Raw genomic sequence first — 576,716 nt, forward strand, 5'->3', positions numbered from 1 at the left:
CTGGATACTATCCCTGAAAAATTTATGTATTGAATCCCAAACCACTAATACTCAGAATGTGCTTTTGTTTGTTTTTGTGTTTATTTGAGATAGGGCCTGTAAAGTGGTGATTAAGTTAAGACGGGATCATTAGGGTAGGCCTTAACTCAATCTGCCTGCTGTCCTCATAAGATGAGGGATTTTTGACATGGCAAAGAGGCTGGGGACATACGCACATGGAGATAAATACTATACAAGCCAAGGAGAGGTCTCAGAAAGAAGCAAACGCCTTGATCTTGGACTTCCAACCTCTAGACTGTGAGAAAATAAATTTCTGTTGTTTAAGCCACTCGGTGAATGCCATTTTGTTATGATAAATCTAGAAAATTAATACAACTGTTGATAAGGACGTGGTCCTCTATGAGCACAAAGTAGATACCTGATCTAGTCGGGTTTGGAGATAGGATTTCAAGATAGACAGGAGAAGGGAATAGCTAAATGTCCAGGGCTGTTATCCTAAGCAGCATGTGCACTTTATATAAAGGGATTTCCTATCAGGCTTGCAGCACAGCAGAGCACACTCACATATAATGTGAATTCAACGGCATGTGCACTTCCAGCATTTGCAAGGGTCTTTGCAGTTAACATGCAAAAGCAGAAATATATGGAACAATAGTTTCCAATCTTTTAAACGGAGTGTCCAATTTTGTTTTTAACTGACATTATACACAGAGCTTCAGTATTTAAAACAGATTTTTACAAACTCCCATTGAAGTGGATATTGAGGCCAACCGGTCGTGCTTTGCCTCTTAAAATAGTTGATGAGACACCTATGGATACACCAACATTTAAAGGAAAGGTATTTAGACAGCACAGGGCAGAAAACTCTCCATGACAAGAATAGAACTCGGCTTAATTGTAGACAGATATTGAACCTTCTTTCCAAAGAACAGACTAGCTTTCATATCAGAAGTGGATTTTTCTTAGATGTCTGATACACATAGGACAGGAGGGGTCCACCTAGCCTGGGCTGTAGAGAGGACTTGGAATAAAGGGAAAAAAAAAACAGGACCAGAACCATGGACTGCCCACTCTGTCACTGCCTGATTTTGCACTAGAATGTTCTTAGAAGGGTGAGTTTTGAGTAAAGCGTGAATGGAGGAAGAACTTCCATTTGCACAAGGAAGTGGAGTGGCCATTCTAGTGGAGCAAAATGGGTAAGATGATCAAGAGTGGTTGAAGTATGTGCAGAAACCATGGATTGGTATATAAATTGGCCTAGAGGTCATATGTATGTAGATTTTTGAGAGGAGACTTTGAACTATTGAGTAAGTAAATAATTAGTAGAGGCCCTCAAAACATACTGAGGATTTTTCATGTCCTAGGAATTATCTATTTCCCCGTATTTGGGGTCTTGGACATTTTCTTAACCTATGGAAGGTAGTTTTTTACCATCTTCTGAATTTTTGGTTTTGTCCTGGCCTTTACCTTTTGTGTGCCCTAATTCCAGATGGTCTATTCATTCTGGTACTAAGTCTCCATAAATGTTTTGGTAATGTGTTCAGGTGCAGTTCTAATTTGATTACCAATTAGTTGCCTTGGTCAACAGGTTTTCTGGACATCCTGTTTCCTTTTCCACTTGACTCTCTCATATTGGTTGATTTCTTAGGATGCTCACTTTTTCTCATCTCTGATTCATCCTTGAGGATTTGGGAATAGGGATTGCTGATATTGATGGTCAAGAGCAAGGATGTTCATGGGTCTTGGTACTAGGCAGTAGAAATTTAATGGGATGCACAGAAGAGTTAAAACTCTGTGCTTCTATCTGGTGTGGTCCTTTCTTCCTTTGAGCTTTCTCACTTAACATTCACAATGTCTTGTAAATTTGGTAGTCCATCTTCCGTGTACCCATGAGAGGCATACCTCTCTGGAAAGGTCTAGGAAAAGAAGCCAAAACTAGGCTGGGAATATAGCTCAGAGGCAGAGGACTTGCCTAGCATGTGTAAAATCCCTGGGTTTGATTCCCCAGAAATGACCCTCCCCCCAAAAAAACACCCCAAATATTCCTTTGTCTGATTTTGACGAGGACCTGGGTCTTCACTCAGCCTAAGAAGAAAATATGCCAGTTCAAGATGAACCTATGTTACCGATTGGGTCAAAACAACATCTATCAATAAAAAAACATGCATTTATTTTAACGTTGTGTATTTCTCCCCATAAACTGGTTGTGATTAGGTGGTAAACTGTTGATTGAGGTTCTTGGTTTCTGGCTTAATATCCTATCTACATTGCTAGCAAATTTTGCTACAGGCTCCAAGGAAGATAGAGGAATGAGATGGGTGTGTTATTGCGTGCAGGTTGACGTGAAAATGGGAAGAACCAACAAAGATGGAAGCCAGCTAATGCAGCTAAGATGGTGAAGGCCAACAGGAGGGCTGAGGTGGTAGGAATGGAGAGGGAGGACGAGCTCATCCAGAAACTACTGTGAAGGCCTTCCAAATTCCCAGGCAGATCCTCTGAGAATAGAAAATTTGAAGCAGAGTCTTGGCAGAGCTTGGTGATTGGGAAACCACATACATGTTCTCCTGCTCCAGCTTGGCAGTTGGCTTTCTGACTCAGTGGAGAGGTGATTACACACGGAAAACTTGGCTTCAGCTTGTCCCCTCCACAGACCCTTGGAACACTGCATTTAATCAGCAGGCTGGCCATCAGGGGTCACTTGACATTTTGAAAATGTGTTTTAGATACCTGGGCAAGTCTGTTGATGCATTCTTTCAGTTTCCCTACAGAGTTGTTCCAGCTCATGGCCAGTGGGCCACACCAGGCACTGCCTCCACACATGGAATCACTTTGTTCAGGAGCCTGGGCCAGAGTGTGATGAGCTTGTCTCCATCCTGCTGTCTGACTCAGAGGTGTAGGAAACTGGAAACATTGGGACACTGTGGACTGTAAGCCCCCAAATCAGATACACTGGGAGCTACAAATCAGAGGGACAGGAACAAAGGGATTCAGTGTACAAGGGCAGCCGCTAGCACCAGAAAAACCATACAGAAGCTCAAGACTTTCTGTTTTTCCCATTGTTCCCTGCAGAATGTCTGTAAAGAAGAAAAGCAGTTATTCCACTGGGTCAAAGTACATTGCTCTCATGAGGATCATGCTTGGAATGGCTAGGACACAGGGCTTCTCTTTAGGGTCTGAGTCAAATAACACCCCCTTCCTGTATTCATCTATGGGGACATCATTACTCTGTGAAATAAATTAAAAATGAACATAAATTTTTTAGAGAAATAAGCCTCAAAAATAGAGGGAGATAAGGAGATTAGGCCACCTTCTTTTTTTTTTTTTTTTTTCCCCCACAAAGAGCATATTGGTTGAATGAATATAAAGCCATGAGTGTGTTTTCTTTCTTTTTAAACATTTATTTTTTAGTTGTAGTTGGACACATACCTTTATTTTGTTTGTTTTATGTGGTGCTGAAGATCGAACCCAGGGCCTTGCACATGCTAGGCAAGTGCTCTCCTGCTGAGCCACAATCCCAGCCCCCTGTTCTTCTTTTGAAGACATCTGGTAGAGTCAGTCCTCCTTCCCTCCCACATCTTGCCAATGGTATCCTCTTCCTTCTCCTCCTTCATCTATTTCGTTATCTCCTATTCACTGGGAATAAAAAAAACTCAAGACCCAGGGTGATCACACTCTTCCTCAGAGTGGAAGACTCTTCAACTTGCAGCTCTGTGTTTGTTTGTTTGTTTTTTTTTGGGGTGGGGGTTACCAGGGATTTAACTCAGGGTCACTGAAATACTGAGTCACATCCCTAGCCCTATTTTTTTTTTTTTTTTTTGTATTTTATTTAGAGACAGGGTCTTACTGAGTTGCTTAGTGCCTCGCTTTTTGCTGAGGCTGGCTCTGAACTCGCAATCCTCCTCCTGTCTCAGCTTCCCTAGCTGCTGGGATTACAAACGTGTGCCACCATGCTGTCTAACTTGCAACTCTCTCTCTAGTGCCTACATCATTTGTGGCATAGAAGAATGAAAAATGGTAGTCTGTTGTATGATAATAATAGCTAACAAAAAGTACTGGGGCTGAGTTGGAGATATGTCTTTTGATTCTGAAGTACAAAGCAGTATTATAAATATTTCCATTTTAAAGATGAGAAGACGGGTTTAGTGCGATTTAGAGCTGCTTAAGAAATGGAGGTCATTGTGAATTCAGATTATCTGACTCCAGATAATCTACAAATTGAACATAATCTCTGTTAAAATCCCACAGCCTTTTCTGAAGAAATACAGGCTGATCCCTAAATGTATGTGGAAATTTAAAGGAATAAGTATAGTCAATAATATTGAAAACAAAAAATGGTAGAGGGAACTTTCTTATTATATAATATACTATAAAGCTACAGCAATAAATCTATAGTTAATTCATTTTGACAAAGGTCATTAACAAATCTGTTTCATTTGTGTCACTTATGCCATTGGGTACTGACGGCATACTAGGAGGAGTCACACAAATGAATGAATTGGAGCCAGAAATATGTATGATTTTTCAATGACATCTATCACTATTAAGTAATTCTTTAATTGCCTCTAATTTGTTCCATCTCCAATTTTCCACAGGAACTATAAAAAATTGATCCCCATCCTTACCTCTGAAAGCCTTAGCGTACGCTCTATTTTTTTCCAGTCCTTGGAGACCTACTGATCCATCACGCATCCTTACATTCTTGCTGCCCTTTGCTCCTGTTATTTTCTTTTTTAGTCGGGGTTTTCACTGCTGTGACCAAAAGGACCTGACCAGAAAAATTGTAGAGGAGGAAACATTTATTTGGTGGCTTATGGTTTCAGTGGTCTTAGTCCATAGAGGGTCGGCTCCATTCCTCAGGGCTGGAGGTGAGGCAGAACAAGATGGCGGAACAATGTGGCAGAGGGAAGCATCTCACATGATAATCAGAGAGCAGAGAGAGAAACTCCACTCTCCAGATACACAATATATAACCCATAGCCACGTTCCCAATGAACCACTTCCTGCAGTCATATCTGACTTGCCTCCAGTTCCCATCCAGTTAATCCCATCAGGGATCAATTATCTGATTAGGTTAAGGATACAGCCCAATCATTTCTCTTCCAAACCCTCTTGCATGTCTCACATGTGAACTTTTGGGGGACACCGCATCTAAACCATAATGTGGACTGAATTATGTTCCCTCAAATTCACATGTTGAATCTCTACTCCCAATATGATAGTACCTGAAAATAGGATTTTAAAGGAGAAAATCAGATTAAGAGTTTCTAAGGGTGGGGCCCTAATCCAGTGACTGGAGTTCTTACAGAAGAGGAAGAGACACCAAGAATGTGGGCACATAGATGAAAGGCCAAGAGAAGACACAGTGAGAATGTGGGCATCTACAAGCCAATGAGGGAGGACTCGGGAGAAACTAGATCTGCCAACACCTTGATCTTGAACTTCCAGCCTCCAGAACTATGAGAAACAAATTTCTGTCACTTAAGCCACCCAGGCTATGCAATTTTGTTATGGCATCCCCAGAAGACTAAGATGATACTTCTTATTCATTCATGATAGCCTCCCCTCTGTTTTAGATTAAACTCTTCCCATATTCTCCAGAACCTTGCTCTATCAATTTTTTCCCTCTTTCTTTATCTTTAATCATCCAATAGATTTTGGTTCTTTTCTCATATTAAATATGAAATCAATAGACTCATAGTTGTTTTTTTTTTGTTTTTAAATCATCAGATATGCTCTCTTTATTTCACAGCTTTTGGAGGAAGGAATCCTTCTCACTCTGTATTCTTACTGCAAATTCCTGGCATCTTGTGGCAGAGATTCATAGTAGCATTCTTTTTCATAATTATAGCATGGAGTTCAACTAAGAAGTTATTTTTCTTTGTATTCCCTTGTAGGTATTAAGTTATGACCTGTGAGGTATAAGTGAAAGTGTTATATGGGAACTTCTGAGAAATTCCCTTAAAGGGAAGCATGTGTCCTTCTCCTCTTTCTCCTTCCTGTCTGAAATGTGGGCTCTAACTTGCTTTGAGGACTGTTTTTTCCACTGTACCTTGTACGAACTTTTATTATAATTATCATAATGAATTATAATCATTTATTTTCACATGTGAATTATCATGGGCTATAAGTCTTTTCAGTTTTGTATTCATCGTGTTTATCAGTGAGTCTAGCACAAAGTAAGAATGTGATAAATACTTTTCAATTGAATAAATATGTGGATAATTGAATGACTTCTATGGCTAGCTTTGATCATCATAGATCTTGGTCCCTTTATCCAAATTCAGTCCTTCAGTTAGTCAGCTATCCCTGTACTGGTGTGTGGGCATGTATTAGTTACGTTCTGTGCTAAGGTCAGTCGAGGATAAGAGATGACCCCAGTCTACTACTACACTCTCTAGTAGAGAAGAAGCTGTATGTGCCAAACAACCATAATATAAAGTAGAAAGTGAGAAGTGTTATAGGAGAGGTACAGAGAAAGACCATGTGAGTTCAGAGAAGGAAGAGATGTCTTTTGCTTATGAAATCGTGGATGACTATGGAGGGTTGGGCATTAAACAAGGCTTGAAGGTGGCTAAGAATTCTGTATGTCAAGGTGGAAAGGAGAATATTACATAGGTAGAAATAGGGGGAAGTTGGATAATGGTAGTGCTATTGAATGGAAAACTAGGAACATATATGGGAAGTGTTGGAAAATAAGCATTGCAAAAGTAAACTGGGACTCAGTATAGGGAAATATTGGCTCACCTCTCGTAATGAGAGGGGCCACTGCAGTTGGCCTTTTGGGAAAGCTAGGATGTCTCAGGTTTTGAGATCCTTCTGATACATAACCAGTTTTCAGCCTCTTTGATTTAAGTTTTAAAACCTTAGCCTGTAGCATAGGAGAGATGGAGTGCTAGATTTTTTTTTTTAGTGACATTAAATCTCTTTCAGACTCTTCAGAGGAGGTTAATCCATGTTTAGAAAACAATAGATCAGACCCCCAGATTACTCATAGCTGAATTCCAATAGATGATTTTTCAAGGCTGAATGATACTGGCAACTACACTAATCTCCATTTGAGGTCCCACTTCAGTGGGAGACTTGAAGGTATTTTGTAAAAGTGCCAATCCAAGAAGCTATGGTTCACATCCACACTGTAATTAGAATGCTTGGATGTAAGCAGATGTTTCTGAAGAGGTTGCAAAGGAATTTCCTTACTCAGAAAGTTGTACAATGTTATGGTTTTGCAGTCAGATGGACCAGAATCCAAATCTTAGCTCTGTTATCTCCGCTATGGATGCTCTGCATCTCCCCAGTGCAGACACATATGTGGTCCAGGGGTTGTAGAAGACGAAGGAGGACTCAGTGGGAGGCAGAACAGCTGTGGGTCCCCCATTGCTCCATACCAAGAGGACACAAAGGAGAGTGAAAAGATTCACCACTTTTCAGAGCAATGTGCCTCTAAAGCAAGATCAATCTCTTTGAGCTTTTAACTTCCTTCTCTGTGAAATGATAGCTTATAATTTGTAGTTCATGGTGTACAGTGCAGTGTTTATCAAAGTATCTGTGGTAAAATTTTTTAAAATATCCAATTTGTTGAAGACAGACACTTCAACAAATTGAAATAAATTACTAAATGAAAAAGGCAGGTACAATACAAGCTTCATTTAAATTTTGTTGTTATTGCCTTTCACCAACATGGTTTTAGGTCCAGAGGAAAGGAGGAGTGATGGGGATAGGTTCTGGGGACAACGTCAGCCTCTGACAAGAGACTTCAGAGAAGGCCACTGCAGGTTATTTAGGCAAGGAAGAACAACTTCCTCACACAGAGAAGAATGGGTGTTTCTGGATGCTTCTGTTGTCAAGAATTGATTTTTGAGCTTTCCAACTTCATCAACATCTGCACCCATGTCTCCGTCCAAAATTTTAGGACCATACTTCTTTCTCAATCAGTGCCATAGCTTAGACATCAAAGTCCCCATGAGTTTGTGAATTTAATTTGTATTACAATTCAGCCACTCTTAGGTTTAAAACTTGATTGAACTTTAGAAACCCTGGCTCTGCCATTGTAAGAGTAAAGAATTTCTTTTGGGTAATCACTCAATGCACATCCCTTTTGCAAATCTTTAACTGGAAATAAAGCCCTGAGCTTTTTGTTTTCCGTCTCCAAGTTCTCCAGTACACTTAGAAGCAAGGAGCAATACAAGCAACCTTTTCATGCTCTCCATTTTCAATAAACTGATCTGGAGGAGTAAACCTAAACCCATGAATATGAGCTACATCCCATGCATTGTTGTCTGTTAACCAACTTAGGCTGCCATAACAAAATATGACTTAAATAACAGAAATTTCTTTTCTGAAAGGGGTGAAGCCTAGCAAGTCTGGTGGAGCTTGGTTTCTGGTGAGGGCACTCTTTCTGGTTTAGAGAGGGCTGCCTTCCTTACTCTGCTTTCATATGGTAGTTGTGGTGGAATGGAGATATAAACAGATGTCTCTTCTCGTGAGGATGCTGATCCTATCATAGTAAGGTCACTCTCTTGTGACCTCATTTAACCTGATTTACCTTATCTTCCTATGTGGTCACATTTGGGGTTAGGGTAACAGATGAATTTTGGGAGTCTCAATTCTGTCCAGAGCAGTCTCTCACCATCTTTAACCCTCCAACTTCAACAATGGGGGTCTCATGCAAGAAAAGCTGGGGCTCTTTGCCACAGAAGTGAACATGTATCTGGCACCGGAGTTGTAGAACATGAAGGATTCAGTGGGGGGTAGGACAGTTGGGGGCTCTCCAGTGTTCCACATCAACATGACGAGCTAATAGTGAAAAGAGATGTGACTTGAAATAGTACCTACCACTCCTGCAGTGACCTTCTCAGTGTAAAAGTGACATGGCCACAGCTTCATTTCTACTTTCCAGATCTCATGCAAAATGTCTCATGTGACCCACAATTTGAATGGTGCAGAGAAACAAAATGTAGTTCTAGCTTATCTAAACTGACACAGCAGAGAGAACACTTCTAGACTAGAAATGAAAAGTTTTTAATGGAGTGCCATGATCTCTTAGATGTTTTTAACCATTAGTCCTATACAAAGTGGAGTGTATCACAGAGCAGGAGTGAGAAAGGAACTAGCTAGGAGTGGGCTGTATGTGACAATGGTGGCCTTGCCTAGAATGGTAGTGGGGATGATAGAGTCCTACTTTGATGGACTTACTATGCGGAGTTTGGAAAGTGACAAATTATCACTCCCAGGGTTTCAGTGTGAGTAACTGGATGAATGGTAGTTCAATTAATATAGCTGGAAAAAACCAGGGGAGAGGGGCTGGAGTTATGGCTCAGTGGTCGAGCGTTTGCCTCACACATTTGAGACACTGGATTCGATCCTCAGCGCCACATAAAATAAATAAATAAAATGAAGGTATTGTGTCCATCTACAACTAAAAAATATTAAAAAAAAAAAACAGGGGAGGAAAGGGGTTTCTGTAGGCATGCATGTATTTAGAGGGCAATAGATACTTATTTAAGTCAATTGTTTATTGAATTAATAGTTTATTAGTCTCAAACAACTAGAAGTCCTGGGGTAACCATCTCAGGGCTTATAAAACGGTTCAACAGGGGCTGGGGCTGTGGCTCAATGGTAGAGTGCTCGCCTAGCACATGTGAGGTCTTGTGTTTGATCCTTAGCACATAAAAATAAATAATTAAATAAGGTATTATGTCCAACTATAACTAAAAAATATTTTAAAAAATAAATAAAATGGTTCAACATTATCATAGAAGGTTCCAGGCTCTTCCTCCCAACTTCCTACCTTCCTTCCTTCCCTATCATTATGTAGGCTTTTGTCCTCAGAGTTGTTGCTACACTATTACAAGATGGTTGTCGTATCCCTATGTATATTCTACTCATGGAATGATGGGTTTGGGCAAAGGACAAAACAGGCATGCCATCAATACTTATTTATTTTTGGTACCAGGGATTGAACCCAGGGACACTCAACCACTGAGCAACATCCCCAGCCCCTTTTTATATCTTAGAGACAGGGCTTCACTAAGTTGCTGAGGTTGGCTTTGGACTTGTGATCCTCTTGCCTAAGTAAGCCTCCTGAGCCACTGGGGTTAAAGGCATGTGCCAATGTGCCTAGCCATTTAAAAGTCCTAAGTCTGAGGAGTAAAGCGGGTATACTGATTCAAGTACAGTGCATTTCCCCAAGTTCTAAGTGAGATATCACTATATATTGGGGGGGGAAGGTTTATGATTAAATACCTTGGAAAAAGTTGGCCTGAACAACTTAAACTTGTTACTGAACTTTTAAGATCCTTTAAATGTGCAGTGTTCATAGTAAATCTTTTATAGGAGGACATATTATGCAGTGCTTCTTGAACTTGTTTGACTCTGAAATGCCTTTGACTCAAAGTACCTTTTGTTGGACTAGCGTTCTATACACTGTTCTCTGGTAAACTTAGAGCCTCACCTGCCTGACTACATACGGATGAGACACATTTTTCAGGGTTCTTTGAATAATGTGATCCTAAGTAAAAATCCTTCAATCCTAGGCCATGATTTGGCCTTCACTAGTTTAATATCTATCACAGGTGAGAGGTAGATTCACTAGAGATAAGGTCACTGTTTAGATGGCTGAGGAAACTTGTACTGAAGACATCATTTGATTTGAAGTCTGAGGAGATAGTGGCAGAAATGCCCTCCTTTCTCTCACAAGCTGTGATGTCTAAAGAAAGGTGCTTAAGTTATTGGTGTCCAAGGGCTCTATAAAGTATGAATAATAATACCACCTATTTCAAGGGCTGTTGTGATGTATACATATTTATATATGACCATAAATCTGTTATAGCTATAAGGAAACACATTTCAGGTTCGGAAAAAAGTTGTAAAAAAATTTTTTTAGAGTGACTTTATTGTGACATTGTTTTTTATAAAATAATTTTATAAAAGAGCCCATCAAGATATTATATAGAAAATACATACTAAGGTAATATATATATACACTTCATAAAAATAGAATACATCTTGGCAATTGCTTACAGAGTCTGGTACCACCATGTACAGTGTATTGACGTTTAATGTGTTAATTTGAACATACAAGATTAAAAAAAAAAACCTGTCTTATTGGCATTTTTAAAAATTGTTTTCCTTAACAGAAAAATAAAAAAGACCCACAAAATTGTAAAAGTTATGGTAGCTAACTGAAAGATTGTCAATGGCATGGATCTTTGTCCCCAGCGGATTGGATCAAAATGTTAGAGCAAAGTAAATTTTTCTATTACCATAAGTTGTTCAGATGATTTCACAAATCAATAAAAATGATATCCTTATTTTGTATGTTCTGTCAAGGTAAGCACCATTTGGAGTTAAACTCTCTGGTAGTGGTACTATATTTGCAAAATGTGGTATTCCCCTCTCCTGCCTTAAATGAAAATAGTTGTCCTATTATAAAGTATCAGTACTTGAAAAAATTTTTTTTCATTTCATAAGCTTTTATCAAAACAGAGCAACTAGTTTATTCTGAAAATAGTCACATGCTCAATCGACTTAACTTTGAATTTAGTTGTTTTTGTTTCATAAACATCACTGCTATGTCCTGTTAGATATTCAGAATCATCTTTGGAAAGTAACTGCTCCAGTGTAATAAATAAAGAAAATAATAAGGGACTCCTCTAGACCTTACTAAAATATATGACCATGGTGGGAGCATAAAAATACTTCAGCAGTATCAAGGAAGGCACACGAAACAGGAGAGCACCATTTTCAAGTTGCCAAGTTTGCAACTGTTGGAGAGGAAGTTGACTGTAATGATTAAAATGTGGTTTAACTGTGTGAAGAGGTTCTGCAGAGCTTCTTAGTATGGATAGGCAGAGACAGCTATATAAACGATGAATGTGGTCTGATATTCAATGGTCCCATTGGCACTGTAGGATAAAGCTCGAACCCTCATGCGGTAGGTCTCTGGCTCTCGAAGTGGCCGGGTGGTATACACCACCCCCTTCAGGTTTTCATCCCTTAAGGCAAAGGGAACTGTCTGTTCCTCATCCACCATGAGGAAAGTTGTCCTGGGATGCATCACTCCATCCTGCGTGTATGCAACCAGCCGGATTAAATCTTGATTGGCAGCTATTCCAAATGGGAGGGAGACAAGTTTATACTCCAAGGCATATGGGCTCAAGGCACATTCCAAATCATTGGGTGGACAGTTCTTGAGGCAGAACCTAAGGACAACAAACGTGGAATACACAAAGTTATCTGGTTTGGAGGCAGGAGAGAGCATGATCCAGGCGACTATGACAACATTTAGGCATTAAATGCAGAAGCCAGTAAGACTGCAACAGCAGTAAGTAACAGAGAGCATGGGGTGAGCCTAAGTCATGCCAGATGGCTAAGAGATTATGGTCTAGAGTCAAGTACCCATCTCTCTGCTCCATTAAAAGCAAGAAACGTTGGAGCTCTTGAAGTAAGCACAAATACCGTGAGTTGCATAGGGCCACTGCAATCTATGCCATCACTTTTGGCTGCCAAGGTTTCCCAGAGCACTGTCCCCAGCATAAAAACACCATGTAACCAACGTCTAGAACTCTACCTCTGCAGAGAGCATCTGGTGGGGCTCGTTGGCGATTGAACCAGAGCCTCATGGATGCTCTACTGCTGAGATCCCCAGTTCCAAGTGTACTTTTCTTTGAAATGAAAAGTCAGTTTTGAAAACAAAAGCATCTGTACATATTGGAAACAAATACTTCTTAAAAGGAGGAATATAAGCTATTTTTAAAATTATAACATCTATCCTAACACTGTTTGAAAGCTGAAATAGGATACACTGATATTTGGCTTATTTTTCTAAAAATCCTGGCCCCGGGGGAGAACTTCCTTTGTAATTATCTTTCATATTATTTTAGATTAAAAACCATATATTCTTTTTCCAGAGCCCACAATGACTGCTTTTTAAGTCATGATGACTTTCAAATTGTTGCCAGAAATCGAGAGGGGGAGGGGAAAAAAAAGCAGAGGACCATTGAAGAAGATATGGATTCTTTAGTCATAGTATTCATAGTATTTCTAGACATTTCAAAAGTCCATAATTCTAATTTTCTCCTTTCCTTTCCTATTCCCATGAGACCAATTACAAATTTTTTTTTTTTTTTTTTTTGGTGGATTCTGAGCAAACCATACTTAACCACGGTCCAGTAACTTGGTAGGCATGACCAAGAGTCAAACCGAGTGTGAGCCCCAATGAGTATTTGGCTTTAAGAACCTCTTCATAGTAGGCACGATCCAGAATGAACATTATCACTGTCTTCAAGCATCCTGTTACCTTGGTACCTAGTCTGGGCATAACATTTAGAACCCAGCAAAGACTGAGACAGCAGGACGTGTCAGCAAGACAACAAGCATGGGCAGACTACTGACTCATCCTCGCTCATCTCCATCTCCCATTGCCCCGCGAGTCATCCTAACCACAGACAAGGTACTGCTTGGAGTGCTCTATACGCTGAGAGCACTTAAGAGTCCTGAGGCTTCACAAATGGAAACTGGGACATTTCCAAGAAAGGCAGGCTCTATCACCCCTAAGATGCTCTCTGCAGAGGTAGAGTTCTAGATGTTGGGTACACAGTGTTTTTGTGCTGGGGACAGTGCTCTGGGAAACCTTGGCAGCCAGAAGTGATGGCATAGGTTGCAGTGACCACTGAGCTCATTTCTTGCCCATTCACTGAAGAAGGAACACAGTGTCACCCCACAACCCCCTTGAGTTTGTGGAAAGTCTATGAGTTAACATGGGCACAGACAGGGTGCAGACTGGAGAGAGATGACGGATTTTTCAGAAGCTTGTTTGGGATGAGAGGGCAAGACATACCCTGAAATAGGATGCCGCTGGTAGTTAGGTGGGCAGGGAGTGTCGATGCACTGGTAGCTTCCTCTCATGTTGAAGCACATGCGATTGGGCCCACACTGCACATTCTGTTCCAGACACTCATCCACATCTGGGCAGAGCAAAGGAAAACGGCATCAGCAACGGGGCGGGGGGGAAGAGGTGGCCCAATGAGCTGCCATTGTGGATATCTGCAATATGGTGGCCTAAGTTTCAACCATGAAATGGTAATCATGTTCCCTGGTGTAGATTTCTGAAAAACACTTAAAAAAAATAATAGCCCCCTTCTCCAGCTCTTAAGAGCTCTCTGGTGTCTTTTATATTTGAAAAACAGAGTACACTTGAGTTTTGTAAAGCAAATATTTTAAATGCTCTACAAACAAGCTAAAAAATCTAAAGCACACTTGTGGATGCTTTTGCAAAGTAAAGAACCTCTTTAAAATGTGAGGGAACTTTCTCATCTGTTTTGTAAGCTCAAATTGTTAAGTGGGAAGTAGGATAGTAGAAATAAAAGTAGTAGTAAATTCTGGGGAGACTGTACAGATCTTGAGGAAAGAGACACAATAAAGAATAAAAGGTCCAGGATGAAATGAATGACCCCCAAGCTATTCAAATTTGACTAAAAGGAGCACAGTTCACCCGAGTCTGTGCAGTCTATCCTCACCTGGTGGCAGAGGAGGCTCATCCTACTGTAACAGTAACATGGGGGAAATATGCAAACAAAATGATCTTTATTTTGTTTTCGTTTTTTCTGCACAGAGATGTTAAGGAGAAACAATTAAAACACTAGAATTAAGGACAATTAAAACAGAACTTAGAGAAACAGGTACCCATTGGCCAACACCTATTTCATGATAGAAGTGTAGTCAGGATGCACCTCTTGGGAGAACTGATTTGGGTTTATTTCATTGTACTTTTTCCCTCCTGCACTCAGGATCTAGGTTTATTCAATCACTTAAGGAGGTGCAATGCTCCTTACAAGTGCCTATATACAGCCATCTGACTTTGGACTTAGCCAGGCATGCTGGTACACACCTGTAATCTCAGCAGCCTGGGGAAGCTGGAGGATCGCAGGTTCAATGCCAGCCTCAGCTGGCTCAACTTAGTGAGACCCTGTCTCCAAATACAAAATGAAAAAGGCTGAGGATGTGGCTCAGTAGTAAAGCGCCCCGGGTTCAATCCCCAGTACAAAAAAAAAACAAAAAAACTTCCCCTCAGTTTTTCTAATTAGCCTCATTTAGCCCCCAATCACGCTCCTCACTGTTCTTAAAAACAAACAAACAAAAAACACAAGAAAGGAGGGAGGTACTGTATGACTATGTAATAATGACTCCTGTTATTATATAATTATAATGCACCAATAAAACAAAAACAGAAGAAAGTTAAACAAATCATACTTTTAACAGTGTAGTGATGTTTAGTTTTTAATTTCTATACTATTCTTTAAATATTTAATAAACTATGGGCTTATAATTATTATGGCTATCAGAAACAAATCCCAAAATGGGCTGAAAAATTTCACACTGATAGATTTGGAAGATATGAATGCATTTAACCAAGTGTTTCTGGATACTTTCAAAAAATAATTTCAGATGAAAATACTTAAAATGTCAGAACAGTACGAAGTAATTCACATTTTTGGTAAATATTATGGATTAGTTTTTATAAAACAAGGACAGATGAGAACTTGCTTCAAATGCAAGGCCAATAATGTTTCTAAATTTTTAGAATTAGATTAGTGGTGCATAAAATTAGCATAAGTATCTTTTAGTTTCTCTTCACCACTTCTTAGGCAAATCTTAATTGGTTAAGCTTTGTGTATTTTGCTTTCATTTTACAGTATGGTGATTTCCACTTTTGACAAGAATTAATTTCCCTTTTCTTATTGACAGTTCTATCACTAGTATAAAAAGCTTTTAAAAAATCCTGTCTGAATTAAAAGCTGTCTTTTGTTCTTCATAAATGCTTCATTTTCTAACTACCCCCTCCCATGTAATTCTTTAAAGGCTTCTTCAAAAGGTATCATTGTTTTCTCTCATATTTTTTAATTCCACAAAAATATGTAACCCATTTAAATTGCAAACATTTCAACTGACACCTGTTTCTGATTTGTTCACAGTATTTTTCACTCCATAGCGTAAACAAAAACTGAAAAACTCTTAAGTCAATGAGTGACAAGGGCAACTTAAAAAAAAAAAAAAAGGCCAAATTTAGAAAAGAGGAAAACTCTTTTGAATGTGTTATGATCGAACTCTTCTAATCTGGCTAAGAAGATTTGCAGTTGGTTTGGTTGTTTCAAATATCCAACAGTATTTGCCCCATTTCTCTCCCAGGTGTCTGGTGCACATATAGGAAGTTTAGTGAATTTGTTTTAGGATCCTGAGGATCACATAATCACTCTGAGAATTAATACTATTTATCTGTACAATGAGTACAAATGATTGCCTTGATGTATCTATACTATTGACTCAAATGAAGTAACAGTTGCTCTGGACAAACACCACCCTATAATATAAATATGTTATTCTAGTACTTTATATCTCAGTAAAATATTCTGTATGAGGTCGACTCTTAGTAATACTTAGTGACTGAGTGGGAGCAAAGGTTATCATTGAATTCGGGTTCCCTGTCAATCCCACAATCTTAACTGGGGACTGTCAGAGTGTAAGAGGGTAGGCTGGGATGGGAGCTGCTCATGGTAACTAAGTGAAGCCATTTCTCACCCTGGTCATAGTTCCAGGACCATGAGTTCCATGAGCATTTCTAGAAACTTTTTTTTGTTAATACCAAATAGTCCCAATTTGCTTGCTACTGCTAAAGTACTCTTCTGAAGATTTCACCTGTTATTCTTCACAAAGGAATAGTTTGTACATGACAGAAATAAAATTCATATTAAGACCTACATAATATTCACTTTTGTTCACAAAATCGAGGAAGTTTCTTAGAGATTAAATCATTTAAGATCTGAAGCAAGATAACTCCTTTTTAATCAAATATCTGTTGTAATATAATATACACCATAGTACAGTTCTTGAACATTTTTGTGTAAAAAGGGAATTGCAGAGATTGGTAATAGAAAAAAAAAATCACTTTACTTTGTTCCCAATTCTGTTATAGAACCTGTAAGCTAGTACTTTGATTACTGTCTTAAATTACACTGTTAAGATCTTCAAGATCTATTCACTTAAATTTAAACCTTTTGCATTTGCAGTACCAGCACATAACTGTCCCACATCATTTGTACCCATCATTAAATGGGTTATTTAATCCATTGCTCACTGATTGCTCTAAAAATAAGTATTTTTTTTTCGCTTATTAAAGTCATGCCCTACACCTCAGTAAATATATGAGGTACTCATCTCATTTTCCCCTTCCATTGTAGCTAACTATGGAAAAAGGTTTTAAAAATATAAAATGTGAACTGGCTTCAGCATTCTTGCTCCTTCAAGTAAAACCATACCAAAAATAATTCACAACTATTTCCCTTAACTGCTTCTCCCACTTGCAGAAGCAGTGTTGAAACATAAGTCTGACGCACGGGCATGGGGAAGGAGAATTGAGTAGGAGAATTATTCACAATACTTCTCGCATCCTGCTATGCTGGTTTTATGTGAAGTTGCAGCAGTGAGCACCCCAGCATTTCCTTACCTTGGCATGTCTTTCCATTGAGCATGAGCTGGTAACCAGGTGGGCAGATACACTGATAGCTTCCAATGGTATTTTTACACACATGCTGGCAGGTGTCTCTGTTCTGACATTCATCAATATCTGTTCAGAAAGAAAGCAGAGTGCATAACAGGTCAAACGGAAGCACAAGCTGTGACAGCCCTTGATAAATAAGTTGGTGGCATACGAGAGAAAAATTTCTTGATTTTATACTTCTGTGTTTAAAAATGCTCAGAGCTGTTTTACATCAATATGCGTTTTATAAAAACATGCCATACAGTATACACTGTATTTTAAAATATGAAAATCTCTATATTTTGTTTACAAGCATATATAAGCTGAAGCCCCAAACTGGTCAGTTTTTTATTGGTTAAATAAGTTAGACTGAAATGAGAGAGGTGACAGATTTATATATGCTCCTAAACCACTAAAGAACTAAACTCTTCACAGCATGGTAGAATTTACCTAAAAGATAATTTGTCTTGAGATTAAATGGAAAATGGAGTTTACTAGGTTTTATTTTAATTTGTAGCTGTCTCTTTCTCTCTGTATGACCTCCAACTAACACCAATGCATAGTTTTCCCATGTACAGATATAATCAAATGGGAATGTTTTTACTTTTGTGAACTATTCATCAAACTTTTTATAAAATTGTCAAGCACAGGTGGCAACTAGGCATGTGTAGTCACTCTACTTTCAGGAGGCCATTTAACATCTCAAGATCTCAGCTGGATCCTTTGCCAAGACCACCTACCCTACCTCCTAATTTGCTAGATGGTTCGTATGAAGAAAAGCAATTCATAAGCACAATAGAAAGGAGAGTGAGAATAGATGATAATGCAAAAGTAATTGAGATTTGCTTTCAGTATAAGGGATGTCCAAGATTTCTTGTCCTGACTATATTTTGCTTTGACTATTATTTCAATTTTCTCATAGTCCTTGAATATGCACTAACCAGCAGAGGGCTGAGAAAACATGTCATGAAATGGTAACAGGTGTGCTGTAGGGTAGAACTAAAGTCAAAGTGAAGAGTGGGAGATGATTCATAGAAAAAGGATCTGTTCACCTTGCGTATTTTACACATGCTGAAAACACAACCACAATTATTTAAATTCTGTTAATGATAAATATTCATCAAACATTTGTCAATGTTTTCACACCATTTTAGTTATCAAAGCATTCATTTCATAACTTGTGTGAGCTTTTATTACTTTTTCCCTTTAAAATTTGCTTTAACCTAAAATTGCAAGAAAAATTTAAAATATGTTGAACTCCAAGTGGTTAATATAAAAACTCTCAACACAGGAAGGGTTCCCAAGCATGATATCTGCACTTAAAAGGAAGAATAAACATTAGATTGCTTCTAAGCTTGAAATCGATTCCTTCCAAAGCTAAATTTCAGCCTAACTCTAACAAGATTCCATAGTGTTAATGTGAATCTTTGGTAACTTGTCTATCCCAGATAGTTAATTAAAGGCATTTGGTGTTTATTGTAAGTGGCTCTTGTTACACAATTACAGAGCTGTCTGAAAATTTCTTTATTAGTCCCAATGATATAAAATACCATATTTTAAGAAATTTCCAAACTTGGTCATTGCCCCCAAATAAATTTAAATATCCAGCAATTTGACTAGTTGTGAAAGCTTACTAGATGCTTTTTTTTTGTACTGGGGATCAAACCCAGGGGCACTTACCATTGAGACACATCTCTAGCCCTTTTTAATATTTTATTTAGAAACAGTCCAAGTTGCTTAGGACCTTGCTAATTGCTGAGGCTGGCTTTGAACTTGTGATCCTCTTACTTCAGCCTCCTGAGCCACTGGATTATAGGCATGCACCACCATACCCAGCTTTTAGATTCTTAAAGACTGATCCTCACTCTGAAACAGTAGCTGCCTTGAACAGTGGAGGGCTGCCTAAGGGAGATAATTCTGATATGCCATCATGTGGTGGAAAACATAAGACTCAACAATGATGAAATTGCAGTTAGTTATGAAAGAAAGAACTCGGAGAAACTTTAATGACGTGCACCTTCAGATATATTAGAAGAAATCAGCTAGATGGTGTAGGATGTGTGTGGTTTAGTTAATCTATCTTAGCATAAACAAAGACTCTTAGGAGAGTGAGGGTAGAACAGAAAACAAGAGTCTGTCTGAAGCTAAGGCTGAGATGGTAATATGCTATGAAAACCCTTCAGCGAGAATGACTACTAGTGTGAGTGTGGGGGCGGTACTGGGGATGAACTCAAGGACACTTGACCACTGAGCTATGTCCCCAGCCCTACTTTTTGTATTTTATTTAGAGACAGGGTCTGAGATGCTTTGTCTTTGATGAGGCTGGCTTTGAACTCAAGATCCTCCTGCCTCAGCCTCCCAAGCTGCTAGGATTACAGGCATGGGCCACCACACCAAGCCAGAACACAAAATGCCAGATGTTAATTCTGTCAGTGAAAGAATAGTGAAGAAATTTAACTTATGAACAGTTGGGTTAAGACTGTAGTAAGAAAAATGGCCAATAACCAGAATGGTTTGGAGTCCACATACTTAGCAATTTTGTATTATTATTTGGCCAAGTTGGACAAAATGCAGAGTATTATTAATAAATACATTAGTGTTTGAAGCATAAATGGTGCTGCCCTCAGCTCTGGGAACTTAATCACAAGTTAGAATTCCATTAGAATAAGTCTTAGAAACATCATGATATCTAGACAGAAAAGCTCTGGAAAAATGTGAACCTAAAGAACAAAAGCTAAAGTTTGAGTATTCAGAGGGATGGAGGGTCCAACTGAGTAGAGGTTTTATGAGAAGCAGGGTCCACCTAAGGTTGACCAGGGAAGCATGTCTGAAGAGATAATGATGCAAGAACAGGGATTAGAGAAGGGGAGAGAAAATAAGTGGAAAACAAACAAAAACCACCTAAATTTGAAATTAGGAGGAAGAGAAATCCTTAAATATTTAACAGAATATTAGTAAACATTTATTTTAGAGAATAAGAAAAGTGTAGAACACCTAAAAACTGTACGAAAATGAGACTGGCATAATGAGTTTTGGATTTCAACAGAATTTCTTTCTTTCCTCCTTGCTTTCTTTTCCTATTTAACAAATATTGGGGTTGATTTCTCTTTGCTAATTTCCCTTTGGTGCTTATCCACATGTAAACTGTGGATACTCAAAGAAAATTAAGTTAAGTTGGAAACATTACCATCTGTCATTCGTTTAACTGAAAGCAAAGCCTCAGTTCTTAAGTTGGAAATTAATCTTCATTTGTTTGCAAAAATGAAGTGTTTAGACTTGTGAGTTTAAATAAAGCTATCGAATGCACATATTTTACAGCACTGGGAACAACTTAATTTTGTCCTGGTTTACATTATTTTGTATGTTTGTATGTCACTGAAAAGATAATCTAGGGGGTCATGTGACCAACAGTCAATGGGATATTGGTTGCCATACAGAACAATTGACTGAGTAGCTAAAACTGTCACTTTTAACCCACTGCTTCTACATCAATTAAATGCAGCCACACTACATACATATACCTTATTTTTAAAAAATCACATTCTGAATACACTGACATTTATTTCCATATAGCATTAAATTTAGTAACACTTTCAGGGGTGATCAAAGAGAAACTACCACAATAAACTATTAGAAGTACACATGAAAATACATCATTTATTTGATGAAAGTTTTAATAGTTTTAGGTTTCAGAGTAAATGTCTCCAAAATCTGAGTCATCCCAGAGTTGAGATTAGATGTAGTTCAACACCCCCAACTAGTGACAGGTGCTGTACACATTCTTAGACGTTGGTCAGGAAGTGAGCCCACCAAAAGGAAATGCAATATGGCTGACATTTACCTACACATGTGTCATGGCTTGCCTCAGAGCCTTCAGGGCAAGGTTTCCTAATAGTCCTTCTAGTCCTGGAGAGAGATGTCCTGCTGTTTCTATACTCTGAGTAGGAGCTGTAGAGATGGGAGTACTGTCTGTAATGCTGTTGAGGTTGATAGTTGTTTCTCACAGGGGAGAACCGTGCGAGGCTAGAGCTACTGTACTGACTGCCATAGTGTGGCAGCCTCTCCAATCCAGCGCAAGATTTCCCGTCCCCTAATAAATGTTGTCCTGGGGGACAGGAACACTTGAAGCTGCCGGGGGTGTTGGAGCACTGATGTGCACAAGGTTTAGGCACTTGCTCACATTCATTAATGTCTGCTCATGTGCATGATACATAGAAAAGAGAAAAAAAATTACACAAGACACAGGAATAAAGAATCAGTCTGTGAAACAAACTGAAGACATTGTTACCCTCCAAAGCCAGGAATGCTGGCACATCTCAACGACTGTGGGCTTTTGAGAAGGCTGTAATCACTTCTTATGAATGTAGAGAAAGACTGTCTCTGAGCATTGCTTTAGTTGTACAAGTTTTACGTAAACACTCGTGTTGGAGCAGGTGGCTCAGAAAACCTGATGCTAGTTCTGTGAATCCATCCTCTTTCTACTTCCAGACCTATGGACTATTTTCAGCCTTGTGTCCTAGACTGAAAAGAACAACTCTGATGTGGCATCAGTTTGGGCCAATATGGTATACACATTTACATGCAATGGCAAGAATCACGTTGTCACTTTGAGTCTTAGAAACACTAGACTCAGCTTTCTGAGTTCAATGAGGTAGGCTCATGCTACGTTGTTGAAAATTTGTATAGCTTCCTCTGGGAACAAAGATGCAAAAGGGTGTGGAATCCCCACATAATACAGTTTTCATGAAATAAAAGATTTGCTACTGAGTCCTTTTAGTAACTGTTCATTAAAACCTTTGCTCTCCACAGAGCAGACAGGCGATCTTTTCCAAATATAAATTGCATCATGTTACTCGCCTGCTCAAGACTCTGTTTTCCCATTGTATATTTGGAAGAAATTTAAGCTCTGGATTGGGGCCTTTATACCCTCTGCCTAACTAGTTCCAACAGCATCTGAGGGACATTGCCCTGCTGACCCCTCTGTCTAGAATAAGCATGCTCAGATAGACCTCTACCTGCCGCCTGCCCCTTCATTGCATTTGGTCTCTCACACAGGCTGCTAGGATCCTGTTCACAACCTAACCCAAGTCACTCTTTCCCCTTGCCCTGTTTTATTTATCCTTGGGGTGCTTATCACAACCTGAAGTTGCATTACATATTTACTTTGTGATTCTTCTTTCTCCCCATGGAAGGTAAACCTGGTTTACCCTGCTTAATGTTATCTCACAACCTAGAACGTCACCCAGCACGAATGAGGTGCTCAATAATGATTTGTTGAAATAACCAAGGAATGAGCTTGACACAATGTGTCAAATCAAAGCCACAAACAGTAGAAACAAAAAGTATCATATACGAAAATGTGGTCTTGAATGCAGAGAAATCTGAGTTTAAATGCTAATATAGATCTTGATTCTTTTGGTGAAGGGAAGAATGAAATCACATCCCCAGTTTACAGTCATGATATTGATCACTAGTACCCCCAATTTTCCATATAATTACAAGTTTCAGATGCAGGAATATTAGCACAACTATAGACATTTACACTTCCTATAATTTTTGAAATAATATTTTTAAAGTAATAATCAAGCCAAGCACATTTTATCCAAAAGATGAAAAGGAAGGAAATGAAGACAGAATTACTTCTTACTAAGACATAAACTGATCAAGTCCATAACTTTTTTTTTGGTACTAGGGATTGAACCCAGGGGCACTTAACCATTGAGCCACATCCCCAGCCCTTTTCAATTTGAAACAGGACCTCACTAAGTTGCTGAGGTTGGCCTTGAACTTGTGATTCTCCTTCCTCTGACACCCAAGTATCTGAAATTACAGGAGTGTGACACCATACCTGGCACAGCAACTAAATAGTACAAATCTGGAAGCTAGTGTTTAAAAGCCTACAAATGTTTTTTATTGCACTTACATATTTTATGGAATAATACAATTTGGTAGATCAATTTCTTGATTACAAACATATCAATCTTTTAGCGTAGTGTATAGTTACCGTCTTAGAGATACTTTCTATTATCTCCTTACTTTATATTTGAGTTGGGAAAATTGAATAAGATATTTTTAGCACAAGGAAGGGCACCTAGTAAATACTACATGTTTGGTAATTATTATTTTATCTACCAACTTAAATTGTGCATTAAATTTAAAATTTTCCTTCATACCTAAACTTTCATACTGCATGATGCTCAAAATGCATCCATTTATGTAATGTATATAGAGAAATAATGAAATACTCCTGATAATTAGATTGTCTTAAGCAATTATATCAGAACCTCACTTTGACATGCGTGGTGTTAATATATTCACCCTAAGTGAATTATAATCACTGAAATGTCAACATAAATTGAACTCACTACGAAGTCTCTGAAGAAGTGTCCAAATTATTTCATGAACTACTTACACCTAGATGGTATATAAGTTGGTCTAACAAGAGAGCATGTGAGGACAGAGTGATCCTAAGCAGTTGGGAAGGCTAGGTCACTGTATCAGTAGCTTTATTAATCAATAAGAGTTTCCATTAACTTACCCATACAAGGTCTTCCAACTCCTTGCAATCGATAACCTCTTGGGCACACACATCGGTAGCTGCCCCTCGTATTCTCACATATTTGGTTATATCTGCATTGATGGGTCCCATCTTTACATTCATCAATGTCTACAAACATGGAGGCAATAAAAAGTAATAACATTTCCTCTCTCAAAATCCAGCTTCATTATATTTAAAGTTAACATTTTGTAGAATTGCTCAAAGTTGTATCTTACCACGAGGTTAAGACCATATCAACATATGACTCTGGGTTTAAGTCCTGGCTCTGCCTGTTATTACCTGGCCCTGATCTCTGGTAGGGAAGGAGTTTTATTCTCACCTTTGTTTTTTCTTTTGCTCCTTTTCTATACTTGCTCCTCCTCTGACCATTTTATTTATACTAGTGATAAGCATTTGTGCAGATTTCTGGCAACAGTACTACATCACTTCCATGTTACCACATCTCCAGATGCTAGCTGGACATCTTCATTTCTATGTCTTATCAGTATATACAGCATGCCCCCTGGGTCTTAACCTTACTTCCTTATTTATGATAGCAACACTCCTGTTTTCCTAGTCATCAGGGCTCTAGTATCAGACTCATTTTTAATTATTCTTTCATTGCCAAGGTGGGGTAATTCCATTTCCTTCCATCAAAACCATAAATATCCAGACTTCCATTCTCACTGAGCTAGATTTTTGCTATAGCTTCTTAAATAGATTTCTGACTTTTCAGCTCATCTGATTCCTAATTATCTTGGACACACTTAAAGGGTCATTATTTCTAAAATTAAGTACAGCAGCATGTAACTATACATGATACTGAGTTCTCTGCTACTATCATTGTTCTGAACCAAAACTAAGACATATTTTAACTTTAAGAATCCATTCTGAAATATTCATTAATATTGTAAAAATAGTAGTTTTTCTAAGAAACTTGAAATTTCTCTGATTGTAAGACTTGTGCAAGGACAGATAGCTGTCTTGAACATTTTAACATGTCTAGCACTTTAATGGTCTATCCTTATGTCCAGATAGTTCCCCTTGTACAGGTTTTCTTGCTTTTCCCTGCCAACTCTATCAGTTATTATGTCATTGAAGTCTATATTTAAATGAATCACTTCCATGACACCTTTGATGGTTATTCCTATTAGAGACTGTCACTCTTTTTGGGCATTTGTATGCCCTTTATTTTTATCTTTTATGTTGTCTTAAATTGTGTATTTTTCCCCCTTTTTGGTGGAGGGAGTAGGTCAATTTAACCCCATAGACAGTTTATTTTTATAAATCCTGTAGTTTCTACCTCTACTAACTTGGGTAGGCTGGTATAGAAGAGGAATACAAAGAGCAAACTTAGGGAAAATATAATTTATTTTCTTGTCATTGATTTGACATCTGCTAACTCAGTAGTCCAATACTGATTAGACACACAGAATAAACTTCAGGCAAAATATAATTATTTTACAACTAAATATTCTTAAATGTCAAATCAATGACCAAACAATAAATTATATTTTGAAGTTTTAATAAATCTCTATAAATGTAATTTTTTCTTAACCCTACTATGAAGTTCTAAATATGTATGCTAAATTTCATATTAGAAATGAGAGATAAACTCAATAACACAATTAATAACCTAGACTTAATTGACATATATAGAATATACCACCCAACATCAACCAGTTACACTTTTTTCTCAGCAGCACATGGATCCTTCTCAAAAATAGATCATATATTATGTCACAGGGAAACTCTTAGACAATATAAAGGAGTGAAGATAATACCATGCATCCTATCTGATCATAATGGAATGGAACTGAAAATCAACGATAAAAGAAAGAAGGGAAAAGAATACATCACTTGGAGAATGAACAATAGGTTACTGAATGATCAATGGGTTATAGAAGACATCAAGGAGGAAATTAAAAAATTCTTAGAGATTAATGAAAACACAGACACAACATATCGGAATCTATGGGACACAGTGAAAGCAGTTCTAAGAGGAAAATTCATTGCTTGGAGTTCATTCCTTAAAAAAAGAAAAAACCAACAAATAAATTATCTCATACTTCATCTCAAAATCCTAGAAAAAGAAGAGCAAAACAACAGCAAAAGAAGTAGAAGGCAAGAAATAATTAAAATCAGAGCTGAAATTAATGAAATCGAAACAAAAGAAACAATTGACAAAACTAAAAGTTGGTTCTTTGAAAAAATAAACAAAATTGACAGACCCTTAGCCATGCTAGCGAAGAGAAGAAGAGAGAGAACTCAAATTACTAGCATACGGGATGAAAGAGGCAATATCACAACAGACACTTCAGAAATACAGAAGATAATCAAAAATTATTTTGAATCCTTATACTCCAATAAATTAGAAGATAGTGAAGGCATCGATAAATTTCTTAAGTCATATGATCTGCCCAGATTGAGTCAGGAGGATATAGACAACCTAAACAGACCAATATCAATTGAGGAAATAGAAGAAACCATCAAAAGACTACCAACTAAGAAAAGCCCAGGACCGGATGGGTATACAGCAGAGTTTTACAAAACCTTTAAAGAGGAACTAATACCAATACTTTTCAAGCTACTTCAGGAAATAGAAAAAGAGGGAGAACTTCCAAATTCATTCTACGAGGCCAACATCACCCTGATACCTAAACCAGACAAAGACACTTCAAAGAAAGAAAACTACAGACCAATATCTCTAATGAACCTCGATGCAAAAATCCTCAATAAAATTCTGGCCACTCGGATACAAAAACTTATCAAAAAAATTGTGCACCATGATCAAGTAGGATTCATCCCTGGGATGCAAGGCTGGTTCAATATACGGAAATCAATAAATGTTATTCACCACATCAATAGACTTAAAAATAAGAACCACATGATCATCTCGATAGATGCGGAAAAAGCATTTGACAAAGTACAGCATCCCTTTATGTTCAAAACTCTAGAAAAACTAGGGATAACAGGAACATACCTCAATATTGTAAAAGCAATCTATGCTAAGCCTCAGGCTAGCATCATTCTGAATGGAGAAAAATTGAAGGCATTCCCTCTAAAATCTGGAACAAGACAGGGATGCCCTCTCTCACCACTTCTGTTCAACATAGTTCTCGAAACACTGGCCAGAGCAATTAGACAGACGAAAGAAATTAAAGGCATCAAAATAGGAAAAGAAGAACTTAAATTATCACTATTTGCAGATGACATGATTCTATACCTAGCAGACCCAAAAGGGTCTACAAAGAAACTATTAGAGCTAATAAATGAATTCAGCAAAGTGGCAGGATATAAAATCAACACGCATAAATCAAAGGCATTCCTGTATATCAGCGACAAATCCTCTGAAATGGAAATGAGGACAACCACTCCATTCACAATATCCTCAAAAAAAATAAAATACTTGGGAATCAACCTAACAAAAGAGGTGAAAGACTTATACAATGAAAACTACAGAACCCTAAAGAGAGAAATAGAAGAAGATCTTAGAAGATGGAAAAATATACCTTGTTCATGGATAGGCAGAACTAACATCATCAAAATGGCGATATTACCAAAAGTTCTCTACAGGTTTAATGCAATGCCAATCAAAATCCCAACGGCATTTCTTGTAGAAATAGAGAGAGCAATCATGAAATTCATATGGAAAAACAAAAGACCCAGAATAGCAAAAACAATGCTAAGCAGGAAGTGTGAATCAGGCGGTATAGCGATACCAGACTTCAAACTATACTACAGAGCAATAGTAACAAAAACAGCATGGTACTGGTACCAAAACAGGCGGGTGGACCAATGGTACAGAATAGAGGACACAGAAACCAATCCACAAAACTACAACTACCTTATATTTGATAAAGGGGCTAAAAGCATGCAATGGAGGAAGGATAGCATCTTCAACAAATGGTGCTGGGAAAACTGGAAATCCATATGCAACAAAATGAAACTGAATCCCTTTCTCTCGCCATGCACAAAAGTTAATTCAAAATGGATCAAGGAGCTTGATATCAAATCAGAGACACGCCGTCTGATAGAAGAAAAAGTTGGCTACGATCTACATTCAGTGGGGTCGGGCTCCAAATTCCTCAATAGGACACCCATAGCACAAAAGTTAATAACTAGAATCAACAAATGGGACTTACTCAAACTAAAAAGTTTTTTCTCAGCAAAAGATACAATAAGAGAGGTAAATAGGGAGCCTACATCCTGGGAACAAATCTTTACTCCTCACACTTCAGATAGAGCCCTAATATCCAGAGTATACAAAGAACTCAAAAAATGAGACAATAAGAGAACAAACAACCCAATCAACAAATGGGCCAAGGCCCTGAACAGACACTTCTCAGGAGGACATACAGTCAATCAACAAGTACATGAAAAAATGCTCACCATCTCTAGCTGTCAGAGAAATGCAAATCAAAACCACCCTAAGATACCATCTCACTCCAGTAAGATTGGCAGCCATTATGAAGTCAAACAACAACAAGTGCTGGCGAGGATGTGGGGAAAAGGGTACACTTGTACATTGCTGGTGGGACTGCACATTGGTGCAGCCAATTTGGAAAGCAGTATGGAGATTTCTTGGAAAGCTGGGAATGGAGCCACCATTTGACCCAGCTATTCCCCTTCTCGGTCTATTCCCTAAAGACCTAAAAAGAGCATGCTACAGGGACACTGCTACATCGATGTTCATAGCAGCACAATTCACAATAGCAAGACTGTGGAACCAACCTAGATGCCCTTCAATAGATGAATGGATAAAAAAAATGTGGCATTTATACACAATGGAGTATTACTCTGCATTAAAAAATGACAAAATCATAGAATTTACAGGGAAATGGATGGCCTTAGAGCAGATTATGCTAAGTGAAGCTAGCCAATCCCTAAAAAACAAATGCCAAATGTCTTCTTTGATATAAGGAGAGTAGCTAAGAACAGAGTAGGGACGAAGAGCAGGAGAAGAAGATTAACATTAAACAGGGATGAGAGGTGGGAGGGAAAGGGAGAGAGAAGGGAAATTTCATGGAAATGGAAGGAGACCCTCAGGGTTATACAAAAGTACATACAAGAGGAAGTGAGGGGAAAGGGAAAAATAATACAAGGGGGAGAAATGAATGACAGTAGAGGGGGTAGAGAGAGAAGAGGGGAGGGGAGGGGAGGGGGGATAGTAGAGGATAGGAAAGGCAGCAGAACACAACAGACACTAGTATGGCAATATGTAAATCAATGGATGTGTAACTGATGTGATTCTGCAATCTGTATATGGGGTAAAAATGGGAGCTCATAACCCACTTGAATCAAATTGTGAAATATGATATATCAAGAACTATGTAATGTTTTGAACAGCCAACAATAAAAAATTTAAAAAAAAAGAAATGAGAGATAATATAAATTCATGGAGACATTAAACTGTATTAACCAAATGTATAATTGAAAGGAGTGCAAAATGGTCATTAGTCTGCATTTCCTGGCGTAGCCATGACATCGGGACCTCAGAGCTCAATCAATCTAGAAGTGAGAAGTTACTGAAAAAAGACTTTATTAGCTTGAATTGACTTTCCTCAGTAGTTTTTAAAATGGATCTCTTATTTGAATTACTGTTCTTACGGATTTTGGTCACCAAAATATCCAGATACTCACCAATGCAGGTTCCATTTTCCGCCTTGGTCATTCCATTTGGACAAAGGTCAATGCATTTGTAGCTACCTCGAGTGTTCTTACAATGCTGATCTGGTCTGCATATATTCTGTCTGCACTCGTTCACATCTTGATGCAAGAACAAAGGCAACACAGATTGAGAAAATTATTTCTGCCTTGTTTCCAGAGAAACCATTTCTTTGGGTTCTAAAGATATTATGAACACACACAATTGTCCTTTGCATAGTCATTGTGTAAGCTTAAAGTGCTTAAATCCAACAAAGTATGTAACACATTGTCTTTATTATTGTCATTCTGTTTTACAAAGTATTGCTTCACAGAGCTGGTAGCCATACCAACTACTTTCTCTACCTGGAAAAATAAACATATGTAAATGAATATTATATATATAAATTTTATGTACATGTTATACTTTTACAAAAAAAACAGTAGGGGAAATGTTAAAAAATGGTTACATAATTAGGAAATTATACATGTAAAAGGGCATTTGACTTCACTTTTTTTTTTTGCATGGATTGCATGCTTGGTATCTTACTTGTGAATCAGTGCCTAGATATAACATAAGCATTCAGATCAGAATTAAGACTTTACAGAGCTGTCATTGCTTTGAATTCAAAGCCCTTTTCTTACCCAAGCATTTTCTGCCTTTGAGCTGATACCCAGAGTCACATCCACAGTGGAAACTTCCTATGACATTGTAACAGCGCTGGTGACAGGGACTGGATTCTTGACATTCATTAATATCTGTTAAACAAAACAAAATATTCATGCTGTTAGGAAACCTGAGTTAATTATCCCAAATGTTTAACATTTTAAAGTCTTCTCTAAAATGAATCTAATACATATGCTGTGGAATGCTCTGCTAAATAACTGATACAATCAACTGCTGGAGAGGGGATCTCTCGTTGACACTCCTTAAAGGTGGATATTTACTAGCGATACAGATCAATGTTAATGAAACAATTCTCCACCTTATGTATTTTACCATATGGCTTCCATTCCTTGGAAGCTTTAGCCTGCAATGCTGCTGACAGACTGGTGAGAAGCCAGGGAAAACAAGCAATGAGGTCTCTTGCAGTTGACTTTGTTCCCCATTCTTGATGCTTTTAGTCTAACACAGATCTTTATCACCTGTGTTGGACTGATCACAGCAACATCCTTCCTTCTCTGCCGTCATTGCGAAATTCTTCCCGAAACCACCTGGCTCTTAGTGAAACATGGAGTGCAGGTGTGAAATCTCCAAACTCTTGAGCACTTGCCTGTGCTTTGTACGGTCTCTCCTCCCCTCCCCTCAAGTCCCAAAGGAAGAGAGACTATGCCCATTCAAGAAGTGTTCCTGCAGATGGACCATCAATCATTCCTTCCTTTTCATCTTTCACACAAACCCATAGACACAATCAAATCTCTTCCATCTCTGGGATCATGTGATCTCAAACACCTGTACCTTCTCTATTGTTTGATTTGAAACCTTTCCGAAGAATAATTAGGCTCTTCCTGTCTACTTTTCACATTCCAAAACTTGAGATTACTGTCTCTTACTTTGTATGTTTGCTAATTGGGACCTTTTAATTTAACCTCTTAAAAGGCAGAGTTAACTTAAGTGTGTCAACATGATCAGACACTTTTAAAACATTTCTCAGTGTAGTTTTTTCCTTTTTTTCCCCTCTTGCTTGGCCTCCTTGCCTGCCAAAGGCAAGCAACATTAACAATCTGTTATGAATAACACCTCTCTTCCACGAGCATATATCTCTACCTAAATATAGAAACCCATTTCCCTTTTCTTCAGTTGCTTGTTTCCAGTTACATGATCTTTTCTAAAAAAGTTATACCCTCTTTTCTACACCTGGGGTTTCTCATGCCTATACAATGATTCATGGTGTAGATGGATCATACTTTATTCTTTCTACTATTGATAAGACTTTCAGTTTGGGATTATTATTATTATTTTTTTTTTGCCTCTGAAAAATCCTGGTAACAGCTTTATTCATAAAGTGCCCCAAACTATGACGAAATCAAGATGTCCTTCAGGAGGTGAATGCATAAATAAACCATGGTCCATTCATAAAATGGTACATTAATCAGTGCTGAAAGAAATGTGCTTTCAAGCCAAGAAAAGATGTTACTTAGTGACAGAAGCCTTTGTGAAAAGGCTACATTCTGTATACATTTGTGTAACATTCTGGAGAAAGTAAAACTATGGGGAGGATAAAAATATCAGTAATTGGCAGGGGTTGGAGGGAGGCTGGGAATGGATTTTTAGGGCAGTGAAACTACTCTGTATGACACTATAATGGTAGATATTGGGTTTGCACAAATTTGTAATGACATGAGTGTACGACACCAGGTGTGAACTCTAAAGTAAACTGCAGGCTCTGGATGATATGTTCGTGTATGTTCAATTACAAGAAACGTACCACTGTCGGTGGGATGCTTATAGTGGGAGAGAGGCTAGCGGGCATATACAAACCCTGTACTTTCTGCTTAAATTTGCTTTGAAATTAAAACTTCTATGAAAAAAATAAAGTCTATATAAAACTATACTTCCATAAATATTCTGTTCTGCATTTAGTCTTACACACTGGAGTTTTGCAAACCAAGATTCTATTAGATTGTGTTGTACATGGTAACAAGCAGATGTTATTTCAAAACCACTGAGCTACAAACATGTAAAATAGCTGTGGAACACTGCATCTAAATAAGAGCTTATCAAGAAGCTCAACTTACAAAACATGTACAATGTGGTGCTGGTTTAAGTTCTCCAGAGGGACCAGAGACTCCCCTGCTTGATGAGTCTTCATCATCTTCCCTGGAGTTTCCTAACAGAGTTTGAAGGATGCAAACAGGGGTCTAATTCTTACTAGCATGAACATAAAGAAAAAGCAGCCATTTTTATACCTTGACAACTCAGCCCATCAGTGGTTCTTCGAAAGCCAGTTCCACAGTGTACCACACAGCGATAGGATCCAATGGTGTTGTCGCAGTCCTGACCAGCTTGGCAGGTGTGTCCACCCAGAGCACACTCATCGATATCTACAATGGAGGGATTCATTCAATGGAGGTGAGTTAAAGAAAACTTGACCCAAGAACCGGCTGAGAAATGGGGATCAAGAAAGCAATGAATGCAAATAGCACTTGAGAAACAGAAAAGGGTAAGAAGGGCGACATCTTTTGGCTGAGTCATTTCAGGAGGGTAAATAGCTGTCAAGCCCACAGCACCCTGGTGTGAAATCTAATTGATCCAACTTATCAATAAGGTCACTTATAAATCAGGTGGCTTTAAAAATATTCCTTTGCCTTTCTGAGGTCCTGAGTGAGTCACTTGGGCACCCCTGCTTTAGCGTGCCTTCAGGAAGGTAGTGCCTCAGCAGAAACCCTCTTTCTCAACCCAATGAAGACCTTTCTGTTTATCGCCAAGCTATAGGCAGAGGTAGTAGGAGACGAGAGGACTGGTCCACCATGCTCTTCCTATGGCAAAGATTCCTTGCCCGTGACTTCAGTGTGTCTCTGTGAATACCTTGACAAGTTCTTCCATCCGCCGCGATGGTGAGGCCTTTGGGGCAAGAGCAGTAGTAGGTTCCCATGGCATTGTGGCAGGTATGGGAGCAGGGATTCCCCGCTGTACACTCATCTTCGTCTGAAAGAAGAAGAAATACAACCCAATCAGCATGCAGACCTCTAATTTCTAGGAGCGACAGCAGTCAGTGAAAACAGTTGCTTGTAGAAGTCAATGCACTGAACCGAATTTCATAAGAGAATGCTTGGAGTGCCACAAAATGGAATTATAGTATAAAAATGAATTTGAGGTCCCCAAATTATCTCCAATAGTGAGTATTTTACTTTCAAACAACAGGGATGTTACCTAAAACGTATTTACCATTTACTATGATCTAATTTTTATTTATTTATTTATTTTACCAGTTTTCACTTATTCTTCAGAGCATTTCTAGGAGAACACTATTCTCATTTTGCATGACAAAACTGAAGGACAAACAGGTTATAGTGTTATATTGTGGAACTGGAATGTCCCCCAAAGGCTCATGTGTTAAAAGGCTTTGTCCTCAATGCAGCAATGTTCACAGGTGGGGTTTGGGGAAGTGATTGGATCATGAGAACTCTACCCTCATCAGTGTATTAATCCATTGATGGGGGATTCACAATTTGGTGGCATTATTGGAAGATGGTGGAAACGTTAGGAAGCGGGTGGGGGCTAACTTGTCCTTGAAGGGAATATCCTGTTCCTGGTTCATCTGTCTCTTCCCCTCCCTTCTTCTCTCTGTGCTTCCCAGTCACCATGAGGTAAAGAACTGCTATGCTCCTCCATGCCCTCCCAGCCATGATATTTTGCCCAGAAACAATAGCTGGGAACTTTTGAAATTTTGAAGAAAAATAAATCAATACTCATTTAAATTGATTTTCTTAGGCAACTTTTCATTGCTGTGAGAAAATACCTAACACATTAGGTAAATTGCCCAAGGTCACAGAGGTCATTAGTGGCAAAGCTGAAATTTGGGCAATCTGAAGACCACCCTTACATCATTAGATTGGATTACATTGCCCTTAAGTTATTTACATAGCTATTCACTTTCCTGAGATTCTCTTGTACTGGACTTGGTAGGATGAAGTCAGTGGTTATTCAAAGGTCCACAATCCTGTGTAGTACCACCTAGCAGTTCTAGGGTTTGGTGATGTTATGTTGGATCATTCCATCGTGCACCCATGGCAACCAAGTCGCTAAGTTCAGTGCTCTCTCTGTACTTGGTCACTCACTAACCCTGACACAGTTGATTGTCGTCAAACTGACAAAGCATGGGATTTATAAAAAAAAAAAAAAAATTTAAATTCAGATCTAGTCTGCCACCTGATGCTAAGTGATTCTAATTCTCTACATCTCAACTTCTTCATCTGTCAAATGGGACATTTATAGAACTGTTGTGATGATTAAAAACCTAGAAAAATGGTAGATGATGTCCACTAATTAATGATACCTATTAGTGACAATTTTATAAAATTAAAAATGCTTTATTTATTCCTACACTTACCAGCACAAAAAGGTCCAACTGAGTCTAAGGCGAATCCAGAAGGGCACTGGTTACTGCGATCTCCTATGAAAGAGGAGAGCAAAGTTAACCAGGTTATTAGAATAGTAGCACCCATTTCCTTTCCAGTACAGTCTCCCCTGGGAAATATGGCAACACTCGAACACACGACACAAATGCAATAGGTGGAAACAAGCAAGAATGGAAAACTCGCCTTGTTTCCCAACCAAGAACTAAATGAATCACTGTGCAGAGACTGGTGGCAAGCGGCTGCTGAAAACAGATTTTCTGTGTAGGTTGTTCATGTCAGTCAAAATAATTTCATTTCATTTTCTTTTATCTCAAATTCTTTTTATTTATCATAACTGTGTACGCTATGCACAGCCCAGGCAAAGTGCCGTCTTCTAGTCATCACTACTCTGCTGTGTTTAGGAAGGAGGAAAGCTTGCTGTTTTCAAGCAACTTAAAGTAATCTGCACCAAGCCGGGCGTGGTGGCACACACCTGTAATCGCAGAGGCAGAAGGATTGCAAGTTCAAAGCCAGCCTCAGCAATTTAGGGAGGCTCTAAGCAACTCAGTGAGACCCTGTCTCTAATAAAATACAAAAATAGGGCTAGAGATGTGGCTCAGTGGTCGAGAGTCAAGTGCCCTTAAGTTCAATCCCTGGTAATCCCCGCCCAAAGAAAAATCTGTGCCAGTGGAAAGAAGAACCTCATGAAGGAGCCCTCTCCTTTTGTGGATCTTTCGGGTGAAAACACTCAGTATGTGATGTTGTCCTTTCCTGTGGAGTTGAAGCAAGGGGAAATGAGAATACTGTTATAGAACAGATTTAAATTAGATATCAAGAGGAACAAGTAATAATCTCTTTCCTAAGAGGATGCAACTCCTCTTGAGTGTTCCCAGGGAGTGGGAATAGGATGGATGGAAAAGAAATGTCTAGAGCATGTGCTAAGTGACCATTGCGTGATTCACTGCTTTCTTTTAAACCTCACAATTCCCCTAGGGTCACGGTGCCCAATTTTCAGATGAAGAATTTGAGACTGAAGTCATATAAATTGCCTAAGATGAAAGAGCTAATAATGTACTGGAGCTAGACTTAGATGAATGTTCGACTTTACACCACTGAATCAGGTGGTGATTATAATTTATGTTCCACTCATTTGTGTATTCACACATTCTTTAATCCAACTAGTATGCTGTGTTGGGGATATAATTACAGAAAATAACATATCGTATAAACCTAGTAAGTTATTACCAGATAGTAACTTTAGATTTTTGGTCTCAATTGGGACAGACCATCTTTCATGTGGTGGCATTTGGGAAGTTTTCTTTTATGAGATACTTCGGTTGTCATGACAATAAAAGGATATTAAAATTCTGACTAGGAAGACCCTCAGCTGATTTTACAATACTGAAATGTGTGGGATAGTATGGCAAGATTGTTAGGAAAATGAGAAGGCTGTAATTGTCTAAGCTTTGAACATGTGTACCATATACTAAACATTTTTTCATGTGATTTAAATATTTAACGTATTTTCCAGGAACGCAATTGTCACAGAAATTGATGTCTGATTATACTTTGTTTCATTAAAAATGTTACTGAGTTGCTTAAGGCCATCTCTATAATCCCCTGAAAAAACTCTCAATCACAGTAGGATTGTACATATATAGGTTCAGGCATATGACTACTACTTTGTCCAAAGATTCATATTAAAATATATACTAACTATGGATTATTTTCCTCTTGTTTCTTTTTATATTATTGTTAAATATGTTGTCTTGAATTACATTAGTTTATATTATAAAAATGTATAATAGTAAAAACTTCAAAAGGTATAGAATAAAATTCTCTATAATCTGGTCACTTTGAAACAAACCACAGAATGCCTACAAATGTAGTTTTTCTTTTCAGTCATTTTAATAAATACATATTTAAATTACATTAGGAGCTTGGAGTGTGCCTTAGTAGCAAATCTCTTGCATGGGTCCCATCCCCAATACAACAAAATATTTAAAAAAATAAAAATTAGAGAGATTTATAATTGCTTAGCTTTACTAATAAAAAATAGTTCCCTTAGTTCCACTCCTTATAAAAATTGGTAAGAAAGAGATATGATAATCTGTTTTCAGCCAGTATGAAGGTTTTCTTATAATCGCTCACCTGTAGGCAGTCTAGGTCTGGATCATACCGTTCCCTGCTTTTCAATTATTAAGTCACAAATTTACTCCATGTTGCCCTCAACAAAAAGTTGCTAAACAAATGATTTAAATGTTTCTTAAAAATTATTTCAAATGATTATTAAGGAAGTTATCCTACATCTGTGCCATAACTTGCATATTTATAGTCTACTTCCAGAATGTTTATTGATTATTTTTCTATTACAAATAATAACAGATGGAACTTCCTAAGCATTCACCTTTGACAATTTTTGTAATTTTTTCTTAGCACAGAATCCTAGAATGAGTTTTCTGATTAACTCACCAAGAATGCAAGCTCGCCCCCTGGTGGTCACTCAAAAACAAATTGCAGGTGCACAATTCTTGAAATTCAAAGGAACATTGTCAGCAAGGAATGGCTTACATTTGGGGGTAATTCAGAGACTCATATTATCCAAGCGGCCTTAAAATGCCCAGACCACCCAATGAGACCCTTAAAGATACACAAAGGCCTCCATTCAGTCCCAGCTGGCATAAATTCTTTTATAACCAACATCTTTGCCAAGTTACATTTTTGTATTTATATGGTATACTGAAAATAGTAGAAAAGCAGTTAGATTAGAAACTCTGGCATAACTGAAAAAATATAACCCTCCATTTCAGTGGCTCTTCTCTTGTCCAAATGGCCTATACCCAAGAGTAAAATGAGGTATCAGTGCTGCTGTGGGTTGTGGGGCCATAGGTGTTAGTGGCCACGCTACTCACAAATCTGATTATCTGAAAAAATGTGAACTCATATTTTCCAATGATTATGATCTCAAAACTTAACGAAGCAGTTCTGATAGATGAAGAAGAAAATGGTCATGGGGACAACTGCTAAAAGCAAGAGTAACTTGTAAAGATGAATCTTGCTTTTTCTGTTATTTAGGTTTTTTTTTCCTTGCACTGTTATTTAAAATCTACTTGGCTGTGTTTTAGGAAAGCCAGCCCAAAGCAAAGCACACACAAGGTCAATATGAATGCTTTTAAGTGTATTCACGAAGCCTTGGTGCAAAGCTAAAGTTACGCAAACATTTCATGTCTATAACTTAACTGCACACAAACATCTCCTGGCCTCAAGACATCGATGTTATTAGGACTAGGTGACATGGAGATATGGACTTTCTTTTAATCAAATTACCTTTGGAAATTGAAGCCTGAATCTTGAAACCCAATGTCTCTTCTAAATGGTTATAGTCAGATTCCACAGAGGATGCATGAAGCGTTTCTACCAAGAAAGGCATTCTTCCCTGTGCTTGATCGTAGAAAACGGTGTGGTTCCACATATAGGGGACACTGATGCCATCGAGGGTGAAGAGCCGTGTTGAGTAGGCATAGAGCTGCCCAGGGCCTGTCTGAATGTAATCCTCTGTGTAATCCTAAGGAGAATGATTTGAATTTGAAGATCAATATGGCTCACAATATATTTTTTTCTTTAATGGATGCTGCACACAAATTTTTATGCAACAATTAACTATTATCTTTGCCTGAAGAAAATTAAACAAATGGCTTAAACCAACATCGCAGGCATCTTGATAAGCAGGGTAATAAAAACTGAATTTCTAAGGCTTGCCCATGATTTTAAACAATCATTTATAACCTCAGTGGTTTACACATTTACTCTCCAAAGTGAGTAAGGGAAGGACACAAGTTCTCTGCTCTTTCTATAGATATCAACCAAGACTCTAACAAACAGTGGAGAAAATTTATCGTTTACCTTCACGCTGACTTCTGCAGGTGACTGAAGTTGCAGGACATAGCCACTCACCACGATGTCCAGAAGCAAAGCACCATCAGAATCCAAGCCCCGGGCAATATGAGTCATCCGCAAGATTTCTCCTGGGAATTACAATGCATCCATTCTTACAGCAGAACACATATAGCTTGTGTAAGCACAGAGCAGATTTACCTAGCAGAACAGTTCAGCTATGTTGCTGGGGTTCAAACTTGAATCAACAAAGAGAACTTGGCATTCAGCTTCCCAATTAAAAAGTCAGATTTCCTGAATGGAGTTTCTCCTAAAAATTTCTATGTGGCAAAAATATGCTTCCCATAATCATTATGCTATAATTCTCCACTTAAAGCTCATGGGCAATAGCAAAGCACTTGTGTGAGATGGGCTGGCAGCTTCACCAGGCTGAAAGGGAAAGACAAGTCTGGTGTAGGGCTTCTTTCCAGTGCTTCAGAGTAGCAAGATGGTATCTTAATAAGCAGATGGCCACGGAAAGACCCACTTGTCTTTTGGGATGATTAAATGCTGATTAAAGAGAGACCATCCTCCACCCTTCCCTCTTAAAGGTCATTGTTACTGAGGCTGACCAACCTTGGAGAAGCTGTATAAAAATTACAATACTGTTTGAGAACCCCTCACCTCTTTTAGATCTCATGCTAATATTTATTCACACAAAAATACAAAATTGCATTTATATTATTTATGATGAGATTGCATCAAAAACTTCTTAACGACTCTGTGGAAACATGCGTTTTTCTAAACCACCAATCTTTATGGCCATCATTTTTTATAGTAATGGATTATTGAGTTCAGTTGACACTAACCAGTTGCAAATTCCACTTGGGTTTCTCTTTTGAAGACTGCGTTGGTGAGGGTAAAGCCATTGACTGCTTCTCCAATTTCCTTTGCTGTTGTCCAATAAATGGGATTTAGAATAGAAACTATCTTTCTCATTGCTGGACCTAAAGAAAAAAGATAAAGCAAAATATTTACTGTTAATTATTATTTTCATAGTAGGTTATTCACAAGGATGAATACTAAACAAGGCTGAGTAACAAAAAACATGTCCAGTACCTCACCATTGGAATAGGGTTTTAAGAGCCCTCTATTATGCTACTGATTTAGTGGTAGCAAAATCTAGAAATTATATAAATATCTTAGTTTTAATTTCATTTCTCTGATTGCTAGAGATGATGAGCATTTTTTTGTATATTTGTTGGTTGATTGTATATCCTCTTCTGAGAAGTATCTGTTCAGATCCTTGGCCCATTTATTGATTGGATTATCATTATTTTTTTTTTTGGTGCTTGTTGAGCTCTTTGTATACCCTAGAGATTAGCGCTCTATCTGATGTGTGAGGGGTAAAAATTTGTTCCCAGGATGTAGGCTCCCTATTCACCTCACAGATTCTTTTGCCGAGAAAAAACATTTTAGTTTGAATCCATCCCATTTGTTGATTCCTGGTTTTAATTCTTGTGCTATAGGTGTCTGATTATACCATGTCACTCCAGTAATAATGGCAGCCATTATGAAGACAAACAACAAGTACTGGCGAGGATTCGGGGAAAAAGGTACACTTATACACTGCTGGTGGGACTGCAAATTGGTGCAGCCAATTTGGAAAGCTGTATGGAGGAGATTCCTTGGAAAGCTAGGAATGGAATCACCATTTGACCCAGCTATTCCTCTTCTCAGTCTATATCCAAAGGACCTAAAAACAGCATACTTCAGGGTCACAGCCACATCAATGTTTAGCTATTGTGAATTCTGCTACTATATACTGTGGAGCCAACTTAGAAGTCCTTCAGTGGATGAATGGATAAAAAAATGTGGCATTTATACACAATGGAATATGACTCAGCACTAAAAAATAATAAGATCATGGCATTTGCAGGGAAATGGATGGCATTTATGCTAAGTGAAGTTAGCCAATCCCCCCAAAAAAACCAAATGTCCTCTCTGATATAAGGGGGGTGACTCAAAATGGGGTGGGAAGATTACCTCTAGATAGGGAAGAGGGGTGGGTGGGAGGGAGAAGGGGAATAGCAAGGATGGTGGAAGGAGATCCTCATTGTCGTACAAAATACATGTATGAAGATGTGAATTTGGTGTCAACATATCTTGTATAGAGAGATAATGATAAATTGTGGTATAAAAGTGTATTAGGAATTGTAATGCAAAAAATAATGAGAGCTCATGTAAAAATAAAAAAAATTTACAAAACCAGTTAAGAGAAAAAATGTGGATAAAGCAATGGCAAATAAAAAAAAAACTATAAATAAACTGATAAAGAAGTATATGAAAGACTTACCAAGACTACGGGGCACATTGGTAATTTTGGCTTGTATTATTCTAGTATTAGATTTGGGGCTGTCAGTTATTGTGGCATTAAGGAAAGCAATTCCAAATTCAACATCATTAATAGTTCCAATAACACTTCCTCTGGCTCGCTGGGGCCCACCTAATGGGGGAATTAAAAACATTCCTGGATTAAAGAAGCAATTTCACAAACATGACATGGGAGGAAAGAAAGCCAATGCTCAGAGATGCTACAAATTTTCTCTCAAACATCAAAGAGGTCATATGATATCTGAACTCAAAAGTGGAATGAATAAGCTTTAAAACATTCTACTTGGGCTGGGATTGTGGCTCAGTGGCAGAGTGCTTGCCTCACATGTGTGAGGCCCTGAGTTCAATCCTCAACACAAAAATGCATAAAGTATATTAAAAAATTCCTTTTTTCATGTAACACCCATTGTCCCCCATTAATCTAGGGCCTTTTCAATCTATGTACATCACAGTATTATTTCCGAAGCCAAAGAAAATCAACACCCAGTCCAACAAGCAAAATAAAGTGTGTTTGCTAATGATGACAATCAGAGTTTACTAAGCAGGTCATGCACAAAAATAACATAATACACGTTAACTCTTTTCATCCTTTCTACATCCTCTAAGGTAGGTTTAAATAGCTACAGTTTGCAGATTCTGGAAAAAAAATGTTCAGAGACATGGAGTAACTTTCCCATTATTACAAAGCTGTAAAACAAGGATTCAAAGACATGATCTACCTGGCCTTAAAACCTGTTGTTGTTTTTCATGTCTTCTTTCTGTTGTTCAATAAAATTATTGATCACTAGAACAAAATAGATGATTAATGGCTACTTTTTAGGTGAATCCTATGCTTTGACAAGACAGGAAACATTGGAGAAAAACTGGTAGTGAAGTTCATAAATACTCATTATATGATGTCTATTACCTGAATACATTTTAAAGCCACCACTAGGTATTTTAGATACTGTTATCTCAGTAAAATGCTGTTCAACTCCACTTTCAGAAAAACAATCAAATTAGGCATTTGATTCTTAGTGACAGAAAACATTTCTTTTTGTTGATTCAGTCTTCACATTCAGAAATTCATCAGTTTGTTCAACAAGTATTGAAGGCAAAAATGTAGTAAAGAAAGAAAAAAGGGTGCTTGCTTCCATAGAGCTTATGTATGAAAAGGGGAGATGGATGTACATTGGAATTCCATAAGTAAATGTGAAGTGGAAATGTACTGTGTTCATGGTATCTACGACTCTGGGAGGTCTGAGAAGGAAGAAAAATTCTTCCTTAGTGGAGATCTAAAGAAAATGTAGATCTTAACCAGGACAGGAGAAGGACATGTGTGACCCTTTGAGAGGGTGGGGTGGGGACTGCTATATCTGAGAAACCAAAAGAGGCAAAGGGGTCCATGCTTCAGGCTAATGCAAGAGGGTAAGGAGAGGGGCCAGTTAGAACCTGGTAGGCCAACTTGGATCTTATCCGCAGTCCTATCCAACAGGAAGGACAGGGAAGTAGGTGGCACATGTGCCTAGTTCTCTAGTCCCACCGAGAAATTTGAGTCCCTACACTCAACAGTTGTCTTCTAGTTCTTACCCCCTAGATGGGTCCATAGAACTTCTGCTGGACTCTGTAGCCCCGACTGTGCACCAGTCCAGATTTCCCTGTTGCCTGAGCCATAAAATACTTCACCCAAAACCAGACTGTTGTCATGTCTCAGGAGCCTCCAAATCCATCTGATATGCAGAGCAGCTGACTGGTGGACACTCGTTCTCTTAGCTTGCCCAGGTCCTACCAATCTTTTCACGAGAACCACGCTCACTCTGCCTATAAATCACTCTGCCAACTGGGCTTTCTTGATTTTTCAGGGACCTTTTATTTCTAAAGCAAACTTAAGAGAACTTTCTTTACTCTCCTTCACCATTGACTTGTCAAGCTCAGGACTGTCATTTGGCCTGTGCAAACTGTAGCCTTTTATAACGAAGCCTGGAAGGCAGCAGTCAGAAGCTAAAACCCAACCACAAGCACTTCTAGGGGGAAGCACACTGTTTTTCTACTTATTCATTTCAGGATTGGCTCTGTTTTGTAAACTGGGGGGCTCAGAGTGGCACCTGTTTCTGATTTTCACAAAATGTGCTGCCAGTGGCCCCACCCAAATCCAACCTAGTTACTTACCTGGACATGCTTGTGTATTGCATCTGGACACCTGAGTAGCATCTCCTGGACAGGAACGGCCACCTTTAGATGGCAGTGGACTGTCACACAGCCGGTTCCGAGTCTTTTTACCTCCTCCACAAGAGGCAGAACAGTGGCTCCAGCTCTGCCAGTTTCCCCAATTTCCATCCACTGGGAGCAAGAACAGAATGGTTAACGGTAACAAATGGGCTTTAAAATCTACACGTGAGGTTTCTCCCCATTCAACATTTACTTTAATGATGGGGCTGCAACAATGAGCACTAAACAAAATGCTTCCCTCCTTCCACTGTCAGGAGTGGAGAAGCTCACCAGGACACATGTCCGTGCTGCATCTCTGGATCTGTGTGTCTGGCCCCATACACGCTCTTCCTCCGTTGGAGGGACGCGGGTTATCGCAGGTGCGGAACCGCCTCGTCTGCCCTCCATTACACGTCCGGCTGCACGTTCCCCAGCCACTCCAAGGACTCCAGTTACCATGGGCTACAACATGGAATAATGTGACATAAAAACAGAGCTCTAAAAATGAGAAGTGTTAAACAATGACATTCATCCACAACATGTGAAAAAATCTCTAAGAAACACAAACGCATAAATCTATGAATAGGCAACTTCCAAAGGCAGACGGTGTGGCTGTTGCTTTGACTAGAAATGGGGTATATCCTCCAGTGATTTTGCAATTCCATTTAATATCTATTTACTGTATGTTGTACTTAAAATATCCCAGGAACTAGAAAGGCAGAAATGAGACAGGGTCTTGCTCTTGTTGTGCTCAGGCTGTAATATTCAGGGAACTGTAACCACACAACATCCTGACATCCTAAACCAATGGCAGAAGGACCAAGTGACACGTATTATAATTCAAAGGGATTCAGGTCATCATGAAGCTTTAAGAAAGTATAATGTTGACTCACTGTTTCCAACACTCACTTGGACAAGGGTCACTATTGCAAAAATCACTCTGGATATCACTCCCTTCACATTTGCTTCCTCCGTACTGGGGGACAGGGTCAGAGCAGTCCCTTGTTCTCTGTCTGGCACCTCCTCCACAGGACACGGTACAGGCACTCCAGCTGGACCAACTTGTCCACTTGCCATCGACTGCATCGAGAGAAAAACACAAGAGTTTGGTTCCCACCAAAACAGGATAGGGCTAAAAAGGAGATGAGGTTAAACCCTGGGCATGTGAGGTTGAGGGATGCCCTTGTGGGCACAGTCTAAAGGGAATAGATTATCACTGGCACATGACCTAGAGAAGATGATGTTAGTTAACTGAAGGTATGAACAGTGTATTTCTCTTACTTGGACAGTGTCTTTCATTGCAAACTTGCATCTGGGTTTCTGCTCCATTGCAGTAGGATCCACCAAACGATGGTGGTGGGTCATTACAAAGCCTCATTCTTGTCTGGGTACCTTTTCCACAGCTTTCGCTGCATGCACTCCACGGCTGCCAAGCACTCCATACTCCATGAACTACAAAAACCCCAAGAGACAGAGTTTCAAGTTGTGGAACCATGTTTGTTAACAACAACAAAACAAAAACACAAACAGGCGCTGGGGTTGTGGCTCAGCGTAGAGTGCTCGCCTAACACATGTGAGGCACTGGGTTTGAACCTCAGCACCACATAAAAATAAAATAAAGGTACTGTGTCCACCTACAACTAAAAAAATATTTTAAAAATTTAGAGAAACCCAAGAAAACTATACAAATAAGTAGATTCAGGAATGAACTGATTAGCTCATAATCTAAAATAATGGAAACTGAACCAAAGGAAACATTACAGATGATATTATTTTCTCCTTCTGCTTAGATTTTCAGAGGAATTTGTATCTAAAGAAATTCAGAAGGCCTACCTGATGCCAAAATAAATGCTTAAAATTATCCAAATGGGGATATTTTATTAAATTTAATCACACTACCATATATAACACAACCCGAGTGTTTAAACTCTAGCTAAGTATTTGTCTACTCTTGGTGCTCTAGGGAAAAATAGAATGAGGTAGAAATTTAGAAACAATGTGTGTAACAGATCTAGATGTGGTTCTAGATACTATGAGTATTTCAGCAGTGATAATCTGGACCTCCAGACTGTGACACCACATCTTTAAGCCCGATACAGCTCCATACCTACACATGTACTGGGAGCATTCACTGTGTAGTGTGAACTGTTGGAACTCTTTGAAAATTTTTCTCCATTACATAATGTTCATGAATTAAAAGTTATGAATAACACACTCACCTGCTTCCTAACAACAGAAACAAAATCTGACCAGTAGTTTCCAAGAAGTAATATTAAGGCTTTCCTTTTGGTAACTAACATATTACAGCATCTGACCACAAGGACGGGAGCAACTGTGTTTCCTACCAGGCGCACAGGCTGAGAATCAGCACTATGGCTTCTTGTAGGGAGAAGTCAGCATCAGGTCATGTTTTTGATTAAGAAACTTTCTAGATATGGGGGTGTTTTCTTTGGTCATTCATTTAACCAAGATGTGAACCAGAACAGGGTCATTAGGTCTGCATCTAAATAACCTCTGAACACAACCTATGAGACAACAAAATAATAAAGTGAAAATGAAGTAATGAGATCATTATTTATCTGCTTTGTTTTAGAAAAAATTTTAAAATGTATCTTTTATAACTGATTTTTTTTAAAAAAAACTACTTTTTTGTCTTATTTATTTTTATGTGGTGCTGAGGATCGAACCCAGTGTCTCACATGTGTTCGGCAAGCACTCTGCCATTGAGCCACAACCCCAGCCCTAATTAACTGATTTTTTGATTAGTTGACTATTTATGCTTTGTAGACCCATGCAAACATAGTCACAGAATTCTATTTTAGTCAAGATTTTGCACTAAGAAAGTACTGACAGAATATAAAAGGAAAGAAGGAAAGTCTTTAAATAGGTGCAGATGTTATTTGAAATTATTTCTGTATTAAGTCAGATTGTAGATGCTCATAACAGTTACATGTCCACTATAATTTAAAAAATTCTACAGTTCTAATTATTGTACCATATTCTATTTTCAAAGCTGTTGGTTAATCAAAGCTCAAACCTCTGACAATATAAAACCATAGATGGACTTCTTTATTGGATTATAGATGAATGACATTTATCACTTAGTATCTGTTGGGTTATAACTAGATGTTTTCACATGAGGACCTTCATGTCCTTTATTTTTTATTTTTATAAAGCACAGGAAGCCCTAACCAGAACTGACCTTCATGACACAAAATGTGGTAGGGTTGAAATGTTTCTTTTATAGGAATGGAATGATTAAAAAAAAAAAACCATCAAAGGCATGAAAGATCATGATATCTGGATGATATTGAAAAAAGAAAAACAATGAACCAATAAGATACAACTACAGAGGAAGTACTATATGAGAAAAATGCAAAATATAATAACTGAACTTGTTGCTCCATTTGGTTGTAATTCTGATTATGGAAGATCAGTTGAGCCCAGAGCTGGGAACAAGGACTGTGGGGGAGACATCCAGGGTCTGAGGATCTGCTCTGCTCTTTCTGGCTGTACAACTGCACACAAGTGACTTGGCCTCAGTGTGCCTAGTTCCATCATCTGCAATATGTGGACTATAAAAGAGCTTACCTTATTAGGGGCGGGGTGAGAAATGATGAGTTTATAGAGGAAAAGTGATTGGAAAGTATAGGACATACAGTAAGAATTGTGTGAGTTATAAGCTATTTTGATTGTCGCTCGAAGCTCTTCATACTTTTCATGAAGACACTTGAAAAATGCTCATTCTTTAATAAATCTGTAACTATATGCATATATATCTCATCACTATATATATATATATATATATATATATATATATTTATATATAAAATGCAATCATTTGCAAATGGTGAAGTCTGCCCACTTCAAATGATATCAATTTTTTTCTTGGAGAGAGGAATGCCAACTTAAAAATATTGTACTCTTAACTGGGAGAAAAACATACAAGTCTGAAATATCTACTTGCACCAGAAAGAAAGAAAGTACTCCAAGAATCATGGGGACATCTCAAAAGAACACTCAACCTAGTCTGAAGAGGTTTGCCTCCACTAAAAGAACCCAGGATATTTTGAGCCACCACGATAAACAATGGTAATAATGATGATAAACCATTAAATGATAACCTGAGTATCACTACTGAATTATACAAGTCCCTACTGATATAATCAAGAAATAAAGAGATAACAAGGACAAAGTTATTTACAATGCAGAATCAATAACAGATGCAGAAGACATGATGGAGTTAGAAAATTGCTATTTGAAGAGATCATAGAAATGATGATTCAAATAAGAATCATAAATGAATGCTAAAACTGGTGGTGAAATCATGTATATATGATCTCAAAGTTCCCTAAAGTGTACTTTTTAGTTATAAAGGTAAAAGTAGTGACTATATAGCAGCAGGCACCACCTTGAACAAGGAGCAAAGCCAGTCAGGGTGAAATGACATCATATGCTTTCTGAAAGGAGGACACAAAACCACTTCTATGGTGTCCTTACCAAAATGTAGTCATGAGGAATTATCAGACAAATCCAAGTTACAACTGTTCTATAAAATGATGAGCCTAACCCCTGGTATGGTGGTGCATACCTGCAATCCCAGCTACTCAGGAGGCTGAAGTAGGAGGATGGTAGATCCGACATCACTCTGAGCAACTTGGGCAATTTAAAATTTTATTTCAAAAAGGGCTAGGTATATAGCTCAGTGATAGAGCCATTGCCTAGCACGCATGAGGTCCTGGGTTCAATCCCTAGTACTGCATCATCGTCCTCCTCATCATCGTCATGATTGGCTTGTACACTTCAAAATTATCAAGGTCATGAAACACAATGAGAGATAGGAATTGTTCCAGTTAAAAAAGACTAAAGAGACAAGACAAATATGTAAGTGTGATCCTGGATTGGATCTTAGAGTAGAAACAAGAAGAAAAGAGTGATGAGGAATTTGCTGAAACAACTGGCAATATTAGAATGTGTACTATGGCTTGGATAATGGGAAGAGATAATGATATTAAATAATATTCTTGCATCTGTGTTACATTTACCAATTTTGATAACTTCACTAAGCCTACGAAAGAGAACAGGGTTATTTTAGGAAAACACATAATCGGTGAATCTGGGTAAGAGTAACATAGTAGTTCTTTATGCTATTGTTTCAGCTCCTTTACAGTTTGACATTGTTGAAAATAAATTCACACTAAAAGCAAACCTCTTATGCTCTTAAGATTTTTACACGCCCCCCCCCAAAAAAAATGAGAAGACAGTCTTAGGCTATCTGTGCATTGGTGAGAAGGGGAAGCTATTCAATCCCAAGAGAAAAAGCTGACCTGTATTTTAGCATATTTACAAATATAATTTAGTTTTTCATTATATAGTTATGGCCGAAAAACAGTACAAAAATTTCTCTAATCAGGTATTTCTGGCCCTTTTTACTTTATAACATAATGGTATATTTCGTGTTTTTTGCAACCTTAACAAATTACTTAACGTTACTTTTTGAATCTTTCCTTATTGTCAAAAAAAAAAAAAAAAATAGAATGCAGTACCCAACATGCTGGATACCTGTCTCCTTTGGATTAGTCCATATCCCTTTTGACCATCCCAGCTACGGAGTATTTCTCCACTGTGATCCCTCACTTCAACTCCTTGAGTTTGTTCATGATACTTTCAATATTTGAATGATACTGTCTGTCTATAGTTCTAATTCTAGCAATTAGAACAGTACCTGAACACAGAGCAGGTGCTCAGTAAATACATATTGACTAGATGAATGAAAGAATGAACAGCCTCCCCTGTATTCCATGTGATTTCTCTCTGGCAGCCAGACAAGGTGGAGGATGCTAGGTGGAGGGCCACGTCACCAAGCTGCTTATCAGAATATCCTTCTGAACTCAGTTGAGTTCATACATGAGCATGTGACGAAACCAGTCACAAACAGGTTTCTTCCTCTGAGGCTGATATGAATTCTGAGAGACTGAGGAACTCTTTCTCTGAGACTTTAGATCCAACTCTATGAGCCAATAGCTGCCAACAGTTTTTTTTTTTTTCCCACCCATGGAAAGAGTATTTTGAAGAATAAAGCCAAAGAGAGGAAAGCAGAGAGGAGAGATGGAAAACACACTAATAAAACCATTAGCTAACTCCTTGCATTCAATCATCCCTGAAAGAAGAGTTTTCTCCTGAAGTTAGTTTGATTTCTGTCACTTCAATCAGAAAGAGCCCTGAAATACCAAGTCAATAACAACCTGCACAGAAAGTACCTAGCATGGGCCTATCATGTTCCGGGTATTAGTGAATGGGGGTTACTAGAATTTCATCCCTCACCAATGGTGTGTTTCTAAGGAAGGCTTTGGCCTCTCTAGGCTCACTATTCTCACCTCAAATGGATGCTTGGAATAGATGCTACCCAAAGTCCTCATCGGCTCTAAAGTTTTATGACTTTGTAAATATTTAAGTTTTCTCTACATGATTAAAAAGTACACCACAGTGAAGAGCCTTTTTCACATTCCATTAAATCAGATATTTTACTTAACATTGATTAATGTCCTTCACAAGTTTATCCATGAACCAGAACCAAGAACAGAGAGCATAAAATTTGTTCTCAAAGGCGAAGGTCATAATATCTTTGCACAAAAAGGAGACTGTAATGCTTTTCTAGAAATTCAAATGTAAGAGTTTGGGTTATCCTAATATTACTGATGGATTATTACCTGGGCAAGGCTTAATGTTGCACATAATTATTTCCATAGCATTCCCCTCACATGGACGCCCACCGTGCTGAGCTGATGGGTTATTGCAAGTCCTGGTCCTCGTTCGGTTGCCACGTCCACAGTTCTTTGTGCATTCTTCCCAGAGACTCCATTCTGACCAGTGACCATCCACTGCACAAAGGTGAACCATTATGCCATGAGTTACATTTCAATTAAAATGCTTATTATACTGAGGTAGTCTACAGGCAGAGAATGGAAGTCGTATCTATTAAGCACATGCCTATCAACTGAAGGCAGAACTGTACCTGGACATGGCCTATTTTGACAATTTCGCATTTCTGAATCTGATCCTTGGCACGACTTCCCACCATTGGCTGGAAGGGGGTTGTTGCAGAGTCGACTCCTCTTCTGAATGCCTTTTCCACAGGTGACGCTGCAGAATCTCCAGGCAGACCATGGGGAAAATCCACCATGAACTGTAAGCAAAACATTGAACTTTGTCTCAGCGTTTTTACATCCAGAATTGTAAATCAGACTTCAATTAAGTTGTATACTGGGTGCTGATCTGAATCTATGATTGTTGAAGAATGGCTTATGGAAGCTTTCCTTTAAGGTAAAGCTAATATCTAGAAGTGAGAGAAGAACTTCAGTTCATTAGCATTCTCTCTCAGGTCTGAGCTGCTGGAAGTTAGAGACCATGATGTTTATATACTGTTTACTTTTTACACAAAAGGTAATGTATCATTCTAAAATATACAATCAATATTGACTTCTGAGAATCTATTTGACTAAGTTTTGAATAAAAAATTTAGTTTGGGATTTTTTTGAATCGTTCACTTGGCATTTTGAAATAATATGTATAGTTTTATTCTCTTCAGTCTTAAACTGTAATGTGATTTTTGTTCTATGCCCATCTAGAAATGTCTTACCATTAAAGAGATTCAGATTAAGATGCATGATAATTTTTATGATTTGAGTTGCTGCAGGTACTGTTTAAAATGAATATCCCTCTGGTCATACTCACCCTGGACTATGATAGGCACTCTGACAAGCACAGAACCCATTAAGTTACGAGCAACACATTCATATTCAGAAGTATCTTCTTTCTGAGCGGCTGCAATATGTAATGAGTTGTTGGGTAACACACTAATTCGATCATCCCAGGGGATGGTGTGCCCTTGTCTGGACCATGTAACAGTTGGATGAGGTTCTCCAGTTGCCTGACAATCCAATGTGACTTTGCCACCAGCATTAATAATTGTTTCCACTGGTTCAAGAGTAATAACAGGAGGACCTGTGTAAAGTACATACTGTTAACATTTCATCATAGACAACATGGTAACATTATTATGAAAAAAATTAGGTTGATTCATTGATAAAACACTGTTGCTTCCCAAGCCTAAGGTTGCAGGTTTAACTGACCAAAAAAAAAATAGGAGTTTGAGAATTTTTGATTAAGTGTCAAGAATTTAAAATCCTCAAGTGGGTTAGCCTAGAGCATGGACTCTTCAGTGATGCTTTCTAATTCAACTTTTGCTGTGATCCCTCACTACTCTGTGAGTCTCTGTCCTTAAAATTTGTGCCTACTTTAGAAGATTGCTGTTAGAGTCAATTAAGATGACTAAGCATAAATTTTAAACAGAGTAAGCACACAATAATCATAGTTACTATTGCTGTTGTTGTCTATGCCTTACATGAATATTCATGTCTTTCCTTCAGTTGTTTTTCAGGTAGAGTACTTATTAACTCAATCTTCATCACTGGTCATTGTTCATTTGTTCAATAAATGTGTGTGAATGGAGAGCTTACTATTTTCTAGGCATTGTGCTAGGTGCTGAGAATACAGAGTTAATTATTATTTCTAGCTCAAGGAGCTAATATCCCACTAATAAGACAGATAAGTAATTAATTATTTACCAGTGTTATAGTATACTATAGAATATATGCTAATATTGGAGCATAAACCACAGTAACAATATGTCAAACCAAAGCTTTCCACTGGACATGGAAAGGAAAAGGAAGAAATGTTGAAAATTCAGAATTGATGACTCTCGGGTATTGATTTGGACAACAGGGTGTCTGTTTAGACAATTCATAGAATACAGAAATGTGTTGGGGGCAGTTAGGGGTAAATGATGACTAGATCCATCCAGGACTGTTGAGGTCGAGATGTCTGTGAGACATTCATCTAGAGATGCCAGGTGGATATTCACATCTAAACCTCAGAATAGAGATGTGGGAAAGGATTATAGATTTGTGAGTCTCTCATGAGTAGTTTCAGAAGAGTGTCTAGCATGATTAAAAAGAGGGCCAAACAAAGAAACCATTGCAACTCAGCGAGACCCTGTCTCTAAATAAAATACAAAATAGGGCTGGGGATGTGACTCAGTGGTTAGTGCCCCTGAGTTCAATCCCTGGTGTGGGGGGAAGCCCAATTATGTGGGAGAGGAAGACACAACATGAAGATAGATTTAGACAATCAGGAGACTAGAAAGGATGATCCACCTGGAGAATAGTAGCATACAAGGTTTCAGACCGTGGTTAAGACCAAAGTCATCTTTTAGGTTGAGAAGTGTTAACTGTAATGAACAGAACATAATAACAAAACAGAAGTACAATGTATTTTGATATGATATTAATATGCTGAAAAGGGATAACTAACATGTGTTTTATAAAAATAATTCCCTCACATGAAGTTGGACTCTCAGTCATGTGTCCTATAGTGCATTATATGTACACATGCCCCACATCATTCCAGTCATGTGCCCTTAACGGATGATTACGTTAACCTCACTCTACAAACTTTCAGGACCAATAATTTTATTTCCCTTCTAGTATTGAGATTATATTATGACTTTGAGCCACTGCTATTGAATAATGTAAATACCTCAAATTTGTCACTCAACACTAAGTGACTACAAAATGACTAAATAAGTTCATCTGTTCATATTATTATAGCTAAAGAAAGTACCAAACAAAACTCAGCATCCTCATTTAGATACCATATTTGAACATTTCTGATTGCTCCATAAAGCAATCAATTGACATAGAAATAAAATTCAACATGTACATCTTTCAAGGTTACAATAATTCCATCATTCACATAATTATCAATCATATACGAGCATTTTATCCAAATGAACACATTGCTTCTGGTGGTTCAATCTTAATTTGAGCTGAATTGTATTTGTGGCTTTGTGATATGCTCCACTTGTTTCCAGTCAGTACAGAGATGAGCTGATCTAACTCAGCCTTACTGGGTCAGTAGAGCACCCACCTAGCGGGGACTAATGGTGTCGTACCCTATTTATATTCACCCCACAAAGAGCAAAGAGCCAAGGGAAGCCAGGGGAATGACATTTATATGGAAAATGTGGCCTATTATATTCTTGTCTTGGTGACTCCTAATTTACATCAGCATATTAACATTGCTGGAAAGATGTACAGAAAAGAAACCTGGTATGCCTAAGCAAGGCAGGGCACACAGTAGTGTTCTTTATGTATTTAATAAATAAATAGACTCTTAAAAAGCCATTTTTCCCCCTCAGGCTAATTTGACCATGGAATGCTATCCAATAACACACCATGAGATTATCATTTGACATATATGTCCTTTAGTTAAACATTGCCTTCGATATCTGTTAAATACCTATGATGGATTTAAGTCTTACAGAACTAGTTTGGCCAATAGCTGTTACGAAATACTAGTCTAGAGAATCTCTCACAAGTGAATGAAGACAATATAAATTCAATCTGTTAAATACTGAGTCTATCTACAAAATAAGTTGGTTTGCTTAAATTCCCAGTCCAATGATTTTGTCTTCAGGTCTGCTCTCGGTATGGTTCTGTAGACTGTGCAGTGGGCCCCTGGAAACTTTCATGGTTTTCTAATGAAATCTCCATTTTTTGATTGCTTTCACTACAGGGCTCCATGAAGAGCACGGGGATTCCACCCAGAGCACAGTTATTTCATGGAAGATGATGGCAACCCAGCTGGAGCACTTCTGAGCTCATTTACGTTGGTCTCTAGTTTTAAGAAATATTTTTAAAAGTGCTATCTTTGTAAGCATGCCGTAAGAACTGTGGTGAACCACAGGAAGGGTACTCCACTGAATCTGTTGTAAAAAAGGCTGTGCCACCAGTCAGTGCATTTTATACTGTGTATGTTAGGTAAAATAAGAACAGCATCTGGGCAAAAGTAGATCAGTTTATGTTCAATGACAATAGCAGGATCGTCAGGAGAAATCTAAGGTAGGCACACTGAGCTAGACCAAATGGACTTGCTGTAAAATTAAAGAAAAGGAACACTCTTCATTAGGCAACCTTTCTTTGAGTATGAATTAGGGTTTAATTAAGCAGCTTACTTTGCAGAGTCAGACTCATGCTGCGCTCTACCACCCCAGCTTCATTGGTAGCTACACATGTATAGTCACCAGCATCTTCATTCTATGGAAATAAGCAGTATTTTCATAAAAAATGTGAGCCTACAGAAAAGCGCAAGTCACTCTTTTCACCACAATGCTAGTTTATTTGAAATTTCATTTTTGATAAAACATTTGAATGGAAATAGAAACATCTACATATTTTTAAACTCACAAATAGGCCTAAACAGAGAGGGAAAAAAGGGAAATGGGTGGAGGTAGAAAAAGATATTTAAAGTCTAAATAAACTTTTTCAAAATAGCCTAACAGCGTGTTGTCAATCTCCAAGAATAATGACTGATAGGAAATCAAAGCAAAAGTAACATTATTTTATAACCACTATTTAAAATTGTCTTACTAAATCAAAGTGTCAATTTTATTCTTACGAATACCTTAAAAAGCATTAAAGTAATTAGTGCATAGCAACAAATAAAGAGTACTTTATATTGTTAGCAACCTCCATTATATTAAGTCAGGTCTCCATCTAGGGAGTTTGAAATTTAGAAGACAAAGCAAAGCAAAACAAACAAACAAAACTAATCTACTTAAAGAAATAAATTATAGCATGGAAGCCACAAGTTACACATATGTGGTATAGAAAATAAGTAAAATTCATATAGTATTTATTTTCTATACCACATATGTTTTTAATTAGAGGTTTCAATGTACTTTCCAAATAGAAGTTTCTAGTAGGTAGCTGGAAACAGAACATGGAAGAGTTTCAGGATGGAAGATACACATTTAAGAATCTGAGGTTGGGGTTGTGGCTCAGTGGTAGAGCGCTTGCCTTGCATGTGTGAGGGTTCGAACCTCAGCATCACAAAAAAACATAAAAATGAATAAAATAGTTATATAAAAAAGTTACCTCTCTTTAAGAAAAAGATCTGAAGTTGTATGTTAATCAAATTAGTATTCATATTAACATTGGCATTAGAAGAAATATACAGAATTCAGAAAGTAATATTTGGATCAAGGAAAAGGGGAGAAAATACAAATGAAAAAGACTGAGATTTCTTAGTGTGACATCAACTCAAACTACAAATAATCTCTCATGGTGAAGTAAAAGCAAGCAAAATAAAGTCTGAGGATGGGCCACTGGAACAGGTGATTAGTTAACGTATTTTAATTATTATTTCAATCAGTTAAACAAGTGAAGCATCTAAGTGGGTTCATAAAACATGAGTTAACAAATTAACCATATGTATTCTAGTTAAGGAATTTTTCAAGGAAATACTTCACTTTAGGGTCTCTTGGCCCCCAAATTAGAACAATAACCGCAAGTACACTCATTTCCCTAATTGCTGAAGTTTTGGGAAAGCCTGATATAGTTGTCAGTGTATTATCAACATCTACCCTATAATGTACTTGTAACTATCTGTTTCCTTGTTCTGAAACAGATGTGCATGTACTTACTTGAAAGGACTGAAAAATATCCATCACAAATATTGTCTCAGTTTTTTAAAAAGAACCCAGCTGATGAATGGATAAAGTGAATGTGAGCACACAGACAATGGAATGCTATTCAGACATAAAAAAAAGGATGTCATCTTGTTATCTGTGGCCACGTGGAGGGAACTACAGATGTTATTTTAAGCCAGACACAGAAACAAGTGCTGGTTGATCGGACTCATATGTGGAATATAAAAAGTTGATCTCATAGAAGTTGAGAATAGATTGGTGCTGAGCAGAGGATGGGGAGATTAGGGCAGACAGAGGGCTGCAGAAAGGTTCATCACTGGGTACTAAGATAGTTAGATGGGAGCAAGGACTTCCACTGTGCTAGTGCACAGCAGTGTTTCCATATATAACGTAGTGTGTGTTTCCAAAAGCTAGAAAAAAATGATTTTGAATGTTTTAACCATAAGAAATGTGAAGTGTTTGGAGAGATCAAAATGTTTAATCTGATTTAAACATTATATAATGTATATGTATATCAAAATATCTTATGGTGTCCCACTATATGTACATTATTGTTTTTATGTACCAAAGATCAATTTCAAAAAATGAAAGGTAAAAATGCAAAAGAGAACTCAGTGGTTCAGATTTTATGAGTTAAATAGGAATGAAAAAAACACTTCTCATCTGTGTTACTTACACAGGAGAACTGGCTGTAGAACTTTAAGCGTGCAACAAATTCGATGTAACTTACCACAGTGCCGTAGATGGCCAGGGAGCCGTTGCCTAGCTGTTGGATTCGGTGGCTACCTGCAATATCCACACCCTTTCTGCTCCACTGGATGGTTGGGGCAGGGTCTCCCTTCACCTCACAATTCAGGATTGCATTCCCACCAAGAGGTTCAATCCAGTTAGAAGGGTAATCACCTTTGAAGACTGGAGGTTCTGGAAAACATCATCGAACAGGCTCAGACTCAAAGTAGGTGCTAATACTTTCTTTGTGATTATTGACCCATTTAGGAAGATAATTTGGTAAACTGGGGGCAAAGTCACTTAAAAAAAAAACTTCATGGGTTTTCCATGCTCAACACCATATAATTTTGTCAATTCTAATATTCTCAGGGGGTGATTCCATGGTGCGGAATGATCTCTTTCTTTACTTCTTTCCCAAGTGATGTATGCATATTTTTCTCATGAATTTGCACATCTGAGAAACTGAACTGAATGGGTTAATAAACTAAAGCTATATTGTATTACTACATAAGAGGGAATCAAAACAGAAACCATTCATTACAGATCAAGTGTAAATAAAAAATGGAGTGCTTTTCCCTACCTTTCACATAAACAAATCCGATCGCCTTCACAAAACCCACGCTGTTCTCTGCAGTGCACACGTAAGTGCCCGAATCCTCTTTTGACACCTTTTCAATAACAAGTTCACTGTGTCCATCGCCACTGTCAGTGTGGGCTGAGGGGAACAAGTCAGGAAACAACACAAATGTTTCTCAGAAACCTCGGAAAAGGTTCACAACCGCTCAGTATTTTGCAGGTTAGATTTATGAGTCGGTCAGCAGCGAACCAGAGAGACCTCATCATGGCACTGGGCAAGAGAGGCCTTACCACAGATTTCTCCCTCTGGGCTATTTACTGTGTCTATAGACACTCATTTGAAAAACAGCCAGAGGAACAGGAAAAGTGAATGAAAACAAACTTTTTTTAAAAAAAATTATTTTAGATTCAAGTGAACCTTTCATCTCGGTGTGTTGCTTAAAACTGGCTCAACATCTCTCTGGGTTTCAAAACATCTTTCATTCAGAAATATGGCATTTTCCATCTCATTCCACTAACACTTTTCCTCCCAAACAATTTCATCAGAACATGAAAAACCTTTTCAATTACAATTCAACTGACTTGGCAAGTCAGAGGGGAAATCATGAAAATATACGCTAGTTAGGTAATAACCACAACATGAACCGATTTGTAATAAATTTAAATGTTATGTTATTAAGTCATAAATGGTGATGACATAAATATTTACAAAGGCGGTTATAATATTTGGAAGAGAATGTAAGTTAAACATGCTAATCTTTTCTTTTTTTTTTTTTTTTCCTCAGAAGCAAATGTTATTCTTTAATAACGAAAATCAACCGTGGAGAAGCACTCTCTCACATCAGCAAATACAAAGAAGAGTAACTAAAAAAGACATTTTACTTCAAACCAGGTACCTATAACCAGGTACCTATGTCAGAATTACCTCTGAAGGTTACAAAAAACATTTAGGTCCAGGCCTCACTTTTGGAGAAGATTGCAGTGGAAAAGCGGGGGCGGAGGTCAGGACCCAAGTATTTTCTTTTTATTTATTTATTTTTTGTGGTGCTGGGGATAGAACCAGGCCTTGTGCATGTGGATCAAGCCGTCCATCACTGAGATACACACTCAGCCCTGGACCTGTGTATTTGTACAAAACTCTTCAGGGAGGTACTGGGGAACAAAATTGACCAAATTATGCTACGTGAACATGAGAATATGTCACAATGTATTCTACTTCTATGTATACTTATAATGTACCAATTAAAAATAATTTTAAAAATGCATTTATTTGAAGAAAAAGGCTCTTCAAGTGACTCTGCTGCTTCCTTCTGGTTGAGTTACTGCATTTAGCTTAACTGGGCCTCTTGGGGTTTTTTTGACCATTGCTTAGGGGTGGTGGGTGCCTGTCTTGCAGATCTTGCAGATTATCCAGAAACAGTAAAGAGCTTGGCTTCTGACTTTTTTGGAGTCTTTCTCAGGTCTTTTTTTTTTTTTTTCCCCTCATGAAGTTACTTTCTCCTTTTTTCATTTTTGGCTTCTTTCCCAAGAAAGACCCCTTGGGTCTCAGGCTCTGTAACTTCTGGGGTATCTGCAGCTGGCAAGATCTTTCTTTTTTTGCCATAAGGTGTGTCTGGGACCAGGACTCTTTTCAGAGTAGAGATTTTCGGTGGCATGTTTTTGCATCTTGACATTTTCTTATCTGGTATTTCCTCACTGGTACCAGTTATGAATTTCATCTTCAGATTTACCTGGCATTTGGAATTGGGTTTTACTGCACCAGTGTTTCTCTCGGGTCCTTCGCTGGAGAACCATCCATTTCACACACTATGTTAGGACTGCTGAAGGCTTCTTCCTCTGTTGCATAGACTTTGGTTTTTCTTCTTCCACTTTGGCTTTTCATGATTCTTCTCCTGTTTCTTTTTTCTTCACCTCCTTTCCTTGAGACTACAGAAGGGAAAGCGACTTCTTGGCTCTCACACATAGGAATTTTAAGCTTTCTCACTTCTCTGCCATGTTTCGTGACATTAATGATATTTTTTCAACAATGTGCTGAATCTGCATTCTGGTGTGCCCCATGGGTACAGTACCACAAGAACCACTTTCAAAGACGTTTAAGACAATTCCACCTATGGTGCCGTTGATCACTTTTGGTAAAATCTTGGCTGGAATGTTTATAGGTACTGGAACGTTCTTCCTCTGATAGAAATATTTCCCTTTGTATGAAGATAAAAGCCACCTAATTCTTTCATCAGTGAGGAAGACAAGGAGGAAGTCAAAACTGCCCTCCAGGCAGAGCTTGGCTTTCGAGCCCATTTTTAACGTTCACGAAGGAATAATCCAAGAGATGGTTTTAATTTCATGCTTGTTCAAAAGCTTTCTATAGAAACATTCTGTCTGTTGAGTAGATATGAGTTCATCCTTGTAAGTAAGTAAACAGATTTCTGAAAATCTGAACAATACTTTCTTAGTTCTTCTGGAATTTCCCATGATTCCTTTTAAAAGCAATCTTTTTTTTTTTTTTTGGACTTGGACTTGCAATGTGCCAAGGGAGCTCACATGGCCTTTCTAACCTGAACTTTGTTTAGTGTCTTCTTTGGGTCTGGGTCTGCTGGAGTGGAAGTGGAGGTTGCAGGGGTGGCTGAGGCCTCCATTTGGCTCTCACCCTCCTGCAGATGCATGCATGGAACCTACTTGCTGGTTCCTCCAGCGCACACGTGCATAAACATGTTAATTTTAAAACAACAGGTACTAAATCAGATTCTAATTTATGTTGAGTATGTTTACTTTGCATGCTTTCCCCCATTTATTTTTTAAAATTTCACGATGTTGAATATTAAGTGGAAAATAAACTTTAAAACTCCACGTAGCTAATTAGTAGTATGCCTTCAGAAAACAGTACTGATTAGATTATTTAGACATGGTTTTTCTTTAGCAAGAAATGCTATTGCTGTTAATTAAGATAATATAGTTGATGAATTCCAGTCATTAAAGGAAATCTTAACAGCAGAGAAAACCCTCAAGCTTCTTATTATTTTTCTAGCAAGACACTTAGCCAATGCTAACAGTGGGCTAGGACAACTCATCATTACTGATGATCTCTTAACATTGATGACAAAGCCCCATGAGTACACATCTGTCTTCCCAGGAAGGAGTGCTGCTGAGTCCCATGCATTAGGTGAATGTGTAGTGAAAATAAACAGTGTCTAAGAATTTTCTACACAACCATCTACACTATAATGGAGATTGGTTCATATAAAGAGAAGCAGAGTTTTCTGTGAGATGAGGTGAATCTTCAGGACTCCAACAGTAACCACCTTAATCCATTTATCAATGAGAGAGGTTCAGCAGCTGCCTTTACATAAAATATTGTCTTCTCATGGGGATGGAGGTTCTTTCTGAGGTTAAAAAATATACTCAGAACATACAATATATAGTCCTGTGATCAACTGATCCTTTTGTAAGAATAAAAGTGCATACATACTGAGTTGAGGGTAAAATCCAAACAGAGGCACACATGTTACAGCATTTAAAGCAATCAGCCTTTCCTTTGTAACTTTCAGGCAATTCCCAGAACTAAAGGAAACAGAGACTGGTCTGAACTTCTCTACAGGTACATTTATTCACTTCTGAAAAATCAAATCACCAACCTGGAATAATATTGGTATTGAAGGTCCATGTCAGTTTGGGTAATGGAACACCAGTTGCTTTACAGCTCAGTTGGAGCCGTTCCCCTTTATTTAATGACACATCTCCGGGAAGTTCCGTAAAAGTGGGAAGAACGTGTACGGTCAGGCTGACAGTGTGCATATCTTCACCGGCAGCATTGTTAGCAACACAGGTATAGATGCCAGAATCTTCCGGCTAAAATTAAAAAAAATTCACAGTGCTTAAGATTTCATAATCTTACATCATCTTACATAAAATCTATAAAATTGCAGCGCTTGTTCCTCCAGAGAGCACTCTTACATAAAGGCAATTTAAATTTCCACCTTTTAGTCTTAACCATCCCGTTAGTTTTCCCATAGCACAATTTAAACTGTATAAGGAGTTTAAACATAATCTCAACCTTTACAGAACTATAACAATCTTTTTATAGCAATAAGATTTAAGAAGACTTTACTAAACATCAAGTATAGAAAACATCAAGTTTATTACTCACCAAGAGTATTGCTGTTCTGTCAAGTACAAATAAAGAACAGGTAATCTCAATGGTATCAACAAGATACCAAAGACTTTCCAAATTATCATAATTAAAAATGGTAAGAATGAGGGCATTATTACCTACAGTTCTGAAGCTTCCCTTGCTAAGTGGAAGGGCCAGCTCTCTTCGCTCATGACACTGGACGGATTGGCAGCATCCCATAAAACTCTGACTCCCTTGCTTGAAACCACCTCTTTACCTGGTTTCTAGGGCACCACTCTCCCCAGGTTCCCAGCCACCTCTCTGGCTACCTCTCCTTCTCCATGTACTTTTGCTGTCTTCCCCTCGATATCAATCTCTTAATGTTGGCATGTGAGGAGGCTCAGTCTTTGGTCCTCTTTTCTTGTCTAACTGCTCAAGTCCTTGGTGATTTCATCCAGTGTCATGGCTTTAAATACCACCCATATGCAGATGACTGCCAGCAACTCCAGCTCAGATCTTATCTCCAAACTCTAGTTACAATGACCTCATTCCAACTCTCTGAATGTCTAGTTGATACTTGATGGCTACAGGTGACACCGGAAGGGAAGAGGGGAAATGGGGAGCTTAGTTTTGGATATAGATTCCCAAGTCCCCTTGCCTGTTCCCATGGTACCTGTAGCTGTCATCTTCTCAACTGATGGCTATTTCTTCCTCCAGTTGCTGCTGCCTCTCAGATATTTGAGCTATTCTCTAGTTTTTCTTTCCAGTCTCTATATGTAACCCATTAGGAGATGCTAGCTTCACAGCGAATGCAGCATCGTATCACTTCTTATTGCTTCTCTGCTGTCACTCTGCTCTGAGTCCTGTCATTTCTCATCTGCCTCCAGACTGGTTTCTTAACAGTTCTTCCTGCTTCTATCCTGTCCTCTCCACTGTCCACTGTCATCACAACAGCCAGTGCAGTCTCTGGAAACACCAGTCAAGTACTATTGGACCCCTGCTCAAAACCTGCAAAGGAGTCTGACTTTTACTAAGTAAAAGGCAAAATCGACCCACTGACCTACAAGACTCTACATGATCCGGCCTCCATTTTCCTCCGACTTCTCTTTTTCACTCTTTGTGTTCACTGATCTCTTCTCTCTCAAATTGACTTGTTGTGTTCCCACTTAAGTTCTTTATCCTAACTATTTTCCCTGTGTAGTGTGCTCCTTCTGTGGATATTTACTTGGCTAAGTCACTTCCTTCAGGTTTTGCTCAAATGTCACCTTCTCAAGGGACTTATCCTGACCGTCCTACTTAAGACTGTATTTTTTTCAGGCATTGTACACATTATTTATTATTTTCATTATAGTTTTTATCATCTATTTTCTCCTTCTGGAAATAAGCTCCACGAGGACAAGCTGCTTCAATTCTTTTGTTCCCTGATGTATCCCAGTGTCTGGATCAGTGCTGGTTGCAGAGATGGGGCTGAGTATTTTTAATGGTTGATCTAATGATTCAATGCATCTGGATGCATTGAAATACTTATGACAGATGTTTCCCCCCCTTTTTTAAAATCCAAGAATAAAATTTTGTTTGGAACCAAAGCACCAGAGAATTTGAAATGTAAAGTTTATAATTATTCATTTATAAATGCAAACCCAATTTGATTTTTCCTTTAAGACAAACAAGAAAAAATCATATTCCCTGTAAGTCCCTCCCCACCACTCCACACACAGTCTTAAGCTCTCAGGTTGTGACAGCTCAAGTTTAAAAATCAAGATTTTTATGGAAATGAAGTATTTAGAAATCTGGATCATACATATATTATTTTATATTATTATAGACTTTTACATATTATTTATGTCTCTCACTTGGTATTTATAAGGTACCCTATTGTTGGTACTCTTTAAATGTGCATGAGTCATTGCTATATTAAACTCTAATTACTTTAGCTGTTTCATTAAATAATTACAAATTATTTAATCATTTAATTCTTTAAGGTCTAGAAGAGTGATAGAGGGGCCTCATTCATGGGCATGGGGGTAATGCCCACCAGAGAGATTTAGCCATTTAAATAAATAAGCAAAAAAGATTTATGTCTATTTTATCAATTCTAAAATTTACATTTTTATCTTTGAAATCTCTGAAATTGGGATGCAATGTAAACATCAATGGTCTGCTGTGGTTTACTTATCACTGCATTATTTCTTTCTTAGTGGTGCATAAAATATTGGTGCATCTCACAGTTGGTGGAAACAGATTTTAATAAACACAATGTCTGCTGGCAGAGCTGATGGGAGTCGTGCCTGATGACCCAGCCGTGCCCTGGCACTAGGTGTGGTCACCCACGGTATGGATAATTGGTTGAGATTATACTCTAAAATGAATAGTATCAATTTTATCATTGTAATCTGTTCAAATTTAACTCTATCCAAACTTTGTAATGAAATTTAGACATTTTTAAGGTTCAGGAGAAAAACAAGATGTGTACAAAGGCTCAGAAATTGACTTACAGTTTAAACATGTCCAGTATTTGGTGTCAAGTCTTGATTCTCTCAAACCATGTGAGATAATTTTTTAAGCAGTCATGTATGTGTACCTACATATAGATTTCTCTTCAAGTGGGCTACCACTATAAAACTGAAATGTTCCAAATACTGACTATTTACAGATCTGGAGAAGTACCACCTGAGGATATTTAAAAACCTCACTGTGCATAGGTCCTTAAAATTTTAGTTATTAAAAAGGGTTATATAAAAACCTAAAATGAAAAAGCAAAACACTACTTTCCATATTTGCTTTACAGTATCTCAGATACTCTTGTATCTTCTTTCTTCTTATCATTCCCAGACATGGTTACAAATACAGGCTATAGCACAGAATTTTTTCTGATAAACACAGATTTCAATAAAATAATTTTAGAAGGAGAGCACTATGAGTTCTGATTGTCTATTATATCCCATTACAGGGATATAAAATAAAATATGTATATGATAAATCTTACAACCTGAATTTATGAATATTTTCTTTCATTATTAAAGAATACACTTCCAAACTAAATAACCAAAGGAAGGTGCATTTACCATGTGACATAATGTATCTACTTACGTGTTTTAAACTTACCACAGCATTTTCCAAAATGAGTTCTCCATATGGTTCAGCAGTGTATTTTCCTAACAAGTTACCTAAAAGAACATTGTCTTTTTTCCAGTTAATTGCTGGTGTGGGGATTCCATCAGCCACACATGGAAGAATGGCTTGTGAATTCTCATTGACTGTGTAGTGCACTTCTGTACTTCGGATCCTGGGTGGTACTGTGAAGAGTCATCCAGGAAGTTGAGTTCAATGTCTTTATTCACATTGAAAATGAACACACAAAAGACTGGTTTGAAGATAATTTTGCTAGATATATTAATATTTTCACAGGATTTAAATGGATTATTAAGATCTTCATTTACTTGCTATAAAATCAATGAATATTTTTGATGCAAGCAAGAATTCTATTGTATTTGAGTTTATTGAACATATTTACATTTCAATTTCTGAGCAAATGTGTTGGAAATCTTTATCTTTTATGCGCCATTTTGAATCTTCCATATTTGGTTTCTTCTGCTTTTTGGATTAAAGTAAATCAAACAGAAAGACTTCTATGGCTGTATAATTGCTGGCTTTGCTCTCAGGTATGGAGAGAATGAATCAATAATAGTCACTACAAAATACTATAATGCACTCAATGTTGAATATCACAAAATGCTGTGGAAAATATTTTTTTGCAGTACTTCACATATTTTACAACAAATTCAAGTAAAATCTGATCAGGAAATTTAATCCACTTTTTACACTGCCACAGAGGAAACTTTTATATTGATTTCATAACTCCATACATTGTAATGCCAAATACTTTCTATGATCAAATGCAAACCATCTGAAATTTAGGCAATATAAAGATGAATTGATTATTTTAGTGACAAAGAAATATGAAATACCTTAGTAGATTCAGACCTAAGATATTTACTGCTAAAAGAAAGACCTAAAAAATGAAAAGTCAAAATATAATTTCTTTTCAGATAATTAATTTTGGAATTATTCAAACATATTTGTGAGAAATGGACCATGTTAATGGATTTTTTAAAAAGTGAGAGACAACAGTTGGAAACTGCTGTATAAACTTTAATATTTCATCCTTTATTTTTCTATGATTTTCATATGAGTAAATATATATATACATTATGGGAATGATTATGCCTAAACATTAAGATAATTTGGAAAACAAAAATCTGTTTACTGAATGGTGCATCATATTCAACTCATTTTTTATTAATTTATCTTGGTTTTCTTGGAGTTGCTATTTATTTTTCTTTTGCAGGGGATTATACAGATACAGTATTAGCACACATTTCAGTTCTTTATTTTTCAAAATAAAAAATTAAGGCTATGAATTCATAGCTGATTTTTAGATTCGGCTACAAACTGTACCTTTTTTTTAAAATATTTTTTTAGTTGTAGATGGACACAACATCTTCGTTTATTTTTATGTGGTGCTGAGGATTGAACCCAGGGCCTCATGCATACGGTGCAAGTGTTCCACCATTGAGATACAATCCCAGCCCAAACTACACATCTTAATATGCAGCATTCTTATTTTTATTATTTTATAAGTAATCTGAAAAAAAAACATGCCTTTAAAGTACTTTCTAGCTGGGGTTGGAGCTTTGACATTAAAAGTTCATTAAAAATTTCTAGCTTTACTGCATTGTGGGTAGAAATTGTGGTCTAATATTTTCAAAACTTAATAACAATTTCTTTGTTGTTTAGTATATGAGCTATTTTGGTGCCTTTTCTATAAATAGTTGAAAACAGAGTATTACTTATTTAAAGGTAAAGAAATAATGTATTGATATACTTCAGTTATGTTGACTAAAATCAAGGATGTTATTTGAAAAACTCATAAATGATGATGTTAATGCTGGCTGAATTATCTACTCAACTAAAAAGAAATCCACTCAAAACTATAACTATGAATTTGTAGTAAATTCAAATATACATAAAAATAAGTTTTACATATTTTTGGAAAAAATTAAAAACCAGAAGCTACTCATTAAAATAAGTTACCTCTGAAAAATAGTAGTTGAAAACAGTTTAATTTGCTATTGTTTCCTACTACTCTCACAATAAGGATTCTATCTTTAGTCTTAAATATACTATAGAAACTAAAATATTTCAATGCTGACTTTTAGATTTTAGTTAGCTATACAAAAGGGAAAAAAGGATAGTTTTTCTATCCTTTATTTATCCAAAATAGACAAAATATTTTGCTATTTAAAAATAATGAATCCAGTACATTTCCAGTTCCCATTGGGTTCAAACTATTTACAATGTAGGTCATATGGTGATTAGTTTTTAGCCAACATGACTGGAACCTTCAAGAAGTGAAGCAGAAGATTCATAAGAACACAAATGGCCCTCTTACAAGCCAATGACATATCCCAATCATCACAATGTGAAGGGATTATCGGCAGCACATTATTTTTTCCAAACAATATTAGTAATAATCTCTTTCACACGTGTATGTTCACACAAAGGTAAATATAACCACAGAAAAAACATTTTCAGGGCAAGTGCACCTTCCCACCTCATGCATATACTTTGGACTTCTGATTTTACATGGGTTTGATTTCCATATTTGCCCTTGGTGGTCTTTTCTCTTGCCATGATAATGAAGCAGACTGAAATAACCCATGTTAAACTACCTACCATGGACAGTGAGCTTGGTGCTCATGCTGCTGGATCCTGCCACATTCGCTGCCATGCACATATATTGACCAGTGTCACCGGGCTGAGCAAATGCTATTTGCAGAGCTCCAAAGCTGAGCATGCGCTGGCGGATGGATTCCACAATTGCGTGCCCATCTTTATGCCACGTGATGTCGGGTGGTGGGAAGCCGTCAGCCTCACACGGCAGTGTGACGGGCTTGTCCACAGCAATGACATGTTCCTTTGGCTGAGTGTTAATGACTGGAGGAACTAGAAGACAAAAAGATTCAAACTTTGTCTTAAAAGCCTGAGTGTTCAAATTACATACTACAGTACTGATCTAGCCCAGTCAAGTAACACTGATGAATAACAAAATTCTAAGTTCACCACATCCACAAAGAAAGGAGCACTACAGTTTGTTTTGTTTGGAACTTTAAATTCCCCAAGTGTATTTCAGAAAATTAGTCTGTATGAACTTTACAAAGAAAGGTAAGCAACAGCTGATTTTGGAAGAGGAGATAAACATGTATTCATGAAGGTTTGCATGTCTAGAAAATTTAGACTGTGTCAACAAAAGTATTTAACATATAAATTATGTGATTCACTTTAGGTATTAAAACTTTCAAAATAGAACTCTTTGAGTTTTGGGAAATATTGTACTACTCGAAGATCCTTTTAGTTATGCAATTTCTACTGAGCTTGGCAGGATGTCTTAAACATCATGGCAATATTTAATAAAGTGTTATTTGAATGAATGAAAAATGAGTAAGTAATGGAAAATAATTATATAAGTAAAATTATTCCCATTAGAAACAAATGAAAAGGCTTATTTAAGGATTCCCCCCTCTAAGTGTTTACAAGAGGCTGACCACTACTTGGGTATGGGCCTCTATGTTGTAACAAGCATTAAAGCATCCACCAAAAAAAGACATCTGAAATAATTATGAATATCCACATTAAGTTATTCATAGCAAACAAAATGTGTAGTTAAATTTGTGCTTACCATTATATACTGTACCTGCAAGAAGAGATTGAGTCTATTCAGTATTTTTTCAGGCCTCTAGAGCACATGATAATCTCCGGTTGCTTTTGGAATGCTTAGATACTTTTCATTACTTAATGTGTTTTCTCTCAATTACTCTTATATCAATAATTTTAATCATTTACTGAAGAAAAAACTCAAATCTGAAACCATTCTTTTGTATGATCTCTTCGCTGATGAAATAAATGAATGCTTTTGGGTCATCATCCTACTTGAATTCAATTGCATTCAATAAACTGTCTGCTCTCTTCTTGAAATACTGTCATCTCTCAACCTTTGTCTAATTCTCCTCTGACATCTCTGTCCTCTCCTTTTTGTGTGTGTTTACTGGGTATTTTTATATTTTATTTTAAGATGGGCTCTCTACATTGTGTAGTCTGGCCATCAACTTGAAACCCTCCTGTCTCAATCTCCTTAGTAGCTGGGATTAAGGTGTGTGTGTGTGTGTGTGTGTGTGCCCCCGCACGCCTGCGCCACTGCACCTGGCCCTCCTTTGTATTCTGTTCTCCTTTATCAGAATTCTATACAGTGCACTATTCCCTGACTTTGTCTTTAGCAGTCTTTTTCTATCCACATTTTCTTTTCCTAGGTGATCGCAACCAGTTTCCTGGGTTTAACACGAATTCCAAATACTTACTTTACACCATACATCTCTCATGAGCCCCAATATATATATACATGTTCAACTGTCTATCTGACATCTCCACTAGGATTTTTAATAGTTTCCTACATTTACATGATTAGACAGAAACCACCATTTCCTTCTCCCCAAACCAGTTCTTCCCTTTGCATTCTCTTGTGGCACTATCATCTACTCATTAGCTCAAACCTGAAGCCCAAGAAACATCATTAATTTTTCTCTTTTGCTAACCTCCAATTCATCAGCAATCCTCACTATTACACCTCCAACAAGAGCTTAAATCCGTCACCATAATACCTCATCTAGACAAATCTATCCATTCTTCTATCTCTAGTCTTGTCCCTTGTCTAAACTCTCATCTACGTAGCAATAGAAGGTCTTTCTAAAACCAAGTCACAATCTTGGCTGTGGCCCTATAAGACTCCCAGTGTACAGACTGAAATCTCACTCCCCTTGGGACCATCGCACCCTCCATGCCCTGGCCCTGCCTGTTTGGTTGATCTCCTCCATCTTTTGCCTGCCTTCCCATTGTGTCCCCTGTCTGGCCACACTGGCGTGTTTTCTTCTCTCTCTCTGCCCTGCTTTGGGCTCATTGCATGGACACTCTGTCAACCTGCCCAGGCTCATCCTAGCTCACTGCTCAGGTGTCAAATGTTTCCCATGCTACACCCCAAAGAAGCCCTGTAAACACTAATCGAAAAACATCATCAGGTAGCTCCAATATCATCATCTCTACATAGTATATATCAGAGTTTATCATTATTTCATTTTAGGAATATATTAGTTTTCTTCTCCATTAAAATATAAACACCATAAGAGAAAGAACATGCCTGTAATGCTTAATGTGCTTCCACATATTGAGACCGAATAAACATTAATACAAAGAAACTGAATTTGCAATCTGCTGGAAAGTGGGCTTGACTATATTCATTAGTTACCATAAGAAAGTTGCGCTGCAAGAAAATTCAGACTCTACTAATTCAAATTCAGTACCTTGAAAGCTCTTTCCAAATCACTTCATATTCACAAAAGGAGTACATGCAAGATAAATAAATTATATCAAGAAAATATCAGTTAAATGTGAAAACATAAAAGCCCTGCTTTTTTTTTTGAATAATTTTTCCATCAAGTTAGTTTAATGGCAATTTTTAAAAAATATATTTTACAATTCAGTGTTTCAAAGTATAACCAAATGTGTAGGGTGAAAAAAATAGTTTTAAAACCACAGCACATGGGCTGGGGATGTGGCTCAAGTGGTAGCGCGCTTGCCTGGCATGCGTGCGGCCCAGGTTCGATCCTCAGCACCACATACAAACAAAGATGTTGTGTCCGCCGAAAACTAAAAAATAAATATTAAAATTCTCTCTCTCTCTCTTAAAAAAAATAAAACCACAACACATAATCTACCATGAGACACAGTACAGCTGTCCCCTCAACTCCCAACCTGCAAGAGATACCTGAAAATCAAGAGTGGTACTGAATTCTGCTCATTCTGTTTTCCCCATACACGCATCCCTGTGAAAAGTTTAATTCCTAAATTAGGAATTCATAATAAAATGGGACAGTTAAAACAACATACTGTAATAAAAGTTATATAAATGTGGTTTCTCTCAAAATAGCTTACTGCTCTTTACCTTTTCACTTAATGGCTTCTCTTTGGCATATCTGAATAGCCAATATCATTAATGTTGTGCTTTGGGACTATTATTAAGAACAATAAAGGTTACTTGAATGTAAGCACTGTGATATTGTGACAGATGGCTGGTAACTGAGATGGTTACCATGTGACTACTACCTGGGTAGTGTACATGGCATGGGTATGCTGGACAAAGGAATGATTCAAGTCCTAGGTGAGATTTTTATCATACTATTCATAAGAAAGTGCAATAAAACTTACGGATTATTCACTTTCAGAAGTTTTCACTTAATATTGTCAGACCATGGTTGACTGTGGGTAAAACTAAAATCATGGAAAGCAAAATCACAGTTCATGAAGTGACTACTGTACCCAGTGAAGTCTGATAGAAGTTAAAATTATGATGGACACTTTCATGTTCTTACATAAACAATGTGAAAAGAAATGCAAAACTTCAAACTTTCTTCTTCATAAAAGTAATAGGAAATCCAACAGGAAAATGCAAACCAAGAATGTTGAGAACCATGGGTGAAAGGCACTGTTATTAGAGATAATGACATTTGGCATATGTTGCTACAAACATCTTTGAAGACAGAGATGAACTAGTCAGGTACCTTGGACATTTAACTTGATTTTCCCCAAGGCTGTGCCAGCTGGGTTCTGGGCCACACACATGTAAGTGCCAGCATCCTCACGAACAGCTCTGGAGATCTGCAAGCTGCCACTAGGAAGAACTGCATGGCTTTTGCCTGTATCATAGTTAACAAAAGAAAAGTGACATGAATTTTCATTTTGAAAAAACATACTACCAAAGGCCAAATGTTCTCTCTGATAAGTGGAGAGATCAAAAATGGGGAGGGGGGAAGCATGGGAAAATGGAGGAACTTTGATTGGGCAAAGGGGAGGGAGGATGGAGAGAGTGCAGGGGGGAGGTAGGTACGTGGAAGACTGCACATAAGGTGTGACACTACATCGCCAGAGAAATGAAAAGTTGTGCTGCATTGTGTACAATGAATCAAAATGCATTTTGTTGTCATATATATCTACTTAAAATAGATTTTAAAAAGTTGGGCTGGGGATGTGGCTCAGTGGTTGAGTGCCCCTGAGTTCAATCCCCAGTATCCAAAAAAAAAAAAGAAAGAAAGAAACAACAAACTATAAAGCCCATATTCTACATGAAGCATTAAACCTGGAGTTGGTAGGACTGTAGGACAAATAAATACTATGGACCCTGTATTCATGTGTTTTTAAATTAAAATGAGCATAAACACAAATATATGTAAGTAAAAATGGGAAATACAAATACAAGTAAAGAAACATCAACTTACTGACTTCTGAATTATAGACACTGGATGTGTCCTGATTTTCTTGATAGAAACAGTGGTAGTACCTGCTGTGATCACATTGATGCCTTCCTTCTGCCAAGTAACGAAAGGAGTAGGTGTCCCTGTTGCTTCACATGGTAGCAAAATGGGGTTGTTTAGAATGACATCTAGTTCACTTGGCTGGGGCTGAATGATTGGAGGCTCTAAAAAACCAATCAGCAAAATGAACAGCACTAGTCAGTGGCAGAAATGTCACCATGGTGATGAGCTGAAGTATGCCCAAATCTATCATTCCTAAGTACTGATTTCATTGAGTAATAGAAAAGTAAAGATCGGCTACATTTTGGGGGCTAGCTATGATACAGTTTGCATTAGAAGAACTCCATTGGAAGACTAGAAGCTGAAACAAATTATAAATGTCCAGTAAGAAAATAATTTGGGGTTGTTCTGTGTCATTTGTTATCTGTATGTCTTTTTAAATCTATTGAAAAACATCTTCCAGGCTTTTGCATACTAAGATATTGCTGTGGTTTATAGTTCTACATAGTACCATATTCCAAGAATAAACAAATTAAAAATTGCAAAGCAAACAAATAGACAAATAGACCCTCAAATCCAGCAAGCATTTTTCTTTTTGGTGCCGAGATCAGATCTAGGGCTTTGTACATGCTATCAAGAGCTCCACCACTGAGATACACCCCAGCCCACCCAGCATCTCTTAGTGAGTAAATAACCTTCCATACCTTGGACACGAAGGGTCACATGTCGGTGTGCAGAACCAGCTGCATTCCTAGCAACACAAGTATATCTTCCCGAATGATTTAATTGGGTGGAAAATATTTCAATTGCTCCTAAGTAGAAAAAAGTTTTAACGTATAGTGTATCTTTTTTCCTCTAGTTCAACAAATTGTCTTCCCCCCTCCACACCTAGCATAGTGGTCTGGGCTTATATTCATACCTATCCCCTGAAGTGTCTAGTTCTTTTTTTATTATTATTAACAACTTTATTGAAGCATACTTTACATCAGAGCCACCCATTTAAATGCACAATTTTATGATTTTTATTATAGTTACAGAATTTTGTAACTATCAATATCACTTTAGAACATTTCCATCCCCCCAAAATGAATCCTGATATTTGTTTATAGTCACTCCCTGCTCCAGCCACAACCCTAGACCACTAAGAATCCATTTTCTGCTTTTACAGATTGTCTTTTCTTAACACTTTATGTAAGTGGAATTCTATACCAGGTGATCTTTTATGTTTGCCTGTTTTCACTGTGAACATGAAGTTTTTGAGGTTCATAAGTTGTAGCATGTAGCGATATTTTGTTAAGTTTCATTGCTTGATATGGGCATATCACATTTTGTTTATCCATCCACTAGTTAATGAACATTGTAATTGTTTTTTAAAATTTTTTTAAACTGTCAATGGACCTTTATTTTACTTATTTATATGCAGTGCTGAGAATTGAACCCAGTGCCTCACACTGTTAGGCAAGCATTCTACCATTGAGCTACAACCCCAGCCCTTGTAATTGTTTTTTGACTACTGTGCATGAAGCTGTATGAAGATCTGTATACATGTCTTTGTGTAGACAAATGGTTTCATATCTCTTGGGTAGACATCTAGGAATGGGGTTTCTGGGTTTATGGTAACTATGTTTCACATTAAGAAAGTGAAACTGTTCTCTTAGCATAGTACTTGGTGATTATGCTGGAGGGTAACGAGGTTCTATTTTATGATTTGAATTGCTACCCATGTATGTAGGTTTCTGAGACAGCTAAAAAATATTTTGCCATAAAAGTAAAGTTGCAGCCTGAGATGTGACAGCTACCAGCACTATCAAAAATAGTAAATTACAGGACTTAGCATCCAACCTTTCCTGTCCTGAATTCTAAAAACCTTGAAAGCTAGAACCCTAATTTTTAGTCTCTGAAACTTATTAAAGTACATAGCCTGTGTTAGGGACTCAATGTTTGAACAAAAAATTTTAAAAAAATTTGTAGTTGTAGATGTACTCAATACCTTTATTTTGTTTATTTAGTTTTTTATGTGGTGATGGGGATCAAACCCAGTGCCTCATGCATGCAAGGCAAGTGCTCTATCACTGAGCCACAACCCCACTCCTAAACAAACATCTTTATTTACTTCACAAGTAAGGAGAAGATTGGCTAAACACTGGGTTAAGCATACATGCACATATATACCAGTGAGCAGGCTTATTATATTCAGATTAACTGAAGTATTAATTTTTCCCTGGATCTCTTTTTCCTCCTCTTTTCCCTAGCTCCGCTTCCTACTTGAACTGTATTTTTCCAGAAGCATCAGTTTAGCAATGTAGGCAGATTTAATATTTTATTCTGTGGCAACAAAAGTCCAGGGAAGCCCACCCAGAAATAATTAATCCAATTGATAGATGTGAAATCACTGAGCTTGGTCCTACCTGAGGACAGAATTCGATAGCCATCTCCCCTGGGAAGCAGTCTAATACCATTTTTGGTCCAGTGAATTGAGGGAAGTGGAACTCCCGAAGCTGTGCAGGTTATTACTGCTGGGGCCTGTCTGGTCACCAGGAATTCTGTAGGCTCATCAGCTATGGAAGGTGGAACTAGAACAATAACAACAGAAAGAAAGAAAACCACACAGTTCCAACCCTCACACATTTCTAAAACCTGTTATCTCCACCCTGGTCCTTCTGCTCTGAAAGTGAATTTAGGTAAGTAGAGAAGGAAGCCCTTTCGTGAAGAAGTAGAACGATGATGTGAAACCATCCTAATAACTTCCTATCCCTTTGCTAGGCTCATCCTACCTTGGACAGTGAGGTCTACGGTCCTCTGATCTGCCCCGGCATCGTTTGTCACCGTACACTCGTAGGTTGCAGTGTCATCCACAGAAGGGGAAATAATTACTAGTGAACCCGAAGAAAGCAGCCTAGAAGAGAGATTTTAAGGCATGAGATCCTGTAAATCAATTTCTATATAGTTTTCCAATTGGTTCCCCAGGGTACTGTGTTGGTAGTGGAAGGAAACACAACTCCTCCTTCATATTAAAATGAGCATCATTTATTTGATGCATGCTTTGTGTATTTAAGTTTAATAATATATGGCAAGGAGTCTCAAACATGATATTGATGGGAAGCAGTTGGCTGGAAGGATTGCCTGAAGAGGGAAGCTTGGATTTTCTGAATTCATATATCATGATTGACCTTGTTCTCCAAGGAGAAATACAATATAAGGAGCACATTGATTTATTTACTATTTATTGAGCATTGACTATATTCTTGGACCAATCTGAAATGCACTACATAATTATTTCTAAATTTCACAATAACTTTGCAGATTGGCATTATATTATTTCTACTGACAAATGTGTAACTACAGGTCTGTCTCATTCTTTTCTGTACTTCACATGTCTCTTTACATGTGATGGCTATCTTGGACATGAATAATACATACAAAGTGTGTATGTGTTCATGCAAACACAAACCTCCCATACAGTGTGTATGTACACACACACAATACAGTATGCATATACATGTATGGTGCCTGTATATATATATATGCATTGTGATACATACACACACATATAACATACATAGCATGTATGTCTATATATCTCAGTAGTCTTTTTCTTAACCTCAAATCAAAACTAAAACAATACAGATCACTTCAAAAGTTTTAGAGGTTTAGTAAATACACATACATGTTTTAAGTCTAATTGGCTATTTTTATGTCTTTTTCTTTTTCTTTTTTTTTGTACTAGGGATTGAACCCAGGGGCATTTAACCACTGAGCCAGCCTTTTTAGTTTTTATTTTGAGATAGAATCTTGCTAAGCTGTGTAGGGCCTTGCTAAGTTGCTGAAGATGGCCTTGAACTAGTGATCCTCCTGATGGTTTTGATGGTTTTGGTATTCCGGTCGCCACAGCCTCCCAAGTCACTGGGACTAAAGGCGAGTGCCACCATTTTCGTATTTCAAACTGTCCACTGATAGAATATAAGTTATGTGGTTTAATGGAAACATATTTGATGTACTTAATCCATTTTCCATGAGATGGACACTTAAAGTCACTAAATTCACCTGCCCAAATAGAGACAAATAGAGATGACAGAATTTCAGTAAATCAGAAATGACTTCTGTAAAAGTAGAACTACAAGAGCGTTTGTTTTTGGCACTATAGTGAACCCTTTGACAGGATAACTGCCTTATTAGCTCAAGTGAGATAAAAGAAATGATGCTTACCTAACCAGAAAATCCCAGTGATTTAAAATTTAGCCTTTAAAAAACACATTGCCATATTACAAGTTATGTCAGTAAAGCTGGAAAAATGCAAAAAAATTGGAGAAAATTCTGTTTTTTTTTTTCTCCCCATTCAAGCTGCCAAATATCTAAATTGTATTTTAAGGTATAAAATTTGATTTTTATTCTAGAGCTTGTATTTACTTTTACAGAGTATTTTTCTTTTATATTAAATGGTGCTTGTATCCTTTGTCTTTATAAAATTTCAAAAGGTGCTAAATAAGTAAAGTGGGATTAAAAATCTAATCCTATAGACCTTGCTGACAGTCATCCACAGGGTTTGTGTACAGAAAAGTTGCATCTTTAATTCAGAAAAAGATTTTCAGTTGTGAAATTAGTTCCACATTAAGGTAAAATATTTTCTACATATCAGCTTTCTTCAAACTTTATGTGTTTATTATGCCCCCATTTAAAGAGTTAAAATGTTAGTTCTTTTAAAAAATTATGTTTCTAACTGGTAGGTATAGAAGGTGGAACTAGAACAATAAAAGTAGAAAGAAAGAAAACGACACAGTCCCAACCCTCACACATTTCTAAAACCTATTTATCTCCACCCTGGTCCTTCTGCTCTGAAAGTGAATGTTAGGTAAGTAGAGAAGGAAGACCTTTTGTGAAGGAATAGAACGATTATTTTACCACATTTGTTAAGTGAAATAAGTCAGGCACAGGAAGAAAATCCTGCATGTTCTCCCTTACATGTGGAAGATAAAAAAGTCGATCACTTAGAAGTAGAAAATAAAATAATGGTTACCAGAGCCTGGGGAGGAGTCGGGGAGGCAGGTGCAGAGAAGATGTTTAATGGATACAGAAGTGTAGATTGAAAGGAGGAATATGGCTGACAACAATTATTGAATATTTCAAAAAGCTAGAAGAGAAGATTTTGAATGTCCTCAATACAAAGAAATTACATATGTCTGAAGTGATAGATAGGCCAGTTACCCTGATCTGATCATTATCCATTGTATATATGGATTGAAATGTCACATTGTACATTATAAATACGTACAATTACTATATGTCAATTAAATATAAATCATATTGAAATAAGTTATCCTTACCTGTATGAATTCTGATTTTGATCCACATTAAGAAGATGTCCATTTTTCCTCCAACTGATTGATGGTTTTGGTATTCCGGTCGCCTCACAAGCCAGAGTAACTTGGACATTTACTGTTACAGTTATGTTGGTAGGGCCCGGAGCAATGGACGGAGGAACTAAAACAACATCACCAAATAAAAAGAAAACACTTTCAACAAGTAGTAACCATTCAGTTCTACTGAACTGAAATTAGTCATTAGTAACTTGTCTCACAGTTACAAACAAGGCTCTGTTAATTTAAATAGTGTTGTGCTGACATTAGCCACAGTGAGAATATGCACCTTGACTATTCATAATACAATGTGACATGCATAAATAGTTTTTGATGGCAAGGTCTTCATGAGCTCAATAGAACAGGTTAGTAAAAAAGCATTTGACCCAAAGTCTGGATGTTGTATATCAACCCATATTTACCATGGACCTGTAAATCTATGCGCCTACGGTCTGTTCCAGCAGCATTGGTAGCCATACACAAATATCGCCCAGTGTCGGTGACATGTGCTGATTGAATGTGAAGGAATCCATTTTCCAATATGGAGTATCTATAAGAAAGATCACAAGCGAGGTCTTCCAAGTCAGCCTTTTTTGATTATTTACATTTTGACAGAGGACAGTTTTAACAATGGTGATGTCCATTTTGTCTTTGTTTTCTGTTTCTGATGACATATATTTATAATAACCTTGGTGGAAGAAAAGAATACCATGCAAAGACACACAGCAGATGGGTTTGGGTTTGTGAATGGACTGTAGTCATTAGGCCAACATGAGTTAGGAATTTGAAAATACTAAATTTTGATTCTTATATTAGGATAAAAAGACTAATTCTGAATATAGTAAGACCAAAATATGCATTAGAAGAAGATTTAAAGATGTATATCTCAGTTATTACAGAACTCTTCCTTTCCAGAGCTGTTACCTTGCATGATTCCCAGCTAGAACAGCTCCATCCTTTCTCCATGTTATCCTCGGGGTTGGCACACCTTCAGCAGAGCATTCCAGAACAGTTGACTTATTTAAGAGAATGACAAGACTCTGGGAGCCACCCTTGATGTTTGGAGGGACTGAACAAGAGAGACACATGAGAAGATTCAGTTGAACTGAAGACTATACTAAGAGTCTGAGATGGAATATGAGCCTTGTGTCAATGCTAATCTGGGTTAGTATAGGTAGAACCGAGGTTAAATTCCTCAAGTCTTACTCTAGATACTGTGTTTTAAAATAAAGAATAGATGGGGAGGAGGATTTTAAAATCCCTGATATGGAGTATAAAACCTGGCTTTCTGGGAGAGAGAACTGAACAAAAATCAGCGCTAGTTTGGTGCAAATTAAAGATGATATTTCTTATTTCTCTTTGGCCAAATAATGGTCCGAGAATGTTAACACTGGAACAACTTCATTTTAAATGAAGAACAGAAAGTGGGCCGTTTTAATGAAAAGCACATCTGTTGTTAATCTTGCAAGTCTCAGAACATGTATTTTATTAATCATTGAGTTCATGTGGGAATAGAAATCCTGAATTTTAATTTTAGCATTAGAGATATTACTTGTGTGGGTCACCAGATATGCTGTAAAGTCTGTATATTAAAAGTCCAATGGGACTGTTTTGGGGAAAAGCCTAAATTATCTGCCCGAATTTTGGCAAGTTTTGCTATTTAAATATCACATTGAAGAAAATTACAGTACTATGGCAGTATTTAAGAAAATTATAGTCCTTGTACATATATAGTATACTCTCAAGCCACCATCAATAACAGTGAACAAAATGATGAGCCATTTGTCATCCAGAGATTCAGTGTACGGACACCCTCAATGACTCTGACCTGAATGATGCGAAACATCTGGATCTGCTAATAACAACTGGATATATACACATTATCTTCTAAGATGGAGTAATGTATCTCTAATTATGTTTTTCTGAAACTAAGTTAATTTGCAATATACCCCTAATACAAGTACTACATGTTGTCTTTTTCAAAATAAATAACATAACCACAAGGATTCAGTTTGTATGCTCATGAAAAAAAAAAAACCAAACCATCATCTCTTTGAAAGGCCTGAGGTTAAATTTTTAAATTGTAAAAAAGTGAATAATGTTTCACTTACCATTCACAGTGAGAATAAATTCTCTTGTGGTCTTTCCTGCAATGTTGCTGGCAACACAAGTATAATTGGCAGTGTCACCTAGGTCTGCATTGTTAATTTGCAAGTATCTTCCTCCAGATAGGATTCGCACTCGAGGTGTTGCCTGGATTCAGCAAGAAAAATTTATCATTAAAATGTCAGGAAAAGAGACAGTTTAGTTGAGCCTCTCAGAGCCCTCAAGCTTGTGCCTTTTTTTTTTAAACTGGAATCACTAGTTGTGAGGATGACTTAAACCTAGTGACAGTTTTACCATGTGGGGACATTCTGCCCCGAATCTAAGATAAAGCACAGTTGAGATTCAGAGAATGGACACACATGCTTTGATATGTACTTAAAGACTTCTATGAAGCTCTCTTTCTCCTGTATCTTCAATCTCTCTCTTTCAGCAAATAAATATGTACAAATCTCTATTTAAAGAAGAGTCCAGGGTTGGGGTTGTAGCTCAGTGATAGAGCACTTGCCTAGCATGTGTTAGGCACTGGGTTAAAGTCTTGGAACCACATTAAAGTAATAATAATAATAAATTATTGTACCCATCTGCAACTAAAACTATTTAAAAAATATTCTACACTCCCTTCTACTTCCTTTCCCTCCTCTGACTCCTCAAACAATGGTAACTTGCTTCCTACTCCAATCCCTCTGTTGCAGAACCACTGTCCATATCTTGAGTCACCTCTGTGTTGCCAAAGCCAATGGACACAATGTTATTTAGATATCATGTGCCTTTTCTTAACTGCTTCCTCTTTGGTTGGCTTTCGTGACACGAGTGTCTCCTGCTTTTGATCCCAGGCTCACTGAGTCCCCCCCTCAGTCCCCTTCATTTCTCTTCTTTCTTTGCTCACCTTGTAATTGTCAGTACTGTTGAAGGCTTTGTTCTCATTTCACAGTCCAACTGCATATAAACAGAACTTCCCCAACAGCTTGTACCAAGAGGACCACCACATCAAAGATGTTTTATTTTAAGGAAATATGGAATATTACATCACATTTTTTTTGTTGAAATATGAACTCATATTTTCAATGATTTTTGAAATTTCCTTAGATTGTAGATAAATAAAACTCAAAATGACTAAACCTGAACTCATCATTTTTTTCTCACTAATGGGCTTACCCTTTCCCAGTACTGACATCACTTGGTTCTATCTGGAATCCGTGTGGACTTCTCCATCATCAATACTCATCAAGTCCTGCACTTAACTTCCAATGGTCTGGGGGGAAATGCACACATGGGAGATGGGACTGTGGGGGCTAAGTCAGACCACGAAGGACCTCGTGAGTTAAGCTTAACTAGAATCCTGAAAACCATAGGGAACCATCAGATTTTAATAAAGGTTTATTTCAGCTGTACCAACTAGCCTGCAGGCCCTGGAACAGAAGCATTCATTCCTTTTGTTGTTAGGACTTTGGACGCACCATTGCCTGTGATTGGAACCTCTTCTTTCTACCCCAGTACATATCTGTTCTTTGAAAGTGAATTGCCCATTTCTAAGAGGCTGCCCTGTGCTCTTCCTTACCCTTCGGCCTGGGTTGTGTGTTTCTCCTCTCTTGCTTCTAGTCCTCCAACATATAATTCATCAGTAGTATCCACTCTATAATCTTTGATTTACCTCTTTGTCTTTTCAGACAGTCTGTGATCTCCTTGAAGGTCAACACTACTGTCAGTGTCAATCTTAGTGCCTAGCATTAGAGTAGGCACACAATAAATAGAAACAGCTGTGTTCAGTGACATGCAGCATGTCTCAGTATATAAATGACTCTCAGAACTAAAGCTCTACATATGGTTTGGTAGTGGCGAAAGTCATTATGCATTAGATTTGGGAGGACATAAAATCTTTTTATAATTAACTGCTGGCAACACAGTGTAAAACAATAGGTTATGCTAACAGGATGGGTAAGAACAATGAAAAGGAAGAAAAAAATGATAAGTAACTACTGGGATGCAGATAATCAGAGGGTTCAGAGTCAAAGGTTTTAGCCAGTTCTAGAAGATACTGAGGATCCTGGGCTGTAATGCTCTTGAGAGCAGACAAACATCACCTAGGTGGGAAACTTTAGAGAACGTATAACTATGTTGTTCAAGGATTCTAGTGCAAGTCATCTGGTATCTAGGGGTGTAGATCTTTGGGATCCAGGTTGAGATCAGGAAAATTCAGTAACTGTTTCACCCTAGACACTTGGCAAGATAGATTATTTCTTTTGAGACTGATGGTTTCTTCCTTCTCAGGTAAACAAATAGCAGAGTTTTTCAAATGGGCTCCAGGAGATATATGCACAGGTTAGCTTCCAGAGTGCCCTGAATCTATCTTTCTTTCTTTTGATCCATAATCAACTATTAAGCAAAGACTAAGAAGGCATCTGTGCTGGCCTTAGCAATGTTGAGTACTTGGTAGTGATATTATTTGGTTTTGACTATCTAGTAAAGACTCCACAGCTTTTGAATGAATCTGTAGAGTTTAGCGAAAGATTTACCTGTAACTTCTCTCTGTTTTTGAGCCACATAATCACAGGTGGGGGTACTGCGTCTGATTTGCATTCCAGTGTCACTTGTCTGTTCCGTAACACGGTGAAATCCTGGGGCTCATCAGTTCCAGCAATATTAGGGGGTACTGGAAATAGGAACAACGCATCAAAGGCTTTCAATAAACAAGATGTAAAATGATCTAACCTATCAGTAGCCAATAAATGTTAGTTTTGCTATATGAAATAAGAGGCATAAATTTAAAACATTATTCTTTGAATTTACAGTGCAGATAATTAACAATGGAATTGTTTTTAATCTTAGGTAAAACTTTTGCTTAGATTGAGCAATGAATCCTTAAAACAATTACATAAATGATAGAATAAGTAATATAATCATATTATTGTTACCATGTGACAGACAAAGACACTGAAGCACAAAGGGATCCCTTTGCCAGGTTCTAGATTTTCTTTGAACATTAGATCTAAAATTATCAAATCAGGAACTGCCAATCATAATAAACAAAAATCTATATGCTTTCCTTGATATACAGAAATATATGTTTATGAGACTCTTATGGACAGAATTTACATGCCAATTAATGGCAGGTCTCATTTGTGTGTGGGGATGGGAGGAGAAAATTAAATTCCAGAGAATGTGCACTATCATTTAGGCTATGAAATGAAACAAAGGCCTTCTGTTTAGTTTCAAACAATCTGCCTCGAGGAAAGTAAATTCAATTTTGATACAATAGTAGTTTTGGAGAGAGGCTCATTGACACAAATATTCCAGAAAGTAATTAGGTAAATAAGTTTCAAAATCCTTAAAAGCATGTATGTTTGTGTGTGTGTAAACAGATCCATGCATGTGTGTGTGTGTGTGTGTGTGTGTGTGTAACCAAGCAAGTGTATTTACAGAAATTTCTCAAAATAAAAGAAATGGGCTAAATTGTTGTCACTGTTGATGAAAATAAACTGTCTAAATATTTAAAAATAGAATATAAAATAGGACACTATGCAATCACCGAAAATGATGCCATAATATATTTATTAACACAGGTGCATGTCAATCATATCATTAGTTGACATAAAAAGCAACTCAAATACTGTATTCTGAATCATCACATTTGTCTTTAAAGAGACTGGGCCTTGGTACATTGCTTAGGCTGACCTGCAGTGCCTGGCCATCCTCCTGTCCCATCCTCCAAGGAATTGTAACAGGTACAAACCTGGTTCAGATTATATTTTGTAACAAAACATTTACCAGCAAAAACATTGCATCTTTGCATGGTGAGATGATGAATAATTATTTTTCATTATTATAATTTATATTCTATTACTTTAAATCAATGATATGAATTATTTGTGCAGGAACAAGACAAATAAGTCAAAAGCCCCATTGAACTACCCCAAAAGAGCACTTAGTCATTCAAATAAAAAAAATCAGATTTGCAAAATATGTATTCCTTCATTTATAAACATATTTTGGTATGTGCTATAGAGTTGACCCACATTGTATAGGTCTGGCTTCTAATTAGGTGTGTATATAAAACATGGACTTTTCTTTGCCAAATTTACCATGAACTCTCACTAAATATTCTTTATCATCATCTCCTGCAGGACTTGATGCTAAACACGTGTATCTTCCAGTATCTTCCACCTACAAAACCCAAATAAGCAAATTACAAAATGTTCACATGTGGCTTTGGTGATGAGAAAAATGTAAACTAGAATGAATGTAACAATCACCATACAAAGCAAAACACAATTAAGAAAGCACAAGAATTAAAATAAACTATCTAATACAATTAGTGTTCTGAAACCGAGCACTGGTTGGTATCTCCATTATATGTAAGCCTGTGTTTTAATGGGTTTCATTATTTGATCCAAAAATATTTAGGAAAGAAAGGCATATATAAGACCTAGCACCATATAGTTGTTGAAGAAATAAATATTCACTGGCTTGAACTGCAGACTGAAAAGTTCAATTTCAGTGTTACTGAAGAAAATTAAATGTTTATTAAGTCATCAGATCAATAAGATATGAGGTTATTAAAATCAAACACATTAATGTCACATCTTAACTCTACCTTTGCTATATAATGATGAAATAAAATGGTGATATTAAATTATTTGGTTGTATTTGGGGTCAGACTGACAGCAAAATCTATTCTTTTAAAAAAAAACTTTTTTAGGGCTGGGGATGTGGCTCAAGCGGTAGCTCGCTCGCCTGGCATGTGTGCGGCCCGGGTTCGATCCTCAGCACCACATATAAACAAAGATGTTGTGTCCGCCGAAAACTAAAAAATAAATATTAAAATTCTCTCTCTCTCTCTTAAAAAAAAATAGAATTGTTAAAAAAAATTTTTTTAGTTGTTGATGAACCTTGATTTTATTCATTTATTAACATGCAGTGCTGAGAACTGAATTGAACCCAGTGCCTCACACATGTGAGGCAAGCGCTCTACCACTGAGCCACAACCCCAGCCCCACAATCTATTCTTATCTGACTAAAACCACAATCATTTCTTTAAAAATCTCCATGCATGGTCTCCACTACAAGTTAGTCTTGACTCATATACTTGATAACATATGTGAAGAATATGTTAGAAAACAGATGTGCTACTACTGTAAAGAATGTATTTTGTAAAATTAGGAAAGTGCTGGAATCAATTATTTTACTGCTTGAATATTCCCTAGGACACTAGGATTTTAAAAGTTCTTGTATTCAAAATGGATACCATGGGTCACAGAAAACTTTCTGGTAGGCTGCAAAAACTCCTTAGAAAACATTTAAGACTGGGATGTTTGGAAAAAATACTTAAAGACATTTTAGAAGAACAATTATCACACACACTTTTGATTAAGAATTAAAAACTAATGTTCTATATCCCGGAGAAGAATTTTGGAATCTCTCATCACATTTTTAAAAGTAATTCTTCCCTACTAACCATTCACCCCATTGATGTTGTCCCCATCATTGTCTTGACTTGGCCAATCCCGAGTCATCATTAGTGGCTACTCTTCAATTTGCCTCCTCCAGAAAATATTTCCTGACAAATTTTTCCTTTGTGGATACCCACAGTCATTATTTATAATGACAGTTCCTAAGGTGTGTTCTGCTAACAGGGAGTTTGAAAAAGGCAGATGTCTTTAGAATAACATTTTGCAGAGTTGTTAACATGCACTACACTTCACAAAGGAGGGAGAAAACAGTATACAATTCTCTAAACCAACTGGGTCATAGATTGGGTCCTCCTCCCCTTGGAATAATACACCACAGACCTGCTTTTCACAGACAATATTTTAGGAAACTCTTGTCTCACACAATTTGGAATTTGCAAAGCATCCATTATGTACTAGGCATAACTATGTTGCAAAGAAATACACCAAAAGACAAAGGTCAGCTAAATAAGACACCCACTGCTGTAACAGAGGTATGTACAAAATGCCATGAAAACACAGAGGAGCAAAGGCATCAAGATCAGTCTTGGGACTTGATCATCTTTAACTTTCCCCTTCAACGCCATCTTGAATGGTTCTCTTATTGTTTCATATCTAATTCTACTGTATGCAATTTTACTTTCATTAGAGGGAGAACTTTTAAAGGTTTTGATTCAGTAAGTGATTTGAAAGTTTAACCTGATTTTTTTTTCCTCTTTCTGAGTTACTGCAACATGTGAATGGAGAGAAGAGAATGGAATGGAAGGCATGTGCACCACGATGCTAGGAATGCACTGTGCTGAGGTCCCCTGATTTGGCTTTTGAATTCTACCCAGGACTGAGACCCAGCTCCGTCACTGAGAAACAGTGAGTACTTGGGAGAGAAGTACTTAACCTCTCTGTGCCCTATTCTGGATTCATAGAATGGTGTTGAAGACACTGCCCCACAGAGTTGTCAGGAGTATGAGGGCTACGATACAGAGTCCCTGGATGAATATAGTATATCTCTTTAATATATTCACATTTCAGATAAATTTCCTTAAATGCAAACTAAAAGAACCAGGCAATTTGTTTGAAGCCTCACATGAACGCATGTTGGACTGCTTTCTGCTGGTTAGGTAAAGAGTGATATGGCAAATGTTAAGGGCTTTAGGAAACATATGAACGGAACTATGAAAACAAGAAAAGCTAACAAGAAGGTATGTTGTTTTCATTAGAGTTTAATTTTAGATACCTCTTGTCTTCCTTCAAGTCATGTCTACCCAATCATGTCTATCATAGAAGCAATCCACCTTTGGTAAAATTGCAGTGTGATGTATGCAGATGTAAAGATGTAATTTATCAACAATTCTCGTATATCATCAAGTGAGAAGTTTAACCTGGGATAAACACAACTGTATGAACTCTGATGCTTACCTGAGCACTAGAGATCTGAAGAACTGTTCCGCCTCCAAGAGTTTGCACCTGGTCTGTCTGTAGAAGGGGCCGGCCATCTTTCATCCAGGTAATTTTAGGGGCAGGAATTCCAGAAGCATTGCAGGCAAGTTCAAGTGGATTATTAACAATTATTGATATCTCCTCCGGTTTTCCAGATCCATTAATGTGAGGTGGCTCTATTTAAAAAGAATAAAAAATAATAACAAACTCCCCCTGCTATTTGATAAACTACTGCTGATTAGAAAAACTTGGAAATCTGACTTAAATTTATGCTTATATAATATGAATTGATTAGGACACATAAATTGAAGTGATCATTCCTAGATGTCAGTAACCTTTCTCACTGACACTATTTCAAAAGGAATGGATCATACTCATGAGACGTCATGAAGGAAACAGTAGCTCATTACAAGGTAGTTATATAGAACTCAGTTAATTAGGTCAGTCTGACCTCATTGTAAAGATTTGAAAGCAATAAAAACTAAACCATTTTTTAAAAACCATTTAAAAATAGCAAAAAGATCAGTAGAATAGAAGGTAAGGTAGGAGGGAAGGAAAAGGGGGAAATACTGGGATTGAATTAGAGCAAATTATATCCCATGATTTTATAATTAATTTCAAAATGAATACTAATGTTATGCATAACTAAAAAGAATAAAAAACCAAAAATGATAAAAATTAAACCCATTTTGTATCTCTTTTCTGGAGAAGTATTTAAACCTATTAAAGTGTTTTTGCACCTTTTAAACACTGATTGATTCTGCAAAAGCAAAAGGTGAATGTTATGCAATTTTGCTATTGTGTTTCCGATGTAGAATTTTGAGAGGAAATAATGACTTAAAGGTTGAAAAAATAGCTACATTTGGAGAAGATGATTTCTGCACAAAACACATTTGTTGAGTCTGGACAGGAGTAATACTCTCTTTTGTTACTTCTACAATTACCTTCTTCAAGAGAAGGTTAATGAATCCAAACATTGGGGGAACACATTAAGGTTCCTTAGGCCAATTACTCCTAAGTTTAGTCCCTTTAAAACAGGCTCCTCTATAGGAGAGACAGTAGAACAAATTGGGCATTTTTCCCTATATTCACATGTGAATACACAACCCATGTAATTCCACATCATGTACAACTCAAAGGATGGGAAGTTGTACTCCATATATGTATAACATGTCAAAATGTATAGCTAATAAGAACAACAACACAAAAACAGGCTCCCCTCACAATGATCATTCGAGTGTTCAATGAAACTTGCACATTTCAAGGTTTTAGCTTACTATTTCACAGAGCAGCCCAAGTAGCTGTTGGACAGCTCTAAAAGTTAGCTGGGGCTTTTGTTTGTTATAAATCCGGCACATAGTTTAGACGAGTGAGTCACAGCACAGGATCGGAAGTCAGAGTGAGTTTGAATTCCAGCATCCACAGCAAGTGTCCAAAAGGGGGATAGCAACTTATTTACCTAACAGGACAGTTAGGATTCAGTGAGATAAACGATACATTTCTTTTGTGCTTCTGTATGCATTTTATTCTGCAACTTAAAAGGCCTTTTTTTAATATATATATCATTACTACAATCTCCAGTAAAGTTTGTTGGCATTGCCCTTAAAATGTGCTTCCTTAACATTTGTTAGTCTTCATTTTCTTTTCTGGAAAAAGATAATGCATTGAATCTGTTCTTTTTCATATAGTAATTAAGAAGTCAGCTTTCTTTAATCACTGTCCTACATGACCTCTTCTATGCATGTTATCTACTGCTGTCAGAATATATTTTCTTAAATTCAGCTTATGATTGATCTAAGATCTTCTGATTTCAAGATTTTAATTGCTCCATGTTGCTCATGGAATCAAATAAAACACCTCATCATGGCTTCTCAAGTTTCTACCACAACCTGGTTGTAATGTATTTTTATAACATTATCTACTTTTAATATACTTATCTGTGACCTAGACTTCAAGTTAGGGCACTTCTCTCCTTCAACAAGCCCAGACTTTCCTTTCTCCTCATAGTCCCACCTAACTTAGCATGTGGATATACCAACAAAGTCATATGAATGTCATAAAATTCATTTGCAGAAACCACAAGTTCTTTCTTGGTTCTCTCTACTAAATGTAAATCCCTAGCATGTTGTTTATACCACTCAAAGGCCCTCATCTGATTCTCCATTTTACAATGGCCAATTTTTTGTTCTTTTTTACTTATTGATTATTGACTGCATATCAGGCACTGTGGACACAAAGATTAATTAGGCATGGCCTTCTCCTCAAAAGTTTCTAATTTAAAACAGCAGCAACAGTAACAGCAACATGGTCCCAACTGGTTCAAACCAGTCTGCAGGTTTTTTATGTGTCAAGTGATTGTGACTATTTTAGTTTATGTTTGGACTATATGTCTTGTACTTGGGGCAGAGTAGAAGTTGTCTGTTGTTGTTTGCATATGAGGTGTCCCCCAAGGATCCTGTGTCAATGCAGGAAAATTCAAAGTTGAAATGATTAGATTATGACAGCTATAACCTAATCAGCATGTTCTAGTTTGAATGGACTAAGTGGGTGGTAACTGTAGGCAGGTGGACAGTGGCTGGAGAAGGTGGGTCACTGGATGTGTGACATGGAATGGTTCATTTAACCCATGGTTTCTTCTCTGCTCCCTCTCTCAGCTGCAGGGAGTGGAGCAGTGCTTCTCCACCATGCCCTTACTGTGGTGTTCTGCTTCACCGTGGGCCCAGAGCAATGGATGATGAGTCCAGCTGTGGACTGAACCTCTGAAACTGAGAGCCAAAATAAACTTTTCCTCCTCTAAGCTGTTCTTATCAAATATTTGGGTCATAGGGATGGCAACCTGACTAATATATTGTCCACTTGTGAAAGACTCCAGAATTTCCAGCTTAGAGCTCTAATTTGAGATCCAGATTCATAAATGAAATAATCAGATAAACATCTTCATTTAAATATTTAAATAGCACTTCAAAATTGACATGTATTCAGGTTGATGCTGTGGTCTTACTCCTCAAAACATTGTTTCCCAGCATTCCCTGCATCTCTGTGATGCATCTACCAATCATTTAGTCACATAATCCAGAAGAGTCACCCTTGACACCTTCTTCCGCATCTCTCCCCATGCCCAAATCCATAACTAAGTCCTGATACTTCTATCTGCAATTATCTCCAGAACATGTCTTTTTCTTACATTTTCCTCACTTCAATCTGAGCTATGATACCGTCTACTTGAACTGATGTCTCTTTCTTCCTGTTTGTAGGTGCCTGAACAATATCATTTACCTTTTTCTTTCTTATTAACAGACCTCAAATTTGTTGGGGCTGGCAATGTACTAAAAAATCACATGCCCTAGCCTCTTTAACCAATAGAAGGTGGAATGGTATATAAAGATTCTGACTAATGAGATGTAAGTCAGTGTTTCTGTGGGTCTTCTAAGACAGGAAAGGGGCAACTCTTTAGAGATAGGTCCTTCCTATTTTTCCTGCTGCTATTGTTGCATCTAGAGTGCTACTGAGTTATGTGAGGGTTGAGCAGGCATTGCATGCTTGTTGACTGATCATGATGCGAAGGCCAAGAGAACTGCAAATATTTCCATTGCTGCATCAATACAACGGCCTACTTCCGATATCTCACTCATTGAGAAAAACAAAAGTCCTTTGTTCAAGTGTTGGGAAGGCCCAACACTTGTGCCTATAGTTAGGCTTCCTCACTGGGACTTCTGGCCAGTGATGTTTTTAGTATTTAGTCAAGGTCATAAACGTCCTGATTCGGCATATGTACTCAAGGCCATAAAAATCTGCTTGTGAACATCAGCTTACTTAAATAACCTGTTGGCACTGTACCTTTTTTGTTTGGCCTGCATATAAAAAAGGTTTATGGAAAGACTGCCATCTCCAGATAAAACACGTCTATTCTCTCAACTGTGACTGCATCTTCTTTCACTTGCCAGGATCTTGAATCTGTGTGCTAGGATCTTGAATCTGTGAGCCAGGGTCTGAACCCCTGCAGGACATCAAGCTACTATATTTAGACTCTCTCAGCCAAACACAATTCCTAATAATACACTGGTCTCTCAGAATCCATTCTTGCTGTGCTCCAAAGAGATTTCTACTTTGCAGACAGAGTGCTCTTTTCAAGCTATAGACCTACTCATGTTTTCCATTTGGTAGAATTTCAATGATTCTCCTTGCTATAGGATAAAGACCAAACTTCTTAATGTGTTGGTCTAGACCCTGTCACACCTCCCTGGCTTGGTTTTGTATAGTGCCCCCTATTGTCTTCAGTGTTCTAACCACATTTCAGAACTGTTAATATACCATGACAACTCCCACCACGTGCACAGAATTAAGTTGAGAACAAGTAAGAACATTTGTACTTTGAGCAAGAGCACTGCTTCACGTGAACAGCATTTTGGGGTTGAACGGAATTCATTTTCAATAGATGCTGGAAATGATGAAACTTCTCATATTTCTGCTGAGCCAATTTTCAAATCTGTTTTAAGAAAGTATTATCCTTATAAACTCTTCAACTGGAAGGCTGTTTGTTGTTTGCTACTCCAACAATATCATGGTCATTTTTCTTCTCATTTGCTTCATCCAGAGACTAGCTAATCTCTGATTCTGCTTATGGATTCCTGAACTCCTAGAGGAAAACTCTGTTTCTTCACAGTCCAGGCCTGGCATTTATAGCCCTGGATGAAGACAACAGTTTCTTCAATTTGTTGTTCATTGTCACCAGAGGGAGCTTTTGGAAATGAAATCTGGCTGGAACCTATCTCTGCTTAAGATTCTTCTTGCTTTTTAATGAGGTCTGAACTCCATAAAATGTTCTCAAGGCCCTTCAGAGTTTGGCCTCTGCTAATATTTATTTCCAGAATTGTCTCTTTCTTTCATGTTCAATTTACATGAGCCCAGACTGACAACTCCCATCTGTCATCTCTAGGTGAGAAATGTAGGCAATGATCTCTAACTCTCCACTCACCTCTAAAATCCCACCTTTCAGGGCTCAGATTCACCCTTGAGATCTAGTCTGGAACTCACCATCCTGCAGAATGTTATTTTAACTATATGATCCTCATCACACTCAAAAGTAACTCCTTGCTCAAGGTCTGTGTTCCTCCCAGGTACAGCAATTTGAGGGCTGAGATCTCACATTTCTTAATCTATAATGCATTCAAATACCTGCCACACAGTATGTCACATAGTAGGGATTCAAAATTATTTGTTCAACAATGACAAGAAACATGCCTGGCACATAATGTGTATCCAATAATTCATACTTAATATGTGAGGAATGAAGTACAAGATCATGTATGTCATCTACTATAACTCATTCTGTGAACTGATGTACAGTACAGGGAGTTATTACTCACCCTTACCCCCCACCTCCCAGACGTACATTTTCTTCTATCTTTTGTTGCTAAATATTCTGGAGAACTTCCTCCACTAAGACCCTTCATTCTCTGAAAGTCCTAGCTATAACCAGTTTCTCTCACTTTGTTTATTCAGATATTGTTCTTTCTTCCTCTATAGCTAAAACTCCCATTAATTCAACTCAAAAGTATCTAGTTTAGTTCAATTCAATCCAACAAATATGTATGAGGAGCCTCTGATGTGTCAGAATGTCATGCAAAGCACTGGGGACACAGTAGTAAGATGGACGGTGCTTCATACAGCTTAACTAGGGATAAAGCACACTTTAAAGTCACATAAATCACTCAATTTTAATAGGTGCTCTGAGAAAGACTACAGAGCACACTGAAAACATAGGCTAGCCCCTCCTAACCCAGACTTTTACCAAAATTCATTTTGCTGGTCTCTATTGGGAAAATTTTTGTGCTACGAAAGGAGCCTGGCATTTCCCCTACGTCATAGTGAAAAAACAAAACACCAAAAGTCCTGATTATTGAAATAACTCATTTTCATTTATCTTTCTTTCTCTTCTAAGGTCCAATCTTACTTAAAGGAAAAGTCGTGGCTTTTCCTGCTGTTTGTTTTCATGTGAAATGTTGGAATACATACTCTAAATGTTTACCTTAAATGCACATAAGAGCATATTTGAAATGATTGTTCCATCAATAATCTACATATTGGATCATTTAAGACTGTTTGAATAACATGTAATGATATAAATAGTATCCTTTCTCATCAAAATTGTATTATTAAATATGCTTTTAGTTCTTGGAAAAAGTTAAAAAGTTATCTCTTTTAACTGGCTATAAGATTATTATTTTTTTCATTCACTAAACTTTTATGAGTAGGAGTTTTCATCTTTTCATACAGATGACAAATAGATACAACAACTGAAATTTAACATGCTTTAGATGAGAGTAACTCTAGGTAAATTACAAAGTAGAAATAAACATAGAATAAAATTTTTACAAATTTTGTCCCAGAACAAATGATTCTAAGATTCTACCTCCTGAGACTAAATGGCCACTGACCTTATAACCATCCTATATTTATCAGAATGTTTGCATACCTAGGACCTTCAGGTTGAAGTGCTTTCTGACTTCTCCAGCATCATTGGAGGCAATGCAGGTGTAGGTTCCTGAATCTCCAGTGTCTGCCTTGATAAGCTGGAGGACCATTCCTTGAGTGCTGATGCTTAGATGGGCATCAAGCCCCAGAGGCCGGCCATCTTTAAGCCAGGACACACTGGGGCTTGGGGTCCCGTCTGTAAAGCATGTCATAGAGGTAGAACTGCCTTTGACAACGGTGATTTCCTCTGTCCCCATGGCGTTGTCCATATTTGGTGGTACTATATGAAAATAAAATAGGTGAAATTTATGTATTTATTATAATTTGAGATAAACTAAAATAAGAACACAAACTATTCTATACTGTATCTGTGGTCCATAAAAATAAATACTTTAAAATAGCATATAATAGGTTTGACATTGCTACGAAAACATCCATTAGGTAAGCTAATTATTAATGTTCCAAATATTAGCAGTGAAACCTCAAAATTGATTTCTTATAGAATACACAGTGTTTTTTTTTTTTTTTGGTGCTGGGGATTGAACCTATGGCCTTGTACATGTGAGGCAAGCACTCTACCAACTGAGCTATATCCCCAGTCCATACAATCAGGGTGTTTTAAGTTTTGGTGATTTCATAACTTTTCGCTTGATTTCTTTTTTTTTTTTTTTCCTTTGATAGTGGGCACTGAACCTAGGGGTGCTTAACCACTGCGCCACATATCCAGCTTTTTTTTTTTTTTTTTTTGAAACAGGGTCTCACTATGTAGCTTAGGGCCTTGCTAAGTTGCTAAGGCTGGCTTTGAACTTGTGATCCTCCTGTTTCAGCCTCCTGAGGTTTCATTTCTTTAATTTGTTATAATGTTTGAAATACTTCCAATAGTACATTTCTACTCTTTATGCAAAACAATGACATCAAATTCAGATTAAGTTTTATATAAAACAACATAAGCTATAGTAATTAGTTGCTTAACTGTTCCGAGATGTTCCTGGGAATTAAAAATATTTAGACCAGCAGTGTTTCAGAAATGGAAGGTTTTGAGCTCCTTATGGATGCAAATAGAGATACTACATGCACATGAATCTATTCATTTTAAACAATCTAAACTGCTAATATTATTAGAAAGTAGATTTGACTTTGTATGAAAGACAGGTTTTGTGTCTGGATTGAAATGCTATTTTTAAAATTTTAGATTCTGTTTAATGCCAAATGCCAGGACAGAAGAGTACTTTAACCGTCAGTATGAATACAGAGCCCTTGAGAGAAAATGATCTTCCCTAGTCAGCAGTGTGCTTTTCCACCAATTATTTAATTTAATTTTTAGTTGTGGATGGACTCATACATTTATTTTTTAATTTATTTTTATGTGGTGCCAAGGATCAAACCCAGTGCCTCACGCATGCAAGGCAAGCGCTCTACCACTGAGTCGCAACCCCAGCCCTCACCACTTTTTTTTCTTTTTTTGTCCTGGGGATTGAACTCAAGGGTACTCAACCACCGAACCACATCCCCAGCCCTATTTTGTATTTTATTTAGAGACAGGGTCTCACTGAGTTGCTTTGTGCCTTGCCATTGCTGAGGCTGGCTTTGAACTCGTGATCCTCCTGCCTCAGCCTTTGGAGCCGCTGGAATTATAGGCGTCTGCCACTGCAACCGGCTTCACCAATTATTTTTGATAGAGGAAACCCAGATCTCTAAATCTGGCAAGAGTCAATTTTTAAAGATAGCTTGTTGATGAAAACTGGACATGGAGTAAAGCAGTAGAGTCATTTCTGTGACACACCGAACACTTGGAGGCTGTAGTGCTTATTGTCCACCCCAGCTCTGTTGGAGGCCACACAAGTGTACATGGCGACGTCAGACACCTGAGCTCTCACAATCCTGAAAAACAATTCAACCCAACATTTCATAATGTGATCTCATTGGACACCTATCAGTAAAATAAGTATGACTTACAAATAAATTTCAGAAGGAGATTTATGTTGAGAAATGTTACTTATGAAGCCTATATCCCATCCATCGCAAAATACAGATCTCTCAAATACAACTGACTCTACACAGGTAATATGCAGTAACAATAAGTCACTGAAAATAGAACACATTTTGAGGAGAGAATATTTTTCAAGCACACATTAACAGGGAATGACACTTACATGAAAATCATATGATTAGAGTAGGCATCTTCCTAACTCTGGCCACATATCATTTTAGTTAAAGCAGTAGTTTTGCCAATGTGTATATGATAATAAGTCATCTATGAAAGACTCATTTTATCCAAGCCATATCAATAGTATATTTTGTGTCTCTCCCCTACTAAAAATAGACTGGAAGGGGAAAAAATAAGCAACACTAAAAGCTTAGGAAAAAGTGTTTCTTAAACACTGTTTAGAGGAGGAAACAATCACAGTCATTTCATATGCTTAGGCAGTCTCAGGCAATAAACAGGTTTACCTGATAACGTGCCCTGCGGACAACAACCGAATATGGGAGGAGAGAGGCAGAGGAAGTCCATTCTTCAGCCAGTTTATTTGAGGCGGGGGTGTCCCTGTGGCTCTGCATTCAATATTTATTGAAGTATCCACCAAAGCCATCAGTTTCTCTGCTTCTTCTTTATTACCTCTAATTTTAGGTGGAACTATGTGATGCAGAAAGTAATTAAGAAGAGGGAGCAGCATTAGTTCAAATCGCTTCAACTACAGTTGCCCACAGTTTTGCTTTGTATCCCAAAAGGAAATAGCAGTGTCATTAGAATTAAAATTAAATGCTCCAGACACCTGTGGCCTACTAATAGTCTATTAAGGTAGCATAATCAAGAAGGGGTGATAGTTCACATTTACCATAGACATTCAAGTGAAATATTCGGTCTTCTTCTCCAGCAGCATTAGTAGCCACACAAGTGTATTTCCCCATGTCGGATGTGAGAGCTCCGTAAATGTTTAATGTGCTACCATTTGCAGTCACCCTATAGAAAAGGTCAAATAGAGGCACTGAGATAATTAATCTGGGTTTATGATCTGGAGCAATCTTTCCAGATTACAGGTTCTTTAAAAAAATCATAAAATATCTTCATTTTGGATATAATAGTTCAAATTAATTTCACTAAGTACATGGAAGCTTATTAAAGTCAAAGCTAGAGAAACTAATGGAGATTCAGGCCACCAACGAAAATCATACAGTAATAGGTCTCATATTCACCAATCTCCTTATGAGGGAAAAAAAAAGGAACAAAATTGGGCTATGAACTTCTATATCCAAATTACAGGCAGAGACATCTTCTTCTGAGTTAGAAAATTATATATTTAGTTATCAGTGTAAAGTTTGAATGAAATGAAAATCACAAAAAAATTCTGGTGTGAAAATTGAAGACAGTAGATGAGAAACTGAAGAAACCACACATCAAAAAATCTAACTACAAAAAACTTAAGACCTTAATGAGGGTGAGGAGACTAGGATAATTTATTTAAAGTAGGGCAACTCAAGATTATGTCTGAATATATTTAGCAAAAACTTTTCTACATGTTATTAAAATTTTTCTTTTGAAGTACATCATAGTAAGTAATAGATAATCAAAGATATCTAAATTAACATTATTGCATTATTGATTCTCTCTATACATCATTAATTATAAAAACAAAGCTTCTTTTGTCTTCAGAAGAGGTTAAATTGTTATCTACAGTTATTTCAACAATAGTAATTTCATTAGAATCTCCTAGTGTTGAAAGGAAATAATCCATTTTATTATGTTATTAAATGTCATATTTTGATATTAATATTGAGAATTATAATGTCATTATCTGGACATAGTTTTATTTTCTTTTGTTAAAATGAGAATGTTAAAATCCCATGAGTTTAGGCATATTAGTAAACAGAAAGAGCAAGCTTCCATTATCAAAACAAAGAATTAAGTTGACTTTGAGAAAATTACTTTGTCAAATTCTTCCACTTAAAAAGTTCATACATATTGTGGGTTAGTGAACAAATTGTCAACAAAATAGATGTAAATGTAAGTAAACTTAGGATGTTAATATAAGAGATAGACCCTAAATTCCTAGGTATGATATTATATAAGATCTTTAGGTCCCACCAAGAATCTAGTAGTTGGCCTAGAATGTAGCCAAAAACTTATCAATTATTTAGAAATGTTCACATAAGAGCAATAAAATATAAAATATTTCTCTAAAATTTAATTATTTAGCAATTTCTCCAAATGTAAAAGGGACAAGTATCTAAATTTTGACATCAAATGAATACAAAGGAAATCACTCTTATCTGCCATTAAATTAAATATACTTAATTCATTGACTAGAAAATATACTCCAAATCTTTAAATTTAAAATATTGGCTCAAAACAATAAGTTTTATAATCCATTTAATTAATGCCTACTCAGGCATATAATTATTCGGTATGTGTGTGTAATAGGACTTTGTGATTAAGTCATCTTGCAGTGTGTGAAATTCTGCATTATTCTTTTGAAGGAACTAGCTATTGAAAGTAGCAGGACGCCCTTACCACACTATCATTCCATCTCTTTGTGGCAAGAAAACTGACAACTGTCAACCAAAAAATAAGATTTGATAAACCACTGTAAGGAATGAACTGGATTATGATGTTGTTATATCTTTTCTTAAAATGAACCAAGCAATGGTATGTATGAAGTTTGATGGTTGAGGACCCCAAATATGTACGATTATTGAAGAATCTTTTATGAAACAAAATAGGCATTATCTTAGAATGTGGACCTTGGTATGGGCATTCTGAGATTAGAGAAATAAAGTCAAGAATAGTACAATAGTTAACTAACATTTTGAGGAATGAGTACCTGAGGAGATTTTATAACACAGTCAATGGATAATGGCCTGCCTCCCTCTCTCTCTCCCTCCCTCTCTCTCTCTCTCTCTCTCTCACACACACACACACACACACACATTTTTGAGTGTTCTCCAAAGAGAATTTGTGTTCAATACTCCAAATATTTATCTTTTCTTTTTATACATATCGTAATAGCCAGTTTTCAATGAGTGGAATTTGGTATTATTATAAGAAATTTGAAGCATTAGGCATTGTAGAAGACCTTATGATTTATAATGCAGAGATTCATCTTAAACATACCGGGTTCTTTCTGTTTCACTGTTAATTATGGTCTTTCCATCTCTAAGCCACTGGATAAGTGGGGTGGGAACACCATTTGCATTGCAGACCAGCTCGACATTTTCCCCAAGAAGGACACTGACTTCACTTGGAATTTCAGCACCAGCAATACTTGGAGGAACTGAGAAATATTTAGGATTTTTGTTAATAAGACACAAGAATACAAATTCTAATGAAGGTGGCAGAATCATAGAACATACCATTTTTAAAATATTTTAGTTTTCAGTTGTCAATGGACCTTTACTTTATGCAGTGCTGAGAATTGAACACAGTGTCTCCCACATGCTAGGCATGCGCTCAATCACTGAGCAATTACTCCAGCTCTGAATATGCCAGTTTTAATTCATGTATTCTTCCTAGATTAAGATCAACTATTGTTATCTTCATTAATTACTTTTAAATGAGAAAGATAAAGGAATCAAAACACTTCAATATTCCTGGTGTATCTGTAAATCAATACAATTATTTAATTATGGAGGCTGGTAACAGATCTGTCTCATGGTGCCCTTCTAGGTAAACATAATCATTCATAGATTAAATCCTCAATGGATAGTTTCTCAAATAATAGAATTAATATAACTCAGGAGAATCTGTTTTATCAAACATTGGTACAAAGGTCTGTGGGAAGTATATAACTTAGTTATTTCTTTCTCCATTATCTAGTCTAAATAATATTTATCTAGCAATGGATAGACTTATTATAGTTTTCAGAATCCAATAGCTTCTGTTCTATCCAATCATGTTTGCACTTTAATAATTTGGTCAAGATAATGTGAAATAAAGAGAAAGTAACATCCCTATCCTATACAATTATAGTTAAAAGGATGTGTGGGCAGCAGCTCACAGGCACTCCCAGGTGCCAATTTTTCACATCCTCTCTAATCTGCATTCAGTGATGTTATGTGGGAAGCTGGAAGAGGGCTTGGTGGGCGTATGTCCTCCAAGAAACTGGCAAATAAATAATTATATACAAACCAGGATCTTTATGCTTGGAGCACCAATTGTTAAACATTTACTAGTCTATCAATTCATAGTCTTTCTAAATAATATCCTAGTCATGCAGAAGATGATAAAAACTATGTCAAGTCTACATATCTAAACCCAGAATATTAAAGAAGTCATGTCAATAAGAATGTTAATAAGAGACTTTCTATTAATTAGTGTGTAATATATGCCAAGCACTAGACCTAGGCCCTATATACAAACATTATCTCTAGTCTTAAGACATTCTAAATTATAGAAAAAATTCTGGTAAAATGTTTAGTCATATCACATAATTTATGATTGGTATCTATATATTGTTAATGCATAAACTAAAATTGTTATGTTTATGAACTGTATCTTATTTACACAAGAACAGTTTACAGACTTGGCATCCAAATAAGTTATGCCAGTTTTAAATAAGTAAGTACAATTCAACATAATATATATATAATAGGAAGGTAATAATTTTATTAAAAATGGAAAAAATAAATTTCCTAAGTTCTACTGTTCTGTTTTCTATCATTTATTTCTATTTTCATGAAAAGAGAATTTACTGATAAATGTGGAACTGACAATTGACAGTATTTTTGGTGATTTAAAGACACTTTGAGTCAATTGCTAATAATCCTTTAAGTGCAGATTATTTTGTTGTATAAATGGGATATGACAAATAAACTGAACATAAATCAGGTGTATATGACATACCTTGAATCAAAAGAATATAATTCTTCTGTGCCTTCCCCTCCACATTGGAGGCAATGCACGTGTAGTTTCCACTGTCTGAACGCTGAGATCGAGCAATTTGGAGTTTGCTACCTCCAGACAAAATGTGAACTTCCAGGGAGTCAGAATTTTCTACAGGGAGAAACCAAGAAAAACAAAAATAAAGAAACTTCTTTATTTGACATCTCTACAATTCACCACCAAATACCTTGATTTATGTACTAAACGTATTTCTTAAAATTTTGTTTTGCTTTTGTACTTTTATTTTAAATGTGATTTTTTTAAAAAAGGAAAAGAAAGAAAAAAATCTCTTTACAGGATGAATGATCATTTTACAATGAGTCTGTTTTATAAATTTATATGTCAATACATTAGACTTATATGATGCACAGTTCTGGCATAATGTTGAAAGTGTGCTAGCCTTTTAATCTAGCAATTAAAGTCAAAAGAAAACAACCACAAAAATGCACAAAGGTGTTACCTATGGGCTTGTGGTTCTTTAACCATACTATGGTGGGAGGTGGAATCCCAGTGGCATCACATGTCAAGGTCACCGGATTGCTGATTGTCTCCATGATCACTTCTTTTTCAGGCCCTTCTATACTGGGTGGAACTATAAAAAGACAGAAGAAAATCATGTGTCCTCATTAAGCTAATTTAGGACATTTTCTTTCATTTGCATATCTGGGGGGAAAAAGAGTTGTATTAGAGGCAAATGCTCACCATATACATTGAGGTGGAAATTTTTATCATCCCGTCCTGCTACATTTATAGCTCTACATACATACTGGCCTGTGTCAGATACCTAAAAGAAAAAGATACTATTGTATGTGCTCCATTAAGTTATAGATGACCAATCACACTGTTTGAGTGTAGATTAAATCATCAGTCATCTTTATGCTCAAATGCCCCACTTCTAATCAGCCTCTGCAATCCTGATACTTTTTTAAAAAATGAAAATAGTGTCAATGACATTGACTATGTATTTTTTAATAAATACTTTTTTTGGCTATAGTAAAGGGAACATGTGACTTCCAATGATCTCTTCTGCAACCCCACCAGGGAGTCTTAACCCTTAATCAAGAATAAAAGATGCACCTCAGCCTTCTTGATGTGCAGCATTTGTCCATCAGTTAAAATTTGGATGTGAGTGGACTCTGTTATCATCCGCCCGCTCTTATACCAGGTGATGACTGGAGGTGGGACAGCATTTGATTCGCACTCCAAGGACACTGAAGTTCCTTCTCTTACATTAATTATGGAGACAGACTCACTGCCGTGATCCTTAATGCTTGGGGGAACTGAGGGAAGTAAATAAGAGCAGAAGAATTATTTTTTTCATCAAATTGCTCAGATAGAAGTAGTGAATAATAGTTTTTAAATGAAATAATATTAGGAGAGTGAAAACAAACCATAAACAGTCAAGGAAACCTTTTTCTTGCTTTCACCAGCTTGATTGATAGCTATACAAGTGTATTCTCCACCATCAGATACCTTGGCCCGAATAATCTGTAGAGTTCGACCCCCTGTGGGCAGATACAACGTAAATTGAAGAACAGAGGTTGTTCTAATAACTATCAATAAGATAAATGGTAAAATACATCATTTTCCTTAATAAAAATTGTTTTGAATCATTTCATTTATTAAAATGAAATAATTGAATCAGTTTTCCTCAATCCTTTCTTTTTTTATCAATTTTAGTTTCTTATAAAGAGACTCAAAATTTTTCTCTTTAGTAAACAGACGTGGAAAGGAAAACTATTTGATAGGTTCTAGTGAGAAAATACTAATTGTACTATAGCTAAAATACTTAAAATGGTTGAGGATTTAAATTGTCCACAGTGCAGAAATAACTGCAGTCAATAGATTATCTGTATGTCCATCTATCTTTCTGTTTCTTTCTCTCTAATCTGACTGTATTATTTTCTATTATCTATCTATCTATCTATCTACCTACCTACCTACCTATCTATTCGTCCTCAAGAAGTGTTGAGATTGATTAAAAACAACCAGTGGTTAATAAAATGAAAGTGCTATTTACCATCTATACTCATAATTACTAAGCTATTTTGTTCTTAAATTCCATAATTTGTTAGAGGAGACCTTGTTTTTCTACATTTTCACTGAGTTCATGAAACTCTTTATAATCTTACCTAATGGTCTTGAATGGGTAAGAGAGGCATTTTCTGTGATCAAATAAATGGAGCAAGACAAAAGTTTAGAAAGAGACCAAGTCAAAATGCCATTTGTATTAAAATAGAGGAAAATGAGAAAGTTTTGCCCACCTTAAAAAGAATAAAAAATTCCTTACCAGGTACAATGAGAGCATTTGTGTTTGGCTTGATGGGCTGTTCATTTTTGAGCCAACTGAGATCAGGAGGTGGAAATCCAGAGACCTCACAGGTCAGAGCAATGAAATTGTTCACCACCACAGTGAGATTTTCAGGGTTGGGGCCAATGACACTAGGAGGAACTGTAAAAGCATATATATTAAAATGAAACCTGATGTCAGAAATGCATATTCTAATTTATTCCATATTAGCTCAACCACTGTGCTCTGTGAAGGCACTGAGTTAATGCTTCTGTAGGTTATCCAGCTGTCTTTACTAGAATTTCTCAGTGCCTTCATAAAGCTTAGGTCTATTGGGTTCATTTTTCCCAACTGAAAGAACGAACGAGAATTTTCTAATTAAGAATATTCTATATTTATTTGTAAAACATAGATGGCAATTCCTAAGATGGTTTTTGTCAATGTACAAGTAAAGACCTTATGGTATTTTTTTTTAAAGTTCATTTGAGTAATCTTTTTAAAAATACTATAGCCTACTTAATGCTTTTCTCTTCTTGTGATAGCAACAATAGAGTATAAATTTAATTTTAGGGTATCTGTTTATTAATAAATCACATAATATTTTTATAGTGAAAATCAATGTAACTTTTAAGATAAGCAAAAATTTTTAAAATGAATAATAATGTTTATTGTTCAAACCCCAAAATTTAAAAAAAGCAGTTCAGATAAAAGGTGGAATAAAACAGAATAATATGTACATATGGAATAATTGATGCTTTATAAGAATAACAGATGGAAAACACAGAATCATACATTTGAATGGTTTCCTGTGAAGAGGAGCAAGAAGGGGGTGTAAAAATTAATGAATGGATAGGTTAGCAAATAAAAATAAAAATGGATCTTAGATCAATGAAACATGAGACATGAATTAAAGTATGAAACTAATAAAACATTTGATTACATGCACAGTTATATTAAGACTGAGGTCTTTAAATAACATCAAAAACATCAAAGAGAAGAATCACTTCTTAAAATGTTATGCAAGTTTTTATTTTTTACCCAGTATTTAATCATGATTTTAATTCATTAATGTATCAAACATTTATTGAATGTTTGCTGTATTCACGCTTAGTGCTAGACAGTACAATGTGGAACAGGTAGTAATTTGGTGATAATGGAGTTAATAATTTGACGGTAATGACAGACACTAAACTAAAAGTAACATAACATTTTTTGAGTAGCTGTGTTGTGCTGAACACTGTTTTAAACACTTAAACCCATTGAATCCTCACACACCTTGTATGTTAGATATAGTTCTTATCCTCATATTATGAATGAAAAAGTTGAGTCAGAGGTTGGCATCTTGTTAAGGATTCACAGCTAGTTACTGGAAGAGACAGGTTTGGAAGGTAAGCAGTCTGGCTCTACAGCTCTCATTCTGAGCCACTGTTTTATGCTGCCTGGTAATCGTAAGTATGATGAGTGTCAATCAGAAGATCAGGGCAATAACAGGGAAGTAACCTCGTTTGGCAATCAGCAGGATAAAGTGACATTTATGAAGATACTTAAAGTATGATCAGGAATACATGAAAGAAAATGAGCATGTTTTCCAGAATGAAGGCAGAGTACATACAATGATCCAAATGGGGGGAAGACCAAGACACCCAGAAGTCAAGTAAGAACAGAGTTTGAAGAGCAAGGAAAGGTTGGAATGCACAGCATTAAAGGCCTAAGCAAAGATCAGATCCTCTAGGGTTTTCTGCACATCATCAAGAATGCTGAAACATAGCCTAAGGAATGAGAAGCAGAAAAATGGTGTAGACAAAAAAATAATAATTTAAAGTTATCAATCTCAAAATGAACCCAGCTATTATGTATAACCATAATACAATAAAAAATAATAAAATATAATTTTATTTTTTAATGCTTTTATTATATTTTTATATCTTCCTTAAGGAGGTCTTTAAATAACATCAAAAACACTTTATCCTCCTGATTGCCAAACTAGGTTACTTCCCTGTTAATGCCCTGATCTTCTGATTGACACTCATCATACTTAGAGTTACCAGGCAGCATAAAACAGTGGCTAAGAATGAGAGCTGTAGAGCCAGACTGCTTACCTTCCAAACCTGTCTCTTCCAGTAACTAGCTGTGAATCCTGAAGGAAGATATAAAAGTGCAATGATCGGGTAGATGGGGAGGAACTGGCCAAGGCCACTGAGAATAAGAGATTGGAAAGGAAGATATAATAATATAATAAAAGCATTGAAAAATAAAAACATAAAAAAACCCCTACCACATCAATCTTGCGACAGTTGAGATAACTGATTAGAAGGCTGCAGGTACCCAGAAAGGCCAGTTAGGATACTACCATCATAACATCTACAAAACATTATGTCAGTGAGTTGAGGATGGTGTTAGAAATAATTATGAAAGTGAGCGCACCCCAGAACACTTTGCAGTAGATCATCAGAACTCATTGTGGCAAGGCTTAAAAGGAGTGAAAGTTGGCAGGAATGACATCATTATTCTGGTTTCAACTAGGGACAGATGTGGTACTCTTTCCTGAGACACAGCTCTCCGGAAGAGGAACACATATCTGAGGAAAGATTATGAGTTTCATTTCAGGGTCACTTTTAGTCATTTATGTCAATAAAAAGTAGATATTTGAACAAAGGGCTCTAGAATTCTTGAGAGGGCTCTGGCTAAAGATAAAATCTGAAAACTATTTTTCACATAGAAACTGAAGTCTGGGAGGGCTCAAGACCTCCTAGAAAAAGAGCAGGCACAGAACACTGCTCAGGAGTTGGAGAACTAAAGTGCAATGATCCGGTAGAGGGGGAGGAACTGGCCAGGCCACCGGGAACAAGAGGTTGGAAAGGAAGATATAAACAAGAGTGTGGATGTCTCAGAAGCCCAAGGAGGAGAATTTATGAGAAAGACAGTGGCCAAAAATGTCAGAAGGTCAGAAGGGAGAAAGATGCAGCCAGGAGAGGGACTGCTGGACTTCTTAATACAAAGCCAGTGATCAGGTTCAGTGGAGTCCTGAAGGTGAAACATGGAAGGCCGGGTGGGAGGAGGAAGCCGGGTGAGGAAATGGAGCCATTCCATATACACAGCCACTAAGGAAGCTTGAAATAGGGGAGAAAGTGAGGGATGCAGCTGGAGAGAAATACTAGGTCTAAGAGAGTCATTTCGTTCTTAAGATAAAAGAGACAATTAAATTTATGTATTCTTTGAAAGGAGCTGGTCAAGAGTGAGAATTTCACTATTTAAGAGAAAGAGAAGAGACGGTGATGTTTTAGAATGCAATGGGCAGCATCTAGAGTCAGATTAATCTTTGGCACTTGGAAGGTGAGCACACAAAAGAAGCCAGCATAGGCATAGAGGGAGATGTGGTATCGTATTTTAAGGGAAAATAATTTAAATCATTTTCCCCCAATAAATTTTCCAATATTTAAGTTGTGGGTTCCTGACTTCAGTCAGGAATTCAAGATGTCATTAACAGTGAAAGAATAAACACTTCTGACTCCAAACATGCTAAGTAAAGGATTCGACTTCCACTTAAATCTTGCCCTCCCTTTAGGTGTTTCATCTGCATATTAACAAGAGGCCGAGAATGTGAAGGGAAGAGAATAAATGAGAAGCATTTGACTACAGACACCATACCAGGTTTAGGAAATCCAAGGTGAGTAGGACATGGCCATTTGTCTAGAGTATGTAGAAGATTTGGGGATAGCAGTAAAGATACAGATACAGAAGTATAACACAGGGCAACCTATGCAGCTGCTATCTTTGGGGTATTTACAAGAAGCTTTTGATCACACAGGAAGAGAAATACAGCCTGGAAGAACTGGAAATATAATCAACATTTTTATTTTTCAATATTTATTCTACTGCACTTTACAGATTAGAAAGTATACTTTTATAGAAATTATATTTGCTTAATTAATTCACTTGGAATTAGTAACACATGTGCTTCTGTTTTGGTCAGATTTACTCATTGAAAAAAAACTATGTGATTCTGCAATCTGTATACAGGGTAAAAATGGGAGTTCATTACCCACTTGAATCAAATGTATGAAATATGATATGTCAAGAACTATGTAATGTTTTGAACAACCAATAATAAAAATTAAAAAAAACCCTCAAAGATATTTATTAAGCACCTACCCTGTGCTAAGCACTGGAAATAAAAGACAAGTGTTTCACAGACAGCAAACTTTGGTTGGTATTAATACTCCTTATATATCACAGTAAATTATTAAGTACCTATAATGTGTATTCCCTGTGCTAAACACTGGAAATACAAAGACAAATGTTTCACAAACAGCAAACTTTGGTAGGTATTAGTACTCACTATATATCACAGTTAAAAAAAAAATCCATAATGCTAAAGAAAAGTGTTTTGAAGAGAATTTTTTCATGAAAATGTCAGGTATTTACAAATGAGCTAAAATTATAAATATAGCATATACTTATATATGTCATTATATAATATATACATAATTATATATACTGCTCATATCATAACATATTCATAAAATATAACTCATGCAAAGGGAATCTTTTATAGTAATTTTATCATTTCTAATTTAATGAAAGCAGCTGCATCTCATGAACATAAAATTATTCTTTTTTGGTAGATAAACAATGCCTTTTTTAGAAAAAATATATAATTTTTATATATGTATTCTTATGGATTTCATATATATGTGTGTGTATATATATTTATTTATATATATGGAGTTTTTAGCATATATGAGAATTTAAGTCTCACAAATGAATTAGGTGTGGTGGTGATTTTTAAGGAATTAATTTAACTCCAAAAAGTGATTTTTCTTCTCTCCAGGAAGGATGTTAGGTATAACAATATAAATTCAATATAAATTCTGCAGTTGATGACCAAAACTGGTTCCAATCAGGCCTAGTAGATACATTTTTATGACAGAAAATCTGTATTTGTTTCTACCTGCACTAAAGTTGCAGTATTTCAGATTTCAAATTTTTATTTTACTTTCACCTATGAAGGAGTAATTGCTTTCTCTTGAGGGACTGAAAAATATAAAAACGGCCTTCCTAGAAGTTTTGTACTTTATAAATCCTGCTAGCTACAGTAGGAAGAAGAAAGGAGATTGAATGAATGCCGGCTCCACATATTGATCAAGTTAACTACAGGAAATAAGTTATATAATGCAGAACGTGGCTTCCCTGCCTTTTCAAGCATCCCTAACAGATGGTTTTAGAACTGAGCTCTTACCATGAACATTGAGGTTAAAATATTTTTTGGCACTTCCAGCGGTGTTCCCAGCCACACACACATATCTGCCGATGTTTGTTATTTGAGTATTTAGAATCTAAGGAGAAAAAATAAGAAGTCACTACTAGAATTTAAATGAAGCAACTTGTAACATTTGTCATTTAAAAGAACATACAATATATATTCTATCGAGTTAATATCAGATGAACATAAGAAAATGAATTTTTTGTGTATACTGATGCTGATGATGGCTTTTTGGTCATTCTTTAGAGTTGTCCCACCACTGTATGATGGAGCCATGACTGGCTTGCTGGACGCTGTGATCAAGGGTAGCAGAATCAGCCCAGTTACTGCATTTGAGACTCTGAATATGTGTAAGAGCTCAGACAAGATGATCAGAGTCATGGCGTCAATCCACAACTCTGTGCTGATACTTGAGTAAGCCCAGATGACACCAGAAACATCATATAGGCAATGAGCAGACCATGGGCTAAATAAATGCTTATTTCAAATCATTAAGTTTTGGAGTGATTTGTTTTATACAGCAATAGTTAGCTAATATAGCAGTATATTTTCTTTACTGTAGTATGCAGAAATTTCTATGAATCCATCTATGTATCTTTTGGCTTTAGACACAAAAACATTTAAACATTTTGGCAGAGGATGTGTAATAATCAAGTAGAAATATTCATGATACTTAGATAATAATTTGAGAATGGCAGGTAGTAAGCCTTTTTGCATGAAGAACTCTATTACATCTGACTACTGTGTTGGATATGCTGATAGTTATGCTTAGATTCTTGGGGGTCAATACATTGTTGTTTATTATGCTCAAACTATAACCTAAAGAATATTTTTACAAAATAATTGTTATTTCTACACATGCTTAACTTTCTTTAAGGACACTTGAGTAGAAAAACATAGAAACACCCATTAATAAACAACAATCCAGTATATTCATGTGGTTTCCATTATTATTTGTTAATAAGGACACATTTTAATATATAGTGAATGTTACACCACATAGAATTTTATCACCAGGAAATATGTAACAGAAAGGATGGCAGTAATGAGGTTTTTTTATATTGTGGCTTTTAACACAAAGACTATATTGTGTACACGTAGAAACAGTTTCTAGAAAAATTCTTATCAAACTGTTAACAGTGGTGATTTCTGACAGTGGGAATAAAATGGGAAAGAAGAATTTTAGTTGGATATTCTTGAAGTTCTTTACACATACAACACTTATAAACTAATAAAATTATTTTTAAAAATCCGAGGCAATTATTACAATGTACAAAATCAAAAGAGTGTTTTGAAATGAGATTTTTACTTTTACCTGTAAAATTCTGCCATTAGATAGAAATTTATGATGATCATCTTCTAGCAAGGGCTGTCCATCTTTTTGCCAAGAATTCCTGGGTGCTGGGCTGCCGCTGGATGAACACTCCAACAGGGCACTCTTGTTCACCAGCACAGTGACCTCTTCAGGGAGATCACGATTTGCTCCCTTGATAACTGGTGGCACTAACAAATGATTGCAACGAAGATATTGACAGGCAACAAGGGCTTTTCTAAATTATTCGAGTTCTCTAACAGCTTTAAACAATAATTGCTGCTGAGGATGGGTCAAAAGGAACACTTAAGCCTTGCTGGTGGGACTTCAAATTAGCATAACCTTTTGGAAGCAGTATAAATATTCCTCAAAAGACCAGGAATGGAACCACCATATGACTCAGCCCTCTCACTCCTTGGTATTTATCCAAAAGAACTAAAATCAACATACTACAATGATGCATGCATACCAATGCTTATTGCAGCACAATTCACAATATCCAAGTTATGGAACCAATCTACACACCCATCAATAGAGGAATGGATAAAGAAAATGTAGTATATATACACAATGGAGTTCTACTTAGCCACAAGGAAGATAAAATTATGTCATTTGAGGGTAAATGGATGGAATGGGAGAATAGCATGCTAAGTGAAAAAAACCAGACTCTGAAGATGAAGGGCAGAATGTTTTCTCTTATATGTGGAAGCGAGAGAGGAAAAAGGAATAAAAAAAAGGGGAGTGGGGATCTTGTGAAAATAGAACGGAGATCAGCAGAGTACAAGTGGAGGAGGAGAGAGAAAGGGGAAGAACTAGAGAATGAAATTGACCGAATTACGCTAGAAGCATGTATGAATATATCACAGTGCATTCCAATTTTACATATAACTATAATGCATCAATTAAGAAATAGGTAAATAGGGAGGGGAAGAAGATGGCGGCGAGGGGAGTGCATTGCCCCTGTGTGCCGCGTCACTGTGTGGGAGTATGACGAGTCAGGACTGCTAAAGGCTATCTTGTTAGGAATTTCCAGCAATAGTGGGGTGCTCCGGAACCTGGAGGAAGGATTTCCATCGCACGAGGATTGGCTACGGGCACTCAAACGCGAGAGATTTGTCGCATGGAGGGTAACACTGCTTATTCAGCAAATCACCCCGCGGCTAGAGTCTGCAGCATGTGCTGGGAAACAAGGAGACAGCAGTGCAGGGATACAGCGCTGCAGTTGCTGCCAGCCATGCAAGCACCGTACTCAGGGCTGAATTCTGGGTTCGAGACGGGGGAAGGAAGCTGTCCATCTCGGTTCTCCACACCGGTCAGACCACAGAGGAAGCCAGAGGCCACCATATTGGAGAGCTGACATCACCATCCCTGTTTTCGACTGACCGTAGCTCATTCAGCCATAGAACAGGTAATTTCAGGCTGCCATTCGCCTGCGGCTTGCAGACAGATTACTCAGGCTCAGTGCCTGAGTGCTTCTTGGAGCCTGCTCTTATCAGAGCATACACCGAGCACGGAGCAGCCGAGTTCCGGCTCCCGGAGCTGCCCTGGCCCAGGGCTAAGGAGCCCGCGGAAACTGCTTCTTGGTCCGGGTCCTGCTGAGGACCGGTCAGGACTCACCCGCTGCTTTGGTTACCCGGCAAAGGGAACGAAATGCTGCCATTCGCATAGGATACCAACATGGCAGAGATCTGATGTCATCAGAAAGCGGCGGAGGAGAGAACTTCATCAATACCAGCGGCGACAGAAACAGTTGGTCTCCTGGTAGGGAGGGTGAGGCACAGACACCCGAGTCTCTCTCGATTTATCGTCGAGCCAGAGGGGAGGAGCCGGGCCGCCGCCCGCGCCCGGAGCAGGCCCAGCGGCTCGCCGGCGTGGTGGTTGCGGGACCCCAATTGGAGAGGGGGCGGAGCGGAGCCGCCACCCGCGCCCGCAAGGTGGGCAGACCCGAGACCCAGTGGTACACGGGAGTGGTAGGAGGGGCAGGGCAGAGCCGCCGCCCGTGCCTGCAAGGTAAGCAGACCTGCGACAGACTGGCGGGTCAGGCCCAGCGGCCTGCCAGCGTGGTACACACGTCACCCCAACTGGAGTAGGGGCAGAGCAGAGCCTTCACCCGTGCCCGGATCAGGCCCCGCCGGTGTGGTGGTCACGTGACCCCAATTGGAGTGGGGGCGGAGCGGAACCGCCACCCGTGCCCGCAGGGTGAGCAGACCTGCGACCAACCTGAAGATCAGGCCCAGCGGTCCGCAGGCGTGGTAGGAGGGGCAGGGCAGAGCCGCCGCCCGCGCCTGCAAGGTAGGCAGACCTGCGACAGACCGGCGGATCAGACCCAGGAGCCTGCCGGCGTGGTACACATGTCACCCCAATTGGAGTAGGGGCAGAGCAGAGTCGCCGCCCGTGCCAGGAACAGGCCCAGCGACCTGCCGGTGTGGTAGTCACGACACCCCAATTGGAGTAGGGGCAGAGCAGAGCCGCCACCCGTGCCCGAAAGGTGGGCAGACCTGCGAATGACCAGCGGGACAGGCCCAGTGGCCTGCCGGTGCGACAGACACGTCACCCCATTTGGAGTAGGGGCAGAGCAGAGCCGCCGCCCGTGCCCGCAAGGTAGGCAGACCTGCGACCGACCGGTGGAACAGACCCAGCGGCCGGCAGGGGTGGTAGGCACGTCACCCCAATTGGAGTAGGAACAGAACAGAGCCTTCGCCCACGCCCGGAACAGGCTCAGTGGTCCGCGGGTGTGGTGGACAAGTCACACCAATTGGAGGGGGGGCAGAGCAGAGCCGCCGTCCGCGCCTGCAGGGTAGGCAGACCTGCAACTGACCGGTGGATCAGGCCCGGTGGCCTGCCAGCGTGGTACACTCGTCACCCCAATTGGAGTAGGGGCAGAACAGAGCCGCCGCCCACGCCCGGAACAGGCCCAGTGACCTGCTGGCGTGGTAGTCATGACACTCCAATTGGAGTAAGGAGAGAGCAGAGCCGCCGCCCGCGCATGCAAGGTAGGCAGACCGCCGCCCGACCCTGCAAGGGAGACTTTTCAACTATACAAGAGCAATATAAATATATAGGGGAAAAAACATTTCAAAAACACAACAGTTTCACCAAGCAGAAAGAAACGCAAGCAGTATGAAAAGACAAGGAAAGAAAGGACCACAAGCAATGCAGGTCAACGCAACTTTAGAAGAGGTAACAGCTGCAGCAGATGGAATGTCAGATAAAGAATTCAGGATATACATGCTTCAGATGATCTGGAGTATCAAGGAAGACATTAGACAGCAAAATCAGACAATGAAAGATCACTTCGACAATGAATTACACAAACAAATCCAGGAAGCAAAGGATCAACTATACAGGGAGATAGAGGTTATAAAAAACAAACAAACAGAAATCCTAGAAATGCAGGAAGCAATAAACCAACTTAAAAACTCAATGGAGAATACTACCAGCAGAGTAGAACACTTAGAAGATAGAACATCAGACAATGAAGACAAAGTATTTCAACTGGAAAAGAACATAGACAGCTCAGCAAGACTGTTAAGAAACCATGAGCAGAACATCCAAGAAATATGGGATAACATTAAGAGACCAAATTTAAGAGTCATTGGGATACAGGAAGGTACAGAACTCCAAACCAAAGGAATGAACAATCTATTCAATGAAATAATACGAGAAAACTTCCCAGACTTGAAGAATGAGACAGAATCCCAAATCCTAGAAGCCTACAGGACGCCAAATGTGCAAAATCATAAGAGATCCACACCTAGACACATTATAATGAAGATGCCCAACATACAGAATAAGGAGAGAATTTTAAAAGCTACAAGAGAAAGGAAGCAGATCACATTTAGGGGTAAGCCAATCAGGATAACAGCTGATCTTTCAACACAGACTCTGAAAGCTAGAAGATCCTGGAATAACATATTTCAAACACTGAAAGAAAATGGGTTCCAACCAAGAATTGTGTATCCGGCGAAATTAAGCTTCAGGATGGAAGACGAAATTAAAACCTTCCACGATAAACAAAAGTTAAAAGAATTTGCAGCTAGAAAACCATCTCTTCAAAACATCCTCAGCAAAACATTACAGGAAGAGGAAATGGAAAATAAGAATGAAAACCAACAGTGGGCGGTAGGACAGTAAAGGGGGCGAAAATAATCAAAGAGGAAAACAAACCATGTTTAGTAACAGAAATAAACAAATATGGCTGGAAGAACAACCCGTATCTCAATAATAACCCTAAATGTTAATGGCTTAAACTCACCAATTAAGAGACACAGGCTAGTAGAATGGATCACAAAACAAGACCCAACAATATGCTGCCTACAGGAGACGCATTTGATAGGAAAAGACATACATAGGCTGAAGGTGAAAGGTTGGGAAAAATCATATCACTCATATGGACTTCGGAAACAAGCAGGAGTGTCCATACTCATATCAAATAAAATAGATTTCAAGCCAAAGTTAATCAAAAGGGATGAAGAGGGACACTACATACTGCTTAAGGGAACCATACACCAACAAGACATAACAATCATAAATATATATGCCCGAAACAATGGTGCAGCTATGTTCATCAAACAAACTCTTCTCAAGTTCAAGAGTCTAATAGACCACCATACAATAATCATGGGAGACTTCAACACACCTCTCTCGCCACTGGACAGATCTTCCAAACAAAAGTTGAATAAGGAAACTATAGAACTCAATAACACAATTAATAACCTAGACTTAATTGACATATATAGAATATACCACCCAACATCAAGCAGTTACAATTTTTTTCTCAGCAGCACATGGATCCTTCTCAAAAATAGATCATATATTATGTCACAGGGCAACTCTTAGACAATATAAAGGAGTAGAGATAATACCATGCATCTTATCTGATCATAATGGAATGAAACTGAAAATCAACGATAAAAGAAGGAAGGAAAAAGCATACATCACTTGGAGAATGAACAATAGGTTACTGAATGATCAATGGGTTATAGAAGACATCAAGGAGGAAATTAAAAAATTCTTAGAGATAAATGAAAACACAGACACAACATATCGGAATCTATGGGACACACTGAAAGCAGTTCTAAGAGGAAAATTCATTGCTTGGAGTTCATTCCTTAAAAAAAGAAAAAACCAACAAATAAATGATCTCATACTTCATCTCAAAATCCTAGAAAAAGAAGAGCAAAACAATAGCAAAAGAAGTAGAAGGCAAGAAATAATTAAAATCAGAGCTGAAATTAATGAAATCGAAACAAAAGAAACAATTGAAAAAATTGACAAAACTAAAAGTTGGTTCTTTGAAAAAATAAACAAAATCGACAGACCCTTAGCCATGCTAGCGAAGAGAAGAAGAGAGAGAACTCAAATTACTAGCATACGGGATGAAAGAGGCAATATCACAACAGACACTTCAGAAATACAGAAGATAATCAAAAATTATTTTGAATCCTTATACTCCAATAAATTAGAAGATAGTGAAGGCATCGATAAATTTCTTAAGTCATATGATCTGCCCAGATTGAGTCAGGAGGATATAGACAACCTAAACAGACCAATATCAATTGAGGAAATAGAAGAAACCATCAAAAGACTACCAACTAAGAAAAGCCCAGGACCGGATGGGTATACAGCAGAGTTTTACAAAACCTTTAAAGAGGAACTAATACCAATACTTTTCAAGCTACTTCAGGAAATAGAAAAAGAGGGAGAACTTCCAAATTCATTCTACGAGGCCAACATCACCCTGATACCTAAACCAGACAAAGACACTTCAAAGAAAGAAAACTTCAGACCAATATCTCTAATGAACCTAGATGCAAAAATCCTCAATAAAATTCTGGCCACTCGGATACAAAAACATATCAAAAAAATTGTGCACCATGATCAAGTAGGATTCATCCCTGGGATGCAAGGCTGGTTCAATATACGGAAATCAATAAATGTTATTCACCACATCAGTCGACTTAAAAATAAGAATCATATGATCATCTCGATAGATGCGGAAAAAGCATTCGACAAAGTACAGCATCCCTTTATGTTCAAAACTCTAGAAAAACTAGGGATAACAGGAACATATCTCAATATTGTAAAAGCAATCTATGCTAAGCCTCATTCTGAATGGAGAAAAATTGAAGGCATTCCCTTTAAAATCTAGAACAAGACAGGGATGCCCTCTCTCTCCACTTCTGTTCAACATAGTTCTCAAAACACTGGCCAGAGCAATTAGACAGACGAAAGAAATTAAAGGCATAAAAATAGGAAAAGAAGAACTTAAATTATCACAATTTGCAGGTGACATGATTCTGTACCTAGCAGACCCAAAAGGGTCTACAAAGAAACTATTAGAGCTGATAAATGAATTCAGCAAAGTGGCAGGATATAAAATCAACACGCATAAATCAAAGGCATTCCTGTATATCAGCGACAAATCCTCTGAAATGGAAATGAGGACAACCACTCCATTCACAATATCTTCAAAAAAAATAAAATACTTGGGAATCAACCTAACAAAAGAGGTGAAAGACTTATACAATGAAAACTACAGAACCCTAAAGAGAGAAATAGAAGAAGATCTTAGAAGATGGAAAAATATACCCTGTTCATGGATAGGCAGAACTAACATCATCAAAATGGCGATATTACCAAAAGTTCTCTATAGGTTTAATGCAATGCCAATCAAAATCCCAACAGCATTTCTTGTAGAAATAGAGAAAGCAATCATGAAATTCATATGGAAAAATAAAAGACCCAGAATAGCAAAAACAATGCTAAGCAGGAAGTGTGAATCAGGCGGTATAGCGATACCAGACTTCAAACTGTACTACAGAGCAATAGTAACAAAAACAGCATGGTACTGGTACCAAAACAGGCTGGTGGACCAATGGTACAGAATAGAGGACACAGAAACCAATCCACAAAACTACAACTACCTTATATTTGATAAAGGGGCTAAAAGCATGCAATGGAGGAAGGATAGCATCTTCAACAAATGGTGCTGGGAAAACTGGAAATCCATATGCAACAAAATGAAACTGAATCCCTTTCTCTCGCCATGCACAAAAGTTAATTCAAAATGGATCAAGGAGCTTGATATCAAATCAGAGACATGCCGTCTGATAGAAGAAAAGTTGGCTACGATCTACATTCAGTGTGGTCGGGCTCCAAATTCCTCAATAGGACACCCATAGCACAAAAGTTAATAACTAGAATCAACAAATGGGACTTACTCAAACTAAAAAGTTTTTTTCTCAGCAAAAGAAACAATAAGAGAGGTAAATAGGGAGCCTACATCCTGGGAACAAATCTTTACTCCTCACACTTCAGATAGAGCCCTAATATCCAGAGTATACAAAGAACTCAAAAAATGAGACAATAAGATAACAAACAACCCAATCAACAAATGGGCCAAGGACCTGAACAGACACTTCTCAGGAGGACATACAGTCAATCAACAAGTACATGAAAAAATGCTCACCATCTCTAGCTGTCAGAGAAATGCAAATCAAAACCACCCTAAGATACCATCTCACTCCAGTAAGATTGGCAGCCATTATGAAGTCAAACAACAACAAGTGCTGGCGAGGATGTGGGGAAAAGGGTACACTTGTACATTGCTGGTGGGACTGCACATTGGTGCAGCCAATTTGGAAAGCAGTATGGAGATTTCTTGGAAAGCTGGGAATGGAGCCGCCATTTGACCCAGCTATTCCCCTTCTCGGTCTATTCCCTAAAGACCTAAAAAGAGCATGCTACAGGGACACTGCTACATCGATGTTCATAGCAGCACAATTCACAATAGCAAGACTGTGGAACCAACCTAGATGCCCCTCAATAGACGAATGGATAAAAAAAATGTGGCATTTATACACAATGGAGTATTACTCTGCATTAAAAAATGACAAAATCATAGAATTTGCAGGGAAATGGATGGCATTAGAGCAGATTATGCTAAGTGAAGCTAGCCAATCCCTAAAAAACAAATGCCAAATGTCTTCTTTGATATAAGGAGAGTAACTAAGAACAGAGTAGGGACAAAGAGCAGGAGAAGAAGATTAACATTAAACAGGGATGAGAGGTGGGAGGGAAAGGGAGAGAGAAGGGAAATTTCATGGAAATGGAAGGAGACCCTCAGGGTTATACAAAAGTACATACAAGAGGAAGTGAGGGGAAAGGGAAAAATAATACAAGGGGGAGAAATGAATGACAGTAGAGGGGGTAGAGAGAGAAGAGGGGAGGGGAGGGGAGGAGGGATAGTAGAGGATAGGAAAGGCAGCAGAACACAACAGACACTAGTATGGCAATATGTAAATCAATGGATGTGTAACTGATGTGATTCTGCAATCTGTATATGGGGTAAAAATGGGAGTTCATAACCCACTTGAATCAAAGTGTGAAATATGATATATCAAGAAATTTGTAATGTTTTGAACAACCAACAATAAAAAATTAAAAAAAAAAAGAAATAGGTAAATAGGAGGAAGATTAATAGATTAGAGGAAGGGGATCAGGTGAGTGAGGTGGCAAAGGAGGTGGATAGTACTGGTGATTGAAGTGAGAAAACTATGTTATATGCACTTATGAAAACATCAAAATGAGCTGCAGTATAATTGTAACTACAATGCACTAAAAACAAAGCTTGATATATCAGAGAAGCAAATCTTGAAGGAGAAACCACAATCCTCAAGGAATGTGGATGGTGCCAGTAGTATTTGGGTTTGGGTTACTCTCATTCCTGTCTTAGCTATGCTGGGCTAAATCCTTTAACAGTATCATTCCCACTTAGCTCAGTTCGAGATCTTTCCCAAAACATCTTGTCTTGCTTTTCTCTTCGCTTCTCCCACTATGCCTTCTGGGATTTCAAGTATACATATAAGAAGCATCTGTACAAATCAATATTTAAGATTAATTATAGCTTTTAAAGTATATTTGAAATGTTCATATTTGGTCTTACTTATAAGGGATACATCTGGACCGTTCAAAGTCTATTTTTCAGCTTCAACAAGAGTTGGATCAGCATTAGCATCACCAGCAGCTTAGTTAGAAATACAAATTCTTGGGCCCCAACCAGACCTCCTCAATAGGCATCTCTAAGAATTCATTTTTAGTAAGCTCTCCAAGGTGATCCTTAAGCACTCTAGAGTTGAGAAGTTTTGTTCTAGATTTCCGAGCATATTCATTCTCATTTAAAAAAGAATACCATAGAATTACATGCCAGTATGAAAAATCATATTACTCAGAGAATTTTCAAAAATTGAAATGTGAATTGAACTAGGAATATATGTGTCAGCTGCTTTTATAAACATAAATATTTATTTTCAAAGCGAATAATCATTCTTTTGTTTTAAAAGTTTAGTCCTTTTTTTGTTTCACTCTCTTAAAGTATACTATCTTGGTTAGCCATCAGTGAAGATGGCCATGTTTAATGTACATGCAGCCTTGTGGTATTTGGGTCTCCAACAATTAAACTGAAATTCTGTAAATAAAGTAATCAGTGCCACAAAGCACATAACAGAATCTTAACATTATGTTGCATGAATACGTCCACACTGATGGTTATTATTTTTACTGATGCTGGCTCTACTGTTTCCTCAGTGCCTAGCACAGTGCCTGCCACATGGAGACCAGCAGGCATTTCATGTCAAATCAATTTTGAATTTTAGTGGTTTCTCTCTTCTATCCTTTTCAGGCTTTCTTTATAAACTGCTCTTTGCACTGAAAACAAAGTCAAAAAAAAAAAAAAAGAAGAAGAAAAGAAAGGTCAAATCTTGTTGATCTTTTTAAAACCACAGAAGCCAGACATGACAGCTCTGCTCTGAGATTCATGAGTGAATAATTTCTCTCTCTCTCTCCCTTTCTCTTTGTTTAAGCCATTTTGTTATTTGATATCCCAGGAGGACTGACTAATGTACTCTCAATTTGTATAGAAGACAATTCATTCCTTGGACGAGCTCTCAGTTTCTGATTATCTTATAGTCTCCAGAGTGCTTAGGGTAACATCTTGCAAACATTAGTTCCTGAAAAACTGTTTTGAGTGAAAGAATTCATAAGAAACAAAAGAAAACAAACTCACAGAGTACACGGACGTCATACTGCAGGGAATCTTCTCCAGCTTCATTCATAGCCACGCATGTGTATCTCCCAGCATCTTCGACTTTAGCCCGGGGAATCTGCAACACTCGCCCTCCTAAAAACACCATAGTATGTTCTACTGTTCTAAATCTCGGGGTGAACACAGCTCAGAGATAGGATTAATTTTTCACACCTAATGACTTCCTTGCATTTTCTTTTAATGTTCCTACTTCAACTAATCATCCACTTTTAATTTCAGATACCAACCATCTTCTTAACAAATACTATATTATCAAAAGTGATACAATATTGAAATATGAATCAGATCTCCTGACAAATAAACAGCAACCTTGTATTTTTATAAAATATGAATATTTTAAATTTTGCTTATGGCTTCCTACAAGTATTCATTTGAGAAAGTAATATTTGGGGATGTGAAAGTATAAAGTGAACTATTATTACATATGATTATGTGCAATATTATGAATACAATATTGAAAGAATAGCTAGCTGTGTGTGTATTTAGACTTATCATGTTGAGAATTTACACCAGGATAAAAGTTGCAATAATTATATAAAAACTTTCACCTATGCACACTAGTTATTTATACTCTGCTTTATTTTTTGTTGTATACATTTTATCTTTTTCTAAACCATTTGAGAGTAAGCTGGAGGCATCATAATCTGTATCTCACAATAAGGGTAGTTCCTTACATAACACTAGCACAATAATCAAAAGTAGTAAGATTAAAATGAATACAAAACTACTCTCGAATTCATATTCTATATTCAAATTTCATTAGTATTGAAATATTTGCAATAAATTTACAGCCATTTTTTTTCCCGCAGACCCACTTGCAACTTAGGATCCCATGTTACGTATAGTTGTCATACCTATTTAGTCTACTTTCATTTTTAAAAAATTTTCAAGATATTCTTTTACTTAACTGAGGTCAAATTCACATATATTTATTTAGTGCACTGATCTTAAGTGTATGATGTGATGAGTTCTGACATGTCCTGATATTTTGAAAAGCCTTCAAAATATTATTCCACAACACTCTTAACATCTTTTCCATCAACAAACCATGTAATGACTAAAATATTTGAAATTATCTTAACCATTTATTTATGATAAATGCATTTAATAAATTGAATAGTAACTATTTGCAAATATGCACTAGATTTAGATTAGTAATATACAGAAACCAAACATTATCTCAATGTACTAATAGAGAAAAGGAGGCATGAAGAAGCTGAAGGACTTTTGTAAGTTGGTAGAATGATCCTGTAGTAGATTGAAAAATTTACAAAAGTGTTCTATGCTATTGTCAAATTCTCAGGCTAGACTGTCCTAGATTGAAGTATATGCATACCAGTGGCACTCAAGGGACTGTCAGTTAAATTATATGAACAGAGAGTCTAATTCATTTATTTAGTAAAAGAGAAGAGACATATTTGGCATGGAATTATACCTTTACTTTGTTCATAGAAATCTTTACCTACCTGGTAAAATCAATACTCTATCACCTGAGGTCAGAGGACGGCCGTCTTTGTACCAGGTCAGTGTAGGAGGAGGAGCAGCATTTGTCTCACAGTAGAGGGAAATGGGATTATTGATGATCACATCTTTGGCTTCACCATTCCTGCCGGTATCTAGCATGTTTCCAATTTCCCAGAGTTTCTGAAAACTTGGAGGAACTATGGAGGGAATGAATTAAGTTTTGGTTATGTGTGAACTGTCACTTGTCAATTCATTAAGCAAAGATTTCGACCGTATTTTGACGAGAGTGATTTGTAAATGTCATAAGTTAGGCAACATAAAAATATTTTCAAGTACTTGGGCACCTACCAATGCACTTAGCCACACAAAGAAGTGGAGAAATTCAGAGTTGGTTCACATATAAAAGAGCAAGAAATATGAGGCTCAGAAGGCTACTCTAGTGCTCTGCTCTCCCTATAAAGAGCTCTGGCACTTGTACAACAAAGGGACCCATACTTAGGAGTAGAAGGGCTAAGGAATACGATCATAGCAGGATGTTTTCATGCTTTTCTGGAAATAAGTTTGAACTTTCTTGAAGGCAATTTGCCTGTACATAAAAAGCATTAAAAAAGTATATAACATCTAATCTAAAATTTCCACTTTTAGAAGCTTATGAAAAATCAAAAATGTGCAAAAGTTGTATGGATACTGATATTCAATGTAGTGTTATTTGTGATTACTGAAAACATGGAAATAACCCAGATGTTCAACAATGGGAATCTGGTTAAATAAATATTTGGATGATAAACTGATGAAAACGGGCAGAGTTCTTCAAAATCATGTTCCAGGCTAGAGTGTAGCTCGGTAGTAGAGGGCTTGTTTAGCATGCATAAGTTCCTAAGTTCCATTCCCAGCACAGAAAACAAAACAAACCCATATAGAGTAGTAATTTCCAGAATGTCAATATCAACCACAATCAGAGCAGGCATCATTTCTCAATCATTTTAATGACAGCTTACAAATGAGTGAATACTCATTTGGTATTCACTGCAATTCTACAAGGCATACATTTTAGAAGTGAGAAATGGGGGCCTAAAATATTTAGGTAACTTGTCCACTTAGCTGTAATTACCATCTAATTCAAAGTCTAACTAGTGTGAATTTTGCTCTTTATTGCTTTTCTATCTTTCATGTAAATGCCATTTTAAAAATGTCATGATAAAATGTTAGAGAAATGTTAATGTAATAGAGAGGTCTGTATTATGTGATCCAAATCTGTAAATGAAGTATACATTTAAACAAATAGCAGAAGAAAGACATAAAAATAACAGAAGTCATTCTGAAAGATGACATTATGTCCTTCTCCCTTAACTTCAAAATTTCAATAATGATTTTATGTTACTATCAACAGAAATAAAACTATTTAAAATAAACCAAGCCAAATCTCTATTGCATTGTTTTGACAGATAATGTAAGTTAAGCTTTATACAATAAACATATTAGTGTTACCTTGAATATTCACATCAAAATCCAACTCGTCTTCACCTGCTAGGTTAGATGCTACGCAAGTGTATCTTCCAGTGTCTGATATTTGAGCTTCCTTTATTTGAAGCGTGTGTCCATTTGTAGCAATATTAATATGATCATCTGATTTCAGCGGCTGTGATCCAATTATAATAATGTTAACATTAGGTACTCTCATAAATCCTCTAAGACACCATGCAGTTCATCACTTAATAATCTCAGTTTCAAGTTCTTACTCTTTGACTACCACCACCTAACTTTAACTCACTTCTGGAAGTATCTCAGCTCCAATAATTTTTGACCCCCTAGGAGAACCTTGCAATCTTTCACTGCTGCTCATCCTAAATCTGCACTCTCCTCTTAGCCAGAAAAAGTCTACCACGATAATCACTCTTTGTATAACCCTTCAACTCTCTTGTCCCTTCTCCCTTTATTTCGATCTACTGGAAAAACTGACTCTGATGAAGACTAGTCTCTGTCCATTCTGGGACTCCCCTGGTCTCCTCAAAGGACATTCCTCCACTGTCTGTGTCCTCTCTCACTTGCATCATCATCGATTTATTCATTCCTCTGAAGAGTTTCAATATTGAAAAAAATTCTCTTTCGCTGCAACCTACTCCTACATTTTCAATGGCCCCTTATAGTCAACTAATTTTAAAATGTTTTCCTCACTTGCTGGCTCCAGTTTCTTTCCTTTCACCTTTTCTTGAATCTGATCCAATCAAATTTCTGTCATCTCTACTTGACCAAAAAGACTTGCCAAGGTCACCTATGACGTCCACATTGTTAGATTTATTGGCCAATTCAAAGTCTTTATTTAACCTGCTCAACAGTATTTGACATAGCTTAACCCATCTTCATTTTGAAATACTTTCTCCCTCTCATCTTTTGAGACGCAACACTTCCTACTCCTCAGCCTCCAAACATCCGAGTAGTCCAGAGCTAAATCTTTGCATTTCTTCTCCTTCTCTCCATTCTCACCCTCCTAATGATGTCATTTAAAATCCTGGACTCATCTCTTTCCTTCACACTCCACATCCTGCTACCTCTGTGGCCCAAGCACCACCTATCTTCTGGACCACTGTAATACCTTCAGAGCTGGACTCTCTATCCTGCAACTATAGATACCAATGCAACCTTTTTGAAACCTTAAGTCTGCCATGGCATGTCTCATCATATCAGTCATTCTGTGTTCACTCTTTCCCCTTAGGCATTCTCACAGGACATGGGCACACTGGCACAGGAGGCAGGAGACCTGGCACCTCGCTGTTCTTTGGATCACATCTTCTGTGTTTGGTTACTGCACTGCAGTCCAAATGTCTCAGGGCCTTTGTTCTGGCTACACACTCTACTTTGGAATATTTCTTCTCTGAAATCTTATGTCTGCTCCCTTCATTGTCTTTGGGTATTTGCTTAAAGGCCACCTTATCACAGAGGCCTTTTCTATTTAAATAAAGGATCACACTTTCCACACTTGGTATCTTCTCCTTGACTGAGTGTTCTCCATGACACCTACCCTAGCTGACATAATCTGTGTTTTACTGGTTTGTTTCATATATATAGAGATTATTTATTTATTTATTTATTTTAAAGCAGTATCCCCTGCACCTAAAACCATGTCTGAAAAAAAAACATACCTGCTTAATAAACAATTTGGGATGCAATGAATCATTATTAACCTTATAACACATAAAAAGCATAGTTTAAATTTTCTATGTTAAAATAAAAACTTCAGAGCCTGCATAAATAAAAGTCAAAGATTCTTTCAGAATTTATTGTGGTTACTACTGCAAATGCAAATATTTCTCATTTTTTTTTCCTTTCAAAAACAATGCTTCAGCTGGGCACAGTGGTGCACACCTCCAATCCTAGTGGCTTGGGAGGCTGAGGCAGGAGGATCTCAAGTTCAAAGCCAGACTCAGCAAAAATCAACGTACAAAGCAACTCAGTGAGACCTTGTCTCTAAATAAAATACAAAATAGGGCTGGGGATGTGGCTCAGTGGTCAAGTGCCCCTGAATTTAATCCCTGGTACCCCAAAACAAACCAACAACAACAACAAAAACAATGCTTCACAAGCAGCATTGCTTGTCTGAAGAAAGAAATAACAAAATAAAGTATATAGAAAATAAAGTAGAAACAGTACTTCTTATTCATATTGTAGGGAACAAATCCCAAGTCATGAAAACTTTAGCAGTTTAAAGCATCATAATTTGATCAATTCCAGAGTCAAAATTTGAAATTGTAATTTAACTATTTATAATGAAGTTAAAAAAAACTTTATTTCTACTATAATTCTAGTCTTTATCCCATTTTTCTGTGTGTATATGTGTTTGTGTATGAGCGTACAGGTGTGGGAACTAAAAGGGATGAGAAAGCTTAATAAATAATTTAAAAATACTAACACCACTTTGAAGGAGAGAGGAATTGTTTCCAAGTAAACTTATATAGAATTGGTATTATACCATGGAGTATGTTTGTAGTCAGAAAAGAAACTATAAACAGAACATGGTGGGAGTTCTATAGTTTTCCTTTTGCAATGGCTTCCAGATGAAACTTGCTTATATGAGATGATTTTTCCCCCCTGGCTGCCAGTAAAATTCATCTGGGATCTGAGAAAATAAAGCTTAATCTTTCCTGCATCTTAAATCATGACTATGACCTGAAGTACAAGTGGAATTTAACTGATCATTTGGTTAATTATGTGTAAAACAGAATAAACAGCAGGTTAGCTATTTCACATCTGTATTAAGAATTGTTAACAGCAGCTAAACATCTATTTTGGCCCAAGAACGCCAGCACATGTTTTTATAACATGCATGGATGAATGTAAATAGGGTGTGTGGCCTGAGAGTGAGAGCACAGAACTGAATGATCTGCTTTTTATTTAATCTTTCTCATTGCCCTCAGGTAACTGTATTGGGTCCGTCCTCAGTTCTTTTAGCCTACTTTTTCTTTATGTTGGAATATTAAAAATGTCACCTTTCATAAGAGAGCTAAAGATGTTTAGAGAAAGTTCTGAATACATTTTGTATTCCTGTTACACCCATTATTCCAACCTTAATTAGCACCACATATGCATTTTTTCCCTAGAAAGTTTACTTTGTGAAGCCACAGAACAGAGACACTTTCCTGAACTTCTCCTGTGTAGGGATGGGGGACAAGTTTTCAGTCAACTGAAATGTACACAAAACAATCCTGCAAGCTTTCCAGTGAGGGTATAATACCAACACTGTTGAGCATGGTTCAGGGAATTTTGTTCATTTTTTTTTTTTTTTTTTTTAGTTTTTGGCAGTTTTAGATTTTGGGAGAATGGGGTTTTCTAGTTTTAAGGTCACAATGATTCTTTGAGTTGCTTACTCCACCCCCTTTTAAATTGACTTATTTACTCTTTAAGAAATCATCAGCAAATAAAAATAGTTGTGACTGGCCTGTCCGTCCTTGTACCAGCTGAGGGAGGCGGAGGGGATGGCATATGCTTCGCATTCCAAGGTCAGGGTGTTGTTTACTTTGATCTTTACTTCCTTAGGGGAAAGACCTGGTCCCAAAAGGTCCCCTTTATTGATTATGGGAGGAACTGCATGAAATGAATATGAAAGAATTAAACGTTGGTACTTTTATAAATACACGGAATACCAAGAAATCAGGATGAGGCTCACTACCAAGAAACCAAGAGAATGACAAAGGCATTTCCTATGCTGCCCTCTCACTCAGGACCTGTATTATCATCCTACCAAACGGTAGTAGCTTTCAGATACCAAATGCCAAGGAAAGTATCCTTCTCCCTTTGTTATAAAACTGCCAAGGAGGCTAATGTCCTTTACAGAACAGTTAGTTTCATTGGATCCAGGTCCATACACTCTGTCCAAGCACGCCCCATAAAATGCATTTTATTGTTCATTTAGGGTACCGAGTCAAAGAACAAATGACCATCAGAAAAATACTTTCTTTGTAAAAACAGGAAGAAAATCCTGAAATGTGGATCCTATTAATGGCAGTATTAGCTTTCCCTTGTATTTATAGGTCAATGCACATTGCAATAGGCCCAAATCACTGATGATATCATCTTGGGCTATGAATTAAGTCATGTGTGCTTAAATAAAAGCTTTGCACATGGAATTACTATAACTCAGCCCAGAGAGTAGGTCAGAAGGAAAAACAGAGAAATTTAAGGAAGTGTTACAGACAAGGTATTCAACAAGAAGGTAGTGAGCTAATTGAGGGGGCTCTTCACATCTTTAAGCAATTGAGGTCATGGGCACAATGCTTAGTTCAACTTCCATCCTTAATGAAGCAAGCTGGATAAACAAGAGTCATTAGTGATCAGTATAAATAATTATGAACCCATAATGAAAAACAGAATTGAGAAAGTTAGAAAAGTTAGAAAGATATCAATCTGTTCTTTTGGAACTTACTGTAGACCTTCACTTCATAGTGCTTTATCATTTCCCCGGCCTCATTAGTGGCCACGCAAGAGTATCTTCCAGCATTTTCCTCTTGTGCATTGAGGATCTGCAGAGTTCTACCTCCTAAAAAAAAAACCATGAAATGTTAAAGAATTCCTGACATCACAGTGGCAAAGTATGCAGGATTTTAGTTCTTATTGTTAACACATTTCTTCCTAAACAAGCCAGTTGTCTGGTGGACATTTAAGAACAAACTGCAATGCAGATGGGCACTGAATGGTGGGTAAGGACAGTCACCAAGTTCCCTAGTGGTCCTCTGTAGTGGTGACTCTCATGCCCCTTCTGACACTCCCATTCCTCTGGACATCACTCAAGCTAAATCCTTATTTCACTCTCCTCAAAAAATAGGTTTCTGCCTTGATCTTCTTTCTCTCATTTACCTGGCCTCTTCTTAGAGACAAATGATGCTAAAGTACAATTTTTATTATGGCCCCTTCCTCCCTAAAAATCTTCAATGGTTTTCAACTATGTAAAGGATCAAGTCAAACTTTCGATTCCAGGCATTCAGAACATGGCTCCCACCTTCCTCCCTGACCTTACTGCTGCCCTTCTCTCCCAGCACAAGTACATGCAATGTCTCCCTTCAAGTAAAGGGTGAGAAGGCTGCTTACTGCTTGCAAATGGCCAAACTGGTCTTGTTTTCCACCTTTCTCACACTAGTCATCCAGATGGATCTGAAACTCCCAACTCCCTGCCAATTAAGTAAATTCTAGAACTTTCTCTGAAGTTGGGTTCATGTTCTGACTAAGCAATAAATTTTTTTTATAACCACTTCGGCCCACGGTAACCATTTCTTCTTTTGAATTCTTACAAAACTTCACTATCCCATTTTTCATACCCCTTACTATTCATAGCCCATGATTAATAGATTCATATCATTTGTTAGTTTTTCACACTTATTATTTCTTTTCTACATAAAACTGTAAATTTCTTAAAGCCAGTGCTTCTACTTTTATTTCTTTTAAAAAAATTTAAAATTTGTTTTAATTATTATATATGATGATAGAATGCATTTATGCACTTTGATATACATAGATGGAATATAATTTCTCATTTTTCTGAGTGTACAGGTTGCAGAATCCTATTGGTCATGTAGTCACATACATACATACAATAATAATGTCTGTTTCATTCTACTATCTTTCTTATCCCTGCATCCCCTCCCTTCCTCTCCCATCACTTCCCTCTACCTAATCTAAGGTAACACTATTCTTCCCTAGTGCCCCCCCGCAATCTTATTGTGAATTAGCATCCACATATTAGAGAAAACATTTGGCCTTTAGTTTTATGGGATTGGCTTATTTCACTTAGCATGATATTCTCCAACTTCAACCATTTACTGGCAAATGCCATAATGTTAGTCTACTTTAAAGCTTAGTACTATTCCATTGAATATATATATCACATTTTCTTTATTCATTCATCTATTGAGGGACCCCTAGGTTGGTTCCATAGTCTAGCTATTGTGAATTGATCTTCTATAAACATTGATGTGGCTGTGTCAATATAGTATGCTGATTTTAAGTCCTTAAGTTCTTGTTAATTACTTCTATTTTTTTTTTGTGTGTGTTGTACATATTTTCAGGAATTAAACATGAATAATTAAACTCTTGCAATCTAAATATAAACTCTGCTTGAGGATTCAATTCAATAAAGAAATGAAATGAATTTCTACCCTTTCTGGCATCCCATATTACAATACAGCTTAGCAACTAATTATGTTATGTCATTTATCTTTTTTTGGTAGTTTTCTGATATTTCAGACAGTAATTTTCAGTACTTTAGATTATAAAATACATTATAATCTAAGAAAAAATTAGAAATTAAAATATCAATACAACATAGCACAACCAACAACACAGGCACTTTAATAAAAATTAATTGACAATTCTCCTTTTCTACAGTAGATGACACAAATGCACCTTGAGCATCTGAGGTTAATTAATTACCTGGAAGAATACGAATATTTCGGCTGGATTCTAAAGGAGCTCTGTCCTTGAACCAGGTGATGGTAGCTGGAGGATATGAATATGCTTCACAGACCAGGGACGTGGGGCTGTTGAGGATGACAATGACGTCTTCAGGGCTGCCATTGCTATCTACTCCAGCAATTGTAGGAGACACTGAAAAAGATTAAAAATTTGATTAAAGAAAGGTATTTGGAAACTTCTCTATTTTGTATTTCTAATTTGCCATTGCACTTATTTATGGAATACTGTTTTGCAACAGTTAGAAATATAATTATTGTTCTTGTTTGATGCAAAAAGCAGCAAGATGCCACAAAAAGCTCACAGGGTAAAGGAGGAGATGACACAAAGAAAAAGACCACATAACATAAAGCCCTCAGGATGATGAGGGGAATGTTGGTGCCAGGCAAGTGGGGGTCCAAGCTGAGGGGCGTGGTGTGCAGTCTGATCAGAGGAGGCCTCCTGGAGGAGGAGTTTTAAAGTGAGTCTTAAAGAGTAGTGGTAGTGGGCTGGGGTTGTGGCTCAGCGGTAGAGTGTTCACCTCACCCGTGCGGGACCCTGGGTTCGATCTTCAGCACCACATAAAAATAAATAAGTGAGATAAAGGTATTGTGTCCAACTACAACTAAAAAATAAATATGAAGAGAAAAAAAGAGTAGTGGTAATTAGCTGGTGACAGAAGGGACACAAGTAAAAAGAAGGAGCATACTGGGGCAGAGTAGCAGTAAACAAGCAGGGGAGCGTATGGAAGGCAGGATAACAGAGACAGATGCCTTTGCTTCATCAGATGAAGAGAGGTGAGAGGGTGACTTAGAGCTCTGAAAGAGGGTGTAAAGAGTTGGGACTGACTAGAGCAAGAGCAGGACATTAACTGGCAGGACTTGATGATAGAATCTGGAGACTCATAAAAATTGAAGCCAAGGACAACTTTCAATTTCTTGCTTGGGAAGCTAGTTGAAATGCAGCAAAAGAACTTAAGAAAAACACTGAACAATTTGCTCCCATAAGAGGGCAAGATGATTTTTTTTTTCTGATTCGGAATACCTTGAATTTTAAGTGCCTATATTCCAGGTAGAAATTCCAATAAACAATTCTATACCAGAGTCTGAAACTTGTGAGAAAGATCTAGGTTGTAGATATGGAATTTAAAAAGTGACCAGTCTACAGGAGATAACAATTAAATATTAGGGAATTAATTTAATTACTTGAAGAGACTATGTAGATTAAAAACAGTTATGAAACAAGGACAGATTTCTAGGGGTCCCAATGTTGAAGCGACAGATCAAGGGAGAGGGAGGCTGGGAGAGAACACTGCTATGGAAAAAGGGATCAATCGTGAACAAACGTCAAGTTCAAGACTGAGAAGTATTTCTTGGACCCAGTAATGGGGTATATCTTGCTGGAGCAGTGCCAGAAGTGGAGTAGTCAGAAGCCTATTTTTAGTGGGACAGACAGCACACACGAGTGGTTAAAATAGGAAATGGAAGAAAGAGTAGAAGGTAGAGCTGCACATTCAGACAGAAAGTGGGAATGAGCGACTTACCAAAGAAGGTGGAAAAACAAAGGATCGATAGCTAAGTGCACACAGTAAATGTGAACAAGAAGGATAACTCCTCTTTTGGAAAAAGAAAGACCAAAGGCACTGGGTTTATCGCTCTGTGGGTTGCAACCATACACACTCAAGTAGTCATACTCACTAAGTGGATGGAAGAAGACTGATTCCCATAATTCAGGCTTCACTGAATGAGGGAGAAGGAGCAGGAAATGAGTTAGAAATCAGAGAAGAGTTGGGTTTGTGGAAAGGTGGTGTAAGGAGATGGCAAGACTTTGGATACCTAGAATAAGAATTCTTCACGGAGATGGGCTCAAATGAGCTCATGTCTCTGGGAAGAATCAAATTTCAACTTTAGTCAGCAGCTGGAAAGAGTTTTAAATCAGGTGCTTAGGGAGGACAGTGGACAAGATTTGGAGATGGGTCATGACTGGGATGTGAATCCACAGAGGGATGAATAAGGCACAGAACTTAAAAATTCTAAGAAAGATGATGAGCTATAGGAGAGGAGGCAATACAAGGCTGGGCATTTGCCTTTTATGTACTGACTGGATACGCAGAAAATGCAGGTCTATTAGGAGATAACTTGCTTAGAAATTTTGATTGATATTTATCTTTGTATTTTGGTATATGATATTATAGAAGGTTGTATTCTATATGAAAGGTTCTTATGTATGGAGTGTATATATACTTCCAAAATAGTGTAGATATTAACTACAAAAACAAATAACTACAAAAATTTGTATATTCATATATTAGTAGAAAGTTTTTGATGATAGTAGTCAAATATAATACATTTAGGTGGTGCATTTTAGATTTCAAAAAAATGAGCAGAAAATAAGAATCTACTTATATGTCTTTCCCGAGACATAAGCAAAATATCGATGCTTCAGGAACCAAAATGTACCAATATACAGTTATTTCATCCCATATAGGCCACAAAGACCATCATGTGGAGAATTTCCAACAATGGCAGAATCCCAACAAAGAAAAGACAGAGTTTTGGAGGTTGAGACAGGTTCATTGCTTAGCTGCTTTTGTTTGACAAGCATAACTTTATTCTTTACTACTATCTATCTTGTTCATAATTACCCCTTGCACACAGTAGGCATACTGTTCAGATGAAAGAATTTATGAATTAAGGAAAAACAGTAGATGTGCATGATCATTGGTGCTCTTTACACAATGGAATTCTATAATGGAAATGGTAAGTAAGCAGTGGGAGAAGAGATTTCAGCCCTTAGTTACTTCTGATTCTTCAAGATCGGAGGCAAAGATTATACTTACCGAACACATTAAGACTGAAAGTTTTGCTCTTGTCACCAGCTGTATTGGAAGCCAAACATGTGTATCTTCCAGTGTGTGATACCTGGGCATTAGTAATTTGCAGAAAACGGCCACCAGACATAATGTGATGGGCCTCATCCTCTTGGAGAAGCTGTCCGTCTTTGTGCCATGTGACCTCTGGCACTGGATTTCCTGAAAGAAAGAGCCAGTTCTGAGAGTTGTCTAATCACATACCTACAAATGATGACAGGTCTTTCCATTCATTGGCTTTCTTATATATTCCACTTCTAAAACAATGCAGGAACCATTCATTCTAAAGTAAATTTGCAAACCAACCTTTTTGACTTTTTTTTTGTGATGCTGGGGATCAAATTCAGGGCCTTGTGCCTGGGATGCAAGCACTATACATCCTGAGCTATATCCCCAGCCCTGCAAACCAACCTTTTAAATGATATGATTAAATAAAATAAGTAATAAAATATTATATAATTAATTAAAAATGATGATGCTCTGACTACAATTATACATAGATTTGAAATCATTTTCATATGTAGGTTAGTTTTCATCTATAAGTGAAATGATTCTGAATTGATATTTGTATTTAAACTAATATGCTTTAGTTCTTATAATTATTTTCACAGAAGATATACTTTAGAAAGAATGAATCATGCATTTTTATTAAAATATTACTCATGAATACTTTATATAAATTAAAAATATTTCATATTTTGAGCAAAAGCTGTGGAAAAATAAAATCATATGTATTTCAACTTGTTTTAAGTTATATGAGGATTCTTAGAGATACATATTAATTCTTCCTTTAATGTTTACAGAGCATAAAGGAAATAAAAAAATATTTTATTACATCAGCTCCTTGAGCCCATCTCCATGAAGAAATATTGAGTTTAAAATTGTTCATTTTTTGTTTTGAAAATTTAAAACCATAAAAGTTAATTATGTACGAAAGACGATGAGAAAGATATATTGAAGCTGGAAACCTTGAGCAGAGAATGCTGTAAAATGTGGGCAACTGTTCTCTATGCAACGGTTGTTAATTAACACAATGTTTCTAGGAAAAAATAACAGGTTGGGTAATAACAGTGTATGTCACATTCTTTATATCTGCCTTTCTTAAAATAGATAAATTTCTTTGCTTACTTGAATTTATTACTCATACCAACCATATAAACAAAGAGATGAGAAACTCATTAACACTTCCTCAAAACATTGCCTTTCCATAAAATGTTATGGGCTATTCTCATTATTCCCTTAAAACTGCAAGGCTATCTACAATAAAAAAGATGGGCTTAAAAAAGTCCTCTTAGAGATTGTTTTTTGTTTTGTTTTTTATTATATGCAACAAGTCAACTGGATGGTAAAGATAGTCCAGTTGGTTTTCTAATTATTTTATTTTATTTTTCTAGTCTCTATTCTCCTGGTAATATGTGAACATGTTAACAAAATGTGACAGCTTTGTTCTTGGTTAATCCCCACCTTCAAATAAAGCAATCCTTCCACCAAAATCCACGCCCATTTCTTTGAAATGGAATTTAGAAAACAGGAAAAATAAAGGAAGGCAAAAATGTAGGGAAATAAATAAAATCAGAGAAGGTAGGTAGAAAACACCTACATATAAGTAGAAATAGAATGATGTTAATAATAAAGAATAATTTATTGAATGAAAAGACAAGGGCCCACCTTCCCTCCTTCTTTTCTTCTTTTTTTCTTTCAAGAATTTCTACCCAATTTGAGAGGTTTCCAGTTTCCTCCTTCATTTCTACTTGTTATCTTAAACTAGAATTCAATTTCAAACATCTATTACAGTAGCTAGTTTTTTTCTCTGCTAATTCAGGTTAAGTGGTGAGGCAGTGAGGATTGGCCAATTGGGAGAATGCTTAAGTCCGACAGCTGAACCCCTTACCTGTCACTTCACAAGTCAGTGTGACACTCTGCTTCTCTTTGACTTTCACATCTTCCAATGTATTTTCACCTACAATATGAGGTGGTTCTAAAAAATTGACAGAGAAAGAAATAGGTTACAACTCTTACAGGAGATCTGTTCTTTTATAGATATTTGTGTTTACTAAGCTGTAAACTCCAAAACTAATCTTCAATTTCTCATCCAATATTTCATTACAATTTCAAAATACTGTTTTGATCAATTTTAGTTTCAATATGTATCATTAAGTTTATGTCATGAAAGCAATTATACTGAATTTTACTGCAATGTAAATAATAAAATTTGGATAAAAAATTGTCAACGCATAAAGACATAGATTTTTCCTGCTATAATTCTAATAATCACTCACATTAAACAAGCCACTCTATGTCTCAGAATGTGGTGGAACTATTGTTAATGGACAAGACATGGACATTTAGCCATTTTCGTCAGACTCATGGTCTCCAAACAATCCTAACATTGGATTCTTGCCAAAAACCATAGTCCAGGGGTCAAGGGACACATCGGTTTGAGAACAAGCTGTAAATAAATTTTAACTCTGCTTCTAAAATGTAATTAAGTCAATTAGTTTTTTTTTTCTAGATACTGAAAATTTCACAAGTACCTAATATTTGAAGTACAAAGATTTTTCTTTCTTCACCAGCTGCATTCCTTACAACACAAGTATACTGGCCAGCATCTTCTAGTCTGGTCTGCATCAACCGTAGCATCCTGCCTCCTGGAGGAACAAACCACCAGATGACATAGCTGCAAATATAATGCCAGGTGACTACAAGCCAGAAAGGGCATTTAACAGAGAAAGTGATGTTTGAATATATTCTTAAAAGGAAAAGTGATTTTAACAGGTGACTTGAGAGATGCCTTTGTAAGTGGAGCGTGAGTGAGGATGTAAAGGAGGTGATACTGGTACTGGAAGCAGAACAGGTGGAGAAAATGGTAACATGAGGATTAGATAGAATTTGGCCAGATTCTGTAGGCCCTTGAATGCTATGCTAAGGAATTTAGACTTTGTTGTGCTCAGTAAAGGGTATGGAAGTACATACTGCAAAACAAGGTCGTGATTTGATTTGTGCTTTCAAAAAAACAGCCAGGACAGAATATTTAGGAAGAGTCTCAGTTTGCTGTAGAACACATAAAATGGGAATTTCAGAAAGAGGTCTAGTTCAGCTACCCAGATTTGGGTGACAACAATATATAGCACGTGTGAGGCACTGGGTTCGATCCTCAGCACCACATTAAAAAAAAAATAAAGGTATTGCATCCAGCTACAACTTAAAACATTAAAAAACAATATACGAGGGACAGGTAAAACCATGAAGATAGACTATCAGCTTTCAATTGAGTTTCATGGAAATCTAGAATTATTTATTTCCAAGTGTCACCTCACACACTGCTACAATGCTGCTTCAGTTTTTATACTGTGAACTTCTATGTAGCATTTTGTTCACAGAAATATTCTTCATCCAAGAAATGCATGAAGACTGAGAGTAAGAGTCTCATATGCTGAAGGGTGTAGTCTGGCTGGAAATCCCACTTAAGGACAAAGGTGGAGGAGCCAATGAAGGAGATGAAACACATTGAGAGTAGAGTCCTGCAAAGCATGGGAAGAAAGTCCAAGAGAAAACAGTAAGCTGTTTCTTAGATCTTGTAATAATTTCCTAGCTAGCATATTACTTTCTGCTTAGTTCCCTGAATTGGGATGAAAAAATTATAATGGTTAAATAAAAAATGTTCATGTAAATATTCACCTGGCTCTGGTTCAGCAGTTTGCATCTGCTTTCAGTTTATAGAAACACAACTCGCTGATGTTGAGCTTTTCCAATGAGCCATTTTCCCACCCTCAACCCTAAGTAGGGTAGTAGTATTCTGTTTATAGAAAGCCGATTATCTGAATTCAGTCTTGAATTTCTTTTTCTTTCTTTCTTCTTCTTCTCTCTCTCTTTTGTTGTGGTACTAGAGATTGAACCCAGGAGGGCTTAACCACTGAGTCACATCCACAGTGCTTTTCATATTTATTCTGAGACAGGGTCTCCCTAAAGTTGCTTAGGGCCTCACTAAGTTGTCTTTGAACTTGTGATCCTCCTGCCTCAGCCTCCTGAGTTGCTGGGATTACAGGTGAGTGCCACTGCACCTGGCCTAAATTTCTCATAGAAATCATGTAAACATGTTTTTTTTTTTTTAAATAAAAACATATCAATGAAGAAAGGATTCACATCCTCACTGTTACTTTAGATTAGTGAGGCCATATCTTGGCTCCAGTTAAGAGATATTGAAGCAATACAATTTTTATGAGTCATTGCTGACTCTATAAACCTCAACTTCACAAGTCTTATGACCTTTCTTTTTTCTTTGTTTTGTGGACCTCTCACTTAATCCAGTGAAAAACAAAAATAAGCCTGACAGTAAGTTGTAATTATATGAAGATGTTTCTTGCACCTATTAAATTTTTATAGAAGCTATCTGCAGATAACTTGATAACAATGATAGGGCCTTCCCCAAGGACTGCTTTTAGAAAAGCTGGACTTAGAGATTTAGGACTGATTTTAATGAAATAAAAGTGTACAGCAGACTGGGACCAAGCAAGTCACATGTCACTCATCTGATTCTCATTCATCAATTGCACAAGACGCACATTCAGATTGTAAAACTGAATGACTCTTTTGGCAGCATCACAAGGTGAAATACTTTTATGTGTTTGCTCAGGGCTCTCCAGCTGCTAGTCAAGCAAAACAAAACAAAATACAGCCCAAACACCACTCCTGTTAATTTATAATGAGTCAGAGGACATAACTTTATGTTGCCATTTTTATTTGGAGGAGCTCTGATGCAGTTATCCTATTTAATATGTTTCTACTTTCTCAGCAATTAAAACATTTTTTAAAAAAAAATATGAGGATGATTTTAAGATACAGAGACAACATGTTCCGAATTTTGGTAACCCAATTTTAGTAAAATCTTTGCCATTGCTATGTGCTTCCCAAGGTCAGCAGAGACTGGGAGTCCTATGAAATGGAAGCATCATAGTAAGATTACAGGAAGTTTCTCAGGACAGGGAGACTACAGACCTTTTACCAGGCTGTCCTTGGCAATAACAGTCAAAAGGCACTGGACTCAAACCACAGAAACAAGCACTGTGTTAGCTGCTTTATATACACCAACTCACTTCATCTTTATAAAAAAAAAAAAAACCTAAGATATAAGTACTATTAATATTTACACTTTACAAGTGATGAAACTAAAGTTAACAAAGTTAAGTAAGTTGCCAGAGATCATAAACAGAGTAAGTATTACGGGCAAAAAAAAATGTGGTTAACAACAATGAACATTCATCACCAAGTTCCTATCATTTACAGACAGATGAGGAAGAAAGAGAGGGGCCTTACGCTATCCAGACCTAATTCTAACACTAGGAACAACGTCTTCTATCGTGAAAATTTGAACTTCATTTGAATAGTTAGGGCAGGGAGCTTACTACCACTGGGGATAGCTCATCTTGACTTTAAACCAGCTAAATATTATTTTTTAGATTGTTTATAGTCAGACTTAAATCTGTTTCTAGGATCTTCCAGACCTTGACATTACTTTTAACCTCTGGAACTAGACAGACCCACATACTCCCCTTTACATCTTGGCTTTTCAAATATTTAAGTTGGATTTTTCACTGGGGTATCAAATACACCAGATGGTTTATTTTTCTAGGATTGATAAAATGAGACATAGTAATCATTTTGTAATCAATTACCATCATGGTTACCCTTCTAAAATATTGTCAGTAGATCCTTCTCCTGGTCTTTTTGATAAGCTCTGCTCAGTCTACAGAAAAATTATTCTTACATTGCTTATTAAGGAAAAAAAAAAACAATATATTAAAGTGGCAAAATTTGCACTTATTTTCTTGGTAACCATATTACACTGTTAATTCATACTGAATAACTAAGACAATTTGAATATCTTTTACTCTTAAGGATTCTAAAGCTAACTATGCACTAACAAAAAATAATTCTAAAGCTGTATCTCACCATAATTTTTACAACTGTTTTTGAATGTCAGGGCAGGAGTTTATTTAACCTTCATCTTGTTGGGTTTAAATAAAATGTTCCAGCATGAGGTGTGTCTGAATTTGGATGCCTCCATTCAACATATTAGGAATTTTTCTACATATCTAAGCTTTTTATGAAACACAAACTTGGAAGAATTATCTTCTTTGTCTGCATCCAAGCCATTATAAAAAAGGTCAATTGTAGATTCTGTGGCTTGCCTCAAGAAACCTTGCTCCAAGCTTAGATTGATCCATAGAGGATAAGCCTTGCAGGCTTTCCTGAATAATTATATGCAGAATAAGTCAAAATAATAATAAAGTCTTAGCTCACAGAAAACTCTCCCATCCTAGAAATACAAACATCATTCAGATAGCCACACAGAAGTTGCAACTTGGTTCCAGGGATATATTATATAACATGAGTCACCGGAGTCACTGAATTTGACTTTGCCACTTTCTATATTTGCTGGTAATCATTCATTACAGCATGGATGCTTTGATATCCCTGTGGTTTGAGTACTAAGAAAAATTTTAAATGGCTCTGATACAGCCTCCTATGTCCTTTTAACTCTTCTTCTTAATATGATTAGGAGATATTGTAAGAAGCAGCTAGATTAAAAAGAAAAATAATGTAAAAAGAAAAAAGAAAATAACAGAAACACTGAAAAGGAAACCTAGGGAGAAACTGCAGCCAGATGAAGCTAAACAGATGATCAGGCCACTGGAATTTCTACTACCTGAGAGAATCCTCACGGAACTGCCGAGGCTGACGGGCCACCCGTCTTTAAGCCAAGTTATTGAAGGCAGCGGAATTCCTGAAGCCTCACATGTCAGGGACACGGAGTTCTTTTCTACCACACTGATATTTTCAGGTGTCCCATGGTTTCCTATGATGCTTGGAGGAACTGAAAGGCAAAGAAAAAAAAATTAATTTAACAAAAAAGATTTATTTAAGATTAACTCATTTCTCTTTTACATTCTGATTCCTTTGGCTGCAAAGTACAAGATATTAATACTGAGCCTTGAGCATGTCTCAAGTTATAAGACTTGTGTCTATGAAATTTACCACTATTTCTATAGATTTTAAAAAAAATAAGCTTCAAATTATACGTATCCAAATGGTTGTCACTGAGCTTGTACATGTTTGGTCTATTCCTACTGAAACTAAAGGCTCATTAATTAGTATCTTAAAATTGACATCCACACCACTCATGCCCAATTGGTTATGAATCAGTATGCTCCAAGGAACCTGTGTTTATATGCCTCATTGAGACAGCCCATGTGGAAAGCACAATTAAGGGATCTTACTTGGGATGGCACTGAACCAAAAGCACTTGTAGAAGATAATTTTCCACTTTACGATGTGCTTTCCTAAAAGAATTACCCAATATGTAGTTATTTCAGCAGAGTAAGTAACACGAGATCAGGCATAGAACACATGGTAAGACTGATCTCAGGAAGTGGGATGAATGTAGAAAAGGAGAGACTGTAAGACTTTCAACATACAAGCCCTGGTCTCCCACCCAGGAGGCTGGATCACACCAGCCAGGGAATAGACCTGTTGAACCACTTTCTACTTACCATGAACACTTAAGTCATATTTTCTGTCAGTCATTCCTGCTATATTCACACCAACACATACGTAACGGCCCGTGTCAGATACATGAGCATTCTTCAGCTGAAGGATGCGACCTCCTTGCAATATTTCTACTCCCCTTCCCTTGGCCAAGGGGCGGCCATCCTTCATCCAGGCCACAGTTGGCTGAGGAACACCCTGCACTTCACACTCTAAGGAAACACTCTTCTCTCGAGTCACAATCACTTCGGTAGGGTGGCTACCACTGTCAGTTATGGTTGGTCGAACTGGAGGAAAAAGAGACAAAACAAGATAGGAAATGTTTGGCTCAGGTCTTATATAGGGAATTTTCATCAACCAAAGTTAATATCTTGATGTAAAAAGTGTATTTAACAATCAAAAAAAAAAAAAGGCTCAGGATTAACAGACATGGCACTATTATATTGAGAGGCAGAATTCTGTAATGTTCACAAGGTATCTAAAGTAAGAAAAGAGTGCTGTTTGGTAACTTCCTGTCATTAAGGAAATTCTACAAATATTTGAATTTATTACTGGAGCTCTACTGTGGTCTTCCTGGTACTAATTTTTAAGTTGATATGGCAGTCTAGGATTCGACCCAATGTCTGTTACCAACTCCTTTCTTCCATTCGAAAAGCTGAGACTGTCACTCTTCCAAAACTGATGTGGCTACATGAGTTAATTCAGGTCTATAATATCCAGATGGAGGTCTGCTAGGGGCCTGGGGGAGTCTTTGCTACCCTGATCTAAGAAAGATACCACTCCTTTTCCTTTTGCCTTCAGTGTGGGCTTGATACTACAGCCACAGAAACCATCGTAAAACCACAAAGGAAGGACCAGGAGGATCCTGCTGACTACCTTCAGTGACTAACGGCCAACCTTAGACTTCTCACTATGTGAGAAAGTAAACCTCCACTTGTCCGAACCACTGATAGCCAGTTATTCCGTTGCTTTACATCTAAATTACCCCAACTGATACTGATTCTAAGAACAAAAATTAGACCAACTCTCATACATAAGTACACGGAAAGAAAAGTGGGCCAGTGTCTGTAATCCTATGTTCTGGTGACAGTTGTTCGACACGTAACCCATGTGACCTTGGTCAGTCTCAGGAGTCTCTGGGTTTAAATCTCCACATACACAAAATGAAGGCAAGAGTTATGTCTTGTATCACAGCTCAGGTAGAGATTAAATGAGATGATGTAAATATTTTAAAGAATTCCAAAATCACATCTCATTCTTTAAAATACAATACTTGCATGTACTGTAAATATACCCAAGAGCATAATTCCCACTCTTGCCCCTTAATTGCCCACTTATTCCATCTCCATCCAGGAAATAGTCTTTCACTGGTTGGTGAGCAGAGGCAGAGGAGACAGCTATATTTAAATTCGTGGGTCACAAGACATACATAACCATACCACTTTGAATGAATGTTAAATATATGAAGAAGTCAATGGAAAGAAAGAATGGAAAGCTTTAAAAGAAGATTGTTCCCAAAGCTTGGCTAATCAACAACTTACTGTAAACTTGCAGACTGTATTCTTTCTTTGTGGTTCCAGCAACATTGGAAGCCACACACGTATAAAGACCTGCATCAGACTTTTCAGCAATTGAGATCTGTAACTGTCTGCCTCCAGATAAGATTCTAACTCGCCCCACAGAGTCAGCCAGCACTGGAGAGCCTGCCAAGAAAAGCAAATGACAGATCTGAGGAAAAAAATAAAGGTTTTTGTGTACATAGTCTGATAAGTGTATATAGTTATTTATTTACTTCCTAATGCAAGTACCTAAAAGGCAGATAACCGAGTGGAAAAAAAAACCCTGCCCTGGTGTGCACAATGAAGGAGGAACATAAATGAACTAAAAATTGGAGGTTGGGGAAATAGCTCAGTTGGTAGAGTGCTTGCCTCACATGTACAAAGCCCTGGGTTCGATCCCCAGCACCACCAAAAACCAAAAACCACTAAATGAACTAAAATCTTAGATGATCTGATACATACTGGGCACAAATAAGAATTTGTTGATGACTCAGTTGAAAATCTGCTGAACTGCAGAATTCAATCTTAATACACATTGCAAAACTGTTGTAAATGCAATAGAAATGTGTGGCTTAGAAAATAATTTTAAAAATCTATTTTCAAGAAGAAAATATAGTTCTTTGAAAAACAAATTCTGGATAATTATAGATGCCCATAATACATTTTATTAAAAAGCAGTCAGTTAATGCATAAAATTGATTTTTCCCCCTCTAGGGAGCAGTTAGTCTTAAAAAATGAAGATTTTTCAGGAAGTATGGAAATATCAAAACTTAATATAAATCAATGTTGCTATCTAATAGTATACCAATGCTAGAAAAGTTTGTTTACAAATTGACATGTTTGTTAAACAAGATATTCATTTTTTATTTATATTTAATTTTAGAAATTTCCAGGAGGAAAACCGACCTTTCTTCTTCCAAACGAGATTTGGGGGTGGAATTCCACTTGATTCACACAACAGACTAATGAGATTCCCTTCAATGACTGTAAGTTGGGAAAGTTCATCAGAACCATAGATATTTGGTGGTACTGAAAGAAAGAAAAATACTGTTTGTATACTTTTCATTTCATATAGTATTTCACTAACACTTTACATGCAACAAAAAAATTTCCATCTACATGACATAAGGAAATAATCAGCACATGAGGTTGACATAGCAAACCATATTAAAAGCCACCTGTATGGGCTGGGGATGTGGCTCAAGCGGTAGCACGCTCGCCTGGCATGCGTGCGACCCGGGTTCGATCCTCAGCACCACATACAAAGATGTTGTGTCTGCCGAAAAACTAAAAATAAATATTAAAATTCTCTCTCTCTCTCTCTCTCTCTCTCTCTCTCCCTCCCTCTCTTAAAAAAAATTCTCTCTTTAAAAAAAAAAGCCACCTGTAAGATGTAGAATAAATATATAACAGCAGACTTTCCTATTTTTACAGATAAAATTTAATTATCAAAATATTCAGAATGGCATAAAAAGAAGCAAATCTATTTTAAATATTTAGATACCTTGCATCAAAAAGCTAAGGCATGGATCAAGTTTAAAATTTAACCCGGTCATTGGTGCACAGCCAACTTTGATATCTCAGGTGCTGAACAAAATCAGAAAACATTTGGCATATAACACATAGCAAAGAACAGAGGCGAGGGGCTTCATTCAAGTAGTGGACATGTTACCTATTCTAGACTGCCTGGCCTGCCTCACTTACTCATCTCTGGCATCTTCTGGAACCTTCAAAGAGAATCCTGACTGCTCAGGCTTCTCTCAGAAGCTACAGTCTGCAGCTGCTGATGAGCTTTCCCTAGGACACTTCTTTGGCTGTGGAATGATCAGGAGGTTGATGCTGGTTCTTCCCAGCTCCAGGGAGGTGAGGAGTGGGAGAACGCTCCTCAACCCACAGCATAGAGTCCAGTTATTATTCAACTACCCACCCCATGTAAGAGCCTCTATTCCTTTAAGGCTCATGCCACCAATTCATTTCTCTTTATCTCACCTCTGTGAACCCATCAATCTTCTATCCAACAATTTGGTACTGTATTCATTTTTTACTTTGTCTTCATACCAAGTCCTGCCATCAGTCTATGGACTGAACCTCAAGATAAATTCTAGCTCATGACTTCACCAATTTAAAAGTTAAAAAAAAAAACAGTCAAAATCCAGAGGGTTTAATAGATCATAAATGAAGTTAAAGCAGTATTTAAAATAAAGGTGATGATGCTGGAAATGGGAGCAGTAATGAACAATTAGCAGACAGCCACAACCAAGGCAAAAGTCATGATTATTCATAAGAACTTCCTTAATTAGTAAAACATAGTAAAATTTGAAGTGAAGACAGCCTTTCTTTTCTTTTTTTTTTGATACCAGGGATTGAACTCAGGGGCACTCAACCACTGAGTCACATCTCCAGCCCTATTTTTTTGTATTTTATTTAGAGACAGGGTCTCCCTGAGATGATTAGCACCTTGCTTTTTGTTGAGGCTGGCTTTGAATTTATAATCCTCCTGTCTCAGCCGCCTCCTGAGTCGATGGGATTACAGGTGTGCACCACCACGTCTTGGCGTCTGGTGAGAACAGCTTTTCTTAACTAACACAGTAGCCCTATCTTCAACCACACGAGCATACGTGTTGTCTCCCCTCTCACATGTATAGTTCCCATGCACCATTTGGCCTTTTGATTTATCTTCACTTGGACAACCCACCACCAGTGCCTGGAGGAGGCCCACACATCACAAGGCTCTGGTTGTGGAAGATAAAGGACACACTGGGCAGGAGAGAAGAGCCTTGTTACAGCAAAGTCACGACTGATACCATGAGGCCCTGGGCATCCATCTACTGTGGCTCCCAAATTAGTTCTTTAAGCTGATACTCAAGACTGCTCAGTGTCTCTAAGAGCCCTGGTGATTACCCATCTTTGTATTATAATTGAGTTTAGTTACATGGATGAAATGTGTCATTTTAAAAACTGACACAGTGAATAAAAACATTAAAATTTCCAAGCGTGTCATCCGCTTCACAGGGGCTGACTGTACTTACCCCAAATATTGACATTATAGTTTTTCTCCATTTTTCCAGCGACATTTGTTGCTTCGCAAGTGTAACGACCCGTGTCTTGAACCTGAGCATCTTCAATCTAAAAACAAAACCACTCTCTGAAATCATAAGTGCTGTTTCACAGTGGGGGGATTCCTATTACTGGCTCTTTGTGGTCTCTTATTTTTAATTTTTATTCTGAAGATGTTCAAGCAATAAAAAGGTGAGAGAAACATAAAACGAACAACTAAACTCCCCTCCCCCAGATTTAACAGCTTTTATTAAGTTATTGAATCCTAAAATTCTGACTTGGTTTATGTTGATTTATGTTGAAAGTCTAGAAAGGCTTGTTAAATACAATTTAGATAAAAACACCAAAATTTTAAAAAATCACCATTTCTGATAAACTCAGGGTTTTAAAATACACAATCCTTATCTATTCAGGACAATGTTTGGTAAGTTAATACTCTTATTATTGCCTTATTATATATGTCTTTTCCCCATTGAGTTTGGGGGTAGAATATGAGTTGAATAGAGAAGAGGGGTTAAGCATTTTTGAGCACCTAGTGTATACCATACTAAATAAATGGTCGGATTCTACCACCATACCTGGGTCAAGGTGTGCAAGAGTAGTACTGGGTTGTGCACAGGTAAGATGGTCTCTGCTGACCCACTATGCTTGGCTTCTGTCCAAGTTTTCATTCTAGGCTCCTCCCTATGCCCTCTCAATGGAACCTGCACACCCTAGGTGTCTGGCCCAGCTCCGTGGTGGTGGAGATCAATAGAACTTCTCTATTCACTCAGATTGGCATTCCGACAGTTGTCTCCCTGTCATTCAGCCAGAGCTAGGGTTTGAGAATTTTACTACCTGCTGTCTAGGATGCTGGGCTCTGCCTCCAGGCAGGAGTAGCGCTTTTTCTTCTTCTTTCCTTGCTGCCCTGTAGCCCATTGGCTTATCCCTCTTTCATTCATCAGTGATTCTGGTCTGGGCTTTCTCACCTACTCCATTATTATAGGATCCTAATTCCCAAGGTCTCCTTCCTTTCCCTCTAGCCTTCACCTTTGTGCTCCTGCCCTCTTACCCATGCAGTGTCCTCCAGGGTAAGCTGCTCTCTTACCGCCCTTCCCACACGCTGATTTTTCCAGACTGTTTACCAGTAATGATTGAGCTCCCTCCACCAAGAGGCTGTGTGTAGTTTGTAGCTGTACTCCCTGTGTTCAAATCAAAGTTCTGCCTCTTGGTAAGGACCAGATTACTTAGTTATCCTTTTAATTCTTGGCTGGGTCATTGGAAGTATCATATAAGCATTCAGTGGGGTTACGAATATTTAGACTTTTTGGCCCCTTAAATTCTAATGTGTCAGGCTAGCTTTCAGTGGAAGCTCTTATTTCACTCAAATGAACCTTTTCAACATTATTTCCATATATTCACTTGGTAAAATTCTTAGTATCATTCAATTAATGTGCTCGCTTTCCTTAATTAAGAGTCTTGTTCTATTTATCCTTAAAAAATTTGGCAGTCTTTGAAGACTCTTCTGGGCAACCAGAGTATCATCTTTTGCTATCCCTCCCCAAATATTCTAACTGTATCATCCATTTGGTAATCGACTGAGACTTATTGTAGTTATTGCATTTTTGAACTGAACTTTTAGTTAACTTTTCATAGATTTATGTGAAATTATTAAGATACTGAGGATATTAAATTGAGTTCTGTTGTTTGCATCCATATCCAGAGGACCCAGAATGGGTATTGGCTGATTGGTTGAATGACTGAACATGGGACAGTCCTTACAATATTCCCATATGTTTTCCTAGAAGCATGTTTTGAGATGGCTTCTGTCTACAAGTATGAAAAGATAATTAAGTATTTAAATCTCATTAAGCATAAAATTTGAAAATATTACCAACCTCACTGAGAAGCATTTCTAGAATTTTATAAGATTAAATCAGAACACATGTCAAAGATAGGCAAGCTTAACAGGGGTAACACCAGCACCATGAGCTGAGGAGTAATATATGATGGAAGGAATTTACAGCCTTACCTTTAACACACTTCCATTTTCAGAGATACCGAGGCCTGGTTTCTTCAGCAAAGGGCGGCCATCTTTTAACCATGTCAGAGTCGGTGGGGGGACAGCATCACTTTGACAAAACAACTCTAAGGCTTGGCTAATGAGGACCGAGACATTCTGTTCTTCTCCCATAATATTTGGTGGAACTAAGTGAAAGATGAGATTTCCCTCAGCATAACACAGGCCAGCCAACTGTTTATTAATCATCAAGACATACACTGAATAACTTTCCTGGTTCTTTTAAGATGGAGGATCACAGCTATTCTAAAATCGCCTCTTTGCATCATTTGGTTCAGAATCAAGTGTTAATAAGTCACTGATTAATATACTCCTGTCGAACAGAAATAATGCTGACCATCTTTTCACTTGAAAATTTTTTTAAAACTCAAAGTTCTCAACAAGGGCACATTTAAGAAACTTCTAGAACTAGATGTTACTGCTTAAGGTTTTCAAAGTGATAACTCATGAAATATTTTGGAAATAACAAATTAAAGCGAATATACTTTCAGTATGTAGTCACATATTTTTGCAAAAGAAATGAATTTCATAATCACAGAAGCAAAAATTTAAAAAATTGGAAGAGAACAGAGATTACCTAGTCTCACCCCACAGCATACAAAACATTAAAGGGGTGACAGATAATAGCTTAGGCAAAATAAAATGACTAATTGATGGCAAAGAATCTTCTGACATGAAGTTCAGTGTTCTTTTTTTGTTTTCCATGATGCCTTGCCATCTTTCTATGGAACAAAGACCATGGGGGATAAGTGACACAATAAAGAACCAACTAAATCAGTGAAAGCTGTAAAATGTACAGTTACATAAAAGGAGAAGATGAGTTAAAATTTTAATGAGATTAAAATTAGAATTCTCTGGCTATATGGCTTGTCAGAAGCTAAAATATATTCTTGGAGAAATTTAAAGACTCTCCTTCAGTTGAGTATACTAAAAAGTAAACAATCATTTGTCTCAGATGGTGTATTTTTTCTTTATTTTTTGGTACTGGGGATTGAACCCAGGAGTGTTTAAACACTGAGCCACATCCCCAGCTCATTCTTGTATTTTATTTTATTTTATATTAGAAACAGGGTCTCACTGAGTTGCTTAGAGCCTCACTAAGTTGTTGAGGCTGGCTTTGAACTTGCAATCCTCCTGCCCCAGCCTTCTAAATTGCTGGGATTACAGGAGTGTGCCACCGTGCCCAGCCTCAGATGGTTTTGTATAGCTCTGTCAAGAAAGGGAAAGCGGGCTCCATAATCTATAAAGGACTCTCAAACCTGTATATGAAATCAATTGGAAAAGAGAAATTAATAATGAAATCAGAACTGTCATAAAGGGACACACCCCAAAAATCACAGAGGGGAATTTCCTTGACCATTTCTCATTACATCCCATAACTACTCAGGGTTGTAGAAAACTTATTATGTTTGTAGTAGTTGTTGAATTTGTTTTGGTTTTGCTTTTTTGTTTTCATAAGAAAAGCTAAGTTGCATTCAAATGAATACTGAGGGTCTTTCCAAATGTTTTGGTAGAAATGAGATTTTTGTGGTGAGGAACATTATTATAGTTCATTAGCCACAGTTCCATGCTCAATACTCCACCATGTGGCCAGATGACAAGGAATCCAATTAATTGTGACTAGCAGCATTTGCGTATCCACAACCACAAGGCTTCTCTGCTACCCTGTCTGCTTCAGTGGGAAAGGTCTGTGAAAGAAAGGGTGCGTTTGTGTCCAGTTTCTGGGCGCATACTTGTGCTAAACCCAAAGCAATGGACATTAAAGGAAGAAACGCCCTGCACGGTGGCTGAAACAGGCCACAGAGCGTTTGTGTGATGCTCCTACTGCTAAATTTCACAGTGCACAACAGAGGTCCAGCTCTCAAAGTTATCCACGGGACAACAGTGGGATTGTTTTTGATATATGACACACTAGTTAGAAGGTATGTGACTAGTCTGTTCAAGATTCAGACCCCTGCCTGGCACAGTGGCACATGCCTGTGATCTCAGTGGCTCAGGAGGCTGAGGCAGGAGGATTGCGAGTTCAAAGCCAGGCTTAGCAATTTAGCGAGGGCTTAAGAAGCTTAGAGTGAGACCCTGCCTCCAAAAAAAAAAAAAGGGTTGGGGATGTGGCTCAGTGGTTTTGTGCCCCTGAGTTCAATTCCCGATAGTCCTCACCCCCACCCCAAAGATTAAGACTGTTATTAAAATTGTATGATAAGTATAATTAATGTGACTTTCAAAGACATCATGAAAATGGATACATTCACCAGCTTCAGCACAGGAAAGCCTGAGTAGAACAGCCTAGAAATAATTTTGGGTCATGTTTGGTCTTATTGGATAAAAAAAAAAGTATCATTAGCTATATATAATAGTTTATCTTTTATTATTTGTAGAATTTACAAAAGAGCATGATTTCCTTATGACCACAGAAGTGAAACTCAAACAATTCAAGTCTACAAAATGCTGATTTATTTCTAAATATTGTTCCTTCAATTACTCTTCTTTACAGTTAAATGAGTTGATTCAAATATAAAAGGAACCAGATTTTTAAAACTGCAAAAATAATGGAGCATTCGTTTAAGAAACTTAAAGCAAATCTAATTACAGTTGAGCGCATATATATTACTAAAACACACATATTTTTTTCTGTCCTGGTTTTCATTTCCAACTTTCTATTTAGTCTGAGATGAAAACAAGTCTTCCGCTTCCTTAGCTGTTTTCTTTATTTTGTGCTGGGGTTATGCTGCTTAGGAAAGAGCATGCTCTGAACTTGTTACTCTTTCTACACATTATACCTACTGATATAACTACCAAAGTCAGAATTGCCATCAGGCTATACTTCCTGAGATGCTGAACACTGTGAGCACTGTAAGAAGGTTTTCTGAGCTTAGGTTTAAAGAAGAGGTGCCTCAAGAATACAAATCTTAAAAAAAACATCAATTCTTATTTCAGTGTCTTACAATTTATAGCCAGGAAGAAATTCTTTAAATAATTATTCTTGTATTTATAGGGAAACTATTTTATACACTGTGTATTCCTCCTACCATGCCCACTACAACATAAATCTAAGAGTAATGGATCCAAGTAGACACAAGATTGCTGAGAATGCTAACATAAGAATAAAATGTGTAGAAAGAAGGCTAATGGAACATAGGTTGGAAACTATCAAAATCTATCTAATTTTATAGTTATTTTAGTCATTTTATTTTTATACCAGAGAAAAGATCCTTGTTTTTAGTCCAAGGAGATGGGATACAAGTACCTTAGAAAAGGATAAAGAATAGTGACGAATGTTTCTATTAACTCTTGGAAAATAACAGTTCTTCATCATCTCCCAGGCCTACTCTTGACATTAGCCACTACAGAAATGGAAGGAGTTGAACCTAGATTTTCACTGTTGACTAAGACCCAATGTGAAGCCACCTAACGACTGAAGGAGCTGTTATGTCACATACTTAGCCTGATGATTTTTCTCATCAAGATATTTTAGAAAGGCAGTCTTCTAGTTTTTAGAAAGCATAACAGTAATCCTATTCAGTGAATGAATTAGAATCCCTGGGATTGGACATTATAAACCTGTTACCTAAAATACACCAGCAAATCCAGGGGCTGGAGGCAGACTCATGTCAACTATAGTAGCAATAGGAAAAAAGACAATGGAGAGTCCTTTAGTAGTATACCAATGCCTCCTAGGATTTTTTATATTAAACAATATATGGTATCAATGTTGGAAGAATAGTTTTTTTTACCAAAAATATATGTGATTAATATACAAGTTATTTGTGATACATTTGTTTTTGTCAAATTTACAAACAAAACTCAGTATGATCCTCATGATCTGGATATATATGTATTCTGTATGTGTGTGTGTGTGTGTTTCCAATAAAAATGAGTTATTTGGAAGGAAGCAGGACTTTAGACCTGTATCAAGCAGATACTCCACAATGGGCCATGGAAGAAACAATTTCATTATTCCATGAACCAAGGAATACAATGCATATAAGACACTGAATGAAGTCTGCAACAGATGTGGAAAGACAGGCATCATCAATGAATGGAGGTCCTTCTGGGGGACTTCTGTTGTGACGAAACCAGGTATTACCTTCTCTACCACATGACAACATTGTGGGTAGGAAAATCACTTGAATTTTGTCTACATGTAAATCTCGTTTAACTTTGGCTTCCCAAATAGCTTTGAATTCATAGACATAGTATTGGTCACAAAATACAGTGACTGCAAATATAATTTAAAATAATAAAATAATGACTGTGTAGAATAGATGATGAGAGCTACTGGAGCAGGTATTTGCTTTAGTGAGAAGATTATGTCTTCCCAATTGCAGAACTGATATCCACAGTCCTGTTCCTCAAAGCACTCTATAAAACCACACCCTCCAGGATGAATGTGCACATTGCAATATCCCAGAACTTTAAAAAGGATAAATAAAAGTGTAAAGCAGAAAGAAAATTTAATTTGAGTCCATCAGGTAATATAGTTCCTCTGTTCATCGTTCTTTATATTTATATTTAACTTCCCTTAATTTCCTTAACGAACTCAAGACCCAAACACATCTACACAGAGCAGAAATAATTAGTAGCAGGTCTCACCATGTACTCTGAGGTCAATGTCTCTTTGCTTCTCCCCAGCAGCATTCACTGCCACACAGGTGTATCTCCCTGTATCACTTATTTGTGCGCTGGTCAGTGCCAAGATGCGACCCCCAGAGAGAACCTGCCAATTAAAAGAAAGCTAAATCATCAACATGCCCCATGAGAATGGTAGGTGAACTTTCCCTCTTGTTTTCTAAGGCTGATCAATGGGCATTTGCCACTAGGAGAATTTTCACTTGGACATTTTAAAGTGGGCAATAGAATCCCCTACTCATCTTCTCAGTGGAAGACAGAGACGAGAACCAAACTGGGTAATAATCATTGAAAGCAGGTCAATGTACAGCATAAAGAACAAGTCAAAGTCCATCCATAATTGAGAGAGAGAGACACACACACACACACACACACACACACACACACACAGGGAACAAAGAGAAGTGGAAATAAAAGGAGCTAAGTCTCCTTATTTTTCTTTTAGAAATAAGTAAAAAGTTATGATCAAGAACAAAGTCATAGCCCAAACAAATTATCTCTCTTCTTTGTCCTTTTATCCCATGGATCAATGGTTCCCTTAAACAGTGACATTAACTCATGATCTTCTAATGATTCCAAATTCTAAAAGGTTAGATATTTTTAAATATCAGAAGAAATGAGGGTTAGGAGAACTAAGTTCTCTGCTAGGCAAAATAAAATTAGACTTTAAATTAGACACAGGCATACCTCAGAGATGTTTTGGGTTTGGTTCTACTGCAATAAAGCAAATATTGTAATAAAGCAAGTCATACAAATATTTTGGTTCCCCCGTGTATATAAAAGTTATGTTCACACTGTCCTGTGGTCTATTATGTGAAATAGCAGTGAGTCCAAAACACAATATGTGTGTGTGTGTGTGTGTGTATCTTACTTAAAAATACTTCATTGGTTAAGAAAAAATGCAATGATCATCTGCACTGTTGGAAGAAATGGTGCTAATTGGCTCAATGCATGGTTGACAAAAAAATCTTAATCTGTACAAATTGCAATATCTGTAAAGGAAAACAAAGTGAAGCACAAATGAAGGAATGCTTGTGTATATTTCTGCGTTGTTAACATTGAGTTACTAAAATAATGCACTTAATTTTTTTTTCTGAGACTCAAAGTGTTTCTCATGTTTCCATTCTAATTTTTCTACTTCTATTCTTTGATGTTTTTATACAAGTATACATATTCTATTTGATTCTCAGATTCATTATTATTTCTAGATATTTAAATACAAACTCTACTAGAAAATTCCTGTTTTTATTGTTGATGAACAATCACTGTGGTAGGAGTAAGAATTGGGGACAGATAGAAAAGAATAGGTATATAAAAAATGGGTAAAATATAATACTTATATGTGAGGCGGGGGAACTCTTGGAAATACTAAGCTTTCAACAGATTGCTTAGATATCCCAATTGTGTGTCCATGGCATTTATGGGTGCTTATGTGTAATTTCTTAAAATAACATTTGTTAATTCTTTTTCCCTAAATCTCTTCAACAGCTTCACATGTTTGTATTTCCTGTATTGAATACATGGGTGGTAGATTTATCTAAGTAAATGAAAAAGGCTACCTGGATTCCATCAGCGAAACTGGAGACAGGGCTCCCATCTTTCAACCAGGTCAGACTTGGGGCAGGTATCCCTCTGGATTCACATTCCAGTCTCGCCAGATTGTTAACCACCACTGCCACCATATTATTACTGCCAGAAATTGATGGGGGAACTGAAAAAATAAAAGTCAAGTATGTTAACAAACCCAGGGTATGTCACGAGAAAATAATGAAAACCATACACAATACCCATACTAATGTCTTCTTACGGTTTGATTTTTTTTTTTAATTTTGCTTTGTTTGAATGTTTGTTTTTGGTAAGTTCTTCCACATCTGTTATTTGAAATAGAATCATAGTCATCCTGTGAGATAAATAGGGCAAGTATCAATAACTCTATTTTACAGATGAAGAAAAGGAAGTTTCATTAGTTTGTTTGGCAACTCAGTTTTCAATGATAGAGTGGCTTTCTATTTCTATCTCCAGATGTGTGTGTGTGTGTGTGTGTGTGTGTGCATGCGCGCATCCAGTATACTGTGTTAACTGCCAACTCCTCTTGAAAAGCCTTATTAGAGACGATAACTTGGAAACATTTAATACTAACGATTCTGTTAGAACATCAGTGACTATTTCAATAACTCATTTAAAACAAGTTGAGCAGCATGTGAAAATTGAGCATTTTAATAGGCACCAGGAGTAAGAATGTTTATTGGTTTTAAAACACTGGGTCCTTAAATAGAAAAGAAAATAACACACTTCATGAAATATTTGCTCTAGAATTTTACAGAATGCTTCCTTAGCCCTGGATGAATCCAGGAGAGGCAGTACTTACCATGAACTTGTAGACTGTAAAATAATTCTGTAGCTCCAGCAGAGTTGATGGCCACACATTTATATATGCCAGCATCTGAGATCTGGGCACTTTCAATATTGATGATTTGCCCCCTATTCAAGAAAGTGATGCTGGGAGAGCCTGAGAGTAGGTGGTTATCTTTGTACCAGGTAATAACTGAAAGGGGAAGGGCAGAAAAGGTCAATTAAAAAAAATTCAATATACTAAGTTGGAACTTAATTGAAGTAGCTACACTTGCTTGACTTTAATCTTATTGCTTGAGCTTCATCTATTTAAGTAAACATCTTTTTTAGGGTTGATTTTTAAGAGAATGTTAGGAAAAACATTAAATTTCAAGATGAGTTCTGAAATGTTAACAAGAAGATATTCTTTATATTGTCTCTAATATATCATTATTGTTTCATAGTAAAGTTTAAACCTGTTGTATTTCTTTTTATTGTGTATTTCCTATAAAGTTTTGTCTAAAGATCTAATCAAAATCACAAGTTGTACACACTATTGGCTTCAAAATTTTATAGTATTGTTGATCCAAATGAAGAACCCACCTGTGATTGGGAATGTACAAAACAAAAGCAGAGTCTCATGAGAATGACTGTGATTAAGAATCAATTTGGTCAAGCTTTGTTAATATAGTATTAAAAATTAAAAATATACTTTTCAACGTGAATGTGCATAAAACTCAAATGTGGCCACAATATGGACAAGACAATTTACAAATTTCTACATTAAGTGGATTATTTGATGCAACTAAAAGCAATGAAATTCAAAAATATCATTCATATGACATTCTTACTAGTGTTTTACTCTTGAAACATATTCTATAGCCTTTTTATTAGTAATTATAAATTAGTCCACTACATTCATAAACAATTTCAGCCAATCCCAGAAATCTTAAAATGTTAATAAATTACAGTTTTCAAAAGTCAACCTACCAGGCGAGGGATTCCCAGAAGCCTCACACTCCAGCTGTATGGGGTTGTCCACTACCACCGTCTCGTTGAGCATCTTCCCTGCGTCTTCCAGACTGGGTGGTTCTACAAGAAGTCCAATCGGGAAATTAATATCAGTGGGCTATTTACACTGAGTTGCTTACTCTGCAAATTATAATTTTATTTCTTCCTTTCTTTCTCTCATATATACACTGATATATTTGAAATAAAATAAAATATACTCTTAAGTAGAATTGAAGAACAGGATAGAAAAAAATCTTAATAGATTTTCTGGATCATTATTTTCCAATAAGAAAATCCTTAGGAGTGTAGTAAAAGAACATTAAATGAATACTTTCAAAATTCTGATTAATCTGTCTGGTCCGATGATGAATTATCTTTAGCTATACGCAATCTACTTCATTTGAACTCTTCCAATAGAGAAGAAATAAATAGGTCTCAAAATATCTGACTTTATCTTGGTTAATACTATCTTAGATCATTTCAGAAAAAAATGTTGGAATGATATTTTGGGTTTATTTTTTAGCAGGCTTTTCTCTGAAAAAATTAAAACAGGAAAAAAAATGCTTTCAATTTTAAATAATTGCTAATAATGGTGCTCTGTTATTTAGTGTAGTTGGAAAACAGGAATGTGGAAAGTCTATCAGGCAAAGATACAAGGAGTAACAACCTGGACCATCAATGGGGGGTATTTTCAACAGTGTCTCAAGGAGTATGGGAAGGATACCAGAATGAAAAACTTACAAGAGTCTAAAGGTTTTGTCTCCTTGGAAATGATCTCATAGATAAAAATTAGCATTTGAAGTTTGCAGAAAAAATACATTTTAAAGATTTGCTAAATTTAAGTCATTTGATGCACTAGAAATTACCCATCCATATATAATCTATCAATTAATCCATTAATCTACAAAAAATAAAGAAAAGAGAAAGGAAACAAACACATCAGAAAATGATTAGAATTAAATAAGGTGTTAGGAAAAAAATGAAGTATAGTATAGAGGTGAATGAATTCATCTCCTTATTTAATATACCTTTGAAAATCTTTTTAAAATTAAGATTTTTAAAACTCTGATGAGTTAACAATTTTTTAATTAAAAAATCCAAGTGGGTAAAAAGCACAAAAAGAATTTTAATGAAAAGCCGAACAAAGATACATCCAGACGACAATTTGACATCAATTTCTGACAAATTGGTAGACAAAACAAAAATTTTAAAAATGATAAAGCAATATGCTTTACATTGGTTCAAATGTTGCAATTCATGAGTAATCCTTTTTAATGGCAATGTTTTATGCTTTGAGTAACAAAGTAAAGATTGTTAAAAAGCAAGGAAAATTAGTTCAATATGCCTGTCTCAGAAATTGAATAATGAAACAACTAAAGTCACAAAGGATTTGAAAAACAAAATTTACCATTCAGATTGTGTATGCATGTTTGTGTGTATCTGTTGTTACCAAAGAGATTATATATTCTTTTCAAATGCCAATGGAATATTCAAAATAGACTATTATACCACAAAAAATCAGTATTTTACAATCACATAAAGATATAATAATAAAGGAATAGAAATCAATAACAAAAGTATAAAGTTATATACATAGGATACATCCTCACTAAAGATAAAATAAAAATAAAAATAAAAATGAAAGTACAAGTTTAAAAAAACATAAACTTGAGTGAAATTGATTAATATTATAGGATTTCACCAAAGCAGTACAGTATGTACAGAAAATCCTAAACCCTAATTAACATATTTTAAAAATGACTAAATTTTTAAAATACGTGTTTAAGTATTCAACCCAGAATCTAGAAAAAGACTAATAAACCAAAAGAGGCTATAAATAAAGAAATAATAAAAATATAAGCAAAACACAAGACCAAAGAAAACAAACAAAAGCACAATAAGATTCAAAGTTGTTTTTTGACAAGATTAAAATGAAGTCTGTCCTCAGAGGTAGATATTTGTGCAGGTCAGATCTCTTATCTGACAGTTGTTCCTGAAGACTCAGCCTACAAATCCACCCTCCTTCACGCCTGCAATTCCTCTTGTATACATTTAATTCCATATATTAACCCTTCCTGTTTAAGTGCCTAAAATGTTTCTGTTTTATACACTGAATTTGGATCACCAAACCAGTATCTAAGGACAAATAAATCTTTCAATATGGCTGGCTGGGCTGGGGATGTGGCTCAAGCGGTAGCGCGCTCGCCTGTCATGCGTGCTGCCTGGGTTCGATCCTCAGCACCACATACAAACAAAGATGTGTCCGCCAAGAACTAAAAAATAAATATTAAAAAAAAATTCTCTCTTACTCTCTCTCTTTAAAAAAAAAATCTAAATAAATAAATAAATATGGCTGGCTGACTTTTCCATCTGCAAAGGGAGAAATAACCAGCCTGTGGCACATTCTTTCAAAACAGTTATTTAAAAAAAAATCACTTGAAGCCTCTGGGGTGAAGTGCTCGTTGGCGGCTTTCACAGACACAGCTGTGAAATGAGACATTATGGTGGGAAAAAGAAATACAAGATCTACAGAAGGGGTTCGCTATTTCTCACGTGAGGTCTTAAAGAATAAAAGACAATTTCAGAAATAATTGACAGAGTAAGGTCTTGAAACATCCACTCTTCTATTAAGGAAGAAAGATCACTGAAAAAATTGTTAAGATTATCTTTTTCACCAATCCAAGAAGTTGCTTATTCAAGGAAAAAGAAAACAGCTAAACCTCACTAAGAATAGTATGCCTCTGTATAGTTTAACTCACCCCATGCCCATCCAAAGTTGCCCTAGCCCAGCCAAAGTTGAAAACAAATGGTTTCATAATCACAGTTTGTGTGTGTGTGTGTGTGTGTGTGTGTGTGTGTGTAAGCAGTCTATCTGATAGTGGATAGAACAGAATAGGATTGGGGCTACTTAAAAGCACCATTCTAAGTGAACTGTTATAATTTGAGCTATTTGGTTCCCTCTTTAAAAATCCTCATTTGCAGGATTTGCCTTTATTTAATCAGACTCAAGAGTTCTCTCAGCACAAACAACCTCTTATTGGAGGGTATTTTAAAGTCCATAAAAACGAACTTTATGGAATTTTTGGGAAGCCACGAAAAATTAGTTTCTATTGCTGCTATTATAAATTATCCCAAACTTGGTAGCTTAAACAATAAAACTTAAAAGTTTTGTAGGTCCAAAGTCCAATAAAACTTCATTGGGTTAAAAATCAAGGTGTCAGCTGAGTTGAGTTACTTTTTGGAGTTTCTAGAAGAGAACCAGTTTCCTAGCCTTTTCCAACTTCCACAGGCCATTTGCATTCCTTGACTTGTGGTCACTTTCTTCATCTTCAAATCTAGTCTGTGCTGGGGAGTCTTAAGGGACATATTTCTCTGATATTCTGCCTCCCTCTTCCACATTAAAGGATGCTTATGATTATTACATTGGGTTCATCAAGATATTTAGGGGTAATCTCTCTACTTTAAGGCCAGCTGACAACAATCTTAATTTCACTGGCTACCTTAAATTCTTTAAAGATGCAGCCTAACATATATTATCAGGTTCCAGGATTAGGATGCTTATATTCTCCCCAATCACTAAATAGACAAGAAGCAACAACAAAGACCAGCAGCAACAATAACAGTAAAAAGCATGGCAAAACGGGAAGTTATGAGTGGGAATTAACACCTTATGTATGTTACTTACAATTTCTGCTTTTCAATAAAAACAAAAATAAAACACATAAAGGAAGAAGTGAACATGACATACACAGAAAAAGAAGAATAGAAACTGTCCATCAGGAAGCTTAGATATTGGACTTATTAGACTAAGACTTTAAATCAGCTATTTTAAATATGTTTCAACAATTACATAAACCATGACTAAAGAACTCAGTGGAAGTATGAGAATAATGTCTCACTAGAGTACAAATCAAAAGATGGAATTACTAAAAAATAATTTTTAAAAAAAGAGCCAAATAGAAATCTTGGACTCAATGCCATATCTGATCAGGAAGAAAGCAGAATCAATGACTTTATTTTATTTATTTATTTTCTTGTTACTGGAGATTTAACCCAGGGGCACTTTACCACCATGCCATATCCTCAGCCCTTTTTCTCTTTTTTATTTTAAGACAGTGTCTTCCTAAGTTGCTTAGTGCTTCCTAAGTTACTGAGGCTGGTCTTGAACTTGTGATCCTTCTGTTTCAGCCTTCTGAGTTGCTGGGATTATAGTCATGCCCTACCATGTTCAGCAGAATCAGTGAATTTAAAGATAGGTCAGTTGAGAATACACAATTTCAGAAGCATCCAGGAAAAAGAATCAAGAAAAGTGACAGTTTCTTTGAGACTTGGGACACCATCAAGTATAATGGGGTTTCTGAAGAAGAGAAGACACAGAAAGGTGCAGAAACAAAAGATAAATAATAGTTGAAATTTTCCTAAATTTGAAAAAAGATTAACCCACATATTTAAGAAGTTAAACTCCCAGTTGTAAAAACTTTAAAAAAAATAAAATCCACACTAAGATATTAGAATCAAACTGTTCAAAACCAAAGATGAAGAAAATCTTAAAAGTAGCAAGAGAGAAGTGACTTATAATGTACAAGGACACTCAATAAGGACCTCACCAAAAAAACATAAAAGAAAATGACCATCAAATAAGAATTCTATGCCCAGCAAATCTGACCTTTAAAAATAAATAAAGAATAAATCAACACTTTCCTAGAAAAACAAAATGTTGAAAGTATTCATTGGTAGCTCATGTCCTATAAGAAATACCAAAGGGTGTTTGTCAGGCTGAATGAAGCAATAAGTAACATATGAAGAGATAAGGAACACTGACAGGTGTAACTACACCAACAAGTATAAAAGGCAGTAAAAATTTTTTGCTTTTTTCTCTTATTGATTTAAATGACAATGTCATAAATCAATAATTATAAATTTACTTTTTTCTCTTATTGATTTAAATGACAATGTCATAAATCAATAATTATAAATTTGTGGTGATGAACAGATGATGAAGAAAAGAATTTGCATAACAATAAGAGGACAAAAGGAGGAAAAGGAGCCAAATTTTTATATATTATTAAAACTTTATATTAATTGAAACCTACATTATTATTTACAAAGATGTTAATTCTGTTCCTTAGAATAACCACTAAAAATATATTAAAAAATAGTAAAGAAACAAGGCAAATTAAATGGTACACACCAATATGCCTATTTACCATAAAAAGGTAGCAATGATGGAACAGAAAAACAAATAAATGGCATAAGACATAAAAATACCCAACAAATTACAGACCCAATCCTAACATATCAACAACTATACTGAGTACAAATGGATTAAATACTCCAATCAAAGGGCAGAAACTGGAATAATGGATTAAAAAAAAAACATGATCCAATTTTATGTTGTGTACAAGAGAAACATTTCAGATTCAGACACAAATGCTTGAAAGCAAAAAGAAGGAAAAGATACATAATATAAATAGTAACCAAAAAGGAAATAAAGAGACTATACTATACAAAAATATGCTTCAAGAGAAGTAGGACGTTTTTTAATGTCACAAAGGGTCGATTCATCAAGGAGGCATACCAATTATAAACGTATCTGTATGTAATAACAGAGTCCCAGCATAAATGGAATGAAAAATAACAGACTCAAAGAGAAAAACAGACAAGTTGACAATAAAAGTTGGAGACTTCAATATTCAACTTTCAGTAAAAACTTGTCTATGGCATGAGAAATTATCAACAGAATGAAGAGATGGCCTACAGGAAAAGTACTTAGGAACAATTCATCCAATATGGCATTGATTTCCAAAATATATAAAGAACTCAAACCACTCAACAGCAAAAAGTAAATAAATAAAAACAATCCGATTTTAATAATAGGCAAAAAAAAAAAAACAAAAACAAAAACAAATGGCCCAATCAATAAATGGGCTAAGGAACTAAACAGACACTTCACTGAAAAAGAAATAGTTGATCAACAAACACATTAAAAAATGTTCATCATCTCTAGCAATTAGAGAAATGCAAATTAAAACTACCAAGATTTCATCTCACTCTATTTAGAATGGCAATTGTTAAAAATATAAGCAAAAGTGTGGGTGATGATGTGGGGGAAAAGGTGAACTCATATATTGCTGGTGGGACTGAAAATTGGTACAACCATTATGGAAAGCAGAATGGAGATTCATCAGAAAACTTGGAATGGAACAACCATTTGAGGCACTTATCCCACTCCTTGGTTCATACCCAAAGGACTTAAAATCAGCACACTACAGTAATGCAGCCACATCAATGTTTATAGCAACTCAATTCACAATAGCAAAACTATGGAACCAATGTAGATGCCCTTCAACAGGTGAATGGATAAAGAAAATTTGGTACCTATATCCAATGGAATATTACTCAGCCTTAAAGAACAATGAAATTATGGCTTTTGCAGGTAAATGGATGGAATTAGAGAATATCATGCTAAGTAAAATAAGCCAATCCCAATAAACCAAAGCCAGAATGTTTTCTCTGATAAGCAGATGCTAATCCTTACTGGGGCAAGGGATAAGGAAGAATGAAGGAACTTTGGATTACGTAGAGGGGAGTGAAGGAAGGGGTGAGGCTGTGGGGATGGGAAGGGTGGTAGAATGAGACAGACATTACTGCCCTATATACATGTATGGTTACAGTACTGGTGTGACTCTGCACCATGTACAGCCAGAGGAATGAGAAGTTGTGCTCCATTTGTGTACAATGTTTCAAAATGCATTCCACTGTCATGTATAACTAATTAGAACAAATTTTAACAAAGCAAAAAAATAGGCAAATGATCTGAATATACATTGCTCAAAAGAGGTTATAAAAATGGTCAACAATTATATGAAAAATGCCTAACATCAGAAAAATGCAAATCAAAATGACAATAAAATATAATTTTACTCCAGTTAGAATGGCTATTATCAGGAAAAAAATGCTGGAGAGCATGTAGAGAAAGCAGAACTCTCAAACCTTGTTGGTGGAAATGTAAATTCATACAGACATTATGGTTAAAGTATGGAGGTTTCTCAAAAACTAGAACTAGAGCTACAGTATGATACAGCAAACCCACTACTTGGTATGTATCCAAAGGAAATGAATCACCTGCACTTGCATGTTTATTGTAGTAGCTCACAATAAGAATGATAACGCATCAGTGTCGGTTTCCATTGATGGATTAATGGATAAGGAAAAGGTGGTATATATACACAATAAAATATTATTCAACATTAAGTAGAATGAAATTCTGTCATTTGCAGCAACACAGCCTGAACTGGGAGACATTATGTTAAGTAAAACAAGAAGTCAGGCACAGAAAGACAAATCCTGCGTGTCCTACGTTGCTAGTGGGACTACAAATTGGTACAACCACTCTGGAAAGCAGTAAGGAGATTCCCTAGAAAACTTGGAGTGGAACTGCCATTTGACCCAGTTATCCCACTCCTCAGTATATACCCAAAGGACTTAAAATCATCATAGTATAGTAACACAGTCACATCAATGTTTATAGTAGCTCAATTCACAATAGCAAAATTATGGAACCAACGTAGATGTCCTTCAATAGATGAATGGATAAAGAAAATGCCGTACATATACACAATGGAATATTACTCAGCATTAAAAATGACTTTATGATTTTGCTGGTAAATGGATGGATCTGGAGACTCTCATGCTAACTGAAATAAGCCAGTCCCAAAAAATTAAAGGTCGAATGTTCTCTCTGATATGTGGATGCTAAAACACAATAAGGAGGGTAGGGAGGGAAGAATCGAATTTGATTGGATTAGACAAAGGGAAATGAAGGGAAGGGAGTGGGGATAGGAAAAAGATAGTAGAGTGAATCAGACACAACTTTCCTATGTTCATATATGAATACACCACCGTGAAACTCCACATTATATACAACCCCAAGAATGGGATCCTAATTAGAATAAGTTGTACTCCATGTATGTATAATGTCAAGATACACTCTACTGTCATGTATATCTAAAAAGAATAAAATATAAATTAAAAAAATTTTTTAAATACTACATGTCCTCACTTACATATGGAAGCTAAAAAGTGGATCTCAAAGAAGCAGGGAACAGATGAGTGGATATCAGAGCCTGAGAATGAAAGGAGGGATGGATGGAGAGAGAATGGGCAGTGGGTACAGAGTTGCAGCTGGATAGAAAGAGAAACTTCTCATGGTCTATGGCACAGCAGGATAACCGTGGTTGGCAACAATTAAATATTTCAAAATAGTTAATAGGGAGGATTTCAAATGCTCCCAACTCAACGAAATAATATGCATGAAGTGAAAGACACACCAGTTGCCTTGATTTGATCACAACATATTGTATACATGTATTGAAATGTCACACGGTACTCCATGAATGTTAAATTGCTATGTGTCAATTAAAAATTAATTTAAAAACTCAAAATTTCTGCTTCAAAAATAAAAAAATGTGGCATCTATACACAATGGAATATTACTCAGCACTAAAAAATAATAAGATCATGGCATTTGCAGGGAAATGGATGGCATCAGAGCAGACTATGCTAAGTGAAGTTAGCCAATCCCCCCAAAATAAATGTTGAATGTCTTCTCTGATATAAGGGGGGTGACTCAAAATGGGGAAGAGAGGAAGAGCATGGGAAGAAAATTACCTCTACATAGGGAAGAGGGATGGGAGGGAAAGGGAGGGAGAAAGGGAATTGCATGGATGGTGGAAGGAGACGTCTCCCTCATTGTTATACAAAATACATGTATGAAGATGTGAGGAAAAAAAAAGAATAGTGTTACAAAAGCCTGTGATGTTTCATTGCTTCAAGTGCTAGCCAGAGAATTTCAGTGCAAATTCATACACTAAATACAAGAAAAACCTGATTTTCAGTTAAGAAGTAAGTACCATATAAATTCCATCATTCCCTTCTAGCATTTAAAGTGGACAGTCTTGAATATGGAAGAAATTAGAAATGATTCTAGACAAATCATTAGTTAGGTAACAACATCTCATATTAACAATAAGATGTCTGTGTTCCCTAGGCATGAGGGCACATTCCATTCAATTTACTGTTTTGGTTTGGTTTCTTCCTTCTTCTAAAACCTGCATGAGCATATCATGCCAAAGCCACAATACCTTTTTCTTGGTGCAGTATGTGCTAGATTCTGCCTATTCCTTTAATCAGTCAGAACTGACTTTCAAATTGAATGGAATTAATATACAATTGACCTGAGTGGTTTTAGTTGAGTTAATCCTCCCTATTCACTAAAACTATGAAACAGTGAGGAATAAATTCATCCATAGCAATATATGTAATAGTATAATACAGTAGAGTCCTGAACTGAACTTATTCATTGAAAAATAAAAACAAAGTTCCCCAAGTCTCCTTTAGGCCACAAGTGAGCTATTAAACAAAACAGAAATGACAGAGAAACGTTTTTTGAGTGGGTGTTAGCAGATGTTAGCCAAGCAAATACTTTTAAAAAACTAAAATAAAAATAAGGGGTGCTTTATTAACGTTTTTACCAGACAACTAATACAGACCCATGAGGGTTCTTGGCCAACAGTAAAGGCAGCAACGCTTTAGATATATTTGTTAAAATTGTGCAGTGAGAAGGGCTAGGAGCCAACCATATGTTTTGCCAAAATAGTCTTTATGCTACCATTTACAGATGTTGACTGGGGGCCAGGCACCAGGCTAAGATTTTCAGGCATAGTCTTCCATTTGATCTTCAAACAACCCCCATGACTATGAGGTATTATCATTATCCTTCCCAACATACAGATCTGAGGACTCCAAGTTTTTAGAAAGCTAATATCTGCACTTAACAGCTTGCAGGCATTAATCGACAATGTAGGAATCAAACTTGAAGTGCCTCTTCTTAACAACATTCTACTTCTGGATATTTCACCTTGGTTGATTTTTTTTCCCTAGGAAATAATTATGTGCAGATGAAATGAATGCTTGAGTTATTAGACCCCAAATAACCATTTGTTTGTGGAAACATCTGTTTCATTTGGCAAATATTTGAGGTTTAGATATAATTTCATAGTTTGGTTTAGAGAATAAAAACTTCCAGAATTATGAAACTTTGATGATCAAAAAAAGACCACCTACTGAGGGCTCCTGCCTTTTATAATAACCAGAAGTCCTCCTTGGAAATTCCATGAGAATGTTCCTCTCCTCATGATCGGAACTTGGTCTTCTAGTCCTGGAGACTATAAGTCCTCTTACTTTGGCTGTTGGAAACATTTTTTTGCTATGATTGAGAAGAATGGCAGCATCTAAGATCTTTTTAGAAGAAAGGAAAATATTAAAGAATTGGAATGCTGAGTATTTTAGGATTGAAAAATTTTGGAAGACAACTGTAATAAATGGCTACTTGCTGAATGTGTTACTCACTAATAAAGACTGAGATTAAAACAAACCCTAACTTCAAAAGTAACTATAGGGGTGGTTAAATAAGCCAATAACTGAAGTACATTAAGTGATGATTGCTTCCCAAGAGATTTGCCAATGCCTTTTTAAATATATATAGTACCAGAACTGTATATAATACTTCTGAAGTGTTCAGAGATAAAGAGTATTACAGGGCTAGTTTCTCTCCTATTCCTCATATTGTATTTTTTATTACTGACTTCTATGATCGATTAGCCCTTTTAGGACACTGAATTATCATATCTACAGTAATTGCCAAAATCCAAATAATGCTCAAGTATTTCCATGTATGCTGTCTTTAAATCAAGCTTTCACAGCTTTGTTTTGTGTATTATATTAACATGCCCTTTAAGTCTCCAAAGTCTTTTCAAAGTCTTTCATTAACCACTTTCTTTTAACATCTCCAATTATCACTGAAGTTATTAATATAAGTATTGAAGAGGATAGAGTCAGGTTTGGAGCTGCATACATCCAATATGACAAGGCTGTCATTAATGCCACAAGAGATTCGAGCTCTTGGTGCCAATTCCAGCCACATGCAGAGTCAGCTGCTTCCTCCAGGTCCATTATGATTAATAGTAGAAGCTCACTTTATCACCTATTCTCCTTAAGGGAGGTAAACTGTTATCCAGATGGATTAAGATCATATTGGATGAAATGCTTTAAACTACTACTCTAATTTACCTCTATTCTGTGATTGACAGGTATCAAAAGTTGTTCTGTATCTGCCATCCAATTTGGCAAATTTTAACAAACCTTTTTAATGACTAACCTTCTGTTTCTCTTTCTTTTCACATTAATCCAGATGTTTTCCAGTCTTCTCCCCATCTCTTTGATGATTTTCCATGTAGACATGAACCCTAAGTACAACTCCTGCCAACTGACATTTTGTTAGGTTTACAAACTTGTGTTTCTTAGGTTATCAATCCTGCTTTTTCTTTTCTGTTGTTGCCCTTTATTTGATTTCTTTCATGGAACTCTGGTTTTCAGTCATCCTTAACTACACCAGCAAACCTCTAGACCAGTCTTTAGTGTCTGACCCAAAAGCTCTTCAAATATTAGTGTGGAGACCATCTGCATCAGAGATGTTCAGGAGATCTGGGCTTGGCCTCCAGAGACTTTTTTTTTTTTTAAATTTGTTTGTAGTTGTAGATGGACAGAATGCCTTTATTTTATTTAATTCTTTTTATGTGGTGCTAGGATCGAACCCAGTTCCTCACACATGCCAGGCAAACACTCTGCCACTGAGCTACAGCCTCAGCCCCAAGAAACTCTGTTTTGAATATGCAAAGAGGACAGAAGGAGCCTTGGTGTACAGAACTGGGAGACAGAACAGAAAGCCCACCTCTCAGCACAGTCTTAGACAGAAGAGGTAGTCTGAGTAGATGGTGGAGAGAGCTGTCAAAGAGCATTAGGAAGACAGAGGTGACTTTATGAGAAACAAAGTCAATTCAAGGAAACAAGAGACAGCAGCATCAGCCTGTCCTCAACCCCCAAGCATGGTGAGCCAGTTCCAAAATGATTACATTCAGATATTATCCTTCAAATTAATAACTCGTGAAATAATAAAGGTCCTCTCAAGGAACATGCTTTATGCCTGTGCTAGCCAGCTTTTCCTCACTGTGACCAAAATAACTGACAAACAAGTTAGAGGAGGAAAGATTTATGCTGATTGATGGTTTCAGAGGTCTCATTTTGTGGTCCTCCAACTTGAAGAAAGATCCCAGTTGACAAGCATGGTGGAGGAAAGCTGCTTAGCCCATGGCAGTCGGGAAGCAGAGTGACAGGAACCAGGGAACAGAGAGAAGCCCTTCCAGGGCACACCCCAGTGACCTGCTTCCTCCAATTAGATCTCAACTCCCAGAAGTCCATTCAGTTATCAGTGGATTAATCCATCAATGGATTAATTCCCTGATTAGCTCAAAGCCCTCATCATCCAATTCTTGCCTAAAAGCTCTACCTCTCTACCTTTCTGCATGGGGGACATGCCTATGAAACATAAGCCTTTGGGGGAACATTCCAGATTCAAACCAAAACAGTTCATAAATATTCTTAAACTAGGTGTTGATATTTAGGAACATGGGGAAAGAATAAATTGATATACTGGAAACATTTACAGAACTGATGTTTTGAATCTTTTAACTGGCTGATTAAAAAAAAAGAAAATATGTAAAGAAGCAAATTATTCAATATCTAAATTTTTTCATTCACTTACTATTCTTCATTCAAATGTACTCTTTCATTTGGTACTTTTTTTTTTTAAACCAACTACATGTACCTGGAATTTAGTTAGGCACTGGAACACTATACTAGGTTAAACTCCTCAGTAAATGTGGAATGAATGTATGAATGAGTGGATGAATGACCAAAGGAATAGATAGAATGTAGAATATGCCATCACATGACTGAGGGAAAACTAATGCTACGTACATGGAGATCTTGAATAGGTTTCTACAACCTGGTTAAGTCCAAGCCTTCAATTCTCGACCTTCTCTGATGAACCTCTAGAGAAATAAGTCTCATATTCAAGGTCATGTAGCCTTTCAAGTTTGCTATGAAGCTGTAATATTAATGTGTGTTCCATGGCCACCCAGACTTCTTATTAAAGCACACAGGAGAATCTGAGCCAAGGACAGCTTTCCTTTACAAAATACCTCTTTTAAACAGGCAAGAAAATTACAGAGAAGACTGAATGTACAACCTAGCAACTTTTTGTCTTTTGCAACAAAAAAATTTTCTGAAAAAAAAAAAAAAAACTTATCAGCTAAAGGAATACAGGATTTGTATTTATTTGTGTGCTCCTGTGCATCCTATTTGATGACCTGAAAACTGAAGATTTTAATATGAGCAATTATAATTACAATAAACTATCTAGCTTTATTCATGCAGGCTAAAATAAACACTTGTTTCTTTTATATTGTAATTCAATAAAAATGAGCCCACCATGTTTCAAAAAGCCATAAAAAGATTCTTTTGTTAAGACGTGGAAATTACATTACCATGCACATGCAATTGAGTGTGCTGTTGTGTTTCTCCAGCTGCATTGGTAGCCACACATGTGTATCTGCCAGCATCTTCCAACAGGGCTTTGGCAATCTGCAGAACTCGGCCAGAAGACTGTATCTAATTGGAAGCAAAAAGCATGGCAGCATTTTATACTTTGTGCTTAGACTGGAGAACATTTACCAAGATAGAAAAATTCATTAAAGTTATAATATCTAATTATATTTTCATGCCAATATCCTAATTATTTCTTGAGATATTAGAAGTAGATCACTTCATTATGCATAAGAAAATAGGGTGATTTGATTGAAAGCTTGTTGTTATTCATTGGAAATCACAAAACAGAATAACCTAAGGCTAGCTTGCTGGTATAGTCATAAAACTCCACTGAATAAAGGCCTTTCTCACTGAATTATGATAAAAATTTAAGCCATTTAAAATACATGGCATCATCCATATAACACTTCATAAATATTTTTAAAACAACAAACTTTTTTGATTAAATTGTCATGGGGGGGGCCAAGAGAAACAATAAAAATCATAAAATACGAATAACAGAAATGCAGATAAATTCTTTGAATTTTCTTCTTTCCTTCTTAGACCCATTGAAACTGGCCTCCGCCATTTTGAAACTGGTGATTCAGAGGTTATTCCACGGAACTGATTATGCTGAGGCAATCAGTAATTTCCAATCACATTATCCATTATTCTATGTCCTAGGTGTGTACTTTCCCACGATCAGCCTACTCCTTGAAACTCTATACTCTAGGTTTTAAAGATATAGTATTCCCTGTTCTTATTCTCTGACTTTTTAGGAGATTACTTTACAGAATAGACTTCCTCTTGATGTCTCGTTAGCAAGACACTTTAGTTGTCTGGTAGTTTTCACCCAATCCCATGGCATCAGTGAAAACCCCATGTGGACTCCCTAAATTTATAGCTTTAGCTTCAACTTCTCTCTTGAGCTCCAATTGGTTTTAGTTATCTACTGAACAGGTTAATATCAAATTAAACTTATCTAGAATTAAAGTCATAAGCCCTTTCCTTTTATTTCTAAAATCTCCTTCTCATTGCATTTTCCCCATCTTGCTTAGTGGCACCCACTATTTTTCTAGTCATCTGTTTTTTTTGGAGCTCACTTTAACTCCCAATTATACCACTGCATGTTTTTCAGATCCTGTTTTCCATTTCCACAGCCACTGTGGGATTATAATGGCTTCCTAACTGATGTTGCAGTGTCTCCAGCCTCCCCAATTTTTAATCTATCCTGCACACTTGCCAGAATAATTTGTTTAAGATGGAAATTTGATCCTTTTACCAGTCTCCCTTCAAACCTCATTCATGGCTCCCCACCTTGCCCAGAATGAAATCTGAACTCATCATAAGCCCTCCAGGCTCACCACATTCTGATCCCAAATGATCTCTCCAAACTGCCATATAAACTCCCACTTAACCTGTTTTCCAGCCATACTGTACTAAACTTGTTAAGCAACATTTGTAAATTTATATTCTGGAATATTGCACATGGACTTTACATGCAATAAGTTTTTAAGACTGTGAATTAAGTTGATTCTCTCTCCCTATGCTTCTTACTTTTATTCTTTCCTTGAATTAACTCATCTGTCTCATAGTTCAAATATCATCAATGTACCAATATTCCAATCAGAGGCCTCTGTTGAGCTTCAATATCATATATTAAATGATCCACTAACATTTCCACTAGTTTATCTCAAAGTCACTACCCCCAAAATTCTAAAACTCAAATTAGTTTTTTCCTCTTTAACTTATCCTTCTCCAGAGTATCTAATCTCATTAGTTGGCAACATTATCCTTGCAATTAAGTAGGTCAGATTCTGAGGACACTTCCTTGACACATACTCCTTCACCTTTCAAAAACAACCCCCAATGATTAAGCCTATAAATAAGTCTCAGATCTATCCAAGTATCTTCATCTCCATGGCTGGCATATCAGCTCAAATTTCTGCAATTGGTTATACATATGTACTCTTGGCTCTTCTAATTTATTCTTTGGCAGGAATCCAGATGACTATAGTCATGCTCTGCAAAACAATGTGTTGGTGAGTAACTGACCACAGACATGATGGTAGACACCATCTAGCCTAGTTGTGTATTATGCTGTTACATCTAATGTTTGTGTAAGGACAGACTATGTTTGTGCAATGATGAAATTACCTATGGATGTATTTCTCAGAATGTATCCCTGTTTTTAAGCCACATTTAACTCTATTTAAAATGTGTACCTGATCACGTCCCTTCTCTCTTAAAACTCTTTGAAGGCCCTCCACTGCCTTAAGGTAAAAATAAAATCTTTACCCTATATATATGCTCTCTGCCAGCTGTCAGTCCCCTGCAATAACACTCTCCCTTGTCTCTCTTCAGCCAACTGGCTTACTTTCCAGCCCTCAAGAGGTGTCACATACTCCTTTATTTGTGCATATTTTCTCTTTAATAAACAGTTCTTTCTCATTAATTTATCCATTTAGCTCCAAAATATTCTTCAGAGTTCTGTTTAGTTTCCTTGTTATATGTTCTTACACCTCTCTATACTGTCTTCAAATAGCTCATCATGATAGCTGATTCACTTTTGCATATGATTACATGATAAATGTCCATCTCCAGATAAACAGTTACTTACTTACACTATGTTCTAAAACTACATGCTAGCACAAAGGTGTGAGATTAGTTCCATTGGATTTTGAATAGAAATAATAACTGAACATGTACCTATTACTTCTACAAGGAAAAGAAACTCAAGATATCTCATATTGAAAACTTACAAGTAAATCTCAAACCCCACAATTAACACGATCCTAATAGCAAAGTCTGTTAATTCTGATTTTTAAATGCATCATTTAGATTATTCATATTTGAAATCCATCATCATTTTTTTAATTACCTACTAATTCAATGTACTGAGACACAGTTATATGTCAGACTATAATCAATATCAAGGACACAAAAATAAATTTATATATCATAAAGACTAATGGAGTCTCTGCCCTCTTGTTAGCTCATAAGCTATTTTTTAAAAGATTTTTTCCCATTATTTTGTTTATTTTTATGTGATGCTGAGGATCGAACCCAGTGCATCACACCTGCTAAGCAAGTGCTCTACCACTGAGCTGTACAGCCCCAGCCCACATAAACTAGTTTTTAAAAATGTTTTTTAAGACATCTGTTTCTTACGGTTATATACATATGACTTTACCTTAACCTTAGTCTATGGTGAACATATTGGAGTATATGGGCTTATTATTAATGAACGTTATTTATCCAGGAGATGCCATATTTTGTTTTTATTTATTATTATTATTATTATTATTATTTTGGTATTGGGGATTGAGCCTGGTGACACTTAACCACTGAGCCACATTCCCAGCCCTTTTTTAAATTTTTTATTTTGAGACAGGGTCTCACTAATTGCTTAGGGCCTCACCAATTTGCTAAAGCTAGCTTTGAACTCTCAATCCTCCTGCCTCAGCCTCCTGAGCTGCTGAGAGTATAGGCATGCACCACTACACCAGGCAAGATATCCGTTTTTTACAGCTAACTCAGGCACAAATCAAATTAAAAAAAAAAAAAAAAAAAAAAAAAAAAAAAAACAACCCAATCTGTGTTAAAATCTGTATCATCATTATTTGTTATCAAGGTTATTAAATCCTTTATTTAATTCCATTCAAAAAATTATAAGGAAGGGCTGGGGTTGTAGGTCAGTGGTAGAGTCCTTGCGTAGCTTGTATGAGGCACTAGGTTCAATCCTCAACACCACAAATAAAGAAATAAAAATATTTTTAAAAAATTATAAGGAAAATATATAGTTTTACTATATTGTCTGCAAAGTCCATAAAATCTACAATTAATAAAGAATACTGTGATTGGTCTGAGAAGATCGATACAGCTTTCTCAATTTGGGTCCTGTAACATTTATACTTACTTTGAGATTTCCTTGGGCAGTGTTCACAGGCTGGTCATCTTTTAACCAAGTAATGGATGGATGTGGGATGCCATTGGCTATGCACTGCAAGGTGACAGGTTTGCTTTTCACCACGGCTCTCTCAGGAGGGCCTGAGGACTTGATTGTTGGAGGAACTAGATGGAAGAAAGGAAGGGCAGAAAGAATGAAAAAATCACCACCAGGAGATGGTCAAACACTTAAGATGAACAAACCTGAAACTTTAACACTTAGAAGAGAAAAAAAATTCCAATTTCAACAAACAATGAAGGAATTTCATGATGCATTTTATTGATAATTTTTGCAATATTAGATATTACTTTTTCCTAACTATGGATTTCAGATTTTTCAAAGAATAAATGAAACATATGTGTTACTGCAGTAATGTACATTTGGCTTACACGTTTTGGTGTCTTTTCCCAATCAATAATGACCTTCCTTTTCTCTAGAACTGTCTTACTAAATCAAAGTGGGATCTGAGCACTATTTACACATGACTCTGCCCAGGTAAGACTGATTGAACCTGCGTTGGTAACTTGCTCTAAGCTGGATCTGCCACATTTTCTCTCAAAAAATTGGAAGTGAGACTGAGAAACAAGATTATCTACACTTCAGCGTGGGACATGGGGCTAAAACGTGAAACAAACAAGAAGTGTGCAGAGAGAGGGAAGGATGAAGTTGACATTCCAAGACACTTCTTCCTGTGGCTTCCAAATGGCTCTGCAGTTTCTGGTTCCAGATCCTTCTTCTCAAGTTCTTCTGTGGCAGAGAGTTGTTTCTATCATTAAATTAATGGTTATAATATCAACATGACAGTTCTGTGAATGCATTTCTGTGCTCTAGATCCTGCAGTTAATCCCTTAGCCTCCACTCCAGAGAGTCTTCCCAATCACTCCTGTTTAGGCTAAACCCTTAAATGACACAACACCTTTAGTTGAAAGTTGCTGCCTGCCTCTTGTAACTTCTTCAGTTTCACTTCTGGGACCCTGATGAGCTCTGTAGAGTATACCTCCTAATATTTAAATTCTGCTGAAACTTGTTCACATGATACCTCTTTTGTCAGTAAACTGATTTAAAATCTGCCATGAATTCAAATTCACATCTTTCATCATACTTCTGTTACGGTTTAGATGTGAAATGTCCTACAAAAGCTCACATGTGAAACAATGCAAGAAGGTTTGATTAACCTAATCAGCAGATTAACTCCTGACTGGGATTAACTGAGTGGTAACTGAAGTGGTAGGGCGTGCCTTTGGTGTGCATATTTGTATCTGGAAAGTGAGCTCTCTTCTCTGCTTCCTGATCACCATGTGAGCTGCTTCCCTCTACCACACTCTTCTGCCACGATGTCCTGTCTCACCTTGATCCTGGAGGAATGGAGTCAGCTTATTATGTACTGAGACCTCTGAAACTAGAAGCCCTCAAATAAGCTTTTCTTCCCTAAAATTGTTCTGGTCAGATCCTTTTAGTCACAGAAGCGACAAAGCTGATTTAAACAACTTTCCACAACTCAGGATTTAATCCAGATTTCCGAGCCACAATCTGAATTAGGTAATGACATAATGCTGGTTAGTTCAAAATGGAATGCTTCTGTCCCTTCTTCAACATACCATGAACAGTGACTTCAAATTCCTTCCTGTGGTCTCCAGCAGTGTTTGTGGCCACACACTGATAGAGGCCGGTGTCTGACACTTGAGCCTGAGCAATGATCAGTTTGCGTCCATTTAGTAAAATCTTGAATCCATCCCTTTCATCAATTAGCTGACCATCCTTCAGCCACCTAGAAAAAATAGCAAAAAGAAGTCTGAATTTATTATAGTTTCCAGAAAGTGTGTGTGTGTGCATGCGCGTGCACGTGTGTGTGCTTAGTATTTTGTTTATTCTCTATCATGAATTTGCCTAATTTCCTAATCACTCACTCTTTTTTTAAAAAAATATTTTTTTAGTAGTAGATGGACACAATATATATTTTTTACTTATTTTTATGTGGTGCTGAGGATTGAACCCAGTGCCTCACACATGCAAGGCAAGTACTCTACCCTTCAGCTACAACCCCAGCCCCTAATCATGCACTCTTAAAAATAAAAAGTGCACGTAGAAGAGTAGAATAAAAGAAACCTGGTTTAAATAAAGTTGAAGTTTATAGGAACCCAGTAAATATGTGTTGAGTTCTTTGTTTTTCTCCTAATTTTAAGTTACAGAAAGATGAAATGTCCCTAAATAATACTCACTTTAATACTTAAATAACACTAACCAGAAATATTTAAACTATCTTAAAACATCTGTAGATAAAAAGATATATGATTTCAGTGTTTTATTTTACATTTTTTATGAGTCCTAACTTTCCATTTCGTTTTGTAATCATGTGTGAACCATCTCATTCCCTTAGTTGAGTAACTGCTTCTTTGCATGTCCTATCACACTTTGGAAACAAAAGTTAGGTGCTTAGTAGATGCTTTGTGAATGAAGAAATGAGAAAAAAAAAGATAAATATATGCCTGTTAACATCCTCTATTTCTTTAATGTTTCTGGTATTCTTTTTATTTATCAAACATTTCAGTGTCTTAGGGAGGTCAGACATTAATACTACTTAATAGTTGTCTCTCTCCACTGAAACTATAATTTATAAGATCCTATAAAGGAATTTCCCCAGGTTGAAGTGCCCTTTGAATATCAAGTAAAAGTTACCTTTTATATGGAGTACATCTTAAGAGGGATATAAAGAATGTAATTTTATACTTCCTCTTTTTAATGACACAGTCTAAACACATCAAAAAGTGGGAGGTATTTAGAAGACATACCAAACCCCTTACATGATAGTTGGTGGGGGAGAGCCTATCACTTGACAATCCAGTTCCAACAAGTTATTAACCATCACAATGAAGTAAGATGTTTCATCTCCACCTTCTACAGCTGGTGGCACTAGAAAACAACAGAGACAAGCAAGGATGTAACGTGAAGAAATACACACAAGAAAAAAACCACCGTCACATCCACAACACTATGTAGTAGTTTAGAAGGTTGATAACTATCATAGCAATTTGATACATGAGGGGGGTTTGAAATGTACTGTAAGTACATTTTATACCAAACACTTGCCAAGGTCACTGAATGTACTTACAACGCAATATGGATTTTTCTCTAACTGGTATCTTGGTGCTACTGATGCCATGTGAATATAAAGTCAATTCTTATTTTAAACTGCTTATTTTCATAAGAACAAGAGAAGGGAATTTCCTCTTATTGGGCCAACTATTAAAAAAACAAAACAATAACAACAAAAAAACTTCAATCTACAACTAAAGACTGAGACTTTAGGTTGCAAGATGACTTCCCAAGGTCCAGAGAATTTTTCCTGTCGTCTAACACAGTGCTCATGAGAAAACAGTGTCTGTGGCTCACCATGATCAGATATTGTCATAGTTGTAAGAATGAAAAGTATACCAAAGTTAGTGGAAGATTTATGCGAGTTTCTTGATCACGGGACTCTGATGACAGATCTACCTCTGGGTAATGTGCAGCTTAGCTTTGAACAAACAGCTAGACTTTATCTTAGACTGTTTTACTACTGCACAAAAAGGTCTTTAATAACCTAATCAGGTTTTGCTGTGAACCTAAGGATCCAGGCAGAGGCATCCTTATTTACCTAAGACGTCAACTTCGTATTTGATTTCCTTTTCTCCTGCCACACTGGTAGCCACACATACATACTGTCCCCGATCAACTTCTAGGGCACTTGTGATTTCAAGTTTCTTCCCACCAGCTTCTATGCGGATGTTGTCGCTGGCTTTCACAGGTACACCATCTTTTAACCAAGTCAGAACTGGAGCAGGGTTGCCGGCAGCTTTACACTCCAATGTCAATGAATGAGCAATAACAACTTGCTTAGTCAATGGTGTGGCTGAGTCGCCTTCAATCACTGGAGGAACTAGGTAGAAAAATAGAAATCCTTCAGGTAAGTCTTTGTGCAATCATAAAATACATTCTAATGAAATAAAGGGGAGATTTTTTTTCTCACATAGTGGGTTCACAGTAACTACCTACATGTTCATCTCCCTCTAAGCTGTTGAAGAACTTCTTGGCTCAGCTCATCTGCAACTACTTTAATTCTTCTGGAATACTCTGTACAGTCGGGTTTATAAAGGACAAATAGTGAAGAATGATCTTAGTCCTAACTATTCCATAAGAACAAATGGTCTAGATGCTCCAAGTCCCATGGACCTAGGTTGTTTGAATGAATGTACCACTTCTTGCTCATCTTAGCACTGATAAATATTTTTTCAAAATCACAACACATTCTTCCAAAGTCTATCCATGCACATTGAAAAAAAAAAAACAAACCCACCAAGATTTTATTAGTGTCCAAATTTGATGTCAGCATATTAAAAGCATAGGTAGAAAGGTACCAAATTAAAGGATGTATTTTTCCTTACCATAGACATCTACATGGAATGATTTCTCAGCAGTTCCAGCAACATTGGTTGCACGGCATGTATATATTGATGAATCAGAGACTTGCGCTCGAGGAATATGAAGAAATTGTCCTTTGTCGATATAAAGTACTTGGGAGCTGGACATGACGAGCTGGCCATCCTTGTACCAAGTAACAGTGGGCAGTGGAAGTCCCCTGGGTTCACACTCCAGTTTAATTATGCTGTTGACCAATGCTGATACTTCTGTGGTAACATTCCCTCCTTTGATAGTAGGTGGAACTACAAAAGATTTTAGGATAAAAACAAATCTTCTAAGATCAGCATCTGCAATGAAATCCTAAATGCTAACTATGCTCAAATAACCAGTTTCAAGTAAATACAAATTTAAGACAGGAAGTGTGAATTATTTACTGGAAACCAGTTGACAGTCTTGTCACAACAGTCTCTATTACTCCCATTTTGGGTGTTAGATTTCAGTAAAACAGTAAGTCACAGATTCAATTTCAGGAGCTTATTTAAGTCCAATAGATCATATTAGAGTAACTAAGCAAGCTATATTTAACAAACAGCAAAACAAAATAAAATTTCACCTAATGTAGATACAGTATGAAATTGATCATGGGAGCAAATAATCTCAGATGTGGCACAACTGCATGACCTTTCCCATGACATAAGGTCTAAGTGGTTTGTTTTGAGCTACAATCCATTCATTCAACTGCACTCATCCAGTTAGCTTCACGTGTGTTTCCCATAACCCAGCAACCTCATTCCTAGCCTCTGTCACCAAATGAAGACTGCTTTTAGAACAATACCTCAAGTTGCTTTTAGAACAATACCTCAAGTTGCTTTATCTTTGCTACATGTTCTTAACATGGTAGTTCCGGGATCGTGCTATAATTGCAACAATTTTAAAGTAATCAAATGGCATGTGCCTAACTATGAGTATCTTGGCATAATTTTAATAAAGTTTTAAATATTAGGATAGTTTTCTTATGGTGAGACTAGGGTTGTGGGCATTGAGAGACCACAGAGGAACAGCTCCATGCTCATGCCACATCAACAGCACAGCTATCAACATGACTTATCACTGATGATGTTAACCTTGGTATCCTGGTGAAGGTAGTGGTGGTCAGATTTACCCATCATAAACTTAATCCTTTTCCCCATTGTTCTGAAGGGGGTCAATATTTCCAGCCCACACAAACCAGGTGGAGACTGCAGTTCTAATGTCTTGTTAAGGGAATATCTATAGAAATTATTTGGAATTCTGTATAGGAGAATGAATTGTTTATTTATATCAATATGAACTCAAAGAAGCTTATTCTCTACTATGGGATATAATCTAATACTACATTTATTTATCCAGCTTTGGCTATTAAAAGCTTGTTTAGTTGGTTGCTATGCCCCATTGACATACACATATCATTGTTTTTAGCATTTTTTAAACTTGATGATCCTACACTACATGCTTCAGGCTCATTGTGTATATTTCCTTCCCCAGCCCTAGAATCAACCATTTCTCCTTCAGTGGAGAAGGATGTTAGAAAATAAGATCTGAATGCTGATTGGTATACCTTAATATTTTCTGGCAATCAGCAAACTAACACACATTTTTTTCCTCACATAATTTAAGTCATGATATATTACACTTTGACAATGAGATCATTTTCTTTTTTTATTTTTATTTTTGCAGTTGTAGATGGACAGCATGCCTTTATTTTGTTTGTTTATTCTTATGTGGTGCTGAGGATGGAACCCAGTGTCTCACACGTGCAAGGCAAGCGCTCTGCCACTGAGCTACAGCCCTAGCCTGTGAGATTATTTTCTATAACGTGGTTTACTAAAGTTCATGGGCCGGTCAACTATGACCCCTGTAGGTAAGGAGATGCCTAGTTAAGAATAATTTTTACATTTTTAATGATTTGGGGGAAAAAATCAAAAGACTAACAATACCTTTGACAGGTAAAACTAATAAGAAATTCAAATTTCAATGTCCAAAAATAAAGTGTTATTGGAACACAGTCACACTCATACTCTCCATGGCTACTTTTGCTCAACAATGGCAACAAAAACCCATGTGGTGTTCTCATTGCTTTTGCTGCTACTCAGCTTATGAAAAATTTCAGTGACACAGTTATAACTTTACAGCATTCCAAGTGCAATGCATATCACTATGCTGTGCTATTTTATTACCAATGCATATCCTCATGTCAAAATAAGAATGGAATAGAAGAATGGGCTTCAACTATTGCACTGAGGCACACCACACAGTGTGGACTATTTTGTTATCAACTTAAATGGCACAGCATTGTATTTATTTTGTAATAGCATTATGGCTGTTCTAAAAGAATAAATATGAGTAGACTAAGCAGTCAGAGTATTCACAATTCAAAGGAAAGCAACAGCTTATCAGAAAATGCAAAATGGAATGTCTCATCATAGCAGAAGTTCTTCACAAAAATGAAGTCAAATATAACATTATAGCCAGAGTAAGTTTCTAAGTGGCTTATCTATTAGCCAAGCAGAGAAAGCTGTCTACCAATGCCAACTTAACTAAATCAAATATGACTGTGGCAGTTAAAGAAACATATCGAGAGAAAAATGAATTTATTAAAGATTATCAGCCTTTCAGTGAGAAGAACTGAAGAGCTGAGGATGCTGGGAACAATAATAATAGTCTCTTTTTTTTTCTGAAGAGAATTCTCAAGTTTTGATGAGCAAACAGATATTACTGATAGTACTATGTTGTTCCTGTTTGAGAGGTCAATGCCAAGTTACAAAAAGTGAAAAATGAGCCTTTAAGAATGGTCTGTGTGGAAAAACTATTGACAAAAATATTTTTAGAGAAGTTGGGGAAATTTTAATTCATTACACAATCTGGAGTGGACTCTGCTAAAGTTTTTCACAACTAATGGTGGTAAAAATTTGAGTGTATGAAAAATAGCTTCAGGAAATCTAAGAAGCCTATTAAAATGCAGGGTGTCAAAAGTCTGTTTATTCATTGTGTCATTTATCAGAAAGTACTTCGTGCAAATAACAATGTGTTCATTAACCAGTAGTGTTGATGGTGTAGTTTAATTGCTCTCATCAAGTACAACATCACGAGTTCCCTGGCCTTCATCGGAAGGAAAACTGAATGTCCCAGCTTACCTGACCATCACACCGCTACGCTTTGGTAGTAGTAATATTTTATTATGATTTTGAGCTCAGGGCTAAGGCTGCATTATTTCTAAATAAGAAGAATTCTTAAACATTATTATTGAACACCAAATTGTTTTAGAAATTGGTTTTTCTGTAAACTTTATATTTCTAAATGAATTCAACCTAAAATCACATAGTACTTAATGTACTACGACAGCAGTCATAAAGTTGTTTTAATCACAAGTCATATCCAACAAAGAATGACATCTTGATGTTCCTACAGATTTACAGTCATTGTATTTTCTGAGCTCAAACCACTATTTTTGCAAGGTTTGATGCAAATGCAAAAAAAAAAAGTTTCCATGTTCAAAATTCATCAATTTTTGAATCCAATCTTCAAATGGAATGGGCAAACTGGTTGTATAATGACACACGGAAAGTCAAACATCGAGAGATGAATATAATAGAATTCTGTAATGTCTTCCAAGCAATGAATATGCTCAATTAAAATCATATGCTTGTGAATTGATATCAGTATTAGGCAGTACCTATCTGTGTGAAAAGACATTTTCAAAGATGAAATAGATAAAATTTCATTACAGATTCCATTAAAAGATGAATTCCACTTAAGTGAAATGTTAACCCCTCACACACAAAAATAATTCCATTCCTCCCTTGGGTAGAGCTGTATTAAAAAGCATAATTTTAAAAAATATCAATAAGACGGAATTTTTTCAATAAATAATTTTGTAGAAATTTGTTTGTCTTATTATACAAGTTATTTATAGATTATCCTTGATTTTGTCTCATGGTCTGTTGAACTTAAATATTTACTACCTTGCTCTTTTAAAAAAGATTTGCCAAATTCTGCTACAAAAAAATTAATAACATTTGGAAATGCTAAGAAAGTGCATTTTATTCAGGCTTTAAACTGTTTGATTTGAGACTCTTTATGTCCTATGCTAATCTATAAATCCATGTTAAATTTTTGGTGGAAATTGTCTAAAGCAGCTGCATAGCCTAATTAGTTGGATGATACAGTAAGGAAATCAACATAGGTTTAGCCAGGTGCAACAGTGCATGCCTGTAATACCAGAGTCTCTCAGGGACTGAAGTAGGAGGATCCTAAGTTCAAGGTCAGCCTCAGCACCTTAGTGAGACTCTCAGCAACTTTTTAAAACGCTGTCACAAAACAAAGAACTGGGGATGTATCTCAGTCACAAAGTACCCCTGGATTCAATTCGCAGAACCCAAACAAGAAGGAACAAAACACAGATTCAGACAAATCCCTATATTTCCTGAATGTTTTTAAAATGAAATTCATTTATACCGAATAGCATCTATTTTAATGGTTTATGTTTATGAAATTGACAAAAATTACTCAGAGAACCTTTGCAATGAATACTAGAACAACATACCACCCACTGCTTAAATTGCCAAATAAATATTTCACTTCCTGTTTCATTATAACTCATATTTGCCAGAGAACTGTACTTTTGTTTGAGGGAGTATGGTACAGATAAAGGTTATGAATACACTGCATAATAAAATGGGCCCATGTATACACTCAAAGCCTTTTATATAATTTAGGGAAGCTCTCAAATCTCTGAAACCCATTCATGGGCCTCAGGTTAAGAAGTCTTGCCTTGAACTACAAGTTGTTAATTTGCACAGTCTCCTCATTAGCTATTAAAAGCTTTTTAAGTTCTTTTTCTACAACTTTATCCCCCTTTTTCTTTTTTCTCCTCCATCTCTTATTTTTCCTCTTATTTTCTTTCCTTCTTCAAACATAATGTTTATTTCTACCTGGAAGGTGCACTATCTGCTTATCTTCATACCAGAGCATAAATAAGGAAAATAAGTGAATAATTTTAGTGTGAGGCATACACACAATCTGAAATCTACATACATATTCCTCAGTTAGCCAAAATACGACCTCTGTTTCATTTTTCCCCCTCATTTCTAGAATAAAGGTATTTACACAAATGAAATGAACTTAAGGTTACCCACTTGGAGGTGCAAGAGAGCTTGCTAGAAAGGAAATGGCATTATTTCCTGAAATTAAAACTCCAAACTTCACAAGATAACAATGCCTTTCATCTCAGACAATCCAAGAAGCCCTCTCTTCTGGGCGCCTGAGGGCATCACACAGACTGAACAAGAGCATCTGAAATAAAGGACCCAAGCTCCATAGAAACAGGAGTCTTACTGAATCACCAGAGTGCATTCAGCACAGACGTTGGGGACATCACAACAGTGTAGAGAAGACTACTCAATGGCTCGGGGAAAAGACTGGACCTGTTCTTTAGACATCTGGGTCTTCCGCAGCAATAACTTGGAGGTTTGTAGAGCTAAGCTTTCATATGACCCTTTTTTTTTTTTTTTTTTAAGAGACATAGATGTCTTTTCATGACTGATTTCTTTCATAAGTTTCTATTTATTGACATAAATGACTTAAAAACCTAAACTTAAAATAGTTTATTTCAAGAGAGCTATTCAAACTTTACATAAAGACACTAACATTTAAAAAGGGAGATTTGGAATGCAGTTAAAATATAGAAATCAAGCTAGACAATATATGTTTTAAGACAATGCAATCACTAAATTAATAATTGAATAATATATATTGAGCTCTTACTATGAGCCCAGTAATCCATGTATAAGGTAACTAGTATTTTATCCTCACAATAACATTACTATGTATGCACTATTATTATCCCCATTATATGGCCAAGGAAACTGAAGGGCTGAGGAAATTTATCTCAAGCACAAAACTAGTAAATGGCAGACACTGGATCTAACCACAAGCCTGTCTGTCTTAGAGGCCCAAGTCCTTATTAACTATTCAGCAAGTGCAATCCAACAGAAATACAATGCACACCAAATGTATGATTTCAAGTTTTCTAGTAGCCACATTAAAAGTAGAAAAGGAAACTAAGGAAATTAATTTAAATAATTTTAACTTTAATAAAATATTTTACTTTGTCCAATGTATTTGAAATATGATTTCAGTACATAATCAATGCAGAATGATTAAGGAGATATCTTTTTTTTCATATGAGTTCTCTGACATCTGGCGTGAATCGTATACTTACAGCACATTTCAATTTGGACTAGTCACTGAACAGCCACCTATGGCTAGCGACTACCACATTGGACACTGGGCTACTAGACCATTCATGCATTTAGCCAATATTGCTTGAGATAATTTGTATACTAGAAATGAAAATAGGGAGCATGCAAAACAAAGGCATGTTTTGATAACATTTGGCTTCCTTGGAGCTAATAAGTAAACAAATTCATTATTAAACAACTTCCCAACAGTAAGTGCAATAAAGAGAATGAAGGACTACAATGTAATAGAGAGCCATTAGGTGACTGCTCTGGATTGGGAAGATCCCGTGAGGAGGTGACATCCTGAAAAAAATCTAAACCATGCCTGCGTGTCATACACTATGGAAAGGGAGAAGACAGACAGTGAGGTGAGCTCCGAAAAGCACTATTGGTCTTCATAAGAACCGAAATGACTTTGACAGTCACCTTTCTCAAAAGATGTTGAAAATTTTAGTGAAAATGAGAGCTATTTCTGGTGGAGACACGGCTGGGAGAAAACAGTAGCACAAACATATGGCTTTTAAAATATTACCAGGTGGTCAGGATGAAGGCCAAATAAAACTGAAAATAAAACAAGTTAATCATTTGCATACTGCCAGCTTCACTGCATTTCATATAGCCCTACAACTTTTGAAGTTTTTCTACCCCTTCAAGGAAACAGGCCTCTGATCTATGTATCTCCCAGCCAGAGAGGAAATTCTCAACCTCATGAGTGAGGGCACATTAAAAAAAAATCACTGAACCACTTGAATAAACCCACACTTAATGATAAAATGCATTAAAAATGGATGTGACATTCCAGCTGAGATACATGAAGACAGGCTCTTTCTTCTCTAAAAGGAGGGAGCATTCCCAAGTATCCCATATGGGAAAGAGGAACAGTGAACGGTAGCGTAAACCTGTTTACCAGTTTACAATGAGGGTTGATAACCACAAAATCATGAGAAAAGCCACACTTACTATAGATATTCAGCTTTACATCCTTGGCTTGTTTGCCAGCTGCATTAGACACAACACACTGGTAGCGTCCCTTGTCACTTCTTCGTGCATTCTTCACCCGTAAAATTTGTCCTCTGTCTAAAAATTCAACATTGGGATCTCCCAAAAACAATGGCCTGGAAAAAAATATAACTTTATTCTATAGGTATATTTTATTTCCCCAGACTTCCTCCCTTATTAATGACACTGAAAATCATTAAATAGTAAAAGGTTAAAAATGTAAATCAAAGTTGACTGTAAAAATACAATAATGTAATGTAATAATGTAGTATACCTACACAGAAGAATAAAATGATTAAACCACTTTACTAAAGGAAGTTAGATAATTATCACTTTGAGATAAAAAGCTTTCCCATTTCAAATTTATATTTTTTGGATAATATTAATAGAATTCAAATAGAGTATTTATTTCATTCATTCGTCCATTCTTATTTGTTCTTTATTATGTTTATTATTTTTTAGTTTGCCTTGCCAATAGTTCTACCATCATCTTGATAGTATATTACTTAAATTTATGACAGTTTTATTGCTAATTATATAGTATAAAATTTAAACAAAATAATATAAGCATCATATGAGAAAAATTCTTTTTTGAACTATCACCCCAATGTGAGTCTTCTTTCTAATGTCTTACCACTTATTTTTCTTCCACATGTTTTTTGAAACACTTTCATACCTAAATATATTTCCAAAGAAATCTGAAGTTTAAATGCATACACGGTATTATGCTTTTGTTCTTTTTCACTCTATCACATTCGTTATGGAGATACTTTTGTTATGCAAAGTCCAGTGTTTTATAATATTGACTCTGCCATGAGTTATCAACCTGTTCCCCTAATGCTGGGCTTTACTCAGTTTTCACTTTCTGCCATCACAGTGATGAATGAATATTATTCAAAGAGCCTTCCTGTGGACATGCATGACTGTTTTCCTCTCCTGGGTACTGAAGGTATAATTACTCCCTCACAGCACATTACCATTGCAATTTTAATAGCTATCAACAAACTACCTTTCAAGGTACTAATCAACGTTCTGTCATCAGAATACTTTATGCTAATTGCCCTCTCTAGCCAATGCTAGATTCTTCAAGCCTTTTTTGTGTCAATAATGACTTGTGGAAAACAAAATTATATTTCATTTATATTCATCAGATTATTGAGGGTGAGAATCTTTCAACAGGATTATTGCCTAACTACATATTTAATTGCCTATTCATACCCCCATATGTTTCTCTATGTTGCTGTTTGTCTTTCTTGCTGATTTATAGAAAATATGAATACAATCCTTTATTTCAGGTACTGTAAATCTTAACTTTTTGAACTGAGCTTTAGTACAATAATGCTCTCAGTGTAATAATCCATAAACTACAACCACATTGTACGAAATAACCTTCCAGACCAACATGGATCATTTCAGTCCAGGCAAAGCCCTGGAGACTTGCAGTCTGGGAAATGTGATTGGTTTTCTCTGGTTCCTTTTGACTCAGATATAGAACAAGCTTAGGTATCAGTCTTTCTGTCGTAAGAACTTTTTCCCATTTAATAACTCAATCCCATGCAAAGGAAAAAAACTATCTCTGCATTTGAATCTTGCATTTTTCACTGTTAGTCTTCAGACAGAGGATGTTTAGTGTACAATAAATTTAAGTTCCTCTATGTTTCTAAAAGAAAGTCCCAACATTTATAAAGAGCTTTATAAGAATAAAAGATATTACAAGACTTTAAGACTGTTTTTTTGAGCAACACTGGTTTTTCTTCATACTCATTTAATAATATTCCATATGAGAAAGTAATTCAGAGGGGAAAAAATCCACACACATTTACACGTGTTTTCTATCCATTGGACCCTTGCAACAAAACCCTTGCAACAAATAGAGAAAAGATACTCACTTGCCATCTTTGAACCAGTGGATAACGGGAAAGGGAGTGCCTTTGACCTGGCATTCAATGGTGGTGTTGTGGTTGAGGACAACTGAGACTTCATTTGGGGAACTGGCACCTATTATGGTGGGTGGAACTTGAACAAAGACATTTTATCATGAAAATCTATGATTTAGCACAAAGAACTGGGGAAAAGAAGCAGATAATCAATGATTTCTATAGTATTTCAACAAGATCTCAATCCCTTTTCTCATTACACCTGAGTACCCAACTGTTAAATTTAAATATAGGAGTATATTCATGAAATATCTGCTAAAGGACAATTATAAGAATCATAATGGTATAGGGTTTATTTAAGGGAATATTAAATTTATGTGAAGGAGGAGCTCAGAATGTGAACCATGACACTCATATAATATAATATGCTATTGCTAAGTATTTTAGATAATGAATGGCATAATCAATAGCCATCTAATTTTTAAATTCTACATGTCATATGGTCATGTCTACCTTTGTCTCTTTTAAAGGACTCTAGGTATGAGATATAGCATGAAAAAAATGCTAGTTTTTATTCTTGGAATGATGAAGCCTATTAAAGAGCTCCTGTACATTTCTCTCACTACCCAATCCTCCCCTGTGCACTATGCTAAGGTGGTGTTCATATACAGAAAGTGACCAGCCACTAAAAGGGTTTCAGTAGGGAAAGAGTGGGGTGTGATCAGACGTGTGTTTTAAAACCACACTGGCTGCTGAATGAAGAATGGATTAGGGTGGTAAAGAGTGGATGCAGGGATGCAGTTAGGGGGCTATTTATTACATTAATTCACCTTATAAATGAATTATGTTGTCACAGTGGAATGGTAAGCCAGCAGATAACATAGAATTAGGAAGCAGACATGACAGGACATAGGAAGATTTCAAGAGTTGCGGAGAGGATAGTATGAAGGATGAGTCCAAGGTTCTGGAAGAGGCAAGTAGATGGATGGACGTGCAGGTCACCATGAGGGGACCCCGAAGACAACCAGAATAGAGGTTCACCGGGAACTTTCTGTTTGATAAACCACCAAGGCATTCAATGATATATAACTAAGAAGTTCAGGTCAAAATACCATGGAGAAGCCTGGGCATTTATCCTTAAATGGAGAGAAATCTGAGCTGAAATAAAAGTTTGGGAGTCAGCACCCAGATGGAATTCAAAGTCAAAGGAGGAAATGAACACCGAGAGAAATAATGCCAGTGACAACAGTGATAAGAGTTACTTAATCTGTTTATATAGCCTATCCTTAAATATAAAGATGGTAACTTGGAGGGAAAATGCAATGTGCTTCAGGCTTTGAAGCAACTAAGGAGAGGAATCATTTTCATATTGCAGCAGTTTATGAATACTAACGTTTTATGAGTGCTTTTAAAGCAGTATCATTTCTAGATCTCACTTCTACTAGAGACTCAGAAATTCTAGGTCCATTTTGATGAGCAAAATATGGGAAAAGGAGAAAATAATTTTACTACCAAATGAATTTTAAATATGAAATATAATTTTAGGAACTATAATTATAAAATTTATGATTGCCATTAAAATATTTTATATCCTAATTTATAACAGTGGACACCCACTCTCAAAATTCTTTTTCCAATCTCAGCATTCTTTCCCTGCTCTCAGATTTCTCTTTCCTGAATTACAGTCAGGAATGATTGAGTTGTAAGAACTAATTAGAATGCAGAGAAATGGATTTGCCACCTTCTTCAGTTCAAGGGCCGCCTAGCAGCTTCTACAGACATTCGCAGAATGAGAACATATGTTACACTCTGTGTCATATAGCTACTTACACAAATCACTACTTCTCTATAACTATTTCCCAGGCAAGTATTTCCTGCTCATCTATCTCCAGGTAGATTATTACTTTTACCAGTATTTCCTGCTCATCTTATAGATTTTAGACAAGCTAGTACCCTTTGGGGGTATGTGATACTTTGGGGTATATGACTCAAAGGTATCTCTGTATTCTAAGTAATATAACTTTCTATATCATATAGTACCAGTTAAAATTAAAGACAAAAATAATGATAAAGTGAAACAAATGGGATTTCTTCTATCAACTCATTTTTTTTTCTCTCTTTACTTTGTCATATAGTCAGCTCCGCACAATGTCAAAAGTGCATCTGAATCATAATATTTCAAAAAATGTTTTCCTTACCTAGTACATCAATATTGAAGTACTTCTGAGAAGTGCCTGCAATATTAATCGCTTTGCAGGAATATCGTCCTGCATCTTCTGCAGTGGCTTTGAAGAGCTTTAGCATCTTCCCATTGTTCACGATCTGAACAGCGCTGCTTTCTGTCACCTTTAAGGGTCAAAATGGTCAGTGCTATTTCCAATTCTAATAGAAATGCATAATTAGCAACTGAAGTAAAGTGTTAATATTACTATTAGTAAATCCAAATCGGAATCATTTTTTTGCAGGCAGAGAGACAAGAAATTACACACATTTGGATGCCTCTATTTACCTGGACATCATCTTTATACCACGTAATGATGGGTGATGGAGTACCTTCCACTTCACAAAGGAGACTGGTCAGCTGGTTTACCAACACTGACACGTTTATTAAGTGTTCTCTGTCTTTAATTAATGGAGGAACTGCAATAAGAGAGGAGTCATAGCAGATATTTTTATAATAAATGTCATTTTATTGTATCATACCTATATTATAAAGTCCTTCAGAAGGCAAATTTTGAGATGGTTGATGGCTAGAAAAGCTAGTCAGAATTAAACATTTGTTTCTTATAAAATGAAAGTTTTGGTTAATATATTTATAAATGTTAACTCTAATTGAAAAATTTGATTTATTATTTCAGGTTTTTGAATTCAGGATAAATTTAAGGAAGAACCTATATATTTCAAATAACACTGAAAATGCAAGGGTTTTAACTTAGGTTACATGAACCTTACTACTCATGGAAGTGAATATTGCCCAGTATCTATGAAAGCCAATATTCATCAAATTTGAAAATATACAAACCTTTTTACTCATGCCATATGGCATCTGTATAAAATTTTTACTGGAAGGGTTACTACTAAGAGGAAACAACTGGTGACAACTTCAATACTCATCTTTACAGAGAAAGGTTAAACAAATCATTGTATATCCACACTGTGGGGTGCTATACATAAGAGGTGTAAATATTTCATAATTGCAAAGATAGACTGTTTAGATACACTAGGTACAGAATAATGGGTATAATGTTGTACTATGTGTGTACTTTTTAAAATTATTATTGTTTTAGTTGTAGTTGGACACAACACCTTTATTTCATTTGTATTTTTTTTTTAATGTGGTGCTGAGGATCGAACCCAGGGTCTCGCACGTGCGAGGCAAGCGCTCTACCACTGAGCCACAACCCCAGCCCCTGTGTGTACTTTTTATAAGTAAAAAGAGGATAAAATATTATATATTCATTTTTCCTTATGTATGATTAAAATGTCTCCAAGAAGTCAAACACACACAAGAAACTGGTAACTTTTCTTTACCTCTGGAGAGGCTAAGTGGATGGCTCAGCTCAGGGCCCAAAGGATTTTACTATGTGTCTTTTTCTTCCATTTGAATTTCAAATGATGAAAAGTCACAATAAAGAATTATGTGAAATTTTAAATCAAAGATTACAATCAGATCACCAGTTTTTTGTTTGACGACACATCTGTTCACATCAATGCTAAATAATACTACATTGAAGAAATAATTCAAACATACAACAAATGAAAATGGCCACATACTTATTTATATGATCTTAAATTAATATTGTTATTCATATTTACCATGAACTTTGAGGGTGTATTTTCTTTCTGTGGTTCCGGCTTCATTGACTGCCACACAGATGTATTCTCCATTGTCATATGGTGTAACCGAAGCGATAACCAACAATGTGCCATCCTCCAAGATGGAAACACCAGGCTCTTTGCCAGTCAGCTCTCTACCATTACGTAACCATTTGATGGTTGGTTTAGGAGTCCCTTCAAAAGAATTTTTTTTTTTTTTACAAAAATTAGAAATAATTATTAAATATATCAAGAATGAATACATCTTTTGTTATGACTATAATTTGTGCCATTAGGTCCTATGTTACTTTCAAGGTATTTCTCCTGGCATGGATACTCGAAGAGATTATGGTGGTTCATGTAGCTGATCAGCCTTGAGATCTGTGGTTTCTAGTGTAAAATTTTATGAAAGCTATTTTTATCAAAACACTCAGATGATAGTAAGCAAAGCATTTTCTTGGTGAGTTCACAGTGACCAGTGATGGGGGTACTGTAGTGATCATATTGACTAGATATGAGAAGAATTTCAGAGTGAAATGAGACACAGCAAAAATATGTGACATGAAGACTGCCAAAGCAAACAGACAGCCTAAAGGATACGCAGAAATGGTGTTTCATAATTCACTTTAGGCCTAATATTGTAGGTGGGAGGAAGTTCTACTATCCATATGAATCTTCTGGAGATATCATCTGTTAAACAAAGAGAGTAGCTCAATTCTTAAAAAGAAGGCTGAGAAATCGGTGAGCAAAACTGCTTTTCCTAGACTTATTTATGACCAACAGAGTGAATGGAAGTGATGTGCTTGTGGGTAAAAATGACAAAACTATATTAGAATGTGTAATAGAGCAAAAAGGAATATTGGAAACCAATGCGATTCTGTATTAAGAATGCATTTATTTAACAAGGTGCAGGCACTCTTCTGAACCCTTCAAAATTTATTTAATTCTCATAAAATTAAAAGAAAACACATCCAATAAAATCAATATGATTCAATATAATATTGTTAATAATCTTATATTAACGGTAATAAACCCTTAAAAGATGAACTTAATCCTGTATAAATGCACACCAAAAAATGGGAGAAATACACAGAAAGTGTCACTGAGGCTAGACTCAAATTGAGTTAAAGTCTTATAAAAGTGACTATGAAAGTTGCATTTATGAAAAAAATAAAGCAAAAGATTGACCTCTTTAATTGTGCTTATCATAAAATGTTGGCTGATGAGAAAGATAAAACAGATGGACTCCAGGCATTTGTCCTGGTTTTTGAGGAAAAAAGGATGTATGATCATTTCCTTTCATCCCACTCATTCATTTATGGACCTCAATCAGACTTCTTAAGTAATATTTGTTGAATTAATAAACAAACAAGAAGGTAGAAGCATTATCAAGATGAAATGTACACTATATCTCTGAGTATTACATACCTTTTGCAGGACATGGGAATGCAATGCGTTGATTGGCCAGTCTCTCTTGGAATGGAATGTTAAAGGGAGGCTCTAGATCTTCCATTGTAGGTGGTTCTGGTAGAAAAAGGAATGGGTTACCACAGGCTTTCCTTGGGCAATTTCAAACTCTCAAGGCATCATCGACCACCTGTATTGATGGCTGCTTTCTTTCTCGATTCTTCTTTTAAATACGATTCATATTTCCAGCCGACAGGTCTTTCTATCTAGATGTGATCCAGGGATCTAAAACTTCGAGTTTCCCAAAGAAAATGCACTATTTCATGCTTCTCATGATCCTGGGCTGATTATCTTATTCCCTCAGTTAAGGCATCACAGTCATTTTTCTATCTTCTTTACTCCTCACCTCCACAACTGTTCAATCACAGGGTACCACATATATTCACATATCTGTATATTGTTCTCTATGTTTGAGATCCTGCTTACTTTAAGCCCTTCAAACCTGAGTCCATACATTATGTATAGACTCAGAATTCTACATGTCCTCCAGAATACTCTCCTAAAAACACAAATTTCATTTTGTGTTCTTAATAATGATAATCATTACTAGTACTCATTTTGTCTGTAGGATATTTCAGACCTGCTCTTTCTCCAATGTGCCAACCAGTACATCCTCTCCTCTCTTTCTAAACAGTGATTTCATGAAGAAATTCTGCAGTTATTCTTGAGACACCCATCTTTTTCACTCCCCACAGCCCACGTCTCGTTGTGTCCTGAGGACTTCCTTTCCTCTTTAATTTTGTAGACCACTACCTTTTTTACCCCAGTCCAAATACCACCATCTTTTGCCTGAACTACTGCAAGAGTCTGTTATAGCCATTTTCCCTTACATTTACTATCCAAACTGTTTTCCTACAAAATAATGATCTTTTAAAATTCCAAGTCAGGTATGCAACTTTCCCAGATACAACCCCTCAAAGTCTTTTCTCAGCATCTAGAATTAAGCTTACGCTCACCCATCTGGGTTCCTAGGTAAAAGATGATCTGACACATGACTTTGCCCCCAGCTTCCTCTCAAGCTACTTAGTACTCAGCCTGGAATGCAGCCTTCTGGCCTTGATGGAGACTTGATCCCAGTGTCTCTAAAAATTTCACATGTCCTCCTCCTTACATCTATGTCCACATAGAAGGTTCTTTTTACCTTCTTCCAGAAGGCTGGCTCCTCATTTCTACCCACTCCCCAGGGAAGCCTTCTCTGATTTGTCTTTCCATTAAAAGCCCATAGAGCTTCTTCTAGCATTTCATGATGGCACTGGCCAGTCTGCAATTAAATACTTAGGAGATATGTGAAAATATTGTATAAACATCTACCCTTTTACATTAGACTATAAGCATTAGCATTCAATACCATTTGTTGAATGAATGAATGAATGAATGAATGAATTGGACATGTTCTCCATTAGTTGTCCTAGCCACCCATTCAAAAATAATTTCAGTGTGCCACGTACTAAGTATTATGTAACTGTGCTAAGTACTATACCGGCTTATCTTTTCCTTTTGTCTTTACATTGGAATACAATGTGATAGGAATGCTCTTTCCCTAATTCCCACATGGCTGGTTCCATCTAGTTAATAAAATCTCACTGTAAATATCACTTGGTAAGAGAAGCACCACCTGACAATTCACAATACCATCCTATTCTGCGTGCTGCATTTTTCTTGATTTGTAGTTCTTGTTTCTTCATTTGCTTGCTTGCTGTCTGTTCACACTAGAATGGCTCATAAAAGCAAGGATTTTGCCTTTATCTCTACCATTTCACCACTGCCTAGAACATGACAAACTCCTGGCAGAAGTTCAATAAATGTTTATTGCTTGAAAGAATAAATTTGAATATTTAAAACTTCAAAATAAGACCAACGTTAATAGGAAAGCAGTAGATGTCAATTTTCTGGGTACTGGTTTAGAGTTCATCCTGACAAGGGGAGGTGAAATCCTATTTTAACTCTGCCCACAATTTCTTCCAAACTAAGGAGTAACTAGATAATAACAGGACATTATCTAGAAATATTTTCATTACATATGTCATCTACAGCAACTTCATTTTCAACAGTAACATTTGATGCAGGTTTAGTAAGTATGTTACATTTCCTTCTAGAAAGGTTCTCCTTTCAGAGTCACCAAAGTTATATGCAAATCATCCTAAAGTGATCACAGACTATTCAAGAATATACATTCTGTACAGACTCAGAATTTTCCTTTATTCCCCAACCCCACCACACATATATTGTCCTGTGCCCCCAAATTACCTTGGACATGTAGGATTATCTCTGCTTCATCACTGCCTGCAATGTTGGTAGCAACACATGTATATGTGCCGGCGTCTGAGGGTACAGCTTGGTTGATGCTTAACATTCCATCGGGATTGTTAATGTGCGGCACACCATCAACCAGCATGGTACTACCACCTTTAAACCAGGTGATCACAGGAAGAGGTGACCCTTGAGCATTACATGGAATATCCACCCTTTGACCAACTTGGACCTTCATGTGTTTAGGGCCATTCTGTATCTTTGGAGAAACTGGAAACAATAATTGAGAGTTAATAATCCAACTCTTTAAAAATCCTTTCCTTTTCTAACCCTAAATGAGAGCCTCTTAGCAAGATGTAGTGTGAAAAAGAGGAGTCATCTCAAGATTTGGATGACTTACTATGTGTGTGATCTAGGGTAAGTCAACAAACTTCCTGAGGCCTGTTTTTTTGTTTTGGTTTGTTTTTTAATAATCCAGGCAAAATAACAGTACATTACAAGAATTGTAGGAAATAATAGACACAAAATTCTTAATGCCAGACTTGAGGAATGGTAAGCATTTCAAAGTGTTAAGTTTCCTTTAATGTATAAATAATTTGAGGTTTTAAACCCTCCATGGCAAAGTAGATAATTTCTATAACATAAGAAAGTAAAACAGAAAGCATTTCTGTCCATGTGCTCAGTTTTTGTTCTCTTTGTTGAAGAACAGAAAGAAAGACTCCCAAATAGCACTTTCTTAATTTTGAAGAAGAAAAATCACACAGAACTTTACCATTTCCCTTTATCCACCTACCTTTAGAAATTTAAATGGGGTAGTCTATCAAAACACTGGGGAAAAAAATTCTTGGTTCCCACATACATGCATTATGTGGAATCAGCTGAGTCTCAATGATCTAATTACAATTTATGTACCATTCATCCCTAGAAAGTCCTATTCATCTGTCCTTTTAAATATTTAACGAACACTTTCTAAAATTGTCACTCAAAACAACCTTTTAAGTTTGATAGCATTACTATCATCATTTTATGAGAGAAGAACTAAAGAGAGGAGCAGTTAGGTAATAATGCCTCATGCCCTACAGCTAGTAAAAGACAACTTGTCATCTGATGTTAAATGCCAAGGTCAACAGGGCACTACTATAGCACACTGATCTGAGAGCAAAATCAAGTTACTGCTGCCTGAGACAATTTCTTCTGACATCTGAACACCTGGAATCTATACTGTGCCTGGCATAGTACGTGCACGCAGTGTGCTGAATCATCAAATGACTGGACTGTGATACTGTGGAGAAACACAGCACACCAAAGAGAGTTGGGAAGTAGACAGAGTCACAGGAAGCAGAACATTTTCAGTTGCAGGGCTCTTTAAATATTGAAATGACCACTTAAAAACTATTAAATTCTTCCTTGAGAATCCAGCTAGCTTCTCCCAGTTTAAACACATTTTCTGCTTTATATCAACAAAGTCTTAAGTGACCATGGACATCTAGAAAAATGGAGAACCAAATATTTAATGCAGTTCATTTGCAAAAAGGAAAAAGAGGGAGGTCATTTATGGATAGTAGATAAACTTTCTGGAGTAAATGAAAGAAAATGATGAGTCTCGTATTTTAGAAAATATTTCTTAATCACTCTCCATACAACCTGCAGGTTAATGATCAAACGAACTGGGATATGGGTTTTCCTGTGTCCCATCCACAGGTTATCTTAGGACTTTAAGACTCACCATGGACACTTAGTTTAACAGCCTGCGTCACATTTCCAGCAATATTTGTTGCAACACAAAGATACATGCCACTATCAGAAATGCGTGTCTCAGTGATCTTCATAGAACCGGAAGGGAGGAACGTGTGTCTGAAAGGATAAACCACACGTGAGACGCTGGCACATGTGAATTCCAATAACCCCAGGCAACCACACTTCACTGTGGAATACTCTGCAAGCAATTCCATTCTTCCAAGCACTATAGAATGCTATCTAGACGCTACAAAAGATGAAAATTCTCATAATTACCTTGTGTGATGTTTTTGCAAACCAAAACCATTTCTGTTTTCTTGTATCTAACCTAATTGTCTAAAGTTATCAAATAATTGTACATCTTTCTGCTTTCGTAAATTGCAGCTAAACAAAATGATTTTTGTATATTTTCATAGATTTTGAATTTATCTTGAACATTTTATTATTTTTTACGATACTTCACAAAATAGTGTGTTAAAATAAAAGTTTAAAAAGTACAGATATTTTCATATGTACTTTGAATAGATTCTTCCTATCAAATAATGACATAGTGGCTAAATAAGGTCTACATCTAAAAATATTATGATAACATTAATGTAATGTTAAAGTAATTGCACATAATTATATATACATTGTACATACATGAAAACACTTTGGGGAGAGTGAAGAGATTAGATAGACCTAGGTATTATCAAAATTCCTTATAAAGCTCAAATGCAGCATGCTACTGATCCAGAAATGCACAATTGGATAAATAGTTAAGGACAGAGACCTCTAAACAGACTCAGGCATCATGAGGACAGAGGACTTAATATACAGTGTCAGAGGTAATATTTTAAAAGGTAAAGAAAAGACTGATTATTCAAAATGTCATGGGGCAATTGCCTTTCTACATGGAAAAAACAAATAAAATACTACCTAATACCAAAACCAAAAAATTCATATAAAGTCCAAAATGTGAAAACTGAAATAAAAAAATGGGAATAAAGCATAAGAGATTGTGATTACAATCTTTCTTAAGACACAAAAAGTACAAATTAAATAAAAAAATACATTAATACATTGTTTCTTAAACATTTAAAACTTCTGTATAATTAAAGACACCATACCTAAATAAACATAAAACCTTTGTAATAAACTGAGAGAAGATATTTGCAACTCATAACAACACACAAAAGATTATTACCAAGAATACCAAATTTCTACATTCAATAAGAAAAAGACAAGTCATAAGAAAACTGTGCAGCCAATTTAAAGAAGGAATTCACAGATAACACAAACGGCCAACAAGCAGGTACTAGTGTTCATAGCTCACTTGAAGCCATCTCATGAAAATTAAAACAACTGTAAGATGCATTTCAAACCCATCTGCTCGCAAAAATGTTGAAGTCAGTCAATGCCATGGGTTCATTAGAAAGTGGAAACGGACCTCTCTGTTCTGCTCACGGAAAGGAAAATCAAGACTGCCCCTTTGGAGAGCAATTTAGCAGAGTCTGCAAAGCTGGAAATAGGGATGGTTTTGACCAAAAATGTAGTTCTAAGTATAGGTCCTAAAAAACTCATGCATGTGTATACAAAGAGACAGATAAAAAAGTATGTTTGTAAAAAGAAAAAAAGAATAAACAATCCATAACCTCTAAATGGGGGAATGGATAAATAAAATGTAGAATATGCATATACAGTTAAAACCAATAAACCAGGTCTATATGAATAATAGTGGATAAATGTCGACATAACCGAGCAAGTCATAAAATAATAATATATTCTATGCAACAGTGGTAAATTGAAAACAGTCACACACAAAAAAATTAAAAACACAGAAACAGTTTTCTGTACTGCTTAAGGATATGAGGTATGTCTGCCCCAGGTAGGGAGAAAAGAAATTCTTATTGGGGAACAGAACAGAACTTCAACTTTAGTATTGCATTTTTTTAATTAAAAATATTCACTAAAGATTATTTTTCAGAGCAGAAAGTGTAGCTCAATGATAGAATGCTTGCATGTACAAGGCCTGTGTGCAATCCTCAGCATCACAAAAGTTTATCGTTTTCAAAGAAATAGTAAAATTATAAAGTATTCATTTTTTTTTCTCACCAGTGGTCTACATCCAAAAATGTTATATGATAAAGTGGTAAAGGAAACTAACATGAATTCATACCTTGATAATTCTATGTCGTGAGTCTGACAAATGATAGAGACTAATTCTTATTCCACCAGTGACTTACGTCATGATATTGAATTTAAATCGAAATTGAGACCCAGAGACAGAGGATGTGAAATGTACATGATCTTACATAATCCCCTCAATCTCCATTGTGTAGACAGGATATAAGAGGCTCAGAAAGACCCCTTAAAAAATTGCCAAAAATTTCGAGCAAGCTTTAAGTGGTAGAGGTAAGTTTAAAGTCACTCCTGAATGGCAACGAAGGTGCTATTCTTAAAGCTCTGACATGCTTTCTGTCATGTCACTTTAGCCTATCAAATAAGGGTTTAGTCAAGAAGATTTACAAAACTATCTAATCAAAGTCAAATCGTACAGTCATGGTGCCTGATACTTTCTCACTCCTGTGGAATTGGCAAAATTCTGTGCTCTACACACTTTGGGCTGACAGGGATCTACAACAAACCTTAATAACTACCTTGTAAAATGTAACAGCAGGAAATTATGGCAAAGCTGAGTCTTAGCATCTTCTTCCTTTAAAGAGCAATTTAGAGGGCTGACACAAGTGTATATCTTAAGTTACATTAAAAAAAAAAGCTATTATTTTTTCCTTTTAAATGTCCATACAGGACTGTGCTCAGGATATATCCTTTTGCCAGGTGTTTAAGACCAAGTTGGTCAAAACTGACCTGGTTCCTGTCTGCTCTTAAGAGTCAGCTGAGATCCCTTAGAGATCACTCTTGGGGACTTGGGTGAAGCTTCTTGGCTCCTTTAGCTTTCCTCTACACGGTTGCTATCTACAAGGTTGGGTCAGGGTCCTGCTGGCCATAGGTGGCTTCTCTTGGAAGCATCAGGGACATTTCCCTCTCCAATGACCCTCCTCTTTGCTGAATGTGTGCTGGTTGTCTTCCTGTTCTCTAGGGTTGTGGCTGAAAGCTTGGTCCTTGTCCCTGATGCTAATTCAATACTGAGGACCCAGTTTTGAGAAAAAGGAAAAGTAAGTTTATTGCTTTGCTAGCAAAGGAGAAACACAGAGGACTCCTTTCCCAGAGGCTGTGATTCTGTCAATCAGCAGGAACAGGTACCTATATTTTCTGTAGTCCCAGATGTAGATGTGAATTAAATGTAAAAAACTTTTTTTTTTTTTTTTAGACATTTGAAAACTTCAAGAGGCACAGCTATCTTCCCAAAACATTTGTTTCTATGTGTTGTGATTTCCCACATCTCTTACCTTGGGGAGAATGGTGAGATGAGCTGGGCCTCCTTGGCCCAGGTAATTGTGGGTGGGGGCAAACTCTTCACCTCGCATGGAAGAGTTACCTCCTCCCCTGCGAGGACTGAGATCTCAACAGGTTTATCCTGGGACAGTCCTCGTTGGTCTCCAAACACTCTGGGCCTTACTAAAATAAACGCACGTTAGGGACGGGACACCTTACATTGCAAAGAAAGAATATTTTAATTGACATTAAAACATGAACTACTAATGTTCTTAAGTAATTTATTTTTTAAAAAAATGTCATTTATTCCCAAGTTTCAGGGCATATCTAAAACTTTCCATTAATACTTCCATGGTGAGAGCTGAGAGGAAAATGAGGAGCAAGCCAAAATGTCCGTTTAGAGGCTTCCCTCTGTAAAAGGGACCTGTCCTGGCAGAGCACCACCCAAGACAGAGCTGGGCTTTGCCAGAGGTTTTAACTAAGTGCTGTTACTGAAGAGGGTTGCGTGTAATACGCGTGCTTCTTGGGAGAACACCATGACATTTCCCCGCAAGGACTATATAATTACATTCCTTAAAATCAGAACCTAAGTAGAGGTGATTCTGGTTGGCAGTAGCAATGCTTTTGTTGTAAAATAATAATAATAATAAAAGAACTCGGCGGAGCGGTTTGCTCTGGGGTATGGCCGCCTGGTACTGGTGCTCAGGAAAGAACCCAGAGGGTTGGCCCAGGTGGAGTGTCAAGGGACGGCTGCTCCAGACCTCTCACCATAGACAGTCAGCTGCACCTTCCTCTTGGCATAACCAGCTGTATTGGTGGCCGTGCAGATATACTCTCCGCTCTCCTCGCCACTTGGTGACACCACATACAGACTTCCATCAGCCCCTGCGGAAAACTTAGCGCTGCCGGCTGAAATCAGCTCTCCTTTCTATAAACACAACAAAGAGCCAGAGTTTTAAAAAGATACTGAAGGAGTGACTTCATGTCTGGAAGACAAAGAGAGAAAGAAAAACATCTCCAAGGGGTGGGGGGAAAACTAGAAATGAAAAATGCTAACTAAAAGAGAGTTATTTTTATGAAAAAGAAGACCAAAGAACTAAAGTGGTATTTCTCCATACCAAACCATGGCCCTTTTATTCCAGAGCTACTTAAAAAGGGACAGAATAACAGTAGTCAGAAGAGATCATAGCAGAGCTCTGCCAGGCTCCGTTCTGAATACTTATATAATTTAACTATTCCAAAACTCACAACAATCTTACCAGAAGGAACTAGCTCAACCCCCATATTACAGTTCAACATAATAAAGCCCAAGGAGAGGGGAGTGGAAAAAACTGCCCAAGATCACAAATCAAGTCAGTGGTAGAGCTGGGATTGGAATCCCAGAAGCCAGTCTTTGGAGCCCAAATTCTTAACATTGGTGTTTGGCCCCAGCACAAAGGCCATCTGGGAAGATTTCATTTTTGCATTTTCCTTAAAATGCGTCAAATTTCTACTTGGTGCCAGACACTGTGCCAGTTGGGGATCAGCGTTGCCACTGTATATTTGTGTACAGGATATGAAAATGTTAACCTTCTAGTTTATGTATAAATGTTAACAAAAACTTCTCCATATTTTGGATTTCTACGTGGATACAACTGGATGGTAGGCAAAGCACCTGGGTTGTCGTTCTAACTGTGCAAATGCCACATTTCATTATGATATCATTATTTGATGCCTCTTTATATCTGCCAGATTCAAATTAATTTACAGAAAATATGCCACTGCTGTGGCCAAACATGGAAAGGACTTCCTCAGGAAATGGGTCTCTTCCTTGCTGCATTAATATTACTGAAATCTGAACCGTTACATGACAAGGGACAGGGGAATAAAGGAGTTTGCATGTGTGTCTTGCCATTTTTAGTCATACACAGAATATTTGATGGTACTCTAGAATCTTATGAAAGGAAAATCCATGCAGTAAGGTCACTTGGAGGGCACCTGAGAAGGTCTTTAGTGCAATCACTTACTCGAGGCTTAGAACACATTAGCAACACAACAATGAACACTTCCGTGGGGCATCCTGTGGGTCAGGAACCATTCTAAACACTTTGTAGGTTATAGAAGATCCTTTTAACCCCTTGCTACATCCCCTCATTCCTCTTTTTTTATAATTTTCTTAGTTATCAATGGACCTTTATTTTATTTATATGTGGTGCTGAGGATCAAACCCAGTGCCTCACACATACTAGGCAAGCGCTCTACCACTGAGCTACAACCCCAAGCCTCCCTCACCCTCTCTTGATATAAGTACAGATCTAGGGGACAGCTCTATGCAGCATGTCAGGATCACTCCTATTTCTTACACAAAAGGCTCTGCTTTGTGGCTTCAGGGGCTTATCCAGAGCTCCACAGCTGGTGTACAGGTACAGGAAATGCAAGGACGTAAGCTCCTCTGGGGGTCACATGTCCTGTGACCTCTGAGAAACCCCATGTCCATCAGAGAGATCCTTCTGAGATAAATCTACACTGTTACATGGAGGGTCCTTAGCACATTGAAACATATCAGCCCAGCCATGAAGAAAACCAGCTTAGCGAAGCCCTGTATCAGCTTCTTTCCTGAGCCTCATTCCCTCACTCTCCTCCAAGGATCAGTTTCCAACAGAACTTCACATTCTGCTCTTCAGGAAATACCAACAGATGTACCGTTTACCTTGGACCAGATGATAGTGGGTTTGGGAATTCCACTTGCTTTGCATGGTAAGGTTACAGGAATGCCTTCGATTGTACTGAGGATCTGCTGCCCATGCTGAATGGTTGGCAGAACTGAAAAGGAAAGTGAGACTCGGAATCTGAGCACCTGTTCTTCCTTTTGGTGTCACATCTTTAAAACTGAACATTATCATTTTATGTTTAACATTTAGAAACTGAGCAATGATTTAACATTTCCTGATAGACATGTAGGGTAAGGAGAGTGCTCGACAAAGAAAATTCAAGAATTATGATCTCAACAAGTTTAATACAAACTTAAAATCAAGTATTAAGTGATGTCTAATACTCTGACCTTCCTAACAAAAATAAAAGAGAACCGGAGAAAGATCATTTTTTCTTGGAAGCCCAAGATAGAATTACACCCAAAGAGTTATACATTCAACAAATATCTTTGATCATTGCCCATTACCCATTAAGCTGAAGTGAGCTGATAAGCCCATCTCCAGAGAAATGGGCTGTTTCTCTACCATATGAATTATCTGTTTATCCACAAGAGTCACCTAGTGGGTTACTAAATTTAACCTCGGTGGAAAAGAATTCATTTTCTTAAAAGGTTCAACAGGAAAACTTGAGAGACCTTAGAAGTTTACATTTAAAACTCTAAAATACAGGATGATAACGTCAGTATTTTTCAGTAAAAAGAACAGCATACCTTTGTCTTTAGAAAGCAACTGAAGAATTAGCATTTACGTGAGTAGAAGGAAAAGGAAAAGGAAGAATGTTAATCACTCCCTCCTGGGTGAATAAACAATTCATCAGAACCAACTCATTCATACAGAAGTGACCCATACCCAGTGTTCTGAAAACAATGATTTTTCTTAAAGAAGCTTCTATGCTTGCTATATTCCAGATACTTCCTTTGCATCTTCTGGGAAGATGTGAGTGGCACTGCTCCCTGGAGCTCAGTCACTCATAGTGTCTTTTGCTTCAAATCAAAATTTTCCAGATCTGTCATGCTACCCTAGAATAGAGCTTTGCTAGAACAGGAGGTACCAGAGACTTCAGTGTAAAAATTCCTTGGAAGGATTAAGTTAGCTATACTATTATTCATATTTTCCTATGGCTGGGATTATTCTTTAGATAATTTCTTCTTAAAGAACTGGCAGTAAAACTTCAGCCCTGAAAAAGAATGCCAGGCTACTCACTAAAGCAAGAAATTTAATTTCCAGAATCATGATGGAATATTCAACTTTCAAACATACTGTCAATTTGGGGGCAATGTGGAGTAAGCCGTTATTTTAACTCCGTATTAAATTTGACAATAAAAATGAAAAGTAGCAAATTTAGGCCAGTCTTGAAATCTGATGACATATGGGTATGGAAGAAGCTTCTTTCCAGATTGTCAATCTACATAAATCAATATGACAATTAAGCTGTTTTGTCATTTTACTTTGCATTTATGTTTGCATCCACCCATTCATTCTTTTAAGAATTAGTCGAGAACCATGAACATTCTTCAGAGTGGAGAGGTGGAATGATGGAAGAATGCCCTGCTAATGAACATAAAGGTGGTATGAAGAAGCTGCTGCGGTGTATCACATCCATTGGTTAAATGATTGCAAGGTTTAGTGGAGGCCAAGGAGATGGGTTGATTTTTCAACCTTGTGGACTAAATTAGTAGCCCATTTTGGACCGCAATAGATGAACAACTGCTATGAAATGAATTCTAAACTTTAAATTATTAAAATTTTTTGCATCATTATAAACCACATCGTTGATCTATACATCTTCTCACCTTTCTGATCTAGCAGAACTTACACTATCACTCTTTCACTCAAGTGACATTTGGCTTCTGAATCCTTCTCAACACAATATTCTTGGCAATCACTAAGAAGCTAAAGGGAGATGATATGAGGGCATTCTTACACTAAATTCTTACACTAACCCATAAGCACCCTCAAGGAAATCTATGGTCTGTTCTTTAAAAATGGTTACAAAACATCCCATCTGCCATTATACATTTACTCTTTTAAGTCACTTTAATATTTCTTCAAATAATATTTCTTTAAGAACATCTCAGGTGAGGTTAGTGGATAGTTGTATAAAACTGAGAGAGAAGGAGAGAAACAGTCATAAAAAAGAAGATGTTCTGCATGCACTGAAAATTTCAGACCAAGCAAAACTTGGAAACTACTGGATTCCAGAATTTGTTTTAAATAAAGACTGAGTCAACTACTGAAATTAAGTATCTGTGCAACTTTCTTCCCCATGATATTCAGCCTTGTTTACAAATCTATTTTAATACTACCTTTTTTATTTTTTTCAAGAAAAGCACTGTGGTAAAGTTTTTAAAGAAAATATGCAAAAAAAGTCATGGTAATTTCTTACACGATTAAGTAGTTCCTTATTTACTGGGATTTAAAACAACTGGCAACTGCTAGTCATGGATGGGAAAAGGCTGCCTCTGGATTTTCTTATTTGTGACCTTTGTTCTTTAACATGCAAGAAGATTGTTTGGTGTATATGAGGTGACCTTTAGAAAAGCTTAGGTCATCTCTAGCTCAAACACAAAGGGGTCATTAGGAAGGACATGCTTGTTGCACAACTGCCCCCACCCCAAATAGGCAATCTGGATGTAAAACACATTCAGTTTGCCTGAAATTAAGATGCATTTTTAAGCATAATTCTCTAAAAGCGCAGCTCACTTTTATCAATTAAGCAAACCACTTACAAAAGCCCTTGGCCAGAGTCAGCTGATGACTCCCAAGAATGTCATTTTGTGTACACAAGAGAGGGAAATCTGGAAATAGTATTAACAATGTAGATATTGTTTAAGAAATATAAAATAACAACTAAGAGATATCTACTTCTTGTAATTAGAGGCACAGAATTATTTGATTAAAACATATGAGCCCAGCTTTGCACAAAGTTTGAAAATGATTACATGGGGTCTGTCTTACCATGCACAACCACAGAGGTAGTCTTATTATTGGCTCCAGCAACGTTACTGGCCACACAAGTATATTCGCCCCCATCTTGAAGTCGGACTCTTTCAATATGGAGGCTCCCATCGCTGCGCACACTGATGTAAGGATTTTGGACCAGCTTACAGGAATACAAAAAGTCATGTTTAATTTACAAAGGAAGGATTTGTCTGAGCCCAAACCATATCTGCTCTTTTTTTCCAACTGGGTTATTAAATATTTTATAAAACAACACAATATTTCAGTACCATTAATTTAAAAATAAGGAACATAAAAATGTTACTGAGAGTGTATCAGTTGCATTTAATCTTCATTTGCCTTCAAAACCTTGTCAGCTGAGGGATGAAAATATTATTGGAGAGTGGGTAACATAGGAATATTATTGGAGAATGGATAACATAGTAATTATGCCAGAGAAGGCCATGTTTTCAGTTAAGAATTATCACCTCTGTATCTGTACCATTTATGCAAATTGTACACTGGATATGTTAATACTCAACTAGAATTATCCTATGAGGGCATTTATGTGTAAGTGAGGTATATTAATTTTCTCAAGTTTTCAAGCAAATATGAACAGTTTTACAACTTCCATGAAATGAATTCTTTTCTAAAAAGTACTAGAAGGAGAAAGTGAGTCTCAATACTCTAGAAATGGGAGGGAAAATGCACTGAACTTGATTAACATGTATTGCCAAAGTTAGCATGTTCACAGAAAAAAAATTGTGGAATTGTATGAAATTTCTACATCCTATCAGAATCAAAAGTTATACACAAAAAATGATACACTGCAGGTCTACATTCTTAACTAGTTCATGATAATGTTTGAAGTTAATCATAAGAAAGATTACTATGTAAAATGAAAGAATTTTATGGGAATTTTACATTTTATAACATATTCCAAAGAAGGGTGTAAAATATTTAAATGCTATGAAAATTATATGAACTTCCATTTTTACATATTCTAAAAGGAATTTATCAGTGACACTGAACTTAATGTAAAATTATAAAATCACACCATTGATTATTTCTTCAGTTTCTTAATCCCCAAATAATGAATGATAGAAACATGTTAACTATAAAGAAATGTTTTGGTACACTTATAAATAATTTTTGCAGATTTAGTCAATTGATATTTCAGTAGTTGGAATACATTACTCCTTATTTAAGAAAATTACAACTATAATTGCACACATTTAAAATGCTCTTACCATGGCTGAATTCTTAATCCACCGACGCTCTGGAATGGGATTTCCAGCCAGCAGAGTACAAGGCAAAGTAAGCTGCTGTCCTTCAATAACATTGGCCACAGAGGGGCTGATTCCGATAAGAGGAGCAACTATGTCAGAGACAGTACAGGCGTTTTCAACTCCATGGCACTCAAAGAAGGGCAAACTACTTTATTGGCCCAAATGACCTCTAGTTAATCTATAAAAATTTGAGCTTTCAGGAACAACATTCTTAAATGAAAATAAGCATTGATTCAATAAGAAAATTGAAATCAATTCCTTCTAAGCAGAGGGAATGGCAAATGGATAGGTAATTTTACAGAAGTAAAGAAAATCAATGTGAATGTTTACTGCCAGAAATGTCATGGCAAGAGACCTGCAGTGTGTCTAGCAGACAGATGGAGAGTGACAAAAGCAGTTGTGAAGGGAAAAGTGGAATCATCAGAATGATTTTTGATAAATATTTATCCCAAAATTGAGACTAGACTTGAAGGAGGGGGAACAATCAGGAGGCTGTTATAATCGTTCGAGTACATAGAACAGTGGACTCTCTGAGATGGAACAGAAAAGAGGCCCTGGAAATGTCTCCTTTCTTAGAAACCAATGAATAAGTTTAATGTAAACCAAAACAAAATCCTTAAGTGATTTTAATTGGAAAATTTAGGTATATGCAGACAAATGAAGAAAGACACATGAAGAAAAATTTAAGGCAGCAGAATACAACAGACACTAGTATGGCAATATGTAAATCAATGGATGTGTAACTGATGTGATTCTGCAATCTGTATATGGGGTAAAAATGGGAGCTCATAACCCACTTGAATCAAATTGTGAAATATGATATATCAAGAACTATGTAATGTTTTGAACAGCCAACAATAAAAAAATTAAAAAAAAAAAAAGGTAAAGAGATACAGTGGAAAAAAAAAAAGAACTATGTAATGTTTTGAACAGCCAACAATAAAAAATTAAAAAAAAAAAAGTTTATTAATGAGGGCTGGGGTCCTAGTGCAGTGGTAGAGTGTTTGCCTGGCATGTGTGAGGCACTGGGTTCAATTCTCAGCACTGCATATAGATAAATAAAATAAAGGTCCATTGACAACTAAAAAGAAATATTTTTAAAAAGGTTATTAATGAGAAAATGCATTGACATTTAAAAATCATATTGAAAGCTACTAAACAATGTAGTATTGAGGTACAAAATAATTATACAGATAAAGGAATACAAACTCAGTGTATAATCAAATAGGTATGTATTTTAATCAATAAATGATATTGAGTCAAATGTCTGACCACTGGAAATAAACTACATTCTATTTTTACTTCACATCATACACACATATAATTCTTCATGGACTAGAATGATAAAACAGATAACCAGAAAAGGGGTGTGTGTGTGTGTGTGTATGTGTGTGTGCTTTCTCACAATTAGCCTTAAACCAATTTATTTAAATTGACCTTCATTTTTTGAAATGGAAAATGAGGAGTTTGGAACAATAAGGTTACTTGCCAGTCTCACATTCTATGAAATGGAGTAGAGGATCAAATTCTAGTCTAGTAATCAGGTCTTTCTCTAGTTCAAAAATAAATAAATAAATAAAAGTGGCATAGGCGAAAGATGATGCAGTGAAGGAAGTCAATTAATTGATCTTACCAAGTCCTGTCACTGTTATCGTTGCCTGCGACTGGATCTTTCCAAACTGGTTTTCAGCCTCACAAATATAGGTTCCTTTATCACTTGCCCATAAGTCTGAAAAGAAGAACTCATTTATTCATCCAATACCATCTCAGAAGCCTTAACTGTGTGACAGGCACAGTGCTGAGACCTATGGCTGAGAAGTATGCTACTGTAATCCATAGTTCCCATTGTGAAGGAGGATAGAGAGAGGAATAAGCAATCATCCCGCAGCGTGAAAATGCTTAAAGAGGTTCAAACAATGAGCCATGGAAACACAGAGACAGGAGTGACTGCATGTGGGAGACATAGAGAAAGATTCACATCAACGGTCATACCTGAGCTACACCTCAAAGAGTGGATGGATGAGAGAAAGGACAGTCCAAACCACATGCAAAAGCATGGTTTGAAAAATCAAGCTCTGCTCAAAGAATGGAAAGCTGCATCACCAAATGGACCCTACAGCAACACCAACTGGGGGGCAATTGGAAAGGTTGCAGAAGGGATTGTTTTAGTGGGACCAGTTATTAGCAGAGTCTACTTGCATTTGATAGAGTCAAACTAGAGAGGCAAAACATGGGGCATTTTCACTAAAAGAACAATTACCCCAATCCCACAGGAATTTTAAAGGTCCAACCAGAAATTCATGGATTTCATCTTATAATGACATGAACCTGACTCTGTTTAAGCAGAAGAAAAAAACTTCAGTGAAAATTGTTCACCATTGAAGAAATTCACTTTGCCAGCTTGAAGTTTGGGAGTCACTCATCCCCTGTAAGGGTCTGCATTTGGGCTGTTGAATTTGTGATGATGGTATGTAAGCATGTACATCATGCGGACATTGTCAGGGCATTTGTATACTGACATACATATTACTTTAATATGGGTTACTTTTCCTTACTTTTCTTTTGTACTACATGTTGAATATTAAAATAATTTTCATTATGTAGGTAGAACAAATACATGGTTTTTTTCAAGATAATAAAATTTGTTACAAAACACTTGGAATTAATGACAATATTGGGGACAATCAGGGTGGGGACTACTTAGCTTCAGGTTGTTGGGTGGTTCGGAGGCTGAAGCCGAAACCTTATAGAGTATGGTTTTTATTTTGTGAGCAATAGGGAAGACTTTAAATATGGCCATGATTATAATCTTGTAAATATTCTAACCAAAACAAGTAGAGCTTAATTGATCGATGAGATAGAAACATACTTATTTGTAGAAAATATATTTCCTTTAACCTACTTAAGATAAAGAGAGCTCCTGTTCTTAGTTGGCTGATGGAGCTAACTGAAAAAGGTCTTGAAAAAATTGGCATGTTGTCCAGTCTTTGCCATTTGATCCTTGGTTCGGGATAACCCTGAACATAACAGGGTAATGTCACATTTGAGCCAATTTCCATAGACACATCGGCAGGTTCTTGTATGAAAACTGGAGGTGCTGGAAGTTATTAAAAACAAACAAAAAGTCATTATTACAGTATGTAAGAACATTAAATAGAAACTTTATTAAGTTGTCAACACACTGAATTTCAATCAAATCATTATTTATAAAATATTGTAAATTTACCCTTTAATCAATCCTTTCTGATATAAAAATAGCCTTGATATTTGATATAAAAATTTGCTTTATAACTGAATGGAGATAACCAGAAGTTCAACGATTTCCTTAAAGCAATTGATGATGTAGAGATTTGAAACCCAGATCACCTTAAATAAAGAGAATCTTTCATTTTAGAACTTTGTTTTTCAATTTTATGTTATGTTGCCTAAACTTGAAAACTTTCTTGTAAATAAATGGGCCATGTAATGTAATATTTTTGATACTTTACAAAATTTACTCCTTCTTACTGAATTTTAAATGAACTTGATTTATACCAGAGGTTTTCTTTATTAATCACTATCTGACAAGCTAATGGTATTTACTCCTAAGTTACATTCTTATCCCATATCATATTCTTGTTCCTCATATCTCATATGCTCGAGTTAGAGAAATCTGAGAACCAGTAATACAAATCAAGGTCACAGAACAGAGCATTTGATAAAGGCAGAATAGAGAATGCTTAACAATTCAGAAATTATAAAATTATTGATAAAAGGCTGCAGATATCTGCTTAATCCAGATAACTGCAGAAGCTGAGAGGAAGAGACAGAAATACATCGGAGGCACACCTTGTAAAACACAGAATGCAAAACACATCCCACCACTGGCAAGAACAAAGAGATGAGGCTTTCAATGTGGCCCAGAAACTTGTGAATAATGTCTAGAGGCATCAGGCAAAGAGAAATACAAGGAGCCCAACTGCAAGCAATGGAAGAAACCTGTTCAGGAAGATTCTAAGAAGTCCTCTAGGGATGGCTCCTGAAAAAGTCAAGGTGAAATCCTAGATAGAAATTATGGTAACTATCACTTTCAGAGCCAAGAGTTTTGTTAAGTGATTGAATGAATTATTCCATTCAATCTTCAAGATCTCTCTATTGGGTTTTCCTATTACTAATAGTAAAAGGTTTCACACTAATTTTAGAGATGAAGGAACTGAACCGAGTTAATTGACCAAGTGTCACATGGAGTTGAATGACGGAATAGGATTAAAAACCAATTCCAACTTCTGAACCACAATCCTTTGTCATTTTATCAGCCTCCCCTCCACTAGGAGTTCTAGTAATTGCTCAGAGTCATTCTGTTTCATGAAAATGACTGTAGTGATCCCTCCTTTCCTTCTTATGGGACTTCTGGGTCATGGATGTACATCTGTCTCCCAAGCAACACTAGTGCTTTTTTAGCCTGGGTGAAAGGACCTCCTCTAACTCCACAACCAAATCCTACCTCTGGGGCAATCAGCACTTCTTATTCTTCTCCAAACAGACTGACCTTTCTGGTACTGGTACCTATTTAATTATCACCTCCCCGCCCCCAAATGTAATGTCTGCTGTTGATCTCCAACTAGCTCAGAAGGGCTCTCCTCTGTGATGCCATCTCTTACCATGGACATGATTTCTTCCTCAAGTTTCAGACAACTTGCTCTCTACTCTTCTCATAGCATTTGCCATATTTAGCCTATTAGACTGTATGTTTGTCTTTTCCCTAGAAAGTTGATATTTGCCACCATATTCTATCTTTAACAACAACTAGCATAGTACTGTGGACATTATACCTGGCCACTAGATATTTGTGAATGAATTACTGAATCAATATGAAAAAAACTTAATAATCCAGTCTGTGTGTGTATGTGTGTATGCGTGCGAGCATGTATACCTATCTATCTATATGATGAAAACCTTGACCCACTACATTTGAACTTTCATTTTTTGAAGGAAACACGACAATTTCAGAAGGCTTCTTGTTTGTTTATCTATTGAATCTAAACAAATTTCAACTAAATACCACAACTGAATAAGATATTTTTATAAAAAGAAGTGGCATATCTGATTTTAGATTTTTCTTAATCTATGTATTTAGGAGTTTGACTTATATAAGTAATAGGCAAAATTCAAACATGGTTTATGAAGTAGCTCATTGCTTGCTCATCCTAAGTTTCTAATACTTAGTTCATTTATTATAGATCAGGGACTTTTCTCTAAAATATGAAGGCTAAAGTCTAAAGGTCTCAAGATATGTTAGGGTTGGAGATCAAGCAGGTAAATACAGTGAGGGGCAGAAAATAAGTTCCAAAATAGCAAAAAAAAAAAAAAAAATACGCAGAAGCCTGGGATCAACCATGTATTTGGGGGAAAGCCCAGTTTACTGACACATTAGAACATTGGCATTGGTGAAAAGGGAGTTAAGCTAGAATGTTCCAAAATAAGGGGAAAAAAACTGGAGTAAAAAAGGATCTGCAAGGATCAAGTTATGTCACAAAACTCAGTCAAGATAGAGAAATCTTCCATTTTGAAGCAGCTTTGGGAACAGCATCAGGTACAAGATAAGCCCAAGCACGAGGTGAGGGAATTCGGGCACTGGTGTCAGAAAACAAGTCAAAGGAGAAGACCGGGCACTGGGTAAGCCCCAGAGATAGCATCAATGATGAGTAAGCCTCAAAAATGAAGCAACCCCTGACTCAGCCAAGAAGCCTCTTCATTACTTCCTACTCCTGAGGGTGGCCAACATAGCCCCCAGTGAGTTATGTTGGAGGAATGGCAGACAGATTAATGAACAGCAGGAAGAGCAGAACTGAGAGCCCTATAGTAGGTGGGGATTATCCAGAGGAGGCCGTGTTGCTCATGGGGTTCAGAACCCACTCAGGGGTTTCCAATGCCAGTTCCACTATTGCTCAGTCTGTCAGCTTAGAAAAATCATTTTACCTTCTCCAATTTAAGTTTCCCCAAAAGGGGGAATAATAACATTTCCTATCTCAAGTTGTTAAGGAGAGAATCTTTATTAACCATTTAGCACATAATAATCATCCAAGTATAAACTATCTAGTCTGCTAGGATAATGTGGTAATAATCCTCTGTGGTCCCCAAAATATGTATATGCCTGCTCCTTTAGATCTGCACGGTGGTAATGCCACAGTAGAGCTCATGGTCACTCACAGATACAGCTGTGTTCACACAGTATATTGAAAATATAAAAATCCAAAATGGATGGGTCATCTTGCTCTAAAAGTTATTCCTTAAAATGATTCTAGTTCCCTTAGAGACAATTAAATAGATATTCCCTCTACAGCAACTCTGGAATTATGTCAGTCTGAGATTTTCTTTCCCAAAATGACTAGAGACATTGTTTTGCTTCTACCAAACCACAAAACACGAAACCACAGTCTAAGACTAAAACCCTGTGTGGTGTGGAATGCTAGAAATCAAGCCGCTGCCAGGCCAACTTCTCATCTGATGTAGTCAATCCTCCATCCTTCCAAATGACTTCACAAGGCACAGCCCCATCTTACAAAGGCCAAAAAGCAGTGCTAACCTTCCCTGTTGACCTGCTGTGTCCATAACTTAAAGCCATGATACTAAGAAGAAAGGGTTGACTTCTCATAAGAAGCTAGAACTTATGAATAATATTAAACAGTTTTTATTATTTTTTTTATCTAGTATTGTTGATGTGAGGTAACAGGCCTACAAAAACAATCCAAAAGCCCAAATAGCTACATGATATGGATAAAAACATGTTTTTCTTCTTAAGTCACACACTACTTAAATTTACGCCCAACAGTTTTGGAATTCTAATGAATAATTTTATGCACTACTAAGCTTCACACTAGCTTTCCTTCAGCCCTTTCTAAAAAGAAGTCAAGTTGAAACAGTGACTTTCATATTAAAAGTCCAATGCTTAATCTGAATTACTATGCCACTATCACTTAGGCATTTCTGTACTATGACTCAGAGAATCCAAATGACCACTTCTTTACTGATGAAGTTAATATTCATGCATATATGCTACCCAGGCAGTTTTAGCAGCAATGACTGCAATGAGAGACAACATGGGTGAAGATACTTCATCTCATCTTTCTAATTCACCTATGAGGTAGGTACTATTTATCTCCTTATTTTATACATAAGGAAAGACAAGCAGATGACCCATTCTCTTTTTTTTTTTAAATAATAGGGATTGAACCCCAGGATTAACCACTGACCAACATTCCTGGCCCCTTCAGTCTTTTGTTGTTGTTTCTTTCTTTTGAGACAGGGTCATTCTAAATTCTAGGGGCTCACTAAGTTGCTGAGGCTGGCTTTGAACTTGCATTCTCCTGCCTCAGCCTTCTGAGTAGCTGGAATTAAAAGCATGCTCCATTCTCTTAACCACTATATGAACTGTGAGAGAAGTTTTGTAGGTAGTGTGTTTGCCTTTTGAAACTACAGTGGTTGCTACTGCTAGAGTTTGTGTGGTTCTTGGCAAGTATATCCTCAATTTCCTGAATATGTAACAATGCCCCTTAGGAGCAGACAAGGTCTAATCAACCTCTATAAGCTATAATAGGACTTAATGGTGAGTAAGAAAAAAGTTAAGGCAAAAAGAGAAACATAAATGTTTCTCTTTAGTACTAAGTTATTGGGCAATTGCTAGCAACGGTCAAGGTTACAGTAAGCAAATAACTAAGTTTATGCTAGTTGTTCTATCAGGGTAATTACTGGGATAAAATTTGAGAAGTCTATTGTTTTAGAAAGGATCAAGGACACTGAGGATCTTGTATATGAATAAAGATAAAACAGTTCAGTTCAGTTTACAGAATGAAGCATAAATATGAAATATCAGTTGGGACATTTCCTAACTCAACACAAGCTGCCCAGCACAGGCAGCCCCATCCCTGACATGGTGGATCACTACACAACGGAGAGAACTTGGAAGTCTAGAAGGTGAAAAATGACCAAGAAGGCAGTAAGTAAGAAGCAAGTGTAAGATTCTCAGACCTTCTATAAACTTTGAAGAGAATAAGGATGTCATCATCTATTCATTGGGAATAATAACTGAGGCTGTCCATTCTTCTAGAAAACTATAAAAATGTTTGGTATATATGAAATATTTGCACAAGAAGGAGGGAGAAGTGGAACTAGAAAATGTTCCACCTGAAATGCTGTAATCAGTGTATTTCTTGGAATTGCAATCTTGTTTCTAAGGTATTTCTCTTATAAATCTCAGAGGTTAGTCATATTAAAACATATGTTGCAGTGCCCTGGACAGATCCTATGGTGGCCTTTGTGGTCATTTCCAACTTTGTCGATTCTTCCCCAAGAGCATAATCACCAAGAATGAAGAGTGTTCATTCACCAGACAGCCCAGGGGTCAGGGGATCATAAAAATTCCCAGGAGGACAAACTTTAGTTTGCATGAAGTAAAATATCAAGCATCCAGGGCCTTAATTTTCATTTAAAAACTTAGAACTAAATGTTTTTTTTAATGCACTTTCTTAACTTATGTTTAAAAAAAAGTTTCGGCATGAAAATCATTATATATTGAATAATTGAACATATAAAATATGACATTTCTTAAAATTATAAGTTTTAAGAGATACAAATGCTTAATTATCTGTGAAAATTAAGCTGCCAGGTTCTTTTCTATGTAAAACGAGTTCTGTTTTATTTCAAATTTTACCATACTGTGTAGAATTTTTTTTTGAAAATGTGTAACAGACAAAGGAGGAGGAAGAAACAAACTTCTTGAGTAACTCAAAGATTGTTGTCATGCACCACATTATAATGAGTGACAATTATTTGTAGTCAGTACTTTTTTTAATACACTGGGGGCTAATTGCCAGTGAATTAAAAAATAATAATAAGGTAAAGGACCATCTGCTACCTTTCTGTCATCAACATTTCCAAATTATGGTCCAGGGACAAAGCCTAATTTCTGGCCTCCAGATGTTAATACTTAGGAATCTGATGGCAGAATGGATGACTTCTGATAGGAAAATGATATACTAGAATCTGGAATCTCTGAAGTCAGGTAACTTGAGTTCAAATATCCTGGCTCAGCTTCTCCCTAGCTCTGTCAGCCTGATCAAGATGCTTACTCTCCCAAGTTTCAGTGTCCTTAATCTATATAATAGACAAAGACATAATTATGGCATCTTCTTTTTAGGGTTTTTGTGAGAGTTTAATAGAATAAAGCATGAAATGTTCTCACTACAATGAATAGAACATAGAAAGCACCAAGTGAATGCCAACTACCATTGCTCCATCAATAATCTGAAATGCTTGCTCCGATTTAGCCATTCTGACAAATGTTTCTACCAAATTATTTAAAACTTATTGAATATAACTTCAAAACAAATTTGTCTATCAGATCCAGATGCTTACAGCCAACATCCAGGGTTATTTTGCCAGTTGCTCTTCCAGCATCATTGATGGCTACACATGTATAATCACCAGCATCCAGATCTTGTGTTTCTTGAATCTTCAAAAGTCCCAAGAGAGGGTCAATCGTGAGGAATGTTGAGGGCCTCAACTCAAGATCTCCTAAGTCAAAACAAAGTGGAGAACATTAAACACTGGAGTACTTACCTAGTTTACTCAGCTATTGGTTTGACTTCAAAACTTCTGAATAAACTTGATTGCAGAATTTCTAAAAGCAAAATGCAAGTTGGTTTGCACAACATAGACACTTCCTAGAGTCTAAAATCAGGCCCTGAAATGAACGGTGTACAATTTTTTTTTACTACTTATATCTGTATATGTACCTAAATAAGAATGAACTGTTGGACATGCTGGGGAACTGCCAAGTGCTGGCACCTGTGATAGTAAGAAGGGAACAAGACGATGAAGGTTGAAAGAGGTTTCCGCCATCTTTGTGGCAGGATGCAATTCAGCTACCCAGGAAACACCTGAGAGACTACAGGTATCTTAGTTCAGCTAAGGCACAGGTTTTTGTTTTGCTGAGTGCTATCAGTTAGATTTTGTCTTTGAGAAGCATGAGCTGCTGAGAAAATTCTAAGGATGGCTGAGGAGGAAGGAACCACAGCTGGCTGGAGAGGTTAGGGGAAAGCTTCTGGGAGAAAAGAAATCTGTAGTATTCATTAAAAATCTTGATGTGGGAGATATAGGGGTTGGGGAGTAAAGGCAGGGATCTAATGTGTGGGAGACAGAACTACATATTGAGTTAGAGCTCAGGATCAAAACAAGATGGACCAAGAAACCAGTTATTTCTGGGTTATGCCATGCGCCATATGCCATTTGCCCCTGTAGTCCCTCAAAATCCCCAGAACCTCTCCTCTTTGAAGTCAAACAATGATTCAACTAAATTTTAATTTAGGCTAAACTTCTTATGCTTCCCTTCTTCCAGGAGGTCTCCTCTCCAAAGAATGAAATTAATCAGAACAACTAGCATCATAAAAGAGTACATGGTACTAGATATTTATTGCCAGCCCAATGTCTACATCTTCTTTGTTTTGTAAAGAATGACATAAAACATGTGAGGACCCTGAAAACATCCAGAAGGTTTGAGAGCCCTTGCTCTTAGGGTTTCATGGCATTCCCAGATGTCATGTCTGAAAGGGTACCTTTCAAAATGTCACAAACCAGCCATGGGCCCTGGGTTCAAAAACCATAGAAATAACTCTTCTGTGCAAAAAAGAACAAAGAAGTTCATAGGAATAACTGTTTGCAAAGAGCGCCCAGGAGCTAGTAATTCTCTAGCACACTGCAAAACAGCACCAATCAACAGACTCAGGACAAGAAACAGCCAATTCTCTCCTTGTTTATAAAATTGTCGGAGGAGGGGAGGTCAAAGGAGCTCTAAATTAAAAAAAAAAATGCATTAGCAACCAACCGTCAGTGCCAAAAATGAAGTATTTTCCAGCATTCCAGTATTTAAAACCCCCAATCATCCTTTTAAGCTTGCTACTATATACCACTAAAGAATGATAGAAGAAACTAAAGCTGTGTCTGTGTGCCTCTGGGAAATTTTCATAAATAAAAGCAGATGATGTTGACATAAACTTTCCTCCCACCAAAGAAGGATGCAACGTGACCCTGCTATTCATTAAGTATTAAAATGTTTGGACTAAACACATTTAGGCTTTTGGAATTTACTTTTCCCCTATTTTTCTGAGGACATAACTTTCATTAGGGGATGAAAATAAAGACCTATTGTTAGTGGCCCTTTTTCAAAATAAAAATGTTTAAAGAATAGTAGTCATGAATCATGCTAAGTGAAATAAGTCAATCCCCAAAAACCAAAGGCCAAATATTCTGATATGTGGATGCAATGCTGACCCACAATTGGTGGGGGGTAGGGGCAGGTTCACCAGATGGACAGGGTGGAATGGAGGGGGGATGGGAATGGGAAAGACAGTAGAATTAATCAGACATAACTTTCATACATGTTCATACATGAATACATGACCAGTGTAGCTCCACATTATGTACAACCACAAGAATGGGAAGTTATACTCCATGTATGTATGATATGTCAAAATACACTCTACTGTTATGTATAACTAAAAAGAATAAACTTTTTTAAGTAAATAAAATTTAAAAACACTAGTCATGAAACAAAAAATATAAATTGGAAAACACTAATTTAATCAAATTTGAACTTGATACTCTCCTTTCTTGATCTCCATTGAAAAAATAGTTACTGAAAAAATAATTATAGAATTATTAAGATGCCATAAATATAGAACCTTTCAAATGGAAATTAAATAGGAATTATTAAGTTTAAATATTAAATAAGACTGAAGAATGTTAGGTACATCAAAAATTACATAAATGTTCCTGATAATTTGTTGTAAAATTTAACAGTCCTTACTACTGAGAAAGGTTCTCTTTCAGCTAGATTTAAATTCAGCCCTGGCCTCGGTGGGTATAATGACTAACGGAGAGGTCATTATCCTCAGCACAAGAGCCATTCAAATAGTAGATGATTAAGTAGTTACCAAATATGTGTATCTCAAGACCCCTAAGTCACTCTTAAAAATTATTGGGAATGCCAATCAACTGTTGCTAATATGGATTATACTTATTTGCATTTTAATTTTTAGAAATTGAACTGAGACATTTAAAAACATATGTATTAATTTATTTTATAATGAATCCATATTTTAATATTGCAAATGTATTTATGAAAAAATAATATTTTCCAAAACAAGAGAAAATTAGTAAGCACAATGGCACTGTTTCACTTTTTTGCAAGTTTCCATAAAGTCTAATGTAGAGTGTAATAGAAGACAGCTGAGTGCTCATATTTGCTTCTGCATTCCCTTCATTGGATATCACACCACGCAGCCTCCAGAACCTTCACCATGCACTCTAAAGACAATGAGTTAAAAAAGACAAATAACATCCTAACATTATCATAAAAATAGTTTTGATCTTGAGGATCCCTTGCAAACATTGTGAGGAACCCCTACAGATTTCAAACTACATTTTAAGGACTACCAATTTGGATAAATAAATCTAATTTTAAAGATATTTTACCACACATGTCGTTTTATTTGATTTTAATTGTATCCCTGATTCTCATTTGTGCAGTGAATTGCCTGCCTGTGTCAGAGGATACACTGGCTTGATCCCAAAGCTCAGGGAAGCTCTGTTGATGGTTAATAAGCATTGGGAACTTGTCTTCCAATACGATCTATCAGTATCTAATACCCATATGCTAACTCTGTTGGCTCATAACTTGGGCAGGGAAATGGAATGTTATTTACTGGACCTACTGGACTAATATATCTAAGGCTGAGAGGAAAAAAAACTAATCGGTGAATTCCAGAACCTTCCATGTGGTGGCTGCCTGGCTCCCTACCTCCTCCTTTAGTTTCCAAGCTATTTGTGGGAACATAACAGACATGAAAACAAGTTTTTCAGGACAGTAGCCTTATTTGGGGAGAATAAAAGACTTTCTTTGTGATTCTACTATATACAGGCAGAGAAATCGGCACATCCTAATACTGTGTCGCATTCTTATTTTCCTCATAAAACTACTGAATCACATTTAAAATTCTGTCTCCCTAACAAATTTTCTAGTTCTATTTAATTATAACGGGAACTTAAAATTGATATTTATTTCACTTGATAATTCAAAGATTTAAGTATTTTAAATAAATAAAATTAGTTTATGTTAATTTAAATAAGCCTGATTAAGGAGCCTCAATTCAGAAATGTCTTCTTATCAGGAACAACATAAAGACTACTAATCTTTTAACATAGAAAGTAATGAAAATGGCATTATTTCCTGATTTCCCTACTCACTTTGTTTTATATTATTTTAAAAATATTTGTTTTCCACATAAAGCCTTTCTTTTTCACCTCATGTTCCCCAAGAGTTTGAACCCGAGTTGAATTCATAATTTTGTGATTATGACATCAACCTGTTGCTATGGGAATGTCTATGATTTAACAAACAGAATCACAACAATAGTGCTTTGTACTATTTAGCATTTTTCATTTGAAGATTAAAAAATATTTTGCAAACAGCATCTCAATAATCCTAGCAACCTTCCTGTTAGGGTGTTTGCAGGATTTTTTTTTCTTCCTTTTCTCATGAATTGGAGAACTGAGACAGAAGCAGAAGCAAGGGTTTTTACACAGTTATCTACTGTCAGCATCTGAACCTGGACCAGGATCCAAGTGTCTTCTCACTAAGGCCAAGCGTCACATTATTGCTCTGTCATTCTACAACCACAGAGGTATAAGCTTTGAGTTAAAAATGCAAATAGATAGTTTCTGTACTTGATATAAGCATCTATGATGCACAATGATGCTGAACGATGCATTCTTTTGTCTTTGAATTCTCTATAAATCTCAACGTGTGTCTAGGTGAGCACTTTATACAAACCATCCTTGATAATCCAGAAAACTCGTTAGTAGTAGGAGCTAGCATACCTAAGAAAAGTGAACTAAAATCAGTGAAGCTATTTTAAATGTTAACTGAATATTCTTGGACGATTTTCTACAGGAAACAATCCTAAACTAACAAAGAGAATGTTCAGCTGGATTAGCAAAGGCAGACTTTTCCTGCTTTGATTTTCACAGTCCTGTAATCCATACCAGATGTCAAATCCTGAAATTCAGAGTTCAAAATTGTGAACTATTGTCTCTAGTGAGATCATAAACACATTTTATGGGGCTGCTATGTCACACACCAAAACAAAATTTTAACAAATCATTTTTTTAAAAAAAGAAAACAAAACTAAGTGAACCAGACATGAACATGCTTAAGAAATGTACCTTTGAACCACTTAACTTGAGGTGGAGGCACACCGGAGGTTTTGCATTCCATAACTGTTGTGTCCCCAAGGGCAACCAAGAGCTCACTCTGAACTACAATCAACTTTGGGGCTTCTGGAAAAAAGAAAAGAAAAAACAAGCATTCAAATAGTTAACATTTAGCCCAATACCACATGGACCTTGCTTATGTTTGCTACGTGAAATTAATTAATAAATGAACAGTATTTAAGTGCATGTGGTAATTTCAATGTTAACAAGCAGAAAGAAATTCTTCTAATGCATGAATATACAGATGTGCATTTTGAAAAGATCATTTATTAAGGTAAAAAAGGATATTAGATAAAATAATACTTAAAACATAAAATAATTATTATAAAATTCAGTCCAAAAATTCAGGAAATTATTTGAAAGGTCTTTATGAAAAAAAAGGATGTAAAAAAATAAAAGGTTTGGAAAGCCAAATACATCTTACAGCAATAATACTAAAGGGACAGAGGAATAACTGCAATAAAAATAAGGTCAAAAGAGGAACAATGATAAGACTGACGTGGCTCAAGTAAGACCTGAAGATAATACAGTTGCAGATGAATTTATTAATAACTTTTTCTATGCAATTGTAAGGATAGTTATGTCTAATTACAGAGATAGGACTTGCATCCAAGACTAAAGTTTGCATCTGTAAATACAGTCTCTCAGTTTAGACTCTACTTTTTCCTGTCATGCTTATATATAGATGTTGTGTAATATACTTTACATTTCTTTCCTTGGCTTTCCAATACACTTCTGTCCTTAGGTTTGTTTGTTTCACTGTTGACAAAAGTGCTAGATCACGCACACATTTCCGCTTAATCAGACAGGTTAGGATTTCCAAACTTCAACTGACAGTTTTAAATACAAGTAAGAATTCACTACTCAAAGAACATGTCACTCCTCTGCTAGAAAACTTTCAGCTATTCCCACTGCCTCCATAATTCGGCTTTCAAAAATCATACACTGGTGCTCAGTTTTCATTGTAACCTTAGCATCGTCACCCTTCCTCACAGATCTACACTGGCAACCCAAACAGAACCTACTATCCATCTTCCTGCCTTTGCTGTTTTCTCTTTCTGAAATGCCCTTTGCCACAGTTCTTCAAATCCCACTGATTCTTCCAGACTGGGCTTAAATCCTGTCTCCTTTGAGAAATCTTTGCAAATTCCCCAGTCGGAATTACTCTCCCCCATGCCAACCTCACACAGCGACACTTGTCTAATTTGTTATATTTCTGTCTGTATCCACTCCTATCATGCAAGTTCTTGAAAGGCAAGGTACTGTGGCATTCCTTTATTTTACACTCCAGGCACCAGCACAGCATTTTTGCATACTCTAGATGCTTAATCTGTTAAAAACAAAATGTGTTGAATATTTTGATTTCTAGGCGAATGAATTAAAATCTGTTTCTGCAATATAGAATTTCATGTCAGTCACTTATTCTACATTCCTATGTGTTTATTCCTTTTCCACCCAGATGTTTTGTGACCATTTCTAAACCTGAGCCCACCGTCCTTTACAAATTTAACATGTACCTTCCTCATTTCTATATATAAATGAGATCACCTCTTTCCAGGCCCTCAGGTTCAAGACTTAGGACACTTTTTTTTTTTTTTTTTTTTTAAAGAGAGAGAGAGAGAGAATTTTTTAAATATTTTTAGTTTTCGGTGGACACAACATTTTTTTATTATTATTATTTTTATGTGGTGCTGAGGATTGAACCCGGGTCCCGCCCGAACTAGGCGAGCACTCCACCGCTGAGCCACAATCCCAGCAAGACTTAGGACACTTTTGACACTTAAAACATCCCTTTGCTCTGCCAGTTTTACTATCTTACTATGAATGAAGTGGAGGGAGAGAGGGAACTGGTGGATATGTGGTCGTTCATTATTCAAGTTTATAGCCTGACACTGAGCATATGATGCTTATCTCTTTTATTTAATTATAATGACCTAATAGAAATATTCTAACAAATAATTGTCACAAGTATACCTTTAATAAATGTGTCAGTTTGGAGGGAATAAATTATAGAATAAAAGTGAAAATAATATGATACACTTTATTTGGGGGGGGGTACGCCAGGGATTGAACCCAGGGGTGCTTAACCACTGAGCCACATCCCCAAAACTTTTTATTTTTTTATTTTTGAGACAGGGTCTAAGTTGCTTAGTGACTCACTAAATTGCTGAGGCTGGCTTTGAACTTATGATTCTCCTGCCTCAGCCTTCCAAAACGTTGAGATTACAAGCGTGCACCACCACACCCTGGCTCACAGTTTTGAATATAAGTAGAATATTAAAAAATGGAAGTTGAGATAAGCTAGAAAGGATATGGAATTTATTATTTGAAAGTGACATAATGCCAAGAATAAGTGAATCCTGGAAGAATAGAATTCTGTAGACAATCTGGAACTCTCAAAAATCTGGAAGCTCCTTTAATTTCTGTTGATTAATAAAGTTATTTGACTCTTGAACTTTTAACCTGAACTAATTATCATATGTTCTTTAATCAGTATGTGATATGAATAATAAATTATAATGCTAGGTATAATTTATTCCTAATATTAATTTTCAGGAATGTACTTTTACATTGTTTGAAAAGATATTCATCTTACTTTAATTGCCTTTTAAACTGATTATACTTGCCAATGTATCTGAGAGTGGAAGTTTGTTTATCTGTTCCCGCTGAATTACTTGCCAGGCAACCATAGATCCCTGCATCTTTAGGAACTGCATTTTTAATAAATAAGGTACCTTCTGAGGTCATCCTATATCTGTGAATAAAAAGCAAAGAGAAATTGAAAATACCATAATAATAGAATCAAAATACTACAGCACCTCCCTATCAAATATTTTAAAATATTTTAGAGTTATATTTTGGTGCTATTTACAAAAACGATTAACATCATCATTTCACATGCAGAGATATAGTGCTATCACTACTACTAATACTACTACTACTAATAATAATAATAAATATTTTAGAGTTATGTTTTGGTGCTATTTGTAGAAATGATTAACATTGTCATTTCACAAGCAGAGATGTTGTACTACTACTATTACTACTACTACTACTATTACTACTAATAGCACATAACATACTGGCCGTGTGCCAAGGATTGCTCCAGGAGCTTTACAATTATTAACATCATTTTCAATTATTTTCACAATCCAGTGGGTTAGGCAATTTTAGTGTCTCCATTTTACAAATGAGCAAAGAGGTTACATAACTTGGCCAAAGTCAAGATGTGTCATTCAACAAAGGTACTGGAATTTGTACCCAGGCAATTTTGCTTGTTGTGATGAATTACCATGCTCAATGGTTCCTGAAAAGGAAAACCTGAGAGATGCAATACATCCTGTCACTCAGGCAGTGTGCATGATGAGTCTAGGAATAGAATCCGGCTCAGCTTGATGGATCATACCTACTCCACCTCATGCCAAACCCAGATTAATGAAAGCCCACAGCTGGAAACTGTTGCTTATGTTCCACACACTTATTACCTTATGAGCATGAAAGGATCCAATGTCTTTAAGAAGTGCCTAGGAGAATAAAATAGCTCTCAATGCAGTATGGCAAAAGTGGCAGTAGTTACCAAGAAAGCCTGCACACACTGTAATAGAGCTTCTTTTGTGTTCTGTGCACCACTCCCCACTAAAACCCAGAATAACTCCTTAAATAGATCTGTTAAAACTATATGATACATTCCCCCACAGAAATTTTATTATCCCCTTTCAATGGCTGGTGTTAAACCAAGTGCTGTGTGTACAATTTAAAGTATTGGAAAGCACTTGTTCTAGCTATTGAATTAAAGGCTTAATAATCTCAAACTCTATAAAGTTATTGTTTGTATTATATTTTGACATTTCCAAATCTGTTCAGAAAATGTAAAAGCTGTGGATTTTCATTAAACCTCCTTTAATATTAGGGATTTGGTTAGATTCTCTCAGTTCAGAAATTTCATCAACTTTTCTCATTCAATAAAAACAAGGAACATGATACAAACCCAGTACCTGTGTGAACCCACAATAAACATATCGTTAACGGTCCAGGCAATCTTTGGTTTTGGATAACCTGTTGCAGAACACATGATGGAGACCTCAGACCCTCCTGTGAAAGACTGGTTCTTGGGCATCACAGTAACTCTGGGAGGCTCTGCAAGTAAAAAGAAACTTATGTAGTGAAATGCCCATCTATCTTGATGTTAGGAGCTTCCACCTTCATCAGATTCTGAAGGCTTCTCAACCACCTGTCTACTCCATTACCGGTTTTATATTTACATGGCTTGGCTGTAAGAACTAATCTTCAAAGAAAGTACTACTAAACTCTCTGAATGTGCATACTTTTCACTTGATAAAATAAATGACAATAAACTCATTCGACAATAAACAGATTCCATGGGTATTAACATACATAATGAATTTATTCAATACTATCTGGTTTTCCTGCACAATTATTATGCACCACACATGGATACACTGATGAATCAGAGAGACATACTGGGTGCTTTCTACTGAATTGGACTGTTAACTATAAATGAAATTGAGAAATTCAGTTAGCTGCTTAGATCTGGATATATTTATGATACCTCTTTAGTAGAAGTCAGTCTGCAAATTGTGGCTCACTTTCACTAAGAACCCTCAGTCTAAGGACTCCCTATACATTTGAAAGAGATGGAAGTGGCATTCCTATGGTGCAGCAGCTACTCAACTCAAGAACCTAATTAGTGCCTAATTGCTAGCAGCTCACAATCACCCCTTCTCTTTTTTCCCTGTTTACATAGCATTTTTCAAATTATGATCTAGTCTTTGAAGTGAATGTTTGACGGATTTTTTCCGGCCTGTGGATTTGGTTGATAGCCTCATTATTCTACAGATTCTTCTGGGTGAACATGGGGCTAGAAAAATGCATGAGGTCAAGGGCAGACTGGCTATGGCCAGCAAGTTCACATTGTGATTCCATCTGGAGTCCATCAGTTCTGAGATGTTCAAGGACTCACTGCATGCAGTAGGGGTGGTACAGACGGTCTGCATGGGATAAGAGAAAATTGACAATTCTTTTATCTTTCAAATTTACTGAATACCCACATTTTGAATAAGTCCCACCTTCCTAAAATAAAATGCTTCTCATGTCGAGTTCATGTTGACATGAGATTACTGCAGAGATTCAGGCAGCTTTCAGGATTTTTTTTTTTTTTTTTTTTTTTTAAATCTCAACTTGGTGCCTTCCAATGGAGTCTGCCAGAAGTGGCCTGGCATCTCTCCCAGCAAGAATCCCACTGGTAGGCTCTGTAGTTCAGATATCAAAGTGAAAATAAATGTCAGTTACCCAAACCAGGATGCAGAGAGCTAAGAGGTTATTGAAGAAATAAAGCCTGGATATAGGGCGCTGCTGAGGGTCATGAAATAAATCTGTGAGCAACACACAGATGGGATGACTTCATCCTACAGAAGGTGAGATCTTTACCCTTGCCCTAGAAGGACTTCCTGCTGATGATAAGAAAACCAGAAAGGACAAGAACAAACACAGAAAAGCAAAACCGGATTCCCACCAAATAAGAGTTGAATAAAGATGGTCAAAATGAATCATCCTTTGCTTAATAATGTTCATACAGAAGTAATAGATCTTACTATTTTAACTGTTAACTTTTTAATCCATAGGGAAAAAATTAATTTCTCATTTAAATAAAGTCAACTTAATTGGGCAAGAACGTGCAACTGAGGAATCATAGTTTACTTTCATCAACGAAGTGACATCATTTGCCCTCAAACAAACCAAATCACATTTTCTGATTGTTAAATGATAAACTTTTTTTTTTAATGGGGAAAAAGTATTAAAACCATAGCTAGAAGTCCAAAGTCCAAGTTGAAGCTTTGGGAAAAATAATCAAAATTTTTACTTGAGGTTTTCTATCTCATTTCACAACCACCACCATCATCACCATTATCATCACCACCACCACTGTCCACCATTGACACCGTGATCCTCACAACAGCTGGCTTCTTATGAGCAAGCTGGAACATAGGAACATGGCTTTCTGGGGTAAGGAGGCATTTTTTAAGTTTTATTTTTAAATTCTAACAAAAACAAAATGCATAAGTTTTTATGACTCCTCACTAAAGTCTTAAAATAGTTATACATAAATATGTAAGACATTAACAATAAAAAGAAACACTTTTAAGACTTGTTTTCCTGTACTACTAGTGGTAGGGTTGACAAAATAAATTATAACTGGTCATGAAAACAGGCATCTCTCTGCCTACCAAGATCAGGGAAGGAGAAAAACCTCATCTCTCTTGGAAACTGCTAACATGATCTTCCCACTTGCAGACACATCTCCTGTCAGCCCAGAGTGACCTGCTGCTTTTAAGCTTCTGGTAGGAAATTCTTCAAGAAGAGACCTAATGACTTTCTCTTTAAGGTGATTTAACTGTTGCTGACAGATTCACCAGATAATGCTCATACTTTTAACCTAAGCCAGTAACTTACAATATTTTTCATCACTGAAGTATTTAGAGTACCTAGGCAAATTTTTGTATTTTCATTTTTCCACTCAACGAATATTTATGAAGTTCCTACTATTTGCAGTCCTCAGAGATTTCACAGGATACTAAGTCAAAAGGTACATTGTATAAAATTAAGGACTGGATCTCTTTCTCATAGTTATAACTTACTTAAAGAAGGGGGACTCAATTTCTTAAGTGCCTATCATGTGCCAGGGAGCTAACCCGAGAACCATCATTTATTTTCCACAATAATCCTATGAAGTAAAGTGTTGTTACCATTTTACAGATTAAAAAAAAAAAAAAACTAAGAATGGAAAAAAGATTTTCCAATGTCATGTAAAAGTAGAGCTATGAGTCAAACTCAGGCCTTGCTGGCTCGCTTATGTCTGTCAATAATCATCATCATCATCATCATCCTGTTCACAATGGGTTAGCTACATTAATATACATAAAACACCTAGAATGATTCCTGACATTTATTATTTATTTATTATCAATATTACATTATTTGGTAAAGAATGACAAATAAACAATACAGTATTCCAAATCCATCTATGCCTATATATATGACCTCAACATTTACAAAGGAAAATTGATCACCACTATCCTTATATTTGCATATTATATTTAGATTACACACTTATTTATAAATAATACTTATTATATCTTACTTAATTCTCCAGAAATTTTAGGTATTTCCAGATACTCAGGATTTATTAGAAAATTCAATAAAATAGATAAAAATAGTCTTTTCATGTTTTACTGACAGGGAAAAAATATGCTGATGCCTCTATCATTTGGCACATGTTTTAAAAAGTTATAATGATATAAAGAGCATGTGGTTGTGATAATACAAATTTCATACTTAGTGAAGTAATTCTGGTCATTAGAGACTTATTTCATCAATCATCTTGAGAAATATTTCCTTTTTTTACTGCAGTATTCTCTCTGGTGACAGACTAATTAATCACAGACATCCACCCTTTCCTGATACCATAGAAAACAAATTAATAATCTAATGTTCATACAGAAATAACATTCAGGAGAAAAGAAGGCTCTGTCTAGTCTGGCCCTTTAATTTCCATGTGGCAGCATGTGATTAGGAAGGGGACATCAGCTGTGTGCTGAACATGTTCAGACTGAACCAGGACTCCTGCGTAAAACAGGACCTTCCTTCTGTACAGCCTTCAGAGGCTGCACCTCACAAGAGAACTGCTTTCCATTGTCACAAAGGGGAAAGAGTCTGTTTTAAACAAAAATTGAAACTCATACCACACGATGGGGTTGGGGTTGGGGCTCAATGGTAGAGCGCTTGCCTAGTATGTGAGAGGCCCTGGGTTCGATCCTCAGTAACCCCCATAAAAATAAATAAATAAAGGTATTGTGTCCAACTACAACTAAAAAATATTAAAAAAAAATTTCATACCACACACATATATATCCCCCACCACTTATTCTAAATTGTACTTGAAAACCTGACCAGTACAAGAATTCAAAAAGTTAGCCACCATTGTCACCTTAAAAGTGACCAACTGCCTTAGTCTATTTTGTAAAATATTGCCACACTCACATGATATAATTTCTAAATTGGGGTGAGCTGATTTAAGCAATACTTTCACATAATAACTCTACAAATGTTTCTTGAGATTCACCAGACTCTGTCATATAAAGAATGGTTTGAAATGTAAGCAGTAATATGATGGCATGTGTTACAACAAAAAAATGAAAGGATTTACATGATGAAATCTAAAACTGCTGTTGTGACTCCAGTAACCCACTGAAGTTAGCATGGAAACATGAAAGATAAGGTCAGTGACCCACGGGACCATCGTTAAAGCCTACGTTCAACCAAACCTCCAATTTATTCCTATTTCTGAAAACATGATTGATTTGTGATGTTCCCCAGTAGATTTTTCTTTGTGGGCAACACATGCCCTGAAAACGCTAAATGATCTAACATCAAGCAATGCTATCGGAGAAAATGGAAGATATCTAGAATATAATTACTGAAACCAATTTCTATTAAATTGCAGTCAGTAAAATGTGTTTTATAGAATTTCTGACCTTTCTTCTAAATAGTTTTATTTTCCTTCAAAAGGTTACATAATGACTATTGTTGAGCTTGCCGAGAATCATAATTAGTAGCTACATCCCATTCTAATTAGATGTTTAGCCACTGATTCAGGTCAATTTGTTTATTTAACACACACTGGCACTTTTTTTCCCAATGCATTACTTCCATTTCTGATTGAGGAGGTGACTCTCCCTAGTTCTGATGCCGACTTTCACACAGGAAGCCTGCCCGATGAAAATGACAAAAATCTCCAAGAACAATTTACAGTGCACAGATGTGCTTGTTCACTTAACTTTGCCTTAATTTTTAGTGAAAATAAATGGTAATGGGATATATTTTAACATTTTAAGTTTTCCTCTACTAGACAGTAGGTCAGGGGTTTCTTCCCAAGAGCAAAGAATGGAACTAAAAACAATCAACCAAACACATCAAACAAAAACAGAAATCAGTTGCCTGAGGAAGGAGATATGGAACCAAATGCAGTATTCCCAAATGATATCCCATCAATGGAAATATGAAGACCTGGTTACAACCTCTCCAAAACGGTAGTGGCTCCTGAATGACAACAATCCAAATGAATTAATCAGTGTGACAGATGCAGTGCGTTTCACAAAACGTCTCTTACTATTCTACCTTCACTATTTTTACCTTTCTTCTTTCCCCATAAAGACTGGAATTGTACTGTGCAATACAGCAGCCACAAATATAGTCACATAAGTCTATTTAAATTCAAATTATCTAAAACTAGATCATATGTCAAAGTGAAATCCTTAGGTCACTAGTCAGATTTTAAGTGCTCAATTGCCATGTGTAGCTAGTGGCTACCCTTGAGCACAGTGCAGACAGAGAATATTTCCATCATTGTAGAAAGTCCAATTGGACAGCCCTGGGCTAGAGAGACAAGTAGCAATTCTGAGGGAAAATTGCTAATTCCTTAACTTACCAGTAGGTGGTGCATTGACAACAAAACACACAGGAAAAGAGCTAGACCAAAAAAAAACCATCTGGACAGTTATAAGCTCAATTTGCTGCAAAATTCCATATCCAATGTGGTTATGAAACTCAGCTGGTGAAAGAAGGGCAATACTTTGAGAGATATACAGTGATAAATTACATATTCCATTTTAATCTTAGAATCTTGATGATACAGATTTTTTTTTTTTTCAAAATCAATGATTTATAATTTCCAATTAAGTTGTGAAGATGTTGATGCAGGAGATGCTTGCTACCTTGTGTATAATTTAAGTAATTCTTAGTGATTATTTATAGGTTAACATTTATTCCACTTAATGCTATTATTTTTTTATTTCTTAACAAAAAATAATTCAGGAATTTTTTAATTTGTCAAAAATAGGTTAAGACAAAAAAAGATGGATAAGGAGGACAAAATTTAAGAAGTTTTACTCTCTCTCACTTAGAAAATCTTCAACTAAATGATAACTAGCATTGATTATCACAAAGCCTTTTCTTTAACTCGCTCCGCTTTATAGCAATTTCCTAAAATTCATAGCACTTCCAAATAGGAGAGAAAGGTCAAAGCTTAGATTAATTCCCATTTGGCTGAAAGAGTTGTGAATCATAATTAACTTTATCACTTCATAGCCTATTAGAAGACTAGTGACGTTTAACATATGTATATCTCCTGACCCAGACTCAATGTGGCAACATCTTTTGACTGAGGCTATTTGACCCCCTGGCATTGCAAAAACAAAAAAACAAAAAATTGCTTACAGTATTTTAAAAGGGGGAAATTGTGCACAATATGCAAGAATTACAGAACCAAAAATTTATGATAGTAGGGCTATATAGAACTTCTTGAAGGAAATTTTTAAAAATCTGAGAGTTAATTGATGTTGCTGGACAAATTCATTTGCTACCTTAGGTTCTGGTCAGTGAAGCAAGCACAGGGTAGCTGGAGAACACCAATCTTGGGAGTCCAGTCTGAGATTCACAACTGCCATCCTAACCCTTCTCTCCCTTCTTTGTCCAGGCTCAAGCCCACAGAACACTGCTGCATTATTTTGTCATTTTGCTGAATCAATCCTGCAAAATCCCACAAACTTAAATATTTTCCTCCAATTATAATGAAAAGGCTACCAGAGAGAGCAAGGAACAGAAAATCCAACAGCATGGAGATGGGTCTCCCTACTCCGCTGGGTCCTCCACGCTCAGCAAGCCCACACCTCATTCCTCCCTGGCTTTGCACATGTGGTTTTCTCCACCGGGAAAAACATTCCTCACCTCAGCCTGGCACAGGATGAGTCACCTTCAGTCACCCTCTCCTCCATGAAGTCCCTTTCAATCTCAACTCATCACTTTGAGACAGAATTATAGGCTCTGGAACACAGTGATATAGTTCTCACCACACTGTGCTGCAAAAATTTGCTTTATCTCAGTATTTCTTTTAAGTTATGGGCTTTTTGAAGAGAGTGATATTATTCCCTTCTCATTTGCCTCAGTAAGGACCACAATGCCTGAGAATTAATTTTTGGATAAATTAATGAATGAGGAATAACTGTATAAACAAATAAGACATCCACTCTAACCCTTTCTGGCAAGGATTTTTAAACAAGGCACTTTAGCTGTTATAGATTTGTTTCATTATTATGAAAAAAAAGTGTACCTTCTAAACAGAATGATGGAGGTAGTGCCTTGGAGCACGGCATAAAGGGAGAACCTGTCATCATGATCACTAGCTACCAGATTCACATGTTCATGAACCACATGTTCCTAACATCATATCTTTCTTCAGATGCAAATAAATATTCCTGCTTTGTATCATTTAACTGAGTTTTTATTTATAACTAATATTGCACCCCTTCCTCATGTATAAAATTGCAAGTTATCTATTATTTCCTGTAATATGTATATAATCTTTAGAAAGAAAATTTATTTTTTAGTTGGAAAATTAATGTATAAATAATTAAAAAATATTTGGAGGAAATAGTACACAACATAAATATATATTTAATACATGACAAATCTTGTTCATAGTTGCAAAACTTCTATGTCCACACACCGTGCTTCTCACTAATTTTCCCACAGACACAGGTTGTGCACAGGCACTAAAGACAAAACAGAACAAAATTTGAGGCCCTGTCTTGATAGAGCTCACAGGCCAGCAATCATTTTTTCTGTGTGCTTGTTCCAGTAGCATGTTTACAGCTCTCTCCCGCCTCTGCAGCTCTCCTTAATAGCGACTCTACCATAACTTAAGTCAAAGGATTCACCAAACTGTCAAAACACACCTGGTTCATTCTGAGGCATCAAAGGAGTAAGAGGGACAGAATTATAACCTGGCAGTCTTTCCTCCAAGCAGTCATTACACACAATGCTGCAATTTCAGAGTTTTTAAAAAGATCTCCATGAGACAGGAGATAGATGTGCCTTTTCTGTTTTATTTATTTATTTATTTATTTATTTTGTGCTCTCATCCTTCCATCCATACTTGTGAACACTTTGTTTTTCTCCACCCCCTTCCCCACACTTCTTCACTTTCCTCTGACTGCCTGTGCTTTATACCTACCTATGAATAGCATATATAGGCGTTTCTGAATAGAATGCAGAAAAATGAAGCCACATCCCATGGTGGAGACCTTAGATAGGATGTGGGTTTGGCCACTTGCTGGTTTTGTAACCTGGGGCAAGTCACTAACCCCTAACTAACCATTAACCACTAACTCTACTTCCTTAGGAAAAAATACAGATGCCAATATGTAATCTTGTGATATAATGAAAACATATTGGATCTTTGTCCTAGTTCCTGGCAGAGTTCCTAAAATTCCTGGAACCTCCCAAGTGATAAGTGCCATTTTCATACGCTACAGAATGACTTGGAGCTGGGGACTCCTAGAGAGCCACAGGATGTGGGCTGGTTACAAGAAAGACCTTGGCATGATGACAGGAGTGGAACTTTCAGCACCAACCCCTGACCCCCAGGGTGGAGAGGAGAGCTAGAAATAGGTAGTGGTTAATGATTTAATCAATCATGCCTACATTATGGAACCTCTATAAAAACCTATCCTGTCAGGGTTCAGACAGCTTCTCGGTTTACGAACCCAAGGAGGTGCTGGGAAAGCAGAATACCTGGAGAGGCACAGAAGCTCCAGTTTGGCCCACCTCCTCTACGCTTAGCCTAGCATCTCTTCCTCTTGCCCATTTCTGAGTTGTACTTATAAGAGGAACAAAGCACTCTGTCTCCCCCTCCACTCACATACCACTCAGCACCACTCAACAGGGGTGTATTTCCACACACATGGGGCAATTCTCCTGTGGACATTAGCTGGGTGTCCTTTCATTCAGTTCAACTGCCACACTATAAAGGCTCAGTCCCCCAAGACTGACCCCCACTTCAGATGCCAGCTGGTTGTCAATCATACTTCAGACTGACCAGCTATAGATGGAGGGTTAACACGACCCCTCCTCCTGTCAGATGAATCCACCAGTGCAGCTCAGAGAACTCAGGGAAGCACTTGACCTACAGCTGGCACCCCGGCGTCCACAGGGACAGGAGCTTGTGCTGTGCACCTCTTCATCTGGTTGTTTCAGGACCCTTCAATAATAAAATGGTTAATGCAAAGTGCTTTTTTTTATCCTTTATAATAAACTAGTAATTGTAAGTAAAGTACATTCTTCAGTTCTGTGAGCCATTCTAGGGAATTATTAAACCCTGAAGAGGTAGTCCTGGGATCCTCTAATTTTATATATTCTCTGGTTGGTCAGAAGTACAGCAGGGCCGGAACTTGTGATTGGCATCTGAAGTGAGCCCTTGACCTGTGGGATCTAATGTTAACTTGAGGTGGTGTCAGAACTGAGTTGATACACACCTTACTGGTGTTCAGAGAGTAGGAAATTTCATTGTGTGGGGGGAAAACTCTACACATTTGGCATCAGAAGTGCCGTGAGTGGAAACAGATTTTAACAGAGAATAACATAATTTGTGAGGTTTAGATGACATAATATATGCCATGGACACCCATTTTTCAAATGTCAGTAGCTTTCTCTGAAAAACTTAGTGATTGAAATGTTTGCTGACTCACCTCATCTGCTCTCTCCCCCCCTGTGGACACTGCCTTGTGAAAGGACATATCTATGCCCCAGCTACTACATTCCAGCATCAAACCTCCCCAACATCTGGATGTCCTTCCTGTTATCTCTCTTAAAATCATCAGGTTTGGCTAACACACATTTTCACATGGTCCATTTTTTTTTGATGAAAATTAAAATGTTCATGGTTTATAGCTTCTTTATAATGATTTTCTTATATGCTTGAAATGTTAAGTCATCCACATCCCTTTCTTTTTATAATCTAAATAAGTCTAATTTAACTTCTCCTTGTAAGTTCTATTTTAAGACATTTTAATGTCTTCTAAGTTTTAGGAAGATATAATTCCTTCCATCTATAATTAAAGTGTTTTAACATCTTTATAGAACATGAATGCTTTGGATGAAAGGCAAAAGAAAATGAAACAGATGATAGTCATTTGTACATTTTACTGCACAGAATTGGAATGTGTTATAACAGAAACTTGCCCTTAACCATGGAGACTGCATGTGGTGGATAAATTGAGTGAAGGCTAAACTCTTCTTACAAGAAAACCTAATTTATTTATCAATTGAAATTGTGCAAATGTACAATTCCTTTTGTTAGACTTCACTTTTGGTTCAGAAAAAATTTAAAGAAGCATACTCTGTAATTCAGTGCTACAATATTTCAGATGCTTAAGCTTTCAATTAGGAATTTTTGTACTAACTTGATACTTTACATCATAACACATTTTAGTTTACAAACAACTCTCAATGGTATTAAGTACCAAAGAGATTTTTTTAAATACATAAAATAACTTCTGACATTTTACAGATATGAGATGAACTTCTCAAATAAGTTGTCCAGTTACAAGTAATCTTATCTGAAAACCAAATGAAGTCATCGTCTCAACTGTAAGCGATGTCAGGTAAATTCCATAAATCCCATACTCTTAAAAAAAAAAAAAAAGTGTTCAGAGAAGACAAATACATGGGCTTGCAAAACACGTTTCTAGAAGACTAGTCATTTGAGGATAATAAAATTAATATTAGCCAAGATTCTCAAAAGTGAAGCTTTATTACAGTAAGTTCTTCCCACATCATGAGTGGTCCACAAGTGTGATACAATATTCTTTGGGGGAAGGGGCTGTGTTTAAACAAACATGAAAGAAAAAGGTCAACGAGTAAGAATGTGTGTGTGTGTGTTTGTTTTTTTTCCCGCATATAAGAACAGCAATGCAGAGGGCTCATAAGCACTCAGAAATAAAAGTGACAACCTGTACAAATAAGTTAAACGAGGTCTATCTCCCAAAGTGAATCAGAAGAAGAAACTCAGCCAAGGGAGTGTTTCTTTTCTTTTTCTTTAAAGAGTGAACTGCATCATAAAAAAAATTAAAATCAAGGTATCAAAAGCTAGCATACAATATGAAATTGCCAGCATACTGGTACACCTACGAGAACGACTGTGCCTACAAATAAATCTTAGAATTACCTTTTCTAAGATCATTTTTTTTAGAACTAAACATTTCTATATTTAAGGAATAGCATAGTAGATCCTTATTTTGTATTCTTTATTTCCATACAACAGATAAGAGATATTTCTTCTGATAGATTGATATTGACCTAACACAAGTTTTTAAATCTTATTGCTTTTCTTTTTTGAGAGGCATTATTATATTCTTAGTTATTTCTTTATTTTAAATTATCTTTTATCTTAATTATTTTAAATAAAAAAGGGATAAAACATCCCAATATAGATAGAAAACACATAAAGCCATTCAAAATTCAATTTCCCAATAAAATTAATATGAACATTAAAAAAATTTATTTATGCCAAGTTTTAAAATAATCCGTTCCTATGAAATAATTTCTTTCAAGTATAGGAAAGCATGAATAAAAATGTCACTTAACATTTCACAACCCCCAAAGAATGATATTCACATTTTACAGACATGGATCTTTTTTTCCCCCCTAAGCACAGCAGTGGTCAGCTGGCTTCTATTTGGTTGTTTGTATAGCTGAACTTCTGAGTTAGTGATAAATCCTGCTTGAGGGAAATCCCTTTCCTGAGGAATTTCCTTTATCTAATTATATTATTATCTTCATAGTGAGGAATTCGCATACTGAAATGAACATGTCACTCATTCACATTCTCTTATTATCATATTCATTTATTTCTAGAAATTTTCTTATTTGCCTTTTAATTTTTTCAATTACCCATTGATCACAGGAGAATGTTATTCAATTTCCAGGTATTTGTGTACTTTCCATTCTTCTTCTTAATTTATAGCTTTATTCATTTTTGTTTTAAATTTGAGATTTGTGACTTAACATATGATCTAACCTGGAGAATATCCATGTGCTGATGAGAAGAATGTACTCCACCGACATTGGGTGAAAAGTTCTATAACCTATTAGGTCCCTTTGCTTTAGAGTATGATTCAACTCAGATGTTCCTTTGTTGAGTTTCTGTCTGGATGATTGGCTGATTGGGGAAAGTAGGAATTTAAGTCTTCAACTATTATTATATTAGAGTTTTCCTTTACATACAATGTTTGTTTTAAATATTTGGATGGTCCCATGTTGGATGCATATATATTTACAATTCAAAAGATCCATCCTCAAGTTTCCTACTGCTTGGTGTTGTCTATTGGAGCAGCTTTTTATCGTATTTTCTATTTCCTTGATCAAAGTTTTTTTTTTAACTCCAAGATATCTAATTGTTTTTTGTGTTTTTTTGTTTTTTGTTTTTTGTTTTTTTTTTTTCGGGGGAGGGTACTGGGGATTGACTCAGTGGCACTGAGTCACATCCCCAGCCCTATTTTATTTTTTGTTTAGAGACAGTGTCTCACTGAGTTGCTTAGTGCCTCGCTTTTGCTGAGGCTGGCTTTGAACTCACAATCCTCCTTCCTCAGCTTCCCAAGCCTCTGGGACTACAGGCATTCGTCACTGCGCCTGGCATCTAATTGGTTGTCTTTTTATGATTTCTAACTCTTTGGTAAATTTCTAATTCATACCCTGAATTGTTTTTCTCATTCTTTTTTTGTAGTTTATATTCTCTTTCATCTCATTGAGTTTTCTTAGGTTTGATATTTAAATTCTTTTGTAGGTATTTCATAATTGTTTTTTTAAATTTTTTTAATTTGTAGATGGACACAATATGTTTATTTATTTATTTTTACGTGGTGCTGAGGAGCTAACCCAGTGCTTCACACATACGAGGCAAGTGTTCTACCACTGAGCTACAACCTCAGCCCATTTTTAAATTACAGTCTATTTATGAGAATTATTGTTTTTCTTTGGGGCTGTTATATTTCTGTTTATGTTTCTTGTGTCCTTATGGTGATGTCTGCACATCTGGTGTAACATTTCCTTCTTATTATTTTATAAAGTGCTTTCACAAGAAAATATATTTTCCTTGTTTAGATAAGAGATAGTATGTTAATTTGGAAGGTTCTTTGGGTTTTGTTACAGGGGATTCAAAAGCAGACCCATGTGACTTGTTTATCTTTGACTGGTGTCAGCAGTGCCTGCGAGTCCCCCAACAGGCTAAACTACAACAGTTCATGAAGTCACTTCTATGACTTTGCAGTAGATGCAAGCTTCCAAAAGCCTTCCTCAGGCTCTTGGTTTGTGGTGGCAGGTGCCACATCTCAGTCATGTGGGATGAGGAGAGAACTGTTGTCAGGTACCTCAGAGCAAGTATAGGTGACATCAAGGATTGGGGCACCAGGAGTCATGAGCCTCAAGCCACAGGATTAAAGGAAACTTTCCCCAGGACTCTCAGGATAAATATGGGAGATACCTAGACCTGTGGCAAAAGCAGCCACACTTTTGTTAGGGACCTTTCCCAGGTGCTGCAGGGTAAGCACAAGTGACATGAGGATCTGTGGCACTGGTAATGTGGAACACAAACAGGACTTTTCTTAAGTCCCATGGGTGGCTGCAATTGGTGTTTGCAGCACTGTTAGCTCCCTTTGTGAAGCTGTCAAACCAAGCTGATGATTTCTCCAGGTCACAAGGGACAAGCACAAATGCCATCAGGGCTTTGGGCACTAGAAACTGTGGTCCAAAATCTATAGGATGTGGAGGAGAACATTTCTAAACCTTCCAGGGCCTGTGCAGGTAATATCTGGGCTTGTGGTGATGGCATCCAAGCTCCTGGATGTGTGTGATATAGGATACCTTTCCTAAGTTCCATGATTTGAACTTGGGTAGTGCTGGGACTTGTAGCTTGCTATCTGCAGTCCAAAAGCTGCAGGAAGTAGATGAGAATGTTTGGATCACACTAGGCAGGCTCTGGTGGACACAGGGCCTCTAGCTTTGGTCATAAGTCTTGAAGCTTCAGGACCCAGATGAAAACTTTCCTTGGTCCTTATGGATAAGCTTGGGTTATGTTGAGATTTTTTGCATGAGAAGTTGCAAAATAACATTTTCTTTTTAAAGCAAACTATGAAACAGGGACCAAGCAACTTCCTCCGAACTTTCATGTGGACAGGAAAAAAAAATGGACTAATGTTGATTTTCATCCTACTGATCTTAAAATATAATACTACGTATACATACTTATATATTCATATGTACATAAATTTAAAAATATAGTGTATATAAAATTCCTCCTAGAATTTTTGCTGCTTTTAATTTCCTCTTGTTTTTAGTATTCTTTAATTTTGTATTTTGGAATTTTTATAGATGTTTTACTATTAGGTGAGGAGAGGATTTAATGCTAAACAAATGTTATTTTAAACCAGAAAATTCTTGCTTATTATATTTTGTGAAACTAGTATAAAATTTGTAAAAGTCTGAATTTTTTTTTAACCCTTCAAGTATTCCCAACAGAAATAATTCTCAAAGGGGAACCCAAATGGAGCTATGAACTATGTTTTCCTAATTTGTGTGCAAGTAAGGAAACTATTCCTAAAGTGATACTCCATTTATGTAATATTTGTATCTTTTGAGTTTTCTAGAACTTTTTTATTTCTGCTTTTAAAACATTCAACTCTCTAAGATTAAAATAATTTGTAATTAAGACCATATGTCAACAGATTTAAATCATCTCAACTTACCATAAATTATACCTCTAGCTATAGTTTAACTCATCAAATATTCATAACTTTGCACCAGCACATTCATTGGGTTTCCAAAAGTGCATAAAATAATGTGTTCAGATAGTTATAATTTGTTACAGACTTTTATTTCTTCTAATTATTGTGATCAGTTCAAGAGTATTTTTTGTTAGATTCTTAAACCATCTTTTTCACTAAATTTCTCAATCTCAAAGCCAATTGGGCAAACCATGATAGAATGCCTATAAACCACTGGTTCGTATAGACTAGCGGTCATGTAAACTCGCATTTTATATTTATATCTTGGGTATTACACAACATTACTGAATCTTAAATATGATTTGTTCATTCTAAAACTCACGTTGAAATTCAATTCACTGTATTCATGTGGGGAAATGGGGCCTTTAAGAGGTGATTTGGTCATTAAGATATATGAATGGCTTTCTCATGGGAGTGAGTTATTGCTTTCAGCTACTGATTTTCACTGCTAAAGTGGTTTGCTATAAACAGAGGCTATGCCACTCACCATCTGGTGCTCTCTCTTCTGCACATACTCACTTCCCCTTTTTACTGTGCTAGGCATAATACAAGGCCCTCACTAGAAGTCAAGCAGATGCCAGCATCATGCTCTCAGACTTCCCAGCTTCCAGAACCAAGACTCAAAATAAGTCTCTTTTCTTTATAAATTAACCATTCTTAGGTATTCTGTTACAGTGACAAAAAAATGAACTAAGACAAACATCTTATCTGAGCACTTATTTAAAGCATTGAACAACAATGACTTTTAGCAGAAAGAAAAGTCAAAGGTTTCCCCTCAAGATACAATTTCTAGATCACAGAGTGCATTCTAGGGAATAGATGCTATGTAGTTTTCAGAATATGTTCACAGTACCACCTGAGAAGTCTGTTAAAAATGCCCAGGCTGCACAATAGATCTATGGAAACAGAATCTCTGGATGTGCAGTTAGCAATCTATTTTCTTTTCTTAGAAACAAATTCCTTGCATCATTTTTTACCCATGAAAGTTTGCTCTAATGCTCTAAATAGAGTGCTCTAAAATAATATCTTGGGAAAACAATGAAGTCTAGTTTTGTGTTTATAATTCCATTCTCAGGGACATCAAGTGAAGAACCAATATCAAATTGCAAGTCCATTAGCATATATTTCATGTGAAGCAATCCGTTTGGTAAAATGGTTCCAGAGTTCTAGTAAGCCACGTTGCTGCTTGCATTGATACACATGATCTAAGCATTTACTATGTAGAAATGTAGTGAACTATTTACAAAGGCAACGTTTTCCTAGAAGTTTCACCAGATCAATTAACAAAAGACACATTCAAATTGCAGAATGTCTCAACTACCAAGGAGAACACTATAATCAGATGTCAACCATTGTGCTAATTCTCAAAGTAGTTTCATTTTTCTGTCACTAATAACATTCTAAGAGGTAGCCTTGAAACCCAATGGTCAGCCTCTTAGATAAACTTACTTATGAACTACCTAAGAGTATTACTTCAAGGATGTTATAACATTGTTCTGTGTGAAAACCAAATAGGCCCAATTCTGAAACAATCAGCTCCCACATCAAGGATCAGAAATTACATATTCAGCTGAGGCAGTAACCAAATCTTTTAGCTTAACAGTGAAAAACTGCTGGCTGTAATTTATTCATTACATTAAGACTTTCAGAAACCAAATGACACTACTGAAAGGAAACTTTGGAGCATTTCCTGATCTTCCTTTGATGGAATAATGTATATCTATATTTAGTAGCCATTAATTCACATTGCTAACATACTTTGTTTGCAGCTATATGGAGATCTGATCCATGGAAACATAATTCAAGATTGACTCAATATTAGTTTACTTTCAATAAACGTGTGTGCGCGCACATCTGCACACAAATGAAGTCAAAAAGAAAAACTCTGGTTAACTTTTGATAAAATGAGAAACATCTGAAACTTTGAATTAAAACATTAGTAAAATTATCAAATATGATTTAAAAATAGAAAGTAAATTAATTATATATGCAATCAGACAATATTTAAATTGGGGAAGAATTTTTGAACCGATCATTGAAACAATAAGAATTATTATAATTGAGAGAATTTAAAACTATGAAATCATCCAGAGACAGTTTTTATATTCTCTTCAAATAGACATCTTCAACTGGTGGGATTAGTCAAGATGGTGGCCAAGTTACCCATTTGTTAGTGATGTTTTAGTTTCTAGCTTAATCACCTTAAAACAATGGAGGATCCCTAAGCATTCTTTCATTCAAAACTAATAGCTTGGGTAGGTGTCCTCCCTCTGACATAGCCAGTGTGGGAGGGCAGAGATTGAAAGAGCAAGACACAAGGACACCAAGATTCAGAAGTTACCATCAACACAGTACCTTGCACTCTCAGGAATACGGAGGCTGCTGCCGCTCCACCTTCATTGGACACCACACAGTGGTACTCTCCTGCATCGCTGACTTTCACACTCCTTATCTCCAGTGAGAGGTTGACCAAGGTCCTCATTCTTGTGGGCTCTGCCAGTCTGACATCTCTGTCGTTTCTCTGCCAGGTTAGATTGTAATCCACCGCACTGACGACAAGGCAGGTCAAAATTGCTCTCTCTCCAGGAGTGACTGTAACATTGTTAGGCACTTGGATGACTGGAGGGGGCTCTGTGTGAAATCAAAAGTTTCCAATCAGGTCATTTTGCTCACTTTAGCTGTGGCTTAAAAATGGGATGTATATGTATTGCATTTCTAGTAGGGAAGATCCAGCATATCAGAATTTATTGGTTAATACGTATGCCAGTGAACTCTCACTCCCCGCCCCAAATTACCATCTAGTTAAAAGACACTTAAAAAAGGAGTCTACATTTACATATCAAAAATATGCTCAAGTTCAAACATACAAATTATAAACATGAAAGTCAAAGAGGCATGGCAAAAGGTTAGGACTGGACAGAATGAGGAAGGCAGAACGAGGCAAAATTTTTATTTTAGTTTTGATGAAAATAGCATTTCTGATTTTTTAAATTTAAAATATATATTTAATGTTTTAAAGAAAACAGCAAAGGATGGTAAACGTGGCAAGATATGACAGTTTCAGCTGTAAGAGGGGATACAATATGACAGTAGAATAAAACAAATGTCCTCTTCTTAGGAATGGAGAATGAGTTGATCTAAGAAGATCCAAAGAGTAATGATACACTTAATAAAATTATGTACATAGAATCATGAACATAAAAAGGCTTTGAGTAGCACATGCATATGTCAGATTGTTAAAAATCTAATTGCTAATTAAGTATATAACCAATATTATTAAAGAGTCACGTATTGCTCTAGTTTTGAGGCTGAATCTAAATTCCCCCTCTACAGCTCACTCGGCCAAATGCTTTCAAATGATCTCCTGTGGCAATCCATTATAAATTATATAGCAATAAAAACGGAGGTGATCATTGCTAGTTGTAAATCCATGTGTCTCAGTTAATATATGAAAATAAGTCAGATACTCAAGAAACTTCTCCTCGTGCTATTTAAAACTCGACAAAAATGCAGATAATATCTCCGGCCTTGGAACGGACCCTAGAAGCAGATATGCCAAAACCACAGTGATTATCGCCAAGTGACAGAAATCTGTGCATATTTTCTATAGTCCCTTATGCTCATTCTTGATTTCCAAACATTTTCTAAAAGATATGTAATATTTTACATTATTTTTTAAAAACATGAATAAATTGTATCATTCTATGTTTTTAAAATCTTTTACGAAAAGAGCTGGTGAAACCAATGGAAAGAGAAAATGATAAAGGTAGAAATTTTAACTGGAGTCTGATGAGGGCAGATAGAGAAAATACAGGGCACTTAAGTTTGAATTTCAGGTAAACATTAAATAATATTTTAGTATAAGTATACATTAGGATACTTATATGAAGCTCAGATTTAAATGGGCCTCCTGTGTTTGTTGAATGTTACAATCAGAGGCTACCTACTGCTACACCTATCTGTGTGACTTCAGATAAGTCAACTTACTGATGGTCTTGTTCCCCTGTCTAAATAATAAAATGATTAAATTAGGTGATTTTAAAGACCCTTTCTAGCTCTAAAGTCCCATGAAGCCAGTATGTTGGCATTAGTCTTCCTTTTCAGTGCCACCACATCCAATGGCCACATGTGATGGAACAGAGGCCAGATCTCCTGCCTCAATTCAGGGCTGTCCCTATCCCTGTAGGGTGCAATGAGGACCCTGTTACAACTGCATCACAGTCATGTCCGTCCTCTTCCCTCACTCCCTTACAGGTACTTTTCCCTACAGAATTCCTCAATAACATTCTTACATGCAAACTGAGCTTCCAAGTCTATTTCCTGTTCAAATATAAGTTGAAATAAACAAAACAACCACTTTATAATAATACACTGAAACTATAAGATTTGAAAATGACATACAATTTGACTATTGCATGAATACCCGGAGAGCGTCTAGAGCATGCACACAAACACATTCACACATGTTATGAATGAATCTGCTAGGGGTAGGGGAAAGATGAGGGAGAGTTAGAGCGGTTTGTGAAGGATGCTCAGATTAGAGATTACCAGGAATAACCCGAGAGTACAAGAAAACAGATTCCTAAGTGAAAGCATGACAGGTTAGGACATGGGGACCAGAGGAGAGCTGAGTACTAGGGCAGGAAGCTGGTAAGGACCACTGGACTGATCTGATCATAAGTGGGTTACTTTGCTCCCTCTGGACTTCTGCTTCTTTAGCTATAAAATTACCAAGTGTTACAAGATTCTCTCCAGGTCTTATCCTGTTCTAAAACAATATTCTGCAATTACAATTAAAGATCTCTTGTCCCTAGTATGCCTTTAATAAGTTTCCTCTATTCAGAATTTTGCTTAAGCCCAGAATGCTAGTACTCCTGTGTGTGTGTGTGTGGGGGGGGTGTTATTGTGTTAATTTAAAAAAATCAGTACAGAAAACTAATATGTTTGTAATAGTATTAAACTGAACTAACAATATCATTTGAAAAGAGTAACTGTATGCTTGTACCAATTTATTCATTGGTTCCTATGTATTTGTATTCAGTGAAAGAGAAATATAGTGCTTTCTACACCATTTTGCATGTAAAACAATCAGTAACCAACATTTCAAATGAATCACATGCCCTGAAACATGTTGACTACAGCAGAATGCTAAAAATAATAATAATAATAAAGTAACATATCAGCAGAATTTTAGCTTTTCTTTAAATGGTTCTTGGACTCTATTTGACTTTGTACATTATAAATGTCCACAGTGACACCAGATTATCACTATCCCATGATGCCTTCTTTCCTAACACCCTTTATGAAATCTGAGAGCTGATTGTCCTGTGAGTCAGTTCCTGATTCCAATATGCTGATAAGTGACTTTAGCAAAGCAGCAGAGCTAGAGCCTCCTCTGAGGCTCAGGGGGATTCAGAAGCAGATTGGTGTAGTAGGCACCAGCCAGCCCTGAAAGAAATGTCCCCTCTTCCAACTCCAAAGGGGCCCTTGTTTCTTACTTCTGTGCTGAGAGTCACTGCCATTACCATCAATGCTTCCCCCCCACCCCACCCCGTGCTTTAAAACAACTGAGTGGGAAACAATTCCTGAAAATCAGCTTGGACACAGTACAATTTCCTAGTTATGCCATTGCATAGCTGGCACAGGTTAATACACACACAGAAGTCACTAGTGCCACAGAGCCAAATTCCTAACAGTTCACCAGTGCTTGCTGGTACTTCCCGGTTATTTATGCAAGATGTCTAAGTCAACTCGAACTCTTTCCTTGTTGTCCTTCTCTTAATTAATATCGCTGGGAAAAATACTCAAGTGTTTGAGTATGTGCTTTCCCAGAAGCTGAGGAATGTTGACACAATTCCAATGATTTTCATAATTTCTGGAGATGAAAAAATGAATAGCTTGTGATGTATGTCAACTTGCTAACTCGTTTCAGAAGACAAATCTTTATTTTTCTAAGAAAAAGAGAATATAAACAACTTTACTGCGAAAAGAACTGCTTGCCTAACTTACATGCCTATGTTTCCAAAAGTTCAGCTTCAACTTACTAATAACAAGCACCATAAATCCCAGGTCCCCAATGGTCCCTCCTATCAGTGAAAAGCTTTCTTTGTCCTACATTGTCTCAAGAAAATGCACACCAGCACTAAAAGCAAATATAGACTTTGCTACAAATTCAACAGCAGCAATACTTCAGTTATGACTAAACATACAGCAATACTAGTCCATAAGGCAGGTAAAAGATAATTCCATCAAAACAAAGTTTCCTATAAATTGTAAATACATGCTATGTTAGAGCTTAATCTTGTTTATTGATTATATAGGGTAGTCTTTTTTATTTCCTAAGAATCCTGGAGATTAGAAGACAAAATATGTTTTATTTAAAATATATTTCCTTATAATATGAAGCTTTTCTAGCATCTATTCATATGAAATATGCTCTCTGAATATAAAATATTAGCATTATTTCTGCCCTTCTTAATGACAATAATGTACCAACTGAGACCCCGTGTTGCTAGAATGAGATCATATTCATTGTTTTTGATTCAGAGATCAAAATCCATTCATAAAAGCACTCTGCTCATTATGAAAAAGGGGGCAGGGGCAGTTTACCCTTGTAACTAGAATAGATCCTTTACTTCAACTTTATTTTCTCAAGGGAAACTCCATAGGGTTATTGTGAAAGATATTTATTAAACTCCCACAATAATAATGGTGATAACCACAATAACAATACCGATAGTAACAATAACTTTCTACTAGGTGTCAGACTGTTATCTGAGTGCTTTACATATACTGAATACAGCACTCAGTCCTCACAGTTTTTCCATAGGATAGAAATGCATATTGTTATTATCCTCATTTATGGTTAGGGAAAACAGGCCTTGAGTCCTCAATAATGAAACAAAGAAAGTCACACAACTGGTACGTGGTGTAGCCAAGATTTGAGTTCACAACCGGTGAACAGATAGATGATTATTAAATCATAAAGGCAACTGTATACATGCAAAGTGGGTATCGACATCCCATTTCCATAGGTGCACTAATTAATATGCAGGTGATCACAAAAAACTTAGTGACAACTACCTGATACATCAAAATATGTTTGTGCCCGTCCCGTCCCTGCACTGCTGACAGCAATGCACTCATAGGAGCCTTCATCAGACAGAGTGACCTTTTCAATATCCCAGTTGACATTGGCAGATTCTCTGGGGGTAAGAAAATGGAAAAAAAAAAAAAACACAAAACATTAGTTTCTATAGAACACAAGACCAAGTTGAAAACAATGATCTGACTATTTCTTTTCAAAGCGTTCAATCGAAAGAACAATGCAAAGAAAGTTAATTGATAAACCAGGGAGTCATTTTTTAACTTATAATTACATACCTTTTTATAGTTCAACTAGAAAGTTAAGCTTTTCTACAGTGAACACAAAGACACAGCAAAGTCAGTAATCTATGAAGACTGCAAATTTCTTTAGGGGAACATTTTCTAACTATGTCAAAATATAAGAGAATAATGCTACCAAACACTTGCTAAATCTCTTTTCTTCCCCATGTCTTTCCCAGTTTTTGCTCAGGGATCTTAGAGAAAGCACTTGAATCAGGTTAATTTATAAGCATGAAGGCAGGAATCAACTTTTTGATTCCAAGAAAATAAATTAACTTTCTTATGTATAAACTCCACATGGGGCTATGTACCAAATCTGGTTCAATCTACATGTACAAAGAAAGGAGGGAAAAAATTATCAGTTTTATAGTCAAACTATCATTTAGGTTTTAGAAAATCTCTATTTTGTATATTCATTCATTTCATAACTATGCATTCTTTGTCCTTTGACACTGTTTAAATGAGTTGGGGGAAATGTCTTAGTAATAGATATTTAATTCTTGTTTTAAAAAAGTCCAATAATCTACATAAATAAGCATTATCCTATGTTAAAAAATACAGTTGAAATATAATAAATAGTTTCATAATTCTTCTCCTTTATCATCTGTGGTTATTCATAGCCTTTCTAGAAATTCAAGGAAAACCTAAGGAAAAAAGTCCATCTTGGAGCCTGATACCTTCCACTAAGTCTGAAAGTGTCGTAAGAAATCATACCTCAGAAAGGTATCTCCAAATCGCTCCCTGCCCAAACCCACCATGCTCATCATCAAACCACCACCAAGAACTGTCAGCACAGACCTAGAGCTTGTAAGAGAAAGTTAAGGAATAGATTCCTATTAACAGGAAAGCAAAAAGCCAAGCGTGGTCATTATTTCATACATTATAGTAGCTGAGAATATCCATTTCCGCTAATGCTTCCTTTCAAAGCTCTATGCACTGTGTGCCAGGGGGCCTTATTATTACATTGAGAAGAAAATGGAATAGTACTTAACTCCATACTGCACTGATAACTTAAGCTGTAACTGGAATGCTTGGCATCAGTATGCTAGGCACAAGTTTGTAAATGTCATTATCTAGGAAGTACTGTAAGTTCCAGAAAGGTAGAAATTTGGAATTCATATGCCTTTGGTGTTCTCTACAGTGCCTGCTTTAGAGCTGAGCATATGCTAGAATTCATCCAAAACTCAGACTCATGGAAATACTGGAAACAGAAAGTGACAATTTTTCTAGCACCAAATCCCTCGTTTTAAAAATAGAAAATTTGAATGACAAATCATTTGTTCAAAGTCTCATAACCTAGTTGGCTATTTGCTTGAAGACAGTTACAGCTGCACTTGGCATGGTCCCCCTTCTTGTTTATGAAATAGTACATGAAAATAACTGTTTTTTTAATGTAGCTTTCTCAGCTGACATAATAAATATATTACCATATTTTTTTACAAGGGTTTGAAGGGATGAACTTTGGAATAGGGAAAATAACTTGCCCAATAGAAATATATCCTGCTACTAATGCAAACTGATTCTCTCTTAAGTCCCCTGAAGACCAAAGTGACTGACATAAACAAAGATTAAGTTGCATATTTCATACAATTAGGAAATCTGGGGCAGAGGCATGTGAGGGAATCAGGATTAGAGTATCATTCTATCATCACTTATGCCTAATTTTGTCTTTGGCCCTCACTTCCAAAGAGCTTAATACATGTCAGCAAGGCTTGTCATATTTCTGGGCCATGGAGCTGGAAAAATGAGAAAAAGAATTCTTGTGGCTTACCTCCCAAGAATTGTGTGGAATTAATGAATTAATGTTTATAAAGAATCTCAAGTGTCTTTGAAAAATGTTGCTATTTAAACAGGAAGAAGAATTATTTTATTTCATCGCCCAGATATGTAGCTTCACCATTTGATACCCTGGTCAGTTATGTTGCTGTTTATAAAATATTCAGCTAAGTAAACCATCAAGATATACTATGTACAGAGCAGGAGATCAATCTTCAATGAATGGAAAACTTTCTAGTTACAATGAACATTCCTGCTGTACATTTTTGCTTAAAAATGAATCCCAATAAAGAGACTGCAGAAGCTAAGACTATCAAATATGTAACCGCGTATAGAAGTTGCTAATATTGAATTTACATTGTAAAAGGTTGGTAAAAAGAATTCCTAGAGTTTTCCCCCAAAATGTAGTTTATTTCATGGTTGAGTTAAAAGGCAAAGCTTTCCAGAAATCATTTCCCTCCACTTTTCAAGGTCTATTTATCATTAGAGTACTTCTATTTGTTTTAAAAAGTCACTCAGTTTCACAAGGAAAAGTTGGTGTCTTCGGAAGCCACTCCTGTTGATTGTTCTATGCAGCAGTCACACGTGCTTCTGGTCCACCATGTCATCCCACCTCCATCACACATCAAACCTCCCTGACATTATCTTCTCCCCTTCTCCTGGCCCACAGGGCTCTAGCCACACTGGGCTCATTTCTTTCTTTCCCACAGGTTTCGTCCACTTGGCCTTTATATGTATGTACCTGCTCTTCCTGGGGTGTGCCCTCTCTTCGGTGGTTAATGAATGAGCATCTCGCTCACATCTTCAGGTCTTTGCTCAAATGCCCCTTACCCTCAGTCTTAACATTTCAACCTGGCCCAAACCACATGGCTCCCAGCCTCCTGCATATGACCCTTCCTAATTACCCCATTCTACTTTCTTGCCATAACACCCATCAGATCCCCTTATCATGACACTTCAAATCAGAATCAGAGACATTTTTACCCCAAAGCCAATAAAGCGAAAGCTTCAGGGCCTCTCCTTAATAAGGTCCCCTTCCAAGGTCTGATAAGTGCCATTGTGTTCATCATTCTCTGTTCTTTGTCTTAACATGGAACTTAAATTACATAAAATTCAAATTCTACAAAACCTGAATAAACCCTTGGATGTGCTCTAGCATTGACTGTGTTCTCATATTACATTTATCATCTGCTTACTGTCTCCCTCCATTACCATAAGCTTCACCAAGGCACACCCAAGTCTGTTTTTTCCCACTGTGATATTCCAACACCATGAAGCAAGTAAGTGAAAATTGCTAGGGAAAGAGTACCTTAATATGAGAATCTATTTGCATTTACATGTTTAACGCTAATATTGATTAGTGATAGAAACATTACACACTTTAAATACTGGTCTACTCCGAGTGTAATTCCATTTCTGACAAAGCTCAAGGTAAAGGGCAGAAAACTTTCGACAGAGCAGGGAATTTGGCCCGGCTGCAGGTAGTATCCTGGGGTTTTTTTGGGCATCGTAACTTTAGGAGCACCTAGAAAAAAAAAAAAAAAGAAAAAGAAAATCACAACAATACTAAGTACTTCCTGTGAAACTATTCACAAACTTCATAAATCATTCCAGTAAATCATCTGCATTCCAATTAATCCAAATCACTCAAAATAACTTTTATTATGTTTATTTGTTCAAAGTTGATTTGTTTATAGATATTGCCATGGCCGCCTTACTAATGGTATCCATGGAATCATGTTACCTGCTGCTTCCACATAATCCCAAATCTGTGATCTCATCTCCTCTTAATAGAAAGATATAATTAACTAGTAATTAACTAACCATTCAAGTAAAGGCAGAATGGTCACCAGTTGTTCACAGTGCATTTTTGTTCACAAAGCAAAATGTTTCTGATAATTGAATATAAACATTCAGCCACTGTAGAAACTTTTATCAAGCTTTTTTAGAGAGTACTAGAATTTCCCATTTCAAGCTCTTAAATTGATTAATCAAATTTTCAGTTCTGCATTCAGTGAGACTTAACATGAAACACTGAAAGTGTTACTTAGCGGTTAAGAAAAACCAAGTTATTTAAGTATAAATGCCCACCAGTTTAATGCCATCATAGTAATATGAGATATTCTTTTTTATTTTCTAATCCATTCTTTACCACATCACCCCCTTCAGCTGTCTATATCCCAAGGTTGGACTCACCTGGGACAATACTAGAAAAGGAAACACTTGACACTCTCTGGAAGAGATAATCGTCCTTATCATAGCCCGTTACTTTGAGAAAGAAAGCTTCATTTGGTGGTATGAAGTCAGAAATATTCCATATGCCATAAGGTTTTCGATCTGGGTAATATTTCACAGGAATAACCTTCAGGGAACCTCCTGAGATACTCAGAAGTTCCAGATGATCTACTCTAGCTGGACTTGAAATGCCTGAGGTATTCAGCAGCACATAGGTAGGAATCCCTAGAAAAGGAAGACTCTGTCAGAATCTACAAGTTGCACACAACTTAGGCTATATAGTAAATAAATATTTGCATTAAAATAACTTGTAAGTACCATAAGGAGGAGTATACAGTTTTCCCTACAAAGTGCAGAGCACCATAGAACCTTTTCTACATAGAAGTTAACCACAGAAACTTAGAAAATACAATGTGGTCATCTTTATAGTAGTTTAACCATAGACAGCAAAAAAATGAATATTTTGTTACATGATGTTTGATTATATAAATATTTTTAAAGATTTATGATTTTATATCCTTATGGAAACTGCAGCAATAAAAATATGTGAACAGTGATGGAAAAAATACTGTAAGAATTATGGTATGTTGGAGCTACATAATTATAAATCTTACTGTATGAATTAAAATAAGAGCAAAAATAAACTTTGGTAATCAGCGATGCTTTCATCTTGGAACACACATTGGGACATGGTGTCTTTTTTTTCAGCTATATTCAGGCATTTCATCTTGACAATGAGATCATTTGTAGATTTTTAGTAAAAAAAAAAAGTTTCAAGGTCAAGATCAGTAGTTCTCTAAACTTAATAAGCAATTGCTCACTAAAATGCAGACTCCTAAGCTCTGCCTTCTGTGGCTCTAACTCAGGAGACTGGAGTATGGCCCAGAAATCTTCATGTTTAACAAGCTCTCAGGTGATTCTTATATCACTAATCTTGAGACTTGAGAAACAAACTAAACCAAAAGAGCAATTGTGTTTTAAGATGCTATGCCTCTTAATTTTGTTAAATACTAAAAAAAAAATTATAAACACACAGACGATTGAGAGATATTTTCACTTATACCAGTTTAAGTAGTATGCACATACAAACCTTGCACAGGTCTGCTGACTGTTTTCTTGAAGTCCAGGGTGGGCTTTCGAGAAAAGCCAGCTCGGAAATCAATAGTACTGAGCCCAGTGATTCGAACAGAGTGTCTTCCACTGCTAGAAGTCTGAAAATGTTTAATGACAAATCTAGTAAGCAGTTGATCCAGAATGCTGATCACAATAAGTACTAACCCATATGACAAATTGTAGTGTTTAACACTCATGTTCAATAAGTGAGTCTCTGACTTGAGTACTCTTGCACTTAGCTGTGAGTCTACTTTGAAATGCAAGTTTCCCAGCACACTCTCTAAGAGATCTGCTGTAAAATACAATTCAGTCATACATTGCATGTCTAAGGGTAGAAGATATAAGATTTCAGTCACTAATAAATTTGAAGTAGATCTGTAAAAGCTCCATTAAGGGATGGACCTTCATTTTTGTTCTCTGTTCTTCATATGGTAGATGCTCAGCAAATATTGACAGGAAAAAAAATGAGTCAATTCCCTCTTACAAATACCATCCAGATTCAATTCTGGAAAATAGCTCCTTTTTCTTTGTCCATGGAACATTAGCGTCAGGACAAGAACAGGAGCTGAGCGTTTTCCAGATTTCATGCAATGGCATCCTCAGCATAGCAGCATTCTAGCAAAGATACTTGGGGTTTGAAATGAAAATGTGAGTTAAATACAGTCCTCACCCCACAGAGCTTGTGACTCCTGAGGGAAACGGCTGGAGAAGTCGGAATGCGATAATACAGCAAATTCAGTGATGAACATATACAGAAGAAATATAGACTAGCCTGTTACGCTAAACTGTCATAAAGGGGATAACAGCTGTACTAAATATGGAATCATAACTATGCACTCAAGTGGCTCCTATATACATAAATAATAAACAATTATGGAATAAGTGCAAAGGATAAAATGATACCAGTGTTTACTAGGCACTTCTGCAATGCCTTGGCTCTTAAATACATTGGCTTATTTAATGCTCATTACAACTTCATAAAGAAGACATCATCAGTTTCCTCAGTGTTCAGATAAGAAAATCGAGATGCTACATTGTTAAAACAGTTTCTTCAAGTTTGCAGGTTTGGAAATGGCAGAGAGGAGGTTTTAATCCAAAGGTCAGGTTCCAAACTCTTCACCACATTGTCTACTGTAATAAATCAGCATTAGCTGCTATTTCAGTTTCTCTCAAAGAAGGATCTAAGGATCTCCTGCAGCTATACCTACACCAAATCACTTGGGTTGTTTGTTAAAAAAATGCGGACTTCTGTGCTCCAGCCTAGATTTACTAAATCAGAATCGCTGTTCAGTGGAGTCTAAGAATCTGTATTTCAAAAACCACCTCTAACTTAGCAATGGACGTTTGCCGTTATTTTATTACATTCACTGCCAATGTTTTGTCTCACAATGGAATGACTGCATGATACCAGCATTTAAGTAGAGGTGAACATGGGAGAATGGGATACACAAGATAACACCAGGGCTCCAAATGAGGATCCCAATCTCAACTCTGAGAAGACACATAGTCAGATATCCAGCAATAAGAGAATGCAATAGAAACAGCCAGAAGAAACCACATCAGCATTAAAGAGGACCGCTGCCGAGGCGGTGAACAGTACCCCCTAAATCACTGTGGCTCCTTTTACTTAATAATGAGGAGAAGAAAGATGAGGGATATCTGTCCCTGTTGCTACCATATTTCTTTCTTATTGAGCACAATCTACAAAAACTCAAAGGTAAAGAAAATAAAAATAGGGCTGGGGATGTGGCTCAAGTGGTAGCACGCTCGTCTGGCATGCGTGCGGCCTGGGTTCAATCCTCAGCACCACATACCAACAAAGATGTTGTGTCTGCCAATAACTAAAAAAATAAATAAATAAATATGTTTAAAAAAAAGGAAAATAAAAATAACACAACATTATGAAAACATTGTTCAATATTCTTAGCATAAGTGTTGCTATATTTTTAGTACAAATAATGCTGCTAGATACTATGATTCATTTTCATAAAGATTACAAAAGATCGCATGTGTCAATATAGGGGTCTCCATCTCACCACTTATTTCATTATTTCTAAAGGAAAATGTGCTATGAATTTCACATAATAAATGAAAAAGGAAGTTATAGACCATGACCAAATTTGAAATCAGGGACTGTGAATACAGTTGTATAAAACCTTGCAAAGTCAAATTTCACTTCTTCAAATAAAACAGTTTTACTAAAGACACTACATGTACTGATTTCCTGTAAGTCATTCAAAATGCTCACTATTATAGTAAACTGATGGAGATTGATTCACCGACATCATAGATCACTGTCAATTGCCCTGCTGCTCAGAAAGCCCCTTATGATAAAACAGCTATTGAGATTACCAAGGAGGAATATGACACACTATTAGCCAAATGACTGCCACCAAGTACTAATCATCTGCCAAGTGCTCTGTGCATAAATCAACTGACAAAGGCTGCTTTAAACAGTAGTGCTCGATACCCAAGTGAGAAAATAACATATTTTCAAACACTTGCATAATCTGTAATCTTTTGTTGCTAAATCTGACATTAAGATAAAGCAGATTTGATGAATAGGGAGGCCCTTAGAATTACCCAAAATTATCATAAATTAAAATAACTTGGATCCCTAAAATACTACACTAATTAATGAAGTATGTAGAAATGAGAAGGTAAGTTTATTATTCTATGAGCAGTGTTAAAATATAAAAATTAATAAATTAACAAAACATCTTACTTTCATGTTTCTTTATTATACTGTAAAGATACTGCCTGTATAGAATTTAAAATGGCTTGTGAGTAAAGAAACCTCCAAGTTAGTCCACTTTTATACACAATTATAGGCAACTCAAGACTAACCAGGATAATGGGAATAAAAAAAATATTGTTTAAAAATAAAATAGAAAAAATTTAGAACAATTTAGATAAAAATGGCTCTAATATAAACTATGAATTTGTCATTCTTTAAACAATTCTCTTAAAAGAATTAAAATAATATGCAGACAATATTTTAGGAATATTAAACATCACATTAAATTTCTTTGTGAGAAAGTACCAAAAGTTTGCTGCTAAAGCTTTTATTTTAAGAGTATTTCTTATCTGAGCTACCTTTTAAATATATTAGTGAAATGGGACAATAAATCTTAATGTAAAATGATGGCAAAATGATAGGTGAAGGAGAAAGAAATATTAACATTGATAAAATGTACTTGGAGACTAAGCCTCTTACATAAACTACCACTCTTGTTTCTCATAAAAGCTCCTCTGAGAGAGTACCATTATTATTCTCATTTCACAAATCAAAGAGGTTAAATAATTTGATCAAAATAGCAGTGGAGCAGGTACTAAATGATATGGAGGTATTCGGGGGCAAAGAAAATGCAACTAGTTCTGTAACTGAGTTAAGCAGAGGCAACCAAGCGGTATTTCTTCTCCTTCCCTTATCTTCCAAATTATTTGAGCCTTCCTAATATTATTTTTTTCCATATATGTAATAAAATTAGAAAGCCAAAATTACTTTTAATATTTTCTACCTGATACTTTTATATCAGGTAGCATCAATCTATTACATTAAAATTAGAGTATTATTCCAGAAAGCTGGTCAACAGAGTATCTTTGAGCACCACTCTTGTGTTGGAGCCACCCTAACCTCGTTTCTCCATAGCTCACAAGGAAATTTAGGAGCAGCATGCTGGCTCAGAGTGTAAGAGAAAATTTTCTACACACCAGACCCTAGACAGTGTTTCCATGGGCTAGAAATTCCTAGAGGTGTTTTAAATAGTCAACTTAATCATACAACTTAAAGATGTTTACAGTGGGGTACGTTCCTGCCCTGAGTGAGGAGTCTCATGTTCATGAAGCTGTGGAAGGATCTGAGTCAGGAATTCACAGGCTGCTGTAGCATAAACCAGAGGTGAAGCAAAGGTAGATTTGACAGAGGTGCGTTGATGCTAGACGCCACTGGCATCTTGAAATCATAAATAGGTCATCTTGACCTATACAATAGTCAAAGAAGGAACAGAACGGGCCAAAGTCTAGTTTTCTGATTGGAGCGAGATGACCAGGAATGAAGACTCAGGACAGGCTGAAGCACCATGGAGCAAGCACCATGGAGAGCTCCAAGAGAATCCGGTGGCTCCTCTGAGGTCTCGGCTCAGGTCTCCTGGCCAGCTCCACTGCAGATCGAGGGCTTATCAATTATCTGCCTATATTCAAAGCCCCTTCAGGGCAGTAACAATGTCCTTCATCACCTAGAGAATATGATTCAACAGGCACATAATAATTGAGGGTTTAATAAATGATGATAACAGCCTGGTGTTAATGCTCTTCCTTGGATTCCCCTGAAACTAGCTAATGTCAGAGTCACCAAGAACTCACTGAATTATTCTAGATGCATTCTGCTAAGCATGTTCACATCTTATGTAACCTTGCTAACTCTGACATCCAGAGATGATTTTATATATAGCACCATAAAAAAAAAACAGTCTCAAAGTAATTGTAATTATACTTGCCTTAGTTTAGACAGCAAGTTAGATGGCAATTATTCCAAGTTCAATGTTCTTTCTATAGTCCCTAAGTCTATGCAGAGTGTTTTAGGATAACATAATCTCATGGCAGACTTGAAATCCTAGGCATGGAAGACAATAAAAAATACTCTGCAACTATGTGACTATTATTCTATATTCTTCTTTTCAGTACTGGGAATTGAGCCCAGGGTCTCATGCACACTAGGCACACACACTATCACTGAGATACATTCTCTTTAAAGTTTTATATTGAGACAGGTTATCACTAAGTTGCTCAGGCTGGACTTGAATTTGTGATCCTGTGTTCCTCAGTCTTTCTAGTAGCTGGCGTCATAGATATTTGCCACTGACCCTGGCTGCTATTCTGCATTTCAGTTAGGAAAGTTCAGTCAGTGGGTTATTGGTAAACTCCTCTCTAAAAATTAGTAAACCTCAATTTTTTTAAACGTTCTAATTTGTATGGAGTAAATACTTCCATCATGGCTGATTCTTAGCTCCCAATATGATGCCACTGGATGCAGATGGGAAGAAAAGGGCATTCCAACTCACCACGAGCTTCTGTGAGACAGCCCTAGCATGCCAGGCTGCAATGAGAGTTCTGTTCCATTGGTGATGCAGGGGGCAAAGTGTGTCACTTCTGGGATGAGCTAGAAGTGACCGAAATCTCTTCTAATTTATTCAGTGTATGCTCTTGTCCTTTTCCCTTTTAAAGGAACTGAAGAAGCTGCGTGCTTTGAATTATAATGGAGCCTCCCCATCAATTTGAGTTCCTGAGTGACTGTGTGAAGCAGAACATCCTGTCAACCTTCCATAACATGGAACAATAATGAGGTCTGAACCTTCCTGTGCTAATCCAGTGAGAATTCCTCCCTTCACTAAATAGGAAATCTGCCCTGTTGTAAACTGAATTAAAAATTGGTTGATAGTTTTTATTTCTCTTCCCTAAAGTGTTGTAATGTTTTCTAAAACAGCAAATGTTCCTGAAGGTAAAAATAAAACAGGCCCCCTCCATTTCATGTATATCTACATTACAATAAAAATTCAATGTATAATTTACATATATTTGAGAGAATAACTGATTTTACTATTTAACCTATCTATGTGTTAGAAACCGTTACAACACTTTTAGCCAGTATCTCATGGAGGTTGACAACATGAAGTAGCTATGATTTTCCTCAGACTTAGGGTGGTCAAGTAATATTTCTAGGCCAAAAAGATATTAAGTAATGGATCTTGAACATCAAATAGACATCCAGCCACATTAGAAGCATTTGCTCTCAAATGATACTATCATTATTTTATAATTAAAAAACTTGATGGTTTCAATCAATTATTTAAAAACCTACTGTGAGTCAGGCACTGTGCCAGTCACAAAGATAGAATAATGCTAGCTAGATTTATATATCATCATTTTACTGGATGTAGAAGGAAAATATGATTAGGAAATAAATGTACCCAAAGTGCAGGATAATTTCTATTAAGTATATGTATATGCACATTCATATATACACACCCATATGTTCATATATACTCAAGGGTATCTATCCCTAAGTATGCAAATATATTTTAAAATGGAAGACATATTTAGTTAACAGTCTGATATTGTCAGGTCAAAATAACTGGGACATTTTCTTGGGAAAATCCACTATACAGTATACCACTGACCTAAAATATACCTAACCATTTAAATAGCACATCTGATATAGTCTACAGTGAGAATAACTGGAGAACAGTGTTAGAACCTTTCTGTGTGGTCCTTTGTAAACTGGAGGTTGATTTAATAATGATTCCTAGACAAGCTCTGCCAATTGAGTCTGATTTCTAAAATATTCTCACACTGCCAAAAATTCATTAGTATGCTCTGACAACCAACACAAACATCTAAACCAAAATATTTCTACTAGTCTCAGAATCTCAATATAATCACAAGGTTTGGTACACTCCTTTTATATCTGGGAGATTATCTAAGCATAATTTGTCCAAATTTACTTAATGGAAACATACCCCAGAGGATGTGTTAAACTACATGATCACACTGATAATCCCTGATGAATAGAAACATTTCGTATTAACTAAACCCATTATTTAATATCTTTGCAGGGAGTTTCCCTTAAGGAGCAGAGGACAAAATTTGGCTCAAGGGTTTCTGTGGCTATATTTGAACACTCTATATATAGATAGAGCTGCCTGAATGGAAAATTCATATTGCTTCTCAGAAATAAGATCCAGGACTTGCAGCTTCTCTACAAATGGAAACCTAGTGGCATAAACAACTTCTCTTCTGTTTTTAATAATACTTTATAGTCTGTTCAGTTACTATTTTGCAGCATGCTTTACCTACATCAAAGGTAAGTGAGAACATTTGAGTTACTTATATGATTATAGAAATGAATGGACTCATCATGTCTGTTTAGTAAAAGTGCCCTCATGTGTCAAGGACTTGCTAGGGAAGCCACGAATGAAAAGCAATGGCCATTTGTAGCATCTTAAATCACAGACCACATCCAGGCACTCTATGCTAGTACCTAATCTGTGGGCTAATGAGGCCATTCTCCTGCCTGCTTCCCTAGACATCCTCAGAACCCACGGGCTGATGTTTTATTCACAATGTTTTTCTCAGACACTGGAATTTACTAGTGGCAGAAACTACTCTATTGTCAACGATGGAGAGAAAATCTGTACAGAAATAAAAATAAAACATGGGAGCAATTAATTCAAAAGGGACATACCAGAAAAGTTGCACTGAATGCTACAGGGGAAAAGAGTATTTTAGAGGGAAAAAAAATCTGACGAGACTCAGTAAAAGTGTTGCCATCTGATCTGAACCTTGGGAGACAGTTACAAGTCAGACTGAAAGGAAGGGCATTCTAGGGAGAAGGAATAGATTGGGGGGGGGGGCAGGGAACATGGGGAAGAAAGAGTACAGGATGGGGGCCAGGACATAACTGTATTTGGCTGGTGTATAAAGTCAAGTGATGGAAGACGACCAGAAAGACTGGCTGAGGCTCAGCGGAGTGGCATTTCAGTATCCCGCACACATTAAATAATATATAGACTGCTCTCTGTACTTGGGATAAAAACTGTTATTTGAAACATTCAAAAAGTCATTAATAATTCTTCTGACAGAGCAGACATTTTCCAGATAGCAGGGTGCACGGGAGATAGCTCCAAGGATACATTATCTAATCTCACACATTTCTCTTCTCGAGAAAGAGCAAAGGTAAAACATTTATCATTCATTAGTCATCCCAAAGGGAGGTCCCATGTCAGCAGCAATATTTATGTCAGTACATTCAGCTCACTTTTCTTTGCATCATCCTGATACATTCTTCGGGTCTTTCACATGACAGCAATGTAAGTTTATTTTTAAGTTGCAACATATCCTTTGGTTGGTTGTTGGCAACTATATGCACTAGAAACAGTGAAAACAAGAAGTGGAGGTTCTTTTGTGGGGACTATATATAAATGTAAGATGAGATGATAATAGATATTGTGTCTTTTTATTATTCTTTTAATTATTGGAGACTGAGCTTAGAAACTTGTTTGAACAGTTTTCATCACTTCACCATCTTATCATCCCTCTCCTCACTCACAGGCTAATCCCAGTACCTCTACACTCTAATTATCAATTAAATGTGCTTACTGCCCATTAAGTCAGTCACATGGAACACAGCCAAAGGCAGACACTCAGGAAGTGTTGATTAAATAGATGGCAGAATGAATGGGCGTTTTAGGCACAAGGTTAGAGCCATACAACATCCCTGTTCCAGGCACGGATTTTACTAGAGGAAACACTGCTGGTAGCAATCCACATCACCAGAATACAGGTTCAAATATCTCACAACAAATTACCAGTAACATGGAAGAATGGCATCACTTGCATGTATTTCACAGTCAGTAATGGATAACTTCATGTTGCTATTCAGAGAGCAAGAACAGACTAACTCAGTGAACTGCTAGCTCAGGACAGGACTGGCTTAAGTCATGCTGAAAGAATTTGGGGGATAAAGAGACTCAACACTTATATTCCTTCCTATTGTGGTCACAGAAAATCAGACTCAACACTAGTCATATTTCAGGCAATTAGATCCAAATAATTGCAACATCAAATTTAGCCATATTTATTTAAAATATTATAGCAACATAACTCTTCACCATTGCCAATCACATACCTCCAATAAATACTGGGACACCTACTATGCAAGGAACTGGGTGATTCAAACAGGCATATAGAACCTTTTCTGGTCCATTCGTTAAGAAATTTCAAGATTTGCTTTCATATTGACTTTTATATATCTTCTTCTTCTATATTATCCACCTCCAATAACCCATACTCCATTTTCCCTACAGGGCTTGATTTCTGTCAGTAAGTAAATGTCCTCCTAGGCCTTGAATGGTGTTTCTATGTAAACGGTCCTTCTTTAAACTGGGAAAATCAATGTAGATATTCTTTTTAAAGACCAAAAACTGACTGGCATGCAAAATCGGCTCCCTGAATTTCTAAGACTTATCACAGTCACACACTTTTGCAGCAGTTCTATCATCTGAATCACAGTCCCAGAGATCCCGTTTCTTGTGTAGGAAAGCTGAGCCAATGAAGGAGGAAATCATGCTCAGGCATCTTCCTTCAGGTTCTCCCAGAAGGATTCTAGAGCAAGTTGTTGACTTGGGACATGCAAAGCCTGCTGATAGGAAGAGGGGAAACAGAAGAGGCCAGTCAAGGGTGTGCTTTTATGGCTGCTCCCAGGGTGAACACCTGGACCTCATTCCTTCTGGGGCTGAAGGCTGCTCCTGAGAAGTGTTAATTCCTCAGCCGAACAGCCTTCTCCTGTTCTGGGGAGGAAGGAAAAAAAAAAAAAGCCTCCCAGATACAGAAATGAAAATGCTGGAGTTGGAAGGAGGCCAGGGCACATTAGGCAGTCTGAAAAATACAGCAAGTCCCTCAGCATCGACCACTGTGGGTCACCCAGGAACCTGCAGCCAATTCCAAGTGCATGTTCTTTCCATCTTTCCTCTATGTGCCAAAATTGGGTGCTTTACTAAAGTGGTGATAAGACCCTTAAGATAAAATTCCAGTTTTCAATTATCATTGCTGTGTTAAAGAAAACAATGCATATAGATCCAACCAAACAACAAGGGTTCTTTGAGAGCTTGCACTATAACAGAAGCTACATGGAGTATTTCACTGTCTCATCTTACCTTAATTTTCAGACCAAATTTAAGAAGCAAGGACTGCCATCCTTAAAGACCAAGGAGGAAAGCAAGGCACAGAGTTCTGTTCTTGAACAGTACAGTTATTAAGATTGAGATTCACACCCAGGTACCTCCATACCAAAGCCAATGACCTGAACCATCATTCTCTATTGGCTCCATGTCTGATGATTTTGGAGCAAGGGATGACAATAAAATCAACCCACAGGTTTGACAATAGGAAAACTATTCCAAAATTTTAAGCATTATCCTGAGGCATCAATGATGTTCACGGTCATCAACAAGTAACATTACCAAATTCATGATCAAGACACTCTGAGGCATGCACTAGGTGGACTGGTTTTTATTAGCAGCACTCTCCATGATGGCAAGAGTAGATATAAGTAAACTGTTGTACATACTTTCTACAACAGGCCAACATAAAGTAAAATAATAAACAGCCTTTGTGAAGTAACAGTACCTTCACTGTCCACATCCCAGCCTCTGGCTCCTTCACATTCACCACTTTGGCAGAGTTATGGATATTTAATAGCTCATTCAGGCCAAATCCCTTTTTGATCAGCTTCCCTGAAAAACAAACAGAAAGGTAACGAGCATAATCTTTCTCCCAGTTAAGAATATTAGCTAATTTAACATTACATAAAGCTAAGAGTATGATCCGATTTCAAATAACAGAGACAGTTTTTTACTAATGTGTTGCAAACTAACCCAAAGGGCTCTTCTTTTCTATGTTGTGGCAGGTATTCGTGCCCACAGCTTAAAATATTATTTTTGTCTAAAATGTACTTGGATACTGGGACTGAAGTAATAGATTCCCATCTGTAATGTTAATTTGATGGCAAAGTAAGAATAACAACTGACAAAAGTAATCACTTCCAAAGCCAGCCTAGATAAACAACAATTAGAACAAGTTATGTGCAGTCACTGGAGACATAGAGATTAAGTACATGGCAAACTCAGCGAACCAGAATAAATGTCTTTTCAGAGATCAATCAAGGTATTGTCTTTTCAAGATCAAGAAAGCTCTGGGCATATCTCTGCACTATGTTCAAAACTTCAACTAGTTTTCCATGAAGCACAGGAGAAGGCTTTATGTGTCATATAAATAATTAAAAGAAGCCGTATCATAAAGTGGAATGAGACCATCCTGCCAACCTGAGATTTAGCTGAAAGTATCTAATAGTTGGAAACTAAGGAAGAAAAAAAGCAAATATGGAAGCAAGCCATAGTTTAGCTTTTCCCTCCCAGCCTTCCTACCAACTACTTTTACAGTTACATAAACAAATAGGTTGCAAGCACCCTATGTTTGAATTGAAAGTTTTGCAATCATTGTATGCCTAATGACTTTTAAAAATAGTAGAAACAAAATGCAATGGTTTCAGGTACTTTTAAGTATCCATGTCATGAAAAACACATGTCTTTCCTGGGCAGTATGGTTACCATTACAGTGGAATGTGACCCCAAGAGACAAACCCACTAATAAGGCCAAACCTATAGAAGTTTTGAAAAAGAGGTTTTACTTGTTTTATAAATTTAAGTGCTTGCTGATGTGGATGTGGCCTCTAAGGACAATTTCATATGTTGTTTTCTTTTAGGAATTATTTTCTTCTCAGATTCAAAGAAAGCTAGTTAACTCTTTTCCTTTCAGTTAATATTCATAAAGAGAAAAAATATGCAACATATGACAAGGGCACTGTGTAAATACTACTATTCTGCAGATATCAATAAGTAACAAAAATATTTCTAAATGCAAATGTTAAAAATTTAGGGTTTTTTATTATTATATTATTTTTCAACTTAAGAAATGATTTATCCACTAGCAAAGGATTCAGGAAAATCATGTAATTTTAAAATATAATTGAGGAAGCAGTACATTATAACATTCCTCACTGAGAACATAATTTTGATATTAACAACTATCTTCTATAAAATCAAATGTCACCATAAAAATGATAGTGAAAAATCAGACAATTGTTTTAGAAATTTTTTAGTGCGATTCATTTTAAAATTACAAAAAATGTTCAATTTTACAGAATAAGTTTCTGTGAAACATGTTATGTATAGACTAAAAAATATAATATCAGGTTCAATTTAAATGTTTCTTTTTAATAATTTAACTACGATCAATTTACTGAACTTGATCTGTTTAAACATGGGAAGTTTTAGTTCTTTGAATCTCATGTTAATTTTGGTTTTTAAAAGCATTTTCTATAGTCACTTCTGAATTTATTGAATGTATTCCTGAAGCTGGCTTTAGCATGACATGAATAACTGTGCAAAAGTATTTTACCCCTAGCCCCATGAGTTTTGTACTTTATTACATTGTGTTGGATTTATCTTACCTAAAGGATTGCGAATCTCAATCATGGGAGAAGGACCACTCAGAGACACAGTGACCTCTTTGAGGCTGGGATCAAAAGGAATTTTCCAGGTATTTACAGCCTGTTCCAAATGATCTGTGGATAAGAGGTGCACTTTGGAGGCCTGCACTGCTTCTTCTACCCACTTTAACACCTATAAGGGAAAAAAGCATGAGTGATTTCAGAAAGCATTTATAGCCCAGACCACCATACTGTAATGACTTACAGTGTTTTAAAATATTGTAGTACCTATTGAAAAATAATTGTAATATCGAGAAAATAATCATTTCTCTGATAAAATAAATAAGTAACAAGAATAACAGGGCAAGTAACTACTCTATTTAAATAAAATAGAAAAATATTTTAGATTACAACCAATTTAGGTAGTGCATTATTGAAAAGTAGTCTTTAATACTAAGAAATTGAGCTTAAAATAGCTGTGGACAAGGAAAACTCATTTCTCAGAAGTGTTTTGCAAATTCAAAAAAAAAAAATTCCATTAGTTAATTGGTGCATGCTGGATAAGTACTGATATACCGATCTTACAACAATTCACTATAAATCATAGTAATCTTTAGTCTAACTCATCCATATGTCCTTCAAGATTTTATGTAATTATAAATAACTTGTAGTTAGACATAAGACTAAATAAGCTAAATATTAAGCTACAGTCAAGCTCTTAAAAATAAATAAAAATGCTAACTTCAGCAGGAGTAGTTACAAATTAAGTATCAAATACTGTGACATGTATTTATTTTCTATAAAAAGATCTTTTTCCTATTTTTTCCTCCTACCTCAAGGGCAAGGGCAAGCAGCTAAGACATATTGTCATATAATAACAATATGAGGCTATTATGTCCATCATGAAACAAATGTTTACTGTGTGAAGTACTCTTCCAGGTACTAAATATTATTGAGTATATTTTAGCTGCTCTTCTTCTCTGTACTAGTATTTACTAAATGTTTTTACTGTTATTATATATTATTTATTTTCATACATGTTCCCCCTGCCTTTATCAAGCATCAAAAATCACTTTATTTCTTCAGGTATCTGAAACTACTAGTGTCAGTGAAGTTGGACATGATGATAATAATGTTCTTCCTAAATAAGAGAATGCAATATGAATCCTTAAGTCAAAGAATGCATGTTCAAATAATCTAGGGAAAATGGCATCACAGTACTCCCACACAGTGGATATTGAACTACTAGTTGTGTCTCTCCCCAAATAAATTCCTTTCTCTCCTCTAGTGATGTGTACCAGCAATGGCTTCATAGGCCAAAAAAAAAAAAAAAAAAATCTAGCAGTGAATGATAGAAAACATTTCTGCAAATGATTAAAAAAGCAATTTCACACTAGGTAGCAGAGAGAATCCAAGTAAGCACACAGAGACAGAAGGACTACAAATAGGCTGTAAATATGGTGACTCCATCTGGCTGCAGTAACATGCTCAGGTAAAAGTAAAAAGTAAGATGAGGCTGGGCAATTTGGAAGGCACCAGACTATGGATGGCCTCAACATCAGGGTATCACATTATAGTTTTTCATAAAGATACCAAGGAAAATTACTGAAGAGTTTTGGGCAGAGGAGTGAGACAGTGATGTATCACAAAGAAAAACCTGCAGTATTACCATAAATGGGTTGAACAGAAAACCAGTATCAACTACAGCTAATGACCCTATAAGTCAAATGATATATTTCCTCAACATTTCTCCTTATAAAGCACCTGGATTTTACGTATGAAATAAAGCATGTATCACTCCAGTTGTCTAAAGCAGCAGATGCCATAATTTGAAAATGAGTTTTTAGTGAGGTCTGATGCTTGAATAAGAGGGTATGGATCATTCCACTCATTCAATCTGTTCATATGGTAACAGAAACAGGATTGGCCATAACCAGTATTTGGCCACATATAGAACACATACCTTATTAATCAGAGTATTGATATTTTTATGTCAACATAGAACGTGGCTGAAAGGGTCTACCAACTCAAGAAAATTCAAAGGACTGACTCAGGGTCTAGGAAAGCAACTGACAAATTTAACTGATTAAAAAAATAGCTGATTCATAGACTAAAAGGAGTAAATGACAGATACTGGACAAATGGACAGAACATTTATCTTAAGGGCAAGACATATAACATGGTCGTAAATGATTCTCAATTGAAGAAGTGGAAAATGAATTATATAACAAGTCACACTAAGAACTACATGGCATCTCAAGTTTAATAATGAAATGCAATATCTTCAAGTAGAAATGGAAGCGAGGTCAGTTTTTATATACATACTCTTGTAAATTGACAACATATCTATGAGTGGTTCCTCAAATATATATAATGTAGAGAAGTTTCGGTTACTGGGAGTCCATCTGCTGTCTGTTAGCCACACATGAAAACATCCAAGCCTGCAGCACCGTTAGAAAAATGGAAGCCTTCCTAATTTAGTTGCGTTTTCATAAGGCAAGTGTGTTCAAATGCTACAGAACATAAAGCAAGCATTTGTTAACTTTTAATACTGCTTCCAATTCATCACCATTTATGAGGCCTTCACAAAGAGATTATCATGTATCATAATATTACTTGTTGAGAAAGACATAATGCAGACTTCTGTCAGGAGTCTCAAATCACTTTTTTATCTACTCAGAAGAAAAATCAAATCAAAAACAGATGCAACTCATTTATTAGAAAATACAGATTCTACTAACAAATGGGTAAAAGAAGAGGCTATTCTGCAAGCTATAGAATACATCATAAGGGAGGGTTCAGGTTCTCTGATCAAGGAAAAATCTCTAATTCTCTAACTCTGGGAAACGGTCTCATGAGATTGCAAATGGATCTTCTCTTATAAAAAGACAAAAGGAATAAAACCAGACTAATTTGAAGTCTTTGGATTGTGCATTTTTATCAACACAAAAAGTTTTTCAGTCCATTAGGGAACTACTTATAGTACACTGAAAGTTTTTATGTAGAAATGTCTCAAGTGATTTGTAGCAGTTTATGTGTACAAAGAGCCTTTGAGACCATCTAATCCAGCTCCTTAATTTGATAGATGATGAAACTGATATCTGAAGTAGGTTCCTGTATTTTTGTTGTTGTTGTTGTTGTTGAAATGGGTCAGATTTATTTAGGTCACTAGTTAAGTACTAGGTCATTTGGGAATTGGAAAAACCAGTATCAAAAGGTTGTGTAACCAAAGGACTTTACATATTTAGTGAACACATTCTATATACAAAGCACCTTGCTCTGCTCTATAAGCATGTGAAAGTAGGTAACACAGTGAGCAACAAGGTTTTACAGTCTTATCTGGGAAAGAAAATGCATGCACATAAAGGACTCAAAATAAACAAACAATATAACACAATATATACCAATGTAAAGTGAATGGCACAGGTTATAAATCACATAACACATTAAGGAAGGAGGATCAGCATTTCTGGTTAGACCAATCAGGGAATACTTCTCCGGAAAAAAAAAAGAAAGTGAAGCTAAGCTTAGACAAGGACAGGGCTTAGAGCCCTGTGCCACACACTCTTTTTTCCAAGGGCAGGGAACCATGTATCATTACCAGAGTAGCATTGGATAAAAGGCTCATTCTATGGTAGAAAACTCAGCAGATTTTGTTGACTGATACCCCTAACATTGAACAGACCAAATTGAATGCTTGACTCTTATTTAACAGTCAGTCAACTAATTCCTGTGGGCATATCTACATCCAAACCCATGCAAAGAGCAGAGCTGTACATTTTTTGTGTTATGTGTGTTTGTATGTGTACACATTTTCACAAGTACTCTTTAAAAAACTTAACATTCAATGAGCAATTAATATTTGCCAAGTACTATTCTAAATACCTGCATTTGTACATTTAATCTTTACAGTAATCCTCTGAGGTAGGTTTTATTATCTTCAATTTACAGAAAAGTAGTCTAAGGAATGTAAATGATTTCTCCAAGGGTGGCCATAAATAAAGTACTCTACTCATGAGTCTGCCTTAGGCAGTGTTAGCACCAATTTCTCCTTGGTCCACCTGACCAAGTCATCCCCTTTGTGAGGTATAAGCAGGATACTCCATGTGTCCCTGTCAAGGTCATCAGGAGCCAACCTAGCCCATGCAGTTCCTCGACATTTTCTAAGATGGTACAGAGTAGTTTGGGGCCGCAGAAGAGTGAGCACAATTTCTTCACGGGGTCCCAAAATAATTCTGTAGTTTCTTGTACCATCCATGGGCCTTTCTTGGTTTAATGATGAGTATGGTGGGGTTCCTGTATTTTTTAAAAGCCTGACCAGACTTGTTCTGGCTCAATAGTTACATTACTTATATAGGCCCCTTGTGTTACTATAGATGATCTTACAGTTTAATGATTTTTAAACCTATGTAATAATCAATACTTAAAAATAAGTTCATAAATCTAATCAACTCTGTAATGAGATGCAACTAGGTTTGAAAGCACAAAACTGGAATACATTATTCTGCAAGAGGAGACAGAGTGGTGTTACATAGGAAGGAAGTGAAGTGAATTTTTGTATACATCTTCAAGAATAGAACCAGAAAAACAGTTTTTGCTTGAAGGGTCTTAATGTAATGAGTTATATCCACATGAATTTCCCCATGACATTTTTTTTTTTTTTGGTAACAAAGGGTAAGGTGGGTGATATAATTTGCAATTATGTGTTTATTTGTGTTGTTGTTATTGTTCTTGTTTATTATCTTCCTTACTGAACTGTGGATTCTATGAAGGTGGAGACCCTGGCTGATTTATTCACAATGTATGGGACATGGCAGATGCCTAATTACAGCTCTGTGTTTGTGACAAAGTCCTTGCTCAGCAGTGAATTTTCAGCATTGAAATGGAACAGGATCTAAACTCACAGGTGTGCTCTTAAATATGAGCACCAGGCTGAATTTAATTTTCATTTCTTTATTTGGTTGGTTAGCCTGGGATTTAAAAATGCCGAGGTGAAATCTCTGGAATTAAGCCAGTTTTATTTTAATGCAAAATTTACATGCTTCTCATGTAATTCTTACAGAATTTTTTCCAGCACAGTGATGGTGGAACATTGGTTAGGTATAAATGGTCCCATCTAAATAGAGGATACTACCCTAGGAAAACGTGGTGTAATAGCCCTAATACCAGTAGGAGCTTTACAGTGCTTACATGTGAGTTAAAGAGAAATAGCTAATCTAATCATGATGTTTTGCATGTCATATGTTTTTATCACTATTTTGGCAATAAATTCAAGAATTGAACAATGTAAAAACATTAAAGCCTTTAAATCTACATTGTTTTTGATGTGAAAAAGACCTGCTATGTTTTCCAGATGATCCTTTTGTGGTAAAGCCTATATGATAGATAGCACTGGCAGGCTTTCCTCACTTCTGACCTGGCTGAGATACACCTTTGGATACTCAGGACAGACTGAGTTCAAGTTCATTCCTACCCCTCAGTATAGCCCAGATCCCATAATACAGGACTGGCTTAGAAGTCACTAAGCATCAATTGATGGTCCAAGTAGAAGCATGAAGGAGGCACTCAGATACATGGATATGGAGTTCAGGTGAGAGGATGAAGTCAGATACAATGGAATTTATGGAATTTAGGGGAAATGGGGAGGGGGGGTCATCCTGTGCAAATAAACTTAGGTATTAATACATAATGGCTCAGAATAGAGCCTTGGAGCAAGTCTCCCCTTGTTCTGACTCCAGGGAGCTGTCAGATGATGACCTTCAGGCCCTTTACATAAGCATGCAGACAGCCAACACACTATTTGTGTCAACACAGGTGTTCTAGACTTGTGGCAGGTAGGTTTCTCACTATAGATGAATGAGTTGGTGTTCTGATTTTACACAACACTGCTGTGTTTTGTTAATTTCGGTATATTCCTAAAAACAGATCGATTTACTATGCTGACAAATCCAATGTTATCATTTGCAGATCTTAGCAAATTCATTAAAGAAATGTTACCAATGGAGGTCTCTTGAGAGGATCTTCTCCAAATGACATCCATTTGTATTACTCTTTGAATACTGGAGGGGTTTTGTTTTTGTTTTTTTGGAAAATTCTACAGTGAGCCTTGCCAACAGCAGCAAGTGCTCATGAACTAAACAAGTGTGGTTAGTCATTCATTCTACAGCTCATAAAGGTTCATGGTGAAGCCATGCAAAAGCAAAATAAGAAATAAATTATGGGTCCTAAGTACTTCTGGATAATAAGGCTTTTCTGTTAGAACTAAAATTTTACCTAGTTCATATACAGAATATGGGTTGAAGGGACTTGGGAAACAAGAAGGCATTAAAAAAATTGTGATGGTTATAAACTCTGATCATACTAAGAACTGGAGGGCATACTTTAAAGGGGTGAATTTTATGACACATGAATTATACCTTAATAAAGATTTTGTAAAAAAAAAAAAAAAGAAAATTGAGGCTCACTGGAGACTCTAAACATGACTGATGAAAGGAGTGATCCTCGACTTCAACTCAGCGAGCACCTAAAACATGTACAAAACTACCACACCTTCTACATGATGAAAGTTTCTGATGCACAACAGCTGAAAAAATAAAATCAGACTTGAGACATTTTTTAAAGGGTGAAATCATTCCTATTAGCTATTTTAAAGTGTCAAAGTATATTTCATTAATTTATCTTCAGCAAATTCTTGTGTGTCACAACTTCAGTGTGTTACAAAGAGGAAATTTAGCTTGCCAGAAAATATGCCTTATTTAAAATAATGAAGGTACAAAAGATGGAGTATTTTTTATCATTCAATCATTCATGTCTCACACTAAATTCTGTTTCATTTGCTTGACTTTGTTTCAAAGTTGTTTTATTCTTTCTTTTTCTTCTTTTTCTAACAAATATCTACCTGTGTTAGCGTAGACAGATTTCAGGGATTTCCATTGTCCCATTCAATTCTTCCTAGATTAAAAGGAATTTGTAAAAATACATAACATTCTCACACACACACACACACACACAGTCAGGCATGTGTTACATACATATAGATTTGTTAGCTTTCTGTACTGTGACCAAAATGCCTGACAAACAACTTGGAGGAAGAAACTTTTATTTCAACCCACAGTTTCAGAGGTTTCAGTCAATGGTTGGCCGATCCCATTGCTTTGGGCCTCAGTTGAGGCAGAAGATGTGGTCGAAGGCTGTGAGGGAGGAAAGCTGCTCTGCTCTTGACAGCCAGGAACCAGAAAGAGATGGAGAGAGGAAGGGGCCAGGACAAGCTAAAGTCCAGTCCCCCAAAGCAACCTTCTTCCTCCAACTGTACCCCACCTGTCTACACTTCTCGAATTCTCCCAGTAGCCCATTCAAACTATTAATCCATCAAATGGATTAATCCACCGATGAGGTTAGAGACCTCATGATTTAAACACTTTCCAAAAGCCCCACTCTGGACACCACTGCACTGGAGACCAAGTCTTCAACATGTGCTTTGGGTGGGGGGGACATTCCAGATTTAAGCCATGACAATACATATGTATCTACATGTATAAGCCAGTTAGGATCTCACTCCTGGCTACCCTAAAAGCAGAAATATGTCCAAACTATACTCTGGCTCTATATCAGTAACAAAATCAAGTCCTAGTTAGGGAGGTACCCGAGTATTACTGAAGTTACTAGGTCCTTACCCTGGCTCTCTCTCTACTCATACCTTTTTTTACCTGTCTTTCCATACCCATATGGACACATTTAATATGGCATGTAGGTACAGGAACTACCATATAATTGAAATCACTAGTCTGGTAACTGGGGCTCCTCACTCGTAGGATGACCACTCTTAGGGCACTTCAAACACTTCCCTTGATGACTTCACTGTGCCCATGCCTCCCTGTTGATCTACCTTCACTCTGGTTGACATATTCAGTCAAGTTACAGGCAACTCTCACTGAACCCGGGGCCCTTCAGTGACTAACAGGAGGCTTTTGTATCTCTCTGCTCTGATTATCTGTGGACTTTGAAGTTTCTAAGAATCTCATCATAATCTCCAGATATCCAAATTGAGATGCTGCCTAAAAACTAATAACATCTTCAAAACCAAGAGATTTTCTGTGTTCAGATGGCACACAGAACTTCAAGAAAATTTGCTTTGTAAAGGACTTAGAGGATTTTAAATGTCCAGTCATTTCAGTAGTTCCATGAGGAACCAGTGACAATAACAATGTGTGCTTCAGGGAGTGAAGAAGAGGAGCCATCAAAGTGGACTAAAATTAGTGGCAAATACTTTATAGAGGTGGTAAAAATGCAATGGTATACAACTTTTAAACTCTGGCACTGTACAGACACATACACACACTAAAAAAAACTCACTAAGTCTTTCCAGATCTAAAATTAAAAAGACCCTTCAATTTATATAACAACTTGGATTTTTCTGGTAAAAATAGCAATAATATAGGTGAATATTCAGCAGTTGCCAAACATACTTAATAAATTACAGCAAAACTTTATTAGCTCCCACAAAAAATAATCATTTCAGAGAGAGCCACTGGAAATGAACCTCAGTAACCTTCATGGGAAAAGGGAAAAGTAAAAACAAGAATCCAAATTGGGATGTAAATGAAAGCAATGGATTAAATCAGAGAAAAACTCAGATTCATCAGCATCCCAAAAGGTAAACCAGTCATTAAAAAAAAAAGGGGGGGATTGAAAAGTAAAGGTAAAACAAGCAGGAGGATATTTTCAAAAGGCTGAGAAGATGAAGAAGAAACAAAGAAATGGAAACATCTAACCCATAGCTTATGAGGGTCTATGGAAAAAACATTGCTTCTATGTATTTTAAACAATAGTATGTTAGCAATTAAAGACAGAATAAGACTGATTTATAACCTAAGGAGAAATTTTACATTAAGCCGGTGAACAAATATTTAGGTGGAGTTGTTTTACCAAGTACTGCCAGATACCCAAAGGTGACAAAAATACATTCCCTGTGTATCCCAGTTGACAAAGCTACAGTTAAACAATTACAGCACATACCCATTGAGCATTTGCTACCAGGAACTAGGATTCTCTCCTGCTCACACCTAGAAAATGGTACTTATGAGCAGTGGGGAAGTTTTGGATTTCTAACTGCAAAGCCATGAAAAGAGACCTCAGCAAAAGAACAGAACCTCAATGATTCACCCAATACCTCCTATTCAGAGGCAGACCTGGATCGTGTAGGCCTAAAGCTTACCCAATTGAGGGTAAGAATAGAAAAATAGAAAATTCAGTATAAAAATAACTACCTTGAATGAGAAAACATTTCACATATAGTTCAAATTTCAAAAGGTGAAACATATTTAAAATTTCAAAAATCTAGAAATTAACAGTTTTGTTAATATCTGACAAGATTCTCAGATAGTTATTTTTCCTGCACTTTTTTTGGGGGGTTACTTACTTTTTGAATATCTATTCCCATGGGGGAAATAAAATATTTTCTAGAGAAAAAAATAGAATTAAAATTATTTATCAAAATGTTTTTAAGTCTTTACTGGGATGTACTGAGACTTTCAACTTTCAAACACAGCTATGTTTGGTATTTGTTACATCATTAGAAGTTGGGATCCAAAAAATTAACCAAGGTTCCTACAATGTCACTGGGCTTAAGGGAACCTGTGTCAGAAGGGAAGTCAGAGTTGAAAGACAGTGGTCTTAATCAGACTCTAAATACTTAACTTTTGCAATATTGCTCAATCTTTGTGAACACATTTTAAGTAACCATCTCTGAGTTCTAGAAAGAGTCCAAGCAAAAGATGGATCATGGGGCTTAAGATCCCTTACCTTCAGAGTAAACTGGTTACCATTCCCCTTTCTTTGGATGACAATTACAACTTCCTCACCCACTTAAAATACCAATAAAATGGCAGCCATCACTGTCAGATTGTATGAGCTCCTCAAAGGCCGGTTAATAGTACCTATGTCTGGATAGGATGGAATTGGTTAAATGGGAATGGGTTATACACAAGAATGAGACTTCATCTCTTAAAAGCCAAACAGTATTTAGGAGAAAGACTCCATGTTACAGAACACTGCCAGAGGGCAGGGGTACATATTCTATTTTAGGGGTTTATTGTCTAGTGAGAAAGAAGAAAAGAAAGAATAACAAGATTCTAATAGATGCCACAACAAACATACATATCCATTGGTTATACTACCACAGAAGATAGTTAACTCTGGATAGCTTATCTGGAAAGATAACCATGCATGATAGAAACTGAGGATGAAGGATGAGCAGGAGTTAAATAGATAAGTAGAAGAAGAGCCTTTGGGACAGAAGGAGTTAACAAGTTCAAAGGCATGGGAGATACAATATGGCACATCCGAGAGACATTCGTGTGTGTCACAGTTGGCAAGCTTGTGAAGTGGAAGAGGATGAGGGTGGGAAGAAGTTGGAGGGCCACAGCAGTTCTGGCATGCCATGCCAGCAGAAGACCTTCCTCTGAAGATCTGAAGAAGTCGCTAAAGGAACCTGGAAACAGGAGTTGCCACCAAGTTTCTGTTTTAAAGTATCCTACTAACAGAATATGGAGGATGGATTTTTGGAGGGTCAGGATAAGATTAGAAGCAGAGGGATTAACAATGTGGTATTGAACACAGCCTAGGCAAAAAATAATGAAATAATGAAGAACCAAAGATGTCAGAAGTAAAGAAGAGGAAACAGGATCCAAAGATACCTTGTATATAAGTTGCCTAGGTAGCCATTTGAGATATGAAAAAGTCTAGAATGACTCAGGTTTCTAGCTTGAGAAATCAAATCAATTGTGATGCCATTTAATTATGACTAGAAATGCCAGAGGTAAGTCAGTTCAGGAGGTGTCATCTTGAAAGATGAATACTTCAGCAGTTAAAAGGGAAAGGGGAAATTAAAAGGACATGAATGCATATTCGAAATGTATTACAATGACAAAATATTATACTGATCATAAGTGACAGTACCTGTTAAAAATAATGAGGAAAAACTAAGTTACAGCCACAAATTCAAATTGTACAGAAGCTCAATAGTTTTGGATTCTTCTACAGCAGAGGTTTGCAGAACTCTTCTGTTTGTCACGGTATATTGGAACCATTAAGAGAATCCCAGTTTCGGGCTGGGGATGTGGCTCAAGCGGTAGCGCGCTCGCCTGGCATGCGTGCGGCCCAGGTTTGATCCTCAGCACCACATACAAAGATGTTGTGTCCGCTGAAAACTAAAAAATATTAAAAAAAAATTCTCTTTCTCTCTTAAAAAAAAAAAAGAGAAAGAGAATCCCAGTTTCTCTGTCAATTAAGATTCATTTTGGCAAAATTTTGAGGGATAAATTTCCAGGATCTGTTTCTGTACCTCATGAAAATTAAATGTTATTTTATATTAAATATTTTATTTAAAAATTTTGTATTTAAATGTATCAGGACAGTAAAGTATGTTATATAAAAAAATTGGAAAACAGAATCATAAGAAAATAAATCACACCCACTACTGTATATATACTATAGGTGTTCCATAAATTAGTTTGGTTTTCCTGTGTGTGTTTTTGGGTACATGTATTGTTTATGGGTGTGCTTATACACAGACTTATATGACACATAGTTACATACCTTTCTTATTTCAACACATATTAGTACTATGTACTCACCCATCTCAGAGACTTTAGGCTTACAAAAGGGATTAGAGTTCATGTCCTGAAGCATATTAAATGAGTTTATAACAATGTGCTTAAGGTTGTAGTTAGAGAGCAAACTAAAGGCAGTAATTTATATGTTATTAACTAATCAGAGTGTACCCTACCAAGGAAAAAGTCAAATCCTAATGCCAGATGATATTATTTAGCCAATGACAATGTAAGAAAGATCTTTCAGGTGCTCATTCTGTACGAGACTCTTAACATGCAATTCATCATTGACTGGCTAAGCTCAGCATTTTAAGTTTCCAGACCACAAAGAAATAGAGCATTCCAAGAGACCTATTGCACTGATCTCTTGGTGTCTAAAGGCATTGTTCTGTAAATGGATCGCTGTGATAGAAGGGAGTAAACCTTTCTTATTTCTCAGTCATAATTAATTTTTATTACAATTAACCACATAGCCAGTACAATCCTCTGAAATTAAATTCCCTGAAGTCAGTATCTTTGCTTTTAGAGCAATTAAAAAATATAGCTTCAGGATTCAATAAGAAACCAAATGTCTTGGCTTAAACATGGGTATGAAAGAGTATTGGCAGGAGGAAAAAAAAAATGACCACAATATTTCCCTCAGCAATCATAGGATAGAGAAATGAAATTATAGACTTATTATCTAATACTTCAAACACACAAAATATCTTAGAACTTGTGAAAAATCAAAAAGAACTGTTCATTCATGAGAGATTTAATACACAGATTTCAAGCCAAGGCTTGGACGTGCAACACGTATTCACCGTAGATAGTGGTAGCATAAGTGGGACTCAAATGTTTGATTTCTAACTTAGTAAGTGTGCTGGTATTAATTTTAAAATGTAAAAATAATACATGATTTTAAATCCAAAGCAGTTATCAACAAAATGTTCATTAAGTTATCCCAACCCCAGGAATCAGCATACCCAATGCTCTGACTCAAAGGTTAGCAGAGCCAAATAGGTAACTGAAGATTGAAGGAAATGGTCAGGAGAGTGCCACAAAACTAAAGTGATTACAATGAACATCAACAGAAGATATCACCAGAAACAGCCCAAACCACAATATCAGGAAAACACTCCAAATGAGTAATGGTAATGCTTTAGTCACTATCTTCATGTAAATCCTATAGCTCAATCTAAAGTGCTTATCTTCCATACCTGTCACCACATTTCCAAAATTGTTGCTGTGTTTTTATGGACACAGAAATAAATTCAGTTAATGAGGATGTGGGAGGAAAGGTTCGCTCAGATATTTCTGGTGAGACTGCAAGTTGGTGCAACCACTCTAGAAAGCAGCATGGAGATTTCTCAGAAGACTTGGAATGGAACCACCATTTGACCCAAGTATTCCTCTCCTTTTTATAACCCCCAAAACTTAATAACTCCAGTACTACAGTACCACAGTCACATCCATGTTTATATCAGCTCAATTCACAATAGTTAAGCTGGAGAAGCAACCTATGTTCAACAGATGAATGCATAAAGAAAATGTGGTATATTACACAAGGAAATATTACTCTGTCTTAAAGAAGAATGAAATTATGGCACTTGCAGGTAAATGGATAAAACTGGAGACTATCATGCTAAGTGAAACAAACCAATCCCCAAAAACCAAAGGCTAATGTTCTGATATGTGAATACTAACACACAATAAAGAGGATCGAGGGAAGAATAGAAGTTAATTGGATTAGACAAAGATGAAGAGAAGGAAGGGGGATGGGAATAGAAAAGAAAGTAGAATGAATCAGACACAACTTTCCAATGTTCATATATGAATATACAACCAGTGTAACTCCACATCATGCACAAACACAAGAATGGTATCCTAATTAGAATGTTACACTCCATGTATGTTTAATATGTCAAAATATACTCTATCATATATACCTAAAAAGAACAGATAAAAATAAATAAAAAGCTATGAAATTTAACTCTAATATAAATGTTACCAAAGTGTTATTAAAGACATTTTTATTTAGAGGTATGTGTAGGCATTCACCTCATTTTATGAGTCCTGCATTAGTTCAGTGACTTGTTTTTTAATGAAAATTTATGCAATATAAAATGTATAGGATACTAAATTTTAAAAAAATCAATTAAGTAATTTTTTTAAAAAACTCATTAAGTTAAATTAGAAATAATAATGCACCAGGACAATTTAAATGAAACAGACAGAAAACACCAAATGTTGGCATAAATGTGATATACCAGCATTTTTTAATTTTTTTAGTTATAAATGGACACTATACCTTTATTTTATTTATTTATATTTATATGATGCTGAGCATCAAACCCAGTGCCTCACATGTGCTAGGCAAGCGCTCTACCACTGAGCTACAACCCCAATCCCTAGCCAGCATACTTATAACTGTTGGTGGGAGCACAAATTGAAATAGCTTTGGAAAACAGGTGGCATCAGGTAGAGTGAACAAATTACACCTCATTTTCCAGCATTCCCACTCCTATGTACATAACGAAGAGAAACCGGTACATATCCACAAAAATGTTCAGAGCAGCAATATTTGCATCAGATCAAAATTTGAAATCACCCAAATATACATCAAGAGTGGAATGGAGAAATGTTCACAAAATAAATACTACACACCAACAAGAACCAGCAATCTACAAGTACATGCAATGATGTGGGTGAAACTCACAAACAATATTGAACAAAAGAAACTAGACACTCAAGTGTTTGGGCTGCATGATTTCATTTACACAAAAGACAAAAAATCCTCATCATCAGAAGGTAGCCTGAAGATTTCTGAGGTCTTGATGCATGTTTCTCAGTCTGAATGCTGGTGACCCAGGGTGAGTTAGGTTTGTAAGTGTTCTAAGCTGCATGCATATGTGTACTTTGCTATATGTATATAATACTTCAAGGAAATTTTTGAAATAAAAAACATAATTCATAAAAGTACTTACCTAAGCAATCACAGTCAGTCTCTTTCTTAAATTTAATCCAACTATAAATATATTCAAGAAGTTCAGAGAGATGTTTAGTATAGGGTATTCAAAAAGAGATGAAAAAATTTTTCCGTGGTAGTAAAATCCACAACACTGGGCCAGCACACCAGACACGCAGGAAGTCATTAGAAATAATAAATTTTATATATATGATTTTGACATATATCATTATTTTATGTGTCAATTAGAAAGGAAACACTTCAAATTGATCTACGATGTGCTAATGATTGTAAAATAAATATCACTTAATAGATATTAATTTTGTTTAACAAAAAGCATTACTTGGAATGGATGAGAAAATGTTCCATAATATATATCAAGTACTGCAGATGCACTAGGATGGGCTCTACATGGGGGTCTTGGAAGGATTTATATATTAGGTGGTAGGAAGGATGGTCCATGAAGGCTGGAAGGAAGAAGTTAAAAGCTGAAAGATGAGTTCATCCACAGTTGAGGATGTTTTAGAAGCAGAAGTGCAGAGGCAGCAATGTACCCAACACTGTGGAGGCTGATAGTAGATAGCCCAATTAGTGGGGAACCCAGTATTAGGAAATACTTGGAGGTATATTTGGATGGCAAGGGAAGGCCAGATTTTGGAAGGGCTGGAATTCCAACAAATGCAATTTGGACTGCATTCAATTGGCAGTACAGGTCCGTTTTTAGCACAGAGGCACAGCATGATGAAAGTGATATTTGAGGAAGTTTATCTTGCTGGATGGGAAAGTAGTAGAGAAAGAATTATTGCAGAAATACAGGTGTGATGTGATGAAGACCTGGTCTAGAGGGCTGACATCCAAAGGGTACATTACATATATTTTCCACAATAGTTCTTCATGATGTATTCCATATACAGAATTAAGTTTGATGTAATCAGCTCAATTTCCTAAAAAGAAACTACAGTTTTTTACTTAAGATTGGAAATTGAATAAATATATTTTGTGCAAGCAAGAGATGAATAAATATATCCAACCTTATCAAAGGAAATTCACTCTAGCTTTATCTTCAAGTTTCTTAAGATATAAAGTTTACACATATCTAACTAAAAAGCTTCTCTAGAGTATTTATTTATTGAAGTATGCATATTGAATGTGACCTTTACTTAGATCCTGCATGAGTCATTGAGCATGCACATAATTGGATTTGTTTCTCTCTTGCATGTTCTCTCTCTTGCTTTCTCTCCCTTCTCAGAGTTTTAAACACTTAATCTTTATACAAATATTAAGGATTTAAATGTTTGGTAAAATGCATTGCCCAATGAAGTGGAGCAAAATCTGTGTTGTCTTAGTCCTTGAATTATGAAAAAGATGATTATCTAGCTTTAGGCAAAATCTCAGGGACACAATAAGCATTTAGGCATTACTTAAATTTCAAAAGATAAATTTCCAATTGGTGAATCCTTATAGAATGACTAGGAAGCTCTTAAAAGACTGTATTAATAAGTTTGGTATCACATGCACAGCATGAAATCATTTCTCTGAGCATAATATCATGAAAAGATGTGCTACTGGCACAAGAAAAGACAACTGCAACCTATACTTCTTTGGAAATTTTATAGATTGTAGGGTAGGAGACTGGCTATTGTCTCTAGTCAGAGTAGACAAAATTAAAGGGGATAATGCATCTGGCATTGAGAAATAGAATTAACTACACATTCGAAATCTTCTAATCCGTGTAGTTACAGACATACACTTGTGTTTATAAGTCTTAGTAACAGAGCAATCAGCACTAAGCCTATGCCTTAAGAGGTGTAATTTAGAAGACTGAATATAGGAACATGGTCCTTTACTATAGTGACATGTAGTGCAATCATGTTAGTGGTTTAGGGATAAGTAAAGAAAGATACTTTGGGAAACTCATCACAACTTAAAAGTAGTAAGGTAATTTTAACATAGCTAACAATAAAATACCTATTACATACATATGATAATTTCAGAGAAATGGGATCATATTATACAGTTCTTTGCTTTAATTATGTTTGTAATACTCAACAGACACAATAGTAAATGTTCTTAGTAATTTTCCAAAACTATAATCATGCTTTTTATGTCTGTTGGTTTTATAAGAGCAAACTGTTTATTCTTATTCTTTCTTGTAAGCTTTTGGAGATACTTATTATCATTTCAAATATTATCTGCATATATATGAGGTAACAAATACATGTGCATTTTTGATAAACACTTTTCTAATATAATTCTTAGTTACTTTAATAACTTTCTTCTTTCAAATTTCTCAAATTTTCCCCCAATTCTTGTGAGAAACAAGAACATTTACCAGACAAAACACAATAGAGAGGCTTATCCAGAATTGCCATTTTTCTATTGATTATTGCAGACCATTTCTAAGGAAATATTAGGATGACATTATTACTTCTTAATCATTAATGTTCAACCTTATAACATTTTAAGATTATCTGTTATTTTTAACTAGCCTGTTTTACCACTTTAAACATAATAATTTGTATTTGCCTTGAAAGTCATTAAAATTCAATACTTTAAAATAACCAATGTTGGGGCTGGGGTTGTGGCTCAGTGGTAGAGTGCTTGCCTCTCACATGAGAGACCCTGGGCTTGATCCTCAATATCACATAAAAATAAACAAAATAAAGATATTGTGGCCATGTATAACTAAAAAACTTATTTTAAAAAAATAATAAAATAACCAATGTCATTCTCAAAGACATTTTTTGCTGAATGACCAATTCATGCTCTTGCCTCTACGTGTCCCCCCTGGGTTCTCTACAGCATATTCTCTGCAAAATGCTGTTTTCCAAGATACATAACAGTGCTTGATTTGTTGACTTAGTAAATCAATTTTGTTTCATGAGGATACACTAAGTAAGGAATTATCCCCTTAAAAATAATTCCAACCACTAAACAAATGATAGAAACAACTATTTTTAGACATAATTCAATAGGCCACATGGATAGGTTATCCTTGAGAGATGACAAACAAATGAGACAGACCCCAAATTTCAAGCTGGAGGCAATTTCCACTGGAGAAATCTTACTGAGCTGATGAGACAGATCCGAGTTGGAAAAGACTGAAGAAGCTAGAATTTTAAGGACAAAATTACAGAGAGGATGGAGCTTTGAAGACAAAAGTATCTAGATATCTGTATGGGCAGCCTCTTGAGTTATTGTCTGAAGAACAATTTGTACATGTAAAAGGTAAACCTCATGCAGTCAAGAGAGGAATATTCTTCATAAAGGAAAAGTTTCCAGGGATAACTCAATGTTCCTAGAAATCATACAGAAATAACACAGTAAGTACATGACTTCTTTTCACTCACAATAGACAGGTCTTTTCAAATTCTTGGCAAAATTAGTAGAGAGAATAGAAGGGCCACATCTTATATGTAGGACTAAATTAATCCTAGGAGAAAGTCATTTTTAACCACTCCACAAGAGCTTAAAAACAAACCTCAACCAGAGGAGGATCAACAAAATTCATGAGTAATTCAATATAAAGTCTAATAATCTTTAGATGAATACAACAAAATCCAATATTAAACAGTAAGTATAACATTAACAATGTCTACCCCCAATCACTAGACATACAAATAAGCAGGAAAACATGACTTATAACTAATCAATTGAAATAAGCCACCAAATGATTAAAATGACAGACAGCAATTAATATCAATGTTCAATATTAGGAAAATGTAAATTAAAAACACAGGAGGATAAAAATAAAACTATTAGAATTTGCTGGACACTGTGATGCATGCCTGTAATCCCAGCAGCTCAGGAGGCTGAGGCAGGAGGGTAACAAGTTCAAAGCCAGCCTCATCAAAAGTGAGGCACTAAGCAACTCAGTGAGACCCTGTCTCTAAATAAAATACAAAATAGGGCTGAGGATGTGGCTCAGTGGTCAAGTGCTCCTGAGTCTGTGGTAACCTCCAAAAATTTTTTAAAAATTAAAAAGTGGCTAAAATTTAAATGGTTGACAATCCTCACTGTTAGCAAGAATCGACTGGAACTCAAAAACATGTCAAATGGCAAAATCACTTTGAAAAATAACTTGGTACTTTCTTATAAAATTAAACATACTTTCACATGACCCCTAATTTTTACTCTTAACCACACACTCAATAAAAATTAAAATATGTGTCTGCACAAAGAACCACACAGCAATGTTCACAGTAGCTTTATACAAGGTAAACAAATACTAGAAACAACCCAAATGTCCTAAAATAAGGAAATGGGTAAACAGACTTTGGTATAGCCATAAAACCAAATGTACTAAATAAAAAGAACAGAACTATTGTACACATGACAATATGGATGATCTCAGAAACAATAAACTCAGTGAAAAATGCTAGACCCAAAAGTTTCCATTTATATGAAACTTTAGAAATGACTAAACCAATCAAAAATGATGTAAAGAAAATCAGGGGTTGACAGACTGAAGGGTAGGGGGCAGAACTGACTGGGATGGGACATAAAGGAAATTTTAAAGGTAATGGAAATGTTCTATATCACGACTGTGGTGGACTTTACACAGGTGAATAAATTTGTAAAATTTCATTGAGATGTATGTACATTTGGTATAGAGATATTTTAGTTCATACAAACTCCACCTCAATAATACTGATCTAAAATATTTCCTGAGCATATAGCATGTTTAAAAATACAATCAGTACCAACAACACAAAGATAAATGCTTTCTTTCTATTAATAATCGATAAAGTGAAAGAATTACTCACACACACCCCTACATACACCCCCACACACACATAATAGTTCCTCACTTATTCTTTTATTGTTCAAAAAGCATAGTAATCTAACATTACAGTAGGATACAGGGCTGAATGTGTTTAAGACAAATCCCCTGAATTCTGGCCCTTAGGAAGCTCACAATCTGGCACTATAGCAGAGACCAGAGAAATAGAAGCAGATGAAAAATGGTAAATATTAAATCTACAGGAAACAGGGATTCCAGAGGTAGCTATGCAGGACCACCTTTTCTCATATTTGTAAATGGTTTCCCTTACCAACCATAAATAAGATACATATTTTAGCCCTTAATTCTGCCAAATATAAGCAAAGTATTATTATCATCTTTGAAGTATTGAACACATTATAAAATATCACCTCTTATGACTGAAGATCCAAGCCAATGCTAGTATTTGCATCAAAAAAAAGAACATTCACAATATATTGCAGTTGATATTTCATTCCCAAAAACTAAATGTTATTTTTATCATTCTTTATATTCTAATCTTTGAAGTGGGTAAATGTGATTGACAACTTATGATTTTATATAAATTAACTCCAAACAATTTTATTTTTCAGTGGCAATTAACCTGTATCAATTATTTTCAAGTTTCTTTAAAAAAAAATAGGACATTTTGGGCTGGGGTTGTGGCTCAGCGGTACAGCATGCTAACACATGCAAGACCCTGGGTTCGATCCTCAGTACCACATAAAAATAAATAAATAAAACAAAGGAACTGTGTCCAACTACAACTAAAAAATAAAAATATTTAAAAAACAGGACATTTTAATCTGATCATTTTAATCAGTTGACTATAGTAGACTTGCACATAAACACAGAAAACGGGTAAAAGCAGAACTGATTCAATAGAAATAGGAGAAAAGCCTACCTTCAGTGACCCAAGACCCACCCCAAAGAAGCCCCAGGAGCACAGGTTAAACCACTTAGCTGCATAATGAAAGAAGAATAGTATAAGTTTAAAAGGAGCTGGTTCATTTCCTTGATAATGGCACAAGGACAATACATTCATTTCCTAATTATTCTATCAGGTAGGGAATCATAAACTGTGAATGTTTCTTTATAGTGTCATTAGCATCACTCAGTCCACAGATGAAGAAATCAATGAATACCTGGAAAGTCTATTATGGTCAATTCAGCCAGCCAAATAAGTTTCTGTACCCTTTAAAATAACACTTAAATACCAATCTTCTAAAACAAAATAAACGTCAACTTCAAGAAAAGTTAGTAAGTCTGGAAAACCTTCAAATAGGAAAGGAATGGTTTTCCATTGGGATGCTAGGTTTTTGTACATCTGTTCAGGCTAGAAATTTCCAAAAGAGTAAGTTCTCTTATGGAATTCTGAACTTCAACTTCCAGACCCCATCTAAAACAAGAGGTACAAAACCTGAGTGAACTAAGAAAATAGTAGAGTTTTCTAAATATTTTTGAAGCTGCAATAATATTCAAAGTTTTGGTGAGTAAAAATTGGTTATTTTATAAAAACTAGGCATTTCTATATAGTGGACTTTGGAAATATCATCTGAAAATGAACCACTTGTTTTAATTTTGCAGACTGAATTTGTAAATGATATTTGTCTACATTCATGTATTTGGTACTATGTCTCACTCAACATTTCTGGTAAAAATGGGGAAAACTTTAAAAACAAAACAAAATTCTAAGAAGCCAGGATCAGAATATTCTTGTGACATTCCTCCTACTATAAAATATTTTAAATTCAAGACAGGTTATCTATTTCTTACAGAAAGATTTAAAAAGCAAATTAAACTTATTAGCAAAACAAATTGATTCTTTGGCCTGATCTTTCCCTCTTCATAATTTTCTCATAACCATACTCAGCAAGATAGTATTATTTCATGTAAAAAAGAATAAAGTATTAGACATTGTTAGTTGATCCACTTTCTCCACTACGACAGATAGTTAATAAGCCTATAACTGCCAAAAAAAAATAAATCCTTTTTTGTCATATATCCATTGCCTCACATACAGTAAATCTGTGTAGCTGTGTAGCTAACATCTAATAGCTTTGTGATATCTGTACCTAATTACCTTTTTTTCATTCCTAGCCCTATTTATTTTTTTAAATATTTTTTTAGCTTTAGGTGGACAGAATATCTTTATTTTTATGTGGTTCTGAGGATCAAACCCAGTGCCTCATACATGCTATGTGAGCACTCTACCACTGAGCCGCAACGCCAGCCCCCTAGCCCTATTTATTATTTATTTTTATTTTGTGACAAGATCTCGCTAAGTTGCTCAGGTCCTTGCTAAATTTCCAAGGCTGGTCTCTAAGTTATGATCCTCCTGTTTCAGTCTCTGAGTCCCTGGGATTATAGGCAGGAGCCACCACACCAGGGTATGTGGCTAATTACATTCCTAAACTACAGTCTCTAGTGTTGTTTATCATGTTAGAAAAATAAAGAATCCCTGAGCAGAGAAAAAAACTAACCTCAAATGCACAGTCTTAACAACTAAATGTGTGTCCAAAGAAAACAATGTCATCTTATGGACAGGCAGATTCAAATAAAGAAAGGGTCCAGAAAGGCCTCCATGATTCCATCAAAGAAAGTTCCAGATCACTGGCAGAAATGAATCATGGAGAACTTTGGACCTGAATTCTCAGTCATCTGTGGCCTAGACTCATCATCCCAGCTTACACTGGATAAACTATTCTTGGGTACAGACCTTCCTGCGCACAATAAGCTATGAGCAAGACAATTCTTTCTTCCTCCGTTTGTCATAAAAACTAATACATAAATTTTATTCCAGATTCTGCTGATCCAAATCTCAACTTCATTGTTATATTTCTTCAATCATCATTCAACAAATATTATCTATAAATTTACTATATGCCTGGCACTCTGATACTCAGTAGAAATATATCAAATTAAAGAGTTTTTTTTTTAGCTATTGTAGAGTTTATAGAAATAGTACAGAAACAATTATACTATAATATCAAGAGAAAGTATTTATAAGAGGCTAGCCAAGGCTGGGAAATATGCATTTAGGAAAAGCAGCAAAGGAGGAGAACATCATCTAATGGATGCTCAGGGCAAGAGGGTTTCAAGAAAACAAAAAGGGTCCAGGATGTCACACTTTGCAGAGGAAAATAAAGGCTGAGGCAACGATCATGGGAATACATGATAATATAGTTCTACTGCTGACAAGTTTTACTTCTGAGACAACAATTTCACTTCTGAGACAGTCAAAGATCACAGAATACATAAACATGGCAGGACAAAGGAAGAAATCACTACTCAAGTCTGGTGAGGCAGAGAAGGCCTATGCCCAAGGACGAGGCAAAACAGACAGTGGAGTTTGGTTCATGGTTTTGCTCTTGGACAGGGGAGACTTGATCTCCTCCTCGTATATTCCAAAACCCAGGTCCTGAGACACCATATCAATGTCTGGGTCACAGTGCAGAGCCTGTCCGTGACCCTCTTCCATTAGCCTATGGGGTGCTGTACAGTCTCATTTTTAGTGGAAATGCTTTCAGTATTTTTTTTTCAGCTTAACCATAATATATATTCGTTATTCTAAATATTATAAAAACCAAAATCATGGAATTTGCAGGGAAATGGATGGCACTAGAGCAGATTATGCTTAGTGAAGCTAGCCAATCCCTAAAAAACAAATACCAAATGTCTTCTTTGATATAATGAGAGCAACTAAGAACAGAGCAGGGAGGAAGAGCAGGAAGAAAAGATTAACATTAAACAGATACATGAGGTGGGAGGGAAAGGGAGAGAAAAGGGAAATTGCATGGAAATGGAGGGAGACCCTCATTGTTATACAAAATTACATATAAGAGGTTGTGAGGGGAATGGGAAAATAAAGAAGGAGAGAAATGAATTACAGTGGATGGGGTAGAGAGAGAAGATGGGAGGGGAGGGGAGGGGGGATAGTAGAGGATAGGAAAGGTAGCAGAATACAACAGTTACTAATATGGCATTATGTAAAAATGTGGGTGTGTAATCGATGTGATTCTGCAATCTGTATTTGGGGTAAAAATGGGAGCTCATAACCCACTTGAATCGAATGTATGAAATATGATATGTCAAGAGCTTTATAATGTTTTGAACAACCAATAAAAAAAATAAATTAAAAAAATAAATATTATAAAAACTACAAGTAGTATTAAAATTATCTATAATCACACTACTGTCATTGTCAACATATTTGGGTATAATCTATCCATTTCTTCCCATGAAATATGCATATATAAGGGGGCAGGGATGTAGCTCCATGATATAGCACTTGCTTAGAATGCATGAAGTCCTCTTTTGTTCCCTAGCATCATGGGGGGGGGGGGGAAAGGAAAAAAAAACATGCATACAAACATGTAAATACCTATATTTTTAAAACTGCAATATTACCAAACAATTTTAATAAACATTACTTGAATTAAATAGAAATTTAATTACTTATTTACATTATTAATTATTTATTAATCATTAAATGTTTTAGTCATTATCATGTTATTGAGTTAATTTAACACATTAAAATTATTTAAATGAATGTGGTCAAATTATCACAAATGTATTCACTAGGATTCCTAAAGACTTTCTTTCTCACAGAAGATACTGATATATGAACTGTAACAGTTTCACCATCCCATATTTCTGAGTTCGTTAAAAAAAAAAAAACAAAAGGTTGATTAAATAACCCAACAATATTTTAAGGCAAATCAAATATTCATGTCTATTTAAAATCACAACTGAGAATTACTGAAAGACTTTTTTTTTCCTTCCTCATTCAGTCACTCACACCAAAGCTATTTAAATTATATGGTATATCACTTTAAAGTGCATTTTTCTTCAGGGGCCTTTCATAAGGAAGAGAAAAAAGTTGTAAATTTTGTCAGGAAGCCAAATCATATCCAAAATGTTACAAGAGAGCTCTGAAAACTAGCTCACACCCTCTCTCAAGAGATTTTGCATTTATAACACTATTGCAGTCAGTTCATGTTAGGAATGCATAAGGAACCTGGAAGGTATATGAAGCAGGACTTGTTTTCCTGTATTTACCCTGGTTCATAAAAAATTTCTCAAAAAAATTCCCTTACTTTGACTCCGTAACCCTTTCTTCTGCTCTTTGTTATTGAAAAATGAGAAGGAAAAATCGGATTTTCCCAGATTAATATTTTTATTTACATTTAACCAAATGCAAACAATGCTAAATCATGCCATATGCTGGGTAATTACTTGGCATTTGCAATTTAATATCTTCATGGAATTACTTAACTTCATTACTTAAGCCTACTGTTTTGAGTGGTCTGTTCTTTGTATCATACTGAAAAATAAGATCCTGAGTTTTCATCATTCTTTGTATATAAAATTCTTTATCTCTTTCTTAACAATATGCATGTTTTTCCCAAGGCTTTAAGCTATGTTTAATTGATAGAATTATTTCCATCAAAGATACTAACCAAGAATTTTCCTTCTACCTCATAATATTTATCTACTGTGTTCAGTAAAAAAGCTATCACTTTTTTTTTTTTTAGATAAGTATAACTATGTAATGGGGTTCCTGGAAAAGTAGTTAAGAAAATTTTAAAATTATATAAGATCTACATGGAGAAATTAATAAGAGAAATTAATAAGAGCCAAGTTATCTAATTATCATCATGAAACAAAAAACTACTAACATATTCCGCCCTCAGTTACATAAATATAAAAGCATCAGGCACTTCTCATTCTGGAGAATTTTTTCTCTTCTGTGACAGACAAAACTGTCCTTTAACATCCAAGGTATTCAAATCTCTTGTTGAGATGGCCCTGTTGGTCGAGATTTTCAGAGCCTTTTGGTAAACAAGAGACTGAGACTCTAAAATTCTTCCAAAATTTCAAATCTATGTTTTTCAAAATATTTTGGACATGATCTCACTTATTTTTCATACACAATAAATCTTGCTGTGTCTTTGTAACTCCTACTTTAGAGGATTGAAATATAATTGTTTTTTCCCCATCAAGACAATGTCTTTATTCCCCCATAATATCACATCAAAATGACCATCACTTATACTGCTTAGCATTTAAAAAAAATTACAGAATATTTTTAGTATTAACAAGCACAAAGTTCTACTAGATTGCAATTTCAGTATGCTTAATGCTAGCTAAACTAGTAGTTTACCAGGACACTTGAAAATGGTGTAAGCCTTTCCTATATATCACAGATATTCAGCATCTCTGACTCCTTTGAGAGTGGTACTTTCCCCTTAAAAACCACTTATAAATAAATAGATAGTAAAAGAGGGATTATATGAACCTCTTGTCAATAAACAGAAATCAAGAACCAAAAAAAAACCATTACACTGGAGGTTGAAGGTATGTCAGCTCTACCAAAGAAAGATTCTTCATCCCTTAATTTGCATTTTTTAAAATTATATTTCACATCCTTCTCTTTGTGAACCCACCTAGCTCAGACCTTTCCTGCCACCCCATCAAGGTTCTTGTACTCACTGAGGACTCTAGAAAGTTAGTGGACTCCTTGGGTTATAGCTCAAATGGACAGGCCTCTCACACAAAGCAGGGGCTTGGCCCGTCAGTTCTGGGAGACAGCTTTTTGCAGCCAGGGTCATTCTCCATATGCCCCTCCTTGTCTCTGCCAGTTATCTTTGCAGCTCCAGCCCAGATCCCTCCATTTTTAGGAATATCTGGCCTAGACCTAAAAAGTTCCCTCTTAACACTCTTTTTTTATTAGTGCATTATGTACATATAAGTTATGTAATATATAATATATAAAATATAATATATAATTGCTTTCTTATTTGAAATCCTCATTAAATACAATGTTTTTTTTAAACATCCAATATGTAATCTCTTAAATGTGATAGTTTTTCAATTTTTTTTAATCAATTCCTAAAAAATCATTGGTACTCTGATGTAAAAATATAGATACTGTGGGGGGCACTTATTCTATCATAGACATGTGCTTTCTCAAAACAAAAGTTTGAAAAGAAATGTTTTAAAATTCAATGTACAAAACATGCAAGGAACTATCCAAACTGTTAAAGGCTGTGTAAAATTGGTTCCTTGGAATTTTATTCGTCTCAGCATGGCTGATTTTCTTCATGTTTCCTTGTTTTCCTTTGCAACTTTTTAAGAGATGATGGCCAGTGATTTCAGTGGCTAGCTAGTTGTTTTGGTTTTAAATAGCAAGCATTTGGGACATTGTTCTGTCAATTCGAATATTTAGTTTCCTCCACATTCTACACCGGTAGAATGGCAAATTTCTTTCAAACCAGTGTGGATTTTGAATGAGGTTGACACAGTAACTTTTTGGTCATTTAGGACTCTTGCAAACTGAGAATTAGCTATGCCTGCAATTGATTCAGTTAGCTTGACATCTCATAGTAAACTGATATTTTATCTCCTAATCAAAACAGTCAGCTAAATAAGCAGATTTATCTTTTTTCCTGGTTTTTGTTTTTTTTTTTTTTTTTTTTTTTTTGGTCGTGTTGAAAACATGCAACTTATTGAACAGTGTCTACCCTTAAATAACATTTCTTTTCTGTCTATGAAATATTCCTTCAGGCATTTCTATAAATTTCTCTCCCCTTAGTGACAACTCTTATATCTGATTTTTTTATTGTACTTTACAAAGAAGCTTTAATGAGGGGTATTCATTGTATTTTCTTTTGATGTTAGGGTTCAAATATCCTGACTATCTTATGAAGGATCATCAGGATAACACCTCAATATTGAAATTTACATTTCGTAGGCCATGAGTTCCACTGTGTAGCAGCGATGACCCCACTACACATTATAGAATGTTTTGCTGCAGCTTATAGCTAGAGCTTCAACAGCCTCCAAAGTCAATACACACAACCATGAAACAGAAGATACACACTTATTTTGCAAGATTTACCCCTTTAAATCGTATTCCCCATCTCCCATCCCCTTTGGTCCCACTGCTGCTGTTGTACACTGACAGAGCTCTGCTTGAATTCGGGTATATTTTGCCTAAATGGGGTCCTGTTGAGAACGGTCATCATCTTCCACCCCACCCTACCCCCACATTTGTGAGGAACATTTTGTACTACATACCCTTTAAATATCATGAAAAAAAAATTGTTCATATGCTCAGAAGTCTATGGCCAACAGATAATATTTTAAACAATAATGACTTTTTTTTTTAACCTGAACAAAGGGAAACAGAAAGTACACATGGCTTCATTTAACTGTGAGTGACCAATAAAGCACTCCCAGGTGCCTGGGAGTGAAAGGGTAATTATGTGACTGGAACATTAGCATTCCTAGCCACACACTTGGAGGATAACATGCCCATCTTAGCCCAACAATAGAGAAAGAAAAGCATTCCACTATAACTAAGGTGCATATATTTTTTTTTATATACATTTGGGGATGTCTGAGCTCTGAGCTTATTGTAATGTATGAGCTCTGAGCTTTCCACTTCATTTTCAACAGGCAAATTCAAAGAAGGGATACGTGGAAATATTTACACACTGTTTCCCATACATTTCCTGTGGCTTTCTAGAATATTAGAGTTGTCTCCGATACATTTTCAAGTTTCAGAGGAAACACCCGTTTCTACTTATGTTCAAGGTCAGCAGCAAGGTTATGTTTTTGAAATCATGTCTGCAGTGAAACTTGGAATGGGGGAAAGCAGCAGATACCTCATTTCACATCACTAATTGTTCAAAACCCTGAATGATTCTCATCATTAAGCCCATATGCAGGGAGCTCTTGGTCTGAATTCTAGTCAAACATGGCTGTTGGCCAAAGTATTTGCAGGAAGGGGCTGTGCCAAATTCATACTCCAACAAAGTTTATAGTTTTTCTAATATCAGTACTTAACTCAGGAAAAATGAGTGCAAAACTAGCAAGAGAAATAAGTCCAGTCATCTCTAATCTGTGAGGCTTCCTGTTGCCAGGTCACTGAATTTTTCACAGATTGTCACTTTGTCTTCCTGGTTCTTTGTTACTTCCTCCAATAGCAGTTAGTATTTACTGATACGTCTTCAAACCAACAACCCTACCACTCTCCTATTCTAGAAATAAAGAAACAGAGTCACAGGAAATTATGTAACTTGTCTAAGGTCATACAACTAGGATATGAGCCATGGTCCCAGAGCCTGAAGTCAACTCCTACACAGTACTGTTTATACTGGTTTGTTGTTTTTTGTTGTTGTTTTTCCCCATAGATTTGTTGTCTACCCTTTTCCATCTGGCTTTGGGCCTTGGGATGCTAACTTCTGTGGACTGCCTCTATAGGGCCCCAGACTTCTGGCTTCTAGTTAGATTTGGGGAAATGGAAGGTACCAGAAAAATGGTACCTGTTGGGTGTGCATACCCTTGAATCCATCCTGACAAGGCTTCAGTTTGCCTACAAGGCCACAGTTCTTAGTGAGCCCTCAGCCTGGGTCTCACTGAGTGCCCTAGGAGCCGTCTCCTCCTCCCCTCCAGACTTAGGGGACATATGGGTGGATCTATTGTTGCTGGATTTGGAGCTTCCTCAGTTCTGCCTAGATGGTGGCATGTTATCATTTATTAAATGTTCTTTTGTCCCTTTGAGTGAGCCATTTGTTTTCGGTGGGGCAATTCCTGGGACCCTGAGTCTGTAATGGACACATCTACTGGGATGTTAACATTTAACAGAACGGAACAGCTCCACCAGGCTGGGATGTCAAGGAAGACCTTTCCTGGGGTCTGAAGGGACTGTTGGAGGACATGAGTTCTGGAGGTGGGGTGAGAGGATGAGGAAACTCAGGACAAATTAACAATGGATCTTTCATGTTAGCTTCTTTGACACAAAGATAGAGGATCTCTAACTTTTGGGATTTCAAATTTGGACTTTTTCTTATAATAAAAGAAGAATTAATTGGATCAACTAATAATTACTCCGTTTTCAAACAAAGAGGAAAGTAGTACTGTCATGATTTAGTTCTAGTTCTGTCTTCAAAGGTGAAGTAAGTTACCTCCTTGGGATGAGTTTCTACTTGTGTTTCCAAAATGTAATATCATACAGTGATTTATAGACCACTGATGCTGAGCCAAGTAATTTCTTCACTTTGATTTTCCTTTTATGTTAAATGAAGATGAAAGATACCTAGGATCTTCTACTTAATCATGGTTTAGAGAACAATAACTTCAAGTTAGCTCAAGAGAGAGCTGATACAAAATATACCCAACTAGGTGAGGAAATTGATGAACTAGATTAAGAGGGTAAATCATAGCACTCCATAGTTTCCTTTTTAGAAAGAGCACATAAAAAATTTCTCTCAAGTCAAATGTAGGGACTCGGCGCATGTGTGGCGTCGTCGCAGTTCTTGGAGCTATTAAATGTAGATATCCTTACAGCATTTATTTTCCTTAGAATTTGTAATGTTTACATAATAAAAGAATCCAGAACATTGAGAAAAAAGAAATGACTAACATGCCAAATTCTCCCTCTTAACAAAATCTTGCACACTGGTGGCTTTCTTTGAAGAACATTTCTTCTCCACAGTTCCAATAAGCCTTCATAATACCTTTTCTCATCAACAGGAAAAGAGAAAATTGCCCAGCTCTTTCTGGATTATCCCACTCAGATGTATTTCCCAGCTACCACTGGACTTCTGTTTTCTAACAAACATGTAACATTTTACAGATTATTCACATGTTTGTAAAATGGTAAAACATTGTAACACTCTAACAAAATTTCCCCCACTTTAAAAGCAAACTTGCAATACCCCCAGGATTATAAAGCAACTTAACATTTATTGGGTACTTAACCCTGTATCAGATCTCCTATGGAACATTTTACATGCATTATCTCATTTAATGTTATCATTTCTAAAATGGAAATTCTACCATCTCCATTTCACAAGCAAGAAAACTGGGGCTCACAGAGCAGATGTCACACAAAAATGCAGAGATTTATCATTTAGGATTCGTTTACCTTTAGGTAACTGAATACTCAATTCTAATTGGCCTGTGCAATACTATTCCCTTAACTAGAGGCTTACCATTAGGAGTGAGTGATGACTTAATCCAGAGACTGGATTTTTCTTAACTCCTCACTCTTCCTTGTATTTGTTCTATTCTCAAAATTATCTCAAGTTGCTTGCATCAGATTGGGGATTCACACCCATGGGGGACAACATCTAAAAAAAGAGAATTTCTCCAGGACACCCTAGCTAAATTCCCATTGAGTCTCATCAGCCCAAAGTAAATGAGACATCCTTTCTTACATCATTTAGCAAGCGCTTGGAATTGATATGGTTGGCAAATAAATCAAGACCCATCCGCACTGGTATTAAACTCTGTTTTATAAAAATAGACTATTTTAGCAATGATCTTCTCTAACCCTATTTTTCCAAAATTAAATTGACAGATCAGAACATCATTTGATGATGCACGAGAGAAACACTTACCAGTGGGTTAACTACACCTATAAAATTTTCTGTACCAAAACTTTATAAATTATTATTCTTGTAAGTTATATGGCAATTGTCAGAATTGTGAACATCTACTAGATCTATAAAATTATTCATGAGACCATTTATCTAATAAATAAAGTGTGTGCCTCTATAAAGCTTAGCATTTTCCCAGTTGAAGACAATATTTTTAATTTTTAGTGACACAATTTTTCCTGGGTGTGTATAAATAAGTGGAATCACAGTTACAGGACACATGTTTTTTTTTCCCTTTTCTTTGGGACCCATCTACTAATAAAGTCCTATAGTTCTCCTCACAGTTTCACCTAACTTCTTCCAATCTCAATGTTGTGTCTGACCTCTCATCAACTGGTCCAAGCAACTGTTCTTTCAAAAGCCCTAGGTGTTGGCCATGAGTCTTTTTACCTCTTCTCCAATACTGTCTGCTAAAAACCATCGTGTCCACTGGACATGATATCTGCTGGTTCCAACACCCCATCTGTCTCCAGTGAACATTATTGTCACTTTCAATCCAGAACCTCACCAAACCCTAAGGGTTGTAACTCAAAATTTCTTATGTCCCACTTCCTGCTGGTGATCCTGACTATACCCCAGGGTCTTACAGAATTTAAAGCTTAAAAACTCTGACCAGCAACCTTTCCTTCATTTGTTTAAGCAAGATATAGGTGACGACACATAAAACCCAATCCCTGAGAGTCCTGAACTCTTTTCTGATATCTTCTCAGGTTTCCAAATCCTCATTCAAAAATGTATGCATACTAACTGCTAAAGGGACCCCTTGTAGTCATTAGACCTGCCCAGGCATTTCTGAGTCACTAAAGGGGACATAACATGGACTCAAACCATAAATCTCTCAAAAGCTGTTTCTTCCAAGAAAACTCTTTTTAGATTAAAGTAACTCTCTAGGCTTATATACTTCAATATTTGGGGGAAAAATGTTTTTGTTAAACTGTTGGCTCTAGTAATTTGTAAGTCCTTAACATTGGAAAGACATTATAGGTTTTATTGCAAGGACACTATAAATTTTATTATCAAACACTTAGATTCTATTAGTTCCACTATGATGTAATAAGAACTCTTCAACTATAAGAGAACTCCATTTCATTCAAGACACAAGGGAATCTGTCATGAAATTAATAGACCTTGTAAAGATAGAGTCACTGCATCAATTAAATGTGAATTGTGTCCATTTAAAACTTTATCTTTGTACTGGTATGTTCCTGGAAACTTTAATGGGAGCCAAATAAATAAATTAACAGGCAAATAAAATATTATTATCATGAGCGAGGCCAAGGCAACATAAAGAAGGAAATCTTGACAATTAGACCTACCTCAAAGACGTTTAAGAAAATATTAGGGTTTTCTTAATATGAGTTACAAATTTTATTACCATTTTGTTGTTGTTACACAATATCTTTATTTATTTATTGTTATGTGGTGCTAAGGATCAAACCCAGTTCCTCACACGTGCAAGGCAGGCACTCTACAGCTGAGCTATAGCCCCAGCCCACCAAACATTTTTGATAACTATTTACTCAGTTATAGTTCTGACTTTTAATGTTAGATGCCAAACCTCATTAGAATTTTGTTCAATAATTAACTTTTTCACATCCTACTTCAATAACTAGTCAAGCCTCACTTTACCGGTTATCCAAAGTTCATTCATTAGAAACACAAATTGACCTTATTAAGCAATAAAAACTACAAACATCTCTGATTAAAACTAAATTAATATTAAATACATGTATGCTTAAATCTAAAAATGTGTTGCTATAGCATAATGCAATCTAGAAATTAATATTAGATAAATCTGTTCCTCCACATTAGTTCAAGGATATTATTGACTGGTGTATGGTTTAGGAGTAAATCCTATTAGTTAAAACAGGTTTTGGAATCAATGAGGCCAAACTAACCGAGTTGGGTAAAGTAGCTGGCAATAAGTAGACCTACTTTATTGAACTGACCTCATTAACTTGTTTTTTGTCCAGATGGAACACTTGACCAGAACTTGTAGAGGCGATTTCTTCATACACTTTATATCCAATATGACTCCTGTCATCACAATCTCCAGTGAGCACAAATACCACCTGTGGTTTTAAAAAAAAAAAAAAAAGTTTAATGGGCTTTATACTTATTGAGCACTTATTATGTGTTAATATATTGCTAGGCAAGTGGGATTCTTAATCACTCTGTTTAACAGTGAACCTATACGGGAGCAGAATTATTTACATTTCAGAAATACAGGCTAAAAGCAATGGAAATGAATGTGAGACCATGACTGTGCAAGATTGCATAACAGCCTCAGTTCCTCACCCCTCCCTGTACCCATTCACCCTGCCAAAGGATTCTGAAGTCCCTTTCACTAAAGAGGTAGAGTTTATTTTGTCATCTCTGGGTCTAAGCTTAGTCACTTGTCTTGCTTTGTCCAAAAGCAAGAAACAAAAGGGATATTCTGCAGGTTCTGAACTTCAACTCAAAACGCCTTATGCATTTCCACTTGATCTCTAGTGTTTCTGCCATGGCTATGAGAAGGGCATGACTAAACTAACCTACTGTCCTCAGAAAGAGGCTAAGAAACCTGTGAGGCAAAGCCAATTCACCCCCAAGTCCCACTTAGACAGGCCAAACCCGAACACGTCCAGACTCACAGTGGGCGAGTCTAGCCTAGATGAAGAGAGCTCTGCTAACATCTGAGAAATAAATGCGTATTGTTTTAAACCACAAGTATTAAAACGGTTCGTTATTATGGCAAGAACTGATACAATGAATAACTAACATGGGCCAGATTCCACATAGGAGGTGACATTAAAAATCCAGGCCTTTTTTATGTCAAGGCTGCATTTTTGTCAGTTTTAAGATAACAATCACCTTCCTTCCTTACTCCCCAATCCCTTCTTCTCTGTATTCAAATACAAGACATTCAAATGCTCTCTATACATCTCACATTCCCATTAAGGTTTAAATTAAATGACACATTCAAAGAGTTCATTTATGGGGAGAGATTGTTGTAATTATTGCTATTTGGCACACAGGGGAGAACAGGGAGGATACATGCCCCTTCTGTGGTGTGTTCAGAAGGGTCTGGAGTGGATCCCTACTCACCTGGGACTGCTTCTGTTGGATAAGCTGTAGCACCTCATGGGTGAGCCGGTAATCTTTGGACCGTGCATCAGTGAAAACATAGATGAAGGAGCCAGGAAGAGAAATTTCCAAGGCAATTTTTATGGCTCCAATACTCATTTCTGGACAATCACCACCACCCTGTTGAGCAGAAAGAAAAGCCTAATTAGTTCATCGGCTGAGGAAAAAAAAAAGACAGGTGTTTTAGTGTTTAATTTTTATTACTCTTTGATTCTTTACATACATCCATGAGATAAGTATCGTTTTTAGCACAGTTCACTAACAGAACACTAAATCACAGAAGTTCTTCCCAAGGTCCCAAAATGAGTAAATGAAGGAGCAGAGATGGAATTCAACTCTGCCTGACCCGATGGTTCACACTCCAGTAATCCCCAGCATCAACTTCTATTCCACAAGCAAGTGGCTTAAGACACTCTAAAATTCCCATTCTTCTGGACACCCACAGAATACTATTCCTCCCTGTACTGCAGCATTTGATGAACTGTGCTATCATTCATGCTTTCTCCCACTGGACTCCTGTTCCTTAAAGAACTTAATAGGTGTTCCAATGTTGTTAATGAATGAACAGATACATAAAGGAACAGGGAGTAAATGGTGAATGTCACTGTGCAAAGTAATCTTGGCACAATCTAGGCACACCTACTGTATTGAGCCTCACTGTTATTCATGCCCAGCCCCTCCCATTTCAAGCCACACCATCTCCTAAAGCCATAAAAATATGTACATGCACACAAACGTAGGGTATGGTGAAGACAAACTGCATAATGTACAGAATTAGACAGTTTCCTAAGTGTATTAGGAAAGGTCTGACTTGATGAACCTTGTGTTTATCTTTGAACCCTGAAATACAACTAATCAATATCAGTAGGCACATTCTTGGCCAGTCTTCTGATATGCATTTTATCTTTATAATTCTTCTGAGAGCTACAATGTGCTAGGTTGCCAAAGCTACTTCAGATATAAAGGGGAAAAAAAAAGTACTGGAAAACTAAACAAACCAAATCAGAAGTTTGTGAACTTTTATAGTAAATGTTGCTCCTGGAATTTGGGGGGGAAAAAAGTAATCTCAGAGTTACACTTATAATTGTAGTCAAAAAATGAATTCCTGGAAAGCAAGATTAAATAAATAAAAATGAGTAGAAATCCTATCGATCGAAGGAGTAATAAAACAGATTACCATGCTTCGTTTTAAAATGTAAGACAGGGTAGGAGAGGAACTGCAATAAATTGAACCTTTAAGCTCTGAGACGTTAAGAGAAAAACAAAGTCCCTGTTCAAACCTTAAGTGAAGATGATCATCAAATGAAGGATCTGGGAACCAGGAATGCCCTTCACAAGGGGCTGCTGTCCCGTGCCTCTTCTAATCTGCCCACTGCAATTCTATGCTCATCTTAACTTTCATAGAACTGTTTTTTTTTTAAATGCATATATATATATATATATTTTCAGTTGTAGATTGACACAATACCTTTATTTTATTTATTAATTTGGAACTGTTTTTTATTCCATTTGTTTTCCAGATAAACCTAACACTATGAAATCAAAATATGAAACTTCTTTGGTGGGCTCACGTCCAACTGCAGAACTTTCATTGGCATTCCAACATTCTTATTCTAACGTAAGCGACTCCTACTGAATTTTGAACCTAGTTTCTAAGTTAGATTACAATTATTTCATGTGGAATACCCATGCTGGAATGTCTTATTTGTGTCATCTGTCTTGTTACCTATAAAACTGAGGTGTGAAACTCAGTTGCAGGCTGAACAAACTTTTACAACCCTGGGTTCTCTTTCTTAAAATACAGTTGGCAACTCTATGATCAAGAAAACACAATATACATGTGGAAACCATTAAGTTACATTGAATCTGATTTAAAGTTGTGTCCAAAGCAAGTATGAAATAAATCAGAACAATTGTAGCTCGTCAGCGACATGTGCTGGCCTTCATCACTTGTAGAAAATATGGTAGGGGTGTCCTGAGAGACAATGAGAATTCCACAGAGCTCAGGCTTCAAGTCCCTCCCAGGCAACATACCATGCTCCCCTTTGCTACACAGTGATCACCAAATAAGCTTGAAGAAGGTGGACTCAAAATTCAAGCCTCAAACTGCTGACCTCGATTTCAGTTGCATTATAGGTAACAATCAAAACAATTTCCAAGTTTTCCAGTTATCATTTGCCAGTGAGAAGAGTTTAACTCTTCAGCAACTGATCTTTCAACTCCCTGGAATTTCTCTGGTAGAACTTTGCTGGGTCCACATAAGAAATTCAGTTTACTTCAATTTGAATATCCACAAAGAATATCTTATGTATGAGGCACTCAATATCTGCAGTAGATCAGAAAATGATGTGCCTTAATACTTTAAAAATTTCAAAAGCTTCGTGGTTCACATGAATTATAACGACATTAATAGTCCTAAACAAAAATTGATGAAATAAAATCTAGATCATCCAGAAAAAGGAGACTATTTATACAACAGATTAATGAAGATTATTAAAAATCAACATGTATGTAGAAAGAGACTTGGTTTAAAAGGATATATGTGGAAGCTGGGCACAGTGGCACACGCCTGTAATCCCAGCACCTGGGGGGCTGATGCAGGAGGATCACAAGTTCAAAGCCAGCCTCAGCAAAAGCAAGGTGCTAAGCAACTCAGTGAGACCCTGTCTCTAAATAAAATACAAAATAGGGCTGGGGGTATGACTTAGTGGCCAACTGCCCCAAAGTTCAATCCCTGGTACCCCCCCAAAATAAAAGTTTATATGAGGGAAGCTGGGGGACTTAGCGGACAATTAGACCACTATTCAGTACTGTGATCTGCCTGCCAAAGAAAGATGTAAGAGCCTCCAATATCCCCCAAGGACCCCCCACATTGCTCCAGGGGAAACCTCAGGTATCTTCTGGTGACAGGCCAGAATTCAGATCTCTAGCTAGTGTTATTTAGGTCTAGGGTATTGACAGCTCTCTGGAAGGGATTCAGACATCTGACAGGGTAATCAGATGAATGATATTCAAAGTCAATTCTAATACTAAAATCTCCACAATGATTCTTGAAATTATTTTCAAGACACAAGAATAAAAAAGATAACTTATAGCAGAATGGCCATTTTAACGAACAACCGGGGACTGAAACATAGCACATTATATTCCATGCATGTCTGATTATGTAAAAATGAATCCCAGTATTATATGTAACAATAATGCACTAATAAAAACATTAAAAATAAAATAGAAAAAAAATTTTGGAGAACTGGGCTGGGGATGTGGTGCAGTGGTAAAGTGCTTGCCTAGCATGTATCAGGCCCTGAGTTCCATCCCTTACACTGACAAAAAAAGAAAATTTTGGAGAACTGCTTCTGACAATTTGGACTTTAAAGAAACTCTTTAATTTTCCTTCGTATCTATTTTGTTGAAAACAACATTTATAGTTTTCTCCAGGATTTAGATCTTGAAATAGTATCCCAAGGAAACACTTTGAACTCCTCCCACATCATCACCTAAAATCAGACAGATCAGATACAGTATTGTGGGGAACACAGCACTCCTGTGGTTGGGTAAGTAGGATGGGTGGAGTGAATTCAGGCTTCATAAGCCTGTGGATGTTATTTTGTCACAGGAACCTGCAATATTTACTCTTCAGTGAGTCATGTATTTACCCTTAAGGAAATTCTCTTGTTTATAGGCACACTTTGAAAAGAAAATCCCGGATTTTCCCATTATAGTCCACACCCACCTCATTCTACACACCTGTGCATTTTGCTTTGAAAAAGCAATGTAACAGAATACCCTTTTAAACTTTTTATCCTTTTGAGATTCACACAAAAGATGCTTAAGAAATCAGGGAATGATTTGCTTCTGGGTAGGACACCAGGATGGCTAGGTGGAAAGAGTCAAACTTTCCCACTTCTGTCCTTCACTCCTGTAACTCAGGCTCCTTTGAGGACAAAGGGTTATTTGTCCTTCAGGAAACTCAGTCTAGCAAAAGCTCTGACAGAAAATTTCAGCAACAAACCAGTTACAATAGGTCCAAAGAAGTTGCCATTATATAATAAAAATAATAAAGACACTACCTACCAATTCACCTACAGTATGCACACCGTCTTCAGTCTCTTAAAATGCATCTTGTTCTTGTATCTCCCAAAAGTGGATGTGAGATCACTCTTTCAATAAGTTCACCATACTAGTTAGTAAGAACATGTGCTAAGCAAAGGGAGTGACTTTCTATTAGCAATTACTTTTGTCATTTGCTGCTCAATTGCAGGTACACCAATTACTCAAAGTGATTGGGAGATGGAAGTAAAAATAGTTAACTGATTAAGATAAATTTGCCAGGCACGGTGGCACATGCCTATAATCCCAGCAGCTTAGGTGGCTGAGGCAGGAGGATTGTTGAGTTCAAATCCAGACTCAACAAAAGTGAGGCTCCTAAGCAACTCATTGGGACTCTGACTCTAAATAAAATACAAAATAGGGCTGGTGATGTGGCTCAGGAGTGAGTGTCCCTCAGTTCAATCCCCAGTAGCATCCCCCCCCCAAAAAAAGAAACAAATTCATTGTATTGAGGATAAATCCAGCCCTAGAACCACATCTGTCTTTAATTATTTACTTTTCTGCTTTGAAGTAAAATACAAAGAGAAATCATAAAAATAAATAATCTTAATTTGATTAGATTAATAAGGTTACATAAAATAATATTTAGAAGGAATGTAGAAGAGCAATAAAGACAGTGGCTTTGGCAGTAAATGCCCCAAGGTGGTTTTGTGTGTGTGTGTGTGTGTGTGTGTGTGTGTGTGTGTGAGAGAGAGAGAGAGAGAGAGACAGAGACAGAGAGAGAGACAGAGAGAGAGACAGAGAGACAGAGACAGAGAGAGAGAGAGAGAGAGAGAGATCTGCTTTGCCATTTGACAATTTTATGACCCAAGTAAGATATGTTATCTAACACCTTAGCACTTGAGTTTCCTCATTTGTAGAAAGGAAGAGTCCTGCGTGTGTGTGAACTGAAAGAAATACTTTCAAACATTTGCAAAACCTTTCACAAAGCACTTGCCTATAACTATTGCTCATTTATGGCATAAATACTTGGAGATTACTTCTCTTGAAATATCTTTATAATACTAGAGTTAGTAGTAGTAGTAGTAGTAATAAAGTGCATTTATGAAGCCCACACTTAGGACCAGACACCCTTCTATTATTCTTAAAGTTCTTACATGTATTATTAGTAAGACTCCTTATCATACTTCCTGCCCTAAATTAAATAAATACAGACCACTTCTCTTTACAGTATAAACATGCTCAGATATAAAATATGTATGTTTATAGACATATAACATTTATATGTACTTCAAAATATAAATTTATGTCAAATGCACATTCTAAAAACTTAAATGTAACAAAAACTGCTTTTTTTTAAAGTTGAATCATGTTCACCACCAAACAGCACAAACAGCTATACTGTATATTTACATCTATGCTGACATAGATGCCTACTTTTTTTTATTCTTTTTTTCTTCTTTTCTTTCTTTATTTGGTAACTTTTTTCCAATGATTAAAAAAAAAGCATACTTTTACATAGAAGCATAATTTAGAATACTAGAGGGCTGGGGATGCAGCTTAGAGGTAGACCACATGCCTAGCATGCATGAGGCCCTGGGGTCAAGCCTTAGAACAGTAAAGAAAAAAAAATCAGGGGCTTGGACTGCAGCTAAGTGATAGGGTGCTTGCCTGGCACTCACGAGGCACTGGGTTCGATCCTCAGCACCACATGGAAAGAAATCAAATAAAGGTATTGTGTTCATCTACAACTAAAAAAACAAAAATAATTTTTTTTAAAAAAATCAGTCTTAGCATACTAGAAATTACGTAAAGTGTATCCAAATTGGCATAGTAAATTATTCTTCTAAAATCAGTATTATCTTGTTCTCATCTTGCTAACCGTCTTCACCTATCCAGCCATCATATTTATTTATTTATTAATTCATTCATTCTAATCAGTTATATGTGACGGCAGAATGCTCTTCAATTCTTGGTATACAAACGGAACACAATTTTCTACTTCTTGGTTGTACACAAAGTAGAGTCACACCATTCATGCAATCATACATGTACCTAGGGTAATGATGTCTCACGATTTCCATCATTTTTCCTATCCCCATACACTCCATGGTCTGTACCCAAAGAACTTAAAAACAGCATACCACAGGGACACTGCCACATCAACATTTATAGCAGCACAATTCACAACAGCCAAACTATGGAACCAACCTAGATGCCCTTCAATAGATGGATTTAAAAAATGGTATATACACAGCCATCACATTTCATATTCTCCTTGCACGGTGAATTCTAGTATAAGCTGCTCTCCCACAGAGAAACCCACCTCCCCAACCTAAGTTGGCTGCCCATAAGCCTGTTTATTATTTTCTGTTAAGCAACAACTGGACCCCATCCTTACCTTCTTGACTCTTCTTGTTATATAGCTGTTCCACATACATTTAGTCTTATTCCTGGTCTTTTTTTTTTTTTTAAGTCTATTTCATTAAAATCTTTTTACGAAAGAATTAAATTGTGTGTAAATGTTTTCAGTTTGGGGGATCAACCATCTGTATAAAAGTTATCACCGTAATCACATTATTGTAGAAAAATCCTGGGTTTTATTATTGATTTGCTTATTTATTTACTCATTTTCCCTTTTCAAGTGTTTGACTAATGTGCTTTTTTGTTCTTTAGAACATCTGGATAAAATGCTTGAAGGCTTATCAGTGCCAATACCATTTTCTGAAAATCAACAAGCATTATAGTTTCTTGTAAAGAATGTGACCAAGGCGAGACTTCACACTACATGTTTATGAGCATACTAATTCCCAAAGCTCTGTGTGATTTGAACACCATTTGTTGTCATTTGTCTTTCATTCTTGTCCCCAGAGAGAAAGTTCATTTGCTTTTCAAGTTACTTCTCTGTATTCCAGATGAAAGCCGATGAAGGAAAATGAAGTCAATGTAATACAATTAATGATTTAAGTATAGTGGTTTTTGCTAAATTTTTTTTGAAAGTTTTTAATTATGTTTTTTTCAATTCCTTATCTCTGTAAGCAAAAAATAGCTGAGCCCCTTGTAATGTTAATAGTCAAGTGTTTCATTTATATCAAGCCAAGTTCACTTTTTTTCAAAGCTAGTGTAAGTGAGTGTTTTAAAATGTTTTTTAAATCAAATTCATTTCAATGGCATAACAACCCTTGCTGCTCTTAATATCAGCGACTTTGAGAGTGTTACTAAAAATGGTGGAAGGGAAACTGAGGAAGGGTCAGAAATTACACACACAACATTAAAATTTTATGAAATGTGTAAAGTTTAGTTTTTGATATTGATTTATAAAACTTAATTGCTTTTCAAGTTACTTCTCTGTATTCTCTAATAAAATATTATCTCAAAAGCAAGCAATGAAAAAATCAGTACACTAGGTTATTGTAGCTTACAGGTTTTTTATAGCTGACTCTTTAAATTTTTATTTGTTCTTTTTAGTTATACATGACAGTAGAATGTATTTTGACATATACATACATGGAGCATAACTTTCCATTCTTGTGGTTGTACACGGTGTGGAATTACACTGATCATGTATTCATATATGAACATGGGAAAGTTATGCCTGATTCATCCTACTGTCTTTCCCTTTCCCATCCCCTCTTCCTTTCCCCTATTTCCCCCGTCCAATCCAGTGAACCTCCACTCCCCACCATCACCAACCATTGTGAGCCAGCATCCACATATCAGAGAAGTCTTTTTTTTTATTAGCTTATTTCACTTAGCATGATAATCTCCAGTTCTATCCATTCACTGCTAAATCCCATAATTTCTTCTCTAAGGCTAAGTAATATTCCATCGAGTATATGTACCACATTTTCTTTACCCATTCATCTGTCGAAGGGCACTTAGGTTGGTTCCAAAGCTTAGCTATTGTGAATTGAACTGCTATAAACACTGATGTGTCCATGTCACTATAGTATTCTGATTTGAAGTCCTTTGGGTATAAGTCAAGGAGTGAGATAACTGGATCAAATATGGTGGTTCCATTCCAAGTTTTCTAAGGAATCTCCATACTGCTTTTCAGAATAGTTGCACCAATTTGCAGTCCCCCCAGCAATGTATGAGTGTACCTTTTCCCCCACTTCTTCGCCATCATTTATTGTTACATGTATTATCCGATTCTTTCTTAATGAATTTTTGTCACTGATTTTTAAAAAGAATAACTTACTAGAAATTTTGAAAGTAAAAACACGTCTATGGTAGCCCCAAATGCCAATAATAGGGCCCAATATTGAATGAAGAGGAAAAGCAAATATGTGATTTATTGTCCATATTGTTGTTCTAATTAAGCTTCCTCTTCAATCTCATGAAGAGGAGGAGGAGGAGAAGGAGGGGGAAGAAGGGAAAAGAAGGGGAGGGAGGAGGAATAAGGGGAAAGAGGAGGAGAAAAAAGAAGAGGAAGAGGATGGAGAAGGAGAAAGCAAAGGAAACCAAACTCATTAGGCCCAGCTAATACAGAGGAAACTGGGAGATATGGGCACAAGCTTTCATCCCAGGGGAGAAGAAAGAAAAATTATGGTTTTGAACAGAGATGAAATTGCACAGCCCTCTAGACTGGCTGTATCAGATTCAATCCCAGAGGTGTTGGGAGAGCTCCGAGAAGGGAGTCCATGGTGAGTCAGGAATCGGGGTCCTTCTCCCTGGGACAAACAGAGCACTGCAAATCCTGCAGCAGAAGACAGGAAATCAGGGAGTGCCAGTGCCGGGTCTCACTGGGAATGCAGGTATTTTCATTCTGGCCAGATTTTCAGGAATAGTCTCATAGAGGAGAAAAAAATGAATGAATACAGTAAATCCCTCCCTGAGATTCTACCGACTAGAAATCTCCACTACTTGGCTCTTCTCAATCTCTATAAGGCAATGAAAACATTAGGTTTTTAAAGTAGAATTGAACCACCAAGTCAAGTCTCAATTATATTTGACATAGCTTTGATGTTAAAGGGTACTTTTCAAAGAAGCGCCCTCAAATGGCATTTCTTTATTCAACAGTGGTTTAAAGTATACCAATTCATTCCCAGGTGGAGCAGAGACAAATGAGAGCTACAGAGCTCTTGCCACCGGGAACTCACAGCAGAATACAGGAACATAAACAGACACCTCGGAAAATGCAGTTTTGATTTCCATGATCCATGTACAAGATAAAAAAAAAATTAAAAAAAACCATAGAAATTTCTATTTTTTAAGAATCTGGATATGCAAAGTGGCAAGGAATTTGCTTTATGGAGGAAGAAAAAAGTGAATAACAAATAAGTGGCAAGATATTGACTTACAAGAGAATGACATGGCAGAAGAGAAAGGAAATGGAGCATTGATGGAGGAAACATTTTCTGAAGAAATTCAGGAAAAGAAAAAAGTCAAGGGTCATTGCATAAATCAACATACAGATTTATTAACTGCAATTCAGTTCACGATATGATTTATAAATAGACACATGCACAAAACAGAGTCACCACTGAATACATACTGGGAATACCAAATTTTGGGTTTCACACTTCATTCCCCAACTAAGTTCCTACTGTGCACAGTTCCTCATCAAGTCATCCACCTCACAGTGAAACCAATCAAAGTTTTATACCTCCAACTCTGATATGAACTCTTAAATTATTGAGTGAATATACCAGAATGTACAAACTACCACAAAGTGAGTCCATTCTACTCATCAGGCATTTTATTTCAGGATTTAATGATGAGCTGGGTCAGACACAATCTTTCAATGTGAAACCCCAACTGCTCTTTGATAGAGGTAGTGAGATACAGCCAAGCCTGAAGGGTAAGGCAGCGTTCTCTGAGGAATGATATTCAAGACGAGATTATCAGTGTAAGATATTAAACTCAGTTAAGGGATCAAGGACAGGAACTTCCTATGTTAGTAGACAGCATGAGCCAAACTCTCAGGAAAAGACGGGTGGGGATGTAGACATAGGGAGATTCTATGCAAGTCCCTGGAGGAGGATTGCAGAGCCCAGTGGACAGAGTGGCGCGAGATGGGCTGAGAGGGAGGCATATCTCAGGTCACTCAGAAACACGGGAAGAATTTGATGAGGTACAGGAAAGGGGACAAGTGGATGACAGTAGTAGACGAAATGATCAGAGATGCATATTGAGATCCTTTAGTTTACAGATTAGAGAAAGTTCTGGAAAACAAAAACAAGAGGAAATGCAAGAACATCACTTAGATGCTTTTCTCTGTTAGTTTAGACTAATGACATAGTTACTGGATTAGGATGGTGTCAACAGAAATGAAGAGAAGTCAATAGACTTAAGAAATTCGGAAAGGTAAAAAAAAAAAGACAATGATGATTTGGAGGGGAGAGGTAAGTGAGGGATATCTATATTCTGTTTTTAGAATAGTATTGGAACAAATGTTATTCTTATTCTCTAACAACCAAATTATATTCACAGCCAAAAATCTCAATGGTCAACTAACAGCATAGAATATCAAAATTTCCTTAGTTAAGCCATTCATATTTTGGGGGGCAGGATTATTAACTGTTCCTTATCTCATCTAGAGCAGAGGTCAACTAATATCTTCTATAAGGGGGCCAAACAGCTACTCAACTCTGTCTTAGATAATACATAAGTGACACCATTCTCTTTATTCCAAAATCTTATTGTTCAATTCATTCTGGACACTGGCAGAAAAATGAAGTGGTATTTCATCCCTTAAAAACCAACAATTTACTTCTTTCAGATTTAAAAAATATGGAAAGTCAGCCAAACATGCATGGTTTTCCATTCCCCCAAGAAGAAATTGAAGGCAAGCACTCACCTGAACATAGAGTTCTCTGAGCTCATATTGAAATTTCTTGGGATCTGTGGTAATTGTCACTGGGCCAATTTCTGTAAAAATAAAATGAAAGATCAATAAATATTAATTGACAGCATTAATTAAGACTTTACTGTGTTTGCCAATATCTTTTCACTGTGTACTACATATTACTGATTAACGGCACATAATTAGCAAAATATCAAAGACTCTTTCTCAATTTATACCTACCAAAGAATAACTTATCATTCACCCTGTGGTATGCATACCTAAAAGAGTGGACTTTTTAACCTGTGGAGTCAAAAATGTCACAGGGCAAAGAACCACAGGCTCCCAGTGGGGGTTCCTCCTTACTCTCCCCAGTCAATCATTATTTACTGAGCACATACTTTGTCATTAGAATCTAAATGAAACACTTATTCACCCTCTAATTTAGTTTTCCCAACTATAAATTGTAGGTTTGTCTGCAGTTTTTTGTAAGTCTAAATTAGTTCATAAAAAACATTTTAATGCTACCCAAAGGAAAAAAGTGAACACTCATTGCCTATCCCATAGTGTTCTTAAGAATTTGAAGAGACATTAAATGTATGAGGACATTAAAAGTACAAGAGATAGTCCTATAACTCCTTTTCCAAATGCCAAGATGGCTGGGTGTCACTATCACCATTCTACACTGGTTTAGATAATGATTGCCTTTAAGGCTGGGCCACTTTCATGACCGTCCTGATATACTATATACACCACTGCTTCAGAGAACAGATCAGGCTTCAGCCTTCCTTGGAGAGTCAGGACTTAAATCATTAGTCAGTTCCAGAGAAAGAACTCAGATTCCATTTGGGTTAAGATAGAGATATAGATAAATATACATATATTGATATACACATATATTATTCATATTATTTGGGGACTGAATACAGCATATCTGGAGTAAAGATTTTAATCCCCCAAACTTATTTTTTTATAAAAAAAAAAACTTTTAAAAACAGATAATCTGGAAGTGGCCTTTTATGAGTATCAATTACTTTCCCCAGAAAGCATCCATATACTGAAGTGACGGTATTAAAATTCATCTGGGTATCATGTGTACCGACATGTTTAAATTCCCAGGGTAGATGAGAAGTTTTCTATTTTATGTCAGAGATAGAGCTGGCATCCAAAATTATAATGTGCAACTAAAACACCAACATACAAAAGATACTTCACATTTAATTTTTACAAACTCTTTCTAGCTTCAAAGACATACTGCTAGAAAAGGATTTTCTAACTTCAAAGAACAATAATTAATTAGCCAGGCTTTCTATAACATGCTACATATGGTACAAAAACAGACTGTAGGATTTTAAAAATAAATGAGGTAAACTGGAAAGAAGGCACAATTTGTCTGCCATTACTCATGTGATTTTTCTTAGAAATTACATGATAAAAATGCCTCAGTCCTTCACCAGAGATTAGACACCTTGCAGTTTGCAAAAAGAATGGAGAGGTGATTGGATAAACCATGTGCAAATGCAAACATCTGCATTCCATACCAAGCAGAACCGTCATTAGCCATGGCCTGAGTGTATGGAAAATGAGAGAAGCCTACTCCCTCAAGACTAAACAAAGGCATACTTTGCAAAGGAATGCGAAACAGTGATGAACACGCCAGACAGTTACACCCTGACATATAAGTTGTCAGCAGCACTGTCAAGCCAATCTTCTATGTTCCTCCATGGCTTAATACTGAAATAATCCTAGAATTTAAAACTCAAGAAGTAGGAAGGAATACAAAGAATGCCAGGAAACAAAAAACAATTGTATAAGAATAGAGTTTAGACATGCAACAATAATCCCTGTAATGATAAACAAAAGGGCTCTGGATACATACTTTTTCTTCAAGAGTGGGATCAAAGGATGCTAATAAGAGGACTGATTAGTCTTCATTTTACTCAACCAGAGACTCTCAACTAGACACTTCTTTTCAGCACAGATAGGAAATCTCTCTTAAAGCTCATTAACAAACTTTTTTTTTTGCAAACCACATGGAACAGCTGAGATACATCTTTTATCAGTTAAGAGAAATACTCAGGTGAGGTAACAGCTTGCCAAAGCTGCTAACACTCCAGTTGTAAGCATTCTTTCCACCTTTAAAAAAAAAATGAATGATAGGACTATGGGGCAAAAATCAGTCACCCTCCTTATCAGGTCTTGCCTCCATTCCAGTCTTTCTCTTCATTCAACGAGCCCTGTGCCAGTTATGTCATTAGCAATTTCCTCTTCCCTTCCTTTCTGCTCACGCTAGTTTCATCCATTGCCAAGCTTTTGATGACATTCAGCAGGTAAAACTTTGTCCTCACTTCTTGCCTGAACACAGGCCTCTACTGCTTGTAAAATTAAAAGAGAACTCTCAAAGGCAATCCAAAGTCTCTCTTCTCTTTATCCAAACTCCAAAATTGGTTAATACCCCTTACTATGAAGCTACTGCACCCCCTCACCATACCCATTGCTATCTCTATTGTATTTCATCTTCTCATGCACCGCTCAGTCTAAAAGAGGTAGGATTTAAATCGGGCTTTTCAGTGTCTTGTCTCTACCTCATTTTAATGTAAAATTGATAACAGTGCCCATAATAAAAGCATGGGAAGAATAAACATGCATGATAATAATGCTCTCTGCATTCATTATTCAGCATATTTTATACAGTGGTTTACTAAGAAAATCCACCCAACCAAAAATAAACAAAACAACCATCAATCTCCAAATAGAATCATAGAGCTAGAAGGGGCATTAAAAATCATTTGGTTTAATCCCCATATTCTACAGACAAGAACATCTGAGGTCCAGAGAAAATGAAATTGAAAAACTTTGGTGGTGAAGAAAGAGGTAAAGATAACTAACATTTTCTACACTGTGAAACCTAGGCATCTTACAAATATTCCCACTTTTCCAAGATCTCCATTCTATGAATGAATATATCACTAACTTTCACCTCCTTTCCTTTGGACCATATGTACGTTGGGCCATATGCAGAGTTCCCAATTTAAGGCAAACAATACTCATAGGTCACTATTATTGTAAACCTGGATATTTTCTTTAATAGACTAAAGAAAATTATCCCTCTTGCCTAGTGCTTACTATAATTAAACATGCAATGAAAACTTTTGGAAAATTCCTTCTCACATGTATTCAGTCAACATACATGGAACACCTATTAGATGTGGTTGCCACCAGTACCTTAAAGATAACACAGACCCTGCCCTCGAAGTCTCCACAGTCTGAAGGAGAAAATAAAAATGCAGATATGTAATGACACTACCACGTAATGAGGGCAGAAACAGCATGGAAAAGGTTGTATGGGACCACTAATGAATACTTTTCTTCTCCAGAAATAAAGGGATATTTCAAAAAAGAAGTGAAGTTCAGGGTTTCAAATTAGAGAACCAAATTCTTTATTCTGGCTACTTTCTTTAAAAAAACACTATACTTCAACTAAGTTCTGTAACAAGTTACAACCTGTAGCTATCTATGTATACAGGTATTTTATTTATTTTTGATCAGTGCTTTATAGATATTAAGGTAGAATTTCTGTGGTATATTTATACATGCACACAATGTGATTTTGTCAAATTCATTTCACATTTCTTCCCCTTTATCATTCTACACTTTCCCCCCAAACTCTTTCTTCCACTTCATTGATTTTTTTCCTCTATTCTTATGATCATGACCACCCCCGCCCTTTTCCCTTACTTTGCTCTAGCTTCTGCATATCAGAGAAAACATTCAACCCCTTCCAAGTCTGGCTTATTTCATTTAGCATAATCTCCAGTTTCACTCATTTACCAGCAAATGCAAAAAGTTCATTCTTCTTTGTGCCCGAGTGAAACTCCATTGTGTGTGTGTGTGTGTGTGTGTGTGTGTGTGTGTGTATATGTATACATCATAATGTGGGGTATATGTGTGTCTAATTTATATATATATATATTATAAAATCACATTTTCTCAATCTGTTCATCTATTGACAGGCACCTGGGCTGGTTCCACAACTGGACTATTGTGAGTTGTGCTGCTATAAACATTGATGTAGCTGTACTCTGAAAAGCAATATAAAGATTCCTCAAAAATTAGGAATAAAACCACCACAGGACCCAGCTATCCCACACCTTGATATGTAGTTTTAAAAGTCACAAGTGTACTCTGTAACATACAATGGATCCCTTGAGTCTTACAACAGCCTCACAAAGTAGACGGATAGCAGCAGCTTAGGTGATGGCAGCTGTCCCGTCTAAGGGCTACACACCATGTGCCTGCAACAGGACACAGCATCCACCACATGATTCATACGATCACCCCACTGCACTGATATCCACTGTCACTGCTTTCAGGGGATGAACTCGGTGTACATCTAGTTGGCCCAAGAAGAGGAGGAAGGGGGAGAGGGAAAAGAGTAAAGGTTATACTCAGGCCTTCATATCCTCAATTTCTTACACTGTCACCACATCGTGGAACCTCCAGGATAGACCTGAAGGCCATGCTACCAGATCAGGGAGGATACCAATCAATCCAATAAGAATTTCTTAGTTTTCTAAGTGACCAGAGTATCTTCTTTTCTACTTTAAGGTAGAAAAGTTATTGGTTTAGTAGTAAGTTATTGGTTTAGTAGTAAGTTATTGATATAGGTCATTAATATTTCAACTTTCCACATAGATTTTTAAAAACAAAAAAAAATGCCAAGGTAACATACATTATTAAAAACATAAGAAATATGTCACACTTCAGATGATGACTTTTGGTTTTTAAAAAAATAACCGTCTGAAACTGAAAAGGTCTTTCCCCTTTTCAATAACTTTGTTATTCTGTTTCCTAGGGATTTATCAGATGGGTTGGATTTATTTCCAGCACCTCAGCCATTGTTCTCTTAATCTGAGTTGCTGGATTGTACTTGAGAAAATAATGGAAAGAAATTCACAATGTAATATTTCCTTTCACTGCTTCATTTGGCAAGATCAATATCCAACTCCTTACTTCCTTTTCCTTTCCACGAACAGATTTCTGCTCCTTATAGTTTTTCCATTTTACTAAAAGTGATTTCTTGATAATAAAGAATTTTGTTCCACTATTCAAAGAGATTACCATTCAAACAACTATTCACTGCTTTTTTCTGGGGCTCTGCATGGTTTGATAACAGCTTTCACAATTTTTGTTCTTTCTTTAAAAACACTGTTCTTGTCTTCATGTTGATAGATACACATAAGTATGTGAAACTAATGACTATTTGCAAGGCATTATAAGAGAATCCAAAATACATATATCAGAAGGCCTGTTATAATAGAAGTTGAAGAGTAGTTGGAAACTTAAAACAAGTTAAATGAATCTTGACCTTCTATCTGCAACAGATCAAGTGATACACATACAGAAGGAGGACGAATTTTATAGAAGACGGCCTCTGAGTTGTAGGGAATATACAAGGAAGCTAACCAGGAAAGATCCAGGTATGAACCAGGCAGAGAACACCAGATGAATAGAAGCTAACAAAAAAGCAAAGAAATTCCAGGCATTGAAACATGATCTTCTCAAAATCCCTTTCATGAGCTGAAACTCAGCATGTTCCACTTACTAAAAATTCTACTCTTGACCAATTTAATACAAATCAACTCTAACCTCTTTGTGTACAAAGATGTTAGTGTAAGTATACAACTATATTCAAAGCATTAAAGCTGTTTTCTATATGAAAAAATAAGTTATGTTTCCTGCTTTGGGATGCTACAGAAAATCAGATTAATAATTTATATTTATGTGTACTATTTTCAATTTAAACTACGATATGCTCCTTCTGGATTTCTCCCTTCTTTTTCATTTACAGTGTTGCTGTCCAGCACCATTTTCAAATGATCTGCATCCAGTGGACAAAAGCACAACTGATTCACGATGCTGAGCTAACACCAAGAATATTTCAGGAATCATTTAATTGAGTACATTCCTCTCCACATTAGAACAGGTAATTTTAAGTACCACTGAAAGGCCCTTAATGATTGTTTTGGCAATAAAGTTATACATTTGATGCATTTTATATAATCAGACTGAAGGATAAATTCATGCACAGCAGCTTATCAAACATTGATTAAACAGAATTTTGTTCTACTTATTCAAAGAGATTACCATTTAAACAATGAGCTGTATGTTAACCTTAAACATATAAATTCAATAAAACTGCAGATAGTATAGGTATAATGTAAAGACTATTTACTTCATGGACTGCTGAATGGTACATAAAAAGTTGTTAACATGAATCAAGCAATGTTACACAGCTCTTTAGAACAGGAAGCAAGGAAGTGGGCCTTAATGATAGACACAGGGCTATGAGGTATACAGAGTAGGATGTTATTGCTTAGACTGGACCTTAGCCAGGAAACAGCAAGCACTTTTGCAAAAACAGCCATGGGATTTCTACTGGATAACAAAATTCAGATTCTCAGTTTTGCATGTAATCCTAAACATGAAATGGCATTTTTTAGCTTCCATATATATCCATGCATTGATACGGTATAGTTAAGAAGACAGAACACATAATATTTTGTTATTCTATTTAATAAGATTCAATTAACAAGCTTCCTAATGTGATCAAGATATTCTAAAAGCAAACAAAAAGAAAATACCATGTTCAAGAACATTTAAAAATTTTTAAATATAATTAAACATTTTTAATTAGAGAGAAATGTATTTTAAATTTAAGATTAAAATTTTGAAATTTCTTTCAAAGTTTGCTCTTAGTCAATTCTTTCATTTTTTTTTAAATTGAAGACTGCTTTCTTAGTGGCAATTAGTACAAGTCAATAAATATTGATCCCCAAAGAGGAGCCCAGCTATTTATCTGGATACTGGTTCACAGAGAGCTGAAAGAAACTGAACCAGATGATTGCTGAGAGGTCTCTGGTCAATCCTGCCATTTGGGAGATGAAGCCACAGCCAACTCCTATATGGCACATGCTGTTCCACCAACTGTAAGAATCATGGTGTCACTATACAGAAGGGCATCAGCCGCTCAGCTCTTTAGATGCACTGGAATTCCATTATCCTCCTGAAACTGCTTTTGTTTCTCTGGAACTTTATTTTCAAAATGCCTATTGAATCAGTGCTGATGGTTCTTTGGGCAGATTCTGTAGCATCTTGGCTCAGTTACTTCCCACCAACCATGACAATTGAACACCAGGCAACAATTCGTAGTCATTAATATTTTTTCTAAATAAACCTCATCATCAGTTAGGGATAAAGTGAAAGAAGTAAAATTGATAAAGAAGAAAAATATCCATTTGCAGGTTCTTATAAAAGAATCTTTAATACTGTTGAAATTTCTCCATGTTGGGCAAACAGGCTTAACCTCAGGCCTAATAGTTTCCACAACAACCAAACAAATGTATGTAGTCTTTTGATCGTGTCTTCAAGGAAAACAGAGTAAGTGATCCAAAGCCATATTTATGAAGTAAACATTTTATTTGCAAAAATATGGCAGAGACATGCTAAAAATATAATGGACATATGCATATAATATGTATGTTTTTCTTTGAACACTTGCTTTAATTCATTCAAAAACAGGTTCTACATCCTTAAGGTTGGTTCAGATTGTTAGCAGAAAGCACAAAGACTTTTGAGAGAAGTCTTGATTATAAGAGTCAGAAATATCTGGGTGTGTCTGGGCAGACCACATGGATTTATGACCAGCGCAGCTGTACAAGGCCCTGCTCTCAAAAGAGCCCCGCCTTGGAGTTTAATACTTTCCAGTCATAATATTGAAATATTTTTTCCTTTGTATTTGTGTTTTGTAGGAGAGGTTCAATGGGACAATGGATGGAAGCCTTCCCACCACCTTCAAGGACGGGTCCTCCGACACCTGTTCTCCCACTTCCAGATGCCCCAGGTCCAACCCAATAGCTCCATTCCTACTCCTGTCATCTGTCACCTTCAGAAACAACAGGAACCTAGATGTGGGTTGGGAAAGGCTGGGATCAGGGCACACAAGCACTCAGCACCATCTTCAAACAGGGCATGGAGATAGCACACCCTGCTCCTGGCTAACAATACTTTCACCCTGGCTGAGCCCAGAGGCCAGGCATCAGGGGAAGGCAAGCCCACGTTCCCAATCCAAGCATGCCTCAACACCAAGGTTGAAATATCCCTGGGGGTACCCTGTCCATCAAGGATTAGGATGGCTGGTCTATAGGAAGAGGAGACAGCTGGCTTAACTTTACTGGTCCCCATTCCTAGATGAGAGCACAGTGCTTGGATCCTAGGGCTTGTACCAGGGAGAACCTCTCAAGGCAATATTGTCAAAGGCAGAGGCAGCCTAACCACAAAGAACTTTCTGGTGCTTGCATGGACCTGACTTTGCTGCAGAAGTATACTGGTGCCTGGGACCTCTCTTACACTGTAAGAACCTCTGTGGCTCAAGGTTCATTCCCTTCTATTGCTTCCAATCCCCTGCCATCTGGTGTAAATTATTAGCATGAATTTTACCATCCATCTTTATTTGGTGCAATGCCCATTTTAAATGCAAATAATACAGCATTTAACTGGTATGTAGATTCACCCAAATTACCCAATTCATATTTTTGGCTGATCCCAGAGGTTGTCTACAGCTGTCCAGAAGAGACAAACATAAGCCAGATTAAGGAATGTTGAAGAATCCTAGCAACCATCTGAGCAGCACAAGCAGTCCAGGTTTATCATGACACTGGGTTAAGCACTACTCCTTATTTCAAAACAAATACTTTTTAATTTTTAAGTTCACATAAAAGAAAGCTAAAAATCAAGTTTGTGTATTCTCCTGGCAAGTTATATCACTGGCTTAATATATTTAGAAAAAAATCCTATGAGATTTTGATTTATGTGTATTTTGGAACATTTGCCTTATACTTCAATTTATTTGGGAAAGCCTAAGGTCATTTATATCAATAAAAACTGACAAAGAAGACAATAAAGGACATTACAAGCATCATTAATTGAGAGGAGAAGAGTGCTGGTATATAATAGATACGAAATAACCGGAAAAGATGAAATTATCCATATAAACAGGTATCTCAGGACAGGATGCACAGGATTATTTTTGGTACTGGTAATTTAATATATGGGTGCTTAACCACTGAGTCACATCCCCAGCCCTTTTTCATATATTATTTAGAGGCAGGTTCTTGCTAAGGTCCTTAGGACCTCACTAAATTGCTGAGACTGACTTTGAACTTGTGATCCTCCTGCCTCAGCCTCCCAAGTCGATGGGATTACAGGTATTCTCCACTGCACCTGATTTTTATATAAATTTGATTCATAATTCATAGTATATATTAAAATAAACTCCAAATGGATAAAATTGGTAAATGTAACCATTTTAATTATTTTTAACTAAATCTAAATTACAATATATAATTAGAATCCATATCTACATCCTGTAGATATATATTCCAAATAAGACTACTATTCTCTCACAATGTATTAGAAATCACAAGGAAAAATACTGACATATTAATAAACAAATTCAATTAAAATCTAAAACATAATATAAAATAAAAATTAGAAATATTTTCCCTGTAATAGATCCTTCAAATTTATAAGAAAAAAATAAAGAACCAATCACCATGCAAAAGAAAAATTCATGAAAAAACAAAAACAGGAACAAAACTTTTAACTTAGTTATATTAAAAAAGATGTAAGCTACAGCACCACTGAAATACACCTTGTAAGAAAGAAAACTTTTTTCCAAGATTATTACTCAAACCAGTGTCATAATGAATCTGTAATAGTCAAACTATTGGTAAGATTATATACAGTCATCACTTTTGTAAAATTTATTAGCATTGTGGGTATGATAGGTATTGTAAGTCTCAAAAGTAACTTGTGATAAAGCCCTTTCCCTCTGTTATAATTCACTGGAAATAAAAAACACATTGACATTATTTTAAGGTATGAATAAACGATGTCAAAATAGAAAAATGATTGAAAATGTATGGTCCCCTAAAAAATATTAGGCAGCAATGAAACTATTGTTCCATGTGGACAAGCAAATCAATATTTATCATCTAATATTAAATTAAAATACAAAATATAACATTGTACTCATTGATGGCAATTATCTCCAAAGGCCCAGATATACAAATTCTGAAAGGCAATGTGGAAGTCAAACCTGATGTTTAGAATAGATGAAATTATGAGTACTTTTAATTTAATTTTGTGTTCAATTTTATATTGTTTTCTAATTTAGAAAGAAAAGAACAAATTTCACTTGATCATATACAAGCTTTAAATTTTGGCTCTTATTAATTTGCTTACAATGGCCACTGAAAAAAGAAAAGCACAAAAATATCTGCATTAGGCAAGATAACAAGCAAGTTGCTGATTTGAGGCATTATCTGTTAGAGTTGTAAGGTGAAATATTTAAAGTATTTTGTGTCTAACCAGAACCATCATTGTCTGGATATAATGTTCTCTTTCAAACTTCTCCGCTTGAAGCTTTTATCTCTTTTAAGTGCATAACTCCTTGGAATGTCATCTTCCTCCTGTCAGTCCTTACTGACTATACAAATAATTCCTTTTGATTGAATGAAATGAGACACTGTCCAGACTTTTAACCCTGAAATCTAACGACAGCCCAATTCTGGCTCTTTTCCTACCTACTATTGATTTTTGTTTTCTCCACACTCTCTGGCAATACATGTCTACTCAGACACACATTTGTATATGTCTTGCTTTTTTCCTCTTATACCTTGTAAGAACAAGGTATAAGGTAAACACAAGGGTGTCCTCCTCTTCTCTAAGTTCTATATTTCAGAGAGTATTTTAACTATCTAGGATAAATGTAAACACTGAACATGAAACTGAATCATCAATGGGACCATCCATTTCAAATTTCAATATTTCTCCTACTACGACGAAGTTCAGAGTGTTTACCGTAGTTGGTAACTTAAAGCTTCCCAGATTCCAAAATTGCCCTCATTTCTTTAAGGTCAGTGAAGTTAATTACTTTGTTCTGGTTTGAATCCTCTCCAAAGGCATTTCAACTTACTGTACCTGCTAATATTTGATCATGGGAAAGCATCCTCCCCAGAGGATAAAATATATATTCCCACTCCCTCTGTTGACAAATCACTAACACAGCACTTCTATTGCAAAGAGACCCCTGTGAGTCCCTACAAATACCAGTGTGGCTACAGCGGATAGCCAGGCCTTTCCTACTATTGTAGAGGAGAAACCAGAGACTTCTGTGGCACTCTCCATCACAGTGATCAGGCTGCTTACCAGCTGATAAACGCAAGGGTGTCCTCTTCTGCTCTAAGTTCTATGGTTCTCGGAAGAATACCCCTGCTAACTGATTCTATCAAGCTGTCTTTTTAAAACCTTACCTCTAAAAGGCAGAGTTTTTTTTTTCTTCTTTATTATACATTCTATGCTCAAACCAAAGTGCAGTGATTAGCATGAGATTTTTACAGGCATCTAGTAATAACAATTAGAGAGTTCGAAAGGGAGATTTGGTCAAGTAAAGTTCCCAACCAAACTGAATGATACTGCTTAAGATTGCTGCTGATCCAAATCCCATTAGAAATGGACAGAACCCAGAGGAAAAGTGGCATATGATTTGGGATTATGCACTCACGTGGCTCACATTTACTATATGTTTGATCTAAGAGGCCATCTGTTCTTTTCATTAAGAGCTCAGGCACTGGAGTTGAAACCTCTTGGGTTGGAAACAAGGCTCTGTCACATTATAGTTTGGTTTATTGTAAATTTTTTTCAAGTTCCTTAATTTCTATGATTTTCACTTTCTACATCTATCAAATGGGGATTATAGTCATAGCTACACCACAAAAGTGTCATGAGAATTTAACGAGGATAATGCACACAGTGCAGAGCTCAGGACAGATTAAGTACGCAGTAAATGCTAACTGTGCTGTTGCTACTGCCTGAAGTTTTCATAAGACATGATTCTAGGAATTATGATTGATTAAATAACTACTATAATATGTGGAAAAACCTTAACTGAAAGTTCACATTAGAAGCCTAACACTACTTAAGATAACTTAATGAATTTGAATTTTCATCCAAGAAAGTAGGCAAATTATATTCTTATAAAGATACATCTTTTTTTTTAAAAAGTCTACATTTTTACCAATAAGATGAAAATACATCAAACTTGCATCATTTTTATGTGTGTTTGTAGATATCTTCAAAGGCAAGAAAGTAGACTTTTAGTTAATAAAACGTCATTTTAACATGCCATTGAATCAGATTTGCAAATTTGAAGTTAGATGATTAAGCACAGTTCAGAAATACTTAATCTTTCATTTCAACTTTTATGATACATATTAATACTTTAAAAAGGCTAAGGAAAAACATTTGCCAAAAATAAGTTTCTGGTTTCAAATTACTCATTAATATTTTACATTAAAATGCTACTGCCAAGTTATATTATCTGTCACCGTCTTCAAAGTAATCTGGAAAAATGCCCACCTCCTCTTTTGTTTATATTTTTTTTCTATATAAGGCTGCTTTCCCCATTTACTTGTCAAACCTGTCCTCAAGACTCACTCAGGTCCTAAGTTTCTGACAAGGCTCTGAAATATCTCACTCCTCTGAATTATGACTCAGCTATTTGCTGGGTACTTTGCATATGTGGCAGGCATACTCTAAAATAGCTTCCAACAGTCTCTACCACCTAGAATCCAGACCCTCATGTAATCCCCTGCCCTTGAGTATACACTAGACCTAATGTCTCGCTTCTAATGAAAGACTAGGACAAAATGACAGGGCATCACTACTAACACGAGGTTACTAAGCAACAGTGGCTTCTGCTAGTGTGTTCTCTCTCACCTTATGATGGAAACCAGGCATGTGCAACAGGCATGTGAGTGGCCTTCTCACCCCAGTGACTGGCAAGGATTGAAGGGCAGCATCTAGCCAAAAACAGCAAGTACCTGAGGCCCAAGTCCAACAGCTCAGGAAGAACTCAATCTTGATGACCACATGTGAGTAACTTGGAAGTGGACTTTTCTTCAGCCAAGTTTTGTGATGACCACACATCAAATCAATGCCCTTCTAACGGACTTGTGAGAGACCCTGTCAGGACCCAGTGGTCTTGCTGAGGTTCCTGACTCAAACTACTTGTGCTTAACAACACAAAGTTTGGAAATAACTTTACAAAATTTAAATTAATAAAATGTATAATGAGATGCTGCAACAGTGGATAGCGACAGTCATCTAACTGCACGTTCAGTTTCCCAAACTCGATTATTACTGCTTTGGTGACAGCAACTGTAACATTTTCAATCTTCAGCTCCCAGACAGGGACCCTCACTGTCTCATGTTGTTGAAGTTATAGAAATTGTCAGATAGTGATTTGTATACATTGTTCAAAATTGTTATTTTTTAACAGTCACCACACAAATCTGTATATGAATCTGTAATTTAACTTGCAAAAGAGAAAATATATGTACCTATCTTATATGTGTGTATGTAATGAGTAAATGCCTACACTAAAAATACACAGAAAAATAACTTTAGAAGAGGTGAACATTTAGGTATTAAGGAAATGATAGCTAGAGAAAATGGAAAACATTAATATGGCTGTCTGAAAAATAGTGAAGAAAAAGAATATATTGAATTTTACAGGATATGTTAAAATACAATTATTTATTTAATCCTTAAAATATTAGAGAGAGAGCAAATATTAATGGAACTTTTGAAGTCATTTGGATCATCTCTAATGAAGCCTATGAATTTCATCATGGTAATTTAAAAAGTCAAAGAGGCAGATGAAAGAAATGAAGAAAATTCAAAGCAATTGAAATTGAGTTCAAAACTCTAAGTTATTAATGAAGCAGTGTACTCTGCCAAAGAATGAACTTTAAAAAAAAACTGAGCTCTCTTCTGACAAATATTCTTCTTCTTATACAAATGATTTATTGAATTAAAAAGTAAGTTCCTATTAGGTAATCATGCCCTGTGCCTAAAGCTATTAAAAGTCTAATGAGACAGTTCACATTGTATGTTGCCCAGTTTCTTGGCAAATTTATGTGATTTTTTTTAATCACAATCCATCTATTGTTTAGTTTTTTAAAAAATGAAAATAGTATATATTTGACACAGGAGATCAGAAAAGCTATTTAAAAGGTACTTTTCTTTGATGAAGGAAAATAACAGATTGGAAGAGAATAGGATATCACTATATGCCTCATGATTGACAGCACTGTGCTTGTTGGAAGGGAAGGAACTGTGCAGAAGATCAAATCTCTTTCTCCATGAAATTCACAGTCTTAGAAATGAACAGAGGCTAGTACGGAAGAAAAAAAAAGTTGTAATAAATGCTATAAATAAAGCAAACTATTGAGGAGAATAGTCTGCTTAATATGACAATATACTTAATATGCTTAATATGACAGTAACAAAAGAAGATATGTTTTATTTCCTTTGTATAAAAGGAATGTCCATAGTCTATCCATTTTTATATGGGGTTCTTGGTTTTTTTGTTTAAATTCTTTTTTAAAATTTTTTAGTTGTAGATGGACACCATGTTTTATTTGCTTATTTATTTTTATTTATTTATTTATTTATTTTTACGTGGAGCTAGGGATCGAACCCAGTGCCTCAGGCATGCTAGGCAAGCGTTCTACCACTGAGCCGCAACCCCAGCCCCAGGGGTTCTTGGTTTAGTCGAGTCAATTTGTAGAAGTTTTTTATATATTGACTAAATTAATTTTGGTCTGTGTTGTAAAAATTTCCTCTGGTTTGATGTTCCTTTCAGCAATTCTGGCTATGCAGAGATAGTTTTCTTTTATGTAGTAAGTACAATTTATTAATCTTTTGCTAATGATCCCTGGTTTTTAATCATTGTTAGGAAAACCTTCCTTATGATAACATTACAAAGAATTCTCCATGATGTCTTCTAGGATTTTTATAATTCATACTTAACACTTACATTCATGATCCATTTGGGAATTAGAGTAGTGTAAGGATCATTTTTTTCCAGACAGCTAACCAGTTGGCACATCATTGTTTACTGAAAAAATTTTATTTCTCATTCATATTATAAACTATGATTGACATGTCAACTGCGACCAAATTAGTCAATATGATCAAATATGATCAAATTGTCTAAATAACTAAGGCTTAATACTATGTTTTAATATCTGGGGAGGCTAGTCCCACATCTTTACTCTCCTTTTGGTGAATTTTCTAGCTATTCATGTTTGTATATTTTTTCACACTAATTATAAATTATAATCATACCTAAATCCAAAATTATTTTGAAGGTATTTTTGTGAACACCACATTAATTTATGAAATGAATTTTTAAAAAACTGACAAGATGCTGAAATTTTCTATGGTGTATTATTCCAGTGATTCCAGTTTTAGAGGTCTTTTCAAAGTTTTATTTTTTTACCATCTAGAAATTTTATTACCTTTATTTTCTACATTTTAAAACTTAGGTTGGATTTCCTCTTTCACATGAGAGTTTAAGAAAGATCTTTTAATTTGATGACTTTATATTTTATTCTTTTGTTATTAATTTCTAGTTTTATTTCATCACAATTTTCCTTGGTACTGAAGATGATTGATGTATTAACATTCCATACCCAGTTTAAAAGAAGGTCTACGCTTCATTTTTCAGAACACATTTTATGTCTCATTTAGATCCACATTCATTATGTAAAAGGCCTTCTATCGAGACACATATTTTTGTCCTCTTGCTTTGTTATGAACTATGAAAGAAAATTAAAGTTTCTACTCTAATGTGTTTTTACTTTGGTTGTCATTGTTTTGTTCTATGAATAATGATGTTATCTTATTGGTGCACAGATATATTTCATTTTTATTTTCACTGTAGATGACTCAATCCTTTATAAATTTTCTGTTGAAGTTCATTAATCTATTTGTTTCTTAGGAATCTCTAATTACCACTATGTCTCAAAGGAACAATATTTCCAATCATCCATTACGGCCTTCATACTTGACAACTGTTACTGGTTGTAAAGTTCTTGAGTCACATTTTCTCTGAAGATTTTATAGGTGTTGTCCAGCATTCCATGGGTTACGGAGTAGTTTCAGGTCACATTAATCTTTTTCACTACCTCTGAATTTAACTTGGATACTTTCTTAAACTGAGAGCTCTAGGACAATTTCCATCAGACTTTGTCTGCCTTTTCAACATGCAAATTCTCAAGTTTAATTTGTGGAAGTTCTCTTCATGTGTATCTTCAAATATTTATTTTGTCACATAACTTCCAATTTCTTTACTAGCAACTCCAATAATGCATGTGTTTGATTTCTTCTGTCTGTCCTCCATAGCTACCTACCATTTTCTCTCTAAATCTTTTAAACTTGTTCCGTATGCTCATTTTTCTCACATTCATCCTCCGTCTCCATCTTTGCTATGTTTTTTCAGCAGGGTTTATTTTCTCTTGCTCTCCTGATAACTTTATCTTGATTTCTGTGTTTTCAATTGTCTCTTCTGTTTCTTGAATCTCTCCACTACTCACTCACTATTTCTTTTCTGAGTTCTTGTATTTTTAATTTGCACTAATTCTTCAGGGGCACACTTATTTCTTTAAGGTGTTATTGTGCTCTACTTGTAAATTTATGGCATAATATTCAGTAACAATTTTTGTCTTTTGTGTGATCATGTTTTATTTTTATCATGAACTTTTAGGTTTTCTCATTTCATAACTTTTTTTCACTCATGATATTTTAAAAATATTTTGGGCTGGTCCCTTGTTGTATCATACAGTATTGAAAGTAGTGAGTTTTTTGCTGTACCAGCTGTTTACTGAGGATTCATATAAGGAAGCGTCCAGAAACATGTTCCAGAATAATAACAATTTTTCTCAAGATGTAGGGCTTTGTTTGTATTTTCATTTGCATGTTACATTTCCTCAAACAGTGGACACAGCAGATGTGTTGGTTTTCTTAATGCAAACATTCTTCTCCACTGCAGCTGAGACTGGCTGTCTTCTGAAATCATGGCCTGTATTTTCATGATTATCCCATCTCCATCACTGCTGAGACCCAAAGTGGGTCTGAGAAAGCTCCTCCCTGGGTCACCCCCCTTTGTCCTGTTACAATGAAGGAGTTCAGACATGGCCTCTTGTTCAAAAATGACTCTCGTAGCCATACAGCTCTGCCTTCAGTCTCCACACTTGTCCATCTCCACATCTCATGTCTGCTTTGGGCACACATCCTTCCTTCTGGGCCAGCTGGTATTTAGTAGTCTTCCTCATCTCGCTAAACAGAGGTTCACATCTTTATTTTTCATTCACCTTGGCGATATGGATGATTTCTTGATGGAGGAGGGTATAAGGTGACTTCAATCTCCCACATTAATGACTTACTCATATTTGACGATAGGTATTGAGTTAGAAGTACTAGAAGGTGAGGGGAGCCATCCCATCTGGGTCTGGCACTACATATATATATGCAAATATTCAATCTGTCTACCTCAAAACAGCCCAGCACACTGGGTATTAGTGCCTTCATCTCCCAGATGAACAGCACAACCCACATTTCAATCTGGATCTGACTCTGAAGCTTATGATCTTTACTCTGAACCACACTCAAATAAATTCCTATTCTCCAAAGATGATTTTTAAATGTTTAGTTGTTGTGGAAACAAAATAATTCCTGATTGATTAGACAGTGGCATTATTTCTTTGTTTTGGAATTTAAATGTCGTTAGTCTCCTCCAAATATTTTTTTCAACCACTGGTGGTTACATATAGGAGGAAAACTTTTTAGAACAGAAATGGTTGCATGTTATTAAACAAGGACTGGACTTCCTAAACTGTAAAACCACAAAGCCCAACATAACACAACCAATATGCTGTTTGGTTTTGTCCCCTAAGCAACTGACCAAACAGTACTATAAATCTGTCTGCCAATGGATTTGACAAAGATTAAGAATGTTGATAGATCCCCTACCTAAAAAATAAACTTCGAATCAACATAACATAAATAACAAACACGTGAATTCAAGGGACAATTTGAGAGTACAATTACAGATGATTTGGGGCAGAATTAATTATAATTATGTCATGTATGGTTTGAGCTTGCTACATGTAAGAAAGCTCCAGACACATTGATTTCTAACAGTTACAGATTGAAAAGCCAAGAAAAGCATGGTAGCAATGGCTTATTTCTAACAAAGAAAACACTGCACAGTTTTTTTTTTCCAAAATGAAATTTTATTAAAAGTCTTAGCAAATATACTCTAAAGATAGCACTAAAACAAGACAATAGAAAGAGCATTGTATTTCAAGTCAATAACTGTTTTTCTGCCAGATCTACATTACTGGTGTGAATTTGGACAAGTTACTTAACTCTCTATACTTCAGTGCATACCCTGGGTATAAAAAATAGCACAGTTCCTATCACTTAGTAGATGCTAAGTAAGTATTGAATCTAAATAATGTGATGAACAGTCTTCTTTCCTTGTTTCTGCTGCATTGAGATCTAACATAACGATAATAATAAAACTAAGTTTCTCTCAAGGGTGCACTGGCAACTGTAGTTAGCCTTAGACAACAGTGCTCACTTATTTCTTTATCTCTGGTCACAAGAGTTAACTTTAGGGCTGTTAAAACACTAAAATAGAATAGAAAACATTCTAACAAAATAGTTAAAATGGAATAAAAAAGCTTAAAAGAAAGCCGTAGTTGATTAAATAAAACATCCATCAACACCGATTCTGGCTTTGCTGTTTACTAGCTATAGCAGGTTGTTTAGTATCTCTGAGCCTCAGTGTCCTTCCTTGTGAGAATCGGACGGATCTGGACAGCACACGTAAAACAATGTATGTAGCAGGCCTTCGAGAAAAGGGGGGACCCTTCCTCCAAAAAATTTCATCAGACTTTGCAGGACCACGTGTGCTTACAATGTATGTGACCAGTGTGTGTGTGTCCTCTCACCCCCGGGGTCTTGCCAGATAATAGCCAACGATTGGCTTTTTTTTTTTTTAAATGTTTAGTATTGATTTTTTAGTTTTAGGTGGACACAATATCTTTATTTATTTGTATGTGGTGCTGAGGATTGAACCTAGTGCCTCATGCATGCTAGGCAAGCACTGTACCACTGAGACACAACCCCAACCCAACAATTGGCTTTAATACACAAGTAGTTATCCGTTTCCTATTAGAAAACACTGCACAGCTCCCAGTAGTAGCCTGGTGTTTTGTTGGATTGCACAATCTGAAAATTCTCAGTTTTTACCACCTCTGATACCCCCAAAACCTACAATTTAGTTAAAAGTTAAACATGAATCATGTAAGTACACATAAGACTGTGTGTGATCAGTACTGTGCAAGAAAGCCACGGGATTTGGAGAAAAGATGTGTTAGTGCAAGATGCTAAAGCCCAAGAGTGGTCCCACACATGACATTTGAAGAAGAAAGATGGGGCGTCGATCCTGCTCAGCTACCTACTAGCCACACAGACCACTGGGCAACGCACTTAAACACTATATACTGTGATATTTGATATTTTCATGAGCTTCAGATTTCTCATCTTTAGAACAGATCTTCCCAGGATTGTGGAGAAGATAAAGCAAGCCGAGTATAAAGCCAGCTCCCAGAACATGGGCATTGATGATGGCATCATGAGTCACCCTCTAAGTCTCACAGAGAACACAGAACATACTTAGATGGACTCTCGTTTATATGAGAGAAATGCTGTTTCAGTTTCCCATGGAAAGTTGATAAAAATAATAAACAGCAAAACTCCACTTGCTATCAGTTCCAAGCTTCTCAGATGTGCTTGGAAGGAAGAAGTAGTAGACTTAGTAGCACAGTAAACCAATAAAGACGTCACAACACACTCGACTGCACTATGAACCTAGGTAATTTCATTACTTGTTTCTAGAAGTCTGGATTGTTTCAGTTTTGAATTCAAACTGCCGCCTCTTGTTTAAATTTCAGCTCCTAAATTAGAAATCAGAAGAAATCAGGAACGACGTACAAGTCCTTTGGGTGGTTTGTTTTTCCAGAGCAGGATATTTGATTTCACTCTATCGTCTGGTATTCGGTCATGTGAACAGCTCAATGGAGCGGACTTGACTCTCACTAAAACCACAAAGCCAAGAAACGGCCCCCTGGGAGGCTCATGACCAACTGGTCATAAAAATAAGCACCGTTGCCAGAAATCTGTAGGCAACATCAAATCTGAGGCAACAAATTCTGAGGCAATATCAAAATTGTAGTCAGTTGAGACAACCAAAACCAAAACAGCAAAAATACCTATTCGCATTTATTGCTCTGAAGTTAACGTTGAACGCTCTGCCTCCAGTTTCTGAGGACAATTATTTCATAGGTTGCCCACATTTTTACACGTTTTTTCCATGTTGGCTTTGGATACAACAGGAAGCTCATGAAAATATCAGTGCACACAGGTTTTAAATTTTGCTGATGATTGTGGGGGGAAAAAAACCATCTTTTTCCATAAAATAATCTCTCAAGAATTCATTGTTCCAAAGAAATTATCATATGGAAATGAAGGTTTTCTACTTCAGGGTAAAAAAATCTTTTAATGTTTAGCAGAAGATAATAAAGTAAATAATGGGGCCCATGTATCATTTTCAATAATGTTGCATAATGACATTAATTTCTTAACTAAATATTTATGATATAATGTGTGAAAAGTGAGGCACACTATCCCATATATGCTTCATTTGAATCAAAGAAAAGTGAAATCAATAAAAGGAGGGGAAAGAGAAAGGAGACAAATATATTAAATATTAACAGTGATGCTGTTAGAATTTTGCCAATTTTATTTTGCTCTTTAGAAATGCTTTCATAAATACGAACAAAAAAGCCCAAATCTGAAGTATTCTCTGTCAAATAAAATAATTGCTGACTATTATATTTTTTTTAAAACCATCCATGTAACAATTTTCAAAATACAATCTCATAAATGAGAAGTCCTATATTTTTAGCAAGAATCTTATTTACTATGGATGCATTAACTCTTGCCAGCATGATTCAGTGTATCACTGAATTTCATAAAACTGACATTGAACAACAGATTAAATATGATGGCTTTTTTTAATTTTAAATTTAAAAATCTTTTTTGACCTTTTAGTTCAAAATACTTATTGGCAATAAGAATTCACTCTTAGGTAATGGATTCAATCAAGTACATTAATGTGGCCTGTGTGAAGAGAGGTTTGATTTAATTTACATCGAATATTATGGAATCCTTCAAGTTAGTAGGAATATTGGCCAGGCAGGCAGGAACTAGAACACCCATGTTAGAGTTGGATCTGGCACATCCCCCAGGTTCAGTGTCTTCACTGCTTGGTCCCTAGTGAGCTACTATTGGAAGGGGGTGGAAGCTTTAGGAGGAACAGCCTAGTGGAAGGTCTTTAGGTCATTGGGTATGTGCCCTTAAAGGGGACAGTGGGACCCCAGTTCCCTCCTCTGTCTCTCTTTCACTTACTGGTCACAAGGTGGGAAGTTCTGCTCTTTAACAAAGTTCTACTATGACATGCTGCCTCACCACAGGCTCAAAGCAACAAAGCCAACTCATGAGGTTTCAGCCTCATATACTGAAATTCTAAAACTGAGCCAAAACAAACCTCCTCTCTTCGTAAGTTGATTATCTCAGGTATTTGTTATAGTCATGGAAGGCTGACTAACAAGCCAGTTTTGTTTGGGCTTCCTAGTTTCCTGGTCAGATGAAAAACATTAACACTTATTTTTCAAAACTACTCTTTTGAGCAGTTTTAGGATCGAAGCAAAATTGAGAGGAAGGCACTTGGATTTTCCACATATGCACCCCACACCTGCACAGCCTCCCCCAATATCAACATCCCCACCAAAGTGGGACATTTATCACAAATAATGAACTCATAATTACACAAAGTCATTTTTTCTTGGTAATGAGTTTGGATGATGTAAATTGACAGGCTCTCTTGATACTATAATGGTAGACACCTGAGACCTCCCCGAGATGACCTAGCACAAGGTGACCATAGGCAGGCCTTGCTGCTAAAGCATTTTCCGCAACTTAAAAAATAAGATACAGGGGGAAGGGTTATGGCTTGACTGTAGAACGCTTGCCTAGCACTGGGGAGGCACTGGGTTTGATCCTCAGCACCACAGGGAAAAAAAAAAAAAAAACAGCAACAATTAAAGTAAAGGTTAAATTCTTTAAAAAAAATAAAAAGTAAGATACAACAAGATTGGTCCAATAGCTCTCAGCAAGCCAGGAAATGCTGAGCTGGACCAGGGTTGAAACAGTACACACACAACTAGCACCAGGCTTTCATGCATTTTATAAAGAAATTGCTTTTTGGAAAGTTGATTTGGTTGCAAGAGTTATATGTATTGATTCTAGGAGAAAAAATCATCCACTGCTGTTGGAAACTCAGGAGGGATTACAGTATCCTACCGCTAAGCTTAATTATTTTTACTAATATATGACAGAATGTTTCTTAAACTTTAACTGATAAAATTTCATTTTCCTGAGATCAAACATATGTCAAACACCTAATGACATACAGTTACTATAAATTTAAATGAGAGAAAACAAAACTTGGAGCTAACTTCTTTGGAATTCCCTTCAATGTATGTATATTAATTAAGTTATGCCAAAAATTGCAATCCTTTATATCCAAGGTCTCTCCAGTGAAATGCACATAACCCAAAAGGGTACACAAGAACATTTGCTTAAGGAAACTTCTCCTGTTGATTTATTTTCAACTACTTATAACATTTTTAAAACTGACATAATTTATTAGAACATTAGCATACATTTGGTTTATAAGTATGCATTACAGATACTAAATATTTTTATCATTAGTGTTTAATTTAAAAAATTTGAAATTAGGTGATAAGTGAAAGAAATTTTCTGTATAAAAAGTTTATATGCCAAAATAAGTGTGCTATTCTTTACCTGAGTGAATATATTTATTCAGCTGAAGGCAGTAACTGGTCCATTTCACTTGTACTTTATGGAAAGCACTTTGCAGTCAGAAAATATTGCTATACAGCATTACTATATCATGTATTCCATTGACATTGCTTCCCACAAAATATTCTCTAATGAGTCCAATGCTTTTGGCTAATGGCCTGAAGCTTGATTTTAATTGTACCCAACCCATAAATCCCAAACTGCAAAGAATAACGTGCATAACTGTAAAATTTACTAAAATAAACTATTTAACCATTTTAAATTTTACTATTTGTACCCTTATATGACTCAAAGAAAATAGCTTTAATTGCAGAGAGAGATTACTCTGAAACTGAAATCACTGTGGACCGAGTCTTTTACTTCTAAGGAGTTTGATCTAGACTGGTTGATAAACTGTTCTACCAAGACGGATCAATTGCTTGGGGCTGCCTCTGCTTCATACCTGTAAATCCCAGTATAAAAAACATGAAGGAGGAATGTCCCAGGTAACAAAATAGGTAAATAGAATCCAGTTCTAAATACTAGATGGCCCCCCTGTATAATAAAAATGGATTTAGTGTCCTTCAGAGAGGTTTCCCAGGTAAAATTAAAAAGCAGGCTAATCGAATTTGGGATCCAGGTCACCAAACCTATTCTGTTTCTAAGAGAATAAGAACAAAGCAACCTGGGAGATCACATCCACACTTGGCCTTGCTGACAGTTTCCAATCAAAAGCAAACAGCACACACATGCATCAGGAATGTTGGTAGCGATTCCTGAAAACCTTCACCTCTTATCACACTTCACTGAGCTTTTTCCTTCCCACTGACGCCTTTTTCTACTTCCTGCCCCCCCTTTTTTTTTCCTTCTTCTATGCCTTGCTGCACTTTAAGAGGTCATTAAGATGCTATATGACATGGCATATATATATATATATATATATATATATATATATATATTGTTAGTATAAAAGGAACATAAAGCTACATTCCAGAACGTTGGTTGGTGCTCATCATACCAAGCTTTCCTATCGACTTTGTCACTGTAGAAAGACCCCAGGGGTTCAAACAAATGCCCTCATTTGTTTTGGATGTATTGTTTTTAAATATCTGGGGTGATTCCTTATAGGATTGCTACTTTCTGATTCTTTCCAAACAATAAAAATATGATTATTTTTAGAAGTAAAACATTGAAGATTGTCAGGAGTTATGAGAAAATCATTGTAACCAGCGAAGGAGGTATATAATCATTGAAAAGCCGGTGGAGATTACAGTATGAAACCTGCCCAGCGGAAGAAGACATCATTCTCCAATGTCGGACTTAACTGTGTTTTAGTTTCTGAATAAACATAGAAAAGGTAGTTTTTTGTAATATCAGAGAACTTATAGGAAGTGACAAATATAATAGAAAATGGTAACAAGAAAAAAAAATTGTGATTTATTTTCCAAAAAGGGAAGGGAAGATTAGCTAATTCTGGAAAGCGTATGTGAATAGACAAATTTAATTTTAATTTTAATAAAATGTCTGAAAAGTTGAATATATAGAAAAGATATAGTTGTGTATATATATATATGAGCAGCTTCTTTATCAAACCTGGCTTCCATAGAGATAAAGGACCATGTAATGTAGCTCACATTAAATTAAAAAAAAAAAAAAAAAAAAAAAAAAGGTGGAGTAGCTAAAATTATTCATGCTCAATGAGATGGAAATTTGAACCCAATGAAAGGTTTTTAAAAATGAAATTTAGGATAAATTTTCCATTTTCCATTTAAGTTTTCAAAAGTACAGAATAGATGAGTAATGAATGATACCAGCCTAACTAATTACTGGGCACATTTTAACTCCAGGAAGAATACATTCAGACTTTAGCCAGTTGCAAGCTTTCTGTCAGTTAACAATGTGAGACCACTAAAAAAAATGGGTTAAACTTCTGAGAGCTAATAAAAATAAATATTATATCAAGGAGAATAAGAACTCGTGCTATTCCAATCTATTCAATTCACATCTGGAAAATTTTATACAAATTGCACATTTCGAGGGAGACAGAGTTCAATTAGAGTGTGTATATAAAAGGCCTATCAGGGTTTCGATGTTTTAATTCAGACACCAACATTCATATGAATAGTGACAACAAGATAATCATGGCCAAACACAGCCATGTCATCCAGGAGGAAAAGAACTCCAGCCAAGGTGCAAAAGAAACGAGCAGATTTCAATTCAACATAATGAAGAATTTTCTAATAATCAAAATCCCAATAGGAGGAGCCCATACTCTGTCACTTCAGGTACTTAAAGGCAACTTAGGAAACCAACTTCAAGGATGCTATAGTGGGACATGGAATGACTGAATGGTTGATTAATTCATTCTTGAAATCAAAAATAATCACTGTGCCGGGAAAGAGGTATGAAAGTGCAGGTGCAGACAGAGGTTCACCTGCTGCAAAGACATGGGAAGCTGAGGAAAGGTTTCTGGAGAAGTCTTGAGGAAATAATAAATGATCTGAGTTTTGAAGGAAGCATTGGGCTTAGCCACATGCAGGAGATGGATAGTTGATGGAGGGAGGAGAGAAGAATGATGGGTAAAAGCAACTATCTGTCTGAGAGGGATTATAAGTATTTCCTCTGCTTACTGCTTTGCAGCCATGCCCTAAAGTTTCCACACATTGTTGCTCCACCTGTCCTGTTGGCCAAGATGCACCCCTTCCATGGCTTTCTATAGCTACCCACACCTCTTTAAGGGCCAAGCTGAATGTCCCTTCAATCCCTGGGGACATTCTACTTTGTGTACACACACAACATGTCTTCCTCCTGGATTCTGTCAGATAAGGAAGAAAAAGTTTCTCATTCATCTTTGTTTCTCCATGACATTTACTAAAACATCTTGCACAGAACAGTCTTTCAGCAAACCGATTTGACTTCTTCACAAATATGTCTGAGTTTCTACTATGTACCAAGCACTGTTCTAGACACTGAAGATGCAGTGATGGCGGGGGAAACTGCCACAGGAGTCCTGCCCTCATGAAGCTCCCACTGAGGGTGCAGAAAAGCCTAAGCAATAGACCAGAAGGATCCAGAAGCTTCAAGAATGCCCTGCAGTCAGAAAACGGAGCCCACAATCTGGAAGGAAATAAGTCAGCCCCAGAGAGGAAAGTACCATATGTTTTCTCTCATGTGTGGAAGTTAGAGGAAAAAAAACAAACAACAACATGAAATAAGAAGAGAGACCAGTGGGGAAGAGGAAAGAGTTGGGGGAGGGAGGGAGAAGGGGGAAATACTAGGGAGTGAAATTGATTAAATTATGCTTTTATTATATGTACAAATATACTACCATAAAACCTACCATTCTGTAGGTTTATCATTTATTAATAATTATTAAGTAATCAATAATTGCCAATTAAAAATGTAAATTGAAATTGAAAAATAAGTAAATAAAATGGCAATGAAATTTGCTTAAAATGCACTGCTGTCAACCATCACGCTTCCAGGTGCTCACCCTAATGGAGTTTCCAAATGCATAAAATCCTAAGACAACATGTACTTAAACGACTCATCCCCCGAGATGGGGCATTTGTACTGAGTCACTCTTTCTGCTAGGATGTTACCCAATACTGACCACTGGTTTTTCCATGTTATGCTCCAGGCTGCCTTTACTGCTAATCAGATACAGCTGATGTTAGCATATGAACGTCAACCTCATTATCAAAAACTTGTCCTGTGATGGGCAGAACAGAGATAAAGAAGTTGTTTTCATCTCTTTCCCTCTATATAATAGACTGACATATATTGGGAAGTCTCAATGGGAAGAGATCTCTACAAAGAGACTTGAAAAGCTATAATCCAACTGTGGTTATATGGAATTCTGACTTCTACCCTTTCAAATTAAAATATTACAGACATCCCTAAAAGTACCAAAAGTAGTCACCTGAGTACTTCGAGACATAATGACTCCTTTTCAAACATAAAAGTGGCAGAAGGAGATAACTCTATAAAGTCAGCTTAGCACATGGATTGTGAACTACCTGTAATTTGCTCTTCTTTTGAGTCTCTCAACCTTCCATTCTGACCACACATCCTCTGATGATACTAACATGCCTGTTCTTAGAAAAAATGAAAAATTCATTTTTTTCCCACTTAAGGTAAAAGAATTTTTCACTTTACTGGTTCCAATTTTTGCTTATGTCAAACTTAGGCTATGAATTCTTGCCTGGATCCTGGCCCTGGGACCATTCATTACATAGTCTCATGGATACAATGTCACAAAAAAAAAAAAAAAAAAAGGCTTTTTTTTTTTAAATGCTACTGTATACTCCACAAGCTGTGGAGTATACAGTAGCATTTTAAATCATAGTAACAAACAAAATCAAACTAATGTTCAGCAATATAAAATAGTAAATATTTTAACAAGGAATTCTAGCCATTTTCAAGTCTTTAGGTGGTCAAGTTGGGAGCAGAGACAATGTGTGAAATAGCAATAACTTAAAAAAAACTAAAAGGCTATTATCATGGATAAACAGGTTGGTAAAACCTAATGGTACTGTCCTCAGTTATATTTACTGTGTGAGTCAGTTTTGCAACACTGTAACAAATAACTGATATAATCAACTTATAAAGAGAAAAGGTTTATTTGGCTCAGTTTTGGAGGTTCCAGTCCATGATTCATGGGCCTGTGGCTAGGCACCTCATCATGGTGGGCAGGAATGCATGATAGAGTAAAAACTGCTCATGTTGTGGCCAGGAAGCCAAAAGGAGGAAGAGGAAGGGACTGAGGTCCAACTGTCTGCTTCAAGGGCGTGTTCTCCTTTCTAGTAAGCCCATCTTTCTTCTTAAAGATTCCACCACCTCCCAATAGTGCCAACCTGGGGATCAAGCCTTTAATACATAAAACTTAAGGGAACACTTACAATCCAAACTGTAACATTTATGTTCATGAATTAGTATCCATATATTTTCAAAAAGAGAACTTAAATATTTCATTATAACAGCTAATTTTCGTTGCTGAACACACTAAAACAGGTCATTTTTTTCTCTAGGTAGCAGAGCCAACCCAATAGTGCTGACATTGATATTAAAACCTAGATCTTTTGGTTTCATGTTTTTAACACTAAACAACAAAATTACCTCTGTAGCAAATATTACACATAACAGAAGAAGAGATTTTGAAATTTCTATTCAATGTAAATACATTCTTTCATTCAACAAATTTTCTTGCAGTACATTTCTAGGCAGTATGAATGATAAAATCTGGTGTGTACTTATAAGAATCCTACATGAGGGCTGGAGATGTGGCTCAAGTAGTAACGCGCTTGCCTGGCATGCACGGAGCACTGGGTTCCATCCTCAGCACCACATAAAATAAAATAAAGATGTTGTATCCACCGAAAACTGAAAAATAAATATTAAAAAATATTCTCTCTCCCCCCTCCCCTCTTTAAAAAAAAAAAAAAAAAGAATCCTACATGACTGAGAGTCTTACAATCCTACTAAAATAAACAAAGAATGAAACTAACTTGTACAATTTTTAAGTAGTTGACACACCAATTTTTACATTAAAAAAATTAAATTTTAGGACTTGAAAAATCTCTCCTAACAGTTATGTCCAAACTCAAAAGTGATCTATGTCCTCTCATCTCATGAATATGTCAGGTGATGACTTAAAGATTAATTAGATCATTCTTATACTAACTACAAAAGTTTGAAGATCTGTGGTCTATCGATTTAATGATCATTATTTACATACATTCATACATATATAAAGTTTAGTTACCATCGGCATCAAGCATACTTTTCTTGTTTGACCAATAAGATTATTACTTGCTTTAAAAAAAGTGAATATTGACTTAGCATAATTTCAGGGTTGTGGGGGTAAAACTATCTGTACAATGATAGTCAATGAGCATTAAGTGCAACAATATAACTAAAAGATAACCTCCTGAGAAATAACAGGGCAGAAAAAACAAAATAGATGGCTTTATTGCCAAGTGGCTCCTCAATGGATAACTCACCAAACATCACCAAATGCCAAGCTTCTCTTCTACTGACTAGGCTAAGTTATTGTTTAAGAAAAGCTTGAAAGCAGATATTCTATCTTAGATTATATGCAAATAGGTCAGGGAGTAATTCTTCAGAAGAGTTCACTTTTGTCTACTATTAAATGTTTATGATTATGAAAATCAGCATACTCTGAGAGGTATTTCCCCGCCCCTGTCCCTAGCACTAATTTTCAGTTTAATGATACACTAATGTTCCAGAAAAATAATCTATTTAAAAGGCAAGGGAGCAGGGCTGAAGGTGCATGTCTATAATCCCAGCAGCTTGGGAGGCTGAGGCAGGAGGATCTCGAGTTCAAAGCCAGCCTCAGGAACAACAAGGTGCTAAGCAACTCAGTGAGACCCTGTCTCTCAATGAAATATAAAAAAGAAATAGGGATGTGGCTCAGTGGTTAAGCCCCTCCGGGTTCAAAAAGAATAAAAACGGCATTAAATTTGAGATGGTGACTATGGTCATCACATGGTTATCAGCAACTGTTTCAAGAGTAGCTCATGCAAGTACCATTTTAGTGCAAGAAGATGACTCAGATTTAAAGGTCTCTCCCATTTTCATGTTCTGTCTTTCCCTTTGGATTAGAGAATAAACTTGACTACTCATCACTAAAACTTATTTTTTTACCTTTTAGAATTCCTTTTTATCACTCAGAAAAAAATAATACTATGCTTTTAGAAGTAAATAACATGCCACAAAATAGAAGTAAATCAAACATGCTTACGTGAACAAACACCATAAAAAAATCCCACTCAAGTTTTCCTGATGCCCTTGAGTGAACTCCACATCCTATACGTTCACCATTTCTTCAATCTTTCTCCAAGATGAGTCTAAACTTAGTTTTACAGTGACTTTTATTTCAGCTCCTGTTGCATTTTGTTAATATACATTCAAGGAAAATCAAATGTAACCTAGTACAATTATAACTGCATGACAGGGCTCAACTCCAAAAATAAATGCAAAAGAGTAAAAAAGGAAAATCCATTAAACTCCAAATGATGGCTCTGTTACATACAAAATTTCATATATATGCTTCATACCATGACAAAAAATTCTTCACAAAATCATTGACAGGATTATGATTCTACCACCTTGAGTCACCCCTCTGGAAGACTCCATTTGTTATTCAGCATTGGAACACAGTGCCACCTGCTGGTACTTCTAGATCATCCAACGCCTTTTGTAGGCTATTACCAAGTTTGCTCTTATTCAAAACTGACCTAAAGGCTCTTGTGGAAGTATTTAAAAAAAAAAAAAAAAAAAAAAAAAAAAAAAAAAAAAGGGGGTAATTAGAATTTGATTTTTTAAAAAATTTGTTCTTGGGTAAAATTAAACGGAAATTCCTCTGCTGTTATACCAAGTTTCTCTTCAAGAAAATACAATTCACTACTATCTTATTTTGTCTTTGATGACTAGAAAAATTCAAGGAGTGGCAGTATAACTGGCCTATATTTTTACATTTTTAACTAGGTCAGCAAGTAAAATGTCAGTAATTTACCCTGTTCCCATGAACCCATTTTATTTTAATAAATGAAACAAAGTTATGTAATTAACTATTTACCCACCTATTCATTCATTCATTCATTCATTCATTCACAAAGATCAATTGAGAACCTATTTTGGGTCAAGTCCCATGTGAGCCTATGAAAGTGAACCTGAGCAAAGCAGACGTGGAGTTTATGGTGTAGTGATGGAAAAAAACATTGTACAAGTTGTCAGGTTGTCATTATCGCTTCAATCAGATTCACTGAGGAAAATATCAGGAAATGCTCTCATGAGGAAAGCATTTGAATACTGTACTCATCACACTAGTGGAGAAAACTTGTAATAGTTAGCTCTGTGAAATCACAAATATTATAAACTGGGAAATTTCATACTATATATTTTCTCGCATTAAAAGGGAATTAGGTCTTATTTCTACCTTATTGATTATGATGCACACTAATGAAGAATACGGGAGGATTGTGTATATATGTATGCATATTCCAAGAAAATGTCAATAGTGGGATAATTAAGAACAAAGAAGCAATTTAGTGGATGACTAAGTTGCCAAAAATCACATTCAATAATTCAGTAAATTGTTCAATTATTCTTACTTTATGTAAAATATAGCAACTGATATAAAAACTAATATCTGTGCTAAATATTTACCTTGCAAAGCTTACAAAGTCAGCCTGATAAATGTGAAGCAGATCACATACACATTTTTTACTTCTCAGATATCAAGTTTTGTGTGTTATATAACCAAAGGAAAACCAGAGAACTTGACAAGCTAAAAGGCATGTCAAATAAGAAATCATTTCAATTCTTCTTGGCAACTCACTTTTTTTTGTTAAAGAAACTGTTCCAGTAAGCCAAAATGTATTCATTTCTCCAAGTCTACTCGTTTTCAGGAGACTTTGTGTTCTCCATTGATTTAAGTGTGTGTGCGCGCGCGTGCGTGCGCACTCCCGCTTCTGTTAACTTTTTCAAAACACGTAAATAAAACACTAAAATTAATGTTTCAGTAAAAAAAAAAAATCAGTGAGGGGAAATCAGTCAAATAATCTAGACAGAGCACAGCAGCAATCTGTTTCCTTTTTATCATCACAATCTTGCCCTAATTTTTTTTTTTTTTTTAACTATTAAGCAGAGGTAAATTTTTTAAATCGACCTCCTTCAATAACTATGTGCTACCTCAAGATGCACCAACTTTTTTACTAAAAGCCGAGTTATTCTGGGGCTCTACTTCACAAGGTCTGCCTTAAACTGAAAAGGGATAACCTCTGTAAACATCACCAACATCTGTCTCCAGTTTTCTATAACTGCACCATTCTTAAGGAAATGCCCTAGAAAGCAGTTTGTCTCATTAACTGAGGCAATCTCAAACTAGCTCATCAGCATTACAAAGAAAAACATGCAAAGGTCATATCAAGAGGGAGGGTGCCAAATCAGGTAAGCTCAGTATGTTAAACATTTTCTTTCCATTTTTTTCTTAAAATTATCCACTGAAGGCACATGCATATGTGTCTGTGCATTATTTATTTTAGAGCAGGCAAGAGAGAGAACATTGTTTTTTTCTAGTCTGTCCCCTCACTGTAAAACCAGATCAATGAGAAAAACAGGTAGTTACACAAGCACACCCTCACACACTATCAAAAGCAATGTTTCTCCACTTGAGTCTGCCTGAGGCATGCAGAGTAACATGTATCATCCCCTAAATAAATGTATTAAGTGCAGATGTTGGAGCACCCTCAGGAAGGCTGGGCACATGTACTTCCTCATGTAGGCTGTATTAGAGAATTCATCCTGTTCCTCTAATAATTGCCTTTCAGATTAAAATTTAAAATGACTTTTTCTTTAAGTGGTTTTTTTTTCCCCAAAAAATTCTTGAAGAATGCTCCCACCTGAAGTCCTAAATGTAAGGACATGTGGAAATGAAATGAATAGTCTAAAAGCTCACAGATACACAAAAATGTGGGATTGAATTTCACGACAATTGAAAAACATTCCGTGACATACTTGTTTGAGAGATTGGGGGTGTGGGGTGGGTTTGTTTTTTAATAAGCAAATGCAGATGTTGAGAGAAAAACGTTTAGATTTTTGACACTGTTCTTTGCTAACAGAATTGCCAAATGTTTTCCATAAGCAAACAATGTTGAAATGTCTGAATGTTTGTTTCATAAAACCACCACCCAGATGAACTTTGAAAAATGGAATTCACCAACTTACTGTTAATGAACTTACATATTTGATTTTTCTGATCAACATTTCTTTGTGCAACTTTTAATTTCTCTTCCATACACTCTGAATTTTAGTAATTATGGGAAGAATTCATGGTGTTCCTTGTGTACATGTAGATATAATTGGATAAATACCAACTGTGTGTATATCACTCTTTAGGAGCACATTTAAAGTTTTGGATAACTAATTATGGGATGAAAGAGTCTATGTTACTATGTATGGCAGTTTGGATCCATCTTATGGAATGGGAAAAACTACCTGTATTTAAGTACTCACTGTCAAATCAGAAAAAAAGCATTCAACAAATAAAACACTGAAGCAGGTCTTCTCATCTTTGAGTTCCACTTTAAGGCATTACTGGTGGTTGTGGATTGCTCTCCCTAGTGAAATTTTTTCTTTTTAAAATTAAAATATTTATTATATTACTGTTTCATTTCCCACACTGTCTATAAAAAATACAAAATTGTCCCAATCATTGAGGAAAACTCTAAATTTACTTATAAAACAATCACCCCATTTAAATACTAAGATGCTATTGATTATCAGTGGAAAGATTGACAGATGTAAAGGGATCAGGTTTAAGACTTTAATCACAGAATGTCTCTCCCCCTTATTCTATTTAATAGTGTGAAGAAGGCTCACATAAGTTAGAGCCTTCCTCCTTTTCTAGTGTTGTATCCAAGGTGTCAAAGAGATCCCTTGTAACTGGCAATGATACCTGGAAGGAGTGTCTCATTGAATTTCTATTTCCTCACCTTTCATCTTCTCACTAAAGAAGACCAACAACAAGTAGAGCCAAAGGAATCACAGAATATAAAATAAATATGCATACCAAGAAGGCAAAATTGCTATAAAGATGACCTAAACTCTATAACAGTTAAGTTTCTGGTGGGTAATGGAGTTCGAATTAATTCACAAAGCATCTTAAGCCTTTCCGAGTGGTAAGTACTGACAAAGTAACTCACTAAATCAAGTAAGTGTAGAGAGGATCTAAATACTTTTGTAGTACCTCACCCCTGGCAGATCCTAACAACCATATATCAAAAAGTATCTTATGATCCTACTCACTATGATTTCCAGAAATGTCAACTAAAGAAGGCAAGTATCACCTTTTAATCAATATTATCTTCCTATCTTGTCACCCAACTGAATACACGATACATAATAAAAATTTCAGATATATATGTATATATATATATGTGTGTATATATATAATGTGTATATATATCACCAGAAATTCCTAGGCATAATATGTTATATCATATATAATCATGGGTATGTGTATGTATACATTCATTTCTAATGAAATAGAGAAGACAGCATATTTTATTAATCACAAGTATCTCAAAGATTCTTATTTAAAGCATATTAAAAGAGTATTTCAAAATTAAAATTATTATGGGAAAATGCCACAATCTGATTTCCAGAGAATAGCCTTAGTCGCCAGCCCCGTCTGTAAAATGGGGTTTTTACTATGGTGAAGGAAAATATTTGGCTTCTAGCTCACTTATAGACATATGTTAAGAATGAAAGAGAGGTTAATAAAGTGCTTATAATATGTCCTCTGGGAGAAAATGCTATACTGAGCACTATCATAAGGTAAGTCCAAACTTAATTTGACCAAAGGTAATTACCCATTTGAGTCCTCTGGCCCTGGATCACAGCGGAGGGTGGGTAAAGTAACCTTGAACAAGTGGTCTGGTATAAATTAATAGCTCTCCATTCCAAAGGGCTGATCCATTACATACTGCCTATTGCTATTTCCCTTCAATACTTGTGACTCTGAGAGTTGCCCAGAGATCCATGCTGGATGCCATCACATCATTAACAGTCAAAGGAAGAAATATTGATCTGCCAAGAAAATGGAACAGTGACTTCTCATATCATTCAGATGGCTGAGGAGCAGAGAAAATAAGATACAGTATGAAAGACTCCCTTATTTCACAGTTTATCAGGTTGCAAAGATCAAAATATAACATGAAACACAGATGTAGATTTATTCCCACAGGAAAAAAAAAATCTAAAGCACCACAACCACTCTGAAATTTAATCAATAGTCTACACACAGGGCAATGATGAAGAAAAATCAGAGATGATATCTTGCGTTTTAAGTGATTTTTCAATTAATTATTTTTATAATTATTGGGAAATTTCAGAACAAAGCAGAACTCTCTGCATCCAAAAATTTTATCAGAAAGTTCCAAGCCTTGAATGTTCTTAAAGAATCTTTCTGTCCCCTGTTTGTCTAAACATAATGTTTCCAAAATATTTACTCTTTGAGGAAATTAGCAAGTCTATACCACTCACTTGGTTATCTCTAATCTACCAGACTGCAAGAAAAACAAAATAATAATTCTCATCCATAGAAGAACTTCTGCAGAAAGGATCCAATGTAAAGATATAGATTCAAAAACAAAGTGATACCAAAAACAGAATACAAGGCTCCTCTTTGTAAATTATAAATAATGCTGAAAGGCTTATTTAAAGGAGTATAATGTCAAAACAAAATCACTGAAGTCTCTTGGCCAGAACTTGTCTGCCTTTCAACGTATGTAGATGTGAACACATAAGCACACGTGTGTATTATGTAGTAATGTGCAGACACGTGTATTTGCAAGTGTGTATATGTGCAGTTAAGCACACCTGCACACATGTGAATGTGTTTGTGAATTTGTAAGTACATGAGTAGATGTGCTAGTTCTCCCTTAATCAAATCTATCCTTCATGTTCTGAGAAACTATTTATCTATGAAGAATGTATAACAGCTAAGTACAGCCAAAATATTACATCCAGTTATTGGGAACAGGAGTGACAGCATAGAAAAACTCAGAATATTGACACTTTAAACCCAAAATGTAACTCTTTACTTTGCAAGGATTAGGTAATCTTCATATCATTCAGGGTTTTTGAATGTTCTTAGTTGGAATAAGGGCTTTTTTGTGTAAACAGAAAACCGGTTTTATTTATTTCACCATCTTCAACATTCAAAAAACACAAACCTTAAACATTTTCCCTTTTACTAATTACTATTGTAATCATAAATTCTCAAATTCTTTCAAAGTCAGTCAGCATTTTAAATGTTTTCAATCACTGAGGAAAACCTCCAACTGGTTCACTGATGAAACGCTAAGAAAAAATTTCTGTAGGAAAGGAAATGAGAAGATGCTCCTCATAACAAGATTAGTTCAACTTCCTCAACCTATGGCCTGAATGTAGTCACATTAAATAGATTAATCATCATCAAAACACAGCAGGCACTTTCCATTTGCCTTCATAATCAATGTCAATCTTTGTAGTGGTTTACATTTATTTTTCAAACTCAAAATTAAAAGGCTTTTCCTGAGGAGTAAACCAATTTGTAAAGATGAAGGGTGCTGGATGCCACTTTCCCTGTAGACCTCATCAACACTTAATATTGTGCACTTAAATTAGTTAATAAATAAAAGCACACAGAACTGTGATAATTGGTAGGTGAAAAAAAATCTCTAAACAAAATTTCCTTATTATTATTATTATCACTGTGCCAAGTTTGTATGTGCTTGGGTTCACTCCGCAGTCAGTTCTTAATTTCTTCAGCTAGAATGACTTCTACAATGGGAAATATATTTGCCCCCAGAAATAAGGATTGGATCTTCTTCTGTTATCCCACTTCTTTTTTAATGGAAGATGAGCCATGCTACAACTATGAATGTAGCCCCCAATGGTAATGATGAAAGTGCACATTCTGCCTGCACCAGGATCAACTCAAGCATTATCTCCACAATATAGGAGCACTTCCAGAAGAACACAGGGTCGGCATGGTGCGCTGCCCATACCACCTCCAAGAAGTAGCTTTTGTGCTGAAGGATCAGGATTAGACATGTGGTAGAGACAGCAACGGTGACAGGAAGAGAGAAAAGGGGCACCCACACTACATCCAAATTTTGCTCTCCCAAATATGTAACAATGAATCCCACCATTATGCATGATTATAATGTACCCACACAAAAATAACAGATAATAGTCTTTCTTTTTCAGAATAAATTTACAAAAAGATAATCTGGTTAAAATATTTGTTTCACAAAACTAAGTTTGCTTAAAGACTATCTCAGGAAAGACAGAATAATACACACGTCCTCTTTGTCCTTTATTAATAATGAAGTATGACAAAAACAATAATTCCTGTAAGACTCAGAAGTAATCAAATTTCACTTGACAATTATTTTCATTTCATTACACACAAAAAAATATTGTCACTTCTACATAAATGTTATCACGTAACAATAATTTTTTTGCTATTTCCAAAGGAAAAATATTTAAATGTTTTAGCCTCCCTATTTGATAATTAAGGGGTCAGGGAAGGAAACTCTTGCTTCTCCACTTCCAAATAAGCATATTTGGGAGCTGGACTGCCAATAAGAAGGAATTGTATTAATTTAATACAAAATGTTAAAACTTTTACTGTAAATGTGAAAAGTATTTTAATTTTTTAGAAAAAAAAAATGCAATTATATTTCACATGCTTTTCTCCCAGTCTAAAGTTAGGTATATGAACCTACAATAAAAGACTACCATGAATTTAAGGGAAATCTACCATGAAAATTATTTTCCCCCAATGAAAAACTAACAGGAATGCTTCAAGATACATTTTCCATTAGAATCTGTCAGAATCTGTCAGATGGGTATTCTCTTCCAAATGTTAATCTCATCCTTTTTCTAACCAATCACAAGTCAATAAGGAAACAGCAGAGTTTTGTTTTGTTTTTCAACAATGCTAAGCCAACAGACATTGCTCCAGCACAGGGCACATTACTCTTCAGCAGCAGGAATCTGTAGTATCGCCATAACAAAGCCCCTTCTGAAGTTTAAAGGGCAAGGTCTTAGGAAGACCATCAAAGAGGAAAGTAGTCAGAGCAGGAAGCAATTAAGACACAAATAAGCATTTCCACAGAATAGGGGCAAAGAAAGGACTTCTTTGAGAATGTCCTAAAGGTGAGGAAAACAGACATATCATAAAGTAGTAACAGGTAGGAGTAAGGGTAGGGGGTCTATTTGGTGCTAAATGAACCCCTCTTAGAACCTCATAAAAGCTTTGAGTTAAAAGTCCTAAAACTGTTTTAAAAAATCCACAGGAGTCACAAAATGTCACAGAGCCTTTGAGTCACTGGATTCAATGGTCAGTCACTCCTAAGATCTTGCAGGAGGTCTACTTGTACTATGTCTCTGGAGTAAATCAGGCTCTCTTTTCCTCAATTAGTCAATGAAGCATTCTCAAGAGAGAGGAGATAAACATCTAGATAACCTAGTTTAGGTAACAAGTGTTCCAGAAGACAGTGAAACACCCTACACCTCAGCCATCCCCAGAATCATGATGACTACAGCTCAAATTGTGCAAGGTAGTCAGGAAGCAGGCATCCCAACTATAAGGGGTTTTTAGCACTACTTTTGTGATACTCCTTGGTTCATGATTAGTGTTACTGACACTGGGAGGACTGCATTCATATATTGATTTCTAAAAACTTAAAAGTACAGCATATATGGAAAGCACTCTTGAGCCATTTCATTAATTTTCACTTAAACAAATACACTCTCATGCAAACTCTGGAAGACACAGGGAGATGAATCAAAATTTTCTTTTATGTACCAGCTCACACATCTGGGGCTCTGGGGATGGGGGCAGGGGGATGTTTCAGAAATAACAATTTATTTTTGTTGACAGATAACCAAAGACTCCAAGAAGACTCATTCTGAAGACAACAACTGAGTGACCGCCTACAAGAAATGAGGAAAGTCTGCTGAATCCTGGACTCTCGAATCAAGAAGGAAACCTAGATGTGCTCTTTTCCAATCCCTTTGTTTTATAAATGACAAAACTGAAGGGCTGACTTACATAAACTGTCTGTTAGGAGAAGATAAAAAGGTTTTAATAGAAATCAAAAAGAAAAATTTAGCATTAAAAAGCAGTATCTGGGTTGGGGTTGGGGCTCAGTGGAAGAGTGCTTGCCTAGCATGTGGGAGGCATTAGGTTCAATTCTTAGTACCGCAAATAAGTAAATAAAATAAAGATCCATTGACAATTAAAAAAAAATTTTTTTTAAAAAAAGCAGCATCTGAAGGCAAGGGATTCTGCAGAATTTCACTTTCCTTCTCTTAAACAGGCACCAAGTATTCAAAAGTGCCTTTTCTGCCCCATCCTTTTTCTGTCCCATGTTTTAAATTTGGAAGAATATTGTTCGCTAGAGATTTACTTTTCAATTCCTTTTCTTTTCCTCACTACAAATCCTTTTGGAAGCTGAATCTGACTCGGGTGGAAAAATTGCTATTGAAGATCAAATAATGAATCTTTCAGCTTCAGTGACCAGATTTGCCTGAATCTCACAGATAAATATTTATCATTGCTGCTGCAGACTTAAATCACTACGGTGAGTGTTTGTAATGAAACAAAGTTAGAAAAATGTCAAAATATCTACATTTAGGGTGTTTATGAAGGCTGAAGTTACAGCAGTTTTTTTTTTTTTTTAATTTCCCTATATTTCACCCCCCAAAGTCATTTTCTCCTTATATTCTTGATTCTGCTATAATTTGGAAGACAGGATACTGGGGACTGAATTCGGGGACACTCTAACAGTGAGCTACACCTCCCAAACCTTTTATCTGTTAATTTGAGACAGGGTCTCACGCAGTTACTGAGGCTGCCCTGGAACTTTGAACCTTCCTGCCTCAGCCTTCCTAAATTCTCCTCTTTCCTGTTAAAACCTTTCAAGTTTCTTCAACTGAAAAAACAATGAGAACAAAAACACCTCCCAGTTCCCCTTATTCTCCCCTACTTTCTCCCCACTCTTTGTAAACACACTTATCCAAATACTTGCCCACGATCACTTCTTCATCCCCATAGAAGCCTCGGCTTTAGTCAAATCTGGTTCCTGACCCTGACACTTCATCAAAATAGCTCCAAGTCAAGTCACCAGTGACCTTCGTGACATGAAATCAAATAAACACTTAGGGAGCTTCATCTCACATGGTCTGTCCACACCAGTTGGCCTTACTCTCCATTCTCAAAATACTCTCTTCACTTGGTGACCTTGATACAACATCATCCTAGGTTTCTCCCTCCTCTGCTACCATGGAGTCTAGGTCTCTCAGTTGCATGCCCTTTCTTCCTTACTGGGTCAATAAGGATTTTGTAGTTCCCAAAGGATCTTTCCCCAGGCCAACTTACCTGCACTTGCCCTAGGTGTTTTCATCCATGCCAAGAGCCTCAGTTAAAACCTAGCAACTGGGGCACAATGGCACATCTCTAGTTTAAGGCAGTTTCTCCGCGATCTCCTATATGGAGGTGTCTAGTCATTTTTACTGACATTCCCTAAATTATCTCTAGCTCAACCTTTCAAAAGAAAAATTTCTGATTTTACCTCTACCCTCTAACCTGGTTCTCCTCCACTGCCTCCTGTCTTTTATCAAAAGTACCTAGGTTCCTTCAATTAGCACAATCCAAAAACTTAGGCTGAGGGTAGGATGAGTCATGGTAATACCTAATTCCTCCTGTACTAACCCATCACCAAACCCTATCCATCTTACCTACTAAATAGTTCTTGGATGTTTCCACTTTCTCCTCAACTACAACCATGTCCTGGCTCATCAAGAGGACCTCGGCTACAGAGAGGGCCCCTGACGGTCCTTGCATCATTCATTCCTCTCAATTCATTTTCCACAGGGAACCAAAGTGTTTTTCTCTGGACATCAACACATTAGATCACCAACCCATTAACCCCTCCAAGACTTTCTGCAGCTCTTAGGTGCAGCTGAAATTCCCAAACATGGACCACAGAGTTCCGCACGCTCTGGTTTCTACCTTCAGAAACCCCAGACTCCCTCCGTGCCTGCCTTGCACACTCTCACTCCACATTTCCTTGTGGCCTTTTCTAGAGGACTGTGCCTTCTTTCCTCTAACTCCCCTTTCTCCCTGGAATTTCGCTCAGCTTCCCTCCCTTTGGGGAAAGGCTTGCCTGTATCCCTCAACTAATTCTTACTCTTCAAGTTGCATTTCACATTTTCAACTGTTTAATTCGACTATTTAATCAATTTCTGTCTCTCCTCAAGACTGTTAGCCAGATGGGGAGGGGACCACATCTGTTTTTGGTTTTCAGCGATCCCAGTGCCAAGTGACAGTGAGCACCTAGCACATTGCAGAAGCTCAGTAATTTCTGAATAAAGGAGCAAGGGAACAAACTCGAAACTCAGAACGTGAGCCACTAGAACAACGTGCAGTTGTGGGAGATCTCAAGAAAGAAATAGAAGAAGAATGTATCCAGTCCTTTGCCCTGTTATTTTTCTAGAACATTTATTTTTCTAAGCATGCAAGTGATATTATCTTAGAAGAAAAAAAGTCAGTTGGCTGTTTTAGCACTCATCACTCCATGAAGCATGGTGAATTACTGACCAAACCCTAACTATGCAGACCTCTCCTGGTAGTAGGATATGATTTCCTTTAAGGAAAAGATTTTGTTTCTATACTCAATTTAAACTAGGAAAAAAAAAAAAAAAGGAAGATGCATCTCCTACATATCAGGCACTACAACAGGCGTTGTATCATTGTGTTTATTTGTTTTGATATTATGGTTTTATTTTATTTTTGAATATACACAAAGCAGTTCAACTTTTGTTTGTGCAATTTTTGAAAAGCTACAAAGATCAGAGTAGTAACTCAATAAAAATAGAAACACTTTTCTTGACAAAATTATTAGAAACAATGGTTTATTTTCTTAGCTGCCACAAAAAAAAAATACATATTTTTAAAAGGCTCTACTTTCTACTAAAACAAAGCTGAAAAGATGCCGATAGCCCCGTTTCATAAAACCCAAGATATTTTCTATAGCAGGCATTTATTTTTCTTTAACATAAAAATCTGTACACAGTAAAATAATTTATAAATTTAGTATGGTTGATTCAAATACTTGAAACACATGGGAATTTTTACTAAAAAAAACCTACTTCATTTGCAAGACAATTTAAACATGAAATTTAAATTAACTGTTCCATTTTAAATTATTTATAATACTTCCTACCATTTAATAAGTATCTCCCATGGGCCAGATGTTTACCACTAATCTTCAAAACAACCCTATAAAATGCAATGATAATATAACTTATAATTAATCATATTTACAGAGTTGGAAATTGAAGCTTGGAAATGTGAAATACTAAACCAGATGATTGGATGGTTTCCAACATGTAGTTTAAATAAGATTTGAGAAGTCTTCTGTGATGATCTCTTTTAGTAAGCCACACATCTACAACCAATTGACTTTCAACAAAGGAGCTGAGAACACACATTAGAGGAAAGAATCTTTTCAATAAATAATGCTGGGGAAATTGGATAGCCACATGCACAAGAATGAACGTAGACCCTTAACCTCTCACTAGTTATGAAACTCAACTGAAGATGGAGTAAAGATTTAAATGGAAGATCTGAGACTAAGAAAACATAGGAGAAATGCTTTAGAACATTGAGATGGACAAGGAATTTTTGGATAAGATCCCAAAACGCAGGAAACAAAAGCAAATGTCATGATGACATCAAACTAAAAAGCTTCTTCTCGGCAAAGGAAACCATCGAATAAGTGAAGAAACAATCCACAGAATGGGAGAAACTCTTTTCAAATTAAACTTCAGACAAATGATTCATGTCTAGAATATTTAAGAACTTCAGTAGCAAAAAGCAAATAGCCCAATTGCAAGTGGGCAAATAGACCTAGGCAGACATTTCTCGAAAAAAATACACCTGAGAGACCAAGATTATGAAAAAAATGCTCCACCTTGGTAATCGCCAGGGAAATGCAAATCAAAACCACAATGAGATATCACTTCAGTCCAGCAAGAATGGCAAGCCTCAAAAACACAGAAGATAAGCGCTGGCAAGGATGTGGAGAAAAGGGAATACTTTCACTCTGTTGATAGGAATGTAAATTAGTAAACTCATTATAGAAATCAGTATGGAGTTTCCTCAATAAATTAAAAGTAGAGCTACCACATGACCTGGTAATCCCACTTTTGGATAGATATCTGTTTGGATATGTGGTATATATCTGTTTGGATGTGTGTGTTCCCCAAAAGCTCATGTGTGAGACAGTGCAAGAACATTCAGAGGTGAAATGACTGGTTTATGAGAACTGCAACCTAACCATGGATTAATCCACTGAAATGGATTAACTGTAGGCATGAAGAGTGTGGCTGAGATAGATAGATCATGGGCAGCATGCCTTTGGCATATGTATTTTGTCCCTGGTGAGTACAGCTCTCTCTTTCCTGGCTATCATGTCCTGTGTTGCTTTCTTCTGCCACACTTTTCTGCCATGATGTTCTGCCTCCCCTTGGCCCAGAGATATGGAGCCAGCTGACCATGGATTGAACCTCCTATACTAAGCCAGAATAAACGTTTCCTCCTCTACATTGTTTTTGTCAGGTCTTTTGGTCACTCTGACAAAAAAAAAAAAAAAAGACCAAAAAAAAAACTAACTAAAAGAATACACAAAGAAAACTAGATTAGTTTGTCCAAGAACTTTTGCACTTTTGTGATCATTGCAGCACTATTCCTAATAGTCTAGAAGTGGAAACAACCTAAGTGCTCATGAACAGATGAGCAGAATAAGAAAATGTGCACATATACACCATGGAATACTGTTCAGTCATAAAGAATGAAATCCTGTTATTCATAACATCACGGATTTAACTGGAGATCATTACCTTAAGTGAAATAAGTCAGGAACAGAAATACAAGTACTACATGATCTCACTCATATGTGGGATATAAAATAGTTGATCTCACAGAAGTTAAACACAGAATGGTGGTTATTAGAGACTGGCGAGAGTGGGAGAGAGGAAGGGACGGGAGAGATTTATTAATAGTTACTAAGTTAGAGTTAAGAGTAAGAAGTTCTGTGGGCTATTAAAAAAGTAAAATGACTATGTACTGCATATTTTGAAAAGCTAGAGGAAGGAGTTTGCTTTCCCCATAAAAAAATGATAAATAAGAAGGTGGGTATGTTTAATCTGACTTAAATGTTAACAAAATGTGTCCATGTATCAAAATATCACAAGATAGCCCATAAAATGTGTATGATTTTTATGGTTTTTTGCATCTGTTAAAATAAATTTAAATTATAAAAGTTTAAAAGGTGACATAGCTATGCCAGGACCACTAACATTATTCATTTAGTCAGTCAACAAATATTTAATGAGCCCCTTCCTTATGCTATACCTTTTGATGCAACAGTGAACAAGCTTGACACCGTCCTTGACCTTCACTGAAGTTACTGAGCACATCTTTTAAACCCATAAAATGAAGAAATCAGTATTGTAATTTAAAATGGAAATCCTTGGTTTTTCAAGCATCTGTGTTCTAGGATTAAAGAGGTGATCAAATTTGTATTTTTCCTATGCTGGACATGGTCCTCTTCATGACCTATCAATGTAAACAGAGATCACGTCTTTTTCTGAGAACTCTAAGCTGTCAAGAGAGGTCCTCACACTCAGGACATTCCTCTGAGGAGTTGTAAAGTAGAATTTGGCACCAAAATGCTCATCATGATTTCTTGAGTTGCGTCCTTGGCATGAGGGGCACCAAATTCAGTGTGTTACAACAAGGTCATTTCAACAGTCAAAAATTGGTGATTTGTAGTTCAACCAACTCAACATACAACTCCTTGGGAAAAAGGGCTTCTCTTGGGAAGAAATTTTGAAATGACTATTTTTTTAGGATTCAGTGATTACATGAAATAACAATATAAAAATGTACATTTCTTGGACAGCTAAGAAACTTAAATATTTGGGTTGGCAACTGAAAGTTTTAAGTAAATCAAAGGCATTATAACTTCCGTCAACTAATGGCCAATTACGATGGGAAAGAAATCTCACAAACTCATCTATGACTACTCTACCTTCAAAACGCTTCCATCTGACAGCACCTTTTTGTGAGGTCCAGGTATAAGGCACTCATTAAAATACTCTTCCTTCCTCCTGCTCCAACATTCACAAGACTTCCTTCAGTGCAAAACCAAGACTTCTCACTGTTCCCAGAAATAGGCAGTGGGTCTTAATGGGGAATGGAAGCCACTCAGACCCGATATAAATATTCCAAAAGTTAAGGCTCTAATCTTAAGAATGTCTACTCTAAATTTAACGGCACTACTTTCATTTCCTTACGAAAGTTATATTTTGGCAACATGTTCATGACACTTTAAAAATTCATATCTTGCATACATTCTATAAATGTTAGCTAAATCTACCATTAAGGCCTGAGAATATGTCTGCATTTAGATTTGTTAGAATGCCTCTGCTCATTTCAACAAGATCATTAAAAAGTTTTTCCCTTTTAGAGGAGGAAAAAAATGTGGCAAGAGAACCTATCAAATAAAGATTAAAAACCCTGGATAATTAAAGCAAGTCTGTCTACTTATTAAGAAGTTTTACAGAAATCAAGTACCAGCACTAGCAGTACCAAGTTAAAGTCAAAATTTATACCATTTGAACGTATGGGCTTACGTTATCTTCATATACTTAATGGCTAAATCTTCCGACAGCTCTGAGCAAAAATGTAACTGGTGCAAATCATTTCAGATTTTCATTTACATCATCTGCCCAAGACTTTAGCCATCGCCCTCATCACATGTAGTAATGCAGGATTCCCAGCCAAGGAGAAGAGGAGAGTGCCATCTTTATCTCCCCAAAAAAGTATATCAGAATCTTTTGAGAGGCACCTGTTATTCCAAGAATTGCCCCTCCAAGTCCTGAAAGAGTCTTAAAACACTCGATCTCTTTTGACATTAATCAGCAGTTAAAATGCAAATGACAATAACTCGGTGGTGCAGAGACTTTAATATATTAAAGTATCTGTGAGATACAGAATAATACACCTCCTGCAAAGAAGTGCACATCCTAATCCCAGAACCTGGGATTATGTGAGCCTGTGGCAAAAGGGCCCTCCCAGAGGTGATTAAATGGGTTTTGAAATGGGGACATTGTCCCAGATTAGTCACGTGGTAGATTAATCATGAGAGATCCTACAAAAGCAAGGCCAGAAAAAATTAGAGAAGATGGGACATGGAAGCAGAAATTGGAATGAAGCAAAGAAGGACCATGACCCGAGGCACTCAAGTGGCCTCTGAAAGCTAGAAAAGGCAAGGGAATGGATCTCCCTGGGGCCTCCAGAAGGAATGCAGCACTGCTATCTTGATGTTTGGACTTCAGGCCTTTAGAACCATTAGACTGCATTGTTCTAATCCATCATATTTGTGCTGATCTGTTAAAGCAATCGTGAGAAACTAATACAGAACCACTATGCCAAGAACTGTAAAACCTACTGGAGCCCTGCTAGAACTGACAAAAATTATGATACCCGAGCTGCACATGATGATGGGATTGTTGTTACATAGTCATACACATAACATAATAATGGAATTTGGCCAATCTCTCTCCCAGTACTTCCCTCCTCCCACGCTTCGGTCCCTTTCCTCTATGGATCTCCCTTTGATTTCCACAAGATCTGCCCCCCAACTTTCTTTCCCTTTTTCCTTTCTGGCTTCTAAATGTGACAGAAAATATATTTCCCTTGACCTTCTGACTTATTTCACTTAACATAATGATCTCCAGTTCCATCCATTTTCCTGAAAGTGACATAATTTCACTTTTTAAGGATGAATAAAACTATCCATTCCTCCATTAATGGACACACACTCTGGTTCCATAGTTTGGCTATTGTAAATCACACTGCTATAAACATGGGGATGCAAGTATCACTGCGGTATGACGACTTCATTTCCTTAGGATGAATACTCAGGAGTGGTATACCTGGGTCATATGATGGTTCCACGCCGAGTCTTTTGATAAGCCTCCATACTGCTTTCCATGGTAGTTGTACTAATTTACAGTCTCACCAACAGTGTAAAAGTGTTCCTTTTTCTCCACATCCAGCATTTATTATTATTTGTATTCATGATGACTAACATTCTGACTGGTATGAAATAAAATCTGTGTAGTTCTGATTTGCATTTCCCTAATTGCTAATGATGTTGAACATTTTTTTTCATATATTTGTTTCATATATTTGCTGGTCATTTGTATTTCTTCTTTTGAGAAGTGTCTGTTTAATTCATTTTCCCATTTATTAATTGGGTTATTTGACTTTTCTTATAGAAAATTTTGAGTCCTTTATATACAGATATAATCCTGTCAGAAGAGTAGCTAGTAGAGATTTTCTCCCATTTTACAGGTTCTCTTGACATTCCTAATTGTTTTCTTTGTTGGGTAGAAGCTTTTTAATTTGATGCCATCCCATTAACAACTCTTGGCATCATTTCCTGAGAAAGGGCCCTTGTTTAAATATTAAGATGTAGCTCATTGTACTGTGAAGGAGTGATCATGAACAGATTAGTGATTTGCAACGGATAGCACAGTAGCCCTGACCATGGATAAATATCACAAGTATGTGATATAGTCACAAGGAGGGTCACAAAGTGATGGTTAACAACCAGAAAACTCCCAGTGCCAACAGTTCTGTCATTTCTGTATCTTAGCAGGTAAATAAATAAATAAGCACCTTTAGAGATTCAGCCATGAAAATAATATCATAAATTTTATTTCTAACAAAAAGAAAATGTACAGAATATTCTGGGGCTGCAAGGATCAAGGGTTTTTTTTTGTGTTTTGTTTATTTAACACTGTCTCCTTTGAAGCTAAGACATTTAATCAAACACATTACTTCAAAATTAATTCATTAGCTCTTGTCCTAGACATTCTGAGAAAACCATGTTCTTCTCAAAAACCATAAACCACAAACAATAATTCATAGGATGCTTTGAACAATTTCCCTTACAGTTCTGAAGGATCTATCCCAGTCTTAGAATTTCACTTTTATATCTGACCTACCGAGAGGCTGTGGCTGGGAGCACCACTTGTAACTATGGAACAACAGAGCTATGTGGTCAGTGCAAGTACAGATAATTTCCCTATTAGCATGGTGATGGCTCCTTATAAAGTGAGCCAACCAATCTCATCATCATAGCACCTGCAGGGTTGTCCTTCTAAAAGGACCCCAGCATTCTTTGATGTATATATTCCCTTGACCTTCTGACTATTTGTTCATATGTCCATTTCTTCCTACAGATGGCAAGTTCCTTGAGGGCCAGAAATACTGTCCCAGTCATTCTATACCCTCACTGCTTAGAAGGTAGCAGGAATAGACAAATGACAATCCAACTAGTCCCTCCACCTGCCAGTCCCCTTCCAGCTCATCTTGGCCTGCCCCTGGGAGAGGCATATCAAGACATCAAGTCACCTCTTACAAACTCAGAATTTACATGCGCTGGCCTACTGTTGGGGAATGACCTGCATATTTATGTTGTGTTAAAAATTACATCCCTCGATTTGAATTCATGAGTCAATTGTGGCTAACTTAATCCTCTAAGTATACCAGGATTCTTGTTTTGTTTTTGTCTTTGTGATTTTAGTATACCAAAGCCAGAAAAAGATCTTAGGCAGCTAATGGTTCAAGTATTACTGAATAAAATCAACACATAAAGCATTAAGGAAAAAAAATGAAGTCTTCCAGTTTTAAGTATCAACTAAATTTTTATTCTCAAACAAGAGACTATATTAGCTGTAATGCCCCAAAGCAAAGATCTCTTTTCGAGCTTTCTTGACTACAGAATAAGGAAACTACAAGAGACCTTTGGGCAATGATAGGCTTTATTAGCTATGGAACAATGTTGTTATTGACAAAATTAGAACACTTCTAGAAAAGCAAATAAATCAGTATCCTATCTATTCAACCACATAAAATCTCCAATAGTGAAGAGGCAAGGTCAGAAAAATTTCTGCAAATGTGCTTATACTCACTGAACAGCACCAAATATTTGCCTATGGACTATAGAGGGGAAAGTGTTCTGCATATACAGGCTGTTCCAACTATTAATAACTAGAATAAAGTAAACAGATCAAGCATTGGAGACATGTTCATCAGCATAAGAGAGACCATGTAGAGAATTCAATCAGGAAGGTAGGAAAAGTTAAGTTTTAAACTAAGGGTTTATTTTACAAATATCTTCAGTGACAAGACTAAATGAAACTCAAAATCCACTGAAATCTCTGTAGTAAGGAGATACAGCTTATTGCTTACTTGTTTTAAACTTGCTTTTTTAGGACCCCCAACTCCTCTTCCTTTAGCTACTCTGATCTTCTGAAGTCTTTCAGAATAATCATAATTTCTCATGTTTCTGATTTCAATTTTGTATTTTTTTTTTCAGTCTTGCTTTGGGGTTTTTGATGAAAATTTCTTGTGTAAAAAGTTACATTTACTATGAAAATATTCCTTGTGACCTCAGATGGGACCTTGTGCCATATCGTAGTTCACTTCCTCTGCTGACTCAATCCATCAGGTTAAGAGCTCAGTGACATTCTCCTCATGCTTCAAGATGGTTAATGTCACCCACAGCACTGCAATGTTTGTGACCAGTTAACGTAAGCTGCTTCTACTTCCTCTCTACCTAAACATGTTCCTGAATCGAATCATACCCATCTTCATTTTATTTACATAACAGCAACATCAAATCTTTATTGAAGGCCTACTATCTGCCAAACACTATAATGTGCACAATCAAAATCATTTCTGCTCTTGAGCATAGGGAGAGAGACCTGAAAATGGGCTGTGCTTTTCAAAGGTATAAATGCTGTGCAGGTGGTAAGGGAGCTCAGAGGAGGTGGCCTATACCTAGGGGTCAGGGAGTGTAGGTCTAAGCTGAACCCAAAGTCTGACTAGGTGCTTCTTAGGTCCTACAGTTCCACATCAATAAAGACGGAGCATTGGAGCATGCTATAGTAACGCAGCCGTGTCAATGTTCATAGCAGATCAGTTCACAATAGCTAAAATGTGGAAGCAACCTAGATGCCCTTCAGTAGATGAATGGATAAAGAAACTATGGTATATACACACAATGGACTATTATGCAGCATCAAAAGAATAAAATTATGGCATTTGCAGGTGAAAGGATGGAGTTGGAGAATATCATGCTAAGTGAAGTAAGCCAATACCCAAAAAAATCAAAGGCTAAATGTTCTGATAAGCGGAGGCCAAACCGTAATGAGGAGTGGGGAGGCATGGGAAAAATGGAGGAACTTTGATTGGGCAAAGGGAGGGAGGTGAGGGAGGAAAGATGGTGGGGGCAGGGAAGATGGTGGAATGGGATGGACATTGCGATGCTACATCGTGTACAACCATAGAAATGTAAAGTTGTGCTGCAATTGTGTACAATGAATCAAAATACATTCTGCTGTCATATATACTTAACTAAAATAAATAAAATTTTTTAAATGTGGAGTATTGGAAGTGAAGGGAAGAAAACTATGGGATGATATGAGAGATGCACATTTGTGACGAGGCAACAGAAATAAATTATGTTGGACCTGATATACCACACTAGTCTTCCAAATAAGTAAATGAATAAGTAAGTTTAGAAAAGCAAATAAATAAGGAAAGGCGTACATGTCATAATAAGGACTCTCAGGAAAATGAGTGAACCATAATTTTCAATAACCTCTAAACCCAGGGCAGCTCCACCCCTGCAGAGAACATTTGGGAACACGTAAGCCATTTTTTGGTTGACACAATGGGAGATGCAACCAGCAATGGATGCCCAGAGGCCAGGGATGCCAAACATCCTGCAATGCTGGGAAGAAGTGTCCCACCCAAGATGCCAACAAGGCCCCTTTGAAAAGCACGGCTCCAGGCCATGCGACAACAAACCAGCCTTCCTGTCCATTTGTCTTTCAGTGCCTCATGAGCTGGAGGCCTGGTGCTTAAACAAGATGCCCACTTGCAGACAGTAATGGTCACAACTGAGACTCAAAACAGGTCTGACTATAAAGACCTGCTTCTTCCACTGTTCAGGGTAAGGCAGTCATAGGAAAACCAAGCATAAAAGACTGTATTCTATAAAAGTCTAAGCACTCAGTAACACCATAGACTACAGAACAGAAAAGGAGACTGGCCAAATCAGTATTTGCTTTGACAACAAGCATGGCATTGCTGTCTGTTGGAGAAGAGTAGCTTTGTTAGAAGGAATACAGGGAGCGAAAATTTCAAATATATTTAATGTGTACTTTCAGTAAATTTGACAATGAAGGAATTGGTTTCAATGGGGTGATTAGGTTGTAGCAGCAAGATTTTATTCTATTTTGGTCAGGACATAACAAAATTTGGGGTATGTGGATTGTGTGTGTGTGTGTGTGTGTGTGTGTGTGTGTTTGCAAGTGCTAACCAAGACTGATCAAGAAAAATGTCTCAGAGAAATGGAACCAAAGCCAATAAATACCTAGGAAGAAAGGATCTGACAAATACTCAAGCAGTGTAGGACTTTCAAAGACTCAGGCAGCTTCTCCAGTTCTCAGCAGCATGAGCTCAGAGATGAAAAAATAAGATATAACATCTGAACCAATGAGAGGTAAACTTAGGAATTATCTTTGACCCTGGCACAAAGGTTCTTCACCTGATCCCACAAGAGCTAAGAAGGAACAAATAAAATTGACAACAGCCAGGCAAGAGGCAATAGAATCACTGAAATATCATCACGTGGTACGTTTAGTGCCAGCACGTGAATCACAATCACAGAAATAGAATCCACCCAGAAAGTTGGTAGATAAAATAGCCACCTCCTGTATCTTCTTCAGATTGCTACGAGAATCTGAAGGCATAATTCAGATAAAATTGACAACAGTGTTTATGCTGTACAAAAATCACAAGTGACCCATGTACATGCCATGCTTCCTTATTAACAAAATCCAGCATTCTTGTATTGTATGTCTGACATTCATAGTGATAATATGGTAATTTTGAAACATAACCTGAATTGTACTGAGGTGTGACTACCTAAACCCTCTCTGGAGCTAGTCATCATGGTCTTGGTGATTTCTAGTGAGATGTCCACAAACCATTTCACAAATGTCAGCCGAACTGTGTTCTCATAACCCTTCCCTTCCTCTCTTGATCCTTTTCTTAGCAGAAGATCCATTCACCCAAATGCGAAGACAGAAACATAAAACAAATGCCTGTCAATCACACCTACATTCATGAAGCATATTGTTTATGACTGCTTTATAGATTATCAGTGGTAGAAAAAACTTTGTCAAATACGATATGTGAATTCTAATTTTATAAAAATAACATACATGTCTTTGGAAATTTTAATACAAAAAAATGTAGTGAAAGTATTTTTAATTCGCTATCTCAAAGGCTCAGGACACTATGTCATGTTTCTCAGAAAACCTTTAGTAAATTTTTTTTGCTTTATTACATAGATATTAAAAGGCAAACAAAATAATCAAATCCCCATGATTCTTCAAACTAAACATGGAACACTTGAATAAATTATTTGAGCTATTTTTTTCTGAATATATTTTTGGAAAAAAAAATCTGTCATTAAAAAGAAAAATTTCATTTGGGGACAACATCGTGTCCTCACAAAATGAAACAAAAGTTCTGTTCTTCTAAGAGCAGACTTGGACATACCAATGTACAGCTCACTCGAGCTGAGGAAATATTTTAGTGATATTGCATTGTCTCCCGAGACACTTCAGCTCATGAAAATGTCAGTGTCTAAGGGATGAAAATTACAGTGGTCTCCTGTAAAAGCCCCTTCTAGGCTCGGGCTAATTTAAACAATATCGCAGAACTCCAACCAAACTTCACGCATAGGTTAAGATGTCTATTATCTAAAAGCTGATCTATGCATGTATCAGTTAACAGTATATCTTTCCTATTTCAGGTTCCACATGTTTTACATGTTCCACAAAAATAAGAAGAAACTACAATGCGTCTTACTGTAATATTAATTTTTACCATCTTTCAGTTGTTTGTCTTGTTTTGTGACAGAAGAGGAAGGCTGGGCACAGCACCTTGCATGCATGTATATAGACAGACATGTTGACCTGGATATTGAATATTGCCACTTAAATGCACTGATGAAGCTATGCCTTTTTTTGTCTGTTGTGTTAATATTAGAGAAATGCCAAAACTTTCCTATCCCTAAAGTTTTTCAAAACAAAAATCAAAATAGAAGACAGTATCTTATGTTTCAAACTCAAACTGTTAGTCTAAAATTAATTTAATTTACTGGGTTATGGAGTGTAGAAGAAAGCACTGTAAACAGATTGTTAGTTTAGACAGACTTGCTACTTTGGGTATCAGTCTTTGGGATGAGTGGGTGGGATAGAAAGTTTTAATGTATATTAATTCAAGCATACGTGCTAAATTCAAACACTTGGACCATTTATCTGTATTGTGGCCTTCAATTACTAATTATTAAATTATTATCTACAATATGGTAAAAAACTATGTATATATACATATATATCACATATATAATATGGTCAAAGTAAACAATTAAAACTACCTCTTAGGTCTAAAAGAAAATGCATGTAAAGTCCAATGGATATTAGTTTCCTCCCTTCTCTCTTCTCTAGCAATTGCTCCTTCTACCCTAGTAAAATGTATTCCTGCAGGTTTTTAATTGAGGACTTCAGTGAGAGAGAGTGAAGACTTGCCAAGGAAAGATAGAAAATGACAATGGAAGTATTTAGGATTTTTATGGGTGTTTGTCTTCGTTGTTGCCGTACCCAAGACTCCTTCCCAACACACTTTCCTATGAACTCTTGGATGAGACAGCAATGGATTTCTGCAATGTTTGCATGCCTCGTGCTGCAGACAACTGGCATCTTGGGCACTGAGCATGTTGCTGCCAATCTCCCCAGACTCTAACTCAGTGTGGCGTGAGCCTGCCGATTCTCATTCTCCAGCCCACACTAGAAGACCAAGCCAAGGTGGAGTTCAAAGAAGCTTACTAAAGCTCTGCCACCACCTTAGCCTAAGTCCCCTTCCTTCCTGATAGAAAATATATACCTGTTGGGGTACCTACTCTATTCGTTTTTCAGGCCAATTTTTCACCAAGAAAACTCAAATATAACAAAGTGCTTCCCACCCTTTTCTGTCACCCATTCTGCCATACAAACATGCACACACACAAACATGCACACACACAAACACATTCAATTCACAGCTTCAAATTTAAAGGAACATAACTTATTAAATTACCTAAAATAGAAGATAAAGAGAAATTATTGAAAAGCAAAGTTATCTGATGTGACCAAAGGTGACTCAAAACAGCATGTCGCTCTACTGCACATTTGGTTTTAAACAATCCTGAAGGGTAGAGAGCCTTCCTACGCACTGTTGGCAAATGCAGCATTGGGGTGACACATAGTACAGGAAACAATGACACTAACCACAAATGGGAACTTACGCCATTAGCATGGTCCAAACCTAGAAAACGGGGAAAACTCGATAAATCAAATATGGCACAACCAAATTAGAACTATGTAAAAGCTTCATGTTGGCTTTGCATCTGGAAATGTGTCCTCCTTCAAATAGTTTTCACATTAATAATTTGCAGATTGAAATCTGCGGTTAAGTAAATTTTTAAGAGGGTATTTGCAGCTAGCAAAGGTTTGCACGATGATACATTGCAACTGCTGGAACCAGACTGAGCCATAGAACAGATTTCCAAGGAAGTCAAAGAAAGCCAAGAGGCAAGAGAACCCCAGATTAGGCAAAGAGAGCCAAGACGCCATTTTTAATACAAAGCCCAGCCTCCCTTTTCCTATATGCATTTCCATCCTAAAGCAAAATTAGAATGTTTCTTATTGGCCAAATAGGAAGTCCCCTATGAAGAAATAAAAGACAGAAGAAAAGGATAATCAACATTAGTTGGAGAAAAACAAAGTAATGGGCACACAGAGAGAACATGGAAGAACACACATTGCGTAAATGTAAGTTCCAAATACTGTTTTCTGCATTTCCGTGGAAAACCTCATGTTAGGGAAAATTATTTCTGGGCCTTCAATTTGGAAACTAAAAGAGGCCTCCTTGGAGCCTGATAAATAACAACATCATCGTCATGTTATAAAATCACACCGCAAAGTATCTCAAAATGTCTTACAGACATCTTTTTTGCTAATCTGCATGGTCTACTCTGAATTACACAGCAATCTTTTACTGATTGAGGAGTTCACTTCCAAAGAGTAATGACTTGTCAACTGTGGCTGATACATGGAGACAGGAGTAGGCACTGGGTCACCAAATTTATACAACACTCCTCTATCCAGTAGGCAATGTTCTCTCGAGAAAAGGTCGTGATACAATCAATCACTCAAAATTCCCTAGAGAAGAGAAGAAACATGTGTTTTTAAAACATACCACTAAAGAAGATTTATCAGAACTGTGCCAGGATTTTTTCATGTTAGTGAAATGTTTTATTTTTAAGGAAAGAGAATCTCCTATCAGTGACAAACATGATCACATTACCTTTGTCACACTGCCAGAAAATTTTCCTTATTTACCCTTCAAAAGAGAATTATTGGAATGTTCAGGCAAGATGGCAAAATAAAGTCAAACTTGGTTTTAAAAAAATATATTTTCTTTGAGAAATATATATATATACAGACACAGGAGGGGAGAGGGATTATGAATTAGCCAAGTAATTTTCAAAATTTTGTCATAAATTGGACTTTTAGGGAAAAATTAGCAGTTTGCAGTCAGAACGCAGACTCAACTCAACTTTCTCACAGACCTAACAAATAAAAATAAGTTAAAATTGACCCCTTTGCAAAAAAAAAAAAAAAAAAACATAGCAAACAAGTAAAGAAGGGCAATCTTAATGCCACTTTCTTTTTAAGAAATGGTCATCAGGCTAGGCATGGTGGCAGACACCTGGAATCTCAGCAGCTCGGGAGGCTGAGGCATGAGGATAGTGAATTCAAAGCCAGCCTCAGCAATTCAGTGAGGCCCTAAGCAACTCAGTGAGACTGTCTCTAAACAAAATAGAAAAAGGGCTGGGGATGTGGCTCAATGGTTAAGTGCCTCTGGGTTCAATCCCTGGTTAAAAAAAAAAAAAAAAAAAAAAAAAAAAGAAAAGAAATGATCATCAGAAGAAAGAAAGTGAAGATTTAAAAACAAGTTGCAGTCACTCCACATCTTACACACACCAGCACATTAAGGAAGACAGGTAAGTGGACAAATGCAAAATTTTCCACTTATACTCCCCATTATTTTTTTTAAAGAAGCAACCTGAGTAAAATACACAACTTACTTCCAAGCAATTATATTCCCAGATATTCGTTCAAGAGAAATGAAAACCTATGCCCTAAAGAGGATGTAACAAAAATGTCCGTAACAGCCAAAAACAGAAGAAATCCAAGCATCTATCGAGGGGAATGGATAAACAGATTGTAGTATACTGATATAATTAAAAATTACTTGTAATGAAAAAGGAGTTAATATAGGAAAAACACTGAACTGAAAGAAAGAAATCAGACATAAATGAATACCTACTGTATGGTTCTACTTGTATGCAAAACAAATCCAGGTGATGGTAACAGAACAAAGGTTACCAACATGGTGGGAGGATTAGTAGAGAAGGTATATCGGGGAACATGCTGGAGAAATGGAAATGTTCACTATCCTGATCGCTCTATGGGCTCCATGATATATAACTATCCAACTCATCCAACAGTATACTAAGATGGGTGTATTTCACTGTATGTAAGTTATACCAAGATGAACTTTTTAAGACCCACAATATATTAATAAAAGCAATCCGCAGGGATAAGCAGAGAGCCCAGGCAAAAGACGTGTAAACCCCAGAGGAACAGGGCCTCCCTACCAACATGGTGTATCACAGGTTCAGAAATTTCCACCAAGTCTGCCAACTCATTTTTTTCCTGCCTAGAAAAAGAAAGCTGGGATGAAAAAGCAGAGCTATCAAAACTGACCCACTGAGTCTCCGGCAATAAAGAGCAACGATTCAAGAAATGAAGAAAGTAAGATAAGATTTTCAGAGAGAATGGATGACCTTCAGAGAAATACACAACAGGTCCCTATGGAAGCCCCACGTCTCTGTGCACTGATAGGCTGTGGTCAAAGCCCACTTTCTCCCTCACAGACTAAAAGAAATAAGAGCTGCCAGGATAAATCAGGACAAGTGAACACCAGGGCCCAATTATCTTTGAAAACAGTCAAGTTTCTAGAGGTTCACCTTCACTCCAGGAGAATATTTGAAACCCATAGGAATAAGAAAGATCTCCAAATGGTTGGAAAAATTCCTAGCCCATGTGTTTTCAATGGTTTTTGGAAAAACAGATTGGTCCACTGTAGCCAGCCACAACCCTTTTTTTTTTTTTAAGTCCTGCTCTTCTCCATGCATGCATATGATGTCATGTCAAATAAAAGCATATTGAACACCCAATATATTCAGTCCTGGAAGAGCAGTTAAGGGCATCACAGATAGGCCTCAATCAGGTCAGGGCAAGAACTCTTCAAGAACACAGTACAACCAGTTGGAGGTGATGGAGCTGCCTACATCTAACATGAATAAGATGCAAAGAAATACCACAGTGCCCCAGAATTGTGCATACCAGGATACTAATAATCCCACTTTAACTTGATGTGCAACATCTGAAACAGCAGATCCTCTTAACATGACGGTAACAACGTGGAGAGTGAGTTATTGACAGTAACTAGTAAAATCCTAAGAGAGATCCCAGAAGACAAAGTGCTCTGCAGTGAAGTCGTTGAACAAGAACAGATGGAAAGGAGACAGCAGAAATCCTACATCTATTCCTTTCATCCCCCACCTTTCTGTCTCCTTATCTCTCACACAACTAGCCAATGGAGAAAAGCAGAAATGAAGGATGGGAAGAGACACCAGAAACTTTGTCAGCTCCCGAGTACTGAAAATCATGCAGAACAATAACCGACATTTTTCTATACTGATCTGTTGCTTCACTTTCACACCTGAATAGTCCAAAAAGAGTAGGACAAGCTACAGGACCACACTCTCTTCAATACTGATTGCATAATCAGCCAGGAGTAAACAATATTTTCAATGGCAACGCAGACTCTGCTGTTAATAAACAATAATAAAATAAAATGGAGTCCACCAAATAAAAGCAGCAATTACTTAAAAAAAATTATAGTCTTATAAAAAACTGAGTATTCCACCTGGAATGACATAAAAGAAACATAAACATGCTCTACAGATAACCATTCACATGCCCCTCACACTACACATTTTTTTTAATTTTTTTTTAGATGTTGATGAACTTTATTTTATTCACTTATTAAATGCAGTGCTGAGGATCAAACCCAGTGCCTCACACATGCTAGGCAAGCGCTCTATCACTGAGCCACAGCCCCAGCCCAACACTACACGTTTTTTGTGTTGTTATGCTTTCTGTTATCCTAAAATAAATGAAGTGCCTGTGGGTGCTAAAAGCTCATATATTTTCCCTTCACTCTCACAATGGCTTTATTTATTGAATTAAATTTTCAAAACAATTTACCACCAGTAGAAACCTAATGAAGCAAGCTTTAGCCTTAGGGAGGCTTTTTTAATTACAGAAAAAGGAAGTCATGAGAATATAATTACTAAAAAGAGATTTGTACCTACTTGTATTTACTCCACATTATAGTAGGGTTATTTTCACTGAGTAAAGACTATACGCATACACACAGAAAAAAAAATATCCTATGGAATTATTGTTGATACCACATTAATCGCTACCTGAAGGGCACATCCCTCACTTGCCCAAATGTGAGAAAATTCGTTGACAAGCAACTGACATTCCAGAGAAGAAGGCATATGGTCCCTGAAAACAAACTGTTTAATTAAAACACAGAAAGATATCTGCACTCTCTAACCATTAAATGCTCATAAGAGAGAATACAAAGATTTATAGAAATCTCTAAGAAAAGCAGAGTGAACTTACAAAGAATTTAAATATAAAAAATAATAAATACAAACAGCAAATGTTAATGGCTTATCATCTACTAAACCATACACTTCCAGCCCTGATTTGGGTCATACATAGAAACAAACCCAGATTTCACAGTTGTGCATTTCAACATGTAGAATAGTCAACTTTCCCGTGTGCGTCTCTCCTGTTAGTGGCACTGTCAATTACAGAGCACAGCAGAGGCTGAGAAACAATGTTAAAGCTTTCAGCAGCCCAGCCTAATAAACACATGTTCCCAATAAGTTCCCCAATGAATAAGCCCCTTTCAAAAGAGGAGCAGGGCTCACGTGAACACTAACTTCTTGATTAAAAATCACATACTTAGTCAGTAGACTGTGAAGGTCTCCCCCAATTCGCATGCTGCAGGCTGCATTCACAATCAATTAGCTACATCAAATCCCCTTTTGTTCCCCTCCAGTGACTTTTTATCACCCTGTTACTTGACTCCTAAACAACTGCCTAATCTGGCTGTCAGCCAGATTTCCTGCAAAGTGTGCCTCCCAGACCACAGGAGCCAGCCTGCAGAGATGGGACCAACCTTCTGGAGCTTCCATAATACTGTAGACAAGGAAATGTCCTCAACATGCTTCCCCAGGTCAACTATGACAGCTGTAATATTTGTTTAAATCAAGAGGTTCCCTTGCTTCCTTTCTTGAACTTTCTTTTTTGTCAAGCCTCTTTCTTTTGTATATTCCAGAACTACTCAAGGAAGAGTACATTCAGCTGAGGACACAGATATCCTGGTTATAGTCTCACTTTAATCACTTAAAAATGACCTTTTTTGAATCTCACATTCCTCACATTCTTTAGTTATAAAAGCACATGTTAGTCAGTTTTCCCTCACTGACAAATACCTAAGACATGCAACAAGGGAGAAACCTCTGTTTTGAATCAAAGTTTTGGAGATTTCAGTTCATGGTCACTGGGCCCTGTTTGCTTTGGGCCTGTGGTAGCACAGGACATCATGGCAGGAGCAGGTGATGGATTAGAACAGCTCACCTTTCAGTGGCCCCAATATCCCCTTCAAGGACACACCCCCAATGACCTAACTTCCTTCCACTAGGCCCCACCCCTTAAAGGGTCCATCACTTTCCCAGCTGACAACCAAACTTTTAGCACATTGGCCTTTGGGGAACATTTAAGATCCAAACCCTGACAGCAGAGTTTTAGTAATTCCATGTCTATTTCAAAATATTATTAGTTTGTGAAACATGACATCCAAGAATTGATCTGCTTCCTTGGATCACACTTTATACCAAATCATTCTCATTTTAAGTGAGTGTTTGAGCCCCACCCACCTCTAAGTTTCATCCCTGAAAGAAGAGAAATTGATAGCTAATGATCCATCCTAACCATTCATAATTCCTAATATTTTATCCACTGTCCTAATTTGGATGTATTTCTGCTGACAAGGCAATACTCAATAATTTCGACAACATTCCTACAGCATTTTCAATTATTACTTTGCCAGTTTACCTTCTACGCCATTCCTCCTTCCAAACCACAAGCTAGAATTAACAAAACTGTCTGTTTCCTTTCAAGGGTCACTGAGCATTGCCAGGGGGAAATCACATAAATATGCTAATTGGATCCATCACAAAATTATGAGATTCAACTCCAGCTTCTCAGCAATCCATTTATTTATCTTTCCTTTGCTTCCTTTCCATTGCCTAAAAGTAGTTATTTAGAACCTGTATCACTGACTCCAAGCACTAGGCTCCCCACTTCTGCACTCATTCTCAGCAGATAACTGTCAAGAAAAAAAGACTAGCTGTGAACTCCCTCAACTGCCCCCTTCTTCCCACCTTCCCTCCCAGAGTGAAAAACTCACATTGGCATTGCTTCTCCTTCCCAATGCTATGTCCCCTTCAGTGACTGTCCTTTCCAGCTCCTCCAAAACCATCCCTCAATTTCATCTTCTACTTTTATTATCATGTTCTACTGCTCAGCCTTGTTCCCCTTCTGTTTAAGATACACTCAAATTTCCCAAAAGTTTAAATAACAAATTATTTTCTGTAGAGCGCGAGTTGTCTCTATCCCACAGTATTAGCTTAGCTTCTCTGATTCCCTTCAGCAAATCTTCACCGTGTCATCTTCTTACCCCCCTAATTTTCAAAAGCTTTATTCTAAGATTCTGCTTGTATTGTATTTTCTTCTTACTCTCTGAGCTCTATTTGAATTAGATCATCAGTTCCATGGCTGTACCTATTACCTCAATATGAAATCTTTCACAGCTCTAGCCCCAATCTTAACTTTCTTGCTAAACTCCAATAACACATATTGAATACTTCACTTAACACTACCACTTCGAATCATCCACAAGCAATCCATCATTACAATATTGGTTGGGATGCTTTTGGATCAATAGGAAAGCTCTACTCATTCTGTCTTAGGCCATAAATGAATTTACCAGCCCCATGGAAAAAGAGGTAGAGCTGCCTATAGAGTGTTCAGATGTACATCAAAGCTCTGGACCCTTTTCTGTGCATTTTTCTAAGTTCTACCCTCCTCCATGTTGACTTCATCCTCAGGCTAGTGGCAAGATGGATACAACAATTCTATGTGTCACCTTCAGACATTACATCATCCATAAAAAGAAGTGTATCGCTTCCTTTAAGAGAAAAACTTTATAGAAGTTCCATTGAATTGGATCCATGTCCATCCCTATACTAATTACTAGCAAATAAAATGAGATGGCCACAGTTAGCTTAAGCCAGGGTTTCTAACCTTGGAACCATGGAAATCTAGAACTACATAGTTCTTTGTGGTAGAGGGTTCTCCTATGCATTGTAGGTGTGTAGTGGCCATTATACATTATATGCCCGTAGCATGCAATTGTCTTATGACAATCAGAAATGTCTCTAGCCATTACCAAATATCTCCTAGTGGGCAAAATCACTCCTGGCTAGGAATCACTGATTGATCGTGATCTATTTTTACAATATGGATGAGGGTCACTGCTATGGACTGAATATGTCCCTTAAAATTCATGTGTCAGAATTGTAATACCCAATGCTACAATATTGGGAGGTGGAGCTTGTTGAGATAACAATCGCTAGTGTCTAGGAAAGCTTAGTGTTCTGGGTAGCGAGATAAGAAAGACTCTAAAGAACGTGATAGCAAAGGAAACAAAGAGGGGAAACTGGCTGCTTCCTTTGTCTCCAAGCTTTAGGTGAGGATCAAAGCAGCCTGACCTTGGCTGTAAAGTAGAACATCTGAAGAAATCCACCTGCAACCCATCCTACATATTTCCCTGCTTTATAGGTATGGGGTAGCCCTCCATTTTGTCCCAGCCTGCTACCCCGAAGGAGTATGTGAGTAAGAAAATGCCCAAACCCTCTCTTGAGTTCCCCAAGTTCTTTGGGATCCAAAAACAGTATGCTAGGGCCTTGGAAGCCCTGGGTTTGCACAAGCCTTTTGGGAAGTGTTTAGGTCCTAAGGGCTCCACTCTCATTAGATTATTCCCAGAGGAAGGGCTGGCACACTTGTCATGTAAAGACACAGTGTTTGTCCCTTCTGGTCCTTCAGCCTTCTAACACATAAGGGTCAGCTTGCTGTGACTATCAGATGCCAGCACCTTGATCTTGGACTCACCAGTCTCCAGGACTCAGAGAAAATTTCTATTCTTGATATTCAGTCTGTGGTATTTTTTTCTGATAACACAAATGGACTAAGTAATCTCTTAAATAAATGAATGTTGGCTAGGTAAGCCACAGTGACCACCACAATGTCAAAATCAACATTGTTTTCTATTCTACACCTCTAAAAATATATTTCTTCTTTTAAATTCCCAGTATTGACATTTAAGTATCTAAATACTTCATGGCCTAAAATTAAGAACTCTGAAGTCACTTTGATATCTCCCTCCTTCTCCAGGTCCAGTCATTAAAATTCCAACCCACATCAGGTATGAAGCACACAGTAAATCTGCTCCTTCCTCTCCATCTTCATTGCCACCTAAATATCTCAGGTCTCTACATGATCCAGAATGTGCACATGTGTACACTCCTAGACACTATCCAAACTCTCCTCACCTCATCCCCAGGGATAAACAGGGTTTGGATGAAATGTCTAAAAATAGGGGATAGAGTAAGAGTATCCCCTGACCCCAAAAGATAGCAAACAAGAGAACCAACTAGGCCTGAGCAATCAAGAAAGGTCACATAAGTGGAAGAAGGGGAGTTTAAAAAAAATTAATGTCAAGCCCAAGCAGAAACAGAGTAGTCATGCATAGAGACTGAAGGAAATGGAGGGTAGCTGGGGACAGTCACTAACAGAGGCACAACAGTTTTTAGCCTATTGTATATTCCTTGGTCAACAAGACACCCGAGTGGAGGACAAATATCAAGAACAAAATCAACAATGGTCCACAGATTGGAAAAGCAAAGTGCAGATTGTAAGTAGTTAATGTGTTGAGTCATAAACACGTGTGTTCTCTTTGTCACAGAGATTCTACTTTGGAAATCTTTGCTCGGCAAATACTTCAAACCCAAAGGAAGTCTGTAAGCACAAGGATGTTTCTACAGCCTTCTTCATAAACAGTAAAAAACAGAAGCACCACTTTCAAAACAGGGTCTCGTGGCCTGCTACAGGCACTGGCCCAGTTTGATGATCTCACATCTTGTTGAGTGCTATGAGTTCAGAATTTAGCTCAGAATTACAGTGGTGAATGCCAAGAGCATTGTCCCAAAGAAAATGGATAAGCTTACAGCAGCTTATGAGATATGACTCTAAAAAAGAAAAAAAAAAACTAAAATTAGCTGCTTCTCACATCCTGAAGGAAGTCCTGGTGCCTAAGCATTTACCTTATTTGAACAGGGTCAAGAGCACCTGTGATCATCTGCCAAACCTCACTGATCCCTCCTGTCCTCTGTACAGAAGCTTACCACCCTACCCTGTCTGTCATGATGCAGGGGAGCCAGGATTCTAGAAAGCTGTAGTCCCAGGGACTTTTTTTAGCCTATTTAAGCATAGAGTAAACCAATCTCTTATTTTAACACTGGACAGACATAACTAGACCCACATTAACACATTACTAAATCTTATATGCAAATGAGATTTGTATAAGAATGTTCCAGTATAGCTCTGTCCTCTCTGTCCCTTAGGTTTCTATTTGGTCTCATTTGTCAGGAACAACCCAGGCTCCAGCTCTCACCTATGATGATTTAAAAAAAAAAAAAAAATGCTACAGGCACCAAAAAAGAAAGAGCTGGTCAGAGGGCCTGAGATGGCCCGAGTGTGGCACAATCATAGGTAACCAATTCTGGTGATCACAAGCATCCCTTTAATGAGGCCCTACACTTAAATGTCCTTTTAGTTTTGTTTCCTGCTCAATCCAGTAGAACAGAATGATAGCTTTCGCTAAATGACTGCCCCACATTGGAATCAAGTGCATATTGGTGATGAGAACAAAGGGTATAAACTCAGCGTAAGGCATACTCCCACGCTGCCACAGAAGTAGTTTGTAGGGCTAAAGAGACCCGACTTCTTCAATCTTCTACCCTACACTGTTAACAAATAACAAAGACCACGTTTCTCAGAAATTCCTGTTTACATTTAAGTAGTCTAAACTGGAGCTACCCCCTTACAAAACAAATGCACCACATTTCTTCAGAACAAAAGGAAATCAGTCTGTCATTTATAGAGTGTGGATTTCTTGTCCTTTATGTATGCACTTTCTCTTATATCTGCTCAATAGTCTCTATATTTCAATGAGCTAATTGCTGTTTTCCATATTTTATCAAATTGAAAATTTAAAGCTAAATTCTTTGTTTTGCTCAGAATAATTTTGATAGTTTCTCAAAAAAAACACAAATTAAATCTATATTTATTCTTTTAGTATTCTTTCCAAACACAGCTCCTGCAAAGCTTTATTCTGCCCTTTGGGGCCTTTCTAACCACCCCTGATGAAAGAATAGTTGTTTTTGATATTTGGTGGAATCAGTCTCATTCCTTCTCAAGTCTCCTCTCTATACAGTCTACCAGAATTCACTTCCCTGCTGCAGAAGACTGCAAAAATGGCCACATCATTTCCACATATGCCCTTTGAAATGCCACTTTGCCTCTCATCCAGTGGCAGAGTCTATTTACCCTCCCTTTGACTCTGGATGGGCCTTGTTTCTTGCTTTGGCCAAAAGAATGTGATGGAAGTGACAGATCGTCAGTTCTAGCAACCAACCTTAAGAGGCTCTGTACACTTCCTCCTCTCACTGTCTTAAAACTCTGCCAGCCAGTGTGTAAAAAGCCTAAGCCGGCAGGATGCTGGGAGACCATGAGGAACAGGGTTAGCCATCCCAGCTGAGGTCATCCTGACGCTAGGCCCTCTCCTGACTCGGCAGCTCATCACAGAGGCATTGGTGAGACCAGATAAAACCAGAAGACCTACCCAGCAGAGCTCAGCCAAAATCATTGACCCACAGAACCATGAGCTGTATATGATGGTGGTTGTTTGAAGCCACTAAGGTTTGGGATGATGGCTACACAGCCCAAGATAAACATGTAGATGGACAGCTCCATTAGTCAACAACCCCGACTCCTCTACTCTGCCATATAAGGTCAACATTTTTTCATCAATTAAGCTATCCTTCCATCCAAGCACATAATTAATGCTTAGAGTTCAACACAAAAATTTTACCTATTCCCCAAAGAAACTGGAAGGGTGTTCTTAAACAAGATGATAACTGTGATGGCTAATCTTGATTTTTTTTACTTGACCAGACTGAGGGATGCCTAGGAGATTGGCAAAGCACACTTCTGGGTGTGTCTGTGAGGGTGTTTCCAGAGACCAATGGCATGTGGGTTGGTGAAGAGAATGAGGAATACCCACCCTGAATGCAGGTGGCACAGCCCAATAGGCCGGGGTCCTAGACAGAACAAAAAAGTAGAAAGTGGGCTTTGGCGTCCTCACACATGCAACTCTTCTTGAGCAGGTGAGTTTGTTGCTGCCATCTCTGCCTGCAGACATCAGATCCCGGATTCTTTGGCTTTCTAACATGGACTTGTACCAGCGACTGTCCAGGGAGCTCTGTGGCCTTCCGCACTGGACTGGTGCTGCATGACTGGTCCTTCTTGTTCTGAGATTTCCAGCTTCTTGGATTGAGCAGCTACTGGTTTCCCACCTCTCCAGCCTGTAGATGGCCCTTGTGGGACTATCCTGCTTCATCATGTAAACCAACCTAGTAAATCCCCTGTGCAATACACATTCTCTTAGCTCTTCTCCTCGGGAGAACCCTGGCTAATACTATATCAAAAGACATTATGAAAATTCTCTCAAAAGCTAAGATATTTAAAATTATATTAACTGTCATACTATAGAAACAAATTCCTTTCTAATCTTTTTAAGATTATAATGTTCTATGTTCCAGATCTTTTGAAAGTTATATTTTCTTTTCAACTTTTCTACTATGTAGGGAATAGCTTAATGAGGTTAAAAATTTTGTTCAAGGTCAAAAGGTGAATGAGTGGCAAAAATTCAAATTTATGTCTTTCTGATTACAAAGCCTGTTTTCTGCATTAACACATACCAGCTACCTTCACCATCATTTTGAGAGTGACTAGCTTGCCTTCATTTCCTAAAGCCTTAGATTTACTAGGTTTGGCATTAACCTGTAGAGTAAACTCCTTAAGTGTTTCACTTGTTGATTTATTCAGTGACGTGGCAGATGCAGCCCAAGAATGTACAATCTGTTGATTCCACCATTCTCTAGAGCACTGAATCTCAAGAACTGATGTTAGAGTCTGTAAACAAGTCAAAATAACACCTGGCATTTTGCCAGGGGAATGTTAGAGTTCGTAAACAAGTCTGGATGGTGCCTGGCAAAATGCCAGAGGGAGTGGTTTGAGAAGTAACAAAAGCGAGCCATTAAGTGTGGAGATTCCTGATTGGTTGACTGCTGTATCTAGTTTATGTTAATTAGATAAGTTGTGTGGAATGTATAAATACTGCTCCTGTCCTGCAATAAACGGCTTCCACTCCTGCTGTATCAACGTACACAAGTTATTCGTCACCCCCCCGGTTATTTTGCTGCAGCCGGACTGCGGCAAACTGATATATATTTAAAGATTTACCCACCCACCTTTCTCTTCCCACAGGTCATGATATTGATTAAGCCACTTTCTCCCACTCATTTACACGTGTGTTTTCCTGTCAGATACATCATCCATCTCTCCTAAAAGTTCTTACTTTTTCCAGCCTGAAAAAGTGACTTACGTAGATTGAGGAGGAGAAAGACAGAATACAAATCCAAACATGAAAATATTAATTAAATACAAGCAGCCAACTTACTTCCACCTATGAGATTCATTCCTGGCTGTAGATTATGCCAATTGTAAATTTTCTGGACAAGGTCTACTTCTTTATATTTTGACGTGATGGGTGTTCATTCAGTAAATGAACATTGAGGAATAATAATGCAAAAAGTGTCAACTGTATTTACCCCCTCTGGCTTCATGTTGCATTCCAAGGAATTATCCTTTATGGCATTTAACCTGAACTTTGTGTTTTTTCCTTGCTAAAGGCTATTAACATTAATATTGCACCACAGAGGGGATTTTTGTTTTTCTTCTGATAGTGATCTTTCAACAAGTCTGGCTGCAAGTAAATGAGATCAGCATTTCAAGAGCCAGCTATTGTGAGGCTTATTGCCTGAGCTTGCTAAACTTGACTTTCCCCACAGTTTGCCTCTATTTCTATCACTGACTTTATCTTGTAATGAAAATTAATGCCCTGATGTAAATGAGTGATATGAAATATGATCTATTATGCCTGCTGGCACACAGCAGGTTTCACCTCATTACCACATTCTTAAAGAATAATTAGCATCTCTTAGGGATGAATTGGATATTACCTACCCAGCATTTGCAGATACCTTTATTTGAAGTTAGAACACCTTTCCACCCACTAATCCTCAGTTGTACATTTTACCAGTCCCTAAAACTGAAATTGCTCTCTGGGGAACACCGATTGTGTTCCTGTTGAATCACTGGCAGGTTAGAGGAGCCCACAGATTTTCCACTTGCATACTTATAAAATTGTCTCTGTTGTCTTACCTTTGTATTTCTTCCAAAGTTATTTATATCCTTTAGACACTATAATTTATATTAAATAATTGATAGTTAAATATGAATTGAAGCATGCCATTTAGTCATTAATTTCAAATAAATTTAAATCTGAAATTGCATAAAATATATCTCATAAAATCTCTTACCAAGAGAGGAAGGGAGTTAAGGGGGAGGTAGAAGGGATGGAAAGGAATGGAACAGTGGAATTAAGTCAACAAATTATGCTATGTGCATGTATGAGTATGTCACAATGAATCCCACTTTTATGTATACTTATAATGCACCAATTGTTTAAAAGTAAATAAATAGAAGGAAGGCTAGTTAAAGCAGAAGAATGGGGGAGGGAGGAGGAAAGGGGAAGTACTGGGGAATGAAATGGAGCAAATTATGTTACGTGCATTTCTGACTATGTCACAATGAACCCCACTATTATAACTATAATGCACTCATAAAAACATAATAAAAATTTTAAAACCAAGTTATTCTAAGTAGAAAACACTACCTCTAGCATATACTTTTTTTTTAAATCACTAGTATCTTTAATTTTTTTTTAATTTTATCACTTCTCTGAATTCTATTTTCTCTCAAATCTGCTAGGGTTTTAGTTTCCTTTTACCTATAACTATTTCCAAGCTTATCTTATTTCTTTAAGGACAGAATTTTGTTTTATAACCTATCTGACAATTATAAAATCTTGAATTTTTGTGGATCTGTTCCAGTGGTTGGTTGTATATGCCAGTTCTTGTCCTTGATTCCTTGAGTGCTTGTGAAATTTGACTATGATTTGCCCATATGAAGCATGGAACTATCTGTGGGAATTCTTGGAGATGTGAGATTAGTATTTGCTTCTACCAGACACACTCAGGACACCACCAGTTCAGAACCACCCTGAACTCAGACAACACTTCCCAGGTAAAGTGTATTAAGTAGCCTATTCTTAAAACATACCAGTGTTTGGTATAGTTTCATTTCTTTTGGCTTGGTTTTCTTCCACTCAGCACTAGTGATCTGTCCTGCAGCCCTTTAAGGATGGGAGGGAAGGGAAGTTTACTTGTGGTTTCACCCTAATCCTGAAGGGGAAGCCATTGTGATTTTAGCTTCATGCAGGAAGATGGTCTCCTCTTAGGCTCCCTACCATGGATGGGCCCTGGGCCAAACTGGCCAAGTTCTGCAACCTAGAATAACATCTGGCCAATGTCCTCAAGTCAAAGTAGCTTAAGGGTTCCAAAGAACTCTCCAAGTTCTCATTCTCTGAGATTTTAGTCTTACTGTTTCTTGACTTTTTGATGTTTTTAAGATTACATGTGTGTTCACTCCAGATATTTCAGTTGTTTTAGTAACAAAATTGGTCTTAGTATCCTATCCTACCATGTGTTTAATAAGTTAGTTAAAGGGAACATATTCCAAGTGTCTGAAGTATTTAATTATACCTTTTAATTGCAAATAAGAACATAGCTCAAGCCACCTCCAATAATAGGGTGTAGTTATAAAGATGTGGGTGCAAAGAAACCCAGGAATAAATAATCCAGGCCGCCAGAAGAAGAGGATCTTTTCCCAATGGGCCATATAGAGATCAGAAGAGTGGGAATAGTAGGAGACTGTACCTTAGAGGTTCTCAAACTTCAGAGAGAATCAGAATTACCTGGAGTAACAGATTGCTGGACATCATCCACAGATTTAAGCAGACCCTGATAATTTGCCTATCTACTAAATGCTCAAATGATGTAAATGCCATTGGTTCGGGGACCACCTTTTGAGAACCACTGCTCCACCACATCATTGTTCAAGAATGAAGGCTCTGTTCTTGGTACCCCACCCCCAAATAAAATGAATGAGGGCTCTAAAGTCACAGTACTCAGACTCTAGTGTTTATCACCCAACCGCTAGATATGTAAACTTAAACACATCAACAGCCACTATTGCTTAGTTTCCTCATTCTGACAATTCATATTCCTCATCTATCAAACAAGAAAACTGGTAGTACTTGCCTTAAGGAGTTTGTTCACAAGATTAAATGAAATAAAAGATGTAACATCTTACAACAGGATCTAATATTTAGCAAGCACTTGGCAATATATCAGCTATTATCATTGCACACCTATTTTAGGTAAATCATGTTTCAGTATTTAAATTCCTTTTTTGTAAGTGTACAACATTGCTCCCTACTACTAACTTGCTTTTTAAATTCTTTCCCTCTCCCTCTCTCGCTCATGCTTTTAAGACATTCTAGAACAAGTTCCTTGTAACTGTAGTTCACTTTTAGACTCTCTACCCCCACCAAGACTGTCCTTACTCTAGGACTTATCTCTTTCCAAATTTTTGAGTTGATTAATAACTATTATGTACTTAATTCTATCCATTTTTCCCAGTTTAAATTCCCACAAGAGAATCTGACTAGACCAGATTGCCATTTAGCGTCCCTGCCAAGTCCCAGATCACCAAGCAGTCCATGAATTTGCTGCCCTTGGACCAGGTCATTGTCACTGGTCCAATCAACTGTGGTGTTGCAGGATGGAGACTGAGTAGAATAAAATGACACTGCAGAGGGCAGATCTTCACACAATGCTGAATGGAGAGGGTTCACCTGGAAAGGTCTGAGCAGGTGGTAGACAGCACGATTGACACATCTGAGAAAAAGCATTCTAAGCTTAAAATATAAATGTTATTGCTCATCTGTTCTCATTAAAAGTAAATACCATAATCAAACTCCCTCATATCAAATTACTATTTTATACAGACTTTGTTCAAATATATTTGAGCTTTCATTCATGCATTTCACACTTGTTAAGATCATTGAGGGTTGTGAGCACAAAGTATAGCAGAATTTCTGTAAATGAGCAGTAATTAACCAGAGGAAAAACTTCTCCCATCTAAGGGTAAAGTTGCACTAAGTGCTTTTATGTTATATTAGCTCTGTTGATCAGAAAGCAGAATAAAAGGGACAATTTATGGACACCGCCTACCAGTGGTATTAAAAAAAGAATCCATGTTATCAAAATGAAAAGTACAGTATATATTAATATGGGTTAAAATGACAATACAACTATTTCTAAAAATGGCATCAGGTAATAATTCTATATAAATGTAGTAGTTGTTTTAAAAATCATCTTGAAATATTAATCACAATAACCCTAACTTCTTCCAAGAAATACTGATAACCGACCTATGCGTTTATCAAAATCTTTACTGAACCTGTTTGTAATGATGAAATACATCATCTATGTGTGCATTTTTTTGTCCCTCACCATCCACTTCACCATGCAAGGAGAAAAAAAATACAGGTTTCTCTTCTTGAAACATCCATTAACACCATATGTGGGTACAGACTTATCTTTCCTGAATTTATTTAATGGAATTCTATTGACTCATTTGAGAAGTTGGTTAAAAGAGTTGCAAATATTTTTTTTAAGTGTAGACATCTGTTCTCCACTCAAGACATTGACCTCCTTCCCATGAAGGATCTGAACCCTCATGGACCATCAGAGGATGCTCCCATCAGATTTTCCACTGCTATGACTAAAGGACCCACCAGAACAACTGTAGCAGAGGAAAATTTTATTTGGGGGCTCATGGTTTCAGAGATCTCAATCCATACACAACAGACTCCATTTCTCCGGGCTCAAGATTAGGCTGAACATCATGGCAGAAGAGTGTGGCAGAGGGAAGCAGCTCCCATGATGATCAGGAAACACAGAAGCTTCACTCTCCAGATACAAAATATATACCCCATAGAGAAAGACATTATTATCCTATATACATGTATGATTACACTATTGGAGTGACTCTGCACCATGTACAGCCAGAGGAATGAGAAGTTGTGCTCCATTTGTGTACAATATGTCAAAATGCATTCTACTGTAAAATATATATATATATATATATATGTATATAAATATATCATAGCCACACCCCCAATGAACCACTTCCTACAGCCACAACCCACCTGCCTCCAATTACCCCAAATTAATCCCATCAGAAATTCATTCACTAATTAGGTTAAGGCTATAACCCAATCATTCCTCCTCCAAATCTTCTTGCATCATCTCACATCTGAGCATTTAGGAAACATCTCACATCCAAACTATAACAGAAGATTAACATCTGGTTCCTGGGTCCTAGAACATATTTTTTCTTTCCTATCTGAACAAATGATTTGCACAACTACATACAGGCATTCCACACAATATGTGATGGTCTTATATAATTTGAACTTTAATTATAAAGAATGTTATAATTTTTATAGTATATAAAATAGAGCGTGAATAATTGGACAAAGAAAACCCAGTATGAGTGACTTTAGGTGATTTACATAATATTACAGAGCCTTACCTTTCTCATCTGTAAAATGGGGATACCTGCACCTAGCTAAAACCATGAGACTTAAATAACACACATGAGCCCTTGGCACAGTATTTGTTTCCAAGAAATGTGTTTCTTTCCTTTGCTTCTACAATACATAATAGATAATGAAGCCCGTTTTAAAACATAATGCCGCTCTTTATTTGTATTAGGCATTTTAGGAAAAGTGACTGACATTTCTGGAATAAGAAAAAGGGGAAAGAATACCAGTAAAGGATATCATTTTAGATAACATCTTTGTTATGTCTCTACCTTCAGAGCTTGATTATTTTGATCCTCTCTCAAGTAGATCCTTTCAGCAACCAAATCCTTACTTTTGGAGTCGGCCTTTTTTCTCTCCAATTCCTGCCAGTCCTTGACCCCCAACCTCACCCTGGTTATTCTCCTGAGGCCTAAGTTTATGCCTGTGGTTGGCAGCCCGTTTCTGGTTGCCAGTGCTGTTCTGTGGCGTCTGCTTCACACTCACCACATGCCTCTGTGCCTTTGCCCCCACATATGAGATCAGTTCCCTCACATTTTGCTGCAGAAAATAAAGTCTCTCCAGGAATGATCAATTTGTCAGTGTCCCTAGGTTTGAGGGTCTAAGCACTCCTGAGATCAGTGGTGTCCTTTTCCAGAACACCTCACCCTGAGGACAGATCTCCTCTGCTCCCTTCACACCCCTGACCCCATTCTTTAACCTTTGGGCTCTGACAACTGAGTATAAATAAAAGTACCATTAGCCCAGGGAGAAAGCTCTATGATTGGAGGAAGACAAGAAGGATGGGCAATAATACCAGATACAAGAACAAAAATTGCTTCATAAGCCTAAAACTTTTGCAGAAACATCTTCAGTATTAAAATACCTGAAACAACCATGTGATCTTACTCAACATCTAAATCTCTAGAACCAAAAGCCTTCAATTTAGTCTCCTAAGCGGTTTTCTTCTTTTAAGATCCTGTTGATACTTTTATTACCAGGGCCAGTGTTGAAACGAATTCACTCACTAATTACACATCTATGGTCATATTGCTGAAATCCATCTGTCCTGTCTCACCGGCCTCTCAGTCTGACTTCGCCACTAAGAGGAGTAAATTTCCTTCCCTTCTGATTGGTCCATTGATATACTGAAAGCCTATCTACTTCTGGATTCCCCACTTTTCTTCTTTATTAGGAACCATGATTATGGAAGCTAAAGTTTCAAGATTAGCGGCCGGTAACACAAGCGCCAATTACAGTCACTTTAGGTATAGCAGTCTCCATGCAAAAGCACGCTACAGGTATCCAGAGGACTGCACTCAAATACACTCCATCTATAAAGTCCCACATGATCTCTGCAAACCTTTTTCCTGCTAAAGCTAGAACTTCATTGAAACAAATGATTATAGTTCATAACTATAACAACAACAGAAAAAGTACAGGGAGATCTTAAAACTTAGCAAGGCAGCCCTTTTTGAAAAGTTATGTCAAAGTTACTCCTTTCTAGACAGGATCGAAATATAGGGTAGAGTTTAAGCAACAAAGGAAATCATTGTTCTACAATACTCTTTGCCCCTTTTTTCTCTAGAGTGCAAATCACCCAAACTATTCTACATGGAAATTCTTCTGGCCCCCTGCAAGTGGTAAAGCTGAATGCCAACTGAAAGCCTATAAAATACAGTCACCAGCCAGGAAATTATTCCCTGGATGTGGTCACTTTTAAAGGGAGATAACCACAGTTTAAGACATGGCTTCATATTTAGCACTGTTCTTCCTCTCAGGATAAAACACTTACATGTATCTTTTTTTTAGCAATTAATTATACTGACATTAATTGACATTAATTTTTAAATCTTAAGCAATTAGTATTAATTTAAAAATTACAGTCAGAGATCATGGTTAAATTATTCCAAAATTCTGCACCAAAAGCATCCACCTTCCATACCACCAAATTGGTTTACTGTCCAGACAAGGAACAGTGGTCATTTAGCCATGTTTTTTATTCCCTTCCATATGATAAATTTACTTTTATATAGTATCTACTTCCTAAGCCCTAAAATGGTTTACCATTCTAGATAAAGTGTCGTTACTGCCATGTTTCACGTGATTTATCCAACCCTTTGATGGAGAAATAGGCAATGAAGGTACCAGTAAATAGGCAGCAATAAAAACAGGCAGTGAAGGAGTTGGCCAGGATACCACTGTTACACCACATGAAGTTAGTAGGCCCTTGGGGAGAAGGTTTTGATTCTAAATACAGGAAAACTAAAGAAGAATGTGACCAGGAAAATGAGAAAGGTAGGTAAGGTCTCAGGAGAGAGATCACATGTCTGAACATCTTCAGCAAACCTACTTTGGGCCCAGAAGTAGTTCATATATCATCCAACGAAAACAGCTCCACCAGGCCCCTTTGGGCTGTAATACGTCTCTCCACGTTCACCTCCTGCTTGCCTTTGAGTCTCAAACTCACCAACTCCACCACTCAGTGCTGCGGTGAAAATGTAAGGGAGAAGACAGCATTCTCAAGTGTTTATAATCACAGACCAAAACCGTCTTACGTCAAGTTACATAGACATGTGTACATTTCTCTCCTCGTGTAGCAACAGCCTTTAGAAATGTGAAATTCACGTTATTAAGCCCCCAACCATGGCCTTCAGGAGCATTTCTGTTCTACCTGCTAATACAACTCCAAGGAGCACTGTGGAGAAGGCCAAAGCTATGCCTTTGGGAGCAGGAACACGTGTTTGAATCCCATCTCCACCCTTTCCAGAGGTCTTAGACCAGCTACTTAACTTCTCTAATTTTTATCTATAAAATGACAGAAATTACAGTGACTTCATAAATTTAAGCTCATTTGTTAAAAAACTACACAAAAATGTCTAGCGTATCTGGGTTCTCTATTGAGTCAAAAATTTTTAAAGGAAAAAAAAGGAGGACGAAGGGGAAGAGGAGGAGGAATAAAAAGATTGAGGTGGAGTAAAAAAAAATGAGGAAGAGAAGGAGAAAGTGATGAAAGGGTTTTTGAATCAAATATCATCAAGTATGGAAAAATGTAACCCTCTGGCTTCAAAAGTCCATTGGCCATAAAATTAAAAATGTTTTGAAAACAAGTCATAATTTGGTGGCTTTCTTGAAGTGCTGTGTATATATAAATAAAGAATGAATACATTTTACAAATTTAACAGGGCCAAGAAAACATAGGCACACTGAGAATAGAGATCTTCAAAGGCAACAAAACAATTGTAGGCACAGTCCTGGAGAAGAGAGATCTTCCAACAAGCCCAGTTGCAGTCTAAATACCATAACTGTCACTGGGGTGCAGAAGCGGCAATGAGCCGAGGAATCCTTTTCAGTATGGCCTCTTCATCTGTATTTTAAACCAGGGTGATTTTTATAGTGTGTAAATTGATCTAATCAATTCAACCAATTTTTATTGAATACTTGCCCTCCAATCCTTTCCCCAGCACCCTATAGTCTAGCAGAAGACACTTAAGAATAGACATCAACAACTCAAATGCAAGAAACATAATACAGTTAAGCAATGCAAACTGAATATAACAGGGACTCCAAGAAAGGAGAAATTACCTCAAGTTCAAGTGCTCCAAAAAGACTTCATAAGGAAAATAATTTTCTCTCATTTATTCATCCAGGCATTGATCTAATAATATATTTTGGCATTTACCCATTTACCAGATACTATTTAAAGAGTTAGAAATATGTCAGTGATAAAGAGATGAAACTTATACTCTAGGGGGAGGAAAATAAGAAGCATAGATGTTTATTCCCCTGTGATACTCATTTCAGATATTTTTAATTATTTTTTAATAAATTAAAATAGGATAATCTGATGGAGAGCAATTTGTGGCAAGAGGAGGTGAGTTCAGATAAAGTGATCAAGAAAGATCTCTTTGAAGTGGGAGCATTGGAACTAAGACCTGAAAACATTCTTGGCAGGAAGAATAAGGCCAAGTGCAAGGTCTTGAAGTGAGAATGAACTGCATCTAACAGCTTTGAAAAGAAGACTGGAAGATAATGAAGAGGGGAGGGTGGAAAGAAAGGGCAGAGAGAGGCACTCAGGTGACAACACGGAGGCCCTTGTTGGCCACAGGAAGGCACTTACGCTGATAAACGCACGGGAAGCTGTTGAAAGGCTTCCAATTCATAGGTGATGTGATTTTAAGAGCTAGGGGAAGGAAGACCAGCAGGGAAAAATTACTGCAGAAGTTAGAAATTATAATGAGTGGGTGATGGCAGTAGAGACTAAGGGACAGGGAAGATTCAGAGCTTATCTTAGAATTAGAGCAAAATTTATTGACCGTGTGTGTGTGCGCACATGCATGTTTAAGCACTACAGTTTGACTTGACTATTTACAGAGCATCGGTAGAAAAAGAAGGCAATCTAAGATGAGAAAACTGGAAAGGAATTCATTTTTGGTTATCTGCTGTGGCTAAGGAAGTTTTCTACAGAAGATGACACTATTCTCACTCCCGTCTTTCTAGGTTAAGTAAACTGCCTGAGGTCTCACTGAAAAAACAATTTCAGGATCAGTTTTCTCTGATTCAAAGCCAGGTCCTTTTCAACCTAGTACCTTTCTGGGAGCTATGAGAAAGATGAGGGTAAGGACATGACAGAAATGGGGGAAGCCTTTGGAGTTTGGAGACCAGATGTATAACAAGAGAACTACAGAAAACCAAACTGGCTACCACCTTAACATCCTCCTGTTCTTCCAGAGCTTCCCCCATGGATGTCCTATAAAAACTTGGTCCACAGAATCTTTCCAGGCTCCACCTCCTGAACCCATTCACACACTCTTACTGCCTTGCCAACTCTTCATCTGCGAGTGCTTTCTGTCCATCTTGGATCTGACACTCTGGAAGAGTCCAGGCTTCTGAAGCTGCCACATTACCAACAGAATGGGCTCCTCCTTTGCTCCACTCATGTGTCTTCACTTCACTCCCATTTCCTGCTCCCTGAAGCCTCCACCAGTCCCAGAAAATGGTGAGGCTTCCCAATCCCTCTGATCTCATCAGATATAGATAGATGCTCCCGTCTGCCACAGACCTCAGTTCAGCCTGAGCTCCAGATGTGGTTTGGAGGGCAGTTGGATCTCCTCAGCCAGCTAATGAGGCGATACTTGAGACTTTTCGCTCTAAATTGCCCAGTCTCCTACAGGAATGTTCTAGTAGCTCATGATGGTCTCACAGTGGCTAAGGAGTTCTGGAACCTCACCCCAGCACTGTCCTCTGAAGCTGAGCAGCACCCTCCAGTGGAAAACCAGTGAGAGACAGCCTTCCACACTCTGGCCAATTGCCATGCCAGATGGGCTAGATGTCTCTGAGCCATAACGAACAACTTTCTGGGAAGGCCTGAGGCCAATCTGCCTACCCCACAAGTGTGACCTATATCCATCCACAAGGGGCACCTAGATTAAGAGGAGGCCTTGAATGAAGAAGGATATGACCATGTGGTAACAAAAATGCCATAAATACACTAAGTAGATACTGCGATTTTCTATGGACACATCATAGCTTTCCACACTGAAAAGACAGAACAAAGCACAAGGAGAAAAACACAGCTTTTAATGGGTTTCTCTTAGTGGGAAAATAAACAAGAATGATTAGAAATAGACTGAACGATGGTAATTTAGAAATAACAGCACTCGATATGGTCCGACCCTATGATAAACATTTTATATATTAATTTAAATCTGAAAAGCCCCTATAAGAAGTTACTCTCAGTATTCATATTTTAGAGATGAAGAAATAAAAGAGGGTTGTGACCAAGTTGACAGGGCCAGTAAATAGTCGAGCCAGAATTAAAACCCAGGCAGTGTACTCCAGAATCTGTTTCTTAACTATTGTTATATCAACTCTCTGTACAATGTAATTTGCAAATGGACCTCAAATTTAAAAAAAAAAAAAAATCCAACATCTACCGAGAATATTCATTCTTTCTGAACAGACTCAAAATATTTAGAAAATACCAATTAACCAAATTGGTTTGCCAAAGAAGTCAATATTTTTTAAAAAATTATAAACTTTACTTATAAATATTACAAAAACATTTTTTCAATATAATGTTCATTGAAATAGTGATTTTGAGTTAAAATTAAAAGCCTTTAAATATTTGTATTATAAAGAAGGTAAAAATAAGTAATTTAGAAGTTAGAAGAGGAACAACAAAACTAAAGAAAGTAAAAGCTAAAAATAATAAAAATAGAGCCACAAATCTAAAATATAGAAAAACAAAAAAATAGGGATATCAACAAAATCACATGCAGTTCCCTTGAAATAGAAAAGCTAACTAAACTGATCATGAGACAAAAAAGTACAAGTAAATAATATTGGAAATGAAAACTGAACCACTGATGTAAACATACTAGGGTTAAACTTTCCTCATGCCATTTTTATCATCATTGCAATTTCAAAGGGAAAAATATTAGTTTAATCATCACATATATGTTGATTAATTTGAGTTATTCAAAGTTTGTTTTTTCAGATTAAAGAATATATAATATACACATAGCTTGCTAAGAGTTCTTTGTTCTCTAATATATATAGAATTACATCAAATACTGCATATGCAACTATTGAGATGATCATATGATTTCTCTCCTCTATCCACTAATAATTTATTTTCTAGTTTTAAACTAACCTTTTTATTCTCTAGATAAAAACAACCTGGTCATTACACATGCTCCTTTTTACTTATCATGGGTTGGTTTGTTAACACTCATTTGGGAATTTTTGCATCTAGGCTTATAAAGGAAGATGATCTAGTTTATTCATTTTTTATAGTATTCTTTGGCACCAGGATTATGTTAGCTTCATGAATAGTATTGCTTTTTTTCCTATTGTCAAGAAGGAGTTGTGTAAAATTATGATTATTTTTTCCCTGAATACTTGGTAATGCGTTCCTGAGAAATCATCTGGTCCTGGAGCTTTCTTTGTAGGCAGATATTTACTTTGTAGAAGATTTTTTTTTAAATGGAAGAAATTTAAATATGGCAAAAGACCAGAGGTGAGGACTGGCGTGAGATGCTAGGAGTGACTTTCAGTGACGTGACAGATTAGATTGACATGGAAGGCTCTCCTCCCACAAAATGGAAATACTGGATAAAACATGAAATTTTCTTTGTAATAAATAGCTAAGCTTTATGGTAAGAATAAAGGAAAATCTCCCAGATGCCAGAAATAAAAAGGAACTCAAACCAGAAATAAACTTAAATTGTCACCATGGCAGCACAAAACTCCTGATACAAGATTTGGCTATTAAGACTTTAATATCCATGTGGGTAAAATTTTATGGCATCAGAAGTTTTTTTTTTTTTTGATCAGAGAGCTACTATATAGTACCCTTTTTAAAATTGAGCAGCATCAGTAAAATAGGAATAAGGAAAAATTCCCCCCACTAAACTAGAAAATTGGCAAGAAAGCTTGTTATCTGACCAGGTCTATAAATAAGGGGAAAAGTCTCCTGAGAAAAACCGAAATCCTATACCAGCTGTATAGTGCAAGAATCCAAAACCCCAAAAAATTAACTCACAAACTATTTTTAGAATTCCACAAAAGCTAGTACAAACTCCTCTGATAAAACACTCCTCTGTACAGACAGGTAGTCCAGTACACAATCTAAGATACACTGGACTCCCTGCAAAAAATAAATTCACAGTCAACAATTATCAACCACACAAGGTAACAAACCACCATGAGGGAGAGTCAGCAGATCAAATCATTGGAAGAATTTGCACCACAATAAGTAGCAGAAATAACAGAACATGAAAGAATCTAATATTGATGAGCATATAATAAAATATAAAGCAGTGAAATTGGAGAAGGAACCAAATGAAACTTCTGAAAATAAAAACTACTGTCATTGAGATTGAAAATTCAATGGATGTTTTAAAGAGCAGATTGGACAGAACTAAAGAGAAGGATATAAAAAAACGAGGAAATGAGTCAGAATGTAGCAAAGAGGAAAAAAAAATGTAAATGAACAATATGAAAGAAAGGTAAAGGTTTGGAGTATAAAGTGAAAAGATAAAAACAGAATTTTATGAAATGGAGATTACAGAAAATGGGGAAAGAAAATTTAAAATATAAGAATTATTTAGATTTAATAAAAACTGAAGTCCTGAAGTTGGTGAAGCAAATCAGGCTCCAACCAAGAAAAACAGTGTACTCCAGAATCAACTCTCTGTACAATGTAATTTGCAAATGGACCTCAAATTTAAAAAAAAAAAAAAAACCAAGAATGATTAGAAATAGACTTATTTATTTAGTTACTAAATAAAAAACTTCCAGAGTAGGAGGAGGAAGAGACAATCTTAAAATAATCGCAGAGAAAACACAGGTTATCTAAAAGGGAACAACAGTTGTTGATGAGAAGTCTTCTCATAATCTAACAAGTCAGAAAACAACAAAATTAATATCTTCAATGGGTTAATTTAGATACAGAATTCTATGCCTGTTAATCAAGAATTAAGAAAATCATTATATACACACTAGAATGGTCAAAATTTAAAAGACTGAGAACACAGTATCATGTATAATAATAAAATAGTTTTTAAAAAAAAAATAGTTTTTTTTTAAAAAAGACAATACCAAGTCTTGGTGAGTATTTGGAGCAACTAGAACCCTTTGGGACATTGCTGTTCAGACTGCTAAGCCACTTTGGAAAACAATTTGACACTTTCCTATAAACATTCATTTATAATGTACTCAGAAATGAAAAGATGTGTCCAAGGAAGACTTATACATGAATGTTCATAGTAACTTCATTCATAATAGCTGAAAACTGGAAACAATACAAACATTGCTACAGCAAGTAAGTACATAAATAAGTTGTGACTACTGAATACCATCCAGTAGTAAAAAGGAACTACCGGTATGTGTAACAAGAGGGATGAATCTAAAAGAAATGAAAGAAGCCAGATGCAAAAGCTAGGCAAGGTGAGGGGTGGGGCAGTTGGGTGAAGGACTGACTATCAAGGGGCTGGAGAAAACTTCTTAACTTTACAAAATTGATTTTTTTTTTTTTTTTTTTTTTTGGTACCAGGGATGAACCCAGGGGCACTTAAGCACTGAGCCACATCCCCAGCCCTTTTAGCTTTTTATTTAGGGACAGGTGTCACTAAGTTGCTCAGGGCCTCCCTTGCTAAGTTGCTGAGGACTGAACTTGGGATCCTCCATATCAAGTCATTGGAATTACAGGTGGATACCACCATGCCTGGTTAAAAATGTTGTGTATCTTGATTGCGGTGTTGGTTACACAATTATACACATTTGTCAAAAGTCATCAAATTATCCACTTACAATTTGAAAGCTTTGTTTTTCTTGCATGTAAATTATCATAAAAAGATGATCTGTGAGATATCTAATTAAGATTTATGTTCATTAAAGTACTTACTTGCTAAGTGACACCACTTTTTTAAAAAAAGAATTAAAGTACAATACATAGATTCTCAAAGACCAAATGGAGTTCCTACTTACACACTATGCCTTAAAAAAAACTATTTAAAAATATAAAGAAAAGTCCAACACAGAGTGGGAAACTAGAAGCAAATCAGTAAGGATCAGTAAACAAGTCCAATCTAAACAAACACTTATTATTTAACAAAACGTCTAACTTGAGTGTGTCTAGAAACAAGTGGGGACTGGAGTTGTGGCTCAGTGGTACAGCGCTTGCCTGGCATTCATGAGATCCTGGGTTCGATCCTCAGCACCGCATATAAATAAATACAATAAAAAATCCATTGACAACTAAAAAAAAAAAAAAAAAAAATTTTTAAAGTGGATCTAACATGTCCGTTAACTATGCTGTAGAGACCAGAAGGAAGATGATCTATCATATACCCCAAGACTCATATTACGCAGACACATGGAAACAGCAGTTAAATTTAAGTCAACCAAATTAAGGGGAATCACACAAGGGGCTGGGGAGAGAATGTAAAGAGAACTCAAGAGGAGAAAAAGAGGAGAAAGTATCAATAAAAATCACAGTTAATGGAAAACACAAAATAAGATCATAGAAATAAGCCCAAATATATAAATAATCACAATAAAGGAACGAGATTAAGCTAACAATAAAAAAATAGTTTGAAAATAAAGGGAAAAGATTATGAGAAAAGCAAACAAATTTGGAATAGCATTTTTAATACCAAACAAAACAGGATTAAAGGCAAAAAGTAGTATTAGAGATAAAGATGGCTACATATTTAACAATAAAACAATGCACTAGGAAGATAAAACAATCCTGAGCCAGTATGTACCTACCAACTTGGCCTTGCACATAAAATTGACTTGAGTTACAAGGAAAAATTAGCAAAAAATACAATGGGAAATTTTTAATACAAATTATTTAAAAACTGATCAATCAATCAAACAACAATGAAGAGAAATATGCTTGTGCTACATAAGAAGTTTGAGCTCATGGACATATATAGAACTCAACATGCAAAAATCAGAGTTTCTCCCAAGTAAATATGGCATTTAGAAAAATTCATTTTCCTTAAAAAAAATATGTATTGAGCACCCTCTGTATGCCAGGGAACCTTCTATATGAGGTTCTGGGGAAATACAGTCATGAAAACTAAGCCTCTGCCTCCGTGGAGTCTATATTTAGTGGAGAAGGTAGAACTTTGATGGATTCAAGCATCTCTAATGTCAAGCAGTAAGGAATTATGCAAAGAAAAATAAAGCAGGGTAATAGGACGGTCATGTGGGGAACTAGGCTAGATTGGCTGGTGAGAGAAGGACTGAACTTGGGACCTGCTCTCTGAGGAGCTGACTGAGCCAAGAGCCTTATGAAGTTAAGGCAGAAGCCAAGCAAGGATCCGGGGTCAGAGGGGCCAGCAAGGGCAGTGGCTCTGTATAGGAAGTCTGCCTGGCAAGTAAGAAACTACAGAAGCCAATAAACTAAAGGTGAAATGAGTGAGATGTCAGAAAAGGGCACTGAAAACCTGCCTTTCACTTTTTTTTTTTTTTGGGGGGGGGGGCAGGGGAGGTACCAGGCATTGAACTCAGTGGCACTCAACCACTGAGCCACATGCCCAGGCCTATTATGTGTTTTATTTAGAGACAGAATCTCATTGAATTGCTTAGCACCTCACTTTTTGCTGAAGCTGGCTTTGAACTCACGATCCTCCTGCCTCAGCCTCCAGAGCCACTGGGATTACAGGCGTGTGCCATGCGCCCAGCTCTGCCTTTCACTTTTAAAGGATGCTTCAGACAGCTCTGGAGAGAACATCAGGGAGACCAGTTAGTGACTTGAGCTGGTGCAGTAGGTAGGGTTAGAAGGGGATGAGTTTGAGCCAAATTAAAATTTATCTTGAAAGTAAAACCAAGAGATTTTGTGGAGGGATTGGATGGACTTTTGGGGTATGAAAGAAGTCCAGGATGACTCCAGGCATTTTAACCAAACAACGGAGAAAATGATGGCCCTGTACAGAGATGAAGAACGCTGGAGGAGACACTGAGAGAAGGGAGGAGGTGATAAATGTGAGCATCAGATGCCCCACAGAGACTCAAGCCAGGAGAAGGTTGCTGCTGTCCGACTGTTGCTGCTGTGTGGGTATTGCCTCTCTGGGCTCTCTGGGTATTTCCCAATGAAATTTCCCAAAATTGTCATGGAAAAGAAAACAGTCCAACTGCTTCCTTCATCACAGATCTAACTGTGCCCTCACGAATTCTACCCACCTAACAGACCTTTCCAAGCAAAAGTAAGTGAATGTTTAGTGAATGCCAATTACAGGAAGTCCTTTCGCAAATATAGTCTCATTTAAACATGAGTATCTCCCTCCATGGAAAGAGTTTTAAGTGGTGGGTGAGATGATTGGGCACATCCATATTCTCAACTCCACATCCAGTGGCATCAAACTGGTCGTTTGAAATGGCGATGAGGGAGCAGGGACACAATGGAAATTGGCAAATGCTACAAATAGAACGTGGTATCCTCCTCTTCCCATCCCCAGTCCCACAGCCAGTGACTGAACAGTTAATTTGGCTCAAACCAAATAATTTTTAATTTGGCACATACCACTGATTCTATTCTGTTTTAGTCAACTTTTTTTTTCTCCCTGCTGTGACTAAAAGACCCAATCAGAACAACTTTAGAGGAGGAAAAGTTTATTTGGGGGCTCACGGTTTTAGAGGTCTCAATCTAGAGACAGCAGACTCCATTCCCTGGAACTCAAGGTGAGGCCGAACATGATGGCAGAAGAGTGACAGAGGGAAGCAGCTCATATGATGACCAGAAAGAAAGCAGAGAGAAAAACTCCACTCTCCAGATACAAAGTATATACCCCATAGCCATACCCCCAAATCAGCCACTTCCTCCAGCCACACCCGACCTGCCTCCAGTTACCACCGGATTAATCCCTGATGGGATTAAATAACTGATTAGGTTAAGTCTGTAACCCAATCATTTCTCCTCCAAACCTTCTAGCACTGTCTCTCCTGTGAGCTTTTGGGAGACACCATATAAACTATAACATATTCTGATTAGATTCTAAGAGTCAAGGGACCTGCCATTTACAGAGCCAGGACACAGGTGTCTTGACCCTATATAAACAATTTCCCCTATGGTGCATTCTTCATATTCTTCACTAAATGTTTTACACACATTTTCTCTTCGAATCCTACAACAACTCTATGAAGGAAATATAATCATTATTCTCTTTATGAGGTTTTAAGAAGTTAATAACTTAATAGTCAAATGTTGATCTACATGATATTAGAATTCAATCACTCAACACCTATAACATCCCAATTCCACCAAATTTAATTCTGCCAAAATAAATCAAATTCAGTATTAATTTTCATCCTAATGCAGGAGTAATAAAAGGAGTGAAGTTATCAAAGGAACAGCAGGTACAATAAATATTTAAAAAAGAATGTCCATATTAAAAAGAATGACATTTTTCCAATATTCCAGGAGAATTTCTTGGGTGAGGTGAAGTTGTGGGAGCTGTTTTCATTATAGATGAGGACGTGTCCTGAACAGAAGGGACATTCCAATTCAGGGTGTGGCTAGAAGAAAACTTCAAGGCGTAAGTGTGATGATCTGAGCAAGAAGGTGGAGCAAATGTGCACCTACGAAGAACAGGGAAGACCCTCTTGGGAACATGAAAACAATAGAAATGAGGTTTTCTGTGTGCTCTGGCAAAAGACTTTGAAGTGAAAATAACAAACCAAACAAAAAGCAAAACAGATTTCACTTTGAATCTCCAAAATTGATATTCTAGATAGTACAACTTTTTAGAGTTTTATCCTCCCTTGCTTAATAATATATTTTCTTGACCTTATATATATATATATATATATATATATATATACACACACATACATACATACACACACACACATATATACACATACACACACACACATATATACACAAACACGTGTATACACACTGTATACATATACATAACAAGTAGCATCCCACATATTTATCTCCCTCCCATCAACCATGGGTCTCATTTAACTTCCCTGTCAGATCTTGGCAGGAGCAGCCAAGGTTGCCCTAAAGTACTCTGGGGCAGTGTGCCTTCCAGCCTGGGAACTTCAAGGAATCCCTCCCACCTGCTGGAAAACAGTGCTTAAACAAGAGTTCTCAGAGATGTGGTGCTAATGGAAAAAATTCCTCCAATTAGTGTGTTTGAAGTTTCCAAGAAAGAAACCCCAGGTTACAAAAAGTCAAAATATTTTGGAACTCACATGCAGAATTCCTAGCTCCTATATAATTTTCCCCATTTCATAATTAAATATCTCAACATACCCCCAAAAAAAGATCAGATAGAGCTTTACTAAATGTCACGATTTAAAAGTAAAAACCATATTTTTTTTAATGAAAATTATTTAACAGGCTTAAATAGCACTGCACACGTACTTAGTGTCTCACCCTATAATGACCACAGAGAACTCTCTACAATGGAATCACAGCTTGAAGTACATGAAACTCCTGGATGCAAGCTTTTTTTTTTTTTTAAATCAGAAACAGAAAAACAGTCTCTCTTGTAAAAGAGTTTTGGTTCTTTAATGTTAATTGCCAAATGATCTGCTATGGGTTCAACTGTGTCCTCCAAAAATTCCTATGTTGAAAACTATCCCCTTGCACCTCAGAATGTGACCTTATTTGGAAATAGGATCATTACAGATGTAATTAGTTAAAAAGAGGTGACACTGAAGTATGGCGGCCCACTAATCCTGTATGACTAGTGTCCTCACTAAAAAGGGAAATTTTGAATAGACTACTGGGAGCAAGTGGAAACTGCAGACAGATGGGATATAGTTGGAAAAAGTGGGATGGTTACCCTTGGGAATATCTCGTCCCTGGCCCCTCCCACACCCCCACACTTCCCAGATGCCATAAGATCAGTTTTTCTCCATCACACCTTCTGCCATGATGTTCCGCCTCACCTCATTGCTCATACCAGAGAGCAATGGATTCAGTCAACCATGGACTGAAACCTCTGAAACCATGTGTCAAAATAAACCTTTCCTCCCCCAAGTTGTTTGTGTCAGGTATTTTGGTTACAGCGACAAAAAGCCGATTAACACTGGCTCAACAAAAATCCCAATCCTGGATGGAACCTGTGGTCAACTTCAGCAGTCACTCCCAGGTGGTCAGGGCTTCTGGAGAAAACCACCCAGGTGGGCAGCACTCGGGCACTACAAATCCAGCAAGTAATTGGTAGAGTCAGACTTCGACCCAGCATCAGGTTCAGGAGCCCGTTTTTACCTCCTGTTACATCTCATGAAAAACATACTGTACTCATAAGCCCCATTTTCTTATCCATTTTTCAGCTTCTGCCACAGCCCCAATGTAATGGGGGGATCTTTTTAGCTTACTACTGTTTAGCCTTTCTTTTCAGTAATATTATAAATGGACATATTGACAACACACTTAAAACTAACAATTTTTTAGATTTCTAAACACTGTTCATTCCCGTTTCCACTTTTATTTTCCTGGACTCTCCTTTCTAGAATCCTTTATGTACTTCCCTTCTTCTGTCTTAACTGTTTATATCCTCCATAGCTCTATCCTGTCTCTTTTCTCAGTCTACACACGCTCCTTGGATGATCTCATTTCTTCCAGTGGTTTTGACTGTCATCTATACAAGTTCCAAGTGGACAGAACAGCCACTTGGCGCTACTCTACTAACACTGACAGCTGAAAATGCCGAGGAGTGACACCTGGAGACAAGCCACCCAAACAGATCCACACAGGGAAACACTTACTTTGATAAATTCACCATCAACCAGAATCTGGCTCTCAGACTTACAAACTAAGAAACTTGAACATGACATTGTTACAGTATTTTAAACAGCAGAGACTGACGTATACAACTGGTTTGCCAAAACATGAGTTACCAATAAGGAATATAACTGTCTGGTGAACCTGAGGTGTCATTCTGACCACAGCCCTCTCTCCCTATTATAAGGAAAGTACATGAAGTTCAATTGTCAGAAGGCCGTTTAGTGAGGGTACAACCAGGATGAGGACAGTTTATTGTAAGATGCTCATACAAAATGACATCATTACATATTTATAAGGATAAATGGTCCATTGCCACAGTTGAATCCTGCTGATGGGTGGACAGGTTATTCAAGTGCAGAATAAATTAACACTTTAAACCCTTGTTATAACTTGGGTGCATACTGATCAAGTATGTCTGTGATTCTCTTCTTCATTGCTGACCCACTTTTTTTTTTTGGGGGGGGGGGTAATGTTTATTTTGGACAATATATAAGTAACTTACTTGCAAGAATCACTAGCCTAGGAGTAACATTGTCTCCTAAATTTTGTATATCTCTTCTCTTTGATTATTTTAACCTCCAAAATACAATCATCTTTCTCTTTTTTCCATGTTCTTAAGACCAAATCCAGTCCACTGGACTTTCTCAATGACTCAAATCTATTCTCTCCTCCCTATGTCTGGATCTCCTAATTATCTCCTCTCTGAGTTGAGGTGGTCTCAGGTTTCATCTCCCAGTAAGACTTTCTTGCTCCAATTGAACCAAGAGAGATCTAAAATGAAAACCCAGTCACTTCATTCCTTGCTGATAATCCTTCCAAGTTCCTGATGGATTCCCCCTGCAAACTAACTCCTTAAGTTTTGATTGAACTGCTTTCATTCATGCACACCCATCAAGTGTCAATCTAGATCATGCATTTTCCAGAAAACCTCTGCTGACTATCCCCACCTGGAATCAGGTGCTCTGGGCTCACCCGGCACCCAAAGCTTCCGTCCACGATAAATGTATTGTGATATATTACACTATCATTTCTCCTTCTCTCCTTTTCAGACTGTCAACTTCTTGAAGCTTTGTCTAGTTGTCTTGGAATCAAGGGCTCCTCACATAGTCTGAGTGAATGAATCAATGGTTTCTCTTTGGGTTTTTATCATCTCTTGCTGGTTTGCCACTTGTAAGGCAGTGGTCTGGGACTCAAGAGAATGGTGTAGCAAATAACATTTCTCAAACATTCAGTGGATCAGAATAGTGACACAGTTGAACTGGTCTGAATTGTCCTTTCCCTGTATGCTGATTAATGGCCAACTTATTAAGTAGATTTTTTAAATTTTTCTTCATATTATGTAAATACTGTGCTACTTTCCTTGACAATGGGCTTCTCTCTTTCAATCTTTATACATAAATGTGAGTTATTAAATAAATTTGAGCAAAACCATTAAGTAGTACTTTTAAAGGACTTTCACACATATTGTTTTTATTTAACCATGGTAGGGAGAGTTGATATTATTGCACCTTATACTTGACATGAGATCATTTTAAGTTTTCTCCTATTCTCCATAGAGATGGTGATTATCAGAAAAAACAAAACCAAGGTTGAGAATTCCTGCAGACTTGCGAGAACCACCTATGGTGTGGGTCCTTGGCATCAAAATCCTTGGAAATTATTTATTATGCACCCCTTCCATTAGTCAAGTTAAAAATTGAAAAGAGGCAGTCTGCCTTACAGCACGCAGCTGACACATTCCAGATGAATATAAATCTCCCCTAAAATCACTATCCAAAAATCAGGCATTATCAGGATCACAATGATTTCCCATTGCATATTCAAGCCTGGTTGGGGGCTATATTTATCACCAAAAAAGGCCTAACTAGAAAATTGTTATGTTTTCAGTTTTACTCTTCTGATTGTAGTGATTTAAATAGGAAATTGGACATGCCCAGCAGGGTGGCACAGCCCTATAATCCCAGCAACAGAAGGCTGAGGCAGGAGGATCCCAAGTTCAAGGCCAGCCTGGGCAACGTTGTGAGACCCTATCTCAAAAATAAAAAGAGCTAGGGATGTGGTTCAGTGGTAGACTGAGTACCTGGCATGCATGACATTCTGGTGGTTCAATCCACAGTAACCAAAAAAAAAAAAAAAAAACACGTAAACCAGGCTGGGGGATAACACAGCAGTAGAGAACTTTTAGAGCCTTCAGGAAGCCCTGGATTCAATCCCAGCACAGCAAAAAACAAACAATAAACAAAATCATTTAAAAAAATAACTAACCATAAACAATAAAATTAAAAGGCTGTTCCTCAATTTACAAATATACATATACAAACAGAAAATAAACTATCTTTATTCTGTGGGAGCTACAGAAGATGCTGTCAAAGAGGAAACATCCCTAACAAATTTTAAAAATATCCGATTTACCAAAATTGAGTCTGAGTCTTTACACTTTGGGATAAAGTTTTTTGATTATGCATAGCAAAGTCTCTCTGTGTATCCACAGAAGACATCAAGTGACAGGATACATTCTCTCAGGTCAAAATATTTTATCATCCTGAGAAACAGAAGTTATCATTGTCCAACCAAATCTCTTAAACTCTAATGCAGTTTTCCAGACCAACCCTTTCTCATGAAAGCCCCTCTTCTAGGATGTGCTAGTGGCAAAGAGAGACTAACAGCTTCTTGGCCGTTTCCTATACATACTAAAACGGAAATCATTTCAATTCGAAGTTCAACTCATAAATGTGTATAAGTTTTCAAGATCTGCACAAGCAATATTTTCCTTAATAAAAAAATCTTTATATTCACTATGGTTTCAAGGGATTTTGCTGTTGCTCAGGAGAATATTCTTTAAAAACAAAACAAACAAAAAACTTAAGAAAACACTCCAGGACTTTTTTAATAACACTATGTAGGTCCTGGCAAACCATACAAAGTCATTGAGGGTTCTTGGGTTTTATTAAAATTAAAACTCAAACACAAGACACATGCAATGCTGACATTTATCTCAATGAATTTCCTTGCTAATTTTGATGTGGGTTTTTTTCCCCAATCAATTTCTTTTTAGAATATTATTACAAAATCATGGACTTTGATAATAACCTAGCAATGTACTAATTTTATCACTGGAAAAACAGTGGTCTGGCAAGGTTAAATGATTTGCTTAAATGACAAGAATAAGGAGAAGTACACAAGTTTTCCATTCCAAATTGGATGTTCTTTCTACTACATTCCATTTGCATTTTGAAAAATACTGGTTGAATAATTTATCAAAACTAGGTTCAATTTTAGCCTCATGAATAAAGCAACCATTCCAGTAGTTGGACACAGTAATATGGTTACAAATATTTTCAATTTCTCTTCTCCCATTCTCTTGAATTCCCTCCACGCAGGCTTTCATTACCATCCCTCCACTGGAACTGCTCTTGTTAAGACATCAATGACTTCCACATTGCTAAACTGACTAACCAATTCCCAGTCCTCCTTTTAACTTCCCAATTAGCTCTTCCTTGAAACACTTTCTTCTCGTCTTCTGGGATAATGCATTCTTTTCCTGCCTCCCTAACTGCAATTTCTCTGGCTGCTCTGCCTGTTCATCCTCACCTCTCCTACTGCTAAGCTTAAGAGTGTCTAAGGGCTGGCTCCTCAAACCCTCTCTCTTTTCCACCAATAGTTGATTCATGGTCTCCTCTGGTCTGAAGGCCCTAAATGCCATCTACATGTATGCCTTGGGGTCCTAAATTTATCTCTCTCACCCACACCTCTCCCCTTAAATTATAATCTCATATATCCAACTGACTTCTTCCATCTCCAATGGATATTAAAAGGCATCTCAAACTAAAACATTTTTAAAAATTAAATTCTCATCCCCCGCCCCCAACCATTCTGAAACCTGCTTCTCCTTGTTCATCTCAGGATATGGTCATGTTGTGCTTCTATTCCCTCAAGACAAATTCTCAGAACCGGTCTTGACTTCTGTCTTTTCCTCACACCCCTCAATCAGTACATCAGACCCTTCTGGTTTCCCCCTTAAGATATGAACAAACTTCAACTATTTCTCAAAACACCCACAGCTACCAACTTCCCGCACAGTCTACCATCATCTTCTGCCTGAACTTAACAGAGAGAAGTCATCAGTCATCTGCTTATTCTCCATGTTTCTGCCCTGGCTTTGCTTTAGGCTAGTCTCCAACAACAGAATGATTATGTGGGTGTCTAAGTCAGATCATGTCGCTGCTCTGTTCAAAACCCTAGAGTGGCTCCCAACTCCAGCATGATGACGGTCAAGGCTACAGTGGCCCCATCATATGCCTGACCTCACCTCCTAACTCCTTGCTCTCACTCACTGCCTTGTGACATTCTGGGATTATGGTTGTTCTTTGAACATTTCATGATCCTCTTGCCAGGAGAGCTTTTCGGGAAATTCTCATCTGCCTATAACTGCCTTTTCTCAGATATCTTCATTGCTCCCTCTTGCACCTCCTTCAAGTCTTTGTTCCAGTGTGATCTTCTCATTTGGGAGCTTCCCCAACCACTGTATTTAAAATTCCAACACTCTCGATCGATCCACCTCTAAAACTCCCCATGACACTTTTTCTTTGTTTTCTCCATAGTGATTACCACCATCAAAACAAATCAGATGTATTGTAATTATTTTCTTTATTGCCTATGTCCCTGTGTCTCCAACAAAATGCAAACTCCATGAGCACTTCAACTATTGTCTGTTTTATTCCCTTTGGCATCCCCAGTGTCTAAAGCAATAAGTGGGTGAATAACGAATGAATGAAGGCATACAAGCCATGTAAGAAATCCTGAGAAGAAAGTGGAGACTTAACTTTACAGAAAGAAAAGTTCTTCTTTCTTAGCTAACTCCTCGAAACTCTCTCCCTCTGTCTGGTACCTACCTTACAGAGAGAGGGTAAGTAAGAGACTGAGTGATAAAGGGAACTATAGTCAAGAAACACCATCAGCCCTCCCCAAATTGTGTTCTGAGGAAGACAAGACATTTGGAATGCTGAAAAAAATTAACCTATAAGAATCCAAAAGTCTGATAACATGTTGATGAGGATGTGAAGAAATTGGAACTCTCATACACTGCTGGTAAGAGTATTGCAGCCACTTTAGACAACAGTTTGGCAGCTCCTCAAACAAATAAACACAGTTACCATGGCCTAGCAGTTCTACTTCCAAATACACACCCAAAAGAAATGGAAACACGTCCACACAGAAATTTGTACATGAATATTTATAGCAGCATTATTCATAATAAGTGGGAACAACTCAAATATCTATCTTGGACTAATAGATAAACAAAATATGATCTATTATACAATGGAATATCATTTGGCCCTAAAAAGGAATCAAGTACTGACACAGGCTACAACATGAACAAACCTTGGAAGCCTTATGCTAAAGTAAAGAAGCCAGTCACAAAAAGACCACAGGTTACATGATTCTACTCATCAAAGTCCAAACAGGAAAATCTAGAGAGATGGAAAAGCAGATTAGTGGTTGCTTAGGGCTGGGCAGGGTTGATGGGAGGCTAGCAGGCTGATCACTAAAGGTATGAATTTCTCTCTGAGGTGATGAAAATGTTCTAAAAGTTGCACCAATCCATAATGAGCAGAAATCAGAGAATTGTAGGTGGTAAGTGGATGAACTGTATGGTAAGGGGATTACATCCAAAAAAAAAGTTACAAATTAATACATTAAATGTGATTATGAGAGCCTCATTAACATTGAAATGTTGACTTCCTTTTCCTTGATCCTGGTCATCTCAGTATCTCTCTGCTCCTCACAGACTGATGGTGCCCCTGGTTCTCCACCAGGCCTCCCTGCACACACACGCACGCATACATACATACACACACACACACACACACACACACCCTCTCAATGGCTTTATTCCCTTGCTATCAAAGGTCAGACATTCTTCCTCCTGTGTTGCTCTTGTATTTTAAGTGTACCCCCACCTACAAACACCCCACACTGTAATGCAGAACTCCAAGGCCATCATCTGCAAAAGCCTAAAGTCTTTTGTCAAAAGCCTTAGACTACTTCTCAGAACTTCTCCATTATTTCATCTAGCCAAATGTCACAGTATGTGCCCACAACCTATAAGCACTGAAGCTCGTTACCATAACCATAATATTAAATTCTATACATTAATTTCCATGTCAGTTGTATCACCCAACCATACAAATATGTTAGGAACAATGAAAAACAACTACATATAAAACAGAATATCACAAAACATCACAATGAGAAGGGAACTTGGGTTCAAATCCAATTCTCCCACTTTAGCATTGAAGAAACAGATTCAAAAATGTACATTGACTTTTCTAGTATCACTCAGTAAAACAGACAATCCCTGTCTATATTCAAGGCCTTCCTGTTATTCCAATAAGAGAATCAAAACTGAACAGCTACACACACACACACACACACACACCACCCCTACAAAGAAAAAAAAAATCATGCAAAGATAATCCAATTTACTAATGTGAATACTAACTTAATGGTGAATAGTGTTTTAACTTTAACTTCAAAAATATTTTAAATAGTGTTAGATAAGATAAACTCTTGATCACTCCCCTCTACTTTGAATCACAGTGGAAACAGAATCCATCATTTTGTTGAATTATCTATACAATCAATTTCATGAAGCCAATTTAAATAAATGATTTTCTCATATAACTTAATTCAAAAAGTTCTAGTTTATTAGTCAGTTATTAGCATGCCAAATCTCCAACTTTGAACTATGATTGCTAAACTATAGATCAACTATAGTGATGTGCAAACTTTCCCATTTCATGACAACAGGAGAACAGCCCACAGCAATAGAATGTGTTATAAGAATTTTGCATAGCACTTTGAAAGCTCATGATAGTCCACTTTCCATTTATGACTTGAAGCAAATTTTGGATTTTGTGTCCTACAACATAATTTTGTAAGAGGTTTTTTTTTTTTTTTTTTTTTTTGGAGAAAAGCAAATGATGATGTTATTTAGAGAAAACAGTTATTAGCCAACTTCAGATTCATTCCTGTTGAAGAAATGTATTTAAGTTATTCCAAAATAACAAAAGCCTAGAACTACATCATAATTGGTATCTTGACTTTTTATAAATGTAAGAATCATAACGGTAAAAACAGGAAATGACTATCAAATTCTTTATTCAAATATAAAAATCTTTAATAAATATAGAAATTACTAAGATATGTGTATATCCCAGGAGAGTAGATGTTACTGTTTTCATCATTTAAAGAACATGAAAATCCAAGAAAATCCTTTTGCTCTCTAAATATCTGCCAGTGCTTTTTAAATAATTGAAATCTACCACATTCAATACCTAAAAATAATCTGAACTCATAAATGTTTGCCATATGCACAAAGAAAGAATTTAAGATTGTCAACATCATGCTCTCACTGTGAAGAGGCTGTATCAAAGTCTTTCAGTGAAGTGACTTTCAAAAGCAGGAAAAATGTGGGAGAACAGTGGGGGAGGACATTTAAGAAATTGGCTGTTCTGTTTCTTTAAATGGGCAGCTAATGAAACTCAGGTGGACACTAGAAAGCAAGCCCCAGGACTCCCCCTGTAATGTTACCCTCAGCAATGACAATGAGGGCTCCTATAAGCCTCACAGAGAGGTGCTACTTTAAAGAGAAACTGAAAAAAGTAAACAGGATCATATTGCAGTGGAGCAGCTGAAACTCATAGCTTTAGGGCACAAAATAAAGTTATTTTGCTTCAACTACCTTTAAAGAGCACAGACATACCAAATTACATTTCAACTGCATGAGACATGGACATAATGTTTACACACATCCATGAATCTAACTAAATGACTTGGTGCAAAGATGAATAGGTGGAGTTAGAAAATGAATGGCTTCTCTTTTATTCTCATGTCTCCAGTTCCTCTAGAAGTTCTGACTTACAGGCTTCCTCATGTGGCACACATCAGGGTTTTTTCCCTCCCTTATGTGAGAGTTATTCAACCTGAATGTGCGCTCTTCACATTTAGTGAGCACTGCTGCTCAGTATCCACGGCCAAGGCTTCCTTGACAATTACACATTCTGTAGCTTTAAAGTACAAACTCTGATTTGGATGTTGCAGCAGACTCTTGGTACTGGTTTTCCCAAGTCCACATTTCCAGGTTCAAGCCCCTTAAACAGGTCATCTACTCCATGGCTGAGACCTAAGGAGGTATTAGAGCGCAAACCCACCAGCATGCAATTCTTTGTTACAAGTGTACTCAGAGACATATTTAAAAAAAAAAGTGTTGAAACTTTCTAACAATAAAACAATTTCATAGCAGAAGGAAAAATAAAATCATGATATACAAATATAAAAAATAAATATGTTCCCTTACCTGGATCATGGAAAGGCACCAAAGCAAAGTTGAAGAGAGGTCTCTTAGGTCTTTTCAAAGACGTCTCCAAAATTTTGGAAGCCCCTTCAATGACCTGAACTAAATCATCATACATGGAACCAGTCACATCAAATACAAAAGCCAAGGTGGAAGCCCCCTCGGGAATTTCCTCCTCCCTGACCTCCGACTGGGGGCTGGCATCCTGAGCCAGGGAAGAATAAAGAAGAGCAAGCAGGAAAACTGTGTGGACAACTTCCCGGGAAATCATTTTTTTTTTTTTCTTTCCTGAGTGCCTAAGCCCTGTGCTTAGTCCTCCTCAACAGCAGCAAAGGTTTTCCTCCCAGAGAAACTCAGACTCTTGCGATCGCTCAAGGAGCAAAAAAAAAAAGTTTGGAGCCGAGAATCAGAAGGGGGCAGGCACCAAACCAGACTCCCTCCGCCGGGATGCAGCAGCTTTTGTCCCGACGCGGTGCCCTCCTGGGCTGCTATCTGCCGGCGGAGCCCGGGCGGCGTGCGACACGGTGCGGGCAGTGCACGGGGTCCATGCCCCGGGGCAGCTCTGAGCCTGCGGCGCCCGCCAAGTCCCGCCGCCGCTGCTCCCTCGGCTGGGCCGGAGTGGAGCTCGCCGCTCTGCACTGCTCCCGGCTCTCGGCGAGGAGGGGCAGCCCGGCGCGGCCTCGCCTCCTGATTGGCCAGTTGCCGTCCCCCGGCCGCCGCTCGGGAGCCCCCACCCTGGAGGGCGACTTTTCCCCCCACTGATTCTGGGGTCAATTGAGTACCCGGGGAGCGCTTGCAGCACCCACGCTGCTGCTAACCTACCAGAACCCCAGGGTGAACAATGGCTTTCGAGACCGTGTGGCAAAGACCCAGACTGAGGACACGGCACCAAGTAGCACAAAGGGAATTGTATTTTTCTAATGTGGACAACAACTCGGCTTCAGACGCTTCTTTCCTAATTCCCCCGCAGAAGCCAAGACGTCCCAGCCCAGCCTCCTGTCCCTTAGCCCACAGCCCGGCCCAGCCAGGAGGGGGAGCTGGAAAGCTCGCTCAGCTGGGCTGCACCCCACCAAGGCTGTCCCACCTCCCTGGGGACCGAGAAACTACCGGGAAGGGCGGGAGGAGAGCTGGAGGGGCAAGAAGTAGGAGGGACAGGAAAAGGACTGTTGGGGGTTCTGAAGGAGACAGCAAGGACGGCGGGGCAGGGGGTCACTGTACTTAGGAGCGACTAGAGGACACGAAAGTGGATTATCAACAGAGGATGGAAGTTGAGTAGGAAGGATAAAGGGGACTGAGGGGTGTGGAAAAAAGAATGAGACGCATCGAGTCCATATTACAAAGAAATCTGATTTTTTTTTTTTTTAACATTATCAAGATTCACGTTTGCTGAGCGGGTCGAGTCCTCTGCATAGCATGGTGAGGCAGAATAATATTCCCATTTCCTTCCATAGAACAACCATATTTCAGGTCTCAGCTAAAGATCCATTGAAAAGATGTTTCCCTCTATGGTTCTCCGCCCCCCCCCCCCAATAAATAAGGAAACCTGACCCTGGAAAACGTTAGGATTTTTTTTCTGTAATTATTATATACATTATAATTCTAATGACAGATTTAACAGGGTAAGCAAAGAAAGTCAACCATGGGTAAGGATTCTTTGCTTCATTTTAATAAAAGTGTATTTCTTTCGTCAAAAAGGAGTTGTTGTCTGGATCTGGGCACACAAAGACGTCAATCGGGCATCTTGGTCTATGTTTGAATGTCTATTAGACCACCCATCCTTCACGCATGCAGCCTGAGGAAGAGTCAGCTTTTTATAGTCTACAACTGTCTTCCCTTTCAGACCCAGGGGCCATGGGACCTAAGTTTATGATACCTATAAGTCATGTCACTTAAAGGAAGCAGACAGGCCATTTGGGTTGAGTGGGAATTTGAGAGGAGAGAGGGAATGTACTTCCTTTCCAAGTAGTATTTAGAGAATGCTATTTGAGTAGTCCATTCCTTTGTTTATTTAAAAAGGATTGCATTCTAAGTCATAGATTACTGAGCTATTCCAGGTGCTCAAGGGAGGTGGTAAAGCCCAGTGATTAAGAGTTCTGGATCAGATAGCCTGGGTTCAGCCCAGCTGTGACTTAGTAACTGTGACCTTCAGCAAGTTGTCTAACTTCTTTGTACCTTCTTTTATTTGCTTGTAACTGGAAATAATGATTAAATGATGTATAAATGTTCCATATGCACTTGAAAAGAATATTATTGAGTGGTCTGTCCTATAAATGTCAATTAGGTCAAGAAGTTTAATAGTGTTGCTCAACTCTACTAAATCCTTACTAATTTCTGCCTGCTTGTGATCAATTATTGAGAGTGGCTACAATTGTGGATTTGTCTTTTTACAGTTCTGAGTTTTTGCTTTCATGTATTTTGAAGCTCTGTAATCAGAGGTAAATATAGTTAGCATTATGTCCTCTTGACTAATCAACATACTCATCACTATGAAGTTACCTTCATTATCCCCGATAGTTTTATTCTGAAAATATACTTTATTAATATAGCCACTCTTATTTCCCTTTGTATAGTATTAATATAGTATATGATTTTCTATCCTTTTACTGTAAACCCACTTGTATCTTTATATGTAAAATATATCTCCTGTAGTCAAACAATTGAGTCTTGCTTTTTTATCCAGTCTTACAATCTCTGCCTTTTAATAAATGTGTTTAGCCCATTTAGACTCAATGTAGTAATATGGTTGGATTTAAATCAATCATCTTGCAATTTGTTTTCTATTTGTCCAAATGTTCTTTATTCCTTCTATTTTTCTGCTTTTATTATTTAAATTGTTTTTTTTTTTCATTTTATCTCCATTGCTAGCTTACTATTACTGTGTTAATGATTCCTTTAGGGTTTATGGCATATATCTTTAATTTATCACAGGTTTCCTTCAAATAATATACCACTTCATATGTAAGAACTTGAGACTAGGCCTGGGGATGTAGCTCATTGGTACAACACTTTCCTAGCATATACAAGGTCCTGGATTCTATTCTGAGTACCACAAAGCAAAAACAAAACCAGTTTATACTGCTAGACTTACTTCCATTTCTCCTCACCCGTTTTTTGTGTTTTTTTTGCCATTATTACCAGCTATTTTACATTACTGCCTTTTAAGCCCCGCACAATATAGTTTTTTTGTTTGCTTAAGTAGTCATTTTAAAAGATACCTAAACCAAATAATAACAAATTAATATATGTACCTTGTAGTTGCCATCACTGGTGCTGTTCATTCCTTGTATAGATCCATATCTCCATGGGATACCGTCTCCTTCTCCCTTAAGGACTCACATTACTAGCTTCTGCAGTTCAGTTCTACTGGGGATGAATTCTTCCAGTGTTAAATATTTGAAAAAGTCTTTATTTCACCTTGGTTTTTGAAAGGTTTGGTTGGGTGGACTAGATAGGGAAATCTAAATTGACAGGTTGGATTTTTCTTTCAGCACTTTATTTCATTGTCTTCTTGCCTGCCTTGTTTCTAACGAGAAATCTTTGTCATAGTGGTCTTTGTTCCTCTAAGTGCACTGTTTTAGTCAGCTTTTTCACTCTTCTAAGATACCCAACCAGCACAATTATACAGAAGGAAAAGTTTATTTGAGGACTCACAGTTTCAGAGGTCTTAGTCCATAGAAGGCCGGCACTAGTCCTTGGGGGTCTAGGTGAGGCCGAAGAACATCATGGCTAAAGGGATGCAGCTCACACCATGTTCAGAAAAACAGAGAGAGAGAAACTCCACTCTCCAGATACAAAATATATACCCATAGCCACGTCCCCAATTAACTACTTTCTCCAGCCACATCCCACCTGCCTCCAGTTACCACTGGATTAATCCCACCAGGGATTAATTCACTGAGTAGGTTAAGGCTACAACCCAATCATTTGTCCTCAAAACCTTCTTGCATCATCTCATAGGTGAGCTTTTGGGGGATACCTCATATCCAAACCAGAATATTCACCCCATCTTTTTTTTTCTCTTTTGTGTTTTTCTCTTGACTGATGCTCTCAAGGGTTTCCTTCTGATCTTCTCTTGAACCATTTGACTATAATATGCCTGGTGTGATCCCCTCCTGTTTCTTCCACAGGAGAGCTTTGAGTTCTTCCATCTCTTTTGAATATTTTTTTTTCTTCAAATTTCTTTTTTCCTATCCCCAACTACCTTTCCTTTGGGAGCCTCATTTACACATGCGTGGAGGTCACTTGCAGTTGTTTTACAGTGTATTGGTGCTTTGTCCACTTTTTAAAACTAGTATCTTCTTTTCTCACCATGTTTCATTTTTGATAGTTTCCACAGCTGTTTCTTCAAATTCTCCAACCTTTCTTTCTATTTTACCTAATCAGCCAATTGTCCCCTCCAGTATAGTTTTTTCGTCTCAGACATTATAGTTCTCACCTCTAGAAGTTCAATTTGGATCGTTGTTGTATCTTCAATGTCTCATTTTAAGTATATAAATAGACAGAATACACTTAGAATATTTTTAATGTTCTTATTGCATAATTCTAACAATTGTGTCAGTTTGGAAATTTCCCTCCAAGTTATAGATTGTGTTTTCTTTCTTCTTCCCAAGCCTTATAACCTTTGGATATCAGACATTCTTAAAACTTTGTTCTGAAACAGAATTAAATTATTTGAAAACAGCTTGATCCTTTTAGGACTTGCTTTGAAAATGTTTCAGATGAGACCTAAACAGTGTTCAATCAAGGGCTAATTATTCCCTATTACCAAGAAAAGATCCACCTGTGTGCTTGTCTCAGCACCCTGTGAATCATGAGTTTCCCAGTCTGGCTGGTGGAAGCAGCCAGTATATTCCCATCCGTGGGTACTGTCACCTTCAATTGGGTCTTTCCTGGACATTTGGTAGCTTCCTATCATGCATATGCTGATCAGTACTCACCTGGACAGTTGTGGGAGGGGACCCTTTTCAGAACTCTGAAATTCTCTATCTATATAGCTCTTTCTGGAACTCTGTCCTATGAACTCTTGCTGGGTCTCCCAGGTCTTTCAGCTCTTTCTCCTCGACCCAGGAAGTCTGCTAGGCTCTGCCAGGTTTCACCTCCATTCACCTCTAGAGACCAGGGAATGAAACTTCCAAAGAGTGAGCAACAATAAATTTTCCCCCTTATAAGTTGATGATCTCAGTAGCTTCACTACTGACACAGTAGCTTCACTACCATCCCAAGATAAAATGGGTGGCAGCACATAAGTGTGTGTTTAAGGTCCAAAAGGCATAGTGCTTGGGAAAGAGTGTGACAAAAAAAAATAAAAAATAAAAAAATAAACAATTCAATGACTAAAAGGTATTTTTACTCACATATACATTTATGTAGAAATATACATACATCTTCCATGACCCCAAATATATTTCTCCACTTTAGTCTCAAATAATTAAAGGTATATGATTTGGGACATTGTCAAGACCTATATGGGCTCACATTCCTTTCAATAGTTTATTCTCAGTTGATATGAAGATCTCTGGAAACAAGGTAACCCCATGGACAGAAATCTTATTCACACTTTAGAGTAAATGAATCCCTGAAAGTATATTTTGGCAGCAGTCAACTGAGAAAACCAAGAAGGTTAAGTGGGAGAAAATGATTGAGTTGGGAAAAGGGCACAGCCCAAGATGAGGATAGGAAGGGTGGGGGAAAAAAACAGTGGTGTTTAAGTCAGAGTATTTCCAGAAATAATATATATCCTAGCCCTTTTCCTGCTTTTGTTATTAAAAGTCTCTATGAGGTTGGAAGGAGCACTGGTCTGTGAATCTAATCTTGCTTCGGCCATTAATTATTTCAGTTCTGCAATTCACGAGCAGCTCACACTCAACAATTTCTAAAATTATTTCAGCTGTGGTTATTCTCCAACAGCCTTACCCAAAGTTTGCTAGAAAGCAAACAAGAAGGTTTGCTCTGATTCCAGGGGGCAGGTATGAGGGGTTGGGGGAATGAAGCAGGGAAGAAGACAGAGCCATTATGTGGGTGCATTCTCAAGTTAGCCACAACTATAGGCTACTGGTTACCCAATGTCATGAATTGGTTTGAAAACCCTGTTAGGCACTTAAAGACTTTTCTTTAAAAAGAAAGGCAAATGGATAAGGCCAAAAGGGGAAGTACCTACCCATTGGTTCCCATCTTCATTGGTCAAGGCTTTTCCCCATGGGACATAAACAATCACACATTGTCAAGATACTATCAAGTTATATCTGCATAAAGTTTTTTGAACCTTTGGTCAAACTCTTGGCTATTATCCAATATCAACCTTATTTGATAGAGAAATTAAAGTCCATTAAAATGGCATAGTTAATAACCTAATCCTAGTTCTGCTTTTTCTGAACCCCAAACTCTGTTTAGTCCTTACTGACTCATTCCTCAACAAATATATTAAACAGTTGCTAGTTTCACCCAAATCACGGTGATTGCCTGAGAAAGAAAATTGATTCCCTGTCCTCAAGGCACTTACAGTCTAGTGGAGTCAACAGTGTAAGAATGCTCTGAAAGATGAAATCCAGCATTCTCAGGAAGCAAATAAGACAGGCATCTGTCTCAGGAAAGGCACATCCGAAAGTATGGCACCCCAGGAGGATGACATCTTACTTAAGGATAAAATATGGAGAAATTTACCAGATTTCAGTTGGGGGTGGGTGCTGAGGAGGAGGAACGTGGTCCATTCCTAGAAGTGAAAGTTAGGTTGGAATGAGAAGAAAGAACAATGGGGAGTCAACCAGGCATCCTGAGTAGCCTTGGGTTCCAGTGTAAGGGCTTGGATTGCATCTGGAAGGCACATAAAGGCGCTGGAGGACTTTAAGGGGAGAGCAGAAAGGTCAGTTATAATCCAGCAAAATCACTCAGGGCAAGGTGTGAGAGAGGGAATAAGAGACATAAATTGGGGAAAAGAACAAAAATAAGAGTAGGCTGCAATAATAATAGTAACACCATCCTTCATCCTCGGAAACTGAGACGTGGAGAGTTTCAGCAACTTGCCCAAGGTCAGTGCCAGTGAGAGGAGAGGTGGCATTTGAACCCAAGCCACCTGGTCCAGAGCCTGTGTCTTTACTGCTATTTAGTGCTCTCCTGTGGCTGCGGGTTATGAAGAAGCCATGAAATAAAATAACCATCATGGATAATACAAGAAGAGACTATGACTACACTATCAAAATCATTTGGTAGTTTTCTGTTGCTTTCTTACAAAAAGAGCTGTGTATGTAGCTCCAAACAAGCATAAACCACCAACACCCTTGAAAGGCTCTAGGGACAGAGATAAGGACAAAAGAGAAAAAGTAAAAGAGCTTCTTAGTTCACCAGGAACTGATATCTGACCTTCATCTATCTGAGACTCCCTGAGAGGTCCCAGGGTCAGGAAATGGAAGTAGAGATGGAGTTGCTTCTCCGAAGTTAACGTACCTAATGATACGCGGTGACATGTAGCAGATACTGGGACTTTGCCAGTTTTTTTGCTAAACATCACCAAATTAGCCTCAAAAGTCTCTTCACACAGATTCACACCATTAGTGTTGCATTTGCTGGATGGTGGGGGTAGGAGGCATATAAGAAGGTAACGTCTTTTAAAAGCAGTCCAGCACATTACAGCAAAATCAATACTAAAAAACCCTCTCTCCAATTCAGTTTTCTCCCTTGAAATTCTTCTAATTGCCCTGAAGAAGATAAGACTGCTGACTGGTTAATATTTTAAGTGATCACCTCATTGGAAGCATTACCCCCCTGGGCCTGAGAAACCCTACCTCAGAAACGCATTGACATAATAAGGGCTATGAAGTGACTGCCCAGAAGCAATGAGTACAAACTGCCTTTTGCAAATCACTAAATGGTTCGATGTTATCCTCAATGATCCTTCCCCAAATGTCTGGTTGTCGATGTCAGGAGGCCCAGGATTGCTTTATGTTTACGTTAGCACATTTTTACAGGGTAAGTAACTTGCTATTACCATTGAATTAAAAGTAGAGTACTCTTGCATAGTGATTATACTTGGCACTGCTATTACGCTGAAAAAAAGGGAGAAATTAAAGTTAGATTCTTATTCTCTTGTCTCCTGAAGAATGCAATGAAAGGACAGAAAACCATCTCATTATAACTGGAAAATTAATCACATCAAATATTCTCTTATACTAATCAGGTTATAAGTCTGGAATCAGCTTATGCAAAACAGATGTTTACATTCTTATTCTCCTTTGGTACTAATGTCGAGAGAAGAAATCACAGAATAACTAGGCTGTGGCCTACTTTAGGGAATGCAACACTCTGCTTTTACTTTTTTTTAGGGAAGCCACAAAGCCTGGGGGAAGCTGGGGGGACAGCCTGAAAGGGGAAAAGCACCAGGGGTCTTGGCTTCTATTCCTTATATAGGCAAAATTCCTTTCTTCTGTAATGGCACAGGAAATGTGCTGCCTAAGAATGGTGAACTGGCTCCCAGGAAGAGGGAGAGGACACGGGAGACATGCGACTGGCAGCCTGTCCCCTTTGGCTCAGCTGGTGCCCTAGTTCTCTACTAGGGCTTGTGGTTCTGGCTTATGTTGCAGTTGCCCTCTTGTCTACAAGGACCTTGGTCTTCAGTACATGGGCCTGTGCCTAGTGGCTAGCCTGTGTGCTACTGGCAGGTGGTGGAACTAGGAGGTGGGGTCCAGCAGACAAAAGTTAGGCCACATGCCTTCAAAGGGAATGTTGGCATCCTGGTCCCTTCCTGCTTCTCTCTTTGCTTCCTGGCCTCCATGAAGTGAAGAGGCCTACTCTTCCATATACTCTCACCACAAGACAATGTGGACCAGAGCAACAGGGCCAAGCAACCATCCGCCAAAATAATCCTTTCCGTTTTTTAAGTTGATTATTTCAGGTGTTTTATCACAGTAACAGAAAGCTTACTACAACAAGAATCTTCATTTAACGAAGAGAAACCAGGTCTGGATGGTGACTTGGCCAACATCTAACAAAAAAAATTTGAGATAATGTTGGAAGTATATTTTGGGCTTGTAATTATCCTTTTTTCCACCTCATCAGATATACTAGCCAATATTGAGTGTTTACTAGGTCCCAGGCACTATTTCAAGAACCTAGTATGTATTAACACATTGAATCATCTTTAATCCTCATTCTAAAGCTACAGGGTAATCAATAATAATCCTCATTTCATAAAAGAAATTGAAGATGAAATTAACCAAAAGGTTGGATCAACTGTCCAAGTTTTCACAGCTCACCCTTCCCTTGTTCACTATTATGCTCCTTTTGCCTCTAATCTGGATTTCCCATATCATTTTACAGTAAAATTGAAAATTCTAATAGAGTCTCTTTGAAATAGACAATGACTTTATAATTATCAAGATTCATCATTAATCTGATATTTATTCTATGGTGACCTTTTCAAAGAAAATGACACTGTAGTTTTCATTTCACTTCCTTTGAGAATCATCCTTGAGGCATTCTTTGGACTTAAATGGGCCTCTCCTTCCAGGAGCATTTTTCTGTGCTTTCTTTCTCATTAATTATGAATTCAAGCTAAGTTTATATTTTTGCCACAATATCATGAAATAATTGAGAATACGGTTTGTGTTTTGCTCATTTTTATAAACATGTAGGGTTTTATTCATTTTTATACAGTAGTGACTCAATAATGCTTCTTTTTAAATTTTTATTTATTTTTTAATTTTTTCCATGATTTATGGCTCATTATAGTTGTACATAATGGTGAGATTTCTTATTATATATTCATACATGCACACAATATAACAATATAATTTGGCCAATATCATTCTCCATTATTCAATAATGCTTCCTTAATGAATTCATTATGATTAGCAATAATGGTGATAATAATAATTGCCATCTGAATACTTTATAACACACTCTTAGCACTTACGTATAATATGTCCACAGGCCCATTTGATATTTACACCAACCATAAATATTTAAATAAATAAATATACAAGATAAATATTTCTATAACCATTTCAAAGATGAGCAAATGAGACTCAAAATGACAAGCAATTTGCCCAAGATTGTATCAGTGGTATGTGGAAGGTCAGTAGTAAAACCGGATCTTTCCAATACAATCCATTGCCATCATGCAAAATAATTTTGTTATTGGCCTACACATGACATTTGTAGAAAAAAATGTATTTTGTAGAGCATATCATTATAAGTCCCAAATAATTTTTTAAGTCATCTTGTTTAGGTAAAACATCATTACTTAGCTCCAGGTACATAATCAAAATGCCACAGAAGTGAGGGCAATTTAGAATACTGTAGTTAAAAATAAAATAAAATAAATCCTCTTTAAAAAAAACAAAAACAAAAAATAACCAAAGGAACAGTATTACACTGTAAATATCTAAGCATTTATCTGTTTGTTAGGAGGCAATATATATTATTGCCTATGATCAGTTTCTGTTAACCATTAGGAGCTATTAAAGGGGCAAATCAATATTGCAATATTTGCACTTGATGCTGATTAAGAAATATGAAAAGGTGGTAAATACAATCCATTTTCTGTTTTCACTTTTATTCTAAACATGGAGTTTTTAAAAAGGATAAAACCTTTTTTCCCCATTTTTATTCTTGTTCCCCCCCCCTCTATTTTTCTTATCACCTTCCTGTGTCTTCAACATAGGAATTTCCCTGCGCTAAGGATCTAAATATGTGTGCAGAAAATCCCAGAAATCAGGGAGGAAAAGAGCTTTAAAAATCAGAAAAACACCTACTCTCCTAGACAGCTAGGAATCTGGCCTAATTTTAAAAAACAGAAGAAGAAATTCTAACTTCTTATCTTACATTCCAACATTCAGTAACTCTTTATCAGAATAGTTTCCCTATTTCTTCTAATATAATTTAAGACTGTTCTTGCTCTCTTTTCAGAAGAACTGCAGCTGTTCACAAGTTTCCCCATACTTTTTTTTTATACCAATTAATGAAAGGAGAAAGGTGTTGGCTCTGATAATAACAAACTGGATTCATGCCCATTGTCTTTACCTTTCTTTCTTTTTTTTTTTTAACAACCCAGTCCTACTTGAATCACATTAATCAAAAGATGGTGGATAACTCCTCTGAAGAAATAAAGGAATATATTATGAAAACCAATCTTCTTCCTTTCCTTCCTTTTTATTTTCAATTTATACAAGAAAAATCTAGATCTTTCTTTCTTTCTTTCTTTCTTTCTTTTCTTTTCTTTTTTTTTTCTTTCATTCATTAAAAGGTAGTCTCCTGAAGGCTGAGGTGATCCTGTGGATTAGAATTTGAATGACAGTATGAGTTCATGTTTGACTTCCTATGGGTAAATACAGACATGGGTACATATACAGATTAGTATTCTCATGTATCTCCTTGCTCTGTCAGCTGAGATGGCCTAGAAGTAATGCCACTCCAATAGTAATGAACACACTTGCTGTCCAAATCATGGTTTCTATTGCCAAGATTTTATTTCCAATAAAAGGAGTCAGGTTCCTTGCAGAAATGGTTGATTCTAAGGAGGGACAGGAAATAAACAACATGAGCCTGGAGTATTTTACAGATAAGAAACGAAGAAAATGCAAGAAATTAAAAAAAAGACAACCCCCCACAGAAATAATATTGGGATATGTCAAAGGGACAGTTAATAGAACTCCTAGTGACCAAACCTGGAACAATTTGAGCAAAAAATAAATAAATGAGTATATTTAACAGCATTAAATTAGAACTCAAAAGTATAAATATATATTTACATAAGGATGTAATATATAAATGAATAAATAAGTAAATGAAGAAGACAAATCTCCCATATGAAAAAACTCCAAACAATACATGCAGAAACTTCCTGCTCAGAGAGATGGAGGATAAACCCTTACCTCTTAAATGTGGACTGCACATAGGGACTTGCTCCCAAAGAATACAGTAAAGAAGTGGGAAGAATAATCTTACAGAAAAATCTGGCCAACACTACCTTTGTCAAATGATCAAGGTCAATACTAACAATGACAAGTCTTGTTGATAGCATGTGTTGCTGATGTAATGTGATGAGAACAGCATCTCAGGTCTTCCGTGCAAGAGTACTCCCAAGACTTCTTGTCATAGCCTAGAGGAGCCTTGTATGTCATGTGGTATTCTAGAATGGAATAGTGGAATGGAAAAGAGAAAAACTGTAGAAGTAAATCAAGTACGGAATGTAATCAATTATTTATCACTAGTTGTAACAAATACACCACATTAGTAAGATGTTAGTCATATGGGAAACTGGGCATAGAGTATATGTGGACTTTTTATCCTTACAACTTTTCTATAAATATAGAACTATTGTAAAATTTAAAGTTTGTGCATAAAATATATCACAAAACAGCCCTAAAACATTTAAATGAGACACAAATATTATAACATCAAGAAATGCAAAAGATTTTAATTAGTCAATTGTCATCCATACAGTTACAAAAATGAAATAATTCACTGTAATTGATAAACATATTTTATATGTAGAATAAAGTCTTATCCTTAGAAGACAGAACATCTGAAAGAAATCCTGTTTGACCTAATGGAACTCAAATTGAAGACCTGTATACTGTATAACATAAATAAACACTGCAAATGTGTCCTAAAACAACACTATCACTGGTCATTGCCTTAGGGAAACCATCACCTTGAAAACAAGACTAGGAAAGGATAGTTTAGGTTTCTGAAAGAGTCATGGTTATGCATTTTTAAAAGACTATAATAAATTGCAACTGCTTCACTCAATCAGAAGAGATTGGTAATAAGACCAGTCATTAGCACATGGATCAGTTTATTTGACTATATTTGCTGACAAACTCCAGCCCCAAAGCGGGCTTCTTGCCTTGCAGCTGTAAATCAAAGTGGGGTAAGAGTGTGCTCAGATCAGCATAAACCCAAACCTTCCCTGGAAAAATTGCTTAAACAGAACATCATATCAGCAGAAGATCAGGTGCATTATTTTCTTATGGAACTTGACTTGTGTTAGCCAAGGGACAAGGAACCTGAGTGGAGGCAAAACAAGTTCTACTATGAATGACCCTAGGAGAAAGCTTTATTGAGAGTTGATGGTAAATTTCAGCCAAATCCTTCCATTTGCAATGAAGCTAATCCCTCAAATTTCAGTAGATGCACTGTTCTATATTTAAAGCATCTCCATAAATTTATTTTCCTGCAACTTATAAGCAGACCCAAACCAAACAAAAACAAAACAACTAAATATTGAGAGTGCATAGAAAAAGTTGTCTTCTTATTGCTCCTGTGGTTTATGCTTAAGGCCAGTTTTCTAAAACCAAATGTACAATGAACTATTAGAAGCATCAAGACTCATTCAATCCTCACCAAAGGGCATTCCTTAATGCTAAATATTTAGCTACATGCTGAAACTGAGAGTATAAAATTAGAAACATATTTAACAGATGTTAAAAAATAGACATTATGCCAACTAATTCAAACTATTAACATTGCTATCATTTTATATAACAAAATAATAATATAATTCTACACCAAAATTGACAAAACAAGATACCCAGAAGATGCATATTGATTCATTATTTGTACATTACAGTTCTTTAATTTAGCCTTAAAAAAACTAGATTTTTTTCTGACTTTAGTTCTATAAAGTGACTAATTTAATTCAAGCAATAATTGATAAATAATATTTTAATTTTCCTAGCCTTACTTTTAACGAATCCCCTCTAGCCAAACATCTTTACCAATGTCAAGTAAACCTTGGGATTCAATGTCACACTAGGTAATAGCACTTGTTTTCTATTCATGCAAAACTACAGAAATTAAACTTCCTGATTTAAGGTTGCCCTAAATTGGTGGAAAGACCAGAAATTACTTTCCTAAATACCATGAGAAGTATTCAGAGAAACATGCTCAGAAATAACTGCATTCTACAAGAAAGAGAAATGTAAGAAGGTCTCATTCTACTCTGGGCCTCCACCTCAATCCTACATATGCCTATATTTGATCAGCATTTATTTACTCATAAGTTATTCAATGAATAATCGTTGAGAAACTCCTATGTCAGACAATAAGGAAATGCCATAAAGATATGGTAATCCTATAGCTGCACTATAATCAGTTAATATCTAGAGTTTTAATGGTATTAAAAATAAATAAGCTTAATTAATTTTTATCAGAGGTGCTAGAATTTTATTAATCAACACTGTGCCTTATCACTTTTCTACTCTTATTTGCCTGTGATAGAAAAATTTTATAGCCTAAGATCTCTACTGAATAGCCTAAGGTTTCTACCCATCTTTTTGTACTCAATGATTTCAGCTGAGTAGAGGTTCAGGGCAAGTGTGAAAACTAACATTGCCCTCTGCTGGCAGATTTCTCCAGTGAGAGTTCCTGGGCTTGCTTTGTCATTGTACCTTATTCTTCAGTCTTTGAGGATACATTTTGACCTTAAGAGTTTGTTTCTTCTCACAAATATTTGGATTCTTTCCGAAACAAAGTCCAAAATGTGTAGGCAATGGTGATTGGCGTCTAGTCAGCACCACCCAAAATAAGTATTTTTAAAAAATATAGATCTACCCACATGACAGAGGGGCATTGTCACAACACAGCCCTTCAAAATTCAAGGATATGTGAATCTCATCTTATTGAACCTGAATGTCATTATCCAAGACTCTCCAGGCTCCTGTGAACCCAACAACTCTGAAATTTCAGTAGTCCTTACCAGCCCATCTAATACAATTATGTCTCTCTCTCTCTCTCTCTCTCTCTCTCTCTCTCTCTCTCTCTCTCTCTTTTTACCACTGGGGTGTATGAACTCCCCCCAGTGAAAATCTAGATGTGACTTGAGATTTGGTGGTGTGATTATCTCAGGGTATTTGATAATCAGGGGCTTGAATAATCCTATGTTAACATATTGACAGGATTTATGAAATAAGAGATTCTTGTTAATTGAAAAATTTTAAAACATACTTGGAAGTTGCTGCTATAATTCTTTATTGAGCCCTTCTGGTAAATACAGACAGATGTAAGAAGCTTTGGTCTTGTGCTCTTTGAAAGCAAGTGCTGTATACCATTGCTATTTAAGGAAGTTGAATGGATAACTAAATTGGTCCATTCTATTTACTGTTTTTATCACTTTAGGCCTATTTCCCAACAAATGCTTAGAGTAAAACAAAATATGGTTTGGTAGGAAGTGCTTGTGCTTTTGAGTTGGACAGACTTGGACTTCGATCCTGGCTTCGATAACCCAGCTGTGTAGTAGGAAGCCACCTAATCTCTCTTCCTATCCATAAAATGTAAAACATAATATTTTCTTCTTTTTGTTTTATGGATTCTATAATATGAAATATAATAAAATACTTGGGAAAATACCTGGCACATAGTGGGTATTTGAAAATTTGATTCTCTTCCCTTTCCTTCCAGATAAATTGCTAGTTTCTTTCTTTTTCGTCAGCACAATAGACCAAAATTAACTCAGGTCCATTTTGAGAAGTGAAAAGACTTTGTGGTAGTTACCTTATTTTTAGAGTTTCTGCTGAGGTCAAAAGAGGTAACTGGAAAAGGCAGCAGGGGAATTTATTTTACTTATCATCATTTTCCAATTAAGTGGAAAATTACAACACCTTCCATTAATGATTTACAGATTTTTGAAACGCTATAAAGTCTCTCACTTCACTCTCACATTAACTCCATTTTAAAGCTAAGGAAACTGAGGAGGGGGGGAAAGGAACTACCAAAACTGGGGAAAGGAACTAGTAGCCTTGTGTTGTGACTTACCCAGGGATCACTCTGGACCCCATCCTGGGATGCACTGTAATTGTTCTCCTGGGGAGCTGCCATTACTGGCTCTCCAGTGCCCCCTGCCCTTAACTCTGGGCATTGCACCCTGGAATCAAGTCCTCTCCTGCTGCCCGTGGGACTGTGGTTTACCAGTTGAAAGAGACAAACAAGTCATGAGTCCTGAACTCATTTTTTTTAGGGGGGGGGGAGGGTGTTGTTTTTTTGTTTTCTCAGTGACTCACAACAAGACATGTGGTGAGTTGTTTGGAATTAACTACTTTTCTAAGGTTTTATAAAGCCCGAATGCCCTTGGTGGTATTTTTAACAATTCTAGGGAAGTTCTCAGTTTATTTTCAACATTAAAGATGCTACAGAGAGTGTGAGTGAAATGGAAAAGATGAAGCTCTTGTCTGTAGGGCTACAGACTCCGAGTCTCCATTAGAAACAGCTGCGCCTGGAAGTTTTCGTCTGTGATTGCATTTATTGACATTCTTGTTGTGTTGCCAGTTCTAGCTGGTGGCCAGCTGTTCTCATCGTATTTTAATTAAAGAAACTCCCACACCATCAAGAAATGTTCTGTGCGAAGATGTGCAACACCTGTCTGCTGCTGTTTCTGTATCAGATCTAGCTCCATGTCTGCAGCTGAACAATATCATTAATTCTTACCCTTGCAGTCCCTCATCACTCCCCCCCCCACACACACACGCAAAGCATTACTAATCTAGGATTCCTGTACCTTTAAGGAAAGTCTATACCCCTAAAAGTGTATGTAAGGTTGGGTTGTATACTTACCCAAGTATGAAGAGAGGACTCATAATTTCAACAGATTCTCAAATGGATTCATTATTCAGAAAAGAGATAAAGAAGGTTGGCTGTAGACAGGTACTCCTTTATGTTAATTTCCAGTAGAAATAAAATAGTTTTTTCCTCAGTCAACAATGGGGTAGGCTTCAAGGGGTAGTTGAGAGACTAAATTAAGAACAGACAAAACACAGGAAAGAAAAGCTAAGTACAAATTGTGTATCTATTAGCAATAAACAATAAATCAACTAGAAAAGTGTAGGTTATAAAACACAAAGCTTACCAGGATAATTTTTCCTATCTTATTCCACACACACCCACAATAAGTATATGGATAGACTTCTGGAAGAGGCTCGTAGAGAGGTAAAGATAGTCTTTCAAGGTCATAAGTTCATGCTGTGTTCAAAAGGAAAATGCATACCTAATTTTAATAAATAACTTACAAATCAGCTGATTATAATTTGCCGACATGTTCTGATTTTCTCTGCTCACCTTCCCATAAGCCAAGTGAAGCAGCTGGATTATAGCTATTGTCTATCACCCTTCCCCCTCATAGCGTAGAAAGGGTCACAGAAATCCTGAATTTGCTGTAATATGACCTACACACAAATTGACACACTACTGACCAAATCACCAAGGCTATTCCCCCAAATTACCTTCAAGCTCAGAATTTAATAAGAAATATCATTTAAATGTCTACCCAAAGGCCCTCTAACTATATGAGACTGCCTCTGTGGTTTGATGTGAGTCCCAAATTTCATGTGTTGCATATTTAATCATGAAAGTCAGGTGTTGATGGTATTTGGACTGGAGTTCTTTGAGAGGTAAGTAGGATTAGATGAGGTCACGAGGGTGGGATGCCTATGATGGCATTTAGTGGCTTTATAAGAAGAGGAAGACAAACCTGAGCTGACATATACTCGCTCAGTCTTGCTCTGTGATACCTTCTGCCATGTTATCATGTAGGTAGAAGACCACCCGATGCTAAGCAGATGCTGATGTCATGCTCTCAGACTTCCCAGGTTCTAGAACTGTAGCTGAACAAACTTATATTCTTTATGAGTTACCTGGTCTTGGGTATTTTGTAATAGCAACAGAAAATGGACTAAGAACCTTGTCCCCACCTTCATCCTTCCCCTCTCTTCAACCCTCTTCTTGCTTTGCCTGTGCTCCCCATTCCTTCTTACCCTCGTCTCCCACAAAAACAGAGAACAATAAAAACATTAAGAGTGGACCTTCTCTGGGGGCAAAGAGCTCATTCAAGAATGACTTATATAGTAATTGAAGAAATATCCTTGAGTGTGTGGCCACAGTTTCTATGTATCATTTTGGTTGTCTTACTCTTATGAATCTATCAACAATTTATCATTTTTAAGAAAGACCTCATCACTAAAGCCATCTCAAATCCAATGCATGTCAATTTGGCCAGAATAGAGCCTCCTAGAAGAAAAACAATAGAACTAGGGGAAGGGAACTGAAAAACTCTTTTTTTTTTTCCTCCTTCCACTGTGAAGGAAGTAAGACACTATTGCAGAAAGAAAGGCAAGTAAGAAAGCAGCAACAGAGGACACACACACACACACACCAGAGAGGGTGACATTTTGGTTGAAAAGACTAACTGGTAAAATGTCTACATAAGTCATGAAAGACCACTTTTAGCAACTTAGTTTTAGAAAAAACAAAAAAGTTACACTTGGCTCATTTCTAGTAAAATCCCAGTTTCTTATCCCTATAGATTTATTAGTGCAATAATGGAGCACAACCAGGCAGTAAAAAGTTACTGCCTTGAAGAAAAAAGTTGGTTCTACAATAAAATTTGAAAACATGGTTTCTTTAATGCCTGAGGCACTGTTTCCAGAAGCTTATTTAGCCCAGTACTCTGTACCCATACAGGATATCAAAATTAAACTTCAAGTGAAAAATTTAATAAGGTTGATTTTGTAAAGAAAACTAGTTTAAGTGTGTGTTCTTGCTAGTCCCCCCATGCTAAGACTGATTCCAACAGCAATAAAAGTTTTCAATTTACTATGTGGTTCAGGACAAGTTAATAATTTGCTCTGAGTACTACTATATTTCTGTATTACTTCAAATCTAACAAAATCCAGTCAAGGTTTAAACAAAATTCATCAAGTGCTTGAAGAGTTCCTGAAATTCTCTCTCCTCCACAAAGACTCACCTGAGTAAGGTAAAGATTTCCTGTCCCCTAATCCTTTCTTTATTTCCTCAATATGATACTCAGAAGCATGATCTTGCTGTCAGTACTTTTAGGGAAATAATGGAGCTGATTCAGAGGGCCAAAATTAGGCAAAGCCCCTTTTTTCAAGAGAGTGGGGAATAGAAGAAGCAAAAGTACAAAATCTTTAAAGTTAACAACTACATCTTACTTTTTTTGGCAGCATCTGGAATAGGGTTCATAACCTGCATGAATGAATAAATGAATTAATGGATGGATGGATGTATTAATGAATAAATGGAGGATTTATCAATTTAAATAGACCCTGAAAACCATATGTTAGGAAAAGATGACATTTACTTTTTTCTTTTTTTTGAAATGAGAAATAAGTTGACAAATTATGGTCCCTTAAAAACAAAAGAGAGACTGTATTCACCAAAAACAAATCATGTCTGGCTAACCTCACCAGGATTCTGTTCTAGGCTCTGTCCTGCTCAAGTTAGATCAAAGCTTTGCCAGCATGCTCATCAAATTCGGGAATGTCACAGAATTGGCAAGGGCAGCTAATACGCTAGAGAGCTCAAAGGAATAAAAAATGAACTGAAAACCACCCACTTAAAATTTTATAAGAGCAAATGTAAATGACCATATGTAAATTCATAAAAGTGATTTTAAAAATTTAAATGAGATCATCTGGAATTGATGCTATGAAAATTATGGTATGGCATTAAAAAATAATGTACAGTCTTCAATTAACCATAAATCAGAACGAGGCAATAATGTGAAGTTAATGTAATTTTTAGTATTAAGAGAAATATCTATGCAGATCGTAAGAGGAAATGGTTCACTGTATTCTGCACTAGACAGAATCCATCTTGCCCTCTGGTGTGATATTGTAAGAGATGTTGAATGACTAGAGAGCTTAGAGAGTCACAGGACCAAGATGACTAGAGGCTTTGCAAGCATATTGTATGAAGAATATGTAAGAAATTTGGGGAATGCTAGCCTTCAGGTTTATTTTTATTTGTTTATTGGACCTCCAGGGTATCGAGTATAATAATCTTAATTCTTGATTTGTGACACATCACTGATCCATGAAAGTTTTATTTATTTTTATATTTGATTGTTTCTTCTCTGTTTTCGATAATGTAGTAAGAGCCCATGAACCTACTACCCAACAAGAAAACCAAAAACTTTGACAATAACTTCCTTCTATCACTGGCAGAGGACATGTATTAGTCAGATTTCTGTTATTGTAATTAAATACCTGAAATAATCAACTTATAAAGAGATAAGGTTTATTTTGGCTCACAGTTTTAGAGGTTTCAGTTCATGGTCAGTTGGCCCTGCTGCTTTTAGGCCTGGGGCAAGGCAGCACATCATCGCAGGGACCCTGTGGAGAACAAAGTTCCTCCCCTTGTGGCTGATATGCAAAAAAGAGAAAGAGGAGAGGAGGTTGGGGTCCCACATCTCCCTTCAAGGACATACCCCCAATAACTTAAACTCTCCCACTAGATCCCAGTCGTACCTTAGGGGTGGTATGAAATGGGTAGCTTCATTGAAAGAGAATTTGGATGTGATCATCTCTTAAGAGCTGTCCTGACTGTGAGATTCTCCACGTTCTTATTCAGTGAAATTCCCACACCAATACATACGTAAAATAGTTACACAGATTGCAGTTAGTAGGCTAGACAGTTCAGACAAAATATCGAGCACATACCTTCATTTAAACTCCACCAACTATAGTTATTTAAGATTGTTCCCCCATTCATTCTGAAAATCAGGATCCCACCGTTCCCCTAGTGTTGAAGATTGAACACAGGAGAAATGCCAAAGAAGAGCAAAACATTTTATTTAAAGGATAGAACAGAGACACAGAGAGAGAGGCTCCTCCAGAGAGGAGGGGGACCCGAGCTGGTGCCCCAGGGAGTGGGGGTGTCTTGCCCCTTCTATAGATTTTAGGTTTCCTTTCTTCTCATGCCCCCTCTTCCTCCTATCTTGCCTACCTGACCAAAAGGGCCAGGGGGTATCTCTCCCTATTTTTCATATCTGCCCAGAAAGACAGGAAGGGAGCCACCCAGGGGGTACTCCTTAAGAACTCCATATTGGGAGGAACAGTTCCCTGGAGGCAGGTGACCTTGGCAACAGGTGAGGGGGAGGGGGAGGTGGTCTGGAGGTATTAGCATTTTATTTCTTTTTGAATCAGCCTCCATCTTCCCTACCCAATCAATGATTCATCATCTACACTGACCATCCTTCTGCCCCGTCTCAATTCCAACATTCCCTTAAACAAAATATAGTAGGTATACAGTAATAAAATAACTTCACCATAGCCATGAGGGGTTTATCAGAGTAAAAGTAGAGAATAAAATGTAAATATTATGAGAAATGTGTGGATCTCAGATCTTGTATCTTGTCAAGAGATTCACTGCGTAGAACAACGCTTTAGAAAGAAAAGAAAAAAAAAGAAGAATTTCAGGGTGTATAATTTCACTTTCTGAATTAAGGGCTAAAAGTCAGAAAGTCCAAATTTTTGAACCAGTCTTTGTACCATCTAAATAAAGAAAGCTTTTAATTTTCCAAAAGTTAAAAGCTACCAATGACATTTTTCTATACTTTAAAAAATCTGCTAATGGTTTATGATATACATCTCCATTTAATCTGTTTCTGCTCGATATTTTCATAGTTTTATATATGTCAATATGTTCTTACTTTGACATGGTCTCTTGTAGCATAAACTCTGAGAGAGAAAGAGATTTCTATTTCATAGGATAAGGTCATGCCACAAGATATTTGGGGAGTCTTAATTTATAGCAAATGGTGCTTTGGTTCAGTGTTATTGTGTTCTGTCTTAAACTGCAACTAAGAGTGCTTTTTGATCTCATTCACAGAGTTATTGGGATGATTAAGACAACTAGGACAAGACACTGGCACAGTGTCTAGCAATCAGTAACTTTCCCTTAAATATCAGTTCTAGGACTAATATTAAAACCAGTATTAAGCGTCATTACTTACACTTAAAATTAAATCTGCAAAGTTCTAAGATCCTTACCCCTACGTCTATGTGGTGAGAGCTGACAGAGCACAGAAGTTAAAGCACAAGGATTAGAGGCCAACAGTTGAATGAAGAGTTTGCTCCTTGGCTCTTAGTAGCTGTGTGATGTCAGATAAGTGGTCTAACTCCCTGATCTTCACTTATCATAAGAGTTATCCACAGGGCCATTAGAGATAGCACCTAATGTGATACCTGGCGCATAGGAAGCATTTGATAATTAGTGGTAATAAATCTGTGTGTGTGTGTGTGTGTGTGTGTGTGTGTGTGTGTGTGGTGCTGGGGATTGAACCCACGACCTTGTGCATGCGTGGCAAGCACTCCACCAACTGAGCTCTATCCCTAGCCCCAGCAGTAATAGTAAATCTAAGGAGAGCTTCAGTTCCATGTTGCCTCATCTCTAAGGATTCTTTTTAAGAACCTGCCATTCTATACATAACTCTTATTTTTATCTAATAATTTGCATTTATTTCCTATATACTTACATACATATTCATGTAATGCCTCTATTACTAAATATTCACACAAAATTTAAATGTCCTATTGAGAAAAGTACCCAAATTTGAAAGAAAAGTTTTAAAAAATGGCAAATTCTTTCACTCTCATATGGTTGAAGATACACCCAAAAGATGACCTAGGGGGATGTCATTTTTTAATTTACTACTTAATATTAATTAAAGATCCCAGACTTAGTAACATTGCCTAAACACATAGGTTTTTGTCTAGTAAAAATGCAAATAATGCCTCTGTTGTGGAATGGATACTCCCAAAGTTCATGGTTGCTGTGGTTTGGATTTGTCCTCCACATTGCATGTATTAGAAATTGTAAAAAATAAATTAAAAAAAAAAAAAGAAATGTAATTCCCAAAGTCATATGTAGATGGAGTTTGGAAGTGGGACCAGGGAAAGGTCATTGGGACCAGATGAAGTCATGAAAGTAGGATCCCCATGATGGCATTAGTGGCATTATGAGGAGAGGAAGAGAGACCCAAGCTTGCTCAGTCTGGCACATGATGTCCTCAGCCACATCACAACCCAGCAAGAAGGCTCTTGCCAGATGCCAAGCAGATGCTGATGCATGCTCTTGGATTTCCAGAACCACAAGCTTAATTCATCTCTTCTCTTTGCAAACTGCCCAGTCCATGGTGTCCAGTTATTGCAACAGAAAATAGATTAGGACAATTGCCCTGTAGGATATGAACTAGATGTTTCTGTATCTCATCCTACCATTTCGGTATTAAATTGCTTATAAACACCTAAGTCCTTAAATGCCTTTTAAATCATTTCAAATTTACTGATTCCCTCTTCAGTAAATCAACTGAATAAATTTTGACATGTTCATTTTGCATTTGCATGCAAGTCATGGTTTTAATTTTCTGAAAATTATGTGAGCAGCCCTCAGAAAGCTTACGAGGAAAAATAATTACCATTTTACAAAATGCAAGACCGTTCGCCAATGTGAATTATTGTTCTCTAATCATCAGTTGCCTCAATTTTTTTTCTATCTGTTTTCTTCTACCTGGGCATCTAGTGTTGAGGCCACTGGCACAAGTAAGGACATCTACCACTTGCTGTAGCAAGAAAACCTGGCAGAAGTTTCTAAATTCTCTTTTACTATTGCATTAGCAATGAATTCAGAATCACTGTAATTCAGAATCGGCTTCCCTTTCTTTGCTCATTCCAAACTTTGTTAATGGTCTGGGAGATAAAGCTCATGCTGTCACACGCAGAGAATATCTGGCTAGTTTCACACTTATGAGTTGCAGTTTCACTCCTATTTTCCTGCCAGTAGGAGAGCATAAACAACAAAGCTGGTCTCCAAAGCAGCAGACTCGTTGGTTTAAACTGTCTTGCACCTTGTTAATACAGAATACTCATCAACCCAGAGATCATTTGGCAATATGAAGTCAAATTTCTGCTTAATTCATGAATACTATAAGCCATGCAAATTATCATGGGTTTGCACACTCAAGCTTAGAAATAAAGTGTAGGCAATTCTGATTTGAATTTTAAATTGTTTGGCTAATTCACAATCTAATGAATTCCACATTCCCAAGGACAAAATAGTTAAGGTATATGATGAATTCAGTAAGTTCAAATAGAAAAAAAAAACCAGAAAAGATATCAAAGGGGGGAGTTATTCTCTTGATAGCAGGATTCTGTACTGTAGAAAGACCTTTTAAGGATCAAAACTCCTGTGCACTACAAACTTACCCATTTCCCCTTTATTTTTTCTCCTCTTTTTTCCAATGCAATTTTCATCCCTGTGGCCAAATGAACAAAACTCTGGTGATACTGGTGTGTGCTTTCAGAGAAAACCATTCATCTTGGATAGGTTTTCCAAGGAACAAAGGACTGTCCTAATGGAACTCTAAGACTCTATCAGGTTTTATTCTATAATTTCTGGATGACTTTTTGAGAGGATAAATTGTATAAAGTAATACATTCTTAAAGTACTGCAAGGAAAATAAATACCAGAATATGTCCATGGAGAGCTCTTTGACTTAAGGAGAAAGGACTATCCCCACGATAGATCTTCTCATGCTGGTAACTTGTTTTGTCTAAGGAAACAAAATGGGTGGGAAAAAAGAAGCAAGTTTTAGTGGTCCCTATAAAAGTTTTACGAATAACTGGTTGTTTTCATGTAGGCCTGTCACGTTTCCTCTGAAAATGAAGACTCAGACCAATTCTCCCTGTCAGCATTAATTTTCATTGTCCATTGGTTAAAAAAAAAAAAGATGTTTAGTTAGTTGTATGTTCCATTTATTGGCACTGAAAACAGACATTATGATCAAATTTATCTTTGATGCTTACAAGCTGTGAGATTTATATAAGTCATAAAAACTTGTAGAGTCTCGGCTTCCTTATCTATAAAATAAGAACAAAGATTCTACTTAGATTATATATTTTCAAGGTTAAATAATCAAGTATACTTAAAATGTCTGATATGTCAAATAGTAGTATTCACTCTTCACTCAGTAAGTAACAGTTGTTTTTATTTTTCAGGCATTGTGTGATAACATTCCTAAATGGAATGTTGTATTTTTGCATAGTTTGAAGACTCTATCTTCAAACCTATGTGTGCTCCTTTTGATTCTGTGCTATCTTGCACCTGCCTAGAATTCAAATGAGATTTTGGATTTCACAATAATTCTGTCTCATGATTATATAAAGATTAACTATAATATTTGTCATCTTTTACTACCCTGGAAATGGAAAAGACTACATACCAGTCTGAACCTTTTCTTTTCTTCCAGAACTGGAGGTGAAATCCAGAGCATTGCACTTCCTAGGTAAATGTTTTACCACTGAGCTATATTCCAACCTGAGTTTTTATCATGTATTTAAAAAGCCAGTGAGCTAATTATTTGTATTGATTATTAGGATGACAATTAGAGAGGATTAGGGTTGAATTATTTGAAGAAAGAAGTTTCCTTAGCAAACTGTGAAGTCTCTTCAATTGTAAAACATTTAAAAATGTTTTTATAATGTCAATTAATATTAATTCAGTGATATAATATTATTTATAGACTAAAAAATATAGGTATTGTGGACTTTCAGAAGTCCATTTGAATTTCATTTTTTAAAATTTAAGAATCAAGCCTCAGATTAAAAATACAATATTTAATATAAGAACTGCCAAATTTTATAGATTATTTTTAACAACTTTGTTGTGGCATATATGAATCCCATTATTATGTATAATTATAATACACCAAATAATGTTTATGGTGACTATTATCCAACTAATAAACAATTCTAAGCTTATTATCAGAAATATTAGTTATTTATATACTTATTTCCATTTAATAGTGTATAAGTAATTTAGTACTGTACAATGCCTAAGTCTAATCATCATAGAATTTATTACCATTGTGGGAAAAACAACAACAACAACAACCTCTCTTTAATGCAGGTGTCCAAATGACACTTAGATATGAAAATAAAATAAATCTCCAAAGTTATAAAAGCAGAAGTAAAAATAAAGATATTATAATTTGTTACACATCTACCTCTTACTGAACACTAATATGGGTCAGATATTAAGTATACAAGCATTTACTTTAATATTTCCAACATTGATTTGAAAACCACAAAAGGTAAGAGTTAGTTTCCATATTTAGCGGACAAGGTAATGGGACCAGAAAGTTCAGCGACTTGCCTGCAGCTGCAGAGTTTTCAGATAACAAAGCTAAAGTATATGCTCCTGCCAGGATGTCGCAATCCTCATGCACAGATTACAGTCAAGTTCTAGAAACCTCTCGTCTTCATTTCCACTCACTCTGCTTATCACAAGCTGTGTCCACCAGCTCATTCCAAGAGAAGGAGGGGGGAGGAGAGACAGCCAGATGGCTCCAGCTCATTTAGCCAGCTGTAGCAGGATATGGATGTGATTTCCCCACCATCCCAAATAGTGTCGTGGTCTTATTCCAGAGATATGAGCACAGGGTACAAAGCTCTTCATGTGTTCCACATTCCAGGTCCTGGAACCATCAACATTTGCAGTCAGCACTGCCATCAAAGAAACCTCAGAGAGGAAAAGCAAATCAGCACAGTTATTTTTTTTGGAGGGGTGGGAATGTGCTGGGTTTGAATCCAGGACCTTGCACATGCTAAATGGGTGCTCTACGGCTAAATATACCCCGACAGCATCATCACAATTTTAAAATATCTATCCACTTATTCAACTTTCTGTGTACAGCAGCACCTTCCTTTAATGGAGTGTCATGGAGGCCCGAACGGGAGAAAGGAAAGATTGGGATGGAACAAGCATCACCCTAAAGAACAGGTTAAAGTTAGGCTTTGGTTTTGATTTGATAAGGGAGCTACTGAGGATTTTAGGACAGGACATAATTAGCCTCAGCCTGTGCTTAATCTTGGGGGTGAGACTACAGCTGGGGAGTCAGGCTGGAGGAGACACAGAAGCAATGAATATGAGGTGACTCCCGGGAGTAGGGATAGGGTTCTGCATTTGAGTGGATGTAGATTCCAAGCCCTGGAAAGTGGTGGCACTTTGTCAGTTGGACTAGAGGAAAAAGGGCAGAGCTCCAATCTCTAGTATGGGGAGAAATGCAAATTAAAACCAATATGAGATTTCTATCTTGTATCCATTAGGATAGTGATTATCAAAAATCAAGGGATAATAAAAGTCGGTGACGGTGTGGATAATACGGAGTCCTTATACACTCTTGGTGGGAATGTAGATAATGTAACCATTATGGAAAACAGGATGGCTTTAATGGTATGGAGATTCCTAAAGAAATTAAAAACAAAACTACCACACGACCCAGCAATCTCTCTTCTGGGTGTAGACCCACAGGAGACAAAAGTACCACCTCATAAAGATTAGACTCTCACATTCATGGCAGCATTGTTCATAATAGCTATGATGTGGAAACAATCTAAGTGGCTATTGCTGGACAAGTGGACAAAGAAACTGTGAGATAAGTACACACACACACACACACACACATACACATCATGGAATATTGCTCAGCCCTGTAAAGGAGATCCTAACTCTGCAACACACCATGAATGAGCCTGGAGGACATTACATAAGCCAGACAGGGAGAAAAAAAAAAAACATTGCACAATCTCACTTTTATGTTGAATCTTTTTTTTAAAAAAAATCAAATATTCAGAGAGAGAGAGAGAGAGAGAGAGAGAGAGCGAGCAAGCACAAAATAGTGGTTACCTGGGGGTAGTAAAGGGGGAGGAAATAGGGAGAGATAGTTGGAGCAGATTTGTAGAATGAATGAGTCTAGAGATGTAATGTAAACATGCACACTATAGTTCATGAAATTGTATGGTAATTGGGATTTTTGTTAAATAATTGGGTTTTAGCTATTCTTGTCATTAAAAAAGTAATCATGTGAGATGATATATATTTAATTTGCTTCACTATAGTAATCATTTTACTGTCTATAAGCCCATCATGTTGGAAACCTCAAATATACACAAAAACTTTTTTTTAAAGAGAGAAAGAGAGAGAGAATTTTTTTTAATATTTATTTTTTAGTTTTCAGCAGACACAACATCTTTGTTTGTATGTGGTGCTGAGGATCGAACCCGGGCCGCACGCATGCCAGGCGAGTGCGCTACCACTTGAGCCACATCCCCAGCCCCTACAAAAACTTTTTTTTAAAAATCCTATATACACTCAATTTTTAAGTCACCAAGTAGTTGATATCTGGAAAAGTCTCAGATAATGTTTAAGAATAAAGTTTTCAAAAGAGCAATCTTCAATACTCAAATAAAACTGTCCCAATACTCAAGTAAATAGGAATATGTGAAATGTAGCTGAAATTTTCTTAAGGACAGCTCAACAGAGCACATTTGAAATCGTTGATGAGATTTCACTCATTATCCCGTGTTTACATGCTTAATAATTTGAGAGTCCATGGGAAGGCACGTCAGCATTCATTCATTTATCCACCAAACATTTAATAAAAACCTATGAGCCAGGCACAATGCTTGGGTACCAGGAATGGAAACAAACAAGATGTGGCCTCGAGGGACTTAAGGTATAGTGGACTAGACAGTCATTCCTCCAGCAAGTATTTACTGTTACTCATCTTTGTTTTGAGTGCCAGTAATACAAGAGTGGAAAAAAAAAAAGCAAAATCTCTCTTTGGAGAGCCCACATTAGAGAAGACAGTCAATATATGAGATAAATAGAGAAAACACACAGTACATGGGCTGGGGCTAAGAAAATGAAACAAAGCAGTGAAGCAGGATTGAGGTGCTGCAATTTTAAATGGAGTGGCTGGGAAAGCAGCATGAATTTTGAATAAGGGAGCACACCATGTGGCTGTCGGGAAGGAGGGCATTCCAAAAAGCCTGAACAGTAATTTAAAGGCTTCTCTGAACCAAGACTATCAAAAAGGCCAAGTGGCTACAGCAATGGAGGCAGGTGATAGAGGAGATGAGGTTGAAGAGCTAACACAGGCCATTCAGATTGGGTCCCGATGGCCACCATAAGGACTTCTTACAGAGGATTGATGGTAACCTGACTTGCCTCCTAAAAGAATCAGCCTAGTTGCTGTGAATAATGGAAATGACAAGAAGTTGTCAGTTCTCCTGTGTTTTTAAGGTAGACTCAGTCACCTGTACTTGCTGTTAAACATGGGGGAAAAAAAAAGAGGTCAAGGATAATATGTAAATAATGAAAAGAATCAAATACTACTGGCTTCACTAACTAAATTCTGTAAACTAAGCCTCACGCACGGAGATCACTTAGATCTCCAGCACATCAGAACCACCCTTGTAGGACTTCGTGCTGGAGCTACATGATCTATAATTTGCACAGAACACTGCTGTATACCCAGTGGCTGTCACACAGTGTTTCCATGTTGCACTGAGGAAACTCAGGAAGTGAATAATGGGACTTTATAGTTGTTACCTGTCTGCTTTTCTTGGATCACATTAAACCACATTTCTTACAGCTCTCCCCAGTGTTCTGAAGTTGCAAGTTCTGGACCCTTTTACATCCACCCATTTGAGTGTACAGAAGGAAAGGCAAGATTCACTCGCAAGGTTCCTCTTTGGCTCCTTCTATACTAGCGTTAATCCAAAAGCTTTCTCCCAGAGTCTCTTTAGTCCTTAAGAAATCCAACACTAACTTCTCAAGGTAGTTGAACAAAAAGCAGCACAGGCCCAGAGAAAAGACTCATTCTGAAGTATATCAAATCTGAATTATAAATGTCTAAAGACACAGTCATAAATCTCAAATGAGTTATTTTCAGATCAGGTCTCTCCTGATTTTCTTTTTGAATGGATCTATAATCCAGGATCCTAATGCCAACAAGAATTTATATTTTAAACATCTAACCACAAGGTGGAGATCTAAAGCAAAGATTAGCTGTCACACACAGCAGGGCTCAACTTGGAATCCAGAACTTCTTAACTAACATGAGAGTTGTGCAGGCTCTCAGGATGTGCCAGAAATTGACTTAATATTTTAAACTACAAGATAACACTGCTTGTGTATGAGTATTCTTTTAGATTAGAAAGAAACATAAGTGGTATGCCTGTATTTAAGGAAGCCGTAAGGAGCATAATATCAGATGTTCAAGGGGAGATGATGATCATATTGGAAATTTCAAACTTTAAGTCCCAAGTGCTTATAACAAATAAACACTATGGTTACAACACTGATTGTGAGTACCTTAAGCAAAGCCTAATGTGATTATCTTAGTCCTAATATTTTATGGTTGCTACTGAACAACTAATTTCCTTTAACCTGACAGCACTATCAGACTTGTGTTCTAAAGATTCTAAACTATGTGGCCATAAAAGTCCTTTAGTTTTATTTCATAGTGGACTGGTTTACCAAATGAGGTCTGTTATTAGTTAAAATCTCTCACTTTCCTTTTAGATGAGTGGGCTTTATCAATTTCCCTAATTACACACCAAATGATTTGCTTGATTCCCAAATTACTCATTTAGAAGCTTGATTATTTTAAAAGTAATCTACATTTATTTAGTTGTTTTTTAGTGTGAATATTCTTCCCTAAAGAAACAAATTAACAATTGAAAAGAAAATTTAAGCTAAATACATGGTATGAACTTTTCTCTCTGTTCTACTTATACGTGCCTTTGATTATTATAGATATCATATAACAGAAGGGAATTAAATCAGCCTCAATCTCAGCTAAAATTCTTGGCAGCAAAATTCCTTAAAGCTCTTCAGCTATTTTTTATTGTAATGAAAGGGCTTATTTGATGAGACTGTTTTTCCTCTTGGTTCTCTCAGTTCAATCTTCAATATATTGAAGATTTTGATCACCCCAACCTTAGAAAATTAAAAGGAAAGGCAGCCACAGACTCCAATATTATTGCTCTCAGCTATTTGGTGGGACTCCCCTTCATTCCTTAGAGCTGACTTATCTCCTTATCTCCCTCACCTGCCTCGCTCAACTAGTTGAGGAAAGTTCAAGCTGTTTGTTTAGGTAAGCATCAAAGCTTGGGATGCTGATCTGTACCTAACAGACTTTTGATCCTGTGCACCTTGATTCTGGAACCTAACAAGAAAGATTTGTCTCTTCCGCTACTTTCTGGTCTCAGAGAGCCCGGAAATACCAAAAGCAGCTTCAGGGTAGTTTAGAACTTCCACTTCCTATTTTGGACGAAATCAGAAGTGGAGAAACATGAAAATGTTAACCAAAAAGCACGATGACCTTCTGCAGTCCACCACCACACGGAGGTTAAATTTAGTTCAAACGTTGTCTGTTTACTTAACCAGTAAAAGTTTATACGACACCTTTTCAAACCAAAACAAAACCTACAGGAAACTTTGAGATCACCAAACATTTGTTGTTTCTCTGAGGAATCTGAGAGAGTGAGGAATTTTCTCCAGGAGTGACCTCTAGGATGGAGTGGGCTGGCCAGATGATCAGTTAGTAGCTTGGACAGCAATAAGGAGTGTTCAGCTTTCGGCTCCTCCAGGAAGCTGATCTCAAACTTTGTGTGCATCAGAATCACACAGAGGGCTTGTTAAATGTACACTGATGGACCCTTTCCTCCCCTCACTCAGTATCTGATTGATTAAATCTAGTGATGGGTCAGAGAATTGGCTCTTGCTAACAAGTTGCTAGGAGATGGCTGTTCCGTTCATCTGGGACCATCTGAGAACTTTGCTCTACGTCATTGGGCCTCTGAAAACAGGGAAACATTCAAACTTTAGCAAATGTTGGGATCTCATTTTAAGAGGAAGAAAGACAAAAAAAAAAAAAAAATGAGGAGCATAGAGTTTAGAATTAGCTTTACTTGGGATTTGAATCTGGATCTGTCCAAAGCTGTGAGTCCAGGCGAAATGTTTAACCTCCCCAAACCTTATGTTCCTTATCTGTAAAATGGGGTGTAATAATTTCTGTTGCTGAGACTCAAATAAAATATTTTATGATTTTATGTCAGGTGTCTGGCACATGATATTCCATAATAGTTGCAACTACATTTTTAAATAATACAATTAGCTTATAATACACACACATACACATATACACACACACATAAACACACATTTATATACACATAAACCCATAGGTATGCAATACCGTTTTGAGATCTAAGCATAGGAGAAATTTAGGATACAATCTGGGTTTGTTTTGGGTTGAGATTAAATAATAAGAGTCTAATACAATTTAAAGAAGTATCTTTCTGTATTCAAATAAATACTTTTCATAAGATCCCTGATTCTTTCTTGAAATCTATCCCAATTTTCCATTTCTTTACTGCCACCTTAAAATTTAACCTAACATCTAACCTTCTCTATTCTTTTTCTTACTGCTTTATTTCTGATATTTACACCAACAAACCAAACTTTTTCTAACAAGAAAAAATGCTAGTGTCCCTGGATGTCTGTTAACAAATCCACCGGTTGGCTGCCTAAAGTTTGCCAGCCCTGTGAATAAGGGGCCATGGAGTAGAGTGGGTTATAGGAAGTGGGCTGCCATTTTAAATTGGTTTGACCCAGTGCCTTTCCTCAATAGAGTATCAGCCAAAAGTAAGCATGAATATCAGCCATACGTATTCTCATCAGGCCCTGTATTATTGGAAGTTATCCCAGGATAGACTGACGAATCTGTCCGGGAACACAGACTGCCTCCACCACAGCTGTTTATTCCCTTTCTCTTCTCTTGGTCTGAGCCCTAACCCATTGTCAAAGAACTAAGACAAGACCACCACTCCCCTTCCTCTAATACTGCCCTCAACCTATAGTGAGAACTTTCCCATCCCCCAGAGGCCATTATTAAAGGGACTTTTTGTTGCCAGTGGGTTTGAAAGAGTTTTCCTCTAGTTAAAATCTTCTAAGGCAGTGTGTGACACAAAAGGTGGACAGGTGACAACTTGAATCGCATTTCTCTATAGTGGTTCTGTATCCTCACCCTGGACCAAACCCACCAGATCAAAATCTGCGCTGTAACCAATACTCCAAGTAATTCCCAGCCCACTACTGTTTAGGAAGCACTGCTTATGGCAGTTTTGCCCTGTTTGGATACACCATTGTATCTTAAGTTAGTGGGGAGGAACTATTAGTGAAAAGAGAGAGAGAAAGAAAGAAAGAAAATGAAGGTAGGAAGGAAGGTAAAGGGGGAGGGAGGGAGAGAAGAAAGGAGAGTCAGAAAAATTGAAGTTAAGGATATGATAATTTGTGATCATTTCAAAGTGTATAGAGCATCAAGTTGACAATCTTAACATAAATGCCTTTTTAAAATCAGTTATACATATATGAAGCTAGGAAAAACACTATCCAGTGAATTAGACAAAATTTCACTGAAAGTTGGGACGATAAAGGGCTTGCCATTGAAATACTGTGCATTCCTATTTGGTCTTGGCTTTCACTGTTGTTAATGGTAGTTTCTAAGATAAACTGAGTTTTCTATAAAAGTAAATCCAGTGTTAAGAATCATAATTTGTACCAGACTGGGGAGGGGGGAGGATCCTTGCTCCAAGAATGCAGCTGAAGTGGTATTCTTGCCAGAAGCTATATACCATCCTGCAATTTATTTCCCTTGTAATAGAAGAAAGGACTTCAAAGACATAAGTACACACATATGCTCCAAGTATGTCTAAAATCTAAATGCAAGGACCTTTAAACCAACTTCCACACGATATCATTGACAATTCTATGATCTATGTTATGAAATATTATAAAAATGAGGCCAGGTAGGGATTCAGAGATGACATAAATTATAGGAGCTAAGAATAGTGACGTGTGAAAAATGAACTTTCTAAAATACAAACTTGATCAGCAACTCCCGGTCACCTTCAGGATAACACCCAAGTTCCTTGCCATGTCCCGCAAACCCTTTCACATTCTCCCCCTCCAAAAGCTAACCTACCTACACACCGAGTACTCATTTCAAAAGCAAAGAAAATCATGTGGAAGCAGAATATTGCCAAGAAACAGAAGGCACAGCTCTGGGAGGGAAGTGGTGACATCCAGTGTCCACTTTGCCACTGCTCTTGGGCAAGTCACTTTTGTCATCTGTGAAGTTCTGAGACGAGCTAGGGGGTGGCTGAAATCCACGGGGGTTGTGACATCTTATTAGTTCGCTGAAGTTTCTGCTTCACTGACAGAATTGCTAAGTCTGTCCACGAGGCTTATGATTGGTCTGTTTTACATCTTGTTCCTTTATGAATTGGGTCATGGACCAACACAAATTTAAGAAGTAACCACTAATAATTTGAACACTGATATCTTCCTAAATAGAAAAGAAATTTGGAGTAATGGAAAACAAGCAGTGAAACTCATGTTCTCTTTTGCTTTATTGGAATGTAAGTTTTTCAAAAGTAGATGTTCAGTCCTTTACCCACTCGCTGCTTTGAACATTCATTTGAGAAAAATCTTAAATTTCCATTGAGCTGCAAAAAGGTCAGTTTTCATATACACATGGAAGTAATTCAAGTTTGAGCTAATTCCGAATATCAGAAAACTCTCTTTGTCGCCCTTTATCAAAGGTCATTTTTGTGTTTGTCAGTAATAGTAAGAATATCTTCAGTACATGAGTCCTCCCAAAGCCTTTTTCAAAAGACATGTGTTTCTAAATAGACTTTTAAAAGAAATCCAATAAAACAGAAATAATATAGCAGTAGCTGCTTAGTAAAGGAAAAAAAGAACTTGATGATTGTTCTATCAAGAGCACTTAAAGAAATCTTTCCTAAATAAATCCTAAAGGAAGCCCATGCTACTTAAATAAAATTCTAAAACAAGTACTAAGGTCTCAATACTATCATACCAATTAGTAGACTACAAAATACATAATCACAAAGCCCCAGTACGGAATATGTCACTAGTTACTCTAAATTTTATTCAGAACAATCCAGTCCCACCAAATCAAGTTTAATCCCAAGGAGAGGACTTTTTAAAACCTGAATTCTGCAGGAAGCCAGCTTCTTAGAGTCTTCTCATGACTTTCTGCCCTGTGCCTCCTTATCTTCTCTCCTATAGCAGCTTCCCTCACTGAGGACCTACATTCACAAAAAAGAAAAACAAAATAAAAAACAAACAAAAACAGAACAAAACACTGCTCGCTGCATGTGAGAAGCATCCAGGCAAAATCCTGAGACTCAAAGAGTGACATTCCAATGAGTCGTATACACTCTAAGGTGCTGATGATGGCATTTTGAACTATGCAGAATTTTGAACTGACAGAGCTCTGTTCTGCTGGCGGGGAAAAGACCCATTCCAAGTGCAGTCACTGGGATTTGCACTCTTTGGGAAAGAGAAGATGAAGCAGAGTCTCACCACTATCCAAATAAGGCACTACAGGACTATGGAAGTTTGCATCATATACGAGCAAGAGAGAAAAGACATTCGTGTATGACTGTCTGGATGCTCTCACAAATCAGAGCCTTCCTTCTTGCCTGATGGGCTGAGAGGAAACTGGAGAAGCCTGAAGCTTATCTGGATTTATATTAAGAGGACAACCAGCTGGAGACAGGAAAATAAAATTGTTAAGCAAAAGATGAAAGGTTGAAGGATTCAAGAAAGCCTGTGTGAACTGAGTTCATGATGGTGATCTATAAGAGCAGACTGAAGAGGTCCACAATACTTAGGGTGACACCTCCCCTTGGAATTATCTTAGGAAATTTCAATGAACATTTGAATTCCATTGAAATAATTTCCATTACCTGGCTGGTATTATTTTGACTGTGACACCATCTACAAGGGATCCTTTGTTCTCTCAGGCACAACTGGAAACCATGATCTTTTTTGACTCCCCTATTATGGGAGAGACATTTGCTAGGGACCATGTACTCCCTATTAACAACTGTCTTCCTTCTCTGAAGTCTCCATTAAAAACTGGGAAAAGATGCAAGGGTGCCTATGCACATGAATACACACACAAAAATTATTTTCTTATTGTTGGTTCCTTTGGGATCTAGATGAAACAAATAACCAAAAAAAAAAATGTTGTGTTTCTTGTATCAATCTAATATTTGTTAACTCACTTTATGTACCATATTGGTAAACAATATAAGATTCATTATTATTCAAAATGGTTTTATTAGTGTATAATAATTGCACATATTTATGAGACACAGTATGATCTTTTAATACATGTATACAATGTGTTCTGATCAAACCAGGATAATTAATGTTTCTGTCTCCTTATCCTCCTATCCTTATTTTGTGCTTGAAGACTTCATGCTCCTGTCCCGTACCTGTTCATAAAACATTTAATAGGATATTATGAACTGTGATTACCCTACTGTGCTGCAGAACAATAGAAAATGCGTAAGGAGCTAGAAATGCTAACTACCATGATTTGATCATTATACATTGTAGATACATAACAAATTATCAAACCATATCTCATAAGTATATATAATTAATAATAAAAAAGTTTTAAAATAATTTTTAAGTAAAATAGAGAATTAAAAGACAAAATATATGTAAAAATTATTTAGTCTCTTAATAATATGGAACTTGTAACTCCCAACTTGTTTCAGTAAGCAATGGATAATATGAGCCTCTAGTCAACGTCTCCCAATCTCAAATTAAGTACAGATAATAAACTGTTTGATAAGCTAAGATGGATAAAAATCCTCCAGTTTTGAGGTATCTATCTGACTCTTCAAGGTAGTTTTCTTGCATCAAAAGAAAAATTACATTATCTGCCTAGAATAATTCATGTCAAATGAAGAGTACTTTCAAAGAATATGCACTTAACCCACTTTGCTATTTTATTATGACTTTGAACTTTACTGGTTGCAGCAATGACAATACTTCAGAACCTATGAAAATCTTGCTCGCTGATGGGACAATCCAGTAGCTGGAGATATGCATGAACACATTTAATGCCATCAGTTCCAAGGTATAATATGCCTTCAGGAGCTAGTAATAATCCACACAGTACAAAGAAGCAGAGGGCAAGGTCACTGTTGCAAATTCTTCAGGATAGCTGTACTCAGCAGAGCCAATATTCCATGATCTTCACCATCACAGGATACAGAGGATGTGTACTCAAAGAAACCGAACACCTTACATTGAAAGAACAAGTAGGATCTTGTAAGTTTGAATTAATGAAGTCATATTAAATGAAAAAGCCTATATTATAGAATAATATACATATATTTGTAGTTTTATTATTCTAAGAATGTAAATAAGCAAAAAATCTTGATAAAAGTTTATAAAAATTATTTAATGATAGCCTAAGTAATATTTTGATTATCTGAATATAAGTAATATTTCCAAGCATTCAAGGACATGTTCAAAATGTTTAAGTGTGGTAATTTATAGTAGTGATTTATTTGATCTATGAAGAACTATATTACACTGGGGGACTACCTACCAATTGCTGACTTTCAGAGTTCTCTAATATGGTCACTGAAGCCAAAAAGCTGGCTTGAGCTCTGCCCTGGACCCCCCATTCCCTTAGCTCTGTTCACCTACTTACCAAAGTATTCCGTGCTTAGCGCTATCTTTTCCCCTTGTCTGCCTGGAAAGTCCCACTTTTCCTTCCCATTCACAATTCTATGTGATCCAGCCTGACTCTTCAAGACACACTTAGGCTTTCCTAATATCCTATATGCTTTAGCCATAGTACAATACATTACTAGATCATAACATCGTTAAGTATTATCTCCTCCCTTAGAAATGGGGTGAATACCTTGAAGGGGCAAATGCAAACTGACGTCCACAAGAGGGAGCCATAAATCAGCAATCAGACCAGAAACAAACACTAGATCCAAGGGATCTGGTTAAAATGGCACCTAAAAGGTCAAACTATAACCTGGGGAGTCGGGGTTAGAGGTGAGAGATAGAAGTGGGAGAAGGTTTGTTAAAGGAAGACAGTGCAGAATAATTGCCACAAACACGGATGTAGGTCTGTGGCCCATTTTCTTAAGAGGATTCTTAAGCTGTGTAACAGAGTCAGGGCACGGCAACCAGTCAGGGTTTTTCGTTGATGTGCCCCATGGGTACTCAGCTATTTGGGAAGTAGAATTGTGACCCTCTCTCCTGGATAAGGGGTTTCCTCGCCTACTCCTTCTCTCTCTTCTTGAACATCACAGAGCTTTCTTTCTTTATTTTAATTAGGTATATATGATCGCAGAATGCATTTTGATTCATTGCACACAATTGCAGCACAACTTTTCATTTCCCTGGTTATACACGAGGTAGCGTTGCACCATAAGTGCAGTCATACATGTACCTAGGGTAATGATGTCCATCTCATGCCACCATCTTTCCTGCCAAATGGAGGAACTGTGATTGGGCAAAGGGGAGGGAGAGGGTAGGGTATGGGGGCAAGACTTTTTGAATATTGTGACCCAGAGAAGAGAAAGGGACTGGAGCTGAGAGATCAGGGTGAATACTCTTGGGCATGTCATAGCAAAAGACTGGATGTGGAAACGGCTGGTCGTTTCCTATTTTCCTTTGCCTATGTCAACCTCCTATCTGCATCACAGATGTAGTAAAAATGCACCAACTAACTATCACTGTATGCTGCCAGTGCAGAGAGTATCCAAGAAGTGGATAGTTCATGGCTAAATAAAGTGCTATTTGTGCTCTTGTTGAAGCGTAGTTAGGACGTTATGTAAGAGAGGAAGAAGCGTAGAGGGGCACTGGATGCTCTGGAGCACGTATCATCTTCCCGCTCTCCACCTTGCCAGCGTGGGCGTGTACCCGGGGTCCTCCCACCAAGCCCTAGAGCTGCCTCCTCCGTCCTTGGCTCTGTTACTGAGAACCAGCCCGTGGGTTCTGCTGAGCTCCTGGGAGCATCGCACGAGGAAGTTCAATCAGGGTCAGGAGGCTTGTTTTCTCTTCCTCCTGCCTGGATTTACTCTAAAACCGATTTGTCCTGCCAAACGGAAGGAACTCCTCATTGTCTTTTCACACTTGAGCTTCCCTAACGCAAGCTCTATCTTAGGAGTTGGCATTAAGCCCCAGACTTATTGCACATTCCGCGTAGGTATTTGTTTTTTCCTGGAATGGTGATGGATCAAGGCCTGACTCTATGAAATCGTTTGTGAGAATTTCTGGGAGAATATTGGTGTTTATCAGCATGAATGGTGGTGGTTTGAAGTTGGTGTTGCTCCTTTTCCGTTCTGTTATTCTCTGAGAATTTTAACCCTATTGCTGAAACTTTATCTCAAAAAATGATTTAAAGATGAAACTTTCCAGAAGAGCGAGACGTTAGTTAGCCCTAAATCTGGCCTGTGTCTAGCAACATGCAACGCCTCAGATTTCAGGGCTACTAAAAATAAGGCTCCTACTAGAGTTGCAAGAAAATGTTAGCTGTTTCTTCAGACAATTGAGATGATACCATATGTAATTTTAAATGCAAAAAATATTAGATCTCAAAGGAGTTATATTCAGAAAAACTCCATGTCCAATCACAGAATATAAAAAAATAGACTGAAATGGTCTTGAATAAATAAATCTGGGGATATGGCTGCTTAGCGGTTAAGTACTCCTGGGTTCAATCCTTGGTAACAAACACAAACAATCAAAAAAAGCAGCAGCAGCAAGACTTTGGTTTCACAGAAAGTTTCCTTCCCCTGCCCCCCCACCCCCCAAAATTAAAAGAAGGAAGAACCCAAAACCAAACAAGTTGTTGGATGGAAAAGTAATTATTGTACCAGTATTCATCTGGCTACAAACAGTATTGGTATATTTTATGTGCAAAGTGGTATCATTGGAATTGCTATAATGAATAATTATTTTGTGACACATCTATGTATTTATATATCTCCCTTATATAACACAAAAGTGAGCAAGTTTAAAAACAGTGATTCATGATCACCTGCTACTTTAAAAAATCCAGTGATATGCATACCTCCTATTCAAAGGGTAGGAATGTCCCCTAGATCTCTCTTTTTGTCCTCAGTCTTTGCCAACCAGCCCACACTATGGCCATTAAATCCATAAAGCTTCTAAATCTGTTACAGCTCATCTCACCACAAAAGCTAACCACATGACCTGCAGGGCTGCTTGTGTGAAAACACCACAGTCCCTCCCCAAGATCAGGATAACCTGAGTCAACAGCGAACGCATTAGTGAAGTACAATTGCTGGTTTATGGAGTAATTCCAGTGAGCCACTGAGCATGAGGTATCTTCTAATTCTTCCATTGTGTGAAGATTTGGTTTGTGGGCCAGTAAGCCGAGTGGACATAAAGATGAGGCAATGGAATCATGGGTTGATCTTTCCATCCAAAATAACTCCCATTATTTTGAAAAGAAAATATTTATTTGGTTTTTGCTTCAATAAAATAGAACTAGATCAAGATCTTGAATTATAAAAACTAACATTCTTCAAATTGCAAAAAAAAAAAATCTAAACTCTTGATGTCAAGAATCTTTATCGACCTATCCTAGAGACTTTGAAGGGGGGGGGAACTCTAAAGTTTAAAATAATAAACTTACGCTGCTATCACCTACACCAAAGTAAAAAATATTATGCATTTTTCAAAACAAAATAATTAAGACAAGGATGATCTAGATGAAACCCTAGAAATTCCTTGCCTCCCCTACCCTATTTGACCCAGGTAAAAACTGGGGACCACACAGGCTATCTGGTTAAAGGTAAGCACAGGTCAATGGCTGGTATGTGGATAAGCCAGAGGCAGACCACTGGTCACGTGACTTCTATTCTTCGCCCTTTTGAGGTAGGAAAAACCAAACTGCCATCCTCCTGTCTCCCATTTCAGTATCCACTCTCTGATTCCCTTGTTACAAATGTCTAATCTATGTCCTATTCCTAAAGAATCTTTCTCAGTTAACTATTAAGTTCAGAAATAATTCTTCCTACTAGTATGTAGTCTTAAGCTGAAATGTAGCCATGGCACATGAATAGATGCTGCTAACAAAAATGGGTTCTGATCAAATTGGGAAATTCTAAAGTTAGACAACAGTTTCTTTTCTGTAGGAGAGTTCCAGGCCTTTTAGCTGCTGATGTACACCGTGAGTCTTCAATCTTATTTGTTTATGGTGTCTCTATTTTTAAAACAACAAAGCATATGATGTTGCTTACAATGATGAATGAAATGGATATTTTGAAAATTTGCAAAATGTGTATTAAAAAATTGAACTGGCTCTGTTCAGACCAGCCGAAATGATAAGAAGATATCTAGAGTATTTGCATTTACAAATTCATTTTTGGAAGATTAAAAAGACTTTGAGATATGTGAGGGAATTAAAATTTAAGATGTTATACACTATAAAATGAAACACTGAGGGGAGGAGACAGGAGCAGCTAATAATCAGATTAATTCTTATCTGCTTTCGTGTAAAGCTGACTTAGTAACAGAGGTACACTTTATTGAGCACGGGCTGCATGCTAAGATGTACAGCACTTTAGTCACATCAACACTCTAAGATAGAGCCTATCACAAGCTGGTCCATTTCAAGGCTTGGCTTATCCTATTAACCTCCCTGTGACACACCTTCCCCAACCTACCCCAATTAACAAAACTCCAACTATTCAAATGTGGACTTCATTTTTTCCTTCAGACCACGACTCCACAACATGCCAGGATTCTGCCTATATTTCAGAACTATTTCCCTCTCCTGTTGAAGGAGAGGAAACAGCTGCTACTTGCTTGAAATTTTGCTTATATTTCGCGTTTTCCTTTCAGGACACCCCTTGCAATGTATTCTCTGAGTTCATCACCATCCTTCCCAACCGTTGTGCACTGTGAAAGCAGCATCACCAATACATTGCTCATTTTTAGGCACGTATGTTTAAATGGAAAGTGCAGCAGGAAGATCAGAGAGTAAATTTGATCATTTTCATTCAATGAACGTCCAATATTTAAAGGTTTGTGAAATGCAATCTAATTCCGAACTCAGCTACTCAGCACTATGAAGATAGATAAATACAAGTAAGAGCAGATCTTTTTAAAAGTGCTTACCATTTTTACACCATTCTCACCTAACAGAGCTCCAGAAATACTTTTTTTTTTTTTAATCCATGGAGATGAGATGCAATGAGTTCAGTTTTGCCTAGTAAACCTTTTGGCCTAACATCCCGCGCAGCAAGCGTGAAGAGTTCACGGTCCTAGCCAGATCTTCTCACTCATTAAAAGAAAAAAGAAACTCCTTTCATGCACTGTCCATTCCTTTGATTTGTGATTTCTCTACAAAGATTTTAAACTCCCCTGCTGGTCACATTATTCCTGAAAGGTACAGAGAGAGAACTGAGCAAGCATCCAGCCACATCAGACCTTTTCTGACTTTAGTTTCCATTTTCCAAAATTTTGAGAAAAACATATCTGTTCCAAGTTACTTGCTCAGTTGCCTAAGTTTCTCCCATGAACTCTCTATATATTCCCATAATCTTTAAAATGGGATCCCTTGGAAAGAGCTGTGATAAGGGAAATATGAAACATTTATCTAGTATTTGGTCCAATAGACAAGCACATATCAAAGTTGTTAGAAGGTACTAACTCACAACTATGACCTTAGGATTAGAAATGTGAGAAAATAACTTGTCAGAAGCTTATGGCTGTGTTTTCTTAGGGCTGGAGGGCATAAACAGGATGTACTGCTCTTCATTTATCTTGAGCAAATGTTTGCTTTGGTCTATTTTTGCTTCCTCGCCCACTTCCTCCTAAACATGTTACACTCCAGTCAGTCATGTCAATATTTAAGGGACTCATTTAGCAGCTGCATTGTGTTCATTTCCTGTAATCATTGACTACTAATGGGCCGCTTTTTTTTAAACTTTCAAAATAATTTTTAATTAAGCACAACAGGTAATAAACTATGTCATTCCCATCCTTACTCCCACAACCAACCTCCACATTTTCAAATCAAACTACAGCTAATATTAATTCATCATGTTACATCTGTGTTCCATATTCAGCGTATCAAAGGAACTAGAAGAAAGATGCCAATTAATGTGTTAATTCTAACTTTTGAAGACGATCTATCCAGTGGCAACCCAGGCACCTGCATTTTCTTATATTTTTGACAATTTTCTTCAATAATTTGGAATCCTTAATCAGATATTGGGTATCCTGGATTGACTAATTCTGTTTCTTTCTTGTTGGACTTTTCTGTTTATTTGTCCTTTTTTTGTTTTAATTTCTAGAAAATGCCTCAATTTTAGCTCCCCAAAATTTCACAGCATTTCTCATTTTGCCAATTTTTAATTTCCAATATCTCTTTTATATTCATTTTTCCCTCATAATTTCAAATAATTTCCTGTTCTTCTGTTTTTATAAATGTAGAATTCTTTTCTCTCCAAGGATGCTAAAATTATATAGTTCCTTGGAAGTTTTCTCCTCCTTGAATTATCTGTAATGAATACACATGGAGATTTTAATGGAGAGTTTTTAATTTGCTCTGAGGGCTATTTGAATAGTGGATACTTTCTTCAAATATACAGAGGGTACGGGGAAGGCTCCAGTTCTCCCCACTCCCTGTTTTTGCACATGACTTTGCAGTTCCCATCATTAAAGAAGCACAATTTATTTGCTGAACCCTTGTATCTTGGCCAGTCTTACAACTCACTCTGGTTAAGAACAGGCCTTAAGAAATCTTATGTTTTTTCTCGTACTCGCTCTTGAATCTGTCATCCCCAGGTTAGCTGGCTGGAGGACAAGGAACTCATGAAACGGAGCCACGTTGTCCCAGTTATTCCAACTCAGTCCTCCCCAGACAGTGAAGACCAGACAACCGCCAACACAAGATCAACTCCAATCAGGATCACGCACAGCCATCCAGCAGAACACCCTAGGCAGTGGCTTAATTGTGTCCCTGAGATTTTGTGGCTGTTTGTTACATTACTGGCACAATAGAAAACTAATACTGATAGGTAGGTAGATGTGGAGGACCTCACAGAGGCACCAAGGAATTTAAATACATGCTTGTGAAATGCAACCCCCTGAAGGGAATTCTTATAAAGAGAGGAACATGATTTAGTTTTCATTTTGGAAAAGTAACACTGACTACATTGTGTAGCTTGAATTCAAAGAGGAAACTTTTACAATAGTCTAGGTAAGAGATGATGAATACCTGAATGAAGGCAATATCAGTAGGATGGTTAGGAGAAGACATACTAAAAATGCCAAAGAGGTCAATATTGCTGCACATATGGTAACTATCTGGATGTGGGAGGAGGAGAGGAAAGATCCTAGTATGTTTCCTAGGCATGGGGTTTTGATGCTAGGAAATCAACCAGAACTAGGTTCAGGAAGGAAGTATAATAGATTCAGTTTCTCTGCATTGAACTTGAATCCTTATGTGGGATACTTAGTTAGACGTTGGGTAGTCAGTTATACGTACAGGTCTGGAGGTCAGGGCACAGCTCAGGAGATTTATATATATATACCTTAATAATAATATAGGAAACCACAGTATGTGTATTACACATAGAGCCATGAGCTAGGATTGGATCAGCCAGGGAAAAGATGTATATGGAGATGAAAGCCAAAGACAGAACACTGGCACTAAACACGTTTAAGATGCTTGCTGAGGATGAGAGCCAGCCAATCAGGGAAAGGAGGGAGGGTGCAGAACACACGGAGAATCAGCTGATCTCAAAGCCAGAGGAACATTCAAGAAGAGAAGGATTGACAATATCTATAGTTCAAGCCGTACCACTTTCATTAAGAATACATGTCTATCAAAATTTTAGAGCCAAAAAAGGGATTTAAAGATCAAGAACTCAACATTGCAGTGACATCTACAAAGTTATTTTTCAAACTAAATAAATAATTTCGTATGAGGTGGCCCCTGTGGGTCTGACAGCCAAGTGATGAAAAAAAATATATTTCTGAACATACTTAAAAGGATCATTTCAAAAACTGTAGAGTCACTTTGAAGTCTCACAAAACTTAAGAGAAAAGCAGGAGAATGATTCTTAACAACCACAATAAGCTCTTTTCTTTCTAATTTCAGGTGGCTTTCCCTAGAGAGCACGGGAACAGATGTTCAGTGAACATAAAGGTCATCTCTGCAGCACAGGACACTCTGCTTGCCTGATTATTAATAAACTGTTATTCTAATCAGCTGATTGGAAAACAAGCTAGCAAGCATTTAGGCCAAATGTGCAGGGACTTCAAGGAGCCTGCACTTTTTGATCATCTGATACAGTGTCTGTTTTAATCTTATTCTTTGACAGGACAGAGATTAAAAATAGTTCAGTTAGTCTGCTGTGTTGAGGTTCATTTATCCTTTGAATGTATACCACTGAAACAAATTTTTCATGAGTTCCTTTTTATAAAGAAGTGTGAGGTTAGCACTTTCAAATCATAAGAAAATCCATCCTACTATTCAGAAATCCTTCGAACTGTAGACTTCTTGAATGATGCTATCTAAGCCTTATAGTTGTTACCAAGTGAACCCCACAAGCAATCAACTAAGGTTCATTTTAGGTCTCTGCCTTAAAGAAACATCTTGAAGAAGGAGAAGACAGCAGCTTATCTAACCAAGGTAGAGAGTCATTTCATCAATTTGAAACATAACTCTGAGAAAAACTGGTTTTCTGTATCAGCAGTTTTTGCATTCCATGGTAAAAAAATACTTGCTTACCAGTTTTAAATGAGAACCAGGACCCTTCCTTGATTTGGTTTGGGGTTGAGAGAGTCCTTCAGACCCTTGGTCACCCCTGCCAGGCAGGAGTGCAAGGAACCCATGAACAGCACATCAACACCCTAGCAGTTGCTCATATCCTATTATGGACCTTGTTTACAAGGAAATAAGCACATCTCACTCATCCATGGACAAACTAACACGTTACTAAGCTGCAACACTAAGCATATTCTCTCTATAAAATGTCTCTAAAAGAAGCTCTCAAACTTGTGGGTAGGTGGAAAGGTATTCTATTTTGAATTCACTCACATTATTTCAGCAGCACATATTCTTAAAGATATTGATAGTTAAGGACATCTCCTGTTTAATCATGTAGTATCTGTCCCTATTCTAGTAGCCAAGAGCAAAAGCCCAACTCAAACTAGCTTAGTAAGGATCAACAGAAATTTCTTGGGTTGCATAACTGAAAGACCCTATAGGACACTCCCTCAGGAATATTTGGCTTCAGAATTTCAGATTTTGAGTGTTTTAGTCAGCTTTCCAATACTGTAACAAATACCTAAGACAAATCAACTTAATAAGAGGAAGAGTTTACTTTGGCTCACAGTTTCAGTCCAAGGTCCCTTGGCCCTACTACTTTGGACCTGTGGCCAGGCAATACATCTCAATGAGAGCATGTGCTAGAAGAAGTACTTACCTCCTAGAGGCCAGGAAGCAAAGAGAGACAGAAAGGGGTTGAGGCTCCATTATCCTTTCCATGGGCACACCCCAATAACCTAACCTCCTCCCATGAGGCTCCACCTCCTAAAAGTTCCACCACCTCCCAATAGCACCACAGGCCAGGGACCAGGCCTTTAACACATGGGCCTTCAGGGTACATTCCAGATAAAACTAATACCCCAAGGATCCTGTTGCTCCCTCTCCATCCATGGCTCTGCTTTCCTGTGTGTTGACCTCAAGTCAGTTAGGTCCTCATCTCATAGTAACAGGTCCTCATCTCAGTCCCAGCCTCGTGGAGGCTTCAATGGATGCTGTACCCAAGGACCCCAGAAAAAGGAAGGTCCTGATTTGGTTCAGTCCATCTTGGGGTGCATGCCCACATATAACCAGTCACTACAGGCCTGACCTGAGTCCTTTCCCCTCCAATGACCACCACCACTGAAAGCCTGCAGAAAGAAGGGCCAGTGGTGTGTATGCATGCAGTGGACTGAATGCAGTCAGAATGAGGAAGGGCTAGTCTCCACAAAGAAGAATGAAAAATTGCAGCCAAGTGTCATGGCACATGCCTGTAATCCCAGCCACCAAGGAGGCTGAGGCAGGAGGGTCACAAGTTTGAGGCCAGCTTCTGCAACTCACTGAGGCCCTTAGCAACTTTGTGAGATGCTGTCTAAAAGTAAAAAATAGAAAGGGCTGGGAATGTGACTCAGTGGTTAACTGGTTAACTGCCCCTGGGTTCAATCCCTGGTACCAAAAATATTAAATATATATATACACACACACACACACACACAGACACACACATATTTCTGGAAGAAGAGGGAAGAGATGCTAGACATAGAAAAGCTTTATATCTCTTATAGTTTGAAAACACCACAGTGTTTGACATATAAAAAAGACCTTAACAAGAGCAGTTAATGAGCAGTAATAATGATCAGGCATATTTCTGAGACCCAAACAGATGATGTGTTGTGAAGATAAGATCATTGGTAATTCTGTCAGTATAAGTCTCCCAGTTCACTGTACAACTCATCTGGTCTGTTTAACTACAAATTTGAACAAAGTGATGTCAGTGCTGTATAATTATTAATAAAAAATAACAAAAAAGCAAAGAAAATGCATTTAGCAACTGAAGAAAAATTGACATTTGAGCACAAGAAATAATTTTAGGTCTGACACACGGTTGGCTGAATTGGCATCCAAGAAGCCTAGTTTGTGTTTCTGCTTCCGCCATCACAGTGTGTCATTGGGTAAATCTGTATCTCCATCCAGCATGATTTCCAAGCCCTGAGCACTTGTTCAGCGGCCTCCCCGGGCTGAAAGACATTTCCCCTCCCTTGGGCAATCTCCATCATCCCACGGTTTAAAGCCATCTGCATGAAGAAGCTCCAGCCCTCATTAGCCTCCTCTCTCTCTGATAGCACTTTGTCAGCCATGAAAAGTTGCTGGCAAAACTAAAAAACTACATAGAATGTTGTCCATAACCCAATTTGACACCCAGTCATATTATTTCATACCATCTCATGAATATTTTTTATGATATACCTCATATTTTTACTTCTATCCCTCTTGACCCTTAGGTTTGGTGATTCTAAAACACTTATGCACCTCTTTGGAAATGTGTCACTCTATCTCTCTTTGCAAATGCTCCTTCTCATGGACAGAAACCGGCTCCCCCACCACCACCTCTCGGCCATCTCCTTCCCCCCTTCCACTCATCCTCCTTAGATTAAATGTCCTGCCTTCAAGACTTCCAGTTTCCTAAGTTAGCACAATTTTCCCCCTACTTTTCCAAAGCCTCTTCAGCAGTCCAGGTATGCATTTTCTTTATAAATTTTCAATGCAAAATCTTCAGCAAGTCTTTGATCAACTTAACAAGTCAAAAATAGCTTAAGGGGGAAAAATGAGGGAACAATTTAATCCTAAATGGCACTGCAGTCACTAAAAGTATATGAGGAGTTTGGCATTAAAGAAAGTTAAGAAATATTTCAGGGAATTGTATGTTTAATTCATCACAGTATTCTCAGCCTGATACTCATTACCTAAAACAGATAGAATACTAAATGTCAGTACCTAGACAAGCAAATAGAATAATTTGGACGTGGACGAATGCCTGCAGGTTGCGGGGAGGAAGCCTGGTCTAGCAGAGTGTTAAAAGTGAACCGGATTTGAACACACAGAATGGAGTTGACTATTATTCTATCGGGCTTAAATTGTTTTATCAATTATGTGAATTAGGCAATTCTTGCTCTAAGGCAAAAGTGTTTTTTTTTTTAACACTTTAAAAAAGATGATAAGGGGGAAAAAACATGAAGAAAAATAGAAGTTGGGGGCAGTGAGGCTTAAGGAAGTACAAATGGAGTACCCCTGTCATCGGGGACCCTGTTTTCTAGTCCTACTCCTAGAATGTCTGAGAACAAAGGCATCACTCCAAAGTCTGAAACTGCCTTCAGTGGGTTTTGTTTTAAAGAAGTATTGTTTTTAATTAAGTCTATTGCCTTACACTCAGACGAGGGACTGAGAAATGATGCTGCTCTTAACCTAAATAGCATCTCTCAGACAAATCTGGGATGTATTTCCTATGAAACAGAAAACAACACATTAGTGGCGTGAGCCTTAATAGTTTGGGGGGATCTCGTGTTTATCAAGCCACTGGGCTGTGTACCTCTGTCATAATGAAATAACCATTCTGCAGGAACTTAATACACTCTGGGAACCATGCTTGAATGTTGTACCCAGGGAACCTAATAATGTCATTTGAAGCAACTATGTAAGAGGAACAGGAAAACAACCCAAGCTGTTATCTCTTATTGAGTCTATTTTCTTGCAAAGAATCCTGAGAAAACAAAAGATATTTTGTTTGAAGTTTTTTTTGCCTTCTTCAAGTCTAAGAATAAAAAAAAAAAAGCCCTTTGAAGTACTTACAAATTAAACATTGCTGAAGACTATTTCTTCCTTTATACCCAAAATATTTAGTAATTCTGTTATTGGACAATTTTGCCTTTCAAAAATTATTTCACTAGTGTTCTCTTGTTCCTAAAGGTAAGCAATGCAGAGGCAGAAGAAAATCATATCCCACCAGCATTGCCTGGGAACTTAGAAACGGGGTTCTCGGGCCCCATCCCAGACCAAATGACTCAGAATATGCATCTTAGGAAGAGCCCAGGAGACTGTATGTGCCTGAAAGTTTGAGAAGCAATTTTATGGTATCGTGTTGGGATTACATGGGCCTTGTTTTTTTTTGGAGGGGGGTACCAGGGATTGAACTCAGGGGCACTCGACCACTGAGCCACATCCCCGGCCCTGTTTTTTGTATTTTATTTAGAGACAGGGTCTCACTGAGTTGTTTAACACCTCACTTTTTGCTGAGGCTGTCTTTGAACTTGAGATCTTCCTGCCTCAGCCTCCTGACCCACTAGGATTACAGGCATGCACCACTGCACCCAGCCATGGACCTTGTGTTGTTCCTGGCTTTGTCATAAAATGCTCAAGAATCTGTAAAATGAAAACACTAGTGATGAAACTTTTCCATAAATGTTATTAAGGGCTTGGCAGCCTGTCAGAAAGACTCAGTAAATGCTGTTATTATTAGAAACCAAAGGAAAGAGTACTGAGCATGAATTACTTCAAGAAACTCCCCTTTAGCCTCCTCTGATTCATTATAAAAATTAATAACTTTATCAGTTCAAGTAAAGGCCACCTTGAACCCAGCCCAGGACAAAAAGTACAAAAGTAGTTGAATAAAAACTGCATCAATGACAGGAACAAATGCTGTACAGGAGAGGGATCTGGAGCTACCGGCCAGGGCCAGGACTGGTACCATCAAGCCCAGCACCCAGGACCCTTTCATTGCATAATACATTTTTGTTGAACTACAATAAAAGTCTGAAGCAGACCTTAATACTCTCTGGCAAACTGCAAGAGAAGAAACTTGATATGGTAGGCATTTGTCAATTTTTTGGTTTCCAAGATGTTCAAAGAAAGTCTTTTTACCTATAGCTGGATACTCAATCCTCTAAAGCCTTGTAACCTCTCTCCCTACGGGCAACCTTTTAAATAGGGACTTCCTGACACTGACAAGCAGAAGCCTTGGGGAATCCATCCTGTTGGTGGCAGAAAACAAAAAGAAAGGCAGCCTTTGCTAAAACATTCATTTTCCATTGGGAGCAGTGTGACCAGCATCAGGGAGCAGAGGGCAGCTACCCCAACAGCCTCACCAGACTGGTCTTGAAACATGGTACTGTCCCCTGCCCAGTAGCCCCTGCTTCCTACCCCTTTCTGATCCTGGTTCTCTAGCCTTCCTGGAGATGTGGTGAGCGGATCGATGTCTTTTAGATAAACTCCCTTTTTACGTAATGCGCCTGAGCTTCACTTCTGTACCCATAACTGAGAATCCTGCTGAGTCTAGTTGCGCTTCATCAGTAGTGATGGACTCACATAAACATGATAAGATTAATTCTATTGTCCACTTATAAACATGACCATTTATTACCGTAAGTCTAAAGTCCCTTCCAGGTCAGAAACTCTTGGACTCCATTAGGCAGTTTCAGCCAGGGATGTCAACACTGTGTCAACCTGTGCCTCTTGTTCATTCGCCCACACACGTAGATGTGCACCTTCTAGATTCCTAGACGACACCAGTGTTGATCACACTGCAGTGTCTTCAAAGGACATAATTTGGAAGAGGAGTTCCAGACTTCTGCCGGAAGAACTTCTATCAGGGCCAGCACTGAAAACTGTCAAAGCTCCATGGACCCCCAGCAGCTCACCTGGCATCTACCACTGGATGCTACAGAGGAGAGGAAGGAGCAAAGTTCTTTGGACCTGACTTCATCTTGAGCTGCAGAGCAGTTCAGAAAAGAGGCCCCAAGGGAGTGGAGTGTGCGTCATGTGTTCCCTTATCATTCCCATCTGTCACCTGAGTGCTGAGAAGTCATTCTCCTCCAAGAAAGAAAGGCACCAGTTCCACAGTTGTAAGGGTGCTTTTAAAAGGCTGTTATAACCAATGTGATTCTGCAATCTGTATACGGGGTAAAAATGGGAGTTCATAACCCACTTGAATCAAATGTATGAAATATGATATGTCAAGAGCTTTGTAATGTTTTGAATAACCAATAAAAAAAAAGGCTGTTATGTAAAAGGGCAAGTAAAGAAAGCCAAATGGCACATGGTTACCTGCCATCAAGCCGGCTGTGGTCCTCCCTGGTCTCTGTGCTGGCAGAGTCCTGCACTTTGGCACCTGTTGGAGAAAGCCTTTAATTTTCTTTTCATTTACACATAACCCACTTCATCCAGATGAGATTTACATGGGAGATTAGCATGAAATTCTTAGCCTTTCTTCTATTTTTATAATCTAGAAGCCATTTGGTAGATCTGGTAAGAGCAGTTTTTCTTTGCAATTTGACATCGAGAAGACAGCTTTGAAGGGCTATTATGAGGCCCAAGCTCTTCTCCAAGTTACATAGGGAGCAAATTATATTCTGTGATCTATAAAAAAAAAACCCAAGAAGCTCCAAGAAGACAACACCTACACATTCAGAACACCTAATTTCCCCAACTTTTTGGTGTGTAGGGAAGAACATGATTCATTTAAAGAATGCAACCCTCCCCACTTTTGTTTTTCACTTTTGCTCTAAAAAGAGGGGTAGGAGAAATTATGTGAAATAGGAAATGCTAATCTGTGAAGATCCTGGTCCCCAGAGCCTAGAGAACAGCAAAACACACAGACCTGGGTGACAGTCAGTGACCCTATCAGTCAGCTCGATTTGTTGGTATTGAGCAATGCCATGCCCACTTGCCTTCAACTGCTCCTTGTCACCAGGCCTGCATTAACCTGGCATTAACCTACAGCTGTGGACCAGCTGTATCCATATGGAGAATAACCTTGAGGGTTGGGAATCAAAGCCCTTGAATGGCTCAAGTTCAAACAGTAAATACTTCCAGGCAGAAGATCCTGGCAGCTGCTGTGAATGATTCCCCACCCCAGACGAGCGCAGAGGCAAAGTGACAAGTCAGGACAGAATTCAGGGACAGAGGAGGGGTGGTGATCAGGCCCTGCCATTCCCTGTTCCTTCTGGTGGTTTGATATTTGAATATTCGAGTCGCTGATTCTTACTAAATGCACCATTCCTCTGCATGGAGGCTGTCCCAAAGCCACACCAGTCTTCCTAGGCTTCTGCAGAGTCACTGGGCATGCCCTTCATTTGTGCCACAGCTCACCATCTCAGGATGCACCCTCTGTGCTCATGTGGCCTTCCTATACCCATGATCTAAGCAAGCACTTCTTCCAAGCAAACTTAGGACACTGTTCAACAAGTGGCAGAGATTAGCAGTTTATGAAAACAAAAGGTATCTGGTTTATTTTCTGGCACTCATTTGTGGTGTCAGAATCACCTTCAGCAATAATCACTTGTTGGACATCATAATTTCCAAAACACGACAGGAAAAATGTGGGCTCTGGATGAGACGGAGTTGGTTTTGAATCTCAGCCTCCACCTCAGTTCATTCATCTGAGCAGCTTTTCGTTTTTTGTACAAAGATGTAGTAGGCAGCCTCTGAGATAGCCCCCAATGATGACCTCCTGGCATTCACACCCTTGTGTGATGCCACTGGACCTAGTGTATTGTTTCCCATAAATAGAACACGGCAAGAGTGACTGGCTATCCCCTTCAAGGTGAAGGTTAAGTTAGGTAAGGACTGACACTCCCATCCTGTGCTCTCTTACTCTCTCTCCCATTGATGTCTCTGACAAGAGCCACCAGACAGAAGCACCCTTTACTTCAGCATGGAAGTGGATCATTCCCTGGTCAAACCTCAAGATGACTGCGGAATCAGGCAATATGGAGACCACCTGTGCGAGACCTTGAAGCAGTAGACCCAGCTAAGTGGGGCCTGCATTTCTGACCCACGGAGGCTGTGAGTTAAGCGAGAGTGTGTTGTTCTAAACTGCTGAGTTTGGGGGCTTTTGTTGCACAGCAATAATAGATAAGTGATACAAATGAAATCACAACACCTCTGTTACAAGGTCGCTGTGGGGTTAGAGATGGCGTGTGCCTCCCGTTTGTTACAGAGCATCCCCTCAGGACCTGGTAGCTCTGTCTATGACCAACAGCCTCCTCCAGGCAGAGAGCTGCTCTCTGCAGCACATCACTTTTTTTGATACCATAGGATAGAGGACAAACGGTTTCCCTCAACCTCTAAATGTAATTTGAATAGAAGAGAAGCGAGCTGTGCAGATGCTGGTGGAAAGGCAGGCAGGTCTCTGAAGAGCACAGATTTCCCTGAGGTGACACAAAGAAAACAGGCTGTACTCATGGGATAATTTGGAGAATGGAAATGTCCAAGATGGATGAGGATTAAACGGCTTCAGAATAAGAGCCCCAGACTCCCTCCAACTGATTCAACAATTCCTCAAGGCATGTTTGTTTTCAAACGTTTAATGTAGCACTTTTAAATGTTGTGATAAGAGGGTTAACTATACTTTGAGTCACAAACAATTAAATTTACAAGAGGAAAACTGAAAAAGAATAGTAAAACTGAAAAGACCTCCCAAGAGGCAGTACACCATCAGAGAAAGGTTCCAGGATTGGAATGAGAGGCTCTGGAATTTGCTTGGCTTTCAAGCTTTCCAAAAACTTGCATTGAGCACCTACTATATGCCATGTAACTTTTGCTGGGATACAGTTGTGGATAAAAAAGACATAATCCTTGCTTTCATGGAGCTGGTGGGACATGAAAAAATCATATTTAATTACAATGATAAAAAAATACCACAAGGGAAAGAACAGGGTGTAGTCAGAAAATAACAGGAAAGACTGACATGGAATTAGAGAATTTAAAGAAATCTTAAGCAAGTGACATTTAAACTGGAGGAGTTAAATAGGAGTGAACCAGGCAACTGGAGGATGAGGAGCAGCAGAAGTATTTGACTAGAGAAAACAAAATGGCAAAGGCTTTAAAGTAAAAGCTATTGAGGCTTGATTGAGGGACAGAGAGGTCCATGGGGTTAGAAAACGGTAGGCAGAAGGCAAGTGGGACTGGGGAGGCAAATGAGGGCCAGATCACACTTTTGAGCTTGTTAGGAAGTAAGTTACTGTGGCATTGAAGGATTTTAAGTACCATGGTGACATTTTAAAGAATGATCATACTGGCTACAACATGGAAATGGATTAAAGGTGAAAGATAAAAAAGGTACAGGAAAACCTGGTGTCTTGAGCTAGAATGGACACAGTAGAGATGGAAGGAAGAATATGGCTAGAAATAAACCATAAAGATAGAATCTACTATAGTTTGAATCTTAAATATTTCCCAAAAGATGTATATTAAAGACTTGGTCCCCAACCCATGTTACTATTGGAAGGTGGTGAGATCTTTAAAAGGCGGAGCCTAGTGGGAGGAAGTTAGGCCATTGGGGATGAGCCCCTGAAGGGGATGTTGGGATGTTCCTCTTCTACTCTTTCACTTTCTCATCATGAGATGATCATGATCCCTTTCCATGAGACCACAATAAATGGAACCAGCCCATCATGGACTGAAAATTCTAAAATTGTGGGCCCAAATAAACCTTTTCTTTTTATAAATTTATTATCTCAGGTATTTATTATAGTGACAGCAAGCTAACCCAGAATCCAAATGACTTGAAGATAAATTGGATATGGGAAGGGAGACAAAAGGGAGCAACAGTCAGAAAAAGCCCCAGGCTCCAAACTTGAATGATCAAAAATGTAGACAGAAGAAATCGAGGAAGGGGGAGAGAAAGAGGAAAGCTGTAGTTTTGTACATTAAGTTTGTGATGCCAGCAAGACTTTCAAGTAGAAACACCAGCACGTTGTAGGATATGTGAGTCTAGACCTTCAAGAAGAGGTCCGTCCACTTGCCAATTGTTACGTTTTAGATAGGTTACCTTAAAACTCTGAGCTTTGGTTTCATTATCTGTAAAATGAAACCCCCCAAATCTGTCTGCTTCAACAGAATAGAGGGACAGAGAGGCTGGGCAGTCTCCATGAATGCCCTGTCTAAACAACAGTTTATGATAGACATGAAGAGCTCTTAATTCAGCATTGGGAAAGATAACTTTTCACAATGGTAAGGTAAATATGAAATCCATATTCTAAACTTTAATGTTTCCCTATGCCCCTATTGGCAAACATACACACAGTTTTGGAGAGGTAGAGAAGGGAACAGAGAGAGAAGAAATCAGTAAGAAAAGCATTAGTGATTTTGATGTTCATGTGTTTGTTAAAGGTTAGCTTTTCTTTAAAAATTAAAATCATAGCTCACATGAACACCAATATGTCAAATATGTCATTTAGTCTCTTAACAAGATGAAAACAACAGCAGCAACACCTATTTCTATGGAGATTCAAAGAACAGGCCTATCTGTGTGCGTAGATATTCAGGAAAGGGCTAACTCAGCAGTCTTGAGTTACCCAAACTCTGCACATTGCGGAGTTCTAATTTAATGAGATGATCTCCCAGCCTTTGAAATAGTTTGCCTGCTAAAACTGTTTTTGCATGTCTGAGGCATTGGGCCACATGGTGCTCTTTTGACCTCTAGGGGCTGGAGAATGAGTAGCTAAAGGCACGCAGGTGCTATGTCAGTGATCTCCAACAAAAAGCCTGGATACCAAGGCTCAGGTGAGCTTCCCAGGTTGGCAAAGTTCATATGTGTGCTGCATATCATTGCTGGTAAATCAAGCTGGGCATGCAAATCCTTTGGGGGAGGACAATTGCAAGCTTCTCCCTGGTTTTTCCTGGACTCTGCCTTATCTACTTTTTCCTCTTGCTGATTCTAACAGAAGTCTTTTACTGTAATAAAACATAACCATTACTGTAATGCCTTTTATGAGTCCTGTGAGTCCTTCTAAGCAATCATCAAGCCTGAGGTTTTGGCCTTGGACAACACATGCTAAAAAGAACAAATGTCTACGAAAGATACAAAAGAGGTGCTTGTAGGGTGAATGGAAATGATCTGATCATTTACCTGCAGGCCTGCCCAGCTTCCTAACTTCCTTCCTTCCTCTTTTCTAAAATCTAACTCAGGACCTCCTGGATGCTAGGCAAGTGTCCTACGATGGAGCTACATTCACAGCCCGTCATTTGCACTTTTACTGGACAAAATAATTTGTATCACTATTTTCTTCAATTTACAAAATTACAAAATAAGTCAAACACAATGAAAGACAGAAACCCCTATACAATCAGATATCCCTATAGGGTGTCCAAGGTAAGGCATACTAGTCTATTGGACACCGTTCAATACTTCTGCTCATCCCAAACTTCTTTATAATTATGTCTGACCTTCATCAAACAAGTCCTCTTTAAAGAAGTCCTCATCCAGGCAATGAAGAACCTCTAGAAGCTTAAATTAAGTGGAAAGTAGTTATTTTTTAAAAGGTGATTCTCATTTTAATGTATTTCACCAAGCTAATGTCATGTGATTCTCCAATTCAGTTTAGAAACCACAAATTTCCTAATAGTAAAATGAAAACCTGTTATATTAACAGGTTTATATAGTTTCATATATAAACTGAAGAAATTTAGAATCTAAAGAGACCTAAGCCTTTAAACTTAGTACTAACCAATTGATGGTGTTGAGGAAATGATTTTAAAGATATAACCTACAGAAAGTCTATAATAGCACAAAATTATCTTTGATAAAGGCATCATATGAGGCAGACTCACAAGACTGAGTTTAAAAGACAAAAGAGGGGAGACAGAATCAAAATTTGAACAGAACTTGCAGCCAGGAGAGCAAGCTGGCAATACCAAGGATCATGGAATATGTGAACAGCAATTGAAGTCCACAGCCCAGTGCTGCCAAGGCCAATCCACTTCAAAAACTAGCAAAATTTGGTGGCCCCTCTTCATCTAAAATACTCCAAGGTCTGCCCCATTATCTGTAAGATAAACATAGATTTCTTAACTTGATACATGAAGTTCCTCCCAGATCTCATTTTCTGCCATTCCTTAACAAACATCCTCCATTCTGGCCTTCAAAGGTCCCCACTTTGCAATCACTTGTGGAGCTTATGAAATGCACCGCCCAGGACTTCCCTTGGACTCATTTAACAGAGTCTGTGGGGACTGCAGCCTGGACATCAACCCTCTTTCACAGCTCTGCAAGCAATTCCAATGTGCAGCAAAGGTTGAGAACCTCTGGTCTAATGGTTACAAAATCTTCCTTTTGGGACTTCAGGAAAATATAGCTATAGCAATTATTTACTCTTTTAAAAGAAATGGTAAGGTGTAGCTTATCTTAGGTTAGTTTTCTCCTTTTGTCATATATAGCATTTCCAAATTATTTTACTGGCTTTTTTCATAGTAGTAAAAGTTAACAGAACGTAGATCAACTTCTAACTCTGGAACAAATTGCTTGTCAATCAAGCTACATTCTTTCTGTCTCAATTTCCCACGTGGACTTAGGAGGGTAAAAATGGCAATGCTGCCCTGAGCAACTCTTGTTTACTTGGGTTCCTATCAGCAAGTACAGAGTTATCAGGTGTCTGTTAAATTTAGGTTTAGGGAAATGACTGCTATTCCCTTGCCAAAGACTGGCTAGGCAATTAACGCGGGAAACAGATACCAAGACATGCTTTTTAAAGTAAAGGTCATAGACTATTTCTTCCCCCAGGAGGCAGAGAGATGCGGTACCTTCCCCCCCCCTTATATACTTTTATACACAACTTTTCAAAGGGATTATACCTAATATTCCTAGGACAAATATTTAACAAGAAAAAAGCAAAACAAATTCATTTATTCCAAGATTTACATGACAAGGGGGTTTTCAGAAATGAAAGATCTAATGACCCATTTTAATACTTAGATTCAGTGAAAAGGGGACAGCTGTGTAGAAATAGGATTGGACAAAAAGGGTATGAGACTAAAGGCAGAAGCTCAGCCAGGCCTGTCTGGATTCTTCCCTCCGAGTATAGACAGTATCCCTTCTGAAGTGAGGGTCTTATGACCCACTATCAGAAAGCAGATCAGAGAAATTCAGCTCTTACACAGAAAGGCAGGGGAAAGCTAGAGTCATATTTTTGGCTTTATGGCTTATTTTGGAGAAGAAGGGTTCTATGACCTGCCTGGGAAAGAGGAATTCTATTGTTTGTGATTGGCTTCAGGGACGAACGCAGGGCACCGGAGGGCAGGAGAGAGTCAGAGAGACCTTGGTTCTGATGCTATTCTGAGGCCCTCCAGTTTTTCAATTCAAAGTCCTCAGCATGCTGAAGCCCCATACATTGGATATTATTGCCTGAGCCTCAACGTTTGCCACAAACTTTATCCACTTTTTCCCCTTCTGCTTTTCTCTTTCAAATACTTTCCCCACATGAGGATGTCCAAAAAATGTTTCATCAGTAGATAAATCACAAAGCTTACATTGTTTACTGGTGTGGAGAAATACAGGGTACATAGTAAGCCAATGAACTCTTTTAGTTTGATTCATGATCAAGCTTTATGTATTCTATGTCTAACCCTAAACCAATTTAGGTTTTTCTTTTAGCTCTATTAATTGCTAAGTAGTAAGTATTTGGTTAGAGTCTCTCTCTCTAGAATGTCGTCTGAATTTGAAACCCAGTGACACCTCTTATCATCTCAAGCAGTCCTCATGGGGGTATTCCCTTCTTCTGGTTCTTGCCAGTTGATAACAACTAGGGTAACAACTCCCAGGCTTTTTTCTAAGTCACTGTGTTATGATTTGGATCAGGGATGTCCCCTAGGAACTCATGTGTTAAAGTTCCCAATGCACCAAAGTTCAGAGGCAGGGCAGTGATTAGATTATGAGGACTCTGATCTCATAAGTGGATTAATCCATTTGGTAGATTACCATTAATGGCTGAATGGGCTACTAGAAGGTGGAAGTAGTTAGAGAAAGTAGGTCATTAGGACTATGCTCTGAAAGCGTTTATCTTCTCTCTTGCCTTTTGCTTTTTTTCCTCTGTCTCTCTGTCCCATCCCATGTCCGTGTCCTGTAACTCCCTCCCCCTGTTTCCTGGCTGCTATGAACTGAACAGCTTTCCTCTTCTTTTCCCTTCCACCATGATGTTTTTTGCCAAGGAGCCAGCCAACCATGGACTGAATCCTCTGAAACCATGAGCCAAAAATAAATCTTTGCTCCTTTGACTTGTTCTTGTCAGAGTTTGGTCGCAGAGATGAAGAGCTGAGTAACACACACTCCAATGGAAGACTTTCTGAAATATATGTTCTGTGCTTTCCAACATTTTCAAAGAAGGGGTGGAGTCAATTGGCTTCTGGCTTTTTACATAGCATTCTCACCTTTGAACAAAATATTCTTCTTTCAGATTTCTACTTTCACAAACTTTCTTCTTCCTCAATTGACTCTTATATTTTGTCCTGAAAGTTTCTCCCTAGCTTCAAGCTTTATGAACCTTTAACAACTAATTATCTCAAAAACCACATTTATATCAAGAGGATCCTACTTCCTTTCACAGGAATTTTTACTATAGTCATAAGGCTGTAGAGTTGTCTGAATAATTTAAGGACATGAAAAAACAATCTAGTATTGATTTTCAGATTTTTTTCTGAAAGGAAAGGAAGAGGATTATAGAAGGTTTTAATGAAATTGGAGAAGAGAAAATAGACAAAAAATTCTAAAAACAAAGGGTGGTGTCCTTTTGAGATCAAATTGCCCTGAAGGAGAGGTAGACATGGAGCAAAGTAACTATAAGCTTTTTTTTTTTTTTTTGAGAAAGCACTATACAACATGCGATGTATGAGATGCAAACAGAATAAAATAGATATATTGAATTACTTTTGACAAACAAATAAAGGTATTTTAAGTTGATGCTTTAGAGTACTGCAACTTCACCAGCAAAGACTGGTGAGAAGAAAGGCAACCACAGAAGCCAAGCTCAATTCTGCCATCTGCTGCTTTGCAGTAGGAACCATGCTTGGGGAAGACCCGAGTCTGATCCAGTACCCAGGTCATGGCCAGGGCAGACACCCTTTTAGACAAAGATGGGATAGAAGCCACCGAGATTATATCCAGGAGACGCAAAGACTTACATCAACAAATAACAGATATGGGGTTGGATTTATCCCAGTGAATAATTATACCAAGTCAGGGTTCAAATAACAAATACTTACTAATAATTAAACCAAGTCATATACATATGTAACTAATTGCAGTACTGCCCTAAAAGCTTCACCACCATTGGAACATTCACAAAATCCCTTGGAATGCTCAGAACATTGTAGAAAGACAGCTGCACCGGTTCTAGTTTCTTCAGCATCTCATGGACCTACAAGTGACAAATTGTCCTCTCATCTTCAACAGAGGACAGGTGTTGGAGTTGGAAGCAAGGCATGAGCATCACAAGTTTTCTGTGTTCTATTCTTTAGCAATGTCCTTATGGAACAAATTACACAGACTGTAATCTGAAAGACTATATGGTTTTGTCTCACTGAAAAAAGAATGACCTCTATGTAAAATTCTTCCCTGAGTCATATTTTGACAACAAAAACTTATAGCATATTGTATTTGTAGTCAACAATAATGGTTGTGGTTCTACATGGAAGAGCAGGCAGGGGAGTACATTTTCTATTTTCATCTCTGGGTTCCTATTTCTGACAGTGACAAGGAACACTGATGAACTGTAGCCTAATAGTTCTCTAATTGTCACGAGTTGATGATCTCTCATCAGTTGCTTGGCTTTTAAAGTAAGATTGAGAAGTAGTGGTTAATTCTCCCAGGCTTGCCAATTCTCCCTCTGGAGATGGCCCGTGTCCTCTCTTGTATGCGTAATCTTTGCTTTACCTCAATAGCTTCTCACTCTAAAGATAGAGCACATTCTCCCTTGAATGTTCTTCTGCTTTCCTAAATAAAATTCCATCTATGGCTTTGGGGAAAAAAAGAGAGAGAGAGACGCGTACACCCAAGCTTTGAGGCAGTAGAGCATGGGTCTGATTTCTGGTTCCATTGCTCATGAACTGCTTAATCTTGACCAGCCTCAGTTTCCTTCTCTATAAAAACATCTCCTCTGGGATTACTATGATAATTAAATGAGATCACATGGAAAGAATTTAAGACAGTACTGGCATAAAATAAATATTCAATAAGTAAGAATTACATTATTAGTATTTTTACAATTAATTGACCTTCTGCTTTTAATAGTATAACCACGACTTTATACTTTTTCATGCACATTTTTAGCTCATTTAACCTCATTTAATCTTCAGAATAAATGACTCATGGGTATAATTATCTCCTTATTTTATAGATAAAGCAACCAATAGTCTAAAAAGTCAAGTGGCCTGACAAAGAGTGCAGTAGGAACCATGCTTGGGGAAGACCCGAGTCTGATCCAGTACCCAGGTCATGGCCAGGGCAGACACCCTTTTAGACAAAGATGGGATAGAAGCCACCGAGATTATATCCAGGAGACGCAAAGACTTACATCAACAAATGTCTGGGTAAGTAGCCACAATAAGACTCTGGAACTCATACCTGGTCTTCTGATGCTATAGATGTAACAAAGAAAAATGGTGTGACTATTGAAATATCCACTCTTATTGGAGCTGGTTTTAGTAAGAAATTTTCTAAGCATGATTAGTTTTATCCCACCCTTTATATATTCTCAGGGAGTGTTTCATTTACTAAGAAATTTCTCACTCTCTAGAGAATAATTGCCTTGTAATAATCCATGATCCAAATGAGTACATCATATATGGATTGATTCCTATATTTTGGCAGGTTTATAAGCATTTGACAAATGCTCTGTTTCCCCACATGTGAAATCCCAAATGGCACCTCAATCTAATTACACTACTCTCTCTGAAGACTCTTCAGACTTTCCAGAAGGAAGTCCAAAGTGCCTAGCTATACGCAGCAGCCTTTTGCTAGTTCTCACCTCCTTTTCCAGCCATGCCCCCTGGTCACTACCCAGAAGGGCGGTGTTCCTTCACACCATCCCGTCTTCCTCCACCAAGCTCAACCTCCTCCAACACTGGACTCCAGGACCTGTTCAGACACCCCTGTTCTGTAATGCGCACCTGTACCAATCTCTCTTTCAAGATGAACTGGTTTCTCATCCATGTTTCCACAGCAGCTGGTCTCATTCCTCTTTCCAACATTTTTTTTTAAATCATCAGTGTTGATTTGTGTATCTGGATTCTCCACTAGACTGAGGGATCCTTGAGGGTAAAAATCATACATCATTCAACTTCAGAGCTCCAAGGCTGGGAATTCACCTGATTGAGCTCTGAAACATACTGGGTTTAAAACCTGCAGGTGCATGCTACCATGAACTAATATTACTATTCAGACTTCTTAGGGGGGAAAAAAAGACTTCTGCAAATCTTCATTTGTCTATTCAAAAGGTTCCACATCATAGGCAAAATGTGAAAGGATTGAGTTCATAAATTAAATTAAATTCCAAAAAAGCAATAGCTTTCCATTCAAGTTTTCAGTAAATAATAATAAATAATAAATTTTTGTAAACCAGGATACACAATATATTCATCATTTTATCTTTTGACCATTCAGAGTACATTTTTGGGTAAATTGAAGGAATTACATTTTTCTTGTTGCTAAGTCTTGAACAATTGTTACTATATCTGCTAAATATATTTTAGGGGAAAATAATATCAGTTATGGAGTCCTGTGTGTGGTGTAGCTCATAGCAGAATTGAGAAGCCACAGTAGCCAATGTTAAAGTACAAACTTCTTCAAGAGAATTGGAAAGGAGGAGTCTTTTAGGTAACCCTATCTCCAGGAGCCTAGAATTCTTACTCTTACTTTTTTCCAACCACAATGAAGAGTTAATTCTTTTTGCCTTTTTTGAATTTAGTTAAGCCTCTTAATTTTTGGTAAAATTTAAGTCTAGTATAAACTAACTCAAATTTGAAGTAGACCTACTCCTATCCTTGAAATCTCAAGTCTTTTTTCCATTATTTTCTTAATGCTTATTTTCAATTATCCTTAACTTAGATACCCACAGTTATATTCCCATGAAAACTGAATTTTGGAAGTTTTATAATTGCATTCTCTGTCACAGAGAACAACACACCCATGTCTATAAGGTCAGTTGTATTTCTGATAGGAACATACTCTTCCAAGGGCATCTTTGGTACATTTCAGTAATCATCATGAAAGTGAGGTAGTGAAGAGGTAAGAGAGGGCTAGAAGCCATTTGGGAAGAAGAAGAATCTCAGGTTATCACACACTTGAAAGGAATAATCCTCAAGATTCAAAGCCATCACAACTCTTTTTTTGTCCTTGTGTTTCCCTAGTGAAAACAAGTCCACATCAAGCAGAAGCTAAGGTCCAAAGCTCCTGGATAACTGGCATTCTTCTGCTGGAGAGCAGCCAGTTACCCTGGGACCAAATTCCTGTTTACTCTGTAGTGAATGTGGGAGAAGAGCTCTCTGCCAGGAGCTGTGAAGGCAGTAAAAACACAGCCAGAGGCTATCACAGGGAGGAAATCACAGAGCACGTTAATTGGTGAACTTCAAGGACAGAGATTAAACGCTGTGCAGTGAAGCTCAAATGGTAGCTTTGTCTGAAAGCATCTGGGCTGAGGAGAACCCTTAAGGGTTCAGTAAAATATTTCCATGATGAGTGTATATCAGACGAGCTCAGGCGCATTCAGGGTGGTATGCCCGTAAACGATGAGTGTACAGGGAAATACCCTTCCCTTTTTTCTTTCTAAAAACTTATTGATTCTCTATATGGTAATAACATTTGTTTGATTCTGATTTTTCCATTCTGATATATCTGATTCAGAGAGAATTAAAACTTAAAGAACAGTTTGGGGGGTAAAATTCTGAGAATATCAGGTACAATTTGGAAATCAAGACAGCTCATCATGCCCTGTTGGATATGAGGGTGCCATCTGTGGCATTTCAGGGGCTAAGGAATGCTCCAAGCCCTCTTATTTGCATTTAGATTTTGAGCAATTTTTTTTTTTACTAAGAGGAAAAACAAGAACTGCCAAATCCATTTGCTTGCCCATATTCCAAACAGTGTACTTCACTATCACACTCCACAGAGGGAAAACCTTACCCTTTAAGTGCTAGGATTTACACAGTGACTCACCAGAGCCTCATTCTGATATCCTTAGGTGTCATGTCATGAGTTTTACAGATGTTTGAATATAGAGTTTATAAAGAAGTCAGTATTGAAACGATTTCTCATGTCATGGCTAATCATTTCATATCAAGATGGTAATACATTGGAAAGTCAAAAATGCATCTTTCACATGTCCCATCTTAGAAGACCTTGGAGATATTTTTCAGCGTTTTATAACAGAAAATGAGAAATAGCCCACCAGGTACAGGACCCAGAAGCTTTATCCATGGTCATTTTAAATCAAGTCAATTGGAATATACACACTGGTGCTGGGAGGGCTGAAAATCTGGGAGGAATGAGTGTAGCAATACTCTAACAAAGCACAAATATTCAACCGACTCTAAAGCTGAAAGCCTAGGAAGAAGCAGTCTGTTAAGGTTTTATTGTTGTCATTATTTTGCACTTAGATTTATCAATTAAAACACCCACCCACCATTTTTGATTCTTTATTTCAGATATTATTTCCCTTCTTTGAGACAAACACAACTCTAATACAGAGATTATTCAAATCTATGTATAGTTTAGATAGTAAATAAGCCATGTTCCATTTTTGTCAGAAGTATTCAATATTTTTGCAGAATTTTCTCCCCCCAAAAGGACATATTACTTTCAACGTGTCCTCAGAACATTACTAGGAAAAAAAAAAATCATTGAGGTTTCCTAATATGGAAACACAATGTGGTGAACTATAGTCTTCATTTCTTTCTTTCTCTTGTTCCTCTCCATTTTCTTGTGACAGTGATTCAGAAGGAACATAGAAGGGAATGGCTGTCCTTGTTATAACTTTCAGAAGCAATAAGTGTCCCAGCTTTCACTTGGAGCTAGATATGAATGTCACCCATGAACTTAACACTTTTGTTTTTGTTAAGCTGTTTGTTTATATTTTTAGCATGTGACAGCTCTTGAGATAAAGAGTTCCACGTCTCATATGAGAGAAAAAAAAATTGTTTATCTTTTACTGATAGAGTCAATAGGCAAGGCAAGGAAAGGTCCAAGGTATAGCTTTCTGTTCTGGGGAGCCAGACTTGGACCTTGCCTTGAAACAAGGGATTCAGGAGCTAAGAAATATTCTGTAATTTTTCTTCCACTGCCTTCCCACTTCAGGGCAGAATCTATGTCTTTATATTTTCAGAACCCAAACAGCACCCAGCATATACTAGCACATGATAAATATGTTCTTAGGGAAAAAATGGATGGATGGGTGGATGGATGGATGGATGCCTGGCGTGAGGGACCACAGGGAACACAAGTGAGATAACTTCGTACTGCATAATTTTGATAAGAATAGAGCATATTTTTCCATTAACTTCCCAACTCTAGAATTTCCCACAAAGCTTATATTTGATAAATATTGGTTATATTTTAGAAGTCTGTTCTTCATGTTTTACTTTTAAAATATGCTTCTTGTTTTGAATGTATTCTTTTTCTGAAGTCAAAATTGAAGAAGAAATATTTTAGCTGACAATACAAGATTAGAGTGAAATTACAAAATAAAAATTGATCATAATAAATACATTATTTTACTTACTGAGCCTAATTATAGATAAAAATGATCAAGGAACCAGCACAGAGGAGCCGAGTGGGTTGGAACAGCAGTGGGGTAGCCTCAAGTAGGGGAAAAACTTCCATCACCAGACATATAGCTGCCTAACTTGGGAAGTCAGTTAACTTATGATTTCTAAATTCCTCATTTAAAAGATAAGCATAATAATATCTATCTTGTCAGACACACAAGATTGGAGTAAGGATCCAAATTAGATGATGGTCAGGGTTTAGAGTCTTCGCTTTCTTGTTGCATGTTTCTCAAGAGCAAGAAATCTCTTTGATGTAGTTTTGTGACTATAGTCCCCAACGCAATGTCCAGCATGGAAATGAATGAACTTATCTTAGTCCTTAGGTCACTGACTGTCAAATGAAGATGAGAGAAAAAACACATGAAACAAGAACAAAAGGCAAGGTTTGCAAGGGGTATGTGTGCATGCTTGTGTACACATGTAAGGAGTTGTGCAGAAGAGAAAGAAAAGAGAAAATTAGGATAGTCTGAGTCGGACGGTCAAAGTGTGATCAAAAAGGGACACAGTCATCTGTTTCATTATAACACTGGCATTTAAAATAAAAAGAAGGGACTCCAGTTGAAAAGGAGGAAGTTCAGAAAGGCAAGGAAAAGGCATCCCTTCCTCTGCCTCTCACCCTTTTTCTCCATTTATCCAGTGTATGTTCTTCTGTCCCATTATATCCCCTCTCCTCAGCAACCCATACAGAACCTTCACTCCATACTGACTTCAACCTTTTCTCAAATCCTAAGTTCCACCTCCAACCTCGTACTGAGGCATGCACACCTGTTTTCTCATTGTTTTGCCTCTCTTACAGTCAGAAGCTGCCAATTGTCCATCAAAATCCATTCTCCCCTTCCTTGGTGGTTTCTATAGTTCCTTGAAGAAAGGGAGTATGTTCTTTCCTATGGAAAAAAGGTGGAAGTGATGTATCCAATCGCCAAGCTGGGGCCCAAAAAACCTGCATGTTGGTCTTCTTTCCTGAAGACTGAATGGTATCAATGATGAGCAAGGCAACCAGTTGAAGACCTTCCATCATCTTGGGTTCCTGAATGACTGCATGGAGCAGAAACTTTCCACCATCCTGGAATAATCAATAATCACCTAAAAAATAAGTTGAGGGTTTTTTTTTCTCTTAAACCATAACACTTTGGTTCTATTTGTCATAGTCCACCTAACAAATACAAATAGGCATATCTCTTCTTTCCAGTCAACCTCCATGTCTTAACCATACAATCTATCCCAGGACTAAGTGCATATTAGGTAAGTAATTAACACTAAAATTATAGATATTTTTAAAATTAATATTAAAACTTGCCAAATTAAAATTCAGTGGAACTGCTGGTGATATAGCTCAGGGGTAGAGCACTTACTTAATATGCATAAGGCCTTGGGCTCAATACCCAGTACTGCAAAAGAAAAACAAGCAAACAAAATTGAATGGAAAAGAAGGAAAATGATATCACATTTATAAATCTGGATCAGAATACAGTGGATGACAGTGGAAAAAATAGAGAAAAGGCATACTTCTTTGGAAGAAATTTAGGAAATATTAAAAATATTACAGTTACTATCCTTTAATTAGTATTCTTGTGCTACTTAGAACTGTTGATAGATTTTGGTTTTTGTGAAACATGAAAGTCTTTCAAGAGAAAAATTACATTCCTTCTGTTATTTGTTATCAGGATCATTGAAAATGAAATATTAGACATGTTGAAAACATCATAAAACTCCACTGTGAATCGGATGGAAACTATTAAGCAGCGTTGGTTTTTCAGTACCATTGTATAAGTCAGGGGCATTTGTGTCTCTTGATTTTTAGTATTATCTTGTGTGTGTGTGTGTGTGTTGTATTACACACAAAAGATAATAGTAAAAATCGAACCCAGGGCCTTGTGCATTTGAGGCAAGCACTCTACTAACTCAGCTATGTCCCCAGCCCCTACTATTATCTTGAAAATCTTAATTGATATTTCTGTGTACATTAGTGATTTAAATTGAACTTTTATTCATGTGTTATTTAATTTTAAAATATTACTGAATATCTTTTCATTTTCAAATCCTTGGCAGATATGATGAGATTTCTATAGACAGAATGTAGTAATTGCCAGCAGCCGTAACTAAAGAGCCACTAAAATAATTGAAACAACTTCTCCTAAAATGGGAACAGATTTTGTATTTAAATAGACCCCTCAGTCTATTTTGCTAGGTACTGAAATGCTGTCCAATATCACCCAGCCTGCTCCTTAGCATTTATGTGTTGAGAGGTCTGTCTTTCATCTAAAACTAAGCAAAATGGAGATCCTGAGTAGGGGCTCTAATGTGCTTGGCAGTTTATTGGCTCAAACATAGGTCCTCCTGACTTTCTCACTGACATTGCACAACCAGCTCTGGTGAAACGGATTGGAGTGGATGCCAAGAAAGAAGAAAGGGGAAACTAAAAATTAAAATAAATAATTAATTAAATAAATATTTAAAGCTGAGTTACATAGTGGTTTCTTTCCTGTTCCTATGTGGGCAGAAAGAGGTCTTCAAGACAATGACATTGAAGTATGATGTAAGGCTCATGGTATTTGGAATAAATATATATTTATTCTGATGCTGGGGATCGAACCTAGGGCTTTGTGCATGTGAGGCAAGCACTCTACCAACTGAGCTATATCCCCAGCCCAGAAAAAGTGATATTTGTTAACTATCACAGAAGAATCCATTTATCAATATAGCATGTTTAAAGAACTGTAGTGGCCTTTATATTGATTCTACCAAATCCAGCAAATTGGATGAACTTGTAAGAGGTCTGAAGATGAGTTCCTCACCAGCACCACTTCACAAATGTCAACAGCACGGAGGAAACATTACTACTTGTGTTTCATAGTTACTTTCTTCACCCTAGCAATCTAATTTTGGAAATTTCTCTGATTCCAATTCAGACTGGAATCCTTGCACTTCTTTACTAATTCATATTTGTTCTTTTAATAGATAGAAGATATTCCATCCATCGATAAAATAAAATCCCATCAACTGAAACTGTATCAGACTTAAGAAAACGGTTTCACTGTAAATACTGGGCAAAGTACACACTGAAAGTATGTGTCGGTAGACTCTAAAGAGCATTCTACTTTTCCTATATATTCTTTCCCTCTAGTCTTTCTTTTATTCAGCAAGTTTAGTGATAACCACAAAATATGCCAAGAACTGTTGGGTTTGAATCCCAGTTCTACTTTGTGTTAGCTCTGGGATGTCAGGCAATTTATTTAACTTTTCTATGTCTTGGTTTCATTATTTGTAAAATGAATTGCTATACATGCAGTACTGCTCTACATAAAATAGCTCAGTGAACCACTGAGAAATGACTCCCAAAGCAGAAATTCTATCCCATACTTCTATCCCATTGAGCCAATTGCTTTAGCATAACCACAGCTACATTTAGACATTCAAGAGTTATCTTAAACTCAGCATGCCCCAGATCATATTCTTCAGATTCTCACTGAAAACTGGTTCTCCTATTGTCTCTATTCTCTTGTCTGAATTTGCCATGCCCCAAATCCAAGCTAACTGAAAGCTCAGGTTGCCTCCCCAATTTTGGCACAATACCACATAGTTCTCCAACATCACGTTTAGGGTAAATGGATAAGAGTTAGACCATAAATCCAAAATCCTAGTACAGAATCCTCAGTGTGTCCCCCCCCCCAAAAAAAATAACCAAACAAAAAAACCCTGCAAACAAAACTTATAATCAGATAATTTAAAGAAAAAAATGGATTGACCTGAATCTGCTCCAGAAGTTTTGTTTATTTGTTTGTATTTATTTATTTTGGTACTATTTCTCAGCAGATAATGTTTACATTGATTTATATGCCCCCTAAACACAAACGAGTGTGGTTGTTAAATAATATTATGCCATTAAGCTTCTTCTTATTTAATGCTTCCTCATTATTCTCATTGTTGGAAGTTTTGAAAAGTTTATGCTGAGTCTCATAGTATAATGGAGGAACACACAAAAACAAAACAAAACAAAAAACCCAAACACTAAATCTCCCTTGAGTCACAGAAAGGAATTTGTAGGACTCAGTGTCAGAATGAGAAATAAAGATGCAATTCCCTTCTCAGATCAACCAAAGTTGAGATTTTTCAAGTTGCAAGGGTATCACGGAACCTCCAAATAGGGCGAGCTTAGACTTGAAGACGGAAAAGGCCTGAGCATTAATAAAAGATTAGAACCTTACATTTGAAAGAAGTATGAAGTGTGTGTTATTGTGCTGGGAGGTTTTATGCATAATTTCATCTTGCCCACAGAAGCACAGATATTCTTGTTTGGTGGGAAGTTCAGATGCTATAAAAGCCAGATTATAATTCAATGAAGATGGAGATTTATTCTGAATATAGAGTACAGGATTCGCCTTGCCTTCTGACATTCTGGAGGCTACCACATTGACTCAGGACTTATAGGTAGGACCAAGGCTTCTTGGAAAACCCCTCTGGTCATGGCTCAAGCCTCACTGAAATACTTGGGGATATTGAAAGACTCAGGACTATCAGACAGGAGTGAAAATGGAGCCATGATCTGCCTCCCACAAGACTTTATTTAGGGTAAAACTGGACCACAAGGAATCGGTAACTACATAGAAACCCTATTGTCCCTTGCTTATCCAACTTTTCCACTTTTTGGCCAATAATCAAATGAGTTCAATTGAAATAGAACCTTCAACCTGAAATGGTGTGGGGGGGGATTAATTAGCATTTATATATTTTTTCTCAAGTAAGTTTTCTTTTGAGACAGGGTCTCACTAAATTGCCTAGGGCCTCACTAAGTTGTTGGGGCTGTCCTCAAGCTTATAATCCTCCTGCCTCAGCCTCCTGAATGGCTAGGATTACAGGTGTGGGCCCCCATGCTCAGCCAAGTTTACTTATTTCTTGGAAGGTCAAAAATCCAGCCAAGGCATTAATATCATAGCTGCTGTTTTCCCACTTACCCTAGCAGAGGATCACACATGGAGAATGTTTATAAACTTTAACCAATTGTTTCGGGAAAAGATTGAAAAGAAGAAGGCTAGACTCATTTCTCCAGATGGCCACAGTTGAGTTAACCCTACTTCTCCGCCTTTGTACCTGATAACCACAGGTTGGTGCAAGTCTCATCCTTGTTCAATATCCTTTCTTCTTCATCTCTTAGCTACATTCTCATTTTCTTCCTTCCTATAGAAGCATCTACTCTATTTTGTTTCATATGTCAGATAAATATCTATTTCTAAGAAATCAAGATAGTCTTTTATTTCATGAATTTTAATTTATATGAAGGGCATGGTGCCTTGGTTTAAATTCTATTTCTTTTTTCTTTTCTTCCTTTCCAGGAGAGAGTTCCATTGTATGTTCGAAGCATACCCTTTAACCATTTCTACTAATAGATACTCAGTTGCCGGCCACCACAGACAAGGCTGGGTTCAATTTTCTAATACAGGACCTCTAGTAGGTTGCTATGGAGTGAACACACAGGACTATATGTGGTTCAACTAGTGTATGCAGCTCAACTTGCCCTCTGTGAATCCATTGCTTTTCCAAATAGTTGTGTCGATCTGCACTCCCTTAAGGAGCATTGACAGTTCCTAATTTTTTTTTTTTAATTTTGGTACCAGGGATTGAACCCAGGGGTGTTTAACCACTGAGCCACATTCCCAACCCTATTTTGTATTTTATTTAGAGACGGGGTCTCACTGAGTTGCTGAGTGCCTTGCTTTTGCTGCTGAGGCTGGCTTTGAACTTGTGATCCTCCTGCCTCAGCCTCCTGAGCCACTGGGATTACAGGTGTGAGCCAATGCGCCCAGCTAACAATTCCTATTCTTTTTTGTTTGTTTGTTTTTGTAGGTGAAAACATTTATTTTCCAATTAAAAATGACTTAGAGTAATGTAAACATAATCTTTTGTTAGGACATAAATTGTTAGAGCCCTTTTGGTATGGCAGTTTAGATCATGTACTAAAATTGATATACATAATCGATTACCCGGCAATTCCATACCAAGTTATTAAGGTTATGTGCCCAGCAAAATTTCAGGAACCGGTATACCAAAATGCATGCAAAAAAGTTCATGACATAATATCACCAAAGAATACCATAGAATGGGAAACAACCTAGATATGCATCAAGAACAGAATACATTGTAGAAAAGTCATCGAGTTGGACACTCTGTGCCACAGAAATTGATCCAGTTACATCAGCCACAGCAACAGGAGTTTATCTACATGATGTTGAGTCAAAGAAGTCAGACTCCAAGTAGTACATGCTGTGAGGATTTCATTTCTACAAAGTTCAAAATAAGCAAAATTATTCTTTGGTTTCAGAAGTCTGGAGTGTTGAAGAAATAGAGGGCTGCAGTCGAGAGCTTCTGAGGTACAGTTAAATTTTTATGTATTAATTAGGTTCATGACTGACCGCAGCTCATTCAGCCATAGAACAGGTAATTTCAGGCTGCAATTCGCCTGCGGCTTGCAGACAGATTGCTAGGGTTCAGCGCCTGGGGGCTTCTTAAAATCTGATCTTATCGGAGTGAACACGGAGCGCCGGGCGGCCGAGTTCCGGCTCCCGGAACCGTCCCGGAACCGCCCTGGCTCCGGGCTGCGGAGCCTGCGGAGGCTGCTTCTTGGACCCTGCTAATATCAGAGCATACACCAAACACTAAGCGGCCGAGTTCCGGCTCCCGGAACCGTCCCGGAACCGCCCTGGCTCCGGGCTGCGGAGCCTGCGGAGGCTGCTTCTTGGACCCTGCTAATATCAGAGCAAACACGAAACACCAAGAAGCCGAATTCCAGCTCCCGGAACTGAGCCCGCGGGGACTGCTTCTTGGAGCTTACACTTATAGGAGCTTACACCGAGCACAGAGTGGCCGAGTTCCGGCTCCCGGAACCGTCCCGGAACCGCCCTGGCTCAGGGCTGCGGAGCCCGCGGAGGCTGCTTCTTGGACCCTGCTACTATCAGAGCATACACCAAGCATTAAGCGGCCGAATTCCGGCTCCCGGAACTGAGCCCGCGGGGGCTGCTTCTTGGAGCCTACACTTATAGGAGCTTACACCGAGCACGGAGCGGCCGAGTTCCGGCTCCCGGAACTTCCCTGGACCGGGGCTAGGAGCCCGCGGAAACTGTGTCTCGGTCCGGGTCCTGCTGAGGGCAGGTCAGGACTCACCCATTGCTTGGGTTGCCTGGCAAGGGGAACGAAATGCTGCCATTCGCATAGGATACCAACATGGCAGAGATCTGATGTCAGCAGAAAGCGGTGGAGGAGAGATCTTCATCAATACCAGCGGTGACATAAGCAGTTGGTCTCCTGGTAAGGGGGGTGAGGCTCAGTCACCCGAGTCTCCTCAATTTGTCCTCGAGCCAGAGGGAAGGAGCCGGGCCGCCGCCAGCCCCCGGAGCAGGCCCAGCGGCTCGCCAGCGTGGTGACCGCGTGACCCCAATTGGAGAGGGGGCGGAGCGGAGCCGCCACCCACACCCGCCAGGTGGGCAGACCCACGACCCAGTAGTACATGGGCGTGGTAGGAGGGGCAGGGCAGAGCCGCCCTTCGCGCTTGCAAGGTAAACAGACCTGTGACAGCCTGGCGGGTCAGGCCCAGTGGCCTGCCAGTGTGGTACACACGTCACCCCAACTCGAGTAGGGGCAGAGCAGATCCTTATCCCACGCCCGGATCAGGCCCTGCCGGTGTGGTGGTCTCGTGACCCCAATTGGAGTGGGGGTGGAGCGGAACCGCCACCCGTGCCCGCAGGGTGAGCAGACCAGTGATCAACCTGCAGATCAGGCCCAGGGGTCCGCAGGCGTGGTAGGAGGGGCAGGGCAGATCCGCCGCCCGCGCCTTCAAGGTAGGCAGACCTACAACAGACCGGCGGATCAGGCCCAGGAGCCTGCCGGCGGGGTACAAACACCACCCTAATTGGAGTAGTGACAGAGCAGAGTCGCCTCCCTTGCCAGGAACAGACCCAGCATCCTGCAGGCGGGGTAGTCACGACACCCCAATTGGAGTAGGGGCAAAGCAGAGCCTCCACTCGTGCCCGAAAGGTGGGCAGATCTGCGACCGACCAGCAGGACAGGCCCAGTGGCCTGCTGGTACGACAGACACGTCACCCCAATTGGAGTAGGGGCAGAACAGAGCCGCCACCAGCTCCCAGAACAGGCCCAGTGACCTGCCGGCGTGGTAGCCACGACACCCCAATTGGAATACGGAGAGAGCAGAGCCGCCGCCCCCACCTGCAGGAAAGATACGCAAGCAGTATGAAAAGACAAGGAAAGAAAGGACCACAAGCAATGCAGGTCAACGCAACTTTAGAAGAGGTAACAGCTGCAGCAGATGGAATGTCAGATAAAGAATTCAGGATATACATGCTTCAGATGATCTGGAGTATCAAGGAAGACATTAAACAGCAAAATCAGACAATGAAAGATCACTTCGACAACGAGTTACGCAAACAAATCCAGGAAGCAAAGGATCAACTATACAGGGAGATAGAGGTTATAAAAAACAAGCAATCAGAAATCCTAGAAATGCAGGAAGCAATAAACCAACTTAAAAACTCAATGGAGAATACTACCAACAGAGTAGAACACTTAGAAGATAGAACATCAGACAATGAAGACAAAGTATTTCAACTGGAAAAGAACATAGACAGCTCAGCAAGACTGTTAAGAAACCATGAGCAGAACATCCAAGAAATATGGGATAACATTAAGAGACCAAACTTAAGAGTCATTGGGATACAGGAAGGTACAGAGCTCCAAACCAAAGGAATGAGCAGTCTATTCAATGAAATAATACAAGAAAACTTCCCAGACTTGAAGAATGAGACAGAATCCCAAATCCTAGAAGCCTACAGGACGCCGAATGTGCAAAATCATAAGAGATCCACACCTAGACACATTATAATGAAGATGCCCAACATACAGAATAAGGAGAGAATTTTAAAAGCTACAAGAGAAAGGAAGCAGATTACATTTAGGGGCAAGCCAATCAGGATAACAGCTGATCTTTCAACACAGACTCTGAAAGCTAGAAGATCCTGGAATAACATATTTCAAACACTGAAAGATAATGGGTTCCAACCAAGAATTGTGTATCCAGCGAAATTAAGCTTCAGGATGGAGAATGAAATTAAAACCTTCCACGATAAACAAAAGTTTAAAGAATTCGCAGCTAGAAAACCATCTCTTCAAAACATCCTAGCCAAAGTATTACAGGAAGAGGAAATGGAAAATAACAATGAAAACCAACAGTGGGAGGTAGGACAGTAAAGGGGGGGGGGAAACAATCAAAGAGGAAAACAAACAATGTTTAGTAACAGAAATAAACAAATATGGCTGGAAGAACAACCCATATCTCAATAATAACCCTAAATGTTAATGGCTTAAACTCACCAATTAAGAGACACAGGCTAGTAGAATGGATCACAAAACAAGACCCAACAATATGCTGCCTACAGGAGACGCATTTGATAGGAAAAGACATACATAGGCTGAAGGTGAAAGGTTGGGAAAAATCATATCACTCATATGGACTTCGGAAACAAGCAGGCGTGTCCATACTCATATCAAATAAAATAGATTTCAAGCCAAAGTTAATCAAAAGAGATAAAGAGGGACACTACATACTGCTTAAGGGAACCATACACCAACAAGACATAACAATCATAAATATTTATGCCCCAAACAATGGTGCAGCTATGTTCGTCAAACAAACTCTTCTCAAGTTCAAGAGTCTAATAGACCACCACACCATAATCATGGGAGACTTCAACACACCTCTCTCGCCACTGGACAGATCTTCCAAACAAAAGTTGAATAAGGAAACTATAGAACTCAATAACACTATTAATAACCTAGACCTAATTGACATATATAGAGTATACCACCCAACATCAAGCAGTTACACTTTTTTCTCAGCAGCACATGGATCCTTCTCAAAAATAGATCATATATTATGTCACAGGGCAACTCTTAGACAATATAAAGGAGTAGAGATATTACCATGCATCTTATCTGATCATAATGGAATGAAACTGAAAATCAACGATAAAAGAAGGAAGGAAAAAGCATACATCACTTGGAGAATGAACAATAGGTTACTGAATGATCAATGGGTTAGAGAAGACATCAAGGAGGAAATTAAAAAATTCTTAGAGATAAATGAAAACACAGACACAACATATCGGAATCTATGGGACACATTGAAAGCAGTTCTAAGAGGAAAATTCATTGCTTGGAGTTCATTCCTTAAAAAAAGAAAAAACCAACAAATAAATGATCTCATACTTCATCTCAAAATCCTTGAAAAAGAAGAGCAAAACAACAGCAAAAGAAGTAGAAGGCAAGAAATAATTAAAATCAGAGCTGAAATTAATGAAATCGAAACAAAAGAAACAATTGAAAAAATTGACAAAACTAAAAGTTGGTTCTTTGAAAAAATAAACAAAATCGACAGACCCTTAGCGAAGCTAGTGAAGAGAAGAAGAGAGAGAACTCAAATTACTAGCATACGGGATGAAAAAGGCAATATCACAACAGACACTTCAGAAATACAGAAGATAATCAAAAACTATTTTGAATCCTTATACTCCAATAAATTAGAAGATAGTGAAGGCATAGATAAATTTCTTAAGTCATATGATCTGCCCAGATTGAGTCAGGAGGATATAGAAAACCTAAACAGACCAATATCAATTGAGGAGATAGAAGAAACCATCAAAAGACTACCAACTAAGAAAAGCCCAGGTCCCGATGGGTATATAGCAGAATTTTACAAAACCTTTAAAGAAGAACTAATACCAATACTTTTCAAGCTACTTCAGGAAATAGAAAAGGAGGGAGAACTTCCAAATTCATTCTATGAGGCCAACATCACCCTGATACCTAAACCAGACAAAGACACTTCAAAGAAAGAAAACTACAGACCAATATCTCTAATGAACCTAGATGCAAAAATCCTCAATAAAATTCTGGCGAATCGGATACAAAAACATATAAAAAAAATTGTACACCATGATCAAGTAGGATTCATCCCTGGGATGCAAGGCTGGTTCAATATACGGAAATCAATAAATGTTATTCACCACATCAATAGACTTAAAAATAAGAACCATATGATCATCTCGATAGATGCGGAAAAAGCATTTGACAAAGTACAGCATCCCTTTATGTTCAAAACTCTAGAAAAACTAGGGATAACAGGAACATACCTCAATATTGTAAAAGCAATCTATGCTAAGCCTCAGGCTAGCATTATTCTGAATGGAGAAAAACTGAAGGCATTCCCTCTAAAATCTGGAACAAGACAGGGATGCCCTCTCTCTCCACTTCTCTTCAACATAGTTCTCGAAACACTGGCCAGAGCAATTAGACAGACGAAAGAAATTAAAGGCATAAAAATAGGAAAAGAAGAAATTAAATTATCACTATTTGCAGATGATATGATTCTATATCTAGCAGACCCAAAAGGCTCTACAAAGAAACTATTAGAGCTAATAAATGAATTCAGCAAAGTGGCAGGATTTAAAATCAACACGCATAAATCAAAGGCATTCCTGTATATCAGCGACAAATCCTCTGAAATGGAAATGAGGACAACCACTCCATTCAAAATATCTTCAAAAAAAATAAAATACTTGGGAATCAACCTAACAAAAGAGGTGAAAGACTTATACAATGAAAACTACAGAACCCTAAAGAGAGAAATAGAAGAAGATCTTAGAAGATGGAAAAATATACCCTGTTCATGGATAGGCAGAACTAACATCATCAAAATGGCGATATTACCAAAAGTTCTCTATAGGTTTAATGCAATGCCAATCAAAATCCCAATGGCATTTCTTGTAGAAATAGAGAAAGCAATCATGAAATTCATATGGAAAAATAAAAGACCCAGAATAGCAAAAACAATGCTAAGCAAGAAGTGTGAATCAGGCGGTATAGCGATACCAGACTTCAAACTATACTACAGAGCAATAGTAACAAAAACAGCATGGTACTGGTACCAAAACAGGCGTGTGGACCAATGGTACAGAATAGAGGACACAGAAACCAATCCACAAAACTACAACTATCTTATATTTGATAAAGGGGCTAAAAGCATGCAATGGAGGAAGGATAGCATCTTCAACAAATGGTGCTGGGAAAACTGGAAATCCATATGCAACAAAATGAAACTGAATCCCTTTCTCTCGCCATGCACAAAAGTGAATTCAAAATGGATCAAGGAACTTGATATCAAATCAGAGACGCGCCGTCTGATAGAAGAAAAAGTTGGCTACGATCTACAGTCGGTGGGTCGGGCTCCAAATTCCTCAATAGGACACCCATAGCACAAAAGTTAATAACTAGAATCAATAAATGGGACTTACTCAAACTAAGAAGTTTTTTCTCAGCAAAAGAAACAATAAGAGAGGTAAATAGGGAGCCTACATCCTGGGAACAAATCTTTACTCCTCACACTTCAGATAGAGCCCTAATATCCAGAGTATACAAAGAACTCAAAAAATTAGACAATAAGAGAACAAACAACCCAATCAACAAATGGGCCAAGGACCTGAACAGACACTTCACAGAGGAGGACATACAGTCAATCAACAAGTACATGAAAAAATGCTCAACATCTCTAGCTGTCAGAGAAATGCAAATCAAAACCACCCTAAGATACCATCTCACTCCAGTAAGATTGGCAGCCATTAGGAAGTCAAACAACAACAAGTGCTGGCGAGGATGTGGGGAAAAGGGTACACTTGTACATTGCTGGTGGGACTGCAGATTGGTGCAGCCAATTTGGAAAGCAGTATGGAGATTTCTTGGAAAGCTGGGAATGGAGCCACCATTTGACCCAGCTATTCCCCTTCTTGGTCTATTCCCTAAAGACCTAAAAAGAGCATGCTACAGGGACACTGCTACATCGATGTTCATAGCAGCACAGTTCACAATAGCAAGACTGTGGAACCAACCTAGATGCCCTTCAATAGACGAATGGATAAAAAAAATGTGGCATTTATACACAATGGAGTATTACTCTGCATTAAAAAATGACAAAATCATAGAATTTACAGGGAAATGGATGGCATTAGAGCAGATTATGCTAAGTGAAGCTAGCCAATCCCTAAAAAACAAATGCCAAATGTCTTCTTTGATATAAGGAAAGTAACTAAGAACAGAGTAGGGACGAAGAACAGGAGAAGAAGATTAACATTTAACAGGGATGAGAGGTGGGAGGGAAAGGGAGAGAGAAGGTAAATTGCACGGTAATGGAAGGAGACCCTCAGGGTTATACAGTGGAGGGGGTAGAGAGAGAGGAGGGGAGGGGAGGGGAGGGGAGAGGTGGGGAGGGGGGAGGGTGGATGATGGGAAAGGCAGCGGAGCACAACAGACACTAGTATGGCAATTTGTAAATCAATGGATGTGTAACAGATGTGAATCTGCAATCTGTGTATGGGGTGAAGGTGGGAGTTCATAACCCACTAGAATCAAAGTGTGGAATATGATATGTCAAGAAATTTGTAATGTTTTGAACAACCCACAATAAAAAATTAAAAAAAAAAAAAAAAAAATTAGGTTCATTTACATAGATTTCTGTGTTTGTGGTCACAAACTTAGCTATATTCTAATTTTAAAGTTTTATTGTGTTTTAATTGATGCATAATATTCATATGTATTTATAGGATTCAGCATGTTTTGATATATGTATTCTTTTGTGATGATCAAATCAATGCATTTAGCCTATCACCTCAGACATGAACAGCTCCTGTTCTGACAGCATTTGGCCTTATATAATCTCTACTTTTTTGTCAATCTGACGTGTAAATTAGCAACTGCTTCATTGTAATTCTCATTTATCCAATTTCTAATTAAATTGATGTCTCTTTTTATACCTGTTAGCTATTTGGACTTGCCCATTTTCACTGTTTCCCCATTTTTATTTTTCATTTTTTTTGGGGCGGGGGGTGTTAATGTGTTCTTTTTAGATAGACACGACAGTAGAGTGTATTTTGACATATTGCACCTACACGGAGTATAACTTATTCTAATTAGAATTGTTTCGCCATTTTTCTAACATGTTTTTTCTTTCTCACCAACAGATATTCCTCTATATTCTAGGTAGCAATTCCTTGACATTCTTAGCTACTGGAGTCCCCCCTACCACGTCTGTCACCTATCTCAATTTTGTTATGTCATCTGTTGAACAAAAGTCTAATTGTGTCAAATCAGTTTTTCCTCTTTTACAGTGAATTTAGAACTTATTGAAGTAAAGATTTTTCAATTCTAAGTTGAAGATCTCATTCCTTATTTTCTTAACAAACTTTACCTCTCACTTTTAGGTCTTCAGTCCATTTAAACTTTATTTTCATACATACCATGAGTAGGCATCCAGATGTACTTTACTCTCTGAGTGAAACTGCTTTTCTCAATGCCATTTTCTAATAATCCATACTTTCCCTGGGGGTGTGAGATGCCACCTCAGCCACATGCCAATTTCCCATTCTTCCGTGATGAGTTCCGAGTTCCCTTTCACTTTGATTGACAGTCTCTCTTCCAGCAGTAGAAGCTCACTTTTTATTACTGACTGCTCATATCTGGTAAAGAAAATTTCCTCCCCTTTCTCTTCTTTTGCACATACCCTTATTTTTTCCATATAATGTTACAATCAATATGTCAAAAGCTCCAAAAAAAAAAACCTGTCAGAAAATTTATTAAAAATACCCTGAATACGTACCTTGATTTGAAGGCAGTTGTCATCTTTAAAATTTTACATTTCCCTGTAAATGAACATGATATATTTTACTACTTAGTAATATCTTCTTAAATCCTTCAGTAGAATATTTAAATACTATCCATAAAGGTCAGGTACATTATTACCTTTTTATTTATCTTATTATCTTTTAGGTACTGTATGAATTTTTTGCTACTATGAAAGATATCTTATTTGCCATTTTACATTATCTAGTAATTTCTTTAATATAGAGGAACACTTTAAATTTAAAATTTGAACCTGTCTCAAGGAAACTTTCAGAAGTCTGTGTTAACAGTTTGACTATTGATTCTGTCAGTTTTTCTCTCTTGGTGAATTTATCATCTGCAATCAATGGCAGTTTCAATTCTTCCATTTAATTCTTACACCTTCACTTTTTAAATTTTTGACTTGTTGTACTATCCAGAACCATAATGGATAGGTGCATGGTTAGATATATCGATTGGTTTGAGATATTTCTTCATGTTAATCAGATCTTATACATTTCACCTATTTTTGTGCTTTATTTTCAATTCACGAGTTAAGTTTAATAAAACAATGATGGTTGCTGACTTATCTACTTTTCCCTACAGCTCTTCCTGTTACTGCTGCTACTGTTTTCTATATTTTGAGTCTTTGGTATATTTCTCTTGGCTCATATCTTCTTGATCCAATGTTCCTTTTGCCAGTTTATACATTTTTGTTCTTTATGATATCTTTTCTTTTTTTACATATCTTCTAAAACTTACTATGAATTCTTTGAATGCTAGAAAAATTTGTTTTTAAAATGATCTGAACTGATCATTTAGGTGTTCTATTCATTCTTAAATTGGTTTTGGAAAGTTTTAATAAACTTTATATTCAGAGCAGTTTTAGGTTCACAGCAAAATCTAGCAGAAGTTGCAGAGATTTCCCATAACCCCTTGCCCCCACATATGCATAGCTTCCTCCACTACCAACATTCCCCACCAAAGTGGTACAGGGTTACAATCAATGGATCTGCATCATTATCACCCAGTCTATAGTTTGCTCTAGGCTTCACACTAGATGCTGTGCATCTGTGAGTTTGGACAAATGCATGATGGTATGTATCTACCACTTTAGTATCATACAAGGTAGTTTCACTGCACTGAAAATCTTCTCTGCTCTCTTTACTCTCCACGGTTTTGTCTTTCTCAGAATGCCATATAGTTGGAATCATACCATATTTAAACTATTCATATTGACTTATTTCATTTAGTAATGCTTAACTTTCCACCATGTCTTCATGGCTTGATAGTTCATTTCTTCTCAGAGTTGAATAATATTTCATTGTTTAGATGTACCACAGCTTATTTATACATTCACTTATTGAAGACCATCTTGATTCCTTCTAAGTTTAAGCAATTATGAATAAAATTGCCATAAACATCCATGTGCAGGTTTTTATGGGAACCTGAGTTTTCAACTTCTTTGGGTAAATACCGAAGAGCACAATTGCTGGATCATATGATGAAAACTATACTAAATTATGTTTAGTTTTGGAAGAAACCAACAAATTGTCTTCAAAGATGGCTATACCAATAACAAGAATAATAGTTCCTATTGTTACACATTCTCCTCAGCATTTGGTGTTTCCAGTGTCCTAGAGTTTAGTCTTTCTAGTAGGTATGTAATGATATCTCATTGTTGATCTAATTTGCATTTTCATAATGACATTCGATGTGGAACATCCTCTCTGGTGTTTATTTGCCATCTGTATAACTTCTTCAGTGAAGTGTTTGTTGAGGTCTTTGGTCCACTTTTTGGTTGCACTGTTTTCTTGATTTTCAGAGTTCTTCCTGGATTTCAGGTAACAGTTCGTTATCAGATATGTCTTTTGCAAACAAAGATGTCCTCTCAGTTTGGGGTTTGTCATCTCTTTCTCTTGACAGTGGTTTTTTTGTTTTTGTTTTTTTTTGGTTATAGTTGGACATAACGACACCTTTATCCTTTATTTTATTTATTTATTTTTATGTGGTGATGAGAATCAAACCCACAGCCTCACACGTGCTAGGCAAGTGCTTTACCGCTGAGCCACAACCCCAGCCCTTGACAGTGTTTTTGCAGCACAGAAATTTTTACTTTTTTTTTTTTAAAGAGAGAGAGAGATAAAGAGATAGAGAGAGAGAATTTTAATATTTCTTTTTTCGTTTTCGGCGGACACAACATCTTTGTTTGTATGTGGTGCTGAGGATCGAACCCGGGCCGCACGCATGCCAGGGGAGCGCGCTACCGCTTGAGCCACATCCCCAGCCCCAAAGAAATTTTTACTTTTAATGAATTCCAGCTTATCAATTCCTTATTTCATAGATTGTGCCTTTGGTCTTACATCCAAAAAGTCATCTCCAAATGCAAGGTTATATAGGTGTTTCTCCTATGTTATCTTCTAGTTTTATGGTTTTTCATTTTATGGTTTTTCATTTCTGTGATCCATTTTGAGTGAATTCTTATGAGGGTTACAAGTCTCTGTCTAGATACATTTTTTGCAAGTGGATGTCCATTGTTTCAGCACCATTTGTCAAAAAAGACTATCTTTGCCTTATCGTATTGCTTTTGTTCCTTTGTCAATGATCTGTTGACTACGTAGTTGTCTTCCCTGCTTATCCATGGAACATATGCTCCAAGATCCCTGGTGGATGGATGCCTACAGTCACACAAATATAAGACCCTATATACACTGTTTTTTTTTTCTGTGTATATATATCTATAATGAAGTTTAATGTATAAATTAGGCCTAATAAGAAACTAGCAATAAAAATTCATCAAGTCTAGAAAGTTAAAGAGAATTAAAATTATACAAAATATTTGCCTTGACCAGAGTTAGAAATCAGTAACGGATAGCTAGAAATGCCAAATATTAGGAAGTCAAGCAATAATTTCCCAGCAAATCAATGACAAGAAAAAAGTCACAAAGGAGGGACTGGGGTTGTGGCTCAGTAGTAGTGCGTGGGAGGCACTGGGTTCAATCCTCAGCACCACATATGAATAAATAAAAAATAAAGGTATAAGAAAAAGTCACAAAGGAAATTATGAAATGGTCTGAACTGAAAAAAATGAAGTCATAATGTGTCAAAACATGTTGGATATAGCTAATGGGTTAAAAGGAAACTTACAGCCTTAAAATTCTTGCTAAGAAGTCAGATCTTCCCAAACTGATCTACAGATTCAGTGAAAAATCTCAACAAACTTATTTTAGATAGAAATTGACAAGCTTACTCTAAAATGTATGTTTAATGTAAAAGACCTAAGGGCAAAAAAGCTGGAGGATATTCACTACCTGACTTCAAGACTTATTTTAACACTTCAGTAATAAAAATAGAACGATACAGTTGCAAGAACAGACATATATATAGATTTTAGGATCAGCTGTCCTGAAGTGGACTATACACACTCAGTCAAAGCCTAAGTATCAACTGTCTCTCTTGAAGGGCATGACAGGATTCTCACTGCAGAAGGCCAGAGGATCAAGAGAGACTTCTTTTCAGGTGGGGAAGAAGCAAGTACTTTGAATTGCTACAGGAGAAAATTCAATAGAGAGCCAATAAACATGAAGAAGGGCAATGGAAAAATCAATGAATAATACCTGAGTGAAAGAGGCAAGGTTGGAGGATCAAAGGTGGAGAAATTTTACTTGGACTGAAAATGGCAGCAGAGACAGGTTAATTTGTGATTGTGAATGAAAACTGCAGAGCTTCATCTAGAAGCCTTGTGGGATTTTGTTTGTTTGTTTGTTTTTAACAAGGAGCAGATCCTACTGATGAGAGAAGAGGGATGTATGGGAGGCAGAATCATGACCACCCCCTCCTCTTCTCAGATATCTGTGTCCTAATCCTTGAGACCTGTGAACAAGTTATCTTATGTGGCAAGGAGGGATTAACACAGCATGAATTAAAGCTGCTCACTGCAGACCTTGAGATGAGGAGATTACCTGGATTATCCAGGTGGGCTGAGTGTAATCTGAAAGGTCTTTATAAATCAAAGAGGGAGAGAGGAGGGTCAGAGTGACAGAGAGATTTGGGGATGTGTGCTGCTGGCTTTGTAGATAAAGAAAGGAGCATGAGCCAAGGATTGTAGGGGCCGATAGAAGCTGAGCTGTAAAAGGCAAGGAAGTACATTCTCCCCACCCACATTAATCCTCAGCCTCCAGAAGCAACTTGGCCCTAACACCATCTGATTATAACCAATTAAGACCCACTTTGAACTCCCAACCTCCAAGATTGCAACATTGTCAATCTACATTGCTTTAAGCACTAAATTTTTGGTAAATTTGTTAGAGCAGCTATAGGAAAGCATCACAGAGTGGGTGTTCAGTAGAGAACAGTGAAAGTTTGAAATACTGATTATGGAGTTTGGGGAGGTGACTGGTCAATGCTGGAGGTAACTTTCAGAGGTAAAGAGTTCACAAGTTGGAGAAAAGGAATGTTCCAAATAAAGATGCAATCTTGAACAAAATCAGGAAAGAAGAAAGCTTAGCACACACAAGAGCGGCAACTTGACACCTAAAATATTAAGGTGGAAACGTGGAGGCGATGTAGTCGGTATGAGTCTACACCATACAAGTAATTTATTCCATAATCAATGGGAAGACTGAAAACAGAACCCAGGACATGTTCCAATGAGAAGCTTCAATTTGTAACTCTACGTTAGAACTATGATTAATTTGAATGCATGCATCAAAACTAAGCAGTAGTTTTCTTTCTTTCTTTCTTTCTTTTTTAAGAGTTTAAACAATTCTTTCTGGAAGAAAAAGTCCTTAAAAACTAAGGGTTACCAGGGCAGAATGCTCTATTTTCTCATTTCAACTCCACTATTTATTAAATATGCGAACATAGCAAATTATTTCTCAGACCTTCAAAATCCTCATCCATAAAATAAGGATAATAATTATACTTGCTGCATAGAGTTTTTGTGAGACTTAAATGAGATGATGCATGAAAAGAAAATGTGTTAGTTTCTCTATTGCTATTTTGATTCTTGTGACAAGTTTCTCCTAGAATGTCATTAACTCAGGCAGTCACCTTGTTTGAGAAGTTTCCACAGCATTTTTTTTTCTGCCTCTTGCTTTGAACAGTAATTGACAATAAGTAAAATTGTTTTCATTATACTTTGACTAAATAACATGTCTAGCACCGAAATCCTGTCAACTGCAGACATGAACACAGAGTGGTGTTGGAACAGGCTGATTAGCTGTGAGAAATGTGTAATGTAATTTTGAAATATTTCTTCTGTGACACAAAAGACTCATTAATCTCAGTGATTGTGCAAAACAAGAGTTACTATTTAGAATTTCTACAATAACAATGGGGTTTATGGATAAGTCAATCTGTAGTGCACAAAAGAAATCAATGTTAAGAGAGCATACAAAAGTATTATAATTACACTTTGTATTGTATAAGTGAAGTTAGCAAAGTAACATCATTCTCTAGTAATTCCTACAACCTAGGCTATGTGCTGAATTCTCATGCCTTATGTAACTGAGTGATAAGAATCAGTCCTGATTTCCACTGTTATTAGGGGCTGACAAGTCTGAGTTAGTTTTAGCCCTTGAGACATCTCTGGTATCAATGTAGTTGCATATGAGGCAAAATATTGCAACTATTGCTGGCTAACCTGGAAGTCACAGAGACCTAGAGAAGCAGAAGGCTTGTGTCATTTAAAAAAAATTTTTTTTAGATGTTGATGGACCTTTATTTTATTCACTTATTTATATGCGGTGCTGAGAATCAAATCTAGTACCTCATACATGCTAGGCAAGTGCTCTACCACTGAGCTGCAACTATTAAAAATGTTTAACATAATTACAGCAGGCCCCCCACATTCAGAGGTTCTACATTCACTCTTTGTTGAGTCCAACCAACAAATATTTTCAAAAATATCGTCCCCCCCCAAAGTGCATCTGTACTGAACATAAGCAGGCTTTTTCTTATCTAAACAATATAGTATAACAACTATTTACATAGCATTTACATTGTATTAGTGTCACACGTCATATTTTGATGGTTTCAAATATTCGGGAGCACTGTGTAGGTTATATGCAAATATTGTGCCATTTTACATAAGATACTTGAGTGTCTGCTGTTTTCAGTATCTGGGTGAAGGTGATCCTGAAACCAAGAGCTCATGAATACCAAGGAATGACTTTATTGGTGAGATAATGTTCTGACATCATTCCAATACCGCATGTTTGTGCGTTGATGTCTACAAATGGACGTGTTGCATGCATGTCTCTAATTTGAATATGGGTTGACTGTGTCCCCCAGAGGTTCATGTGCTGCAAGGTTGGTCCTTAGTGTGGAAGTGGTGGAAGTTTAAGTGATTGAGTCTACTGGGAGGTGGTGAGGTCACTGGAGTCCCACCCTCAGAATCTGAGATTAATGTTGTTCTTGTAGGACTCCAGTTAGTTCTCCCAACAGCAAGTTGTTATATAAAGAGCAAGTCTAGGCCATGTTGGTGGCTCACACCTGTAATCCCAGAAGCTCAGGAGGCTGAGACAGGAGGATTGTGAGTTCAAAGCCAGCCTCAGCAATGGGGAGAAGCTAAGCAACTCAGACCCTGTGTCTAAATAAAATACAAAAAAGGGCTGGGGATGTGGAATTCAGGGGTTGAATGCCCCTAAATTCAATCCCCAGTACCAAAAAAAAAAAAAAAAAAAAAGAAAGAAAAGAAAAAAGAGCAATTCTGGCCCCTGAATCTCTCTAGCTTCCTTCCCCACTATGTGATCTCTTCTGCATACACTTGTACCATTGTGATATGATCTGCCACAAGGTCCTCACTAGAGGTTGAACAGATGGAGCCACCAAGTCCTGGATGTTCAGCCTCCAAAATAATGAGCTAAAAAGCCTCTCATCTTCATAAAGCACCCAGCCTTAGGTATTTTGTTACAACAGAAAATGTACTAGGAGAGTAAAAATATGCATGTGTGTATTCCTTTATACTTAAGATAGAAGAAAAAAAATGTGTAATTTAAATTTCTTTTCTTGAATTGCTTAGTCTTTAAGAATTCTTTTACTCATTTATTTTTACCTATAGACACCATTAAAGTCTTACCTAATAGGTTATGAAATATTTAAAAAAAATTAACAAGTATCACAAATTAGAAATTCGGTAGAACATGGAAGTTTTACATGAAAACTTGTCATTGCCTTTTCACCAACACTTAAGTCAGTAACAGTATGCACCTTGACTTCAGGGAAGGTGCCTGTTCATGCTTGTATCTTCTGCACCTAGATCAGCGACTGGCATTCATCCGATGAATGAATGGGTGACTGAACAAATGAGTGAATGGTTTTCTGAATGAAGCCGAAGGCAGCAGTGATTAAACAGGATGTTAGCTGCATGATCTCAAAGCACTTAATGAAAACAGGGCTTGTGGTGTATTTAATAAAGAATGTGTCTGAGAGGTGGAGCTAAGCAGCTCCTCTGTTATGGGTAGGAGATCTGTATAAGGCAGTAGCTGCTGGGTCGGTCATCCAACAGGATGTTGCTGTCCATTAAATTCTGATGGGACATACATCTCTAGGCATGCCTTGAAATCAAAGGGAATGTAGCGTGATATTTGGCCAAGCTGATTCTTTTAGTGTCCTCCTTTGATATGTTATTTCTTTCCATGTTTCCTGCTTGACCAGAAAGGAGAGTTCTTCTCCTGTCAGAACTATGAACCCTCCTGCATCATGACAAGATGAACAAGTTGTTTGAAGAGCACGAAAACAAAGAGGAGGAATGAAATAGTCATGGATCACTTAAGCTACCTGGTCCTTAGTTTCTGAATGTGTAACAGGGAAATGTGAAATTTGATAGTAAATCCCCTTCAAAATTCGTAGTCAATGATTCCTATTAAAGATGCTATTTGAAGGTAAATATAAAGAACATGGTAGTTAAGTTCTACCTCTACTTCCTCTGTCATTATTTTAGCAGTAGGTCTGTAAAAAAACAAAAACAATATTTTCCCCCTAAATTTGGTAATTTAGTAATGTCGCCTTTGCATCTAATGGGATCGAGAATGACTGACATGCCCACAGCTCACTGTAGCCCTCTACCAGAATCTAAACCAAGATGAACATAGGTGCAAAGGACAAGAGCCTGGGACCTCATTTCTCCCAGAAGATAGTCACAGAGGAAACACTAAATTCCACTGGCTATGTCTGGGGAAACACCTTGTATCAAAGAAGATGGGAGATAGAGAAGGGGCATAAACCAGAAAGTGACCAGAGAGACAGAGAAAGATGAAGGAGCAGTGTGGATTTAGGAGAGAGAACCCACCAGCACATTTTAGAGACCTAGAGAATTAAAGAAGAAAGCAAAGGGGATTGTTACCAGTATTACTATGAACTGTATGCTTAGATTCCTTGTTCCAGAAAAAGTAAAGAATTTGGGTTATTATAAATTTCTTTTTTAATCAAACAAACTTTTATGTTAGAATGACTTTATGTTTATAGAACATTTGCAAAAATAGTACTGAGAATATCTCTATCTCACACTCAGCTTCCTCTGTTAACATCTTGAATGACTGTGATATACTAACCACAATTAATGAACTGATAGATATACGTTCTCCATGCTTTATTACTCTTTATTAGTTTTTCCTTATTGTCCTCTCCAGGATACACTACCCTTAGTTGATATGACTAAATTGTCTGACATTCTCTGACTTTTCTTGGTTCTGAAGACCTTCAAAGTTTTGAGAAAGTTTTAGTCCATTATGCTGCTATAACAAAACACCTTCAATTGGATAATTCATAAACAACAGAAACTTATGTTTTATAGTTCTGAAGGTGGGAAGTCCAATGTCAAGGTGCTGGCACAGTCTGTGTCTGGTGGGGGATTTTTTATTTTTTTCCTTCAAAGATGGTGCTCATTGCTATGACCTCACATGACAGAAGGAGAAAATGGGTCCAATTCATTCCCTCAAACCCTTTTAAAAGGGTGTGAAACTTATCCATGGGGATACACTCTTCAGAGCCTAATCTTTTACGACTGTTGAAAAGGCCCCACATCTTAATAGTTGTTGCATTGGTGATTAGCTTTCAACATTAATTTTAACAAACTATATATTCAAACCACAGCAAGAAGCATTGGTCAAGTGTTTAGAGAATCTCTCTCATTTCTGTTTTGTCTGAAGTTTTTTTCCCCTCATTATATGCCTGGTTTATAGGCTTGGGGAAGAAGAATGAAGAGGTGAAGTGCAGATCTTTTTTTATATGTAACTTTATTTTATTTCTTTATTTTCGTATGTGGTGCTGAGGATCAAACCCAGTGCCTCACACATAGTGGGCTAAAATGCTCTATCACAGAGCCACCCCCAGCTGCCCCAAAGTGCCAGCCAGTCTTTGATGGGAATATATCATATGAAGGGCACATGATTTGTCACTGATGCTATTAACTTGGATCCCCTCTGTCTGAGGCAGTGTTTGACAGGTTTCTCCACACAAATCTGTTTTCCCTTTGTCTTTTCTGCCCTATTTGGAAGCATGTCACTCAGAGTAGTTCCCACGCAAGGGGTGGGGAGTTCTGTCCCATCTCCTTGAGGGGACAGTATCTAAGTTATTTAGAATTCTTTTGTCTAGGGGCTTCATCTCCTGTACCTTATTTATCTAATCATTTAAATATCAATATGAATCAGTTTTACATATTGGATTATAATCCAAATTTTTTAAAAAGTTTTTGCCTAACTTCCTTTTTGTGGTTGAGTTTATTTTCTTCAAAACAACGCCCTGAGAAGCCCATAATTGCTCAGTCTGCCTCTGGAGCTCCACGCGCCTCCTTGCTGGTTCACAATCCTTGGACCAGGAAGCTTCGGTTGTGATGCTAAGTCATTGCTTAGACATTCTATCCAAAGAAATCCTATACAAATGTCCCGGTCCCTTGGCACTGGGGATTTTTGTTGTAACCCTGCTCTGTAGAGTTTGGATGGCAGCAAGCAGGGCGGCTGAGCAAGGCACACTCGTCTCCCTACAGGCTGCGGCATTATTGGGACAATAGCACTGAGTGGGCATGAAGTGACCTTTTGTTCTTCCAGCTATTATTGGTGTGTTCTAAACATCAATTGATGATTTCAGGGCCATTTCCACTGACCCTGAACTTATATCCTTGTTTTATAAGACAGCAAATACAGTATGTTGAAAGACACATATGGTTAGGATGTCTGTTTTTAAAGCATGTCAGCACTACCAAAAATAGACCTTAAAATGACAAATCCCCACTTGAAACTATTTTTTTAAACTGTTGCATCAATCAAAGTGTGTTTACTTCTAGAACAAGTATTCTCATCAGCCCAGTAGATCACATGATAAGGGTCCATTTCTCACTCAGGCAAAGTCTGATGCACATGTCTAATGAGAAAGATGTCCTGCATGGCTCTCTACCAAGGCAGATGGATGGGAGGTGAGAGCATGCACACAGAGCACCTGCAATGATTTAGAGGCTTGGCTTGGAAGTAGACACTATTACTTCCACCTTCCCTTCTTCCCATAGGCTCAGTCCCATGGTTCTACCCGGATACAAAGGGGGTCTGGAAAATGTAGTCTTCCTAGTTCCTGGTGTGGAGTAGGAGGAGAAGCAGGATAGGGAATATAGTCTTGTGTTTGCCACAGCTATTTAAACTATTTTCTGAAATAAAAATAGATTCTAGCACAGTTGTCACTTTTCCATTGCTGTGACAAAATACCTGAGATAAACAACTTAAAGAGAAAAGGTTCATTCTGGCTCATGCTTTCCAGAGGTTTCAAACCAAATCAGTTGACTCTATTGTTCTTGGGTGAGGCAGAACTTCATGGGGTAGAGCATGTGGTACAGCAGAGCTGCTTACCTTGTGGCAGCTGAAAGCAAAGAGAGAGAAATGGCTAGGGTCCTTCTATCCATTTCAGGACATATGCCAGAAGATCTTGCTCTCTTCCACTAGGCCCCACCTCCTGAAGATTCCACAACCTCCCAGTAGTGCCACAGGCTGGAGACCACTCAGCACAGGCCTCTGAGGGACATTCTAGATCCAAATTACAGCAACAGCATTTCCTTTTTCCTTCACAACTTGACTATCTTGTCTTACCACTGTTCTAATTTTTCGTTTGTCAGGATTCCTTTCCTCTATCTCATGGTTTGGTATTTCTGTGATTCTACCTTTGAGCAAAAAACCATCTCTCCTCAGCCAAGGTGGTCTCCCTTGGTGATCTCATTCACCTCCCTGACTTCAACTACCCACATTGGCTGGTGTTTTCCACTCCACCTCCACCATCCAGAGTGCTCACCTGACTTGCTGATTGGCATTTTCAAGGGCTTATCAGGTGTATTCATCGAGATGGCTCAGGGGCTCTCACCCTGAGTACATCCTGAGCTGAATTTCCTATCTTCCTCCTAAATTTTACTCTAGTTTCTCTCTCTTGCTACCTCAGGGAACAGATGATCTCACAGTGGTCTCTCAGACCATGAACTAGAGGGCAGGCTAGAATCTTTGCCTTTCTTTTCACAATGCATTTAGTCTGTGTGTTATTTTGTATACGCCCTCTAGAGAGTCCTTTAAATTTCTCTCCTCTCCATCCTCATTGCTAAGTGCCTTAATTGAGGCTTTTATCATCTCTCATGTCTGCCACAGCTATTTAAAAACTGTGGCAGACATGAGAGTTTATAATCACCACCTAACCTTTATTACTGTCTTAAATACCTCCTCATAATTTCATTCTTCATACGACAGTCATATTTTTAGACAAATTTGATCACCTTACTTCCCTACCTCATGTACTTCACTGTCTCCTATCTGTTGACAACTATGAATCTTCTCCCAAAGGAAAGAGTCAGACGTGTGACAAGATGGCCAGTCCTCCCCATACTTTTAACTCCTACTCAACCCTCTCAGGATGGCTATTCCTGCCTCATCAATAACCAGCTCTGTCTTAGTCTGTTTTCTGTTACTATAATGGAATACCACAAACTAGGTGACTCAAAAGGTAAGGAGCTGTATTCAGCTTCCAATTCTGAAGACTAAGAAGTTCAAGATTGTATAGCTGTATCTGGTGAGGTTCTTCTTGCTTATGGGGACTCTTGAAGAGACCTGAGGCAGCACAGGGCATCAACTGGTAAGAGGGACTGAGCATCCTGGCTCAGGTCTCTCCCCCTCTTATAAAAGTCACAGGCCTTTTGGATTTAGGACCCACTATTAGACCTCATTAAATTTTACTTCCCAAGGTCTTACCTCCAAATACCATAGTCAGATTAAGTTTTCATCCTTCTAATATCTCACAATAGAGCTTCCATTTCATCAAAACACGAGTTTTGATGTGAACATTCAAATCAAATCAGAGGATACTGGGAGGGAAAATTTTAAATCCTATTTAGAATATGAGTGGTAGAAAGTTACCACAATCAAAAGCCAGTTAAGGGGCTGGGAATGTGGCTCAAGCGGTAGCGCGCTCGCCTGGCATGTGTGTGGCCATGGGTTCGATCCTCAGCACCACATACAAACAAAGATGTTGTGTCTGCCGAGAACTGAAAAATAAATATTAAAAATTTCTCTCTCTCTCTCTCTGTCTCTCTCTCTCTCTCTCTCTCTTTTAAAAAAAAGCCAGTTAAGGTAAACCAATAGTAAGATGTCATGAAAACCAATTACAAATATACAACCCAAAGAGCCAGTGCTAGTCCAAGAGTTGAAGTGTAGATGGAAAGACAACACTTGAAACCTGTTAGCCAAAGCATGTCTCAAACAACTAAAGTTTAAAGCAATTGGCTCAAGCCACTTTGGAATAGCCACAGCTGTCCTTTATTGGCCAGGTACCAGGATCATTGCTATTTGGGGAAGAGATGGCAAGAGATGAGTGACAGCTCCTGACAACACTTTGGATAGAGGAATTTATACTGAATTCTGAGGAAATCCAAGTAAAGCCAATGTCATATCTCTCTAAGGCAGAGAAAATACCAAAATCTACGTTAGTCTTAGAACTTCTACAATCTGGAATCGGGTGGAGTTGGGGGTATATACAACTTGAAAAGAAACCCACTTTTGTTTAGAAATGGGAAGTCAAATAATTATGATAATTTTCATCTTTTTTTCTTACAATGTAAACAAAGACACTTATATAACAACATTTGACATTTACCTAATATTATCAGTGGCTTTCCCTTCAACATTCCATCTGCTACAACACTGTATCCCAGTCTAGAGGTTGGGATCTTCAACAGGAAATCTCAAATTATAGATAAAAGTATAATATTATTTTAAGGGCTGGGGTTTTAGCTCAGTGGTGGAGCACTTGCCTAGCATGCATGAGGCACTGGGTTTGATTCTCAGCACCACATAAAAATAAATATATAAAATAAAGATATTGTGTTCATCCACAACTTAAAAAAATTTTAAATATCATTTTAAGAGCAAAATAAGGGCATCAATCACCAAATTCATTACAAGTATACATCAATTGGGATTACATTCTGTTGCAAGAAATACAATAGCTAGCATAATAGTGACTGAAACAAGTCAATGGTTTATTTCTTCTTCATGTGAAAACCTAGAGGTAGATTGTCTAGGACTGGTTTGGAGTTCCATAGTGCAAAGCCCTAGGTTTCCATTCACAAATTCACCTTGTTGTACAAGATGACTCCAACTATTGTTAGGGAAAGAGAGGAAGAAGGATATGAACACGGCCCTAGCTTTTAATGTACACTTGCTAGCAACTGCATTTTCATTTAAACTCCACTGACCAGAGCTTGGGCTTATGGTCACACATAGTTGCAAGTTAGGATGGCAAATGTATTATTCTTAGCAGATATGTGATCATCTAAAAACCAGGAGTTCTATTCTAAGAAGGGGAGAATAAATATTAGAGGACAATTAATGGCAACATTATATATATTCAAATGCCTCAATCTCATCCCCACCCCATCACTGAATTTATTCTCCTTTTCTCTATACTTCCTCAAAATTAAAGAGAATAGAAAATAATTCATTTCTATAATGGGACAACATGAAAATTCTGCAATATGGCTTGCTTATTTGTTTCATTAAGAGAATATGGACTTTTAAGACAGCACAGTGTAAAGTTGCTAAAACTAACTATTGAGAATCAATCCATCAGGGTGCATTTTAATATAACATAAAATATGTAAAGACAAAAAAGTTGGCAAAGAAATCAAAGAATTAAGATCAAAACACTTCCAAAAAGATACAACAAGCTTAAAATATCAATCTGAATTCCATATACACAGCAGAAATCTTTTTACTTAAGCCTGTTTCCTCAAACTGTTTCTTTGTACATCTTATCACTAGAGCCATTATTTCAAGATTAGTTGCAAAAGAAATTTTCTCCTTGAATCAAATAAATATTATTCATGGAAAGCATATGAAATTTTCAGTATTTGAAATACTCTGGTGTTCCAAATTCATTCTTACATTCCATCACATAAGACTGATTTACTTAATTTCATACCTAATTTGCAAGAGGCATTCTGCTGAGCTCCATTGGGAGACATAGCAAGGGCTGAGATAAAGTTAAGTCATGGCCTTAAATAAACAAAATTTGGAGAGATAAGACCCTTGCAAAAATATTTTTAAATACAACAAAAATTATAAATGCCATAACTGTGGAAATTCAGAGGAAATTATGACTATGTTAACATTTTCAATCATGCATTACTGATATGACCTTCTTTATCAGCTTGAAATAAAAAGGTGATTGTGTCCCCTTCATAATACCAGCTATTTATTTTAGTAGAATTTCCCTTTAGAACCACTGCTTGCCCAGAACTGTATGTTTCTTAAGGCTTCCTCAGCACCAGATTTTCAGTTCTACTTCCAAACTACCAAGTAGAGAATTAGAAAGCCTAATGACACCACTAACATGATTGCTCAGTGATCATCTCGCAGTTATGGACCTTAGATGCCTAATAGATGCTTGCCGCACACAGTGATTTTCTTGCTGGCCCTTGCTGTAGTTGTTTTAGGTTACAATCCCATATTCACTCATCACAACTAACATAAGTCCAAGCATATTTATAGCTTATCCAAGAATAGCTTCCACCACATCCATATCTTGTAGATGTGCACCGCCAATAATCAAACCCTGGTGTTAAGGTTGGGTCACCAGTTCTACACGTTTTGTAGCAGAGTTTGGAGGCCTTCCTGCCATTGAACTTCAGATAACATCAACTCTGTCTATTAGAGATGTTCTAACAACATTGAAATTTGAAAAGGATGAGGTCAAGTTCTTGATTCTTCAGTCCCAGGAGTCTCCTTGGCTCCTCTACAAAGTTTCCTACCTTCTCCTCCTAAATTGGTTCTGCCAACCAAGAGCTATTACAAAAATACCATTATGCATGGTTATTATTTCCCAGAATATATGAGTTTGGTTTAAAACTATTTTGTATCTTTTTTGGCTTTCTGGGAGAGTTTTAATGTGGTTTGAAAAGTCACATTTTTATATTACTTAAATTTTTAACTTGGAATATTTGGTCTGGGTAAGAATAGAAGAAAACATATTAGGTCTTTCACGTGACAGTTGCTGTAGAATTGACTTGATGTACATTTTATTTTACAGGCACCTAGGTGAGCAATTTGCCACGAAAGAAGAAAAGAAGTGCAAACTAATTTTCCTAAAGATGGGCAGACAAAGCAGCTGGTAGGTTTTTGTATCACTGGAGTATCAGGGAGTGTGATTGCTAAGATGGTGTGCTATCGCTGGGAGGAGATAGATTCTACAGGTAGTGTTCCAGAAAGAGAATTCAGTACTTCTAAGCAAGGAAGCTAAAGACCTTCAAAAGACTGTCATCATACTACCTAGTGAAGTCATTAAAGATCTCCATAATGTGGAAAAGCTCCAGAAGGTCTTTGGGCAAGTTAACAATGGGCAGCTTCTTTCTCGACTAAAAATAGATTATCAATAAAGTTTGATTAACAACATTTAAGAATCATCATCAAAACTCTATCTGTATTTCTATGAATATCTTTTAATTTGTCACTTGCCTTAAAAATAATAAATATTGTAAATTTTGAAGGAAAAGCATACAGAATTAGAGAGATAACTTTGGCGAAACAGTTTTTCAAACCCATAATCAACCCTATGAAAAGGCAGCAAATGTTATATAGATTCAAAGCAGAAAGAATTCTAAGTCTCACCAAAAACTTATTTTATGTTTGCATTGTGGACTTTACGTGTTTTGTTTCTGATTTCTCGTATAATATTGTTACTGGTAAAGAAATAAACACACACATAATGCATAATTCATTTTAAAACATTAATATCTGGGCAATTTTTAAGAAATCTATAATAAATTGGTATTTTTAAGAAGTGAGCATATTTTTCTGTTTATCATAAAATTATTTCCATCTTTCTTTGCAGTCCTGATTTACAGGTGAACACAGCACTGTGGACCTTTGTGACTGCAGCAGTTCTGGCTTGTATTGATTTAAGCTGCAGAATCAAAGCATATGCCATTACTGAGAAATTAATAATCAACTAGGACTGCCCAGATTATAATGATTCACAGGAATTATCTTTCAGCAAGGTTATTATTGCTTTCTATGCTGAAAATTAAGACCAGGGAAACAGGTAAAATAAAACAATAATTATTACCGATAATAACGAGGAATTATTTCCAGGCAATGAATGAAACTGATGAATTCAACTGAATGATAAATAGCATATTAATGCTTTCTTTTATATGAAAAGTTTGTAGTAACAGGTTCTTTCATAACAAAATACTAATTTCATTAATTCTCTGGAGAAATAAAGGAGTTGAAATAAAGAAACTACTTAAGTACTGTCATTGACAATGAGGAACTGGGCAAAAGTCATACCTCTGCACTAAATAGACCTTTCATGTAAACACATTTTTAATATAATACATGAAAAAAAATTAATTACACCTGTTTGTGCTTTTGAAGGTACTCAAAAGTAGTGCTTTTAATGTTCCAAAACAAAATTGCATTCTTATTTTTGTGAAAATTGCTTGAGATAACCAAAACATCAATTGGCTTGTGGTTGAAATGTAGAAAACTTGGTGTTGAAATAGTGGTTAACTTTTAAGAATATTGTTATTTCTAAACATTGAGAAATAGTTTGTAACTTATTGTTTGTGGTTTAGGTGACAAAATCTTTCACACTCTGGGGCGGGGAATAATGAAAGAGTTTCTGGGTTTTGTTTTGTTCCCAATAATTAAAAAATATATACTTAAATGAATATTCTAATATTATATAAGTATTATATAAAATATATATCATATAAAATTATAATAGAGTGCTATTTACCTTTATATTAAATGTTACATATTTAAATAAGTAAATGTGTACAAGTATGCATACATACTTTCCAACTCAGACGCTGAAGTGGCATAAAACTAACCAAGAGGTGTTCTGTTTCTGCACTAGATGAAGAATCCATCTTCATTACTCCCCAAAGAAAGAGTTATGGAATGTTTTTCCTTGAAATAAAGGAGTTGAAATAAAGGAACTGGCTGTATGTTGGAAGGCAGAAATCAGAGAGTTGGGCGTTATCCAAAGCAAGACCATCATGTCTAGTTATGGATGCCCCCATCTCTCATGTTTTTATCTTCCCACCCCATGTATCTTTTGTCCTGATGCGGGGCTGGGACCCTACCCATTGCATTCCTGAGCCGTCTGACTCCCAGTCAGCTTTCACCATCAGTGGCCACTAGAGGGAGACTGAATGGTAGGCTCCTTCCTGCTTTCTTTTGCCATCATCACTCAGCAATGGCCCTTCATCCTGGAAGGGTTAGTTGGCTTCAGCCTCCTGCTTTATTTCAGTATTCTTAAAACTAAAAGTGCCCTGTTAGAGGTTCAGGTAAGCATTGGCTGGGAAGTCCCAGCTCTTCTGAGCTCCTGAGGCACACCACCACTACCACCACCACACACACATGAGGTTCTGAGTTCCAGCTCCCCTGGGCTTCAGAGATAGGATTGCGGGAGACAGAGTTGATGGAGAGAAAGCTTGAGATACTGGTCTGGAGATGTAGCAGGTTTTTACAGTTGCTTCTCTTTGTTACCTCAGTATCCTCTCTTTGGTTTCCATTTCTCCAGTCTCCATTCAACCAACTCCTCCTATTATATCTTCACTGTTGAAATGCCCAATGTAGTTTCTTTCTCCCTGACTGGACCCTTATGATATCATATCACCTACCCAGAAAATCACTTTCTTTTGGTGCATGAAAGAATCAGATGAATCCTTTTTGCCTGTGTTCATTAAATTACTAACAAATATGAATTGAGCTCCTGGACATACAGGCACCAGATGTTAGGAAAATGGCAGCCGAGGATCCAGGCTTGGCTCCAATACTCTCTTCTTGTCAGCCACTATGCTCCAGCCACACCAGCCATCTCTCGGGTCCTAGAGCTCTGTGCTTCCTTCCAGTTCACAGTCTATGTAGATGCTGCTGTCTTTGCCTAGAACACTCTTCCTGACATTCAACTGGTTCACACCTAGATCCTTTTTCAGATCTAAATTCATTTTTCAGGGCTGGGGTTATGGCTCAGTGGTAAAGCGCTTGTCTAGCACGTGTGAGGCACTGGGTTCAATTCTCAGCACCACATATAAATAAATGAATAAGTTCATTTTTCCCTCTTCCTTAGGACAACCTTCCCAAAAGTTCCACAGGAAAGCAGACATTCTCATAGTACCCTACACCTCTAAAACAAATAATTCATTACTTAGTTGTTGAATGCTAGAATGTTAACTCTATTGGGGCAAGAACTATTTCTAGAGAATATCACCTGTTTCTTAACTCTTTTACCAGTTCTGTTAACTACATGGTCGTTAAATTAACAAAAGCACAAAAGATAATTCAAAAGATGGTTTTAAGTTACTATGTGTCAGACATGGTACTAAACACCATGTGGGTGTTATTTAATTTGACCCTCCCCAATAACCTTAAAATATAGCTTGGTTATCACACTCCACAGAGAAGGAGCCTGAGGCATCATGATGGCAAGTGGCTTGAACAAAGTCATACAGCTGACTGGTGATGGAGCCAAGGTCCAGGCACTATCTCCAAAGCCAGATAACTTGGAATACAGCAGTGAGTGAAGGAATGAAGCTGATAGTCTAACTAGGAAGACAAAACTTAGACAGCCCAGCCTAAGTTTGAAAACACTAGTGCAGACATTATGTGTTATCAAGCACAAAGAAAGGGCAAATTCCCAAGGACAGGGCCATGAAGAATGCTAGGACTGCAGCTGGACCTTGAAGGTAAGTCTGTACCAGATAAGGAGGAAGGAGAAGGAAAGGCTGTTGATGCAGAGTAAAGAGCCCAAGGAAAGGTTCTGCAATCACATCACCTTCAGGTGATCTTCAAAAGCAAAGAGAAACTGCTGTGAAAATTCTACAATGTGATTTAAAAAAATAAAAAGGTTGAGACTTTTAAGATTTTCTTTTTTTGCAGCCAAAATAAGCCTATTTACCCATTTCCTATAAAGTGCTTTTAATCCAAAAAGAACAATCACAAAGACTGCCAGGACACAGAGACACACCAAGTGGCAGGCAGAGCAAGTGACAGGCTGCAGCAGAGGGCACCAGGACAGAGTGCCTACCAGTGGCCACTGCAGATAACAACGGAACAAAGTCTCAAAACCTGGCAGAGCATTGGTCCTACAGAACCAGGCAGAAAACTGACACTGAGCTGGGTGGGACTGACTCAGCATTCTAGAGACAAAGACCAGAATGAAAGGAAGGAGTAGGATTTGACTGGCAAAATTATTCAAAGGCAGAGCCAAGAGAAGACACTTATAGAAATGGGCCAGGAAATCGAGCCATTATTATTAGTAAAGCAGAGATGGAGAAAGACTCTGGTCGGAGGATGCAGTTTATAGTCTAGACTGAAATCTTATAGAAATCACTTGACTTTTTAAAACAATTCAGTGAATTGACTAAATTGGCTATTTTTAATATGTCTATGCTAGGCAAGTGCTCTGTCACTGGGTTACACCTCTAACCCCTTTTTTAAAAAAAAAAATTATTTTGAGACAGGGTCTCACTAAATTGCCAGGCTGGCCTCAAACTTCTGATCCCCCTGCCTCACCCTCCCAAGTGGCTTGGATTGCAGGCATACACCACCTTGCTCAGCTACATTCTCTCTCCAGCCTCCTTCCCCACACCCTTTGCAGGCTCCCACTGTTCTCCCTTCTTCCATGAGACCAGCCACATGGATGGAATTAGAAGTTATGTTAAGCGAGGTGAGTCAGGAACAGAGAGTCACATGTTCTCATTTATATATGGAATCTAAATCAGCTATTTTTGATTAATGATTCATGTCGGTAAGTATCTCCTCTACTGTAGCATTCTCATTTACATAAAAAAATCTCCATCATTATTCTGTTCCTCATTCAAAACAAACCTCATTAAATAATTATTCAGAATATGCTGTCTCTACATCTTCAAATACTGGTCTTTCATTCTCTTCCAATCTGGATTCTAACCTTGTTACTCTTCTGACCTTCACTTTGCTAAATCAGATAGACATCTCTACCTTCATCCTTCTGAGCCTTCCAGCAGAATTTCAGGCATGCTACCACCTCCTTCCTCTAAGAACTTTCTCTTCTTTTGGCTTCTGTGACTCTACATTCTCCTTGTTTTCCTTCAGAATTACTAGCTGCTCTTTCTTAGTTTCTTTTGCCAAATTCTTCCCAAGCTCTTAATGTTAAGGACCCAGGAAAAAGCCATCTGCTTTTCTCTATCTGCACTTTTTCTCACTTATCTTATGGGCCAATGGCTTTAAAGGACACCCATATGCTGATGTTTATCCAAGCTGTATATCCAGCTCCAAGGAACCCATCCCCAGCTTCAGACTATAGTCCTGACAGCCTCCTGCACAACTCCATTTGAATATCTTATGGAATCTCAAACATGACAAGCCTGAAACACTGCTCTTACAAAAGCAGCACAGTCTTTTAAATTGTCTTCAGTTTTATTACCAGTAAATTTTATCACTGTGTATCCCATTGCTCAAACTAAAAACCTAGAATATCTGTAGATGATTTCCTTTCCATCACTCCTTCATACCTAAAATCTTCCACTCTTGAAAAGATTGGAATTTCCTTATAGTTTTCAGCATGTCCACCTTTTTTCTGTGTCTACCGCTAGCACCCCACTTCAAGAAGTACTTGAAAGTCCAACTTTGGAGCTTCTCTATTGACTAGTTGTGATCCTGGCTTGTTGTCTAATTTCTCTGTGCCTCAGTATTCTCATCAATGCCATAGTCCAACTCATGGTGTTGATATCATTGTGAGAATTCATTAAGCACTAACTGTGTCAACAGTTTAGACCAGAAGTTGAAGGTTTTAGATTGTTCTTTGGGGACCAAGATTCCATCAGATAATAATTCTAAATTCTGGACTAACTATTTTAAAAACTGCTTTCTGAAGTCGCTGTGAAGTAATCAGAAAGCCGACAGATGCCAGAGGGAAGTGGTAGCAGGGAGCACTTTCCTTTGGTTAGTCTTTAATTGTGGGACAGTTCGTGGTTAAAACTCAGAAAGCTTAGACTTACTGAGTGAAAGAACCAAGAGTCAGAACTCAGAGCATCCGTCTCACTGGACAGTGAAGAGGAAAACCCTAGAGAGTGGGTGGGGAGTCACGGAAGCGTAGCCCAAATCTCTGCCCAAATCTCCACTGACTCCGAGACCAGACATGGGTGGGGCAAATTCCAAGCAGCCAAGATAAGAATACATTAAAACTGAGATTTCAACTGCTGACCACTGCAGGGGGGAAAAATCGTTTAGTATAAATTAATTATGTTGTCTTCCTATTTAGAAAAAAAGTTAAAAATTATTTTCAAGTTAAGCTGAAAAAAAAAATCCAACACTCCTCTGAAGAATTTAACAGAATCCAAAATCTATACCAAATATCACCCACATGTCAGGGATACAATCCAAATTTACTTTATAGACAAAGAAACAGAAAAATATGAACCATATTCAAAATAGAAGGCCGTATGTGGAGGCTACTGATCCATACATTGAAATTAGCAGATAAGGATTTTAAAGCAGCTATTATGATTATGCTCAGTATTTCCAGAAAAAAAAGTCTTCATCATTTATAAAGATGCAGGAAATTTTGGCAGAAAAGATAAATTATAACAAAGAACCAAAAGAAATTCTAGAGCTGAAAGGTACAAAACTTAAGTTTTGGGGGAAAAAATCACTGATGGAGATGGAGAGCAGATTATAGTTAATAGAAGAAAGCAAATTTGAACATAGATCAAAAGATATCTAACCCAAAGAACAGAGAGAAAACAACAACATAAACAAGGAGATAATACCTAAGTCTCATAAAGCATGATTGGAGTCCCAAAAGGAGAGGAAAGAGAATCCTCTGTGTTCCCAAGTGCATGCATTTCTCAAGCTCATCAAATGGTGTATTTTAATTTGTGTATTTCAAATAAGTATCATAAAATGAAAAAAAGTAGGCATAAAAAATATAATTCCTAACTTAGCAAGACCCTGTCTCAAAATAAAAAATAAAAAGGGCTGGGATGTGGCTCATTGGTTAGGCACCCCTGAGTTCAATGCCTGGTACCAAGAAACAAAACAAAACAAAAAACCCCACAATTCCTAGCTAACTGTACTAATGCTGAAGCCTTTAGAAATGAATCATAGTAATACCTGCACTTACTCTGAAACGGGTAAAAAAATAAGGTGGACCAATTATTACAGGGATGCATTTGTGATAGAGCTAGAAGAGTAAAATCTGATTGTAGGTACACAGCATAACATTCTGTAATTTTTCCACATATTTATAATTCTTTCTGAATAATTTGTTTCCATATTTTGAAAAATTAAAAATAAAATTATAGAAAACCATAACTTCATTAATATATTTTCAGTGAGTTTTGTCCAAAACTTTCCTCATAAATAATCCACAAAAACCTGCTCATGAGCATATAAATTCAGGAGATGCATTAACTGTTATTTAATTTTAGCTTTCCTGGACAGCTGTGATATCAGTCTTCTAGATCTCTCTCTCTTCTCTTTCTAACCTCTCCAATTCATTCTCCATTCAGTGGCCAGGATGATGTTGTAAGAATGTAAAAATGCATGTTGATTCCCTTGCTTAAAAAGCACTCACAGGCTCTTGGCTTTCCTCACAGTCTGGGCAGTCAGGATCCCCAGGGCTCCTTGCATTTGGCCACAAACCCTCTCCTGTTCATGGCCTTTGCTCTTGCTGAAACCTCTGCCTGTCAAATTCCTCCCCCTCTCTTTGTTGTAATTTGTCTTCATCGTGCTTTTCACATTTTATACTGATCTAGTTTTTAATTTGTTTGCTTATTTTCTTGCTTCCCAGCTGAAAATTAAAAACAAAACAAAACAAACAAACAAACAAAAAAAAAAACACCACTTTTTTTTGTTCTTACCCTCTACTGTTTTTCTAGGACCCTGCAGTGGGTCCCAGATCTCTGACAGATCTCTGATCTAATCTAATATTTCCAAGTTAATAAACTGTAGAACCAGTACTAAAACCAGGTGTTCTGTGGATTCTCTCATGATGTCAAATGGGTAGGGAGAGAGGATACTGTATGATTTCTATCCTCCTAGAGTTTCCAGTCTAGAAAAGTTAGAATGTAGAATCAGAGGAGCAGTTGGTTCTGAGCTCCAGGAGATCCTCACCTCCCTTCTGCCCACCCCGTGTCCCTTGAAGATCCCCACTCACAGTAAATACTTATCGTGGAGCCTGTCACTAAACGTGTGCTCTTTTGCTTCCAACAGAGCTCTATTCTCCTCCAGCCCAGGCCTCATCAATCTCAAGACAACCACAAGCTAGGGGTGGCCTTTCCTCCACATGGCCGCTATTCTCCACACCACAGCCAGAGTAACCCTGTGTCAGAGAAATCTTATCCTGTCATTTCCTGACCCCAACATGTAACTTCCATTGGATGAAGTTCAGTCTCACTAATGTCTCTCCCAAGGCTCCTGAAGAGAGCTGGGTAGACACCTCCCACACCCACAAGCCCACTGCTGTGACTCTTCTTCCCAAGCTCCAACCTTTCAGATCCCCAAGCACCCACTGCTCCCTCTCCCTCTTCCTCTGGGGTGTTTCCTCCGTCCAGAAAACGACTCCACTGCTCCCTGGCAGACTTCCTTCCACGCAGGCCTGGGTTTCAGGCACCACTTCCCCTCTGACAGCTTCTCTGGCACCCTTCCGCACCTCCCACCACCAGTTATGTGGTTTTGTGGTGAATTTTTATGGCATTGTAGTCTTCCTCTATTCTATAACAGTTCGTGTGTGTGTGTTTACATTTGTTTTTTTAATTGTCTCCCTTTGCTGCTATAGTATAAGCTCCCTGAAGTCCAGTATCCACGCACCTGTCTGCCCGTTGTCTTCACCATTTCATGTCCAGTGGCTTTCATACACTAAATGCTCAGGAGATATTTATTGGGAGGATGGATGACAGCATATGGAATACAACACTTCCCCAAGATGATCACATAAAACCTCAGAAATCAAATCCTCTACTTATAGACAGGAAGCCACAGCCAAGAGGCAGAGGGCCCTCGGTGGCAGGTATTGTGGCCCAGTGCTCTATCCATGCCTGAGTTATCTATCTTCTTTCAGTTAATAGAATTTGATCATTTTGGAGAACGGATCTCCATAGAGAGCCGACATAGAAATTCTAGTAAGATTTTAAGTGACACTAATAATTCAGTAGGATAAAGATCTAGAGACTAGAACATTTTAAAAAATGTCTATTTCAAACGCTCCTGAAGGTAGCTGTAGCAATTTAGTATCAGGTATAGTTTCATGGCATAAAGAATTGATTTTATTTAGGATGTCTTGAGTTACACAGCTTTTGCTAGTCTTTTCACAGTCCCCATCAGAACTCTGAGCCAGTCTGCCCTTTACCTTTTCTTTACCAAGGAAAGTAGTTTCTAGTCTGGGTGGCAGCTTTGAGCAGAGAGCATCATTGTGATCAATAATGCAAGCAGAACTTGTAAGAAACACAATAAAACCACTCATTCTTGGAAGAGATATTTCTGATTCTATTTTTCCTACTACCAATGAAAAATCTAACATTATGCTTTTAAATCCAAGGACCTGGGCTTCAAGAACACTCATTAGCTTTCTTTTACAATTGTACACTCACATGACAAAAGAATTCTCTAGAAATAAAAACGACAGCAAACCCCAGACTTTCTTTGAATGTGCACTCAGCTTCCTGACACTCTCCACAAGGTCCAGGTTAATAAAAACAAGGTCCCTCATAGAAAACATGGTTTCAACATTTACTTTCCAGGGAATTGTAAAGGTGCCAGAATTATAATCCCCTCCAGTGTTTGAGTAACTATCAGGCTGCTGAAATTATTAAACCTGTTCATTTAAAAAATTTCACAGATGTGGCACCATCAAAAGACAAATATTACAACAAACTTAAAGGTCTCCATTGGCTTTTTTCTCCATGATTCTAGAACCCAGCAGCCCTCAGAACTTGAACAGGCTCCAAAAATATACAACATGGTCAGGCAGTATTTATGGACAGAAAACAGAAGTGAGGTATAGAGACAGAAGTGAGATACAGAGCTTAATCGGTTTGCCTTATTTGAATTACTTGTCAGCCACCACTGACTAAAACTCTGCTGTAACAGAAACTCAGCCATTTGTTACCTGAGTAAACTCCTAATTAATTTTACTTCACACAAATGACTCCATATTGGTTTGGTCTGTTGGGTGCAAATCGTCTAAATCAATGGTGTTCTATGAATTTTAATAGCGCCAAATTCTGCTTAATGGCTAAAGTTTATTTAATGAGTATAAATCCTACTCCAGTTGTTTAAGAAATGCAACTACTTTGAAGTATTTTTAATGTTCAGGGTATATGGGAAAAAAGAATAAAAATCGTATTAATATTTCAAGTACTTTCAGCCACTTAAAAAAAATCTATAGCTGAGCATACAGAGTATTGAAGGAATATTTGTCGAAATATTTTTCTGACTGCATCATGTGAAGTGAAATAACTCAGGGTACAATTTGCTGCTGGTAAGAAGTAAGAAGCATAGAACAATGCCAAGCCAAGGAGGAATGGTTCACATGCTTCCTGGAAGGTGCATGAAGCTTGCTTGCTTGAGCATATCAGAGGGAAGGGCTGGGGCAGGAAATAACTCTGCCCTGTCTGGCTCACATTTACCTAATTCCAGCAGTGGAGAATGTCTGGTTCCCAGATTGGATCCAACTCCCAGGGTGTTTAATCTGCCAGTAGAACCTTAGCCAGCTCTGCCCAAAGAATGATTTCCCCCACTGGGCTTGTGAAACTATGCTACTTAGAAAATTGACTTTGAACCAGCAATGAGTATGCAGATAACTGATCAAAATTTCAAGGAATTTATAACTCAGACCTTGGTGGATAGAGTATCGCAAAGAACTAGACACTCGTGAAGCCCTCTTCTCATTCCTTTTGACATCTTCTGTTCCCATGTTTTATGATCAAGATCACACTGTCTCCTGTGCCTTTCCCTCCACTCTCTACCCGCCACCTTCCATTTCCCACACTCCCCGTACATGAGTGCATATGTAAATTTAGCCAAATTTATCAACATATTTCTTATCTATGCAGTGGAGATAATAATGCCTCTTACATTCAATTTCTGTCCTGCAGGGTACTTGCCACAGAACTTAACTAAAGGGCACATATCTTGAGTTTTTTCCTGTCACAGTTCTTCCTTTAAGACTGTCCCTCGCCCTGGCATATAGTTGGGATTGCAGCTGGATGCATAAAGACACAATTCCTTGAGCCACACATTTGCACTGGAAGGCGGAGGGAAGCAATCCAAAAATAAAGAGCAAACAAAGACATTCTAAATTCAGTACTGCAAATGATGAGGTTGATTTAGCCTCTGAGACATTTCGTTTTACAGTCTGAGATCACAATAATAAGAGTGCACCAAGTTTCAAGCTAAACCTTATCCAGGAACTCACCATTGTGCCACAATGGTGGAAGGCCAGAACTGTTCCAAATCAAGGAATGAGCTATGGCCAACTTTTGATTTATGAAGGACAGCTGACCTCATCTGGAACTCTTTCTGAGGTCCTGCAAGGCCACATTTCTGTCACATGCACCATTTTAATGTCAGCTTCTGGACTCTGGGGCTGAGCCTGGAAAGAAGCCATAAATTATTTTCTATCATGCACATGCCATAAGCTGGCTAGAAGAGATAGGATATCCATCTGTCTCTTTTGGAGGAGCAGGGGGAGACCAGATATAACTCAAGACATCCCAAGATGCAATTTCAAGTGGTCATCTTCTGTTCTTCCTTTATTGCTTCTCCTGACTTCTACTTTATCCTGCAGATTATGGCTAAAGAGCTGGTAGTGCTGGTAAAGAGGGTCAGGCTTGGATGTACTAGGGACAGCAGGGCTGTAATGATAACTGAGGACTCAGCATCTACCTAGTCCTTGATTCATTCATTCATGCATGCAATCAAGCAGATTTTAAGTAAGCAACCACTGTCTCTCCACTTGTCCAGAAAGTTCGAAGGTTAGGACTGTTCTAGGAAACTTTCTTTTGTTGTAATAATTTCAGCCATGATTATGTCTCTAAATTTCCTGTAGGGTTTGGAGAGGGGAGATTCCTCACCCTGGGCTCAACTCTCTGAAGGTCCCGATTCAGCATTTCTGCTGGGGTTCTCAGGACCTGTGGTCAGTTGGGCAGCACAATTCTTTCAATCTCATTACTGTTTGTCTAGCATAAACGTCTTCTTCAAGTCAGATGCTCTCTTGTTGGGATGTCTATTCACATTGACTAATTAGATACACTAATTCAACACCCTCTTCTCCCCCAAGAAGTATTCACCCATTCAACAAACATGCAAGCCCTGAACCAGGGACTCAATGTATACTACATAAAGACCCAGCCTTGCCTTGACTGTTTCAATAATGGTCTTCTGGAGACAACGGTTTTCATGTTGAATCTTCTAGAAGGGATTTTTCAGGCCAAAGGAAAGTGATACTTTCAGAAAGATTTTCAGTCTCAGGCAGTTTAGTTACCACTGAATCTGATCCAAGGAAGAATTGCCTTATATCAAGGATTCAGGATTCAGGATTTCTTTCCTACCCGACTTTTGGAAGCAGAATTTGGAATCAGGCTTTGCATTTAAGTATAGATATCTGAATATAAGGACAGAACACAACCTTAGGAGACCTCCAGAGAATCTGAAAAACAGATCAGCAACTCCCACATAATCAAGAGTTGGCAGAGTATGTTGGATTAGTTTAGAAAGATGATTAGTTCATGCTTGACTTAAATGTTCTGTCTAATTTTCATTTTACAGTTTGAGAGATTATCCATGTAAAAAATTTTTTTTCTTAATAAATCTGGAGTTGGTCCTATTACATACAACTCCTTATTATCCAACTCTGGAATGAAATACTGAGGGAAAATCTGTGTGATCTTGATCCCAAGAGCTCTGAGTGTTTTGGACCTCTTCCTTCCATGAACACAAGGATTCAGTGAGATATTTTCTCAAGGGTTCTTTGTTCATATGAATATAGGAAGCCACCAGAGATGCTGAATTTGGTATACAGAAGGTGAACAATAAATGATAGTATAATCTGATTCTTTAATTCCAACTGAAAAGGAAGATATTAAGGAGACACACCAAATAGAATAGAGTCACTTGCATGGAAAATTTCAAGAGTTAGAAATTGAGAACCAATTCAACAAACATGCAAGCCCTGAAACAGGGACTCAATATATACTACAAATGCCTAATAAGACTAATTGGAACTTTTTAATGAATTGGAGAGTTTAAAAACATATTTTTGTCAGTTTGTTTTCTCATAGAACACACATCTCTCCAGATCATTACAAGGCAGCAATGGAAAAATTTGATAAGGTAAATCAGCTTTGCAGCACTAGCAAATAACACGTTTTTGGTGAATGAATAACTAGCTAGATTATAAAATCAGAATAGGGATTTAAAAAAAAAGAAGTCCAGTGCTTTTGGAAAATAACCTGAGGGTACATTTTATGATTTACCCACAGATTTTAGACTTTACCTGTGCCTCACTTACCTGTAATGTGATATGACAACATCACATGGCCTGGGTGTATCCCAGGTGCTAGTGTATACATGGGATTGAATCCATCATGTAGATCTCAGAGCTGGTCGTCAGGGATCATGAGACAAAGCTCATTTCGATGTCTGGCATTCTAAGTGTCAGAACAATTAAAGTAAATGAAAGAAAACCTAAGGTAAAAATGAATGAGAAATAAAACCTAGGGTTACAAATAGAGAAGAAGAGCTTTATTGCTGTACTCATTCCTTTACCCCTTCTTCTGATCGTCTCCCCTGACTCTTCTGCATATATACTGTCTCTCATGTATCTTTGCTTTGAATCAATTTTCTAATTTTCTTTATCAATAATGCATAGGAGGAGATTGAGAAAGTTAGAATAACAAAATCACATTTTGTTTCAGGGGATCTATAACTCAGGGACATTTAGTAGTTGGAAACAGAAAATAACCAGAAGAAGAAGGGGGCATCACAGTAATGGGGGTAAGTCTTCCTGGTCACACTCGGCCAAGAACATATTTTACTTCTCTCTTCTTAAGTTCTGTGTGGTCTATAAACCAGTTCTTATTGAAGCTGCCGAGTAAACACTGACTAGAACATTTGGTGAAGGAAGAAATAGGCATTTATAAGCATTTCCAGTAAACTGGTTAACAGAGTGTATAACGTCCTCATCTCTAACATTTCACACATCTGCTTGGATTCATAAAATTGGAACTAGGAAAACAAATAATGAAAATAATCATAAAATAGCTGTATTTGTAAAGCCGAGCAGGAAGTCTGCGCTTTAAACAATTGCAGACTGAAAAATCAAAAGCTCTGCAACTATAATCATGTTTCACATAATAATGGAGCTATGTTCTGAGAAATGTGTCGTTAGGGGATTTCATTATTGTGTGAGCATCCTAGAGTGCATTTGCACAGATAACAATGGCTGCAACCACTCTAATTTCATGGGACCACGGTCCTGGGTGTCCATCCTTGACTGAGACTCCATTATGCTGCATGTGGCTGTGTATGTGCACCCTGATTCTAAGAAGCAACCAGCTTGACTGTGAACCAGTGTGAATGGTTTGATGTGGAAAGACACAAGAGACCAAAAAAGGCAAAATGCCAACATAAGAATCCAGCAAGGACTGGTAGTCAAAACCAAAATTATGGATTTCATTCTGACCTAGCTTGGCTAACCTGGTCAGATATGGGCATCCTGTGTACCTTCAGCCACACTGTTAGCCCTGGAACATCTGGCTGAGCTCTTCCCTGGGTCTCGGTAGGAATCACCAGATGTAGGAATCTAATATTCTGGAACTCTAAGTTGATCAGGCATCTCTCTCATAACATTGCCTGAGCAAAGTTCATTTGTGTATTTTCTTCCCACCTATACTGTGAGATTTTGGGGGAAATTACTATGTCTCATTCATCGATATAGCCATAGTGCTCTAAATGGAGATCTAAAAAAAATGTTTATTGACTAAGTAGACCAGTTCCGCACTCAAGGCAAAAATGGCTTCTCAAAATTGTTGACAGTCATATATTTGTTGGTATGCATTTACTGAGTACCCTTATATTTTGTTGGCTCACTGGGTTGATTTTTTTAAATGACAGTTTATGCCCTCCTGCAGCTCACATCTCAAGGGAATGATGGGAGAATGGCAGTGGGAAAGAAAGAGGATGGGCTCAAGAGGCAGTGTGGCACCACCCTTGGTGCCTGTTTCTCACTTAGATGAAGTGAATGGACGCTAAAGAGGTGAGGAGGAGGAGAGCCTGGGTTAAATAAAGACACAGAATGGAGGAAACACCAGTGGAGAGAGAGGAGATGACTAATGCAGTGAAAACCCTCAAGGTCCCAAAGAAAAATGGAACACAGAGTACAAGACAGGATGGGTAACAAGCTAAGTACATTCTAAGTACATTCCCATCAACAGCGAGTGCTCTACACCTTAAAGCAGCCTGGTCCACTTTTAGCAACTCTGAGGACTTGAATATCTGTGATGATATTCTGCCACCGGTCCCAGTGCTGTCTATGGAAAGTCACAGAAAATAGGTTAAATTCCTCTCCTGTGTGACAGTCTTTCAAATGCATATCCCCCCTTTCCTTCTAACTGATGTTCATATAATTTCCAAACTTTTCATCATTTGGGTTATTTTCTTGCTTTTGGGATTGACTAGTGGGAAAATGAAAGTCCGGAGAGAAAAGAGAAGATAAGAAATCCGAAAATTATGGCTGCCAGGGCTGAAGGGCAGCCAGAGAGGAGGCACTAATCCTCTCCCTGTGAAGCCCTGGGGAAGGCCCCAGGATCCACTCTATTCCACCCTGCCTGGTTCTCCAGTCCAATTCATTATCCACTTCCCTTTTTACAGCTTTCTCTCTCCTGAGGTCAGCCATCCTGCCCTTAAATATAGGAATTCTGTTTTGCTTTTCCTATTCTATTAAAATATTGACAGAATAATTTGTGCAAGAGATATTAGGAAGAGATACATATTTAAGTCTTTTAGAAATAAAAGATACTTAAATGTGAAGCTGCAGGTAGTAGTAAACTGGCTCTATCCTAGATCATCATAAACCAACCGAACATTATTTCCTTTGAGGCAACTGCTCAAGAAAAACAAATGGGAACATTTTACTATGTCAGATGCTATGACCCAGTTACATGTCCACATCAAAAATAAAGGAGGAGAAAGGCATCAATACGATTTTTGGTTTATATAAATTATTAGTCTAATAATTTATAAAGTGGGGGAAAGAAATTGCTCAATCAAGGAAGAAACAATTTTCTTCCAGATGTTAGAATCTGTCTATAAACTATCTCTTCCAATTGGACTTTCTTAGAATTATCAATACTTAAAATCATACATCTCTCAAATCATATATTCCTTTTTCATAGCTTGATGACTTTGGATAGGATCAACTTACTCCTTTTCTCTGTAGAATCATTCACCTTACAGTTCAGCTTCATCCACATCTTTCATATATTACCACTTTATGTTTCATATTTAGTGAATGGAACCCAAAATCTTAGAATCAAAAGCTACAGGACCAAACCAATGTCATCTGTCCCCTGTAGGGATCTTTTCTAAATGCATATACTTTAAGAAAGTGCTGGGGAAAAAAAAGGACTATTCATTATCAATAACATTTTAGGTTATTTTCTCCCTAAGGAGGTTTAGCATCATCATGAACCACAACTTACCCCTTTTGTTTAAAGTAAAACCTATCATATGTCAAACCCAGAAAATAAGCTTTCCATTTCCATAGCCCTACAACTTTCAGCAGTTATCACATCTAAGATTCCATCCCTTGAACTTGTACATGGCAGAGACCAGGCTGTCTATGTCTAATTAAACAATTCCCTAAAAATGCACACAGTACATTTTAAGAACATCCTGAGACCTTGGATTTGCTTCAACAAGGACATTCTCCCCTGTCACTGTTCTGCATATTTTTCCACATCTTATCCTTCTTGAGTTTTACTTCCAAATTATAAAATATCATATCAATTGATATATAGAATTTTGCATCTAAGGTAGTCTTATGACTTCCCATTGGCTTCTGACTCATTTCATTGTAGCTTTCTTCTTCATGGTTCTAAAACAACTTTGTTTTTATAGCATTAAACAACAACAACAACAACAGAAAAATGGCTATTGTCAAACACTATATAAGGAAACGGTTTCCTTGACAACCATAACCACAAGCAAATCATTGAAACATCTTCCTCATTACCGGATCTGTTTGGTTGCTGAAACACTTCAAAACATTCTTATGCACAGTCAGGTACTAAATACCTATGTTTATAGAACAAGCTTGAAGCAGTGCAGGTGATAAATTTTCACATGGTAGAGCTCAACCCCGTGACATAGTCTCTGAAGGACAAATGCTAAAAATTTGATATTTAAGATCCAAAACAAATGACTACCCCAAGACACAATTTTAAAAAAAAAGATAAATTAGAAATGTCAGAGAACTGAAAAAAATATTACCTAAATGTAAAGTGACATTTCAGCTTTATTAATTCAGAAGTAGATGCCAAATACTAATTCTCTAATATGGAAAAGTTCAGCTTCAGGGGTATCCACAGAACACCAGAAATTTGATCCCAACCCCTCCTAAAAGTATGTCTAAAATCTAGACACAATATATACAAAGTATCAATTTAAAATAGTTACTGAAAAAATCTATGGTAAAGAAATGCCTTAGAGCCCATAAGAGTCAAAGGATTGCTATTTCTGGGAACCTTTCAAGATAAAAATATCTTCCAAATATCAAGGGGTTTTTTGTTTTATCTTCCCCCAGCAATAAGAAGATATGAGTTTTCACAGATTACAGAAACTTTGGAAAAGTCAATGGGAGATTGTGTACAATGCCATAACCATATCAAGAAAAAAAAATCATTAACCAGAGCATGTAACTTCCATGTTGTCTCAGTCTCCTGAAATCTGTCAACCTGTCAAGGACAGGACACAATGACAGAACATCCCCCATCCTGCTCAATACCACTATTAATTTAGGGATTTCTTCAGACTGGTTGGAATCAGAATAATTTGACTGACATAAATTAAATAAGCAATCATATTTGTGATTGTGTGTTTATTTTTAAAAATGTGCAAAAATAGAGGTTTGACAATGTAATCAAGGTAGTGGAAACTGTTTAATAAGAGAGTAGAGCTTCAGGTCACCAGGTAGGTTGAAAAGGAGCAAAATGATTATATGGAGAGTTTCATTTGCAGAGTTTTATTTAAAAACTCCTAGAAAGCTGCCGGGCACTGTGGCATATGCCTGTAATCCCAGCGACTCAGGAGCCTGAAGCACAGGGATTCCAAGTTCAAGGCCAGCTTCAGCAACTTAGGAAGGCCCTGAGCAACTCTGTGAGACCCTGTCTCAAAATTTAAAAAAAAAAAATAAAAAGGGTTGGGAATGTGGCTCAGTAAAACACCCCTGGGTACAATCCCTAGTACAAAACAAAACAAAATTCCTAGAAAACCTGTGAACTTAGGTATGAATGGTGGAAAGGTAGGCAGAGAGGGAGAGAAGAAAGAAAAGTGGAGAAAAGATGATACAAAATAAAGAGATAAGAGAACACATTGGCCAAGCTGCTCAGGGTTGCTAACATTTACTTAGCAGCTCAAGTAGAATTCAGGGAGTTAGTTAACAGAGATCCTAGGCCCCATTCTGAGGTGATTTTGAGATCAGTGTCAAAATGAAGCCAAAAGATACATCTGAGCCCTGATTTAAGAGAGAGAGAGAGAGATTAACTTTTTTTAAAAAAAAACATACTTGAATTCTTGCCACATTGTTCTACAGATTAAGAATTCTGGGGCCCTTCCATCCATCCAGGCACTAGCAGAATCAGAATGGTAAGGAAAAGTGTGGGCACTGCCACAGCCATTTCTTGGCCAAGCCCCAAGGACAGGCAGGATGGCCCCTCTCAGGTGGCATCCATGTTTAGATTTCCAACATTAACAAGAGGAATTTCATCTGGTGGATTCTGGACATAATCAACCACTTATCAGAGTGGATTCCAGGAGTTATGTCAGGCAGAATCCCATCAGACTAATTCTTTGAGAACTTCAAAAACTTGTGTGGGCAATAGCATTATGAAGAATTGCCTGAAAAAAAAATGGAAAAATCTAGACATTCTGCTGCATGTACTAAATCTGTCTTTAGTTTGTTCCAGGCCAATAGAGCTCTTCATACCTAGACTACCTCATTTAGTTCTTTCCACCTCTTGATGACTTTCATTCATTTTTGTTTTAAAATATATGTATTCATATCTTATTTTGTTCTGTAAAGAATTCAAGGGAGAAATTTTTGTTGAATGGAGCTGTGGAATTAGGTCATCAGCCTGTAATTGATGAAGAGTATGCGAAGCACATCTACGAAATCCCTTTCCAGGTATCACTGAGAACATTGCTCACTGCATTGCAAGGCCTTCTCCTTATAAAGATCCACTAGAAACACTGCCTTCCTACCTCTGTGCAAAGAAGCACGGCGCTCTTCTTCCATCACTGGCTTGTTCTTATCTTGTGAACACAGACTCGGTAAAAGACTGTATTTCTCTCTGGGCACAGAGCTAACTTGGGACCCTTGCTCCTCCATCATATAGAATGTCTCAGCAGGCAGCTCATGGATTCAGTCCTGGGTGTATCATTTTTTTTTCCTTTCTAGATTCTCTCTGTATTCAAATATACTTACTTTACAAATTTTGAATTAGTTCATATACATAGGACATTAAGTGAAAAGGCCAAGAGTTCAGAGCAGCATCTCTCCTGCCCGCAGGTAAAGAAAGGCAAGCCTACCCCATTGGGGCTGGACAAGAACCCAAGCCATTTAGATCCAGAAAGGACTTTGGACCTGTCTTGACCTGGAGAAAGAATAAGTAAACTCACAGACCACTACCACCTCTCAGACCACCCTCACCCATGGGAAGGTAACCTTTAGAGAAGCGTTTCAGGGTGTTATGTAATACCATACAATTCTCCTACAGACTCATGAGATAAAGTACTCAGTGCTTTTTAAAAAACAAAAAATAAGAAACTAAAATTTATTATTCCAATGTAATGTTTACTTTTTCTCTTGTATAGGATGGAAACAACCCAATCCTCTGAAGGAAAGTACAATTTCCTCTGCTGCCTCTGTAAGTGCCTGGGAAATGGCACTGACTTCAGAAATCCTGGAGAACCACTCCCACTACTACCCAGAATGGGTCTGGCTGGTTCTGATTTCATTTGGCTCAATGCAAGGCACCCGTCCCTGTCTAAAACTTTGAGTTGGCTGTTAACTTCGATCTCTCTCCTTGACTCTGCTCTGACCCTTTCCTTGGTCCAATATTTTACTTAGTATACTTCTACAATATCTACTGGCCCGGGTCACCAGGAAAATTCATCTGGCCCCTGTTCACAGCTACTCCCCTGAGCTCAAGTGAAGAACTCATCTTGGTCTTACAACACCCACATGCCTCGGAACCCCTCAGTCCCAAGTAAACAGGAATAGTTAGGGGTCTCCCTGCTCCCAGCCCACATTGGTCATACAGCAAATTGATGGCAGAAGCAGGACCCTAGGTATTTTATTACTTTATATGTTATTATTTAACTTACTCATATTAATGTACTCATATAGAATTATGTGATATATTAATATAATAATTATGTATTATGTGTTATATGACTGTATATATATATTTAGAATAAATATATGTACATTAATATACATATATAAAATATATAGAATATGTATTATATAGAATACAACTTTCAGAAGATAACATTGTGAGCAAGTATCACAGAACTCACTTGTCTACATGGATAAAACAATTATAGCAATATTCACAGTGAAATTTCTCATTTTCATCCCCTGTGATCCTGCAGGCTTCAAAAATACCTGTGTTGCTTTATGCCAGTGTGTGCCCAAGTAATATAGATTCATTTCTAATACTGCTCCAAAGTAATGAGGTTAAGAAGTATATGTGCTATTTAAAACCAAACAATGAATTCTAGACATGAAAGAAATGATTCTAGGATTACCTGATTTCATCAAATCTACAGCTCTCCCTTCCCTATTTAGCATGTGCAACAAGAGTTTCCTATGAATCTGTCTCAGAAGACAAAGGGAAAAAATAAAACTCTGTACTCAGGGAGACCTGATTTTTTACAAATCAGGTAAACAAATTTCTAAAATATCATTGCCACAACCCCTGAACAACAGGAGGGAGGTTCTGGAAGCATGAACAGTCAGTGCACACGATCAATAGGACTCACACATCAACGTTCGTCATTGATCCTTTATGCATTGCTCAAATCACCTAGTCTTGGAAAATGCATGTGCAAACAGGCTCTGGTTTGAGGTTGAGGCAGGAGGACTGCAAGTTCAAGGGTAGCTTTAGCAATTTAGCGAGACCCTCAGTAACTTAGTGAGCCCCTGTCTTAAAATTAAAAATAAAAAGGGTCGGGGATATAGCTCAGTGATAAAGTGCCCCTGACTTCAATCACTGGTACAAAAAAAAAAATGCTTTTATTTGTAATCTGGTGAATATCTCATTTCTGAGCAACCATCAGGGTAACCTATCCATCTATGTCCATTATGATCTTTTTAATAAAGAATGGTTTCTTATTTTTAAAAAAAAAAAAAGAAAAAAAGAAAGAAATCAAATCATAGGAATGTCAACATCCTGAGCTTTATGTTTCTGTACTTGCTGACATATTGAATTGTGTGCACTGGAATAGAGAGTGGGATTAACTCCATAGACACTTGTGCACCTAATTCTGGAGGCAGTATAATCATTCTGTCATGTTTGATGAATGCCTGGATACATCGTAGGATTTTGAGAGTCTCAAGTTAAGCTTCTAGTTTATTCCCATAAATCTCCAGGGCTTTAAATAAAAGTGATCTCATATATCTTCACCACAAGACTCAGGTGCAAAATCCTTCAGCAAGAAAACATCCTCTGAACTAGATATGTTTTGAATTGATCATATGCCCACTTATCTAAGTATATGAGACTGATGCGAAGGCTCCTTTAAAATAATGATAGGAAAAATGGTTTCCAATGAGAAAGCCCCAGAGACAGGAATGTCAATTTATTGCAGGCATTTGTGAAGAAAAAAAGAAAAACTGGTCATTTTTCTTAAACAAAAACGAGAGTCAGACACAGCAAATCTGTTGGCACTGAAAATTAATAGTATACCAATTTAAAAGGAATCACACATTTTTTTAAAAAGCTACTTAATTTTTTTTTAGAGAATTTTAAGGTTCACAGAAAAATTGAACAGAAAATACACAGATTTCCATATACTCCCTGCTTGCACACAGACACAGTCTCCCCAGTTATCAACACCAGCCCCGCACTGGGTTGCTATGTTTGTTATGATTGACACATAATGATCACCCTAAGTTGGTGTCATTCACTCCATGAGTATTACTAACTTATAACAGTGTGGATTCTCTATTGTAATATCACACAGAGAAGTTTCACTACCCTAAAAATCCCACCTATCCATCCCTTCTTCCTCCCCTCACCCCTGACAACTACTGAAAATTTTACTCTCTCCACAGTTTTGCCTATTCCAAAATATCATATGGTTGGAATTATTCAGTCTACAGACTTTTCATATTAGCTTTTTTTCATTTAGTAATATGCATTTAAGTCTCCTCCATGTCTTTTCATAGCTTGACAGCTTATTTCAATTTTTTCTTTTGACTGACATTCTCCTTTGACTTAGAACAGTGGTTTCCATGGCAGAGATAGAGTTTGAGTTTTGCATGTTGGCAAATGTTAGAGCAAATATGGTCTGGATTTAGAGACAGTAGTCATAGGGTTCAAGTTCCAGCTCTGCCGTCGATGAAGATGGGAACTTGGAGAAGTCACTTAACCAGTGAGGGAGTGAAGCCTGAATATAAAGGGGCTTAATTGTCCATGAGGGCACTCAGCTTGACACTGGGCCCAACAGGGGTGCCCCAGACTAGGTGGTGACATGCTGACCCAGTCAATTCTTCTGTCTTACAAAACTGAATTGTCAAATTTTAGAAATTTGGAGTTTATGTGAGGAATAGGAAGCAACTAAGTTTGAAGGGATGAAAAGAAGATAGATTCCAAAGCTAACCTTGCACCCCAAAAGAAATCTAAGTTCTAATCATATGGTGAAACAAATTATAGTCAATAAATATTATAATGTGGGATACAGGTGATTGTAATAATAAGAGCTCACTCTCACAAGTAATCATAGTAGGAAAATAAGATACAAAAATGTATACACAGGTATAGGTTACATCTGTCATCCAACGCATAGAACTGTAAATAAAGGTACTAGAGTTAAGGAAATACTGAAATCCTTATCAGTGCTTATCTCTGGGTAGTAATTATAATTGCACTACCCAGAGTTTTTAGCAGAAAACAAATGGAATTCTTAAACTGAGTAACTTGAGGAGTGTGTATTAAGGGGTTGCCTTCAACTTCCCAGGGTGGATCCCATAAGCAGCCAGGCCAGTAGGGACTGGGGCAGCAAGTGGTCTCTGAAACTGCAGAGGGAACAACTGTGGGAAGGGCTGTTAAGCAGGAGCTGCAGTCACACCAGGAGGAAACCGGGGGACAAACTGCCCAAGCTCACTCACTCACATTGGCAAAGCTCAGTAAAGTCAGAAGGCAAGGGCCTTGGATGTAGGTTGCCCTCCCCAGGCACTCCTACAGGGATGAATGGGGTGATTTCCTCTTCCTCTTCATTCTTATCTGAATTTTTGACATTTTCTCCAAGGAACCTGCAGATCAAACATGTACTTTGAGTTATTTTCTCCTGTGTCATTCCATTTTTGTCTTTTTTTTTTTTTTTTTGCTTAGGATGGGATGAAAAATATAACAGAAGTGTGGGTCAACAAGAAGACTGAAAAATAAGCTGAGGGGATGAGAAAATGCAAAATTATGGGGGAAATAACACAAGGAGTGATTATGGGGATATAAAAAGTTACATTTGGTGGCTAAAGCTAGTCCTCTGAGTCTCACTGTCCCGGTCTACACTGTTCTGCTTATCAAAGACTAATAGTAATAGAAATGATGGTAGTTTCTAAGGGGATCTGAACAGACGTCAGATGTCCGCTTTGACATACACAATCACCATTTGAGAGTCACCAGTCTTTTTCAGCATTCTGAAAACATTTTGTCTTCTTATGTCTCTGATCTAAATATATCTGTTTTCAAACCCCAATAGTATTTTTTTCTTTCTTCCTTTTTTTTTTTGCTAGTGTGCAAAAACCAAGTAGAACCCACATCTGACAGATCTCACAGATGTGACTAACTTTAGTACAAGCAGATGTCAAACCAAGCAAACCACACTTGCTGATTAATTGCATACTCGTGAAATGAAGAATAAATAAGGTTTGTGTTCGCCACTTCCTCAGAGACAGGTTTCTGTAAGGCTAACATTCAGTTCATCAAAAGTCCCCTAGGCACCCAGGCCATCTCTGCTGATCCAGTAGAGGGCAGTGACAGATCCAGGAGCATGGCCCAAGGCAAGGATTCCCCAGGGAAAGTGCCGCTCAGTGCAGCTTTATCCAAGTGAGGCACACGAGGTTACCTGAGCTCATTCTCCCTTTACACTCTGGTCTGCAGCTGCTCCCTTAGTAGCCCTGTGTCCACTGACAGCAGTCAGGAAAACAGGAATTATGACCTTCACCTCAAGCTGCAACCCTGAAAACCAAAGCACAGCACCTCCCACCTCAACAAGATCAGATACATGGCTAGGTTGCTTAGCCATATACTTCAGGCCCAAGGTAGGCCCTGCAAAAAGAAGGTAGGAAACAGCGCCATTAAAGGAGCAGCAAAGGAGCCCCACCCTCCCCCAGGTCCCCATGCAAACCTTCAAACCTAATCAACAGGGAATCTCAAGCAGGAGATGATCAATGCTGGTCCTTGACAGGCCTGTGACTTTAATTAAACAGACCTCTGACTTGACATTATAGTTAATGCAAGAGAGATGAGCTTCATTATGAGCAAGCAAAAGATGTTCCACTTGCAAACATCAAATAAGCTGTGGAAGTTATTAGCATGGATTGTCAGCCGGCAGACACCTCAGGAGATTTCAAGCCCTAAGAATTTCTAGAGTAATTAATTGAAGACAAGTTGGGGAAGCACATTGTGCAAGAGTTTCCCTAGTGCAACTTAACTTTTCTACTAAAGAAAACAACTTAAGTAATTTGCATTGCATCATTTATATGCAATCAGGAGTTAGTCTTTCTTTTGCTGGTGTATAAAAATAGAAAGCATTATAAATGTTAGATATGAAAGAGACTTTAAACACTACTATTTTAAATTTGTTAAGCAATGGAACCCTTTTTAAGATGAATCTCATAAGGAACTTCAATGTATCTAGAGCAGATGAAAAATATCTTATTGATATACATTTATTTGATAAGATCATCTTTCCAAGAGTGCTATAAAGACAGTTACTAAGAACAAGGAAGTTTGTTAAGTGAATAAGATGAGGGTTTATAGATAACAGATTTTTATCAGAATTTATTTTATTTGAATATGTTCTTTGGAACTATTTTTGTTCATGACAGTGATTCCATAGATGAGTCATAATAGATGTTTTTGTAACAGCTTTTTTTTTTTTTTACAACCTTAGGATACTCATGAATTCTATAGGTCAAAAACATCAATTCTGAAGCCTATACTAAAATATTATTAATATCGAAAACATATTAATGAGTTGTCATCTCCAGTGAGTAAAACATTTTTTTTAATGATTGCAGTAGACACAGATAGTTGTGTTCTTAACAAAAAATCAGCTCCTTTTCTTCCTGGGAACATCTGCCAACCTTCTTTGTAGCCATTTATTTCTAGCCAATGACACATACTGCTTCCGCACCTAGCACCTGCAAATTGCCACAGGCAGCCCCCTCCCCATCCCTTCCCTCAACAGCAGGTGGTACGCAAAGGACTCTGAGGTCCTTTCTGAGGACCATGCAGAAGGCCACCTGCAGACCACATCCTTAATAGATTTAAAAGAACAAGCAATAAATTTACCCTGTATTAGAAAATTGAAGTTTGAGACTTTGTTATAGAAGCAAATATTATTTATTCTTTCTAATTAATATAATGAGTAAGGTAACTATGAAGATAATTGAACCAAATGTTTACTGAATGCCTGAAGCACCTATCCAGAAGCCAGAACTTAAAAACTAGAGCTTTGTCCAACTTCATCATAGTCATGACTTTCTTGCTACAGAAAAGAGAAATCTCCATAAAAGCCACCAAAAGGTTAGAAGGACTTATTAGAACACCAACGTAATCAAGATGAGTTTCATTTTTATGCAGAAAAGATGTAAAGCACTATCTTCCCACCTATACCATGGTCATCCTGGTACTCATCCTCTATAAGCCTCAATGTACCTGTAATTCCTGAGAGTACATGGTGAAGCAGGGCCTCTCCTTTCTTCCAGTAAATCCCCACAACAAAGGGAAGCCTCTTTACTAGTTCATTCTTAGTGAATTAGCCAAGAGTAAGAGGAGAAGCTGTGAACTGGCAAAAAGACCAGAAAGCTCAGAATCAGAAGATCCCAATTCAAGCCTCACATGACTTCTTAGCATCCATATGAACTTAGACAAATCACTAAATCTCATTATCAAAATTAAGGAATGAGAACATTGTGAGTAGTAAGATCAAACATATGAAACTTCCTTAGAAAATATAAGAAAGTATACAAATGCAAAATAGAATAGTTACCTTTGGTTCTGAAGAATTTAGCATATATATAATCTTACCAAGGGGGCATTGTAACAAAATGATGAAATCATGTTGTTTAATATAAAAGACATAGATTAACCTCTCTTTCTGCTTTGGATTTATTAAAATAAGTTTAGATGCAAGTGACAGAAAACTATGATTGTAGTTTAGTTTCTTCACATATAAAAGTCCTGGAAGACTTCCTGGGGTAGTATAGCTTTCCTGGTGGGATACCAGGTAGAGCTGTCAGATAAAATACAGAATCCCCAGTAAAACTTGTATTTCAGATAAACATCAAATAATATTTCATAATAATTGTGTCCTATGTGATATATATTAGGCAGACTGTATTCTTATTTGATAAATCTGGCAACTCTAGACCAGACTTCTTCTTTAAACTGTTTCCTCATTTTCCAAGATGGTGGCATTTATATTCCAGAAAGCAATCATTCTGGGAAGAAAAGATGAAGAAAGAAAAGCGAAGTATGCGTAAATACTATTTCTTAATAAAGAACCCCAAAGCCGTCATACTACAATTGCACCTGTTTCTGAAAGTCCAGAATGTAGGCCCTGGCCAAGCCTAGGTGCAAGGGAGCATGAACAAAAGCAGTTTCTATTCTAGGCAGTGGTATGTATGCTCACCTAAAAGTTCTCCAACTGTGAAAGCAGGAAGGACTTCATATTGCAAAACAACTATGGACTCCAATAACTGTTGTAGTCTGTTTGGTGCTGCATCCTCAGAATTGTGGACTGAAGCCTCTAAAATTGTGAGCCAAAACAAACCTTTTCTCTTGATAACTTGACTATCTTAGGTATCTGTAACAGTGATGGAAAGCTGACTGATGGACCCTTTGGCCCACTAACCACATGAGGAGTCAGTTTTGTCCTGTGATTGGTTGACCCTGTTGCTTTTGGGGAAGCATCTCAACATGGCAGGAGCACATGATATAGCAAAACCCTCACTTCATGACTGGGGAGCAAAAGAGGAAGAGGAAGAAACTGGGGTCCAACAATCCCTTTCAAAGGTACACCTTCAAATACCTAAGGACTTCCCACCAAGCCCCAACTTTTAAAAGTCTCTACCACCTCCCAATAGGGCCAAGCTGGGTATCACACCTTTAACACACAGGCCTTTGGGGACATTCCAGATCCCAACTACAGCAGAGACCAGAGCATTCCCTTCCACCTTGTTTACAAGTACACTAAGCCTGTTCAAGAAGCCAGAATTATCATGCAATCCCTTTCCACCTCTCAGTACTCTCACAGTTGATATCCAGTTCTAACAGGAGTTTTAGAAGGAAATGCACATTCAAGCCATAGCATACAGTGCTTATCAAAAGTTTCATGTTGTAAAAAATCAGTGTACTTTCTCCCAGAACACTTTTTTTTCAGATTAAAATAATAATAATAAACCTGGTCTTACCTTCTTATCAGATAAACATCTAATTCTGCTTTTATTCTTTCACAGGGAAATATCAAAAAAGTCCATGAGCTGTCAGGGTGAGGCTTAGGATATCAGGACAGAAGAGAGTTTTATTCCTTTGTTGAAGGCTAATACTAATCTGGTTTTAAAAAAGCTAATGAGAGATTTCTTTTAGTTCTAAAATTTAGATGAAAGATTTCAATAAATATTTATTGATTATCTAATGAGCTAAGCACTGGGAATACATAAATCATGACATATTTGATGGAGAGAAATGTATGGACAGGATGATGTGGAGGGGTTGTAATTGGTATATATGTAAATTGTAGCTGAAACTTTGGGTAGTGAGTATTTAACTCTGCTCTTGAGACCTGAACAAATCTTCACAGAGCAAGTTACTTTTTGTGTGTAGTCATGAAAAAAAAAATTGGAAAGAGAGTCAGGAAAAATGATGGGATGAATCCTCCTAGTAGAAATAAGCAAAATTCAGATGCACAGAACCTTTGCAAAGCAAAGTGAGTTGTGGGTGGGGTGACAGTTGAACGTCAAGGAATGTCAGGGACATGTAGGGAAAGACTGACTTGGAATTTTGAAGACTTTGAATGACAAGCTAAGCTCTGGACGTCAGAGCATGGAAGACCTGGACTCAATTTTAGTCTCTGCTAATTCTAAAGCTATGTGATCTTGGGCATACCATTTAATCCCTTTTGGACCTTAGTTTCCTACCAGTAAAACTGAAGTGATGCAAATATTAATTTTGACTATTACCACTCTTATTTTGTGCAATAGAACACCAACTGGAATTTTAATCAAGGAGTAGATGTTAGAAAAGCGTACCTAGAAGCAATGCAGAGTATGAATTAAAAATGGAAAAAAAACCAAAAACCCAAATGGGTTCTAAATCCAATGACAGGAGAATCCTTAGGAGAGAAAGGCAAGGAGCCCTGGCACAGGGAAGAGGGGAGAGATGTGACATGAGCCAAGGCACATCTGGAGCCACCAGAAGCTGGGTAAGGTCAGGCCCCTCATAGTCTTTGAAGGGATTGCTGACACCTTGATTTAGAGCTTCTGACATCCAAGACTGTGAGAAAACAAATTTCTCTCATTTTAAGCAGTTTGTGGTAATTTGTTACAGCAGTCATAGAAAACTGATAAGCTAACTTATGCATATTAACTTTCACACATCATGGAGTTAGGGTCCTGTTCTTACCTCCACTGTATAAGTTAGTAAGTGAGACACCAAGAACTTAAGAAACTTCACTTAGCTGCTTGTTGAGAGAGCTGAGAGTTGAGCTTCAACCTTACTGCTCCAGAGTCTGTCCCTCTCTTCCTGAGGTGTGGAGGTGAAGGCACTTGAGGGGCATCCACTTAGAGGGTTTATTAGGCATTGGATGGATAGAATGGCAGCTTTAGGTTTCAGACTTTTTTGTGCCTCTCTTAGGGAGGAAGCTTTAGACAAGCTAAAATCTGTAAATTATTTAGCATAATGCATAGTGTATTAGAAGAGCCCCATAAATGTTAATTGTCAATATTATTATTGCATGTGGTATTTAAAACCACAAGAGTGGCATTACTGTAGCCTGGTAAGAAGACTTGATTTATTAAATGGGAAAGTTAGATCGAAATCAAATCCTAAAATCACAGGAACTTAGAAAAAAATTATATAAGTTTAACATTGGTATTGTGGACATAGTTTAAGACCCAGATAAAAGATGGTCAAGGTAACAAAAAAACAAAACTGAAGTTTTCTTACCTAAGCAATGGTGGGTGGGGACTGATGTGGCATTGATCAAACAACATGGAAATAAAACAATTACATAACAACTATCTACTAAAGGGAAAGTCTTAGCTTGAGTGCTCTGAACATTAAATAATGCAGGCAAAGGCTTTGAAAAAACAACAATTAGTACCCTCTTCTCAGAAACTTGAAATAGTTGAACAATCTTCCATCTAAATAGGCATTGCTAAGACCTGGGGAAATTTTCTTTTAAATTCTTAGGCCAAGGGTAGGGTACATTAGAATGCTCTTGATAACAGACCTTTTTCTGGGGGAATGTTCTGAAGTCAAAAGATGCAACTAATCTGTTGGTTATTTCCATTAGTATATTCTTGCTCTGTCTTATTCATGTATTCAGCGCACATTAAGTGCCCTTGAAGTACTAAGCCGAGGGAATGGACAGATGACTTGCACACACAGCCCTCCCCCCAAGGAGATGTATGAGTGGGACAGAGGCATAAAAGATAACAAGACAACATAACAACACAGTTACAGAGATATGCTCTGATATCAATAGAAGTAGGGGGGAGGAAATCTGGACATACTGAATGATCTCCATCATTCAGGGAAGATGCCTGCTTCTGTAACAAGATACCAGAGACTGGTTTATAAACACTAGAAATTTTTTGTACCTTCTGGAGGTTGAGAAGTAGAAGATCAAGATATCAGCAGATCTGGTGTCTGGTGAGGGCTTTCTGGTTCATAGATGGCGCCTTTGGGTTGTATTCTTACATAGTGGAAAGGGAGGGGACTCTCCCAGACCTTTTTTATTTATTTATTTATTTTTTATAAGGGCCCAAAATCTCATTTATGAGGGCTTAGACATATGGCCTTATCACCTCCCCACATCCTCATCACTTAATGTTACCATGTCCACAGCCCTCAGAGAGTAGGGAAGAGAGAGTGGTACTGTAATCTTCACTGCTGAGATAACCCCAGCTTGAAAAGAAATTGAAACGAATTCCACATTTTCTATTTCTCAGAACTCTGTGAGAGAGGGACAGGATTCTAGATGTTTAATTTTGACCCAGCACTCTATCTTTCCTACAAAATCAGAACAACCCTTTATTAAGACAAACTGTATCACATTAACCATGTGCAGTTTTCTGATACAATTATCTTATGCCTAAATAAACTGATAAGAAGTTGTACAGATATGCCAAGAGTTTTCTGAGCAAGAAAACACCCAACAAAACCTTCTCTGGTAGTCACTTCCTACATTCAGCATGTTTTCCCATCACAGGTTCTACTTTGAAATTTTTTTTTATTGTTGGAACCAAATTGACATTCTGAATATATCACTTTGCTCCAGTTTCTATCTTTATTTAGGGTTTATTTTCAAAGGGTGTTTCAGAGGTGCGGGGAAAGGCAGAACAACCCAACTACACACATCGACACCACACTCCTTGCTATCCCCAGCTCAAAAATAAAGCTCAATTGAATGAGTTCACTTGGGAACATGCAAATATTTGCTGAAAGGAAATGATTCTGCATATCAAGAGGTGGAAGAAATCCCCAGAAGAGATTCAGATGAGATTTGCTGCTGTGTGCCCTGGCAAAGGTAACTTAACCAGACAAACACCAGCCTATAAATAATGGTAGTTACCCCAGCACAGTGGTGCTTCTGTCAGAGAGTGGTTTTCTTTATTAACTGCCATTATTTTCAAAGAGTTTCAGTATTATGCAAAGTAGAAGAAGAGGAGGAGGAGGAGGAAGGGAGGAGGAGGAGGAAGAGGAAAGAAATTACAAGGTAGACTTGATCAGGGACTATTATGGAAACAACTGCTCTGACCTCAGCCTTGAAGACAGATCTGTAGAACAGATCTGTTCCCATTAAAAAAAAAAAGTGTGTGCAATTTTATGCCATCAAAAAAAAAAAAGTATATATATATATATATATATATATATATATATATATATATATATATATATTTGTTGTGACATGAAATGCTAATTAAATGTCTTGGGGGGTAATGTTCCTTGTGAATTCATGGATGAATATTAACTACTCAATGTGTGAATATACTATAAATACAGAAAAAGGCAAGAAGGTGAAATGAACACTAGATGCCATCAGAAAAATAATTTGTAAATATTTGGACTGTGATAAAGCTCGTGCTTCTTTAAAAATTGTTCCATAACTGGAACGCAAAATAAAGACCTCCTCAGAGAACAGATGTTTTAAATGCTAATCAAGAGAGCAATTTTCATGGAATACGAAAACGAACATTGAAATGAAAGCGAAAGGGCAAAGTAAAAATGAAAAGTTTTATTTGAAATATTGAAGAGAAAGTCTTTGAATGTGGTTTTTATAAAATACATTTTTATGATCAATTAAATTGTATGGATATTTAAGAAAATGTATTTACATTTTGACAGCAGATCCACTTTTTTGGAAGGTCTGACTTGAAGGATTACAGATACTCAAGGCCTCATAACCTGTTTTGTGGGGATTTGTTGGTTTCCATTTTAACCTTGAATGTTGTGTTTTATAGACTGAACTCAGACTCCATGACTCAAGAGCCGGGGTATCCAAGATCCCCACCATTGAGGAAGGCCTAAGGAAACTGGAGTGTGATCAGCAGCTTTTTATTATTTCTATCTTCTTGTTCACCAGTCAGTCTTATCTTTGTAAATGGAACAAATATTTACTGAACTCTGCATGTAAATGGCTCTTCCAGACACTGGTTAGGGAGGCCACTAGAGTCTGCGCACTTTCTCTCTCAGACTTCCCAGTCTGTACTAGAGGCAGAACCAGAGAGAAGGAGAAGACGAACTAGTGCCCCATTGGAAGCACTATTGACATTTCAGACAGGACAATTATTTATGGTGAGGAACCATCCAGCACATTAGCACTAAAAGCCAAGAACAACTCCCAATCCACTGCCATTAACAAAACATCCCTCCACATTTCCAAACCTCTCTAGGGGTAGGAATGTCTTGGAAAGGGCTTGAATGAAGGAAAAAAAAACTTTTTGTGCAAGAAATGCACTTCCCCATCTGGGAAGGCTTTCTAAATTCAAGGCCACTCAAGGATTCAGATGCAGTCTTAATAGAGGTGGGCCCTGGAAGAGAGGAAAGGTTGTTCACATCAAGGTTTTTCAACATCTTTTGTCACCACTAATTCATTGTGCCTTCCTGCTCCATCTCAGAAATCAAGATGAAGGGCAAAAAGACCAACCTCCAGGCTCAGGCTTGGAACAATTGAAAGTTGTAGAATGACCGATTAGTGTGTATTCTGTCACAGTATTTGCTTTTACACTACCTCTGTTTATTTTTTCACTCTGTTGAAAATCACCATATCAGAATGATACATTAGAACTGAAGAAAGAATTTTAAGTGTCAACTTTTTAAGATATTATATTGTAAATCACTTGGATTCATTTATTTCTTAAGAGCTAATTATTTATTATAAACATAGTCAAATGAAGCCTGTGGAGGTGGTTAGGGTTAGGGATAGGGTTAGTGTTAGAATTAGGGTTAGCAAACACCTGTAATCCCAGGGCCTCAGGGGGCTGAATCAAAAGGATCTCAAGTTCCAAGCCGGCCTCAGCAATTTAGCAAAACCTTGTCTCAAAAAAATAAAAAGTCAAATTAGAAGTGCTACATCTCATGTGTCTTTTCTTAATTTTTTCCAGAGATTTGGTAAACTAACATTTGCTATTGTGGTATTTGACCTAAAATGTAATATCCTGAAACTCAAACTCTTAGGCATGTAATTATTTTTGAATATTGTTCATTGGAAGAAAAAAATTCTCTTAGTGCATTCCTCTAGTTTATAACAAGGATTTTTTATATTTAGGAAGTTGATGTTTTTGCTTCCAGATTCCAGAAAATTTGAGATAATAAATGTCTTTTGTTTAAGATGTTAAATTTGGGGGTAATATTTTATGCATGAATAGATAAGTAATGTACTATGATAAAGTGAAGTATAAAACATAAATGATAAAGTACATGACAGTCAAATGCTTCTAAAGTATGCTAAACACTGTTAACACAAAGTACAAAACAATATTTAGGAACATCAAGGCCTAGATTATGGGATGCAAGTTTACCCCAACATGTTTTCTTTTTTCTTCCCCATGAAAAAATTCTCCCAGTTTCATCTTTGTTGTCTTCATAATTCATAAGAAATGTGCATGGGAATATAAACACAGTTATAGTCTTAAAATGTTTAAAAATTTAAACATGTGGCTTCTGTTCTCATTTCCTATGTTTTATGCATTCAGTACCTACCACATGGTCGATAAGCTTTTCTTACACTTAAACATATATATAAAGGTAAATTTTGGGAGGCATTTGTGGGCACAATTAGTTTTTTTTTTTAAGAGAGAGAGAGAGAGAGAATTTTTTAATATTTATTTTTTAGTTTTCGGTGGACACGACATCTTTGTTTTACTTTTATGTGGTGCTGAGGATCAAACCCAGCACCCCGCGCATGCCAGGCCAGCGTGCTACCGCTTGAGTCACATCCCCAGCCCCACAATTTGTTTTAAATAACTGAATGGTAAAAAGAGAAAATTAGCTGAGTTTAAGGTTTTCTTTAAATCAGTATTTCTCTGGATACAATCCACAAAAGACTAAATATACTGCTATTTAGAGTGGTATACTTTAAAAGGGATTCACTGTCAAGCAAGTTTGAAAAAAAGCTAGATGAACTTAAATTAAAATACTTTTTTTATATGCCTTTGCTGTATAAATAAATAAGTACTGTGAATCTCCAAGAAGAGGAAAAAAAAAATGTGGTACGCAGTGTTTTTGAGCTAATTTGGTTGAAAGACTGATGATTCTCCATGACCATCCCCTGGAATACAGTTTGTCAAAACTGTTGAAAATTGGCAGCTTCCTTGATGCCTAAATGTTGTTCGAAGCTCTCACCCATTAGAAGATCTCAGCCCTCATGTGTCAAATCCTTCTCTCCAAACTTCCCTTATGCATTGCAAAACTTTGTAGGTAGGAAATGGAAGTTACAAATTTAAACAGGTTTGATATTTCTCACCAGTGGTAGTTTTATCTTAAGTCACAGTTGTTACAGGCAACTTTAATAGTTTTTACCTGTTCTTAAAATATAGTTCATAAGCTGGGCCCAGTGGTGTACGCCTGTATTCCAGCGGCTTAGGAGGCTGAGGCAGGAGCCTCAGCAAAAGTAAGGCACTAAGCAACCAACTCAGCGAGACCCTGACTCTAAATAAAAAATATAAAATATGGCTGGGCATGTGGCCTAGTGGTCGAGTGTTCCTGATGAGTTCAATCCCTGGTACAAAAAAATAAAAAAAAATGAGTTCATAAATTGTAATAGCAAGCCCAAATAAATGTAAGCTTTGTGCCAGACACTATTTTGATGCAATATAATTTGTACCTACAGAGTAAAGAGTTAATAGCCAGGGAGGTGAACAGAACCATCATCAATAATCTGAGCACCACGTAGACATGACATGAGAAACCATTAGAAGAGACTCATGACCTGTCTTGGTTCACTCAGCAATCAATGCAAATTCCATTATGAAAAAATGAACACAAATTAATCTCATGATCTATTGAAATTCATCTCAATTTAATGCTAAAGTTTGCCCTATTGATTATTATGTTGTAACAACTAGCATATGGTAGAATATTCTCATGACAAATTAATATTAATGCAGCACAGGTGATATAATCAATATAAGATACAAAAAAATCAACAAGCCATTACTTTCATCATCTTTTGAAATAAATTGGTTTTAAAATTCATAATGCCATTTTTTAAGCTTTCAATTTTAAAGAAAGATTTTTTTTTTTGAGAGCCTGTACAATTCTGATAAATATACATTGAACTTGTGTATAATACCAACCAGAAAGAACACCTAAAATTGCCTTTTGCTCTTATTAGTGCCTGTAAATCCACATGTTTTGCATAATGAATTTTTATGTATATAAATTTGTGTTTTTATAATTAAGCATTAGCCAATTTTTTTGGGGGGGAGGGAGGGTGCTGAGAAGTAAACTCAGGACCTGTGCATGTGAGGCAAGCACTCTACCAACTGAGCTATATCCCCAACCCCTAGTCAATTTTTTAAGAGAAAAAAGTCTTAACTTCAAAAATTAAGCCATCCAGGGAATTTTTCTGGTTACCATATTTTTAATTGACTGTAACAATAGTTTTTGTAATTGAGGCCAAAAACAAGTCAGATATTCATGATTTGGTTTAGACGGTGTCCAACTGTATCTCAAAGTTGGTAGTTCAACTTTACACAGATGTTTTACCTTATGATTTGGTTTTAAAAAACTGGGAAGTAGAATTGCTTTGGAGAGGAGTAAAAGGATGGTGTAGTACTTGCCCTTCATCTTTAAAGCAGGGAGATAGTGAAAAGAGTTTGGACTTTGGAGTCAGACAGATTTATATTAAATTCCACCTCTAGCTATTTTACTTTGGACTAATCACCTAACCATCCTGAGTTATTTCATCTATGAATTGATGATGGACAGAGTGATAATACAAGGATTAAAAGTAACGGAGTGTACTTGATGACATCCTGAAAATCCTGTCAATATTTACTAGAGAGAAAAGTGCTGGCACTTATTTTTTATTATAATCCATTGCAATAAAGAGAGAAGGAAGCCCTAACTGGTGAGTGATCCTATATCTGGAATTTGTTTGATATGACACAGTAAACCTTAAGAGAACTCCCTCCTGCCAGTTTAGGGAAAATCAATAGGCATTTAGGTGTCTAATGCTTGCAGCGAGCATTAGAGGGGAGGAGGAGAGAATATCAACAAATTTGGGGATTGGGCTGCCCAGAGGAGGCAGAGTGAAGAAAAGAAACCTGGGACAGGTTTGTCTTGCAATCTGATTGACCACATTCTGTCACCTGTCTGTCTTTCCTGCTAGCTGGGAAGCAACTCAGGAAGCTGGGTCTGTGTCTCATTTATTTTCTGTTGGCCACAGTAACCCAAAACAGACTTTTAAGCCTGATGCTCAGTAAAGTGTCAGGGGAGTGGGAGGGAAGAAGAAAATGGCAAGGAAGAGAAACTGGGGAGAAAGGCAAAAAATAAAATAAAGATGATGGTGATGATGGAAGATAAAAAAGAAGGGATAAGACAGTGCTTACTTTCTCAAACAAAACCCAGAAATATACCCTCTGTGCAGTTTACATAGCATTGTGTTTTTATGATTTCTTTTTTTAAACATTTCTCCTAATTAGCATCAGTTCTTTGGTTCTGCAGAACTAAGACTCAGAAGAAACCTTTGTGTAGTTGGGATAGAGTTGTTGATGATGTGACAGCAGCTACACCAGCATCAGAGAGCAGGCTGGACAGGGAGATGGGGGAGCCCAGCAGCCAAGCCATTAAGCATGTCCAGGCTCTGGCCAAGCCTTTCTACTAACTCACACCAGCCAATCTAGTGACCTCCAGCTCCCCTGTAGGGCTGGGCAAACCTTCCCCACTTCTCTGCATACTCCATCTGAAAGTCATTTCCGGGCTGAGCCTCTTTTGCTCTGCTCACTGGGCCCTGAGATTCTGAATTCTTTCCTTTCAACTCCATTTAATACATAGTAAACCCTTCCGCAGCCCTGCTCCCTCTTCATACCTTCCTAAATCCTTTGTCCTGGCTTCCCTACCTGTCACATACAATTTAAGTTGGGTAGATTAGTTTTGATTACAGTGCTACAAGAAGCCGAGGCCAAAGGTTAAATACCAGAATAAGCTTAGAAATTCCAGGACTCACAGAGCATGAAAAGAACCTTAATAATGACTTCATGCTACCCTCTTATTTTACAGATGAGATCATTAAAGCCCGGAAAGATCAAGTTTGCATAGAAAAAAAAAAAATCTATAGATGGCCACAGAATGATCTTCAGTCTGAAGCAATCATCTCAAGAATTCTTTTTTTTTTTTTTAAATTTCCAGAAGTCAGGCAAGAATGTGGATTAAGTTACATAACCATCACCCTCTGGGGCACACAGGGAAATCTCAAAGCCTTTTAAGTTCTCTTCCTCTAATTGCCAGGACCTTTCTCGCTGAAGTAGATCTTTTGTAAATTGATGTTGGGGAGAAAATCCCCAGGAGGATATCAGCAGGTGGACATTGTGGTGAGGTGGGAGTTTCGTGCAGACAGGTGGGGTTCAAGTCCTGGTTCTGAGATGCCTCTTCACCCCTCAGTTTGGGCAGGTTTGTTAACCTAAGCCTAAATTTAAAACTGAGATAGCAGGAGAGCTCACACTGTAGAGCTTCTGTGGGAGTGAGATGAACAATCTGGAAGCAGCCTTTCCCTGGTACCATTTGGCCCTTGTTGTGACACGGCTCAGCCAAGACTTTCCCTGGTCTCACAGCAAGTTTCTTCCTGGGTAGAAGAAATCCGTTCTTCTTCCTTGACTAGGGACTTCATCTCGGACCAACTCGGTATCTCAGAGGTGTGCATAAAAGAAGAGATAGGATCTCAATCACTTTTGTTCCTATAGGTTTTCACTATCCCATTCAACCAGCAATCACAAATACCAGGGGTGCAGACAAGGGTTGTCATCAGCCAAGTAAAATTCTGTTCTACTGTAATTTACCGGCATTTCAAATATATTCTTCATCATTGTGCCATATCTTCTATAACTATTCACTTCAATTGTATATTCAATTATGTGTTCTTTTTGTTTATTAAGTTTTTGTTTATATAAGCATTTATATTGCAACATAAACAGGCATACGTTTCTATGCCTTCACAGTAACTCAAATTATTGGTACTTCCCAGAAAAAAAGAAAATCTGGTCCAACCTGATATTCCAACACCAGAACCACACTTTTAAATAGCAGCTTATTTAAAAACTTAAAAATGAATAAGTAATACATATGTATTTGTAGGTAGATGAATATGTATTTATATAGATATAAATTACACATTGTAATACCTACAAATGAGATATTATAATGTTCAATTTATGTTAAAATATATGTGTAACATGCATATTACAACAATAATACATATAAAGTGTGTTTATGCACATATATTCCCCAAATTAAAAATCACCTGTGAAGATGAGAGAATCTTCCCAGATAGCTTTGAAATGACAAATATTTCACCAATTATATATAGCATTAGAAACATTTGAACTCTGTACCACTCTGCTGGGCAGTTTCAACAGAGATCCTGTGACATCTGTAAGCCATGGGTCCTGGGAGAAGGGCTTCCCAGCAGTTGGGACTTAGTCCAGGTGACAGACACTGGATCAGTGTCAGGAAGATGTTGGTTGAGCTGTCTTATCCAGGAATTCATCTGCCCCTTGATCAGAAGCTACTAAGTTCCTTTGGAGCACTCTGGGCACTGAATCCTCTGCACAAGGAGAATTTGAGCGCAAATAATGGACAGCTAGGGCTGAAAGAGCACTTCCCAGAATCCACTGCTCTTCTCTTGCTCCTGTTTGTTCAGCCAGACTTTCCATGGGCTCCAGCCCAGCTTCAATCTCTGGCTTCTTTCTTGCCTTTGCTTTTTTTGATGAGCCTCAAGTCCTAGGCTTGATGGTCCAAGCTTTGGTTCCACGAGCACTGACTCTTACTTTCAGCCAGTACCATCCCTGGATCTGGGCTGCACCCTGACCTGCCTTTGCTGCCAGCTCTACACTATCCCCTCCTAGCATCAGCTCCCCAACTCGCCTGCCCACCACCAATCCCATATCCCACCTCCTCTTCCCCCAGGCCTTGGGCTCATGCTGCCCACATCTGCTGTGAGCCTCTAGCTCCCATCCAGCTGTAACTCTCTCAGCACTCCACCTGGCTAAGTGACAGCCAAAGGGCTGCCAAGTCTCAAGCTGAGGCCCCAGCATAGGTCAAAATACGCCTTTGAAAATGCATAAGGAAGAACCAACAGCCTCGCCAGAGTCAAAGAGAATTCACATCTCAACAACAGCCTCCAAGTCCCTGTTATCCACCCCACGTTGCAGACACACTCGGAGCAAGGAAGAGCTTTGCTGCGGGGATGGACCCTATGCATGCCCAATCTCCATCACTGTCCTCGGAGCCATGCTACCTTCACATCTTCAGTTGTACAGGCTGCAGTGAACAGGGAGCTGGACGATTGCCACTCAATGCCAAACCAAAGTGTTGCAGTTCCCTGAGAACTATCAGTGATTGAATTAGATAAATGTGATTAAAATTTATCCCAGAAACAAACTAAGTATCTGAAAATTTAGCTCTACTGGAACTAAAGTAAAATAAGAAAAAAAGAAAGCATGGGGGAGAGGAAAGGAAATAAAAAGAAGAAAAGGAAAGGAGAGGGGAGGAAAAGAAAGGTCTGAGCCTCAGTTTTCTCTAATGGGAAAGAGGATAATCAGTTCCCCCTGATGAGGACTCAGTGCTAAATACCTGCATATTCTAGGAACTTCATAAATATTCTCTATGCACACATTATATATGAGGAGCTCTATACCTTTTGTTAAATAAGCACATACCCTTTCTCATTGGATGATTGGATTCTTAGTCCTACTGATTTGAGTATATTTTATAATATTCAATGAATTTTTTTTTTACTTTCTATTATTTTTGGATCTATTGTCACTTTGACCCTCAAGAATTTGGGTCTATTTTATGTAGTCAAATGTGTTTGTGGTTTTTAATCTATTAAGGGAGAGAAATTTGATGCAATAAACATGTGAAGCAAAGTCATCATAAGAAGAAATTGCACATATTATGTGTTAATTTTGTTAGTTGATACAAAGAATTCTGTTAACTGAAATTCTTGGTTGTTTTCTCTCCCTGTTTTTATCTTTCTTATAGATGCTGGTGCTATCTCATATGTCCTCTATTCTGTACCTGTAGGGACAGTTCCTTGGGTGGAAATGTGTAATTATTTCTTCTGTCATTTACTCATATGCCATTATTATATGTCCACTGATTGGTGTTCCCGAGGACATAGCCATTACTATTGCCAGAAAGATTTTAGAAGCTCCTTTATTGGAATTGCTGCTAAAACATTATGAGAGCAAATCTTTAAATTTTGATTACATATGTGTAATCAAAAATATATTAGACATATGTAACCAGATTGATTATACATCTTTCAGAGATGTACAATTTCAATTTAAGGTCTCCAATGGGGACTAATTCCAATGTAGATCAAGGAGTCACCACTAGGATTAAATGAGAGAGTTTCTCTTGCATGATTCATAAAGAAGCTTCTGAAAGCAATTTTACAGAAGAAACCAGAAAACTATGTTGACAGATTATACATTGATTGAAAATATAATAATCCAGTGGGACTTTTAAAAGCAATATTTCATACTGGATATTTGCTACTAAAAGCAAATGGTGTTTTTACTTTCTATTTAGTCACAACTTGTAAGTTTAGAAGTAATGAATCTAATGACAAGGGACATCTTTTATAGCACACAAAATAGAAGCCCTTCCTCTTTTATATTGAATACATATCACTATATTAATAAATTTTTTCTAAGTGTTTATTGAGTATTCACTGCTTCCAAGGCATAGGAGATATGTATTCCCTGCCAAAAGTGAATTCTGTCAGTTAAACATCAGATAGTCAAGGCAGAGATAATCAGTAGATATAAAATCTTGACGTACCAGTAAATGACAAAAGACATAATTACACATTTACACCCAAGGAAGTGTCTCTATAGGTTTAGAATAGTGAATAGCACTGGTGTCTGTAAGAAAGATCAAGATGAAGGAAGAAAACAAGAAACAATTTCAGTTGACAAAATGCCTTGTGTCAGTTAACAATGTGACTACCCAAAAGTAACCCACCAAGACCCTACTAGCCTGCATTATGGGAGTTATGCTACCCGGAAGCAAGGAGATGGTACCCACTGTAGTCTGGCTTGAATTATAGCATTATCCAATGCAGAGCTCTTTACAGAGAAATGAGAAATAAATGAGATTTTGCTCAGTGGTATACAGGCAAGACAGTGAAAGGACTCAGAAGTCATGCCCTCTCTGCCTAGTTAAGAGTAGGGCTAAGAAAATGGGCATAATATTGAAATATTTTAAAGATTGTCATGTAGCAGGGAGATTTGACTCCTTCCCTCTGGCTCTAGGAAGCTAAATACAAGAAACGGTTTGAAGATGTCAGTTAGATTAAGATCAAAAGGAGGCGAAGTTTTCCAAAGACAGCCATGCTGCTTTGAATCGTGAATGAGAGATGATGATGTCCCACCAGTTAGAGATAACCAAGCATGGATGACGGGTGTCCAAACATTGAAATGGCCTTCTGGTTGGCATTTCCTTCCCTCAGTAACACAGGTTAACTCTAACTCTTCACCTGGAGCATGCATTGCGATACTACAGAGGATTTGTCAAAGCACAGGTGCTGTACCTCACATCCCAGAATTTCTAATTCAGTGGTCTAAGGAGGCACCTGAGGATTTGTACTTTAAATAAGTTTCCACTTGAGACTTGCTGATGTTTGGATCTTGAATGTTCCCCCAAAGCCCATGCATGCATTGAAGGCTTGGTCCCCAGTCCTGGGGTGGTGGTTAAACTTTTAAGAAGTGCAACGTAGGTTTTAGGAAGTCAGGTCACTGCGGGGAAAACCCTTGGAGGAATATTGGGACCCTGGCCCTTTCTTCTTTCTTTTTCTCTTTGTATCTGCTGTCATGAGGTGAACAGACCTCCTCAGACAGGTGCTCTTGCCATGATATACTGTGCTGCCACAGGCTCAAAGCAATAGGGACAAACCCCATGAACTGAAACTTGTGAAACCATGAGCCCAAATAAACCTTTCCTAATTTTAAGTTGATTAATTCAGGTGTTTTGTCACAGTACTGGGAAGTTGACTAATACAAGGTTGATGCTACAGATCCAAGGAATCATACTTTGAGGACTGTTGGGTTAAACAACTCAATTCTATAGCAGTCCTAAGACACTTAGCATTAAATGGTGTGGTCTGAATTTTAAGAACTATAGTACAGAGGGACAAATAAGTACAAGGAAGAGGGAGAATTTAGGTATAGCTAGTAGGAAAAGTAGGATGAGTAAAAAGGAGGATGATAAATATTTTCAGGAAAAAAAACTTGAATATAATTGATGACTTTTCCCCAGTGTTTCATCTCCACCCACACCCCACAGCTTTACCATGGCCCCCATTTATCCAGCTAGGCTGGTTTATGTACCTGGTCTTGGAAAAAAAGGAGCATCAGGGAAATAAGAGAAAAATTAGTTTCATTCTGGGTTTTTTTTCCTTTTCTTTCAACAGCTGATTAAAACATTGGGTAAGCAAGATGAGACCAGATTTTGATATGGTTAAGAGGTTCTTAGGTTTAAAGTTAAGCTCTAATGCTTAAAGTTAATACTATCTTGTCAATAAGGTCAACTTGAAACCTTCTTGGGTTTCTAGTACCACTCCCTGACCTCATTTTCCTCAATTTAAAGACAAGTAAGAATTAACAGTCTTCACTGAGGAGACTAATAAGCCATCTTCAGAAAGATCTTTGTTGAAGCTTTAGTTGAAAGAGATACTCTCTGCCATCTGAGAACCTGCCCCTCATTGGACACTTGGTGATATTTCCTTGCTGTGCTACAGAATTATTTCAGTCAACTACACCTAGTCATACCCACAAACATGAATTACAAGGTAGGCTGTATATCTTTAAGTAGCTGGTTTTCTTTAGGATGAGCTTATATTAATATTTTAGATGAATGATGTCATGGGATCATCTTGTCTTCAAACAGGAAGCATGTATTACTTTTTATCTAGAGTTCTCCCAGTGATCAACTGGTAATTCTCCAAACTATCTCAGGAATTTATCTGTATGATCCAGCTATACCATCTTTGTATATATCCTGAAGAATTAAAGTCATCATATTACAGTGTTACACGCATACCCATGTTTATAGCAGCACAATTCACAACAGCCAAACTATGGAACTAGCATAGGCGTCCATCAATAGATGAATGGATAAAGAAAATGTGATATATATACACAATGGTTTATTCAGCCATTAAAAAATAAAATTATGGCATTAGCAGGAAAATGGATGAAACTAGAGACCACTGGGTTAAGCAAAATAAGTCAAATTCAGAAGGTCAAAGGTCAAATATTTTCTGTCATATGTGGAAGCTAGAGAGGTAAAAAGAAAAGAAAGGTGAGGGTGGATCTCCTAAAAATCAAAGTGAGATACGTAAGGGAAAAGGACCAAGGAGTGGGAGGGAGGAGGTAAGTGCTAGGGAGTGATATTGGTCAAATTGTATTATTATAACGTGTGGATGTACAAATATGTAACAAAAATCTCATCAATATGTACAACTAATGTACCAATAAAAATGTGGGGGAGGGGCTGGAGTTGTGGCTCAGAGGTGGAGCCACTTGCCTAGCATTTGTGAGGCACTGGGTTCGATCCTCAGCACCATATAAAAATAAAATAAAGATATTGTGTCCAACTATAACTAAAAAATAAATATTTTTTAAATGTGGGGTGGAAAGATAGGAAAAAAGGAAAGTTTTGAAAGTATTCAAAGATAAACATTTGAGGAACCCAATTTAAGCACTACATAATGTATACATGTATCAAAATATTACATAGTCCCCATTAATATGTACAATTTTATGTTTTTCTGCCTCAGTTAAAAGGTAGATTGTTAAAAGACAAGTGTTTAAACTCAAAAACAAAAAAACAACTTGATTTTAAAATGAACAAAGGCAGATTAGGTCCCCACTTCCTTAGTAAGACTCCTGTAGCGCAAGAATTAAGATCAAGAATCAATAAATAGGATAGATTCAAACTCAAAAGCTTCTCAGCAAAAAAAAAAAAAAAAAAGTGAAGTGAATAGAGAGCCCACAAAATGGGAGCAATTTTTACCACACACACATTAGATAGAGCACTAATCTCTAGGATATATAAAGAATTCAAAAATCTTAACACCAAAAAACAAATAACCCAATCAATAAATGGGCCAAGGAACTGAACAGACACTTCTCAGAAGAGGATATACAATGAAAAAATGTTCAACATCTCTAGCAATTAGAGAAATGCAAATCAAAAATACTCTAAGATTTCATTTTACTCCAGTCAGAATGGCAGCTATTAAGAATACAAACAACAATAAGTGTTGGCGAGGATGTGGGGGAAGAGGGTACACTCGTACGTTGCTGGCTGGACTGCAAATTGGTGCAACCAATCTGGAAAGCAGTATAGAGATTCCTTGGAAGACTGGGAATGGAACCACCATTTGACCCAGCTATCCCTCTCCTCAGTCTATACCCAAAGGACTTAAAAATAGCATACGATGAGGACACAGCCACATTGATATTATAGCAGCACAATTCACAATAGCTAAATTGTGGATCCAACCTAGATATCCTTCAGTAGATGAATGGGTAAAGAAAATATGGCATATATATACAATGGAATATTGATTACTCAGCAGTAAGAGAATAAAATCATGGCATTTGCAGGTAAATGTATGGAGTTGGAGAATATAATGCTAAGTAAAGTAAGCCAATCCCAAAAAACCAATACCAAATGTCTTCTCTGATATAAGGATGCTGATTCATAATGGGGATGGGTGAGGGAGAATGGGAGGAATGGATAAACTTTAGATGGGGCAAAAGGGAGGGAGGGGATGGGAAGGGGAATGGGGATAGGAAAGCTGGTGGGATGAGACAGACATCTTTACCCTAAGTACAGGTATGAAAACACCAATGGTATGACTCTACTTTGTGTACAACCAGAGATGTGAAAAATTGTCTTCTATTTGTGTAATATGAATTGAATTTCACTCTGTTATTGTATATAACAAATTAGAATAAATAAAATTTTAAAAAAATTAAATGGACAAAGGACTCAGACATTTCTCCAAGGAGATATGAATGACCAATAAGGATGCAGAAAGAAGTTCAACATCATTAGTGATTAGGGAAATGTAAATTAAATCCACATGTGATACAGCTTTACGTCCATTAGGATTAAATCACAACAAGGGTTGGGGAGGATGTGGAGAAATTGGAAGTTTGGGTATTGTTATAGGGACTGTGAAGCAAGGCAGCCACTATGGAAAATGGTATGACAACTCTTTAAAAAGTTGAAAATGGAATGACCACATGACCTGGCAATTCTACTTCTGAGTATCTGCCCAAAAGAACTGAAAGCAGGAGCTGACCAAGAATTTGCACACCCATGTTCAAAGGAAAAAGTAATTCAAGTGTCCATCAGCAGATTTGTTACCATTGGTACAAATACAGAATAGAATGTTATTTGGCCTTTAAAACAAAGCGAATTCATAATATGTTACAACATGTATGAATCTGAAGGACATCATGCTAATAATAAGCCAGTCAGTCACAAAAGGCAACACTAGATATTCCATTTACAAGAAATATCTAGTGTGGCCAGATCCGTGGACATAAGGTACTATATGGTTGCCAGAAGCTGGGGGAGGATGCAAGGGTTCCAGAGATGGATGGTGTTGGTGATGGTTGCACAGCAACATAAAGGTACTGAATGCCACTGAACCCTGCACCTAAAAATGGTTGAGATGTTACTAAGATACATTTTAACTGGCAGTTGTTTGATTGTTACTGAGGTAGAATACACCTGTAATATGCATTTTGATCATCCTTAGGGTTAGTGCCTCTGCCAACTTTTTAAATTGGAATTGCCATTTTGTTATTAATCTGCAAGATAAAGCCCATGATCATGTTTTTTAAAACATGGGTGTGTAATTTAGATGCCATTTTAGGAAGAGAGTTTGTTAAAGGAATTGCAGATCCCCTTACCAAGAGATTTCTTCCCTAAATGTTAAAGGTTTAGAATGTTGTTCAGTTTAAAAATCACAAATCTATCCTCTTTCTTGCCTCTGTGTTCAATTTAGAAGGATTTTTAAAAGTACTGGTTAATTTTGAAAGTGTCACATTTTACATATTTTTTGGTAACAGAATGAGAAAATATATGAATATGCTGGAGACACCACCACTATTGATTTATAGCAAGGAGTTGTCTCATAGAATATTGGGAGGTGATTTTCACCTCCTCACTCTGGTCCTATAACTAACGTCTGCTTTGAAATTCTTACCTTCTACCTTTCCCTCCATGCATGCAACATTTGTGGATTTATTTCTTGACGAGAAGTATAAACAATTATTCTGAGACTCGGCAGGTATTGCCCCAGTCCTTCACCTGCAGTTATAAAAGAACAAGATCTCAGAGTGAGAGACAGGAACAGAGGGAGGAAAGAAGGCTTCACTAAGAGCTAACCACACTTCTCAGGACAGGTGAAAGCTGAGACAACTCATTTCCAAACTGGCTTAAATTTTAAACTTCATAACTAGAAGACATTTATATTAAAGCCTTGATGTTATTGGCAGCGCACTAAGACAATAAAGATAATGGAGGAGGAGTTGGCAAAGGAAACAGAAGGCCCAGGCAAACAGTAGTGATTCTATGTTCCTGAAATAAATTGTAAGCCAAACCAGAATCTTGACAAGGCCCTCTGAGCCAAGTCAAGTATCAAAGTGTACTGAATGTCCTCAACCTCGTGTGTACCTCTGATGAGGCCAGGGCTCAGCTCTTTTCCCAAAATGATCTTTAGATTCACAGTGGCAACACACCCAACCTCTGTCAACAAATAGAGCCATGAAAATAGCACTGGCCTTTATGTCCACTGGCCCACGTCCTTGAAAAGTCAATGTGGAATTAAAAGCAAACACACACTGTGCCAAAAAATTAAGTAACAGGATTTTGACACACTTTATGACTTTTCACATTTTGCATGTTTTTAAGAGAGGAATTTATGCTTGTTATTAAAAATGTTATTTGTTGTTTTCCAACAATATAAGATACATTTTTAAAAATGTGGTATATTCACTTAATAGAATATTTACCATTCTTAAAATATGTAATGACTGGAAAGACTTTTACTATAGTCAATTAAAAAACATACTGTTCCAAGCCATTGGAAATTGTTAAATTATATTTTTAAAAGCATGAAACCATGGGTCTCACTTAGCTATAAAATAGACAGGTGTCAAAGATTTTTATTTAACCTGTTGCCAGTTATTAAATGAAGGAAATAGGCAGATATTATGACAAATTTGTTGTTGAAATTAAAGAACCCCAAATTAATATGAAGCAAATAAACAGTGAAATAAATTTAGGAATGGACACAACTGGCTTTTTTTTCTGGGGCTGGAGAGAGAGTCTCCCCAAAGGACAGAAGTCATTCACAAGTCTGGAGATAAGAACTGTCTCTGTAATAATGTATCAGTTACTTACAAAAGTACAGAGTTTAAAAAAAAATAGTCAAATAAAAGTGAAAGGGCTGGTGCAGGAGGGGCACCATTGTGTAGTTGTGTACTGGGTCCTGGGGGCTTCTTGGCAAGATCAAGGGCAGTGCTGACCATTGCAGGCAACAGAGGTGCAGCCAAGGGCTATAGCAGCCCTGTGAAGATGAGGAAATAGAGGTGCAGAGATCATCTGAATTAACTAATGCCTTAAAGGGTGCAACCAGAATGCAACCTGGACAGTCTGACTCCAGGATCTACACTGGTAACCATGGCTTCATACAGGCTCTTCAGTATGCTTCAAAAGATGAGTCACGGATATTCAGAAAACAACAATTTCGTGAACAATAAGAATCCAATGGCATTAAGCATGACCCCTGAATCCCTCTGGCCCCATCAAAGGGAAAGCCATGGCAAGATCTGTGCCTGGATTAACACCCAGAGAATGTGCCAGAAAAAGAAATTTGAGGAACTGAAGAGTAGTGGACATTTACCTTCCCACGGTGGCTGCTATAGACAGCCTTTGAAACTTCAGCCAGATGTTTCAAATCCTCACTTCTTGCCATACAAAGAGATTTTCAAGAGCCTCCAGTTGATCATGATGCAGTTTCCAAACAGGAAGACATAGTGTAGCTTCCACAGTGAATTGTTATTCAGAAAGTGAAAATTGTACTCATAATCGTATTGGAGAAAAGACAAGAATCCTAAGGGTCAAACATGGCAACCCATGCATGTGATGAAGGAAAAGGGTGAAAGATTTTATATGCTCATGAGATCTCTGATAATCAGAAATGAAGCACTCTGCTTCATTTATCTATGGATGCCCAGTGTTAGGAAGAGATGGACACTTCAGTTCATTGTGATAGAATGTGTTAAAAAGAACATGAAGGAGAACAAAGATTGTGCGATGCCCTCTTTAGAGCCAGAAAATGTCTTTTCAATTCTCAGTTCTTCAAAGTTTTTGAAAATGGATTCATTAGCTAAAGAATGTACTGCCACAAAAATATGAATGTCATCGTTGCTACCCCATTTATTAGGAACACAAAATCTTCTTATACATATAGCTGATCTGTTCACACTCAATGAAGCTGATGATTTAGAAGACAAAAAAGGACAAGTTTAGGAGTCAACATTTTGTAAGATTGAGAGACTACTTGATCCTGAATACTTGAATCCAGATTCATGAAGTATTGCAGCCATATTATAAAGATGCTGTTTGTGTAAGAAACATTTAATGAAAGAAAAAGATAGCAGGATTCCTTTCATTCCAGGAAAAATCGAAGTGAGTCTGCATGGAAATGTTATCTATATTCACATAATAGATACCACTTAGGGTGTTCTTGAGTATGTGAAGAGTCTTTTTGAAGAATTAAGTCTTGGACAGATGTATATGGCACCTGTGGGGAACAGTTACCCGGCTGGCTTGTTCAAGATGTTATTAGGTTTTTCTCTGTATGGAGCTTTCACGTTGTCAATGCCACTCAGAAATGGTGGTTGATACTCTACAGCAAGTTCACTGGCACTGTTGGTCCCTTGCTTTAAGCCAGCTTTAAGCATGGCTGCTCTTCACGATCCAGATGAAGGTAGGGATCTGCTGTCTTGAGTGACTAGGAGCACACTGGATGATCTTTCTGCGAAAGCACCAAGATGTCACTGTTGTGCCTTCTTCTAAAGATGTGCTAGTGATCCTGGGTTTGGATCCTGTGATAAAAAGGATTCAAATGTGATATTTTACTGGAGCCAAATACACCCTGGGGGAAACTGGGGAGCTCAATGTTTTTTGTTTTTTTTTGTCACTCAAAAGTGACTCTGCAATTGTAACAGCAGACATTTTATTTTCAGAAGTACATACCACTGGATCGGAGGTCACTAAAGATGAAGTTAGTGATGATGAAGTTTCCAAGAAACAAAGTACTGGGTGCTAAGGTCAAATCTCATTTTTCATGCAAGGATACTATTCTGAAGCTTCTAATCAGGAGATGGGAATCAGCTATCTACATCTACCAGGTAGGCTGCAACATGAAAGGAAAAGGAAAGGAGGAGGTTCCACGAAGACTCCCTGGCACTAGTGCAGGACACTCCAAAATGATCAAGAAAGTGCAGGGACTGAGAAATAATCCTGAGTTCTTACCCCAGGTGTGAGCTAATGTGTGATTTATATTAGATGAAATGTGATCAGAGATGATTTGAAGTGGCACTCTAATGAACCGTTAAATAACATTCATCAGATTTTTTAAAAGTTAAAACAGGATTGTTATACAACTCCAAAAATGTCCGAAAAAAAAAAGTCCCTATAGCAGTGTTTCTGGTTTCTTTTCATTATTACCTTCCTAAAGGACACTTTTTAGACATTAAAATACATGAAAAAGATTCAATTAGGTAGAGTTGAATTTTGGAGGGTCTCATACCAGTATAACAGTTAAAGATATTTTTCTACCCCTCAAAATCCAAACAATTAAGAACTCAGGGGTTGGGGTTGTGGCTCAGTGATAGAGTGTTTGCCTAGTATGCATGAGGCAATGGGTTCAATCCTCAGCACCACATAAAACTAAATAAATAAAAGAAAGTTATTGTGTCCATGTACAACTAAAAAATATTAAAAAAAAAAGAACTCGGGTCTTATAAGACAGATAATCCCCAGAGGCCCCAATATTTGATCGAAAGAATATCTAGTAATTGCTGTAGCCTATTTCAAAGTCTTTAATTGTCAATTACAATACAATACACAGATGTTATTTTTAAAAACATGTGTGTGTGTGTGTGTGTGTGTGTGTCTTAAAGTTTATGCCATGGGTCAGTAAACTGTAGTTCTACTAGTAGGTGGAATCTGCCTACTTCTGTAAATATGGTGTACTTGGGACATAGGCATAGACATTGTTTATGGATTGTCTCATTTCCTACAGCTGCTTTTACACCTCACAGCAGAGCTGAGTGCATGCAATAGAGACCTCAGAACCAACAAATTCTCAAATGTTTACTGTTTGTCTGTTTACAGAAAGTTTTTCAACCTCTAAATTGTACTAAACTGCTGATAGAATTATTTCTGGGTAATCAGGTAATGAATTCTTTTTCTTTAGAAAAATATATTTCCTATAAGCATTTTACTTATTGATGAGACAAAAGCTTTTTCCAAATTATTTATTACACATCAATTATGTATAAAGCACTTGAGAGACAGAAGCAAGCAACATGGCTCCTGACTTTAAAAGTTTCCAATCTAATGTTGCTGAGATGAAGTGGTGTGTTTGCTATAGCAGAGCCATTGCATGCTTTTACTGAAGTAAGCTAAAAATAAGAGGTCTAGATAAACTACAGGGTAGGGGTGGGGAGAAGGTAGTTTTAGTACATATGATTTGGGTAAATATGAATTTCTGGGGTAATTTGGCTTTCTGATTTATAAGTATTAAAGAAAAATCTGATTTAATAGTCCATTATGACCAAAAATTTTGCTCTGAATTATTACAAAAATTACAATGGGGAAACATGCTAGGTCTCAGCTTCTAATATCTCTTCATTCAGATTTTATACTGAGGGACGAAATTCAAAGTTGTCTTAAAAGCATGAGAAGATGTCATCCAGATATCTCATTTTTCAGGACTTAAGCCACTCAGATTCATATAATCTTTTTCTAAGTTTCAAGATATTGTAAGTTATAGAAACTCAAGGAAATTGAGTTGTATCATTCTGTTCAGTTCACTCTCTCCAGCTCCAGGGACATTCCTGAATAATACCTTTTCTCCCTTAGAAACTGTTCTTTATAATATGGGACTCTTGCATATTTAAAACAATCAAGACCCAGATAAAAGATTAGTTCTCATTGCTTAATTAAAAGAATTTGAGAATAAGGGCCCTGTAATCCAGGATGTTTACAGTATAAGAATTTTACCTATTGGTTAGATAAAAACAAAGAATAAATCTTGGGAGAGATCAAAAGATTAATGACTTTGATTCAAAATTCTCCAGAAAATAACTGTAAGACCAACATTAAATCCAAAGCAGCTCAACAATCACTCAAGGACCTAATATTGTGGCTTTTGTTGTCATAATTCACTAATGTGTTAATCAATTGTGAGGTGTGACTTCAGTCATTTGTCACTAATAACGGTTAAATACTAAAGTTTTCAAATCATTTACTTTTTTTTTCCCCCAGAAGTGAAAACTGATTCAAAGAGATCGGCTATACAAACTGTTGTCATTCACTTGCCTTTTATGATGCATTGGGGAATGAGCAAGAAGTCCCTGAAGGCTGATGATGTGGACATTCCCTTAGGAGGTGTCTGCATGTAACCAATAGGTGTCATTTGCACCACAGTGTGGAAATGGAGTTCAAACTTGTAGCCAAACGGAAAGAATTGATGAGCCAAGAGAAGAGGAAGACAAAGTGGGAGGAATAAAGGTGGAGAAGAAACAGCAAAAGAACAATTTGTGGAATGAGAAGAAAGGAAACAACAACAGAAAAAAAAAAACCAAGGAGAAGAGTCTCAAAAGGAGGGTGTGATGGGCAGAGTCAATCACAGCTGAAACGTTAAGTAACATGGCTGATGGGAAGCAGTCAGATACTCTTGGTCATCAAAACTGAAAATGAAGAAAGAGCTCAAGAACAGGAAATAGAGCATCTGTAGACTTCCTTGCTGAAACTTGGCCTTGCCGATGAGAGATGGATACCTTGGAGGATGGAGAGGACACTGCAGAGCCTCTCTAAGGATCAGAGACAAAAAGGTTCTCTTCCTACATAGGGCAGAAGGATATAGGATCATTAGCAAGGATTAGCCTTGAACAGGAAGAGGCATACCTCTTCCTCATAAACCAAAGGATGGGCGATAGGAGGGTATACATCTAGAAGTCACTTGATTGTGGACAGAAAACCAGGTAATCACAGCCTGTAGCCCAGCAGGAAGGCATAGGCAACAACTAGGAGAGAGGGGGACAAGGGTGGGACACGGTGGCTATTGTAGACAGTGGGCAAGGAGGATGAACAGAAACACATAAAATTGAGGAGGGAAACTCAGAATAAAAGAGAAAAAGATGCCAGGCACACTCCTTGGGAATGTGTCCATTTTCCAGAAGAGAAGGAAGAACCAGTAAAGATATCCAAGATAGAAGACGTAGGAGTGGGAGAAAAATTGCATTGTCCTAGAAGGCCTGGCAAAGAACGCTTCAAGGGAAGACTAAACGAGGGAAATGTGGGGCTAACCAACAGAATCAAATGCTACAAAGAGCTTTGGATGGTAAATAGGGAGAAAAATCCACTCAATTTGGCAGCAAGAAAATCACTAATAATTCAGAGTTTTTCCATAATGGTAGATTAAGCCAGGTTTCATGTGGTATTAAAGCAAGGAATTGATTCTTATGGGAATACTCAGCTTTTCAAGAATTTTAGAAGTGAACAAAGTGTGAGATGGGGGTAAATAAACTGAAAAGATGTTAGGTTGGGGTCTTTTTATACATGGGAAAATTGAACGTGTGTGTGTTTGTGTATGTATATTTTTGTGCATATGTATGTTTGTATCATGTTGGTGTCACCATGACTCAACTCAGCTGCCTTACAGGATGACTGTGTAGATTTTTTAAATGCACTTTATGAACTTAAAAATATCATACTAAGTTTTACTATTTTCTTAAGTGGAAATTCTCATTTATTGAATGTATAAAAGCATTATTATGTATCCTGCCAGTCAAAATTCCATTTAGTATTTTATGTGAACACAAACACAAATCAATAAACTTTATCTTCAGGGTTCTCTCCTCATAGCCACTAAAATTCTTGACAGTTTTGAAAAATGAAATCCCCAGACAGTTGCCATCTTAAAACTTGAGAAAAATGGAAAAATTATCTTAAGCTGATGTTTGTGGTCCTTACACATCTGCAGGTTATGGGACAACTACTGACTTGGAGGATTAGCTTGCTTTTTCCTTTCTGGCTTGGGGATATGTTGTTAATTTAATGAAACATTTCAGCTGGGTAATGCCCAGGTAAGTCTTCAGTCAAATTTAAATTTAAGCCTTTTATCACACTCTGACAGCAGGGAAACAACTTCTAGAAAATGCTGTTATCAAGAAAAAAAGCAGTGTGTTTTGCTTTGGGCTTCATGTCTTGAGAGGTTTTTTTTTCACATTTTTAAAAGAACTGAGGAGTTAAAAAAATTGTAACTAATAACCAATAAAGAAATTAAATTGTGCATTGGCCATGACAAATAAAATTCATTATTTAGTAGCATTGCCTTATGCTCTAAGATTTTGTCCCAATTTTTTTGTAAGAATCGATTTTCAAACCATCAACTCTTGACATGAAATCAGTGGCCTTTGGAATAGAACAATTTTGGTTTGATGCTGTTTTATGTACTTGGGAACAGGAAGTTTAGCCTGTCTCTACATGAATTTCTTCATATAAAACAGAGATAGTAAGAATCGCCTTGTAAAAACAAGCATTCACACCTTTGGGGCACAGTAAGCCTTGGGCATTCCCTTGCTTTCATGGCACTTTGGCCATGCAAATGGAACTATTATTAAAATAGCATTTCCATCTGTTAGATATTGAACAATGGCACTCAGAGATTAACTATGGGTTCGAAACAGAGAACTTATGGAAATTTTGGCTTCCAGGCCACATAAAGGTGAGATGACAGATGCAACAGATTCTTAATTCAGGTCATTTTTGGGAAAAGGGGAAAGCAAGATGGAAGCTGAAATATTTTGAACATCATTTTCACACTGAAAATGAAAAATTTGAAAGAATTGGATAGATATTTTTAAATATATTGAACTAATCCTCATCTCTATGTTCCTTTTGTACAAATTAATAAGTCATTCGCTAAAGCTGAATTTTAGGAACCAGAAATAAAGCTAAGCTAATACAGGTTTAAATAAGGTTAAGTGAGGGAGCTTCAAATTGGAAGCCTTATATAAAGCTATCAAATGTAGTATCTGGCTATCATTAATTTCCCCCACAGCTAGTGAATTTCCTGGACTGTTGCCAAATAAAATAAAATAATCAAAAATCTAGTTTGAGTGAAAAGATGCTTAGTAAGGAATAAGGACAATCCTTCATGCCAGGTTTGTGTAACAATCACACTTGCAGCGAGTCTTCCAAGCCTTGCTTGGCATATGCCTCTGTCTGCTGAAGCCATGAACAGCTTAGCAAATGCTAGAAGAATGAGTCACGGCCAATACCTGCCACATGCATTATCCTCAAGGTAAATGCATGTCATGAGGCAAGGCCACAGAGTCCCAAAATAGTCTGAGCCTGTCACTTAGTACCCAAAATAATTACTCAAGGAATAGTTCTTTCTAAAGGGACAAATTACCCCATCAACATAATGACATTGTCATGAGACTGTTGGGTAATGTTTTTTTTTTTTTAATAATTTCCTGGTAATCACCCTGACATGAAAATTATAAATTAAAATTACATCAGTTAAAGGGAGTCAAGAATTGTTTTCTAAAATCTTTTCTCAGTTCCAGTCTAAGTTAGAAATAATTCCCACACAAGAGCCACAATAGGAGCTGGTCAGGAGAATTCATGGCAAATGGAAAAGTGCCCTAGAAAGACCAGAAAGACTTTGGGCTTCCCCTGTGGAAAAGCCAGAAATTCCACAGTGTAGATTTATTTCCACATGTGCCCTCTGGAGAGACATGTCCTATTACAGAGTACCTGAAAGGGACAACTGAACACAAAACATTAAATGTAACTCAATTACATTAGTTTCTAATAGCTGAAGTTTTCCAGGCATATTATTTTCCTTGAGTTGCCTTAACAAATTCCCACAAACTCGTGTTAAATTTATTGTCTTCAAGTTCTGGAAGCTAGAAGTCCAATAGCAAAGTGTTAGCATGGTTGGTTCCTTCCAAGGATTTTGAGAATCTGTTGTATGCCTTTCTTACCACTCTGGCAGTTACTGGCAATTCCTGGTGCTCTTTGGCTTGTAAGGTATATCACTTTAATCTCTATTATGACTGTCACATGCTGTTCTCTCCGTGTTTAGGTCCATGTCCAAATTTTTCTTTTCTTATATGGATACAAGTCATTGAATTGAGGCCCACTGTAATCCAGTAAGATCTCATCTTAACTTGATTATATTTGAAAAACACAATTTTTCAGTAATGTTATATTCACATTTACCAGGAGTTAGAATTTGAACATATATGGTGTGGGGGGCACAAGTCAGACCACCACTCTAGATCTCTTGGATGCAACATGGGCATTCATCACTAGTATGATCTGGAACCTTGTGGCACGATGTGGATGAAACACAGAATATTAAAACAGAAAGCAACCTTAGAAATCACCAACTTAACCACCTTAAGTTATAGATGATTGGCAAATCTTCCAATCAACCACAGAATCAAGACCCAGGATGCAACTGGTTGTGAGGAATGAGATAAATGAATTGTTTTTTGTTTCTAAGTACAAAGTAGTAAGGATGATTTGCTTTCCTTATATACAGGATTGATGTAAGGCTATACCCATAATCATCTGGCTCAAACTCACTTTCATTTCATGTGAAGGAGAAAGAGAGATATAGTTGGAGGTGCTAAGAGTTGTCAATGACCCACAATTTGTCTCACCTCTGCCTCTAGGGAAAGGTGCTAAGCATGAGAATGTCATCCAGCTGTGTAAGCTGGTACAGAGCACCTTCATCCTGAAGAACTGTTTTAACAGGCAAAGCTTGTGTTATATACCCATGGTCTTTCCAGTTCTAGTTGTATGTAGAATGGTAGTAGATGGACATCTTAACTCCCACCTCTTTAGCTATCATTATTTTTTGTTCTGCATTTTGTAAATGTAGCGATCTTTGAGTCTGATCTAAACAGCAAAGAAATGGGGAAAGCAAGAAAAAGAATTTGAGGGAACTATGCAAAATTGCCCAATAGAGGACAACTTCAAGCAGGGTGGCTTATCAAGGGTTGCATGGAGATTGAAGAAGATGTGTCAGAGGAAGAACCAGAGAAAAATCTTCTCCATGCCCCACTGAAGACCAACCCAGACCCAAAATGATGGTCCTTGCTCTATCTTATCCTGTACAAGTTATAAAGAGAAGGAGAGAGGATAAAAAAAGACACAAAAGTATCTGATGCCTACTAGTTACCAGGAAACAGGCATGGAAGAGATATCTTATTGCATCTTCACAATCTGAAGCATTAGGGTCCCCATTCCACAGATAAGGAAACCGAGGATCAGAGTACCTGAGAATTTTTCCCATCATTCCACTGCCAGTCCCTGATAGAGCTACAATAAAATTCAAGACTGTCTAACCCAAAACATCTCTTACCAAAAATAAAAGTGAAGAGAAAAAAAGTAAAACCCTTGTTTTAGGTTGTTACTTAGAGACAGACAAACCTCAAATGCTTTGGGGATATAAGCATTTTTTTCCTTAAGAATTTTTAAAAATAGGATAGAAGGAAAAGTATAACTAGATACTGGTTTTAATTAATGTCTCAAAGCCCTGTATAAAAGAGGACAGTATAAGAAAAATGAAGAAAACTATCTGTGGATTAGTTTAATGGAAAGTGGGGGCTAAAAAAAATATGTGGGACTTCACTGAAATTCAAGTCTAAGAAACTTTAAAGTCACAGAAGATAACCAGACACTTCTTTTTTTCTACATTTCATTTTATTCCTTTTAAGATCAAGGCTATAGAGCTCTTGATCCCAGCTGGGGGTAAGGCCTGAACTTCTAGCAAGGCAAGACTGGGATGCTGCCATTTCTGTAAGGTACTAGCAGGTAGGGGTTACTTGTTCAGATTCAAACTAGAGGGTCCACAGTGTTATCCCCAGATGAGAGAAGGTGTCTTGGAGGTTCATTCAGGGCTCAGCGTGCACTAGGCAGCTGTGGTGTATGGACAACTATAAATAGAATAGAAAAACAATCCATTCTGTTATATTGTCCTAGTGTGTGTCAACTGAATGGAGACAGATAGCTTTATAGGTGTAGTCTATGTTTATTGGGTATAATGAAATCTTTCTAAACAGGGTCATTTCTTCAGTTGTTATAGTTGTCATAAAACCCTTATTAGAAATAAAGTCTTTCCAAAATTGGCTTTCCTTGGTGGAATGGCATTAAGCACATTCTGAGTGCTATTTCTTTGTGCCATATACTTTAAGTGATGACTGAAGCCGATGATCTGCCTTAAGCTTGTTTTTAAAAGGCCTAAGTCTATAAATCTAACAGTCCATCCTCATAACTCCATGTGACTGCAATAAACTTTGTAACAGAAGACTAGCTAACACCTTCCTGAGCCTGGACACCAGTGGGTCCCCGCAGTTCTTTCCTTCCCTGCCATGAACCGTATCTCACATGTAAATTCAGCCAAGTGGGCTAATTGTCTTTGTCTTCTGTTCAGCTTGTCTCCAACTCCAGGGCTCCTTCCACACAACAGTTGTCTATGTATTCATCTCTAAACCTGAATTTCAGACTTAGAGTTTATACTGTCTGGTGCACATCTCCACAGGTGATAGAGAGAAGGTGACTTGCAGGCAAACTAACAGATGACTAGGAACACACTCCTTAGTGCCAAGTAGATCATGGTTCAAGTTCCAGCACTGCCTCTGCTTGTTATGATACTTGGCTGCTGACTCCTTCCTAAGCTTGGGTTTCCACATCTACTGAATGAGAATAAGATGGCACCCACTTCATGAGATTGTTGGAATATAATCACAGAGCACCTAGCTCATGGTAAGTGCTTCATGCGTAATAAGCAATATTAAACACACAACTAAACTCATTACCTCCACCTGCAAGCCTGTGCTTCTTATCCTGCCCCATCCTCCTAAATTCATTCCTTTCCATCCACATTAAATCTATAACATTTGTGTTCATCTCCACCTTTCTATTTGCTTGCCTTTTTATCATATAGAAAAATTATATGAAATTATAAATTAATATTTTCCCCAATGTAGATTCTATTAAGTTGAATGGGATAACAGAGGAAAGACCTATTTGCAATAGAAATTGCTGAAGTAGAAAGTATACACAAAGTAAGATCACTTACTTTAGTGATCAAAAAATGATCACTAAAGATTTTACTTCGGGGCTGGGGATGTGGCTCAAGTGGTAGCGCGCTCGCCTGGCATGCGTGCAGCCCAGGTTCGATCCTCAGCACCACATACAAACAAAGATGTTGTGTCCACCGAAAAATAAATAAATAAATATTTAAAAAAAAAAAAAAGATTTTACTTCATTTTAGTTAAAAGAAAATTTATCTTGATTTTATCTAATACCTTGAAACAGTTCTCCATGACTCCTTAGGCCAGTGATGAGTTGTAAAATGTATCACATGGCCTTGCAAAGCATACTTGGGTAAAGAGGTCTATGTAAATAATAGCACAGGAAAAAAAAAGAGCCAATTCATGATTAAAACATAAAGAACAACCTATACCTTTGTCCTGCCCACCTGCATAGGGGCAGTGGCTAAAGTCATGAACTCTAGGGCCAATACCCAGCTCTGCCTCCTCAGGCTGTCTGACCTTAATTAATTAATTCTGTGCCTTGGTTTCTTCATCTATAAAATGAGAAAAATAACTACAGTTGTGTTAAATAGATCTAAAGCACTTGATAAATGTTGGCTGTTATTTTTATATGCTATTTGTGATGATGATCAAATGAAACATTTGTAATCCATAAAATTTAAAAAAAAATTAAAATCAGTGTTAGTCAGCTTTTCTCCACTGTGACCAAAATAAATGACAACAACTTAGAGGAGAAAATCTTTATTTTGGCTCATGATTTCAGAGTCCAAGATTGGTTGACTCCATTGCTCTGGGCCCAAAGTGAGGCAGAACATCATGGTGGAAGTACTCGGTGCAGGAAATCTGCTCAGCTCATAGTGGCTGAGAAACCAGAGAGAGAGAGAGACAGGAGGGAGGAAAGGAGGGGGCTAAAGGGAAGGTGAACCCTTGCAGGACATTCCCCAGTTACCCGCCTCCTCCAGCCATGCCCCACCTGCCCACAGTTACCACCCAGTTAGTTCATTCAAACTAGGATGGAGTGATGAGGTTATAGCTCTTATAAGCTAACTGTTTCACTGATGAGCATTTCTTAAATAACACAGAGGCTTTTGCAGGACACCAAGTATCCAAGCCATAACAATTGATAATAAAGGGGACAAATGATCTATAATAAGATATGTGATATCTTCCTTAAATCAGATTATTTTGTACTTGGCAAAGATCTGTAGGGCTTTTTTGACATATTTGCTTGAATATAAACTCAGCTATGAAAGATAAGCACTGCTCTTTGAAATTCATGTGTTTTTTAACAATGTTCTGAATCATTTAGTAGATATAAGGACTCATTATTTTGGAAACTTGGATTCTTTCTAAATTCACCACATTTGAGTAAAAATCACACTGGACTGGTAAAAAGAGTCCAGGGCTTGATGTCCATTAGCAAGTCATTCAGCCCCTCAAAGCCACATAAAGGCAGGGCCAGATAACCTGTGGGGGCATATCCAGTTGTAAAATGCCATGATCTGTAATTGAGGATGAACATTATTATCTTTGTTTTAAAAGTTTGTTTTAAGTCATACAGTTGGAACTTCAAACAAACAGAAAGTAGCTCTCTCCTGACTCCCAGACCAGAACTTTCAGCTCAGTGAATTTCCAACTTTTCAAATCAAGATGCTGTAGAACTCCTCTCTATGTAAAAATAATGAAAATAAAGACAACTGAGGAGAAATAAACCCCACAATTCTTAGCAAGCTGACACCATCTGAAAACACTGAATTTCACCATCTGGAAATTCCATAGGGAGAGGCAACCAATTCTTCCTGCTCACATAACCTGAAATGGGCAAATGACTCTCACTGCTACTCTGCATTGGTTTCAGTCCTGCCTGGTTTTAAGAAAACTGATGACTAACAGCAAATGAAGCCACATGTGTCCACCAACACAAATGATATTGCTTGGAAAAGCAAGAAGACAGGGCGATGTAGATGAGAGAAATGGACAGAAAGCATTTTATAGCCAATCATTTTCTCATTAGTTACATTAACATCAGACAAAATAATCATTTAATCATTAGGGCAAGATAAGTGACCAGAGATAATATGTAACTCATCATAACAGTACCTTGTTAAAAACATAAAGAACACAGCAAATCCAAATCCATTAATTTGGAAAAACCAGGAACAGAATGGAAGCATCCTTAATATGATAAAGTGCATCTGTAAAATCAACAGAAACCAAAGCCACTAACATTCTGGTTACAGTGAAAAATTAAGACAGTTCTTCCAAGATCAGGAACAAGGTAAAAATGGCTCTCTTATTTAACTTTGAAGTGGAAGTTGTCATTATGAAATAAGCAAGAAAAAGAATAAAAGGTATAAATATTAGAAAATTTTAAATTATTTGTAGATGACATGGGCTTTTACATAGAAAATCCTAAAGAATCTACAAAGAGATAAATATAACTACTAGATATAACTTTGCCAGGTTTTTGGCTACAAAGTCCATATGGCAAAAGCAGTTATATTTCTATATACTAGCAGAAAAATTTGAAAAATGAGAAATTCCAAATACCTTTTACAATGTCTTAAGAATTGTAAAAATTTTAAGAATTAATTTTAAAAAAATGGGAAAGACTTCTATAGTGACAACCATAAAATATTGCTGAGAGAACACAAAGATCTAAATAAATGAGAGATATAATGCTACTACATTGTACGACTTCATTTTCAATCTATTTTAATCACCAATTTTAATATGGCCATTTTATCCCAAATCTATTAATTTAATCATATTCAAAACCCTACCAGGTTTTTTAGAATAAAAACTAGGGCTGGAGATGTAGCTCAGTGGTAGAGGACTTCCCTGCCATGTGTGGGTCCCTGAGTTCATGCTGGAGGGGATGAACAGGGGTTGAACAAACTGGTTCTAAAAGTATATATGAAAATAAAAAGAATTGAAAATATCCAAAATAATTTTTTAAAAGCACAATTAAAGTACTTATACTACCAATTTCAAGGTTTACTATAAGCTATAGTAAATTAAGATGATCTAATATTAATGTACATATAGACAAATCAATCAATAGAATAGAATAGAGTCCAAAACTAGACCCATGTTTCATAGAAAACTGCTTGCTGACAAAGGTGTCAACTGAATGAAGGAAAATATCTTTTCAACAAATGGTGCTAGAAAAACTGCATATCCATTTGGAAAAAAATAGCTGTACTTTTGTTTCACAGCATACAAATAATTAAAGATTCATCATAAAAACTAAAACTACAAAGCCTGTGGAAGAAATCATAGGATAGGTCAGAGGATCATAGAATCGATAAAAATTTTTATAAAGAAGTTAAAATGTTTCTAACCATAAGTGAAAAACTATCACCTGGACTTCATTAAAATTAAAAATTACTGTATATCCAAAGCACATTGAGAAAATGAATAAATAATTAGCAAAGTGAGGAAAATAACTGTAACACATATCTGATAAAGGACTTTTATCCAGAATACAGTGGTCCTCCTTTTCCATGAAGGATACTTTCCATGCGCCACACAACCCCCCATGGAGGCCTGAAACAGTGGGTAGTGCAAACCCCGTCCAACATGCACTATATTTTTTCCTATGTTTACATTTTTATTATAAAAGTTTAATTTATAAATTAGGCACAGTAAGAGATTAACAACTAAAAATAAGGTAGAACAATCATAGCAATATACTGTTATAATCACTATTCTCATGTTTTGTAAGAATTATTAAGGAAAATAAGGGTTACTGAATGCAGCGCTGTAATACCATCAGAGCTGGTCTGATAACCAAGATGGCAGGCAGCATGGGTAAGCCAGGCAAAGGGGTGAACTTCCAAGACAGGAAGGAGTGGGAAAGCACAAGATTTAATCAGACTACTCAGAACATGACACAATTTAAAACTTACAAATCATTTCTTTTCTTTAATTTTTTTTTGGTTGTAGATGGACACATACATTTACTTTATTTATTTTATGTGGTGCTAAGGATTGAACCCAGCGCCTCGCACAAGCTAAGCTGGTACTCTACCACTGAGCCACAACCCCAGCCCCAAATCATTTCTTTCTGGAGTTTTCCATGTAATATTTTGAATGTGAAGTTGACCATGGATAACTGAAACTATGGAAAGGGAAACTACAGATAAGGGGTGACTACTATATATAAAAAGCCATCACAAAATGATAATAAAAAGATAACTCAGTTTTTTAATGGGCAACACTTGAAAATACACTATGTAGATTTAGTGTGTGCTTGGTCTATCTTGGGTCACATCTGATTTGAAATACTGAAGAAGAATGCTTTTTAGAAAATTTCACTGTTAAAAGCCACATTACTTATTTGACATACTAGACATACAAATGAACAAGAACCACATGAAAAGGTATTCAACACCATTAGTCATTAGAAAAATGCAATTAGAACCACATTAAGTTACTACAATATACCCTCCTAAATGGCTAAAACTAACAATATAAATATAAAAGTAACAATATAAATATTAGCAAGGATTTAAAACAAGTGGAACTTCTTTGTCACTAGCCTCCTTTAAGACACCAAAAGCTTCTTTATAAATTACACACACACCTACTCCATGATCAAATAATTCTGCTGCTAGGAATTTGCCCAGAACAAAAGAAAACAGAAAAATATTTTACTTTATAAGGATATTATGAGCAGCTTTATTCATAATAGACAAAAACTGGAAACAATCAAAATGTCCGTCAATAGCAGAATGTCCAAATAGATTGTGACAGAATCATACAATGAGATGCTCTCAACAATTAGGAAGAAAGAACTAACGTGCCCATACATGATGAACCAAAAATACTTTGTAAAGCAAAAGAATTCAGGCATAAGACACATATAAAATTCAAGAATAGGATAAATTAAACTATAGTAATAGAAATCAGAACAGTGGTTGGGAGGTGAAGAGACTGACTGCAAAAATGCATTTAAAAAACTTTATAAGTTGATGGAAAGTTTCTAGTTTTTTCTTGGGCTGTTGATCACATAACATGCATATGTTTGTCAAAACCCATCAAACTGTGCAGTTAGAATCTGGGCACTGTGTACCTTAATAAATAGAAATCTAGCATTTTCAAATATTTTATGGGAAATATAAAACATGTATATCCAATTTTTAAGGAAAAAAACATAAAAATGGCTACATTAGGTTGTGATCAGAAAGATAATTTTTGCTCAGGATACCTGCTTGGGACTTCCTCTAAATAATAAGATCCCTTGGTATGCAGAAAATATGATTACAGATACAAAATTTCAAAGAGTTCCTTAAGAACATATCTTCTGCATGAAGAATCAGCCCCAAAACTGGAAAATATCTTAATCATCTTGGTTCTATAGAATCTCTCAGGCATTTGACTTATTCCCAGAAGCAGATAATTTGAAATTATTTTCCAGGAATCAGGCCTCATGGTGGATAATGCAATAGATAACATCACAACTGGTGAACTACCTCAGTGAGTTTTCTTAGCAATCAGGAAAATGTTTTTCAATAGGTTCAAAAGAGCTATAAGAAGAAACTTTTGCATTTACAAACCAATCTGGTTTTATGTGACATTTTCCTGCATGGGCAAGCATCTTCAGTTTTATCTTGACATATCTGCTGCTATCTTTCTAAAAGTTTCTTTTGCACATTAAAAGAATTGCCATTTCACACAGCAAAAAAACACTAAAAATCTCCTTCACAAACTAAAAAAAGTCATATGATCTCTGGAAAATTGGTTATTTTTTTTTTCATTACTGAGAACTGGTAAAATTAAGTTATATATTATATAAGTTGATATGTACCTTACATGTCATCTTATTAAAAGCCATGGTATATGATCTACACAGATACATACTTTATAACCAAGGTGTTTCTAATTACCTGTTTTCTCAATTTTTTTTTCCTTCCAGGTTATTTTAATCTTCCAATTCTCCAAATGTTTTCTAATTATCTGCTTTCTTAATGCCTTATCATTGACAATTTAGAGTCTAATCACACCATGATTTACACAAAACACAGAAAACAACAGTTCAAAAATACATTTTCAGGACTCTGCAATTCTGAGCAGTACATTTTCTCCCCAGTGAGATTCAGATACCAATCCTGCCTACCCATGGCTTTCCTTTTTAAAAATCCGCCAGCCAAATGGCATGTCCCATTGGTTCAATGTAATATGTTGAATCTGCTACCATGGCCAATGTCAGAGCTATGGCCAGGTTGAGTGACATGGAGAAGGAAGCCAACAGGAAACCTGTGAACCTGCCAAGCGTGCAGGCTTGGGCCTAGTCAAGGAAAAAGATATGCAGTGTTATACCCATTCACTCTGCTCCTAGATAATAGTGGGTGGGGTTCAGAGGAAGTAGTTCAACCTCACTGGACTGGGACATTGTGTGGAAAAACTTACTGTGAACAGGTAGATTTCTTGTGTACCTGGTCCATCTTGGTTGACTCCTAACTTAAAATACTGAAGAACCTGGGATGCTTGTAGAATATTCCACTGTTAAGAGCCATGTCACTTATTTGGTCTAAACTTTAACAAAGGAGTTGTGCAACACTAGAATAATTCCTAGGATATAGTATATTTGTTGAGCAAATAAATAACGTAGAGCTCTAGTACATTGCTAATCAACTCTAATACTTATGCATAAAGTTAAGCATAATTTGTTGGTTTTATTTGAACAAGTATATTTATATAAGGTAACCATACTAACTATCATTTATTTATTAACTGATATATAGCTGGTAGAGTGGAGATAATAGCTGAAATATATTTAACTATATTTTGGTACTCCCTACCCAGTAAAATCAAGACCATTTAATACTTGGGGATGAATAAAAGAACAAAGCTCAGTTTTCACTTCCATATGATACTTGTAGTTCCATTTTCATTTTTGATAACCAGGTTTTGTTGAGAGGACACAGAAATTTCCAAAGATTCCCTTGAAATACTCAGAACAGGAGTCAGAAAGATTAATCATGGAAATAAAGTCAGAGAGAGCACAGTATCTGATATAACTCCCAACTCGAGAGAAATAAATAACTTCAGTCACTGAGAAAGCTGAAGTCAAGAAGAGATAATGAGAAAAAAATAAGTTTAGGCTGGGGTATCCTGCCTGTTCTCTTAGGATCAAAACCCAGGGTGGGGATAGAAGCAGGAATAAAAACACCCAAATAGCTACAAGAATCCATACACAGAAGGACTTATTCCTCAACATAATAGTCAAAAATATTGCAAACTTCTTAAATAAGACTAGTATTTGGCATGCCATTTTCAACAAGGTGCAGGATTAATAGTGTAGAAATGGCTGCAGATGGTGCCTCACACCCTAAGATGGACTTCCTGGGCATCCAGGGAGATTGAGGCAAAGCAGCCTGAATTCAGGTGACAGGCCATGATGAACAGGGCCTTTGTGTCTAGAAGCTGTGGCAGAATCCAGTCTTCAGGGAAGTACCAGTTTGATGCCAAAATCAAGGCAGATCTAGCCATATCTCCATGGCTAACACAAGATGCCCAGGGACAAGAGTGACCAGCCATCCCAATATGAGACCTCAGAAGACAGAAGACAGCACAGAGCCCAAGTCCCACCTATCAGCATGATGATCTACAGTTTCTCCCTGCACCCAGTTTATATTAGGAAGGAAATGAGGCAAAGAGACCTCATGAAATAAAGAAAACAGCTTCATAAGAAGTCTGAATTTTAAACTGACTGAATGTATGTCTTTAAAAGACTATTTAATTTTTTAAAATTTTTTGGTTATAGATAGACACAATACTTTTATATATATATATATATATATATATATATATATATATTTTTTTTTTTTTTAATGTGGTGCTGAAGATGGAACCCAGTGTCTCATACATGCTAGGAAAGCACTCTGTCACTCAACTCCAACTCCAGCCCTATTTAAATTGTTTTTTTACTAATATTTTTGGTCCCCCTCTCACAACCCACACCTGCACCACTATTAGCAAAAGCAAGATTTTGAAAACTACATTAGATTACTTACATGAAAGTAAGTTCAAATTCTTTGTAATAATTAATAATGGCTATTATTTTGTACCAGACCTATTCTAAGTTCATCACAGTTACTGCTACATATGATTCTATGCCAGTTTACAAATGAGGAATAAAAGCAAAATCACATGGTAAGTAAATGACAGAATCTGCACCAGAAGGAACCTGGCACCAGAACCAGTATTCTTGACTTGCAGTAAATTTGACTTTGAAAACTAGCGTGCAATATAGCTGAGATTTTTTTTTGTTTTGCTTTTATTAGTGCATTATTATTACTAGTGCATAGTTGTACATAATAGTTTGGTTCATTTTGTAAACAATCACACATGCATGGACTTTTATTTACTCCATTCCAGGTTCCAGCAACCACCCATTCCTTGCCCCCACTTTTCCTCTCCTTTCCTTCCCCTATTTCCCTTCCTCTACTAATCTTTCTTACATTTATTTATGTATGTATTTATTTTAACTGCTGCTTTACAGATATACATAAAGGTGGAATTCACTGTGGCATATTTATATGAGCACATGGCACAACTCTGCTAAATTCATTCCACATTTCCTTGCCTTCCTCATCCTCAATCTTCTTCTTCTCCACTGATCTTCCCTTCATCCTTATGATATCTGACCCTGGCTTTACTCCCCTTTACTTTCATAGCTGAGATTTAACTAAATTAATATATCCAGCTCTAATTAGAAGTTCTTTTCACTGTACGGTAGGGTTTGGCTTGCTCTTCCTTCTTTTTCTTTTCTTCTATCTCTGGTATCAGAAAAACCTTTTCTTTTGATAAGGAATCTTATCCTAAAGTCCTGAATGGAAAGATATGAAAGATATATATGTATATTTCCATAAAGGACTGTCACTAGATTCTTACTCACCTTAAACAGTAATTGGTTCCAGGGTCTAGCAAAAGGATCCAAGCAAGGCCAATCTGAGTCACTTTCAGAGACTGAAACACATTCTGAGGGTCTCTTTGTCTTTTGGGATTGTAGGCATCATGGTTGACATTACTCATTCTTTTCAGTAACCTGGTAGCTGAACTAACTTCTTATGTGAGAGGAATCCATGACTTTAGAGGAAGAGCATGAGTCCCATAGAGAAGCTAAATGTGCCAGATATTCAGTTTTTCAACCTGCCTTGCAGGTATGGTACAAATATAAAACTCCAGCCAAGACAATCAGACATACTTCCAGGTCTGGATTAGAAGTTAATGGACCATAATTTTTCCAGGTTCTTCTATGTTGTCTCAAATGACAGAATCCTTGTTTATTAAGACTGAATAGTTCCCCATTGGAGAAATAAAGACCACACTTTCTTTATCCATTCATCAGCTGATGGACACTTTCATTGCTTCTGTATTTTAGCTATTGTGAATAGCGCTATAATGAACATGGGACTGCAGACATCTCTTTGACATACTAATTTCATTTCCTTTGGATATATCCCAAGTGGGAGAATTGCTGGATCACATGGTAGCTCTATTTTTAGTGTTTTTTTAAGACCCTTTAATTGCTAGGTGCTGTAGTGGTGCATACCTATAATCCCAGTGGCTCAAGAGGCTGAGATAGGAGGATCACAGGTTCAAAGCCAGCCTCAGCAATTTGTCAAGGACCTATGCAACTCAGTGAGATCCCATCTCAAAACAAAAAATTAAAAGGGCTGAGGATGTGATTCAGTGGTTAAGCACCTCTGGGTTCAATTTCTGGTACCAAAAAAAACCAAAAACACCTTTATTTCCACAATGATTTTATTAATATATATCCTCATATTAATATAAACATAAATCAAGTAGTAATGATGTTTACTTGTTCATTAAAAATAAAATCATTCTTTCAAAGAATCATCAGAGAAAGCTAAATAAAGAAAAATACATTAATAATCCAAAGAAGTAGACACTGCACAAAATCGTTTCTGGAGAAGGTGGCACATGACATCATCTACATCCAGGTTCCAGAAAGAACAGAGAGGGACTGCAGTTCTTTCTACACTCTGGAAAGTGTGTTTGTACCAACAGGACCAGGTGCAGTGGCTACTCCTGGTGAAGGTTGCCATGTCTATGGGAAGATTATGGTGTAGCTTCTGACAAGCAGCCTCCTTGGCTTGTCCTCCAGCCCTCCTGGAGATTCTGAGACCTATCTGATGCTACTCTTTAAATAACTCTCTTTTACTTAAAATACCCATTTAGTTTCTTCTGCTTCAGTTTTCTATTGCTGCTGTTGATAACAAATTAGCACAAATATTATGGTGGCTTAAAAACAACATGAATTTATTCTCTTACACATCTGAAGGTAAGAGTCCTAAAATCAAGGTGTGAGCAGGGCTGTGTTCCTTGTTGGAGGTTCTAAAAGAGGATACATTCCTTGCCTTTTCCGTATTTTGGAGGCCTCTTTCCTCCATCTTGAAAGCCAGCAACATTGTATTTCTATGACCATTCTTTCTTTGTCACATCTTACCCTGACTCCTTTCTTCGACCTTCCTCTTCCACTTTTAAGGGTCCTTGGGATGACATTGAGTCCACCTGAATAATTCACCATAATCTACCGATTTTATAGTGAACTAATTAGCAACCTTAATTCTAACTGCAATCTTAACTCTACTTCACTATAGAATCTGACATATGCATGGAGCTCAGCAAATAGAATGTGGATATCTTTGGAGGCATTATTTTACCTACCCCAGAATTTAGATGATGAAGATATCCTTATCAGGAATCTTACCAGACACTTATGGAAACAGGGCAATCTGGAAGCTACCATCTGGCCTGAATGGAATGAATAGCCAGTATCTGTATTTGTGGATGAAATTCCTCTGTTCACCTAAAGGGAAGAGTTCACTGCAGCAAGGTTGTGCAAGGCCCAGCACCATGTGACTACCTACAAGAAATAAAGAAATACAGGGACAATGATGATGGGACTGTTATTGCTAGTAGCATTTGATATCCTGAAGAAGAGGAGGATATGCTCAAAGCCCACTATTAATTTCTAAGAATACAAACCACCACTGAAGGTCTTTCTATAGTGCTACCTAAAAATTATTTCTTACTCCTACAAACCTATGATAACCCAAAACCATCCCAAAGATCAACCTTAGAGGTGGCCAATTTACAATGTGAGTTCAATGTAAAGCCTAGGAAAATCTTAGAAAAATCTTCGTTCTATCTAAGATACTAGAAATAGGATTTATGGGAGGAATCAGATGAATTTTAAGTTCTTCCACCACTGAGTCTATTGCTAGCAAAAGAAGCCTCCTGTTCCCACCTTGCTTAAAGGTCTTCCTTATAAGAGCTCACCTGGCTCTTTTCTGCAGGCCAGAGATCGCTGCAGCAGAAATTACTTTCCCAACTTCATTGGAAATACCAACACTTTGGGGTCACAGAGGATGAATATTAGCATTTAATGATCAAACCCAAGCTGTGGGTGTTGCTCTGTGGTAGAGCATTTGCCTAGCATGTGCAAGGCCTTGGGTTCAGTCCCAAAACTGGGGAAAAAAAAAATCCAATGCAAGCTAGACAAATGTAAAATAACATATTAGGCAAATCATCTGAAGTTTAATGATCATTTCCAGTGGGTACCTAATCATAAGCTCCCTCAGATTGAAATACTGAAATTCCATTGAGGTCCTATTTGATTTCTATAATTTAAAAAGTTGGGGAAATACAGAATGGAAGATATTTAAGAAGCTCCTTATCTAGTTCTCTGATCTGAGTCATTTTATAGTCCTGAAGGAAAGGACGGGCACCTCTGAGGTAGGAACATGCTGTACTATGAAAACAGATACTGCACATCCTCCTGCTGGCTTTCCTTATGGAAACTACACATTGGAGAAAGGAAAAGGAATCTCATTGACAGTAGCTCTACCTGCTCATTCCTGAGGACCCATTCTTTGGTACACAATTTATATTGAGGATTATAATATCAGGTAAGTTCACCTACTCATATGCCTGGTGTAACTCTAAACCTATCATGTAATTATATCGCCAGGTCATAGTGCAGAGTTGAAATAGTTACACCTGGAATTTGGTAGAATCTCACATTAACTCCCTGAACTGTTGAGAATAAAGATAGAACTGCACAAGCAAAATCTCTTGGACTCACTGCTAACACAAACACTAGCTCCACTATCTAAGACTTGGAAGATGTAGAGGTGGTGTGACTTTCATCCCCCTTTAGCTGACCTCTTTGATCAGTGTAGCAGGCAGACAGGCCTTACAGATTAGCAGTAGATTATCATAAGTTTCTTGAAGCACATCTCCAACTGTACCTACTGTTCTGGATAAAGTTTCTTTGCTTGAGTAAACTAAACATGGTCCCTACTAGTTGATATAAAGCTATTAATCAGGAAAATTCTCTTTTCTCTTCACATCAGTTGGCAGATACCCAAATCCCTGTTTCTCCCCATCAGGGATAGAAATACATCTGCCTCAATTATATAGACTTCCTGTCTCTTCACTAAAATTTAGTCCATGGATTCCTTGATAATACTCTATATGATCTGATCTCATCTGTCATATCTCACTGATCCTTTATATGATAAAAAGAGGAATATTATTCTAGATGCCAAGGAAATACAATGTGAAGGAGAAAAATTCAAGATAATACCAGGATACACAATCTCAGTTTCTGGGGGTGCAATGACTTGGGATAAGTTGAGATGGCACTTCTAAAATGGTGTTAAAGTTATTAACCTTCCACCTCCTCTCATTGAAAAAGAAACCAAAAATTTTGTGGGCCTCTTTGGATTGGGGAGGCTACATTGTTATATATGTTCTTGCTACTCTGGCCATTTTGGATGAACTGAAAAGCTGCCAATTTGGAGTAGAGCCCTCGCAGCGCTTTCTATCTGGTCTGAACCATAGCTCAAGCAGCTCTGTTACTTGGCCTTTATGACTCATCAGTTCAAATAGTGCTTAATATATCCCATACAGCAAATAGAGATGTCAAACGGAGCCAGTGCCAAGTCACAGTACAAGAATCACGTGGGGGCCCCCAGGCCTTTGGAGAGAAGCCATGCCCTTTCCAGCAAGTAATGATCTCCTTGTGAGAAACACCTGGCTCCTAGACTTAGACAGAGACTAATGGTCAGATCATGGGACACCAGCTGACCATTGTAAGTAGGATATCTCATCTGCCTTACCAATAATTGAGTACACCCTGTTACCTGTCATCATCAAAGAGACAAAGCACAAATATTTTAAAAGCATAAATTTCATAGGCAAGTGGATCACACTTGCAGCTTGCCCACTCTGACCTAGTGCTGACCCTCCTCCAGCCACACTGAGGATTTCAAGAGGGCGGACTCTGAATAACTGACTACAAAGTGAAAAATCTTGAACCAGGTTAGCTGAAATGTTTCATACTCTGAGGGACAACAGAGAAGGAAAACTTCCTTGTGAGTGGAAACAAGACCTTTTTGTCTACTTCACTTGTAAATAGCAATGGTTTGAGGTTAGATCTGTGAGATTCACTGGAATGTGCTAAAGGTTTTGTCAGATGTTTGACTATTTGGAAGGAATGAGATTCGAGGTGAGGTTTGAAGACAGGACACAACCCTATGAATGGACCCAGATTCTCAGATTATCTACAGAATATGTGAATGCTTACCCAAAGATCCCACTAAGGAAGTGGAATAGACCAACTTCTCCCACTGTCTCTTCAGCATTACTAAGTAAGCCCTTGAGCAAATACCAGTGATGGTAAAAGTGAAAACTACACATGGACTCAACATGATCTCCTACTAACAAAGATCTAGAAGCTGCCCAAACCAGTACCCAGGTTCTGAAGCAAAAAATGAGTCTCAGTACCAAAAGGACCAGGAAGATACCTGTAGTAGTTTAACTCCATTGGTTATCTCCCCCTCACAAAGGAGGCAGTGATGTACCCATTGGACTCTATTCCAGATCTTCATTCTCTTATACTACCTACTGTGCTTCTACAAATTTGTATTCTAACTAATGTTTTGGTCACTACCTCTATATCCTTCATGACATAGTGTCTAAAAAGTAACTCACTTTACAGATAAAACAAAAACAAAAACCAAATAGAAGATAGCATATTGATATACCTGAAACTCACCTTCTTGACATTTATCCCATCCCCAGAAATATCTGACCTTATTCTAAATACTCAGTTATGGTTTCAGCAACACTTTGAAAATTTAGAATTCACTCCAAAAGCACTTTTTTCCCCAAGTGCTGAGGATCAAACCCAGGGCATTGTGCATGCAAGGCAAGCACTCTGCCAACTGAGCTATATCCCCAGCCCTTCAAAAACCTTTCTACATATGTTGAAAAGTGATTAAATATTTGAAATTATTTCTTCTGTGGATAGAATACATGAGCTCAGGGCCTACATAGAGAAATGAAAGTGGCATTTCTTGAGATTGCACTTAATGATCCTTTGCAAAGAATTCTTTTTTTTTTTTTTTTTTTTTTAGGGGAGGGTGATACCTGGGCAAAGAACCTGGAGGGCCCTCTTAACTACCAAGTAACATCCCCAGCCCTTTTTATTTTTTATTTGAGACAGTCTAGCTAAGTTGCTGAGGCTGGCTTTGAACTTGCAATCCTCCCACCTCAGCCTCCAAAGCTATTGGGATAAGAGGCATGCACCACTGCAAGTCCCACAGCCATAGGGCTCTTCTGGTTTAGGGATATTAATGGTAATATCCAAGGGTTGACTGCTTCCATCAGTGCATTCACCAGCCTTACCACTGAGTTGGAAGCTGAAACCGAAATTTTGAAATTTCAGGCTGCTCAAGCGACGGGTCAACAGCACCAACAAAAAAAGACAGCAATTACGCTATGATTAATTCTGACTAAATAGAACTGCTGCCACAGAGGGAATCCCAGGGGATCACCTCATGTGGTCTAACATTGCTCTGGCCAGCAATCTCGGACTTGGAATCAGATGTCAACCTCTGAGATAGTAGGATAACTGCCTGTGGGGAGGAAAAGAGAATATTTTAAGAAGTATAAGGAATCATCACATTATGTAGGTAGAAATGGCTATTTTCAGATAATGCAGAGAAATAAAAATAATAGTTATTATAAGATAGTAATGCATAGAAATAATGTTTTATTATTTCTATAATATTGTTATATGCATTTAAGCAATATGCATAAAATATAATATTTATAATATTATAGAAATAATAATATTTCTGCTAGAATAGACATTTGCTGTTCTTTTTGGCCACCCCAGATCTGAAATCCCTTACCCTAGAAAATGGTCACCTCCCAATCCAGGTCACACTCCATTTCTTGCTTGATCTGAGTACTATGAAATTCTGGTGCTCCAAGAAACCTAATTTTCTGAAGTGGAAAATGGCAGATACTTGCTTTTTCTGCCTCCTTTGCTGTCACATGACCCTGATTCTGTCAATCAGACAGGTCTACTATAGACTTTGTTTTTGGTTTCATTTTGGTCTGCTTTGTGTTTAGGAGAGGAGGCCCATAAAATTTTCTTATATTTTTATTTTGGTAAAATATATGTAACATGAAGTTTGTCATTCTAACTGTTTTTTTTTTTAATTTAAAAGAAAGTTTATTGCTAATAAGTTTGGTAAAATGAATTGTTTTGTTACTTTGTTTTGAGATGGGGATATCACGAAACTGCCCTGGCTGCCTTGAATTCCTGAGCCCAAATGATGACCCTGCTTCAGTCTCTGGATTAGCCGGGACTGAAGGCAAGCACCACCACACCTGGCTGAATGAGCTCTTCCTTCTTTGGTCTTTCCTTCCTTCCATTCTTCCTTCTTTCTCTCTTTTTTTAATTGAAGACTGTGAACCTTGATTGGAAGCAAGCGATGCAAAGAAGCAGGACCACAGAATCCGTCTATCAAGAGTGCTGGTGATACTAGCATGACAACCGTTTCCAGAGGCACCAGTGGCTACGTTCCCAATGGCAGCTCACAGTGCCCAGTGCAGTGGCCTTGGGAACTGTGGCATTTGGGCTCAGAGATTTGGATGTCATTTCTGCCTTGGCTCACAGCAATTTTAGAAATTATGGGCTGCCCGCTAATCTTTTAATACTTTCCTGTTCTGCTTAATTTAATGAGAGTAAGCTTTCGTTAATTAACGATGAACCTTCACTGGTGCTGGGAGCCGTGTTTGTTGTTACTTGGAGAGGACTCCCCTGTTTAGTAGATGTGCTGCTGAGGTCAACGTGAGGACGTGCCTGTGAACAAAGTCATGACAGAGGATGACAGCTGGAAGTTGTAGAGAAAAAGCCATGGCTCTGGAATCTCTGGACCCAACTGTGCCTCAAGTCCAGGTTTTTCAGTAAAGGCTCTTTTCAGATTTCACTGGCTAAACTGGTTTCTGAAACATATTTCAAAAGACACCTTTTATCCAGCCATGGTACAGGATTTTCATACTTGGATAATTCATGGAGCAGAGATGTGATAAAGATGCTGCCATGTTCTATGTGTCTAGAAGACACCTCAATGGTGTCTTCCTCTCTCCAGGAAACATAAACATTATCATTAGCAGATCCTACCATAATAATTATGTCTTCAAGATACATTTTATTTCTTTAAAAATCATACTGGCTCATGGGGCTGGAGTAGAGCACTTGCCTAACATGTGCGAAGGATCCTGGGTTTGATCCTTGGTACCACATAAAAATAAATAAAATAAAATGAAATAAAGGTATTGTGTCCAACTATAACTAAAAAAAAATAAATGTTTAAAAAAATCATACTGGCTCAAATACAAGGCAGGTTTAAAGGCACTGATATTTATTTCCAAATTGACAAAACAGAATCATTTCACTGGTCATAAACATTTCATGAATGAAAACTTATTTCTCTATATCATCCACAAAATTGGATGTCCCATTGAACATATACTTGCTAATTCTATAACCTTGTAAAAGGCTAGATTATTTTAGTTATTATTTAATTTCTTTGATTATTATTTAAGTTGATCATTTTTATGTTTTTCTTTTCATTTGGAATCCTTCATCAATTCTTTGTTAGTCAAAATTTTTGTAATCTGTCTATCAATAAAATATGCTGTAGAAATTTCAACCCCTACAACATTTATCCCATATTCAATGCAACATCTGAAGCATATAAGAATAGTTGGGTTTTTATCTCTTTTCTACTGCAAAGCATGGACACTATGTTCAAAGGCTCAAGCAGGCTGGTAGAATCAAAAAAGCAAAAAGACAAAGAAAATAACTAATTAAAAGCACTTTTCACATTTCAAAAGTGTACACTCACTAATGTTTTACGGAGCAGATGGTATTAATGAGCAGCAAAGATGCATGCTCATTAGGATTGGTCTCTTCATTATCCCTTGATATAAATGGCTCAGTGGATGTGAGTGCTTACCCAAAGGATGAAATGCAATAATTAACATGGTACTTGTCTCTCTCTTCCTACAAAAACACTTACTGGAGCCAATAAAGAAAAGTACATAAAACTGGAGAATAAGAAACTATCTTACCCTCTAAAAGAGACAGTTTATCTCACCATCATTTATAATTATGAAACATTAGAAATTCCCAGTAATATGGTAAATGATTAGTTAACGAATGAAATCTAATTAAAGAAATATATTGCTAGTAAAACAATTATTCTCAAAACTGTTAAAACTGAGAAAATGTTCATGTCAATTTTTTTACAAAGTCAATTGAATAGGTACTAAAATATCAATTATTTTAAATATGTATGATTATAAGTATATGCATAAAGTCTAGTAGGAAATACAGTAAAATATTACTTTTCTAACAGATAAAAACACCAGTGTCAACTAGTAAGATGTCCTAAAATATTAAGGATTAAGGATTCAATTTATAAAAACAAAAAAACAATTTAAACATAACTATCAATTGAAACAAGGAACTCAATCTAAACCACACTTTTAAGTAAAAAGTCAAATACTTTCTGTCTTACATTTATAAATTAGAATAGATATCATCAGGAAAAATGTTAGAAAAGGTTCTTGAAAGGATGATTTTTTTATCTCAGAGAAGGAATGAATGACCAATGGGAGCCATTCTGGATTCACAAAGAATACCAACTTAAAGTTACTTCTTTTTTTTTTATAGGGGTGCCAACTAAATTGATAGAGCAGAAGAATTCTGTAGGCATCAAAGACTCTGAATTTCGGGGCTAGGGATGTGGCTCCAGCTGTAGCGCGCTCACGGGGCATGCGTGCAGCGCTGGGTTCCATCCTCAGCACCACATAAAAATAAAATAAAGATGTTGTGTCCACTGAAAACTAAAAAATAAATATTAAAGAAAAAGCATCTGAATTTCAATCTTTCTAGATAATTTTATTGAAAACATGGTGAAATGTGGGCTGATAATCATAGTTAGGTTGTTCATAACTGATGGAACTGCCTTGCCAAGGATGTAAGTAAATTCATCGACGTCAACTTTCAGGGGCTCGATGCAGTATTCTGACTTCATCATATTATGGAGGCTTGAAGGATAACTGATGTCCTAATAAAATGATATACTAAATAGCAGGAATACATAATAAGAAGCTAGGTGAAATAGCAAATTTATGAGATAATAAAGTAGCAATCCAAAATGAGTTTCATACCGCCAAACCACAATTAATTTTACATGAATGTTATGTGGATAACCAGTCAAGAGGGAACAACAAATTAAAACACTGAGATAATGTTATATAGCTCTTTAAGATGGATAAAATTTAAAAGACTTAAAATAACTAGTGCTAGAGAAAAAAAATGGAGAACTGGACTCTATACATTACACTGAGAATACAATTTCATACAATAATTTTGGAAAATCATTTGGTAGTATGTAGTAAGCCAGGCATGTATTTAACCCACAACCCAGCAATTCCACCCTGAGTATATAATCAACAACTATGAGGGCTTACATTTTCCAAAAGACTTGTACTAGAATGTTCAAGGCAGCTTTATTCAAAAAAGCCTATGAAAATAAATGGTGGTATAATTCATACTTTGGAACACTCCAGAGCAATTTTAAAAGAGTAAGCTTATGCCTCAACAATATAAAAGGATCACACAAATGCAAATGTGAGGACTGCAATTGCACTATTACATACATACAAAGTTCAAAACAGGTCAAAGTGATCTATTTTGATAGAGGTGAGAACAGTGTTTACAGGATGTGATCATCTTCTGGGGTGCTGAAAAAATTCTCCGTGTTGCCTGGGTGGTGTTTAGATGGATGCCAATATATGTAAAAACGCATTGAGCTCACATTTCTTCAGATCAGAGGTTGTCACTGTATGTAAATTATTCCTCTTCAAGATGTCATATAAAAATCTTAGTGAACATTAGTTGTCTACACATGCGATGTGAGTTAATGGCAGGATTAAAAGTTGATGAGTTCTTAGTATTCACAGACGGGTGGTGGGGATAATAAACAACCCTGCCAGGCCTTCCCTACAGTGTTCAGACCACACCCCGGGCACTGCAGACATTTCCCTCTGCAGAGCTTTAACATCAGAAGTTGAGATGCTGCCAGAGAAAAATAACCATATGCTGAACATCTGAGGAAGGTCTAAAAGAACCAACACTTTTCAGCCTGGGAGAAGAAAGGGAAAAAAGAGAGAGAGAGAGAGAGAGAGAAACTCAAAAAGGAACAAGATTTATCCTATATATACTCTAAAGGCTGAAGTGGATATATAGACGAAAGCTTCAATTTGGTTGAATTTATTCTAACATAAGGAAGAATTGTCTAAATAACAGAGCTTCCAACAAATGGCCCCAAGAGGTTGAGTCGATCAGAAAATAACCAGACTTTGTACACAGAGAAGGTACCTGTCTCAGCTGATGGGCTAAATAAGATGGCTTTTAAGACCCTGTTCATTCTGGATTACTTTATCTCCCCCAGCAATATCAGTTTATATATCAGGAGAACTTGGCAGGAATAAAAAAAGTCTATGAGCAACTTATTTTGTGCAGAAAGATTCTACCTTTCAACTCTCAGGAGAGACTTCCCCATATCAGTAAGCTCAGTCATCACAGTGCATTCTCCAAGGGGCACGAGACACATTTCAGGAGACAAAGAAATAGAAGGAGAGTCTCTTGACAAAAATTTATCTGATTACCCATAACTTAAACTATAACTATCTTTTATATATATATATATATATATATATATATATATATATGTATGTATTTAGTTATAGGTAGACACAATACCTTTATTTTATTTTTATGTGGTGCTGAGAATGGAACCCAGTGCTTCACGTGTGCCAGGCGAGAATTCTACCACTGAGCCACAGCCCCAGCCCCTAAACTATAACAATCTTTAAATAAATTATTTTCTCTCATTTTATTAGTTTCTCTAAGTAGTTCCCATAATGTGAATTATAACAGTAAAAGGGGGGAAATCAGTTGTGCTGCTATTATTATATTTGAGTAAAATGTATGCCAGTGTCATTAGAGCATTTTAGATATCAGTAGCAACATATGAATGAATCTATTTTTCCATACCCCTGTTAGCACTAGATCTGGACATAGTGGCTAATATTTTGCTAATTAATAATAGGCTCAGAGTTATTTCAACTAATATTTCCTTAATTATTAATGAGGCTAAACACTTAAAAGAACTGAAAGACTAGAGGAAAAAGCACTGAGCAATCCCATACTATTCAGTCTGCATCTGTTGAAGCCGGGCTGTTCACTGCCCTGGGAGATTTCCTCC

At 37.1% G+C, this 576,716-nt stretch overlaps 1 protein-coding gene, 2 long non-coding RNA genes and 1 pseudogene across 5 annotated transcripts; 2 read left to right on the forward strand and 2 right to left on the reverse strand.

Moving 5' to 3' along the window:
- Positions 1-10,868: 10,868 nt before the first annotated feature.
- On the reverse strand, positions 10,869-401,741 carry Hmcn1 (hemicentin 1). Of its 3 annotated transcripts, XM_046462680.2 has the most exons (107): positions 401,103-401,741; positions 305,583-305,653; positions 294,692-294,850; positions 293,554-293,676; positions 260,858-261,029; positions 258,976-259,082; positions 248,768-248,888; positions 247,639-247,902; positions 246,823-246,967; positions 243,364-243,485; positions 238,636-238,911; positions 221,584-221,725; positions 220,216-220,343; positions 217,541-217,654; positions 212,675-212,833; positions 206,184-206,378; positions 204,915-205,010; positions 203,243-203,370; positions 202,011-202,155; positions 199,052-199,164; positions 197,131-197,290; positions 196,377-196,545; positions 192,974-193,101; positions 191,245-191,517; positions 188,959-189,054; positions 187,531-187,725; positions 186,224-186,354; positions 185,913-186,060; positions 183,727-183,853; positions 181,799-181,953; positions 174,584-174,862; positions 173,797-174,078; positions 172,964-173,072; positions 171,761-171,930; positions 170,133-170,287; positions 166,174-166,297; positions 152,708-152,809; positions 151,755-151,931; positions 150,946-151,097; positions 149,351-149,474; positions 144,713-144,888; positions 142,674-142,770; positions 140,551-140,673; positions 139,627-139,788; positions 138,091-138,372; positions 137,247-137,414; positions 133,075-133,188; positions 132,432-132,518; positions 130,511-130,702; positions 127,654-127,827; positions 125,654-125,767; positions 124,670-124,815; positions 121,225-121,375; positions 119,739-119,933; positions 118,234-118,347; positions 108,171-108,358; positions 106,832-106,928; positions 101,593-101,754; positions 100,694-100,807; positions 100,380-100,582; positions 100,005-100,086; positions 99,763-99,894; positions 99,264-99,413; positions 97,536-97,695; positions 95,263-95,387; positions 94,877-95,060; positions 94,209-94,306; positions 92,427-92,705; positions 85,931-86,127; positions 83,150-83,231; positions 81,584-81,720; positions 79,076-79,217; positions 77,889-78,033; positions 77,387-77,514; positions 76,932-77,088; positions 74,385-74,506; positions 74,019-74,183; positions 72,315-72,422; positions 71,637-71,774; positions 70,861-70,995; positions 66,929-67,198; positions 64,298-64,488; positions 60,717-60,930; positions 57,092-57,226; positions 56,513-56,703; positions 54,307-54,388; positions 50,967-51,236; positions 50,248-50,418; positions 49,943-50,113; positions 44,514-44,684; positions 44,142-44,312; positions 43,524-43,694; positions 43,194-43,364; positions 41,008-41,157; positions 39,521-39,658; positions 38,682-38,803; positions 38,106-38,343; positions 34,772-34,834; positions 33,247-33,366; positions 32,628-32,762; positions 30,363-30,476; positions 29,715-29,840; positions 24,072-24,200; positions 21,375-21,725; positions 17,501-17,620; positions 13,838-13,964; positions 10,869-12,200 (listed from the first exon to the last, which is right to left on the reverse strand). In XM_046462680.2, the coding sequence occupies exons 1-107, from the start codon at positions 401,368-401,370 to the stop codon at positions 11,834-11,836; spliced, it is 16,908 nt and encodes a 5,635-aa protein (XP_046318636.1). In that variant the 5' UTR covers positions 401,371-401,741; the 3' UTR covers positions 10,869-11,833. The 3 variants fall into 3 exon arrangements, with proteins under 3 accessions (XP_046318636.1, XP_046318637.1, XP_058441094.1); XM_046462681.2 differs by lacking the exon at positions 21,375-21,725 and having other exon boundaries at positions 401,103-401,739; XM_058585111.1 differs by lacking the exons at positions 238,636-238,911; positions 243,364-243,485; positions 246,823-246,967; ... (6 more) ...; positions 305,583-305,653; positions 401,103-401,741 and having other exon boundaries at positions 221,577-221,714.
- A 9,040-nt stretch (positions 401,742-410,781) lies between these two features.
- LOC124105508 (uncharacterized) lies at positions 410,782-425,438 on the reverse strand. The gene is made up of 5 exons (XR_006855753.2): positions 425,351-425,438; positions 417,934-418,046; positions 417,642-417,818; positions 413,089-413,220; positions 410,782-412,602 (listed from the first exon to the last, which is right to left on the reverse strand). It is a non-coding gene; the product is annotated as an uncharacterized LOC124105508 (long non-coding RNA).
- Positions 425,439-510,551: 85,113 nt separating this feature from the next.
- Positions 510,552-518,001, forward strand: LOC124105510 (uncharacterized). The gene is made up of 3 exons (XR_006855756.2): positions 510,552-510,649; positions 510,875-510,953; positions 517,050-518,001. It is a non-coding gene; the product is annotated as an uncharacterized LOC124105510 (long non-coding RNA).
- A 27,482-nt stretch (positions 518,002-545,483) lies between these two features.
- On the forward strand, positions 545,484-546,998 carry LOC124105524 (SANT and BTB domain regulator of class switch recombination-like; annotated as a pseudogene).
- The last annotated feature ends 29,718 nt before the right edge of the window (positions 546,999-576,716 follow it).

Source organism: Marmota monax, unplaced genomic scaffold, assembly GCF_021218885.2.
Source record: "Marmota monax isolate L192 unplaced genomic scaffold, Marmota_monax_Labrador192_F-V1.1 WCK01_AAM20220418_F8-fsc00250, whole genome shotgun sequence".
NCBI lineage: Eukaryota > Metazoa > Chordata > Mammalia > Rodentia > Sciuridae > Marmota > Marmota monax.

Coding starts and splice junctions, on each gene's coding strand:
- Hmcn1 (XM_046462680.2), bottom strand. CDS start 401,370: ATGATTTCCCGGGAAGTTGTCCACACAGTTTTCCTGCTTGCTCTTCTT. Junction 305,654..401,102: donor GGTGCCTTTCCATGATCCAG/GTAAGGGAACAT, acceptor TTATTTTTACAG/AAATTGGCCCAGTGACAATT. Junction 70,996..71,636: donor CATCAATGTGATCACAGCAG/GTACTACCACTG, acceptor ACTATGATACAG/GCAAAAGCCATGCAGTTCTT.